At 39.2% G+C, this 576716-nt stretch overlaps 2 protein-coding genes and 1 long non-coding RNA gene across 11 annotated transcripts; 1 reads left to right on the top strand and 2 right to left on the bottom strand.

Annotated features, from left to right (window-relative positions):
• The first annotated feature begins 112693 nt into the window (after window positions 1-112693).
• On the top strand, window positions 112694-402912 carry OXR1 (oxidation resistance 1). Of its 9 annotated transcripts, none has more exons than XM_055704451.1 (17): window positions 112694-112843; window positions 152781-152859; window positions 265948-266144; window positions 336847-336929; window positions 345985-346092; window positions 347256-347375; window positions 352376-352528; window positions 358329-358513; window positions 361971-362764; window positions 366635-366803; window positions 369888-370050; window positions 390138-390218; window positions 393639-393764; window positions 395502-395654; window positions 399322-399417; window positions 400013-400086; window positions 400866-402912. In XM_055704451.1, the coding sequence occupies exons 2-17, from the start codon at window positions 152843-152845 to the stop codon at window positions 400999-401001; spliced, it is 2655 nt and encodes an 884-aa protein (XP_055560426.1). In that variant the 5' UTR covers window positions 112694-112843; window positions 152781-152842; the 3' UTR covers window positions 401002-402912. The 9 variants fall into 9 exon arrangements, with proteins under 9 accessions (XP_055560426.1, XP_055560421.1, XP_055560419.1 ...); XM_055704446.1 differs by lacking the exon at window positions 112694-112843 and adding an exon at window positions 258405-258570; XM_055704444.1 differs by lacking the exons at window positions 112694-112843; window positions 152781-152859 and adding an exon at window positions 231814-231914.
• On the bottom strand, window positions 295084-319713 carry LOC129735567 (uncharacterized). Its single transcript, XR_008731301.1, has 3 exons — window positions 319452-319713; window positions 299457-299601; window positions 295084-296568 (listed from the first exon to the last, which is right to left on the bottom strand). It is a non-coding gene; the product is annotated as an uncharacterized LOC129735567 (long non-coding RNA).
• A 2355-nt stretch (window positions 402913-405267) lies between the features above and the next one.
• Window positions 405268-424759, bottom strand: ABRA (actin binding Rho activating protein). The gene is made up of 2 exons (XM_005431812.3): window positions 414091-424759; window positions 405268-408759 (listed from the first exon to the last, which is right to left on the bottom strand). Exons 1-2 carry the CDS (start codon window positions 414834-414836, stop codon window positions 408282-408284), a joined length of 1224 nt encoding a protein of 407 aa, XP_005431869.1. The 5' UTR covers window positions 414837-424759; the 3' UTR covers window positions 405268-408281.
• Between the last annotated feature and the right edge of the window lie 151957 nt (window positions 424760-576716).

Genomic DNA, 576716 nt, shown 5'->3' with positions numbered 1-576716 from the left:
TTGCACCCTATTCTGTCAACTAGATGGTTTCCTCCAGTTTCTAGAGTAATTTATGTTTCCTTAATTTCAGATTTCATTAAAATCTTATCTTTGACTGTAATTTTTCAAACTGATATTAAGATAGCAATCAAAATATAGTAGATGTTTTTACAGGTCAAGACTTATTTGTGAAGTGTCCGTTTAAGTTAGGCTCCAATACCATCTTGATTAGCTAATTAGAGATAAAGTATCCTACAGGATGTATTTCATTACTATTAATTATATCACTGTATTAAGATGCAACTGATCCATAAGGCAATGCTAAAAAATGATTAATTTCTGTGTTAATTATACAAAAGCTGCTTAACAGAGCCCTATGAACCCATCATCTCCCTTTTCATTAAAGTTGTCAAGTTAAATTATATCACAGAAACATTATTATTTATAACTCTTTACAAAATAGCTAAGACATAAATCCAAATATCTTACGAAATCAAAATGCTGAAGAGTCTTTATGCTATTATTTCATTAGGATGGAGACACTATCATTAGGCTCATTCAGCCTAATTGTGTGTTTGGGGGAATCAGTGTAATTCCTATTCCTTTTGTTTAAACATAAAACCCTAAAATCTTATCAGGAAAATGGAACGTGTTTCATATGAGGAGAGACTAATGGAACTTGGATTATTTAGGTCAGTAAATAGAATCACTGTTTCTATAAGCAAAGGGCAGACCAGGGAAAGAAAAAAAAAAAATCTAATGGATGATGTTGGCAGAAAAATAAACGGATGTAGACAGGCCGTTATCACAGCTAAGATGAAAATCAGAAAATTTCTGAAGTCAAAGCATCAGGGGTTTGAAATAATTTCTCAATTGCTGCAATAACTGAAAAAAACCTTACTTTTAAGGTGCTGCTTAAAGAGTTTGTGGAGAAAATTATCTGATGCTGTTGCTAGTGATAGAGGAAGAGTAGATTTGTGACCTTGGCGATGTTTTTCCAGTCCTATGGATTAGGTTATCTTATTAAAAGCTAATCAAATCAACAACAGAGGCTAGGTGATGACCAGAGGAACAGTGACAGGTCAAGAAGCTCAAGTAACCTGAGCAAGCAGCACACTGAATGAGTACCAAAAAAGAAGGATCAGGCCACAGTCCCTGGCTTTAAAAAGCATCTTTAAAAAAAAAAAAAAAAGTTAGGTCAAAAAAAGAAATGTTCTCTAGAGAATTCTGTGCAGACTAAGGGGGATTTTTGTGCAAAATGGTATAGGATTTACTATGGGATCAATATTAAGTGGAATGATAGTTTTTTGTTGGAGCAGAGACAGTTTCGGAGTTGTGCAAAGCTTATTATGGGATGTTTAAGGCATGGATCAAAGGCAGGGAAAAAAGGGATCAGGATGGATCAGGGAGGACCAGGCATGGGAAAGTGGAGGAGGGGTATAAAAGGGGCCAGTGTCATGTAAGCCACTTGCTGCTCAGCACTCTTGTCTCGCATCATCGTCGCTGTCGATCATATGTTCTTATTAAATACCATGTCTAAGCATCCTCTGTGTGTGTGTGCTTACTCTGAGAATATTCATGTGAGCTGCTTGTGAAATTCAAGCAGGGTTGAGGGGAAACAGGGCAAGAGCTCTGAGTACCATCTTTTGGAGAGACTGGGGTCAGAAACGGAAGCATACTGTGGATCCTACAATCCACAGGATTCAGCTACCTCTAACCACATTCCTACGCTCCAATTCAGGTATATAGCTTTATTTTTTTAAGTATTTTATCTTTATTTATTTTGTCTACCTTATTCTTCAAATTCTTCCCCCCACTAACTTGAAAAAAATTGTAGCATTAATGGATATAATATATGAGGGTTTGATGGCTTTTTGCTTAGTCTTATGTTTCATCATCCTTTCATTCTGCTGTCAACAGAGTCTCTACTTCATGAAATGTTGAGAATACTGGACTTGGTTTTGGATAAGAAACTTTTGGTTAAGAAAGATAAACCCCCTCTCATTCCTTCTGGTACTGGTTGTATTTTTCATTACCTTTTATTTATGTTACTCTTCTTTTACAACCTCTGAAACTTGTAAAGAGTACATTTTAGGAAGTTTCATGCTGTTGCTCATTAAAAATGAGCACTGACCCAAGTATGACAATCATCTTGGGTAGCTTTTAGAGGAGCTGTCAACAGGCTTAAGTTGAATGCTTAGAATAATCCTCAAGATTGTATTTATGACTAATTGCATGCACTAGAACTCCAGTACCAAGTTTGTCTTTTCATTGAGGACTCACACACGACATTTTCATGTATTGATGTTAACAGTAATCACAGGTTCTCTTCTTCTGGCAGTTTTATTCTAGGTTTATCTTTAAGTCTTGTAGTTTTATCTTTATAGAAGACTGACTGATTGAAACATTTAGATAAGTGTAAATAGGGCACGTCTCTTGTTTCAGCAACACAGTTTTCTTTTTAAATTCTTTAACAAGGTCTTAATCAATCTGGGAAGCACTGCACTAGATATTGTGTTTAATATCATGTCTGCTTATCTTTGCCTTCCAGAAAGAAATTCTGGGATAGTGCCTCAGCTTGAGTAAATCATTTCAACTGACTGACTTGAGTTAGCCAGTTGATTTGCATCAGTGGAGTAGTCAGTGATGCAACACTATGCAGACAGAGCTATCTATTGAAAGAAGTGTAATTTTTATATTTGATGTCTTTGTCAAACATAAAGACGTTTTTCTCTTGCTTTCCTTGCCATATTTCACAACCACTCCAGCTGGGGAACAGTCTTCCTTACAGTAGTCAGTAATTCCCTCCTACAATTTTGTATCCGTTATCTCCACCAGAATTAGCCCTTCTTTCTATTTTCTTCTCACAAGCTGTCATTTGTTATGAAATAACACCACCTTTGCTATCCACCATAAATACAGCCCTGTGTTTCAGACATAGGAAAGACCCCACATTTGACAGAGCCTGGTAAAAGAAAGGTTTATTCCACTATTTTCTAAGCCTTCAGTCAGGGATCCCCAGCTTGCAGCTGCCAGTTTCCTCCCACTGAGAATAATGCTAGAAGCCTTCTTTAAACCTGACTTGGAAAATAAAAATTCAGCTGCTTCTTTTTCACATTACACTAGAAAAGTCTGAAATATTTTTGAGGGCTTTCAGGCCTTGATTTTTTGCATTATGAATTCAGATCTTTGTCATTCAGTCTACCAGATTTGAAAGTCTGGTAATTTTAAGGGAAAACATAGACAACTGGAGGCATATGTATGATGTCTTCAAAATTATAAAGATGTATTAAAAAAAAAAAAAAAAAGCATTACTTTTAGTTTGGGTTCAACCAGTAGCCCAAATAAACTATCAGAATTGCCTGTACCTACAGACAACCCAATCAGTAACCCAGTTCTTCAGAATGGATAGTTAGATTTTTCTCTTTGATTTGATTTTAAATTGCAATTTAACCTTTCCAGATTTTCTTCCTTATGTATTTCATCAATGAATGAATGAACAAGGCATCATTTTTAAATATCATGCATATAAAAAAATATCAACTTTCTTTCAGCTTAAATAGTCAGACTGTTTACTACCACTGCATGAAAAGGCAGTGATACTAACCAGTGACACTGCTTCATTCTGTGTATTGTGCAATAACTTTTAAATATAATCAGATTATTTGAACAATATGACCTTGTGTTTTACTTTACTTACATAGGTGATCCTTAGAGTATCTTAGTTGTTGTAGTAGATTCCAGTTATTTTAGAGAGTACTTTTATTACATAATAACAGGCAAAACATTTTAGAGGCACTCAGTTTATTAGTCACAGACTTAAAAAATTCAGTGAAATAAATTTTCACTTTAAAATGTATCATGCAATAGCAGCAGTAAAACTCCTCTTAATACCTGGAAAAAAAGAAAACCAAAAAGTGTTCTCCAGAGGTATATTCAAAGCACCAGGAGCTGGGCTTTGAAATGCCATTTAAATAAGCTTCTTTCTCATCCCTGACAATAAAAGTAGCCCCTTTAGGTTCAGGTTGTTACTTTAATTGATATTTAGATGCTTAAGTCAGTCACAGTCATTGAAAAAATCCTGTCTTTCTTTTAATGCCTGTGTTCCTGATCAGTCTTTGTTCCAGATAATACAACTACTGTTTAATCAGTCAAACACACCTGATAATTTTTCTGTTTGCTCATAAAATGTCATTATTTGCCTATTAACATGTTCAGCTTGTGCATCTCACCACTTTTTTAAGGCTTTAACTGTATTATAACAGAGCTGTCCCTCTGTCATCTTCTGTACAGCACATTTTTAGTATTTCTTCTGTTCATAGCAACTCATTTCCTTAAACAAATCTAAAACCTCACTGCATGGTCTGTAATGTAATTTTAAGCCAGGGGGTTGTTTTTCTCAAATCTTGAGAATGTGTATTTACATTCTAATCTTGAAAATCAATAATTTCAAAAAGGAGCTGTATTAAAAACATATATTAAAGACAGTAATAGTAATACAACTGATGGTCTAATTATCACCTCCTCTTTCTTTGCACAGTGTCTGGAAATATGGTCAGAAAAGGCACAGACAGAAAAAGGTGAATGAGACAACAAGATTATGAAGGACACTAAAAATAAGAAGGTCCAAATTTGTTCTGACAAGACAAAGCCTGATGTGTAAACTTCAGAGTGGTTTGTCTTAGAAGACTGGTTACCATGCAAAGTCATGGCATATGTGGCTACACATACGGGCAACATATAGTGAGTCTAACTAGACCATATATACCACCTCTTCTATAGGGATTTTGCCTATGTGTATTCATATCACATGTAACAGGGTAACTATCTCGCACATGCTACAGGTTAAAAGCCTGAAAAGGTACAGATCCTGAGAAGCAGTCTGCCTTGCAGTAGCCTGCAGTGTTCACACGTGGTTTGTTGCTGTGAGGTGTTGCTAATATTAAAAACTGGTGTGTAGACAGCACCTCTAGATTAAGCAGTCCCTCAGCTGCAAGTAACTGGCCATAAGAAGTCTGTGCAGAAGAAGCATGGCACATTGCACCGTTTGGATACCCACTGGCAGGCACCAGAGTTTGCCCAGACTGCAACCAGGACACTGGACGGTCTGGTCAATGTGTCTCTGTGCTGCTCACCTGCACAGCCCAATAGAGGATGCACAAAAATGGCCTCTCCGCTGGAAAGGGAAAAGAAAAATCGCCTATGGGTTACTGGAGGATTATGTTGAATAAATAGTATTCTTCCAATTTTAAGGCAATTTAGTAGCTACTTAACTTTCTAAAAAAGTGAATGTCACTGACCTTTCCCTTTTAATGTATGAGCCCCCTGACCATGTCTGAGCTTCATAAAATTTAATTGCACTAGGGACCTCATTATTACATTACATTTCAGCATTGGTAGACTCAGGTATTAACTCAAGAATGTTATTTTTCAAGCCGTAAGATCTGTGAAAACAATATCTTCATCTTGGGAATGGAAAGAATAGAGAAGGCAGTTTAATCACACACCTCCGAAGAATCCATTTTGAATTGGTTTGTTTTTTCAAAAAGTCTGTTTTTCTGAGTTTTTACTTTACACACTAGTGTAGATAATGGCAAGTTTATTTTATGTTGGCATGTTCAATAAGACACATATTCTAATATATATTCATTAAGGATACTAACACATCAAAAATTTCTTCTTATAAATGTAGATGAGCTAACTTTCATCTGAAGTACTGAATATATTTATTCTAAAAATGTAGGGAAACAGACTAAACTTAAAATAGTCTTTGGCTCTGCACAGATGGGGTGAGGAAGTAGCAGAGGGATAGGTTTCTCCCTGTTGCAGACTTTTTCCATTTAATTATTTGCATGAATATAATTTAGTTTTCTGAATATCATTAAAATAAAATACCTTCCCATTTTCCTCATGCACTCTTCCTAAAAAACAGCAGGACAGAAAAAGCACTAGCATTTAGAGGTGATAGATAAAATTGCTGAAGCATTATCCTTAGAACTATATATCAAGACTGGAAACAAAAGAAAGTTATATTTTTAAAAGGTTGGGGGGGTTGGTTTTGGTTTTGGTTTTTTTTGTTTGTTTGGGGTTTTTTTTTGTGCCAGAAGAGTTAATCTGAAAGCTTCTCATTGAAAACTGCCCAAATTTTGTTTTTGCACATAACCTTGCAATGATGTTTCTTAAAAAACAATTCCTTCCATTCATTCCTCATTTGCAAATGAACGAGACTGTTTACCCCAGCAAGCACAGCATGTATCATTCTGTTGTCATCCTGTTTCTCCTTCTTCAGGCTGCTCCCTTCATTTTCCCTCAGTGCATTTCTGAAGAGCATATTATGTTCACAAAATCCTTATTTATTCAGTTAGTATTAGGTACTGCCTAAGATTGTTGATAATTCTTCCAGTGTTTACTGTCTGATTTCCTGCTCCATTGCACATGAGAAGCAGCACTAACGTGTTAGTAAATGAGCCAGCACAGTTGATGTGGTATATTCAGTATTAAAGTCTTGTTTAAAATATATCCCCAGAGGAAACCCTACAAGTAATGTTATTTTTTCTCTTGTGCTTTGATTGCTCTCTAATTATGTGACCAATGCTGAATATGTAAAATTTTACTGAGATTAATTTCTCTCCATTTACTGCAACCAAATTTTTTTGAAGTAGCGTGCAATTTGCCCATCTAATTCTTCAAATCATAGGATCTGGATCACATCGACATGCAACAATAAATTTCTATTAAAATCAGTGCAATTACAAGAGAAATCAGGCATTAAATATTAACTGTGCACAATTTTGCTCCATAAGTTAGTAGATATCAGTAATCAAAGTCTATAAGATGTTCTGACATATTTTTTATTAATTTCCATGCCTAGACTTCTGAAGAAAAGAGACTAATAAGATTTGTAGCCTTAATTTTAGCTTTAATGTTTGTTTTGAGAAATATATCCCGTCATGAGATAATCTGATATATTTTAAAATAACTGAATTAAGAAAAAGTCTTTTCTAAGTAATGTTGTACAGTGTGTAGATCCCCAAACTTGATTAAGGAACAGACAGAGGAGCCCGTTCCATGCCTTCCATCTATCACTGATTTGCACCTGCCGTTGGCAGGCACAGAGGCATGCAGGCAGCTGCCTGGAAGGGGCTCTCTCATATTTCAAACAGCAGGAATCTTCTGGCATTTGGCCATGGACTCACCTTTGTAATGACTGAAAATCCACATGCCGTCCTACTGCCAAGATGCCTCTGCTCATCCTTCTCACTCCAGAGCAGGGGAGGATTGAGAAGCCTTTTTATATTTCCTAGCTAACTGCTGAATGGAAAATACCAAACAGGTATTCAGTATTGTACAGACTTCTGAAAGAAAAACCCTGGTGATGCTAGATAGTGCAAACTGGGTTGAGCTGAGAAAAATACTGGAAAATCTACTTGACATTATACAGATACTTTTCCAAAACAGAAAATGCCATGCAGAATATCTTCTTTGTTAAACACAATCTTGCTGCTTGTATAAGAACATCCGCAAGGAGTTTACTTTGGGAAGGAAGCAGCTCACTTGCTGAACTCATCCTTGACATTATGTTCCTCTGTTAGGAAATACTGTACTTGGCACTTCTACAGCACTAGGAAAGACAAATTTTATCAAATACTGAAAAATCCTCAACGGATTCTTCCCTTGTATCTGAGAACTCCATACAATTTGCCTCTTATATTTCAAGTCAGGAAAATTTAAAGCAATTATAACAATTATATACCTCACCAGACTCTGCCTGAGAAATAGGACTGCAGTGACCTCCTCATAGTTTCTCCCAGATACTACCTTTCTTACCACCGGTGCCATTAATCAAAGATGTGCAGTGCGTATAGAACTGGAAATGAGTCAGCCGCTATAGATATATGTGACTCCTTGCAGATGCTCAGGCACCACTGAGTCATGACTTGAGCAACTGACTGCTTCAAATCCACACATTCTTTGAAGTATCCTTTCATAGAACAAAATGAGCAGCAAACTTGTTCCTAGTTTAGTTCTATTACATAACGAGATATGTCGGTGCCACATATTGCTGCACATAGATACCGCAAGGATGAAAATACGAATATGTGATTTTTCTCTTCCTTCTCCTGCTACTTGCAGCTAAGATGAAAGAAACATATATGTAAATTTTAGGTGTCTCTGATCATAAGAATATCACACGTTCGTTAAACAGAACTTGACTCTTACTGTGATAAGTTTTTAATCTTTCAGCCTGTTCAATAAAAGCAGATACATTGTTAATAAAGACATTGAACAACTGGAAATTATGGTTACAGGACATAAAGGCTTTCATTTACTGGTCATAAATTTTAGTGCAAAAGGGGTTATTAAATGCTAAAAGTTGATGCTCAGCCAGCTGACTCTAACCACCTAACAGCTAAGCTTCCAGTCCAAGCTGGGCACTCAGGATCTCTCCATAATCAAAGGTGAAACATTCTGCAGAAACTCTGATGAGCCAGTCACTCATTCCACCTATTATAACATTAAATGAAATGCCCTTGGATTTGCCTCTCTTTCTTGATTAACTAGTGTAGACTAGACGCTCATTTTTGGGTAGCTAAAATTAGTCGCCATGAATCCTAGCTTAGAAATTATGGAATATGCAGCCAGAGATACACTTTGAAAGGGTGCTTGCCTCAGTCCAGTTACTCTTGGCAAGATGTTCCTCATCAAATACTTAGCCCCATTGCTTTCATGTAAAACAGCCTTAGAAGGATAGCAAAACCATAGGCTTAAAAAGCCTGCTGGCAAAGAGTTGTTCTTTGTACCAGTGGACAGACATTTCCCAGTTTAGCGTAGCACTGCATTAAGCATCAAATATTTATTTCTGTTCTGAAAAAAAAAAAAAAGAAAAATATAATTTCTTAACATGTTTCAGTGAGATAGTTGTTGGCAAAGATAGTAAATGTCTAGTTACTTTAGACTGACTGGAAGCACAGCTCATCAGGGCTCATTGAGGATATACAATGTCCAGGTTATCCTAACACTGGAGTGACTGAAAATATTGCTCCTTCCTTCTCATTACATTTCTTTGCAAATGGGTTGGTTAAATCTGTATGTGCTTTTAGTCATCTCTCTGATTTTGCTGCCTGAGCTTACATAAAACCCAACCAAGTCTGTACGATCAGCTGGGGAACAGTAGTTAAGACTGCTTCTGGCTGTCTGAACTATTGTTAAGACAATAACAATAATATGTAAATTAAGAGCCTGTTCACTCATAATATTTCTTTCAGTGCTTTACCCATGCTGCAGTAAATATCACTATTGGAATTAATGCAAAACTAAACAGTTTTTTGTTTGGTTTTTTTTTTTATCTTGATGGAAAAACTATGCTTTAACAAACTTAACTGAGTGTCCTTAAAATAACTAACTAGTTAGTAAAACCTGATTCTTTAGAAAGTAATTAAACCATTCTGTTCTAAGTACAGACCGAGGGAATGAAACAGTATGTAGGTTTGTTTTATAATAAAGGGCAAAAAAATCCTAACAAATCCTTAGAAATGTTAATAGTAAGAACAAAAGACGTTTTAGCATGCACTTCTTTTCTACTGGAAAAAATTAAATACCAGTCTACTACACATAATATTTCTATTAAATATATAAATGATATAAAACAGTATGTAAAAATAAGCAAATTCCTTTATCTGGGTGATGGTGTTTGATTTAACTGCCTTTATCAGAACTATAACCAAATCTATACTTTTTCAAAGAGTATCATTCAAAGAGTCAAAGACAAACAGTTTCCAGATTATATAAACAGAGATATTACCATAGATTTTGGACTTTATTAGATACACTAAGAATCCTGACATGCTCGGAAAACTGATTATTTCATCAGTTCGTTGAGTCAGGTTGAGTTCTGTCAGAGCAGTCAATATTTTGATCATTTTCCCGGTCATACTTGCAGTCAAAAAAATGGAAATTCAGTCTACTTTTCAAAGAAGTAGAACTGCCAGTTTGACCAAAATATAGAGAAATAAAGCCCATTTCAAGTACGTTTAAAGTGATGCCACTGATCCAAATTAAATGTAGGGTAGGATCACCTCAAGTAATTTCAGACACATGCATCTTAGTCAATGTTTTTTACAGCCTATGTGAGAAACAGAAATCTACAAAGCAGAGTTCCTTTAGGTGCTTTAGACACATTTATCTACTTTACATACATATCGTAGGATAAAATCAATTGCATCCTAGAAGTATATATATTTTCTCCATTGACTCAAAAGGAACATATGGCAACTGCTCATATAGTATTACCTACTTTGCACATATCTGTATTTCACTCAAGGAAAAAAAAAAAAAAAAAGCGCCAAAATGTTCATGTCTTAGCCCCAAAAGGAAAGTCAACTGCTATTATTTCTAGAGGGTCTCATTAAGAAATAATTTTACATTTACTTTACAGAATGTTATCCAAAAGTGGTTGGGTTAAGAGAAAAAAATCATATTTAGAAACATGGCTGACTTGGACTTCTGCTGTGATTATCCCTATCGACACAGGGATTGAAAATGCCTTAGAGCTTGGTGCACCTGCAAGTGCACAATGACCTCAGCTGTAGTATTTGCAAACTTCAGTAATCATTACAAATTGGTACCACACAAACCAAGGTAATTATCTTACCTATGTTTTTCAGATTCTAAGTAACTATCTGATTTCAAATATGGCTGATTCTCAAACATGGATTATCCAAATCTGAAAGGCCTGTCAATCAAGATAGGAAAAATTAAACAGGAAACCATAGCTGATTTGGATAATGTGAGTAAAGAAATTTAGCCACACAAAGTGAATATATGCTTAAGATTTTATCATCTAGAATAATCTAGAAAGTCCAGGGGTTTAATCACATTGTCACTAATGAGGCATAAACTCAGATATGTCACAGCATTCAAAATAAACAGAGGTGCACCACAGGATGCATTTTCACTACAAAGAGGGAATTATCAGTACTGTTAGACAAGCTAATGAGTATAGTGCATATAAAATGCTCCACAGAGCTCTGGTCCAGAAAGACAAATGCCACCGAAGCTGAGGACTGGTATGACTGAGGAAGGTAAGAACATGTATCAGTGAGGGTATGCTAGAGAATCCAAGTTAATTTAACAAGTTCAAGGTTGCCTAGACTATCCTAACTTCTTAAGTGAGAGACAATGTTGGCGTAAAATGGATAAATTCATTTAGTCTGAAAATTGAAGGAAGGCTCATTAACCACCTGTATTTTGGAACAAAGACTTTCCATATAAGTACCTGTTGGGAGCTAGCAAGTCACTTTAAATTGGAGCTAGATATGTTTACAGAAAAATATCTGAGGCAGCTGTTTCAAGCAGCAGGGGACTTGATCTAATGACCCCGTTAACCTGTGTTCCTCTTACCTTTTGTAAACACCAGACTCCTCCTCACTTCCATGTATTATTAGGTCTTGTGCGTTTCAAAAAGATCAGTAAAGAACAACTACCTTGTTCTATGCAGCAAAGTCTTTTATTTTGAGGCACAAAATTCCAAAGGCTTGAGACCCAAACTGAGATAGCACATTGTTAATAAAAGATATTACATATCTAACACTTCTTTTCATAACTGCATCTAGAAGTCAGGCTGCTTGCACCAGTCTCATTTTTATCTGTTATATTTTTAGTTTGTTTTCATCTTCAGCAAGCGTTTTGATTCAAAAATAAGTATTAACTTGTTTGTTTGTTTGTTTCTGAGAGTTATCAATGTTTTCTCTTCCTTTCTTGCACAAAACCAGCAGATTTAGGGATTCTCTTTCAGGAATGCAAACATGTCCCTACTTCCCAGCATGACCATATTTGTTGTTCTTATGTCTTGTTTTTCTCTCTTCAATGGGATTCTGGTTTTATATTAATATTATTCTTTAACTTTAACTAAAGTTATATTAATAAGATACTGCAACAATCTTCCTCATGGTTAACTAGAAAAGATATGTAGGTTCACAAGCTTTAGGTATAACATAATTCAAGTTTGTAGCTGAAGTGTCGAAGCTAGAGCAAATGCAATTTGAGGTAGCGACATCTAAATGAAAATGCAATTCCTTCATCTCATATCAGCCACATTCCATGCTATTAACAGTTTGATTATTTTTTTTTTCTTTTTTCAGGAGGAAAGAGCAATTTTCCAAGAGGCAGCTTGCCAGCAAATTTATCTGAGGTATTTGCTGTCATTTTCCTGCATGGCATGGTGCCTAGAAGTCTAGCAATAAAATGTGAGTTTAACCTAATAAAGACAAACTGATATGCACAATAATCCTTCTTCAATTATAAAGATTTTTGGTTGTTTTTTTCCTACTGTACAGGACAGTCCACCAGAGGGTTTTTTTGAGCTCTAGTTCCAGCTGCTGCTGTAGATGCACTGTTTGGGCTTGGATAAATCACTGTCTTTCGTCTTCACTCACATTAAAAATGTGGGCCCTGTTGGGTGTCCTAAATTAATTAAGAAAACATCTGAGACACAGGCCCAAGGCACTGATAAGGTTTGTAGCTAACCAAAGTGAAATAGTAAATAAAAACCAACTTGTTCTCTTCCTACCCTTAGTCTCTGGCAGGGAATTACAGCAGTTCTGGACATCACAACTGAAAGCCCTGGAACTGCAGAGGAACTTTTTTTTTTTTTGACAAGGGTTAAGTATATAATTTGTACTGTTTTATAGACAGTTCCTTAAACGGTGTTCCTTAAATTAAAAACCTAGCATATCCTGCTCTTCTTTTACCTCGATTACATGTTCTGGATGTGTTCACCTACCCTAGAGAAATAGGTCCAGATCTTTTGGAAATAATATTTTAAAATTAGATTTATATAATTAAACTACACAAAACATGATGCAGAGGAATAGTGATATGTATTTTAACATCAAAGATTTGCAGATCTTTTCTACTGACCTTCTTTTTAATCACTTTGTCCTTTGGTAATAAAGTTAGCAGGGACTTTTTATTGCAGGATATTTGTACAAGATTAAAAAGATCCCCAGGAACTTGCACACTGTCAAGAGTAAATGAATATTCTATTCCTCTTGCTGTAACTGGAAGCATGGCAACTGAGTCAGGCATTAGCCTGTAACATTTTGACTTTCAGTAGTAGCCTTTAAATGGAATTAGTATGCTTCAAGAGTGCTTCAGGAGATCTTACTTCTAAAGTTTAATGTAGCTCAGAAAATGTAGGTGACATGGACAATATACATGCTACATATGCTTTTATATATTTGCATCTCTGGCTTTCCTTCACCTTTTATACACACAAACACTCCTCTCACATTGTGCATATGAAAGGTATATATAGTAATGAGAAAAGACAGAATGTTAAAATAGTCTAAAATACATGAATATGAATAGAAATTAAGAAGGATTTAATTTCATTTCTTTCTGTATACTTAACATCATATACTAAAATCCAGGACTAAGTCTATCTTGGTTGCAAAAAATGATGCAGTAATGCAGGATGTCAGCTCATACTGCATTACTTTCTTGGGATCTAAAACTTTTAGGCATTTCTTTCACACACATTTGTCCCCTAAACTTTGCAGTGATCCAGTTACAGGTGGAACACTTGCTAGGTCCTGTGTGAATAGCTGTGAGCTCTTAGTTTCTAATCATCAGTTTCTAGAACTCAGTAAATATGATGGGAAAACACAGGGTTGAGGGGTGGAAGAAAATCCAGAGCTTGTCTTCTCAACTTTATTGTGGCTGCCATTGTCATAGTCTTTAAAGATAAGGCTGCTTGGTCTTTGTTCTGCAGCATTCCTATTTTGTTTGCTGTGTAAGGTAATGGAAAGCAAAACCATTTTGTTTTGGTACTTCCTTGGATTAGGACCCTGGAAACCTGGATTCTGTTCATGCTTTTTTGTGGTAATGGGCATGCCTATATCACAATGCACAAATAAAGGGGAAGTAACTAGTTTTATTTGTTAATACTGACATTTCTGCACTTCTTAGTATGTAACTGAGGAACTGTAGCATCCTCTAAACATAATTGTATAGAATACAGTTCAAAATTTAAAGGAGATATGTTGGAAGTGGGGTGGGTAGGTGTCTTGGCTTTTTTTTTTTTTTTTCCCCCCCAATTTTCTGTCTCTAATTCATCAGATGTAAATTTTCCATCTAGCTAATGGCAGGAAAGCAAAAGTAAAAAAATGCTTAATAATCTTGTGGTTAGTCCAAATGTATCTATCTGAATGATGTAAAATTATATAGACTATAAATTGTATTAATTTCAAGGACTGATTCAGTAAATTGCCTCTACCATCAAATCAACATAGGTATGCATACAAGGGTATTTACACAACCATACTTGATGTTTGTGCCAAAGAATGCCATGAAACATTTATTATAGAGTGGCATTTTTTTGCCATATCTATGAAAGTCACACAAAAATAGAAATTGAAAACTACTTTATTCTACCATCCACAGGAGTTTTCTGGCTGCATTCAACAGCCAATTTTGGCGTGCTACTACTTAGGACCATGATGAACTGCTACATTATACCCTATGTGAGCGAGCCATTCATTGTTCTAAAATCATTCTTACCTGACCGGTACCATATCCATTAAGTAAGCAGATTTTTTTTTAAGCAAACGTTGTTGGTTAATCTTACCACTCATAGCTTTGCAAAAGGAAGATTGTTACTTAACTGCAGTAAACTGATCATGATAAAATCATGAAAGAAGACAGCAGAAACCTTTCAAACAGAAGTGGTCACTAACTACTAGACCTTGCTGTTATTCTAAGTTACTATGAAAAGCAATATCAAATTCTAAGAAATACCTGTAATATTAAATACTACGCAAGCTTGGAAAATACAGCTCATGTTGACAATACTAGTGTTTTCATTAAATGTGACAGATAGACAGATTAAAAAAAAATATATCTGCAGTGTGCTGACACTGCATTGGAAATAATTCAATGATTTGTGATGATATTTGCTCAAGGTATTGGAGTTCAATACTCAAAGAATGTTACAAATAGTTAAGAGTTGCTCATATTGCTGTTTAATTTTCAAAAGCACAGGAAGACAGGAAGACAGTCCTGTGGCTAATACATCAGACTGCAACTTGGGAGGCTGAAGCTGAACTTTAACATTAGTTACTGTCTGTATTGGGTTCTTCATTTGTAACAACATGGCTGACAGGACTGCCTTTCGCTAACCCTTTTCACACCCATCTTAATCATAAGTTCGCAAGAAGAGAAACAGTTTCTTGCTGTGTGTGTGAAAATTACATGGTTTGTAACAAAGCTGTGATCTTGACTGGTCCCATTGACACTAGGATGTCACAAGAAACATAATAGCCTTGCTATTATTTGACTGAGTTTAGTATTTACAGTGTTAACAGTGATTGCATCTACTGCACTGTTACCTGCAATACCTGGTGCTTTCTTTGAGCTCCTTCCACAGGTCTTGGCAGGAACTTTCTCTGTTTGCCAGGTCTTGCAAACTAATGACCCAGTGTACAGACTGTGATGAGAGGATGTAGAGCAGAGCAGTATAACCATGTGACAGTTTTGCTCAGGTTAATTTTCAGTCTTTTGTGTGTCTTCTGGTACCTAAGCTAGCTTCTCTGTATTTGGTGCAGAGCCTGAGTAGTCAGATTTTCTTCTGAACTGAGTCCCTCAGAAGTCAGGGACTATTGCAAGAAGTATTTCTGAGCTGAGATGGGGCTAGAAATCAGAGAACACTCATAAGGATTTACAGTTTAGAAGTGATTCCACAAGGACAATTGAAGCAAACTTTTATTATTTGAAAATACCTCTAGGGATGTTAAAATATTAGAAACAGGATGGTTTAACCTTAGTGCAATGAAAGTCTTATATACAATTTTAATGAACAAGAACTTTTCAAGAAACGTGGTCTGACTGAAGGCATATACTCTCCTGTGGATTGATACTACATTAGCCTGTGGAATGCATCATGTTTCAGCTGAGATAATAGCACTTAGATTTTCAGAATGTTTCTCACATATGGACTGAGTCAAAGGTCCTTTGAAGTCAATGGCATTTTCCCTTTTTATAAGTACGCACTATTAAATCAGTAGAACTGAAATCATAGTCAGACTTAAGTGAAATTTTAGATGCAGATTGACATTAAATCTATGGTTCCTACCTCTGGAATAACTCAAAGACCTTTAATTCTAACTTCATATTACTCCACCCTGAATAATAACACTTCCAGGCACCTCTTGATCTGAAATGTAAACTTATATTGCATGAGCCAATATTTCAGAATTAATGCATCTTTGTCACAGGCAAACGCAATCTACTAAATTACCTAAATCACTAGAGGGAGACACATGCTGTACGTGGGTCACAGGCACTTTGTAGAGAAAAGCAGGTAAAAAGAGGTCTACACCTACCCAAAGAAACGTTTCCCTGTTTATCTAACCAGGTCCTGGCTGCACCTGGTATGATGTAGGTTGCATATAGGGTGTCTATATTAGTTACTTTGTCTACTTCAGAGGTTCCTTTGGTGGACAAATTTTTTTTTTTTTTTTTTCATCTACACTTGAGGAACCACATGGTACACTCTCAAGTACAGCACTGGTGTGCTCAAAACAGGTTCCTTTCTCACAGGACCAAGGTTGAAGTTTCACCATATGGAGAAACAGATACAACAGAAGTTCAACTGTATCTTCAGGTAGTAGAAAAGAAGTTTTTGTCTCTCTTTCTACCTCAATACAAAGTTCCTAAGGATAGCAGCGTTATTTGAGTTTTCTAACTATGCCTGATACCCTAATTAGCTACACAGCATGTATGAAGTAGAAGTCGTCCAGAGGGGAACTACCAATTTGAATTACTAAAGTTATTTTATAAGATTTAAAAAGAAAAAAAAAAAAAAAAGAGAGAAAATACTAACTTTGGTTCAAAGCATAGACAGTATTTAAAGGCTAAATAATTATTTATAGTAGCTGCAGAAGATTGAGCTGAAAGAAATGTAAAAATTTGGTATTTTTAGAAAAATAAAACTTCAAAGGAAATATGAAAACCATATAACAAGGACCCTGCTTTTGCAGCATTTACAATATAAGTAGCAAGAACCTTTCTATTCAGGAACCTGAAATTTGAAATAAAAACCTAACTAAAGCTACTCATAAAAATAACTGCTTTTCAGAAATTGTTTCATCTCAAAAGAATGACTTTTTATGAAGGAAGTAAGGGATATTTTAAAGTGAATGAAAGTTTTGTTTTCAATAATTAAATCTATCTTCATCCACATTTCATAAGCAAACCCACAGGCATTTTTGTGCCTTTCATGGATGACAGCTTTCAAGTTGTGGAAAACAAATCATGCTCATCCTCTTCCACATCTTGTATAGCTCTAGGTATTAGCAACTACAAAACATGTTATTTGTTCCTCATTATCACATGTAAGACTTCCTATGGATTATATCGAAGCTCTTGGAAGTGGCAGCAAAAAAATCCCTGTGGTAGGAACACAAGCAAGCCTTCATACCCTGGTGATGTATCACTGCATTATGACATTTCACAGTGATGGCAGGAAGAGTGTGAAGTCTCACTGTCATTACACTGACCTGAATAATTATTTGCTTGCTTTATAATTAATTGGAGGAGATGAACTTGCATACATGCTCTGTTTCTATATTATCTTACTTCTAGCTATTGGAGAATGGACATTCTCTTAAAAGAACAGGCATAAATTTGTTGCAGAAGTTTCATTTTCTTAGCTAATTTTTGTAGTCATTATTTAGCACTTAATGTTTCAGTAAGAGCAGAGCTCCAGAAAACTAGAGGAGTGAATGCAGATGGAGCCACAATAATCCTTTCTCCCAATTTTGATACCTATTGAAGGAGCAGAGAGAGTAAAATCCTTGCTCCTGTTGTCTTGTTGAGGGAGAACTGTAGTTGAAATAGCTGTCAAGCCCCCAGCCTTCACAAGCCCTAAGTTACTAAGTTTTAAAGACAGGGAGTACTGGCTGCTAGTCAATGGGCAATGTCCAGTTAGACAAATCAACCTTGTACTTGAAGACTTAGTAGCACTGTGTTATGACAGCTATTTGTAAGTATTGATGCCTTGAAATCAAAATAATCTTAAAATAAAGCAGTCTCATAAACCACAAAACCATCTGTGCAATTGGGCATGAAACAGCTGACATGGATGGGTCAAACAGTTACGTCAGTGTATGAAATCTACCTTCCCAAGGACACCTGAAGGAGAGTATTAATCACAGCAAGCAGAGCAACAGCAGCCACAATGACCTCCAAGTGAAGGAAACCCATGCTCATTAAAACCTCTGCCTGCATTTGGCCACTGGCAGTACAATATACTCATTGCACAAAAAAGCCAAAGGCAGAGCTGAACGTGACACCAACAGCAAAAGAACTTTAAAAGAGACATGTCTCCTCATGCAGAAGCAATAAGCTAAAGTCTGTGAGGCCCTTACCACTTTCTTCTTTAGATATTTGTACAGAGGGTATCTGAAGGAAAGACTGTCATCCAGCAGAACCGAAGCTTAAAACCAGAGCTATCATTTAATCTAGAAGCCAGTGAGTAATTCTTCCATTCTTGAACACTTCCTTAGAAAAAGAAATGCTGGTGTTGATTCAGCTAAATTGTCAGCAGCTACTAAGAATATACTGATATAATGCATTCTGCTGTGCCTTTAGTTTTCAGTAATATTACTCCTTATTATGATGTTCCTGTTGTACTGTTCTCGTGCCATGGTTTCTTCATACTGCCGTCATAGCAATGCCCATCCAAAACGGCAAACAGAAATCTTCAGACCATTGGGTAGGAAAACATGTATCAGGAACATTTTTGTTCAGCTGTGTGGACTCTAATTTACTTTATATGGAGAAGTCCCGCCACATGTATCTAAGACCTCAGGGTATGTGCTTTACATTACACATAATGCTTATGCCAAGCATCCAAAAAGCACAAAAACACTTTAATGAAGGACAGTATCAGTTTGCCTCTAGCTTTTATCTAATTTGAGTATAACTGGAATTGTCTTGTGAGAATTATGCTTGTTTGGATAAAATCTGAATTTGTTTTGCCTGCATAAAGACACAGCTTAAAGAAAAACTGCTACATTATCTAATATCAAGCAGCTTAACTACTACATCTAATTATATTAAAGACTCAACTACTGAAGCAATGCGAACACTTCAAATTTGATTATAAACATGAAAGCAAATGGGAAGCAGCATGTTTAACATAGATTGTGCTCTAAGTACCCTTGAAAAAATCTATGTCCTTGCCATCCTTTCCAATACTAAGCTACATTTTGTGGGTCATACTGTAAACCATACTTGGAAGAAACCTCCCTGGAGGAAATTATCAGAATTGCCTCTAGCTATCATCACTGCCTTTAGCAGCAGTACTGCCAATTTTTTAAAAAGAGTAAAAGTGCAGTCTGATTTTCTTTTCTTTCAAGTTCAGGAAGGAAACATTGCCTCAGTTTCCTGCAATTCATCTTGAATGTTCAGCTCTTCACAAGAAGGGTTAGAAAATTGGTCTTTTCAAATTGAAGTCTGAATCTTAAAGATTAAGCACTTCAGATCTGAAAATTAAACAAAACTATCAGGTGGGCTGAATTTTTCAACAGACTAAGCCTTGCACTTGCATGGTGGGAGATGCAGTCATCTTCAGCAGCTGTAGTTATGTGGCCAGAAATACCCCCAGGTGTTACAGAGGTGTTACAGAGACAGGCTTGCAGTACCTGACAGACTTTTAGAAGCAGCTTAATCCGAAGAGAAGCATAACTCAAAAAAAAAAAAAAACCCAATAAAACAAACTTTGTCTTCTTTTCTTCAATTCTCATTTCTTAGAATTTATTCTGCCAAGAAAACCCGATACAGGTGTGCTAATACATGATAGATGTCTAATATGACTGGAACTGGAGCTTGATACAGGATGATTTACTGTATGCTGACTTTCTGGGGTTGTCCTTCAAAGCTAGTGAGAGATGTAGTGAAAGCACAATATACAATATGCAAATATTCTGCAGTGGAATTTGGGGAGAAAAGTCAACAAACATGAACTAAAAGTTAAATATTTTTTTTCTTATGTTATTCTCTTATTACCATCCATTCCATATATTTTTCCTAGAATTTCTTTACTACTAGCATTTACTGTCATGAAGATTTTACTAAAATCACTTACAGGTTGCATTGGTTCTTTTTATTTCTGTGTGTTCTCCACGGGTGCTCCCAAGAGCTATTTGTTGATCAGTACGGACTGTGCGCACCCTGTGCATTTTCTTTGCTACATTTCTGTGGCAGCAGCCTTTTCTTGTTGTACAAGGTGCTAGGTTTTTTCTGATAAGAAGGTCCAGGCCTGCTTGTTTCCCTGACGTTATTCACACTATATTACCACACAGTGTAAAGGGCACCTGAGGCTGGACTCAGGCTGAGCAGTGATGGGGGGCCCTGCTCCTCCAGGCTGATTTGTGTCCAGGCAGTACAACACTTACAGGCAGGAATTCAAGTTCTACTGTAGGCCTGTGCTTAAAGCACTGTAGACAGTATCTCTTTAGGTGTCTGAGTGTACTGCAATCTTTATCACCTGTACGCTAGGCTGCATCATTAAAAAGTTTATATTTATCCCTGTAATTTGCTCTAATTATTTTTAATCTAAAGGATCAAACGAAGAAGTGTAGCTGTTCTGACAGCTGTTTTAGCAGTGAAGAATTTGCCATCTCAAGTGATCTAAACATTTTCGTTTGTCAGTCTCAATGACAGCAGTCATTGTCAGCTCTTTCAGAGATAAACCTCTGGAACATTATGCACAGTGAGAAATACCTTCCTTGTACTAGAAATGTTTTTTTTTCAAAGGCTTAAGGAAACTTTTTGTATGAGTGAGTTTGGGGAGCAGGTATAAAATAACAGTCACTGTGCTATCTGAATGTAATTAAGAACTAAAGTCTTATAATTGTTTAGTTTGAACATTGTTTTATTCCTTTACAAAGTTTATGATTTTTTTCCCCTTTGTTTTGTGGCAGTGAGTTTCACAGGCTAATTGTGCACATATGAGTACCTGGATGTGTGCAGTATTTATATACACTCTAACGAATATGCTGCCTTGGTATTCCTTTGTTCCCATATCGTAAAAGAAATATCACTGTTCAATTAACATTGTTTGTAGGAGTGAGTGTGGGGGTTTTGCACCATGTTTTGCTTTCTGCCAGTTTCTAGTCAATATTGGTCCCTTTACAAGCCAAACTATCACCAAATCAGGAGTTTAACAAAATATTAATGGCAAATACTAATCCTGTGTAAAATATCCTAAGAAACCAATTAAATTCAAACCACAGCTGTATAAAAGCTGGTATGACACTGTTTTCATATAATTTCATATTCATAGCCTGGTGTCTACACTTGGGGAACTGTTCCTAACTACCACTCATTTTATGAAAACTTTGTGTAATCTTAATCACCAATTATTGTTATTTCTGGTTTGTAGAATATTACTGATCTACTTCAAAATCACCCCCTTTGCATTGTCCAGGTATGCTGATCAAAAGGAGAGAATTTACTGAAAAATGAGAGCTGCAAATGTTTTGGTGAAGCTTTCATGCAAAAATCAGAAAGAATAGAGATTATTCACTTGAACCAAGAGAACATGGTTTTGAGCATTAGACCTCTGTTCTTAGGTGTTCTTCTATATGTAAACATGGATGTAGAAAAGAGGTGTAATTATTTATAGCCTTAGATGAGATTTCTTGAAAGTGGTATTATTTTGCTAATTCCTTTCATAAATCTAAGAATTCAGCCAATCCCTGCCACTGCCCACCGCCAGGTTCTGAGCCAATGTGTGACAGATTGCCCCATACTTGTTTAAATGCTTGTAGAAGAGATGCTGGTGGGTGTAAAATTTTATTTGTCCACTTTGCTATTGGTTTACAGTAGTGGAAGGGCTAATCTTCTCAACTAACATGAACGGGCAGAACTGGCTTAATCCGTTATAGTGCCACTCTAAGTAGACCTGTAACAACAGAGACACTACAGTTTACTAATTTAAGCAACGTATAAAATAAGTTAGTAGTGATGACATAGTCCTGCATTATATGTCTGTCTTAGAGTTTCATAGTGGAAATACTACTGACATTTTTCCTTTTTAGAAACGATACATCTTCACATCACAGCTACAAAGGACACAAAATGCATCATCTCCCCAGGTGACACTTAGAACTCATATGTCAGATTCTATTTTTTCCTAATAGCTTTGCAGAGGTGATGCTGTATTAATTTCAGTAGTGTTCGTCCTGCTTCAGCTTGGAATATGCAGGTTTGGAATTTGCAATATTCGTTTAGAAATGGTCATGTCTGATGATGAAAATCATGAAATCGATTCCATGAAAAACGAAAACAAATGATTATGAGACATGTGCAATGAAATACCATGAAACATATTTTGTGTGAATGCTACTGTGCTTAGGCAGATAGTATGTTATGCTTATATCTGTTCAAACACTTATGTTAAACTCAGAAAGAATTCCATAATACCTAAGTACTGATAGCAAGAGATTTGACCAAACTATAGATTTGCTTATTATTTTAGTTACTAAACTATCTCTGATATTCTTTCATGTATTACAGATACCACCAAAAATATAAAAGCAGACTGTTTCCAAACAGTACAAAACCACCTGTCTTAATTAAGAAATATCCACCTGTTTCTAATATGAAATAAGTCTCAAAGTAATTAACCTATGTAATATAAAACATGACTGAATGAAAAATAATAATCTATAAGAAGTGTGTGTATGTGTGTCCAGAGGGAAGTAATTGCACTTAAACCAAAGTACAGTCAGAATTTATTAGCCTATTTTTACTTTTTTTTGCTGTCTCTACTAACTATTTATTTCAAAATAAAAGATGATAGGCTGTTATCCTAAAATTCTCTCAGATAAGCTTCTAAATTGGATATGCTGTTTTTTCCCAGCAGGAATTCATTTGGTCAAATTGATCTATGAGTCAGTGAACTTTACATCAACATTGGAAATACAGAAAATTCATGACACAGTGTACGTTAATAGCAAGAAAGAATACAGAACTGTTCGCAAATAAATTGGACAAATAATAATGTATTTTTGTTGTTGTTTTTGTTCTCTTGTCATCTATTCCTGCTGAGTTTCCTGTTAAATTTTAATGGCTTATTAAGGAAACTTCAACATAAATAAAATAATAAATATCAACTACTAAAAGAAGGTGAACAAAAATGTCAAGAAGTTTAAGTCACTTTTTTCTTACCTATTTGTGTCACAGCAAAATGACTTAATGTCTATGCAAAATTCAGTTTCAGCATAGTCTCAAAATAATTATTCCTGTTTATTTCTCCTAAAACTGAAAGCAGTATTTATATTATAGAATACAATTACTCCAACAAATTGGTTCCCACAAGATTTGTTTTATCTAAATTGATAGATTTATCCTTTCTTTCACAAAACAGTTGCACAGAAATTGGCCTCAAAAAAATGTCATATTTTACTTTTCATCATTTTGTTGTACTTTCCATACTCAGTGTAAGAAATGCTGCAGAGATGTACATACCTAACTCAAGCTCTGGCCTTTTAGTTATCTCAAAAACACTGGAGAGTACAAATATTTTGTCAGGATATCTACATTAAAGAGTACTTTTAACTCTGATTTAGAGATCTGGAGGTTGTTCTTTAAACATTTAATTGAAGACATCTTATTGCAATTTTTATTTAGAAAAGGAAGATGAAAAAATTAGCCATAGGAGAAAAAATCCGAAGGTAAGGGTCTGTTTTACTCATTATAGAATGTTTTCACATATCACAGGTGAGTTCACAAAAGGGTTCTTAACATATCAAGAGTTGGTTTTGTATTCATGCCAGGAATTATAAAAAAGCAGGAGTTAAGAACTGAATCTTAACTTTTAACTAATTTCTTCTTGTTTAAGATCAGCCTAGATTTAAAAGAAATGTGATTATTCAAGAGTCAAAGCATACTTAAACTTCTTTACGTTTTAATTCTGCAGGACAGCTTCATGTGGACTTTCTTTAATGAGGATACTTTGTAATTGATGGTGTATTTCCTGTTTGCTACAGCAATAATTTTTAACAGTTACAGGTTTGGTTGGGTTAGCTTAAATTTGTGAAAATGGCTTAATTATGGTGGATACAGAGGCTGTACCTATATTGTTCTGCTCCAGCATTCTGAGAAATTCTCAGATGCTCAGAGAAAGGGTCTGTGAACAGCTGGTGATTATTCAGTGCCTTCTTGCAGGTGTATGTCTAAGGTTCACAGAGGGGCACTGAAGCAAAGCCAAAGAACTCACAACCCATGTCTTTGATTAATATCTTTTGGGGAGCTCCCTGGTTCCCAGATTTACCTGTTACAACCCCTGGACAAGAAAGACTCTCTAGTGCCAAAATTCTGAGGGGCTTGCAGGGCCGTGCAGGCATATGAACAGGACAGACATGTGGAAGAACAACTGCCTTGCAAGCACTTGCCGGGGAGCTCCAAAGATGGGCACCTGAGGGCATGAGTCCAAGGCAGTTCAGCTTCATTAGCTGCTCACAAGCTGGGCACAAGTGGAAAGCCTCAGCCCGGGGTGCTCCAGATGGGCCAGTCCTCCCTGAAGGACAAATGCTTCTCATACCATGGAGAAATTAACACCTGCCTTGGGGTTGCTCTCCCTTACCATGGGATGCACTCCATCAACCCAGCTACCAACAACAGTAACGGCAATGACCAAACTAACTATAGCGATATAGGCCTTCACTTGCTGCAGTCAGTCTCAGACGGAGGAGGGAGAAGACATCAGCTAATACAAGTCAGAGTTTGAATGCACTTCTCTAGTGGCATTCACAATACTTGTCCCATCATGTCCTTTCATGCTTCATAGCAGGCCTCTGCAAAAATGAAACTGGATTACACTGAAAAGATGACGTACAGTAAGCCATTTTAGGAGACAAAAGGGATGCTTTAAAGGACAGTTATTTGCCACTGGTTTATGATGACACCACGTAGTGGCATATTTCGAATGCAGGGACAACAGATACCACTTTAGCTCCTACTTCTCTAACTGTGCTAGAGCAGAAATATTGGTCATACAGAGACCACTTGCTGTAACATGCTAAGTATTCATTTCTGAAGTGTATTTGACAGCATATATAAGGGTTTTCTTCATTTACTGTGCACACATGTGTTTCAAGTCACAGACTATTTGTTTTGTGTTAGCAGGGATTATTGCAAAGCACGTATTTCAGCCACCGTGGTAGGCTGGAGCTAGTGGCCAAGAAATAAGGTGTATCTTTTTCTCACCTACAGGAGACATCTTGATAAATAAAAAAATAAAACAGGCAAAACAGAGATGGTGCATCTCAGGAAAAAACATTTCCACTCATAAATGGAAATTTACCTACTCTAGCTGAACGAAAATAATCAATATCATATGTGCCTTGTTCCAGGAGCCTGCTGGGACTGTGCATGAAATGAGCCAGTTATCAAGCTACACTGAAACTAAAATAAGTGAGTGTTAAATAATTCTCTAGTTCCTCTTGGCTTGTTTCAGTGACAAATTCCATTTTAAACAGTTAAATGATTACAAGCTTTGAAATTAAATTTCAGGATGAATAATTAAGCAGCAGTCTCCAGTGTCTGTGAGAAATCACATTCCCTGCTCTAGAAACACTTAGAGTAATAGATACAGGAGTAGATTGGTAACACACTTCTGATTGAGTTTAGTCTGTGTAGAATGACTTCTCATACATTACAGTCAACAGTACGTTGAAGTCAGCTGCATGTTTTATATAATTTAGTTTAATGTTAACAAATTAGAAGAATAAAAATTCTCCAAATTACATTTATATTTAAAAATTAGGTAAATTTAGCTGCTTCTGTGGGAAGTAGCCAAAAGTGTAATCATTTAAAATTAGATGTATCTTTAGCTGAGACACATAAATAGACTGGAGATTTTTCTTTGATGCCAGGTTGAAAACCTTGTTAGAAAGAAATGTTTGCATGTTTGATTTACAGACAAGAGTTGTTTCAACTTAGAAAAACTTTTCTTTTCCTCTTGGCAAAACTAAAAAAAAAGTACTTTACCTTGTTCTGAAATGGAGAGGAATTATCTGTAGTAGAAAAATTATTGACTGCTCCAGGCACTTTTGCAAGTCATCTAAACTGACATTTGTGTGGTATCAGTAGAATTTCAGCATGGTTCTAGAAAAGGAATTTCAGCCAGTCTAAATTTTAACTTCTCGAAGGAGACTGGGCAGCAAAGAAAATAAGTAAAGTTGAAAAAAATATGATTTTAAAACAGTTAGCAACTGATGATTAATGCCAAGAATCTGCTTTTCTCATGTGCATAAATGCTCTATTTCGGCTTTGGAAAGTAGGCTTATTGAAACACAGTATTTGCAAAACAGATTCTCATATGATGCAGCCATGCAAGCTACTAAAAAACTTTTCTACTCTTCTCCAGTGAGAAGTATTTTGGGGTTTACATCAAAGTTACTTGTTTTATACTTCCTTTAAATCACACAGGTAACATTTCAAAAAATCATATGGATCACTGACAGTCCAACAAATACTGCATTAAGCCTTTTTAAGAACCACATTACTACAGGTGCAGTGTTACTACTGCATATAGTAAACTTAGAGCCAGCCTTCCAACGAACGTTGTTGAGTTGAATAATTTAACTGAGAGCAGCCGCAGAGATTCCCCTTAAAGGTTAACAACATGCATGTTATAATAGTAATAATGCATATGTAAATTAGTAACCAAGCCTATAATTCCTAGTACCATGAAACGGCAAATCTAAGACCTCATAAAAGGCCTGACAATCTTCATCATTCCAACCACATTTCTTTCAGGTAGTTTCTGTAGAAGTGATTCCCTTTGCTACAATAATTTCAGAGTCTGTGCAGAACATCAGACTGAACACCTCTCTTCCAACCTTAAACGTCTAATATCACCATGAAAAACCCCAGTGAGCCAGGTAATGGATGCTTGGAAAGGTATCTGTGGCTGAAATTACTCTGCATTGTTTCTTAGAACATGATATTGTATGTTTGGAAGCACCAGGTCAACTCGACTTGTGATGTCATTGAAGTGTATGCAGTACCTGTCACTCCTTCCCTGCATCATTATGGAATTAATACTAGTCAAGAAAAAGCAAGTGACTGCTTGTCACTGGCTTTGCATGAGAACTGATGAATGAAACACAGTAAAAGAAATAATCACAAGGACATGAGTAGAGCATGTTTCTCAGAATTCATGTATTTATTGTCCTACATGTTTCCATGAAATGAAGTTGTCTTGCTGAACCCATGCTATAAAAAAAAAAAAAAAAGCTTCTTTCCAACAAAACTCCAAATTCTCTCCTGGCCTTCCATACTGTTGTTGCTCTCTGGAAACCACATCAGTCAAACTTTTCCAATGGACCAGTGTACTGACCTTATTTTCTATCTTTATTTCTTTTTCTTTAACAAGTTTACATAGTCGTGTGTTTCAGAATAATGTCAACCCAGATGGAAATTAAAAGTGAATGTTCTTGACCCAGAGATTACTGAGTTCAGTGACTTTATTGCTTTTTGGTTACACCAAGATTCAAGGAGCAGAAGGATCTCATTAAGTGGTGCAGATTTTCAGAAGCTCACCTCTCATTAAAAATTAAAACAGTAACCAAGTTTTCAAAAGAGCTTAGCACCTTATCTACTGAGCTGTTTAATTAGCCTGACCAGAAGTGTCACAATGGGAGCTTCTGCATGCAGAACAGATTTGAAAACTGGCCTTTGAATTCTGATGATACGTCAGTATATTTCCCTGCATAGTTATTGTAAAGAGCAGCCTATACCATCTCTGCTCTTCTCTAAAGCAGTGCATTGGTTCTCACACTTGCTTGAAAATTAGAAAATACTGCTGCTTCCTTCAGCCACTGTAAAGAAAACAGGAGAGCACTTTGTATTCTGGTATAATATTTTAGTATCAGATTCCTAATCCAATAGCATTGTTCCAATTTCAGTAGTTCAGTATTGGACCATTCTTTATTTCCATTTACAGTTTTTCATTTATACACAAATGACACTTTAAACTCTTCCAGTCATTATGCAGACTACATCATTACAACTATTTTATTTTCTTGTTTCACTTGCACAAAGTATTGACCTGCATCAATGTATAGAATGCATATGAGTGCCAAGAACTAATGACAGATTTTGTTTAATTGGAAATTATTACTGCACCTCACTTCCTGGCATAAGAACACAAATCAGTTTCAGAAATAAGCCAAATCATTTAGTTCAGGTAGAACGGTAATCCAGAGGTGAAACATTTTCAAAGGAAAGGAAAGTTTGGTTTCTTGCTGACAGTCTGCTGGAGCCGGAAGACAGGATGTTTGTGTAATGTGTTAGATAGGATTCAAACACTGAAAACATGTTGTCTGTTGTCAAAATCATTTAACATCTTGAAAGCATAAAGTACATGTAATTTATTAAGGTAAGGGGCTCATACCCTACTGCAAAATACCAGTAATTCCCAATGAATCCATACTTAGCCTCTCAAAGAGAACAGTAACAGAGGTGATACAGAATCATTCTATCCAGGAAAACTCTAAATGTAAAAGGGAACTCTAATACCTGCATGCAGACTTGTTAGTGAGCAGCAGTGTGAGCAGATAATCAGTACAGAAACACTTGAGACTACAAATAATCTGATCTACATCTTAAACCAAAATGGCTCACAGGGCTAGACATGTGTAAAGCACTTAAGTTTCTACCAGCAAAAATACATAAAAGAGTCATATGACAAATATCACATCTAGCCAACTTTTGCTTATTAAACTGATGAGTCATACTTCTTCAATTCAGGCTTTAAAATGAGCCCAGAATAAAAATAAAACGCACAAAAACCTGATCCACAGCTGAAGGAGTTCATGGCTCTGCCCTGACATCCTGGAAGGCTATGTTGTATCAATTAATGTACCAGTTTGTAAAATAATGTAAAAGACTGTTTTTCTATTAAGACCTTGCAGACATAGACAGATGTTCATGCATCGAAAGTAATTTCACTGATGGCTTACATTTACTGCCAAAGTTAAATTCCATTGCAGTTAAATTTTTATGCATTGATTTTTTTTCCATTCACGATTTTGTTCCTCTAGTGTTTTTGCTTTAGTTTGCATCAGCAGAAAACCCTGCATAGTGTTTGCATATCTAATAATCTAAACAAAAGAATGAGCTTCGGGCTTCCATTCAACGTAGTTCAACCCAAGCATGTGCTTAATCTCAGAAAATAACTATCCAGCTTGTTCTTGTCATGTAGGCTATGTCTGAAGCCTTAGAAGACAGAGGTGCTTATTGCTACCATGTGCTGCTGAAAGTAAAATCATCTTCAGAATTATTTTATTTATTGATCAGCATTAATCTAGAACCACTATTGTTCCAAGTTACGAGACTAGTTTAAAGAGGGCAGGACTCCTTGTGCACATGATGCAGCATCCCAGGCTTCCACAAGTGCCACGCTCAGAATTCTGGGTGTAGTGAAGACCACCCTTCCTGGAAAGTCTCATGAGCCAAAGCATCCACATGAGCAGAAAAGGGCATAATTCACAAGAACTAGCTCATCAATATCTACAGAAGGTGATTCATTTGTGTAAGTGTAATGCCCAGAATTCCTCTTGCAAGGAATTGAGGAATATCTGTACCTATAAACAGTATTTGTTGCAGACTAGTAATGATTTTCAAGTTAGTAAGTTTGATTGGCTTAGGGTACAACTAAAGCGCATAATTCAGAATATGAAAGTCTGAAAACTTGGTTGATACCCTCCACAAAATATTATCTCCATCAAGTTGTTGCTTTAGTGCTTACTAGCACAACATCTGTTTCCTGGAGTCTACAATCAACAGCAACCTAGAAATGTATGAACCACTTAGGTGCTACCACAAAACCAACAATTACCTCAAACACAGTAAATAAAACAATCCTAATCTACTCATGGTTAGTTTATCTAAGCCTCTGGGTCAGAAATGCGGCTGCTCTGAGGACAGTACTCCATAGTTTCACAGGTGGTGTGTATTCCCCAGAAAATGACATTCTCCCAGGTAAACAAATTAATCTTTCAGCAGAGAATTTATGTACAATCTCAAAAAGCAGAAACAACTTCCTTTTCATACAGAGTAAGATTTCCTAAAACCAGTAAGTTAAATGGAAGTAAACTCTCAAATCAGCAAACTCACAGTTTACAAACGCATCTCATATACCACAGTAAAAGCAACCCACACAAAATTACTGACATTATAGATCTTACACATGCATCCCACAATTGAATCTTTTTCTTCTTGCACCAAGTACTCTTATGGAAACTTTCCAAATAAAAACAAGCAATCCTTAAACACCAAATTAAGCTCTCATACAGTCACAGCAAGCAAACTCCCTCACTCTCAAAAAAAGTAACCAAGCCACCTCTGGTCTTTCAGTGCTGATCCTCAAGAGAAACCCAAAGAATACAGAAGTCTGTCTTCCAAAGACCATCTTTCCAGCTGAATTTCATTAGACTGTGAAAAACATTCTTCTATGGCCCATTATGGTTTTCCCCAAACCTTTGTATGACTAATTTTGCACTATTCTAAAGATGTTGTTCCTGTCTTTACACTCCAGAGGCTGTTGTCTCTCCTTTTTTCTAATTTTATAGTGTATTTGTAACTATTCTCAAACTTTAATAAGCTTGATGTTTGTTTTGTCCATATCAGATCTGTTTGTGTGGCTAATAGCTTTTGTTTGCTCTTTTCCATTTAAAAATATTACCATTACCTTGTCTCCCTAATAGCTTCACTTCTGCTTTACATAGGTAATAAGTAATCATTGTCCCTCACTTTCTGCAACATAACCTCCTATGATTTGACATAATTTTGCTCTCTAGAGGGACTAGAGAGTGACTCTTCAGAAGCAGATCTTTAAAGCCTTTGTGCTTCAGGCTCCAGAAGAGGTCACTCGCAATATCTGTCTGTACCTCAACAGCATTTCAGTTAATCCTTTAATGACTGACACGATTAAATATTTTTTTTAGCACAGACTGATGATAATCTGATTCAATTTATGACCCATATTTTGCCTAGTAAAGAAGGACTTATTCTCCTGACTTGTTAGGGGGAATCTATAAAAGTGAAATCTTTAAATGGTGTCATAATCCTTTAAATCTGAAACCAATTTTGAATGGCTACCAACATTAACTATCACAAACACATTAAATCTTGTCCAGTTCAGGCAATATGGAGTTTGATAAACTTGCAGAAACCCACGTCTGACATTAAATGTATTATATATGGTCGTAAAGAAAAACTGATCTAAGAGTTTAACCATTGACTGCATGAACATTGTGATCACATCCCTGTGAATTTGCTCCTGCACCTACCTTATTTGAAAAAAAAGTAAGAACTCACAAAGCCCTACACTTCCCACCCTCTGGGGAAGCTTGATTTATCTTCTAATTGGACACAAGATGGCAGAGCTTCCCAATGGAACTAGTACAACTCTGAAAGTTTTGGCTATGCCTCCTTTCCAATTTTAAAAGTTTGCCAATCACCCCTGCAATGACTCACGGGAATGTGAGTGTCTTCTAGTGACTTACTGCGAGATTAGATTTTTGCTGTCACATCTGAGCATCTAAGCTAAAGCAAATTGTATTATAAGCCAATTTCTAACCCACTCACCCATTTCAACCTGATATCAGTTATTTCCATCAACTCAACCAGATGACAATTTAAATGGATAAGATGCAGCAGGAAAAAGAGGGATTTTTCTTGTGTCTTTTTTTTTTACTAGTAAATCCACCTCTGTTTTCTTAATAAAAGTATCTGTTTCATGTAATTGAATTATACAATACAATTTTTTTATTGCAGTGATACACATATTCTTTGAGGCAGCAAGAGTTGGAATCTAGGTGATCAAGATTTTATTCCTAATGATCTGCTAAAAAGGAGTAATGTCTTTTGCAGTGAGCAGTTTGCTCTTCTTAGAAACACCACTATGTAAAAAACCTGGAATCTTAATAATGTAGAACATTATGAGAATGAAATATTATATGAGCCAAAGTATGTGTGACAAAAGAGGTTGAATTATTTACTCTGCAAAAATGATGTGGTGACATTAATTTTAATTTAAGATTAACAAATTGGCTCCATTCTCTTAAACATTTACTACTCATTATTTCAGATGTATCATATTCTAACTTGATACATTTAAATTATTATTTTTTTTTCTGGAAGACATTTTCCAAAAAGCCTAAGATGTCCCTGATTATTTTGCAAACTTAGCTTTAGACATCATCAGTGACAGTTACAGGTCACATTATTGGAGATCCTTTTCAGGCAAAGGATGCAAAACTGATTACCAGAAGGAAAAGTACATTGCATAAGCAAATTTCCAAGGTCATGTTCATTAAATTCATCATTGAGACAATTTGTTACTCAGAGTTGAATGAGATCAAAATAAAAAATTTAATTACAATTTGTCAGATATTTCAAGTTAAAAAAAAACCCAGTGATGCTAAAAGAGAAAAATCTATGAACAGGTACAAGAATGATACAGAAGACAGTATTATTTCTTGATTCTTAAATTGGAATTCTACATTAAAATATTAATATGTACAGCCTATTTTTTCCAGGGAGCATAAACATTTTAAGGAACTAATTACATAGAAGACAAAAAAAGAAACTTGTTGTATACCATATATACATTTTTAATACTAATCAATGGAAACACTTCAACACTCTTAAGAATCTAAAAGATGGCTCATTCATCAATATTTATCTGATGTTAGACCCAGAATGCCATTCACTGTGACAAAGCAATTTAGACAAAAGGGTAAACATTTTTATTCCCCTTACCAATGTGCATTTTCTTGTTCCTTACTTTTAAATTAGCTTGCTATTACAGCTATCAAAGTTTTTTAAAGTATCTTACTTCGCTTTGACCTGGTCTATGAGAGCAGAGTATCAATAGATAATGACATGAATATGAGGAACCATTGTGTAATTCAAACAATTTGGTTTTGTGACCTTGGTACCGAGATTGGGAAACTGGGATGCTAATTCAGTCTCTCCTAGAACCCCTTCAATGAGGTGTGTGGATTAGCCACTAATCTCTTCCTTGTTTGCTACAAGGAAGATTTCATCACAGTAAGAAATAAATTGGCTCTTTCTCACAATGAATGGTGGTGTTTTAGTGGTCACCTCCTCCTGGTCAGCAACAGGAACCAAACTTGGAGATTAAACAAGCAAAAAAGTGTTCTAAATTTGTTTCCTTCTAACATTTTCAATGACTAAATTAAATTCAGCAATGCAAACACCCAGTTTACATGCATTTCATTATTCCCCAACCTTCTACTAGCCTCAGGTTCTTTCTTTTTTCTTTTTCCTGTGAGAAAAACATTTTAACCTGAACATTCTGCCTACAATATTAACACAATCTGTGTTAATGCTGCAGCAAATGCTTCTCTGCAAAGCTTCAGATCCAAATAGATCTCTCATCTAGGAACAGGATTTTCTGGTACAAGGGAGGAATTCATCCAGCGGCTCTCCAGGAGCGATTACATCCAGTCTAATATTAATAAAATTACAGCCATAATAGGATTAAGTTAAGTAAGTTTATTTATTTATTTATTTATTATTTTCTTTGGCATGACTGCATCTGACAGCAGAATTTTCTGTTTTCTAAAATCACAAATTCTCTGGCATACAGCTCTGTCCAGAAATGTACCCAAAAAATAAATACAGATGAAACAGCATGGGCAGGTATTTTTAATAGTTTATACAAAACAAGTCATAGTTTTTTTGCAAGTTAATTCCCATCTCATATTCTCCACATTCTATGAGAAATGAGCTATTTATGTGATTTAAATTATATTGCCTACATTATAAGAAAACACAGTGAATTATGGTGTGCTGGTTTTGGCTGGGATAGAGTTAATTTTCTTCACAGCAGCGTGTATGGGCTGTTTTGGATTTGTGCTGGGAACAGCGCTGATAACACAGGGATGGTTTTGTTGCTGCTGAGCAGGGCTTACCCAGAGCCAAGGGCTTTTCTGCTCCTCACCCCACCCCACCAGCGAGTGGGCTGGGGGCACAAGGAGCTGGGAGGGGACACAGCCGGGACAGCTGACCCCAACTGACCAAAGGGATATCCCGTACCATATGATGTCATGCTCAGGATATAGAGCCGGGGGAACAAGAAGGAAGGGGGAGATGTTCAGAGTGATGTCATTTGTCTTCCCAAGTAACTGGTACACGTGATGGAGCCCTGCTCTCCTGGAGATGGCTGAACACCTGCCTGCCCATGGGAGGGGGTGAATTAATTCCTTGTTTTGCTTTGCTTGTGTGTGTGGCTCTTCTTTTACCTATTAAACTGTCTTTATCTCAGCCCACAAGTTTTCTCACTTTTACACTTCTGATTGTCTCCCCCATCCCACTGATGAGAAGTGAGTGAGCGGCTGTGTGGGGCTTAGTTGATGGCTGGGATTAAACAATGACACTGGGAAGTTCCATATCAACAAATAAGAAAAGCTAATATATCAGACTGACGTTGGGAAATGTTTAACTTATCAGAGTTTATACTAATCAGATTTATTCACTTGGAAGAAAAAGAAAATTGCATGAATTTTAGAATCCTGAGACAAAAAGGAAAAGGTCTGGTGAATAGAGAAGTGTGTTATTTTATTAGTGGGTTTAAGACAGAAATAAGAATCTAAACGGAGTTTCCTTTCTCATAAGCTCATTTTATGAACTCCACAGTGTAGTCCATGGGATAGCAAACTTGAGAAGTGGAATCTGTGATCCTAACTATAAGGCAGCCATGTTGAGGGCACAACTTATGAACATGATAGAAAATAGGTCTGAATCACAGACTACTTTTACAGAGCTTCAAAACCTAAGACTTAAGCTTCAAAATATCTGATAGACACTTCTTCACTGTTCAAGAGAAATAAATCTGAAAGCAGCACAAATGCTGATACCCAGGCACAGTACTTATCTATATTCCTTCAATGTAATATACAATTTATATGCTACCTGGAATGCTAATATTTCTCAGAAAATCTAAAACCTTTCCTCTCTGCTACTGAGATATTTCATTTCAAGCAGCATTTGTTTTGTCTTTCTCATCCACATATTTCCACCTTCAGTTACTCCATGTTTTGAAATTGCATTAGACTGCCTAGTAATTCCCAAGAGGGTTTTCTGTCAGAATCCCAGGATAAATGAAAATGTGGCCCTTCTATTAAAGTATCTTTATAAATGAAGGAGACAAAATAAATATAATTGTGCCAATAAATAAATAAATATGAAACCCATCCTGTAAAAGATAATAAATTCACTTTTACATTACATAGAAAACTGCCCAGTGAAATTCCATTGCATGAGTTCAACATAAAGGACATAGAGAATGAGCTTTTTATTAGAATGTTTCTACAACACTTCCTGAATGAAAATGAGTGGACCATGGAAACACTTTTTTTTTAATTCATTCACAATGTTAAAGAAGGGATGGCTTTTTTCCCTCAGTGTCTGAACCCTGAGGTAGTGAATATTTTGGTTCATTTCAGGAAAAATCCTATCTGCAGTGGCCTTTTTTAGGTATATCATAACCTCTTAGTCTAACTTCCATCTCTCAGTAATTCTGTATTTTGCATTCTTCATTAGTCTTTATTCTTCTAGACCACGAAGTCTCTACCCTAATTAATGGACACCTTATGTGCTTGGTAGCTGGGCTGCATGCACTGGGTGGGGTGTTCTCACAGTTTCTTGCAGCCTGCAGGGATCATAATGTCTATTAAGTTACATAAATTGTCAAGACTGTATTTGTTCTCCAGATCAATACACAATGAAATCACCCTCTTCAGATTGTATTCTTTCTAAATACAGAACTAAAATGTCCACAGTTATAATTCACTCAAGAACTTGATCTCCTACTCCTATGATGATATCGCTTGCTTCCCCTCCAGAACACACATTTTTAGGAGGAAGCTTGCCTGGATAGTGCACAATCAATTTATTAATTTCCGGAGACAAAGCTGCTTGTTATTTGTAGAAGCAGACACAATAAAGTGGAAGAGTTTGTCCTATTCCTTTGGATGAAAAAATAATACTATTGAATAGTTTATTTTGACAGATATGATAACCACAACCACATTAAGAAAACTGCTGACTGATACTGCATACATTAAACTGCTATTAGCTGTGGCTTAAATCTAAGCCAAAACCAATCATGACAGTAGCTCTGCTATTAGATTCCTTTGTTGATAGGACAGTTTGCACTGAACTGGCTATCATAATTTCAGGAATGAGTGTAAACACTTTTTCTCCAACCTGCCCATCAAAATGCCATTCGCTTGCATAATTACTGGCCTCTAAATGAAGCTGGTTTATTCTAATACAGACGTGAAATATAAAACATGAGCTACCAAGAGTATCTGTGTGAGACTAAATGTGAGTGATAATTGGAGAGTGATTGCACAGCTGCTGAATATGGCTCCTTGTTTCTTTGAAATGTAAATATAATGTAGAAAGTTGATTACATTACAATTACAAAAAAAGGACAAGTGATAATCCTAGCATTTGGCTTTTAGTGTTATTTGAAGACTCCCCTTTCCCACTGGAAATTTTGAGATGCTTCAGTGTGTGTAAGAATATATTCCATGGGTTACTAATGACTCAAGCAGTGTAAGAACTTCTATCACAGCTACCTATACATTAACACATGCAAACACACATACAAACACACATGTGTACACAAATAAACACAAGTTCATTAGCAGCAGATATGACAATAACAATCCTTTTGAATTTATCAATAAAACTAACAAAATATCCCACAATGTGACTGAGAAGGCTATGTTCAAAGAATTCCTTCCTCTGTAACAAGAGGGTGTTGGGGGTTTTTTTAAATTTTTCCCAGAGTTGGTCTATTGAAACTCGTTCAAAGGCACTGGAGAAAACAAGTAGGAAATCAATTTGGGGGAGTAGATGTATCTAAATGACATCTGGATCACTGCCTTTCATCACCTCATCTTATCTATACCTCTGTGACATGATTCACATAGCTGAATTACTAATGAAAAATAATCTGTAAAGACCAGTGCCTGTATATACCTCTAAGAAACACAATACAGATAGGGCTTAGGCTTACGTTGCCGCTTGCCTTCAAAACATAAGCATAATACTTGAACAATTTGATTTGGGTCTGTTTTACTACATGCAGAGTTTCTGAAAGCCAGTTCATACGCTATTTATGAGTATATAGCAGTTATTTATACAGTAGAAAAGCAAGACTAAAGTGATATAAGGCTAAGCATAAATTTCTTCCACACCCTGAAAAAGGCACTTGAGGAATGCATGCCAGTGACTGATGACTGATGAGTCAGCAGGGAAGTGCTGTCTTCCATCACTCATTGCAATGGGATGAGCTTCAAAACCTGAGCTAACCCTCCAACTCTGCTTTTTTTCCCCTCATGATTTTATACCTTTTCCTCACTCTGCTTTTTCCTGAGTTTCTGGCTTACTCATACTGGCTTAATAATAATTTCTATCTTTGTTTTTTGTTTCCTTCCCTCACATAGCTTTAGCTCATGAATTCACTTGCAGCTCAACAACATTTTCTTCTTCAGGAATGCTGAGTTGAAGTTACCCAGCTGCCCTTCACCAGAATGGGCCTTGCTCATGGGCAGCAACTTGGGTTGGCAGCTCCAAAAGGGAGCAGCCAAGCATTCGTTGGTTCCCGTGTTTGTTCTGGTGCTAATGTGAGATAACAGCTTCAAGGAATTCACACAGCTGAAAATTATTAACACAGATACTGCATATTCACCAACACACTTTTGTTATAAGATTTTTGGGGGCTACTGGGTGGGTACTTTTGTATACCTACCATGCTTCAGCTGTAGAGAAGACTGGAAAACTACCGGCTACGATAAGCAATAATACAATCAATATTTACCTGCAGAAATAAAACTGTGATATGACTCCTATGAAAATTGTTCGCCTGTTAGAAGCAGGTGTCTAAAAATCTAATCTGCTGTAATAATGAACAAGGCAGATAGCAAGTTAACATGCAGTACAAAGCTTGTATCTGTACTAGATGTATTGATTTAATCTATAAGCAATGGGTTACATGATGCACTTGTTTTTCATTCCTGCACTGCAGCAAAGGTTAACTTGTAGTTACCAGGAAGACAGGAAAAGAAAGTATGCTGGCTCAATGAATCACTTAAAGGATAAAAATACATTCTTTAAAAAGTACATATGGTTTTCAGATGACAGAAATGTCCAGGAAAAAGATTTAATGGTACAAGTGAAACAGCACCAGCTGCATCAGAGCCCTGTAGCTAGAAAGAAACGTTTGGATCGGCATAATTTATAAAGAAAAAAATTACATGAACATTTGATGGGCTTTCTGGTGCTATAAACAAGGATATAGAGCAATACTGAAATATATGTGCATTAATTTGCCCTAGAATGCTATAATGTGGGTAGAAAGGGATTCTGAAATGAACATTATTACAATTACAGAATATTTGTTTGACATGATGTACACTGTACTTTGTGCCAGTTTTTTTATTGCTACTAAAATCAACTATTGTTTCCAGACAATGGCTTTCTGAAGGTGAAGCATTAACTGCCATTGAGGGGCTTATTTCTTAGGGCTCGTTTCTACAGACATAATGTCCCCAAGCAGAATCAAGGTATGGTTTAGGATTCAAATATTTCATCTTCTTAAAATGGACATATATTACCAACCAAGGTGGTAAACTGCCACAATTTGAGAGACTTCTACACGAGATGGAGAGCTCTCGAGAGCTCTATGGCCCTGTTGCACAAGGAGACCCATGGAAAAGCATATATTAGAATAGCCAGATACAAAATGAAACATCCACAAGCAAAGGCTGGACATACTCTTGCATGAGCAGATGCAACATTTGAGAAAAAAAGAAAAATATTTAAGATTTCTGAAAGATCTATGTCCCTAGTGCCTAAGAGACCTAATGCAACTGTTGGACATACGAAGGTGAAACACTGAGAAGCTAAGGGTACCTACATTCCATTTCTGCAGCATATGGCACTGCTGAAGACATTGCTGGAAAACTGTTTTCTGTTAAGCTGTAAGCACTGCAGAAAGGATGCTAGAAAAGTAGAAGAGGTTTACAAGATAGGTACAAGGATTTTTTGAATAATATTTTTTTAATATTATGAATATAATGAATATGAATGAAAAAAATTTTGAACTGGGTAATTTGCTTACCAGTTCCATTCCCTCATCCAACAAGATGCAATTGCTAGAAATTAAAGTCAAGCAAATCCAAGTTAGAAACAGAAGTGATTATCAATTGGCATAACTTCTCTCGAGCAATGTGATCATTCATCTGATGTATGAAAACTTGGAATAGCATTATTTACCCCACCAGCTACCTCAATACCTAAAGTACCTAATTTAGGAGTTTTATAGTAAGCACGGAGGAATAATCATCTTCAAGGGACAACTGAAATTTTAGAAAGCCTGAATCACTGAAGTTCTTTCTTGATGCATCATAAATTCCTAAATTGGGAACCTTAAATGCTTAAAATTCAGTGAGATAAATCAAGGTTTCACTCTCCTAAGTTAACTTGCACAACTAACTGAATACAGTAAAGAGGAAATTAAATGAAAACAAGGGGGGAAATCGGGAAGCAAATGGGTATGAAGGGAAACCAGACAGAAAGAAAGAAGAAATACATTTTAAAAACTAGAGAGACAACACCACCTCACCAGAAAACTTGTCTCAGGGAAAATGATACTGGTGATTGGTCTTGAGAGTCAGTGGACCCAGGAATGGAAAGCTATTCAATGGATACAATAATAGCTATTTAGGGAAATAAGTAACCTGAAATGCATCATGTAATAAAAAGCAGCAGATATGATTACTCTTCTGCAGATGTGTGAAAACCAATTTTTGCTATCTTTGCACTAAAAATAACTGGTAATATGCCAATTGATTTCAATGGAAGTGAGTAATAATGGAGTAAATGACTGCTCATTTTAAATAAGCATGTCAAAATAAGGTCTCCAACAAGTCAAAGGATCGGATAAATGATAGAAGACAGGGTCTGCGTCAGCAAATACAGCCTGGGGATTGGGTAAGAAAAAAAGTCATCTTAAAGAAAATTAAATGCAAGTGAAGAAAATGTAGTCTTGCAGAACTGTCACTGATGCTGAACTTCTACACAATAACAAAGTTGATGTTATTTTTGCCCCATAAATGTAGAAGCAAAATGGAAGTAGGATCTATTTAGAGGGCATTCACCAATGTTCTGCGCATCAGTCTCTTTAGCAAAAATTTGAAAACCTAAAGCTAGCAATTCCTCCAGCATTGATATTCTGTCACTAGAGAGGTGTTCTGTCAAAAACAAAATTTTAACTCAGTTCTCACTAAGTATAGCAGGGAGAGGGAATTAAGTAGAGAAACAAACCTAATGGACGTGACAACAAATTCAGATATCAGAAATCTAAAAGAAATATCAAGAAACACACATACTGCATTGCATTGGCAGAAGAAAAAAAGTAGACAGAAGGGAGATTGCATGCTTACAGTGCTAGAAGATATACAAACTCTTCCAAGAGAGATAAAGCATGTTGTAAACGCCTGGCCATTTCAATTATGTAAAACTTTGAAAATAAAGAGCTTTCAGAAGGTTTTTATCTAGATGTGATGATAAAGGTGAATAACAACGATAAGTGACAGACTTGTGTGTTTCATCAATATTTTATCTCCAGTTTTAAAGACAGGCTCATCTGACCTGAAAAGTAATTAAGGGTTTCTGCACTACTAAGTATCTACATATTTGCACAACTATAAGGAGGATGCCACGTATTTAAATTCAAATACAAAATTGATAAAACCAGCTGGCATATAATCAATATTTCTATCAGTGTAGTTACCTTAGTAGAATTTGCTAAGTGTGGGGGGCTGACCCTGGCTGAATGCCAGGTACCCACCAAAGCCATTCTATCACTCCCCTCCTCAACCAGACAAGGGAGAGAAAATATAATGAAAGGCTTGTGAGTCAAGATAAAGACAGGGAGAGATCATTCACCAATTACCATCACGTGCAAAACAGACTCAACTTGGGGAAATTAGTTTAATTCATTACCAATCAAATCAGAGTAGAATAATGAGAAACAAAACCATATTTTAAAAACACCTTCCCCTCACCCACTTTTCTTCTTGGATTAACTTTACTCTTAGTTTTCTTTTTCTCCTCCAGCCACCCACCCACCCCCACTGCCCCCAGTAGCACAGGGGGATGGGGAATGGGGGTTGCAGTCAGTTCAACACATTCTGCCCTTGCTCCAGAGTGGGGTCCCTCCCACAGGAGACAGTCCTCCGTGAACTTCTCTAATGTTCTTCATGAACTGCTCCAGCCTGGGCCGCCCGTGGGGTCACAAGCCCTGCCAGGAAACCTGCTCCAGCCTGGGCTACTCTTTCCACAAGTACACAGGTCCTGCCAGGACCCTGCTCCAGCATGGGCTTCCCATGGGCTCACAGCCTCCTTCAGGCACCCACCTGCTCCAGCGTGGGGTCCTCCACGGGCTGCAGGTGGGGATCTGCTCCCCTGCCATTCTCCATGGGCTGCAGGACACAGCCTGCCTCACCAGGGGCTGCACCACGGGCTGGGGGGGGATCTCTGCTCCAGCACCTGGACACCTTCCTGCCTCCTTCTGCACTGACCTGGGGGGCTGCAGAGTTGTTGCTTTCACATATTGTCACTCCTCTTCAAAGGTGCAATTACAGTTTTGTCCCCCCTTAAAAACGTTGTCCCAGAGGCACTACCACTGTCTCTGATGGGTTCAGCCTTGGCCAGTGGCAGGTCCATCTTGGAGCCAGCTGGCATTTGCTCCATCAGACACAGGGGAAGCTTCTAGCAGCTTCTCACAGAAGACTGTAGTCCCTTGCTACCAAAACCTTGCTACACAAACCCCGTACACTAAGAACTGGATGCTACATACCATCTCCAAAAAGTTGCACTTGAGAGACATTGTACAGATGTAGCTGATAACACACTTTAGAGTGTATTATATCCATGTACACTACTGAAAAATATTCAGTGGTAGCCTGGACTACCTATTTGGCTGACTTTTTCTCCCATTTGTTCTCACAGCAGTTTTATGGGCTGTTACAAGACCTGATTCTCCACCTTATATCAAGTAAGAAATAATTAAGCTTGCATAACCATAGAGACAAATTCTGGAATGTCCTGACAAACCTACACAATTTCATGCACAGTTCTTACAGTGTGCTCACTTGTGATGCACAGCTGCAGGTTCAGGGAACTACCTCTACAGTCATGAGAGAATGTTTGATCATACTGTGCAGCTCCCTTGCTGCTACCTATATTGACCTGCAAACAACTGGGATGCAACTCTGAATTTGGGGAAATCTGCACACTCTCAATCTGTGTTTGTTCTGGTTTCTCATACTGCAGTCAGAGTACCAATGAATGCAGGAAAAGCCTGCACAGATTTCAGAAAGAGCCCTTATACTGTCTAAATACTGCAGAGTTAATACCTGTATTCTGTCTGGGCACATTGTCATTAGTCCATCAAAAAAATACGCAATAAATATAAATATTTTAGTAAATATCAACCACTCACTTCTGGCAAAGTTAGAGCAATAGTAGTACCAAGGTGTCATGTGTGAAGAGTGCTAAGTGCTTCAACAAAGGCTAGGTTTCCACAGACCCAGTCCTGAATTAACTTCCCAGACAAGTACACTTGCAACCCTGGAAGATGGTGTCCCTAAGCCTTAAAACTCTACAAGTGATTTGAGGTCAAAGAAGACCCTGCCTCGGTGCACTTGAACTCACACAGGGGATCAGAGGTAAAATTTCTACATGCAAGGAAGCAAGGACTAGTTTCCCTTAAACTGCCTATAACTAAGCCTATGAATGTTTCTCCATGTTAGTTATCAGCTGTTAATTTACTATTTTTTCATTCATCTTCTGTGAATGAGTTACAAGGCAGAAGCGATGGGATGGGATTTATCCATGGGAGCTGCAGGCTTTCCCCATCCTCCCTGCAGGCTCCTCTAGTGAGGCTCACCACAAGTCATGCCTCAGAGCCCAGGGCTGTGCATTGAAAACTGACAGAAAACCCTAATTCTTCTCAATTTAGAAACTAACCAAGGGCCATCTTGTACAGTATTGATTTCACACTCAAAATGGGCACCCTGTGTCCTTGAGGCTTAGTTCAAAAATTCAGGTGGAGAAAGGAGTGAGGAGCAGAAGCCATGCTGGCACTGGCAGGATAGAGGAAGCATGTCCATGAGCCTGCTTTCCCCAGGCTCAGTCACTCATCTTCAGTGAGCAACTTGGTCTGCTTTCCCTAGGCAGCTGGGGAGAAAAGCAAAGACATTCCGGTCAAAATGAATTGTGGAAGGGTTTATACTTTCTCTATTAAAAAGGGGGTTAATCACCCCCTTAAAAATTACTCTGTCCATCTCAAAAATGGAAAAATTGTTTTGAGGAGAAAAAGTACAGTTAACAAAGGACAGAGAAATTACATCAATCATAGCTGTGACTGAATGAGAAGCAATGGCCAATACAAGGTGATGTTCAGCAGCCTGGTAAAGGAAACTCCCAGTTAGTTTGTGCTTGCAGTTAAATAATTTGAATTAGGTTTAATCTTAAAGATGATTAAATAATAAGTAAGCCAGTAAATCATAGTGCAAATATTTCATTATTTTGTAGAGTGTTTTAGCATATACCTCTGAGCACGTGAATTCAGATTTGGACTATATATATCCACACAGACAATACAAATGAGCATATCAACATATGCATAGAATGCTTCCCAGTCAGATGGACCCACTAGACTTCATTAATTTAAGAAGACCTTGCTGAAATTATGTCATGTTCAGCAGATTAGAAAGAAAAAATTAAATATTCATATTTGTTTAATTGCTTGATCGTAGGGTGTCAGTTAGTTTGCTGGTAGATTTCCAGTCATAACAATTAACCTTCCAGGTAACTTTTCCTTTATTTGTTTTAGAAGTTAGTAATTTGGGGCTGGAAAATAATTTCATGCTTCAGATATAACAATATATTGAGGCTTCTTATCCTCTCCTTGCACAGGGAAACGAGCTGTTATTATCAGACATGGTGCACCCACTATGCACTCAAAGTCTACTCCTGCTAAATTATAAGAAGAATTTTCCTGGTGCCACTAGGTTTTGATTTTAACACCCATAATTTATTCATTCTTGGTGAAGATGACTGATAATGTTAGAATGAATGGAAATGTCTCAAAAGAAATTATTTTTTTTGAACTGTAGCATAAGTTTATCCCGATTTACCATGTCTTTGATATGATAACACTGGCAACCCTTATGAAAAGCAAAACCATAGCCTTTGCCTGCCTGCTCATAATGGTTTGCTACTCCAAAATCATTAACAGTATTTTAGCTTCTGGAACAACAAACTTGGAAGTCAGACTGGATGTATATTCCATTTATAGTAATAATTATAATAGAAATATTAAATATAATAGAAATAATATTAATAGAGTATTTTTATGGAGAAAAGGGAAACAGACATTTCTACAAGGTAATAAAACCATTCTTCTTTGAGTACATGGTCCTTTTGCCACTGATTCTGTCTCCATCATGTTTCTTCCAAAGTTTCAAATATCATTTCCTTTTCAAACTGTCAAAAAAAAATAGGCATAAAAAGAAACAGGTGTCAACAATGCACAATCCACCTGTTAGCTGACATCTTTGGCATTGCATCGTTGTATTATTTGCTGTGAAAAAAGGTTCTTTGGGCAATGTCACATTCCCTGATTTAAAATTGAGAAAGAAAAAACCCAGAACTTGTAATTTGTTCCTGTTTTTTTGTTTTGGTGGGGGGTTTTTTTGGTTGTTGTTGTTGCTGTTGTTTGTTTTGTTTAGGTGGGGTTTTTTTTGTGTGTGTGTACTATATACTATATATATAAATATATGTAAATTGCAGCATGAATGGGAAAGCGCAAGAGACCTCCCCCCCCCCCCGTTAAAAGAACATTTTATGAAGCAAGGGTCTGTGGAGTAAAGGGATTGTAGTAAGCATAGGGGAGTGTGGTACAATGTATTGGAGCAAGCGTAGCTGGCAGATTGGTGGAAGCACAAACAAACAAACAGTTGGTTATGCTGACATTCTTTCTCTAATGTGACTGTTTTGTCTGTCTGTTTATATTTGGCTGTGTAATGCTCAGATCACAGCAATGACAGATCAGGAATATGTATCCTCTGTAACCATGAGCAAAAGCCTTAATGTCATGTTAATTTAGTCATGTATTTAACATACTGGTTTGCACTACATTTCTAAAAAAGGGCTCCCAAAAGCTACAATTGCAGTCTAGTAGTTCAGTACATGAAAAGCAAGTGCCTGCATTTTTCCTGGTTTACTGACACATCACAGGTGATATGCCAGGGTGATGGGACATTGCCAGTTTTGCCCTCACTAAAATTATGCATGTAAAATACCAGTCAGGTGTCTAATATGTTGGATCTGTGATCATCAACCATAAAGCTAGAATTCAAACCACTGCCAGCAGTGAGAAAAATAAGTCACTGTCACGACTGCAGATCTTGTAACCTCTGTGTGCTCTTGTATACCACAGAAATCTGTTAGAAAAACTTGATGTTATTGATTCTTTCTCTCCTTCCTGCTTTTTTTTAGAACATCAGCAAGGATTATGTAACAGAAGAGAATCTTCTATGGAACAGTTTTGAGATCATTCATGCATTAAAAAAAAGGGGATAGCTATACTGCCAGTTCCATACATTGTGAATTTATTGTAGTAAGGTGTATTTAGTTTACAGAATTTTGTATAAATTTCCCTGAGTAAAACAAGTAATTCTGGATTTTGTAGAGGCTGATATATCTTACTTTGAAGGGAAGCAAGCTATAATGAAAGATCTAATTCATCTTACTCTCCATACTGCCACAGATCTGGAGACAAACCTAACAGCAGCAGTGAGTATGGGCTTTAAGAAACCAATTATACTAGTGAAGACACGATGGGCTCAGTACCTGCAGTGCTGCTTCACTAAAAAAAAACAGAATCAAAAGTCAAGGAACCAAGGAAGATTCTATTATATTGGATGCACTAAATCTTTGAAGTCTCACTTTATCTGTAAGAAAGCTGTAAGACAAAATATCAGTTGTTCTACCTGACCCTTTCATTAGGGGTTTTGGGGAAGCTGTCCTTGGACTGCCAGCTCAAAGCTTTTCTTCTCTTAACTTTGAGAGGTCTTAACCAGTGCTTCTCATGGAGCCTTTCTCCCTGAACCACTTTTAATAATTTTTAAACTTAAACTTTGAAATGTCTCTGCTAGTTTTTGAACTTATAGCTTGATTTTGTTCCCATTTCCTACCTACATTCAGGCTGGATGATGAAATATTTACTTCCAACTTTAGGATATCCAACTGAACCAAGGTTCTTTACCTGAAATACAAACCTGTGTAGTTCAGAACATGCATTCCCTTCAACCCAGCAGAACACTGGCTCTACCTTCTCACCTTTCTCTCCTAATATTATGGGCCTGACTCTGGACATTTTTTTGGGATGACAATTCAGTTCTGCCTTCATTACTGAGAAGTCTTGACCTGCTTCTGAAGAGTGTTCTGTAAGGTAAAGTCAAAAGGCCTTATAAAACCTTTGACCTAACCAATATGAGCTGTGGGCTTAGGCCTAGATCCAGACATGTTCTGAACTTTACTGAATTTAGCACAAAGCTACAGATTAAAAGTGTAATAAAACTCTGAAGTATTTTTCAGCTTCTTCTCTTATGATTGCAATTGTCAGCTGCCCCAGTAAATAGTCAAAGCTATGCAAGACATAGTATGGGCCAGATTTTCTAAGCCATTGAGATCACATTGGGGTATTTATGCTGTATAAAGTGAATTTGCAGAGCACTATGATGCATAGATTTAAAATTCAGAAAGATGCTGTAGTTTGAGTTCTGTGCAGTTGTGAACAAGCTACCACATTAAATAAACCAGTGGCCTAATCAAGCCTGGGAGCTCTTGTATCGATTTTTGTTATATCAAGAAATCTAGCAAAAAAACCCCTACCAACCCTCTCTTCACCTCTGCAGATCTTGTAAATGTATATTCACTATTCCCTTAAATCCATATCTGGAAGAGAATTAATAGCTAGGATACCACTAAACTGATGCTGTACAATATTGCAGGCTGTAGAAGTTTTGGAGATAAAAAAATACAAGCTCCTTGTTAGCTTTAGAAAAAAAGTTGTGAACCTTTACCACTATCACAGAAGTCATTAACCTAGCCATTTTAAAAGTATGTGTACTTTTTTTCCTCTCAACCATGCCAAGTAACACAAGTTATATCACTAGCTTTAGTGAGCATACAACACCTTCTGTGCTCCCAGTAATGACTGTGGTAGAAAGTCACACCTCAGGGTGTAAATTAATCACCTGCATTTAGACACTGAAAGAGAATCAATAAAAAACCTGTAGTACTCGTTGCTTTAACAAATTTCTTTCTAAATGCGCTTCAGCTCATTTTGGCTCATTATAACGAAAGTTTTCACTTAAAACTTGCAGCCTCTTTTTAACCCGAACCTTGCCAGGGCCCTGAGCATGTTCCCCTCCCAGGGGCGCAGCTGGAGGGCGAACGCAGAGGCTAGCGGTGGCCCAGGGCCAGCTCCTTGGCTGAGGGGGAGCAGGGGGCTTGCCATAGCTCCTCAGCACTGACTCTGACCCCAGACCCCCTGCCTGGGCTTTCTGGCTCGGCCTCAGAGCCATCACATCACTGCGGACTGCTGGGCTGTCACAAGGCTGTGCCTAACCCGGGTCACTCTCTCTAGGCCTGATCTGACCTTGGCATGCCACTCAGCTTCCTGGCTCCTTCTTGCTGAGATCAGGGCTCCTGACAGCCATATTGCCTCTCCAGGCTCCCTCTCACCTTAGCTGATAGAGCAGCCAGCCCTCGTAGCACCCTGATGGTGCTGGCTGCCTCTTCTGCTCTGAAGAGGGTGACAGTGCTATAGAAAGTCTCCATGTAAGCTTATGGAAGCCAGAATCCACGTCATAAAAATGGCAAGACTTCTTAAACGAGTGAAGTGTATGAAAGAGCTGTAGAGGGAAGGGGATTAGTTTCCAGTAGGCTGGTTTGGTTCCATCTGAATAAACACCTTTGGTTCACAACATACTGTGAAGTGCAACAGTTGCGCAGCATGTACCAGTGTTATGTAAGGTGATAAAATAATAGAAATTATAGGGTTAATTACTAATTCATGTGTCAACTGTTCTTGAAGTCAGGAGGAGTTCAGCCAGCAATGTATCTGTAACTGCCTCGGCTTTGTTCTCTTTTTCCTGGGAACCCACAGGAAAGGGCAGTGAACTGCCAGCACTAAAATGGAGCCTTTTTTGTTTTGTTTTTGAAACATTATTCTTCCTTTCAGTCAGTAGTATTCAAATGGATTAGAGGCACAATCCTTGCAATACCTTTATGATCTGCTGAAGTATTACAGTTCCCATGGTAAAGGTGAAGCAGTGAAACACAGAAATCTAACACAAGCTCCAGAGACCCTTGGGTTTATTGGCGGTGTTATGAAATTTAGCCTAGTCCTGGAAACTGTCTCAATCTCCCTCTGAGGGAGTCCATCTCTCTACAGTGATTAAAATTCCTGGTGCTTTGTTCTGAAGGGCCTGAATTCCAGGTCACCACAGTGGACCAGTGTGCTGTTACAGAAACAGATAACACAATTTGTGTGGGGTTCTCCCACCTGAGGAACCCGGGGAATCCCACTTTTCCCTGGACAATCAATATGGCAGGGAGCTGCATGGGCAGGCAGTTCCCAGGGGCTGGGGCCTGGCAGGCAGGACCTGTCTCAGCCCCAGCCAGGAGCAGCCTAAGGTGGTCCCAGGGAAGGCCCAGCACCAGGCGTCGAGCACCCCACTGAGGATGGGGAAAGGGTGGGCTGGGAGGTGGGCCTGCAGGTGGGCCCGCCACAGTGGGGCCCCTGGCCAGGCTGGGCAGGGCTGTGGCGGGTGAAGATCAGCCCTGCTGTGGGATCGCTGGGGCAGGGGCTGCAGGTCGGCAGGGCTGTGGTGGGGTCCTGGCCTCTGGGCTGGGTGGGAGACACCCAGGGAGGCTCGGCAGGGACAGTAAGGTCCATTGGTGCCTTTAGGGCCCTGACATACTGATTGATTAATATATGTTGATCCTTTAAAATACAATTCATTTTCCCTTGACTTGTATGGAATTGACTTGAAGGAATTAAATAGTTTTAAATTGAAGTGTAATAGATCTTTTCTTATCTGAAATCATGATTATTCTTTTTCTATCCAATGTGGGCACAATAAAGATTTTTAGTAGGTATTGTTTTGAAGGCCTTTTTTAGCACAGGCAATTTTTTTTCCTCTTTGGAATATTTCAGTTTATATTTCTGGAAGGCATTCTAAAAAGCCCTCAATTTAAATACTAACACATTAAAACACCTTAATTTTTCTGGAACAATTCCCACACGTTTTTTAACTTCAGGTAATGAAAAAACTGTTCCATGGGATAGTAGTTAATAATCCTTTCAGCACATAGAAGCCCACCGCACAGGATACTGCATTGGTGGAGCTAGGGAAGCAGTGAATGGTTCATCTCATCCTGACGTTATACATTACATATTAGCTTGTAATCCAGTACTTATAGAAAAGTGTTTTATATACGAGCTAAGTTGAAATGTCAGGATCATGTCTTTGCTCCTACAGTTGCTTTCTGGAATTTAAACCACACCACCAAGAAATACAGCTTTCTGGGGTCATCTCACACAACTAAATGGAAAAAGGATGAAAAGACAGACATAGTGAATGACAATAGTGAAGCAACCCATCATGTGCCCAGTGCAGGGAGTGAACCTGGGCTTCATAGCATGAATTTTTCCCACCTTTTTACTTGACTACGTGATAGCGCACTGGTCCATTGTGGTGACCTGGAATTCAGGTCCTTCTGAGCAAAGCACCAGGAATTTTGATTACTGTAGAGAGATGGACTCCTTCAGAGAGAGAATGAGACAGATTCCAAGCTAGGTTCCTGTATAACTACTGCCAGCTCAAAAAGCTTCATATTATGAAGGACCAACTGAGTGCTTCAAAGCCTTAACCGTTCACATTCCAAGTCAGGCTTTTAGGTTGCCAACAGAATATGCTAGGAATACTACATGATAACCATCTGTAAATTAGTCACAGCAAGCCCTAAAAAAAGGGGGTGTGAATCAGATGTATCCTAAGGAACTAGACACCTTCTACCCCTTGAATTTCCTAGTGAGGAACCAGGGATTTTATTTCTTCCATTTGTGGTTGAAAGTCAACATTTCAAGTACTGCACAGGGCTTTATTAACTGGGGAGCGCCAAGCCCAGAGGTTTTACTTCCTTGAAAAAATGCCTTTAAAACAGGTACAGAAAAGTAAATCATTGTGTCACCTGCTACAGATTTCTGTTTGAAACTTGGAAATTTTTAAAATACCTAGCGGAAAGAATCAACAGCAAGAAAAGTCAATCGTGTTTGATCTTCTAGCTGCTAAGTCCAAAAGCTGCAGGTATCTAGCAGTGAATTCAGTGCTTGTAAAGTCTTAGAAGGGAGCAAAAGGGAATCTGTCCCTCTCATAAATATGAACAGGAAAAGCAATTTACCTTCACACTCAAAAGATATTGGTTTGGTAGAGGTTTTTTTTCTTTCTTAAGCCTTGTATGAAATAAGATCTTTTCCTAGGGTTATTTTAAAATATGATCTGCTTGAAGGCAATGTGCTCAGTCCCTGGGTGGGAAATATCTTTCATTTAAGTCAACAGCAATCTGTACTGCTGATTAAAAAACAAGTGCTGATGGGCTTCACAGGGAGTCTCATCGATCTTGCCTTAGCTATGAAGTTGATAGAGAAAATGGTGGTGGGAGGAGCGCAAGGATGGTAGACAGTGTTCCATGAAACACTGAACAACAGCAACAACAGCAGATCATGAATTATCTATACTTAAAAGTTCTATCAGTGTGGAAAACTGGCTCTGAAAAGATAATTTCAAACTGTTTGATGACTGCGTATCCAGGGAATTCAAATGAACTTTGTCACCACTGCCAGTTTCATAAAAGAATGAAGTCTCCAGAAAGGCACAGATGGTATTTCTGAATGAACAGATGATTATGCCAAAAGAATATTATGCTTGGAAACATATTTTATTGATATATGAGTAAAGCTCTTAGAAGGACAGCTATGGGAAAGAGGACCTAGCTCTATATGTAACACCTGAATACAATAAGAAAATTAGGCAATGGGTAAAGGTTATTTAGTGCATTCCTCAGTCATACTTACTGGGAATTAATTGGAAAACTATCCAAATGTCCTAAAGATTAAAATGGTACTATAATTAATGAGAACCGCAAGAAGATGTGTGAACAACAACAATTAGATAGTAATCTGTATTTTCCAAAAGTGAAAAGAGATTATGCACTAGCTATTGGATTTCCAGACAGCACCAGTATGGAGAACTTAGAAGAGGGGACAAATTCCACGTTGATTCTGAGTATAGGTTCATTTCAGTGAAGCAAAAAAAAGTTATGCTCATTGATGTTTGTGGATTACAAGCCCAAACATATGCCCCTTGTTGTGCTATAAATTAATGGGGTTACAGTGATTACATGCATGGACTTGGTTAGTAGAGTTATCTCGGATTACAGCTGTGTCATCCACAGCCACAGTGGGTTCACTGACTTCAGTGAAAATGCTGTGACTGTAAACCAAGGATCTGATGTGACAAAAGGCTAGAAAAGGAATGTATGATCTTTGCATTACTGGGTTTAAAACTTCATACTTGATATGACTATTTCTAAGTGAAGGCTGGAAACAACAGGTTTGGATTCTGCACTGGTTTTAAATCCAGAGTAGCTTGCTTGAGGTCCATCAGCTTTTTCTGGCACCTTTAAGATAGTTTATGTAAGGGAAGAAATGTATCACATGAGATTTTTCTCAGGGGTGAAAGGTATGCTGTAGTATATCTTGCAGGGCAACATCATAGGTGTCAGCCTCAGCTTTTCCCATACATTTTCTTGGGCATAGAGGGAAAGCCTTGGAGGCAGATGACCCTGGTGAAATAGTACAATCTCTGTAGTTTGAAGAAACTGCATTAATCACCAACATGACAGAAAAAAGAATACATACCCCTCAGACAATATTTATCTTGATGCCCGTGATGAAAATATGTGAGGGGTTACCTAAACTATTTAAAAAGTATTTGTGTTCAGTTACAAAATTATTTATGATATTAGGAATAACCAAGGGATTTGGCGCAGGGCAGGGGGGGACAGCAGAGATTAAACACACTTTTACAGGTTTCTTATCCAATGTGAGACAAATGCAAATTTTAGTGAGAGAAAAATTAGAAGGAAAAGAAGAGATTACAGGAATCCCTTCCTCCCACATGCTCTCCTGCTGCTGTAACTGACTTTTTTATGTTATCAAATGGAATACATGGGTCAGATTCCAACTCCATTTTTGCATTGGCGTAGGTTGATTTCAATGCCAATAAAGTCATATTAGTGCAAAGCAGTGAGACATCACCCACAAACCCATTTGTATGTGTGAGATGAATACATTAGCTTCTCAGCAGATGTCTGTGAATTCTTCCAGACAGAGCATGTCTCCAGCTTTCAAGAAATGTTTGTCAAAAGGAACATTGAATTGTCTTCAGCTCTGCAGCAACCACTCCAGGGGAGCAAGTGCTGAATGTTTTAAAGATAAGAGGCAATCATACTGCAGGCCATTGTCAGCTCCAAATACAGTGCCCATTGGCCTATGCACCACATCCTTTAGGACTTCATCGACACCTATGGTTGCTTTGTGTTGCCAGAGATATATCTTTTTAGGTATTCCTTTAGAAAATATCCTTCTTTTAGTCAGAGGGGGAAAGAGGGTGTGTAAATTACATTTTGAATATCCAGAGTTATTCACTAGCTCCATTTCCTGTGTTACTTCTGTCATTCCACCATTTTGAAGGAAGAAGTGGCTGGCGGAATTTCAGAAACAGGAGATCTTCATTAAGTAAGCAAGGAAAATATTTCCTAGCTTTCTAAATAGAACTTTTTAATGAATCACAGAAATTTTTTTGGTAATTAGAGTTTAGCTAAAGAGATTCTGTAAAATATTGGTGAAATCATAGGATTATCATTTGTGGTTTTAAAACACCTTCTACTGAACAATGTCAACACAGTGTGCAGACCTAAACTTAAATGACCTCCTAGGAGTCTACTGATGTAGACAAATTTAGTCTACATTTCTCCTGCTCATGTAGGATGAAGGCACACAGCACATGGGGAGGCAAGTCCTGAAACTCAGAGAATTAATAGTGGTATTCTTAATGTGGATTTTCATGGAGTCAGCACAGGATATTCTAAGTGGCTGATATAATACCATATTTTAATTTTTAGAGATCCCATAGTGGTGTCCCACAGGCAGGCTCAATACCTGCTGCGCAGCACCAATTCATACACCGAGGCAAGGTATTCCTTATTTCTTTATTCTAGTTTGCACAAATAGGGAACTAGGTGGTAACCCACAAATGCCTAGCCCCCCAGCTGTAAAAACTTTACACTATTTATACATTTCAGCACACAAAGAAATCACCCCTCCTTGGTTACACGTTACCCAACACCTTCATTACAAAGTACTACGTTTCCCATTTGTCAAATAATTCTCTCATTTCCCATGTTAATTAGTTTGCATGCTCAGTCTTAGCTTCTTTGGGGTCTGGGAGATGTCTTGAGTCAGTGGTCACGATCTCCCCCCACTGGAATTACCTTTCACCTAGTTTTGCTGAGCTCAGTGCCTGTGCTGAGCTTCCTATCAACCCATCCATCCTGTGGAGGTGCTGCCTTTGTGAAGTTCCTTTTCTGAACAAAAGGATTTGCTGGTACCTAACTAAGTGCCTAGCAGGACATACAAAGTAACCTGAATTAACCCTTAACAACTCATTCACTCCAGCTATCTCAAAGTCAAACCGCCAACAACACATTCAATTCCATCAACCACCCAATATCAATGGTAGGCACAGTATGTAGGAAATGTATAATGAGGCATTAGAAAAGTTGAAGCATGAAAATATCTGCAGGGCATTGGTTATGTTTATTCACTGCCATTTAGGCAACAGGAAACAGCTGCTATAGTACAAAGTGAAATCTCAGAATCTTTTAATCAATTTAATATACATATAGGAGGGGTATGCAAAGTCTGGAACAGACAGAACCAGTGACTTCCTCCCCTAATCGCTAGCAATCCCACCTACAGCACTCTGTCACAAACACCTTTCATTTGTTATTTGGTGAATACAACAGACATCATGCCATGATGTACTATGAATGTTAAATAATGCAAGTAACAGTTGAAGTTTATTTTACTGTGTATCAGTGTGCAATTAACTTGGCAAAGATTAGACAAAAATAATCAAATAGTGGCATTATGAGATAAGGCTGTGCATTGTTTTACTAAATGAAAATGTCAGGACAGTTGGCATTTAGAGAATGATGGACTTCCCAGCCCTTCCCAGTCTCTTTTTTACCTCTGTGCCAGCACAAGTCCACGGTGTCAGCTGATTTTGGTGAGAATAATAGAGTTAGTGATGATTTATTTGTGAATAAATAAATGGAAAATCAGATTTTTTTTTCAATATCAAATAATAGTACCAATTTCCTTCGTAGGTATATCTCACTGTATACAAAATTTTATATAGATAATTAAAGTATACTTTTCTGATTTTTTAAAAACAAATTGAATTTTATTGACAGAAAATGTCCATCAAGATTTGGATATAATGGTTCCAAAACCTAAAGTATGCACCAAGATTTCTGTAGCTCCCATGGAAAGTAATATGATCAGATGTTCAAATAACCACCAAAGGAAGCCAATATCATAAGTAATTGAAGAATTCTGCTAGTGCTAAGGACTAATACAGAAACAACAAGAAGCAAAAGAAACATTATTCAAGCTGGGCAAAAGGACAAAGCTCTTTTCCACACAGAGTTTTATAAGTACAACTGTTTCATGCAGAAAAGCTTTTATTAAGTATACTTTTATCTGTTTCAGTAGACAAATATACAGAATCTAACACCAGATATTTTCTATATAAGAGAAAAAAAAACCCTACTCACTCATTTTCTGACCATTCCTTTCTCTCCCATGGTATAGAGGAAACAGAAAACAAAACTTCTTCGGTTTATACCAACTTATCAGAGAAACTGTATGCAAAAAAGTCTGACCCTTTATTCGAAGGAGTGAAAGTTCACAGAACCACCCCATAGAAGAGAAAGACCGAACGAAAACTCTGTGTCTTCATTTAGTGATGATGAGAGGAATAACAGGTCATATCCTTTAATAAAGAACTTCTTTCTTGTCAAGAATGAAGAAGATAAAGTTTTCTTATCCTGTAGCTTTTGCTCCATAAGAGTGGAGTATCTGTGAAAATGTACCTCAACAATTGTTGGTCATACTTCAATTCTTTACCATATTTAAAAAAAAAAGAAAGAAAAGAAAAGGGGGGGGGGGGGGGTGTTGAAGGCTAGAGGAGATTGACAAGCTGTATCATCACACCAAGCACTCATTGCTCCCTGGTCCTACTAAACTCATCTGGTACCAATAGACTGCACTGCTCAGAAGACTGTCAGCAACCAGGAAGCCTTGTAAAATCAAGGTCTCCTTCATTTCAGAAACTCAGTAAGCCTAATGGATCTGGGTATGTTTGGCTTGAATTGGAATTGATTAGGGTAACACCTATGAGGCAAGAAAAATAGCAATTAACACATTAGTTCCTTAGGAAATAAGCACATCAGTTCAAATTAGCTGGGACCTGCTCTGATTATTACCTTTTTTTTTTCCTTTCCTATTTTCCTGTTTGTCTTCCCTTAACTGTATACCAAGAGAATGGATATTGATTTTTGAAATGCTAGTCTCCAAAACCAAACAATATTAAAAAATAATACCTGGCCAAAAGGTCTAAAGTAAAATCTTACTTTCTGATTTCTCTTGGAGAAATAGTGTATTAAAATATTGAATAAACCAAAACACCTTAAGAATTCAAATGCAGAAGATACCATTTATATATGTGGAGAGAATGAAGCTGTGACTGGCATTAGAATAAGAATGTCAGTATCTTCTCCATAAAGCAATGAAGGTAGTTGATGTATATTGTTGCAACAGTGTTCAGTTTAAATAGTGACCTAAGTATTAATTTGGGATTAGTGATCTACTACACAGTGGGTCGGGTTCATTACTTCCCACACATGCCTCCTGAACATTATCAGCAAACCCTTTAATGTATTCTAAGCACTGGATTCACTTCTGTGCAAGGAACAGATCAGTGAGAATCTTAGGTGATGCAGTGATTGTGGATTACTTTTATTTCATTGACTTCTCTTTGTGCTTGAGGAGAATTTTTTTGTTTTTACCTTGAACATTTCGTTTACACTGCATTGTGGAAATACATCAAATACAGCAGGCTATATAAAACTAATGTAAATGTATGTCCTGGTCTCAGCTGGGATGGACTTAATTACCTTCTTAGGAGCTAGCGCGGTGCTGTGTTTTGGCTTTGATGTGAGACTTTTCAGTTCCTCAGGCCTCGCCAGCAAAAAGGCTGGGGGGGCACAAGGAACTGGGAGGGGACACAGCCAGGCCAGCCAACCCCAACTAGCCAAAGTGGTACTCCATACCATGGGATGTCATGCCTGGTATATATACCTGGGGGGTTGGCCGGGGCGGGCAGGTCAGTGCTCAGGGACTGGCTGGGCATCGGTCAGCGGGCGGTGAGCAGTTGCATCGTGCACCGTGTGTTCCTTTCTTCCTTTCCCTCCGGATTTTATTCTTTCCCTTCCCCTTTTCGGGGGGGGGGGGGGGGGGGCAACAACTGTTATTGTCATCATTGTTATTGTTGTCTTTCATTTTTATTCTATTTCAATTATTAAATTGTTCTTATCTCAATGCTCAGGTTTTACATTCCCTTCCACCTCTCCTCCCCATCCCTCTGGGTGAGGGAGAGTAAGCGAGCAGCTGTGTGGTACTTAATTACCAGCTGGGGTTAAACCACAACAGTGTATGATGAAGTTGAAATTTCTGGAGTCCAGACTTATTGTAAAACAGAATTTTCATTGTGCACTGAGCTAAACACAACTTTAGAAAACATACATATGCTATCCCACCAGACGTATTTGTGCAATTTGTTCTTAAGAGATTAAAGATCTGATGAATATTCTGCAAATATTTATGATTAACAAACACTGACCAAGCAAAGAAATGCTTAAAAATACATATGACTAACATGTAATTTTGATCTAAAATTAGGGCTTTTGATTGGGATAAAATGATTAATTAGAAAGGATCATTTGCATAACTTGTCTGCCAGGCCAGGACTTCAGGCATGACAAATAACAGAGTAAAAAAAGCACTGACACAAAACTGTTAACAGTTTGAGACTTCTGTCCTCTATGGAGGATCATGACCTGGTGATTAGGGATGAAAAATGAAAAAACCAGCAACAATTTTAGAAGCTTGGTGGAAGGAGGACAATCACCCCTTTAACATATATGGATACAAGATTTAAAGTATTCAAACACTACTGACAGAATAACGTGCTGGGAACATCAGGAAACAATTCTGGAAAGGAACAGTACAATTTAGGTCCTGACCTAAAAAGTTCTTTTTATATTTTGGCTTTGAACCAGTTGACCACGTAGAAGAGATTGTGATCTCTTCAGCAGTAGACCCTAAATATAATTACAGAAGCATAACAAAGTTAATCAGCCACAAAGCATACATCTATCTGCAGAGAGCTGCCCACAGAGTTTTAGATTGTTAAACAAAAAATTTAGTGCAACTGTGCAGAAAATCTATTACCGCTTATTTTCCTCTTTTAAAACTGTGTTTCTAAAAGAAGTTGTATCTTCAAGTATATTTTGTTCAAAGAGTTAGTTTTATTTGAAAGTACAGCCTACTAAACTGTAATGATTTTTATGTGTTCTGTACCTTACCAGATTGCGGTAATGGCGACATTACATTCTGCCTCCTATAAATGCTTCAGAGTTGACAGCTTCTTAACAAAGTGAACTGGAATCTTTTTTCTTCTCAATCACCAAGTAATTGGTTATCTATTACAAACAACGGGGTTTTATTAGTACCTATAAGTGACGTATGTAATCCCTGTACAATCTGACTTTCACTTACAAAATGAGGCATTAGCTGAAACATCTTTTCACTTGCAAGACCACTGCATTTGTTACAGAAATCCCTGTGTGGCAGTTTAACCCCAGCCCACAATTAAGCATCACACAGCCGCTCACTCACTCCCACCCGGTGGGATGGGGGAGAGAACTGGAAGAGCAAAAGTGAGAAAACTCATTGTTGAGATAAAGACAGTTTAATAGGTAAAGCAAAAGCCAAATGTGCAAAAGGAAAGCAAAACAAGTGATTCATTTACCACTTCCCATTGGTGAGCAGGTGTTCAGCCATCTCCAGGAAGGCAGGGCTCCATCATGCATAACAGTTACTTGGGAAGACAAACACCACAACTCCAAATGTTCCCCTGACTTTGGGCTTTATCTGCTATGGCAGTGACTCAGGACAGAAAAGGTGGTGTGTTGCAGAGTTCTTGGACCAAAGCCAGCTCAGGTTGTGTCACTGTTGCACTTGCACTGCTTCTTGTAAGGCTTGTTCTCCACTGGTTTGGGTGGTTCTTGCTGTAGCATTCCTATAACACACAACTCAAATCATGGGTTACAACAGTTTAAAGGTATTTCCTTTACAGTCGCCACCCCTGGTCCCTTTGGACCAGACCGTAGGGTTTAACATTGCAATGAATTCCTCCCTGTGTCCAAGCTCCAGCTTGTATTTATGCACAAAGTGGACCATCATCTGTGAGCCACAGTCTCTCCTTTGGTATACCTGCTGTGGCATAGACTTATCCACAGTCAGAATTTCTCTGAGGTGCATCTGGTCCAATGTGGCCTTATCCATGGGCCATAGTCCCATCAGAAGTAAATCTGTGCCGACATGGCCTTACCCCTGGCTGCAGTCCCTTCAGGGGTGTACCTGCTCTGTCATGGGCTTATCCACAGGTCACAGTCCCTTCCACTTGAGTTCACACTGCATTCCTGCCTGTCCAGTACAGCAGCACAGAAACAGGAGTGATGCCCTGGCCTTATGCCAGCCCAGGCACATCACCATTGCTGTTATTAAAATGCTCCCAGGCAAAGCACAGTAAGATGATAAGCAGTGCAGCAGGAGGGCAAGCAGCAAAAGCAAAATGCAGCCACTAACAAGCACTAGACTAACATACAGCAAGGCAAGCAAGCCCTATGGCAACCACAGAAACCTGCCAATTACTAGCTAAACAGCAGTAACAACTGTAAATTTAATCTAACACATTCCAATTGAATCTGTCATTATCGCGAACCCTTTGAGCCCCACACTGGGAGCCACAAAGGACTGTCATGGTTTAACCCCAGCCAGCAACTAAGCACCACACAGCTTCTCGCCTGCTCATTCCCCACTAGTGGGATAGGAGGAAGAACTGAAAGAGTAAAAGTGAGAAAACTTGTGGGCTGAGATAAAGACAGTTTAATAAGTACAGCAGGGCAGGCAGGTGTTCAGCCATCTCCAGGAGAGTAGGGCTCCACCACATGGAATGATTACTTGCAAAGACAAACACCATCACTCTGAACATCCCCCCCTTCCTTCTTCTTCCCCCAGCTCCACATCCTGAGCATGACATCATATGGTATGAGATATCCCTTTGGTCAGTTGGGGTCAGCTGTCCGGGCTGTGTCCCCTCCCAGCTCCTTGTGCCCCCAGCCCACTCGCTGGTGGGGTGGGGTGAGGAGCAGAAAAGCCCTTGGCTCTGGGTAAGCCCTGCTCAGCAGCAACGAAACCATCCCTGTGTTATCAGCGCTGTTCCCAGCACAAATCCAAAACAGCCCATACACGCTGCTGTGAAGAAAATTAACTCCATCCCAGCCAAAACCAGCACACCCTGAGAGACAACAAAACCCACAGGGCTGTTATTTGCAGTGCTACTTTTCAGAGTAGAGCAGCATCTTCAAAGATCTGTTTCCCAACAAGTCAAAGGAAGGAGCAGCCGTGTAACTGTCACTTGCTTTCCCCTTCAGATGTGTCTGTGTTTGGAATTGTCAACTAATGATGAAATAATTTTACTGTGAGGTCACCCCACTGCAGTATTTCTTCTTTATGCATTATATAAAGGTCTCCACAGATGTGTCCAAAACATTTCGATGTTGAGACTGACAAAATCATTTTGCATGGTATTTCGTCTGCCTGCAGCAGCTCTATTGAATGCAAAAACAGAAAAGGCTTTTCTATGAGCAAGTCAGGAATGCCTGGCAACTGTCCACAGGTGCAATTCAGTCTTCATCTTGTGAGGGGAGAGGCAGGGAGGTGTGCAGGGAACCCTTCCCTCTGAATTTTACATTTCTTGGAGCTCATGTCAGCATCAGAACTTCTGCTGATACAAGAAACAGCCAGGTAGGAAGTAGCACCTGATGTGGGAGAATACAGGGTGTTTGGTTCAGGGACAAACCTTCTACTAAAATATAAATATGTGAGTATATTTCAGGAAAAGCTGGACTGGGCCTTGACAGAGGGATTGCATGATAGTGGAATACAGAAAAGTAGAGGAAAGTTTCAGCCTGCTGAGTACAGGTGAGCAAAAATAGTTAAGTGGTTCACTTACAGTTAAAACCATTGTCCTATCCCACTGTGTGCAACTGGGGAATCATAAAGCATGCTGGGCACATAAGATAATTTCCACAGCTGCAAAAAAAGGGTGATGTGTGAAAATATGCATTTGGGGATTTGAGGAATGCAGGTTCCAAAAGAGAAGACATGCCTTAGTGCTGATCCTGAGGTTAGTATAACAACATCAAATATTGAAGAGTACTACAAATCTCACAGGATTTTGCATAGTCAAATGTTGGTAACAGTAGAGTAAGATTGTAGTTTTCAAGAAGGAAGCCTGAACCACTCAGAAAAACAGGTATCAGCTCTGAACAATACTTTCTCATTAGGGAAAAAACTTGTACTTCACACACAGAGCTCATGATAGCAAAATCTAGAACTGCTTATCGCCATGAGTTCTGCTCCTTTACATTTCCTGAAGCCTTTATACTGACTTAGGTAGTGGTGAACCTAGGCTTGTAGTGAAAGTAAGCTGACACTAATAAATACAGATTGTTTGTGCTCCCTTCAAGTAAGTCTTTCACTGCTCGTATTGAATGCTAACAATGAAAGGCTGTAAGGATCTATGAGCCTGCCTCATTGGTAAATTATGACAATCTAAATTAGGAATAGTAGTACTTCAGGAATAATGATAGCAAAACTAAAGTAAATAAAACAAAGCCTTGCCTCAAACTTTAGAAAAGTTAGTAAGGCATAATACGAGGGCAAAAATGGCATTTGAATTTTAAGGCCCTTCTAAACCAATGACAGAAATAGATCAGCCATTGTGGCTTCACTTATTTTTCCTTATAAGACAAAACCCAGATCTCTGGTATGGGATTCTTCTCTTATCCTCATTGGTTTACAGTTCAATCTGTTAAATAAACCATTTTATTTTAGCTCAAAATTACCTGATTTTCTTCCTCTGTCGGTATTTTTTACATTGCCATACAATCAGCTGTAGATGAGCAATTTTCATTAATGAAAACTGTGATGAACTTAGTGCATTGAAATTAGCTATCTGGGGAAAAATCCTGACAAAACTGATACTCTCAAGCCATTGATTGCTGTCTTTGTGACCTCCATTGCATGACCAGATATTTTTTAAAAGAAGTAACTACAAAGATCAGATATAGCAGTGCTGTGAACTCATGATAAATCTATACTGAGACCTTGTGGCTGGCTCAAGGGTATTCTTACTAATTAGTCTGATGAGGCTTTTAGCATTCTTAGTGCTTTTATTGAAGATGAGAGGCATTAATCATCAAGCCACATGATCTGTTCTTGTTAAAGAGGTACAAATCACTAACGCACATTCCCAACCAGAAGACACCAAGAAAGATGACACAATAACTAGCTAAAGACAGAACAGAAAAATTATTTGGATATGAAGCAGGCCAGAAATATTCAAAAACTACCAGCTGAATTTTCAGAGTAACTTTGAATAATTATTGGACTCCTCCTGATGTGTAAGTTCATAAGTGAACATGAAAGAAGAACTGGAGGTGAGATCAAGATCTCTTTAAGTCAGCATTTTAACCCAAATGTGTTTCCAGATTCTAAATAATGATCAGTAGTTATTAACAGTGCCATTCGTCTTTCCTCTAATAATTGAAAATGCTTGCAATCATTGCAAAGTAAAGCTACTATTTGACTAATGTGAAGCTTGCCACACTGGATCATGCCATTTGTTTGAACTAAAGAAAATAGTGCTGGGAGGAACTGTGAAATGTCATCCAATCCACCTTTGTACTCTACTGGTCCATTTATTTTAGTACCTTGCCTGTAGTAGCTGCCCAGCCTATGTGACTAATTCCTGATTTTACCAGTTTATACTGTTTACATGAACTAACAGAAGTTAATGAAAAAAAAATGTATCTGACAGTCTTTTAATTTTCATTTCAGAACTGTAATTATTTCTACTTCTATCTCTTTACATGTAAAGTAGCACTTAACTGTATATTTAACTAATGTCTATTGTAAGGGAAAATGTGGGCAAATATGCTTATAGGCTTTAATCCAGCTACAGAAAATTGAGGGTTTCCAGATCAAGGCAGTCAAGACCCTGCAAGAAAAATGTTTTATAAATACTCTAGAATATTGCTTTTTAGTTTGGGCATCACAGGAGGTGGGGTGGGGGGTGGGGGTGGTTGGTGGTAGCAGGAAAACTAATTGCATAGAACTACATAATGATTGCAAAAAAAACTTGCCTCTGGTGATTTGTATCTTTCACTTCATACATCATTTAAACCATGTTGCAGTGAGGCTCATAAATCAGAATATATCCTTAAAACAGGACTGAAAAGAAGTGAGTCAGTGCTCTCTGAGGTTTTATGAATACCTGCAGTGTTCCTGCCTGGACTTCCTAGGTATGACTCAGTTGTCCAGGCATAAGCTTGTACTGGCATTTGAGATGCCCTAGGTATCTTACCTGTCTTACACCTACGCCTTCTGAAGGGTAGTGGTCTGTTGTACCAGGTCCAGTGTCATTTTTGCCAGGCCCATGCAGATGTCTTGAAAACAGCATCTCATCTACAGCATCTTAAATAGCTGCAGACTGAATGCCACCTACTGTGTTCAGTTCTAGCCATAAGCCACAACTCATGCTAGAATAACGAAAAATGGCCCGAGAGTGCCATTGGCAGTCCTGAGAGAGTACATGACGTCAGCCCCTTTGCAGGGCAGGAACTACACAGACATCTCATATTTGTCTTCTGTCTTGTCAAGATTTGATGATGGTTTTGGTAGTAGTGGAATCTGATCTCTGTGTCCTTCTATACTGTACAGTAGTTCAGGAAACTTCCCTGAAGTTAACAATTTGATAGTGTCTTTGTCATATCTTTTCTTCCAGCTATAGCTGCACGGTTAGATGGACTCCCAACAGTAGCATCATAATTTTATTACAGTGTGTAAAGTAACTGTGATTCCAAAACAGGCTGCCAGCACCCTCTGATATGTTCACCCTTTATTACAGCAGATTTCAATATCTGACCCTCCCTGTAAAGTATGGCTTGCTAAGAAGTTGTTTCCAGCTGTTGAAATAGATATTGTTTGTAGCCTGAGAGGCTTTGAAGGCACCTTAGACCATTGTAATTTTTTTTACTTACTTACATGTCCTTTCATAACTGTCAGTGAATAACTGATTAAGGGTCATATCAATACATGTATACCAAGAAAAGTGGTATTTTTCATTAATCATGGGTTATCCTCAAACTACTGTAAATTAATCTCTATGGAAGTATGCATCAGTTCAGACCACTATTGCAAGGAAAAGGTCTCGCTTCAATTTTAGACATTAACACCTTGTCTTTGTTCATTTTAAAAGTGAAAACATATAGTTTTATTCCTGCATGGGTCATCTTAAGTTTTTGTCTGCTTTTTTATTGTCTTCTTACCTTTTTTTATATGTTCTTTCATTTCCCACTGAAAGAAGATTCTATTCAAAAATCTCATTATAGGGGTTATTGAAAACTTTTCCACAGCATGATTACCTTAGTGATAAGAAAGTTAAGAAAGTCTTTTAGAATCCCTCTTGACTTAAAGCTCAGAAGTCCTTATAGCATCTTGAAAAAAAATCTGTCTAATCAAATGTATTGAGGGAGCAAGAAAAGGAATTAGGTCTCAAGTTATAGCTGGTATGGACTGAAGAAAATAAAAAATAACCTTACCCTTTACTGACCCATTTTCATTTGTATTTGACTTTGCCTTGCTCACCATTCTAGCAGTGTTGTGGTTTAACCCCAGCCAGCAACCAAGCACCACACAGCTGTTTACCCACTCCCCCCTCACCCAGAGGGATGGGGAGAAGAGTTGGAAAGGAATGTAAAACTCAAGGGTTGAGATAAGAGCAAGTTAATAGGTAAAACAAAACCCGCACATGTAAGCAAAGCAATCCAAGGAATTAATTCACTGCTTCCCATGGGCAGGCTGGTGTTCAGCCATCCCCAGGAAATCAGGGCTCTGTCACACGTAATGGTTACTTGGGAAGACAAACACCATAATGCTGGGCATTGCCACCTTCCTTCTTCCCCCAGTTTATATACTCAGAATGACGTCACATGGTATGGAATATCCCTTTGGCTAGTTGGGGTCACCTGTCCTGGCTGTGTCCCCTCCCAATGTCCCGTGCCCCTCCAGCTCTCTTGCTGGTGGGCTCAAGAAACTGAAAAGTCCTTAACTTAGTGTAAACATCACCCAGCAACAACCAAAAAAATCAGTGCGCTATCAACGTTGTTCTCACACCAAAACTGAAACACAGCACTGCTCCAGCTACTAAGAAGAAAATTAACGCTGTCCCAGCTGAAACCAGAACAGGCAGATAAACGCAGAGTATAGAGCTGCTGCTTAAAACACCATTAAAACATGAGAATCATAGAATCATAGAATATTTCAAGTTGGAAGGGATCCATAAAGACCATTGAGTCCAACTCTCTGCTCATAGAACTAGCTAAACCTAAACCATATTGACTAGAAGAATCATCCAGATGCTCCTTGAACTCTGACAGGCTTGTTGCTGTGACCACTTCCCTGAGGAGCCTGTTCCAGTGACCAACTAACATCCCAGTGAAGAACCTTTTCCCAATGTCCAATCTGAACTTCCCCTGACACAGCTTCATTCTATTTCTTGTGTCCTATCCCTGGTCACCAGAAAGGAGATCAGCACCACTCACTTCGCTGAGAAGGTTGTAGGCTGTGATGAAGCTGCATGGCTGAAGAGGTGACGACATATAAAAGGGTGAAGAACATATAAATACAAAGTGAGGGTAAGTAGACAAAGGTTGAATTTTCAGTCTAATTACACGCACTAGGCAAGATTTCGTTTTCCTTGTGCTTGTTCCTGCTCTTAAATCTCTATGTATATATGCCCCCAAGTGAAGAACACTCTGTAGTGTGCCAACTATCTAGGTATCCTAGGTGAAAAATATGTTTATGCTCATAAGGAGGCTGTTTGGACTGCTGCCGGTCATGTGACATGTAATGCTGACCACAAGTGGCAGAGATGAAGGGGGCTACAGCCCTCTAACTGTTACTGGTGCTGCCTTATTGCTTATATTTTCTGTCCCTCTTTCTTCCCGTGGTGCTTTAGACTTAGGCAGCCTCTGAAATTCTTGTCTCACAGTTTTCCAACATTGTTATGCTTGTGTCCAAAGACACTAAATAAACTCACTGGGAGTTTATTGTGTAAATGTGGGATGCTTAATACCATCTTATGTGAAGCAGAGATTTCTGCTCTGGCAAATTACCTTTATCCCTGGTTTATTGCCTTTGCAATGTCATGTAAGTGCTCCTCTATAAATAGAGTGTACTTAAAAACAATGGCTATAAGCTGTTGATTCACAAGTTCACTCTATTGGAGAGGTCTTCTTTCAGAAAAACAACGTATAACCAGCTCTCTGTTTTATAAGAAGGATTATTTCCACTGAAAAATAATGTGTTTTACACAAACAAGTCAGCTTCTGAAAGCATGATTAAATTACTCAAAAGGAAAGAAAAGGAGTCATGTATTCCTTCTGTACATCTATATATTTCCATGCAGTTTTCCTTTCAAAATATGATGAAAGGTATGTCAGGTTCAGTTTGGGTTAAACAGTACACAGCTGCGGGGGTTCTCAGCCTTCACTGAATACTGTGCACTACAGGCATACTCTGCTACTTGAAACATCAGTATGAAGGTTAGGTTCCAGCAACAGCGTAGTACACATCCACAGTCTGTGCACCATTTAATGTGTTTCAGCAGACTCTTCTTCGGTAATTCTTAAGTAAAGAAAGGAAGAGGCAGAACCACTACTTTAGGATGGTCCATGGCCTTTCTTTCTCCTTACATTTTTTAGTTTTTTAGGAAGGTGTCATACCTCTGCTAGCTATTTCCAGTTTCAGGATCATTGTTAAGGTATTTAGATAAACAAACAAAATAATGGCACAGGGAGAGACAGACAACTAGGAACTCTGAAGAAAGCCTTTATTAGCATACGAGATATCTTTCAGAACAGCTATGCCAATTTCTTTCCAAAAAATTTGATAAGAAAGTCTAATGGTTCCAGTTCTCCTGTTTCACTGTAAATTAAGAGTTACTCCACCACATAAAGCAACATAATTGGCATAGTTAAGCATAGGATTAGTCCCAAGGACTATTGCCTCAAAAAAAAACACAAAAAAACCCAGCTGAAAATACAACTAACAATTTAATTTGTTCCAGATATTTGTTTTTAATATGGGCTGCCTAATACATCTGTACTTTTAGGTTTTTTCAATACTATATATGACATGTAGAAATGTAGGAGGTTTTACAAGCTCTATTGAAGTAACACCCTTAACATCCAAAGAAGGAAAAATTATGTGAGACAGTGGATGTGAAATCCAGGGAAGCCTAGCAATAACATGGACCAGCTCCATCAGCACTGGTGCGTGCATCCCATCCAGTCCAATGGACTTGTGCATGACCAATTTGTTTAAACGCTTCCCAAACTGATGCTCCTCTACTGATCCTGTCTTTGTTGCCACAGCCTCGGGTATGAGAAATTTGTGCTGGAACCCTGGGTTTGTGGTGAGACCCTAAGAGATATTGTCTTATCATGAGCCTTTTATGTAAAATGGAAACAATACCGAACACCTTTTCAAAACAGTTTGGATGCACATGTGAATGCTATAGAAGAATGACTTTTTATTATTACTCTCAGTGTGTACAAGTGAAAATGCTAGTAGAGTTAGAATCACATGTGCTAATTAGTCATGCTATTTTTTATTGCTTTCAAGTCTGCTGTAGTCCTGTCTTCTCTCATATGAACCATATTGTCAACACACTCAATACACCTCAAAGATCCTGTGGGGAATAATCTATGAAGTGTAAGCATTTAAACAAATTGCCTCCTCTACACTTCATGTACGTTACTGGGTGCATACTATTATGCAAATGCAGAATGGAGATTGCCCTTATATTTTTGCACTTGGGCATATTCCCATTAACATATTATTTTCTCATTTTACTGTGAGGAAAGCTTGGGCATTATTGTCACTCTAATCTAGTGTAGGTATTACCCTGACATTTGAGAAGACTGGCAGCATGTTGTTTCCTTCCAGATTTCATAAATCTTCTAGAGAATAAGCAGACTGAGATCTCCATAGTTAATGTTCCCCATACCTATGTCCATGGCCAACTGGTTCTAACCTGTGGCGAAACAGGATTGCTAGTAGCCTGCTGCAGGCATTTCTCAATGTCATTCCCTGGATTCCTACAGTATTGTAGCCCAGATGCTATGATTTTCACATAAACTCAAAGAAGATTGTGAGAATGCAATATCTGCAGCACAGCTCTATGAAATATCTACGGTAAGACCCTCAAAGATAATTAGGCCTAACTGCAGACTAGGTGAACGTCTAAACCAGAGTGAGGTGCCAGGCTTCCCACAAAACACAGACAGCTCTAGTTTTTAAAACAGGGCTCTTTAGAAATCAGATTGTACAGGACGCTGCCTCTGAGTGATATCCAGAGCAGGATTTTCTGATGTAGCACCACCCAGAACAAGCAGAAAATACAGCATGGCTGTTTGAGTAAAGCACTCTGTCAGTCTTTTACTTCTTTTACTAGTGTGTGATGAGCAATTCCCAACATTAACAACTCAGCGAATTGTTCAGCTGCAAAAATATTGCAAATCCAGGCCAGAGTTTGTCAGTGCATATTGTACTGCCTAGAAAGAGAGAGGCTAATGAAAGCTGAAGTTTTATGGACTCCTTGATCATGAATCTGAAATCAGAGAGGAAAATCAACATTCCTAAGAAATTTTTGAATACCAAAGATAGCCACCCCCTCTGCAGGTTTGAAAGCTATATATCGGTTATTCTGCTGAGGGCTCCTTCAATTAATATTTTATTGCACTGGAGATAGCTGAGAAGGGCCTTTGATCCTAAAATATCATAAATTATGTACCCTTTTCAGGTGCTATGACTTATTCAATAGGAAAAAAAGGAAAAATAAACACACCCCTGGACAGACATGGTTATTGGGTTCAGGATCATAATTTACTGACTGTCCTTACTTTAGAAATTCCCTAAGGTTAATGGCCAACATGGCAAAATATTTGTCATCACCTGCAGCAGATATACAGCCAAGATAACACAGAATTTACATCCAAATGTCTGCTGAGGCTTAATCCAGTGAAGTGCCCCATTCAAGGAAACTTTTTTGGAGGTCAGGCAAACCTGTATGACTAAATGTGTAAGATTCAGACCAGAATCATATCCCAGGTCAGTCCCCCAAAGTATTTAATGCACTAAACCAGGTAACTGTCAGTCTCAACTAAATATCTCTTATGCGTATTTATTGCAACACAAACACTCCAATCTTTTCACCCCTTAACTGATGTCTTAACTAGTAAGGTACTTCCTCCCCTTTCTCCTTATCTCCTGCCCTGCCCCTGTTGTAATAAGTAATTATTTATACAAAGTATAGCAGGTTGAATGGGTAAAAAAGGTGGTCTTCCCTAGCACAGCCAGTTCTCTTAGGATAGGGGGGACTGAGACTCAAATGCTGTTTCTGAAGTTGATCTAGGTGTAGCTAAACTTATCACCAGAAGAACATATGGGGTTGGGTGTGGATTAAATTTAAATCTGTTAAATAAGCAAGAGCATGTCTACTTTGAGAAAACTCTTTTGAACTTCTGAGGTTTCAGCTTGAGCCATGGCTCTAAGGTGCTTGTTGGGTAGCAGTGAAGTATCATTTTGACAGCCTGAACCCAAGCTAACATACAAATGTAAAAAAAAAAGAAAAAAAATCCATTCATCTTCCTCTCTTCTTTCTTGAATCAAAAAAGCAAAAAGAGGAAATTAATCAAATGCCGCAGTACAACATGTGTGAGTTACATAAGTAATGGTTAAGAACAGCAGAAGTTTCAGAACAAGCCAAAAGGACAGATGTGAGGAGTTCTGAATAAATTATATAATTAAATGTATGTCTAAAGTGAACAGATGATCAGTGACTTGCAGAAGTTATTAATGATTATAGAACATTTTAGTTAGAATCTCCAGAAACCAAGAAAAAAATGTGTGTAATTCTAGGTTTTGGTCAATGAATGTTGGTTTTGAAGTTTTTTGGTTGTTTTTGAAGAAAGCTGTTTCAAAAGATTCTGTCATCCTGAATTTATCACTCATAAAGATAGACGGTGAATGTGCGACACTTGGAAGGAGATACCATAAGCAATTAGTCAAGTCTAAATGGAGCTTTGTGTGTGCTCAGATATACCTTGCTATGTTAGAACATTTTTGAGTAAAAGCTGCAATGGCAATATAACTCCAATATTGTGCCAGCCCATTGCACACTATAGCAATGGGTAAGGTAAGTTAGACAAATGCAAGAGGAATGCAGAAGGAGAGCTGAAAATTTCTGATTTGTAAAACAAGTGTAATTAAAGAAACAAGGTTTTTTGGGGGAGATGTAGAATAACTTCCACAGTGGAGACCATTTCCTTCTCAGTGTACTCAGCTCTGATTGCAAATAATTAATAACAACTGTAGAGTGCTCTCCATCCAGCACTGAAGACTGCCATTTCAGAAAGCATTTGGGAATAACCTTTTCTCACTTTGATCCTTCTGAATCCTTTCTATCTTTTTCTATTTGATCTGCCTCAGGCTTATATTTTCTTTTTCTTATAAGTGCTTAGGAACACATGAAGAGATGAATCAGTTACAGAAAACTTTCACTCAATACTCAGTAGGTGACTATGCCAGTTTCGTAATAGTGGTCAATGGAGATGATCTGATCCAGCCTATCCAAATCTAAAATGGAAAAGACATTTCCTTCTGAACAGTGAGCTGCCTGATAATGAAAGGCCAAAGAAATAGAGATTTATGGGTCAGCAATATACCCATCTTCACAAATAACTGTCACACAACTATATGTCTTGAGTAATTTCAGTGATGACATACCAATATTATCATTAGCACAGTTGTTAGCACAAGATATTAACACAATGTTGTAATTGTATTGCTATCTGAATATGGTTTCAGTCTCGTGGTGGTCAATGGTAAGCTTTCACTTACTTTCACACAAGCAGATTCAGGTTGTTAAAGAAGCACGCGTAAGCTGTTTGGATTGGATGAATCTCATCCAACTTTAGAAATGTGGATGTTAACCATCATATCTAAGCTACATGTCTATGTTTCCAGTGTAATGAATGGCTGGGTGCATCTCCAGTGTGCTTCATTTCATTCTGAATTTAGCATCTACGAGAGGTGGGAGGAATCACCCACTCTTCTTCCCTTTATTATAGCGAAACCTTTATCACTGTCTTGACTTGCTGCCTAAGTCTTAGATGAATAAAGCTGGATCATTTCTGTGGAATACAAATCCAATCACAACAGCATCACAGCCATGTCATTGTAACAGTATACTTTTCTTCAGATAGTAGAAGAAGTAGACGATTTTCATATTTTTTGGCTTAGTCAAGTTACAAAAGATTAACAGGAATAATATGATGTGGCAGAAAGAAAAAGTCAATATTAGAAAAGCAACCAATAGTAATACTCATGTTATGGATTTTTTTACTTACTAGGATGAGGGTCATCAGCTAATCTATTTCTTGGCTGCCAGTGGTAGCACTTACTTAAAATAACAATATTTCTGATGATATATAGAGAGTTACATCAGTACATCTCACATCCATTACATTGGTAAAGCTCTGTAATACAAAGAGAAGGTTGGTAATAGGTCAAGTTAGTAGCATTACATCAGTAGTATATTTCTAATTAACAACTGAATGACTGCCAAGCTCTGCAAATGGAGTCAACACCAAATGGATCTCTCCATCTCCCACCACTTATTTTATTACCAGACAGAGCTAGCATAATGCATTTCCCTGCAACTCTACAGTCATGATAAAGGTCAAAGTAAGAAAGAAGGAAAGCCTAAAAAGGGATATTAGAGGTGTGCTTGGAACAGAAAAGCTTATCAATTTGTCTGCCAGACATATGCTGAAGTGCTATGATCAAGAGGTGATCTATGAGAGACTTCTGTCACAGATGTATAGGTTCAAGTATAAATCTTTGAAATACAATTATTAATGCTTTCTATGTCCCTAGGGCAAGTATTTCCTTAGCTCTGAAATGAACATCAGTTAAAGGAGATGGAGGAAATAAAACAGAGAGTGGGAAAGGGAGTGGTTCAGCATAGAGGTGTAAGATGGTGGGGTCTGTAAAATCAAGATTATCCCAGTCTGCTTTTCCTTCATCAAATCCTGTGAGGGCAAAGATGAGCACTAAGCTAAGCACAGACAATAGAGCTTCTTCAGGGGCAGCAGCATCAAGAGCAAATGGATGTCTGTTGTAAATGTCTGTTGTGGCTGCTGTAGCAGCTAACAATAATTTTGCAGTCTGGATCCAGAGAACTGGGCCAGATCATCTCTGTTGTGGATGCTCCATCCCTGAAATTGTTCAAGGACAGATTTGACGAGGCTTTGAGCATCCTGATCTAGTGGAAGGTGTCCCTGCCCAAGGCAGGAAGGTTGGAACTAGATGATCTTTAACCATCCCTTCCAGCCCAAAGCATTCTACGATTCTATGACTCTTCTATGATTCTATGATTATGGCCCCTTTGGAGGCTCTGAATTGTTTTGGAGGGTCAATAATTGAAAAATATAGATCCCATAGCAAGGAAAGGTATGAAGGAAGGTAAAATCATTGTGTGGATTATTTCTTCCCTGTTCTAAGATGTCTTTCATTCATATATATACCATGTACTGTATTCATTTTTATATTTTTATCAATAGAAATGTTTTGTGACTTCTTCTTCAAGTATATTACTGCAGTAAAGAGGGAGTAGATTATGTTAGAAGCTGCCTTAGCCATGGAACATACTGAAAGGAACATACATCTCCTCCAGACAAATTTGGATGTGCCAATAGAAACACTGTAATACCAAGAGAATTAAAAATAGCTCCTAGTCACTTTTGAGATCTTGCAGGTAATAGTTAGTGATGTCCTCGGTCTGATGCAAAAGGTAAACCACCAACATGAGACAGGAAGAAACTGGCCACATGGCAGAGAAAACTAAATAGTGTGTTTTGTTCAATACAGGTATTTTTAATCTGTAAAACACATGATCTCACCACTGGCTGTACTCAATTTCAGCCACAACTTCTTTCCAGTCCATACCCCCATAGCAATAACCGGTGTTAGTACTGATACTTCTTTAAAATTCCTGCTTTCTGTTTTTCCTTTCATTAGGCAACACTTTTTAATGTACCTTTATATTAAAAAAGTCCATTAGGGTGTCTGCTCAATATTCTAAAAATTGATCTATAAATCTTTACTCTGCTTTTTAGAACTGTTTAACAGTAAGTTAGTCTTTCAAGTTCAACGTTCTTCACCCATGTCCCAAGGGTTAAAAAAGCTTAATACGTGATCAAAATCTAGTGCTATTTTTTTTGGCGTGCATCTGACTTTTGATCTAATCTACAGAGAGAGCAGGCTTTTAGAAATGATGCAAGCTGACAATTGATGTCTAGCTTATTGACATTTAGAAGGGTAATAGTTTGCTGGCAGCTTGTCCAGAAGAAGTTTCTGAAGCCTCAGTGTACACATCACCCAAAGCTCTCACCGAAGGCCAGTCTTCAAATGTCACTGCTAGAACATAAACAGATGAAAGGTTATCCTAATTAAAGCTGCACTGGGATAGTTCAAGACTATTAAAAAGAGGAAAAGAAATACTACAGAAGTAGTCTAAATAAATTTTTTTATAAGAAAGAGGAGGGGTTTGTTACTGCTTTTTTTTTTCCTAATTTTGAAATGAGGAATTTAAGACCTGTATTTCCTTTTTTTTCAAGTAAATGCCTTTAAACTTGCATTAATTCTCATTTTAAACAGTTCTTTCTAAGTTATTGAAGTCTCAGAATATTTTTTTCTTTTGGAAAACAAATTCTCATTTGGGAAAATCTTGACAGGTCTTGCAGAAATAAGCAAACACTAGCATTATGGGGAGCACCAGAAAAGGCTACATAAAAAGGTTCTGTGAAGGATTAGGATAGTGGTAAGAAGAGGACTGACAACCTTTCTCCTGGCTCACTACTGTTTCGGATCCCTGTTCTATGCTGAAATAATTTCTTACTACTGTGCATAAAGACTCCTCTGCCTCATCATTCCCATCTTGTCATAAATGCTTCCCCCTTTTTCAGCCTCCAGCAAACTGTGTGAATGAAGCTGTTCTAACATTATGATACGAGAGCACTGCCTAGGAGTTCACCAACTTGAAAATTCATCTGCCTAATGATCTAAAGAGGCCTGGCCTGAACAACAAAGAAGCACTGGGGAAAATCCATCATTGGTGCATGAACCAGCTCCCCAAGTTCGTTCCCCACATAGGACAAAAATATTTAGCTACTTTTCATGTCTGAACAACTCTACGGAGCACAGTGAAGAAACATCCTATATGAACATATAGTTTAATGTCTTTATCAGTGATCTGGACAGGGGGATTGAGTGCACCATCAGCAAGTTTGCAAGTGACACCAAGTTGGGCAGGAGTGTTGATCTGCTGGAGGGCAGGAAGGCTCTGCAGAGGGATCTGGACAGGCTGGATTGGTGGACCAAGGCCAGTTGTATGAGGTTGAAGAAGGAGAAGTGCCGGGTCCTGCACCTGAGTCACAACAACCCCATGCAGCGCTGCAGGCATGGGGAAGAGCGGCTGGAAAGCTGCCTGGGGGAAAAGGACCTGGGGGTGCTGGTTGATGGCTGGCTGAATATGAGCCAGCAGTGTGCCCAGGTGGCCAAGAAGGCCAACAGCATCCTGGCTCGTGTCTGAAGCTGTGGCCAGCAGGACCAGGGAAGTGGTCTGTACTAAGCACTGATGAGGCTGCACCTAAAATCCTGGGTTCAGTTTTGGGACACTTACTTCAAGAAAGACACTGAGCTGCTGGAGTGTGTCCAAAGAAGAGCAACAAAGCTGTTGAAGGGTCTAGAGCACAAGTCTTATCAGGGGCAGGTGGGAGAAATGGGATTGTTTAACCTGGAGAAAAGAAGGCTCGGGGGGATCTTACTGCTCTCTACAACAACCTGAAAGGCAGCTGTAGACAGGTGGGTGTTGGGCTCTTCTACCAGGTAACAAGTGATAGGACAAGAGGAAATGGCCTCCAGTTGCTCCAGAGGAGGCTCAGATTGGATATTAGGAAACATTTCTTCAGTTAAAGGTTTTTCAAGCATTGGAACAGGCTGCCCGAGGAGGTGGTAGAATCACTGTCCTCCCTGGAATTGTTGAAAGAATACATAGATGTACTGCTCAGAGGCATGGTTCAGTGGTGGGCTTGTCGGTCCTGGGTTAATAGGTGGACTTGATGATTTCAAAGGTCTTTTCCAACCTAAATTATTCAATGATTCTATGATTCTATTGGCTTTTTTAATGTCTTGCATTATGCAGAGCAGTATGAATCATAAAATCTGTAAGCTGCAAGACAAGAGACATCTTTTCATGTCAGCCTCCTCCCCTCTTGCCCAACACTGTTCCCAACTGAGTTTCTGTGGCTCCCACCACACACTGTTGCACTGTCACTGAAGGGCTGCCATTACAAGAATTGAAGTTTTCTTTGTCATCAATTAACTGGCAAGTTGGTGTTAGCCCTGGATAGGCCTTAGTAGGAATGAAGTTGTTCACAGAATAATGCCTAGTTGCACAAAACAGGAGCTCAAAAAGGGAACAGAGGTGACTGAACACGCACTGCACTAACAGTTTTCACATCAGGGTAGTTGCTGTCAAGCCCTCAGCATGAGAACTGGTGTACCACATTTAGAAGAAATAGAAACATAAAAATATGTAGTTTTCGATTCATATACCCTGATTATTTGAAAAATAGCAATTAAAATAAGAAGCACATCAGCAGTGCATAGACTAATTAATTCCTCACCACTGCACCTCACCCTGTGGTGAGTCAACAGGAAATTATTCCTAAACTACAGCCATTTCCCCCAAGGACAGTGCAATGGTAGAACATTGGTCTGTGTTGGGTTTGAGCACGGGATGCAAATATATGTACAGTTTCTGCTGGTATTTTAGCTCTTGAATACATTCCTCAATGCAAACCCTACAACAGTCTGGAAGAAATTACTTCAGAGGAGTGGAAGACCAAAAAATGATTCCTGAAATGACGTGAACTTAGGCTCTAAAACCTACATATTCCATCTCGGGGATCTAACTGTATCTCAAGGGAATGTTATGATCAGCCACAGAGGGGCAGTTCCCAGTCTTCAGCTAACTCTTTTAAACATAGCCACACTGTGGAACAAACTGTCCATCCCATTTCCAATGTGTTACACCATGAGCAAATGCGTCAATGCTTACTTCCCCTAGGCCCCTCTGTCTGTGTCCCGTCAAGATTTCCTCCTCCAGAATTGTCACTCACCTCCCGCCCCATCCATTTCCCCAGTTTCTTCTCCAAGCTGTTAATGGGATCTCCCACAGCTTCACCTCTGCTCCACAAAAGAAAGCTGCAGTGAGTTCCATCTTACTTTCCATGAGCCCTACCCAAGTGCCAACGGTGCCCTTACACAATATGCTACTGATTAGAGGGAACTGGCCTTGTGCCTCCTCAGTCCCCTGCTCATTGAACCTGGCATTGCTCCTCTGTCTCTTCCCTTTGGAGAGCCTTCATCTCTTGGTCAGCCACCTGCCGCGTGAAGGCAAGGAGTGCTCCGCAGAGCACACTGCCGCACTGTGGAGGCACCCCAGAACGCTCAGTTCTCTCAGTCTTGCTAAAATCTGCTTATTCACAAAATCCTTCTTCATCTATGAGGCTATCTGTGGGTTAAGAAAGCACGAATATTGCAGATTTATAGCCAAGTTGCTTTGAAGATACTTAAAACTGCAATCTGATTTCAGAACTTTGCTTTCCTGCCAAAAACTTCACCTTTGTCTTCTCCCCCCAAATCCAGACTTGCTTCAGAGCTGACAGTTATATTTTTATGGGCTTTTCTGTATCCTGTTTTGGATTAGGGATTCATAGCACTTTTTTGCCAAATATAGGTCTGCTGCCTACACAGCGACAAAACATTTGGAGATGTGACATACAAGTCAGTATAGGAAGGTGCTTCAAAAGACTATGAAATTATGACAGACAAAAATTGCCAACAAAACCTGTCCATGTAACTTTGTGTATTGGGCTGTGCTGCATTAGACAGCCCAAAATGAAGGTAAATTGCTCATCTATTAGCTTTTATTTCCATTTAAGGATACTGTAAGTATAACAGGAGGAATTCTGGGACATCAGATAAACAGCCAATCTTACAACAAATGTAAACCAGCACCCCTGCACTTCTTATTTAGGAAAAGGAAAAGAGCTAGACAAGTTGTGCCAGTGATGGGTACAGAAATGAATGCACAGCAGGTCTGCAGCATGACCTCTCTGTGGATTTTGTCATGAGTCTGAATTACAGTAGAGCATTCCTATTGTCACAATTTTAGTTGGCTTTTATTTGTGCATGTGTAGTTTCTTGTCAGAAGTTGGTCCAAATCTACAATTACTTCTGAAGAACAACCGAACTCCATCCCTTTGGAATTCAGACTTTCTTTCTTCATAAATTGTAAGAACAGTTCAGGGCCTGACTCCAAATCTATTGAAAGCAATGTCTACTTTCCAACTAATAGCAAAAGGATCTGGTTATGTATAGAAAGATTCACTTCAACATATGTACTGCTATTGGGTTTTTATGAATCATTTCAGAGGGAGCAAAATCTTCCTTTAATCCCCTACAAAATTGGAATGACATCTATTTCATACATTACATGGAAAAGCTGGACATTTATTGAAAGGCGGAAAGGTCCCTTTTCCAAAAAAGGACTCTTTTGCATGTTTTTTCTCCTGTCAGTTCAGAATACATTAGAATGTGGAAAAGCACTAGGTAGGTATGTAGTGCTATTAAAAAGCCAGAGAAAAAAGGGAACAGCAAAATGGCAAAATTATGAATATGAACATTATCTGTATTTAATTTGGCATGCTTAATATCTTAATTAATAATTTAAATTAATTTCTTCTTCTTCAGTGATATTTCTCAGGAAATATTTATTCTGCACCTGCTAAAAGCTGCCACCTACACAACTTCAGCTAAATTAATGTTGTGAACAAAAATATTCTATTCTTTCATAGAGGATTAGTAACACAGCCTGTTATTGAGGTTGCCTGACACTTTCCATTATAAGACTCTGCTTCTAATTGCTTATAACTATGTAAGACTCTTACCAGTTGCTTGCCAGATGCTACTTCAAGATGACATTCTTGGAACATTTCATGCAAAACAGTTCAGTCAATTATGAATTTAAGATAGGGAAAGAAAACTGATTTCCTACACTGAAAGTTTTACAGCAATATTGTTCTAGGAGTTGCTTTAAATGAAGACTTAAGTTGGCAGAAAGTCTTTCAGTGCTTGAGCAGATTTGCATGCAAAGTTGATGGAGTCAGTCTGATATTGCTGGTTATGTGCTACAGCAGTGACAGGTAATTTCTGAAAACTGTCTTTGCTTCTACAAAAGTTTGGGCTGTCAGACAGGAGAATATGTGGTCTGCAATATGACCCTTTTTTTCAGTAAGGATGGTTTTTGTCCCTGAAGATCATATTCCCTGACCATTTATCTTGTTTTCATTTTGCAGTGAGTTGCCTCACCCCATGAGGGTGAGATGAGAGCAGTCCAGATGGACTGATAAAGCAATAGCTCTTGCATCCACACTAGGTGTTTGATTTTTGAATGTGTTCCTTTCCTCAGGGACACCACGGAGTTCTTGCCCAACATTCCTAGCTGAGAAGTTCAAACATCATTGCTAAGCAACTCAAATTTGCCTCATAAATAGTTGCATATGAAACTGGTCAGCAGGAAAAAAATTGCAGGGTGTTTTGACAGTACATACGCACATACTGCAGCCTGCTCAGATGCCCTGAATGCCTCTTTCATCAGCCAGCCCACACTGGCCTTTCGGAGCAGGTTACTGTGCTTCCCATGGCCAATTTGTACAAAAGTGCAAGTGCACAGACAAAGAAAAACCTACGGAAATTATCCTTATCTGGATACCAGGCATTCTTATAGGTATATACATCTCCCCATACCATCTTTTAGAGGCAGCTGTATTTACAGGTCCAATCCTAGCTGTGTTCTGCTTACTTCTTAGCCTTACCAGCCCCCACGATGCACTGATTTTTCTCGATATGTGTTACAGGCTGTGCAAAGCTTGCCCTGTGGGCAAGGCTGGCACGCTGGGCAGCTGAGAAGATGACATGAGGAGGAGGAAAAAGCAAGGAAGGCTTGTCACTGGCTTCACACTGAGGACATCTGCTTTGTCCCCTTCCTAACCATAAGGACTTGGCAAAGTCTTGCTTTCCCCCTCTTACAGCCGCATCTGAGGCACAATGGCACAACCAAGTGCCTACAGCCTTTCACATCTTCTGTTCCTGCCTGGGAGCATTTGCAGAGGTGGAGTGCATCCTTCTCTGGTGATGTTTTGTGCTGTTCAGTGTCCTGGTTTTGGCTGGGACAGAGATAATTTTTCTTCCTAGTAGCTGGTACAGTGCTGTGTTTTGGGATTTAGTATGAGAGTAATGTTGCTAACACACCAGTGTGTTAGTTGTTGCTAAGCAGTTTTTACTCTAAGTCATGGACTTTTCTGTTCCCCATGCTCTGCCAGTGAGCGGGTGTACAGGAAGCCGGGAGGGAGCAGAGCCAGGACAGTTGACCCCAACTAGCCAAAGAGAGATTCCATACCACAGAACGTCACGCTCTGTATATAAACTGGGGAGAGCTGGTTGGGGGCCACCAATTGCTGCTCAGGAACTGGCTGGGCATCGGTGAGTGGGTGGTGAGCAATTTTACTGGACACCAGTTGGTTTTCCTGAGTTTTATTCTTCTCTCTCTTTTTATCTCCCTTTTCATTACAACAACTACTACTACTACTATGTATTATATTTTACTTTATTTCAGTTATTAACCTGTGCTTATCTCAACCCATGGATTTTACCTTTTTCTGATTCTCCTCCTATTCCCACCGGGGCAGGAGCATGGAGAGTGAGTGAGGGGCTGTGTGGTACTCCGTGCCAGCTGGGGTTAAACCACGACATTCAGAAACAACAGCTCATGACACCAAGTGAGTTACTCTACAGGGCCGTTCTTTGGTGCCAGTCAGAGAAGATCTTCATGGCATCTCCTGCCTTTCCTAATCTTCATTTCAGGCTTCTTGCAGCCTCACGTTGGCTCTGTCAGCTGTCTGGCTTCAGAACATATCAGGATGGCCAAGAGATGGGGGCTATGAGAAACCAGTAACTCATCCACCTATGTTTTGGGGTATGGAGGGTGTTACTTTGGAGCAGTCTCATCTGGTGCCACAAAAACAATACCCACACAGGTCTTCAGGAAGACAGACCCCTAGTAGCAGGTTCTAGGAGGACCTTTTAGATATACACAAGCAAAAGTGTGACAACTCTTTTTTTTAAAGTGCTCTTCACCTTGGACTATCCCTGACAGCGCCATCGGAACGATCCTGGCTCGCCTGACCTCTCTCATCTCCAGTGATAAATAGTGTCTTGGTGTGGAAGCAACACTATGCCTGTCCCCATGTACTGGCCAGCTATGCAGAAGATGTCTCTTTCCTTGGGAAGCTTTCCCCACAGAAGAAACACCAAAGAAGATGCCAGATCCTTCCAAAGCAATGGCCATTGCATATATGGTAGCCAGGCTGTATGGAGGACAAACTAGCTTGTACTGAAGACACAGGGGTGGGTTGATCTGATGTGGAGGGGGTATGCCAGGAGCTAGAGGTGAGGAGAGCTCATGAACATCATGTGTTACCCACACTTCACAGCCCTACCTTCGCTTCTCAAGTATGCTTGCCATCAGGCTGACATCTGCCTCAAAACCAGGACGCACTTGTGATTTTATGGATGCTGCACCATCCTGCCCCATGTCTCCCACCACAGCTGGTGGAGCAGGGGCAACATGAGAAGACTGCAGGGCTGAGGCCACAGGCCCTTTGCACACCATGCAGCACAAGCAGTGTTTTGCCTGCCGAAGAAAGCCATCCCTGATTCTGTACTGATTCATTACTGTGGATGTTTCTAGTGACTGTAGGCTGCTGTTCGCTGTAATAAGCTGTAAGCGTGGTTGGGCCATGTCTCCTGGCTAGTAGGGAGGTAAGGAGACATGCGGGCAGCCACCACCATGCACGACAGCTGCTGTGGGAGACAATGGTGCCTGGCAGAGCTGTGCTCAATGGGCAAAAGCTGTCAGCATCAGGAAGGGCTTGTAAAATTTAGGTCAGCCAAAAGCTGATCTGCAGGCAGGGGAGGAGGAGGAGGACCTGCAATGTGGGTGCAGTTCCGGTGCTGGGAGCATATGTGGAGTGGACCAGGGCAGGAACCTTTGTGGGACAAGCACTGGTAGGTTCTGGCCCTGCTTTTGCATGTGTAACTTTCCCAACAGCATGGGGATCGCCTTGGGGAGTCCTGGCTCATTATGTTGCAAAGGCAGGGCACCACAGGGCACTGGGTTAAGGTTAGGGATAGACTTTAGGGTTAGAGTTCAGGGTGGCATTAAGGTCTTTCTCAGCTGGGGCTTAATGAAGATTACTTGGTATCACTGCTGAATAGTGAGGGGGGGTTAAGGAGAAGTTCTTGGGGCAGATCTAAGAAGAAAAACTGGGGAAAGAGGATCCTTAAGGAGATACCCATGCAATTTTTAAAAGTGTGTGAGGAAAGTCAGAGTTTAAGAGAAACTGAAGATTATGGATCAAAGCAACAAAACTACAACAACAAGAGGGAGATTGCACCTGTATCTTCTGATAATGGGATGCTGAATGCTTTTCAAACTATCCAAGGCAGTGCCATCTTGTTAGCCAAGTTCCTCAGGTCCTTGAGTGCTCCTGAACAGCAGAGTGTAAGGAATAACCTGTATAATTACCTTGCTGATATGGCTGTGGATTATTGCCAGTGTTGAGTTAATGATAGGGTTAATGACAGTTGAAAGAGAGGTGTTGGGAGAAATTTCTGAAGCGTGATCTTGTGGACTGTGTCTGCATTTTTTTCTTATTATTTTAACCTTACATACAGGCAGTATGTGCCCCTAAGTGTTTTTATGACTAGGAAATGAGGTACAAGGGCAAAACCTAGTGTCTGCTAACTCCTATGATCAAATGTGTTCACCTGTGCTAGCCTGAACTAAAATTAAGTTTTTACATCGGGAGCTTAATGGCATCATTATTTCCCTGTGACATGTATGCGTGGTGAAGTGAGCTATTAGATGTGTGTGCCCTGAAGCTATTTGTAAAAGGATCCTCATTGTGAGATACTTGATCTGCTATGATATGGCGTAGCTTAATGTGAGTAATCAAAGGGAAGACTGTCCACAGGCAGAAACAGCTGGTCCCTGCAAAAAGCCCAGACTGTGTGATGTCTCCCTCTCATCTTCCGTGGATAAGACGCAGAGCACCAACAAGGAGTGGCTGTGCTTGCCTGCCCCAGATTTCTTGCTTCAGGTTGTGCCAGAACACAAGTAGGTTCCATGGATATTAGAGCTGGGAGGAAAGGTTGTTGCTACACCTTTTTGGTAGGAAACACAGATTCTAGCAGTGGTGTTTCAGCTGCTCTGTCAAGCTGAAAAAGGGGGGAAGGTGTGTGTGCTAAGTGTGTAAGTAAGCAGTGTAAAGTCACTTTACAAGCCTCTATTCTCATGTTGCTCCTTGAAGTAATAGATTCTTCTGGCTTTTATGTCATTTGATACACTTGGTAATGACTACACGTATGGATTTCAATAATCAAATAAAAAAATCCATGCCAGAGAAAGTTGCTAAAAAGCTTCTTAAAGCAATATTGGCCTTATCTAATCACTGTTACTTTTAGTTTCTTCACTTGCCCTTTCTATAGCTTATTCTACTTTGATTTATGTGGGATTTTTTTACAATTCTTTCAGCTATCTGCTCTTTATTATATGTATTATTCTAGCCATGTCCAGTGCAGAAGATAAGTTTGTTCAAAGCCCAGTATTTCTGTCACACCGAAGGCTATTTGTTACACAAGCATCTCCATTTAGATGCACTTAATGACAACCCTGTCATGTGACTGGTACTTGTAGTGCTCTCAGAACCACAGTACTGTGCTTCGATTCAAACTAACGTAATTGCCTGAAGAAAAGAACATGCGTTAGATGGGAATGTAAGTGTAAGCAGAAGCTGGAAACTATTTGTTTTAACAGGTCTCCACAATCTCTTATTAGAGGAACCAACAGATGTTAAAACAACCCTATACCTAATATTGAATTGTTTTCCAGCTGGTTCTTACTTAACTGTGTCTTATGATACATCAGTGAGTCACCAATATATTATTTATGAAAGCAGGATGCATTTAAGTTATATTTAGAATGCAAGCATATCTTACTAGAAAGATAATATTTAGCAGCTCGTGCAAGGAATACAGAGCAAAGTAATTACTGCTTACAGGCCTGGTTTTTACAAGGTGAAAAAGAGGGTAGTCAATCACATGCTTGTATAGAGAATGTAAAATACTGCCAGAGTGAAGAGGAGAGATATTACTTTATCAGCATTGCTGTTTGTGACTCCAGAAAGTACATAGTGAATTATACAATGTTACATTGCGTTGCAGGAAAACTGCCATGCAATTTTAGGCATTTCTGTCACAAGATGCTTAGCAGTGACTTGTTCCATTATTTGCAATACAGAACCACTAAACAAATAGTGCTGCATCAATTATTCTTGTATTCTTCCCATATATCCTTCATAACTGTGAATCTGGCAGGAAGTTACATACCTCTGAAAAATATTTAAATGTAATATGAAATATATTAACTATGGAAAAACATGTAAAAGTTGAATGTTATGTGTTTAATTCTGCTAGCATACCTCAAGAGTTACAGTGAGTTGTGACTCCTCAAAAGTAGTCTCCCAGTAGAGCAACCTTCTAGTAAGGCACAAGATGAAGGGTCAAATGAGAGAAAATTGGTTCAAAATGCCTTCCTATACACTGGACTGAGGGTGAGAGGAAAGAAGGAAGAATTGTTTGGTTCTTTGCCATTGTTAGGGATTAAATAAAACCTGAGAGAGCAGTAGTCTTGAAGAAAACATTTCTATGACTTAAAAGCTGTAGAGGTGCTCAGCAATATGACTACACCTTCCTGTATTTGAACCCTACACAGAGCTGGCAGGGATTATTCTACATCAGGGGGTAATATTTCTGTCTTCAAGCCACATCTTGCTCTTAGAGCAATGTGAGCCCGAATGAATGAGATCTGGTCTGGCATGTGATATACAGGGGCAGTGCAAATGCATCTTTCCTTCTAAGACATTACCTCTGACAGGATTAAAAAAGGAATGAATCTTCAATATTATCAGAACCTTTTTTCCCCTATATACCTCCATTAAGAATATCTCAACAATATCATGCTTATTTGAAATTTGTGTATTGGAGAATTAATTATATTTTCTCTTGGCATGTGTCAAGTAATTCCTGTTACTGAAAAGACTTAAAGCTATATGCAGATTTCAAAGCAGGCAGTTACTGGAAATTCTCAGTGTCTACTAAACTGCAGTCTGAATTATTCACTAACATGATACCTATGTAAAGTAACTTTACATACTGCTTCCACTAATCAAGAAAGTTTGAAATTAGTCTTACAAGAGTAAAATTTGTTATTCATTGAATACGACAGTAAAGCTATGAGAGATAATTATGTATGCGATTGTCATTCTTTAAAGTATTGCCTTCAATAATTACAAGTCGTGCTGTAGAACTATCTGTTTGTGGTATGTTACTACCCTGGGATTTACATCACTGCATAACATACGGTTTCTGGTTTGTATCATTTGCCAAACATGAACTTTGGTCTGACACAATATACTAAGATTTAGGAGGAGGCTGTTTTCTTTTCAAATGAAGATAACGTATCTGCTCTGGAGAACAAGGCAAGAGAAAAGTGTACATTTCTTACACCTGAAGAGATACGTGTTAAGAATTGAAAAATGGACCTAAAATTTGTCAAAGAAAACTTTGCATCAGCAATATTCCTTTGAAAAGTAGCCCAAACCTGTCCTAGTTATAAACCATTCAAAAATTTATATCTCATACATTCTTTGGCCACCAGAGCTGCCTGTAAATCAACCAAGTATTTAATATCACCAGTCACGCCCTAAGAGTGACAGATCATATTAAACTTCTCAGGTTCAGATTTCTTGGTGCTGCTGCCTGTTCTGACTCCAGCAAGACAACTGGGAGCAAGGGACTTTTTTTCCCAGGGTGCTTCTCATCTCTTCCAGCCAGATCTAGAAGCGCATTGCATGATGCTGTCTTAGAGAAACATAAATAGGATAAGACTAGGAACTGCAGAATAGGGTAAAGGATCAATTGTAGGATGGAGAAGCAGCTGTGACTTTAGCATATGAGAGCCTCTGCTAGAGAAAAAGCCTTTTGAGGAGCAAAAGAAACTGGCAAAAAAGGGTCTCTCCCACACAAATGAAAGAGAAATCCAGTGTTTGAACTTTTTATGTTCTCCTTGAAGGAAAGATAGATGTATTCAGAAATCCTGTGAAATATTATTTATTTGTAATTCACCCATGGTACAGGTCTGTAGACGCTCTTCGAAAGAGCAAGGAAAACACTTTAGGCTGACGTCCATGAAGAGTTAAAACATAAGTTGTCACTAAGTAGGAGACTGTCATAGGGTGGATAAGTTGCTTCAGTGTTGAATCTGTGAATGTGTTGGTCTTTGTGAAACTATGCTGAGGAGGGTGACAGAGACTTGCAGCATCTGCTGTGAAACTTCACTAACGTAGTGCATTACATTCATGCCTCAACTCCATGAACACCTTCATGTATGACATTGAAAATGGATAGTGTTGCACGAAAGGTATAAAGTACTGAGAGCTTAGCTTTAAAACAGGCACTACATGAAGTTCCAAGTGTAATTACTGCAAAAATGCTTTGAATTACATGTCTTTGTACTGGTATTTTGTTAGCATTGATAGAATTCTAACTTTCAGTAAATACCAAGTTTATACCAGTGTTTTATTGCCAAAATATAGCTTATAGCCATGCAAGTTTAGCATTTGTGCTACAAAGTTTACCAGGCTTTTAAAAATGCAGATATATTCCTGACAACGTAAATACAATCTTTCCAAGTTTGGCTCTGAAATGTTAGTTTTGCAATGTCCGTTCTCATATTTTAGGTGTGCTTGATGGAGCTGAATAGTGCTGAACAAACTGCTGATCTTTCATCTTTGGTTCAGTGGTTCAAGACCACAATGAATTGCTGAGTAAAGTGCAGGTTTTTTCAGGTCAGGCCATATTGCATAACAAGAAAAAGTTACCCACACCAGAATCTCTGCATTTAAACTGTGTTGAGCCAGAGTAAATACAGAGGGTCTCTACGGGTTTTGTCCTCTGGTTACTAGTAAGGACTGAAGCCTCCTTCTCTCTGCTTTTTCAGTGCTGTTGTCTATGCTAGCTCTATTAAAGCTATCATAGCTATGTTGACTCTGCCTCAGTGATACTTCATCCTGCTATCATCAGGTTATAGCTATGTTTTCTTCTGCAGCAGTGTCTGAGTTCTTAGACAAGTGACTTCTGTTTAATCTATAGTGTTAAGGCTTAGGGAGAGCCTGAGAGTATATCAGATGAGCTTTTGCTGAAAGTCAATGTAAAGACAAAATTAAGCATGGGAATTGATCCATGTACATTTTCAATTGAACAGTGTAATGTATCACCTGCACGATGCACCTGCTGTCATCCCAGACTCAGGGTGCCCTCCACAGCTCTTCAGTGCCAGTTTGCGGTTCCTGCTCTGTAGCAATACCATTTCCATCCTGTTAGACAAGCCAAGATGAAAGAGGAGACAGTGCTCTTTTAGTTCCTACACCACTGCTGGGACAGATGAATAATGTTGCCTAAGGAATCAACTATTCCTTCCTTCCTAGCTAAAGGACTGGTTAAGAGCCAGGCTTGAGCCACACTGTTGGTTGAAAAGTAGCTATTTTGAAGGAGGGAGATGTGAGATCAAAGCAAGATGCAAGATGCACACTATAAAGAGCTTACAGACCATGGGTGCAAGTAAAGCTTGGCTGTGGAGGATGCTTAGTGCCTTCCTCCAAGATCCTTGCCCTGCCATGCCAGCCCACCTGATCCTCATGTCAATGTGCAGCCACCACATGTTGGCTGTCTAAACCTTTACCAGAACAGTGGCTTGAGACAGGGAAATTCACCCTTCAGACCAGATTCACACGCCATTATTGTAGTTACCTACTGCATCTTGGGCTTCCTAAGGCAATCAACAGTGCTGACATTCCTTACGCCAACGGAGGTGACAAGTTGATCAGCAAAGTCTGTATGCCTGAAGCTCATTTCACTGTGACTTTATGGTGTATTGCTAATGCAGGTCTTCCTAGGTCACAGTGGATTTGTAGGCACTGGAGCAGTACACAGTGTCCGTCTGTTTGCTGCCTCAGTAAGGTGACAGTATGCCCTGCATTATCTACCTCCTTACAGATGCAAAGTTAGTAGCATTGAAGAGACAGCATGTATCTGAGCTGATGGTGCTTGTCCCCTGTAGGACTTTGTCATCCCTTTGTAGATGACCACAGGCCACACAGAAGTTTTAGTAAAGGATTAATCAATATGTAGCAATGAAGCATCTGGACCATAGACTTCATCCAAGGGAAGTCTTGACAACCATTGCTTCACTATAGTCTTATGGGAACAGATTAAGTAGCAGTTCTGCTGGAGCTAAAAGACCCCACAGTGTGTTTTGCATTCAAATGTATACATCACTGTTTAGCAAGCCTGGCACAGAAGGTGTCTTGAGCAGTTAGGGATGGGACAAAGAAAGGAAACAGCTCATGTAGGATGCTTGAGAAAATACATAGAGACTCCACTGTGTTGCCCCATTTGAGGTGCATTTTGTTGCTTGTGAGAACACCAGACTTGCTCATGCCTACCTATGCTGTTCAAAAAGCATGTGTGACTCATGAATAACCTGCAGTCCTCTGCCTTCCATATGGGAAGGAGGGAAAGGGAAGTCTGTCCTGTGGCTTGCCATATCCCGGGTGTGTCCAGGGAGACAGCATCTCTTTGCAGATCTTAACATCTTTTAATTAAAAAATATATATATATCTTTTGCATCTCTTAACAGCACACTTGTGTCCATGTGCTCATAACTCTGACCTTTCCCGATCTCAGAGATGCACACATCCCTGGCTCTCAACACTCCCACTCCCACACTCACTCCAGTCAGTGGCACCATGGACACATGAGCCTCTGACCTGCAGTCTGACTCCAGCTGCTGCACACAGACCAAACACACACACACAGAGAACAGAGAGCCCCTCACCTAGAAGAAGAGTTAGAGATGGAGTTTAATGAGAAGACAGACTGCTCTGATCTGTTTTTTCCCCCATACTTGTTCTTCCTCAATTACCATGTTTGCTCCAGTCCCCCATTTTTGGTTCCTCCCTGTAATAAATCCCACAAAATCCCAGAACACTTTCCTCCAAAATCCAAAACACAGCACTGCACCAGGTACTAAGAAGAAAATTAACTCTATCCCAGCGGAAAGCAGGACGGAGTGCCCCCAGGGCAGGGACCTGCCCTGTGCTGTGCCCTGGAAAGCTGCCCCTGGGGACTCATGATGTTGTGTTTGACCCAACCTGTGGGGCTGATGCTCTCCTAGGACAGCCCTGGGAGGGTCAAGGCAGGCTATTATTTCCTTCCCCTGCTGCCCATACTTTTTTCATGGTCTTCTCAGAAGTAGACATTGTGTTAAACATGTGGACACATCAAGCAGAGGGGAGGGAGAAACATGCAAATCTGCCCCTTTCATCTCAGATGTACTTGCCTGCCAGACCTTAGAAGCAATAGCTCAGGGAAAGTAGGAACTTAAGAAAAACTAGCCCTACTGAATGAAGCTTTCAGACCCTCATTTCTCTAAATTTCATTAATATGGTAGCAGAGGTATAATTTGTCTTTTAGCTTTGCTCCTGTGGAACAAACACCTGAAGCTAAAAGCACAGAACTTAGACAACACAAGTCAATGGCATCTTACAGCAGAAAAAGTGTCAATAGACCTTTCCCATGCTGAGGTTCCAGCTATTTAGATAGTTTTCTTTTAAATCTGTTTTGCTTCCTTAAACAACATTGACATATATGTTGTTTATTCTTTGTTTTCACACCCCACTCCCTCCCTCAAATTAAGTAGTGGCAAGCTAACAAATCAATGGAAGCTGCGACACATTTCTTTCCATCATTCGTAATGTTTACTTGTCAATCTCTGTCAGCTAGCCATCGCCAGTCAGCGACTGGGCCTGGTCTGGGGGACAAGGCCACTGCATGGGCATGAGCCATGCTGTGCCACCCGGGTCAGCTCTGCCCCCACTAATTTACTGCTGCAGATATTACTGTGCGTTGCTTATGGATGAGCATGGCTGGGTGAGTGTCTTGGGAGGTAGGAGTTGCAAGTTTTAATTCTTATGGAGAGAAGAGGTCACTGAACTTTCCACTTCCCATTTTGAGCATTTTAGCTGTTTAGCTGGTAGCTAAGCTGGGGAGAGTACTCAGGAAAAAAGGCAAAAAGTCACCCCCATGGCAAGGGTGGTGAGATGACAATAAAACAGACACAGGCATTCAGGGAGACGCTTCATCCTGCTGCAGTACAGCAAGCGTCTGGCGAGAACATGCAGACTGGTGGGGCTTGGGACCTCTGTCCACACTACAGGACCTGATCCAGGGAAAATGCAAGCAGATTCTTTTGTGAAGAAACAAATCCATTTCTTTGGGCAATTTAAGTAAACTATGAATGAGATGTGTCGGGACTGTACAAGAATTATTTGGGCATTTCAAGATCACAAGTAGGCCCACACATGCCTAAATTTTCTATCAGATCTTGCCTGGGAGAGGGCCCTAATCTGCTCAGACCCACTAACCAGGATAGTCTCTCATCCCTCAGCTGTGATGGCTATTTCTCCTTGACTCAATATGACTCAATGATCTCCACACTGGTCATACTGAAATGCAAATTACTTGCTTTCATTAAGTTACTAAACTAACCAAGTGACTTTTCGTTGGTGATTGATAGTCCCTCTTCATCACCATTATCAAAACTTTTGTGCTATTCATAAATTGTTTTGGTGATTTTGTTTTTCTTTTTTTTTCTTCTCTGACAAAAATGTTAAATAACATAGATTTCAAATGACATCCCTGTAGGAAATCTTTATGACACATTACCACACACTCATTTTCTCTTTACAACCCCATTTTAAAATCCATTAGTTGGCAAGTTTTGAATCCATTTAATGTTTCCAGCCTAAGTTCATTATTGTGATTCTAGTTTCCTAATAAAAATGTGAGATGCTATTAGGACAAATACCTGACAGCATTTTCAAAAATGAATAAATTACTGATATTATTTATCAGCTAGTTCTATAATCTAAGAAAAATATCAAGTTAGGGTGAAAAAAATTATTTTGCATAGAATAAAGTTGATATAAAGAATAGAGGAATAAAATTATTTATTAATGATGATGTCAAATATTCTATTATTTGCCTAGGATGGAGATTTGATGTGTAGTTTGCCTTTTTAAAATATTGGCTTAAGATAAGCTTTTTTTTCAGTTCTCTGTGATTTCCCCAGTGTTTTAAACTTTATTAAAAAACAACATGTATAGCTGAAAGCTTATTAGATTATTTCTTTTCGGTGGTTTTAAGTGCATGTGTTTTAGGCCTCTTGGTAAAAAAGAAAATAAGGGGAAAAAAGACAAAAGGAAAAAAAGAGCTTTACTAGCTGCTGTTTCCACATTTTTCAGAAGTCTATTGGAATGGAACTTCTCTCTTCCACTCGTTATCAGCTCAGTCTCCCCTTTCACTTATGGAGTGGTGTTGGGGTATGCTCGTTAAAATCAACTCCAGTTCTTTGATGTTACTACAAACCCTTTCTCCACTATTCCCCACCATCTATTCAGACATTCTTCCAGCTAAGGAGTTCATAACTATTCTTAGCTTTCTGAAACAAAAACATCATGTACAGCTATGCATGTGTATGCTACTGTGTATGGTTATATGTGTAGTGACACATTAATTATGTTATTAGTTTCGACACTCTTCTACCTGCATACAGCAGACGTAATGAAGGCATGACCGCTTGCCCATACACTCTGATAAAATCTTGTTCCGTGATCAATTTCTCTTCATCTCATCATGCTTTGAAGTGGTACTCCAATAAAATCCATTGGCTGGAGGAAGCACAGGTGCTGAGGCAGTGTGCTGAGATCCTTGGTAGTAAGAGCAGAGGAAGAGAAAGCAGAGCACTGCGATTAAGTTACCAAATAGCTGTTCTGAGCCTTCTATAGCTCCTAGCTCAGAGACATGGGTTTGATAACTTTGGATATATATGACTTCAGTGATGTAATATGAATAATATAGGCCTAACATTACATCTCAAGAATATTCCAGATTAATACTATTTCCTTAAAATACATTATTTTGCACTATTATTGTTTTCCATAAGCAAAAATATGCAGCTTTAGTTTATAATGGCTGAGGGACAATATATCTAACTGCTAGTTCCGTTTTGATAGAAAGCGACCCTGACTTTTACATCAAGCATCTAGGCATTTTTAAAAAGAATAGAAAATGGTTGGCTGCAGAGAAGAGAGGAGGGTGTAACACTTGAAATCTAAATGCAGTTACAAATGGGTGGAGGAATGTTTTTGCATTTTCTGCCTGGGTTTGGAGGAATAACAGCCAACCAGAGTTGAATGCTTCTCTCTCTGAGCATTTGACAGTCTTCCTTATAGGATACAAACAGACACAATAAAAAAAAAGGCTTTAGCTGAGTAACAGTTACAGATTTTGTCTTTGTCCCACCCTTATCCAAAATCTTGTCCCCCTTACAGTGATGGTAAGTATAAATGACCATTGCTTTATCTAACGACAAGCTGTTTTGTTGGGTTTTTTTTTTTTTCCAAAGAAAAGAGGTTAACTGTGGCCAACTACATTTTTTATAGAAAAGAAGAAATTATATGACTCCAGCCAAATACATATAGTGAATAGCATATCAAAACTAACTGTGCAGTAATTTGTACAGAAATCAACTACACGACCATTGCATCACTTCATACATCAGAGTTCTCATTATCTGTATTTGAACCATCAAAAATATCAGTAAGGAATATATATCTGTATTCCAGGAAAGGAATAAGGCTCAAACATGAAGGAATCTATAAACAGTTTTTTAAGGGGGAGTGCAGCACTCAGCATAGCCATGAAAGGGGATATGTTCTATACATTAGCTAGAAAAAAACACAGATGATCCTTCTCAGATAAATTTCACACCTAAATCTTATTTCCTTTATTAGACAGTGTAAGGCCAAATCTTGAGACTTTTCTGTATCACTCTATATTACCTGAGTACTCCCACTAAGATGGTACATCCAAATTACAGCACAGAAATGTGACAGCTTATTGAAATGCAGTGCTATTAACTCTTCCTGCCTGTGCATCAGTCACACAAATCAGCATGACCTGTGTTTACTATTATATGCTTTTATTTGGAAGTATCGTGCTGAGCTTCATCTTTCACTACATTTCTATCCAGGTTTCTGATAAAACAATCTAATCTGCTAAAACAAGATTATATGGTAACTGTAGATGCATAGCATGAACATGTGATCCCTACAGGATTTCTCTATTAAACTTGCCTTGTTTCTCTCATTAATCTTATTGAAGGTTGTTCTGCAATAAAGAAAAGATGTAATCTGCCACTGACAAATTGCTTCAGATTCTTCAGTCCCCATATCTTTCTTTTCAAAAAGCTTTTCCCTCCATGTTTCTTCTGGTTATTTAAATAAAAAACAAGCTGAGGAAAAACAGGTTTTGTAGGTCTTTTCATAAGCCTTTGTAAAAATGCAGTAAAGACAATTCAAGTATTTTTCACACATGCTCAATCACGTTTTTTAAGGTTTTAGTTTCCAAGTGTTAGGGTCTTCCCATTCTGTGTGGTTTGGTCCTGTTGGTAACTTCTTGAACTCGACAAAGACCTGTTCCTTTGTGTTACCTGTACTTGCTGAATAGTGAAACAACCCTCAAATTGCAAACTTTCAGTTGGCTGCCTATTGAATAAAATTTGAAGCCCTAAGCTGGGAAGAAGACAGAAGCAGAACCTATTGAGCCCAAAATGCTAAAAGGTCATTTGTTTTAAACAACTAAAGATAAGAAATACCTAACGCCTCAACTGAATGCTCCTCTGTACACTCATCACTCTTTCTGAGTAGATGGGAGCCTCTTCTCCTCTCGGAGAAGCATCCTGAGCAGCAGAGGCTGTATGGTGTTCTGTAGCAGGACTCCTCTGCAAGACTGTTTCACTTGAAAGCAATAATTAAATACCCATCTGGTATATGTTGAAGACAGCAAGTAAAAGTGAGCTTTGCTCCCCAGCCTGTTGATAAGGTAATTTGTGCAGAAATGGGAGAAACTTGTGTTGTGCACTTTGCTCCAATGCTTATTCAACCTGAAGTATTTGTGGATTCATTAGCTGCAAGTATCCCCCTTCCAAGAAGAATATCATCATTACGGCAGTGAGTGGCATTCATGTTTTCACTGAATAATCCATTGAGCTGTTGATTATGTCAAGCAAAATGAAACAGCTTCTGCAAAAAGAGACAAACATAGCACTTCATCTTAGAGTACCCAGGAGTTTGATTGCTGGATATCCTACAGGGAAGTGGGAGACAGGGATTCAAGGGCTGCCAGGGACAGGAGGCAATTAGACTGGAGATTTTTGGTTGAGTGCTCAAGCTGCTTGAAGACAGGAGAGATGTCAACATCTCCTTTTCTTCTAGCTGTACTCGTGTGTAAACCCAATCTGTTCAGGGTTTAAATCGTCCCTTCACCCACATAAAAGAAACATGCTGTATCTGTGAATACTGACAAGATTCGTGTAAGATAAACTCATCATTGCAGTGGCTGAAAAAATACTTGTAGTCATTGCCAGAACAGACCTGTAGGTATAAGGAACCTTACTATCAAAACCTTAGGTAATGAAGGAGTTTGGACATTACCAGGGTGTGGCAGCAGCATATTGACAATTATTAAGAACCACATTTTCTACTTTGTTAATGCTTTTATCAGAAGCTTTCCTTCATTTTGCAGTACTTCAAACTTGAAACTTAGAGTACAAAAATGCTGTTTATTCCTACAAGGTTGTTGTGAAGTGCTGAAATACTTCACAGTAATGAAATTCCGTAATGCATATCATAAATACAAATTTCTAAAGTAACTTCCTGTAGGTAGCAGGTTCTATTGAGTGCATGAAGTGCTGTGATGCTGGTTTGGTTTATGATAGTTCAGATCCATTCCTTATTGAGAACCTAAGTTTATTTCAGAAGTTTTCGCAAGGAATTTTTACTGACATCTTCAAATCTTTGGCTTCACTTTTCTCTGTTGAGGTAGCTTCAAATGCTGTAGAATGCATTACATCTGTAAATAAGTATATTGTAAATAAAGCTCAACCCAGCATATTACTAAACATCTGAAACGATTCCATAGTTTTGTGACTATCAAGAGTAGCAATAAACAATTAAACCTCTATTAACCAGTGTCCAGCATGAAAGGCTGCTGAGAATGACATTCAGAACAATATTTTCAGAGTTTTACAAGATCATATATTGTGCTAGCATGTTCTCTATAGTTTTAAGACAGGTAAATCCTCCTCTTAAAATCTGTTGGGTGAGTGAACCAGGTAATGGGACATAAATGCTTTGTGCTTCAGCCACTAGGCCACCTCCCCAGAGGCCACTTACCAGCCACTAACTCAATCTGTTTGGGTGCTGCAAAGATGCTACAGGCCTGAGTGCAGTACAGGAAGGGTAAAACCAGTTTACATGGCCATATTATTTCTTCTGGCTGTTAAGGGTATGCTGCAGCTCACAGTTCTAAAATGCTTTGTCAGCTCAGCTGTAGAAAGTAGCTAGCTAGCCTTGCCTAGCTTCAATTAAGCTTCTTTAAAAGGAAGCTGTTTAAAAAAACTTCTGAACCAGATTAAGTGCAGATGTACAGCAAAGGTAGTTGTCAAAATCAATGTAAAGTAAAAGTAAGGTGACCTTATCCTTTCTGTGACATGCCCTCTTATATAGCATTTGTTTTCAGCCCCTCACATGTTTGTCTGATTCACGATCCTGTATCAGAATGGCATTTGCTATCTGCACTGTATTCAAACTAGCTTAGTGAACAGATTCTCTATTCTCATCACTTGCTCACCAGGAAATGTTGTCTTGAAGTATATACATTTTAAAAATACACTGGGCTTTTGTCAGTAATCTGATAAACTGTCATTGATTGTATTCAGTGGAATGTTATAAATACAACATCGTCTAAGTCCCTTGGAAAGCCATCATCTTTCGCTCCAGAAACAGGGAAGAGTATGGCGTGGAAATGGAAGAAGGACTATCTTTTTTTTTTTTTCTGGTTCCCTGAAAATCTTCAGTGGGGTTTTTATCTTCAGGTGAGTGATAGAGTTATGCATTACCTTTAGATGTAGTCTCTATTTAACCAGTTCTCCATGGGTAAGACATCTACATTGTCACAGCAGTTCAATATTCCATACAGAAATGTTAAAATTATGTTTCAGCTGCAGGGGCAAATGTTAGGGTGCCCTTGTGCTTGCTCACAGTTTGTTTTGTAAGTGAAATTTATGCAACTGCAGCCTTGCTATGTCCATTTCTGTCTGTCTGCCTCTGCTTTTTGGCAACTTCCAAGGCAGGAAGATGGCATTAGTATAAGAAAGGTGGGTTTTATGACAGCCAAGCAGAAAGACCAAGGAGAAAGATAATGGCTGTAGTGTCACCTCACCATTTATCTAATGTCAGAGGATCCAGAAAGGAAAGGCTAATCATAAATTCTGCAGATGACAGCAAATGTTTCAATTAGAAACTAATTCCTTGGTTCACAGTAGACAGAAATCCATAGGAAATCAGGCTTTGGATTCTGTTTATGGACTATTTGCTTGGATTACTTTGAAATTTTTAAGGAAGCATACCATAAAAAGCCCAAGAAGTTAAGATACTTAGAGAAAGTTGGGAAATAAATTACAAGAAACGTAGTAATTTCCATTCTGCTTCTGTCTAAATGTTATAATTAGGAAGTGTTAATATTAAATTTGTACTCATTGTAGTCTTCATTGTTAGTGACACAGAGTGTTCAGGGCCTCCTTAGAACTAAAGATGTGGGATTAGATTATCTCTTCCACAATGGGCTGTTTTGTAGAAGTGGGACATCTATTGATGTAGTGTTTATTAAATGAATTTGAACAGTACTGGAGAAAACACCGGTGCAAAGTACTCTGGAGTCACCAAAATACATACTTCTTGTTTCAAGAATATGACTGCTACTGAATTTGTGCTCCAGCAATATTAAACAATAAAATAAAAAATATCACAGGAATCCATTGCTGAATAGTAGCATAGAGTGTGCCAGCAAAGGATTTCAATCCCCTGCCCTGAGTTTATCACTATCCAAGTAACATTAATTTGACATGGCCAAAACTATACCAGCTTTTGCCTATATAGCTATGTTCATATACAGCACGATTATGGTGGTTTTTTTTTTTCTCTACAAGTTCCTAATACAAGTGTGTTTTAAAGCTGTTGTCATGGTTTAACCTCAGCTGCTAATAAGTAGCTCACAGCTGCACACTCACTGCCCCCTCACCCAGAGGGATAGGGAGGAGAGCTAGAAGGGAATGTAAAACTCAAGGGTGCAGCTTATGAAGACACAAACCCCAAGTGAGATCCCCCTTTGCATACAGAAGTGCTGGTTATATAAAATTTTTTATCCATCCAAGTTCTGCCCTGGAACATGCCTACATGCAGCAAAGCACCTTTGCAGATAGGTCACACTCCACCAAGCTGTTTGCTTCCTCCATGCTCACCTGATGAGATCTCTTCTTCCCTGATACTTAAGCTGTGGGAGGCTTTGGGCAGCCCCTCATTGCAGACAGGTGTGCACAGACCTGATTTGGAGGTGAGCTCCGAGAGCCAGATTTGGTGCTAGTGGCTTCCTCACTACATTTTAAGGCATAATCACTCTGCAGCCTGGCACCCAGACAACGAACAAAGCCTTTGCTCAGAAAGGGCCCTTACACGAGGGTTGAGATAAGTACAATTTAATAATTGAAATAGAATAAAAATGAAAGAACAATGATAACAATGAAGACAATAACAGTTGGTTCCCCCCCCCCGAAAAGGGGAAGGGAAAGAATAAAATCCGGAGGGAAAGGAAGAAAGGAACACACGGTGCACGATGCAACTGCTCACCGCCCGCTGACCGATGCCCAGCCAGTCCCTGAGCACTGACCTGCCCGCCCCGGCCAACCCCCCAGGTATATATACCAGGCATGACATCCCATGGTATGGAGTACCACTTTGGCTAGTTGGGGTTGGCTGGCCTGGCTGTGTCCCCTCCCAGTTCCTTGTGCCCCCCCAGCCTTTTTGCTGGCGAGGCCTGAGGAACTGAAAAGTCTCACATCAAAGCCAAAACACAGCACCGCGCTAGCTCCTAAGAAGGTAATTAAGTCCATCCCAGCTGAGACCAGGAGAGCTGCGTAATGTAGAACAAGGTTCTAATGTCTGAATGCAACCATCTCTGCAGATAACACACTGAGCTACAAGTACTGCAGCAGAGTGACAGTGCCCTGACAACACAGCAATATTGGAAGCTATCTGCCTTAGGATCATAATTCTAGTATCCAAACTTTCTGCACACATGATCTCTTTTAAAGGAGAACATGTCACTGGTGAAAGCAACATTGTGCTTATCATACTCCTGGGATATCAATCTTAATGGTAAGTGACATTTCTTGCAGTGAAATCTTTTGTGTAGCCTATGGTAGATGACCAGATGTTGTATCAATGAAGTTTCCTGTTGTCTTAAGAAATGAAATGCAGAATGCCATTCATCTTTCATTCTGGCATTAAGATATACATATTGACTTTCTTCCAGTCAGCCTAGATATTCACAGTTTTGAATGAATTCCTTCATATGGCGACTCTAAAAACAACTAATTAGAAACCTATTATACGATATTGTGTCTACAAACAGGAGGAAAGAATCATTTTCCCACCAAGAATTTTCTTGGGGAGAAACACATTTAATTATTCATGACAGTCTACATTAAGGCATTTCTTTTTTACATTTGGAAATCTCATTAGCTTTCCACCCAAGCTGTTTTTGTTTGGATAGGTGTTTTTTGTTTGTTTACATGTTTTACAGATGTGAAACCTTATAATCTGAGGTCAGTGTCAGTCCTCTTATTGAAATTACATGAAAGCATAGCACTACTAAACTTGGACCTTACAAAAATTTATTTGAAAATTCCTCTCTAAATCATTTGCTTAACTTCCCATTAGTCAATGCCTGAGTCAGCAGCAGGCCCCCAGTTCAGAGCTTCAGGCTTTTGGGCCAGTGAGTTGCTGATGGTCTCATACCTTCACAGTCTGCAAGCATCAGACTTTGCATGTAAAAATTGGCCCTTTCATGGTATTACTTCAGTGAGATAGGCATTTTAGGATATTTATATATATATATATTTTACCATCAGGGGAAAAAATTACTATTCCAGAGAACATTTATCTGTTGGTTTAAATTGAGCAAATGTTAAAGGAAATATCCTGAGCTTTCAGCCTGAGAACGTATCTAACAGAACTGTAGGCTATAATTTAACTTTGCAGAAATGTTCTTAGTAGATAATATTTCCCCATTATTTAAAATACCACAAAAAAGAGTAAATTGAACAAGTATTCATACAACTATGCATCTGTGCTCATATTGCCACAGTCTATATATCTCTTGATAGCTCTTTCATGTAAGAGTCCCTTGTAGCTACATTCATCCATCCTGCCCGTACAGCTGGGAAGTTGTGCTGTTTCACCAGAACGGCACAGAAACCCAACTCACAGAAAAGAAGGGAGGTCCATTTAGCACTCATCTAAAACCTGTATCATCAAAATGTAGGTACCTGACTTTTTAGACATTCAAATTTTGGGATATCCAAAGTAGTACAAATCCTGGTTCAGGCCACCTCTTCAGTGGGACTCTGAAAGCTGCCACTTGTCAATGCAGCCTGGTCCAGTAGGAGCTTCCAGAGAGATCCAGAGGGTTGGGCATTGTACAGCTGACATCAGTGCTGCTCTGAGGCCACATTATACCCCATTGTTCAGTTAGCTCACTCCCACGAATAGGAAAGCCTATTTCTAAATCTCTGTTCTGCCTGGTTTGGGCTTCAGGCTTTCCTATTCCTTCTCACCGCATTGTTTTAAAATACTGTGCAGAAGATGCTTTTGGTCTGTAACAGTTAAACTTACTTCCTTTCGGTGGATAACAAAGTGTCAGGGAAGGAACTAGAATGTAACTCTGCTGAGAATTGCTTTAGGGGAGATTCCCATGGGAATGCCAGGTTATCTGTTGCAGAGGGAACCGAGACATGGATCCCTGCTCCACAGCACTGACCAAACACTCTGGCATGTGTGAACAAGACACATGGTAACTGCCACACCCAAATTCCCAGATCCATATTTTCCTTTAAAAGGAAAAAGCAGGAAAGCTCTCACCTGGACTCTTTCCATTATCTAGCATTAAACCCCATCCTAGGGTTGCATCTTTTTGCTTCACCTGTAGTTGATTCATTATCCCCAAGCCAGGGGGTGTAAGCCAGAAAAAAAAACCTTTGTTTCTGTGGGATTTTTGTCTCAAACACAGCACCTTTTGACTGCAACCTGCTTGCATCCAGATGGCTTGGGACGTAGGTGGGTAAAGAGCAGATCTGTGCAACTCCTGTGCAGAGAATTATATCTTAAACAGACGCTTGAGTAAAAGCTGTGAAGGAGAAAAATAAAAATAATTTAAATATTATGTTGACATAGGTTGTTGTTTGGTTTTGTGTTGGGGTTTTTTTTGTTGTGGGGTTTGTTTTTTTTTTTCCTTTGGCAAGAAAGGACTGAGTTTAGCATTCTAGAAAAGGATTCACCATTCCACACAGAATGAAATTTTAGTTTACCTTCAGCAACACAGCTCCTTCCTGATAGCTCTCCCTGGAGTTCCTTATTGGTTTGTTTAAGTGGTTCACTGCATCTGCAAATGTCATCCTCAGGTTGCAAACACTTCCAGTGGGGGACTTCGTACAGGAATCATGAGCACCTAACACAGGGTTATGGATTCTGGTGGACAGGTTAGGATTAACAGTCTACAATATGAATGTCCCATGTACACGCATTGAAATAAGCCTCAGCCTTAGCTGAAAACATAGAGGAAGCCCATGTTGTAAAATCTGGATTTGAAAATCTGAATTTGGATTCAGATCATCTGAATCCTGGTTTATGCCCTGAACTCCTGTGTAATTTTTTTTTTTAATTTTTTTTTACTGTTGAACAGTATGTTCTGATCCACCTGATGGAAGAAGTGTGTATATAAATATCACACAGCATTTAAAGCTTTTCAGCATTCCTAGATGAGTGCTGCTAAAACACTTTGCTCCAGAGTGTGTGAGATGATGGTGTGTCTGCCTTATCACACTGTCTGTGGATGGCTGGTCAACCCCTAGGGAGGTCCCTAGGTGCTAGTAAAAGATTGTGATACACATCTTTCTGCTGCATGCCTGGAAGACTACAGCAGGCCCTGCGCTTCCCAATGCAGTTATGACAGTCTTGCAAATTGCCTTTCTGGCTACATGACTTTAAATGATGAAGGAAACATTTATCATAAAGTATCTTGCTCTCCTCTTCTTTGTCCCTTACAGTTTTTGTATGCCATTGTCATCCTTTAGAAGATTCTGATATTTTCTTGAAAGTGTTGGAAAATTTTTAGAAAACCTAAGTTTGAGATTTTTCTTCTAATTGCAGTCTTTCAAATATTGCTGTTAAGATGACCTAAAACCCTCAAGCAACTGATATTTGTATCTGAAGACATAGACAGAAACAATAACTGTCAAGATATTCATTTTTTCAATAAAGCATTAACTTTAATGTCTGGCTTGGCGGGATGGAGCATCTGTAAGGTTTTTTAAGTGTATAGCACACATTTGTGAGCCTTTCTCTGAAAAAAAGAAAAGTAGTTTCAACCTCTTCAGATGTAGTTTCATCTTAAACACCCCTAAAATAAGCATGACTTATTTAGTCCCATGCTTTTCACATATCTATCTATGCAGGTTGGTATAGGTAACAAAGAATGCTCAGAATCAGAATAGTATCAAAGAAAAATCAAGTTTAACAAAACTCAGGAAGTGATCATAATTTCATGTTAAAAATGCAGACATATTTAAAAAAACCCAACATACCAAACAACAAACCCAAAACCAAAATAACAACAACAAACTAGATTTCTATTAAATATTGCTAATTTAGTTATTCATTTGTCTTCAGTGAATTTTTGTTTTGCTACAAAATGTCAGTATTGATGCTTTCAAACTCAGGAATGCACTGTGTCATCCTTTGCCCAAAAGAAAAATGCTTACTGTGTTTGCCTTTCTGCATACTTCCCTAGGAGGACCTAAAATGAGCATTCTCAATTACAGTTATGGCTGGTGCTATTTGTTAGGGTCTGTACAGCTGTCTCATGCTTTTTTCTAGTCACATGTTCTCTTACAGTTAAAGAACAGTTTTAGCTTGCTGTAAAATTTTAATTGGAGAAAACAAAAGAAACACACAGGAACACGTAAGAAGTGCCCAGTGTAACATCGAGATCCAAAAATGACTATTTCAATTCCACCTATCCATCCTTTCCTGCCTTCCCCCTCCCCACGTGTCTTTTGAGAAAGCAATAGATCACTGTTCTATAACTATGTATATTGGAGAAGCAAAGAACAGCATGAGAATAAAGCCTATTGTTGCATCTAAATTTTGACATTTTAAAAATGAAACTAATTTGATAATTATGTCAAAAGAACATGGGAGCACCTGGACATTTTGTAAAAAGATTCATGTTTTATTTGTATGTATTTTTACTGCAAAATACCATTAACATTTCTAAGAAGTTAACTGCTTTAATTTGTTACGTGCTGTTGTGCACAGTGAATTCCTAAGGCAAACAATGACTGAAGTCTTAGAAATACAACTCTGGAAAATTTCCTGGAAAAAAAATTATGGCAGCAGACTTTGGTTCTCTCAACAGGGATGCCTCTGTAGTTTTTGTCTCTCATATATATGATGGTAACACGTTTGCATCTACATCAAGGCTTATGCCATCACCTGTTTGTTTCTCATAATGCTCTTACTGAGCAATGCCATCATCTCCAATTCCTGTCCTTTAGAGTTTGCAGTGCATTGGAGGCCAGGAATTCTAGACCTAATAATATCAGGGATAACCTGCACTTACTCTCCTGGAGCTGGAAAAAGAAGATGAATAAGAAGACGAAGAAGAAGGAGAAGGAGAAGACGAAGAAGAAGGAGAAGAAGAAGACGAAGAAGAAGGAGAAGGAGAAGAAGATGAAGAAGAAGGAGAAGGAGAAGAAGAAGACGGAGAAGAAGAAGACGAAGAAGAAGGAGAAGGAGAAGAAGAAGACGGAGAAGAAGAAGACGAAGAAGAAGGAGAAGGAGAAGAAGAAGACGGAGAAGAAGAAGACGAAGAAGAAGGAGAAGGAGAAGAAGAAGACGAAGAAGAAGGAGGAGAAGACGAAGAAGAAGGAGAAGAAGAAGAAGAAGAAGGAGAAGGAGAAGAAGAAGACGAAGAAGAAGGAGGAGAAGAAGAAGGAGAAGGAGAAGAAGAAGACGAAGAAGAAGGAGGAGAAGACGAAGAAGAAGGTGAAGAAGAAGGTGAAGAAGGAGAAGGAGAAGAAGAAGACGAAGAAGAAGGAGGAGAAGAAGAAGGAGAAGGAGAAGAAGAAGACGAAGAAGAAGGAGGAGAAGACGAAGAAGAAGGTGAAGAAGAAGACGAAGAAGAAGGAGGAGAAGACGAAGGAGAAGGAGAAGAAGAAGACGAAGAAGAAGGAGGAGAAGACGAAGGAGAAGGAGAAGAAGAAGACGAAGAAGAAGGAGGAGAAGACGAAGAAGAAGGAGAAGAAGAAGACGAAGAAGAAGAAGATGAAGAAGAAGGAGAAGAAGACGAAGAAGATGAAGAAGGAGAAGAAGAAGAAGAAGAAGGAGAAGAAGAAGACGAAGAAGAAGGAGAAGAAGACGAAGAAGATGAAGAAGGAGAAGAAGAAGAAGAAGAAGGAGAAGAAGAAGACGAAGAAGAAGGAGAAGAAGATGAAGAAGGAGAAGAAGAAGAAGATGAAGAAGGAGAAGAAGAAGAAGATGAAGAAGAAGGAGGAGAAGAAAAAGAAGACGAAGAAGAAGGAGAAAGAAAGTGGTTTCCAGCCCTGAATTACAAGCAGACACTTCACATAATCCCCTCCATGAAAATTCCTGATTGTTATTGCTTCGTCATACAGGGATACTGTTCTCATTTTCCCTGTCTATATACTAACAGCTCCTTTATAGGAATTTGCCTTCTACATCATTTGCCTTCAGAGGAACAAGTTGTTCTTACTCTCAATAGCCGTTCCTTTTATTTATTTAGGGAAAGTAATAACCTCTCCTCTCAGCTTGTTTTAGAAAGCTAAACAAGACAAACTGTTGTTCCTCTTCTCACACAGTAAGCTCTCTGTATCCCTGGTAAAACTTTGTGATACCTGTTGCAGTTCACATTGCTCACTATTATACACATGCGAGTTGGTTATATTTAGAAATTTAGGTAAGGATATACAGAAATACAGAAGATCTGCTAGGTCATTAATTCCATCATTTTTCATTTCAGACTTTTGCACCCTCGTTTGCTCCCTACAAATATGTTCATTCTGAAATATCTCCAAACATGATAACTCTTAAAATAAAACTTAATCAGAAGAATTGAATCAGAAATTATCATTTAATCAGGAGTCATTTCCCCAGAGTCATCTCCTCAGACATAAAAAAAACAATCAGCATTTGGAACTCACAAATAAGCAAGGACTAAACACAAATCTAAAATGAACTGATGTTTTTTCTAAGATTTTTTTTTATGTTGTAGAATTTAGACTTTAATTTCCCCATAATAGCATAAGTTATACTTCAGCCTTCTGCACAAAAACCTTATTTGAGTAAAAAATAAATAGCATATGATGTTTTAAGATATACAAGACCAATAGCAACGCAGGTATTTATTTTATGAAACTTCATGAATTTCCTATTAGCCCTGTTAGCCCCCCTTTTGGCATTTACAACAATTGGTAATTGTTTATTATATATCCAAAAACATAATTAAAGAGATTTCTCTCTTAAGACATGTAAATAATATACCTCTGAGGATGCAAGCTTGATGGTACAAGAATCAGATAGCTGGAGATCTGTGTATTGAAAGAAATTTGAGAGATTAACTTATGTGACAAAAGATCTAAATTCAAATGAGCACCAACGTCAAACCACTATTACAGTCATTTCCATCTAGGCAATGTAGCAGAAAAAGTGGTTAAAAGCACAGCTAAAAATATCTACTGTGATTCAGAATCTTTGAAAATCCATGACAAAACAGCCAGTAATGTGCACCTGTGACCATTCTACTTGTTTTTGTAAATGCTTTGCCTTCATTTTTAAGAGAAACTATTTGCAATGCAGGACCTGAAAGCAGAAGATGCCAGAAGTTTCTAGCCTGCTGAGAAACAGCAGGTTTCTGTTGCAGCAAAGAAGTAAACAGAAAAAAAAATCAGAGATCCCTTTTTGTATTGGTTTAAATATTGCTAAAAATATAATATGTACTGTTTGCTGCATCATCCAGCAAAGAAAAGATGATGGGAACCAAGAATTCACAGCAGCAGCAAAAAGTGGTATGGACGTTCAGGTATTAGGTATAGAATGGGAAAATTTGTTGTGAAGATTGTGTCAAAAACACAGGTGCAAGATAGAAAACTTTTAAAAACTGGGTTGAATAAAGGAAATAGTTATGTGTTTTTCCACCTTTCCTTCCAACATGGAATTGAAAAACTCTGAAGTATTTCCTTTTTGTCAGTTTGAATCAATTTTTTTAAATAAATTTTTTGATTTATTGCCTATAAATATTTTAAAGAAAAGGTAAACACGTTCTGAAATGTCAAGATAAAAATGTGGAGGAGGTTTCTTTTTTTTTATTCAGATAAAAGGAAATATTCTAATCTTTTTCTTTAAAAATCTGCTATTTTTTCTGTTTAATTTGGGGGGTCTTACATAATTTATATCAAAGGATAAATTATTTTCATTTTTATGTAAGCTAGTTCAGCATTTTTATGGTAGTTGGAGAATTTGCTTATCTATTTATGTATTTTTTTAGTATAGCTTCAAACAAAGCTAGAGTTGAACAAGAAATTTTCAGCAGCTGAGACATATTTACATTGCTTGGTAGTATCCATGTTAGTTGTGCAATTTAGTCTTTCTTTTTTTTTTTTTACCTCCAGACAGAAGTGCACAGTTATTACTATTATGCCTACACCAGATAAGCAGGTCTGTGATCTTTCTGATCCTAAAATATCTGTGTGGTTGTCTGTAGCATCAACAGTAAAACTTTCATCACCTTGGTGCTTTGCCAATAAGCTCCCAAGGACACCTATGACAACAAGCATTTGCAGTTAACTCCTCAGTCTAGGTAGTTTTTCTTAAAGTTTACATGAACCATGCAAAAGGAATTCTGTCTGTTATGCCCAAAGTGAAATTACCAAGTTTCAAGGCAATTTTATCACAGTGATTCCGTGAATGAGGTACTTCAGGGGAACATCTGATCGGGCAGCCAGATTCCTTAATTTTCATTAATATATCAGCAAACTGCAATGCATGAATGTTTCATGGTCCTAGTAGTGCATTCCTTGCCTTTTACCATCCTCTGTGCTCCTTAACTTTGCTTTTGCTGGGTGCCAACCCTGCATGAAGCCTGAATACAAATACTGAAATACAACTTCAAGTACGTACCTTGACCAGCTATTTTTGGGCAGTCTATATGTCATTACATAACAGCATATATGCAATAGACAGATCTTAGCTTAGCTAAAATAATTTTCTCCAGTGGGTTGATTTTATATTCTTAAACCAGCTTGGAAGTAGTTTACCTTTTGGCTTACTGCATCTCTGCATTTTTCTGTCAGGGTCAGCAGAGATCAGCAAACATAGTATTTAAGAAACAACATTCCCCTTTTATTTTTCAGTTGCTTTTGGTTAGTATTGCTTTGGGTTTGTTTTTTGGTTGTTTTTTTTAATGGTGGAACCAGTTTTCTAGGTGGTTAAAACAACACTTCCCAGAGCTGATTGAAAATTCCTAAGTCTCTATCAAACACTGACATGTCTTCTTTTGAAAAGCATGTAACTAACTCTCCTTGTAACAGCATCTGTGAGGTATTGTTAGTTTCAGCAAGTTGTTTGGTTTTTTTTAAAAAAGGCTATTGAAGACTTTAATTATATTATTATTTTTTTTTACTAATGCGTTTTGCTTTATAAATTCACATAGAAATTTCATGGAAGGAAAGTTTTAACAAAGAAAACTTGCAGCTGCATTTTTTTCCCCATAGTATATTATTACTTGTCGGTTATTGGAAGTTCCCCTTTTTAAGACGATCATACCTTGACTGCTGTTAGTTTTTACAATAGTGGGATGCATGACATCATAGATGATCTCAGAGTACTTCTAGTCTTCATACTGATCTACACAAGATAACCAATAGCTCAAAGTCAGTGCATGCTCCTGGCCTGGCTCTGCTGCTACCAGAGGCCTTGCCTGATTTTCCTTTTTAAACAACTATATGACTTGTTTGAGATTACTGAGGGGAATCAAGGGGCCATATTAGATTAAATATTGATCCCAAAGTAGTATGCTGCACTTCTCTTTTTTGGTTTTAGTAGCAGCAATAATAGCCCTCTGCTCTTACTGCTGCTCTCCGAGAGACAGATATTTCCGGCAGCTTCTTAGTGCAGAGTGCTCCACACACACACACACTTCTTCCCACGTTAAAGATCTTATACTGTCTGTTTATTTGGGGGTTTATAATGTCTACAGCAACTTCTATGCCATACAATAAATAATAGAAAAGTTATGATTTCCTATTTTACAGGGGCAAAACCTCAGTAACGTTGAAAGAAGGCTGGAACTGATCTATGATTTATTTTGTTTTTGAAGAGCACTAAGACAATATTTCTGAAGCTTTTAATACATGTACATAGTGATATAAGCCTGCGACTGTATTAATAACACATTGCTCAATTATTGGTCTTTGAAAACAAAGCAAATTAATGTCACATATACAAATCTGCATAATGTGTGAAACTAATGCCTGAGCTGAATGAGTTTCCCATACACTACCAAGAACAGCACATGCACAACCTTAAAGTAAAATGTTCATTTCCAAACCCCCAAATCCCTGGCGGAACTCTCAGTTAAAGAAGTCAGGGATGGATATTTAAATTGCAATGTCTAAGTGAAATAAACCACCTTGAAAGGCCACAGAGTAATAAGTAATAGCAATGGCAGGATGAACCCTCTCTGCTTTACTCTGATCAAACTCCTCTAACTTGTAGGGGTAACAGTAGGAGGCTGTAGAAAATACATGGTTTGTCATTAGTTTCCTCCCAGGGACCAAAAACTGCTGTTCCGTCTGCTACTGACACAGACTGACCCATCAGCAGCAAAAATGGTTGGTTGACATAGTCAGGGACAAAGAAAGGATAACAGAAAGATAATGGGTTTCAGAAGGGTGTATATCCAAGAGTTTCAAACCACTCATGTCCACTGGCCATTTCTTCTGGAACGTACGGTAGCAGAGCCCCTCAAGTGGTAAATGGAATGGGTGCCCAATGGTAACAATCATCAATTATCAAGGATTGTGGGATATGGTTAGAGTCTTCTTTAGAAATCTTCTAAACATGCCTAGCAAGATACCTGTGTATTCAGGACTTACACAGGAGCTAGGAATCTGGCCGCTGTAAACATCAGTGCAGGGAAAGCTATTTATACCAAACCTCCAAAGGCCTTTGCCAGTCATGCTTAATGAATATGAATAGTGAAAGTGGGATTTTTTTATACAACGTCTTGGTTTATCAAATGTAAAAGAGACTATTTGCTGCATTACCCTTAAATTCTAAATAACACAGGGGCATGCCATTAGCTACCTCTACTTAACAGAGATCACACTTGTGGTTTGAAGCATGGGTATTACCCATCTTGGGGATGATACATAGTAACTTGCAACTGAATTTATCACAGGCATTATCTAGCCCAGTATACTGTCTCTAGCAGTGACAGAAGGAGATACCATTTGAAGACAGTATATAAACCTAAACAACTGTTTGTAGTCTGTTCACCTAATGCCCTAGAATCCACAGCACTGAAGGTGCTTCACAGCCTTTCCTTTTACTGTTTACACAGCTGTTGCCTACAGGTTTTGCCAATTATTTTTTGAACCTGCTGATAAGGTCTTTTTCCAGAACCCCTTGGGGTAGTACTTTTCAGAAGACTACTACCCACCGTGTCTAGGTGAGGGTGGTGGAAAGTACTTTCTTTCATGTTTACACTTGGATTAGTTTCACTGAGTTTACACAGTACTGTAGAATCTGGTGAACAATCATTCTCATCCACTTTTTGTCTTACCTACTGCTTCCATAATTTTGTAAACCAGAGCCATGTGCCCCCTTGTGCTTCTCCACATTGAAGGGCCCCAGCCCTTTCCTTCTCCCATCAGAAGCCAGTTGCTTGTTCATGATGGTTGCCTTTCTCTGCACCTTTTCTAGCTCTATCCAGGGTTGCAGATGTAGCCAAGCCTTCACCCCCAATGAAGCTTCATTGGCTTTTTTGACTACTGTTAACACATTGAACTGAGAATGTCAAGGAATGGTCGACCGTGACTCCAAGAGCTCGTTACCAAGTTGTAGCTGCCAACTCTGAGCTCAGTTTCACCTAGGCACAATTAAGATTATTTTCTCTAAATGTATTATCATATTCCTTGTGCCTCCTCCTCTTTCCCCTTCGCTTCAGGGACTCTGTGTAATAGACTCAGTTATTCCTAACAGGAATCCCACATTTCATAATCCCCTATGTCTTATTTTCCTGCTCTAGTAAAAAATTCCTTTGCCTTCTGCTCTCATTCCATACAAAGGCACTCTCCACAGCAGGGAAATTCATGTATCCCACATTCCTGTTCCCACATTTCAGGGTTCCATGCTTTATTCTCAATACCAGCCTTGTGTTGCGACCCCCAGCCTGGGGTTTCCCTACTTCCAGCCTGTTGGGGTTCTCTGGGGGCTGGTCCCCTTCCAATCTCTACTCCATATCTGCCTCCACAGCAGGAGGCCCTTACATGCTCCTTTTCCTCCACTCCAGCCACCCTCCTTGTACTTTTCCTCTATTTCAGTTACTTGATTTTTCTTAAAATTCAATGGACTCATGTCCTCTATCCTCCACAATGTCTTGAACTTTTTCATAAACTTTGGAAATAATCAGATGTGGGTTTTGAAACTTGTGATACAGATACATCATAATAATCTGATACACATTTTTAATGAGTATTTCAGACACTAAGCATTTTTCTCCAATCTTTCAGGTTGGGCTCATTTTCCTCATCTTTCTCTCACAGTTTTTTTCTGAAGGAGTTCAGTTTCAGGGTCAATGTAAATCAATGGTGGTGAGAGGGGAAAAAATAAAGATATTTTTGTTTAGAGGCCTAAGACAGTACTGAGTAAAAAATAGGATGCCTCTCCATGCACTCACTATGAAGCACCAGTCATCTGGTTTTATTTTGTGCTTCTTAGCTGTAACCCAAAAGCTGTGAGTTGAACGGTATCTTCCAGTAAAACTGTTCCTGTTCACTTGAGCACAACTGGACATGCATTGACCATGTCAGCTTTTCTGCTACTCTAAAGAACATCTCTTATTTGGGCCCCAGTCCAATTGCTGGATTCTCCCTGTGCATCTCTCTCAGTTCTCCTGTACCTAATAATATGAACTTTGATTTGGTGCCCTCTTCCTGTAGTATTTAGTTTGGAAAGATGTACAAGAAATGGTCATACAAAGGATCCTAAACCATGAGAAAATAACCGTTACCTTTTATCTGCCTCTTTACTAAAACTTCCAAGTTATATTCCTTGAAAATTAGTTTTGTCCTGCAAACAACTAAAACAAAAAAAAATATTAAAAAATAGATGCATATTCTACCTACTACACAGGAAGATTATGTACTTGACTGGGACAGTGAACTTGAAAAATAAGGTTGCTGGAATGTAGCTTTGAGATACACAAGGAGAGGGTAGAGAAGAGAGAATCTGAACACTGCTAACAGGGAGAAGGGTGAAAATAACAATGAGAGGAGAAAATTGAGAGGGCTGAGGTGAAAGTCTGAGAGCCAGAGCCGGTTGGTGGTATGTCAGAGCCTCAAATCACCAGCAATGTGGAATTATATGAGATACATTTGAAAAAGAAAGGTTTTACTAGAGCCTTCCCAAGTAATATTAAGAGAGAGTTGGTAAGGTGCTGTGCTATTCATGGACACCAAAGCTGCACACCTTTTGATGGCTGAGAAATTGTTCCTTTTCTGTCATTTGATAGGGGCAAGCAGCATAGCAGAGATTTAATTTTTTTTTCTGTGTAGGAACAAAGTGCAACTCCCATGAATATTTCTGCTGAGCAAAACTGGAAGGAGAAAGGGGCAGCATCCAGCTGCAGATGGGTGTCTGCCTCTAAATTTATAGTTCACTGGCTGGCACAGCAGATGCTGCCACCACTTACTTGCTAATGTCCAGTTTGGTAATTTGCATCTGGGTGATGATGGTGTCTTTTGAATGCTGGGACTATAAAAACTTATTATCTTGGGCAAAACCTTTTATAATTTAATGCAATTTACAACAACATGCTTGGGTAAGAAAGATCCATGTATGTTTATCTCTCCTTGTAAAAGCAGTGATATTTAACAAGTTCTGAATAAAATATGTTTTATTCACCATTATTTTAACAGAGACATTTGTTCCCATGATGGATAGTCTTCCACATTCCCTAGACAGTAACAATCCCCTGTTGGAAGCAACTCCCCTGAGACTCAAGATGTCTTTTGGTCTCCCGATTTATCTAGAGCTGTATGATGGTGAAGGCGCACACTGTTCTAGGAAATTCTCCAGAGGCTGCCTACCGTTCCTGCAGATCTCCAGCTGCAGCCAGAAATGCACTAGCCCTCTGTTATCCCAAATCTGAAGCCACACTCAGGAAACTGACTTTTGTGTTTCCCCTGCTATCTATCTCAAGATCAATAGCTTCAGGTGAAAGAATTACATAATTTTTTTTCATCACTTTGTACAGTTATACATGTTGTACAGCTTACAACTTTTTATAATATACAGTGTGACTGGCTGCTGTTAGACAGACTACAGAATATAATGTATCTCATGGCTTCCAGAGAACACACAATGAGGAGAAAATTAGTGAACGTGATTCATTCCCTTTGTAATACTTTAATCTTCATGACATCACCTTTTGTGTCTTCAAGTACTGCAGCAAAGTTACCTAGATAATCTTGTCTAATAATCTATCCCATTGTATGTCACTCTGTGAGGGAAATTGCTTCCTTGCTCTCACTTTATTTGACATTACTGACAAGGAACGTTTCCTTTCCTGATTATACTCAGCAACATGTAAACGAGCTTTTTTTCTGCAGTAGCTTTTGCTGAGGGCTGTGTTAAGAGTTCAGATTAAGATAAACTTCCAGTGGTCTCCTCTCATGTCTAGTGAAATAAAAGGAACTTTTTGAACATGGTAATCTTGACTGTACATACTATTGTACATGACATCATCAGAGTAGCAAGTCATCATTATGCAGATGTTGTCTGATATTCTTTTATCAGTGAGAACTCATTTAGCTGTGTTTTTTTTTTTTTTTTTTTTTTAGTCCAGTGTCAATTTTCTGTATCTGTGAAAGCAGAATTCAGCAAAAACTCTGAACTCCTGCCAGGGTAATAGAATTTTAGGCTTTGTGGTATGCATATAGATCTAAAACTATGTGGCGTTGTCATGTTTATTCTTACTGGTCTTTTAGGAAGGCAGGGAATGATAAGCCACAGTTTAAAAACCACATCAGAAACTCTCATTCACAAATACTTCGGGGGCTTTGGGTTTCTAGCAATTATCTTAGGTTTGAAACACAGCAGTGACTGTGAAAGGGGAGCGTGATCGTGTCATTTCTCTTGCCACATAGATCTTCTAGCTTAGAAAATCGTATTTAGGGAGTTGCTCTGCAAGCTCTTCGCCTTGGACCTGTCACATTCTCACCCAACTGCTCTGGGCTTCACTGCGGAGGTCGCATGTGTTTGTCTCTCCCTAAACCTCGTCCACAAAACCGAACACTTCAGGGCAGGATGGAGATGTCTCCTGAGGAATACTGCATGAAAATAGCGCTTGGCACCCTCTCCCACAGTTTCTGACTTCTGGAAGCTGCTGCTTCACCGGGTAGCCCGGCCCCGAGGTGAATGGCCTGTCCCTGAGGTACGCTGCGCACCCCGGCGCTGCGGTGAGGGGCCCGGCGCTGCGGCGAGGGGCGGGCAGAGCCCTGCCGCCACCCCGCCAGTCGCTGCCGAGCGCCCTGCGGCCGCCGCCCCGCGCAGCCCTGCGCGCCTGGCGGGAGCAGCCGCGTCGGCCCGGCTCCCGCTGCAGGGCGCGGGCAGGACCCGAGCGCGGGTTGCGCGGGCGTCGCCCCGGTTTCAGAGCCTCTCCTCAGAGACCGCGCGGAGGACCCGCGCGGCGGGAGGTGGCCCGCGCCCCCTCGCCGCTGGGAGTCCCCCCTGCGCGGGGCTGCGGGGGGCGAGGCCGCCGCTGCCCCTTTAAGCCCTAGCTGCTCCTTTCTGTGGCGCCTATTTTTAGCTCGTCCTCTTGGTAGCATCCAGCTCTACCCTCTATTCCTTCGCGCGCCCCCCCCCTCCACCCCCCCCCCCCCCCCCCCCCCGCGGTGGTAGGTTCCGCGCGGCGGCGGGGGGACTGAGCATGTCCGAACCCGCTCGGCAGCGGCGGCCGCGCCGAGGCTGCGCTCGCGCGCCGCGCTCGCAGGGCGGGAAGGAGGGCGCGCGGCCGGGGGCCGCGTGAGGGAGGCGCGTGCCGCCGCCGCTGCCGCCGCCGCTGCTCCGCGGCGCCCGCCGCCGCCCGCAAGTAAGTTTCTCCGCGGGCGCGGGGTGCCCGCCGCGGGGCCGGTCGGGCGGAACGGGGAGTGGGGGGGGCGGCCGGTACCTTGGTGCAGCCTCCCCGCGGCTGGGGCGGCCCGGGGCCGGGGCTCGGAGTTCGCCCCCCGCCCGCCCCTGGGGGCTGGCGTCGGGCGGGACGCGCGGTGCGACCGGCCGCCGCTGCCCGCCGGGGCGCCTCGCTGCCCGCCCCGGGGCCGTCGCAAGTGCTGAGGTGCCCGCGGCCCGTCCCCGCTGACCCGGGGGCAGCGGCTTGCCCCGCGTTGCGCGGTCCTGCCGCCTCGGGCGCGGGCCGCGGCCTGCCGGCTGGGCTCAGCCGCGGCGGGTCGGTGGCGGGCGAGCGCGTCTCCTCAGGTGCGTGCGGCGGCCGCGCCGCCGAGGGGCCGGTCCGGTGCGGGACCGGCGCGGTCCGCGGCTGCGAGCGGGGAGCGGGAGGCTGCGCTCAGCCCGCGCGGAGGCCGCCATACAAACGTACCGAGCGAGTAGCCGCGCAGCCGGTGCTTCGTCAGAACTGGCGAGGATGCGGTGTTTAAAGGAGTTTCTGATTTAACAGATGGTACCGTAGGAAAGAAAGTGTTTGCTGAGAGAAACCGTAACGACATACGGTATTGCTCCCTCGTGTCACAACTTATTCGGGGTGTTCTTTTAGCTTAGTAGGGGTACCGTATTTTAACTCTTGTCAGTAGCAAGCAAATACCAAACTATGTCCCAAGGGTTTTTTCCTCTGAAATTGGAATTTTGTTATTAATTTAGAAAATGCTTATTCCATTGTTGTACCTTTCACCTGTAAAGTCGGCTTTAACACTGCGTTACTGATATTGAGGAATGTAAAGTTAACTAGCTTAATGTTGAAAGTGACGTGATTCTGTTAATTTCTTTTCCCGTGCTCTGAAATGAGGAAAGGCTTTGGAAGCCGCTTCCCTATTCAGAGGCGGCTCGTTGCTATTTGCGAAGCTGTATGAAGACAGCCATCTAATTAAAATGTTAAATTATTAGGGGAAGGGGAATTTGAGGAGCTTTCTGTGAAACTGAGTGTCACTTATGAAAATTCAGCTGCTTGGCGTGTCACTGGTGGAAGAATAGGACCAAGCAAGGGCACTAAGGTGCTCTTGGTGGACAGTCTGTCTTTAATTTTCATTAGACCATTCTGGTAGGTATTCTCAGTTTAACAACCTGACTCTTGACGCTTCTATAGGCACAATTATCTTTGCACATTGACTTAGATTTGGTGGATTACTTAGCGATAAATATTCACATGAACTGAAGTGTCTGCAAGTTAAGCCTTATCAAAATTCTATATGTATTTTAAAGTAGTTAAAACCCCCAGAATTTGCCATCTCTACTGTGTATATTCTTGACTTTGTTAATTAGTGTTACTGTAGGGGAGACAGGAAGACAGCTGTGTGATTGTTTCCATAATTCTGCAACTCTTCCCCTCTCCCAAATGGAGCACCTCCCCCTCAAACAATAACAATTGATCTGTAGGTTTCTGAAAGCCAGTCAGTGTGTGTGATTGGGATCTGACTTGTGCATGATTAAACCTCTGTCCTGTCAGTTCCATTTTTTATGAGTATGCAATAATGGGGACAAAAAAAAAAAAATAATCCTTGAGTAGATGCCTTTTGCCTGCCGCATGAGACCATAAGAGAATGCAGCAGGAGAGAACAGCTTGTGTTACCTATATTGACAGTGTAGTGAAAAATAAAGAGTGAAATTTTTCTGTGTGTCAACCTGCCAATTTTCTCTTGTAATCAGATTTCAGCTGAAATAATACCAGGTATTGGAAAAATAAAATTGATCAAAATATCTGAAGCCTTCAAAATCTGAGTGTTAAAAATGTCTTTCCTTACGGTCTTAGAGTAATAATTTGTTCAATCATTTGTGTTGCATTTTACTATTACAGCATTTTAATACTTCTTCTTATAGTTCCAGAGCTCATACAGATTTAATAGAATTATTTCAGCATCCTAACCAGATAAGCATTCTTTGATAGTCAGAACATAGGCTGATAGAGCATATAAGCGTATCCTTAGAATATAAGCTGTGGCATAATTCCTGTAGAGTCTCAGCTGATTCTTTTTTCTTGTCCAGGTTTGAGCCAAAGTACTGGAGATGAGAGAATTATTGGAGTGGCAGTGGGGTTACATATTAATTGTTCGGAAATCTCTAGTTAGCAGCTGCAGCGTTTACACATAGTTATTTTTCCCTTCAGGCAGAAAAAGTAACTAAACTTCTTTCTCCATGCATGCCTTCTGTTTAAAAGTCTTATTTCTCCATTATTTGCCTGATCTAAGGAAATATTTTCCATATTTTTATTTTTTTAATAAAGCGTGGCATCTCACATTATAGGTAATTGTATATATTCATACACCCAGGACTCTGGGGAGTAACAGAATTATGGAAAGAAATGTAAAAATAATTTAAAAAAAACCCAAACCCAAAACCCTATTCATAATGTTGTAGAAATTTCTTTCATAGGGAAGTGATTATTCTCTAAAGCTTATAGCTGAAGGCAGTAGTCTGGGATTGTCAGCATTACTTGTCAGCTGTTAATTTGTGAAAAGGTCTCTTAGCATTTGCTTTTGTTGATGAGCTACTGTAACTTACTACTTCTTTACCCTTTAGCGAGCTGCTGTTTCTTAGTTTAATATAGCAAAAACAGTAAATTAAGCATATTATTGAAATACATGTGAGAGGTGACAACCTTACAGAAGCAAAAAGTTACTGCTGACAAATGTGGTCAGGTGTCAGGTTAGCACAAGATTGCTTCATGTTCATGAATGGGTTCACTCAGGAGATATAGATGCTTTGGTTTAATAGAACTATTTGCTTAAATTTAGGATGGCTTCCTTGTCTGCTGCAGTAGATATTTGTTAAAGTAGGGGTTGGTCTTTGGCACGCGAACTGTTGCCATCAGAGACAGAAGGAGCAGCCTAGTATAGGCAAAGAAACTTCATGTGTTGTAAAGCTCTTGGGGAAGACCTTCAAGTGTTTGAAAAAGACACTGCTATCTTCGTTTCATCAGTGGTGTTTCATGCCAGCAACAGATATGCATGTGGTATGCTGCAGCAGTGAGCTGTAAATTACCCTTTTATTCTAGCATCTGCTCCTACCAGTTTTATTGAAGATTAGACATAGATATGGAGAAGGTATCTCCTGGATATCTCGGGATACGTTATGGATGTGTCGTACGGTTTCTGAGGCAGGAAGTTATTGGATCTGCCGGTCAAAATCTTTCCGATTATGCAGAGGCCTCTGTCACACAGGGGGCTTATCTGTGGCTGCAGCAGTACAATTAGCGAGTTTCTCCTGTATGTAAGGTTACTGCCTGTGTCTCGGTTACATGTTGAATCAAGTAGTGACCTCCTCGTTTCTTACATTGCTCTAGTAAAACAGAGACAGAAGGAGTATTTGCTATTTTTCGTTATTCTACTGCCTGTAATGGGGTTTGAAGAGGAAAATCAGAGAGGGAAGAGAGAAGTAGGGAGGAAAATACATAAACTTGTGTTAATCTTCCACAGCTATTGTACTGAGAACTAATAGGAGTTTTGGCTCCCTAACTCTTAAGTAGCATGAGGGAAAGGACCATTTGACTGTTACTCCTCAGTAATACACTTGTGTATCTTTATCGTTTGATGATTGAGAAATCGTGCAAAGAGAGGGGAGGTTAGACATAAAAGCAACGGGAAGAGAGCGCAGCTATCCACAAGCTGGATGTGTGTCCTAGTGGAGTTCCCAGTGGAATCCTGAACATGGCTTATGAACATGCTGTTTGTCACTAAACAAAGGATTGTACCTTCTCCAGGGCCAATGTAACGTGTTGTTCACATAGCCCAGGGATAGTAACATGGGAAAAAAAAATGGAATTCCGTGTAGCAGGATAAACTGTGCTGTGGTGTTACATGACAGGTGTATTTGTGTAAGTTCCTCCTTGAATGGCTTGAGGCCATGAAAGGTATACTAGTTTGCTCATTTGTTTTCTTTTTTCTGGAGCCAGTTGTTTTCAGGGTTGGGCCAATAAGTCTAAGCCGATTTACGTATTTCTGGCAAACCTTTATGGCTTTTCTATTCCTTATGATGGGGTCCTGTTCTCACAGCTTCCACACCCCCACCCCCCATTAGGGGTGAAGTAACAAAGTACTTACTGAGTAATAGTTAAGTAACATGGGGGAAAACTGACTGACTGATTTTCTTTGAGTTAAAATTGAAGGGACAAGGGGATTCCCCCAGCATTGCCATGGACGTTATAAAAACAGAGGGATGTGTGCAATGACATCCTATATAATAGAAACTGCTGGACTGTTGGGTCAATTCTTGCTTAAATGAGATTTACCATTTGGAAAAAAAAGTTCCTCTTCACTTAAAAATTTGGAGTAAATCTCTGTTAATAAATTGTGAATGCATCCAAATCTGTTCTGGTCTTTTCAGTTATTAATTAGCCTATGTGTTTGCCATTAATAACTTATTTTTAGTTTGGTAGTTGTTTCTATTCAACTTCCAGCTATCAAATCTAACTATCTGCCTGTTCGGAGCTACGTATTGTCCAGTATTTTTTTTCTATGAAAGTACATAGAGATCGATAAAGACCTCTTGATTAAGACAGCTCATCAAATCTTTTGCTGTTTATATTTTTTCAGTTCTATTTGATTTTTGAGACTGGTCAGTTTCTGTCTTTTCTGTCACTTGGAAGTTATATTGTGTCCTGTGTGCAAGTGCTTTTCTTGGATGTGCAGTAACTTCACACACAAAATGATTAGGGCAAAAAAAAGTCAGTGTCCTAATAGGAGGGAGAGAACATAAAGAGAACTTAAATGGTGAAGTATGTGCAAGTTGTTCAGTACTTTGCTAGGCTATCTCAGTGATCAACAGTGAAAGATGGATGAAAGAGGAAATACTGAACACTAAGAAGAGCTTAAGCTGATGTTAGCAAAACCAAGGCCATTTTCTGTGGAAGGTGGAACATTGTTGGTCTGTGAGTGTAAGAGCCATTGTTATAGTTTACACATTCTTCAGTAATCGGTGACCAAGGAGTAACACTTTGGGTCAGCCTGGGACATACCCGTTGCATCCCTATGAAGGCACTGTTGACGTCTGTGCAATCATGGACATACGGTATTTCTTACTATAAAACAAAGCTGTAGCAGTGCTGTGTTGGGATACTTATGTAAGACGAAGTGTTGCCTCTTGGGTAGTGTAGGTACCTTGTTTGCTCAATGGTACTATTTATACATAGTTTTGTTTTGGAAGGTGTTCTCAGCCATCGGGACAGATTACTAGGAACCATCCTGTCTGTCTTCAGTGGACAAATTTGGAGAGAACGATTATGCTATGTGAACATATAGCGTGGCTGCTTAATTGATAGATATGCTTTTTCTTTCTAGACACTTTATATATACAATTCCTATTCATTTCCCTATGAACTTGAGTTGTGGAAATGGAGGAGAAGAAGAATCATGTGTCTCCTCTGCTCCTTTGTATAAAATACTTTTGGGACTCATAGATATGAAAAAAATTCATAGGTAAAACATAGTTCACTTAAGTACTTCTACAGATATTAAGAAACCAGACATGTATATCAAGGTAAGATTCTGCTGCTGTAGTCAGAACTTTTGTTTTTCCCGAAGACATAGCACACCAGATTCCATGGAGACACTTTCTAAAATAACAGCAAATACATTATTAGTTATTTCTTAATCTAACCATAGCTGTACAAAAGCTTAGTAATAAATCATATTTCATAAATAATACAGAGCATACTAAAATGTTAGTATTTATAGTCACTGCAATGAAATTGGTTTCACTTGTGAGTTGTCTTTATACTTCCTTTGTGATTTTAAATTATTAATGTTGTATTTTAGAAATTGATATTTATATACTGTTGATGTAACCCTGATCTATTCAGTCATCTGAATCTGGCAGTTGAATTCCAGGTTGTCTTATGCATTTTGTTGCATTGAAAAGGCAGGGCATCCGTGTTGTTGATACAAGCACATTCCAAGGTGAATAATCAACGATTATCGTAGCTTCTAAAAAGAGAAGCAGTAACAGCTTTGAAATACCCTTTAAAGAAGGAAAAGCCCTTACCCAGGACTACAAACAGCAATAGCAAGGGAAATGGATGCAAAATGTATTTGTTTCTTCTGGCTTTAATTCTCCTTTGGGATCTTATTGTTAGACTGTGTGGGTTTTCAATAAGTTTCTCTAGGATTATGACTGTATCCCTTTTTTTTTTTTCTTTTTTTTCCCCTCCCTTCTTTCCTAGAGTCAGTATGAACACTAACTGCAGTGAAATGTTATGGACATAGGACTAATGCTAATTCATTAGTAGTCACTCGTGCTTCTAGATGAATCCTCAAGTCCCCTGTGGTACTTTCTGCTTAAGTATTTTTCAAAGAATTACACTGATTTCAAGTGTGGACTTAAACCACTAGTAGAAGTCCCACTCATGCCTTCTGTTGCCATTAGCGTATCACCATGGCAAAAATAGTGTCTTTGCATGACAGAAAGGATGATAGTAGCGGGAGTTACCTGGTCCACATGGAACGCTTGACTGTGAAACACTTTTCCATATGCAAACTGTCATACCTTCTTTTTTTTTTCCTCATTTTTTTCTATTAAGTGTTGTCTCACTTAAAAGCTTATAACCTGAGTTTATGCTCCACTGAAAAATTTTACCTGAAGTAGTGAACGACTTAAGACATCTCTAGAGTGTGGAACAGTGGGAAAACTATGTGTAAGAAATTATAAAGAAAGTTTTGAAGTGGAACTAACATTTATTGAAGCTTCGCTGCTCCACTGATTTTTCTTTTTACTACTTGTCTGTGTCTCCTGTATGTTGTGTATACCCACTGTAGACTCTCTACAGTGGAGCATGTGTGTGGTGTTTGTGAGGCCTACATACAGTCAGCTGTTTTTACAGAATTATAGTGTATGTTTTGTGTGTATCTTCAAAATAAACTCTTAATACAGACTATCAAATCTGAGGCTCTGAGTATAAGATTTTTTCAGGTCTTCCTGCCATAATAGCTGCTTTATGTACTTTCCCAGCATAACCTTGTGCTTACTTTATCCTCAGACTGCACTGAAGTGTTGGGTGTAAAGCAGAATTGTTGTGCTGCATTGCACCTGAGAATACCTCCAGGCATGGCTTTCCATTCAAAGCATCCCTGTGTTCAGAGGTCCCAGAGGGCACAACTTCCTGCTGAGTGTGTGTGCTAACACCTGAGAAGACAGTGTCAAGCAGGACTTACTCAGCATTTGCTCTTTTCTGCAGTTCTTGTCTGTATCAGTGGTGGTTTAAAAAAAAATGTGAATTTGGGGTATGTTGTTTTTGTTCTTAATATCCTTAAAGCATTGAGGCACTGGGATGTCTGGAGTTCAAGTAACCTAATGAGCAAGCATCCTGACTAAAATGCTGAAGCAAGGAGAACTGTCCTTGGACTGGGGGCCATGAAAGAGAAGATCTTGGCTTTGGATCAGATTAGGACGTGGGTGAGCTGACTGAACAGAATCTGTGTTGGCTGGATGAGGTTGCTGGGGGATGGTGATGGGATGGGGCTGAGGGAAGATGAGAATGGCAGTGGACAACTGGGAAGATGCACAAGTAGCGGAGTCTGTGTCTTGTGGGGGCTTTACAGAGTTCAGAAGGAATCAAAAATTTCCAGTTCTTCTTGTCCTGTTGTAATTCAGGCAAGCTTGTTGTTAAGGTATTTCATCTCATTATTCTACCTCCTCACAACCCCTTACCTTTTTCATCTGCTTATTGTTGTAAACTTGTATTTCTGACCCTTGCAGGACTTAAAATACTAGAGCTGAAGCTGCCTGGATATCCACAGTAAATGAAGACTTTCCCATTGAACATAAGTCTGTATCTGTAAAATGAAAATAATAATTGCTGAACAACATAGCATGACATGAGAACATAATTTCATTAATGTTGGCAAAATACTCTTAATACTGTAGTGATGATCACCTTTGTTACAGTCGTGTGAGGATATTAATACTTCTGGCATCCTAGTAGAGCTTAAGTAGAGTACTGTAAGGCTGTGGACTGAACAACTCTGATCAAATGAGATGCTAGATATCTTAACTGCTTACTCAGTAAACTGTCCTTCCCATTCTCTAGAGTGTTGAAGCAGCCTTGTTGGAAAGCAGTGCTATGTGAACACATAGCTGAAAAGTGTATAAAGCTGTTTATGCATCCTCTTTGGGAATATTATGTAGACATTTGGTGACCCATGGTTCTTAAGTTTGTGAAATAGCAGCTGCTGTGTATGTGGGGCTGGTATCTGCTGAAGGCCTCATTAAACTGCAGCCAGCCTTCTGAGTTAAGATGTCTTTGAAGGGTAGAAAAGCTCTTTGTAGTGATAATGTGTCCATGGGAGAAGAGATCTGTGTAGCAGTCCTCATAATCAGTGCCACATATAAATAGTGGAGAGTAGGCGAATAGAGACAGCAGCAAGTGAGCCAGAATTAAGATACAAGCAGTCTTGATTTTGGTGAGTGTGATACTTTTCCTTACATTTTATAAAGGTAATATGGCTTTATGCATCAAAATTACATTACTTGTCTGCTGGAAGACAAATGCATATGTACATTGTATCCAACAACACTAGCAATGGTCTGCAAAAAGGGTGAACCTAGTGATGGTGGTAGTGGATGGAGTTACCCAGATGGAGAAGCTGCATGACTGAATGGAGCTTGCAGTGTTTGGGAGAGTCATGTGGTGATGAAATGTAATCAGAGACTATCTGCATATCTAGTTTGGCACAGGAACGTGGCACAGTGAACACTGAACTGCCTGACTGCAGTTCTGTCACCATCTCCTAATGTTGCTCTTAGCCAGTGTTGCAGTAAGTTTTGAGCAAGGCTTACATTGTACCCAGAGATAAGGCTTGACCTCACTAAAGCTTTGAAGGGGAGGTATTGCAAATATACACTCGTATTGAGAAATAGCCTGAAAAGATACTCTTAATTCTCATATGTATTTTCTCGAAATTTCTCTACCTTCTGTTTTCCCCAGTTTTCAGGCTCCTGTGTAAGGAACATGTCCTAAAACTGTAGCACAGGCAGAATGCAAACTTGTTACTGTTCTTTCCAATCCCTCTGTATGCCCTCAGTTAATTCCAACCATTTGTGTTTCTCAGGTATGCCCAAAGGCAGAGGCTTTGTAAGATGATGTGGCAATGGGCTGTAGAAATTAATTCCCCAGAGGAAGAACCATGTGTTATACTGTGTGATGTCATTCTGTTCTCCTTTGGGGAATGTGAGAGACCACTGGTTAGAATCCATGAGGCATTCTTCAGCTGAAATAAATGAAGTCTTGAGGAAATCTGTAAGTTGGCATTGATAGGGAGAAGTCATTCTATCTCCGTGAGACATGCAAAGGATCCCTGACATCTCTTTCAAGTTCTTATAACTGCTTATTGCTTTCTGCTTTTTAATTCTCCTTCCCAGGTACTTTCACAGCAAAAGAGGTTTTTGCCATGGTGAGTTGCAGTCTGAGTGAATCCAAGAGGAGGAAGGATAAAATAATAATAATAAAAATTTAATTAAATGCCTTGATTTATTCTACTTCCTTGTAGTACCCATTGATGTTTTAAGTCAGTTTTCTGTTTTTAGATCACACCTCTATGTAAACCAGTAGATCTTTAGATAATAGGAGTTGGCTTTAAATAACTTCCTATGACAAGCGCAGTACCTCTTTTCTTTCCCAAAGGTCTGTAAATATTTTCAGTGTGAATTAATTCATGTTTGCCAAAATGAGCTGGATTTACACCTGTGTGAGGCCAAAAGCAGTCACCAATGTGCTTTAATGCTTATAAGTCAAGTCCCTTCATGTAAGTGCATGATTATTTTAAAGAATGGTCTGGGGAAAAAGTGATAGTGTTTTTTTGGTGGGTAAATTATATATAAATTGTGCCCATCTATAGAAATACAGACTGAGATGGTGTGAAGCAGTGAAGCTGGTATAAGCAGCTTGTAGTTTTCCAGATGCTTGTACCTGACATTTTATACCGCAGTGCTTACACAGTAGCACCACACAAATTTCAGTGCATCAAGCATTCAGTTTCCATGCCAGGATTAAATTACTCAGGTTTGTTTGGAGTTCTGGACTGTTGCAATTTTAAACCACTACTGTTTTTTCATGTGTCCTTGTTTAGGAAGATTCCTATTCCATTTAATAAAAATTGAATTATGATAAATTAATGATTATGACCATCTCTGAGCTGCAGCACATATGAAGCCTGCAAATTTTTTTATGCTTAAGATAGATGTAACTGACAATTGTATTAAATCTTCCAGTCTGTTCTTGGTGCATTGTTAACTAGAAGTCTCTAGCAGGTAAAGAAAGACAAAATTCTAGTATTTTCTCTGAAGAAAGCAAACTAATCATTCACTTCTCAATCTTTTGTGAGAAATGCAACGTTATTCCTGAAGGACTTTAAACTATAACCCTCTAAGACGCTTTCCTTGCATAGCTTTTGAGCTGTGCACGGGCACTTAGAAGGAACACAAGAAAGCCTTCTTCATTTGGCGGGTAGATCAGCATAGCTAAGACAAGACTACTGTCATATGGACTTGATAATTCCTTAGCATGTGACATTTAGATAAAGTTCCTGTTCTTTTTTTAAACTGTAATCTTTTGTGTTTGCTTTAATATTGTCTCAGCTAGGCTCTTGATGTTGAAGAGAAGATACTTCTATCGATTTCACAAAATATATACATCCCTTTGCATGAACAAAATGTGTAACACTGTGCTTTTATACAATGCAATAATGACTTAATCTATTTGTAAGAGTGCATGACTCCTAATTATGAATCCCAACGATGGATCTGAGGTGACAATTTGGCTCAAAACTTCTTTCCCTGCTCCCAACTAAATAATCTAGCCTGCCTCTGCATGCATACCGTTAGTCATTATGGGTACAATTTTAGTATTGCTAATAGGTCACACTAATTTTTACTTTTTTTTTTTTTTAAATGCAGTTAAAAAAAGTGATTTGTATGACATCACTAGGAGAACACTTTAAAAATTGTAGTAATGTGTGATCTCAGTCACAGAAAGCATGACAAGTACAGTTGGTTAAAGGTGAGCTACAAGAACAACATTGAATTCCAAGTTTAAATCAAGGTATTTACTAATAGAGCTTGGGACAGGAGATTACAGAGTCGGTGCCTTAGTCTGTTAGTGTGCTACAACATTGAAATTCATGCCTAAACCTCTGCTTTTTTCCCCCTTCTACAAGTTATCTGTTTTTGGAAGTTCTAGTTCTGATCCTTTCCTACTAAGAGATGCTGATGTTAGAAGTCTTTATTATGAATTGATGACCTAATCCCAATAAAACTGTACAGCGTACTTCCTTGTTGAAACAAGGAAATTTAACCCTTCCCTTAAAGGGCCATTTCAGCAGGGTCTAGAACAGAGCCATGGGAGACAGACTTAGACTGACTGATTCTGTTTTAACATATGGAAGATGCTGGATCATTTTCCCTTAATCAGCTCAACAAATCCAACAGGTGGTGAAAGATAGGTTCTTCCCACGTGTTACTGAAGGGTCAGATAGTGTATTGCTAACAGCTTTGAGCCATGTGTGGAGAATATTCCTACCTTCTGTTCACCAATAGGGAAGCAAAATTACATGTTTATATTTAATAACATTAAGTGCACATGTATTTTCTGTCATCTATCTTCTGGCTAATTGATTATGTGGAACTAAGCTGCCATGGACTGGACATGCATGCTGCTGAGGGTACAATTTGTATTCTTAATCAGTTTTAAAAGTATGTAAAGCTTTTTTCTGGTGCGGCGCCACTGATTTTATGACATTTTTTACATGCGGCTGGTACCTAAATGCTGTTCACCACAACGGACATAAGGGGTGCAAATGTATTGCTGTGGGCAGAGCAGTCAGAGGACCCTGGAAGAGAGAGCTGGCTCTGTGATACAAATCCCTGAGTACTTTAATTGCAGTATAGATAGGAAAAAGTGTATTGTGCTTGTTCTTTGCAGGGTGTCAAGCCAGATACGGGGAGAAAAATAACTTGCATAAATCAAATTTTTACACGATGGCATTTTGTGTTATTCATTTGTTTTGCAAGTTCGAAGTACCTCTGCTGTGCTTACCAGTAAAATAGATTACAGGAAAAAAGCAAAAAAACCCCATTTATTCTCTTCCAGTTAATTTAGTTCCTGTTTATGTTTGGAAAGGAATGACCTTGAAACATTGTGGTTCACAGTTAAAATCTTAGGGTTGATATTGGCTTATATGCTGAGTGACCTAAATAAAAATAAGTGAACGATATAACCTTTTGTTGTTGAAATTTTCCAAGGTGTTAATTTTTTTCACTTCCCTATATTTGTTACATGAAGGATAAATTTAGTATTGTGAGGGCAATAACAACATTTCCAGTTCCATGGTCATAATTCTTACTTTAATGCTATCAGCACAGTCATGTTTATATATGCTTTTCATAATGTATCAGCATGAGCCACATTTTCATCTGTGACTTAGAAGCTGTTGTATTGATGCAGGGAACAGCATCATGAGGCTGTAGTAGTGGTAGAGAGTTTTCTGTGTGAATGGAGAATTTCTGCGCGTGCACCAACATTATATAAATAACCTCCGACAAGTGTTGAAATTCTGTTTCAGTTACGTGACAGTGTTATGTTTCTGTCAGAGGGCTGTTGTTTTCAAGCATCCCTATACATGCTTGCATTCGCAGTGTGCTAAAGGTAATTTGTGCCCTTCTATGTTCTGTTGGGATAGTGGTGAAGTTGCCATTTTAGTAAGAACATACGCTGTCACTCTCACTCCTCTTCTGCCTGGAATCACTTTCCAGGTGCCACAGTTGAATATTTCTAGAAAAAATACCTAATGCAGACAGTCTGAGATTATGTAGAAACTGCTTGTAATGGTCACGGTGTAATACCTGAAACACAATAGAGGAAAGTATTTATGCACAAAGATAGAAAGCTTGAATTAATCATCAGATGATGGTGAAAAACTAGTGTGTGTGTCCTGCCAGGCAGAACACCAAGTGACTTTAGCTGTAGTTCAACATAGTAGTATGAGTTTTTTAAAAATATAGGTGTGGGGTTAATATTATACTGTATCAATAACACCTTAATTAAGAGAAAGGAAGTGGTATGATTTTACATTAATGGGATGTGCAAAGCCAAAAGTGTAAGAAAGAATCCTGTTAGTGAGCTGAGAGAGACAAGGGAGTGTCTGAATTGCCTTTTTCTTGTGTGCTGCCTGTACTTTTTGGGATGATGTTCTCTGGTTCTATGTGGAGACTCTAGCTAAGAAGGGTAATAAGATAAGCCCCTTCTGGCTAAAAAAAGAACATCAGTGCTAAGCTTGAGGTTGAAGCATTGGTAGGCTCTCCTTAGGATTTCCACCTGGGACTGCAAAAGTATATAACAAATCCTTTCCTTCTCAGCTAATGAGATCTAGGGGGTTCCCGTACTGGTTGCCTCCTGTTTTAACCTGCTGAGAACAGCCCCGTAAAGCAGGCAGGTTTCTGACATTCAGTAATCTGTCAAAGTTTTGTGTCAAAGTGAAAAAAAGATATGATCTTTCCTAGTTTGGAATGAATAATTAAGGAGTTTTAAGCATCTGTTTTAAGTGGAAATGGACAAGTAGGAAATAAGTGATGTCCTCATTCAATCCTGATCTCAGTTCTACTCTTGTAATCCTAAAGATCAGTGAACTGAATGTCCAGTGTCATTTTAGTAACACTTGAGCAAGCAGCACTATTATTATTGATATCTTTATCTAGAGAGTTGAATTTAATAATAAAAACCAAGGAATCGCTTGATCTGTTTTGATGCTTTTCACATAGAAATAGTTATTTTAATTTCCATATTAATAATGACTTGCAAAAAAACCACTAGACCATTAAGTAGCAACTACATAGATGTTTTTTGGGAAAAATGAGGAAAGCTGTTAAATGAATTCTAGGTTTTAATCAGAAAAAGATTTAACTGCATAATTGATTTTATTAACAAAGGCATAATAGGGTTCCATTTTTTTCTTCTGTATTGCAGTTGAAATGTCCCATATGAGGATTTATAAACCTTAAAACTCTGCAAATGGAGACTCAAATACTGGCACCTTGTGTTTCACTTCTTTCATGTTGACTTTAGGGTATTATGTACACTCTCAGACAATCCCAGATCCATCTTAAAATTGAAGCACTTGCCATTTCATGATGTTTTTCCATGAGGTTTCTCTCTCTCAAATCGGACTTTTCAGTTACTGTTTGCTGTCATTCAGCACTTCTTGTTCTGTAATTTTATAATGGAAATGCTTTTGAATCCATCAGATTTTATTTCAGTCCCTTCTCTGTTTCCATGCTGTTTTCAGTCCCAAGTAGTTTTTAAGGATTGTTCTCAAAAAAGATGATTGGTAAAGTATACTGAGCTTCAGAAAGTAATAGTAAGAATTCATAGTTCCAAGCTTTTCTGCAAAAATAAAAAGAATGAGACTCTTTCTCTTTTGAATTTTCAGTGAAGTTGAAGCTTCACCACATAAAAACTAGGACTTTAAGAAAATCTAAGTATCATGGTATAAATCATCTTTAAAATGAGCAAACTCCAGTACTGGTAGCCTCCATAGTGATAAAAGCAAAACATAATGGCTTAAGAGTATGTGTGGTACTTCTGGCTCCTGTCTTATACCTAAATATGTAATTGGCCAGAAAACCAAATAAACAAAAGAAACATCACAAGAAAAGATTTGGTTTTGGCTACTTGCAATGCTAAGGCCAAAGCAGTGTAGAGGGTCTGTGCTGATATTTTTTTTGCAGTTATAGGTCTTGGGGGTGAAGATACTCCTAAGTGGAATTGAATTCAGTCATTGTTATGCTTGGTGTTCTACAGTGCTAAATTTCTACTGATACTTTGACCTTTACTGAAGCCAGTAAGAGCTTTGTTTAGGACTGTTGAAATTGGGCAGAAAGTTGTATGCCAGAGCACAGTATACACAAGGCCTAATATCTCAAGGCTCCATCATTTAATAGCTGTATTAGCTAGCTTATGGCTAAATTAGAGCTCTGTGCTTGAATTGTCCTATGAAGGTGTCTGTCTATTTTTGTCTTTCTCTCCATGGGTGAGAAGTAGCTACTTGACATACTACCTTATTTTCTTTAAATCAGCCTATTACCTTATCATCTTAAAATCAGCCTTCACCATTATACCCAGTATCTTAATTTTTCAGTCTACATTTGAAAATGGCAACTTCTGTTTTTGTGTTTCAGTAGTGGCAGTAGAGGTAACTCAGGTTTATCACTGGAACTTCTCTTTTGTTTATGTAGGTATTATAGGAAGATTAATCAGTCAGTCTTTGTTTGGCCACAAAATTGGTAGGTATTAGAAGTGTGCTAACAAGCTGAGTGTTTCCTCAGTGGAACATTTTACATTGATCCTTTTTGAATCATTGTAGCATGTTTTTTAATTTCTCCAGTTGTTCTTAAATGTGAATCCTACGCCTCTTTTTTGAAAGTGCTGTAGTTCTTACTCAATTACTTCCTTGTCAGTGTGGTTCATATTTTTTCTACATTCTCTCTTATTTGACCAAGTAAACCTACATGATATTTTCTTACTGAAGGGGTTAATTTTAATTGGGTCTATAGTTTAATTTCTTCTTGAGAGTGACTTTATGACATCAGTTTTATGAGTAAAGAAGCTACCTTCTGAAATCTGCTTTTTCTCCTTAAGTGGAACAATTCTCTATATACAGAATAAATGCTGAACTGATTTTACAGGCTTTTGTTAGGAAGTTTGGTAGGTTGTTTTGACCCAGCTCTGGCCTTATGATCCCATAATTCCTTAGTTCAGTAGTCTGTTTTTCAGTGAATGGCCTGATGTTACTGTCTTGAGTCATTTGTCATACCACATCCTTCCAAGTGCTTAGGATGAAGAATGTTTTAGGAGGAGCAAGTATTTAGGGTGGTTAGCGGACCATTAAGTGTTCTGTTCATCTCTGTGCTGCTTCCCCTGTTCAGAGTTGAGTGGGTATAATTTTGGCTGCAAGATTTTATGATACTTGTTATTCATTAAGTTGAAAAGTCCATCTGGAGAAGGTATTAATCCAAAATGTTATTCTGGTGCAGCGTGTTTTGAAGTTATTTGTTTTGGAGTGGGACTGATTTGACCAGTGGGATGTTAAATAGCGTGTGACTACTTTGGAAATCTTTTTTAGCATATTTAGATATGGCCATATACTTTCAGAGTGCTTCATGTCCTGTTTGATATATGCTGTGTCTTGAGCATGTCTGTGGCTTTTGTCACTCTTTCAAACATGTATATTTTCAGGGGATTAATTTATTTTCTTAACTTTTTTTTAATAAGGTCTAATAAAAACAATGGCTTTGACCTAGATTTCTTGCAAATTCTTTAGATGCTATTGCATATACTATTTGCAAATTATAGTTTAATATCAATGGGAAGCTTTCATTATTTTTTTAAATTGCAGTTTAACTGTCAGATGAAGTATTGTGTCACTCTTTCATATGTAGAGTTTGAAAGTAGGTAATTTAGAGTCAGCCTTTTGTGAGCAATTATTTTGCAATATTTAAGATTCCTGTCATATAACAGGATCAGTGCAGAGTATTCTTGGAGGGAATAATTTTTTTGGCTGTTGCTAGATTAGTCTTGAGACCTTGTTTCTAATTAACAAAAAAAGCCCAGCAGCATAATTCCATATGGGGCAAAAAACAAGGGAAAAATGCATGGCTGAGATAAGGCAAAAAGTTGTTCCTCAGCAGCATCTTAAAGACAGCTTCATGAGTTGCAGTTTTTCATTTTAGATTTTATTTTTGTTTGTAAACTGTTTAGAAAAAAAGGAAAGATAAGGTTAAACTATTTTTGCAGAAAGAATGATATTTTTTTTATCCCTAGCCTTTATCGGCATTTGGCTGCTGCAAAATACAATACTGAGGTCATAGGCATAGAGAAGTGAATAAACCCACAGTAGTTATAATGATAAGCCTAATCAGAGACACAATCTCATACTCAGTAGACTATGGGAGATGATCCAGTGTGCTCCTGCTGTGCGATCTTTCTATTTTCAATATAGAAAATCCAGGCAAGCTACTTGTCTCACTACAATTTGCTACATATACTTAGTCCTGGGCCACCTAAAATGAAAATACCATAAAACCCCGTAAGTGGTGTATATGCCCCACTAAATTTAAGCATTTAAACTTGGGGGTTTTGTTCAGTTCATTCATTGCTGGATGAAGGGTTTTTAAGTCTTTTTTGCATATGTGCATGTGCTGCAGTTGTAAGTTATTTATAAAATATAGTAACTATCTTTTCAGCTGTTTGAAATCCATTTGCCAACAGATGAGATTGCAGTTGATATGCCTGCATAGATGAATTGTGATTTCTGTATAGTTTGGCTAAATTGTACATACTTTATTGTAAAATCAGGAAATAGGTAGTGAGCTCATAATGAAATTTACAGTGTTGAAAACAGGGAGCAGTTTGTATTCTTTGGACATGAGGCTCTTTAGCTATGTCAGGATGATAAACAGAAACTCCACATTAATCTGACTTAGTAAGGAGCTTTCAGGATCACAAGTCAGCAGATTCATAATCTGGCTGTTTGTAAACAGATACAGTTATTGACCTTGTTCATTGTGGATGTGCTTCATCACTGTGCTTTAGAAGAGCCTAATACATTTTCCCCATTACCTAAATTGCATAAATAAAAATGGAAGCTAGATCTTTCTGCCATATATTTCTCAAATAACTGCATTATCCCATAGCTGAAGACCTAGTGCTGTTTTCCTGTTCTTATGCAATGTTTTTAATCCTCATTGATCAACATGCTTTAAGAATTAGAGCATCTAATTTTTCACTCGTATTATTTTTATGGGCACACGGTACGTATAAACTTGCCCAGCTTAGAAACCACTGTATCAAATAAATTGATTAAAAACAAGTTGTATTTAAGGGTTCCCCTGATGGACCTGTTGTCTCTTCCTATTACTTTCTATTCTTGTTTTTATTATGCAAAATAAATTGTGTTCATAATCTAGCTGGCTAAGAAAAGATGAACAACAAACTCTTAAATTCTGCCTCTTTAAAGTGCTGAATACTAATTGGGTTTCTCATTAGAAACTGTCTTGAGAGGCAATATGACTATAGTATAATTGCTTGAAAGCAAAACATCTGCAAGACTGAAGCAACACCAAGTAGATTTGTTTTCTAATAAAGTACTTGAAAAGAATTAAAATGATTAATAATTTACATGCCACAACAATAATATTTTTCAATCCTGTGGTTTGTGTCTTCTGTTTCTCACACAGAAAGCACCAAACAGAAGTTTCTTAAAGGGGATACCTGAGACTTCTTATCGTCAGAAGTTTGCTTGCACACCTTTTTCTTTCTGAGATTAAGCTAAGAAAGTGCCAGATTGGGTAATACAGTTCCCATTTTTTGAAGAAAATAGGGCCAGATTTCACATACTACATCTTTTTGCGTTTTCCTAGACCTAGTTTCATGCTGTCAGTCCTGGCTGGACTTGTGTGAACAGTGCTTCAGTCCATCAGTGCAGTGATGGTGTATTCCTGTTGTGTTTTGTGTGAGAAGTTGGGTGCCTGGAGGGCTTTTCATATTTTGTGCCCATTTAGGGTATCGGGACTTGATCTGTGTATTGGAGCTGTGGAGTGAGAGTGTAATGGCAACTGTGGATGTAACTACTGCTCTGTAGCAACCTGTTTTCCTTTTACCTGACCTTTCTACCTCATGATTTAAAAATGTCAAATCCAGAAAAGAGGAGCTGGTTCGTGTGCATTTTTCAGAAGTGCTGGCTGCAGTCATTTCCCACCACTACAGAGAAGTAATCCATTTACACTTGCGCTTTTTTTTTTTTTTTACCAAAAGTATAGCTGTAGCTGATCAAACAGCAGATGACTAGGTAACATCTGATCTGAACAGATTTTAAATGATTTTTTCATTGATTTATGAAGTCTCCCAAAGTCTTGCAGGAGCTGCTGTATTTCTTTATATTTGATGGACTCCTGCATCTTCCCGAAGAAAAATACTATGCCTGGATGCTGGGGAGCATTTCAAAACTGTGAAGGTGGCACACAGCACATCATGTCCTGGCATATTGCTGCTTGCAATTAGTGGACAGATACTCTGTAAAGCACAATTGAGTAGCTCTATAGGAAACAGAAGCATCTGTCTTCCACCTACTTGCTGTCTTGGCTTCATGCCTCTTGCGTTCCTGATAGCAGTGTGTAGCCTTGCATCACTAGCAGAGCTGACTGGGACTTAGGGATGTGCAACCATCAAAGAATGGATTTTGGATCTTGCTCCCAGATGTTCTAGTTCTCCTTACTCAGTGTGGTAGAATGCCAACTGCTGCTATTTTAATTCACACTAAATGACAACTGAGTCCATCCAAGTAAGTGGAACTACCTTAAAAAAATTCAGAGCAGATCTGTGAATTGAGTTTCAAAATCTGATTGAAGGCAATCTGAAAGAGATCTCATGGGAAACAGGAAAAAAACAAACATCTTGCAAACCACTACCTTTGACACACTTGCATGTGTGCACACATACACACATGCACAGTGCTTTAGTGCCTCTGATGGAAAATTTGCAGTTGGTTCCAATTTGACTTAACATACTGTACTGCTGCCCACTGTTCATAGAAAGGCTTTGGATCTGAATTACTTATTTTTCTGGATGAAATTTTGTTGGCTGTAAACCTGTTCATTGTCTTTTTACTCAACTAATGGTAATGACTATGATTGACTCTAGTTCAGCCTCTCCAGCCATTTTAAAGAAGAAAAATAAAAATACAGCAACAGTGATGATTGATCTGCCTATCAAATAAGGAACTGGTAAACAATTGCAATATGTTTCCTGGGTGTATTCAGTTCCTGTTTGGGAGAAATAAGATGTCATAAATGGCAGAGTCCAGGAGAGAACTACAGCAGAGCAGTAAGCAAGTAATGACCAAACAAAAACCCCACGTAATGGAAAGAAACTTTTTTTTTTGTTTTCCTGAACATGATACAGAATGAAAAATGTTTACTAGTGTTCAGGACTAAAAAGAGAACCAAGTCATTCTACCTTTCTTCCCTTCCACTGCTACTTTAAACTCTCTCTAAAACAGTTTTGAGTTTTAGGCATTATCTTGCATGTCATCGTGCTACTACATGGTGCCTTTCCTACTGAGAACCTGTTATAGCACAGTGGCCAGTAAAGGCTGCCTGCTGCGAATGAATGTTGGCTACCCAAGGGCAATGACATCCTTCCTGACTTCACTTCTGAGTTGCTGACTGTGCCTCCCAGGAGGCCTACACGAAAGATCTTAATAACAAATGGTTCTTCAGTTCTTCTACCTATTCTTAGCTGGTGAAATAAATAAGATCTTAAAAAATGGAAAAGTATTACATTTTATTGTGCACAAAATGAAAAACTAACAATTCATTTTAGTTAACAGGTAAGAGTGGAGGAAAAATATTTGTTTATTCTTCTCTACACAACTTGGTGATTTTTTTAAATTTTTTTTTTAAATTGTCGTCCCCCCGCCCCCCCCCTTCATCTTCAAAAATGTATTTTAGCATCTGGCTTGTATATGGTTTCTCCAAGCTGCTCATAAATTCAAGCTGATCAAGACTTTTCATTGATCAGACTTTGATTTCTTCTCTCAGGCAAAATAAACTGAAGAATGCTGTATTTAGCTTTTTGTAGGAATACTCACTTCATTTATTTGGGTAATTGCAGTCGTAGTTTTATTGGTTCTTGAGGATTTTGGAATTTCAAAGTATTTCTAGAGGTAAATTTGTTTCTGTTTTTGTTGTCTGATGCTTGACTTTATTTTACATTTAGTTTTTGGGTTTCTGTTTTTCTTGGTGTCTTGAAAACTTTGACACTAATTAGCATTCTGATTATAAAGACTTTGCAAAGTTCTTTTGTTTTTGCATTCTCTAGTTTTCAAATACTGTTTTTTGTTTGTGGTCGTTTTTTTTTTTTTTTTTTTTTTTCTTACAGAAAGAACACCACTGTAACATTGTCTTTCAACAGAAGGAAAATGGAAATTTTGAGGGTGAAAATATCCTGGGGTCAGTTTGGTTTATCTTACAGGAATAATTTACTGATCTTTGGTGTTGATGTGCTAAGTTTATTTACAACAAAGCTACACTTAGGTTTTGCCTGCTTCCATATTCTGGGTTGTTTCTGAATCGGATTCTACTGTGCAACAGACAGATTTAATTCCTCAGCCTGTTGAAGGCAAGCAGAATGGCCTATTGATTGCTTGCATCTTTCTCACAAACCCTGTAGTTAAGACTGACTGCATTGAAGTTGCAGGGTCTTACAGGACAGTGGCTGCATGCTGTTGTCAAACCAGGACATTCCTGTATCCTAGAACCTGGAAAAAGTGGCGTTTTCCAAAGATTCTTGAATAGTTGTAATACATTTTTACTTAGGGTAACATGCAGTAAGGCCAAGAAGGAGATGCATTAACAGTTTCACTTGTGCACCTTGAGTAATAGTCTCAGCTTTTTAATTAGGTTTGTCAGGATTTGCAGGTTGCCTTGTATGTTGGCTGGTATTCTTTCTTGCTGAATACTGTTGAATTTCTACAAATGGGATTTCCTGGGCCCATCTCCCAGTGTTGTTTGGGTTTTTTCTCTCACTTTTTAAAGAGATGTTCTCATCTGAGTCCTTTGAAGCTGTCTCACCTGATGAATGTGACCCATTCAAGGAGGTTGTACCCAAAATTCATTAGCTTTATCTATATTCTTAACCTGTTCTAATCAGTTTCCCCTATCACCCAAAATAAAGGCTTATTGTGCTTGCAAAACATGAAATACCTACATTATCCTTGACAAGAATTATTTTTCAGTTATTCTCGTGGCTGTCATTTAGAGTCCCAAGGATGTGCCAGAGCCAATAGATATGGAAGCAGAGAGTCTGCAGAACAGTCTTCTGTATCTGGCATACCTGGAAGCCAGAGGATGGCCTTCCAAGCTGGTGTGCTGTGTTGGGGATTCATAAGTTACGAGCACTTGAGGACCTCCAAGCCTATGACTGAAGGCCTATACAAAAAAGATGTGACTTGATAGATTTGAATAGGTATTGCCTGCTTCCATATTCTTTCAATGTATCTATTCCAAATATTTTGAGAGGAATGATTGGTTTTACATAGATTTGAGGCTAGAAAGAGCTTTCCAAAGAGAAAAATTACATAAATAAGGTGAAATTGAAAGCATGTGGTTTCTTCTCCAGAAAACTGGTATTTCAATGTTGATAATGTTCCCTTCTGTCTCAGTTAAGATTTTGAGAGCTGGACTGAAGATAAGCATGAAGGTAATCTATCATTGCAATTTTGTTTTCCTCTTACCTATAAGCCCACTTGTAAGCTCCAAAAAACCAAACTCAATAACATGACTATAGTAAAAAGACACACACACACACAAAAAAACCCCACCAAAAAAACCCAAACCAAGCGAGAGGGGTGCGCAGTTGTTCATTCTTATGCTACAAGGTAAATTCAGTACTCCCAGGTGTTACAATAACTCAGGACTATGAGCTATAGGCTGTTAAGTATTCTGCTTACCCATGTGTTTAACAAGTGATAAGTTATCTCAGCAAGCCTTATTCACCTACATCCAGTTCTTTCTTGGAGATTTTATTCTTCCCTTATAAAATAAAGTTTCTGAGTCTCTAGCAGATCACAGCATTTCTACCTCTGTACACAATTCAGTACTGATGCATGTTATGTTTTTCTGTACCTGTCTTAAAGGCAACACGTTGATGTTGCAGCTTTGAACCTTGGATGTGTTCATTTGCATCTCAGAGGAAAATCTTTGCTTCTGGAGATCCCTTGGCTCTACTGTACATCAAGAGAATGGCATGTACTGCAGAGAGGACTATGTGTACTTGTAGTAGTAACTATGGATCCCATGATTGACTTGTCATTTTTCCCCTACCAAGGCCGTAAGAGATACTATCAAAACCTTCCAAACAATTAAAATGAGGTGGGTTTTTCTTTGGTTGATGGGGACTTTTTCCCCTTTCATTCAGACCATAAATCTTGTACCTTTGGCAAAAATATTTTTTCCCATTTCCTGCAGAGATTTGGTGAGGTACCATACCAATAGCTGCCAAAAGACATCTATTCAACTCTTGTGTTGTGTCTTGGAAGAGGATCAATTTCCTTGTCAGATTTTGGCTAGTAAAATAACCACATGCAAAGCTCGTTCCTTGCTCTTTTTGATGTGAAAAAGTCTGAAAAGAAATGTGACATTTCTGAAGTTATTTCAACAAATTATGGACTATTAAAATTAAACTAAAACTTCCTTCAACATCTTTGCATTGATTAGACTTTTTTGAATCTCTTTGGTGTGGTGCTATAAACCTCTTCCAGCAATTACTGTCTTTGGTGAATCAAGGAACTTCATTTAGACAGTAGACAGGTTCACATGTTTATATTAAGATCTCCAATTGCCACGTTTAGCTTTCTGCTGGGAGGAGCTAGATACCATACATAATTTTATTGAAACTGCTTGATATGAGTAGCCTTATGGGCTACTGATTCCAATGGCATATGTGGTCTGCGAGGTGTTTTTATATACTTAAAGGGGTCGTATTAATACTCAGAATTATGTCTAGCCTTCTATCTCACTGATCACAAATTTAACAAGAACAAATGCCGGATTCTGCAACTAGGATGGAGTAATGCCAGGCAAAATGGGAGAGCAGCAGCTGGAGAGCAGCCCTGCAGAAAGGGATCTGGGGGGTGCTGTGACACCAGGCTCAGTATGAGCCAGCAGTGTGCCCTGGCAGCCAAGGGGGCAAACGGCGTCCTGGGGAGCATCAAACAGAGCGCAACCAGCCGGCCAGAGGAGGTAGGTGATTATCCTACTGCATTTAGTGTTGGTCCAGCCTCACCTTGAGCACTGCGTGCGGTGCTTGGCCCCGCAGTTTAAGAAGGATGTGAAGGCCCTTGAGTGCATGAGGAGGGCAACACAGCTGGTGAAAAAAGGGCTGGAAGCAGTGTCCTGTGAGGAGCGACTAAGGGCTTTCGGCTCGTCTAGTTGGGAGAAAAGGAGGCTGAGGGGCGACCTCATTGCTCTCTGCAGCTTCCTGAGGAGGGGACGTGGAGAGAGAGGTGCTGATCTCTTCTCCCTGGGGTCCAGTGACAGGACATGTGGGAATGGTTCAAAGCTACCCCACCCCAAGGGAGTTTTAGAGGGGGCACAAGCATGCATTTGTGTACCGAGAGGGTGGTCAAACACTGGAACAGGCTTCCTAGAGAGGTGGTCGATGCTCCAAACCTGTCAGTGTTTAAGGGGCATTTGGACAATGCCCTTAACAACATGCTTTAACTTGGTCAGCTGTGAATTGGTTGGGCAGTTGGACTAGATGATCGTTGTAGGTCCCTTCCCACTGAACTAGTCTATTTTGATAAAATGTCTTCTAACTTGCTATTAACACCATCTTTCACATTAGCCATTCTTTTTGCCCACTTTTTTAAGCTACAGGCAGGGTTTTTTGTAACCTTTTTTAACTGTCCTTTCAGGGAAATGAGAAAGTTCATTGGAACAGGTTGAAGTTGTTACTGTTCTTGCTACTGTGTGAGTCAGATCCTGTCTGTGAAGAAAAATATGAGGTGAATGCACAAAAATAGGGAAGGAAAAGAGCAGTGAGAAATGAAATGCATCATCTGTTCCTTGTACTGATGTTTATAGAGCTCCTAGTGTGACGTAGGTACCTGTTCAGTGGTTTGGCAAACCTATATCAGCCGAGGACTGTGTAAGACCTTGTGTTAACTGGTCTTTTAGCTGCCTGGCTAAAAGTCAAAAGCTGGTCAAAGGCTCCATTGCTGTTGCAGAGTATGAGGTTCTGGCAGTCTAGGTCTGACCTTTTCTTCCTGGTCTTTCTTCCCAGTCTTGTCTGTCTTCCCTCCTTCAACTGAAGGCTAGAAGAATTAAGAGACAGGAAAAAAGGGACATGTCAAGAAAATTAGCGGGAACGTCTTGTCTTGCATTCTAGGTGATTTTAAGACCTTACCTGAAGCCATAGAAAAAGGAAAATCATCTCCATGTCTCATTCCTTAACTTGGTTTATTCTTGCTGCCTCTTAGCCTGAGGGCAGCAAAGGTGTAACAGCACTGCAGTATTTCCTGTACTTCTACATGACAATGAACGTGGTGATGGTGGTAAAACATGACGCATTCAGGCTACCTTTTCTAGCTTTAATGTCAAGGATCGTTTGGCTCCACAGATGATTAATGGACTAGGTATATTATTATTTATATTTATTAATCAAATCTTAAATCATATGAACTTGATGGTTTTCACACAAAAATATATAGGAAGTTGGCTCAAGCAATCACAGAACACATTAATAAATTCTTTTTGAGAACTGTGATATATTGTTGAGCTTCCACAATTTACAGAACACAAGACAGGGAATGATTAGCTGCATAGGAACACCAGGAAAAAAAACCTGTACACAGCAAACTGTATGTGACCTGCTGATGTAGACTACTGAGGTAGAAAAAAGGAAATATCAAACTGTAATATCTAACCAGGATTGACATATGTAAAATGACAGTCTCCAGTGTTTGGCATCCACATTTTAAATCGTGAAGAAAAACAATCAGAAGTCTAGAAAACATGGCCTCTAAAAAAATTGATTTCTAAGGGGTTGTTTGACCTGAGAGAGACATACACTGGGGAGACGTGAGAACAGACAATATGTGAAATGCTTTTGTGAGAAAGAGGGTAAAGAATTATTCTCTGTGTTTGCTGGCAAAGTAGCGATTAGAGATTTTGAGTTGTGACAAAGAATATTCTCAGAAATAGATTTCTGAAACTGTATTTCAGATTGTACAACCTCCATCCTTTGAGGTTTTCAAGAACAGGTTATAGTTAGGCTGATATATATTAGAAATGGCTAGAATACATGTCATTTTGTTTTTGGCAAAGAGTATAAAATAAGTAGTCTCCTGATTGCTATTAGCCCTCCTCTGTGTTCACTAAATTTCTGACACCCCTGTGATCCCCTGATTCTTTGTGTTCCACCTGTCTGCCAAACACAGCCTTAACATAATTGGGCACAAAATTTTTGGATGTTTTTATTTTTGGGGTAAGCCTCTCTTTTTCTCTTTAGTTTTTGCTGACTTCGTAAAATAATTTAATGTGTCTTCTAAGAATCGTTTATTTTGTGATGGTTAACTTTGTAACTTCCTAGTTTACCAAGAATTTTGTTCTGCTTGGAAAGGAAAATAGTAGAACTTGATCTGCTGGTGTTTAGAAGTGGAAAGTCACAATGTGACTGCAGCCAGCATTCTTTAGAATAGGACCAGGTGGGGAATATTAATTAACCTTTAGGGGCCACGATCCTGTATGAGTCTTTTCTCTTATGATAAATCCACTTTTGCTTCAGCTGTGCTTGCTGGGATGAAAGCTGCATAGTGCCAAGGAGTGGAATACTTTGTTATTTACAAAACTGGAAGTGTAACGGTTGATCTAAAAAACCTGTTCACCAGTTTTCACAGATCTGGCCCAAAAGGCTTGAGAGTGGCACAGTCTATATAGTCTGCAGCATTCTTAGATGTGATTCCAGCTGAGAACTTCGATGTATAGTCAGCTTTCTTCTTGAAAAGGAGCAGAGGTGGACAACAGCAAAACTGGATATATATAAATTGTGAAAGGGAAATAAAGTATTGTAAATATTTTATATTGTCATTTCTGTACTTATGGCTTCCAAAAGATAGGATAAAAACCATTAATGTCATTAAATGAATGGTAGTGGGACAACCACAGTGATTATGAATGAAAGATTTTTTCGGTGTTGATAATTTAGGAATAAATAGGGAGAATTGCCAGCTGATTAGGGGAGACTTTTAGTAAGTGAACTGTCTGAGAAGAAGCATTTCTAATACAGTCAGGAAAGTCTGCATTATTGTATCTTGGGATATATTCTTCAACCAGCTAATGACTAAGCATAAATACTCTTCATATTGTATTGAATAAATGTCATTCTCTTTTTATTTTCCTCCTTTTGAATAATAGAGACTAGATTAAGGGAAAATGCTTGAGTGCCTATTTAATAAGAAATTGATATATTGAAATTCATATTTTATATCCTTCTGTACAGTTAGGTGACATTGAATTTTAGATATAAGTAATTATCACTGGAACTGTAGTTAAAATGAAAATCAGTACTGTAACATTAGTTTAGAAGTCAAAATGTGAAAAACAAGCTATATAATTTTAAGATGAGTTTACTACTATTATCTGTAGCATCTGTAATCAGGTACAAAAAAATGGAAATGCCTCCTTGTATGGTGATAGCTAATAAACTTGTGTGGTTGATGTATTCTGTTTTGTCTGAGATACACTCACTCAGCTCCCTTTCAGATTAGTCCAGATAAATACAGCCGAGGCTCATCTCTATTTCTTCATCCTCCAAAGGTTTCTATTTGTTGTTCTATTTGTTGTGGCTGACTAGAGACTTAGGTCTGTATAATTGTTCCCTGCCATTGATCACATTTAGCTAACATTATTTTATTATTGAGAGGGGGCTTTTATCTGTTTAAAAAAAATACAGTACTTGTGAAATACTGAGCTGAGCTTACAGTACCACTGCATTTTATAATAGTGCAAAAGAGTACAGGAAAAATAGTAGTTCATCTGCTTTGGTCGCAGAAATTGTTTTATCTCTACAGCTCTGTTTCTGTGGAATTACGATTCCTGCAGCCCTTCCTCTGCTGCTGTAAATTATGTAACTATGTTTCGCCTGCAGCATTAGGAAATGATGTATAGAAATACACAGTTTTTTGAATGTCATGTAATCAGACAGATGTAAGACTTGTATTTGGTTTACGTAGCAAGGTTTCGCTAGTGGGGAGGTTGCAGGGGTGGCTTCTGTGAGAAGACTTGAAGAGCTGCCACTATGTCTGACAGAGCTAGTACCAGATGTTCCAAGATAGACCCATCAGTGGCCAAAGCTGAGCCCATCAGTGATGCTGGTGGCGACTCTGTGATAACATATTTAAGAAAAGTAAAAAAACGAAACAACTGTGTGGCAGCTCTGAGGGAGAACTTGGGGGGTGGGGGGTGGGAGAGAGGAACAATTGTAGACATCAAGGTCAATGAAGAAAGAGAGGGAGGAGGTGATCCGGGTGCCAGAGCAGAGATTCCGTGCAGCCTGTGGAGAAAACCATAGGGAAGCATGTTGTCCCCCTGCAGCCTGTGGAGAACCCCATGCCAGAGCAGGTAGATGTGCTCTGAAGGAAGCTGCAGCCCATAGATAGCCCATGCAGGAGCAGGCTCCTGACAGGTGCTGTGGCCCATGGAGAGGAGCCCACACTGGAGCAGGTCTTCTGGCAGGACCTGTGACCCCTATGGGGGACACATGCTGGAGCAGTGTCGAGGGAGTGACCCACCTTGGAGCAGTTCATGAAGGATTGTGAAGATCCAGTGGGATGGACCCCACAGTGCAGCAGGGGGAACCATGAGGAGGAAGGAGTGGCAGAGACAAAGTGTTATGAGCTGACTGTAACCCCAGTTCCCCATCCCCCTGTGCTACTAGAAGTAGAAGCTGCTGGTAGAAGTTTGGAGTGAAATTGAGCCTGAGAAGAAAGGAGGGGTGGGGGAAAGTGGTTTTAGATGTGTTTTTATTTCTCACTATCCTACTGTTATAGTTAATTGGCAATAAAATTAAATTAATTTCTGCAAGCTGAGTCTGTTTTGCCTTTGCCAGTAGTTGGTGAGCCATCTCCCTGTCCTTATCTTGACCCATGAGCTTTTCTATCTTATTTTCTCCCCTTGTTCTGCTGAGGAGGAGGAGTAGGAGAGCAGCTGGTGGGCACCTTGCAGCCATCCAAGGTCAACACACTTTTTGTTTTATATTTACAATATATGTGGGATATACATTCTGAAAGATCATGTCTTTTCTGTGCAGATTAAAACTGTCTTTAGAATGCCTTTTAATTGTACAGAGGATACAAAATATTATTAAAGATTCTAAACCTTAATAATCATTTGAGTTGTGACTTGGATGTTGTCTGACTTTGAAGTCTGCTTATGAAACTATTCCTGAGTTCACAGATGCTCTCCTTGTGCCAGTGCAGCCTGTGCTGTACGCTGCATCGTTTAAATGATCTGAGTTACTGTATTTTTTCTAAAGTAAATACTGATTTTTAAAGATTTCTTTTTGTTTGAGGTAAGATATTAATCTGATTCATTTCAGCTCTCTGATCTTCTATGACGTTATATTTGTACAGCTAAAGGGACAGCAAACTGAGGAATAGGAGTTAAAAAACAGGATGGGCCTGATAAGAGAAGACTTCACTTGCTACTGTAGGAGATCTGTCATGGAGCTATGTCTGAAAGCAGCAGCCTGCCTGCTGCAAGTGATGCTGGTTTCTTCGGCTTTGAGGAACATTAATGATCCTTTTGTGTCTACTTGGGATATTCTTGATTTTCTCAGAGGGGAGAGAGGTGAATAAGTAGCACCAACTTCACATCTCGTAGTAGCGGTAAATGAACCATTGCATCTACTGTTTGTCTCAGCAGATTTAGTTTTATCATTAATGTTCATTGACTTCAGGTAAGCTTTTGGAAAGAGGTTTTCTTGCCTTTTTTTTTAGCCTATTATTTTCAACTCCCCCCACCCCCCAAGGTTCATCAGGCTTTATAAACTCTTAGTAAATAAAAATAATTAAATCCTGATCGGGCCTGGTTACTCCCTGTGATTCTTCTCTGAATGCATGCTGTTTTCTGTTCATAGGCACAGCCATTAATTAATAATAAATAATTGATAGTTCAGCAGTTGTGCCTAGAGAAGCAGGGTTTTTTTTATTTATTCATTTTTTTTCCCCGCCTTAGATTTTCAAGGAACTTAGATTTTAAGATGATCTAAAGGATGTAGAGGAATGTTCCTTTATCCTGAAATCATAGGGAAGGAAGCTGTGTGTGCTGCTGTGAAGGTGAAGGAGGGCAAATGGTTGTTTGTTTTTATCTGTCTTATTTTAAAACAATCAATACATCTCTAGCATGCACTGTGAGCATGCTAAAGAAATTTTTTCTCTCCTGCTGCAATAGTTAAGGTTTGCCTTGAATTACCTACAGGCAAAGGTGGATGATTTAACAGGGAATGACTGATTGAGCACATCTACATAGCCAAGTTTTATATACTATGTGGATGTTGTGGCAGAAGCTACACTTAGCTATGACATGAGAAAGATACATGCATGGTATTGCACAATGTAGTAAAGGAAGAGAAACAAAGCAAATGGAAATGAAGGATATCGTGAGGCTTTGGTGATCATATTCTTTGAAAGATGAGGGTTTAAAAACAAAGGATGGAAGAAGAATTATCAGGTGAGGTCACCCGAGCTGTCACTGGGATGAGGAAGCAAACTGGTAATTATCTTTTGTTGTCTTAAAACCAGAAATATTTAACTTCATTTTAGAAGAAAAAAACATCTGTCATGGAAACTGTATGATTCAAATGAAAAGCACAGAGAGGTCATAATGTAATTAATTTATAAAGAAAAAACTAGAAGTGTAAGAAGATTAAATTAACAGGATTACAAATGTAATCATAACAGACAATAGTATTAGATCTTTGTGGTTGCTGTAAAAGACTGTTGATGGATGAAATAATCACCATAGTCAAATATATGAAGTTAATTTCTATATTTCTAAAATACTTTCCCTTCAGATATCAGAAAAAAACATGTTAATGAAAACAAACAGAATTAATACTTCTTAATGGCCATAATGTTGGCTGCCCTCATGATTTACAGAGGGAAAACTGAAGTATTTATTAAACTCTTGATACTGAACAGACCTTTGATCAACAACAGATAGCAGTCGGGCTTATTTCACTGCATAAGAATTGTTGTTAAAGATTTCATTTACATTTCAGATAAATCGGTTTTTACATTAGTAACTGTGTTTTGGTTTTCTCTGTTTAAATAGGACTTCATTTTATTGGCTCTCTTATTTTTATTTATCATCTAGTTGCTTAGGAAACCACTAATGACTTGGTTCCAAGAGCTGTCAAACTAAACCTTTCATTGTTTATTTGAATTGTAAGGTATACTTCCATCAAGTGTTAAGGTAATCAAACAAAACAGAAAAGAATCAAGCTATACAAGGCTATATAAGAGGATAAATGTGTTGCATGTTTCATAAAGGCTTGAAGAAATTATTTTGAAATGGTTGGTTGTTCAATATACTAAAAAGGCTGAAATAAGTGGTTAGAGATGGAGTTTCACAGAGCTTGAGGCCAGAAGTAATCAATCTCATTGATTGTATCCAGGGGCCATTACAGTTCTTCTGGTTAACCCTGTATGGTCCTAGTGGCTTTGACTAGACGTAGCATGTGTTTTTTGAAGCATAGCTTTTGAGAAGATGATGTACTCCTACCTAAGTAACCTATTACACTGCAGAGGGCTACTTGCTGTAAAACAGTTTCTCACATTGCTTTGTGCCTTAGTTTTTTTGCTTTGCTGTGTAAAGTTCTTGAAAATTCAGGTGACGTTTTCTTGCTTCATGAGCTTTGTATGTATCTGTGTACCATTCAGCAACTTTTACTCTGAGCAGTTCAGGCAGTTAGGGTATACAGTTCCCCACGTATGGAAGAGGGCAGATATCTCCAGAAGAAAGTTGGTATTTTCAAGGCAGAGAGCAGGAGAAAAGCACTGACCTACCAAAAATGTTCTGCTGTTAATGATCTTCCCCTTTTCTTCTCTGTGTGTGTGTTTTTGTGGTTTTTTTTTTGGTTTGTTTGTTTTTTTTTTTTTTCATCTTTTGGTATCTCTAAGGGTGTTGGTGAATTTATCAGAATTTTTTTTTTTTTTTTTCTAAGTGCCAGCAAATCAGTAACTTTTAATAATGTATGGTATTTAGGTTTAATGCTGTATTGTTGAGACACACTGAATACCAAGATTACATGTTTTTAATCTCTGATGGCATTGGGTGGAATTACTCAAAAGGCCTCCAATGTATGAAAGTACAGTTTAGCAAAATAAATGTAATTTGTGTTATTTGGTGATTTAGCTGAGTACAGAAGTGTTTGGGTAGCACTGGAGTCTTTTGGAGGGGGCCATTAACACAAAGGCCCTGCCTTTGGGGTGTGAGTATGAAGAATTTAGAGCAGTGTATTTGTTAAATATTGTATGGGTACTTCATGGCATACTTGCAAAGTTTGAATAATGTTTAAGGGCCTTAGATTCTTTTACATTATTAGTAATGTGTGTTTTGGGTTGTTTGGTTGTTTTGTGTTTTGTTGCTGTTGTTGTTTAAAGTGGTTATGATTGGTGAAGCACAGCAGTAACTGGTTTTGATAAATTGAGAAACTTTGTTTCCACGAAGTGATTGCTTTGTAGCAAGGACAGAATTGGGAATATTTCTAGTTAACTTTGTGCTTTGCATGTCTGCTGATTTGTTTCTTCTTAGCAGTCTTTTTCCAGAGATAGCCTGAATGAACCGACTGCCAAGCCTTTCTTAGAATTTTCCTTTCTATTTTACTGCAACCGTAATACTTATATCAAAAGCCATCACATATTGTCTTTAATGTATATCAAAGCTTTCCTGAAGTACAAAAATTGTTTCATCCCCATTAGCTTGTTGTCACTTCATCATACTGTAACTTCAGTAAGTATGACCTGTTCCATGTAAATCTATGTTCATTTTTACTTGCCTCAGTACGGAACTAGAGTTCTTTCTCTTATTTCTGTTTTTTATATTTTCTTCTTCACTTGTTTGCTTCTGCAAAAAGAAAAATAATTGTAGAACAGTGATGCTGCTAATAAACTTCTTATATATTCAGGTGTCCCCAGTGATATGGGTACTGGAGTCATTCCCTTTCCGTTCTTCAGGTTATTTCTTTTGAACTGTTAAAATTCTGTGTATAGTTCTTTTTATTTCAAAGGTAAGAGATCTCACAGCCTTTGGATTTGGTTGCTGTTTTGTGACTCAGTATTTCACATTGCCTATTTTTTTTTCTGCTTTTACTTTTCACTGCTTACTGTGCATAGTAGTGTTTCACTTCTCAGGTTTTGTCTCATCTGCTTATTGCCCCCACGTAGTTTTCAGTATCTTTCAACTCAACTAAGTCAGGTCTATATTTTGATACATTTTGTTCCTGTTTGCTTTTAGTCCTGTATATACATATAGTGAATCTACCTCTTCTGAAAAGAATTTAATATAATCTGTTTTTCTAACCTTTCAGAACAGAAATTTTAAAGTGTTCTTTCCTTGCTGTTTTCTTAAAATCTTACCTGTATTTATCCTGTCATCATACTTGTACTAGCATTATATTTTAATTATCTCAGCTTCAACCATCATTTCATATCCCCTTCCATTTTTTTGCTTCTTTATACATAGGCACATAGGATCTCATGATAACTCAAGTTGGAGGGGATCTCAGGAGGGCTCTATGCCATCTTCCTGCTCAAAGCATGGTCAGCTGTGAGATCAGTCCAGGTTGCTCAGGATTTTATTCAGATGGGTTTTGAGAAACTCCAAGGAGGGAGGCTGCACAACCTCTCTGGGCATTATGGTCCACTGAACTTGTTCCAGTTTATCCGTGTTCTTGCACTGAGGGAAGGTTTCAGAACTGGTTGCAGTATTTCAGGAATGGTCTGATGATATTTTGAATAAAGAGGGGTGATCCTTCCCTTTATCTGCTGGCCAGACTCCTGCTTAAAAAGCCTGGGATGCTGTTTGCCACTTCTGCACCAGGGCATGCTGCTGGCTCGTGCTCAGCTTGCTGCCTCCATGGTCCATCCAGCCAGGCAGTGCCTAGCCTATGCCACTGCAAGAGTTTCATCCTTCCCAAGTACAGGACTTTGTATTTGTTCTTGCTGAATTTCATAAGGTCCCTGTCAGCTCATCCCTCCAGCTGGTCCAAGTCTCCCCAGCTGACAGCCTTGTCCTTAAGCATCTCGACTGATCTCCCCTAATTTGGTGCCATCTGCAAGCTTTTGAAAGTGCAGTCCATTGCCTTCTCCAGGTCATTGATTAAAGACATTTTGTAATTCTATATGAACATTTTATGCCGTATTCATCACTATAATACAATTGTTCTTAACAGAAAATATTTTTATTCTTGGTACTTGTGCTGAGATTTGCATGGGTGTAAGTAGTCAGTGTGAATCTCAGTAAATTATGCTTAAATGTACCTGGTGTAAATGAAAAAGTTTACTGAAGTTGTGCTAGTTTTACTGTATAAAATAGGATCTTTAAGACAGCATTTTAGAAATCACTATTGCTATTAGGAGGTTGCTCGTTTTGGAATTTGTAGCCTTCAGAATTTACCTCCAAGCAGATAAATGATATTTCTCATCTTCTCCAGTGCAAAGTGACTCTGTTTACTTTGAACAGCCTTTCTTAGCCGTTTAATGTGGCTGTCTAGAAGAGATCAAGGATGGTTCTCCCCAGCTGTTTTGCCACTTTGTCCTGAGGACAGTACTTCCCACCAGAGAGGGATAAGGTTCAGCTGAAAGTCATTAGCTGACATGCAGTTACTCTTGATAAACCAGTGAAATTGTATGGGAAACATTTCTGTGCAGAAACTTACTGTGTAAGGGGAAAAATGTCCAAAGTCAGAATTAATGTTTAATTTAATGTATGTGGTGACCATATTAGTCTTTCTTTCCAAAAAGGATATAATTATGCCGCAAGAACAAGAAAGATGATGCTGCAGCAGAGTTGCTGCTGAGGTAGGTGGCAACGTATCCAACACCTTGCTCTTGCTACTTTTACACCAGGCACCTTCAAGGGAAGATGCTTCAGCTACTCGGTAATTTTATACCTGTTGGTTTTCCTCAAATAGCTTGTCCTGTTTCCTGAGAAACTGCAGTACCTTATATCATCACTAACATTATTTATATCCAAGAAGAGAGAAGTCATCAGAGCCCTTCAGTTAGGAACATAAGCCCATCATAAGAACATAAAGGCAGTTTTACCTACTAATGTAAGATGCTTAAAATATAATAAATGCTTGTGAATGGTGCTTTTTAGTGGAAACAGGGGTGATCATCAAATGGTTGAATAAACTGGGGTTAACATTTTAAAAGTTCCACTGATGCTCCAGGGATCATAAGTGACTGTGTAATTTTCAAATATGGGACCTGGACTTCCAGGTCACAATCTAAATACTTCTGAAAATTAAATTAAGGCGCTCTAGCCTTGCTACTTCTAAGAGAAGAAGAATGCCTGCCTCAAATCTTTGTAGTGCATTTACAGATTCAGGCTCCACATTGTATAATCAGCTGTCTAAATGGCTTGAGATACTTCATGTGTGCACTGGGGCAGAGGCTGAGTTGCAGTCCTTAATCTCATCCATGTTCCATCTCTGAGCTGCACATCTGACAGCATAGGCATAACTTAGGCTCCCAATTAGCCTGGCAATCGTAAATAGGGAACTGAAGTGTGATTTCCCAAGATACTCAGGGAATATGCATGCCCTATATCCATTGATTTTCAGTTGGAGTGTACACTTGGCTTGCTTACAGACTTCAGAAATTCTCAATCAAGACAGCTAATTTGAAGCATGAATTTGTTATGGTCTCAATGCAGAGACTGATGCTAGTGAGTGGCAAGGAGAATAATTGCATGGGAAGGAAAATATACTTGGGGCTGGTGATATCTGTGCTGCTTGCCCAGCTGCAAGGCTGTGATTGTGGAAACAAGCAGGCATGGAAAGGAAGAGGGCGGTTCCCTTTGACTCTTTGCAGCTGTACAAGTGAAAGAGCCACACCAAGACAAAAAAACAGACAGAAAACAAAAAAGGAAACGATTTAAGAGCAACTGGTAAATTGAGACAAAAACGTCACTGCTCAAACCCATAATGAAATATGGTGCTGTGAAAATACCACTTTCTCTTCTGGAGATAACAAGACATTTTACCTGGTGTCATTTTATCTGGTTTGACATGGAGATGTGAAGTCCCCTTGAGCATCTTACGAATTTAGGAGGGAGTTTGTAGACAAAAATCCTCCTGTCAGTCAAGATCATGTAATCACAGCTTCTTCCTGATGAACAAAACTTTTGTATTTAGATTGCACATTTATATTTAAAAAATCAACTAAACTAGGATAGAATTTTTTGTTTTGTAAGCTATGTCTTTTTGCTTTAAATTGAACGTTTGGGAGTAGGGCAGAAATGTTTCATTAGCATCAAAATTACATGTTGTGAGGGCAATGTGTTTATGCAATGGCATTCACAAGGGAAGTGAAGCAAGGTCTGGAGCCCTTGTGGGGAAGGACTGTGGGAAGGGACCTGGTGGGAGAAGCCTTGAGCTGGAGGGGCTGGTGCCTGCTCGTGCTTTCCAGCTGCTGTTTAGCTTTTCCTTGGGCAGTGGACTGGAGCGCTGTGAACAGGGGTTGCAAAAGGGACTCCATTGGGCTGGGAGCATGCAGGGTACCCAGAGCACTGTCCAGGCTGTTCATCATGGTTGGTCTTCTCAGTCTGTGCAGCAGATTGAGTCTCTGCTTCCATTTCTGCTGGGAGCTGCTTCTGGCACATTTGCATCTAGGCTGCTGCTGGCGTTGGCTGACTTCTGCTTTGGGAGGGCTAAGCTTGTGGGAGCAACAGTGGCACCCTTGTCACAGCCATTAGCACAGCAGGGACACAGAGCATCTCTGCTTAAACTTACCTGGGATGGCTTGGAGGGTGTGCAGTGATGGTCTCAGCACCCCACAGGGCATGCTCACTGGCACTGACTGATGGTTATGTCCTTGGCATGTTGGAGACCTTGACCCAGATGGCATGCTGAGGGAGGCTGCTGCTGGCCTGGTGTGGGGCTGCACAGTGCCTGGGGCCTCTCCTGGATTTGGGTGACAGGAGCCTCTCCTGGGACAGGCACACTGAGCGAGGCGCTGACTTGTGTGAGGAAGGAGCTGTGGAAATGATGAGCAGACCATGCATCACCAGAGAAGTGAGGAGGAGATACCTGGGGTCTTCACAGAAACTCTGCAAGGATAAGAGCCTGAGCCATGCTAAATGAGGAAGGAGGGACAGATGTAGACCACGGGTGAACAAGTAGTGGAAGGTGGCATTCAAGACAAGAGGGGGAAAGATAATGATTTCAGGCAGCAGAAGCAAGTTTCCTGCTCCACCTTACCAAACACACATAGCATGGCAACAGGTGGGAGAAATTAGGAGTTCATGCACAATTGCAGCACTGACCATATTGGGATTACAGAAAAATGGTGGGACAGCCTTCAAGCCTTCATGACTGTAGTGCTGTAGTGGATGATACAGACTTTTCAGAGACTAGTGATAAGATCAGGTGGGTAAGCCAGGAGGAGGGGTTCTGTATAAAGGAGTGGCCTGAATACTGACCAGGCTTGCACACAGAAAGGACGTACACAGATGATGGAAGCAGGGACAGACTACTTGGGGGCAAACATGGGACATGTAGGAGTATGTCGGGGTACAGTCAGGAAACCTAAAGCTCAGTTGGGACTGAAGCTGGCTGAGGAGGTGAAGAGCAATGAGAAATACTTCTGTAAATACATTGGCAGAGAAAGAGGAAGCAAAGGGAGCATGGGCCCATTGCTCGTTGTGGCCATATGGAAAAAAGGCTGAAGTATTTGGTGCCTTTTTTGCTTTTAATTTTGCTAGAGAGACTTGTCCTCAGGCCTCCCAGGTGCCTGAGCCTCCTAGCACAGTGAAACAGTACATGCAGTAGAGGAAGACAGCGTTAGGGATCACTTAGCCCATTTGGATGTACACAGCTCTGTGGCAACAGATTGGATGCACTCAGGGGTGCTGAAGGAGCTGGTTGATGGCAATGCAAGGCTGCTTTCTCATCTTTGAAAGGTCATGGCAACTGGGGGAGGTTCTTGATGACTGGAAAACAAACATTTAACCCAGAATGGGTGCATACTAGGACCAACACTGTTCAGTGTCTTCATTAGTTACATCAGTAACTGGGTGGAGTGTAGTTTCAGCACGTTTGTGGATGACATCACATTGCAAGCAGCAGTCAGTGTGCTGGAGGGCAGTGCTGTGATTCAGGGGGACCTGGGCAGGCTGAAGAAGTGGGCTGACAGGAACCTCACAAAGTTTAGCAAAAAAAATGCAGGGTCTTGCCCATGTGATGGCATAACCCTGTGTAAAAGGATGGGCTGGGGACCAATCTGAGGGGCCTAGTGAACAACACTTTCAGCATGAGCCAGCGGTGTGCCCTTACAGCAAAGAAAATTGCTTGCATCTCTCGGCTGCATGGGCAAGAGTGTAGCCAGCAGGTCACGGAAACATCCTTCCCCTCTGTTTGGCGTTTGTGAGATTCACTGTGGAGTACCGTTTTGGGCTCCCCAGAACAAGGAGACCAAACGAGGTGATGAGGGGACTGTAGCAAATGGCATATGACATCAGGCTGAGACAGCTGGATCAACTCAGCCTTAGGAAGAGATGGCCAACAGGAGACCTTAGTTCTGTCAGCAAGTACCTGAGTGGAGGATGTAGAGGAGCTGGAGCTGGACTTTTCTCAAAGGTATACAGTGGTATGATAAGAAGCAGTGGACACAAGCTGTAACATGGAAAATTGTGATTACGTATGTCCTGGTTTCAACTGGGATACAGTTAATTTTCTTCTTAGTATCAGGTGCAGTGTTGTGCTATGGACTTGGTGGAAGAACAGTGCTGATAGCACGCTGATGGTTTTAGTTGTTGCTGGGTAATGTTTATGCTAAGTCAAGGACTTTTCAGTTTCTCGGGCCCTGCCAGCAAGAGGGATGGAGGGACATGAGAAATTGGGAGGGGACACGGCCAGGAGCTGACCTGAACTAGCCAAAGGGATATTTCATACCATAGAACGTCATCCTGTTTATATGTAAGTTGGGGGAGGAAGAAGGAAGGGTGGGATGTTCGGTGTTATGATGTTTGTCTTATGTGTGATGGAGTCCTGCTTTCCTGGAGATGGCTGAACACCTGCCTGCCCTTGGGGAGGGGTGAATTAATTCCTTGTTTTGCTTTGCTTGTGTGTGTAGCTTTTTCTTTACCTATTTAACTGTCTTTATCTCAGCCCATGAGTTTTCTCACTTTTACTCTTCCGATTCTCTCCCCCATCCCACCAGGGGCAATTGAGCGGCTGTGTGGGGCTTGATTGCCAGATGGGGTTAAACCATGACAATTTATCAGGAAAAATGTTTTTACTGGAACTGGTTCCCCAGAGAGGTTGTGGACAAGTTCAAGACTCAACTGGACATATCCCTGAGTAACCTGATCTCATTATGCCTGCTTTGAGCTGAGGGTTGGACTAGGCAGACTTAATTATTCTCCTATTCTATAGTATTTTCATATTTATATATTTTTTATATTTTTTATAAAGTTTGGAATTTTTTTGTGTTTAAATAATATTTCCTGAGGCCCATACTTAGTAGGCCCACTCCAGGAAATTTCTTATTTATATTAATGATTTCTTTCTGGAAAAATGACTAATTTACTACGGTAGTCATTCAACAAATTGAGCACCAAAATGCAGTTAAGATGTAAATTTCTATAGCTGTGTTCAGACTGGTAGTTCAGGAAGTTCTTGTTTAGTTGCTTTGAGGCACCTGAATTTCACTCCAGCACGTGAATTCCCTTTTCAGAGGCAAGGGCTTTTAGATGTTGTGCTACCATATAGCATTATACCTAACTCTTTGGTTGAGTAACTGCTTTAACAACCTCAAGTTTAAGCCCTACCAGTAGGATTTCATCTTAGTTTATTTAACTTACATCTTTTGTTTGTTAATCTTTACATTGTTTTGCTAACCTTAGTATTTCTATATAACTGCCACGTGTCCTCTGAAGTGGCACTGGAATATGTTTACTAATTTACTTATTGTTCAAAATATTAAAATCAAGGTCCTGAGTTGCTTGATCTAAAAATATCTTTCTTTCTTTTCATCCAGGTCAACAGAAACAGCCTGTGCAGAGCAGTGCATTCATAAATGTGAAACAAGCCCATACCATCATGTTTGGCACTAAGAGGTCAGTTTTCACCTTTGTTGTTTGCTTTTCATCTCCAAAAAATAGTATTGCTGTTGTGACTTCAGTCTGAAAATTGTATTTTTTTAAAATGTGTCGTTATACAAATATATCAGCTAGATACATTGCTCTTTCTATTATATTGATTGTTTTTTCTTTACTGTGCAGCTCTGGTCTACTTTAATTGACAGGTGTGTGGCATACAGGCCATGTAGCACTAAGTCAAATAGTATCCCCAAGGCATTATGGGTCACAGCAAGACTACCAGAGAAGACACTGTACTAGTGCTGGAGGGCATCCCTCCTGTTTCCAGGGTATGGAAAATAACACCAGGATAACAAAGCACCAGTGTAAGATAGGTTCTTTTCTGCCATTTTAGGGTGTCTGTACTGAATATAAGGTAACCTCCACCTCTTATTCTGCATGATTCAGTGTCATACCCTAAAATGTCTCCAAAAAATCAACATTTTTGAATCTATGCTGTCTCCTTCCTTCGTCTTTGAGTGCTCTCCTTAAGCATCAGGTATCTTGTGTCGTCAACAGACAGCGTGGCCTTGCTTCCCCCACAGTTCCTGCAGCTGCACAGGCTGTCGTGACACCTTGAGGCACCTTGCCAGGTCCAGCTTCTGCACCTGTGGGTCTGGAGGTGATTGTGATTCCTTCGTGAAACAAAGACACTATAGACCATTATTCCCCTGTATGAGCTCCCTGTTTTTTTCATTTGTTGGTAGGCTTTTAGGTTATTAGTACATGCTAGTCAAGGACTTCAACACTTGTGCCCCAGTCGCATGGCAGCCTAGTGAGACATTTGCCCCATGCAGTGGCAAAGCACCTTTAATCTGGTACCTGGAGAAGCAGCTCACCTCTTCTGAACTGTTGGAAAGAGGGCAGGCTAGTTTGTCCTTAAGTAGCTAGCACATATGAAGCAGCATCTTCAGTGCCTGCAGGAATCAGGGGTGGCAAATAACAAGAAAAAGCAGCTTGGTTTTCCAAGGCATCAGCTCCCACACAGTTGCGCAAGGCTTCTGTGTGAGCTGCAGCCTGGTCTGAGTCAGGGTGCTACCAGGGCCTGCCCAGTCCCTTGTGCTCTTACAAGCCTGAGCACTGCTCTCTCACATGGCAACAAATTCTATGGAATATTTTATGTCTCTCTGAAGTGATACTGGCATCTGACTCCAGGCTCTTGTTACCTTGTATACAAAAAGCAAATGCAGTACATTTTTAGGGTAACTTTTCAGGAAAAGTAAACTTTGGTCTTATCTTTAGGTAAGTACAGAACTTGTTTTATTAGTATGATGCGTTTAAGTTAACTGTTTCTGAGGGTGCAGTCAAGGAATTGCAAACTTCCCATTTGAGGATTTTGGGTTTTAATTGATTGCCTCTGCAGAATGTTAACACTTAAGTTAACCAAAGACATTCTGCTAAGTGAAATAAATTACTACATTACATTATATTGTAGTGGGTTAGTTATTTCTGCCACTGTTTAATATTACCCCATATGAACTCCTTCTGGGCTGATCTAAACTTTTTTTTACTCTCAGGAGAGTCTATCTTTTCTTAGCATTATAAAGCAATGACAAAATGAAGAATTGTGTTTGATTGGTAGCCTTGAAACTTCTCATTCTTTATCTTTTTTTTTTTCTCCCAGATTGAATCTTGATTACTATGCAAATGAAAATTCCTCATAAGGAATACTGCAGGCAATATGAAATTCTCTTTCATGTCTGCAAACAAGAGGTTTTTTGAAAAAAGGCACATCTTGGGAACAGAAGTTCCTTGCCTCTCCGTTGTACTGTATTCTGCTGTTACTCACTTGATGCAGATGTTTGAAACAATTAGACAAAATAAAGGATTTCCTGGTTCTGGGAGGGAAAGGGGCAGAGTGGTCTTCTGTAATTCTAGCCTTCTGTGTGCAAACTGGGAAATTACATCAAGTGTTCTTGAGATTGGTATCATATTTTAGTTACGCAGTGATTGAGTACTTACCAGGTATTTTGCTCTCCCAGTTGCAGTAGTTTTGAATTTAATTTTCATAGAGGACTGTTAAGTGTGAAAAAGAAAGAAAATCTTGAGGTTTTATTGATCATCTTTAAAAGTTATAAACTCCTGCAAATAGACTGCCTGAAACTATTGAGAGTTTTTGTAAATCTTGGTTTGATATGTTAATTCTTTTCCTAAAAACAAATATTGTATTTATGTGGAAATATCATGAGGAACAAAGCTATTTTTCTGTAGGAAATGACAATTTAAGTTTTATTTTCTTGTAAAATCAGTTTTTAATTGGTTCTAATAATACATTGCTAATTATAATTTCCACAAAACATTTAACAAAATTTACAAAACTCTGACTCAGAAACTGAATTATCTACTGTCACCAGATCTTTGGAAGTTATCAGGTATATAGTACCTCAGTTCCTTTTTTATTTATACCTTTTTCTTAAATTTGTATACAAAGTCTATTTTTAGTCGATAATCTTTGTTGAACGGACTGAGCAATGAAGTCGATAAAAGTGAGTGTTGTATATTAGAACAGCTTTGACAATTTGTATGTGAGGAAGATATCTCTCAGCTGCTTTATAAAAAGCTGTATTGTTAATGTGAACTGACATCACTAACAGAGGTGAATTCCTCTTGATTCCAATTTAATTTGAGAGCTGATCCCATCCTTCTACACACTGAACTATTGTGGTTTCTCTGTGTTATGTTGTATTCTGCTCTCATCCCTTTCTCTATCGTGTTAATGTTTCTTCAATTAATTAAATCTACAATAGACTCCAACATTGAAATAGCAGAGGTCAGTATGTATACCAATGAGTTTCTGGTATGTTGTATTATTCATGTTGTGTACTTATTTCAGTCTTGCAAGAGCAATTGCTGATCCCATTGTCCTCCTGTGGAATGGAAAAGTGTGTACATGGCTATAGAGAAGGTATTTTTATTTTGTGGAAACCAACTTTATATGTGCAAATTGCTTTGCAAAGATAGGCTCTAAGTTAGCACATCCTCAGGATTTTTAGTAAACTCTGTCTGACTGTCTACCTACCACTGGCATCATGATGTTCAGGAATACTCTAACCTGTGGTTATATACGTTCTTCAGTTTAGAAATATTATGTTGTATAACTCATTTAAACTGGGTTGTGGTGGATCCTTGGCTGGACACCAGGTGCCCACCAAGCTGCTCTATCACTGTCTTCCTCAGCAAAACAGGCAAAACAGGGAGGGGAGAAAGTAAGAGGGGACCCCCCCCCCCCAATCTTACAGGCAAGGTAAAGGCAGTTTAATAAAGCAATAAGAAAGGTTGTGCATGCAGAAGCAAAGGAAAACAAAAGCTGTTACTCTCTACTTCCCATCAGCAGGCGATGTTTGGCCACTTCCTGGGAAGCAGGGCTTCAGTACACATAGTGGTTGCTCTGGAAGATGAACATTGAAAATAATGAATGTGTGGTGTGTGTCTGTGTCCTGTCCCGTCCCGTCCCCCTTTCTCTTAGCTTTTATATCTGAGCAGACATCATATGGTATAGAATGTCCCATTGGTCACTTTGGGTCAGCTGTCCTGGCTGTGTTCCCTCCCAAGATCTTGCCCACCCCCAGCCTGCTGGTGAGAGGGGGAATGCTGGAGGGGCAGCCTTGATATGCTGTGCAGCACTGCTCAGTGGTAGCCCCAACACTGGTGTGTTACCACCCCCTTGCTAGCTGCCAACACAGGCACAGCGCTCTGAGGGCTGCAGTGGGGCTCAGCCAGACCCAATACAAATATCCACACAGCCGGAGAGTATTTCTCCTGGATGGCATGCTCAGTTCTCTTTTCCTTCTGTAGCCTAGATCAGAGCACTTCAAAAGATGGCCTAGGTGACAGACCTAACCCCCAGTGCCCAGCTACATAAACTTCTTAAATGAGTTCAGCAGACTGAAGGAAGCATTTGTGAGAAGCAGGAGGTTAGAAATATGAGGACATTTGCTTAAGTATATGTGCAGTACAGTTCCATTTCTGGAGCTGCATCCATTTGTCCCATTTTTCAGGAGTCTTGCATGTGGCATATGTATTGGGCTTGTGGAGGGGTACCACCTTAGTCCTGCGAAGTGCACGGACTACCACCAGTATCTCTGGCTAATTAGAAGTTAGCTGCCACATCCAAGTATGTCTGAGCTGTCACCTGCCATAAGTGTGTGACGTCTCCTTCACCCTCCACTGCTTTGAACCTCAAAAAGGTCCACAGAGCTAAGATTGCTGCTAGAGCTTGTGTGATCTGTTGCCAGTGCTTCGGCTGTTGAGGTCTACTTTTACCAGGTTTAAATCAAACTCTTTTTGGAGGAAAGAAAGAAAAGGTGAACAAAAAGAGGAAAGGACTCTGATCTCTAGACCCCCTGATTGCCCTGATGTGAACTCAGGGTTTATTTTTATTTATTATTGCACTTTATTTATAGGGTGTGACTCCAGCCTGAGGCACCGGTGGCTAATGCAGCTGGTAGCTTCTGTTATGTGCCAATGGGTGGTTTGGTGCTTTGTGATGGATGGCCAGGTTGTGTGAATGGTAGCGCTGTCAGCCTGCGCCAGTGGTCCAAGAGTTTCATAACAGCAGTTGTTTCTGGAGGCAAATAATTTTCTTTCCAAATCGTATTCCAGTTAGCCATCCTGGAAAGTTATAGTAAATTTTCTTAGGCCAGGTCTGTCAGCAGCAATTTGAGTCCTATGATAAGTAGAAAAACAAACCTTTCTTCCAGTGTCAACTTATATTGGCATGTTTATAATCTTAGATAATAGCTGAGCTGGGCAAGTAATGTGACTGGTATAGAAGGAGGATTAAGGGATTTGGAAAGACACATCAGCTTTTTATTCACTGACAGCTACTGACTTCCTGTTCTTTTACCTAGTTTTGATTAGAAAGTTAAGGAAAAAACCTGTTCATTTATAAACTCCTGATAAGAACAGACTGTAGTGTTTTCAAGATAATATAAGGCTAGTTTCCTCTTTCTCCTTAGCTGCAGAAAGGCTATTTTTATATATGGTTTCTAAATTTCATGGGTTTTATTGGCATTACTCCTGGACCATTCCTGTGTTTGTTCTGATTCCTCTGCCAGGTTCTAAAGCACGGCCAGTGCATGGCCACGGAAGTCTGTCCGTTAGTGAACACTAAGACCATGTGTCAAAGTTCTTTTCTTTGAGATTTGAAGCATACAGAAATAATTATCTGTTTTGACCTAAATTCACATGGTGCTTACTGTCCCCTTTTCTTTTGCTTTTTAACTGGAAGTGACACTACTTGAATAAAGCTATAACACACATTGTCTCTTCTGCTCTGTTATGGAATTAACTTTTCTTTCTACTGAACTTTGTTATGGTAGTGAGCTGCAAAATAACATCTGTTGACATGGACTGAGTTTACTGCCATTTCTTAAATGTGAACTTCCAATGTTTTGTGCTATTTTACTGCTTCGGGGCCTGGAGGCTGAATGATGCGGGTTTATAAGGCAGCTGTAGGACTTGGTTTCAAGTTCAACCAGTACAGACACCTAATATATAGGTGTATATAGGGCAACAGAATGTGTAACATCCTATTGACTTGTCTTTTGGTTTTCAAGGGTTTTTTCCCTTTTACACACCTGGCCGTTTTTTCCAGCCTGTGCTATGAGAGCTTGGATTTATTAATAGACCATGTAACTCTTCAGATAGGGTAACTCAAGCCTTCATGCATGCATGGTCTCTCTGTCGTGGAATTAATCCAACATGGAGTACAGGTCTCTTCTGATAACCCACAGTTGCTCTCGGCAGCATTTGTTCTAGGTGTGGGTAAACAAGAAGTGGACCTGAGCATGTTGATCCAGTAATGAATGATTGCTTGCTCACATCAGATGGCAGCAGGGAAGATTTTTCTTCACCTTAAATGGTCACACTACTCCAGTGCCAATTGATTCAGGATGTAAGGGGCCAAATTCTCTGTATTTCTTGACAGCTTTATGTGTTTGTAGATCCAGAACTTAATCGTACAGCAGAACTTCAACTTCCCTGTAGACCGGCAATTTGTCAGGTATTTCCTCTTTCAAGTCTTAATTCTGCATAGTATTCCTCTTTTCATTGGATTCGGTCTTTGCACACACTGTGTTCTCTGATACCTTTGCGCCCAGTTTCCTGTCTACCTTGTCTAAGCATCTGCTGTGAATCTTCTGCCTCTTGCTCTCGGTTCACCCACTTAGACTCAATTCACTGAAATTCTTAATGATCCCCTTGTGACCAAGTCCATCCAGGACTCTGTACTTGGGCCTCTGCGACTTGGTAGCTGCTTTTAACATACACTTCTTGAAATTTTACCCTTTGTTATCTTCCCTGAGTCTCACTTCTCCTAATATTACTCCTTCTGCTGGAGGAAGGAGAGTTTTGATCTTTGTTACTTCCTCTGGTAATAATGAAACTAAACTCCAAAGTAGCAATGTTTAAATAATGAAGTAGTAAGATAAAAATTTGATTTGCCATGGATCTGAAGAAAAAAGTTCTGAAGAGATTATAGATTATGTGGTGGGTTCACCTCAGCCAGCAACCAAACACCTGCACAGCTGCTCACTTACTCCACTGTCCCTTGGGATGGCGAGAAAAGAGAAAGAAGGTATGAAGATTCGTGAATCAAGATAAAGACAGGGTAATAGGTGAATCACAAGTGCACAAAAGAAAATTGGGAATTCATTCACTGCTTCCCATTGGTAGGCAGATGTTTAACCACTTTCTCGAAAGAAGGGCTTGAACACATGTAATGGTTACTTCAGAAGGTAGGTGGCATAACCACAGATGTCCCTCTTCCTCCTCCTTTCCTTCAGCTTTTATTGCTGTTCACAAGATTGTATGGGTGTGGAATATCCCTCTAGTCACTTGTGGTCAGCTGCCCTGCCTGTGTGTTCTCCTAGCTTCTTGCTCATCCCCCCTGCCTACTTTTAGGGGGAACAAGACAGGAGGACAGAGTGGGAGCCAGAGGACTTGACACCGTGTAAACAATAGCCAAAATAGTAATGTGTTGTCAACACTGTTTTAATGACAGATCCAAAACACAGTACCATATGGGCTGCTATGAAGAAAATTAACTCCATCCCAGCCAGACCCAATACAATGTAATAAGCCCAATCAGTGTTATATACTGGAGCTTAAGCTCCAATAAAGTGGTTGCATATATAACAAAAGATAGAAAATACACATTTTTAGTTTACCGGTCCATCTAATAACAATTTAGCTTCCTATACATACAAATAAAATAACAAAAATTTTAAGCTATGGTGAACAGCTTTTAAAAATTTGCTTCAAGCAACTGCATCCTTAATTATAAAATGTGAATTAGTGTTTGCATATAATCTGTTTCTACAAATTGAAATATAAAAGACATTTAAATCTGTTTAAATTTATCTTAAGTGATTAATATTTTCTCAGTTATATTTTTACAGAAGTCTATTTTACATTAAGGCTCTACTCTGCCTCGTGTAGAGCCTTTCAAAGGCATTTGCATGTGCTAACCAGCCAACATAGCATGCATCTTTTTGTTAGAGAAAATAATCTCCATTTCTACACCAACTTCACGCTGTAGCTGAAATACTCAGAATTATGTAATTCTCTTACTGTGTTTGTTTTCTCTATGTTGGAGTTTTTGTAAGAGTGTGATTATTGCCTGCAGATTCTTTAATCATAACCTGTAATACCTGTTGTGGTTTAACCACAGCTGGTAACTAAGTACCACACAGCCACTTGCTTGTTCCCCACCTCTCCTCCCCATAGGGATGGGGAGAAGAATAGGGAAGGAATGTAAAATTCAAGGGTTGAAGTAAGAAAAATTTAACAATTAAAATAAAACACAGAAACCCAGTGATTACAACAATAGTAAAAATAATAACAATTGTAATGAAAGGGAGGGAGAAGGGGTGAGAAATAGAAACCAAAGGGAAGGGAGAAAAGAAGACAAGTGATGCTCAACACAGTTGCTCACCACCCACTAACCAATGCCCAGCCAGTTCCCAGCAGCGATCGGCAGCCCTGGCCAACTCCCCTGTTTATACACTGAGTATGATGTTCTGGGCTATGGAATATCCCTGTGGCTAGTTTGGGTCAGCTGTCCTGGCTGTGTCCCCTCGCAATTTCTCATGCCCCTCCAGTCTTCTTGCTGGCAAGGCCTGAGAAACTGAAAAGTCATTGACTTAGTATAAGCACTACTTAGCAAGCGCTAAAAACATCGGTGTGTTATCAACATTGTTTTTACACCAAATCCAAAAGACATCACTGCACCAACTACTAAGAAGAAAATTAACTCTATCCCAGCTGAAACCAGGACAGTACCATAAGTTTCTGCTTCAAAAGTGGATGGCATTTCACATTGCAAAGAGGACTGAATATCTCAGTAACTGGTTTTTTGTGTTTTGTTTGTTTTGATTTGCATTGAAATGCTTGTGTGTTAATTTAATTCTCCACTGGATCTCAAGCAATCAGTGAGTGAGCAAAACTGCAGACACCTTTCTTGTCATGTTTCCAGTTTCCTTATGCTTTGGAAGTTTCAGGAGGCATGGGATTTCTGAGCAAGACCCTTAATATATGTCGTATATGTGGCTGAGCTCTTCCCTGTTAGACCATGTTCAAGCTCCTGCTGAAGGGCAAAACTGGCATTTCTCAAGTCAGTGCAATTCTTTTGCTTTTATTCTAGAAGTCAGGGTTTCATCTGAGTTTTCTAACATTCTTTACCAAGAGTATGCAGGATGAGGAGAATGTTGTTTGGTTTTGCTTTTCAAGAAATGCATTTGGAGGAAGATATGCCAGGGTATAAACTGATGGTCAGTCTTGCTGAATGATGAAGTCAGTTGAAGGCACTCGTGCTCCAGTTCAGTCATTTCTTTTTGTACAGGAAAGTATGAAGATATTTTCCAGACAAGGTTGAACTTTTCCTCATCCTCAGATTTTGTGCTGAGCTTTGGGCCTCAGTGCCCTGCAGAGATCTCCAGTTGTTGGTATGTTTCAAGTCTTAGCAGAACTACTTCTGAGAGATTCTGGCTGTAAAAATAAATTTTAAGATTTCTCTTCTTTAGGTCAGAGAATTAGCAGTGCTGCCACACATGAAACCTAGTTTAAATTGAAAACCACTTCAACTTTAATGTGAAAGGCACATGTATGACAGTCAGCACCTAACAGAACCAAGTGGCATCATCTAGATCCTGCTGCATCTTTCACATGTAAGAATAGCTACACTAGTGGTCAGAAATATATTTTCTCTTGGGGACTGCTTGCCAGATACATCTCTCAAACCTTCCGAAGCAGAACTGATAGCACATGATGAGAGCTGTTGTGGTGTCCTAGAGACTTTCAAATGCTTCTGGCAATTACATGATTTCTCAGATGTCTCCCTTTCTTCACACGCTTTTTCATTTCCCTTCCTACAGTCATAATACTATCAGAGCAAAAGGCTTTTCTCCCTATATCTTTATTTCCTAACAAAAATCCCAATATCCTGATAAAAACCAAACCTCATTTCACAGTGTGATACGTCTGTGTCCTGCTTGTGCGTATAAAGCCCCAGGGTTAAATTTTCAACATGGTGAATAGTAGATATCCACACAAATCCTGTTGTCTGCTAATGAGATTTGTTCATGCTGCTCCCTGACACCTTTTTAGACACTCATACTGGTGATTTATTTTATTAACGATGTTACAGAAGACACTTAGTAAAGTGTGTTTTGAACTGCGTTCGGCAACATGAAGCAGTCCAAGGGAACAGGACCAAGTAAATGGCTGCGTCTGTGCTGTATTGCTGCAGATAGTGGTCATAGGTTGTTGGCTCCGTATTTATGTGGTCATAAATTGTCTGTTCTGCTGACCCTTTAAAGTAAATGAACGAGAGCATCAGCACTGCTGGCTTTCTGGCAGGAAGCCTAAGAGCAACTTGGTATGCCTTTTGTGTCTAGCTAATGCCACTTCACTAGAAAGTTTTAATTAAGTGCATGTCTGTGTGTACAGAGAAGAAATCAAAGGCACTTGGGAAAAAGAAATTGTATCAGACTCGCTGAGGAGTAATTTGGTGAGAGCACTAAGTGACTTTCAATTAGTTGGAAAATATTTTCTTAAGTATTGCTGAAAAGTACAAGAAAGTCAGTCTGAAGGGAAGACTATAAGATTAGTCTGGAGATCTAATCCATTTGCTCCATACTTGTTGGAAAATGTTGTGGTAGTAAAAGTCAGAGGTGTAGGGATTGTGAAACTAATCTGATATGCTGGATTTCATTAAGCTCCCTAACTGTAATTATCAGAGGAAGACTAGAAGCTGGTTTGCCTACAGCTAGTATTTTGATTTGTCATTTCTGTAACAGTTTCTGAGCGTATAAACATCCAAAAATGCATTATTAATACAAGTATAATTTTTATGGCAAATCTTCTATAACTGGGTAGTCATATTAAAACTTTAGTTGTTGAAAATGAACTTACTATGTGGGAATTTTAGCTGTTTCCTGGTTCTCATAGTTACAGGAAGAAAATTCACTGAATTCTCTCCAGACTGTCAAGAAGGATGGCTCTGTATGAAAAGAGCAGTTTGAGGAGCAGGGGTAATTTATTTACCACTAGACATGGTGCATGATCTATTTTGGATAGTCTGGTGTGATTCATTGTTTTATCTGCATTATAGCAAAGCCAAAAGGGCCAACCCAGGTTTGTACAGGGCTTGTTATGTCATACTGTATTTGCCTTTAATCACTGTAATCTTTTTATTGCCTCAGTACAGCATGACTTCCACCCTTTTAGCCATATTTCAACCGAAGTAGAAAACCTGCTTTATTATTTAACTTTTTTTCCAGAAAAAATGGAACTTTCTCAAGAGCCAATCCAAAACTCTGCAACAAACTCCATGAGTTGCTGGGGATGGCCATGTAGTCTTAGCTTTTGTCCCTATTTGATCTTCCATCTTTAATATAACGCTTAAGATACTCTTTGCATTAAATAACCACAGTGATAGAAAAACATCAGTGTCATAAGCCTTTTCATGGCAAACTCTTTTGTTCCTCTGTATGACGAGTGATTGGTCAGCTTCTTGTATTCATCTTACTTTAAATGCATAATTCTCCTGTGAACTGCTCAGTCAGATGAAGTCCCTCATCCCTAAAGCCCCATTTTTTTTATTTATTTCTTAATATGGACAAGGTTATTTTCTGAACACAAAATTCTAGGTCTGATTTCCTAATACCATGGAGACATGGTATGACTGGAGTGTTGGAGTGGAAGGGTACAGGCTCTTTGGGAAGAAGAGGCAGGGGAGGCGAGGAGGGAGTCTTGCTCTCCGTGTCAGTGACCAGCTGGAGTGCATGGGGATGGATGAGGAGGCGACTGAGAGCTTATGGGTCAGGATTAAAGGGAGGGTAGGGACAGGTGACATTATAGTGGGGGTCTGCTACAGGCCACCCGACAAGGAAGACCAGGTGGTTGAGGCCCTCTACAGACAGAGAGGAGCAGCCTCATATTCCCAAGCCCTGGCCCTCATGGGGAACTTCAACCACTTCAACCGATACCTGTTGGAGGGACAACACAGCAGAGCATAAGCAATCCAAGAGGTTCCTGGAATGCATTGATGATAACTTCCTTCTTAAAGTGAGAGAGGAGGCAATGAGGAGAGGTGCCATGCTGGACGTTGTTCCCACCAACAAGGAGGGGCTAGTATGGAATGTGAAGCTCAAGGGCAGCCTTAGCTGCAGTGACCATGAAATGGTGGAGTTCAAGATCATTAGGGCAGTGAGGAGTGCCACAGCAAGGTAGCTGCCCTGGCCTTCAAGAGACCAGGTGTCCCTGTTCATGGAAGGTGTTCCTGCCCATGGCTGGGGGTTGGAACTAGGTGATTTTTAAGGTCCCTTCCAACCCAAACCATTCTTTGATTCTATTCTAATTTATTTCTCTATTCCTGCTTATGTTTATGAAAAAGTGAGTCTGAAGATTCTGCTTTCTTAACATGAATTATCAGATGCCATTTCAGATGTATACAGCAGATGAGGAGTCTCATGGGAAGGGGAGAAATAAATGCAAATCATAAAAGCAAAAAAGCCATCAAAAGTTATTTACCTTTTGGCAAATCATTGCATTTTCCCTGACTCTTTCTAATCTGAGAGATGAGAAATGATTTGGCATTTATTAGCAGAAACTAGTTGTAAACAGAATTATCTTTTTTCTGTGAGTATTATGGAGCAATGTTAGATGTCTCCACTGCTCGTGACGAAGAAAGGAATCTTTACGGACAACATGGGGAAAGTCCAAGAACGCAGGAAAATGAAGTATCTCAGAGTATTCCAATAAAATTAATGAATACTGTGGTGTTAAGACTTTTGCTGTGGTCTTAAAGCCTTTGTATGATCACTACTTCACATTAAGTTAGAGCAGTGGTCCTGTGCAGAGTGTAGGGAGACATGAGAAGTGTTGCCTCTGTTACCATCCCCACCCCATACACCAGGCTTGTGCGTGACTTCTCAGGCAGTGCATAGGGAGGCTCTGGAATTTGTTGCAGCAGCATGTGAATGCTAAAAAGTTCAGGAAGCATAAACCCCCTCTTTTTTAATGTGGAGGTGGTCAAACACTGGAACAGATTGCCATGAGGTTGTATGGTCTCCATCCTGGGAGATAATCAAAACCCAACTGGTTATGGCCATGAGCAATTGGCTACAGCTGAGCTGGCTCTGAGCAGAAGGACAGTCTGGAGGATCCCCAGAGGTCACCCCCTGTAGAGCAATTATAGAGGACTGTATGAAAAGTATATTTGTAAAAAGGTTGTGATGATTGTTAAAAACATAAGGTATGAAATGTTAAGAATTAAAAAAAAAAAGAAAAAAGGGAGGAATTGTAGAGGAATGAAGCTGGGTTAATTAACTTTGAGAATATACAGCTGTGGGCTGGCTTCAGGGGCAGTGGGCTGGCTGGTGTGGATAAGGTGCAGCTGTGGATAATGTGCAGCTGTGGCTGGTTCCTGCTAAATAATTTAAATAGCTCTAAGGGGTATAGGAGAGGAGTACCTGATGAAGAGAGACCTGGAAGAAGCAGAGGGAGGAGAGAGGGTACCCTGGATGGAGGAGAGACAAGGAGAAGGATGCTGTAGAGGCAAGAAGCAGGGTGGACTGGCCTGAAGAGTATGAAGAAACAGCATGAACAGTAGGTGAACTGTTGAAACCTTGTGGGGGATTGGTGGCTGTGCTGGGACGAGGCATGGGAACTACTTATTGAAGTTAACCTGGTATGTGAGGGTAAAAGCCTTGTTGCAGCTGACTAGTTTTGGTAGTGCTGTGACAACCACCAGCCTCAGTGACTTGTGGTCTGTTGCAAGTGGTAAAACACAAAGAAGTGCCTCTGCATTATGAAGCCTCTGAACTCCATATTGCTGGGAACAATGAAGCTTTGTCCTACTGTTTGACCTGCTGTTTGCTACTGTATTGATTTCTCCCTTAGGGCTGGTCTTGGCCACTGCCCCAGAGGATGCTGACATAGGCTCACCACTGGTCTGAGCCAACATGGATGCTCTTATGTTTGTTAAGAGGATGCTGGGCTAGACTGCAGATAAAGAGTTATTGTGGAGGAGGGATTGTTTAGGAGAGCAGGGTAAAGCAGTGCAGCACAGGAAGGGTCCTGACACTAAGCCATGTTTTTCCTGCAGGCATTATAATTCAGGGCAGAGATGCTGGAAATCTGGTCAATGCCAGTGTCCCCAGTCTGATCTGCCTGGGCTGCTGGTGGGGTCAGCAGCTAAAGAGCAAGGCAGATTGGTGCCCTGTTGCTCGCTTCTTATCTATGAAATCTCAGCACAGCTTCCTCTTAATTTTAATTGCGTTTTAGTCCAGTTGTTGGGGAACCGATGTCATCTAAGGAGCTAAACAAATTGATGTTTGTGACATTTGACTGCTGGGCAGCTGGGAGGCTTTGATTTGTGTTGTAACACTTCTTTGGTTTCACCTGTTTTAAATAGACAGGACTATTGTGTTAACAGTTGACATTTCCTTAAGGTATGTGAAAGGTTAGCCACAAACTCTAAAGGCCATGATCGGAGAAGCCAAAAAGGAAAGGTTTGAAATGTGAGACTTCTGAAGTTGGAAATGGAGATGAAGCAAAGCAAATTAAATTAGAAAAGGAAAACAAAACCTGCGCATGCCAAAGACTGCGTCTTCTTCAACTGTGAGTCCTTCTTGTCTTTATAAATAAACAGTTTTCTTTTTTTAAATAATTGGTGATGACTCAATAGCTCATCTTTACTATTGTGTATTTTAAATATGCAGACTTCAGCAAGTCTAAATCTGTGCTCTTTGGGGAAAAAATAAGGCTTTAATCATATTCAGACCAAGCCTGCCTTTCATCTGGTAGCTTACTTGCTTTGGCAGGTGAATCTAACTTGTTTTTAAACACACTCACCTACTTATATAACTTCCCTTATGGAGAATTTTTAATTTTTATTTTACCTTAACTGACACCCGTCAGATAGAGAGACAAGTTTATAGATATTTGCAGTTTATTTTTATATTCTAGTTGATGCTTACAGTATTGTCTCCTGAAAATTAAGTGTTTCTCTTATAAAAAAGGTGAGCAAAATTGCACGTGGAGAGGTATTTGTTGTTGTTGTTATTCAGTAAACCCCCCACCAGGTAGTGAGTGAAGGATCTCAACACTGCTGTGTGTATAGCTTCTGCTTTGCCCAGTGCTGATTGCCCCAAGGCTGTGGTACAGCCCTGCTCCTCGTTTTACTTAATGAGAAAGAAAGGTAGGAAAGCATGTAGTTTTGTTTCCTTAAAGGCTGTAAGACGTAAGGCTTGTGGGCCCTCCTTTTCGAGGAGGCATTAAATGAAGTACCTGGGTGCTTTGGTGGGGAGTCTCTGTAGCCTTGCAGCAGTGATGGGGACCAGCTACTGATGCTTTGCTGTGTTAGGAGGGCGGGAGCTATCAGAGCCTAGTGCTAGGATGGAAGGAACAGGAAAATAAATTTATTCCAGTTAAACATGAGTATGAAATTACTGCTGTGAGATGAAGGTGAATATTTCTAGCAGCAACCAGTGGATTGGCCCACAGGAAAAAGACAGCATTACCTGAATTTTGCAAGTGGAGCAAAACTTTGGCTTCAAGACAGGCATACCTACATATAAATAATGTTTTTTTTAAATCATTTGCATGTGTTATGAAAAGCACTGGAAGCAGAAAGAATAATAGGCTGCCCCATATTGTGATGATGTCTGTTCATAGTAGATCCACATGCAAGCTTGGCTTGCAGCAGGTAGCTTTCTGCCCATGCTATCACAAACGTCTCTATGCTATCAGAAACAGCTTTGTGTTATTTTCACTTTCCAGGCACTCGTGCTTCCTCACACCAAAGATGCCTTTTGGGCCTGCCCCTCTACAGTGTGGCTTATGCCAGTAGAGATCCAGGACCCCTGCACTGAGAGCAGAGCTTCTGCGTGCATAATCTTTAATGTAAGGATGGACTTGCATTGTCTGAATTGATTCCAGTTCATGAAGCTGACATTTAATTGACATCAGAGTTAAGCATCAATGTCCTCAGCAGAGTTAGTTCAGCTTTCATATTTTAATAACTGTGAACAGCATGGAGCCCCTGGTAGATTTGTTTCAAGCTAGATTCGTTAGGGCAAAAATGATCATTAGCTTCTGGTAATGGATTGTTTCTCAGTAAGATAAATGCAAATTCAGGCATGCTTTGAACTGCCTGTGTAGGCTTGTTTCAATGACAAAGGGAGCAGGTGAGCATGGTATCCTGATTATTCCTTTTACTTCTGTTAAAAAAAAAATCTTTGAAGACCACAAAGTGTTGGATATACACTGTCCTATCCACTAATGAGCCATAGAAGTAATGAGAGATCTCAAAACTCCCTTAATCTCCACCTCCATAGCATATACTTGGCTGAACTTAATCTAATTTTTTCCAAAGTGACCTGTGGATTTGGCATCAGGAGAGAAATACTGGAAGCTGTTTCTATCCATTTCAGTTGTTCAGTCACGTGCACTGACTGATAAGCACTGATCAAATCTGGGTATCTATTATGCTTTGTGATGAGCATATAATGAGATGGTCTCTGCCATGCTGTATTCTCCTGTAGTCCGTGGGCAACATTCATAAAACCAGGATGAGAAAAGTTTGGTGATAGCCATTTGTTTGCTGGAGAAAATCTTACATGAAGGAAAAAGTACTGTGTGGCAGTATCCTGTCATGTCTGATGGTGCAGTCGTGGTAATGGTGGAAGCCTGGCTTGCCCATAAAATTAGCTGTTTCCCTGAAACCCCTTCAGGGGGGCTTCACATAGGGTGTGAGGTCAGCCTCTGTTCTTTCCCCTTCCGATCAATAAGAGCTCTGCTCACAGGTGCAGGTCTGGCTGCAGCTGCCACACAGGAGCAGGGAAATCCTTATACCTTATTAAGTGAGAGATTGTATTTAGTAGAGTCTTGTTGAAAGAAAACCGCTGCTTTGGTAAAGCACAACGTCTTCGTGTGGTGCTTACCTCCTGTTTGCATTGGCATCCTGGAATATGTTTGTTTGAAAAAGTGTATAGTCCCTTTCTAAATAATAATAAAAATAAAATATTGTCACTTATTCATTTATATATCTTAATTTTTATATCTTATATCTGTGTATCTTATTTACCAGAAGCACTTCCTCATGCACCACTCAAGATAAAAGATTTCTGAGCTTCTTCTGGTTCTCTTATTTGTGCTTTGTGACATTTGTTAGTGGAAGTATTCGCAGCACATGCAAATGTTAAGTTTGGTCTCAGTCCTTGTGATTAGGAATAGCTAAAATGTATGCAGTTTTAATCTCAGAAAAAAGTCAATCATGCTTCCTTTAATAATGGAAGTTATTTAAGTCTGGACATCATGTCTAGCTAATATGATTACTTTGGTTTTAAAGTGAGTGGAGAGCTCATGTTCATGTGAAGAGGTTGAACCTTGCCTCACTAAACAGCTTGTATACAGAAGAGTGCAGATACCGGCATGTGATTGTGAAATAGCTAGCATACATACTGATGATCAGATCTTTAAAAAAATAATTGTTCTTCTTTCCTCCAAATACTTCTGTAGATTCTGTCCAGTCCATCTTGTGAAAGTTCCTGAAAGTCAATTTATTGGAAGAGACTGTCTTCATAGAAATAGTTACTGTCAGTTAAATGTGTGCTTTGCCACAATTTGGTGCATGTTCTTAATAGTGACTGTAACCTACATAACATTAAGAAAGGATTTGGTAGATTTTTTTGTTCTGTTCAGGCCATTAATTCAGGATAAATGATCTGCTAGAAAACAAGAAATTGAACTTTCTACAGGGATTTCTTGTTGAAATCTTCTTGTATTTGTTGTTTATGATGGCCTCGGATTTAACCTTCCCCCTCTCCTTTTGTGTTGTCCATTATTATAGTCTGAATATGAAAGAGCTGACTTGACAGAATGTTGTGGTTTATTGTGTAATTTTATTAAAAATCCAAATGAAATCTCATCTGCACACCTAATTCACCCATTGCAATGTGTTACTAGAAGGGAAATGCTGTTAACTATAAGCTATGCAGGGCTCATGCCTGCAGACTTGTTAACCTGTGGCTCTGTGCGTCCTGTTACGTTGCTGCTGTTTCATAGGTCCAGCAACTCCTGTGCAACCTTCTCCAAAACGGAGACTTGAATCAGGGAATGAAATCCTCGGACCACTGAATAACTTGTGAACTCCCGTTGGTGTTAGGGTTTTTCTTACCCTCAGTGGTGGCCGGAGCCCCATGCAGTTCTCTGTCTCTCTTCCCCCCCCATGCAAGCCCCTCAACTGGTATTAAAGTAGGGTTAGGAAGGGACTGTAGAAAAAAGCTACAGTTCTGAATAGGTGTTTCAATGCATAATTTATTTAGTGAATGCTTTCTCACTACTAGTTTTCTAGGGTGCTTGAGCAATCTCAAATACTCTAGGTACATCTGTTCTGATTCGTATGATCTCAGTATTCAGATTACAATTGAAATGAAGCTAAGGAGGTTCTAGACTTCAAAGCTGCTGTTTTGCTTGTGACATACAATTATTTCATGCTCTCTCTTCCTCCCTTTCCCCTCCCTCTGCCTCCTTCGCCCCCCCCCCCCCCCCCCCCCGTTTTCCCTCAGACATTAGGAAGAGACTATACTGTCAGTTCAGTTTAGATCAAATAACTTCTAACAGTACTTGGACTGATGCCTGTATAAGGTAGTTAATATATTACTATTGTAAATTATGTTTGTAGGACTCGCAAGACTATAAAGAACCAGAAGTAGTAAATAAAGAAATCTGGATACTTATTTCAGGTTTCATCCAAAATGTATCCCACAGGAAGATCAGCCAACCCAGCACCCTGCAACTTAACAGCTGCGGATTACTGCTTTAGGCAGCTGCCTGTTGATTTTGTTGTATGTCTGGCAGACTCAAACATGCTGGACTTGCTGTGCGTTCATAGCAGGCAAATGTGCTCCTTTCAGAATTGTAGTACTGGTAGAATTGCTGCCTGGAACATGGAATTAAATACTCATTTGGCATTACCAGTTCAGGAGATGGTGATCTTAACATTCATTTCTGTGAGGATGTTCTGTAACATCTGTAACATGCCTGTGTGTGTTGATGGACTGTAATGCTGCTTGCCTAGTAAGAATGGATAGGTTAACAGCACCCCATGGGTTAAGGTTCTGGAGAAAACCAGATGAGTATTTTTGTAGTAGGTAAGTATTTTGGGTAGGTAAGTAACTCTACTGAAGGAATGTTTGGTAGCGTTTGCAGATGGAAAGCATTAGCTACCTTTGTTGGAATCTGTGTTAATATCACATAATTAAAACATTCCCTTGGTCTGTTTCTTACTCTGGAATAATTCATTAATTCATCTTTTTTAGCTGCAAATTTATGATGATCTGATGCTATGTGTGTTTTGCAGTACTGGATATTTAACATTTACAGCTTATGGTGCTAAAAATCCCAGTATTCCACTTCATTCATGGGAAGAGTGTTCTTGTGACTGATGTTTGCGACCTGTTTTTTCAGAAATACTTTGTATTCCAGAATATCACTTAATGTGTACTTAACTCTAAATGTAATGTGAAAATTTAATTTACTAATTCATACATGCTTTTGAGAGGTTTTTGAATTTTAACAAAACAAGAATACAATGCAATATCCAAAGAGAGCAAGTTAAAATAAAATAAATAAATAAAAAAGGGCCTTTTTGTGAGATAGAAGCTGTATTTCTGGGGCCAAAATAACAGGTCACCTCTGGCAAAAGGGGGAGAGAGGGAGGGAGGTTCTGGCCTCACCCTGTCATGCTCTGCTCCACTCACTGCCCTGCTCTTGCCACTTAAGGAAGTGCCAGAGCTTTTTAGGTGATTTCCTGGCAGGTGGGTCCCACTCCCTAAAGCAGAAGACAATCAGCTCCGGGGAGTAACGTTTCTTGCTACATCAGTGAGGCATATAGCCTGATATCAAGCATCACAGCTGGTGCAGGGAAGATGCAGGGCTAGGGCATGCATTGTGGTGGGGAGGAAGCAGAAACCAGATTCTGAGGGTTGGATTCCGAACTGCTTGCTGCTTTAGGCTGAGAAAATTAGGTTCCGTTTAATTAAAAGGTCCCATTTTAATTTAAGACCCCTCCTTTTGGCTTTTTTTTTTTTTAAGAATAGAATATAATAGAATATTTCAGTGGGAAGGGACCTACAACGATGATCTAGTCCAACTGCCCAACCAATTCACAGCTGACCAAGTTAAAGCATGTTGTTAAGGGCATTGTCCAAATGCCCCTTAAACACTGACAGGTTTGGAGCATCGACCACCTCTCTAGGAAGCCTGTTCCAGTGTTTGACCACCCTCTTGGTACACAAATGCATGCTTGTGCCCCCTCTAAAACTCCCTTGGGGTGGGGTAGCTTTGAACCATTCCCACATGTCCTGTCGCTGGACCCCAGGGAGAAGAGATCAGCACCTCTCTCTCCACGTCCCCTCCTCAGGAAGCTGCAGAGAGCAATGAGGTCGCCCCTCAGCCTCCTTTTCTCCCAACTAGACGAGCCGAAAGCCCTTAGTCGCTCCTCACAGGACACTGCTTCCAGCCCTTTTTTCACCAGCTGTGTTGCCCTCCTCATGCACTCAAGGGCCTTCACATCCTTCTTAAACTGCGGGGCCCAGCACTGCACGCAGTGCTCAAGGTGAGGCTGGACCAACACTAAATGCAGTAGGATAATCACCCACCTCCTCTGGCCGGCTGGTTGCGCTCTGTTTGATGCTCCCCAGGTCGCCGTTTGCCCCCTTGGCTGCCAGGGCACACTGCTGGCTCATACTGAGCCTGGTGTCACAGCACCCCCAGATCCCTTTCTGCAGGGCTGCTCTCCAGCTGCTGCTCTCCCATTTTGCCTGGCATTACTCCATCCTAGTTGCAGAATCTGGCATTTTGACTTGTTGAATTTCATCCTATTAATCACAGCCCAATGTTCCAATGTATCTAGATGGCTCTTCTGCAAGGCCTCTTGTCTCTCAAGAGCACCTCCTGGTTTGGTATCATCAGCAAACCTGCTGATGGTGCATTCCACTTCTGCATCCAGAGCACTGATAAATATATAGAACAGGACTGGCCCTAGAAGGGGGCCCTGAGGAATGCTGCTGGTGACCAGAAGGGAGCTGTCAGAAGTAGGATTTGGACCCACACCTTCAGGGGAGACCGTGACTTGAACGCAGCATCTTAGACTGCTGGGCCATCCTGACCCACAGGGCACTGCTGCTACTCCTGTATAATTTGTGTATTAGCAGATATTTTTAGTGGTGCTATATTGTACTGGTTTTCTCACACAGAGGATATTAAAAATATTCTAAAGTAAAATGTTCATTGTGTTGAATCTAATGTAACGATAATAAGTGATGTTAATTTGGTACATGCAGCTGTTTCATTCTGTGAGTATCTGAGTGTTGGTGTCTTGAGAAAGAAGGAGGGACAGTTGTGCATAAATTATGTATGTCAGGTAGCAGAAGTTTGAAGGTGTACAGAAATGAATAAAAATGTGGTGTGTTGCACAAAGGCATTACTTAAAGCTGATTTGTTTCCTTTAATGTTTATGAAAATTCCCTTGAGACAGGTACAGGTTTTTCATGATGAGAGTTCACTGCAGTATTTGAAAGGGGACTGTAACATTTAAGCAAATTGTGTGTCCCTATGCTGCATTTTTATAAAAAGAATTCAGATACTTGAAAGCTGCATTCAGGAAGCTCTAAACATACAAATTTGGTCAAGATTTGGGAGTAAAAGGCAGTATGGAAGGCAAAAGGTATACTTGTTTGGGAGCTTCAGGTTTAAAATCCAATAGCTTTGTTTGGAATGTAAATGTAATAAAAAATGTCAAATTTTGGAATGGGATAACCAGAAACTGACTATCAATCAGAAATGGCAAGTATACCTCTGGCCCCAAAACACAATTATTTCCCAGAACCTTAAGGAACAAAATTTTCCAATAGCAAAAAAAGCCACAGTCTCTATGAAATGGGTCAGAATTGATACTGATTTTATTTGGTACTGGTATTGGAGGAAAACAGTTGCTACTGTTTGGAGAAACCAGTTCTTCTGGCCCCAGTTTGTCAATTTCTTTCTTGCACTTGACAGCCCAAAGTGCTAGACCCAGTACTCTGATGGAGTCTTACTGGTGCTGAGTAGAGGGAAATAAGACTTGTCTTGACCTGTTTGCCATGTCCTTCCTTGGAGATACGCAGGAGTTGACTGGACAAGGCCCTGTCTTGTCCTGACTTCAGAGTTAGATCTGTCTTCAAAGTTGGCCCTGCTTTGCACAGGGTGTTAGAGTAGGTAAGTGCCAAAGGTGCCCTCAAACCTTAATTGTTCCGTGATTCTACAATTATGCACCATAATTTTGAACCATTTTATGTAACAACACTCCTATGAATTGAGAGTATTAATGCTGTAGCATGGATATGCAGTTAATGTGTCCTGAACCTTTGCATTCTTATCCTTGTACTCATTCCAGGGCAACAGGTAGTCTTGTCTGAATCCCAACTGTATGTAAAGACTAACTTGTATAACCAATATTTTTATAACATACTGGAAATTTTATGCTTCTTGTTATGATGGGAGACACAAGTTAACTGTGATGCATTTCAACGTTCCAGTCTTGGAAAAATAGCAGCCTGATTGACTTACTGGGAGGCATTCTTTGATGGGCAGAGGTGCAATTTTCCCATATTTAGAACTAGTAATATGTTTAAATACAGTGGAAAAGGACTTGGTACCAAAGATCACAAAACCTGTTTATATGGAGTTACTAGTTTTGCCCAAATCGGAGGCTTAGCCATTGTGGTGGCAGAAACAGAATTAGTCCAGTTTTGTAAGTCTTCTTGCCCCCTGTAGCAAGACAGGCAGAGTCCAATAAGCAGAAATACAGATGGCAGAGGTGTGGCCATGGAAGGCTACTCAGTAGTAACTCCAGAATGAGCTGGGATTGCAACCTTCACCCTTTCTCCTATCAGCACATAGCTGTTGTTGGAGCCAGTAGCTCCAAACCCTTATGTTCACTACTTCAAGACACAGTGATGGTGTAAAGATGATTAAATGTCTTGAATGGCTGGGGAAATTAACAAAATAGGTCTTCATTTAAATCAAGTCCAAGTCATAAAGATAGCATTACCCATTGGCTTCAAGACTGGTGGATTGTGCAAGGAAGGCTCTTCTTGCAGAACTGAGGGCGTACCAAACATACAGTGACTCAGTGAAATATCAGCCCAAGCATACTCCTGGACAGCACCAGTGTCTCCTTTATCAGTGGGAATTTTTTGACCCAGAACTTAAGTAGTTAATTCACAGGCTGTTGCCCAAACATCTGCTGATCTGGCTAACTTGCTGGTCAAAATGTAGTAGTCCTTTGTATACAGAGGGTGGATTCAGCCTCTATTGCTCATCCCATGACTCAGTTTCATATAGCAGTTGCCATACTGACTTAATTGAGCTCTAGTAAGTGAACTGGAAATCTCAATATATATTACATATTTGTAAAGATTTATGGAAGTTGTGAGGTTATGCAGGGCAAAGATTAGAGAGGTGAAAGCCCAGCTAGAGCTCAGGCTGGCCACTGCCATAAAGGATTACAATTTTCTTACAGATACATTAGAGACAAAAGGAGGGCCAAGGATAATCTGCATCCTTTATTGCAGGGGTCCTCAAACTTTTTAACCAGGGGGCCGGCGCACGGATGCAGTGGCAGGCAGTCATCTGCGGCTGCTTGGTTCCCCCCCAAACCCCGGCGGGGGTGGGGGGCAGGGGGGGCCTGTAAATACCGGGGGCTGGATTGAGGACCCTGGGGGGCCATATCCAGCCTGTGGGCCGTAGTTTGAGGACCCCTGATTTATTGGATGTAATGGGGAACATTGCCAAAAAGGACGAGGAAAAGGCTGAGGTACTTAATGCCTTCTTTGCTTTAGTCTTCAACAGTCAGACCAGTTACCCTCGGGGGTACTCAGCCCCCTGAGCTGGAAGACAGGGATGAGGAGGAGCAGAATGAAGTCCCCTTAGTCCAGGAGGAAATGGCTGGTGACCTGCTGCTCCGCTTAGACATGCACTAGTCTATCGGGCCAGATGGGATCCACCCGAGGGTACTGAGGGAGCCGGCAGAAAAGCTCGCCAAGCCACTCTCCATCATTTATCAACAGTCCTGGCTAACTGGGGAGATTCCAGAAGACTGGTGGTTAGCCAATGTGACGCCCATCTACAAGAAGGGCAGGAAGGAGGGTCTGGGGAACTAGAGGCCTGTCAGCCTGACCTCGGTGCCGGGGAAGGTTATGGAGCAGATCATCCTGTGTGCCATCACGTGCTTCATGCAGTATAACCAGGGGATCAGGCCCAGCCAGCGTGGGCTTATAAAAGGCAGGTCCTGCTGGGCTAACCTGATCTCCATCTATGACAAGATGACCTGCCTAGTGGATGAGGAAGAGGGTGTGGATGTTGTTTTCCTGGACCTTAGTAGAGCCTTTGACACCATCTCCCACAGTATTCTGCTGGAGAAACTGGCTGCTCATGGCTTGAACAGGTGTACTTTACACTGGGTTAGAGCTGGCTGGATGGCTGAGCCCAAAGAGTGATAGTAAATGGCGTTACATCCAGGCTGCAGCTGGTCACAAGTGCTGTTCCCCAGGGCTCAGTATTGGGGCCTGTCCTGTTTAATATCCTTATTGATGATCTGGACGAGGGGATTGAGTGCACCCTCAGCAAGTTTGCAGAGGACACCAAGTAGAGGGCGGGATGTTGATCTGCTGGAGGGCAGGAAGGCTCTGCAGAGGGATCTGGACAGGCTGGACCAATGGGCCAAAGCAAATTGTATGAGGTTCAACAAGGAGAACTGTTGGGTCCTGTACTTGGGTCACACCAACCCCATGCAGCGCTGCAGGCTGGGGCAGAGTGGCTGGAAAGCTGCCTGGAGGAAAAGGCCCTGGGGGTGCTGGCTGACAGCCGGCTGAACATGAGCTGGCATTGTGCCCAGGTGGCCAAGAAGGCCAACAGCATCCTGGCTTGTGTCCAAAATAGTGCAGCCAGCAGGACAAGGGCAGTGATCATCCCCCTGTACTCGATACTGGTGAGGCTGCATCTCAAATACTGTGTTCAGTTTCAGGCCCCTCACTACAAGAGGGACACTGAGGTGCTGGAGCGTGTCCAGAGGAGGGCAACTGAGCTTGTGAAGGGTCTGGAGCACAAGTCTTATGAGGAGCAGCTGAGGAACCGGGGAGAAGAGGAGGCTCAGGGGGGACCTTAATGCTATCTACAACTTAGCTGAAAGGGAGGCTGTAAGCAGGTGGGGGTCGGTCTCTTCTCCCAGATAACAAGTGACAGGACAGGAGAAAACAACTTCATGTTATTCCAGGAAAGGTTTAGATTGGATATTAGGAAAAAATACTGCGAGGGTATTGAAGCAATGGAACAGGCTGCCCAGGGGGAGGTGGTGGAATCGCCATCCCTGGAGGTGTTTAAAAAATATGTAGATGCGGTACTTAGTGACATGGTTTAACAATGGACTTGGCAGTCTTGGGTTAATGGTTGGACTTAATGATCGTAGAAGTCTTTTCCAACCTAAATGATTCAGTGGTTCTGTTCCCAAACTGCTTTGACACAAACAGCTTAACTGTCCATCACACAGCTAGACTCACTGGACTTGAGGCTGGAGGTTGTTCTGTTGCAGGATGTTGATGGGCTCCATCAAATGTTTTCCTCAGCCACTGGAATGAAAGCCCCTGGAACGTGAGGTATATTGGTATTACCCATCAGAAGGGTTAGCTCTGCTGATTCCTGAGTACGTGTTCTGATGATAGCAGGTGAAGAAAAGGAAACTCAGTCCTGTTGGGTAGTCCCTCCTATGTCTTTATTCTGATGCCAAACCTAAAATTTCAGTACTAGACTTCTATTCTTAGCAATTTGGAGAAAAGCTGATTCCATTTTGCATTGTTTGTGTGTGCAATGAAAAGCAGTGTAAAGTCTGAGTTTAGTTTTCAGAATACCTGATGACAGATGACATTCTTCTAGAAGGTTCAATGAGATAATGGAATATACTTATAAAAATAATTTTAATGTTACTGTGCATAATAAAATCCTTAGTAATGAGTTGTCCTGTGAAAGCATGTTTGAAGATTCAAATTAAGAATAATGCTAAACCCGTACAAGCTAATGTGAAAATATTGGCAATAATCACACTGATCAGTGGAGCTTCCAGTGCTGTTCACGTTACAGTGAATTAATGGATTTAATCAGAGTAACAGGAAACATTTTGAGGCAAAACAATCTTTTCTTAAGTAGAACTATATGAAACACTAGGATTTTTCTTTTATTTTTACTTTTTCCCCTTGTGAGTTTACAGCTATTATACCTGCCTGTATTGTCAGTTGGTGAGGTTCATGATTACGTGGATTTTACATGATGCTTCATAAAACTTTTTACAATTAGAAAGAGAAACAATGTAAATTCTGGTTTTATTTTGGGGAAAATCCAGAAATAACAGGTAGCAACAAGGGGTTTTCCAAATTCAGAAGAGTGGCCAGACTCCACACATGGATGTGGGTACACAGTTTTTCTGATTCTTCTCCATCTTCTGGTTGTTACTTCCTAAACACTTTCTGGAAGAAGATATTTCACCCAAGACCATTTACAGCTGAAATGATGTGCAGAATGGTCAGCTAGGCTGGCAGGTCTTGGGGCTGTAATCTTCTCACCCGGCACAGCTGGGAAGAGAAAGTAATGTGTACTCGTCAGCTAACATTCGCACAACCCTGTCAAAACTTGAGGAAGCTGCAGGGGTCTGAGGCTGGTGGTGCTGTACAGTTTTAATACTGAATTTGAAATTGTTCTCATAGATGTCATGGTAAAACTTAATGTGCTTTAGTGATTTACACTGACGTCAGTGTACAGTAGCAGTTGATCTATTTAAAGGCCAGGTCCAGCGTCTCTAGCACTAGCGATAAAAGGTATCACAACATTCCTTGATATCAAAGGTGTCTCTCCCACCGTTTCTGTCCCTCCTCTGTCACTCTGTAGCCATTCCTTGCCCACTCTGGGTTTCTGTCCTGCTTTAAGCAAAGCCACTCACAAAGTGAGGGCATCTTTTATGCTTTTGTGTTGTTCTTTCTTTGAATAGGTGAGTTGTTTTCCTCCTGATGTTTCAGGGCTCTCCCTGTGGGCCCTGAAAGAAACACCAATTCAGAAAGAATGGCTGAATCCTGTGGGACCACTGCATCTCCTTCTAAAGAGAAAGTGGAGTATGTTACATGGATGATATGATGCTAAACCTTGCTTTAAAAATATAATGCCTTTTCAATAATTTTATGACTTTACATTTTGCTCCTAGTTCTGCAAATGCAAATGTGCTTAACTTTACAGGTATCACTAGTCCTGTTGTCAGATCTTTTGGGTTGTGCAAACAGCGATAGAAAGATGCATAGACTCAAAATGTTGTCAGGAACCTGGGAAGCTCTCTCCCTGCCCCCCCCGTGATCTTTGGAGACCAGACTCACTCCTTTATATTAAAAATACATTTACATCGGTAGCTGAAACAGATTGTAAGCTAGAAACAAGGCTGCTATGCATCGGGACCGTGTCGTCTCAGCTGCCAGCTGCCTTTGCAGCAGAACTTCAACTCTCGTTGTGGTCACACTTAGGAATGGGCTTGAATAGTAATAGAGGCTTTGTCCTGGGCATATTCCATCCATTCTAGTGGGAATTAAGAGATTCTGAGGGGGGCAACTTAGAAAAAAAATGATCTTTGTCTGACTATATTCACATGGGTCTTTATGAAAGAACGCATCTTCAAAATACTTTATAAATAAGATGCTCATAAACCTGCTTCAGATTAAGTGCATTCCCTTAAATTCCCAAAGTTAGTAAACTACATTTGAAAATATGAAGCAGATTAGATGTGTGGAACCCTGTGGTGTTTATAGGAGGTTGAGAATGCTAGAGAAGGCTGGCATAGCGTGTCTGCACTGTTTGTGATGATAATAGAAAATGCCTCAGGAGCATATGTTATCAGCAGGATCCAGAAGAGGTACATCATCCGCGTGTGGCAGGAGAGGGAGAATTTCTTCTATCCCCTGAAACTGATGCCGAGTATCAGCTTTTTTTCCCTCCCAAATCACTATTTCATCATGAACTTGAGCACAAACTGGAGAGCTCTTTGCTCTGTGATTGCCATCTGTTGAACTGGAATAACTTTTTTTCTTAATACTTCTAATGCCAGAGAGTAAGTCAGGGAGTTCTTCAAAGCAAAAATATAGAACTGCCTTTATTTTAGTGATCATGTCTGCTCTTCACAAGAGCCACAAGTATGGGCTTTTGTTCCTGATTAGGGTAAGGCATCAACAGCTGTGAAGGTAGTGGATTTCTTGTCCACTTTGATTAGAACATATTCACATGAAGAGCCAAGCTCAGTCCTGTTCCCGACCTGTCCTCTTCCTGTCTAGTAACCTTTTAACTCCCATGGATGAAAGTAGTTATGTTTATGACTGTAAATACAGGGTGTGGCTCTGGGTGTGCATTTAATGTGGTTGCAGTAAAAGGTGACTTGGTAGCTGACACCGGGGCAGAACCTGACCTGCACAATCCTAATTACTAATTGATGAGTAAGCATCTAACCTGACTTGCAGCTTCCAGCTCAAGTGTTCTAGCAATGAAAAATATCCTTGTTTGGATAAGTGAAAAAAAACACCCTAAAACCAAAGAGAATCTCTAAATCATTGGAGATATGGTAAGCATGAAAACTTGTAATAACACATTAACTATATTTATTCTATTTTTATTTTATTTCTTTGTTATAATCTATTCTATTTAATCTATTATTACTAATCAAATTTATTTTAATTTTTAGATGACAAATTCTTAAAATATTTCAAGCACAACTGCACATTTATACTCTGTAAAGTTCTGCCCTTATTTACAAAGGGAATAGCAAAGAAGCTATTAATCCTGAAGGAGCTGAGCATTGCAGCCTCATGATAGTTAAGTGATGTTAAAAGAATCTGATGATCTGCTTCCCAGACTATCAAGCAGAAGAACCAGAGATAAAAGTAGTTTCTTGCTAGACCTGTGCCGGAGGCCCTATGTCTCTCTTGGCACTCTCCAGGAAGGCTGAGACACAGCAGAGAATTTTTAGCTTAAACAGGGCTAAACAGACCTGGCTGCTAGACCTGGCCTCGGAGAACTGGGTGTAACAGGTGGACTTAGCGAAGAGGGAGCTCAAGAAGACCTTGCCTTCTGCTAGCTAGAGGAGGGAGAACCTATCTAGAGTATTGCAGGCGATTGGCTTTTCCAGATTTTTGCAGGGTAATAAACAAGCTTTGAAGAAACGACAGTAAGCTGACTGCAGCTTGGTTTCTGTTTAAGAAAGTCACTTCCTACCTGTAAATTTCTAAGAAAACTGTAAATCCCAGCCCTGTTGGTACTGAATATTAATTGTGCTTGGCACCTCCTTTTGCACATTCCAGCCTTTCTCTCCTCTCCTGATGGAACCGATGGGGTCTGCAGCCATTTGCTCTCTGATACACAGGTGAATGTTGCTTCATAGGTGCAGAGGACAGAGGTAATGAGCTTATTTATATGGGCTTATTTGCAGTGCAACAAATGAACAGTGCCAGTAATGATAAATAGTAATGATGCAACATATATAATAAAAATACTAAAATATCTAATAATGATCAGCATGTTATAAAGTGTGGAAGGTGTCTCAAGAGTGTTGTGTGTTTGGAAATTGGGGTTTGTCAGTGCAGTTGTCAATATTAGAGTCCTGTGATTGTGTTGTAAAAGAAATAAGTAATATGTTACGTGCAAGATACTTAGCCCTTCACCGTGTACAGAAAACAATAACCCAGTAACTGGCAAATATTAGCCAGCTCCTTAGACTTCCCTTTTTCTAAAAGCAAGATCTTTACTCATTTACTTCCCGTATCCTAAAGAGAGATAGTATCATCTTTTCTTTTCCTCAGAAGACTTTATATTTGCATGATTAATATGTTCCTTGCACACCATGAAGATGGGATCGGTCCATGCTGACTCCCCATCAATCTCCAATTTAATCTCCAAACTAACATAAGGAGTATTTATGTTTGCAACAAAAAGAAATTGTGCTGGTTTGAGTGTGGCTTTCTTGTTTACGTTTTAGAAACTGCTTCAGGATCTTCTTAATGTTTAGAGAAACTAATATATTGGCTTTTTGTGGTGTTGCTGTTGGCATTTCCTAGGGGAATTGCTGAAGATATTAACAATTTCCCAGCACAGGCATGCTGCAATGGAATTGTTCTTTGCTTTTGGCCCTGACACAAATTCCCCTTAACTGATGTTTTTGCTGAAAGTATTGTGATTGTGACAACTTAGGTGAGTCGGTGTAAATTTGAATCAGTCTTGGCTATTTTAGGGAGCATAAATATGCTAAAGTCCTTAGTATTTTGCTTCTTGCAGATAAAACAAGCAGAAGGTACCAATTTATTGTGTGCATCAGAGCCTCTATGCTGCACAAACATCTGCAGTGCAGAGTGGGGAAAAAGTCTTCAAGGAGCGTTGGTAACTGGCTAAGCCTGACACCCAGGACAGCTTGTAACAGCCTACAGAAATTGGTCAGTTAGAGGCTCGGCTAATTTTTAAGCCGTTGGCCATGACAATCACATAGTAGAACTTGCCCTTATATGTGTAGTGTAGGCCTCAAGGGCACTGTAGATAGGTACATACTGATGATGTGAGTTTGCTTTTTTTAAGCCATGTTTTGGACCTGGGCACTGCCATATTTTTAATAATCTGGTCAGTACAAACAGTGCATAATTACATTAGCAATTAACCTGGGACTGTCCACTTAGAGAATTTACTTAACTTTTATTGTGTAAAGGTTCTGAAGACTCTTCCAAGCAAGTTGGGTTTTGTTCTGGAATCCCTGATTAAAAGTATGAAGCTTTTACATGCAACCAGACAGCCAGTTTGGCCTGTGGTCTGTATTGAAAATACCCACATTGTTACATACAAGAACTGGCTATAGCTTACAATCTTTTAGCAATAGAGTATCTTTTTTTTTTCTGATAGTCACCATGTATTGCAGCTATGGAACAGATTTTCCTCAAAACTCATGCTCTTTTAAAATCTTTTCAACTGAAAAGCATTTCTGTTTCTGGGATTATCCTATCCTCAGCTGTTATATTCTCTGTTTTCAGTGAAGTTGTAGAGAAAGTCGTTTGCAAGACGGACGTGCAGCAGCATTTTGGCCATGTTGTTTGTTCCATTTCCGAGCCCTTCGGCGGAAGCTTGGGGAGAGGCAGTCTTTGTTGGTCTGTACTGTTTCCCTGCCTTGAAAAAGAACAAAAACTGTCAGGAAGAAAGATAGTCATCCTAAGGGTAGACTCCAGTTACATTAGAGAGAATAGCAGCCACTTGGAGATGGGACTGGAAGGCAGCCAAAATGACACTGTAAAATTTTTCAATAGTCTGTCCCTATGCCTGTCTTCCAGTGATCGACAGAGAATGTAATTTCAACCTTCAAACTATTCACTGCAACCATAGGGAAATGAATGCCGTTCTGGCTCTATTTTGAGAGTGTTGTAACCTAGATGAGAAGATACTCTTCTCTCAAATGTGCGTGTTGTTCTACTATTGCAGTAAATCATTGCAGATGTTGTTACTTACTGGTTTAAGTAAATTGTCCTTTTGACTGTCTTGTATGTGTTTCGTAAGGAAAAAAAGTTGGCCTTGATCAGTGGATATAACAGAATTTCAAAGAGTGTTTTGATTAAGGATTTCTCAGGTGGTCCTTGCTGCTTGTAACATTAGCTGGAGGTGGTCAGCCTGGAATTGCTAAGTGAAGTCATGTTTTGAGGCATTAGCGTAGTGGAGAGATCAACTGGCTTTCCTTGTAATGTCTGCAAAGGGGTTTAATTCTGTGCTGTAACTTCTTCATGAAAATCTCTCAGATTTATGTATGTAAAGGCAGATGGCCAGTGATTTACAGCAAGATTACAGCCTCACGAATCTCCAGCAATTTCAAACGTGTATTTACAGTAACATCTATTCCTTCCTTGTGAGAGATCTCTGTAGCCTCATGTCATTGTACATGAGGCATAACCCATTGAACCTGGTGGTTCTGTTTTCAGGCACTGCTGTCCCCTCCCCAGTGGGATCTCTACATATGTCTTCTGAGGGAGAGAAGGAGCTGAGCCCTTTTTAATTTTAAAATGCTGCATTTTAGTGAAAGAGGTGATGCAAGGATATATAAAAAATAAAAAGTTGCATTATGTAGATGGCTCCTTAATAAAAATCTCACTCCTACTGTCAAATATTTGGGGTCTTCTCTGTTAAAATGTGTCTATTGTAATATTTGTGCAATGCAGTATTTGTGTTTTCTTTCCTGATGAAATGTAGGGTTGTATTTGTAATGCCATGTAAAAAAAGGCAACACCCTGCCCCTTCTTTTTAAACATAATGATAATGAAATAGTTGCTTCAGTAAACAGGAAAGCACAGAGGTGGGAGGTGCCCTCTGTGAATATGTTTTGTATGTAGAGAAGGGAAAATGACATTCACCTTCAGAAAGATGAGCTATAGGATTCAGGGACTGAAAATTATAGGTACAATAGGCATACATACAGGTTCAGTTGCCATTGAACATTTTTGTCATTAAACATGATTTCTCAAAGCTTTTAAGTACTTTATTCTCAGCTTCCCACCGAGTAACCTGCTCTGTTTTACTGGCAGATGTACAAGTACAGGGGAGGTAAATCATCTGCCCAAAGCCCTGTAGTCCCGCCCAGGCCATGGACAATCCGTGAAAGTGCCACTAAGTTTGGCACTTATTATGAGGTGTATAGGGTATTGCATGAAAAGAGGGTCTTGTCTAAAGTCCCCAGTGAACACAGTAGTTACGAAAAGCAGTGGTTTCCACTATGAGTAGTCCATTAGCTGCAACAGAAACTGTATTGATGTGTTCAGAATAAAATAATGTCTTTTTGTTTTTTCATTAAGTGTAGGTAGGGCTGCATTCTGCAGTGCTAAAAATCTGGATTTATGACATGTTGGCAGCTAAAGTGCTCTTCAGGCCAGATAGTTTTGCCTAATAAATTTTTTGTAAATATTTGACAGAGCAAATAGAGCCGTATAATAGCCACCCGTAACTTCAGTATTTGCTAAATGCACTAGAATCTAGTGCTGTGGCTCAGATTTCTGTCTCTCACAGTGCTTGTGCAGTCTGTTGTCTCTAAAGACCATGACCTATGAGATGAAAATAATGGCAGGTGTTTTCTGTAATGTGGATGGCATGGCTTGCTGGCATGGGGCTCCTGGGCTTAAAAAGGGCACTGCTGTTAGCCATGTCTGTCCTGGGGATTCTTTGGGAAGACAGGGCATTGTGCAGCCAGAGCTGCATCTTAGACCTCAGTGTTACACAGGCCTGCAGATGCTGATTACTTCCCAATATGTTTGTCATGAATTGTCCATAAAATTTTCTATTATAAATCCTTTCTGAAAACATGCAGTTTGTTACAAACACTCTGCTTGCTTCCCCCCCTCCGTGCAAATTATGGTAAATGAATGAGGGCCAAGAAGAAGACTGAATGAGTAAAGGAAGGAGACAAACAAAAGAGAGGTGGGGCGGGGGGAGTATGAGAGAGTGAATGGAAACAAGGGACAGAGCTGAGAAAAAATGAAGTTACATATGTATAAACATTTTTATGGCTCTAGGAAATATAATAGATTCAGGATTATAAATTAAGGAAAGGTAGCACAGCAGAAATTAAAACGTTTCCAATATTGGGAAGATCTCCCAGGTGTCTTGCATCGTATTAGTAAGTCTTAGTTTCTTCTGAAGTATTTAAATGTAGAAAAGCAAAGTGAAGCAAAAAAAGAAAAAGGAAAACTGAATAGTGAACTGCAAAATGACGAAGGTGATCAGGGAAAGAAGAAGAGCAGAGGAGGAAGGCTGCCTACGTTCACTTTGCTCTAGTGCATTTTATGCTCCAGGTCAATACTTAGGGCCCCAAACATTTTCAGACTACCTCTCCTAGTATTGCTTTTGCTTTTCTGTTAAGAACACAAATGCCATCTAAATGATTTTGTGTTTTTTTCATTCCTTTTAAGGTACGACTCAAAATATGGTAGTTAAAAATGTTCTTTTTTTTATGCAGTACAGCTATGTCTCCTCCTTCTTCTCTCCCTTCACAGAAAAGATGCATTTTTTTTTACAAAGAGAGAAAAGTAAGTTTGGTGGTGTGTTGTTTTTTTTTTTTTTTTCATTTAGGAAAGGGAACAGCAGTTAGCATACCATCGAGAAGCATGGACTAGCTGCACCTTGAAAGATTCAGTAGCTAATTCTCCAGATTTTCAGGCACAAGGTACCACATTCAGTTCAGGGCTCCCCAGTACCAGACAGAATCTGTTAAAACGTATCCAGAAGAGGGCCATGGAAATGGTCAGAGGGCTTGAACGCCTCCCCTGGGAAGACAAGCTGAGAGAGTTGGGGTCATTCAGCTTGGAGAAGGCTCTGGGGAGACCTTATTGCAGCCTTTCAATACATAACAGGAGCTTATAACAAAGATGGAGGGAGACTTTTTAACAGAGCCTATAGGGACAGGACAGGACAAGGGCAAGGACCAATGGTTTTAAAAAGAAAAAGGTTAGTCTGAATATAAGAAAGAATTTTTTTACGATGAGGGTGGTGAGACCCTGTACCTGATTGCCCAGAGAAGCTGTGGATGCCCCGTCCCTACAAATGTTCAAGGCCAGGCTGGATGGAGCTTTGAGCACCCTAATCTAGTGGAGGGTTTCCCTGCCCATGGCAGGGGGGTTGGAACTAGATGATCTTTAAAGGTCCCTCCCAACCCAAACCTTCTGTGGTCTGTGAGTCTATATTCCTTGTAGCTCAGGAGCTCTGACCCCTTGAACATCAAAAGGTTTTCTCTATTGATTAGCTCATTAATTTATAAAGCTTTACCAGTTCTACTGATATTTGATTGGTCTCTTATTTGAAAGGAACTCCTCCATTTAGACAGTTTTGAACCCACCCTTAGTATCTTCTCAGTAAAGGTTTTACTAGAAAATCATTGTTACCTTGATATCTATCATGTGACTCTCGCTTGAATAGAAAACCCATTGATAGAGGAACACAAATAAACCCCATAACAGAACTCCTGTAGCGTTACTGTTGTTGCAGAGCCAGAGTAGTGCTCTTTGTATGTGATTCTCTTGGGCTTTATTTTTCTAATAAGTTTTCTATTTTTCAATGTTACATTTAACGTTGCTGCATTTGTAACATTGTGAAGAAGACAGCAGAGAATCAAAAGAAAACATTTTTCAGTTTCTTTGTGTATCATTTGTTCTTTTCAGCCAGTAAATGAATCTGAGCGTCAACTTTCTTGAGTATGAAGGTAGCCCAGCTCAGGGAGATACTTCTGATTCTACAGAAAATGTTTTTGTCGTTAGACTTACAAGGAAGTTTCTTGATTGACATTTGCACTTAGTTTTGATATAGTCAATAATAAGTGGATGCAATGCTTCCAAGGGTTAGGACTGCGAAGCCTGTATCTTGGATGATGCTTAAGAAATAATCCTGCTAGATGTTTCTTCATACCATATTATCTGGTAAAAGCAGGAGTTAAGGAGCATCCAGAGTTGCTTAGCACCTGACAGAATAAGGCTCTTTAAAATTATTTCTTCCTGTTCCCTGCTTTTGAATCCATTTCCACTGACATTTTGAATAATTTTCTAACATGGTAGCTATGTAATGCTTGTCCTTGGTTCAGTGAAAATAGTATTTCCTAAAGTGAAATACTTTTATTTCATTTATAACATTATTTTATTTTATGTATTCTCAAAACTGTGTCTGTTTTTTCTATGAGCATGAGATTAATTTTCCTGTCAGGTTTCTCTTGTTTTTAAATTTGTCTCCTATCAGTAGCCGTTTTTGCCTTGATGTCAACTTTACACTGTTTTATGGTTAAAAGTAAGTGGTACTTTGGGTGGAATGGAACAAAAATCCAGTGTGAATGAGCTGATTTGATAATATGCCAAAAAGCAACCAGTTATTTCATTAGAAGCATGTTTTCCCTATTCCTAGAGGCTGCATAATTTAAATCAGTAATGTTAAGAACAGAACATAGAATTAAAATATAATTAAAATATAGGTTACTAATTAGTGAAGATTTAATTTCCTGTACTGAAATGTAATTAGGTAGTGTAATATCAGTGATATTGTCTGTCATGCGATACGGGAACATGTGCCTATTTGCATATATGCTGTCTCCATGTATAGTATTACCTTCACAATAATTCTTTAATTTGGAGGTTCCTTACATAGTGCTTGTGTTTTCAAAACAACATGTCTCTCCATTCTTCCTCATCAGACCTTTCTGTCTGATGGCCTGTGTCAGTATGTAAAAATGTGCATCTGGCTAATGAGTATTTTGTGGCCAGGCCCTGATTTTCAATGCCTATTTGAGATAGCTGACCTGTGTCAGGGGAAGTTATGCTGGTTCTTGGTGTTCACAATGTAGAGGTCAGTGGGAAATACAGGCAATGATATGTTTGTTTGAATCACTAGGAAGGGGAAGAGAAGCAAAAGGATACACTACACAAAACAACGGATGGCTTTAGAAAAGGTCATTTAATGCTCATACTGCTTTTTGTATTATAAGGCAAAACATTAATTTAAAAGAATTTAAAAGGTGATGGGTTTATGCCTACCAAAAATACATGTATTTTTTGTAACACAAAAAACCCCACCCCAATTAACCTGTGGGGCTGATGCCACAGAGGCAGAAGATCTAGGGAGTTCAAGAAGGCCTTCACATTCCTTCAGTGGTAATGAAACACTCAGGATTTTGTTAAGACAGAGTGATGTTTTTTTCTAAAGAATACCAGAAAAATCTGCATTGCTCAGGGAATGAAACTTCTGGCTGACTAGAGTCTGCAGGAAGCTTTCCTTGAGTTCTGCTCATTGGTGCTGGCTGCTTGTCAATAACAGGACCTCAGTTCTCGCCCTAGATTTCTGCACTGTTTTTTGTGGTGTTTTAATTCCCTTTATGTGATGGAGCTAAATCTGGATACACAACTTATTCTAGAAAAAAAGTAGACATAATGTGAAACATTCTTAAAAGCATTGCTTTCTGCCAAGGTTACTTCTAAGGTCCTGGCCAAGTGAAGAGGAGAGTGCAGACACCACAGCTACAGCCCACCACTCTGTCCATTTCCCATTTCTCCAGTGAAGGAAAAGCTTGTTAGATCAAAGTCTAATGAGTCATGTCAGCTGGCACTTCATCTGCTAATGGACCACAATTAAAACATAACAATTCACATTTCTGTGTGCAGTGTTTTTGGTACAACTGAGCAAAAGTTTACTCACAAAATCAAGTCCAGGGTGGATGGGGCTTTGAGCAACCTGGTTGAGTGGAAGGTGGCCCTGCCCATGGCACAGGGGCGTGGAACTAGGTAATCTTTAAGGAGCCTTCCAACCCAAACCACTCTGTGTTTCTATGATACTAAGACATGTATTGCTGTTATTGCTTCTCTGTTTTTTGTTCTAGTTTCTCTTGGGTCATAAAGAGGGTGTGACTTTTTATCTCAGCATAAAACTACTTCATCTAATAGAATAGTTCTAATTTTTTTCCCCTGGTTATTTTTGTTTTGATTTTATACAATGGTTAAATGTTTGTTCCACTGTGTTAATAAAAGGTGTGAGTTCAGGTTTTCAGTGCTGAAGTGCTGCTTTGTTACTGCCCACTGCATATCCATCTCCATCATGTTTGTTCTTAAACTTGCCAGTTCTTTTTAATGGGTTGCTTTTATGTGTCTAAATAGATCAGTGATACTATGAGGCTGAGTGGGATTTTCCCAGTCTTCTTGATTTCCTTCATAAAAATTATTGACTTTTAAGCTCTCTTTCAGAGTTTGATAATAGCCACTTCTGATACAACAAAAAAAGAGACCCTAGACTTTTAAGAATATTCGAAAGAGGCTACAAAACAGACTGTCAGATTACTGTTCACTTGAATGATCATAGTGATAGAGAGTTGAAAAGAAAATTTGCATAACTTTTCAAACAGAAAAAGAAAAAAAGACAAGATTGATATCATGGTATCAAATGTTATGCTGAAGGGTCTTGCATTTATTTTCTTACAGTTCTCTTTGGCCTGTGGGGTTAGTGGAGGATAAGTCATACCGTACTCACTTCTTCCTCTAGGCTCCAATTTTCTTTTCTTATGTGGAACTTCTAAGCCTGAAAAATTTCAGCTGGAGAAAGGATACATGAATTGATCTGATTATTTGATGGTTGCAAACAATGATTACTTGAGAGTACGATTTGGAGCTAAGAACCGTAATGGCACTTAATTTTAAGCAGTCAGAAAACTCTTGGATTAAAGGTAAAGATAATGTCACGTTGGAAGAGTTTAATTCTTGATGTACTATTGAGTCTTAAATTCACTGTGCAGCAGGAAAAATGTAACTGAGAAAAAAAAAAAAAGGAGAAAGTAACCACTACATTTGCTCCTGTGAACCAGTTAACAGAGTTCTACAACCTTTCTCACATTTTACACCTGGACTTAAAATATTCACATACAAAATGTAGAAGTCATCAAATATTCCATATACAGGATGGAATTCATATGCCTGATGTTTTCTGATGGACATTCCTCTCTATAGACCTTTAGTAGTATAGAGCAATTTCCCAAAAGGTACAGGAAAAAACATGAAAACTGATAAACTGAAGAGAATTCAAAAAAAGAATGTGAAGAAGATGGATTGACTAGTTGTGGAGGTGATTTTGGTCCATGAGAACGTAGTAACACTTCTCAGTGGTTATACCCTGAGGATACCAAATACATCTTCACTTTTGTTTCTCATTCCCACCCTCCCTTTGCATGCATCTCCCAGTGAGTTAAAAGTCGGCTTTCTAGTCGCAAGATTAGACTCTCATTTCTAAATTACATGAGCTTAATGCTAAGTCTCAGCTCAGAATGGTTTTGTGTAATATGGGAGGGAATTCTGTTCTCTAAGTCAGTGAAAGTTCATTTGAATATTGTTTAAAATAGGAATGATTAAAAAAAAAAGGCTAATTCCCACAGGAAATTACTGTGGCATCTAGGTTGATAAAGGAGCTTTTGATTTTTCTTCATTGGATGTCATCTTGAAAAATTGCTGAGACTTCTGCTGCTGATGTTGGCAGAAGCAGGTTCAATGCCTGGATGACTCCTTTATTAATTGATGTTAGTGTTAGGAATTATCTCCTTACTTTAGCTTGACTTCATTCTTTTTCTTGTGTCCTTTATCAGTTCATGATAGCAGAAAGCTTTGGAAAGGATTATTAAGCCTGTCCCTCTGTCACAAAACTGTTACCCGTGTTCCATCTTTATAATGACTGCGAAAATACCCCTTTCTGTTTTCTATGACTTGCTTTCTGTACGGACATATGAAATAATTCTAAGAGAATGTAAAAACATATCAGGGGAAGCTTTTTTTCTCCTCCATATCTCCCAGAAGCCAGCCCCACTTCTGGAGCAGGAACACTATGATAATATATCACAGGCTTGTTATATTAATTACTGTACAATATATCACAAGCTGCAAAGGTCTTGTTCTACAGTAAGGCTACCAGTTGTAATGGCACCATGAGGAGATTTAATACCATTCATGCAGAACCCACTTCATCACTGCTTTATAGTATGTAAGATAACAGTTCAATAAATATTCTGGGCCAGCCTAGATGAATTGAACATTGAATATGAGATTTAAAATATTTCTTTGGTTTCTTGCCAAAGGTATTGGTCACATACTGTGCATTTACAACCCTGCATGGCTCAGGATTTGCGTTTTGCTCCTTAGACAAATGACCATGTTGCTACATTAATTGCAAGTTGACTTCAGACTATTTTGGTATAACTATTAGCTTTGTTCAAGTCAGGTTTTAAACCAGCAAACATGTGACTCATAGCATGCAATTAGAATCATTATTAGAATCACTGGAATATGTTACAAACTAAGCATTCCGACTTCAAAAGGAATTGCACATTTAGGCAGTTCTATAGTGTTTTCTTAAAGCCAAGCTAAGCTGATTCCACATGACAGCAATCTTAATGAGGCTCAATAAACAGTGCAATTTGTAACCTCGGGCCAACTGCTGAGCAGAAGCCAAGAGCAGTGCTACAGCTTTAGTGAACCCATTACTGTGAAACATGCTGGATCGTAGAGCAGCCTGAGTCACTCATTGCACAAGAGATGAAGCTCCAATAAATAAAAATGAATATCCAAGGTGACGGGCGACAACTTTGTGCATACATGATATTCTCTGATTTGACAGTGCCTTGATATGGTGTTAAGGCATGTGGCTTAACAGCCATTTACATTTTTAGCTATTGAAACCTCTTTTTTACGTGCAGACATTATGGGGCTTGTGGTTTTGTGTAAATATTACAAATTTCCTTTGCTTACTTTTTGGGCCTAATTCTCAGAGCTACTCAAGATCTAAAACATCCCCTACAAACTGTTAGGGTAGTCAACAATGCCAAGTTATGCTTATTTGTATTAAATACTTCTGAAGGTGAATTGCTAGAGGAGCTTGAGTGAGTGTGAAATGCTTTCAGTATCTCAGTGACAAGAAAATAGTCTTGAGCTGCTTATGGCAAACCCTGTTGCTGGCCCATTCATTTGCTTAAGTTGAAAATGAAAGAGGAAGTTAATCTGTCTTGATTTTTTATTTTGCTAATCCTTTAATTTTTCCTATCCACTTTTTAAAAGCAGTCATTTTTAATACAGCACTTATTTTTGTTCTTTTCTTCGGAGACTTTGGTGCCTCTGCAAGGAAACTATCAGTTGCTGGAGTCAGATACAATGTTAGCACTTGTCAAAACAAGCTTTCTTCTAGCATTAATGTAATATAAACTGGTTAACATTCTGCAGTATTCCTGCTTTTGCAGTGTTGTGGATAGAAATCCACAGTGATACTGAATTATCATAGATTTACAGTATCACTGTTTATTGAGTTATGGGGTAGGATTCTCAAAACCTTTCCATTTCTTCTTTTGCCCAGATTAAAATTTGAGTATGTCACCAAAATCAGGAGTAAACCTCTTAACACCAATATAGCATTAAGAAGTAGGCATTCTCTTTATTTACAGCCCTGGATGCACGGAGGATTGCTCCACCCAACATGCACACCAAGTTACTCGAGGGCACACATTATGTATAGTGGAGCACTTGTACATTCGTAGTGTATTACGTATTCAGTTTCATTCATGTATAGGATTGGTTACACGTTTCTCGCTTCAAATGCAAACGAGTATACGTCCTCAGCACTGCTGAAGATTTTACTAACTACACATGCTCCCCGAGTGGGGGTTTGCCCTCTTTTGGTGTGTGTATGTGTGCTGTTTAAGTTGGAGGTTGCAATCTCCCACTGCGACAATTACCTTTGTCCTAACTTTCAACCAATTTTCTGTGAATTGCAACACTTCATCAACTTGTCTGCTCTTGCGGCCAGATCTTCCTCACTTGGAGGCTTCTTTCTGCATAACTCAAGATAACTGTTCTTTTCACCATCCATTCTGTGTTTCCCGTCCTTCCCAAGGCTGACTCCCTTGATTAGAAGTCCCTTCATTTGTCACTTTTAATAACTTTGGGAGTCAGCTTGGCCTGAGCTTTGTGCACAGATTTGTTTAATGTATAGCTAAACACTAAATCAGTTTGGTAATTCAGGAGTTTAGGCAACAAGTACATTGAAACTCCCAGCCTTAAGCTACCTTGTGTTTTCAGATATAGGAGAAAGTATTCTGGGATTTTGAGCTTAGCACAACTCGAGGCCAGTTTAAATCACAGTCATATTCTGAGTCGCAAGCTTCCCACAGCCGTAGGCTGTTTTCTGCCCGTGGGGCCGATACCAGCCCATCTCCCCACACCAGCTTCTCCACTGGCCTGGAGCTGCATGAAGGTCCTCCAGAAACAGTCTGCACCCCTTGGGAACAAGGTGAGGAAATAGTGGTTAATAGAACACTAGAGGCAACATGACTTCTCTCCTAAGGTGCTGCGGCTCTCCTGGTGTCTATGACAATATTCCTAAAGGGTCTCTGGAAAAAAACAGTATGAATGGATGTAGGAACTGAAAAGAACAGGGAAGAGCACAGCTGCATTATTTAAACTTGAAGTGAACAAGGATGTTGAACCAGCCCTACAGCTGTTTCTATGCATCAAAGGTATAGACCAAATTAAACTGAAGAAGTGGTGGAACCGGTTAAAAAATTTAGTATTGTACAAGAAAAGAGGCAGACATTTGTTTACATTGTTGGGAATAGTATATAATGTGCTGGATGTTTATTCATATTTCCCTGGGATAATCTTATCAAAAAACCCTTAAATCTTAGCAGTTAACAATGTGTGCCGAATTTGTGATTCTTAAATAATTTTTATCTGTGTGGTGGGTTGACCCTGGCTGGACGCCAGGTGCCCACCAAAGCCATTCTATCACTCCACTGCTCATCTGGACAGGGGAGAGAATATATAACGAAAGGCCCATGGGTCAAGGTAAGGACAGGGTAAGGACAAGGTAAGATCAGTCACCAACTACCATCACAGGACAAACAGACTTGACTTGGGGAAATTAGTTTAATTTATTACCGAGCACATCAGAGTAGCATAATGAGAAATAAAATCTTAAAAACACCTTCCCCCGACCCCGCCTTTCTTCTTGGGCTTAACTTTACTCCTGATTTTCTCTACCTCCTCCCTCTGCGGCAGCACAGGGGGACAGGGAATGGGGCTGTGGTCAGTTCATCATATGTTGTCCCTGCTGCTCCTTCCTCCTTAGGGGGAGGGTCCTCACACTCTGCCCTGCTCCTGCCTGGGGTCCCTCCCACAGGAGACAGTCTTCCATGAACTTCTCCAATGTGAGCCCTTCCCTTGGGCTTTAGTTCTTAATGAACTGCTCCAGCGTGGGTCCCCGCGGGGTCACATCCCGGCCAGCAGCCCTGCCCCAGCCGGGGCTCCTCGCCATGGGGGGTCACAGGCCCTGCCAGGAGCTGCTCCAGCGCAGGCTGCCCGTGGGGTCACAGCCGCCTTCGGGCACCCACCTGCTTTGGCATGGGGTCTTCCACGGGCTGCAGGTGGGGGGGCTCCACTGTTAACTTCCCTGGGCTGCAGGGCACAGCCTGCCTCACCGTGGGCTGCACCACGGGCTGGGGTGGAACCTCTGCTCCGGCGCTTGGGGCACCTCCTCCTCATCCTTCTTCATTAGCCTTGGTGTTGGGAGAGCTGTTTCTCTCACATATTCTCACTCCTTTCTCTCTGACTGCAATTGCTGTTGCACAGGCTTTTTTTTTTCTTTAAATACATTATCCCAGAGGCGCTAGGACTCCTGTCCATGATGGGCTTGGCCTTGGCCAGTGATGGGTCCGTCTTGGAGCTGGCTAGTATTGGATCCATCAGACATAGGGAAAGCTTCTAGCAGCTTCTCACAGAAGCCACCCCTGTAGCCCCTCTGCTACTAAAACCTTGCCGCGCAAGCCTGATAACACCTGTCAGCTTTGCAAAGTTGCTGAATAATAGTTTAAGTGGTTAACACTGAAATACAGGCTCATCACAAGTTTACCATTTATGCTTTTAATCTTCAACCTAGTAAGATGGCAGAAAAAAATATGTTAAAATATCATGGACCTAGTGCAAAAAGATTATGCAATGAGATGCTGTTCCCTATTTAGTGCAGATAAATTACTGAATGGCAACAACAAAGCATGTTGTCATCTGCTGACATTTAATTCAGTAGAAAACAGAAAAAATGCACTGTTAGAAAGTGATATCAGAATCACTAGGGATTTGCAAAGATATATAGAGAGACAAACACAACAAAAAATCAATATGGTTAGTGTCCTGGGCTTTATCACCACTTCACAAAATGATACGGTTTGTATTTACAGTTGGGAATGATGTCCTCAAATAGCGGTGACATTACAAGAAATGATTTGGTCATCACTCAGACCACTAAGGGATAAACCACTTTTTTTTTAATCACTGGAGGAGAAGAAATGACTGATTATAATATACTATTTTTCCTTATAATGCGTCAGGCATAGTATGACAGAGACTGAGATATCTGAGCCAAGCCACAAAATGCAAAGCAAACTTCTACTGGGTAGTTCAAACATGTGGAGTTCCAGGTGGCATTGTCCATAATCTGAGATTAAACAAGCATTGTTAGTTTGTGTTTGCAAGCAGATTGACAGTTGGTATTTGAAGTTGTTCTTAAAGTGACTATCATTCATGATTATCTTCATTAGACGATAGCAAGTGTTTCCTTCCAAAGGACACTGGCATGCAAATAGTTGTGTGGAAGTAGTTTTATAGTGTCATTACCCACCGAGTGTCCCTGCTAGATTAAAATACACATACAGAAGGAAGATGGTTGTGGTCATCTTCCTTGCCTGTGGTAAACTGGAGGTTTTACAAGCCTAAAATTGTTTAAAAAATAATTAGGTAACTAATCTTAGCATATTATTCAGGAAAACTTTTCCTTGGAGTAAGGCTGAGTGTTTGACTTCTCTAGTTGTGCCTTAGCAGTAACATGTATCAGTAGTGCTGTGACTTTTCAAATGTCTATAGACTCCTCTGTCACATGAATGTGATGCCATGGCTTTATGCAGCTTGTTGCAGTGTAGTATCTGGACTCATGCTGGGCCTAAACTTTAAATGATATTCTGTTCTAAGGAAAATGGCACCTGATGTCTTTTCCAGTGTTGCTGTTTCTGCACGCAGGAGTATGTGATCACAGACTCAGGGAAGCAAATAGGGCAGCTGTGCAGAACTCCATGCTTTCAGTTGCTCCACATTACAGGTTGCTGGCTTATTTATTGAATCAGAATTTATTGCTGTTCCCCATCTCTGTAGAAGTTTAAAAGGATAAAAAGCTAAAATGGACTATAAATCCAGCATGTAATCTCTTACGATACATATATCTGTAGGCCCTGAGGCCAGTTTTCCTGAAGTTAACCTATGGGAAGTCAAGGATCACTCCCGTTTGCCTGTTGTACCTTGTGATGTATTCCTGCCACTGTGATAATAAATCAAGAGGTGAAGTAATCTGATTTTGAGTGGAGATAGATAAGGCACATATACCAGTCCATGCCAGACCTCAGATGTTTGCCTGTAGTGGAAGGAGAGCAGATCTCCTCTTGGTTAGTATCACCTGTGTTTGTGGTTCCTGGGACAGATTTTGGGTGGGTGGGGAAATTGAACTGGCCAGGGTCTCATTATGTTGCACATGTGATTGTGGCCATCCAAGTGTGAAAGCCCCAACCCTCAGCCGAATGAGGGGTGAGCCACCCTTGCTGCACTCGTGCAAACGAGCAGTGCAGGAGAAGACATCTCAGTAATCCAGCTAGGGCAGGTTGCCAGTACCGGGAATGAAGGGCACGGAGCAGTGGCTGTTGATATCCTTTACTCATTCATTCTGCCTTTGCCTGGAGAGTCTCCAGCTCACTTGTGTACTTTAGTTATTAAAAATTACATTCTAAATTCCTCACTGCAGGCAAGTTTTTATCAGCGACTGGTGTAATTCTTGCGATGAAAGCATAAACTTTGTTTTTTCAAAATAATATACAAGCATCAATGAATTGTTCGCATGTCTGTTGAAGCTCCTCTCATCATTCTGAATATCAGAGAAAGAATCCCTTTTCTTTTTTCATCTTAAATTAGATTTACTGTTTGATTGATATTCCTTTTAGAAGGAAATACCGGTATAAAAGCCTGGGGGCAGTGATAATCTAAAGAAAGATATTTGCTATCAGTTTGTGTTGACTTTATTGTTCTGGCTAGGAGGACTTCATTTAGCCTCAATAGCCATCCTGGATTACTGCAAACTGGTAACTGGGTTGAAAATGAATAGTATTTTGTTAAATTGTCACTTGAGTCATTGTTGTCATCATAATTATTTTGATGACATACTCAAAACAATTGATTGTTACAAAGTACAGCTATTGTTCTGTTGCTATCATGCTGATTTTCTAAAATAAGAAGGTTTATTTATTTAGATCTTAATTTATACATGGAATAAGTGACAGACAACTTTCACTACTTGGTAAAGACAGAAGTTCAGAATAAAATCAGATACTTTGAAGTATTTTCAACATTAGACGTTCCCTTGTAACCAGAAGGTAGGAGATGCTTACAAGAAAGGTTAGACAGCAAGATACCTAAACTCAGAACATTGTACCCAGGAGGCATAAGGCCAGAAGTACTCATGTAAGTCACCACCACCCTGTTACAAAGAAACACAACATCAATTTAAGCACACTGAGAATGTTGTCTGTAGGGTTTTTGCCTTAATTTAAATTTGCTTTTAGGGCACTGATGGGAAATCCTCTTTTATTCATGGCTAGTAATGGTTTCATCGGAGTCATTGAGTCTGATCGTCACTTGTTAATTAAATTGCTAATTATTTCTAATAAGAATATAAAAAAGAAAAATACCGTAGTAAAACCCCCTGTCATATTTTATTAAACAAGTTGACCCACTAATTTCATGTTTCTGCAAGAACTTTAAAAATGTCACTTTAAATTAGATTGCAGCTTATTGATGGAATGCTAAGGAAAGTAACCATTCCATCCTTTTTGTTATAATTCCACAGTCTCAAGCTATATTGCAACATCTTGATGAGTGTTTCTATGACAGTTAAAGCAAAGCCTTTAGCACTGATCTCTGCACTGAGAGCGCCTGGATTTAGAATCCCTTACGCATGAAAATTCGTAATTAAATCAGTACAGGATTGATTAGTGCAAATGCTTACGTATGATGTTTCACAGATGAAAATTTCTGTCATACGGCTTCAGTGCCACACTTGCTCTGGCCGGGAGTGGCAGTGGGAGAGGGCTGTGCTGGGAGCCTCGCAGCCTGCGTCGAGTGGGGCATGTGTGCCCCACTGCAGGGGCTTAGCAGCAGCTGAGGGGGATGCTGCTCCTGCCTCTGCAGGAGGAAGGTCTTTTTACCCTGCCTTGCTGAGGCAGCCCCTGCAAGGAGAGGAGAAGGAGCGGGTGCCGAGGGATGGAGGCATCACTAGCACAGCCAGCCTGTGGCTCTGTGAACAAAACAGCTTGTCAGAGCCTTGCAGAGCTGTCACGAATGAGGGGTTTAGGTTAAGTTGCTTAAAGAATTGCCATCAGAGGTATAAGCAAAATAGTTTTAATAGGAATTTGTGGGAGTGTGACTTCACAAAATTTAGTGACAAGGTTTACTCTATTACTTATAGGTAAGTCTCACAAAGAAGAATCAAATTAAAATCAAGCTGGAATGATTTACACAGAGACTGAAAACATAGAAGGGTAAGGGAGACCCTCCCACTGGGTCATGAGGTTCAGAGTGCACTCCCTTGCCTTCTAAACTCTTGATAGAGCTTAGATGTGGCTAGATCCAACCTTAGTCTCAGACTTCAGCGGTTTATATCTAAAGATGTCAAGGGTTTTGTTCACAGTTTAAGGTTGATCATAGGATTTTAGCAGGACTTAATGATTGAGTAATTTATCATTTACAAAGTGAATCAAATAGGTTCTATTTAAACTATAAAAGTAGCTTAACTACAGATTCAAAATGGTAATACTTAAACTATAATTATTATGAGGTACCTAAATCAATTCGCACACATATGCACACAGACACAAAGGAACAGATGTGTGGAGATCTATGTACGATGTACCTGTTAAAAGTTCCCCTCGAGTTCAGTGAAATACTCACATAGGGCATCTTTGCATTTCTCAGTGGGTGAAGGGTTGAGCCTTGAGAAGCAGGGAAATCAGCCCAGGCCCTATTGTCAGCTTTCAGCAACAGTCCCCCTTGCATCGCAGACTTGGGAGTTTGTGAGCTCTGACAGGTGTCAGCCTCAGAGGGAGATGTTGTTTGCAGCCCACTGTGGTCCAAGAGAGCTCAAAGGGCCTCACTTACATAGAGTCAAGGAGGATGGACTTTAATCATCAGTAATTTTCCATCCTGACCGCAATCCGAGTCAGTAATTAACCAGATTTTTTTAAAGTTCCGTTGATGGTGGTGGTGTAGCACTCAGAGTTGTAATAGTGTTCCCAGGCTTGTTAAGGGATGTTACGGTTCAGATAATGAATGCTCCAAGGCTGTCAGGTGTTGTTGCTGTTCCGCTAAGGAATGTTTCTGGTACAGCCAGTGCAGCTTCTCACCTCAAACATGCAAGAGTTGCTGGTACAGTCAAGGGACACTTAACTGCCCAACTCATTGCACAGGCATGACAGGGATTCCTGAGATCGTAGAACAGCCCAGGGGAGGGGACAAGGTGCACCACCACAAGAGCTTCACCTGGGGAGTGTTGTAAGAGATGGTGTTCCATAAAACTCAAAAAAAAGAGCTGGGAATAAGTATGATGGTTCCTCCCTCCCTCTTCCCATCTCTCTTGAATGTGAAGTAGTTGCCAGCTAGAGGATCTGAAGAAAAAAGAAAGGAGAAAATGACAGAAAATAGTCTTGCAGTTACCATCTTCTATCCTGAAACGTGTAGAACCAGACAATCCTCTGAGGTGATTTAGTCAAGAGTTGAATTGATTTAGTTTTGAAGGGGAACTGAAGTTTTTGATACTTCTATTTGAGTTCATAAAATTTATTTGTGGTCTTTATCTGAGTACTTGCTGCTAGCAGGCAGCAGAGGAGCAGCAGCAACACGGCTAGAGGAGGGGTCAGTTTAGCATATGGTGCATTTGCTGCTGCTTGCTTCTCTGCTGCAAATCCATGAAGCTGTCATTTGTAATACAGAAGGGAGGGTGGGGATGCTTTGCCACCTGCATAGCTCAGCCTCTGGCATCAAAAGTGGTGCTGGAAATGGCATCAAAATGACATTGGTGTTAACTGAAGACAAGATGATGTACAATGACATTGAAACAATTGAAGAAAATAATGAAATATTTATGGGCCAGGGTACTATTACTAATATTACTAACGATCACTGTTAGAGCTCTCAAGATATGTGTCCATTTGATGGAAGGTGGTAGGGGAAGATGTAAAGGTGGAGGGAGAACAGACCCTGATAAACCCAAAAACACGAGCAGCTGTGGCAGTCAGGTAATGAGCAGTAGAAGCAAAAGAAGTGATACAAACTGTGTGGCAGGTTTGCAGTTACAGTGCCAGCTTTGTTGCCGCTGTTTCCCAATAGTCAGAGGCACAGTGGATGGCTGTTCCCTTCTCCTTCCCTGGCCAAACACCAACATCCTCTGAATTAACAAAAGCCCAAGCTGCCTCATTCCTCTGAGATTCGCTTTGACAGGAATGGGCTTGGGGGGAAAAAGCAAAATCAACTAACTAGTAAGGTGAAGCAATGTCACTAATAACACAAATCACAGGACATCAGCTGTCCTCAGCAATTCTGCATCAAGATACCTGCATCAGCTCCTCTTATTAAAAATGTATCTATGCAGATTTGGATTTTAGAAGATATTAGGATCACAAGCAGTGATACAGGAGCAGCTGCAGCAGGAAATAGAAGTAATTTTGTGAATACAATATATAGTTGATGTTTTTAACAGTGTCTCTTGCTAATAGGAAGGAAAAGATAGTTTCTGGAGTTGGAAGACAGTTGTAGTGGAGCTTGGTGACTCCAGACCTCACCTTTCGTAAAGGATATTGGATATTCTGTTAAAGTGGATACACTTAAATATGTTACATGTAGGTGTTACATGGATATATGAAAAGACAGAGGAACTTTTCATGGAATGTGCTCCTTCTAGTACTTTCACTGTAAGTTTTTTTGTTTGTTTTTTCCTAGCAGTAGCCTAAAAATAGTTGAACTGTTGTGGTTCAGTATGCAGATACATGGTTCAGATTCATGGTAATATGACTGAGTAGAAGCTCTGCATGTGTTCTGGCAGGAATATGTTAAGATACTTAATGACTGTCTATGCACACTGCTAATTTGGACTGGTATTTTTAGTTGTACTCCCAGTAGAAATGGCACTGAGTTTTTGACAGCATCTCACTGATAGCTTTGGTAGCTGACTCTCAGGGGAAGGGGGTACTATGGAGCTGCAGTAGCCATCCCACCATTAAGGCTGATGACTGCTTCACTCTGATAAACCCAGTTTTCAATTAAACAAAATTCCAGAAACAAAACAACTGCCTAAAATGACACATCCTGTTCTTTCCAGTGAGAGGCTTGTTTTTTTCCTGGAATATCCAGGGGAGGGACTCTGAACATATGTTAAAGCTGTACTTGTACAACTTACTGTATATCCTACCAACCTTAATCTGCAAATTTTCAATTGGTGTTGTCTTGTTAGGTGTGTTTGAAGATTGTGGTGTTTTTCTCCATCTTTTCTCTTTCTGTTTTTACAACAACAGGTTGGTAAATGAGAGAGAAGTACTTTACAGAGCTTGTAATAATCTTTATGAAAATCTGTGGAGATGCTCAACCAAGAGTTCTTCAGATAAATTATACAAAGCAGAAGGGGACTTAAAAGGATGGGGTTTTTTTATTTTCCTAGCTTATTTTACTTACTAAGGCTGCACTGTGATAAACTGCATATTTATATTTCATATATGGAATAAATCTGCAGACTAATAATGATACAAATAATCTGGGATAAAAAAAATAATTTCTGACACCAGAAATCATAACTTTCTGAAACATTCTGTCTGTAGGACAAAAAAAAAAGCTATTTTTGGTTCCTTTAATATTCATCATCAGAACTACTCTTCCATGAAGGTCTGTGAAATCATCCTGTTGGGCATGCAAGGATTCCTTGTGAGCAGTTCTCAGGGTTTTTAAGGACTGACTTTGCTCTTTTAGTGCTATTTGAGTTTTAGAGGGCCAGAGCCCTTGTAATTAGTGCTGCCAGGAGGCCTGCAGAGCACCTAGCGTGTATGCTGGAGGGGGAGGACTGCTCTGATGTACCGGTAGTGGATTGCGAGTGACAGGCAGAATAGATGCCTGGATTGTTTTGAAAGTACATTTATTTCAAGCAACCAATTTGTATTGATAGCCCTGAAGATACTCAGTTCTTAACCATGATTTCAGACATAGTTGTTGCTGTTACTGAGGACTTCTTTGTAATTGCATTTCTTTTGGGTGGGAGTGTTTAGGGAACTAAAATACCCCCAAAATTGAGCACTATACTGAGTTTTCTCCAGTAGTTTTTGTTATAAAAAACTCTTATACTACATGTCTGCTGGATACCATAATTTGCCTGCTATCCTGTATTCGGTGTCTACTGCATCTCATGGCTTTTACTTCCAAAACGTGCCAGCATTGGAAGGCACAGAGTACACACAGCAATATAAAATAAGACATTCTGTGGGCTGCAGAGTGGCAGAATGCAGAAGAAGCAGTGGCTAGCTGGTGAAAAATCCAAGCAAGCTGAACTCTCAGTTTGTGTTTAGAAGACCTGGAAGGCTTTGACTAGATTGCAGGTGGGCCCTGAATTCCTGCACGTTGCTCTTTGCTGTCCTCTTAACTAAAAATATTTTCCGGAATGGAGGGTGCAGGCACCTTGTTTGGGACTTTCCTAACTCCTGCTGTGTTCAGTGGATCTTTCTGCGGATGAAAGCAGAGCAGATACCACTCAGTGAATAAAGGCTCTTTTGTGCGGGAGAATATGGAAACAGTAAATGTCAGGTGAATGTGCTGGGCAAAATATGGGAAGCTGCTCAGATAACACATGCAGACTGTTACCAGAGATTGGTTGTTCTCAAGGAATATGGGAGGTAAGAGGAGGGTGGCATAGAGGGGCACTCTCCTGGGAGCTGTGTGACAGCAACATGCACACTGTCTATGTCTGTGTAGCAAGGAATTTCCTCAGTATAAGTGGCCTTTATTCAGATTCTATTTTGCCATCATTTTACATAAAGACCAGTTTGTATCGATGACTGTGGATAATAAGAGTCACTAGGCTTGGCGACACCTTCCTAATTTCTTTTCCCTGTCTCTAGTATAGGCAGATGTATAGCAATAATGCATAGCAAGGCTTGATCTTGCAAAATGACGGTGCTTATGATCCAGTGGCAACAGCTGAGCACAAGTCCAGCACCACCGGGGAGGCACTTTGTGGGAGCGGGGAAAGGATGGGCTGCTTGTGAGGCAGCCAGTGGGGTAGCCATCCCCATGTGAGTGGGGTGGGCTGGGCTGGTTGGTGATGGTGGCCAGTGTCAGCTCTGAGTCTCGCAGTCACCCCACAAACTGATGGCGGTGGGGCAGGTCTGAGGGCGGGCTGGGAGGCTGACTTGCAGGTAGGGCTCTGGATCAGCGGCTGCAAAGGCAGGCTTGGGCATGGTAGCAGTGCCACTGTGACACTGCTCACCCATACTGGATTTCCCTCCAATAAATTACTCCAAAGTTTAATTTCTCTTACTGTCAGGAATTTAATCTTAAGGTTTCATTCATCTAAGTTCAGTTTACAGCTATTGAATCTTATGCCTTTGTTTGCAAGACTGGAAAGTAATTTTCCTCTAAGCGATTTCCATATGTAATCATATAAATTCAGTGACAATTCACCTTTCATCCTTCCCTTATGAGCTGAGTAGATTGAACTTCTTTAATTTAGCATTGCAAGGCTTATTTTTCAGCCGCAGGGTTACTTTTGTTCTCCTTCAAAGTTTTCATGAAGTAAGTGGAAACAATAAACTTTATAATCAGAAATGGCATTCTCATTTGGTAGTGTTTTAATTCAATCGTATATGAAAAGGGAAAGATTTCAGTTTTTTTTCCCCAGCATTGGACCTAGATCTTTATGAGAAGGCAGACATGGCTTTAGATAAGATAACCAAGTCTGTCTTTGAGCTGTTTCTTTCCAAGTCAAGGTCTTTCACCCTTACTTGGAAACACGTTATCTTGGAGAACAAAAAAAGAACATTGACGTGACAAAACCTTTTCCAAAAAAACCCATATTGACTGGCATCAATTAGTTTTCTTGCATCTAATTATTGATAGATGACTGTGATAATAACAGTGAAGAAAAACCTTAGAGGCCTTGAATTTTTCTGTGGGTGGTAAGGATACCTTTAGATAACAGTAAATACTATCACATTTTAATGAGGAGAAAAGATTTTGAACTAGCTTTTGAAACTAAATGTAAAGATTTAGAATTAGTTTTGTAGTGTGTGTGGGAGAGGAAAGGGGGGCCTTTTACCCTGTGTCTCTCTAAAGCAATGTTTTGTGTTGCTACATTGATCATTGGAAGAATAATGCTGGATTGAGCCAGACTCAATATGCTCATTCCTTTATTAGAATTACTGCACAAAAAAAGATGAGTTGATGACTTTGACAGAATTACACACCAAAATCTACTATAAGCAAGAAATCAGGTTTTCTTAATGCACTTGATGCCATTCAGTGATATATCTTCCCAAATTTTATTTGCAGGGTGGTTCTTGGGCACAGATACTGCCACGTGGATTGAGAGCTGTCTTGCGGGCTGTCAGCAGAAAAGGCTGATCATCTCTGCAGGGAGCTGGTGCCAAGCTGGGCGCTGCAGGGCCATTAATTCGAAACTCTTCTACCATCTGCTTTCAGGAAATAGAGAAGGGAACGTCACTGACCTTCGGGGTGTTTTTGCTTGTGGCTATTAGACAGTCTTCGATACTACTGAGCCCTGGCTCTGAGCTCTGCCTGCAGTCCCTTTCCCTCACTCCAGCTCCTGCAGTGAGCCCAAAGGACACTGACCCATTAGAAACTTTGTAAGACATTTACTCCATTATAAAATTACTTGGACAATTATAGGAATGGCGCATCAAAATTTTTATTCCCAGTGAGTAAGGTTTCAAAAACAAATCAAAGAATCCAGACATTTCTTAAAAAGAGTGAGCATGCCCCAGCTGCCCAGTGAGTCTGGCAGACTTGGGTGGTGTTGCTTCTTTTGCTGTGATGGCATGTCTTGCTCCTTGTTGTGAGGCGTAGGTCTGTGCTAGCTACAAATTAGTACGGAGCTGTAAAATGGTGAGGAAACCTGCCTGCTTGTGCACTAACTCCTTTGTCTCAACTGCACTTACTCCCTGTGTGTGGCACCGAGCTGGAGCAGTTGTCCTGCTTGCTTTATGTCCCAGGGAGCAGTGACAGTCTCTGCTAGCACAGGCGTATGATCTTTTTATATCAGAGCCTGGTTTTGTAGTCTTGGGGGTTGACGATGGGGAGGAATAGCTAAAGCACTGGCACAAGAAACAATGTGATAAACCTTCAGTTGGGAATTGGGAGAATTTGCAGCTCACAGGTTTGCAGTTCCATGAGAGTTTTTTTTGAAACCCCCAGTATCCTTGCTAGAGGGCTGATCTGCTTTGAGATGTGGGTGGTCAACCATTTCTGCCTTCTTCCCAAATCTCCTGACCATGCAAGTGAATTGTGATGAAAATAAAATAGCTGCATTATGTAAATCTGAATGCCCTTCCAGCTGGAGAAGAGGATGAAGCTTAATATTATTATTGTGGTGGTCTCAATGGCCTTTTTTTATTGGACACATAAGACTGTCAGCATGGGGAATGAAATGCATTTGAGACTTGTGCACATCTGCACTGGCCTCTTGCACTTGTAGGATTTATTTTTGACTTTTTCCATTGTGCTTGGAGTGCTTAAAAGTGTCATTTGCAAAATTAATCCATGAAATGGAGGAAGAATACTCATCGCATTTGCAGAAATGGAGTAGGGACTAAAAGCCTCATTCAGCAAATATTGCAGATGTCATATTGTGCCAAAAAATAGCAAAAAATTTAAGAATTACTTTAATCTAATTTTAAAGCCACATCAAAATTAATGGTCAACAGACATCTGAAATCTTTGAATATTTTGAAAACAAAAGAAGCCTTGAATTGTCTATAGTAAGACCAATTATTAAAATATTTTTAATAGAAGTATCATAAAGAATATTTTATGAACTTTTAAATTAAATTTTGTTCTTTTAAATGAGAGATTAAGCAAGTAGCAGTTCACATTTGAATATTAGTTTGGTAGCATTTCCACTTGAAAAGCAGAAGAAAAGAAAACTCTGTGTTTAAAGTAAATTTTGATGAAAAGTGCAGAAACTCTTAAATAAAAATCTTTGGCTCTTTTAATGAAAAAAAAAAAAGAGGAGGGGGGATTTTTAGGGACGTTAAAAAAATATTTCCATCTGTGATTATTTTTTTTCTGAAAAACATATTTTTTTCATTATCAGGTGATGTAAATTTGCTGCTGATGGTTTAGGGAGCTGTTCTGTGGAGGTGTTTTGTTAGCACTGATAGCTAAATGAGACCCAGCCAAGTAGTGGCAAAAGTCAAAGTGAGACACCTTCCTGAATGATTTATAACTTTATTACTTTATATATTTATTTTTTTTAAGTAAGATTTTTATTTTGACAGGTGCTGTACAGCATCCAAACAACAACTGTCCCACCATAAAACTTCTATTTAAAACTGGAAACATATGGTTATTAAGATACATCATTTCTGGTAGAATCTGCCATTAAATGATGCATTGGAAACAGTTCAATATTTGCTGTACAATAATATTGTGGAATAGAATAACAAGACATAATCACTTTTTAGCAGCTGAGCAAGTTATTAGTCTTAGAGTAATACTGTGTAACTGTGAGGTTTTTCTGTGGTCTTTTGTGAGAAGAATAACAAATAGCAAATAAGGTTCTTGTGGCACCAGTCTTTTAACTAGTTGTTCTGGAAGAAAAAAGTGCTGTCTGCATATCACGTTTATGACTCCGACATGAAAATACTTAGAAAAGGAACTCTCTTTAAGTCTTTGGCCACTTTTGTCCTCAGAGGGGTGTAAATATGTACAAATAAAGTTATTGCCCATCTTGCTAGTTTTTGATTCTCCTGCCTTCTCACGGAGGTGGACCTGCAGGGGCTGGGCTGTGGCTGCTCTGCAGAAGGACAGAGCTAATCATTATATTGGCATTCAGTCTGTCCCTTGTGTAATCCTTGTCCCTTCCCATCTTTCTATATTCCTCCTGTAAATATTAATGTGTTATTTCGGTTGAATTTTAAGACTAATTTTTTTCTCTTAAGACTAATTTTTTGTAATTATTTGTGCTTCTACCTATTTCTGAAAGATTTGCTTAAAAGCTGTTTAGGAATGTAAGACAAAACAATTTTTCTTCCTTGGCAGTGAAGACTAAGGAAAGTTAGAAATGCTTGGTTACTGAAATATTCAAACCTATTTAGAATTCAGACAGTAATTCCTGTCTGTTCAGACAAATATTTGTTCCTTCTGTGAGGGTGGCTCCCAGTGCAATCTGATAGATTGGGTACTCATGCCAGTCTTACTTCATCAGAGATTCAAAAAGAAACAAAAGTGAATATTCTGAGCAAGATCATCTTGCAAGTGAGAAAAATATCTGGAAACTTCCACTGTTGTAGTACCCTCCTCATAAACACTTTCAGAGAGTTGGGGGATAGTCACTTCTCTCTTTCCATCCATCACTGCAGGTAAAAGATTTTCACCCCAAAAATCTCTTTTTGGTGCACTGATAAGTGATAATACTCTAGTGGCCACAGCACCCAAGCCTTGTTTTAGGCATTATTCTCTTCCTTCCCTGCTAGACGCTGCCACAGAGCAAAGCAGGGGTCCTTTTCCCAGCTTCTCTTCCTCTCTTCTTTCTCCTCCTCCTCCTCAGTTCTTCAGGTTGCATAGCACTCAGGCTGCATGTGCAAGATCTACGGAAGTTTTATTATTTATTTATCTTATTTTGGTCTTTCTGAGCTGTCTGGAACAACTCTTGCGTTCTTAAGGTACTGATAATTTGGAGCAAATGCAGCACCACCATAATTCTTACCAGGGAGACATCTTACATTTCTCCTTCTCTCAGTAGGCAGATGTCTACTTTTGCTTATTGTAATGCATGATCCCTAGAAAAGATTATGCAGTAATCAAACTGAATATTAATATTTTCTTTTGTTTTCACAGTACCCTTAGGGATAAAATAGGTTGTAGATTACATTAGCTGTGTTTCTGGGGTTTGGGTGTATTTTGGTGTGGGGTTGATTTTGTTTGGGTTTTTTTCCCTGTGTTGTGCTAAAAATCTCTAAGCTGTTATTAGGCACTGTGTTCTGAGTGAAAGAGTACCACTTGACAGTTCACAAAGTAGCAGAATATGCTTTTAAACAGAAGAATCCATTACTCTGGTAATGGGTGGTTGAGAGCAGACTGGATGATCTGATGTAGCATGCCCAACTTTCACGTGCAGTGTTGGTCCAGCTGTCATGGTTTCTTCTGTCCTTGATGGCTGTAGTCTAGCAACAGTAACATGAACGTGAAACCCTTGTATTCAGGAGACTTATATATCTTCTGCCTTTGTGATGTTTAAATGGTTGCCAGGGAAATCAAAGGAAGGCCTGTTCAGAGAGGCAAGGAATTAGAGACAAACTGGTCCCTGGTCCATTCTTCATGGGAATAGTGTGACATTGCAGCAACAACAGCATGAATGGGAAATTTGTTTATTTTTAGCTATGTTACAGCAGTTTCCCATTTGCTCATTATTCTGAATTTTTGAATGTAAGTTTGCTAGCTGCAGGCTTCTGTATCTGTGTGGGCAGTAGGAATGCACATAGAAAGAAAATGTACATTAGGAGCAGAGCTGGAGGGGTCTTTAGCAAGAATGAGCTAATGCAGAGAAACTTACTTCTATGCACTGATTATATATTTGTTTGAATCTTTTCGTTGTTAGCCCTAATAGGGTCATCTCTGTTTGGGATGATGACACTCGTTACCTTAGTAACTCGTTTGAATTTACATTTCTGCTGTGAGCAATTTTCTGTTGTGCTGAGGAATAAATGTCCTTATGTGTCAGGTACATTGGAAATTCAGTAAGGAACAGTTCCTTACATCTGTTGTGCTTCTCAAACCTGTAACTACATGGGAGGAATGTGGAAAGTACAGACTATAAGTTCTGTGTTTCCTGGCAAAACTATTAGCAAAATATTACTGAACTAGGGGTAGGTATATCTGAAACTGCTACTGCTGTGGCTACTTCTCATTAGGAAAAAAAAATCTTTTTTCTCAAGAGTCCAACATAAGAAAAGAATATATGCAAACTTGAAATGAGTGTTGTGATAGAAATCTATTCATAGGGCCTTTGCAAGTAGATCTCCTACTTCTTTGAACTACCTGGATTTCTGTGATGTGCAAAACAGGGTGCCTGAGCAATACTTTGCTCTAGAAGCCAGCTGCTAAACCTCCACTGCTGGAATTTTCCTTCTTGTCGCTGGTTCTTTGTGTTGGCCAAGGATACTTTGTCCAGCTTTTATACATGAATTCTCAGATTTGATTGAAATCTAGCAGCTTGTTATCCCTTTGTAATTAAACTGGTTTTATGTGGTAGTCTGTGACAAAAGGCTGTAACCAGTGTTTGGTCTTTTTCCTTCGGGGAGACCCTTCAAACACAAAATGCTGTAGGAGATCCATGGTAACCAGCTCTTCACAGCATCACAGCCTCCCCTGTTCTGCAGGGACATGTTGGTTGGGCAAGAGTGAGTTACATCTGAAAGGTGGAGTTTTGTAGGAGAAGAGGTGCTGCATTAGTGCAATAAAATGCATGAATTGCCAGTGTCAGAGGAGGGCAGTAACAGAGGTTAATGTACTCAAATCTGACATATTTGTGTGTACAGACATAAGGTCTGGATATAGATCCTAAGATGGAAAGGAGTCCACATCTACTGGTGAAATGTGTGAATACGGCCTGCATTTCTAGAGCGTTGCTCTTATCTGTTGCCTGGGCCACATGGAAATTGTCAGAACAGCTACAGCCTTTTAATTAACAGCCTGTGAAGGAAGGTCTACATATGTTTATTTTTAAATTAATAAGGTTTAAAAGAAACCAGGAATCTGCTATGATTGCATGCAAATAAAGAGGTGCTTATTTCGATGTCTATATGCTTCTAGCCACACAAGTGCCATGCTGACATAGACCTAGGATTTCCAAGTTGAGTTTTCTGAACAATGGCAATTTCATTTTGCCATGTGTTTCTGCTTTGTGCTGGAATAGATCCAAAACCTTCAAAGCAGCATCACAAAATGAAATTGTGTGAAAGTATCTGTTTTCAGATTGGAAAGCTTATTTTTTTTTTTATTTGGCATCTTCCTTTGTAGGTGACAGAAGTGTACCATGAGTGACAAAAACGTATCATACAGAAACCTTTCCACTGAAGTTGATACATCCCAGTGAAACATTTCAGCCTTGATGAAACAGCATAATTCTGTGGAAAAAAACCCCAACACCCAAAACATTTTGTCAAGTTTTGACAAGATCTAGTTTCTTTTCAGAGAAGTCTCAGAGTAAATGGATTAATTCAAGCTGTTTGCTTCTCTTTTTATTCTTAATAGGACTATTTTGCCATAAAGATTTTTTTTTCCAAAATATACCATAGCTTCCAGCCTTCTGAGACCAGTGTTCATCTAGCACTGCCTGCTAGGTGATATAAAAAATGACAGGCCTGGAACCAAATGTGTCATTGAAAACTAGCATGAACAAAAATGTCAGTCGGAAGTGATAGCTAGAAAAGCTAAAGGTCTCCCTAGGAGCCATTATCATTTGTCTTTTTCTAATTTGGCAGTGGATGCTAGCGAAGTCTGCTTCCTCATGTTCCTCAGACTACAGACCTATCAAACTGACATGCTAGTTCAAGTGCATGCTGGAAAGGTATACATAACTTAGGTGCAGGTGCTAGCGCTGATCAGCCTCCAGCCTGGTGGTTTGAAACGTGAAGAGTTGGAAGCAGGCTGACTTTCAGAGATGAAGAGCACACTGGAAAAAATAATCACCTGAGATGCTTGGTCCCTTCCACTGCAGAGGATTTTTCCCTTATACTTAATGAGGTTTGCATGAAATTTTGAACGTTGTCATAGTCCGGAAATGTGGTTTTGAGAGTGATTATGTCAACTTTGTTCTGCAGTAAGTAAACCATGTATTTAGTATTGACCAAGCAGAATATATTTTTAGGACTTTCAAAGTCAATAGGAATAATGTGTTACCTGGCACAAGATTGTGGGTACTTGATTCGATGAAAGGCCTATGAGCCTACTCCTGTCCCACATGCCTGTGAGGTTCTCTGGATGAGACAGCTGTCATCTGCCTTTGTGAGCTCCCAGAAGACTGCATCTATCTCTTCAGCAAATGTGGGCAGCAGCAAGGATTAGTCGAAATAGTTCTTGAGACTGAGAAATACCACTTGAGAATTACAAATACTGAAGAAGGAAGCATGGCCCCATCCTACCCATGGGCATGGCCTGTGGATGAAGTGAAGACAGCTTGCGGGTGAAGGCGTATCATCCTTTCCCTCCCAGCTATTAGGATGTTACATCCAAGGTCTTCCCCACTTGTGCCAGCGTGGCTGTACCGTAGGCCAATTAACTTTTCTCATCTGCGCTGACTGAAATCTAGTGCCATCAGCGTGAGGGCTTGAAGGGATGCCTGGGAACATTAATTTGCAGGTCCAATAATTATTATTGTCAAGTGAGTGTCATCTTTGCAAATTACAGCAGCAGGCTGTATCTTCACTATATGCTGTTAAGGTTTCTCACTTCATGGCAACCTCCCAAAACTGTGTAAGACTTTCACTGGGGTGGAAGCAGTATCAGATGTGATGTTCTAGGACAGGCCTTGCTAGCAGAATGGATTCTGAGGAATGGAAGCAAATAATCTGTGTACGTGCAATTTTATTAGCCCTCCACCGTCAGGTAGAGGAATTTGTGATAGTCTGAACCGAACAAAGCTTCTGCACACCTTTTCTGTTTAGATCTGCTTGAACAGAGCTACTGCAACTTGCAGAGTTTCTAGCCATCGTTCTTAGCATAGTCTGAACAACCTGACATAGGACAGATAAACTGAAACCTGTGTTAGCATGTAGGTGTAATGATATTTTCTTTATTCACTTATAGATGTTTCTGTTACAGTCTTTCACGTGCAAGAAGTATATGAGTGGATGCTTCTTGATCCCTCTTGGGGATGTGACTTCCTTCCGGGAGTGTGTACGTGAGGTGACACTGAGTACTTGGTGATGTTTTGGGCGTTCAGTTGCATTGGCATGTGCAGTCTGTTGCACGTTACAATTCTGTTGCTGCAAACGTTCCTTCCGTACTCACAGGAGCACTGGGTCCAACTGGCTGTGGCTTGTCAGCTGACAAACTAACTGCTGCTTTAATAATGTTGTAGTGTTTTATTTCACACGGCTGGTTTGAAAATACGAGGTGATACATGCACGGAAATTATTATTTCTGCATTGATCAGCCTATTTAAAGGAAAGAAGTCATTGCAAGCCATGGGCAAATGCCAGCAAGCTGACTTACTGTTAGCAAAAGTAAACAAGCAAAAAGCTGGCAGCCTGTATGTGAGGCCAAAATGTGTTTTGGCTTTTATGGATAAACCTGACTCGGGGTGAAGTCCAGCTTACTGTAAGAGAAAGTTTTATATGGCTGTGTGGCGCAGGGTCGGTATTGCATCCCCGGCTGCCGGGCGCCGCCGTACCGCCGCCCGGTGAACGCCGCCTCGCCCGGCCGGGGCCGGGGCCGGGGCCGGCCGGCAGGTGGCAGCCCCGCTCGCCCAGCTGCCGTCCCGGTGCGCCCCCACGGCTCGGCCTCACGCCGAAAGGATGCTGAGATCTGGGGGAAGGTTTCTGCCCCAGCTGCAGTTCCAGGCTGGCTCTCTGCTTCCCGTCCGTTCTTGTCCGGCTGTATGAAATGCTTTACAAGCCGCACGTAGCCGTGTTTCAGAAAGAAAAACACCCAAACCAACCCAAACCAACCCCCCCGTCTGCCTCCTTGTGATGTGGTGCCTTTGCTGACTGTGGGTGCAGCGCAGCCAGCCTCTGGCGGCAGCCAGCCAGAGAAGGGTGACGGTGTGGGGGACAGAATCCTTTCACAGGGTTATAGGACCGCTTGCAGTGAAGCAGCACACAAAATAAATGGTTCCTCTGGGTAGGAGCTGTGATTTGCTGCCTGTGTGCTGCCTTGACCGCAGGCGGAGCCAAGCCCTGCCCTGGCTGCTGTCCTCTGCCACCAGATTCCTGGCTTTGGAGGTAACACATATGGCACTCTGCTCCAGCTCTGAGCGGCTCCTGTAGTGCCACGGAGGGCACAACGATAGCATAGGCAAGAGGCTGGCCTGAGGTGTTCTGCTTCTTGATTTTTTTACCTCTTTGGAGGTGACTGGGCTGTCTACAAGATTGCATAAAGGCTGGAAAGATGGGTGGGCAGAAGAGTCTGTCTTGGAAAACTATAGTTGTGAATACGTAGCATGGCTATCAAAAAGTAATGTTTAATTATCATTGGCCTCTTGATAAGAAAAGGTACTCCGTAGGTTGCAATTCATTGAGCATATCTGTAATGGCGTGAAAATTTTGCTCATTCTCCTTTCTTAAAGTGCAAATATGTTCATTTACTGAAACTTCTGTATATAGAAGGTGAATAACTTTTTGTTTAAATTTGAAGTAGACTATTATGTATGTTCAGAGAGGTGGTAGGTGCCCCATCGCTGGAAACATTCAGGGTTGGGCTGGACAGCGCTTTGAGCAACGTGATCTAGTTGAAGATATAGGGGGGTTGGACTAGGTGAGGTTTAAAAGTCCCTTCCAACCCAAACGGTTCTATGGTTCTGTGATTCTGTGATCATACTCCTAGACTTTTTGGGTGTGGAAATGTATGTGTACCTGCAGTAGACTTTGAGAGCTTAATGACAGATGACTATCCTGAAAGGATCATCCAATGCTTTGACTTGGGAGTGACTTGCAGAGGGTGACTCCTCCTGTGAAACTGCAGTATTTTTAATAACCCTCATGAAGCAGACAGGACTTGTGTTTCAACGATCCAAACCCCATGGTGGAATATTATAGCCTTGCAAATCTCTGCTCTCTGAAGAGCTCCTGATTTTAATAACAACTGTCCAAGATGTGTTTGCTCCTCCCAGCCTGGACAGAAAGCAGAATGCCAGTAACACAAAGTATCTTCCCTTCTCCTCTGGAGGTATTCTTTTTTCCCCTTCCTCCCTCTGCCCCCCACTTTGTGTCATGGGCATCCTGTAGGGCTTTCCTCTTCTCTGAAAAATGCAGCTTTTTGCACCAGGAGAAGCTACAGTGGCCCCTTTTCAGCAAAATCTCTGTACAGTCGAGGTGCTGTGGGTGTGCCAGGCCCCTGTGTGTAACTCCCAACAGTTTTCTGTTTCACAGACCTCTCTGAAGGTATTTGGACATATATATCTAAAGTCTTCAGGTGATTTCAAGGAGATTAACATGATTTTACAGTTTGTCCTTAAAGTTGTAAATAAGATTCAAAACCCCAGATTTTCATGTGTCTTAAACCAACTAGTGGGGGTGGGGGTGTGGGTGCCCGGGTGCTGGCGCTGGCTCTGTGAGGAGAGGCCGGGGCTGCCCCGTGCTGGTTCCAGGTGCTTCCAGCTGGCTCCAATGGCCCCACTGCAGGGCATGGCTGAGCCCCTGGGACAAGGTGGCGGTGCCTCTGTGGTAACAGCTAAGAAAGTGAAAAAAATCCTGGAGGAGGTAGAAGAGTGAGGAGTGAGCTGAGCCTGGGAAGGAGGAGGGGTTGGAGAAGGTGCTTTTAAGTTTGTTTTTATTCTTTACTATCCTACTTTGTTATTAATTGTCAATAAAATTAATTTCCCCAAGTTGGGTCTGTTTTGTCCATGACAGTCATTGGTGAGCCATCTCCCTGTCCTTACCTAGACCCATAAGCTTTTGCATCTTATTTTCTCTCCCTGTCCTGCTGAGGTGGGAGAATGCGATCAGCTAGGTGGGCACTTTGCAGCCAGCCAGGGTCAACCCACCACACACAAACATTGCTTTACTGCAGGTGCCATTAAGAAGACCAGATTTTTAAACAAAATTTTTGGAAGGGAGATTTAAAAAAAAATAAAAGAAAACCCCTATGTCTAGCATCACTTGTTCTATCTAGGCTCAACACTAAGAATTTAACTCTTGTCTGTATAGAAAGCATTAAACAAGTTTAATTTTCAGAATGAAGAAAAAAAAAAAGCAAAGCACTATGTTCTTCATGGTGCATGTTGTTTATTTTGATAGTCTATTGAGGACCAGCTTTAGAAACTTTTTTGGGATTTTGGTTCATGGGTTGTAAGTAAAGCTGCTGTGTTTCATGGTCCATTACTTAACTTGCCTCAAGAATGGATAAATACATCACTAAAACCTGGTACCATGTCTAATGCAAATACAACTTGTCAGGCCAGCGCATCAGAGTTGATCTTCATATCAGGCATGAGAACACAGTCACTTCGGACAAACAATATTCCCATGCAGTTGGTTTGACTTGATGTAAGATGTTTGCTTTGATGAGACAGAGACTCTACTGTATCTTATCCTTCCAGCTTTACATGAAGAAAAAATGTGAGAATTTTCTCAGTTGCTAATATTGTGTTGTTCCTTTGTTTTCTCTGGCTTTAGTGTTCAGAAATAGTTTCCTATATACCCCCTGCAGGAACCTAAATAATGGTTTAGTGACTGGGATGAGTAAAATAATTATTTGCTCTGTTTACTTAACTGAGCATTTATAAGAAATTATGCTGTTTAGAAAATTGCATATAACATCAAAGTCCGGATTTGCTTCCACAAAATCCTATTACATTCCAGGCGTCAAATTGAAAAAAAGAGCATCCGTTGCCCTCCACGTGGTGGTGGTTTTGGTTTTTTTTTCTTCCCCTGCATGTGATCTGTATAGAATCAGTGAAAGCATTAGGAAAAGAGGTATGTATGCACGTCAGCATATAGATGCACAGACCATATGCATGCACATTAGCTGTAGACCGCTGATTTTATTAAAGGAGTTCTTACTTTGTTTTATTATGGCTGTTTTCCTTTCCCGTCTACCTTCCTCTACCCTCCTTCCCCCTCCCAGAAAGCTAAGTTTTGACTTAGTGTGTCATTCTGGAAAAAGAAAATCCATGGAGTGTCTTACACTGACAATTAAGAATGCAAACAATATCATAAGCTATTTCTTCAGATACAGATGTTTGATCTTCTCACAACTCCTAATTTTAATTTTGTGGCCATTTGAGGAAAGTTCTGCTTTATGAGCATTTCTGACAAAAGCAATCTAATCCCCAATGCACAGCATCTGCTCATGTGATCTCTGTGCCTGAATCCAGAGAACTGCACAGTGCTTGGCACACACAGTCACATTCATTCACATCACACATTTTTGGGACCTCACTCTGCTGTCAAATTTCCCTTGGCTTCCCCCTTCCTCAGCAGAAAGATTAAATCACTCTCAGTCAGGTAAAGTCAAATTAATGGGTAGGCAGATGCTGTAACTATCTCTTCAAGTGTAGATATAGATAGCACTTAGGGGCATGGTTTAGTCGTGGACTTGGCAGTGTTAGGTTTACAGTTGGACTCAATGATCTTAAAGATCCTTTCCAGCTTAAATAATTCTATGATTCTGTCATTCCATTTCTCAACATTTGAACAAATTTACAGAGGCTGAGCTGTATGTGATGTGCTAGGATATAAATATATGCATGTGTGATAACAAAAACTAGTTATCCCACAGATGTGAATACTTGAAATACAGACTTGGTGCCTGGACAGTGGAAAATAATATGCTTTTTATGGGGAATGAGGGGCTCTCCCAACATATGTTTGCTGTAGGAATTTATTACATTGTACCCTTTTAAGATGTTGAAGTGAAGAAGGAAAGAAAATTGCTTTAATAACAGCCTGACCCCAATTTTACCAGGATTCCTGAAGGAAAGGGAGTTATTTATCTGAACCTATTTCTAAACAGATATTAAGATCATTTTCCCTAAGTGATTTAAACTTGTTTCTAATCCTCTGACAACCTTAATCAACAAGTTTAAAATGTTGTTAAAAATCTATTTAAGGCTTATTACTTTGATCTTATTGCCAGTAATTGAAAGGCACAATTCTTAGTGAAATCAGTGCAAAATAACTTTGTTCACCCACCATCATATAAGAGCATGCAAACAATATAAAAACACGTTGCAGGGAATATGTATCTGTTGTGTTGTTTTACGGTGTTGTATTTGTTTACACAGGAGGCTCTCTAATGCTGTGTTGAAATTAATCAGAAGAATCTGTGCTGCAGCAGCATCCTTGAATGGGTACCCAGCCTAGAAGGTGCCCACTGGGGCCCTTCATCATGCCCTGACCCAGATTTCAAGGAGCTGTGTGTCCTCCAGGCCATGCTGTCCTGGGCAAGAGTCTCTGAGCATTCCTGCCTTTCTGCAGCCGCTCTCCTGTGATTTCCCCTGGCAATCTGTATTTTGCACTCTGGGTTGGGAAAGGGGAGAGGGAGCCTAGCTGCAGTGGGGGAGCACAACTGCACTGCAGTGCCATCATGCTGCCAGCAGCACTAGGCAGCCCTGACCCCCACAGAGATGCAGCTGCTGTCTTAACAGGGCTTGCTATCCTCAGCCTTCTTCAGGGGGTGCGTGAACCTGTTTCTCTTGAACCTCTTCATGGCCATGCCATCCTTGGTGGCTGCTTTGGTCAGAGGGCTCTTTCTTGGTCAGGAGTGGCTGCTGCTGGTGCAATCCCTGCAGATCTCTGCCGAGCACTGCTGGTGTTGCCCTCTTCTGAGGATGCTATCAAAAGACAGAAGAGTACAGGTGAAGCTTCCCGTGCTAAGATTGTCCCCTTCCTAGCAGATGGAGGCAGTTGTCATGCCTGATCTGGCATGATGCTGTGTTATGTATGTAAGAAAGAACAGTGTACCTTGCTAGTGCCAGTGACTTCTATTATGGTATGCAATACAAGAGAACTAGGGAAGGCAGTGTGATTGTGCAAGCTAAGCTGCCTGGTTATGCTTTGATAGACTTAAAGTGATTTATGCAGAGATATTATGGTTCTTACAGCTCCCTGTCAGCAGCAGCCTGAAGGACCCTCTTTTCTTGTTTTGCTTGGACTGTTCTGAGCAGGTCCCAAGGCTACCAGAAAAGTTAGGTATCAGGTGGTGAAAGGATTAGTTCTCAGTGACACTCGGGGAGACACAGCAACAGGTTGACAATGATGGTAAACTGATGGGGTCTCTGCTTTCGAGGTCTCCCTGACATTTGGTAGAGCTTTGTACTGTTGGACTTTCCTTAGCAACTAAGCATGATTCATGCAAACACGTCTGCCATGACAAGTCCCTGATAGATTCTGTGTACTCCCCAGAACTCCTGCCCTTTGGAAGTGAATGGGTTATTATTTCAGTTTACATTGGTCTCAGTATATTTCTCAGTGATTCCTCTATTATTCTGAGTTTGTTTGGTTGTACTTTTTGCATACTGGTTTTAAAAGGATGGGGATGCAACCACCATGTAGCTTTGTATTTCTGGTTCCTCTGGACCCCCCTCCAAAGATCAAAAGGGGAATGAATCTAAAGTTCCGAAGTCACTTAATATTAACATAATTAAATTCTCAGTGTGACTGCAATTTTAGGCTGAGACTAAATGTTCAGAAAAGTATTTGTAGAAAGATTTTCTGTTGCTGAGTTGCTGATTCAGGTTTTACTTGTTTGTGCTTGTGCTGTCAATGACAGGTCTGACCTCTTAATACCTTACATCTTCCAGATCTTTTACCTGAGGACCTAGTGTTTCCCTTACTGGGTTCATCTGGGCATCTTTAACCTAATTAGTTCCCTGATAGCAGAGGTGCCTCAGGCACTGGTAGTGTCTTGCTCATTCCTGTTGGCTATTTACATTTTTAGTTTTTCTTTTAGTGTCTTTAACAGGAATACTTGAATTAAGTAACATCAAGCCTAAAAGTTGAAAATTCTGATGAAAGAAACAGGAACTTGGTCTAAGTGGTCTGGTAGTATTTTGTCTAGTGGCTGAAGTCTGAGGCTCCTTTCCATGAAGATAGATAGCTTTGAAGGAAGAGGGGACCATTTCTGCATGCGAGGCATGTTCTGTGCATCTTGCTTTTCTCTCAGGGTTGTGGATGATATTTTTAAAGGCTGAATCTGTCACTTCATATCACATTGCATTGTTTTTCAAGGTCTGAGGAGCTGGCGCTTCTCAAATAGCCAAGAGTGTAGACTGACTCCAGAGACGCCCGGATGCAAGCATTGTCCATGCAGCAAAATGGAGCTTGTCCTAGGGTTCGAGCTCCTTTTTTATGTCATACTGAAATACAGAGCAATGTGTCCTTCCTGCATGTGAACAGAGCTGTTTAACTCACTCTTGTCCAGATGTGCCTAATTTGTTTGAAAATGGATCTTGTAAACTCATATCTGGATCATGTATTCCTTTTGGGTAGAGCAGTAGGAAGGTCTGGCAGTGAACCTACAGAGTTTGTTGGGCCCTGCATTACAGGTTTTAGCCTTTATTGGCCAACTTGACACTATGACTGTTGACAGCTTCTAGATTGAGCACTGGCTGTCTTCCCCTTCTGAGCTCCTCATTGTCCCAAATGAGGACTCAAAACATACCATTATGCCTTCTCGCCCACATGGCTTTTCTTCCTTCTCAAATAACGAAGGTCTGGGTGGGATCATTGCTTTATGGCTCAGTCTTCAACTAGAGAACACCATGAAGCTTCAAAGTTCTTCTTGGCCCACCAGCTTAGACATAGTGACAGGCTGCATATTAAGTTAGACTTCAAAACAAGACAGATGCATGGTTCTTAGTGGTTGCAGAAGGGAAAGGTGGTGATGGAATTACTCCTTAGAGATCACTGAAGATTTTATCTAGTTTGTAGTGTGTTGACGCCGTGTCAGATATTTCTCTGGTGGTTGTTATTTCGCTTTGTTATGCCTAGAAACACTGGGAAAAAGGAACAATAGCTGAGATGTTTTTCTGTCATTTTATGTGTACTTGAAAGATGAACAATTTGGACACACATTTAGCAGCTAAAGGGAAAGCACTGTACTGTATGCTGGAAAAGGCAAGTCATGTGTTCCATGGTGATGGAAATGGTTCTTTCAAGTAGAAAATGTAAGCTGTGTAAATTCAGCTGTAGTAGTTTGTTAACCAGCAGATGTATCCACCCTAGGCTTCTGCTTGAGCAGTGCAGAAGAATCTGGGATGCATAATTGTTACCAGTGCTGGAACACAAAATCTTAATAATGATTTTTACCATGTAACTCAAAGTTAACATTTTTATTTCAAATGATGCTTTCCAAAGGCAGCTTTATGTTCAAAGTACTTAATTAATTTGTGTTTCTATAATTCATCATGCTTACTTTGAGTAAGGAATAGCCTAAAGCTGTGTTTCCTCATGTATTGAAATCCCCATATGGAAGTATTATATCAAGTAAAGTGAAACTACTTTAACTTGCTTTTTTAGCTATTTCAGCTATATCAACAATTCAGCAAAGATACAAACCTGAAAAATTGGTGCACTGCTAGCTTCATCTGTCTGTATTGTTGTGGAAAACTTCCAAGCAGATTTTTCAGGTTTGCTTTGGCAAGCGGTTACCAGTGGGATGGATGGTTGCTGTACATAGCAAAGTTTTGGCAATAGAGTTTTGTTTGTTTAATCAGTCTTTACCAAAAACAGGCAGAGAAGGGTGGCAAAGCTGCTCAGAGGTATGGCTTGACCTCCATACAAGGAGTAAGCAGGGACTGTTCAGTTTGAGAATGCACACGTGCACACACACACCATATCTGTAGAGCATCCATTAAATTTAGCTGTCAATAGTTTTGAATTGTCACTGGATGCTACAGGGACACACAGGTTCTTTTAGGGATCCTTGGCAGAATGAGGACTGGCCACATGGTTGTAGTTATAATTAGAGCTTTATTATTGTATTAAAATTTTAATAATCACCATCGGTTATAGTTAGCTACAGTTTCTAGCTGTTAGCGTAGCTCGGTATTACAGAGTATTCTTAGCAATTGTCATAGCTTTCAGTTAAATAGAATTTCTAGTAATCAGTGTAGCTTTCTTACTATCTAGAGTTTTTTAGTTACCCGGGCCCTCAGAAGATTGGATCAAATTCTTAATATTCAGTGTGTGATACAATATCCATAATCTAGATGAGGACTTTACCTAAAACAACATGAGTCACTGACTCAGTCTTGGAGAAAGCAGGTGATGGTAGGGGTGTCCCAGACCCCTGGGGGATCATGGGGTTTGCCATCCAGCAGCAGTTCTGGTCTGTGTCCTACTTAGGATTTGCAGCTGCTTGAATTTATAGGCAGTAGCACACGTGCTGGTATGCTTCCCACTTCTCTGATGGGTGTCACCACATCCTGGCGACAATGCCTGGTTGGCAGATGGCTTTGTCGCAATGCTGACAGGGGGTTTGTCTGTTCCATAATGGGGGTCATCATATCCTGGTGACAACCACAGTGTTGAAAAGGGGAAGAGAGAAAGGCATGATGTGTGATCAGCATGCTCACCTATTACAGCTGTTTGTCTTAGAAAATAAGACTGGGTTATGCTAACCGTATTACCGGGGTCAGGAACAGGGTGTACCAGACGCAGAAACAGAGTAAGTTATTTTCCACCTAAACCAAAGTAAATTGCCACAGGTTCCCACAGAGGCCAAAAGCATAACTAGGTTGAAAAAGGCATCAAACACAGTGGTCCAGATGTACTCTCTTTGATCTATTCAGCAAGTTCCTAAGCTGCCAGTTTTTGGAAGGATAAATACAGAAGGATAATATGTTTGCCTTTTCTTTTATGCTCTTTCTGTAAGTTGCAGTTTTTGGCTACTATTTGGAATAGGATTGAGAAGAGAAAAACAGTTGTTCTGGGCAGTGTTGCAGTTCCTGTACTGTCACAGTTACACTGGGTACGTAAACTGCAGGGGAAATGGTATTTAAAACACACACACACAAAAAAAAGGGAAAAAAAAAGAACCCCCCATTTGTTACGTTATTGCAGATGTATCTGCTTACCTGGGCTGTGCCTGCCTGCCTCTTTCTAAGGCTTTGCATGAAATTAGGAAGGTCCATGTAATATTGATGAGCCTGTGCAGTGATTATGATGAGGAACACAGGATCACTGCTGGCTCTCTCTGACACCATGATTTACAGTGACTTCCTGGAGGATAAGACTGGCATTTTTGTAGCCATTATAAATGCTGTTGAGTTTTGAGTGCTCATCTGCAAATGCTTGATCAAAAATATAAGCATAACAACAAATACCTATTTGCATGCTGTTGGATGTGTGGAATAACAAAATGCCAATTACAGTGCTGTTCAATATTAATGCTTGGAAATAATTCTGCTGAAGGTAGCAATGTATTTAGACATTTTGCAAGTGGACAGTCTGAACTGCGCATGCGCCTCTTTCTTACAGCAATATGTGTGCCATACATCGCAGAGTTTGCATAATTCATGGCAGCAAGCTGTATAACTGCGCTCTTACGAAATTTGCATGAAAATCAAGATTTTTGGTATTCAGGAAACTGTGGGCATATGTGGAGTATCCAAGAGCTTTTACGTGTAGTTGCTTTGTGTGTAGTTTGCAATCAAGTAAGGCATAGATCTTCTACAGTGATTTGAGATCATTTTAAGGAGATTTACAGTAGCTGTCTGTAGAATCTTTTACACCAGTATTGATAATTATTCATGTGGTTTCATAATGCTAAAAGTTACTTTTGTTCTGCATTTTGTTTCCTAAACATTTTAATGTGTTTTCTTTGAAAATTTTATCCTGCAGAGAGTAGCAAGCAGTAAAGCAGGTGTAATGTGCTCTTGTAAAGGTTTGAAATTACCAGTGTTCACCATGTGCAAGTATCCTGGGAATTGAAGGTACTGCTGTTTCTAAATCCTGATGCCAGTTAGCCTCTGATTTAATGAGGAGAGAAGGAAAATTGCTGGTACTGAAAAGTGCATTAAGATGTAAAAGAGCTTTTTATGCTTCTGAAGGATTGTTTTTATAGCACTTTTTTGCTTTTCTGTTCAGGCACTGAAAATACTGCTATTCTAGACTGGTATTTCCTCTGCTTTAAAATTGTTTTGGTTTTTAATTGAAGCTTTTTCAAAATTACAGAAAACACAAGGGGTGAAGAGATACTTTAAAAATAGCATTATTTCTAAAACAGAGCTGTCCAAGACTTTGGTTGCTCAACAGCAGAAAACAGAAAAGAGAAAAGTGAGATGACTCTTGATTTTCAGTGAGGTGTTTTCCTTGTGTCAGAGAGGATCTAACCCAGGCAGCTGTCCGGGTCAGACCATTTAAATCAACTGTGGTCAGGAGAGTTGAATGTCAGCAGGTTTTGGATCAGGCCCTCAGGGCAGATAAAACCTCAAAAGTACTTAGTTGTTAAGCCGGTGGGTTTTTTTTCTTCTTTCTTTTTTTTTTTCTTTACTGCTTTAAAGATGTTATGTGTATTAGATTTTATCTAATGACCTTCTTGTAAAATTTTAATTTGTTCATGTATCCAAATAGCTATTATATTACTTTTGTTCATACATATTCAGATTACTAGAGCAAAATGAGGTTTCAGCACAAGTGCCATTTTCAGTCCTTACTAGTGCTGTGAACCATCACATTTGTAGCTGATTTGTAATGTTGGGCTATGAAAATTTCCATGACCGTCTTCTATGTTTGGTTTGGTTTTTTTTTTTTTTTTTACATTTAATTAGTGAATTTAACTACAAGAGCAAAAGAAGAAAAGCTAGAATCAGATGAAGTTATATACTTTTTCCTTGTTTTGCCTAATTTACAGTCAGAGATTAATTATTGCAGGTGTAAGAGTTGGTATGTTAGTGCCCAAAGAAAATACTGTAATATTCTACTGTATTTTGTCTCCATGCCTTGTTTGTCTACAAGGCCATTTTTGAGTGCCTTTGTAACAACAGAGGCAGTGGCAGGTTTTTATATGAATACCATCCTGTGCATCCATCATGACAAAATCTGAACACATTCAAACATTTCTCCTAAAGGGGTCACAGTGGGACATAAACATGAAATGGTCAAGCAATGTTTTTGATCAGGGGTGCCATCTTTGAGGAAAGTCTGTGCAAAAGTAGCCCAGAAAATCAGGGAACTGGAAGACTGAGCTGTGAGGTGAGGCTAGCATTGTGCCGAAGGTGGACACCCAAATGCTGTATGATGGTTCCTGTTCCTGTGTCCCCCATACTCCTGGCCTGACTGTCTTTCAATGTCAGTGTCACACATGAAGGATGTGGCGGACATGGCTTCCCACTCTGTGTCCAGTTACTTCTTTGTTTTCTTTCCACCATTGTTATAAAGTGCTTAAATAAGACACTACACGTCTTGGAAAACATTAGAAAGCCCAAGCCCCACTTAGTAATTGAGAAATGGACTATGTGAACCCAACTGGTAGCAGAGCAGAGGTGAAACAGATCAGATAAAACAGTATTTAGTGGACACCTATTTTATTGCTCTGGATTTATCCTTCTGGACAAGGCTGACTTTACCAAATGCATGGCTGTGAAATTAGCACAGAACATTAACAAGAAGGAAAACTACAACCTGGAGGCAAGGATAAATCCCCAGCTGCATTAGGAGAGTGAGCACAATGTATTTTGTAATTTAAAACATTTAATGAGAAATTAATTCGTTCTTATTCCGTGTGCTCCCTGAGATACGAAGCTCCCCAAAGCTCAGGATGTGATGCAGGCAGTATGTTTTCCGAAGCCACATCTGCTTCATGGTCACCAGAATGTGCTGCAGGACTGCTTGCTGCCTGGCTGCTGTCAGTACCTACAAAGCTTTTTATAGCCAGCTGTAGACTTGTGATGGTGAGTAGCTTGTTGGTGTGAGACAGTCTGCTGGTTGTAGACAGAGAAATATGCAAACTGATCTGCATGTCTGTGTTTTGCATAGACTGAAGAAATGTCTCAGCAAACAAAACAAAGTACAAACATCCAGCTCTGTGAAGAAAGGCTGCAGTAAAGTTCTTTTCCACAGGAGCTGTGACTAAGAGTTGCCTGAGTGTCCAGAAGGAGTGGGGAGGAAGGAAGCATCTTGTGATCCAGCAAGATACAAAGGTTGAATTGAGTCAAGATGGGAGGAGTGCTTGACCTTGCTTCACCTCCTGGCTTATCTGTAGGGTTTTTTTCCATTATCTCTATTCATTGAGGTTGTCTGTGCCACTTATCTGTGGCATCAGCAGTGATATGGCACAGGAGATGGCCCACAAAGCAGCATGGTCCCTATCCCATACTCTGTGTAAACACAGTCTGTAGAGGAATTATAGAGGAATGAAGGCAGGTTAACATTGAGAATATACAGCCCTGGGCTGGCTTCAGGGGCGGTGGGCTGGCTGATGTAGATAATGTGCAGCTGTGGCTGGTTCCTGCTAAGTAGTTAAATAGCTCTGAGGGGTATAGAAGAGGAGTACCTGATGAAGAGAGACCTGGAAGAAGCAGAGGGAGGAGAGAGAGTGCCCTGGATGTAGGAGAGACAAAGAGAGGCCCCAGGAAAAGAAGGGGGCCTAGATGAGGAGTGCCTGGCTGGAAGAGGAGCCCAAAGGAGGAAGACTTCAGATGCAGCAGAGGCAAGAAGCAGGGTGGACTGGCCTGAAGAGGATTAAGAAACAGCACAGACAGTAGATGGACTTTCAAAACCTTGTGGGGGATTGGTGGCTGTGCCGGGGCAAAGTGTGGGAACTACTTATTGAAGTTAACCTGGTATGGGATGGTAAAAAAAGCCTTGTTGTAGTCAGCTAGTTTTGATAGTGCTAGGACAACAGTCTTCAAGAGAAATGTCTGCAAAATCCACGTAGCATTCATGCCAGTGATGTTGGAGGAAGTCTTACTGTCCTGTCTGTTGAGTGTCTCCCACATCATGTTGTCACCACGGACGTGTGTTGACACCACACACGCTTGTATGTTAAAAACCTGGCTGAGCAGAGGTCGTCCTGGCTAGGCTCTGCTTATTCACAAGTCTTAGGAGAAATGGCTGAGTGAGCTGGGGTTGTTTGGCTGGAGAAAAGGAGGCTGAGGGGAGACCTTATTGCTCCCTACAGCTACCTGAAAGGAGGTTGTAGCAAGGTGGGTGTCAGCCTCTTCTCCCAAGTAACAGGCAATAGTGAAAGGGTTAGAGCTCCAAAACCAAGGGAGATTTTGTAAATACTTTAGGTATTTAGTTGAACAAAAGAGGATCCAGATGGTTGTAAGATAAGGAGTGGGAGTAAGTTAAGGGGACACCTGGATAATCTCATGGTAGACAGCTCAATCTTGAGAAGGGATGCACAGACCACAGAGATGAAAGTTACAACAGAATGGCCTTGAAGGATAGGGTCTACTGATCCCAGAACTGAGTTTGTGCAGAAGTAAATGTCAATCAGCGGGCATAGTGAAGAAGACTACAAGCCTTCATCTGAAGACCCCGAAGACCACCACGAAAGATGACTGTGCATGTGGACCAGATATTTGCATATGTTAATGAGTTCCAGGAAATCTTGTGTATATGTGAATGAGTTCTCAGAAATTTTACGACTACGTATAACTTCATGATATATAGTCTCTAAAAGTTTGCCAGACTGGGGGGTGTGCTTATGGTAGAACTATCCCTGGTGCTACCCCAGCGCTGCAATAAAGAATACCTTACCTAGTAACAGTCTGCTGTTATTGAGTGTTATTATATCGGACTCCTTATCCAGCCACACCTAGCCTCCAACTTCGGTGAGGTTAGAAAGCAAGGGGGTCGGGATGCTGCTGTTCTTAGTATCAATAGGACAAGACGAAATGGCCTTCGGTTGTGCCAGGGGAGGTTTAGATTACATATTAAGAAAAAGGTTTTTTCACCAAAGGGTGGCCAAATATTGGAACTGGCTGCCTAGGGAAGTGGTTGAGTCACCATCCCTGGGAGTATCTAGAAGATGTGTAGATGTGGCACTTAGGGACATGGTTTAGTGGTGGACTTGGCAGTGTTAGGTTTACAGTTGGCCTTGATGGTCAGCAAGGTCCTTTCCAACCTAAATGATTCTATGATCTGCAGCTGTGCATGAGCTTGCTGCTCAGATCTGTTCCTGCTGCACTTCTGAAGCTCGCACAGAGCCCTCAGCTGTGCATGAGTTTTGTTGAACCTGTGTAGTCTGGATATCAGACAGGAACAGGCTCAAGCAAAGGTTTTGCCTGTATGGCATTTTGCCTAAATCTGACTTGGATCTCAGCTTTGAAGTGTAAGGTTGGGATATTTCTTTCTTGCCTTATGGCAAAGATGATAAAAAACTTCAGTGATGACAAGGCTCTCTAAAAGGCAGATTAGTTGTGATTTTTATAAAATCTGATGCATGTTGTACTGAGAAAATACTAAGGAACAGGTACGTGTGTGTTAGTTGTATGTGTAACAGGCAAGATGCATGTCATTGGACTTCTTGTGTGGGAAGAAAAAAATACCTGTCCTAATTTATAAAAAACCTAAAGTAAGCATGGATGGAGGACCTGACAGCTGACCTCATTAGAGAGAGGCTGACTGTAATGAAATGTCTTCCAGCAAATTAACTAGTTTGTTGAAACTAAAAGAGCCTCATCTTATGGCTGGGTGTTAAGGAGAAATACTTCTCTGCAATATTACTTAAAGCACAGTTCTGGAAAATAGAGATACAAGCAAAGAATTTAATAACAGTATCAATATTATGTTCATACATCTGCTACAGATAAGGTATGAGTCGGTATCAATAGAAATGCAAATTATTAGTTAAAGGTGTTATTTAAATGTAAAATACTGCTAGCCCTGGTTTATATTCTCATTTTTAGATTAGATTTTTATCTTGGATTAGATTTTGTCAGCTCTGCAGATTGTCCACATTTCTGCTAGTAGAAACAGGTTGCAATTAATTGCTCCTCTTCTATTACAAGTGCAAAAACCTTCCCCCAATTTTCTTTTGTTTTTGTCTTTCTAGCATTGCTGTTTCAGTCAGCCATCATCTGATTTAAGCTCATTTTAGTATATACAAATCTTTTATTTTTGACAGTTGCCAACAGCAGAGAGATTGCTGCCCATTTATTAAAATGGACACATGATTTGAAATGCCTTGATTTCAGATGTCAGTAGATTTGTGGAATAAACAGTTCCATTTTAAAAGCATGTTAGGTTGAGAGATTTTTGGGTAGAAGACTTGCTGTCAGATTCTAGGTTTGCAACATTATTGAACATGTGGCTTTGATCTTCTTTTAAAGATTAAATCTTGAAAATAACAAACCAAGTAGTGCATTAATAGTGTTAGACTAGTGTATTTTATTAAAGCAGAACAAGAAGTGTGGTAAACCAGCATAATCCACTAGTCTACAGGGATGACTTCATAAGGTGATCAAGGGAAAATTTATGGCCAATATTTCAAGTCAGGCTTCATGAAGGAAAAGATTTATCAAACATGCCAGTAATATAATTATCTCTTGCTCAAACACAATGACAGAAGATTGTAAAATTTTAGGATATTAACACCACTCGTCTTGCTGTAGTAATGAAATACTTTAACTTAAGAAGAAAAAAAACAACCAAAAATCTAAATCCCTTGATTATGCTATGCAACAAGCAGAATCTCCCATCACAGGTATTTCTTTTTTAAGAGGTAGGAATACCAGTTATCATGCAGCTCTGTAGTATACTGTCTCAAATTCAGAGCAAAACAAAATGATTTCTGTGTGCAATTTTCCATGATGGTGAATTAGAGAAAATTCTTAACCCTGTCTCTGAATCCTAAATAAAATCAGCATTGTGGGAGTGTGTGCCTCTGCCATCTCCACCACTGGTATGGTGTTCAGGAAGGCTAATCAGTCTTGCAAATTTTTATTTTGGTCATGGGGCAGACGATTCAAGTGGAAGCTAAAGGAGATGGCCAGCTCGTTGTATGGTGGGCACTACGTAATGACCAGCTATCAACTACCAGCTGGGTTGGTCAGGAAGTGTCCCTTTTAGAAAAATATTCGTTATGAATTAAAGTAGTTCAAAATTTTGCTGTCCCCCCAACTGAAAGATACGGTGTTTGTGATCTTCCTTTCAGTGGAAAGGAAGACAAATTCATGTAACACAGACTATGAGAGCTCTGTGGTGAATTAGCACATCTCAGCAGCAGAGAAAAAAAACTCCTTTAAATAGCTGGTGCTGCTTGAAAGGTGAATATTTAACCACATCTTCATGTGTGACATAGATTGCTATGCAGAGAACATGCTCTTTAGACCTTTTATAAATCTGAGCAAATCCATGCATTCTTGGGTGCTTTGGAGTAGAGAGGACTAGAATCTGGTTTGCAGTTGTTCATTCTCCAAGGTTGTTTAGTCCTATTTAAACCAGTGGGCATACCGAGTTCAGCGCCCCAAATTCTAACTCATATATAGTGTATCCCTGTAGAAGATTTGCTCAAATTAATGTAGCTTAAATATGCATATGACCCAGCTTTTAAACTAATTACAGAGAAAATAAGTTGAAATACATAATCAGATCTTTGCATGAAGTACTGTAAGAAAGCTTTGCAAAAATTCCCCTGAGAAGAAAAAGTCAGGAAAGGTTTTATGTAGTGCTTTCCAGTCCCTTTAATCTTAAGGAAAAGTTATTTTTCTTATAATGACAAAACTGTGCAAATTGTAACTAATTATGGTATGATTAGTTTGTCTTCATTCGGCTTTTATGGAGGGTTGGCGGGAGGAGGTTTATCTTGGGGTGTGCTGTGCATTTGCTTTGCTTTGCCTCCTTTTCTAGGGGATAGGAAAAGAAGGTTTAGAGTAAGCCTCAGCGAGACTATCCAGTGAGTAGAAAGAATGATCGCTTCCACATAGCATAAAAAATTATTTATCTCTTTGTTTTATCTCCTGCGGGTTGTTGGGACTGTGCCGAGTGCAGACCAGCAGAGACCAGGAGTGGCTGGTAGTGGATGGTATGATGCAACTTTCTTCTTCTGCTCTTGGTACCCAAGCAAGTTAAGTAGAGGAACCAAAGACATTAATGAATGTATCACTGTGCGTGGTAGATAAATTGTGCTCCTCTAATTATGCTGAGGGGACTAAGAAACAACCTTCCTCTGGGTAATTTGGGCATAATTTTGTCAATCCCATAGTCCTGTCAGCCATAGTTGTGTCTTTGCTCTAAAATGGCAGTGCTTGAGGTGCCATTTTTGCAAGTGTAATGTCAAGACAAACCAGATCAGGTTTTCTATTTGTTTGAACAGTCCACGTTTCTTTATAAAACTATCTGCTTTATATTTAAAAGGTCTTTGTTAGCAAGTGGTGTACATTGATAAAATGATGAAGGGAAAAGCCAAGTCACTTTGATTTTAATGCTCAACTAGCTGCTCTCAGAAGTTAATACATTAGCTATCACTTCCCTGCACCTTCAAAGAACAGTATTTAAACCTTCCTGACATTTTTTCCTAACATCTTCCTTAACTGCAGGTAATTTATAAACCTCTAAACAAGTATGAGTCATCCTGCTTTTAAACTCAGTGACTCTTCTGCACTGAACAAATAGCGCTAGCCAGGAAAGGAAGTTTCTCTTCAAAGAGAAGCTGAAAATGTTTTTAGATTTATGCTGTCATCCTCTACCTCAGCAAAGCCAAGCTTGCGTATGTATGCGCCTTGGATGCATTTTATGTTCTCTGGTGTTTTAAGCACATCTATGTGTGAACTGATTGTTGTAACAAAGATGCCACGTATCTGGAATAAGTAGGGCTGGGCTCATTACTTGATAAAGCCCTTAGGAAGGAGCTGATGGCCTTGCTGCATTCCCAGCTGGAACTTGTGGTAGAGCTGACCTCCCGGCAGAGGAAAGGTAAGAAGGAGGATTTATCTTGGAGGTAAGTCCTTAAACCTTCCTGTCACTGATGGAAAAAAGTTGGAATTTTGCAGATCTACCTGGTCCTGGCTGGCATAATGTATCACTGAGCTTTCTGGACACATATGTTTGTCACTGTGCAAGTTTTATAGCAGTCCTGGTTTCAGCTGGGATAGAGTTAATTTTCCTCTCAGTAGCTGGTGCAGTGCTGTGTTTTGGATGTGGTGTGAGAGCAATGTTGATAGCACACTGATGGTTTCAGTTGTTGTTCCCTCATGTTTATACTAAGTCAGGGACCTTTCAGTTCCTCAGTCCTTGCCAGCAAGAGGGCTGGGGGTGCACAAAAAATTGGGAGGGGACACAGCCAGGCCAGCTGACCTGAACTAGCCAAAGAGGTATTCCATACCATGGGATGCCATGCTCGGTATATGAACTAGGGAGAGTGGGGTGGGTTGGCCGGGGCCTGTGGATCGTTGCTCGGGAGCTAGCTGGGCATCGGTTAGTGGGTGGTGAGCAATTGTATTGTGCATCACTTGTTTTCTTTTCTCTCTTCCCTTTGGATTTCATTTCTCCCCCCTTCTCCCTCACTTTCATTAGGACTGTTATTAATGTGGGGTTTTTTTAAAGTTTTATTTCGGTTATTAAATTGTTCTTCTCCCAACCCCTGAGTTTTACATTCCTTTCTGATTCTCCTCCCCATCCCTCTGGGTGAGGGGCAGTGAGCGAGCGGCTGCGTGGGGATTGGTTACCGACTGGGGTTAAACCAAGGCAACAGCCTTGTTTGTGTGTCTGCGGTTGAGGTTGGTCAGCACTGTTGTGCTGTCATGGTGTTATTCTCCTATCCAGAACAAGCAGTGATGCCACTTGTTCTTGAAGTTGTAACTCTGCGTGTAAGGCATATATTTATATCAGCAGCTCTTTAGTTTTGAAGTCACTGACAGTAGATGATGAAAGAAACTCCAGGAGCCTACTGCTGAATGTGGTGAGAAATTGGGATCAGATCATTGTTCTTAAACATACTTCTCAGTCCAGCTGTGCTGCAGGATTTTATAAGTATGTTTGGTACCGTGTTATTAGCCGAGCCAGGCAGAGGAGGAGCCACTGATGCTGAGCAACAAAGAACTAAGAACATGCTGTAATGTACGTTGTAGCCTGCCAGCATATCCCCAGTATGTCTCTGATCAGAACTTAAACCTCTGTTAGTTTGAAAGTCCTTGAAAGGCCTTGCCTGAGTTGTCCAGTTGGATGTGCAATGCCAAGTGGTGGTGGATCCGTGTCTATCTCCTCTCCTGCAGCTGGCCTGAGGCACTCTGGCCTTTGGGAAACTGTGTAGAAAACCGTGCACTGTTGAAGCACACTATGGGTGTAGGGATTTACTGGGCCCAAGAGCATCCTGGATTGGTATCTGAAGTGTGTTAAAGATTTATGTTCTGCAATAGAGTGTTATCAGCATCTACTTCAGGTTTGAGATTGTTAGATACAGGTGTGTGTGGGAAAGATAAGCAGCAGGTATGTTATTAAGACTGGTTCTATGGGAGAAACTATTTGCAAGTTTGTAAGAATGAAAATCACTTGACCACTGAAATTCTCTGGAGTTTGCTTTATTGCTAAAGTAGCTCTAGTTCTGAACTCTTCTGTTGCCATTTTCAAACAATACTTTGGCATGTTTTAACATTTGCTTTCATGCCTTTGGTAACTCATTTCAAGTACTGTCAAACAGAATACAGCTTCGCTGTATCACATTATTGGATGATTAGGTTATTGCAGGAAAAGTTTCCCACAATCATTCTTTGTTTCACTTGCAATAAATATCAGGAAGAGTTTAAAAATCAGTGCGTTTTGCCATCCTTTGATCTTCTCCAAAACACCGTGAAGTGCTGTATACAAATGCTGTGTGCAGCAGTAACTCATACGGGCTTTGAACTCCGCAAGAAGCCAGTAAAATAAGCTGCCTGAAAGACCTACCCCAGGGAGCCTGGAGGTCTGTGGCCACTTCAGCCCGTTTGAGTACACCATGATGTGCCGAGACTTGCATAACAGAAGCTTTGTTGGACTTTTCCCTCCCCTTCTAGGTGAGCATAGTAATTGGAAGCTGGAAGATAAAATTGGAATAGGGAGGCGCAAAAGAAGACCTGACTGGGAAAACTTTTTTTTTTTTTTAGAACCCGTTTCTCAAAACTTTACAATTATCCTAAACAGATCCTGAGAAACAGGTGACCAAAACCATAAACTACATGTGTCCAGATATATTCTTCTGCTATTAACTATGTATTAAACAAAATAACTATAAAGATAAAGCTAAGAAATAGCACTATGTAGGAAGGTTTTAATGATGGAATAACAAATGGTGTAACATCTCTCTTTTTGAACAAATTTTATCAGTAGAAATCTAAACTGGAAAAACTTTTAGAAACCGTATCTTCAGGGAAAAAATACTGATCTTTCTCCTGTTAAATGTCAATATAATAAGCGATTCTATATTAATCAATGCTTTCTGAGAAATCCACTACTCCAGTCGTGAGCAGTTGGTTGCAGATAAATAACTTCTTTTTTGTGCACATATTCTCGAGTCCATTGGATGCTGAATTTTGTGACTATTTTTAAAGGATGTGACACTGCCAGTGCAAACTTTCCACCACTGCCTTTCTTTAAATACTGAAGATCCAGTTCTGCTCTTTTTGAAAAGAGTGGATGTGTAGCCACTGACAGTAAGTTGTGGAGAATAATGTTGTGCCAAGCTGCAGCTTTGGGGATGTCTTGCATCAGTGCTTAATTTGAGAAATCTTAGGAAATGCATTTTAATCTTTTCCCATTTAATTATTTTTATTACATCTTGTAAGATCTTTCTTTTGCACTGCTTTTGCTAAGTTAAATATTTCACATTGTTGACAGTGCAGCATGTATATTAAAACTACACTCCATTCTTCCTACTTAAAATTACAACAGCCTTATTCCAAATGTTTAAAACCATTAGTCTGTTTCTTACACTTGGCAGTTGTATAGTGACCATGCCAAAGTTTTGGTAGAGGGGGGCTTTGGCTCTGTGACAAGGGGCCAGGAGCTGCCCTGTGTTCAGCACAGCAGGTCCCAGCCAGTTCCACAGCGAACCCCCTGCAGGACACAGCTGAGCCCATGAGCCAACAGCAAAACCTGTTTGAGAAAGGGCAAAAATAACGAGAGAAGGAATACAGAGGAACCAGAGGGAAGAACAAGGCCAGAGGAGAAGGAGGTGCTCCACAGCAAAGGGGCTGTGGCCCAGAGATGAGCGCGTGCTGGAGCAGGTGCACCGCCAAAGGGCCTGTGGCCCATGGAGGATCTGTGCTGGAGCAGAAGCCTAAAACAAGAAGGAAGGAGCGGTGGAAGAGAATAGGAAGCAGAGCATGGCTGAGACAAACCGCTATGCTCCGACCCTTCCTGCACCACCTGTCACCTTACCTAAGGGGCTGAGTATGACCTGTGGTGATAATCAGGGGAGTGGAGACCAGGAAGGGGGAAGGAGAGGCGTCTGGAATAAGTTGAGGCTGGGAAGAGAGAGAGAGATGTGTTTGTTTGGGTTTTTTTCCTGAGTGTATAATTATTTGTCATTTTTGCTGATTTCCCAGTATGTTAATCATTACTTAAATAGTTAAGCTAAATGACAATAAATTAAGTGTCCCCAAATTGAAGCTGTTTTGCCTGCAGCAGTACTTGGTAAAGGATTTCCCTGTCTTTATTTCTACTGGCAAGTTTTCTCATTTTCATTCTTCCTCTTTTCTATCATGTCCTGTTGGGGACAGAGGGAGCAAGCAGCTGGTTGGGTGCTTGGCTCCAGCTGGGATCAACCTCCACAGCAATCTGTATCTCTGCAGTTCTTCACACGTGCTTTCCCAGTATTTGTTACTGACTGCCTTTAAAAAGAGTCAATTATCAGTGGATTTTTCCACATCAATCTTCCTTGCACCTTCTAGAAACTCTGTAATACCTGAAATTAATATGTGTTTCCTTGCTAAGTATTTTTTACTGTTTCCAAGTATTTTAAACGTAATAAAAATAATTTACTGATGCAACATACCAGCATGTGTTGGTGCCTCACTATACCTTTGACACCCAAAATACTTTTTTTCCAGTGATGCTCCATTTGAAATCGACTTGTCCCCTTTTGCTCTTAGTAAAAGAAAATGTGGTACTGACTGGAAAAGGAAATACCTAACATGAACGTCACAGAATTAAAAAGTTTGTGTTGAAATTTATATGATTTTTTAAAATATAAAATCTATCTTGACAAGGAATGGGCGTGGAAATGGGCATTTTTCTGTTGAAAAGCAAAACTGTGATGATTATTTTTACAGTGGTAAGATTCTGACATCAAGCTACTTCTTCTTGTGGAGTTAATTTGTCACCTTCAATTGCCAATGGTGTCTGTGCAGGTAGCCCTTTTTTCTGATGCAGAATTTATTTAAAGTTTGGGTCTAATTTTGACCGTCGCTCACAGTTAGACCTGTCAAGGGTATGTGAATTGTGACAAGAAGTCTAATGGGATTTCGAAGGAGGGAAGTTATTTCAGCAATGATGAATTTTCCTGTGTCAAATGCATTAAGCTGAGGGTGTCATCTGCCTCTCTTGCTCATCCCAGCAGCTTCTTGTTCAGCCCTAGCCCTAAAGGATCCAGGATGAAGGTAGCAGAAAAAACTTAGGAATTACACAAAACAGGAAATAATTTTTCAGATTAAATAGTGCTGTAGTGTGCAATATTGCCACCGTGGGATTACACAGTGAATGCTGTATTCCCAGGAACGAAGTAACAAGAAAACCAAAATACTACACTTATTTTCATCTCAGAGTAGCCATATGTTTCAAGTTACTCTTAAACTGGTATGATGGCTTCTGGATGAGCCAAGATGTGTTGTGGAGAATATAAAATGCTGTACGTGCCAAAGCTGCTAAGTCTTGAAATGCAGAGCTACCAGAATAAGCCTATTTGTTGCATGTTTTTATTGGGAGGAGGTAAAACCTACTTTAATTTGACTTTAACTCTCAAGATATGAAGTCTGGAGAGTTAATAGAAGCTGATTAAAATGAAGGTTCTTTATTGTTTGTTTTTTCTATCCGGTATCTCTAAAAAGTAGCCAGAAGACAAAAAGTTTGTTCAGTTCTAAGAATATGCCCCATCCTGTGTTGCCTTTATGGTACATCTCTGGAATGGAGTCTTGCTTTGTGTCCCTGTTTGCGAATGGAAAGCCATATTGTGTTTTAAAGCAGTCCATTGCTTACTTCATATTAGGTGCAGAAAAGTCTAAATATGCATATCTAATTGATATTTATAGCCTTTTCAGTGTTCAGAGTTCTCAGAGTCCCTCGAGAGATGGAAGGAAGCTATAGAACAATTTCCACTGAAATAAAAATTACTGTGGCTTTTTCTAAAACGGGATGTTTTCTCCAAGGCTAATCACTTTACTGCAGTACTTACTGTGGTTTTCATTAGAATTGATGAAAATAATACATATAGCAAAAGAAAATCTGGCACTGTGGTCGTAGTTAAAGAAAACAGGAAGTATTTGTTATTAACTTGTAAAAATAAGAAGTTCAGGTTTTCCCAATAATTTCTGACTGTCACGAGACTCTTAATGCCTGGTTTCTGTTAGCTGTATAGCTCTTGTGAGTTTCTACTCCAGTGACAAACTGTCGGATGAATACAGTCTTTTTCATTGACTCATCTCTTATATGTGACAACCACCAGATTTTGGGGTTGTGGAAGAAAATTTGAAAATAATTAATTTGTCTTGCCCTAACTGTAAAAGAACAAAAATCCAGAGGAGTTATCTTTAGGAGGGAATGGGTAAAGGCAAAAAATACTGTATTTGTTAGAAAGGGAGGAACACAGTATCTTGACTTCTTACTCTACCATAAGTAATCATCCTATAAAAAATGAAGAACTGAAAAAGTTGTGTTCAGTGCACAATTAGGATTATAATTTTATTAATATAGCTACGTATTTTTCCCACGTTCTGAACATAAGATAAGCCATACAGTCCTGATCCGCTGAAATGGAGAGAAACAGATAAACTGGCTTTGAATTGTCATACATTCAGTAGAGATTATTCTGGAATGCTTTTAAATGCACTTTTAAGCTTGGTTGTTTATGGAAAGGAGGCAAGACTTTTCTGAGAGGGAATTTCACATTGCACCTTCTAAGTACTGGACCTCAGGTAGGGTTTGGAGGGTCTGTTGGGGATTAAGGAGACTTTAGGAAGAATATGAGCAGAAGTCTTCCAGTTCTATCAAAAAACATTCCAACGAGCTGTAGCTTGGACAATGGGATGTAACCATTGCTTTGCCTTTTTTCTGAGAATGTTATGTATTAGTTGAATCAGTATCTGTTTTTAAGGCCTTGTGTGAATTAATTATAACTGTTCAGTTATTTTCCGTAATGGTTTTTGCTTTTTCCTACATTTAAATGTGTTCTCTCTTTTGTTCTGCTCTGTTTGCCACAGTAATGTATAGCTTTATATTTTTGTTTAAGCTACAAAAGGAAGAGAAAGAATATTAAGCAATTCTTTTAAAACATAACTTTTTTTTTTCGTTAGCAATGAAGAACCTATATGTAAGACTACCTGCCTCTGTTTTTCATTGTTATGTATTTCTCAAGAAGGGAGTTCGTAAGACTTGATGGATTTAGATATGGTCACTTGTTATTACTGTAAGCAGTCACACTGAAGTCCATCCTGTGTAACTCTGTGCTGAGTTGCCCTAGGTTCCTTTTATAGTCCTTGGGAGAGAAAGAATAATCTCCAGGGAGTGATTCAGCTCTTCTAAGATCTGAATTGCAATCCGGAGATGTCTCTGTTCTTCATAAATGTGAGGTCTGTGGGATGACATTTCCATTTTCAGTTAGGCAGGATGAATCCAGACCTTTTTGTGTAATACAGATGTCTCTCTTAAGTAATTTGAACTTAGAAGATACATTTCTTTTGGGCATCAGAAGAAATGATGCCTCTCAAGGGTTCATGGAAGGTGCACGCTGTTAGTGGAGACAGCCCTGGATGCTACTGGTTGAGCAGCAGGTAAAGGAGCATGTATTGTACCATCTCGTTACCAACCTACATTATGGGTCTTGTCCCATTCAGTAGTGAAGGAAGAACAGTTATGCTGTGATGCGTTGAAGACCATGATGGGCTATGGCGTATTTCTTATATGTATGATCACCTGCAGGTCAGAAGGGTAAAGCAGCCTACAGTAGTGTAATTAAGCCAATTAGACTGTAGACCAAGATCTTCCTTGCTGTTCTGTTAGGTTTCCTTTAATCTTTTCCAACAGAGTTGTTTCTGTGGAAAGCCACTGCTCCCTCCACTGCTGAATATAGCTGACATTTTAAGCTACTGCTTGGGTGCTACTCTAACAAGCTGCCAGGTCCAGTTCTGATTTGTCTTACTTGTTCATTTGGCATGGAGTAAATTGGGAGGCAAGCTGTCAATACGTGCCACGGGGAGGAAGGCTTTGCTATTGTAATGCAGCAGAATGAGGAGAAAAATGTCTTCATCTGGATGTATTATAAACTGTTGCCCTTTCTTTTATCTGAACCTTCTCCAGATTTTTCTTTAAGAAATGTTCCTGTTCTGACATTAATGATACCCTGTTTCTGTGGGAAAGTGAATTCCTGCAAGGTTCTTCCAGATTGTTGGATAGAAGAGACATGTGACAAGTGCTGTAACGTCAGTCTGAGCCCTCCGTGCAGCCCACCGCTGCAGGCAGAATTCATCCATGTCCACGTGATGTTCTCTGGCTGCTGATTATGCAACATTATAATGACAGGACATAAAAATGTTCCTGCAGAGAGAACAGAGGTTTACAAAAAATTTCATCAGTTCAGAGTTTTTTCTAAAGCATCCCTAAAATAGCATTAGTACATTGTAAAACTAAAGTTCTTGCAAACTTTTTTTCATAGTCTGGTGAAAAATGAAAATGGAAAGAGAAATATTGTGATAAAATAAATGAGACACAAAAATGGGAAGAACAAAGAAAAAAGATATAAAGAAGTAAGATGTAGGACATATAGGAATAAGAAAGACAGAGGCTAAAGAAAGTGATACTGCATAGGAGCCAAAACGCATTATTCTTTTGAGGGCCAGTACAACAGTTGTGATCACTTAAAATTGTAGAAAAAATCAAGAGGAACTTTAAAACGAAGAAGCAAGGAAAAAAAAAATGAGTGGAAAACCCCATGGAAAATGTGAGATAAAAAGGATAAATTTCACATAACTTTACATTCAAGTGCATATAGCTTCTGACCATGCTTACAGGGGGTATAGAAGTCATATATTCCCATGTTGTAAAGGCATAGTATTAACTGTTTTGAGAATTGACAGTATGTGTCATATAATATTCTTCACCAAAGGTGTATCTTCTGTCAACTAACTGACCTGCAAGAGTGTGCAGGAGGGCAGAGTGGATCAATTAGCCTAAAGAAAATCCAAAGTTTGCCCATTGCAGACAGATGTGTCCTTGCTATGCAAATGTTAGATTTAAATTTAGAACTGTTAGAGTTCTTCCAAAAAGCATGCCTAGCTAGCGCAGAACACAGTATACCTGGTGGTGCCGCAGAATGAATGGCCACATCACCCTCCACATATTACAGAGTGGTGAATAAATAAATAACTCCCAGTTGTTCAGAGCTTTCCTCAGCTAGTATTTCATTTTATCCCTCTGTTTACAAAGGCAGGTATTTTATTACTTGCCCTGCTTTTCTTCACTATGGAAGATTTATGAGCAGTAGATACATGGAGTTATAAACAGTTCTTTAAGCAAGATTCAATGAGAGGCTGACAAAATATTTATTTTAGTTTTACAAAGTTAAACATTAACATTCCTACCTATGGCCAAGCTTTATTACTCTGGCATAGCCCTACCTGTATCTACTGTACTCTACTGTACAGTACCAGGAACCTGCTGTCTGGATTCTCATTCTCCTCAGTAGGCAATACAGTGAATAGATGTTAAACCAGTTGCAGTAGGGCTCAGGTAGGGCTTCAGATCTTGAAGTTGATAAATTTGCCTCCAGTTATGTATAAGTTCTTGTATTCCTGGCAGAGTGGAGTAGTGAGGTTCCGATGGACATTTCTGTGTGCCTGTAGAGTCCAGCCTTGGTCAGAACATATTAAGGCACCAGTGGAAATGTGCCACAGTCTCTGCTCGCACCTGCTGTTTTTTCATGTGCTTACAGAAATGCAAGTCTGGGTTCCAGCCTCACGAGTATAGTCCTGGATCAGGAAAATGGTTCCGCTTCTTTTTACACTGGTAGAAACATTTGACCTTAATGTATGTTAGGTTAAACCAGATTGTGTCCTGAATGGAGGGAAAGTGGTCTTTGTGTCATCATCCCTTACTTGCACCAAGGAACCCCTAATGAGTTCGCGAGCATGCTTACACTTTTTTTGCCACATCAGGACCTTAGTTTCTGGATTTTCCTAGCACCTTTCTGCATTTGCTACAAGTCATGGTTTCTTAAACAGCTTAAGATGGGAGATGGCTGCTATAATTTAGGACTTACTCTTTTGCAGTCATCTTCAGAAAAAGAAATAAAAAGTTGGCATTAAAAGTAGTGGTGCTTTTTTTTACATTTTTCCTCTGCAGTAAGGGTTTGGAAAATGTTTCAACTGAGGTACATGACTTGAGGTATATTTAAACCTTAACCACTGCAAGCTGGGCTTTGTTAATCTAGAATCCTTGTTCTGCAAGGCACAGGAGGATGCATAAGTACTGAACATGTGAGGAGAGCAGCTATATACTTAATAGATGTATGTTGACCATCAGAGGTAGAAGGATGTGTATACTTCAGTGGTATCCCTGTCCACTCAAAGGAATGAACGGTCAGATATACTGGCAGGAGGAGCTGTATGATATTTACTCTCTTCCTAGAGGCTTTTGAGGTTGCAGTGTTAGTAGGGTGTCACTCCTGCCTTTCCTCTGGAGCAGTGGTAGAAGCTCCAGAGATTGCATAGTGCCTGAATCCTCCTCCATGCTCCCATGCATATTGTCCTTTTGGCTGATTCCTACTTGTCCTTTCTGAGGTGGGTGTTCTGGGGAGCTGGAAGCAGGGATACAGGTAACAGTTCCTCTGGCACATGCAGATACCGCTTCTAGTTAACAAAGAAGTGAGTTGTGATGAAGCAACTGGAGGTGGATGCCAGCTCCATTTCTGTTAATTAGAGAAGACCACACATTCCATGGCCAGGAGTCCTTATTTAATGTTACAGATTTATGGCAATGAATATTCATTGGTCATATCAGCCATTAGGCTTCAGACAGAGAGAGACCATAAGTATTTATGGTAATCGCTGTGGGTGTCCCTGTTCAGAACTGCTCAGTGTCCCAGTTAGCTGCCTTCACCTTGCTTGGCTGGTGGCTTCTGTTTTGTCCTTAGTTTTCTCCCATTGTATTTGATGGTGGTTATGATTGTGGAAGATGAATGGCACTGGCAGATGCAATGAGTGTACAGTACGGGAAGGTTTTTGCACAGAACGCTCCTGTGCTCTGCCTGGTTTCATTTCTGATTTTCAGGAGCCCTGCTGCATTAGCCCAGAAGCCTGCCCAGCATGCTGCACCATGCAGATGGTGGTGTGAAAAACTGCCTGGTAAAGATGGGGGTGAAGTCACTCTATGAACATCACACTATGAACAAACCGAACTTAAATCCCAGAGTTTGGAGGTTAATACTGTATTAAACATCTTGGATGCTGAAATTAGATGCCTCGTTCAATGCAAAAATTTGATGTTAAATATTACTTAGCTTTGCTTCTGAGCACTGACTAGCTCTAATTTCAATAGGTGTTTCTGGCTGTTCAGTGCCTTTGAACATCGGGATGTTCCTCTAAATAGGAATATGTTTTTTTCACTGTGCACAGTGCAATTGATGGTCTGAAATAACAATTCCATTTTATTGCTTGGCATCCTGATAGGTTGTTGCAAAAACTGTTGCTAAAACAAAATTAATTGGAGTGGCCATGCTACAAATATCACAGCACATCTCTTTTTCTCTTATTTGCTTCTTAACTTTTAAAATGCTATCTAATTTCCTAGCACACAAGTTCCTGGAGCTGGAACACCTGGAACTGAGCACAATGAGCTCTGCATGTTTCAGAGAAAGGTGTTCCACCCACTTCGTGGGTGGTAGGGGAGTAGGGAGATGTGAAGGATTAGTGCAGGCATGGGGAAGTGAGCCTGTAGGTTTTCAGCTGGGAGGATTCTGACCAGTGATGCAAAAAATTCCCTAGGGGAAAGCTGAGTTTAAGCACTTCCTAAATTACTGGAGAGAGGTGATTGCTATATCAGTTTGCTGGTGTGTCTGCAATCATCAGTAAATTTTACTGAGAATGGAAATTCTTCTGCTCCACATTTCTAGACATTAATTTCAGCCTGGATGCATCCTTTCAGTTATGACCAGGTAGTTTAATGTCCATACCTTCCTGTACCATTTACATTATGAGGCAACAAGAGAAATTGCAATGAGACATTTTTTCTAGAGAGGACACCAATCAGTTTAGTATTGGGTTTGCAGGCAGTGCTGTACATATAGCTTCTTAGAAAACACCAAGCTGAAAATATTATAGCATGAGTGGTCTGATTATTTTTTTAAAACTATTTTTTATTGGGGTACTTTTATTGTAAAGTCCTTTGTGTAATGCCAAGAAGGATGTTAGCAACCAGCTTACTTTAGGAAATGAGCCTTTCTAATGATGCACTTCTGTTCCATAAATTGCAAGATGGAGAAATTTGATCTGATAGATTTTGAGGTGGAAGTGAAGAAAAGCAACAGACAGGGCCTCTATTAGTTTTAAGACTGTTCATGTATTCTCCTTGAAAGGACAGGAAGAAAGAAACCATTAGAGAAGAGCAAAGCTGCATTAATAATCTTTTATAATAGCATAGATGTTAACACCATGAGCTGCAAAACATGTTCTGGTTTGTTTTGAAGGTGAACTTAATGATCAGTGCTGTTTTAGTAAAGGAAAATGGTGAAACCTGAGGTCATCAGTGATATCAGTTCCTAAATTTACATTCCACCTTTTAAAACTCTGTTGAAATACAATATATGTTCCTTAGATGCCATTTCTAGAAGGAAAATTTAGACTAGGAGTCAGACTGTTCCCAGCTGAAACCTTTATTTCAAAATGCAGGTAAGAGGCCAAAATGATTAAAATCATTGCTGAATTTTACTGTTATGACCTTTGGAACATTAATTTTATTACAGGAGCTGGGAATCAAATAGAAACATAAATGCCCTATTATTTTTTTAAAAAAAGCTTTGTTTTAAAAGACAGTTGTCAAAGGATGGATCACTCTTACATTACGTTAAACATAACAAGTTTAGGTGTTGTCAATGATACATCATTTTATGGGGTAAATAACCAAATTAGTTCATGCTTTTATATTCCCTCTTCCTTTCAAATGACAGCTAAATGGGAATAAATTGCCTATCTGTTTCCAAATGTCACTCTTAGCCACCTGCTTTCTGAACTTCAGAGATGCTCACCAACAGCCCTGGTATTGCTTTGCTTTCCTGTGCTATTTATTGTTAATGTCAATGCAAGAAGTTGTTTATTTCTCAAACTGCTTTTCTTCTGGGAAATCAGGGATGTATGCCTCCTTTCAAAATTGACCTTCAGTGTTTCAAACCTACCTATGATCAGAAAAAGAGACATATTGCTGTTCCCCAGATTCCAACAGGATTAAACCCCTCTTGTTCTCTAAAACTGCAGTGTGATTCATGGGGTTTATAAGGCAGTAATCTCTTGCAAGATTTCTTTCAAACTGCAGTTTCACAAGCCTGTTATCCCTGATAAGTTTTGTGGTTCACTATCATCTCACATCTCATGTGTCAAGCTGGCTCTGAGAGCTAGCTAACACACTCAACAACTGCTGATGAAAATGAAGAACTTGAAAAATAAAATGTGACTTGTAGAAAAGCTGGAGAATTCCTATTTATGTGATTGCCCTGGATGAGTCACTGAAGTAGAAACAAGGTGGCTTGTGGTGAGGGAAGGCAGCTGACTCCAAGAGTTGTCATTCCAGACTATCTCATGTGTCTTGCTTGGTAGGAGGGACAGAAGATGGGATGAGAGGTAGGGAAAAACAGTTACTTAAGGTGTTCCTCCTTCACAGAGTATCTAGGGGTAAAAGCAAACAAAACCAAACCCTGGATGTAGTTCCTTGACAAGCTTAATAGCTTTGATGAAGGGAGCTGGCTATGGCAGTGGCAACATGACCTCTTTGACAGTCTCGGTTCACAGGGTAGGGGAAGGTTAAGAGACTTGTGCCTGGAGAAGGAAATGTTCAGCCTTCTCTTTTATTAATTTCAGAGTTGAATTGATTCCCGTTCCTAAAACACAGTTTTATAGCAAGCAGGCATTTTAGATGATAGCACCTATTAGACACTCTCCTGATTTTGTCAGTTTTAAGGGCACCGATAACTGTGGAGTGACAAGAGATAGTCCCGTTACGAGAGATAGGCACTGACCTGAGAGGTGGCTGATGTCAGTGCCATGGCAAGTGGTCGCTGAGAAAGTCACTTAGAAAACAGATTGCTTTTGCCGAGGGTTCCTGGTATTAGAGTGGCTCTGCGGAGAAATTGTTTTTGAAAGCTGCTGTCATTCCTTAATGCAGGCCTTGTTTTGCTGAGTACAAGGTTATGTTATAACAGCTTTTCCTTTCAGTATATGGGATCTGAAAGTACTCACAATTTTTTAATGGAGTGGGCTTTTCGCTTTGACAGGTGACAGCCTCCTGACTGACAAAGGTGCTTCTAAGTTTATGCTTTGGCATTAAAGCTTTTTCATTTTCTTATAAGCAGGCTAATGGGTAAAAGAATTCCAGTTGGCTTATAAAGACACATGGATATTTTTACATTAACGGGCGTGTGTGTGTGTGTACCTTTTGTGTTAAAGCCATTTGTGGGGCAAGAAAAAAAACCCCAAAACAACAACAAAAACCACAAATAGGCAATGATCGTGTAAGATGCTACATGCATTCAGGTGTCTGTGTTGACCTCTTTGGGGATGCGGAGAGCCCAGGGTTATGGCTGTGGTCGGACGCTTGCAGGACTGATACTCTATTGGGCATTGGTCCATCATCAAGCACAGAGATCTTGGGGCTGTCTTGTTGGCTTCACCCTCAGAAAATCTGGGGAGGGAAGTGGGAGGAATGAGAAGGCATTGCCTTATTAATTGTGTCTTTTGTGTTCTGTTGCTGTAAAATGATTGTTCACTTTTGGGATTTCCCTGTATAATTGTGTCTTTCAAAATGGCAGTGCAAGGTCTGTCCCATACAGACTTGTTTTTCTCTATCCTAATTTTTCAGGTAGCCTGAATAACGTGGTCATACACCAGAAACTAGAGCGTACACAGACATCAATAATCTCTTACTTTTCGTGTGTGGGTATAACGCCTCAGTCTCCAGAAAGATTTAATCTGTTTGTTGGGTCCTGCATTGCCCTCCATGCTGATGGCACCCTGTCTCTCTTTTGTTGCTCCAGCAGAACAGAGTGGATGCAGGTTGGGGTACTTCAATATGGACTATCAAGGGTGCAACCAGGAAAACCCTCCTAGAGGAAAAAGAAGCCCTATAAATCTTGAGAGGAACTAAATGTATGCATGTCCTGCAGTTCATTCCCTCCTTAGAGAAGGAAGAAGAAAGGGAGGGGGGGGAGAAAGAGGAGAGGAGAGGAACTGAGGGCGCAAAAGACATGGGACTCCCAGAATGGACCTTCAGGGTGGGAGCGAAGTCTGCAGGAGCAAGAGGTAGAGAAGTTGAAATGACAAGGCAAGGACATCCCAGCTCTGTTGGGCACATCTTTCGTGATAGAGTCCTGCCCTCTTGAGCAAAGGCCTCTGTTAAGGGGTGACAGTTTCAAACTGCTGCTAGGATGAAGGCCCAAGAAACAAAGAGGAAGTGATTTCTTACCAGGGTGTTATGTGCAGCCAGTTTAAATTGATTTTGTATTATTTGTATTCCTGATTGAAATGCACAGGCTGCTACATCTGCAGTAGTTCTGACATTCCCGCTCTTGGAAGCTTTCCAAAATCTGATTGCTTGTATTATTTCTCCATCTATCTTTTCTCCTTAAAAAAAAATATATATAAAAAATCCCTCCCGCAGAGAAGAGTCTATGTAAATCTAATATTGAAGTGGCTTAGCTCAGTTCTGTGAATTTTCTTATCTAAGTTTTTCTTATGTGCTCCTTTAGTCCTGTAATCACAGAGGAAGTGGACCAATATGAATGCAGAAGTATTAGGGAGAAACAAGGAGATTAAGATAGGAGGGCTTTTCAGAGTAGTGCTGTCTGCTTGATGGGAAGAGGAGGAGGAATCAGAAGGCAGCTGAGCATGGGAAGCAGGAGACTTGCTGTGGTTTTACTCTGTCGGCCAGATGAAGGGCAGCGCTTACTGTCTGCCAAGCTTAATTTCAAATCCTGAATTGTGGGTGGTTTGTATTGAAAATAGGGAGATGAGAAGAGCTATAGTGAGTTCATATTGTCTTTGTTTTGAAACTTTTTAGGCATTTAGTGGTAGGAGGAAATGATGAAATGCATAACTGTTTTTTGCAATTCTGCAGTGCTCTGACAAAAGCTGGAAGCAGCACCTTGAATTTTTAGCAGTCACCCCCAGTGAGACACAGTTGTTTCAGTGACTCTTCTCTGAGCAGTGGTGAGTGACTAAATAACCTGTTCCTCTGTGTGAATGGTGTACTGAAGTGCTGATGAATAAACAAGGTTATCAGCTGTAAGAAGGTGGCAATATGGGTAATGTTCTGTCAGTCTGGAAGCCTGAAGTTTTAGTGGGGGAATGAGTGTAAAAGGACAGTCGGTCCAGCTCCACTAACGACTAGTGAACAAAATGAGAGGAGGAAGTCAAGTCTTCTTTGGACCAATGTGGCTGCCTAGGAACCCAGCCTCAAGTATCTACCACCAGTCAGAAGTTTAAAATCTTAACATCTGACTGACAATCTCATCCACAGTACAGTCACAATTCAAGTCATCTTGAATCTTTGAAAATCCCTTCTCTGAAAAGCCTGGAAACACTGTGGAAAAAGAAGCCCCTCGGGCTTACGAGGGGTCATGCAATGCATGCTGAATGCATGCGTGCAAAAGTGTGTCCTGGCATAAATTGATTTGTGTTATCTCATTCCCTGCAGCCATTCAAAAAGACACTGAATTTGCCTTCTAATGTCTTGAAGATCTCATTTATACATTTAATTGCTACCCGGAAGGCATCTTTGGCAGGAGTGTGCAGTGAACGTGGCTGGTTTGAAATGCAAAGGTATTTTACTTAAAAAGAAGTAAGTAAAGAAAGAAACCATATCATCAGATGGCAGTGAGAGCTATTTGGAATTATGCTTTTGGTTTGATCTTTCTCAATACAGTGAAGGAAACCAACAGAAGTGTGATTTACTGCATTATAATTTTCTGTTATGGCACTACCGTTGTTTCCCAGTCATCAAAATTCTGCTGCTGCTGTTTGAGTGTTGGGAAATCCTGAAAGGGCTGGACAAAATGCAGTGAACATGTGTTTGTTATATATTAAATATAATGCTGGGAGTAAAAAATACTCTTGGGAAAGTAAGTTTAGCAGATTCCAGGTTTAGCTGGCAGCTGATCTGATCACACAAAGATTATTGGTAAATGAAACTGCCCTTTATTTCATGTTGGACAGTGTTCCGCAGCTGGGGCAAGTACCTGTGTCTCCAGGTTGCAGTGCTCAGCAGTCTCAGCCTTGATTTTGTAACAGACTAGCTGACCAAAATACTTCTGGTTTGCTGATGCTGATTATGAAGCAAGAGTTGTAACTCTTGGCGTTATCCTCAGTGCAAAGTTTTCCTTCTCCGTGTATGGGCAGTGGTGCCTTTTGTCTCCATGCGGCTGTGCAGCTCTCACCTTTGCTCACAGGACTAGATCCAGAGGGATTTCTTTGCCTACGTGTGTGAAGACCTTGGCCTGGAGGGCATCTTCAGTAGCCGCTTAATGGACGGGCAGCAACACACAAAAACACAGTGTCTGGTACTTTCTTTTAAAAGGTGCTGTTAAGAGATGTGGTTTCCCCATTTATAGAGTAGTTTGGTGATTCACTGGAGCCAGAGATCAGGTTTTGATGTGAATGATGCATTTAACCTTGGCCACGTTACGTAGGGGCAGATCCTCCTTCTCCCCCAGAAAAGGCATGCAGGCAGATTTTTGATATCCAAGTCCAGACAGAAGTGCCTCCTTGAAAGTTCTTGCAATACAGATGGCTGATCTGAGCAGATTCAAGTCTGTAACTTACAGCTTCACAGGCTCTCTCTCAATTTTAGGTTTTTCGCTGGTGCTTCCCTGCCCTGTTGAAATTATTTGTGTTAGGAGGAATTTAAACTGGAATAGACCATAGAAGAGGTGCACCCGATGCAACCTGGGTCCTCAGTACAAGAAATGGACCTGTTAGAGCAGGTCTGGAGGTTCAGAGTTTCAATTTTTGTGGATTGTAGAGATTCTTTTATGGTTCATGAGCCAGTATCGTTGTCTCTTTTGGTTTTCCTTGCTGAGACAATTGGAAAATAAAATAGATCTTTGGGCCTAAGCTGCCTCCAATCAAAGTTAGCTTTCTTTTTTTTTTATGGCATTGTTTTCCCTTACAGAAGTGTGCCTGATCTAAGTAGGACTGTGCTGTGTTTCCAAGTTAAAAAGGTGTATACTTTCCTACAAAAATATACAAGAAGCGTTTGGCTTTCTCATTCCAATTAAGCTCCATGTTGTAAGTCACTATTACTTCACCTATGTACAATTTAGCATAAACAGAGTCAAAATGATGTCATCAAAATGATTTATCTTTTTACTTCGTCGTAACAGCATCCTGAAACATCTTGTGATTCTTCTGTTCCTTCCCTGCTCTGACTATCCTTCCACTTCCCTCCCGCAGTCTTTATCTTTAAAGCTTTATTGATCATTATTATTTAACAATATATGTATATAGAACAATATATTATGGGATGGAGATTTTGGTTCCTGAAGAGTTTTTTTTCTTCCCTTTTCACATCTTGTAATTGATTTTCACACAGTGGGATTCAAAATGTGCCTGGCCCTATCAGCTTTTTACTAAGTTATATAACATCTTAGTTTCTCAGCTCTCTCTAAAGGTGAAGCGCAGTAGCTGCAGCACAGATGACGAGGTCAGTTCTCATACATTACTGTGTCTACCCTTTCTTCACTTCTGTTACATGTCCCCCTTTTTTTATAGGAGTAAATGAATAATTTCTAGCGTATTAACATTAAAAGCTTTATATTCTCAGAATATGTGTACTTTTATGAATTACTGAATTCTAAACCATTTTTTTTCTGCAGTATAAACTGCAGAATAAATGGAATGGATGGTCAAGGAACTCTGCATTTTGTTTACATGAATTATGAGTACTACGATGTTCTAAACACGTTGTTTGTGGACACAGTTGTGTTGGAAGAGCTGTGGGGCTGGATCTGCAGGAGGTCACTGTAATGATCAGTACCAAGACAGACACTGGACTGGTGTTATGTCATTAATATTCCTGCTGCAGAGTGGGAACAAGCTTTCTGTCTGATTTTTGTATCTCCAGCGGAATCTTTGCATTGCTTAAAATATTTCGGTAAAAATGCAAACATTAATCTTACAGCCAAACTAAGTCAGCTCAGTCTGGATTTCATTTACCAAACCCTTGCATTTTTCTAGAGGAAAGTATTATTTTAGACAAAATTTGGAAAGCAAAGAGTTTCCCTTGACTCCTTGATGATTTCTGGGTTTTGACTTTGGTGGAAAGTTATTTTTTTTTTAGCCTAAACCATTCTGAAAGTGGAAATCTTGACTGCATGAAACACTGGAGCTTTCAAGGTCTGTGCTGAAGGAGCTAGTCACGGGTATTTATGCTGCCAGAATTTCAAGGAGTGGACCCTGCCTGGCACATGGAGCTGGACCAGAGCCATTTGTGCACCACTGCAACAGACAGGAGCACGGGGTGCCTGTCGGCCCTTACCCAACTGTGCGCAGTGAATGCAAATGCCAAGCAGTGCCTGTGTTTAGTTTGGATGGGCAGGAGAGTGAGGAACTCTACTGTCTTTTCCCTTTTTCAATTGCTTTGAGTTTGCTCTAAAGACTTACACAGGTTTTAATAGGTATTTTTTGCAGGCTACTAGTATGGTAAGAAGTTACGCCCAAATTTTCTGGCATCTGAACTAAGTATAGATAAATGCAAAGGGCTATTGAAATGCGCACAGGGAACAGAATCCAGTCACTTCATTTATTTCTGTTTATTTATGTCCCTAAATTCATCTGCTTCCTCATGTTTTTCATGTGCAAGTGAGAGGTTTTACCTATCTGTTCTTAACAGCAGTTAGCACGGCTTAGCCATAATATTTTGATTTCCTAATAGTTACTTTTCATAGAAGATTAGCCAAGGAAAAAAACCACACATTGTGAGATTAGTTAAATACGTCTTGAAATCCTGCCAATACTTCCTGAAAAGAAAATGTGATTTACTGATTCTTGCTCTGCATTTAGAGGAAAAGCCTCTGATTTATATGGTAGGATTTCGAAAATCTTGAGAATTTTATTGCATGCATCTACATGCAGCTTCCATGTTTTATCTTGTATGGTGTTTTCTTACAAAATCAGGTGGTTGTTTAACAGTTTTGCCTAGAAGCTGAGCTCTAGTTAGGAAGCTAAATACATAAATGTTTCCAAACTCACTTGCCTTATTTAACACACTGTGGCCTCATCTGTCTTCTGGGCTCTGGTTATGATCACTTCCAACTGTGTTTAAGTCTCTCCTTGGCTTCTCTTTTTCACAGTCAGACACTAGCTCCTTGTCTACTGTGCCTTCCCTGTTCAGCTGCCTGTCAAGGCTCATATCTGATCATGGGGATCTTAACCTGGCAATGCCAGACCAGCCTTGAGCTGCTCTTTGTTTTGGACTAAGGGGGAAAAAAGCCTCACTGTGCTTTGGAAAGCCACAGTACAGTGCTTTTTGATTGAATTCTTCTTTAAATAATGTAATTTACTGTGATGTCTATAGATTGCTAGTGTCCGTCAGTGGGTGTGGCTGCAGTGTTTATAGCAATCCTGCTCTCTGGGCGTATTCATTAAAAAAATAACAATGAAAAACCTTGCAGGGAAGCTGTGTTCTACAGGCTCGTGTTTCTATGTTTGTCCAACTCTATTTTGTGTCATTGTGAGTGAAAAAAAATAATAGGAAAAGATTGTTGCTTGTCACAGGCATAAATCTAAATGGTGGTTCTAGGGAAAGGTCATCCTTTTCTGTTGGTGAGGACGTATCTTTACTTCAGCATGAAAGTGAATTATGGTTTTAGGTTGTCTTCTTGAATCTCACTGTGTACTGCCTGTAGGTCCCACCTGCAGAAGGAAAGAGGAATAAGTGATGATGAGTCTCTTTGCAGCGTACCCGGGCAGGAGCTGCAGCTGAGCAGCAGAGGCTGAGTGCCATTACTGCCACTGCGGAAGCATGGGTGGCTGCCTGGGAGTGCTGCTAGGCTTCTCCTACCTTCCCGTTTTCTCTTCCAGCCAGTGTCTGCCCCCCATCTGCAGCTGAAAGGTTAAGAAGATACCCACTCTGTGGATAAAGCTTAAATGATCTCTTTTGTACTGTGGCAATGCGACTGCAGCATTTGTGAGGACTGCCCTTCTTGGTATCTCAAGTTCTTGCTGGGAGCACGTTCCTTCCTGCTCAGTCCACCAAGGCTGTGTAGTGGTAACTGTCCCTAGTAGTCAAGCAGCTGATCTGTAAATCTCTGAGAAGAATAAACTGCCTGTGCTTACTGCAATGTTGCAGAGCCAGGAGCTGCGGTCTCCAAAATCCTCTTCACGCCTCTGACAGAGAGCGCCATTACTGAAGACAGAGCAGCTCAAACACTGCTAACCCACGAGAGCTTGCTCAAGCACAGGAGCACAGACGCAAGGTGTATCCTGAAAGAATGTGAGAATTGTTTTGCTTTGGTGTTGCACAGGAATATTTTGCTTACCGGGAGATGAGCCTTAAGGCGAGGATCTGAAAAGGCTTGTGCCATCCTGGGCACTTATATGCCTCTCAGCCATCAACTACTTTGTGTTTATATAATACAAGTTCTTAAAGGCTTCTCAATGCTCTGCAACGTAAATAAAAAGGTTTGATATTTAAATGTTTTTATGGTGTAGCAGCTTGCTAGATAACTGTATAGAAGGATGCTAGCTGTCTGCTCTCAGATTTTAACATGTGCATGCGCCTACTGAGCCGACTGGTCCTTGGCAAACTGTGACCTGCTTCCCCAGCTGGTACAAGAAATATGGTTCTGCCATACTAGGATGCTGAAAAGAGTGCAGATACCTCAACTCCTGCAAATCTGATCTTTCTTTTCACTGTTGACATTCAAATTGACAGCTAGAGATTTACATTGCACATGTTAAAAAACAAAAAGTTGGGTGGTATCTGTTGATAAGCTGTGCTGTGCATTAATGGTCACCTCCTTCCCAGGATGGAGACAGCTGAGCCACCTCACTGGTGGTCTCAGCATCAGGCAGGGACCTAAGGACGCCACTGAATCAGGACCCCTGTTGGGAAGCTGGGAGAGACTCAGAAGTACAGAGCTGGTTTATGAAAGACTGAGCAGTAACACACTTCATCATGCTGCTCTCTATTTTAAATGAATTGACTGGGAACACTTGTCAGAAATAAGTTTAGCTCCTGAGAAAATACTGACAAACTTGATAACTGCAGTACTTGATGTCAAGGTGCGTTTGTTAAACACAATTTAAAATTGAAGCCTTCAGTCTGTACCTAACAAAATGAACTTTGCTGGTTTTGAAAATCTTTTTCCATATTTATAGATATCATTGCTATAGATACAAAACAAGAGTCCCTACCTTTTTTAAGTGTATTTTCTTCCCTAATGTTAAAGTTTTGCTACGTGGCGTAGAAACAGGGTATATATTTTTATGCTAGGAAAGACTGAAAAACATATTTTGTTGTTTAACTGTTTTAAAATGTGTAAATTTTGTTAAACATACCCTTTTTTAGAGTCCTACATCTTTATTTCAATCTGAACTATGTAAGTACCAGGCTACGTATTTATTTTGCCTGTCACAGTTGTCGGGGGAATGCCCAACCTTGTCTGCTTGAGGCTCAGGCCACAGGGATGCCCGTGCCACCCCAGCAGCTGGCTGTCCTGGCACTGTGCACAGACACGGCGCTCAGGGCACTTGCTGCCTCGTCCAGCACATCTGGTGGTGGCAACATCTTGTATAGTCTAGAAGTGCGTTACATTCAGTAAATGGGGGAAATCAAATTGAATGGTGACACTTTTATTAAAGACAGGTATTTTGAAATAGTGGAAATCTGCTATCTAAACCTCCGGTGGCTTCCAGCAGCCAGATACATGCTTTGATCATTGGGTCATCCATCCACAGTGGCTTGATAATGGGAGCAGAAAACCAGGATTACAGGGGAGGACTTGAAAGGACCCAAGACTAAGTCTTCTTAAGAGGCAAGAGGGAATTTTGTTTGTAAGGAAACTTGAAAAGATAAACTAGCTGTTGTAATTCTTAATTTTTTTTTTTTAAAAAAAGCTAGGATGTGGAGAAAACTGCACTGATAGGGATGAAGGATGCCATTGAACATAATCTCTGTCCTTGCTTGAGCCACTTCATTCTCTCCTGGGGATGCTTATGTCCTGGTTCTCACTCCTGTGGCTCCTGCAGCTCCTGTTCCCTGTCCAGCAGAGCTTCCCCTGGTGCACGGTATCCTTGGCCACCAAGGCGGTGCATCAGTGCTTGTGGGGTGTGCTTGGAGGGTGAAGGCTTACAGAAATGTCTTTACAACCTTTAAAGCCTTGTGGGAACAAAGTAAAAAGTTGTTAAAAATGTTCCTCCTACTACCACAGAACTGAGAAGCAAAATAGTTGTGTGGGTTTTCTGTTTGTTTTTAATAACTAGGCACTATTTCACAACCTATCTGTTCAGATGTAGTTTCTCCTTTATATATAGATCCTCTTAGTACAACCTGTTATTAATCGGCTTATCAAGTGGTATTCCTTACTTTTTGGGATGACAAGATGTGAAAACAGACGTGCTTGTTATAGCGTTTTCTCAATAGGTGCAGTTAGCAGATTCACATTTTCTAATTGCGTCTGACGGAACCTTAACAAGGCTCTGGATCTCTGTGTGCTGTGTGGCTTCAGCATCCCAGTGAACAGAGTATGGATGGGCATCCCCACCGAGCCCTCTGGGGTGTTCTTGGAGCTCTGGAGGAAATGCCGGTAACCGCTTTGCCATGTTACTGACCCCAGGTGACAAGAGAAAGCTGGTCGGGGTTAGTTGGAGCTGAATACTTAGAGCAGGAGGGTCTCCTGCCGGAAAGGGTAGGAGGATAATTTTGTTGTTTAAGTACAAAATATTCCTGGATCTTTGAAGATGTTTTTCTGCCATCTGGTATAAGCTTGACTAACCTGATTTATGAATCAGAAATGCAAAAAGAACCAGACAGGCACTTTTTCAAACCTGTATGGCTAGTGCCCAGTGAAACTCCCTCAAGAAAAAGTAGCTTGAATGAACGTGTTTTCAGTGGAGGATGGGGTGTATATATTAAATAACAGTCACAAAAGCTAACCAATATAAAGCTTATTTTTATACAGTCTATATATTTTCTGCATATTTCACCAAAATGCTAAAATTATACTTACTATTCAAAATACTTGAGTTACACATGAGTTGAATGGCAAAAACTCAGTTCTGCTTTGGCTATGGTGATGGAAGGATTTCTCATTTTGCCTTGTTTCTAACTTGCCTTTGACAAGTTAGGTGCTCCCACAGGGATTTTATTTATATATTATTATATCCTGCAGAGGACTCTGAGAACCCATTTGTCTTCCTAGTGAGGACCAATACTAGATGTTTTAGTTTCCTCAAGGAACAGCTTCTGTTCCTTCCTTCACTGTAACAAGAGCCTGCCCTTTATGAGTTGGCGCTAGTTGCTTCATTTTATAACGGTGGCTTTTTGTCCCATGAGGACTTATAGAAGAATATGTTATGCACATTTCAAATCTCTGCACTCTTTATTTCAATGATAATCTATATTGCAAAAGTATGAAGACATGATATTTGTACAAATTGGGTATCTTAGTTGCCTGAGATAAGTGCTGTTTGGCTCACAGTTTAAGCTTTATCCAGTCTTGTCATTGACCTGTATTCAATGAAGACACGTGGGTGCTTCCAAAGACTTCTAGATATTATTTTTTTTTTTCAGTCCTAACATCTGTGTAATGTGCTGTGTCTGGTTCTTAGGAAAGTGAAACAGCAATTATTGCTTTCACAGTGCAGCCCCATAGCCCCAGTGCCTGGTGGGACACAGATAGCTTTGCCCAAAGGGCACTTCAAACCTCAGTGTGGGGATGAGTCTTGTGGCTCTGGGAAGAGGAGGGGAGGCTCCATTTGGGAAGGGGAATTGGAAGAGTTTGGATGTTTGCCTGTGAGATTTTTGCTGCTCTGGATTAACGCCCTTCCTGTACCGTGGTCTGGTGGCAGGTCACAAAGCGTGGTCTTTGCACTCTCTGCAGCATGTCCCAATGCTCGGACTAAAGACAGAGTCTGTGTTGCTGGCTGCACCTCTGGTTCCAGGACTGGCATTTGCAGCTGCCAAGCAGCGCTGTGTAACACGGTGTGACGAGGCAGGCTGCCCAGCTCAGGAGGAAGGTCACACTGGAAGGTCCCCACGTGCCTGGAGGCACTGCAGCCGATGGACTGTTGTATCTGCCTGGGTTGAGATGCTCCTGGCTGGATCTCACTCATGTTTATTATCTTTTCCCCTTTCACAAAATACCTTTACACCTCACTGAATTTTCAGTGATGAAATTAGAATGTCTTATTCCATGTATGTCTTGTGGAATGAAGATAATAATGATGTATACATACATTGTTTTATATTTTGAAAGAAGTCTTTAAGTGGTTTCACTGTGTACATTTCAAGTTCTGTGAGCTACTGGGCAAGGCAGAAGAATGAGCAGATTTGCATTTCCGTATCTTAGGACAAGCATATCCACAGCATGTGCTTCAAACCTGAGCTGCGGTTGCCTGCTGTGATGATGCTTATTTGTTGAGATGGTACAATTAGAACAAACAGATCTGTGGTACTGTAGGGGCATTGTAACTTCCAACCTTCTCTGCCATCTCTTTGAGAAGTTAAAAAGGCCTTTTTGCTTTCAGATTTGACTACATAAATGTATGCATGCTATGATTGCATATACCATAGCAATCTTAGGAACATTAAGTACCCAGGGATATAGCAGCTGACTTGTAAACAACTCAGAAAACAGTCAAGCCTAGGGTTGAAATCAGAAATGTAAATGTAATTGCCTAAATTAAAGGCTGTGGATAAAACAGCTTTGTTGATGCATAAATTACTTGCAGTTAACAGAGAAAATAATTGATATTATGACAAAGTTAATTATATGGAAAAATGCTACGAATTTATATGGCTTCATTGCAAGTGAGGTATTCTGTGTCTCAGGGTATGGCATGCAGCTCCCAGGTCACAGGCTACACCTGCCTTTGAAAACTCTGAATTCACTGTTCAGGAGAGAGAAGATGGTAATATAGGATGTGGTCCTGCATAATATAGGATTTGTGAAAATCTCACAGTAATGTTCAAGGGAATAGGATCTGGGTGCTGGTTGCATAGGCTATAATAAAGAGATTTCAGAACCAGCTCCTTCTAATCAGGTGAAGAAAAGACTTTCCTTAGTGATCCTTAAGATAGTTTGGACAGTTTGAATCCATCCTTATAAATAAAGTTGCATTAGATATAATGCTACAGCATTAGTGAGACAAACAAGAATTAAATAAAAATGATTGTCGCTTTAAAACCATTATGCAGAATTTTTCTTTGCTGAATATTACAGAGCTGGAAATTTCAAGACCCATGCAAATTGTACTAAAGTAGATTTGCATAAAGCACTGGAAGAGCTTTTGAGAAAATGAAACTAGTGGGAGTTATTTAAATAACAGTGTAGCAGCTATTAACAAAATAGCAAGATTCAAAATTGTAATTTACTTTACACATCTCCTAAAAAAGTCCAAAATCAAGATAACTGTCAGCAAATAGTACAGCATTGCAACCCACCCTGTTAAGATCCTGAAAGAATTTATCAAGAAATTCTCATCCCTGACAAAACACACCCCCCAGTTGCAAAACATATTACTCCCACCATGTAAAGCAGCTGTAAAATTTTATACAGCCATGGCGAAGCCATATGATCTTCGGCTCTTAATCCTTACAAAAGCTCAGGCAGGAAAAAAACCAATTATTTGTATATGCTGTGACTATTTGAGTTACGTTATGTATTTAGCGTGACTGCTGCCATCATCCTCTCCATCATCATCATCTTCATCACTTTCCCACTTCTGTGATGCCTCATCCTCCTGCAAATGTACATTCCAGTCCCATCTGTGGTGTGTAGAGCACTTTGACTCCTTTGCCCATGGACTCACTAACGCTTCTTTCCCAGGCAATGAGAATGCCTTGTCACACTTGAACCACAAGTGGATTCTGGATTCCCCCGCTTGGAGTTCATGGATGTAACCGGGCAGCAACCTATCTATATGTCTTCTGTAAATGGTCCTCCAAGGGTTTACCTGTAGCGGTGCTGTCATGCTCCCAGGAATAATCACAAGGTTTGTGTTCATTTAAGTCTTTATTCTGTGATGTGCCCTTGAAACACGAGGCACCAGTGTTGTCTAGATCTTGTTAGAAGGATGTGGGTTGCCTGTTCTACACATCACAAAACCAATTTTTCAATCATTTAGATATTCTTAATCTTTTCCCCCTAAAACCTGGTGGAAACTTTGTTTTGGCATTGTTTTTTCTTAGAGAATGAGGGATGGTGGCAGTTTTCCTGCATGTGCTGGGACCACTTCCGTAAGGATGACGAGGAAGTGTAGAGAGTGTGGTTTTGGTATGCTTTCTGGTCCCTGATATTTAACAACTGTTGTGTCTTTAAACTTGCATGGTAAATTTTGGTAGAGTGTGTAAAGGAACGAAAGAGAGTGTTTTGTATGCTTGCTGTACGTGCTCAAATACATATGCTGGAGCTATAGAGCAAAATATGATGTTGAAATGCCACTATTTTTCTGCACATAGCTGTTGTGCACTGTTTTATTTCCTGAAGCTGAGCTGAATGTTGCATTGCTGATACATACCTGTCACTGAATTGCTTTTTGGGCTGTGTAGGTGTGAATTCATTCCTAATCCTTTCATAACGCCACCCCTGTGAAGGTCATCTTGTTCTTGTCTTCTTGCTGTCAAATGATCTTGTAAGCTGTTTGCATTATCAGAAAACTGCTGCATGATCAACATGTGAAGTAACAGTCTGAAGAGCTTTTCTGTGGTTGTTTTTTCATTGTTGTTCTTTGTTTACTGACAGACATTTATTTTATTGGTGTTCTATTTTCTGTGTGCTTTGTGGTAGTTGGTTTTGTTTCCCTCTGCAATTCGTAATGACCAATTGGGATTTGAACTGCAAGCGTCTTGTACTCGGTTGTGTGTAGCACTTAAAAGCAGTGGATACATAGGGATAATACGGCAGATGGAGCATGCACTGAGTGGCTCTTTCCCTGTGAGACCCTTCCATCTTCCAGCAATCCTTGGCTCAAAGAATTTCCTTGCTGAAGTACCTGCATGTTTCACAGCGGCTAATGGATGTTTTCTGCCTGACTCATGTCACTGTTTTTTATACCTAGCGATACTCCTAGCCTGCACAATTATTTCCATCATGCAATTACATACTGTTCAAAGAAGTACTTTGTTGTGTTTATTTCAAACTTGCTGCTTGCCTTCGTTTGGTTCTTTTTCAATCTCCTGCGGCGCAGACCCATTTGCTGCTCCACTTTCCCACGCCTGATGGCTGTAGAGGTCCCTGTGCTGGTTCCCAGCCGGTGGCTCCTTCCTGCAGCCTGTTTTATCTCATCCCAGGAGGAACCAACAGACTCATTGTCATCACAGGTGGTTTTTCTCTGTATCAGTCTAGTCCTGCTGGCTTCTTTATGGGAGGGGATGGCCAGAGCTGCAGGTGGCGTTCAAGAGCATTAAAGAAACGATTTTCCAGCAGCCCTCCATGGCACTGCCACCCATTGCAAGTGTGCAGAAGGAGCCTCAGGCAGTAAATGGAGCCTGACTGCAGACCCCGAGCCTTTTACCTGATCCCTCTGGATTACCACAGCAGCTAAAAAATGACGGCCATGAGCAAATGCAGATTTATGTGGAGGCTGGCGGGGGCAGTGTCCACAGGGGAATAAAGTTGCTGGTTTTGTGGCTAGTCTGTGCAGACACTGGGGGTTGGGCCACCTCCTGTGTTTAAGTTGTCAGACCTTTGCAGTGCTGTGTTGAAAACAGAAGTTTACTTTTGTCCACAATCAGATAAATCTTGGCTGTCAACATCAGTTTAAACCACATTTCTTGCTACAAAGAAACCAAATTAATAACCAGCTCTTCTGGGCATTCAAAAATACTAAATGCAACCCTGAAGAATAAGCATCACTCTTCAAATGAGTAGTTTTGCTTCTCCTGTTAACTGTGGAGAAAAATCTCTGTGATAGTCACAAGTGGTGCAAGGAGGTTTTTTGTATTCAGTAGATAAGAATGAGCTAGGCTTTCCTCCAAATCTTTGTTGCAGTAAGGGATTTTTGCTTAGAAATTCAGAAAGACCAAATAGTACAGGTTCTTAGCCCCTGGGATGTTTTGTATGCTTGTTTGTTTCCACCATAAATGGTTTAAACACCTTTTTTCCCCTTTCTTTCAGACTGGACTGCCAGCCATGATTGTTTTAGGTGCTTTCAAGATAAGTTTAGAGAATAATGCCTCTTTTTTTTTTTTTTTTTTTTTTTTCCTTTCTTGCTGTTTTAGAAAAAGTCAGTTCACAATTATAACATGAAAAGTGCATGGATGGTATTAGGAATGGAATATGTTTGTGATAGTGAATATCAGGGATGAAATCCTAATGCTCTTTAAATCTATAGCAGACTTTCCAGGGAATTCAACAGCCCCAGGATTTCAGGACTTCCCATATCTATGGACTGCCCAGAGCACTTGGTGGTAGGTTCCCCAACACCTGGCCCAACCACATTTTCTTTTTGAGGGAAATGGTACCAGTCTGTTCAAGGTGACCCATTCCTGGGAGGTACTGCTGGGGAGCGCAGGACACCAGGTGGTCAGGAGGAGGTAAAAGCTGGAGCCATCTGTTAGGCTGTTTCTAAGATGCAGTAGAAAACATCAGTTGTATGCAGAGGATGAAAAAAGAAAAAAAAGTACAAGTTCAATAGCTAGTCAGTGTATCTACTTACAGGTGTATCATATCACACAGCTTGGAGATGCACATTGCTCCTGCATTAGCTAAATGAGCAAATCCTCTGCAATCAGTAACTGGCAGGGTGCTGAGAGGCAGATGTGGGCTTCGTGCCTCTGTCCGGTGGGTTAGAGGCACTGAGGAGTCACCACATCGAAGGTCTAAGACAGCTGGAGTTATGGGGTGAGAGGTTCTGGGAAGAAGCAAGATATAAATGGAGCAAATGGGGGTTTAAAGGGTTTTTAGCAATAGTGCAATGGAGTTATACAAATAGGTGTGTTATCTAAACCCCAAGGTTGCAAGCAAACACAGCATTTGCAGATCCAGTCAGCAGCAGCTGAGTAACCAGCCCCTCCTTTGGCCCTGCTTGACCTGCCACCCAGGATGGGTTGTCTCAATTAACATCACCAGGTGGCCCTTCATAGTCATTTGGCTCCTGAATTTACCGCTTTTGCTGTGAAGGTGCCTGTCTGTTCTGACTCCCAAGGGAGAGCACAACCCTATTTTACAGAAGCCACCAGTAGCCCGAAGACAGCAGCAATGACCAGCTCAGGGTTTCACACCTCTCAAGGGCAGCAGGTTTTCCTTTTTTTGTTGCATAGTTTTCCCTCCCCTGGTACTCCTATAAGTTAAGGACAGCTGCAGAAAAAGATATTTTGGTCCCTTCTACTTCAGATCTTAGGCAAGTTAGGAGTTTTTCCTTGCTATCAAGTACGCATTTCCAAGCTCGACTGGTGCAGTGCTGACTTTGAAATCCTTGCTGGCATGCTTTCTGCCAGCTGTCTGCAGCAGTGTCATTTTGGGTCACACCAGGCAATATTGAAAACCTGTGTTGCCCATTGTTGAAAACTTAGTTGAAGACTGCTACAGAATACGTCGAGTAAAAGATAAAAAAGATTTGCCACGGTATTTCTTATATCTTGTATTTATTTTTCTACAAGCAGACAGCCTGAAACAAAGCAAGAACAAGGAATGTGATCCCAAAGCATTTCACATTCAGATTCTTATCTGTCAAAGAATAAATCTTGCTTCAGCCCAGCTGTGCAGCTTTAATATAAAGAAACAAAACCAAACACAACACGAAGCCAGGAATAAAGCAGGGCGCTGGAGAAGGGTCAGGCTTACAATGAATTCATTCTCTTGGCTTCAAAACACAGAACTCAGGCTTTCTTTGCAAGACACGGTGGTGTAGTGAAGATGCAGCTCAAAGGCTGCAGTGTTTTTTTCAACCATTTTTCAGCCATGATTGTATCAATGTACGGGTCAGGTGGGCTGAAGGAAGATGCATTTGAGTAAGTTGCATGTTTTTCTCGAGTCATTCCTATAAAGTTGTGTCCTTACTTGAACCGGTGTCCCACTCAGCTGACCCTGTTACTGTGGAGTCTGGATTCATTCTGACCTTGTGTCTTTCTGTCTTTCCTGGCAGCACAAGCACTGTCACCGTGGTCTCTCAAGAACAGTTTGACAATATTACGTGCATTAGCTTTTGTGTCATGCTTGTGTTCTTTAATTGTAGTACTTCAGTAGCTATGACCCTGGCAGTCTTACATTGAAATTATTTTGGATTGCAAGAGTAGATAACTTTTTGGACATCCCTTTGCTATAGGTATTTCAACTGAGTCTTTTATTAATCATAAGTCACCTGAAAAAGGCCATGTGTCATTTTTACTGCTCAGATGATAGGTATTATCCCTTTATTCCTATGTGATTCTAGAAGAATAGACACAGTATGTTTCTCACAACAATCTGGTATTCCCCACAGTCCAGCAAGCTATTTTATTATCTACCTCCACACTGCAATTCACAGCTTTATTAATTGGACTGTCCTTCACACAGCCTTGGTGGTGAAGAATGTGTTCATAACGTAGTTGAGAATATAAATCATAATGTTATTTTTCGGTTTGTATTTTTATTTAAGTCACCTGCTGTCTGTCTTCCTCTGGGGCAGAGCACAGAAATGACTAATGCAGGACAGGTATACGCTTACCCATCTTTAGACCTCATTTGCCTTTTTGATTTTATATTTGATTTTATTTTGAGATTATGGAGGTACTGAACACTTTGTAGCTTCTTTGCCCACAAGTATTTTGCACAACATAGAAGCAAGACAGTGTAATCACAGTGGAAGCTTTGGTCTGAGATATTAGCATTACTTCTTGAAAACTAGTGATTTTCTTCCCAGAAGTCATCCTTTAAATCTTCCAAGAGTTCTTGTGGTAAGGAATTATAGAGAGACTTTTTATATCACCTGAAATATGGCATATTCAACAATGTAGCAGAATTTAACATCATAATGGAAGACCATTTCATTGTTAATGAGTCAGTGAAATATTCCAGCCTTCATTTTAGGTAAATACATTTAACCAGCTGTAGGCTTAAAGCTAGAACTGCTCAAAACAGGGTCTCAGTTTCTGAAGCATCATTTCAAAAACCAGAACTTTCTTTTCTTCTCACACAAGGATGCCCTGCCCAGTCTTAACTTGATTTTTACATATATCAATGCTTATAGAAGTATTCATTTAGTTCATCCCAAGCTATTTTGGCTGGTGTCCCCACTGACTCCATAGATAGGTCCACTGACAAAGATCCTCAAAGTAAAGATAGTTTTATCACAGTGACAAGTTGTTCTTCCCATATCTGTAGGTCTCTTTGAACAGCAGGAGCTAATGTAAGCAGCTGTTATATGTGGAGTAGTAGTTGTTCATTGTTTCCTATAATGACACTTCAACAAGTCACTAAAATAAGCTACTGTGGCTACTGTACACTAAAATTAACACAGTGCACTGTTAAACCACAACCCATCGAGGCAGGATGCCACCTATATCAGAAGTTTATATGAGTTCAGGAGTAATTAAGGACAAACTAGGAAAATTAACCCCAAGAGCTAAGAAAGGCGAGCGATCTAACTCAAGAAAGCCGTAAACCAGAGTTTGCTGGAGCCTGGAGGGATGTCCTGGGGAAGGTCGCACTGTGCACCTGCCTGTACTTTTTCTAGATGAACATCTGCTTCGACCCAGTATAGCCTTTCTTATATGTAGGAGAGATAAAGGTCCTTGTCATCCTGAACTGTTTGTGTAGAGGCACTGGAGCTGAGAAGCGTTGCTTGAAATGCAAGACACTCTAGGCCTGTCTAGGGAAAAGGTTGTAGGGGAAGCAGTCTTCCTTATTGGACCAGAGAAGTTAATTTCTAACTGCTAGTCCTTTCCCTGGACTAGCAATATCCCATATGAGTATAGTAATTTTGCCTTCATAGTGTCATTCATAACATGCTACATACACTTTGATACTTTAATGTATCTTCCAGAGCTTGATCATAACCTGAAGATTTTCTGGTCTACTAATAGCAGTAATTGTTATTATGATATTTAATCAGTTAATCTCTTAAACTAGCAGATTCCATCCTCGATGCAGGAATCCATGCTGTTTAATTGCAACCAATATATGGAGAAAAACTAAGGAATCACAGAGTTAAGAGGGAGGCTGCTTAGCATTAAATTACTACCCTAATAAAATTATCCTTTGATATTACAGAACTTTATCATTTTACTTTACTTGCTCCAAAATTTCGGAATTATTATGATCCTTTCATCTCAGATCAGTATCTCACTGCAATGCCACAAAGCTCTTTTATTTCCAGGATCAAGTCATGTAGTCAACTATATACATCTGTAGAGATTTAATTTAAGAAAAGTGTTGACAAAATCCAATGTGTCTGTAGTGAACTGCATCATAACAGAGCATTTGTCTCTATTCAATAACTCTAGAAGAGTAATAACTTCTTTTTTATGTTGCTAAAGATAGAGGAGATGCCAGAACTATGCTGATTCAGTGATGAGAGTGTACTCACCACCACTCTGAGGAAGGATTTGAGAGTTTTTCTAAGTCTCTCTCCCACAGAACTCTTGTAAAATCACTAGATTTGAGGAGGAGTGGAGAGCAAAAATGTCATTTTCCTTGACTTTATTAAAGGCTTTTGACACTGTCTCTCACAGTATACTTGTACCCAAGTTCTGATGTTACATCTGGATGTGCGGATGACTAGATAAGTAAAAAACTGGTTGGATGGTCAGGCTCAGAGGATAGTGGTTAGTAAGTCATACTCTACCTGGATGCCAGTAATGAGTTGAATAACACTAATTTCTTTGGCAGGACAGAGAATTTCTTTACCTCTGTCCACTGCTGTGGCAGTGCACAAAATGGTACCTGGGCTTAGTGGGATTCTTGAGTTTTGGTGAGAAACAAAACTTTGAAACTATTGCAGAATGAAAAATGGTGTTGCAGAGCTACATCTGAATTCAGATGATCGTAAGTCAGTTCTTTTCTCTTGGGGCTTTCAGCAGCTTAATGCAAATTATTTAATTTCATTGTACTCCCCTCGTCTGTGGAAACTTAAGCCAGCAACTTAATGCTAGCTTAATTGTTGGCAGCTCACCTTCTCTGAAACGGATTAGGGATTGATCCTTCAAGCAGCTCAGCAGTCTGGTCTGTGGGCAGTTTACCATTTGTAGCTCCATGGAGATGGAAGTGCTGTAACTGATTGAGCAGGAGCTGAAAGGGGAAGTTAATGCAAGGCATAATTTAACACTGCTGGTCTCTGTTCTGCTGCAACATGCATGAAGTTTTGTACAATGAGTATATTGCTGTTATTCTATACATAATCTAGGTATAAAACGATGATTAGTAATACCTTACTGCCTTAAATTGCCTTTAGATTAAAGAAAAAGTCCCAGTCGGTGGATATTAGCGGGCCAGGATGCAACCCAGTGGCAGCTGAAGCTCAGACACCTCAGCCCAGTAAATCTTTGCTTGCCACTAAGACAGCTACTGCTGAGGAGGAACAGAACAACACCACAAACACCCAAAGGCACAATCCACGGAGGAGTGAGTTGAAGAGATATTACACCATTGGTGAGTTTCCTTTCACGGAAAAAAAATCAAATATACTTACTAAAAACACAAGGTCTTCCTGTTTGGTTTTTTTGTTTGTTTTTTTTTTCCCCATGTTTATTTTCCTTTGTTTAATTGCAGTTAGCTGCTAAGATTACAAATGCCCACAGTGAGCATTAAGATGTTGTATCTTCATGGTCATGTCAAGCTACCCTGAAGAATTAACTTGCTTTCTTTATCGTGCACCATTTAAAAGAATTTTCTTCTGCTTTTTTTTCTCCTAAGCACAAATATTGAAGAAAGCATTAAAGCGATTTTGGGAGGAAAGATATTGGAAGAACATAATTGTCTTTGACAATTAATTACATCAAGTTTTGGCAGAGATTGTTTGAAAGCACCTGGTTAGAAAGGATTTCCAGTTTGGAGAGGGAGGAGGCATGCTGAGGGTGAAGGATTAATTAGGGGTTTTTCTGGGTATCTTTCTCTGAGTATTTTTACTTTCTGAATATTCTTCTGCAATTTCAGCATCTACATGATTCATATAAAACCATCTTAGGCACCCTGGAAGATGCTTCATAACTTTCTTCCTTATAAATCTTTTCGGGACTGAGCCTGAATGATTCCTGTGGCAACATTTTGCTTCTCTCCTGATTAAAACTGAGTGGAGAGTGGCCTTGCAGTGTTTGTGCTGGGGTCATTAGCTCTTATGAGAGACAGATGGGCTAATGGGAGTGGTACAAACAAGAGGGATGGATGCTAGTGCTGTGGTTTTAAGAGTCAAAACATCAGTAGATTTAAGAAAAAGAAATTATGTATTTTAATTATGGATTTGTGTGCCACTGAATTATTTCAGTATAATGTGATTAGTTCTCCTGTTCCAAGGTAACTATTTGTGTGTCTTTAACTTGTCTAAAGGGTAAAGAAAACATGTGTTTTGTTAAATACCTTTCATTGTGTTATATCTGAACCCTTGAAAGTTGCTGTCATCATAAGTTATGTTGTTTTTAAAGAAGGAAACTGCAGTAGTAATCTACACATTATGTGTTTGCAGTTTTTGGTGCTCTGCATTCAAATTGGGCTGTTTCTGAAAACTCACAGGACTTTCAATTCCCACTTAATGCTGCCAATCCCAAAATAAATAAAAATGAGGTAAAGTGAAGGCATTGATGGATTCATTAGCATCTTGGACAATAGGTCTAAAATTTTACTTTCAAAATCTCAAATTCCATAATCCTTGTTCAAAGAAGATTCTATTGTACCACCTGTGAGAGTAGCACCCTAAAATAAATCCTTTATACTTAAGTGTGGAACATATTTTCTGACAAAGCATACTTAAATCAGTGCACTTTTTACTTTAAAAAGTATTCTGTAAGAAATACTGCTCTATAGCTTTTTCTCTCCTCCTTCCTCCAAATAATCTTAAAGGAATATCAAAAATATGCCAAGATTGCTTCATATCTGAAGCAGGGGATGCAATGGGGGAGTTTTGCATAAGGGTAATAATGAATGTAGAAATCTACTACATCATCAAAGTAAGTTCTTAATCTAACTCAGGATTAAAAAATATTATTGTTAAATTGGCCTTAGTTGAATGTTTTTCTGTGATCACCCAAAATATAGTCTGTGCATGGAAGCACAGACTCAGGTTTGCATTTATCTACTTGTTAAATTTGACTCATCTGGATTTTCTTTTGGGAACCTTTACAGAATCCTTACAATGTGAACTCCATCAATGTTAGTAACCTAGAAGTGCTTCTAGTGATCACAAAGCCTGAGCACTAGTGGCTCAGGATCTAACTTCCATGCTGGAATAACAGAATGTTGTTCATATGTTTGATTACTTTGTTTGGATATTGTGCAGCACTTGGTTTGACAGACGTGTTGACTGGAAAAAGACCTCTGAAGGTTATATAGTTTCATGTCCTGTTTGAGGTGGGACATCAGCCAACACTAGATCAGAACAGCCAAAGCTTTGTCTTGCTGAGTCTTGGTGATCTCCAGGGGTGGATACTCCACAGGCTCTCTGGATATCATGCTGGAACGCGGACAGTGTCTCCATAGACAACAGCATTCATGGGCAACTTGCCTGTAAACAGATGCTAACGTTTGTGAAAAATGGTTGTAGACCCTGGGGAAGTATGAAGGAAACCGACCACAAAAAACTGGCCAAGCTTACATGTTTTCCTCAAGTATGATCTTTGTTATTATTGTACAGAGTGCTGGGCGAGGTGGCCTGGCTAGACTGACCCAGTATGGGAGAGATACTGGTTTTATGTCCTTGTATATACAGCCTTGTCTATGTGACTTGCCTAGACCACAAGGAATACGTAGCTAGAGCCAGTATTTCTGCATACTACATAATATTTAAATTTCACTTTCAGGCAAATTGAAGACACAAGAGTTCCTCAATACCTTCACAAACGTTTAATGGCACACATTCCTGAACATTGTGAAAATGAGAGGTTTAATCTTGGACAGCACAGTACTGATACCAGATGCATGTGCTTACTGTACTGGCCGAGTTGTTCTGATACTGAGTTTTTGACTTTGATAACCTGAGAGAAAGAGTAATTAACTTCTTAGAACTCCCATCAACTTCAGCATCCTTCATGACCTGTATCACCCCCTTGATTTAAAAGTCATTTTTATGACTTGAGCCAAAAACTATTTCTAATAGTCAAAGTCTGATCAAATAGTTTGTTACTTTTTGCAGATGAATGTACTTACACACTTGCAATGGACTGGGACTCTAAAATAGGAAGATATTGGATTCTAATGATGTTTTGGGTACAATTGGCTATTAAATAGCTTAAACAAGCGCATCAGAGCTGTTGCTGGCCTAATGCAATTACACGGGTTTTTACCTTGTTTTGCCCTTGTTTGCATGTTGTTCTCTACTAAAACAATCTGTGTCCAAGATCAAGCAACATGAACTAATCATTACTGTGATAAATGGATCAAGAAAATGTGTTAGAAAACTAATGTTCTCAGCTGGCTTTGTTTCTTTTGTTTTAAAATTAGTATTCTGTTACATTAACCTTAGACCAAATTGGCAAATGACAGCGTTTATGGTAGTGATTAGTGGAACTTGAGCAAACAAATGCTTGTTTTCATTAATCATAGTGATCTTCAAAGTACTTTATAGATATGAGAACTGAGTTCAAATCTGGATATGTAAAAAGTATGACATCTATATTTAGACATGTACATATATACAGTTTATATGTTTTTAAATGTACGTCAGCTTCACATTGCCTATTAAAACTTAACTTCAAGGCCTAGCCAGGTTTGTTAATGGCTGCCCATTTTGTTGAATAGCCATGCAGCTTAAGATTATGTATAAAGAAATGTGTAACCAGCTTTATCAACTCATGGAAGGAGTAAAATCAAAACTATTTAAGTGGGTGTTTTATTATTATTATTTATTTGGCTATGCAGGGAACACTTCAGAGATCTTTACATAAATCTCAGTCTGCTTTGCAGACCCAAAGACATGAGCATTTACCTTGCACACAGCTTGTGTATGCTTGCAGCTACTGGGAGCAGATACAGGCATTGTCTGTAGACTGCTCCTAAATACTTTGTAGCATCAGAAATTGTTTACAATTTTCTGTGTCACCTTATGCATACACAGATTTACCTCAGTCCTTTCAAAGTTAAATGTGTAACAATGAAGGAATATCCTGGTCATTCCAAGAGACTTTAAAATTTCATCAGCACTGCCCCTGGTTTTGAGAGCTCTCCACAAGATACACATTTTGCATTTCATCTTTCCTACAGGCTGCATCTCAGATGCTTCCCAAACTTAATGAGTGCAGTTCCACTTCTTCAAAGTGGGGCGAAAGTAGGTAAGAGGGAGAACTGGGAGGAATAGGTGATGGGGAACAAGTTGTGTGCTTGGATGAAATGAAACAGAAAATGGAGGGTTGGTGAGGGGGAGAAATAACTCTTCCATATGGCAGGCTCAGCAGTCAGGAAGGCTGCTGCACCTCCAGTGCTGAACTGGTGTGAAGAAATTGAGTGGGAGCTCCTAAATTAATAAGGCGAGTGTAGGAAAAACAGTCTGCAAGGTGGGTTGGATGAAGTTTTTTGGAGAACTCTAGAAACAACGTCCAAGACACTTAAAATAAAACCCTAAAATTAGACTTTTTAGATGCTTCAGGCACTTAAAAATCCAGGCCACTTATTTCTGAAGTGCTTATTGTCAAGCAGCTCCCTCAAAAGAGAAAAAGAAGGTATCTGGGTCTTCAGCACTGTAGAAAGTGGGCTGGAATATTATACAATGGAGAATTATATGGGTGACCTGAATTCAAAGCAGTAAGGCTGTGTCAGCTTCATGCCACGTTCAGGCTACAGCTGCCTCTTAGGTGGCTTGCAGTGAGCCTAAGTGCAGCATCACAGCTGTGTTGCTTGTAGGACCCAACTGAAGGGCTGTAGAATCATACTTCATGGTATGATGCCTCAGAAGATTCGTGTAGTAATTTATTAAGGTGACTGAAGTAGCTAATGTTGTTACCCTATAAAGACATACACTTGAGGTGTATACTGTGGTTGTCATCAAAGCCATGAAAGCCTGGTCTGTAGGGCTTAGATGCCTCTAAGAGGATATGCCCAGTAGACTATCTACCTAGTAACTCCGGTTCTGTAGATGTAAAAGGCCTTCTTTTGTTCTGTTTGCCATTGAAATGAAACTGCAGCACTTGTGTGGAGTAAATACGTTATGTGAAAAATAAGATGGTTGCATAAAAATATTCTCCTGATTCTAGGAATCGGGCAAAAGAAATCATGAAGCAGGGCAGCAATTAATACTAGAAAATGTTCGAAGTACAGTGTTGGAGGAGAGAGGAGGAACACAGCAATTTTTATTATACCTTCTAATAAAAGCCTTAATGCAAATGTTGCTGTACAGGCTTCTGCTAGCACAGCTTATTTCGTTTAGAAGACAGCTGTCAACTGTCTCAGGAGGCGTCTTCTGTTAGTATAGCCTCTATCATCAGTGGAAGGTATTGCTGCTACAGCTACACACACACACACAGTAGTTTAGATAGCATACACAAGTTATGTATATGTATACATAATATACAGCATGAGGATGCTTGGGAAATGCTAATTGCCAAAGTTCCCTCCCCTTTAGTGGTTCATTTTTAATGGAACTATTTCATGTTCCACTTGTAAAAATAATAATAAAAAAAAGGAACAAGCTCTTTTCTTTTCCAATCTCTCGTGCAAATGAGATGAGTAGAAGCCTTAACAGAGAAAATGTCTTCTACTAGCTTGACCTGGCCATACTAGTACTCTACATTTGTATATTCCTTGAATATTGACATGTTATCTATTCAGAGTAGTAGAATTAACTGATATAAAATCAGTGTGGAAGAGAAATTAAGCTTTTCAGATAAACAGCTCTGAACAAATACATACTAATTGACTAAGTTTCCAAAACAAGTGCCTAGTACCTAATGCCAAATTGATAAAGGAAAAGAAAGACTTTCCTGTGGACTCATAATCTTGTTTGTAAGAGAGGCCATTTCTGTGCGTAGTCACTTTAAATTTAGTGGGGTTTGTTTAGTCATTACTGCTAATTTAGTACTTCAAAATGTATTACTGTTATAAGAAGATGGATCTTCCAGGGAATTCAATGGCATATAAATGTAAGTAATGACTGGTCACAAGAGTTATTATTAATGCACAAAACAGTATGAGAGAGTGTTTTTAGAGCGATAAAGAATATAATAGAGAAGATTTTGTCAGGAAATCTAAAACAAAATCTTTTTTTCAAGTGATTAGTAAGTGAGTTCTTCCTGTTTATGAAAGGGAGAACTACTTGAAAACTGACCAAGCTACTATTCAGTGGATAAAACTGTACCTAACTCTCACGCTATATGCTTTCAAGTTAGTCCATTTAAGTTGTGACTTTTACAATGACTTGGAAGCATAAATAAATTCATATTGTTTACACATGCAGTAGATATACTTTATTTCTGTTTGCATACTTTCCAGGCTGCTTCCATAAAATTATTACTTGCATTGGAATACATCAGGGCTACATGTTTGTTAATTAAGTGCTAATTCATCTGCATTTATTACTAAACTTATATGGTATCACGCTGTCTGCAAATATGTTATGCAGGACTAACATCAGCTCAAGTGGTGATTTCATGTGTCGGAGATCTGTTACCCTGATGGAACTTTGTCACTTATGGGCCAGCTGAGCCATTTTAGAGAGCTCGTGTGAAAAAGCCATAGACCATTGGTCAGGCATGACAGTGAATCTGCTGTTGGACTCAAAACTGGAAAAGGAGAACATTGTTGCACCTGAAAATATATGCTTATTTACAATCAAGCTGAGAATCTTATGGGGTTTATCTCATGGGACTATTTGCTGTTGTGGTCACTGATTAAAAACAAAGTCAAGGGACTGCCTCTTGCCCTCTCCTCTAAAATAAGCATAGAACTTACTTGAAGGGAACACACTGTGGCATTGTGGCTGTTTCTTTTTTAGTGCTTAAATCCCTTCCTGCTCAGACAGATTTTATTTGGAGTGCTCTAGAAATATCCTATGCCTTTTAGGGGACGTGATCAGATAATAATTTATGTATTTACTGTGGAGAGGTTTTCCTGCAAAGAATACTCCACTTTCTTTCCAAAGGTGTCTTTGAAAGGTTCTTCTTATCATTTGGCAGTTGGGTTTATTTGCCTCTACTCTTCTGCAGAATTTAATGTGGTTCCTTTCTGTAGTGGCTCCCAAATATCCAGTTTCCCCCCTATTTGCTCTTGCTTATTGCTAAGACAAGCAAAGCATGTTACATAGGTAGGTATATTAGAAGCTGTTGGATAAGTGGTGGAGTTTGGTGCATTAAATGCTGTAAATTTGGGCTGTGTCCTCTCCTTTTTAGGGAAGGACAGATGGGAGATGAAGCTCCCAGCTCTCGGAGGACCCAAGTGCTGTTTGCGCACATTTGCAGTCTGACTGTGTCCTATTCAATGCACTTGCAATTTCCTTGTTGAATGCTCACTGCTTTTTGAGGAACATCATTCCAACTGCTTCGATTTCCCTAGCACATTATTACCTGTTTGAGAGTGATAAGGAAAGGGAAATAATTTGTGGAATGTGTGGATAATAAGTGGCTTTCATAGCAACAGTAACTATGCAAAAATCTTACTCGTTCACCTTGCCTGAGGATTTTTGTTAGTGATTCTGATCACATAGCTACTCTGGATGAGCAGGCAACCATTAGGCAACCATTTGTTCTTGTCTTTGTCTTTTTTTTTTTTTTTTTTTTTTTTTAGAATGTAGAACTTTGAGCTGTTAAAAGCCAGTTTAAAATGTTGAATCCTTCTGTTGTCCTTTACATATACTATGTATCCTTTGAATATATATGAGTTCTGAGCTATAGAGACAACATCCACCAGAAGAGTGATGCTCATTAATGTCCTTTCATCTCAGCATGTCCCTTTCCTTAGCATCTGGTTTTGTTTTTATTCTTATAGATTGCTATCATATCATCTACTGAGTCAACTTGGACAAGAAGTGTTTCAGGATTTTATAATTTCCTTGCTTTACATCAGGGCAAAGCTGAAACCTTTTATAGTTCTATAGGCAAGCTACTCAACTTGCAAGATCAGCTAATAATATGTACTCTGGTGATACTAGAAGTTGAATCTCTGGGAGAGAAAAAAGAAACAACAGAGAAATTGATTTGACTTGTAAGCTCTATACTGACAGAGGGTGCACCACCTTCAGCCTCTCTCTTCTTGGAGACCTTCTATGTAAGGGAAAAATGACAGAAAAAGGGGCATGATTTCTAACACCTCAAATGTAGTTTAAGCACCAGCCTTTTGAGTACTGCACAAATAGTAGATTCTTCCTTCTAACAGCAAAACGCAAACAAGGAAAATGTGGATTCACTGCTGAAGTAGCTGAGTGATTTAGGGATAGCAGATGCAATAAGGCTGAGGCTTTTGAGCCAGGGGACAGGCTGCTGGAGAACAATAATTACTGGTATTGGGAGTGGGCTAAGTCAGGGATCTCTTGAGAAAAATCTCGATCCGTAGAAGTTCTTGGGACACAGTGGGAGATAGTTAGCCTAAATTGGAATCTAAGAGGTTTAGACCTGATATAAGGATTTATTTATTATTATTTTCCCCCGTGGGGAGAGTCAAGCAGTGCATCAGGATGCACAGAGAGGTTGCCAGGTGTCTAGAGGTTTTTTTAAGACCCAACAGGGTAAAGCCCTGAACAACCTAGTCTGATCTCATAGGTGACCCTGCTTTGAGCAGGTGATCAGACTTCAGACCTCCTGAGGTCTGTCCAAGCCTGATTCAGGCTTGAAATTGGAGGGAGTGAGTTTTCCTACACAAGCAGGGGGCTGTTTCTAGCTTACCGCTATCATCAGCGGAGAACACCCACCTCGGCCACTACTAAGAGCCCAAAATTTGCAGTCTTCATCACGGACTGCTAGACTACGTTGATTTCCAGTTATTTTATCTGGTAAATTTCTCAGTTGGAAGAGGGAATATTGTCACACCAAAGCACCTATTGTGATTATTCCTATTTTAATCATTCTGAAATTAAATGTGAGTTTACCAGACAGCTTGATAATTCTATATGGCTAAAAAAACCTGCACTAAAACTGTTTATAAAATTTGTGATTTTTTTAAATTAAAAAGAAAATGTTTAACATAGCTGAATTCATAACCTTTTAATCTGATTCCCCACTCTTAAAAGAACAAAAAAACCAACAAAAAATAAAAAACAAAAACACGTAAAATATCACAGAAGACCTGTTAGTGCAAGGGGACTCTGATATTTCTGTTTTAGGGATCCTTTCTGTTATCTGTGTAAGTATTATGGAAGCTATGATTTTTGGGTGTTAATCAGAGACCTAAGTTCATTGAAAGTGTCAAATGATATATAGATTTTATTTGTTCCCATAAGTTTTCTTTAAATCCATAAAAAAGCCTGCAGAGATGGGGGGCGGAGGTAGAAAAAGGGCATTTGGAAGGGACCAGAGCACAAATGCTGAAGGCAATCTGAGTTTGGAAAGTGACTTCCCTTCCCTCTGAAGCTCCCACCATGTTGAGGTGGTGAAGCCAGTTAAGTTTCCTTCCATACCACGTATATGTGAGCACGAAATCTAAGATCAAAGTCTAATGTTACTTGTTCTGGGGTAGCTACACTAAAGCAGAAGTTGGTTTGTAATACAGTGGCGGAGTGGCCAAATCCGGTTGATGCTGTGCATGGATAGGACCGGACAACCTCCAACCCTACCTGATCCTTGGTGCAAGAGGCACAACCAGTCTGTTGCCATGACGTGTTTCAGATGCTGTGGTTGTGCTGAGGCAGGGTGGCCTGCGCTGATGGGGTGGGACTGTCCCCCTCCCCTGTGAGCAGATTGCTTTCCTGTGAGTCTGGCAACGATCTAATTCAAGCCATTCTCACCGCACTGGGACAGCACCCACCCACCGTTTGGCATGTCTGGGTCCTGAACATGAGGGACCACCAAATATCTTGCAGCACATACTGGGCTCCAAACGAGCTGTTTGAACAGATTCCTCTTCTGCTGCCATTTTTTCCTTTTTTCTTTCTTTTTTTCAACTATTTTGTACCCTTTCGTGCATTCAAGCTTTCTCTTTATATTGATACATAACTAAGAATGAGATATGATTTTCACGAAACAGAGCTGCTGGATTAATCTCCAGGACAGTTTGCTATGAAGTTCCTTTTGGATCTTAATGAACTGGCTTGTTGTTATGCTCTTCCCCAAAAAAACCTATGGGATCTGAGTGTTATTGCTAAATCCTGATTTTTTGTCTTGGGACAGGATGAACAGTTGGATTTTATCATGGAATTATTGTACTGTTGAGCATTCCACAATTACAGAGTATTAGTATGCACATAGGAGTATGCTAAGACTTTACAAGCATAAAATATTTAACATTTATGAAAGAAGCCTCTTTATAAATCTAGATACTAATTGGCCAGATACGTTCATGAAAACTAAATAGTGGCAGCAGCCCACTATGTTTCCAATGAATCTCATTAATTAATATGCTGGAGAGATTCTTTTATTCTTTTAATTTGCAGAAGATAGTGACAGTCTCTTTCCTCTGCCAGAGGAAATGTGGCAAGCATGATTTGTTGTAAGAGCTGTTGACTAGCAGTTTCTCAGGCATCTTAGCCATACATTTGTTTAAGAACATGTGTGACCACTTGAGTATGTAATTAGGTGCTTTTGTGATCTACCTACAGTGTAATTATGTCTTTCCCTTTTCATTTGTTTGTAAAACAGTGTTGAGATTAGTTGTTCCATGGTTTGCCAAGTTTCTGATGTTCTTGCTCTGAATAAGTGAGAGAAAATAGGTCTGCCATAGAGTGATTTTTGAAAACCTGCAGCTTAAAATGTACTATGAAAATTAAATGCTGTTTTGAGAAATTTGCTTAAATTCATTCTGCAAATGAAATGGCAAATATTCTATCGAAGAACAAGAAACTCTCATTTTAATAGATCATCAGATGCCGATTGTTCACAAGTCAAGACTTCCCCGCATAGCTGCTAACATTAACGTCAGCTGAGTATTGAAGACTGCTGGGATTGGAGAGAAATCGTTGCCAGTGTGAATCCTGAGAAAATACTAAATGACACCAGCGCTGACTCTGAGCTAACAAAAAGTCGTCCAGTGGGGTGGCCCAGACTCAGCTCCAGTGGGAAACATGACTGCCTGTGGGACTGTAAACCACAGCTGAGTCGGATTTGACAGCTTTTAGTTAAGATAGAACAACTTGCCTGTGTTACCTGACACTGATCTAAACCTGTGGGGTTTTTTCATCAATATTAAATACATGCATTCCAAACCTGTCAGACAGAAGAGGATAATATAACAGTTATAAAAGAAAAACCTTATTTCTTATTAGCAAGGATTTCGTTGTTTGCTGGAAGACAAACCAAACCAAATAGTTTGGCCTGTTCACATACTGCATTTTTCTTTAAGGGTTATGGGCAGGTTTATAACTCATCACAAGTAAAACATATGAGAGTTAAGACAGAGAATTTGAGAAGGGCTCACCTCAAACCCTATAGCAGTCTCTTGCAAGATAGGAAGCATGTGTTTTGCTATGACAAGGTTGTTCTGAAGGATTGGTTTTTTAAATAATACATCCATTGAAATGGCATATTCTTAGGAATAGCATGTCCTTGTTACACTTGATGGTAACTAGCCTGCCAGAAACACTTTTTTTCCAGTAAGATCCATTAATAAGGGTGGATTGGGTTCAGCTCCGTGTCTCAGTACTCACTGAACAGGATTGCTGCATTTGATGGTCTTTTGGAAGCCCCATCTCTTTCACCATTTTGCTGCCGTAAACACCACCAAATTCAGTTTCTTATTTCATTTACCAGAGGACAGAAAAAGCATAACTTCCTTTTCTGTTGGATAGTTTACCAATTTCATCTTCAGGGCAATTAACATTTTTCTCTTCACTGGCAAGAACAACACACTGCAACTAAGTTCTTTTATAATGATTTGATTTTTTAATTTTTCTGGAGTGTGTATGCTAAATGACAGTTACGAACAACTTGAAAACAGGACATTTAATTTTATTTTTTAAACATGAATAGTGAAGCTGTCTTACATTAGGAGAGAACAGAAATTCTTTATTACAACTTGTATCTGTATTACTTAGAAAAGAATGGCTGAGAGATTATTTCATATGGTTGAAATCATATGCCTGAGGGATCTGTAATTCATCTGAATAAACCACGAGTTAATAAACTCTGCTTGGGTACAGAAAGAGAGATCTGATTGCAGAGGGTATCTTGGAAACAAGGAGTGGGCAGCTCTCGGGTATGAAGAACCTAGGGTCAGTAAAGCACCAACACAAGAAGAAAGCAACAAAAGGGTTAGAGTGCAAGCAAATGAGAAAGGAGCCCAGGGAGTGAGGAGGAAAGGTGCTATCAAAAAGCTTGCTTGAGAAGAGCTTGAATAATGATGCAGTATATCAGAAAAGCCCTGTCTCATGCCATAATCCAATGTTCTGGTAAAAAAAAAAATCAGGCAGTATATTTTGATTCTTGCTCTGCTGCTGACATTCCTGTCAATTGCATTTAAATTTTTCCTTTCTAGCTTTCTAGCTTTAAAGAACAGGGAGAGATTTTCTAGCAAATTTACTTTATTGGTAAAAACACAGAAATCTCATTTCAAATATACTGATAAGAAGTGCTTTCCTTCTGTGAGGGGGGGAAAGGTGGAAACATTTAGCATGTTTTAGGTACCCACCCACTTGTAGACTTGGTACTTGCCCCTTTTCTACTGTCAAGATGATTTACGTGTGAATAGGATGCAAAAATAGAGAGGAAAACCCCTAAATATAATTTAATTTTTAGATGATAGAGACTCCAGTGGGATTATGTTTTCTAACCAATACACACAGTATGTCTGAATGCAAAACTATGTGTATGGTACCTAACCTCATACACCGAAGAGGTATCTGTTGCTTAACAGAACAACTGATGTTTCAGTTTTACAGGTAGCTTATGAACATTTCAATTAGTATAATACCTCAGTGCTCTGAAAGATAGGAGATGCACATTGCGGTGTGTTTGTGTTTTGGGTGTTTTTAGCACAACGTATAAAGACTGTTCTATCTTTGCTAAAGGAAACAAATATTTCTACAAACAGGAAAGATAAGTCGTTAATATTTGCAATTAGTGTGATTTTCTCAGGTTATATTCCATGATCTTCATGTTCATCTGCTCATTGAAACAAGTTCCCTTAAAACCACCTGCAGTAATACTACCGCTTTCTCCTAGTATTTATCCCGTTGAAACCTCCCAGGTCTTCAGTTAGCTTACCAGTTTGTTGCTTAAGACAGAAATATCAGAAATATGCAATATATGTGCAAACTGCAATTATTTATACCAGCACCAGCCTTGAGATGTAGATGTGTGTCCTTGCCAAATGTCAAGCTGACAACATGCCTGTTTGGGGAGATCAGCTGTGTTTTTAAGTCCAAAGCACAAACCAGTGTCCAGGTCAGTTGGCTTTCTCCGTCCGGTCCCAAACCTTCCTGCAGGGCCCTGTGTAACCCCAGGGTAACACCACCACCATGTGCCTTCCCAGGAGCCAGGCACTGAGAAGAGAGATTTGGAAGGCTGTATAACAGTGCCACCAGGTGATAGCATAAAAGGCAGGGTTTGCTGCAGGAGTAATTCTGTTCAACAATTACTTGCAGATTGACTCTGTTGTAAAGCGTCATTTTCCCCCTTAGGCTAGTGTATGTATATGTTCAGAGAGAAATCTAACCTGTTTGCTGTAAGATCCATCACAAAGACAGTGTCTGTGTATGGGGGATTTATTGGTAGGGTTTTTGGGGGGGCAAAGAGTGGGTGTCTTTTGGGATTCTTTGCAATTTTTGTGGGATTCAGGGAGGCGTGTTCGGGTTATGGCAGAACAGTTCATCTCTCTGAGCTTGTTTGCTTCTGATACAGCACAGATGAGAGAAGAATGAGGACAATATTCTAACAAATACCAGTCTAATGTTATTTATGTGTGAAACCCCAAGGCATATGGGATAAATGTATTAATTGGTCTTGATGCCAGTTTGAGACTAGGTTATTTAGCGTCAAGTAATGTTATTTGAAAGCAAATTTAATTTATATATGACATCTGTGATGGTCCTGCTGGAGTGATTTATGTAGAAAAGTTGCTAGGAATGTGATCCCATCCTAGTTGGGAAATTCATATTAATGAAAGAAGATATTTGCAACTCTGAATAGTTTGTTAGCTAACTAGTGTTAGTTGTTTGCTAGTAGATGTATTAGCATAATGGAAAACCTGTTGTCATGCAGTCTACCATCACAGCAAGAGAAAATTAAACAAACAGGAGTCCCTTACAGCACAGTATATTCAGTAGGCACTGAAAATGGTAATACAGAATGAATACATTTTAGAAATAATTTCCCTTTTAGATATATTCACGTTTGTTAGTATAAACAGGGGCTTCAGTTAAAGTGTAATTGGATTTCATTGCTTGAAGCAACTTGCCCCAGTGCTTATCCCACTTGGGGAAATGCTGCAAGTTGCTGAATTAATGGATGGTGGAGGAACCAATGTGTTTTCAATTTAATACTTGCGTTCCCTCTACCAGAGCTTGTTGCTTCCTAGGGTCTAAGGATGTAAAGACACAGAGAACAAGTCTTCCCACTCTTGGAAGTTACATTTCTTCTTCAGGAAAGGAAGCGAAGACATTTCCCCCCCCAGCTTTAAATTCACAGCAAACAACTAATGGAGAATTACACTTTCTTTCTGTAAGCTTCTATAAACTCTATAGTTTGAGCTACATGTCTCAAAGTTTGTGAGAGTCCTTACCTGTCATTTTGTTATTTTCTGTGATTTTTCAGTGGATCCTTCTTCACTTGAAAAGGTAGGATTGTATGCAAGATAAAGACATGCTAAAACTTCTTCCTTCTCATAGTAAACACAACTTGATGAAAGCATACTTTGTAAACAGCTCTAATATTTGTTGGTGGGTAGAGGGTTTAAATCCTGTTGTATTTAAGTGATTTACTCGAAGCCATCTTCATGAGGATGGTTTTGGTCTGTTTAGGCTGTAATCCAAAGAACAATTGTAATCCAACTGCCTTCAATACTGCATGAACTGCATGAATAGCTCAAGCTATTCAATACAGATAATTTCTGTTTGTCTGGGTATGGCTTAAAATTTTGTTTTAGATTTTGTTTCACTGGTGCAAGCAGGATCAAGCAATTTGCCACCACCTTTCTTAGCAGAACCCTACTAAAAAGGCTGTTGAAATCAGTGAGATAATTTCATTTCTTTAAAAACCAAGGGTCTGTCTTCCAGTTCCTCAATACTTGTAAGTTTTGTATTGAAATATACACAAATTCCTGTTCAAGTGAGCTGAACTACTTCCATGAAATTCAAATTTGGTCATGGGTGAAAATGGGTTAGGATGAATGGGTAGTTTTGCTCTGTTGTATGAATGCTGATGCCCTTCATTTTCATAATGCTGACAGCACCATCAGGTAAATTAGTTTCTTTGCAAGGCACATTATTTGCTCTGCTGTTTTATAACATTCCTTCTTCCTGATTCCAGCTCATATTTCTGATTACAGTCTGTGAATAAGATACGTAAGGGTAAACTGTCCTAATCGGAGAAGTAAAATTTCCTGGTAAAAGACGGTACTGGCAGTGTGGTAGTTGTACCAACTGGAAATTCTAGCAGAAGCCACTGAAGTTGGGAAGAAACCTCAGCAGTTTCAGAGATTGCAGATATGATCTGATACAGGCTACAAGAGTCTCTTCATAATAAATTATGTATGACACCACTGAAGTTATTAGTGTTTCTTAATGGCTAGTGATTTAAGAGTTTTTCAAATGCAGCAGGTATTTATATGCTGGCATCGTTCAGGGGGAGGAGAGGGTCGTCCCTGCATTGCAGATCCTAATTAGCTGTTACCCAGTTAACTGCTTGAAAATATCAATGCCTACAAATCTGATAATCAAGTTAGATTAAATGCTCTCTGTTTAGCCATGTAGAATTTGTGAATGCAGATAATTTAAAAACAAGTAAGCTTCATAAGACTTGGGGGCAGATACAAAAATGTATGATTTTTTTAATGTTCTGTACAAATATAATCTACACTGCTATGTTCTGTTGTGATCCCTAGGTAAAGGTATAAATCTGCACAAGCTGTCAATGTTCATAAAGTTTGCTATGGGTTTGCTTCATCAAAGCTTTAAGCAGAATCTGGCCCATTGTTTCTGCAGAATGCTATTCAGTAGGCTGTATGGGGTAAGGGTTAAAATGGCTTCACCTGCATAAGGGTGTTGTGTTAGGAATTACTGTGATTCAGGCAGAAGTATGGAATTAGTGGGAGCAGCCCAACAGCTCCCTACCTTCCAGGCAGGGTGTGTGTGTGCACGGTGCACTGCTCGAGCAGAGAGGTGTGCAGGAGAGAGGGGATGCAACTTGCTTGTTTCTTCCACCACTTCTTGTGCCAATAGATTTGCACTGGCAGTGGAATAGTCTGTTAGCCCCACTGAGTTCACAGCTTCAGTCCAAGAACTGGAATTCCTCTTACAACTTGAATAACTTGATAACTTAATTGCAGTGTTTGATTCTGCTTTCTCCAGCTGTTTCACTGTGCTGCCCAAATGGTGTCCACATCTGCTTTTGGGCCCTCCAAATGACAGTGATTTTTAGTAAACATGTGCTTTTTAATAATTATTTACTTTGTATGTTGTGTGAATTTTTCCTTTTAAAAACCCTAACCTTGAACAACAGGAAAGAATTCAGCCAAAAGACTTTGCAGTATCTAAGCTAGCCTAGGAAGGAGCAGTTTGTGCTGTTCACAGAGGTAAAACATGGCCCTCTTGGAGACCGCTGAGCTCTCTTCAAATAAAAACATGCAGTGAGAGCCCCGTGTGTGAATTTCTAAAAACACTGTGAATCAGGATCTGCTCACTGAAGTAAAACTTCTGGAGGCACAAAATGGAGTGGAAATTGGGTTCTGGTTGCTGTGCAAAGTGATCATCAGCAGCAAAGGAAATAAACCTCTTCGCTCCAAGTCTTCCTCACATGTGGTTGCACAGTTGTTGCAGTTTCATAGCCATCCACCCAAAGCCATCTGTAGACATCTGTCCTGTGCCTATGTGTAATCAAATCAACGAGTTTTTAGCTTCTGCTGTAAAATTAATGTGGCAGCAAAAATACTTTTTCAAGATGTAAGTGTAGGTCTTCTGTTACAGCTCCTGCTCTAGATTGTCAGCGTGAAAGCACAACTTGTGAGACATGAGCTCTGTGTCTGCCATGTAAATAATTGCCGTGATTTTCATAGCATTGATTAATATGAATGTAACTCTTCCTGTTATCTAGAAAAGGAATGTAAATATGCAAAAGTGGTTCAATCCAAAAGTTAAACATAATTCTATAGGATCTGTTCTCAAACCTTGAAATGTTTTAAGAACATCTTTGTCTCTAAATATTTTGCTAATGAGCACATAACGAATTAACCACTTCCTTCATCATGGAAAGTTTCTCAAATATTGGAAACTTACTGAAATTTGGTAGTGAGGACACCCTAATGTTGTTAAAGCACATGATTTACTTCTTGAATTACAAATTTTGACTGATTCAAACTAATTATAAGATTACTTGATTAAGCAATGACAGTACCTTGAATGAGCACAGTGTCCTCCCAGTAGCCGTCTCATTTAGTCATTTGTGAGTAATACTAAGTGATCAAACTATTACTGTGACATCTGGGAGCCCCGCTGGTGAGCCTCTGGTGCTTGGTGCATTACAAACAGGACAAGAGACAGTCCCTGCTCCAGAGGGCTTGCAGTCTGAGAGACTGCTGGGGAGCACACCGCGATAAGCAGCCCAGAGGAAGGGGTGAGTGTGTCCATGCTGTGCTGGAGCAGGCCCCGTGGGGGCAACAGCTAGCCCAAGAGGCTGCTCTGAAGACATTTGCCCTGCCTGTAGATACCTGGGTTTGTTTATAAGGTGTTAAACTGAGCCAAGGGGATCCGATGGTAGACCTTAAGGTACAAATGGTGCCTGTGCAGAGCTGTGTCTTTTCTGCGTCTGCTTCACGAAAGCTACAAAGCTTTGCTGTAGCATGTGAATTTACTAAATCAGATCGCCACGAGCTTGCAGATCTGGGCACAGCGCTGCCTTACCTGCTGGGCCAGCAGTGACCTCAGCTTCTCTTACTGCTCTCAGCATCGCTCTAGGCAGTACAGCAAGAGACTTTAGCAGCAGCTTAGTGGGGATTTGGAAGGGTGCTTAAGAAAGGCCTTCCAAGGAGCAGTACTAGAAGAAGAACAAAAGTACGGGGGAATTAAAAGTAGTTCATTGAAGCTGGCCTAATTGGCATATCCGAGGCAGAAGCCAGTTTCTCCTAGTAAAAACATATGAGAGTCAGGAGGAAATAACTTTAAGGTATTATAGAGTATTCAGGACTAAGAGGAATGAGTTGCAACAAATTGTTACATGTTTTTAGGGTATAGTTTTTGCTCATTTTGATTTATTGCTGGTTTAAAATGTCAGTTAAATAAACAGAGCACATTTCGCCTATTTACCTGCTTAAAATATGGCCTTAGGGGGCATGGAGGGAGTTGCTATTGTATGTATCAGGAGTCAGGTGTCTCAGAACCTAATTTTCCTCTTTTTTTTTTTGTGGTGGTGGTGTGTTTGGTTTTTTGTTGCATTTTGTAGCAAGCTGAGTACGGTCTTTAGTTGACCTATGTGCCCTGAGATGAGAGCTTGAACCGATGTTTTTGGTGTCCTAAAGTTTTAGATGATTGTGATTTCTTAGAGCTTGTTATTTAACTAATGTTTTCCTACTTCTCAGAACTGTGTTTAAAAAACCCTGTTGTTAGTGTTTTATGTTTTATGCAACAGTATTATGTTTTATATGGGATGATCTTATTGGTGCAGCCAAGGGAACGTATAAGGAAAACTTCCATGTCTGTCCTCCATTGTGAAAAGACAAACAGCAATTCACCTTACAGTCTCATTTATTATAACCATGCATGTCCTCTAGCAAAACTCTTTGCTTTTGAAATATCAGACTGCAAGACCCAGATTGCAGTTTTACTTTTACAAAAAAGTAATAATTTTTTTTTGTTGTTGTAATGGTAACTTGGTGTTACAATATTTTGAATTTACAGAAGTCCTTATTATTTATTTTTCAGAGGTTAAATACTTTTCTACGATTCTGTAAAGAATTAACTAGCTTCCCGACTGAACATTGAATGCTACCAAAAGAGAAGAAGAAAGGAAAAAAAAAAAAAAAAAGATAGATACTTTAACTGCTAGGAAGAGTAATATTATACCTATTTGAGCTAATATGCTGCAATTATACTAGTAAGAGCTCATTGAATTAACAAGAGGATATCAACCGTTTTCACCCTAGAACCATCGCCCAGAACTAATTCAGGCTGGTGTCTGTGGGTGGGATCTGTCTCAGTGGGATCTGTGCCTCTGGAATGAACTGGTGATAATGGGAATAGTTTCTACTGGTCAAGTTGTCATAAAAGATTATACCAATTAACACTGATGAGCTGCTGTAGTAGCAGCCACAGCACAGAGACTTAAAGGTGGAGAGTCAAAAGCAAACATTAGCGTCTCACCCATGAAGTGGTCTCTCCAGAGCTGTGTTTAACCTGATTGGTAAGACGGTACTGAGAATGCACTCGGGTATTGTGGTAGTACGATCTGTCATGCTAATAAAACAGGGTCTCCAGTCTTCAGTGCTCCACTGCAATGTACCGTACCCATCATTGCTATTAACATTCAATTGCAAGTTGTGAATGACTACAAAACCCGTTGCATGTGGCAGAAGGAAGCATTTTACTAACTCATGGCAACAAAACCTACAGCTCAATGTGAAGATTGCCAGACTTGTGCTTATGCCTTGGAGGACTACCAGGCATAATTGAGGCTGGCCCAAACTTTGAAGGTATAGGCACCTTGAAAATAGACGCAAAATCAACAAAGTATGCCTTTTTGTTTCCTTCTTCTAAATACTCAGTTACTGTACAGTTAAAGAGAAAGCATCTATGCACTTATGACTGTATGGTACATTATATTAATTCTGTATATTAATTCAGAAGCGATGTATCATTTGTGAATGTAGGCAGGGATTCAGGGACAAACTACTTCCAGCTTCAGCTTGGTTACATGAGGGAGAAGGTTGCTGAGAACCTTCCTTTCTCTTCTGGCCTAGAACCTTCTTCCTACTGGGGTGAACCTGGAACAAGATCCATTCAGGCTGGTACAGAGCACGCTGCTGGCACCTGGGGAGCAGGGGGAGCAAGCTGTTTGCTCTGCCTCACAGCCCCTGCAGTAGTTTCTCCCAAAGACTGGGGTGTTTGAATGTTCCTTAGATTGTCTTCTCATCACCCACAATATTTTGGTGTAGCTTTCTTCTGCCCTCAGCACACACAGTGGTGCCTTCAGGGTTCGGTTATGTATTTAAATGGCTACGAGGTCTGCAGACACAGTAGACTGGAAATTTGTGTGATGATACAAAATGAGCAGAAGTGAGGTGATGAGGGATCTGTGATCTCTAAGCATGTAAAAAGAGCTGAATAGTGGAAAGATGATTTAAAATAAAAGAAGTCCGTGTCATGTTTGTTATACGTGTCTTTGCAGCAGCCACAAAGATTCTGACAGGCTGCAAAAGCATGCAGAACCCTGTCATTCTGCATGAAAATTTTAACGTTTAAAACTAACACACAAACATTCTAGGATTTTTTTGTGTGTGATTCTTTGCTGGATATTTTAGTCCTACTTTCTCTTTCAGTTTTGTGCTCCAAATGATATCTTTCTTATTAGCCTATGGAGTTCAGATAGGGCAGGCATTTGGGCTGTTGCAGCTGTGAACTGTGGTAACAACTTGTATGGTGACTGATTCTTCCCTGGAATAGAGTTTTTAAGGACACAATGTGTTCAGCAAGCTCCCTTCTTCACCTGTTATGTGGATGACTTTCTCAGACATAGGTCAGGCATAAATTCCGTTCTTTTGACATGGCACAGCCCCCAGATAGCATTAATGTCATATCTGCAAATACAAACAGGCCAATTTGCAATAAAAATCACTAGTGACATCTATCAACTAGATTGGATTAATCAGATCATTGGCACTGTAGTAGAGAATATAATTGTTCCTTGATGTGAATTCTGAGCCTCCAGTTACACAATCAAAATGGCACTTTCCCACAAAGATGTCTTGAGATGGTATTCGCACGCCTACATCCCTAGCACTGCCTGGTTTCACTTATTTCTTGTCAGGGCTGTATGAATTGTGTGTTAAGCATAGATTTGGCACTTCCAGTATGTTTTGGGGAGAGTTTATAAACACAGTGTTGTGCCTAAAATACCGTGTTGTGACAGAGCTTTTCTTTTGCTAAGTAAGTTTGTTTTACCATTTTAATCATTCAGTTTTATAGGAAATGTTAGTGGTATAATAATTCTGAGGAAACAATCATGTTACAGTGTATTGTAAATAAATCTATGCCTTAGGCTTTTAGAAACATAGTAACTTGTCATTGTCTTTTTTTCTTTTAAAACTTGTATACAATGGTAGTATATTGTAATATAACATTAATTATTGGTGATATTTATATGGTTTGAGAATCTCACAGTTTCGCGATGTAGAACTAGAAGTATTTTTAATTGTTATTTTTGACAGAGGAAAATACATTAGAGAAAATCAGGAAGAAATATGAGTTCATTTGATTTCTTTCAGTAGTTTTTTTGTTGTGTTGTTGTGTGGTTGGGTTTTTTTTGTTGTTGTTCATTGCTGTATCTTCTCTTGCATTCATAGACTGGGATGATTTCGAGCTTTCAGAGGACTGGTTCGTATTTTACTATTCCACGCTAGAGTATGTCTTAAGATTTTCTTTATGAAATAATGATGGCAAAACCAGCAGGCCCTGAAAGAAAAAGGAGGAAAAAAATTTAACTTGACCCCACAAAAAAATCCAAGCAGCCTGTTCTGTCTGTCTGGCGAAGTGGCTGCTTGAGGACTTGCCTGCAGCAGCCTGCTTTTATCTCCTGCGGTAATGGGAGGGGGAAGAGAGAGAGCTGTGGCATGTGGATAAGGAAAGGCCTGGATGGGGTGGGATGGGATGGGAAGTATGCAAAGGCTTGAGAGCAGCACTGGATGGAGCTGCTTAAGGATGCAGCAGGTTCTGCCTGCTATCCATGCCAAGGACAGCTTGGCTCTCACAGAGCAGTTCGGCATCTCTTCACTTTTCAGTGCCCCCGCTTCTGGAAGACTTCATTAGCTTGAGCAGAGACGCACTCAGCTGGCTCAGACCCAGCTGAGAGAAGGCTGATGAAGCCATGCACGCTGAGAAAATTGGTGCAAAATAGTGATTCTGCTAGGCCTGGCAGAGCTAAGAAAATCTCATTGGATTTAGCTAAGTATGCAGAGCCATTTGAGCCACATGTGACATATGTCCATGCTAGTTGCCTAGTGTGCCTGTGAGCTGCCTTGGTTTTGCATGATGCTCGCCCTGGGTAACACGAAGTGGTCAAGTTGTCCACGGATCCTGGAAGCAACAGAAGTAGCATTGCCCTTGAGTTAATAAGCTGTGCTAGGTCTTCTGTGAATTATTTTTTTTAGGCAATTTCAGATACAGTGGAAACTAATGGATATGCTAGACTTCTATTCTCCCTGGATAACGGGAGAACAAATTAAACATTTTTTTCAAATAAGATAGTTGGGGATATTGAAAGTATCCCCTGACTTAGGTTTTATCATGTGCATGATTGCCTTGGGCAGTAGCTTCTATTGTCTCGCTGTCTTAGCCTGTTGTAGTATTCAGCTGCTTCTTTCATGTAGCTTGAATGAAGCTGTTAGCATACCATTAAGTTTAAGAACTGTCTTTGCCTAGAGACAAGATCTCATATTGTCTAGAGATTAAAGCCTTGATTGATGGCAGCCATTAACACCATCTCAAGTTAAAATATCTTCATGTCCACATAGCCTATCCAGACCAACAGGTACAATATCTTTTCCCTTAACCAATGTGATCCTCTCTATTCACCCACCCCTGGCCTGGGAAGACAGCTGAACTGTCATAAGTATTACTGAGTTTGTGGCAGGTTTACATCAGGACTCTCGGCTGGGGCTTCCCCAACGATGCAAGTGTCACTCATTTGGGCTCTGTCCTTTCATTGGGACCAGTGAGGACTCTGAAGTCAACCAGTGGGGCCGAGCTGCGGAGGGATGGGTGTCTGTGGGTACTGCATGGCACTGATTTGAGAGATTCTGCATTGCTTCTTTGCACCATATTAAGAAAAAATAAAAGGCTTCCCATTTATATAGTTAAAATTCATAGATTAAGAATTATTGTAGTACCATTGTCTGGATGTCTCATGTGCCAGGACTAGGTGAACGCAACACCAGTATTGTGACGTTATCACAAAAAGTTTGTTTACAATTGAATACGATTCCTTAATAAGTAAATTTGCTTTTACTTTTTTGAAATTGGAAGAGTTGTGTTTTCTTTTCTAATCTTGTTTTCTGTATGATTACAAAAGGTTATTTACAAAAATACTTTCATTTCTGCAGCGTAGATATAAGCTCATCTTAGCCTTCCTGAGCTGAGGGGTATGGCTTGTAACATTAGTAGGAGTGCTTGGGGTGCAGTGAGGGATATGGAAAACAATCCCCAAGCTTTGGGATAGATAAAAACAGAAGTAAAGATCAGAGGAGCAAAGAAAAAATAGTGAGGGGATGAATAGGAAACTGGGTAGATCTCATACTCCAAGGGCAAGGATGCCTGCGATAAACTGAATCTGCATAACTTACTGTTAAAGCGGGTTTACATATATTCCTTATGGGTTTGGGTATGCTTAATCAATTAAGAACATAACTTGTTTTTCGTAAATACACAAGATCATGTCTTAAATGTCCAATCTGTAAGGTCAAAGTCTTAAAGCCAGTTTCTTTATTAAACAGGCAATTGTGCCAGGGTTTATGTGAATCCATGGGACCAGATAGGATGCATCTGAAGGTGCTGAGGGAGCTGGCCCACTGTAAGACCTCTCTCTGTCATCTTGGAAAGGTGATGCAGTCAGGGAGCTTTGTGAGGACCGGAGATAGAAAAATGTCACACCTGTCTTCAGGAAGGAGGATCTAGGCTAGCCAGATTCACCTCAGTCCCTGGGACTGAGCAAATAGAAGCCACATCCAGGCCCACAAATACTAAGGTAATGACTAGGACCACCTAGCATGGATTTACCAAGGGCAAGCATTGTCAGAGCAAGTTCTGACACAGAGGAATGGATCGTCTGATGAGATAGATGACTGGCCCACTGGATGAAGGGAAAGCAGTGGATATTTTGGAGTAACCTCCAGAGGCTACTTCTTACCTAAATTATTCTGTAGGTTTCACCTGAATTATTCTGTGGTTTTCAGCTTATGGTCCATGAACTCTGATGGACATGCAATGCTCCTGGAACACTCACACAGCAATGAAGGCTTAGGTCTTAAACTGTATACCGGAGACTTGTTCTTCACAAAGATGCTGGCCCTGGACCACCAGTGAAAAAACCCTTATTGTTGTATTTTGTCTTCAATTAAAAAGAAACACATTTTGCTGAAAACTGACTATTTTTAACTCACTCTAACTGTTACATTCCCATCCTGCTGCTGTGGTTAGAGAATACCTTGTGAAAAAGCTGTTTGGGTCACCCTGCATATCACTGGTGAAGAATTAAAATAGTCTTGAGTCTGCTGAATAATCACAGTAGGGATGCAGGATGCTGTGGCTTGTGGACTGAGGATCCCAACACCTCCTGTCTTTAACGGTGACTGTGCTCACGGGAGACATATCCATAGCACCTTGAAGTCCTGCTGGCCACATAACTGGGACAACACGAAGCCTGGTCCCTGCAGGAAAGCATGGCCAAAAGGCTGGGTACTTTGTCCATGCTGTTCTGACTAGAGTGCTCTCAACACCTAGGTGCATCAGTGACTCCAGTGCCAGCACTACCCCCATCGGTGACAGGGAGAAACGGAAGAGGTTTTTGAGAGCTGGTAATGAAAAGAGACCCACCGCTGAGGCTGGCAGCAGTCACAGTTTGGGGGAGAGCAGTGTCATGCGCAGCCGCTATCTAGAAGTGCCAGACTGTATTTTGGGTTTCTATTTGTGTTTCTGAATCTGGTAATTCACCTTGTGGTTTTAAGTGAGGATTGCAGCTGGAAAACAATGCAACGTAGAGAAGCTTAAACTATATAATGTGAGTAAATAAAAATGAATACATGAAATGGACTAGTACAAAGCCATAATACTGAATCCTGAAGTTTGGGTGGTTGGGTTTTTTTCTATAGGAAAAAATGCTTCTGACTTTTCCTTAGGTAAATGAATAGCCTGGATTTTGAAGTTGGATTTTTACTTTAACACTGTGTTTTGTCATTTTGTCTAATAGTCCTGTTTTCAAATACAAAGCCATCTGAAATCTCTTTCTGTAGACTTTTGTGCTGTAAAATATGCTAGAAATGTATGTGGCTGTATTGGTTTCTGGGGACAAGTTTGTGATTATTCAGGTGAGAGATGCAAGCACTATACATTAGCAGAGCCCTCAGAGCAGATTTAAGAGGGATTTAAGGTGCACAGGCTCTGTGTTAGGCCTCTGCAAAGGAGTCAACTTATGCTCTCTTCAAAGTTTCAGGCTGAAATCCTGAACCTCATAAAATGGATAAAAAAATTCCGTTGATTTCAGGAAATTAGGATTTCAACTTCAGAGTTTCATCTTGTGCCTATCAAAGTGAATGAGTAACGCCACTGATTAGCGTGAGATCAAGAATGAGTCACTAGCCCTCTGTAGTCACTAACGATAAAATATAGATGATATTCTTTTAGGACCTTTTAGGATCTTTTTCACATGAACTTCAAAGAAATGATGATAAATGTCTACATAAATAACCTTGGTAACATCAGAAAAGAACAGTTTTGTGCCCTCAGGAAAGTCTATGGCAGATAACGACAGATTTATTACTAAGCAGAATGTATATTGGGGGGCGGGAGGGGCTGTTTGTTGGTTTGTTTTTTTTTTTTCCTTTTTTTAATGAGGCATCAGCTGTTTACTAAAGACTAATTAGAAGAAATTTGTTAGCATTTGTGGATTCATTGCTTTCATGATTCAGGAGATAAGAGAAAGAACAAAGCAGGCTTTTTACTCTCTTTAATGAAGTGCTTCTTAATAAACTACTAGTTAAAATCTTCTGCACTCATATTTGATGACAGTTAATATGGGACAGAGAGCGCTTCTTACTGAATTGGTTTCTGTCAGGAGTCCATCTTGTGAACAGGTTGGCCAAAAGGGTATGTGTAGATCCAGAGTGTACTTTTGCACATCAACGCACACGGATGTGCCAGGTCAGAGCAGATGAAGGGTCAGTGTCTGGCACCCAGGAGGCTCCCAGCACCAAGTCCTGGGTGCTTCCAGCCTCAGGATGTTCCCAGTGCTGCTGTGGTCTTCGGGTGTCTGAAATTCCCTGCTCCAAAAGCTGAGACTCTGCTGGCCTGAAACTTTTTGCTGAGGTGCAGAGAGATATTTATACAATCATACCAGCGCTTGGAGCTGACTCATATTTGCACTGGTGCCGGAATAATATATTTCTGCAAGGGAAAATGAACATACAATTTCCAAAAAAAGGGAGCCGGACTGGATCTTGTTTAGGTGTCCAATTAGTGTGTCTGGGTTTGCTTACAGCTGATGTGATGTATGCTTATGTGGTCAAAGAGAAATAATATATTTAATATGGAAAAAAAGGTCTCTTGCCTTGATTTCATGAGATGAACCATTACATGTTGAAGATCTTATTTTTCGATTATTCATGATTTGCATCGAGGAGTAAGTCTTGTTTTGTCAGAGAGCCTTGGTTCAATTAAGCAGGTGAGCTTTCAAGATGTTCATTATACTCAAATGCTGGTCACCCTGAAATTTTAATACAACAGGCAGAGAGTATGTACCTGTGACAACCCATGTACCTGAATGCACATAAAGTTTTCCAGCGCATCAGGCTTTCCAGCACAGGGAGGACACAGGGATTTTCCCCCTGTGGTTTGGATGAAAGATGAGAGGAGTCTTGCCCTTCGCTTTGTACTTTGAAAGAGCAAAACCGTGTACCCCCTGTCACATGGTCAATACCTGGCAGGTGACTGAAACACGTGGAGGCTGATGGCAAGGGAGGACGAGCACCCAGTGTCAGGCTGCCCTTGCTGCCTGCTGGCTGGCAGCGCCTCAGCTGAAAAGCACTGCTGTGGGTTATTTTCCATCAATCAGGCCTTTGATATAAAAAGGTAGAAGCCAGGGGAAGTTATTTCTTTTTAATTATGAACCTGTGTTTTCCTGATGGGTTAGTACTATTAGAGAGCTTATTTAATGCAGCTTTCAGTATTTTCATTGGTTGCAGCAACAAAATAAGCTTACTTTTTTTCTTCCTGCATAATGCAAGACAGTTTTAGACTTTGATTTTCAGATTAGATAAAACTGTTTTACACTGAGTTGGAAGTTTTATTAATACTGAATAGTCCTCACTGTGCAAACTCAATCTTTCCTTATCCTGCTCAACTCCAGCCTTTAACTCATCAAATGAACACAAATAATTTCAGCGTTGTACAAAACAGAGTGAATTGGGTAACTGCGGTGTAGTGGTGCACTGAGTGAGCTTACAAAGGGCATTTCTGCCTTGCTGCTATGCTTGTATTTCTGTTTTATGAAGACAGGAGGTGGACAGTGTCTGCTTTATATTGCAAAAATGGGAAATCAAGCCTAATATGAACAACCAAACTACAAATCTAGACAGTCTTCAAAATAATCGCAATTAAAGAAAAAGTGCTGCCTACAACTATACAAACTTTACAACTGAAGATTGATATAAGAAATCCTGGGACGCCACAAGCCTGCCTTATAAATCCTCAGAATAATTTCTTGTCGCAGTTCAGCAAAATGAGTAAAATGTTTTTTTGTAATACATCCTTTTTTGAAGTATAGATACCTAATACTTATGTAAACCAGGGTCTTCCACAATGGAGACCTTCTCAGACTTCTTACCTTTCATCATGCTCCCATACCACTGCCTCCCTGTCCCTTCCACCCCCCACCCCCCCCCCGCCCGAGGTGTCACCCAGGGCATCTTCCTCAAGCAAGATCCTGCTCTTCTCTCTTCTCACCATTGCCTTTTGGCCCTTCTTTGCCAGTGCCCTCAGGCAGGCTTGGTGCCCAGTGGCACATTTCCTCTCAGATATGTTGTGGTTGCCAACCCAAAGGTGGGAGAGGAGTCCCCCCTGAATTTTTTTTTGTGCCTGCACTGTACTGGTTGCAGTCTCATGTCTTGTTCTTGTTCCTCCTCAGAACAAATGAGCAGGTGAGTCTGCTGCAGCTTTCCTCTCTGCCTGCCAGGTGACTTTCTCTGTTAGAGGTACCCCAGAAGATTGAATGTTGCTCTTGAATGTGGCCTAAGTTATCAGATATATACTGCTTATAAGACATTACTGAGAGTGTCATAAGCGTTGTCTTTATTACAGATTTAACTTTAGGGAAGTGAAGTGGGAGTGGTAGGAAGAAGTTCGGTGTCCGTCAGCTGAGTGTAGACAAGATACTCTGGTTGCTATATTTTACAGAGAAAGTTCCTTCTGCAGAGAGATCCTTAGGAAAATAGGAAAGAATATCCAGGGTTATTCAACTTCAAACCCCACCGCTTCTGTGGGTATACTGATTTTGGTTACTGCTTCTAAAAAACATGGGTGAATGAGTTTGGGATTCACCTTCAGTGACATAGGTGGATGCATGTTACTTCTGTAACATTTCAGTGGAGTTTAATTAAATGAAATTTGGGCAAGTCTAGGTTAGTGTGTAGTGCTGATTTTGTCTTCCTTCTCAGACTACAGATGGTAGATACTTCTACAGCAGATAATCTGTGGATATAGTTGGCAATCAGGTGGAGTCCTAGCCGGCAGCATATATAGCTTCTCAATTTCTCAAATAATACAGACATCCTGAAAAGGACAACTCTTCAAAACTACTTCTGCTTCAGTGTTAGCTGCTAGTTGTTGGGTAGATACCATTTCTTCAGTGGTTCCAGCCATAGAGCTCGTGACCCATTCCTCACCTCACATGCGTATTGAAGTGCCCATAGTTTCAACCACTGCTGTCTCCCTTTGGGTGCACGGTGGTGGGGCAGTTCCTTCCTCACCATGTGTCCCTGGAGGCATTGGTGGGGATCTTCACAGCTTTGCTGCTGGCTCTGCATGCAGGCAGCATCTCCACCTAGCCACTGTTTCTTGCTGCAACCATTCCCCCTTTGAGCTTTTTGCTTCCTCTTATGGGGAACCTGAAATACAAGCTGACGGGCGTTGGTGTGGCTCTTGCGAGGCATAAGGCACTCGGAGCAGGGTGACACCATCAGGAGTTCTGCTTACGGGGTGCTGGTTGCCATCCACTGCAGCTGTTCCCTGTTACGCCACACCAGTGGGGGCAGATTTCTGCCCATGTAGCTGATACCAGCTCTTTTTACATTTAGTTTTCCCATTACCCCTTTGTATTTGTTTATAATTGAAGTTTGCCTAATTTAGACTGCTTCAGTTTCTAACTTACATTTAATTTTTGTAGCAAGAACTGTAGTACTGACATGACTGTGGTTAAACCCCAAAGAACACAAATGCTGAATGTGACTTTCCCTTCACATTCCCAGGGTTTGAACTCTCTGCCCCCTCATAGCATGCTTTGCTCGCTTATGTCCTGCCAGATTATTTCTGATACCACTTCCTGACTTGTCTGGTGATTCTTAGTGTGCTGCTTTGCTGTACTTCATTGGAGACACTGTTATTTTAGGAGAATCATGTCCCATCAGATTAGTCATTTGAAATGTACTAGAGAAACATATGTTTATATGTATGTGTATATATAGTGCTATTTATATTTTTCACTCTATCTTCAAAAGCCATGTAGAAAAACCCCTGAAGAACTGTTTTGTAAAAGGCACAGAGAATGAATCAGTAAAAGTTACCACCTTTTCCACTCTGGAAAGTAAACAGGTACATGAAGGCAAGATAATTTATCACAAAAAGGCTATGGGTCATCATATGAGGTAGTGATGAGGCCTTTGGGTGAGGTTGGTTCTGATCAAAAAAGTGCTGAACACTTAAGGATTCAATAAGATTTCATTATCATATGTCACTCTTCTGAATTTCTACATGACCACATCTTTCCAACCCCTTGCTTCTGGTACTGTATAAGCTGCTAAATCCTAGTTAGGGATGGGTCTGTTCTTGTGTTGTCTTCTTCCCTGCAGAAAGCGAAGTCGGTGCTGAATCAAACCACAGACATGCTTATGGCAAAACTTAGATCAACTTTACAAGAATGCGAGCATAATTCAATACAAATTCGGTCAGTATACAACAAATAGGTGACTCTGTAAGTAGTATTCACTTGTTTGTGTTTTAGTGAGTAACGCACAGGTCAGAATTAGAGAACCCATGTTGTGCCCTGCCCCTCCCCTGGGAGCTCCTTCTCTTCTCCCAGGGCATCATGTTCTTCTAGGCTTCTTCATCTCCATTGCCTTGTACCCATCCCTTCCAATGTGCATCTGGGTGCCCCAAGCTGGTGCTGGTCCCTACCCTGTGTCAGGGGGAAGGATAAGCCAGCTGGAGGGTCGCTTGTCAGGAGGCACCAAGTACTTGAGCGTTAGCTCTTCATGCTTTGCCTGCAGCCCGCTGTACTGCTGCTGGCAGTGCATCTGTGACCATGAGGAAACTGCTGCACTGAAAATACTTGTACCATAAATAAGAGTTTTACTATGTTATGCTGGACTCAGAGGAACAATCTTCTCGCTTCTTTTCAAAGGAAGAATGAAGCAGGGCAACACAGGGGTTTTTTTTGTGGTAGCTAGTTTTATCCTGCAGGGTGGAAAGATTAAAAAAAGACAGAATTTTATTTACTTTAGCATAAAAAAAAAAGAACTGTGTGGAGGATTTCAGAGATTTGGATGCAATTTATCGCTCAGTCATAAGTGGGCAGGAGAGCTACACGTTTCACTTCAGTAAAATTGCAAGGAAGTGGTTCTCTTTGAAAATCAATGAAAACCTTTTTGGCTGCAGGAATACAATGTTATGCATTTCTCATTAAGAAGTTGAACTATGCTTTATGGCTATTTTTATGTACTATGGTCAATTTTAGGGTTTTACAAAACAGCCTGAACATGTTTTATCCTTGAAAAACTGGGAAATCATTCAATATGTGCCCACAAAGGCAGTTTGCAGCCTGCCCTGCCAAAGAGTCAGCAGGTACACTGACAAGAATTTTGATGCTCTGTTAATAAAGAGGAAGCAACATTGTGATGGATTTATTATGGCAGGGTTTTTTTGATTGGCAAAGAAAACATGATAAATCAATTCAATACTTCTAACTCCATTTTCTGTTTTATTTTTATTTTTCATCTGGCTTAGCATTTGTTGCATTTCAAAATACATTATTTACCAATAACTGTGCATATATACAAGAAAATCTATTTTTACCTTGGTTCTCACAGAAAGGAACACTAACTTTGCTGTTAAGTGAACTTGCTTATGAATTCCTAAATGTGTATGCCTTCATATGATTTAAAAAATGGATATGAAAGTGCTAATCCTTAAAAGGAAAATTATTTAGAAATTTAAATTCCCCATGTCAGAAAAATGCCCTTTTTTTTTTCTTTGAAATCTATAGTCATTTAAATGTCTCATTAACTTTAACAGGGATAATACAAAGGCAAGTCAATTATTTTAGGTGCAGATCCTGCATATGTCCATTCATAGCCTTATGTAAAAATGTTCTGGTAGATTTATTTAGGCTGTGTGATTAAATAAAAGATGAATTTTTACCTCACTGTGAAAATGAAAGCTTTCTGATTAGCAGTTCTCAGAAGTTTGTTAAAACTGCGGAGAGGGAATTAGTGCTGATTAATGAAATTGCAGTTGATTCATTGACATATCTAGTGCAGGAAGGTGTGGGCAGGATGCATACTGCCTTTTGGTTAGAGCAACTGGAGTTATTGCATGATGCCTGTAGAAATTACTCAGCTCTATAGGAGTGGGACTGCATTATTTTTGTGTGCATAATTTACCATCTTTCCTCATTCATGGCATTGTGACAGTGCATGACTCTGCACTAGCTTTAGTAGGATTTTGCTTCACCCTGTGTCCCATATGCTTGGGAGTTCACTGCGCACTGATGTGCTGGGATATTAAAACTCCACTGGGTATAGAAGATTTTCTGAAATGTGAATTCCACTAAAGGATATTGAGTTCTTTGCAAAACTATTTTCCTTACATGAAGTTTTACTTTTATGGTTTCAGTTCCACAGGGACCTGTATTTGGGGATAACAGGCTCCTTTGCACAGTACATGCAACCAGGAAATACATGTTTGCAGTAGACAATGTTTCTGGTTTGACTTGTTGCTGTTATTTCCTTTCTGGATCAGACATGAAAACCAGGTAACAGGAATTAAGTTCAGAATCTCAAAGAATGAGTAAGTAGCATATGTACCTGCAAACCCGTGCAAAATTTATTAGTTCAGATATAATGGTAAATCAATACTTTCAAACCCCAAAACCCGTAAGGCTTGCTGGAACACAGAGCAGAGTTACAAAGCAAGACTATTCCCTTTTTTTTGGTAGTTCATTGGGGTTTTTATTTTGGGGAGGTGGGGTTATTTATTTATTTATTTACTTTGCTGTATATGCCCTGCCTTTTTAGATAATGCTTTGTCTGAGATTAACCACATCAGTGTGTTAATGTGTCATTATTTAGTATGAACTTCAGAGACACACATGACAAAATCCGTATAATTCTCACCTTCCAGCAGCCAGTCTCTTGTTCGGGCCATGTATTCTGAAGACCATGTTAGAGATCGCTTGTCAAGTACCTTGAGCCCACTTGGCGAGTCTTGCAGTAAAGGAAGCTTTTTCTTGATTTCAACCCTGCTTTATATGTGATTCCCTGTTTTGTATGTGATTTTTTTTTTTTTTTTGAACACTTTCACAATCTACTGGATCACTAAGAATGAGGATGTCGGTTTTATCAATATGAATTAAGGATTATATTGCTACAGTAATGTCACAAATAGCTGCAAGCATATAATCTTTCCAGATAATGTATTTTTATTGCAGTCTGTAATTAGAAAAGCTGTGTACAACTTTTCACCTATGTATCACCTCTATACAGATTTATTACTACAAGTCTATAACATTATGGTTTGCATTTTACATCCCTAGGATGTTTGGATTTAATGAGAATGTTAACAGTGCCACATTCTGTCACAGAAGGAAGACTGGGGTTTTCAGTTTTAGTATTGAAGGCTTGGCTAGTCAATGAAATAGATGTGTTTGCTGGAACCACACTTGAGATTCCCTTGAAAGCAAGCCCAGATCTAAACTTTCCAAGACAAATTGTAATACTTTGAGCCAGAAGATCAAACCTACCATCTGTGAAGCTGAAATGTAGTTTTGCTGCTATTTGCAATACACAGACCAAGGTCATGTGAGAAATCTGCATATTGGCAAAGCTCTGATGAGGGAAATCTTGGGCTGAGGATGACAGCAAACTGGTGCACACCTTAGGGATGAGGAATTCTCATGCAGTTCCTCCCCTGCCTTGCAGTTTTTGGCTTGTATTTTCATACAGCTCCAAGGTGTGGCTGCTTTGTAAGAATAAAATGTGTTTTGCTTAAACTGACTTTAACCTGATGGACATTCCTCCTTAGCTTCAATATTATGCCCACAAAAAATAATTGCAGTCAAAACTTACAGCTTTCATCCAGAATACTCAGAAGTCACTATCAGAACCAGAGCTATACCAGCCGTCACAGTCAGGCTGTTCTTTCTGCTGAGTATAGGTTCTGTTGCGCTGTTCCATGCATTATAGGAGAAGGATTCAATTAACTTTAAATTATCTGTAATAAAAATGAGAAAGCAATTAAAATGAATGCAGTCTTCTTCAATGCTAACTTAAATTCAGAGCTTGGAAAGTTATCAGAAAGGTTGCTTGTTGCTTTTATTTAAGATCACAATTGATATTGAGGAACCACACTTCCTTTTTTAAAATGTGCTTTCCTTATGTAGTTCTGCATATCCTTTATGAAATATTTGGTTAATTAATTACAGTTTTAAGGAAAAAGAAAATTGTCATAGAGAAAGCAACTGCATTCTGTTAAATATCCTTCCTGAGAACTCATTTTATGAGGTACTTTACATCCTGGTACAGCAATTTAGCCAAGATTTGAAAAGATCCAAATAAAGAGAAGTTATGGACAGTTTCCATGGACTCCTGAATGTCGTTTTTCAACTACTGGCAAATATGCCTCCTCTGTAGGCATATAGATGCAATGCAGAAATTTAAGGGAAGTAACATCAAAAGGATCACCTGCAGATTCAAACTGCATGGACAACTCTCTTTCTGGAAGGTAAAAGGGACTGTAGGAGAACAGGGAGAAATTACTGCTCTTCTCAAAAGCCCCTTTGACAATTTCTGTCTTTACTTACTGACAAAATCTTTGGAAGAACATAGCAGGTATAGCTTGTGACTCCAGTTTCTTTATGTGGAACTGTAACTGTTATGGGATACAGCTTGGAAGACTCTGAAGTCCTCGGTGCAGTGTCTTTTCTGAAGGATGTACCTCTGGTGGACCAAGAGTTTCTGCAATAACAGACTGAAGCCAGGTACATAGGGTTTAGGCTGTTGAATCCAAGTTGAATCAGATCTCGAGCTCCTGCTGGTCTGGGTGGTTTTTTTTTGTACAATGCTGTCTTATATACAAACAGCCTTCATGTTTTACCCTTATTCATGCCATCGCGGAAACATGGTGGGATGACTCGCCCAACTGGAGTGCTGATAATATGGGTGGTTATAAACGTTTCAGAAGGGACAGACAAGGAAGGAGAGGTGGTGGGGTAGCCCTGTATGATAGGGAGTGTTTTGATTGTCTAGAGCTTAATGATGGTGATGATAGGGTTGAGTGTAAAAACCAGGGGGAAGGCCAGCAAGAAAGGCCACCTGTCATGGTGGGAGTCTGTTACAGGCCACCCAGCCAGGATAAAGAGGCAGACAAAATGTTCTTCAAGCAGCTGGTAGAAGTCTCACAGTCGTTAGCCCTTGTTCTCATGAGGGACTTCAACTTACCAGCTGTCTGCTGGAAATACAACACAGTGGAGAGGAAACAGCCTAGAGAGTGTGGAAAAACAGCTGGTCCATGGGCCAGCCAGGGGCGATGCCCCCTGCTGGACCTGCTGCTTGCGAACAGAGGACTTGTGGGTGAAACAGTGGTTGGAGGCCGTCTGGGACATAGTGGTCACAAAATGGTAGAGTTTTCAGTTCTCAGAGAAGTAAGGAGCAGGGTCAGCAGAGCTGCAGCCTTGGAATTCCGGAGGACAGACTTTGGCCTGTTTAGGAGACTGTTTGGTAAAGCCCGTTGGGAGAGAGCTCTGAAAGGCCAAGGAGTCCAGGAAGGGTGGACATTCTTCAAGAAGGCAGTCTTAAAGGCACAGGAGCAGGCTGTCCCCATGTGCTGAAAGATGAACTGGCAGGGGAGAAGACCAGCCTGATTGAACAGAGAGTTTTAGCTGGAACTTAGGGAAAAAATGGAGAATTTGTGCGCTTTGGAAGAAGGGGCGGTCAACTTAGGAGGACTGCAAGGATGTTGTGAGGTTATGCAGGGGAAAAATTAAAAGAGCCAAAGCCCAAATAGAACTTGATCTGGCTACTGCTGTAAAACACAAACAAAATTTATAAAATTCTTTGAATACATTAGCAACAAAAGGAAGGCTAAGGAGAATCTCTATCCTTAATTGGATGTGGTAGGGAAACATAGTGGACAAAGGATGAGGAAAAGGCTGAGGTACTTAATGCCTTCTTTGCCTTCATCTTTAATAGTAAACCCAGGTGTTCTTTGGGTAGCCAGCCCTCTGAGCTGAAAGACAGCGATGGGGAACAGAATGAAGCCCCCATAATCCAAGGGGAAATGGTCAGCAACCTGTTACACCACTTGGACACACACAAGTCAATGGGGCTGGATGAGATCCACCCAAGGGTACTGAGGGACCTGGCAGAAGTGCTCACCAAGCCACTCTCCCTTTATCAACAGTCTTGGCTAACTGGGGAGGTCCCAGTTGACTGGAGGTTAGCAAATCTGACGCCCATCTACAAGAAGGGCAGGAAGGAGGATCTGGGGAACTACAGGCCTGTCAGACTGACCCCAGTGCTGGGGAAGGTTATGGAGCAGATCATCATGAGAGCCATCATGTGTCACATACAGGACAATCAGGTGATCAGGCCCAGCCAACATTTGTGAAAGGCAGGTCCTGACTAAACCTAATCTTCTATGACAAGGTGACCGACCTAGTGGCTGAGGGGAAGGCTGTGGATGTTGCCTACCTAGAGTTTAGTAAAGCCTTTGACACTGTTTCCCACAGCATTCTCTTGCAGAAACTGGCTGCTTACAGCTTGGATGGATGTACTCTGCGCTGGGTAAAAACCTGGCTGTATGGCTGAGCCCAGAGAGTGGTAGTAAATGGCATTACTTCCAGCTTTTTATTACATCCAGCTGGCAGCCAGTCACAAGTGCTGTTCCTCAGGGCTCAGTACTGGTGCCAGTCCTGTTTAATATCTTAATCAATGATCTGGATGAGGAGATCAGGTGCATCCTCAGTACGTTTGCAGATGACATCAAGTTGGGCAGGAGTGTTGATCTGCTTGCACGTAGGAAGGCTCTGCCGAGGGATCTGGACAGGCTGATTCAATGGATCCAGGCCAGTTGTTTGAGGTTCAACCAGGCTTAGTGCCGGGCCCTGCCCTTGGGTCACAACAACCCCAGGCAGCGCTGCAGGCTGGGGGAAGAGCAGCTGGGAAGCTGCCTGGGGGAAAAGGCCCTGGGGGTGCTGGCTGACAGCCGGCTGGGCATGAGCTGGCATTGTGCCCAGGTGGCCAAGAAGGCCAACAGCATCCTGGCTTGTATCAGAAACAGTGAGGCCAGCAGGGCTAGGGAAGTGATTGTCCCCCTGTACTCAGCACTGGTGAGACTGCACCTCAAATACTGTGTTCAGTCTTGTGCCCCTCGCTACAGGAAAGACACTGAGCTGCTGCAGTGTGTCCAAAGAAGGGCAGTGTAGCTGGTGAAGGGTCTGGAGCACAAGTCTTGTGAGGATCAGCTGATAGAACTTTGTGTGGAGAAAAGGAGGTTCAGGGCGGATCTTATTGCTCTCTACAACTACCTGAAAGGTGTTTGTAGCGAAGTGCGTGTTGGTCTCTTCTCCCCAGTAACAAACGATAGGATACGAGGAAATGTCCTCAAGTTGTGCCAGGGAGGTTTGGATTGGATATTAGGAAAAAAAATCTCCACTGAAAAGGGTGGTCAGTCATTGGAACAGGCTGCCTAGGAACATGGTAGAATCACCACCCCTGGAGATATTTAGAAGATGTGTAGATGTGGCACTTCAGGACATAGTTTAGTGGTGGACATGGCAGTGCTAGTTTAACAGTTGGATTTGATGATCTTAAGGGTCTTTTCCAACCTAAATGATCCTATGCATCGATGATTTTGGTACAGACAGCTCATGTAGGGTTTTAGCTTTAGAGTCTTCTCCTTTTCTTCAGAAGATTAGAGATACATTTATAAATCTGAAGATTTAGTTCTTTTTGACAGTGATTGCAAGCAATATAATTTACTACTCTTTGAGGAGGGAAAAAAGAGAAGGAGAAAAGAGGGACCGGTGGTGAATGTGTTTTGAGGAAATCTGAAAGGAGATTGTGTAGACCTGTATTACATATTTGTTCCTGAATATAATCATAAGTATTGGAAGACTTTGTGATCCATGCAGTAGGACAGGAAAGGAAGCCGCTTCCAGAAAAATGGGATTTGGTTCACTTAACAAACAAAAGGTTATGTTGCCTATCAGCCAGACCTAGTAGGAGCTTCACGGCAAATGAAGTAGTACTGGAGCTATGGGATGCAAATCATAGAATCCTAGAATGGTTTGAGTTGGAAGAGACTTTTAAAGAACATCTAGTCCCACCCACCTGCCATAGGCAGAGATATCTTTCACTAGATCATGTTGCCTAAAGCCCCATCCAACCTGACCTTGAACACCTCCACTTATCGGGCATCCACAACTTCTGTGGGCAACCTGTCCAGTTATGTCACCACCCTCATCATAAAAACTTTCTTCCTTATGTCCAATCTAAACCTACCCTCTTTCAGTTTAAAATCAGTGCCCCTCGTCCTGTCACTACAGGCCTTGGTAAAAAGTCTCTCTCCATCTGTTTTATAAGCCCCCTTTATATACTGAAGGTCTCCTCAGAACCTTCTCCAGGCTGAACAACCCCAACTGTCTCAGCCTTTCTTTGAAGGAGAGGTGCTCCAGCCCTCTGATCATTTTCATGACCCTCCTCCGGACCCATTATAAGAGGTCGATTTCTTAATTGTACTGGGGATCCCATAGCTGGTAACGCAGTACTCCAGGTGAGGTCTCACAAGAGCAGAGTAGAGGGGGAGGATCACCTCCCTCGACCAGCTGGCCACACTTCCCTCTATGCAACCAAGGATACCATTGGCTTTCTGGGCTGCAAATGCACATTGCCACATCATGTCCAATCTTTCATCCACCAGGATCCCCAAGTCCTTTTCCACAGGGCTGCTCTCAATCCCCCAGTCTGTATTGATACTGGGGATTGCCCCAATCCAGGTGCCTGACCTTGTATTGGCATTGTTGAACCTTATGAGTTTTGCATGGGCCCACTCCTCAAACCTGTCAATGGCACTCCAGATGGCATCCCTTCCCTCAAGTCAATCAACTGCACAACTCAGCTTGGTGTCACTTGCAAAATTGCTGAAGGTCCACTCACTCCCACTGTCTGTCTTGTTAATAAACATTAAATAGTGTTGGTCCCAGTATGGACCCTTGAGGGATACTACTCGTTACTGGTTTCCATTTGGACATTGAACCATTGACTATAACTTTTTTTATGCAACCATCCAGCTAATTCCTTATCAGCCATAACAGTCCATCCATCAAACCCGTATCTCTCCAATTTAGTGGCAAGAATATTATAAGGGACTGTAAATAATTCACTTCATCAACATAGCTTTTTTAGCTGGTGACTTTTAGGAGGTTTTGGACTTTCTTGGGGAAAAAAATCACGTGGAAGTTAGAGGGGCTCTGTGATTTTTCTCAACCATGTAAGCATGGACTTCCCCCTATAATATGGCTGGAACTTCATTGCAGTTGGAAGGGACAGAGAGCTTCTCCTTCCCACTGAGATTCAAGAGGTTTCAGAGATCTTATTTTTTTATTTATTTTTTTAAGCCATGAACTGGCAGTTTTCATGTGGTGGCTTGGGATCCTAGCAGTTTGTAAGAAATTACTTCAGATTTCATGCCACTAACTAAAAGAAGCTTCTAGCTAGGCTTTGGTGATCCCCATCCTTCACAACTGGATAGGGACATCAGCTGTGCACTGGCTGGGACTTGATGTGACAGAAGAGTTCTCAAAAGACAGCACAGCTGCTATCCGCAGTTTTCCTTAGGGCTTGCATACGGGGGCTTTTCTCTTTGCCGGTCCATTTCTGAAGGGAGAGCTGCATGTGTGAGCTGCTTGAAAATACAAAATTCTGGGCATTCTTCCTCAGGGATTCCTCATTTCAAGTTCAGAGCAAGATCTGGTCTGTCTCTGATGTGGCTGCAAGGAGAGATTCTGGATGTGGAAATAGCTGAGAGCCAAAATGGATAGAATCCAGAATCCTTTGCACTTTTCCAGCTCTTGTTTCACAGAAATGATCATATATGTTTATGGGTACTGGAGAAATTTCTCTGAGTGTTTATGTTTTCCAGGCAATCTTTTCCAATCCTGTCCTGCCATCCAAGGGGCCAGGGGCAGAGCTGTACCGCCTGTAGGTTGAAGACTTGCCCAGGAGAAGACACTGCAGTCATTTTGAGTTTCGTGACAAAAGATAGAATAAAAATTGAGGATGATCCTTAGCTAAACAGAACTAAGTCTTCACAGTTGACACTGAAAAGAGCATGAGCCATGGAGTGACTTGCAGCTTTGTTAAGTTACGTTATGTACTAAGTTATGTATGTGCATTTGGGCATTTCTTTTCAGGTTGTGCCACTGTTGCCGTGTGTGGCATCAGTTTCTCATAACCCATGTGGATGGAGGCTGCAAGCCCCTCCACAGAGGTCAACTTGTCACAGTTCCAAAAGGATTTCCCAAAGATGAATAGGGAACACTGAAATGTTTGTGATTCCTCAGCAGGAAAACGATGGTCTGGTGCCAAGGGCCAGATCAGGGAGCTTTCTAAGCATATCTTGGGTTGGGGCAGGTGGAGGAGAGCTGAAAACAGCAGCTCAGTTTCTTTGTCCTGCTGGGTCTTCACCTATTAGCAGGTGCTGGTGGAAGATGGGGAGGAGCGTGTCCCCCACCACATTATGTTTCCTACATTCAAAATGAAGTTGTGTCTTCCAGCACAGTTCGGCTGCTGCAAAGAAAGGTAGTAGAAAGAATTGCTGTCATCGAAGAGTGTGCAGAAGACATAATTTCTGCTCCAAAGTATTTTTAAAATCTAAAATCTCATAACATAAGATGCTGCAAAATTGCACCGTATTATGTTTCATCACTGCTGAGATTTTTTTTCTTCTCTATTTTTCCTTGTCTCCTTATCATGTTTTTTTTTCTTACAGTTCTCTCATTGTCATTCCAGTAGGTATGTACTGTATCACGGCAGTGCTTGAAGAAGAGCTGTTTATACAATGTGAGCAAAAACATACTGCAAAAAATACATAGCTGTAAAAGTAAATCAGAAGACAGAGAGAAGAGAAAAAAAAATATTTTCTAGGTACTCAGATGAGGCAGAATATATGCCCGCAGACACAGAGGAGTCAAAGGTTGGACTTAGAGCATCAGTAACATACAAAGAATCAGTCCTTTTAGGCTTCCTGCAGTAGGTGCTGTTATTTGTGAGGAGATCCTGACCTGCTTGTTGCTGTTTCCCAGAGGTCACCTTCTGCTCAGGTGGTTCCATCAAAAACGGAAGTGGGGGAGAGAATGAAATGCTGTCTGCAAATCTTTCATTTGCACTAAGAAAACCTTCCAAGAGAGCAATAAAAATTGCATGGACATGCTTCTTCCCTTCTTGTCCAGTAACTGTGCCCATGCCTCCATTACCCCCTCCCAGGACTATATGGAATGTGTGGTATTGTGAAATTTTGTGTGTAATAAGGGAACTCTAATGCTGGAAGCGTAGACTGCTTGGTCTTGTTACTAGTTCTACTCTTTTCCTTTAAATTCTCCATCTTTGGTACTTGTGATTTCAGTACTGTGTGGATTTTCAGATACTGAATCTCCATGCCTCATACTTGTTATAGTCTCCTTCTTTTTGCCTGCTCACTGCTAGGTTTTGCTCCTTCTGTATAAACAGAAATTTGAGAGCTGTGGTTTAGAATCCATCATGGAGAGAAGTGCTCTGGAAATAAAGTAACTGACTGTACTTTTTGTGCCTTTCAAGGACATAGTTTCTTATGTGCCAGAGAAGAGGAACCAGTGAGTAAACAAAAAGGGAGAAACAAAAAAGTAAGACCTCCTGCACTCCAGAATATGACCAAAATAAATATGAAGCTAAAGTCCATCATGTGGCCTGAACATTGCCAAAACTTCTATGACCACATACTGGTAGTACTGGCTTGCAGAATCCCCATTAATAAAGGGTTTTGCATAGGAACCAATAGCAAGGTACAGTTTTGAACTGATACCTATTGGAACATTCTTTTAAACAAAATTTGACAAAATGTACTATATTTAGACTTGTACTTTTCCACTGTCAAAATGTTACATCTCAAAACTCTGCAGAATGCCCTCCGGGAGACACACATTTCTGTATTTGGAAAGGAGGCAAGAAAAGGTGTGTCTGGCATGAACAAATCTTGGTCAAGTGCTTCACTTTAATTCTTCTACTTCATGCTGGGTTTGTTCTGAAAACAATTAACAAGAAGAGAATGTTCCCCTTTCACTTTTCTCTTGAGTAACCCTTTTGTGCCCAGGGTACTCGCCAGTTTTATTAATGTTTGGAAATAAGATTTTGTAGTGGAGTAAGAGAAGCAAAGTGCAGGACTTGCAGTAGCACCACAGGGGTTCTGCTGTATAATCTCATGGATCCCCACTCAGTGCTTTCCAAACACATCACTTTGTGCTCTTCAGACAACCTCTCTCTTACCCAAAAGCAAAGCTGAGTTAAGAGTGTGACCCAGGAAGCCAGAAGAAATTGGCCAAGAGCATCTTTTTCATTTTTTACCATGTCCATTCACTAGATGTGCCCTGGAGTTAAGCCCTTACACTAGTGCCATCTCCAATCAAGTACTTCTGCACTGGAAGAATGTACCAGCATGAGTCTGCCCTTTGGAGAACTTCCAAGGATATGATTTGTAAAGCTAGCTAATGCCAGAGACTGTACCTTCTTAGAGGTCAGCGATACAAGATTCATTCCTGTACATACAAGGAATTCATTCAGAGTATGTGAATCGTGATACTGTGTCCTTTCTTTGGAAAATCATATCAGATGTGAAAATAACTGTTTCCTTCAGTTGTAAATTTTGTCCTGCAGAACAGCAGCCACGGGTTGTAATTGAAGATACAACCATAAATGTTCATGCTCTTTGTCAAATCTGTTTAACTGTAAAGGAAAAGAAAAGCCACAGAACTCCATTTCTTGTGAGCAGAATGGTTCTTAGCTTCTACCCCCACTCCCCCCACGCCCCTGAATGATCCAGTAAACAGTCCTTATTAAAAGGGATCAAGTAAGGCCAAGTGTTAAAGAAAAGCAGCCTTTAAAGATGCTATTTGGTACTAAGCTAATGCACGCTTTGGTAAGTGTCTTTTCAATGCAGCTTCAGGCACTTTATGTGTATCTGTATCATCAGCTGTATAAAGCTACTATTATTGTTAGCTCAGATAGTGGTTATGTGGGAGAAGAGACTGTTCTCATCAACACAGATATCAAAGATAAGGGAGGGGGGAAAAATAAGCATTTAGCATTGTAAATCTGAAATACAGTCATACTTTGTTCACGGCAGGTAACATAATGTCTCCTTGAGAAAACTGGGTGAGTCAGGCAGTTTATTACTGTTTTCTAGTAAAGCTGCTTTAATTGATAGCCATATTTTGAAAGGGAAAATTTGTTCTTTTGGGATTGTTTGTACACTTTCTTTTTAGTATTTTGTTTGCTGGTTATGCAAAGACTCAGATTTCCATGTAAGCAGTCTGCAGTTTGTTTATTGTCGTATGTTAAAACACTTTGCCCCTTATAGTTTTCTGCTGACTCCTTGCTGTGATATTTTGATCATTATTAGAGAAATCAAATGTTCTCTCCCTAGCACTGCAAGAGCTGTCTCAACTTGTTCAATGCCCTATTTTCCCTGAGTGCACCACATTTTCATTACAGAATCAGCCCACTGAACATCTGAAAATTTAACTTAGAGAAGTACAGTGGCATTAGTTAAGATATTTCATATGTTTTATATAAGTAAAACCATGAAAGGGGAAAAAAAAAGATTTCTGAGAAATGTAAATTACTAAAGTACAACAATCAATCGCATGCTGCTTTGCTGTAAGTAATCAAGGGGCTCACAATATCATTTGACTGCTAACTAATGGAAGGAGAATTTGTTGCACTTATGGGTAACTGTTCACTGAAAAATCACTTTTTTCCTCCCTCCTAAAAACATTATTGCAACCTGTAAAAGGGAGTAAATGTAAAGAGCGGTATCTCAGGTAAGGTTGGGTGTGGTTGAGTGTCTGTAAGTATGAAAGAAAGAAAGAAAAGCAACATCTGAAAATGGTTTGGAGATCATCCCTATGGGTCTATTTGCACTTAACCTTAGACTAATATTTGGATTTTCTTCTTGAAGCATGAGTTCTGGAAAAGAAAAGGCAAAGATCTTAAAAACAAACCACTTTGAAACACAGGAGATCAGTTTGGAGACGCTGATATTAAAGAAATCCAAGTCTCTGCATTATAGATGTGGATGGCAAGAAAATACTTTTTTATGGAGTGCCTTTTGGCTCACAGCAGGGCTGACTGGTCAGCATGGTAACACTTAATTGCCTCAGAACTTCCGCAATATTCTGTTTGATGCTAAGTCTAAAAAAGTGTTAGAAAAGCAGTTCATTTAAAGGGGAGTGACAAAGAACATTGTGGTACTAGCATCTCCTTATAATTTATGTTTTTGTTAAGGAAAAATAATATTTTTTGTATTTTTTGGGGAGGAGACAAAAATATTACTTTGCAATAAAAACAACCATGGCTGCTCTACTTTTGAATATTTATATGAATTTTTACCTCAAGTGATGCAAAATGCTTTTGTAAAATGCAAGAGGCATGGCAGACCACAAAATTGAGCAAGATTTTCCTATCTGCAGTATGTCATGGCAATCTGCCCTCTTAAGGTCTAATTACCTCTTTCAGAAGACTTGGTAATTGTGCAAGCTGCACACAGTTTCTGTTCTTAATTCTTTTTCTTTAGGGTAATAATGCTGATACTTGAAGAAGTGTCTTGCTGTCCAAACAAACTAAAAGCATTTAAACAGTCAAAACACTGCTGTGGATATCAAAGATGTCTAATAAATTGCGCTTCCCAGCACAGAATATCAGTGAGGCTAACCACCCAGTGATGCTGGTTTGGTGACTGAGACACCTTTGTCCTGAGTCAGACCGGTTTACAAAATGGAAAGACAGCTTCCACAGCCAGACCATTTTGGTCATAGCGTGTCATGGGTAGCACTTATGTTTTGGTGAACGCAGATCATCACGTGGCACCTGAAATCCCTATTTATGTCACCATGAGAGGCTTACTCCCCTCTGCTGTTTCATTCAGTAAAAATCTTTTCTATGCATCTGCCAAAGCACTCATCCAGGCCCTACAGCACTGGTGACCTTGTTTGGCAGGCATACGTGCAGTCCATGTAGGATGGGTGGGGAATGTTTATGGTACCAGCAAGTCTTGTGTCATCTGGCCTGAATAACCTTGGAAAGTGAATGCTATAGCCTGTGCTCCGTGGTGTCATCACGTCTATTAGAAGCAATATTAAATACTAAGTCTGTTGAGAAAGAGTGAATTGTAATGTGCTGTCTACAAGTTCTAATTGACCTTAACCTTTTTGATCACGTAAGTAATCACTACATGCATAAAAACCATATAAAGCACACTTTATAAAATGAGATTGTTTGCTATCTTGTTTTCTACCTGCTGGTTTCAAAATATAAAGGCAAAACACTAGTCTTCAAAGAAGTTAAGGAAAGGTCAAGAGTATTCAGTGTAAAAATTACGTCTCATTTGAAAGAATACTGTCTTTCTGTGACTTACAAAACAAAATATATCTGATACTAAAAGAATAATAGCTTGAAATAAAATATTTAATGCCAGGAGTGGTGTTGGGTTTGATGTCTTTATGCAGAGAATGCTGAATACAAATTACATAGTAAAAAGCCTGGAAAGTTTATGGTGCTGAGGCTAAAAGAATTTTTTAGTGGAGCATACCTTAATTTAAGAACTCCTTATTACATATAAATTGAAAATGTGCATCATATGAAAATAAGTGGTACAAATAAAATTATGGATATTTTTATTAAGGCTTGTGACAGTTGAATTTCATAAAAACAGTGAAGATACAATTCCCTTAAAAAATACAAAGTCAAACAGTCAAATAAGGAAGTATATACAAAACAGAATAATCATGTATTTTTAATCCAGAGGACGTGGCAAGCATGGAGGATACTAAGAATTTAAAGTATTTGTAGGTGAGTAGATGTCATGCATCTACTAAATCACACCTGCAATGTCTGTGTTTACCTTTGAAGCAAAATAATTTCATCAGAAAGGATTTCAGTATCAGGAAGCCAGGATGACTTCAGTACACAGGAATCTGTTTAGATTATGAATTGTTTGGGCCACTGGTTTGTTTTATATCTGTGTATTTTCACGAGCTGAGTACAATCTCAATGCAAAACAAACCCAAATTCTCTGCCTCCCTTCACTTTTTCTGGAAGTGTTAAAAACTGAAGTCAGGATAATGATGGTATTTATTAAAATACTTTATTCATTCTAATAATTCAGTATCTGATTCCTGTGGACTCCAGTAGGACCTGCGCGGGCTAGTTCTGTGCTGTCGCGCCAGCTGCACTATGCTGCCGAGCTGTCAGAAAGATGCTCTAAAAAAAGGGGCCAGCACCCTCCACATTATCCCACACTGTCCCATCTGCAACAAGTGCATCAAGAGAGAAAATATAGTAGCAGGGTGAGGTAAAGGTGAGTAGAGGGTAAGGTAAAACGTAGCCTTCTACCAGTTCATACAGCTGGTAGTTGAACCAAACCATTAGAAAGTAAACCATAGTTTCTAGGCAGTTTCTCAAAGCGCTGAGCACCTGAGTGTTGGAAGCTTAAGTCACAAGTGAATGTAGCTGTTTGGCACAGTCCTTGGATTTCTCTCCATTTGGGCACAGAATGCATTTTTTTGGGAAAAAAATGTGGTCATGCTCGTACCATGCTTGGCCAAAGAAAGCAAAGTAACAACTGCTAGTGCTTTGTGCTGTGCATCAACAGTAAGAGTATCTTCCCTCTGACTGTGTTTTAAAATTGTTTTAGCTCAATCTTGTAGATTTTGCAAGTAGGAATTTTGTAGCTTATTAGAGGACTGACTCTGACACAGTTGTAAGACGTTTGCAAGCAGATCTTGGGTGCTGCTGCTGCTGTCTTTTGGTAAAGTATCTATCTGTTTAGTAACTCACACATGAGTAGACCATTATACTTGATGATAGCTTGTTTCCAAATTCATTTTTTGTTGGTTTTTTTTTTTTTTCAAAATGAAATATTGATACTGGGTTACAGGCTTTTCTCAGTAACACTCTCTTCTGTAGGCCACTTAATCTCTCAGTTGTAAGTTCTTCCATTCCTGATAATAACTTTGCATGACAGTAAAACATTATTTTGGATTACAAAAAAAGTTAAAATATGATCTCTCTTCTTAAAATCCCTGAATTCTGAAGATTCAATTTAATTTTTGGAAACCAAAGAATCACTTATGTCTGCACGTGGAGGAGCAGTGCTGTGAAACTCCTGTGTCAGCTATTTGTATTAGGAGTGTGAAGCAGCATCTGCGGAGTCAGGGCGTGGGCAGGCTCCGCTCCCTGCCTGCCAGCAAGCTTGGCAGTGCAGCTGTGCCAGCACAGAGGGGTATTTGCGGTGATAAATCTAAAGCTGATGTAGGATATATTCTCTGCCCTTTCAGGGTCACAGTTTGCTTTTCAGGCCAGTCTACAGCCACTATAACGTACCCAGGATGTTTGACAAAATCTGTTAGCTGTCCTTCAGTTCTTTCTTTTTTCTACATTTGTTTTCCTTTGTGGAGCACAACTTCAGAGCCCTTAATGCTTACACATTTGAGAATTCCTGACAGTCCAGTTGGAATCTTTTCCATACAGGGTCCTGACTTTAATACTGCATACCCTTTATGTTTACGACTCCTCTTTAAATAAAAGTACAACAGCACAGGTGGTGAGATTTCTAATTTTTTGGTAAGTCATCTGAGATGGAGAAGCCACGCTAACTTCCGTTCACTTCAGGGGATAAAAACAGGGAGAGAAATGATGGCAAAGTAAAGCTTTTCTTCCGTTGTGCTTCAAGATCTGCAGCAACTGAGGTGTCTCATATCCCTCTGAGTCCCCAGACCTGTTCTTCTGAGCTTCCTCAGTCTATAGAGGTCACCCCCTTCACACCACAAACGACCCAAGGAAAGAACTTATGGAGGACTTCTCCTGGTTCCAAAGCAAGGGGATCAGGGCAGTGTCATGGCAAGTCCTAACATCAGAATGGCTGGGCAGGATGAGGTAAAAGTAATGCTGTGCTCACATCCAGCTTAGTGTCCTATTTCCCACAGTGGCCAGTGGCAGGTGGTAAATATGGCAGGACAAGTATGGAAAGATGTTTTGCTGATATTTCCTCTGAGCTTTAGGAGGTCTGTGGCATAGGGACTTCCAGAAACCAGAGTTTGTATCTGCATTCTTGTGCTTAATGCATCTTGCTGGACTTTGTATGATTTTTTCTGATTACTTTCTGAACCATTTATAGTTTTGGCATACACATCCTGTGGTAATGAATTCAGTGATTCAGTTATGTTGTGTAACAAAATGCTTCCTTTCCTGTAAATCATCTTAGTAATTTTATTAGGTGCCCCTACTTCTCTTACAATGAGAAACGGTGAATAGTTTTCCTCTGATTTGTTTTCTACTTACCTACATTGTGGGGTTTTTTTTCTACTTTCCTAGACAGAAGCAGCTTGACACCTTTGTTGCTCTTCTCAGTGCATTTTCTGGGTACATTGCATCTTTTTTTCAGACAGGGTGACCAGCAATATAATCTATATTCATGGGTAAATTTAAAGAGCAGTAACTATATTTTTCTAATAATTCATATTTATTTTGCCTTTCAGATGTCTGGTGACTGACATTTTCATGTATCTCTTTACTGGATGGTAATAGCTCATTTAAAGCTCATCACTGTGTGTATGTATAAACATAGTTATACACTCAGAGGAAAACTTGTCTTTACTCTGCATTTATCAACAGTGAATTTTACCTGCCATTTTGTTTATGATACTCATTATGAAAAAAAAATAATTTTTTTTCAGTAGATTTGACTTTTCCACATAATTTTGTATCATCAGGAAACTCCATCACATTCTTGTTCTTTCCTCTTAGCCTAATAAACCAGTAAGTTGAAAAGCATGAATCTCTGTTGGGCTGCACTGATAATCTTTCCTCCTGTGTTGTGAAATCTGACCTCTTGCTTACTGTACTTTAAAGGATATTAAATGACAAGTCCTCTAACCCCTCCAACAGCTTCATTTCCTTGGTTGGGGACTTTGTAAAAAGCTTTCTGAAAATACAAGTACACTGCTATCAACTGATGATTCCTTCCCACATGCTTATTGACATCTTGAAAGAAAAGCTACAGATTAACAAACCAAGACTTAAACCTTTTGTTGATACATTGGTATTTAACTTATCCAGATGTCTTCTAATTCTGTTATTACAATTTAATTTCTTCATGAAGTCTTGATAACACAGGAGGTCCTTTACTACCACAGAGTCCGTAAAAGCTTTCTGTGCAAAAAAAGGAAAGTTACTGGGGACCTAAAACAAGTCTAAAATATTAAAGTGTTTTGGTGTTTTGTTTTGTTTTTTTCTTGTGGAAGTGATTTCAGGCTTTTAATAAAGATGGTATTTAATTACAGCAATTAAGAATCTGTCATCACTAGTGAACTTCAAAATGAACAGCTGTAATTTTGGTGCTTGAAGAGACAGATGAGAAAGACCACTCCAGCGTATTTAAATTTAAGATGAAATGAGTCTTTATAATCAACTAGTATTATGGTGGCTTACTAATAAAAATTGAGCAATTGCATTTAATGCAGAGTGAGATTACTTATACAAACCTGGTTTCCTAGAACAGCATCAGCATCTCAGCACTTAACATCACTACCTTACTTCTGCAACAGTGCATCATGCACCCAGCCCAGCTGATTAGCTGAACTAATCATTCAGACTTCTGGAACAAAAATGAGACAGTTGCACTACACTACAGTTAGGGTACCATGCTACTAGAAAGCACACCTTTCTTCAGTAACCTTGAGCTATGCAGCTATGCCATACCCAATGCAGGACTTCAATATGAGATTTGCAGGAACTTGAGAGGCCAGTTCGATCATGATACAAGTATCTGATTTTTTCCCTTTGTATTTAATAAGAAAACAGATCAAGGCTAGGCAAAAGGTTTTTATCTCTTCTATTCTTAGCATCACCCTTCCATTCACTGAGGCTTGTTGATCTTACTAAGGTTCATGGCTAAACCAGTAGGCTCTAGATATTTCCAACCTGGAACGAGTATAATTCATTAACATTAGGACTTATAGTTGGGAGAAATAAGCTTTTGACTTCTGCAAAACACAGCAACATGTTTCCTAGATGAGAAGCATGTCACCAGTGCTTCATGCTTAACCACTCAGGCAAATCACCAATTCTGAGTCTTGATCCTGAGGCACTGGAGTACAAAACCTTGACAGATAACCTTTAATCACATATCATAATTCTGTTTCTTTGGGATTTTGTACAAGATATATGTACACAATATTTCATCCTCAGATGAAATACGAGGAAGACAGTGAGATATGCTATTAAGTATTCTAAATGAAGGCTACAGAAGAGCCCATCTAAACAAATAGAAGGAAATTAATCAGAGGCAAATTGGACATGTAAAGCTGTGTATGTGCATAGGTTCTTAATGGTGTATACAGCATTGCAGCTAAATGCGGCTGAAGCAAAAGAGGCAACATACTGCAAATATTTTCTGGGGAAAACTGGCAGTAATTGAAGTCAAGGTACTAAAATGTGTGAGAGAGAGAGATGTGAGAGTTAAGCTGCTAAATCTTGGGGGGGGGGACCTAATGTGTATAGGATACAGTTTCTTCATTCAGAGAGAATACAGTAATGGACAGCTTTCAAACGATTTAGGTAGCTGGAAACAATGTATTTGATTTTTGAGGATAAATTGTAGTAATTATCCCCAAAAGGACAGAGTGAGTAACCATCCACAGGTTTTTTACATGATGTTATGGGAGCAAATGACTCAAGCATATGCTTGTGATGTGGTGCCAGTGGGGGAGGGAAGGAGAGAGAGACCAGATGTTCCTTAAGAAGCAAGATTTAACAAGAAAGAAAAAGCAGGACTTCCTCCCAATAAGATCAACATACTCCTTCTTGGTTTTAATTCAAAAGAAAATTTCAGGAATGTCCTACACAGATTTAGATGGCTCAGGAAAAGGTATGTACAAAAGGCTTTCATACACTTACTTTACTTAAGGAATAGCAACCACAAAAACAGGTAGCAAAGAATGGAACAGAATTCCTGTTCTTTAATCCTTAATCCTAGAATGCACTGCCTAAGTAGGAGCAAGTAAAATAGCAAATCAGTAATTCTGCTTGAGTAAAATCACAAGCAGCAGCAATGTTGCTATTACCCTTATTCTGGCTCCTGATAAATTCTGATTATATTTTTGACCCATTTATCTCAAAAATATCACTGCACTTCTCATGGTATTCCTGCTTAGAACTGGCATTATGTGGCTGCTCATCAGCTCTCCTTAAGTCTGCTTTTTCCATTAAAAGGATCCTTGTATCTTAGATATCTTCATGTCTAAAGGTTGCAACTAAAACTCATAGCCTATAACTAAAAGCCATGCCGTTTTATGAATTGGAAACTAATCTGGTGCCAACTGAAGATAACATGTGACTGTTGGTTATGTCTGCAAACAGACAGGACCTGTTCATTATATAGTCACTTCAGTGATTATTAATGTGAGCTTTTGCCCCCAAGACAGGACTATGGCTTTCTAAAGTGTGTGAATCTTGCTATAAATAGGAGGAATACAGCTGGTCATGAGGTAGCAAGATATTGATCACAAAGCAGACATTTTTTGTGTTAGTGACCTGAATCAATGCTTTGATTTGAAGTCTCAGTTGTGTTATGATTGCTTGGTCTTCAGAAATGATGTACCACAGAACTGAACTTTTAATAACTCTGGCCTACCAGAGGTACATTCTATTTTATTACAAACCAATCTGGCAATGTGAAAAGGTCTATTGTGAATTGGAATCTGGTTCTGTTTTTTCTGAGGAAGTATTAGGAACCTCCTTTCAGATACAGTACATCAACGTGATAAGCATTTAATGAGTGTTAAGGAAAGAATAGTAACAGTTATGCTGCAAAAAGGAAAAAAAAAAAGATTAAGCCAAGACTGTCTGCCCAGGATTCAAATACCTGATAGATTTTCTGATGACTTTTTGTAAGCCATTATTTATCATTTGCATAATTTATGCCTCTGTGGAGGATGGGATTAGCTAGTAAATACTACTAATCTATTATACTGTCTGTTTTCTACATTTAGTTTCTAAACACATGATGAAAGAACAGAAAGCCAATGAGATGATTACATGGAGACGTCTCTGTCTACTGAAAATTAACTTTGTTCAGCTAGTGTTATACCTAGTGAGCATCCTCAAACTGCACCCATGTTTGCATATGCATGCACATGCATGCGTACCCTTCAGGGTCCAAATAAATTTTTATAAAATTCCCTGAACAGAAAAGAATACTCTGTTTATAATAAGCCACTATTGACCAAATAAATATGAACTGAAGACCTGGAGGTCATTTCATGTTTATTTGATAAGGCGGTCTATATATAGAGCTGTGTAATTGCAGTTGAAACTAAAGTCCTGTCATAAACATGGAAAAGTCCCAGTACAATACGCATTTGTCCTCAAGGCCATATTTGAAAACTTCCGTGTTGATATCTTTGTTACTCTAACAAATGTTGACATGATATGTTATTGTAGAATGGACCATTTCAACATCTAAGCATAAATATTATATTCTGGGAAAATAAGAAAAATACAGGTTTAGTTTTAGAACATATGTTTTTGTAATGCTAATGCTGTCACTGCTTTTTGAAAAAAATTGTAGCATAAACGAGAGTTTGGTAGTGACTATGGGATACAGTTTTTCAGAGAAGATGGTTAGCTGCAGTCAACAAAGGTTTTCACTTACCTGATTCTCTGAAAAATTCAGACCATATGCAGCTGAAATTTTGGCATGCTTTTGCAATCTGATCAAATTACTTTTCAGGATGGGATTAAATGTATTTTATAGAGTAAAATACACTCCTTCACTTTACGCTCCTTCTATTGAGTTTCATATACCTAGTATGCATTTTTGTAACTACAGTCCTATGTATGGCAGTACAGGACAGTTGTGAATCAATTAACTTATTTTTTTTCTGGTTTTGCAATACCCTAGATTTGATTGTACTTTTTATTTGTATGGTGTTTCTATCTTTACTATCTAATATAAATTATAGTATGAAGATTCTTGAAATCTGCCTAGAAGAGCAAAAATTGCTTTCTCTTCAAAGGTGAAAAGGATTTGGTGGGTCATCCTAGAGTATACACAGTCTGACTTGGATTAGGTTACTTACCAACCTAACAAACAAAAATGTAACATTTATGTAACTACAGTCTGTATTGGAACAGAAAAACCACAACAGGTCAGATGTTGCAGTGGCATCTGACAGAAATTACTTGTCTTCTTGAAACATTTTATATTTGATAAGGCAAAACCTAAATACAATGAATGTTATGGGACTTAAATGTTACAAAATCACATCTAAGGTCCACATGTTTTGATGCTTAAATGCATTGTAGGGGGAGGCTAAGATGCTCAAGGTCCAAATGTTCTCCTCAGCCTGGAGAGACCTAATGTCTAGTTGTGGTACCTTTACTTTATACAGCTTGTACAAAAGGAGATGAAAGATTTATTGAGCCTGACTTGAAATACTAATAAAGTAGAAGTTTGGTTCAGTCTTCTACTGAGACAGCAACTCCCCTAAAGGAGACGCTGTAATGGTTTCCTGTCTTTGTTGGTGTTATTTCAGGAACAATCAGATACTAAACATAACCTATACTTGAAGTATCACAGTCCAGAACCAAGGACTGCCAAAGTCCGTCGTTGCTCACGTTTATTCTGTCTTGTCCCTTCAATGTGACATTTTCCACTGAACAGTGAAGAGCATCAATAGTCAAGGTGGCAACTGGCCCCCATTTCGTTCTGATCTTACAGGGAGCTGGTTAGTAAAAACATAATTATATGCCTACCTGCTGAAGTCTGAAATTCCAGGTTTACCACTTCTGAGGCTAGTATGCAGATGATAGCTTCCTTCTTGTCAACTGTCTAATCTGAAAAGAGTTTGTGGTATTGTGAAAACTATATGGACAGACACACCTAACCCACAGTTCTCTGCAAAGAATCTGTTTTAAACACACATTTTGCTGAGTGTCACCTGCTGGTTATTTTCAACTTCTCCCAAATTTACAGTGACACTAAATTGTCCTTTGGAACTATTTGGACCTTCTTAATCACAAAAATAGATCTGTGCAACCATTATTAGTTCTAGAACTGTGTACTTCCATACTTCATCATTCAAATTAGTGAGCTCATAGGGAAATATGCCTGAGAATGTGGGAGTTCTGCATGCCTCAGCTCTAGTCTCTCCTTTAGGGACTGCATGTGCATTCTGTATTGTATTTAATTTTTACTGAAACAGCGTTGGAAACAGACTGCAGTCTGTTTTTCTGTGTCTTAAGAGTTTAGATTTTTCAATAGAAAAAATCCTGAATTATTTTACCTTACTAAAAATAGGTTTCATTAAAAATTAAGAGAGAGGCTAGGCTTTTATGCATGTTCTAATTCAAATCCCTATTTTAGACACTTATTATAGGTTTTGCAACCATATAAATGGTAGGGTCTTGACCAGACATGGTAATTTAGAATACATAACAAAGGCATACAGCATCCTCATAGCATCACATGAGAGTCGGTGCCTCCAGGAGTAAGGAAGCTTAAATGAGGCATTTGATTCAAGCTTTAAAAATTACATGCTTGTGTATAGGTTGCGTATATATAAATGAACACTGACTGATTGCCAAATGACTGACATCAAGATTTTCACCTCAGAAAGTATGTACAAACCTTGTTTCTCACAAAATAAAGTAATTTTGTGTTAATGCCTGGTGTACTTTTGCCTGCAGCTTGGTAGCAGTGGAAATTTGGCCAGATGAACTGCAAGGGGCCTATGTCCTGTACACCAGGCATGTGAACTGTCCAAGAGCTAAGGAAGCTTGCACGGCATCTGCTGGCATTTTGCTTGGACTAGTTGCATCAATTTGCATTTATTTGCACAAGCAACAAATCCATCCCCCAAAAAATGACAGGTCACTACCAGTTGCTGGAGTGCTGTGACAGTTGCTACCATTTGCTGTGGTTTTATCTTTTTTTTTTTTTTTTTTTGTCTCCTTTGAAATACTTGTATGTATAATTGTGTGTTCAGACCTTGGAAATATTCTTTGCTCATTGTGTCCTTTTCGATTTGACTAAAACTGATCCCTATTTTTAGTTCCCTACGCCACCAGTTCTTTTAGGATGCAGCTCAAGCAGCTGTGTGTGTGCTCTGGTTTGGGACTTCGGGATCTAGCTACAAGACCAGGTTGTGCCTTTATTGACAGCAACGGATTAGCATAATGTGTTATTAAGTGTTGCATCATAAAGGCCTACAGACATTTCTGTAGCTACTATAGGTATTTTTGAGAGTAATAGTGATATGAAGGCATCTCTTCTTGTGCCACAGTTTCACAATCACTTTGAGCTGACATACACGGGCACTGAAGACCGAGAGGCTGGCTTGAAACTTCCTCCCTCCCTTTCCTCTCTGCCAGCCGTTTCGGCTCTTCCACTGTTTTGCAACTTGTGCTTCCACAGGTGTTTACACACAACGCAACCAGTTCTGGAGATCTAACTGGGGATAATATTAACTCCACAACAAAATAAATACATTTAGTTAGTTTTGACTAAACTAAAAGATACTTTTAAATGGATCAGCAATACTGCACAGTTCATTCACTTGCCAAATGAATGCTCATGCTCATACTGGTAGCACAGCAACCAGCAGAAGCAACTAAGAGCAGGCAGGACCAGCTCCTTCTTTTGGAAGGCCAGTTTTAAGTGACTGAGTTACAGAGATATGCTTCCTGCGCTGATACCACAGCCCAGAAAATAAACCCAGGAGAGTTTCTTGTTGCACATTCATAGATCAAATACAAACTTATTAGCCGACCTCAGCGAAATACTGGTTGTTTCTAGACATTGAGGACATAGAGGCAGTATGATCAAGTTTCTGTAAAGATGTTCAAGATCAATAGAAGTGTAAAAAATATTGATCAAGAAAAACTGTAGAACATTTATCTTGGTTTAGTTTTATGACAAAAGGGACACACATTGCTTCTGTACGTAGTGTTTATGTTACTCCTACCAATCAAAAAGCTAAGGAATGCTGCAAAGCTTTTCAGATGGGAATGTGGGCTATAGGCTATACCAGGGGTCCTCAAACTTTTTAACCAGGGGGCCGGCGCGCGGATGCAGAGGCAGGCAGTCATCTGCGGCTGCTTGGTTCCCCCTCCAGCCCCCAGCAGGGGTACTGGGAGGGTTCTGTAAATACCGGGGGCCGGATTGAGGACCCTGAGGGGCCGTTTGAGGACCCCTGGGCTATACTCTTAAATCCCAGTGTATTAGATTTTGTAAAAGACACAGATTTAAGCCAGGTCAGGTTTTGGACGAGAGATTGTTGTCAAAAATCTTGCTATCATAGGTATGGCACAACTAAGTTGAAACAGCATCTTAAAGCTCCTAATAGTATTACCAGTTGTTTGTGTTGAAGGTGCCTACTGAAGTAGTATAGTTTTGACTATATTCTTCACCATGTATTTCCTCAATGCCTTGAAATTTTATCAGTGGTCAGTGAGTGTGACATACCTTAAAGAGTACTGTTACCTTTTTATGAGCACAGATACCTAAATCTTGTTTTCATAGTTAGAACAGTTCAGTTGAAGAATTTGTTCTTAGTAACAACATTGCTAAATGGCTAAATGGATGCCTTTGAGTATGGGACATGATTTTCAGTACTGTGAAAATCACATTGCAATAATAGTTGATCATTTTATGATTTATAGACTTCATTTAGCATATTTGTGAACAAAGCAGATGAAAGCAGCTAAAATGTAATAAATTCATAGTTATAAAAATATTTACCTTGAATACTTAATCAAAATATTGGCTGAATCTGTAATTCTATCACTGCAATATAATAATAAATGCTGCATAATATGGGTTTGGAAGAGGAAAAAACCCAACTATTTACAACCGCCGAGGAAGAACATGCCATCAGTACAATAACTGATGATGGTGGCTAGAATTCTGGTGGATAAACCAGCTCGAAGTTTCAAAAGTGCCGAGCACCACAGCTGTAAAATCGTGCCTGATGCAAAGACATAGGTTAATTTTACCTTAAAATAGAATCAACAGGGCAAAAGACCAACCATAACTTCTTCACAGCAGAAACATTGTAATGAAATGAAAACTAATTACAGTGTTTAGGGCAAGACAGATCTGGCAGGCAGAACAGTTTATAAACTAAACATGTAGTGGCACTTAAACAATGCAGTGACTCTGCAGTTTCTGAGTTGTTCGGTAGTCCTGGAACAGACAGATTACACATCCGTTTCTACTGGTGGGTTTTGGGGAGGGGGAAGGAGAGCTGATTTTGCTGAATTTTTTTTTTTAATGTTTCAGTGAGGAGGTTTTATTTGGAAAAAAAGGCTTGAACATCATTATCTCCTGAGCAGAGACTGATTTAAGTAGTAGAAAGGTTGATTTGAGTGTACCGTTTACATCAAGTAACCCTCAGAAATCAGCACTCCAAAATGCTGACGTTAAACTCTGATTTAATTGAGCAGCTGCTACAAGTGAATAGGAGTTGAGATAGCTCAGCGCTTTGTTCCTCTGTTCTGCATGTACACAATAGATTTGGCTCAACAAGAGCATTTTTTATTAAACAATGCTTTCATTTGCAGCTAGATGCAGCATATAATTGTATCATACTCTGATTACAATGTAAGCACATTAGCTTACAGTTCTGCGTTCTTAAGGTCTATGGCACAGGTAGCAGATACAGATATGGCTGTTCTTCCAGCCTCAACACGTGCTGAACGCACATCATAAGGCAGATCTTAATCGTGAGGTTCAATGCCTTAGATATTTCTCATTCTGTTAAAATGCTGGATCATGTTCTAACTGGTTTTATTTCTTCAAAGTTCCAAGAATTGTGAGGACAAAGAATGCGAGTGGTACAGATGAACACCACAAATCAAACCTCCTTTTCATAAAGAAACATTTGCATTTCCTAGTTAAATTTTGCTGGAAGACGAAAGTGACGTAGCAAGTTCAAAGGCTGAGTCAGGTATCAGCATCACGAAGGCTCAGAGGAGGACAGGGGACATGCCAGGTTGGCACAGCAAGGGCGGTGGTGTCCCAGATGGCAGGGAAGTCTGAGTGAGTGAGCAAAAGCAGAACAGCAAAACCACAGTGCCACAGCTGGTCTTGTTTTACAGTTACGGTGGTAAAACATCTTCATAGCCACGACTGTGAGAAGATTTAAGAGATTGCTTTGACTCTTGATCTAAGTGATTCTTAGTAAAGGGAAGCCGAGACACGAAAGCTGGAAGTTTGCAGAAAGCTTCGCAGCACATGGTTGCAAACCTACGAGCTTTCACAAAACCCCAAACTTCATAAAGACGCACAGGTGGCCATGAGCCTGCCCGAGACTAAAAGGACGCCATGTCCCAAGCGTCCCGGCTACGGAGGCGGGAAGGAGACCCAGGCGCCCGCTGCTCCCGCTGGTTCCCCCCTGCAGGGCCCGCAGCCCCCACAGCCGCCTGCGGCCGCGGGCAGGCCGCCTTGCGGCAGCGGGAGCAGCCTGGGAGCCCGCCGCCCCCTGCGCGTCCTGCGGCAGAACAAGGAGCCGCTGAAGGATGCGGGGCGCTGAGGCCGCTGCGGGAGGGCCGTGCAAGGGCTTGAGGAGGCGCTGCCCCTCCGCCGGAGGGCCCCGCGCCCGCACCGCGCCGGCCCCGCCGCCTGCCCCGGCCCCCGCGGCCGCGGCTGTCACGGCCCGCTCCCCGCACGGCCCCCGGGTGGCGCCCGTCCGCGCCCAGAGCCGCCGGCGGCGCCGCGGCCCCTTTAAATGGAGGCGGGGCCGAGCCCCGAAGTTTGCACAAGTTGCGGAGCGGGGCCGGCGGTACTGTGGAGTTGTGTGTCCCGCGCCGCCATGGCCCCCCCCGGCCGCTAGCAGCCCCCCGCCATGGACTACCTCACCAACTTCACCGGCAAGGGCGGCCGCCTCCTGCGCGGCACTGCCAGCCGCCTCTGGGGGGCCGTGCCCGGCGGCCTCCGCCAGGTCCGCTTCCAGGACGGCCGGAGCCGCGGGGCACCGGGCCCCGCCGAGCCGGCGCCAGGTACTGGCGGGGAAGGGGCCGAGGGAGTGGCGGCACTAGGGGCAGCGGCGGGGCAGGGGCCTTCCCGGGCATCGGGTTCGGCTTCTCGCCCGCTCTGAGCCTTCCTGGCGGGGAGCGAGCCGCGGGGGAAGCGGGAGCAGAAGCGGGAGGGGGTCCCCTCCCCAGCGGGGATCGGCCCGCCGTGCCCGGCCGTGGCAGGGAGACCCGCGGCGGGCTGCTCTCCTCCGCTGCCGGGGCGGCCCCGAGCAGTGGCCGAGCGAGGAGGCGGCGGTGGGCGAGGGGGAGGCCGGTGCGTGGGCCACGGCCTGCCCCGCCGCGCTGCCGGGCGCCCGCCCTGCTGCCGAGCCTGCGGGAGCGGAGCTGCTCCCCGGGCGGGTCGCACCGGAGGACGGGTCTCATAACAAAAAAACAACCTTCGCTCTTGCCGCACGTCTTCCTGATTTCAGTGACAGTGCCACTACTCTTGCTCTCATCACGCCCCACCCCCCTTCCCTGGTACTTTTACTGACCAGGGTGAGGGAGAGCAACAGGAGCACAAGGCCCTTGGTTCGAGGGCTCCCTTGTGTGCGGGGTGGTTCCTGCGCTCCTGGTGAACGGGCACTAGTGCTTTGGCAGTACGTTTAGTGATGGTAAGGGCAGAAGCAGTACGTCTGCCTTGCAGTGGTCAGACAGCTCAGTCAGGAGCCAGGGAGTGACTCAGTCCTGTGCCTGGGGGTCAGCGTGCTGCTGTTGTCACCCCCTTTCTTGATAATGCCCTTCGGCTCTAAGTATGGCTATTGTAACTTACTCACCTGGAGTGAGCACGCAGATTGGCAAGAAATACCATGAAAACTGGAGGGATGGACAGCAAATGTATGCAGGCTGTGTGTGCTGAAGAGGGCTGGGCAATAAGGACTCTAGGGAGGTAAAGCTCTTGACTGGAGGTTTAAAAACAAACCATGACACAACAGGTAAAAGCAGCATGGTCTAAGGACTGCTTGGAAAGAAGACGACGTATATATGGACTAACATTTGTGAAAATGCTTTATAAAAGTTTGAAGAGCAGTATACAATGAATAGTAAATCTCCCTCCCACCCCCCCAGTTTCAAGAAGCTCTGTGCTAAGTGGATGATCACGTGTTTTTCATAGTCTGTTGGGTTATGCTGAAGTCAGGCTTCCACTGAAAGGTAACACTAAAGACCCATGAAGTTTCTTTGTTACTTCAGGTTATTTTGGAAGGGTAAAATAGTTGTTTTTATGAACAGAAGCAAAATCTGCTGCTTACTATAGTAGGCAAGGCAATAGAAGTGTCTATACAGTCTGTCAGATGTAGATGATACTTCCTTGTGTGCCTTGGATCACAATTCCTAGACACAAAGCATAATAGGTCACCAGCTCTATTTACAGTGCCACTTTCTTTCTTCTGTGTCTGTCTCCCTGAAGACAGTCAGGGAGAGAAAGAGACAATAGCTTGTTTTTCAGCAATGAAATGAAGTACCTAAGTATCTTGTGTAAGGCCTTTACAAACTGTTAAAGGCTTGTTAAAAATTATTACTTACTCTCTTCTGCAGAAGCAAAATGGCAGTAAAACTCTTCAGCGTCTTTTAACCAATTAAAGGCCATGTGTTCAGCTATTAGTCTAAAGCATCTCCTGTAACATGTGATTTCTTGGAGGGAAAAGCTTTCTTGACTGGTCTTCCCATCTTGCTTTGGGACAAAGGATGAACTTAGACTGCATTATAATGTTTTGGGGTTTCCCTAGCTTTGAGCAGGAAGTGTATTTCCTCAGATACTTTCATATTGTAATAATTAAAACTTGTGTTAATGAAAAGTGACTGCAGTTCTGGAATGTAGTGTGGGTTTCTGTGTGTATGGAGTTTGATGTGCCTTTTTGACAGGACAATGCTTAGGATTTTCTCACCTAGGCAAAGCACAGTGTGCGAGGCAGTTAGACCTTGGCCCTTCCATGCTGTCTTCTCCTTTGCCTGGTTTCTGTCAGTTATGGGCAGAAACAAATTCTTGTGCCTGTAGAATTCTCCTGGCAAGCATTTTGCTGGCATTCACAAACCTCCTGTGCCCTGGTAATGGGTGCTGTGAAAGCTGTAACAATGATAACAATACTTCAGTTGAAATCCAACCTCTGTTTTAATTAGAGATGAGTCCCCTGACATTAACTTAAACTTTAATGGCAAATCCTGACTACTCCAAATGTTCAACTTCTGTGTGGTGTTCTGTATCCAGGCCTACCTGTTACTCTAGATTTTTATCCCTGCTGAAGACTTTCAGAAGGATCTTCTCAGTGTTCATTTCTTTGCATGGTTCAGTTGTGGCTATACATTAATTCTGAATAGTTCTTCGTAAGTACCTTAAAACCATGTTTCCAAATTTCTGAAATAAAACCCAAACTTTTCTGTTTTTAATTATTTTTAATTTGACTTCTATAATAATGCATCTCAATTTTATTCATGTAATATTAGTAAATTTACATTTACTGTTTTTTTACTTGTCTTACTGAACAGCTGCTCTGTAAGGTTTCCAAGTTCAGGGAGGCAAGTCTGTTCTATTGCTGTACCATAAATCACTGTTCTGAGCCTGTGTACTTCTTTAGGGATATGTAGAACAGTATAGAATATTTCTTAGTGAGGAGGAAGAAGACACTGGGAGACTGGGTAGTGCCATAGGAGGCTCTAAACCTGTTTAACCAGTTTACATTGTGTCAGCAGCCAAGTAAGTGAAATAACTTTAGAAAGGTGTTCTGTCTTTTTAATGTTTTTGGTGGAGGATAAAAATACAAGGAGAACCATAAATTCTAGAGAAAGCATCTGGATTTAATAAAGATGCTACCTATAATTTCAGTGTGTAAAGTTGCTTTTTTTTTTTTTAAGGCGGCTTTGTAAGCCTTTGAAATATAACTTCTAAAGACAGTCTATTGATAAATTCTAGAAGGAGCTAGTATGTATGTATGTGTTCAAGGCCTGGATTTACCTAGAAACTTTGGCTTGAACAGAATGTAGCTGCCTTGTTTATTGGTATTGTAGGTGTTCCTATGTTGAAGTTGCATGTGTTTTTATTTGCTTTAAGATGCAACTCAAGGCTTAAGGGAATGTGTGATTAAGGATTATCTTTACTGCAGAATTAACTTGAGTGTTCAGTTTAATTTGCATCTCATCTATACAAACATCTTACTTAAATGAGTCAACAGCATGTCTCATAGTTTAGCATGCTGTTTGCTTTGTCTGCTGTGTGAGAGGGAGTGTAGCTAGCAGTGAGGGGTATGGTTATGCTGCCTTTCTGTGATGCTGATGAGGCCATAGTTTGAATATCTTCCTTGGTTTGGTGTACCGCAGTTATAGAAGGCTGCTAAGAAACTGTAGACAGTTCAGCCAGTATGTTTAGAGGCGTGGGATTTACGGCCTGTGAGGAAGGACTGAGGGAGCTGGGCTTTAGTCCTACGAAGAGGAAACACTGGCAGCTTAAAAGCAATCTAGTTGTGATCTTGTATGTGAGAAGAATGTGCTCCTTTAGGTAGTGGTAAGACATGATGAAAGAAGGGGCAACAGACATGAGAGTTAGCTTGGGAGGTTCAAATTGGACAATGGAAAACCTCACAAGAAGAGTGGCCCATCACTGGGACAGGTCACAGTTTTAAGCTGACCTAATTTGATGTTGACAATATTAAAGAGGTTTCTCCCAGATAACACTCTGATTCTGTGAGGATATTCTTCCATACCTGGACTCTCATGCCTCTTCCCTCCTAGACCTTTTCACCTCATTTCCATCTGTGGTCACTTCATGGAAGGAGAAGATACTGCACAGGCAGTCTTGATTTCCTGCAGTATGTCTCTCATTAAGTACGGAAGTTAAAGAACTGAAAATCAGTCACTCAGGATTCCATGTTCAGAGAGTCCTCGTAATCGGTCTATTGGGAAAATTGTTTTAGCTGCTTCCTATTAAAAGGTTGTTTTTTCTGTTGTTGCTGGTTTTCTCCCTAAGGCTCAACTTGATTGTTCAGTTCTGAACCATGTGGCCTATGGGTTTATTTACTTTCTTTTTTTTTCTTATCAGCTTTCGAGTCTTGATTAGCATGATAGCCATACACAGTATATCCAGTAAGCCATGTGGCCCGTCAGTCCTCTGTACTGTGGTGAAGATAGCAGCAGTGTGTTAGAAAGATAAATGTGCAGGGGCAAGTTATATTACATTTGTCAAGCTCTGCTGTAAAAATTAGTATCCTCATTTCTAAAAATCTGTTTTGGAATAAAGCAGACATATGAACGAGGTATGTCATTCCCTCACTTCATATATATTCAGTACTTCTAAGAAATCATCTTTAACAGGTGTATGATAAAGTATGAGAGAGGCTTCACACTGGGGAGACACAGTTCTGCGAGTTTTCTTGCACACACTGTTCTGGGTGAAGCACATGTGAAATGTACCAGCAGCCTTTACAAAGATGCTAATGCTTAGTTTTCATGTCTGAAAATACTTCAGTTGGTACAGGCATAAGAAGCAAATGTGATCTTGGAATGTATCAGGCTGGTGACTCAGTCATCTTGTGATATGGTAATGTAGGCACAATCTCTTCTTCTGATTTATGTGCTACTAGTATATAGAAATCCTTAAGTATTCCCTCAGTGTATGTGATGTTAAATGATCTTTTAATTCATGTTATGCTTTGCCTAGCCTTTGCTGTTGATTGTGCTTCCCAGTTTCTTTGCTGATATGCAACTGAGCTGTTTCAAAAACTAGTCAATTTGGAACTCATTAATACACCCCTCCATTCTGCTAGTTTCGATTTCACTCTCCTGTTTAGTGAATTTTTTATATAACTTACAGTTCTTAGCCCATTTTTTGCTGTTCAATAGAATTATGATATATCAGATGATCAGACTGCAGTTCAGTTCATATTGGTTTCAGTCATCTGCTTGATTAGATTATAAACTAAAGTAAAGTTTATTCTACTTCGACTGTATTGCATTTCTAATGTGTCATGTTGCATTTTTATCTTAATTATTCTGTTTAATTTCAATTTCTAACACTAAAACAGTTTTGTTGATGGTGTTTTATCAAGAACCTGCATGTTCAGGGCTGCCTTTCAACTTGCTACGTGTATGAATAATACCTTTCTGTTCATCAGTAAGCAACACCTCACTGCGTTCGATGTGTGGATCTCCCTCTGGCTTGGCTTGGTGGTGGCCTCATGCACCTGCATTGCCTGCCAGAAAAATGTGGGAGGAATCAGTTAACAGTCTTGCTTGCATTTCAAGTTATCTGTTAGTCCTGCTTAAAGTAGGGAAGACTGTGACTTCAGGCTAGATTTCTCAGTGCTTTATCCAGCTGGGCCTTGAAAATGTCTGAGGATGGAAACTGCATAACTGCTCTGGGCGATTAGATCTTTACCTTTTATCCAGTGACAAGCTCTCCTGTTTGTCTATTATGTTTGTTGTCTTTTGTTCTTCTACTATGCTATATATAAAGAGCCTGGCTCTTGTCATCTTGGCACCTGTGACACCTGTGGGGCGGTTGCCTAGAAGGTGCAGAAAAGCTGCTGTTACAGTCCTTCAAAACTATCTCTGCTTCAGGCTGGAGAAGCTCTGTTCTCTTAGCCTCTACTCACAGCCCACTACTATGTTGGTGGCCCTTCCCTGCAATAGCTTTCATTTATTGATGTCTTTTTTACGTTGAAAGGGATTGGGAGGGAGGGGGATGGTGACTTTAAAGCAGGTATTCCAAAAGCAGAATGCCAAGTTAAGGAGAATAGTTGCTTCTCTCTGGTTCTTTCAGTCTGCTGGCTATGCTTCTATTAATACAGCTGAGGATGTTGTTGGCCCATCTTGTTGGCAAGGTACTATGCTGTCTTGTGTTCAGCTTGCTGCCTACTAAGACCCCTAGGTTTTTTTCAGCAGAGCTGCTTCCTGGCCAGTGTTGAAAGGGCTCTTCCTTCCCATGTGGCGGATTGTTGACCTATTGAATTTTATAAGGCTGCTGTCAGCTTGTTCCTCCAGCCTGTCCAGGTCCCTCTGCATGACAGTCCTGCCCTCAAGTATGTTGACTGGTCCCCTGAGTTCAATGTCATCTGAAAACCTAGTGCAACAAACTTGTATGTTAAGATGTTTACTGAGGCATTGGGTGTAACTTCACATATGCAGTAGATCTGTTTGCATGTTAGCAGAGCGGTTGTAGTGCACAAGTCTGCTGCATGGTTAGGATAAACTGACTGACCTTGAGCTCTTCAAAAAACTAAGCAAAGTGTAAATTTTTTAAGATGTGTAAGGGTAATTTGATATTGCTGTGTGATGGTCAAACTGCTTGTTTGGTATTGTGTAGACTTGAAGATGTACAGCTAAATGGGCTTAAGTATTTGAAAGATGTGGACAATAATTACTGATTGGAAAAGCTGACTTCCTTTCCTGTTCCAGTAGACCAGCCACGATTTTTGCAAGTTTTCATTAATATATGCGTGTGCTCTGTGGAGAGGTTGTACAATAGGTGGAGATTGCAGTTGGGTAGGCTTTAATATATTGAATTGTATACATGCATCTTTCAGATGGAACAGAGAAGGAAGCTTACTGTTGTTAACATATGCTGTAGCATAAGCTGAAAATTTGGTGAAGCATTTGTTTACCCTGAACATGAAATGTTATTTTAGAAGAAAGCCCCAGTGACGCGTATACCAGGAGTGTCATGCACGAAGCTGGCTTTGTCTCCTAGCCATTTGGAGAAGTGGTCTGCCTTAAATTTGTTTCTATTTAATTGGGTTTTGTCCTTAAATCATGCATTTAATTATTTCTGCCTATCTGCTGTGCAGCAGACTGGATAGCAGAAATGAGTTTTGTGTTAGGGGAACCACAATGAACTTGAATTAGTGCTGAATCTATGTTGCAGGAAAAAGCTATTTTGATGTGTTTGAAGTGTTGATGCAGCATTAACAAGGTCTTGGTTTTATTGAGGAAAAACTTGAACCAAGGAATCATGTGGAGAACAGTGATAGGGATCAAGAGTTTTGAGAGCATGGCTTACTTGGAAAGAGTGTATTGCAGAATATGTAGCAGTTGCTTCTTAGCCAGAGGAGACTAAAGGGTTCACTGTTTATGACGCTGCCTTGGTGTGAAAACCTACCATTTTGGCTAGAAAACTGTAAGCTACTATTAGGGCATCTTTGTTTCCGATTCCTAAGACATTGGAAGATCACAGACAATAATACTGCAGTAATTAATTAGCACAAGCATACCTAACTGCAGAAGGAGGAGAAGGGTCAAGGAGGCAGTTGCTTTACTCGGATGTAGCCCCTGCTGTTAGGAACCCCAAGTCACCAAGCCTTACGGAATATAAGAGTTTTCTACTTCAGTCCTTTTTTTCTTTATGAATAGATTATAAATATGTAATTGTTACTGAGCAGACCTAATCTAATAAAGATGTAATGTCTATGCTTCCTCTGTTTTATCAATCAGACAGTTATTACATGTGCTGCTAAATAGCAATGTATTTGAGAATATTTCAAAGAATCACAAGAAAGGAAAGAAAAGTAGTCTTTCAGGGTTTTAATAATCTTTCCACATGTGTTGCATCTTTTTTGTTTTCTTAAGATCCTGTGAGAAATTGTGCCCTAGACGAGCATTTAACAAGGTTGCTGCCTCAGCCTCTTTCTTAAACACATATAAACCTAATGCATAACTTGCAGTTTGGCGGGAGGGAGATAAATAATCTTTTTCTCATATTCTTTATCATAATAAGCTCAGTTAATAGTTGTCTACAACTTTCATTAATTGTTGACTTGTTCAGCTTGCTTTATCTCAGATGATGCTTGTTTGGTTTATCAATTTATTCCTCTGGCAAAAGTGATCTTAGTAATTCTGTTAACATTTCAATGACTAGAAGATCAGCAGCTGAGAAACATTGCAAGTTATTTGAGATTGAAGCTTATCAGGCAGAAAAATCATAGGGTAAAGGAAAACTTTTATCCTCAAGCTCTGCATAGAGCAAAATAGATTCTCTTAAGCAGTTCTTTGCATGTATCATTGCACTGTTACTCACAGTACAAATCTTGAGTTCTCTTTACCAGCTCTTAATTGCCAGAAGTCCAAAGGATGTGCTAGAAGCATCAGGAAACTGAAAGTCTACAGTTCAGCTCAGATGGCATACTAGAAAATGAGAAATGTTATTCTTGTTATGTCAGTTTGAACTAGCAATGCCACAGCAATATTTTCAGTCAGCCAGAACTCAGTGGCACAGGGCTGTACAGAGGCAATTAGTAGAACTCCCTGTATAAATGTTGGAATTTAACTTCAGTTGTCTTCAAATCTCAGTGGCATAATGCCACTGACTATTGTATGTTTTAAGGTCAAAGCTGCCTCATTGAAAACTGTATGTTCCTGAAACATAATACTCAAAAAAAACCCTTTTCCTATCTTGTGTAAGTATGTTGGCATACCAAGTCCTCCCTCTGGTTATGTTGATGATCATATGTAACCATTCTTACGTAAGTTTTCCTATGCACATGTTCAAAATGACACCAGACCAATACTCAGTCTGAACACCACCTTTTGTGTCTTTATAGTTCTAGTTTTTAAATACTAGACAGTTGAAACATTTTCTTGTCATTTGTGGATCTGTCAAGTACTACTTCACTTAATTGTTTGAAGCTGTTGCAGAGGCCTGATCCTGTAAAAAGGGAGTTCAGAATTAAAGCGTCAACCCTGATGTTACCAAAGGTGTGGTCTTATTTCTGTCTAAACTAGCATGGCTGGAGACATGATAACCCAGCACTACAGATCCTCTTGTTAAACAATGTTGACTCTTGAGGCTGTGTGGTTGGTGGTGTCAGGTTTTTCTTATACCTATGGTCTGAGAACATCAGCCTTTGGTAGTCTGGCCAGCTCACTGCTGTCAGATAAGACGATTGTGTGCAGCCTCACAAGATGAGCTCGTGTATCAGGAAAATAAGTAAAACAGAAGGATAAGCCTGAATTTCATTGATGCTGAGGTCTTTTCAGACTACTGCATCCTGTGCTGGCAGTTGTTTCCACTTTCACATGCTTCCTAGAATACTACAAGCACAAGGATGGCTGAAAGATGCATTTACTTCCCTCTCAAAAGTAGCCTGCTTGTTCAGCAAGAGAGGGTTTGAGGCTTTGCAGTATGCCATCAGGGGGGTTGAATTCATGTCTGTGCTACTCTGACCTATTTTTACAATTTAAGTATCTTCTAGTTTTGTTTCTGAGACAGATGAAATTTTCAGCTCTGTATGGACAGCTCAAGCACTCAGGCTGTGGGCAGAGTTGTGGATTTGGATAGTGGTGCTTGGCCAGCTGGGTAGTCAGTGCACGGGTAGCTCAGCACTGCCTGCCTCCATCTCTTCGTGACTTGGGGGACTTGGGTCACAGCAGGTTAGAAACACTTTAGCCCTGTATCCATATAGTGAGGGGGAAATACCACTGACGCAGAGAGAAGGAATGAAAGTGGCACTGATGGGAAGAGTAGGGATTACTGTCTTGGGTATGGGAGGGGGTGACATTTAAAAAATATGGAAAATTGCAGATCATGTTATGTCTGTGGCGAATTTGTGCTAGGAGTTCTCCTGGCATCTGCTTTCCTCCAGGGTGCCTCCAACAGAGACTATCCTTTCCTGCCCCTACTCCTTGGCTGCTATTATTTTCCTAAAGTTACCAGAGTATTCTGAAGTCTAAACCAGCAGGGCCTTCTACCCTGAAGAACAAATAACTTTTCTTTATTTTTGACATACGGAACAGAAGTAGTTATTTGCGCAAGAATTATTTTACTGTTCAGTTACTTTAGAGGAAGAAGATAAGCTAATCTTGACCTCTTGAGTAGCATCTGTCTGCAAAGTCTTTAGACACTCAAACATGAACTAGTAAGAAGAAAAAGGAAACTTAAATTTGGGTTAGGAACAAAAAAACCTGCACATGACATTGGGCTATACAAATGGAGTGTGTATATACATTTGTGGTATGGGGCAGCTTTATTTCTCTCTGATGGGGGGAGTGGGGAGTAGAAGATGATGCTTGTTCTGCAGTGGGGTGCTCCATCTATAGATTATTAAGGCATTTATGGGATCCTGGTTGAAATCAGTCTTCAGCTGCATCCTTTGACTTCTGCTTAGGAGTATTTGAACCAGACTGCTGTTGAAAGTGATTAGGCTACTGGCAAAGCTTGTGATATGGGCTAAAAAGTTTGTAACAGCTACAGTCAAGCAGCTGTTGCAGTTTTTCAGTGTCTTGCTGAGAAGGCACCTGTTGTGTTGCAAGGTCAGGTAGAAACTTCGGTAACAAAATACTTGACCTGAAAAGGAGAACGTTGGCTACTATTAAGTCAGCACACAAACTTCTAGTGTATTTTATTTGTTACTGAGTTGGCTTACTTTCTCCTAGAGACATTTGTAGTGTCTTTTAAAAAATACTAATATAATCAGAAATAAAGGCTTCTTTAGGTAACTTTTTAAAAGCTGCTGTTGGTAAATAAGGGAAGAAATATCTTTTAATGTATTGGCTGAAGATAGCAGGATGTAGAATTACAGTGTCTAGGTTTTCAGAATTTCTAAAAAGATTTTTAAATTAGGCTTAGTCTTGACTGTCATTTATAGCTATAAAAAACTTGGTATAATTAGTGTCATCTATAGATCAGTTTTTCTTGTAGGTGTGGGAGCATTCCCTCTCAGACTTCATTCAATATATAAAAAAATTAGTCCAATGTTTATTTCCTTATTATACCCCAGAATACTGCTTATGTTGAATGAGCTAGAAATCAGTTTTGCTGTTGTCTTCTGTACCTTGCCCTATATAGCAAATGTAAAATGTTTGCTGAGGTTTTTTGTAGTGGATTTTGTGTGTTCTGTTTTCTTTTTTTTTTTTTTTTTTTTGGCACTGCAGAACTTCCTGTGTAGTTTGTGTTGGGGTTTTTTTCCCTTTCATACCTTGATAGTTTCAGCTATCCATGTGGAAATTTGGGAGGGGGTACATAAAATTCATGCAAGTATTTGCTTAATCTCTTCAAGTGTTGCAGTGGGGATACTAGTTAAAAATAATAATGCACAGAAGTTGCTGTCAATTTATAGCAGGTTTCCTTAATACCTAAGGTGAAGCTTAAATAGACATAACAGTACGTTTTCTATTGTCAATCTAGCTATGTTAAATTTTTTTAAAAAATATACTTTGTAAGATCTGTTTCTTCTATTCAGTTTGGTTTGAAATATTTGACTAAATGTATTCAGTTTGTGGTAACAGAAATTTGAATGTATCAAAATGGGAATATAACCAATACTATTATAGCAAGAAAATCTCATCCACGTAAGTATTTTGGGCACCTTAGCAGCAGTTGTTTAACTGTTGAAGGTGGAGACCTTGTGACAGAGACCTAATTTAAGAGATTAATCTCAAAAATATGTGTGTATATAAATTGATATGTTAAACCACTTTTCTAGAGATGTAGAATTCAATGCTTACATGATTCAACAGGAAGTACACTGTTGCATTTGTAATAAATGTTAAGTCAATTAGTGTAAAAAAAGTAGGGTATACTTAGGCACAAATTGTTGGTTTGACCTATGAAATAGAGGTCATCAAAGTAGTGCCCCAATAAAAAGAACACTTCTTAACTTGTGTTATTTAGAATCTTTATTGTTTATGTACAGGCTGTATGTGTTTGCTACAGACAGGATAATTGTGATGGTAAACACTAATGCTCTTTGGTTTATAATAAAGCTATAAATACTCTGTACTTACCAAACAGTGACAAAAAATCCCAGCTGATTAGATCAAACATACAGGAACTCTAGATCATCTGCCCTTTAGGTGAAAGCAGACTGGATATGATACAAAACCCAATTAAACTCAGTAGTTACAAAGTATTGCTTGCCTGATGGAGTCAATCTCCTATTTAGTCTTCCTTCATTAATAGCTTCCTGGATAGCAGCAGGTACTTAAGCAGTTAGTTGATTCCCAGTTATCGGTGGTTCATATTGGTGAAATTCGTAAAGCATTGCAGACGAATGATGTCCCTATTCTAGCAGCTGGTTGTCTGTTAGACAGAGGCACCAGGAGCAAGCTGTGTAACTGGTGAATTGAATGTCTGCCCACGGGGCAGTAGTCAGCAGCCTGTGACAGTACTGAGAAAGAAGAATGAATTTAACACGCACGTTGCCTCAATTTTTTTCAGACACTGGCCAGAAGAAGACCCCAGACAAGAAAGATGGGCGACGAATGTCTTTTCAAAAGCCTAAAGGGACTATTGAATATTCTGTAAGTTACTGCTTTATTGTTAGAATGTCATTACATAGCAAGTGCAGACTTAAAGTATCATTACGAAATATAAGCAAAACACAAATGTACATTACCTTTAATCTTAGAATTCTGTGTATCTGACAGCTATTTTGACAGGAATTAAATCAGGAATTAGCTAGTAGTACTTCAGTAATGCTGGTTGGTTGGTTTTGTTGGTTTTTTGTTTTTGTTTTTTTTAAATTTATGGGGTTTTTTCTTAAAGCCCCACAAACTAACAAATCTGACCTGTTCACTTTTGGGCAGCTAGTTAGAAACAGTAAATAATGTTAATTATAAAATCATGTGCAAGTTCCCTGCTTTCAGCATTATTAATGAACTGTTGACATCAGGAGAAATAAACAGAATGAAACTGGGGGAGAAGTTTTATCCTGATACTGACCTTCTGGTGTTCTCCTAATTTTCATAGATCTATTACCTTTTAATGTAGAGATCTGTTTCTGCAGCAGTGTCTGAAAATGGAGCCTTTCTCTGCCTGTTCTGTTCTTGAAATGACCCTCAAACTGTGCTGCAGTCAGCTTTTCACATTTGTGGTTACTAAGGGAGACTGAAGTGGGAAGTATCTGTCTTGTGTTATATACTGGAAATATAATTAAGCCTATAAATAATGCTTATAGGGTTGATGTTAAAACAGAAATTCTGTCACAGTTATCTTTGAATGCTTTTGAAGCCAGACATGATAAAATAAAAATGAGAACTTCTTTTTATGAAGTCTTTACTTGACCTCTTGATATTTTCTTATTCCAAAAACAAGAGATATGGGGGAGACTTAATGTTAAATTAAGCCAAGCTGTGATATAGCTTAACTACTGAGAAGGCTGATAGTCATTTGGAGAGGTGCAGAGGATGTGTGTGTTGGAATGAGTAGTTCGTTAGTGTGGCTTATATTGGGAATTTGAATGTAATTCTAGCCTATACTAAAGACTTCCTTGAAGTTGAAATTAAAAAATATAATAATAAATTTCTGCAGCTTAGGTTCCAGCAGCTGAAGAGTGGTAAAGTAAATGTGACTGGTTCTATTACATTAACCCCATTTTGCCTGAAATAAGAAAAAATGCTCAATGGGACTGTAAATCTGGGGTTCCCCTTCAGTCAGTAAATCCTTCCACTTGTCTCTTGCCACCATGTGCATGCATTTACCTTTTTATGTAAGATTGCAGGCAGAGCTAAAGCATCAAGCTTTCCTTTATTAAATCAGTATGTTTGTGCCAAGTTGTCATGTACTTTTGCAGGGTTTTGTGCTCCAGTAGGTGGGGGTTTAGTTGCAAAAATAACTTTCTTAATACATACTGAAATATGCATCACTTCCTTGTGAGTCAGAAAGACGATTCACAAGAATCAAAGACTTTTTGTCATTAAACTTAGTCCAACTTAAAAGGAGCCTGTTGCACGTATGGAACATGGTGTATTTCAGCTTCACAAATGCTGTATTCTGTGTGGTCTTGCTGTACAATTAACTCATGAAGCACTGAAGCTCTGAAAACTTGGTGTTACTTTTGGTTGTGTTGTACACATATGTTTTGATAAAATACACACATGCAACCCTTAGGAACTGAAGTTATGTTTGTTATATGTATAAGAGAGGTCTGGCAACTATTGTGATAATTTGCTACCGTTATTATTTAAACTTCATTCCTTGTGGAAAGGTGAACTTATTTATGTTGGTTTCTACCTTCATCTTACTACTTCTCAAAGCAGCAACACACATGTATGTATTTATATGTCTGCATGTGTTGCTGATTTGAGAAGTAGTAGAAGGGCAAAGGCAGAAACCGGACCTTCCCCCACCCAATATTGTTGAAAAGTTAGTGGGGATTTTTGCCTTTTCTTAGTACTAATGTAATGTGTTTGTTTTTCCAGTCGCTATGTGGTTTTAGGAGGGAAGGGCTTATTTGTATTTTTGAAGTTTGTCGTAAGATGTAGTCACACTGATACAGGCTAGGGATTTTTAATTTGAAACAGACTTCCCCACCAGATTTTCTTTTAAAAATATATAAAAATAAACTGGGGAAAAATAAACAATAAAATATAATTTTTCTTCAAAGCTAAAGCCAAAAAGCCATTAAAGATTTTAATCTAAAATTCCCAGTGCATAAAATCTTGGAACTGCTGTTCCGTATGTAACACCAGTGAGATGTCTACAGATGTGGTACTAGCTGAAAGAAGCAAGTCCTCAGCTGCCCCTAAATGTTACAGAAAAGTTTGGTTTATTTTCCCTGTTACTGGTTAGTTATTAAATAGATTATTTTTTTTAAGTTAATATAGTTTCTACTTTTCTGAATGTCAATCAACAGATTAGATCCAAATTGATATCTGTAATTTCAGAATTCAGTTGGTGCTTTAAGCCAATTGTTTTCCCCTACTATGCAAAGCTGATGCATGTGAACAGGCGCTAAGGACCAGTAGAGCAAAACAGATGAGGTGAATTATTTTCAGTAGTTAGAACTTTCTCTAATCCTTTTTGTGTTGTGAAAATAGCTTTTTTATGTTGCTTATTTCTCATAACTTTATTATATTAACACTACATTAGAAGTATTTTGTGTTAACATGTTGTACAAACACAACCACTGTCTGCCTACAGGTGTTAGAGGAGCCAACTACAGATAAATAAAGGAGCATAACCAGTGCTGGCTACTCATCACCAATGATAATAGCATGCTAGCAGTTCTGTGACTTCAACAAAAGCCTTCTAAACCCTCTTTCTTTTGAGGAGGAGAAGGAAATAATTCTGGCTATTTACAGAGGGTTTTTTCTCAAGTGCAATGGACTACATAGGAAAAGTAATAGATTTATTTTTTTAAATAAAAAGTGCAAGTCGAACAGTGGAGGCAGATGATCTGGTTTATCAGTGCTGGAGACTCCGCTGTAAGACTTCCCTTTCCTACTTGCTCCCCTTTAACTCTCTGGGGACTGAAGGAGAAGAACACAGTCTGAAATAGCAGATAAGCACCTAATACACTGAGTACGTTGTCCAGATCATGAGAAAAGCCTGATAATTAATGAAGGTCACAGAAGCCTATAGGAGACCAGAGTCTTAAGGCAGAGTTCTAAGCCAGTCCTCAAGTCTTCCTGCATGTGCTCTTTTCCTGGTTATTTAGTGGCAAGTCCAGCATCTAGAAGCTGGGTCTAGACTTCTTTTTGTTGTTGTTTTAGTTAGAAACCAGTTAAATATACTGAGAACAAAACTACAGAGGCTTCTTGAAGTCAGGTTTCTAAGGTAAAACAAGGAGGAGGTTTTGATCCTTTCTTAGCTCAAGGGGTATGGGTGCCAAATGTTTTTGTGGTGACCATCAAACAGATGACATCTTTTGTTAGACTTTGAACCCCCATAAATACTTAGAATTTCTTCTTTAAAGGACTTGCTGAACATACGTGTTTTGAGAGTAGACAAATGGTGAGTAGCTACTAATACTTTTCTAGAATTACTGTGGATTTCACTTTCAGACGTGGGGTAGCTTGGATAGAGAGCGGTGAAGGTTTTTCTCTTTTCTGGTGCAGCTAGTTTTATTGCCATTGTAGGCCTTTATGTGCTGTTTATAGATGACTGAACACTGAAGAGTTTTCACTTTTTCCTGGGTGCTTCTATTTCAAAACCAGGATTTGTGTTCTTGTCTGACACATTTTTCTTTGAGCAGGCCAGTGTCATAGTCTCTTTCCCAATTTTGAGGAATTTAGAAAATGTGAATCATAATGATGACATTGCTTATCATCATTATGACATATAAATAAAGATGACAACAGATTGCTGTTGTATCTTTTACCCAATTTTAAAATTTTTTGAAGTTGCTTTTATGTTATTTACAAGTTCTGTTTTCCTGGTGTTGCATATTGTAGATATCAGATCTATTAACAATTAGGTAATGTAGTCATAATCTGATATTTCTAAAGGGTTGGGTACAACACCAAAATTGTTGTGTTGTCTTCTCCCCTTTATTTTCACCTCTCCTCCTAGTCTTAGTTGCTTTCAGTACTTTTAACTATTGCTTTATTGTGTTCTGGTTCTTGGACAACTAGTCCTGAAATACTTTAAAAAAAAAAACAAAAAACCCAACCACCAAAACAAAAAAAACCCAAACAACCCTTTGTACACTCTGATTCATATGTATTCAAAGTATAATTTTTAGTGGAAGAATGAGTGAACTCCAGTTGTTGAGATGCAGTGACAGTGAAGTTCGTTAAAATATCAATAGAGAATTTGGGTTTTGTCCTGGTTTCAGCTGAGGTAGAGTTAATTTTTCTTCCTAGTCCCGGGTAGAGTGCTGTGTTCTGGATTTAACATGAGAATAACGTTGAGAATATACTGATGTTTTTCAGTTGTTGCTAAGCAGTGTTTATACTAAGTCAAGGACTTTTCAGCTTCACACACCACCCCACCAGTAAGTAGGCTGAGGCTAGATGAGAAGCTGGGCGGAGACACAGCTGGGACAGCTGACCCCAGCTAACCAAAGGGATATTCCATACCGTATGATGTCACGCTCAGTATATAAACCAGGCGGAAAGGGAGTTCTGCTCAGGAACTGATGAGGCATTGATTGGTGTGTGGTGAGCAATTGCATTGTATATTGCTCGTATATTCTAATTCCTTATTATTAATAATAGTATTTGCACTTCCTTTTTATTTCCACTTTTCTGCTCTATTAAACTGTCTTTATCTCGACTCACAAATTCTAAGGTTGTTTCCCACCCCCCCACCCCCCAAGTCAGTTCTCTCCCCCATCCCACTCAGGTAGGGGGGAGTGAGTGAGCAGCTACCACAACAGTGTTAAATAAGATTTTTTTAAAAAACTTTGCTAGCTGCTAATCTGACAGAAATGAAGGCAGTTTGAACCATAGTTGGTGGTGACTCAGAAGCTATTTGTCTACAGGTGCACACAAGCACACCTGGCAAGCATGGGTATACAAGTAGTGCTCCATAAATGGGAAATGGGTAATGGGATGCACCTCTGATCAAATGGGGACACAATGATTTGAAGAGAGTGTTCTGATTTGGGATTTTATTGGAAGATGAAGATGGAAGGTATGACTTGTGGCTCTTTCTGTATCTAGTCATACTGTAAAACTTGATTTTAGCTAACTTGGAATTTTAGACTTATCTGTATGCATATGTGAGTATATAAAGTAGAAGTAACTAGGTAATAATGTCTTATGTGTCATATTTCTATGTAAAAGTTGATGACAAGAAGCTTTTGCAACTGAATATAGGAAAGCTATTTATATTTTAAGAAGCTCTTTTTCAACAAAAGTTGTACAAAGTAGAGTTTGTGTGTGTTAATATACAATTCATGTTTTCTTTTTTCATTAATCAATGTCTTTCAATCTTTATACTCCAGTCAGTATACTGAAGAAAGAAAAGCCAATGCATGATATATATTGAACTATTTCAAGGCACCAGCTGGCATGCTCGAGTCCATTTCAGATTGTTTCAGGGAATAAAATAGTATTTTCACGTGTCTAGTGGTTGTTTTTGAAGTTTACTTGTATTGGAACAAAACTTGCTGTTATGTTAAAATAATGAAACAAGGCAATCACTTGTTAATCATCTCCCTTTCTCCTCAAAAGGGCACATTTTCCCGTGAAGATTCAGCATAGTGTCTTAATATCCAAATGTTTATATAAAATTCTTAATATTCAGAATAACACTTAAATAGCTACATGCATAAATGTATAGAAAGTTTGCTTTCTGGGAGACATGGAATGACTTTTTGCCCTCCTCTCTAGCACTGAATTGATGGGGGGGAAAAAATGATTGGAAAACCTGGAGCGTGGCTGTGGTGTGTGGTAGTGCATTTTTAATGTGTTAGTTCTTAAACTACGCTTTCCACAAAGTTATTCTTGCAGCTTTTGGCTGTTCACATTCTATTGTTTGAAATAGTAGAAAGCCTGAGAATTGGAAAATAAGCCTTTGAATACAGGGAGCTACTTCAGGAAGTCTTTATTCCGTTAACAGTTTCTTTGTTTTAAGAAGGTATCAGTGTTGGTCTCTGAAATCCTGTGTAGTGTGGAGATTCGCCTGTGTAAACTTTACAGCCAAATAAGAAAAGGAAGCTTATATTTGCTATTCGTGTGTTCACGATTTGTGAGATAAACCTTTTAGTTGCCAAGGGATCTCACCAGGTGGTTTTATTTCTGCAGGATGAAAAGAGTGAATGCACTCTTAAGAGGCTTAAGTTTTGTGGGTTTTTTAATTGGACGCTTTTAATTTCATATTATAAGTTTAAAATCTCAAATGTTTCAACCCTTAAGTGATACCTAAGGAATATCTACCTAGCAGCAGTTATTTTCTCTCACATAAATGTTGGGAGGACTTTTGAATTAGTGAAAGCTTTTGATTCTCACTTTACGGTTTGTTTTAGCAATCTTTCTGTATTATGTAGAGCTTCTGATGGGAACGCTACTGTTCCTTGATTTGGTTGTCAGTTTGTTATCTGTTCAACAAGTAGTACATGTCTAGTCAGGTTAGGGTCCTATTCCAATTTCTGCTTTAGTATCAATTAGAAGCGGTATATGAGAACTTCCTTATTTTTTGCATATCTGTGTGACAGTACAGTACTGAATTACTAAGATGTATTACAATACAGTCTTTCATACCTGGAAATACTAGTAGAGAGTATTTTTTTATTATATTATGGAGTTGTATTATAGAGGTGTTTGCCATTTTGTTAACTTAATGGCGTGCTTTAGAAAGAGTTGTCATAACAAATTGGAAACTTGGTAAAAATCATTAATTGCCATTTGTTTAGCAATACTTACCTGTTTTTTTGGTTTGTTTTTTTTTCTTCAGTGAATCTAGGTTGACAAATGCACCTTTATAAAATTATAATGAATTCTGTATGGAAAGGAATTCTTAAACTCTTAATTGTGACTCTTAATTACGTTAGTATTCCAGTTATGGCTCTGCTTTTATCTGTTGAACTGTAACTGCCTTCAAAGTACATTAGACTTGTAGCACTTTTTCCTGCAGGACAACCTTCTTCTCTATTTAAAGAATATAGTTTTCTTCTTTGTATCTGTCAGTTATACTTTTGTTATTCCTGTACTGTCAACATGTGTTCCCTAACATGACATAACTTTGAAAAACGTTAATAAAGAGAAAGCATTTCTTTTCTTAAATGCTTTTCGGGTGGATGTTCTGTTCAGTGTTAAGTTTAGGAATGTTTAAGCAGGAATGCATTTTTGTAGAGCAGTTACTTAACTTTTTGTATGCTGTTTTTATTTTGCAGCCAATAAGAATGCCATTTGCCAGCTACTCTTGCAATGCAAATAAAATGTGTTAAAATGCTAAATATTTAATTACCCAATACTAACTAACACTATGACCTGTTGGTACGTATTCTTCCACTTTGGCAGAACGTTTGCTACTCCTATGAAGAACGAATGTGCCTTGTTACATTGTACTGACAGCAAAACATATGTTTATTAGTTATATGGCATATACCAATTCAACTGGAACAGTCCACAACAGAGTATGGCTGGAAGTAGGCTAGTCCAATGTATGTTTTATCACTTACCTCTATTGCAGTGTGGTTATGGAAACAGTATTTCAGTCTTGGTTCCAAATGCTGCCTTTTTTCTGCATGACTATGTAAGGTCAAGGTCTACTGTCAGAGCCAGCCAGTACCAAAAACTGTTAAAACTTGGATGCTCAGAGACTCTTTTTTTTTTTTTTCTCTCCTCTCAATTTTTTTTTTTCTGCCCCAGTTCAACTATTCAAGCAGAAGTAAAGGATACCTACGTTTAAGTCTAGCAACAGCTGACAAGGCATACATGACATGGTGCTCCTGCATACTTTTCAGGAAGTGAGGGAAGGAGCAGAGGATACCCAGTGGTTATGCAGAGATAGTAGCCAATGGCGTTCTCAAAACAGTTGTGTGTCGAACATACATTATGAAGAAAAACATGGTTTTGTCTTTTACTTTTTCACCCCTTCCTCACTTTTCCCTTGAAAATTAAGTAAAGGGAATTTAGAAGAGAAAGCATTATTTCCTGTAATTGCCTAGAAAAGTTAAAGTGAACAGCCTGAAAATAGAAGGAAAATTAAACCTGTGAATAATTAGTTTGATACTTGCTATTTATATAGAGTGGAAGGTGTATGACTTCTGCAGATATAGAAGGAGGGACAAATGAGAAGACATTTAAGACAGGAGTCAGTGGATATTCTTTTTTTCTAGCTGTGCTCCCTGTTTAGTAACACAAATGTAGCTTCGCTTATATTGCTTCATCTTCTTTTAGCTGATTGAATTTTTTTCCTGATGCAGTGTTTATGAAGCTCTGTGCCATTACACAAAATTCTTTTTTGTTGTATACACCCTTCTTGCATCTTCTTCACCATTAAGTGGTTGATACGAATTCTTTATTTTGAAATACTCTCTGTGAATAAAACTTTTTTCCTTTGCCACCTTCTGTTTGTTCATATTGAATAAATTTTGGGAGATGGTGGTGAAAATGGGCTTGGAAAATTCCTTGCTCAGAAATCACTCGCTCAAAATGCTTATGCTCCATCTGCTGTTGTACTCATTGACCTGTTTTGCTTCAGTATTTTTGCTTTTTATCTTAGTGATGGATTTTACTTGAAAGTTGAGTTAACAGAAGCTTATTTCAATGGGAAGAGAGTGTGTTACCGTATAGACATTGCTTTAGCTTTTCTGTAAGTGAAGAACGGTTGAAGAGGGAGAATGAAGGGTTCTGTGAAACTAGTCAGTCATGTATTGGACTCGTGGTACCCAGCAGTGAATTTGTAGACCAGAAGTTCAGCTCAGAGTGTGTGACTGAGACTTCGTCCCCCTGGCAACGTAGTGGGCAGGCAGTTGCCCTTACATGGGGTTGCAATAGATGAGTATTTAAGGGTAGGTATGCTTTTTTGGGAGTTGGGCTTTAGGGTTTTTTGAGCAATCATAACATACAAAGACTTAAAAGTTCATCAACATCTTGATAAAACTACACATGATAAAATGTGTAAGCTGCTATTTGAACTAACTGCTTACAGGTTTGTTTTTCTTTTTCTCCCCAATTGATACAGGTGGAATCAAGAGATACTTTAAACAGTATTGCCTTGAAATTTGATACAACACCCAATGAACTGGTTCAATTAAATAAGCTTTTCTCCAGAGCAGTCGTTCCTGGACAGGTACTATTACACTATATATGTTACTTACCCAACAAAGACATTTTTCTGTTTCTCATCTCTACCAGAGAAAGCGTTAAAGTACTCTTACTGGTTTTCCTATTGGCTTTGTAAAAGATTTTCACCTTTTCTCTTGTTGGTGAATTCCTTGTGCCTATTTAATAACTTCTAACAAGGGAACATGTAATGAAGCTATCTTGTCTCTCTTACATAAGATCAGAGGACTTGTAAAGCTAAATTTACTTAATGGTATAATAACAATTGCGTACAAGCTGAGTTGTTACTTTGCAAATACAGCAGGCTGTTTACCAGCTCTAGCTCAGAAGACAAATTCACAGTACAGCTTACAAACAACATTCCTGACTCCATGCTACTGCCTGCAATTCTATTGTAATAAATTGAACAATGTTTCTATTCCAGTCTGACAACTTGCTGTGTCTAGCAGCAGTATGTGAACTATCATTCACTTTTTATAGGTCGTTATTGCTTCCATCTTTTTCTTTCCCTCTTTTGCCTTCACTTTTCACTTCTCTTTGAAAGCCGCCTCTGAGAACAAGTGATAGGCCAGCTACAGTGTTAACAATTTGCCATTCAATATTAGCTCTCTGTTTGAAAAAATCCTGTTTTTATTTCAGTTTGTTGCAAAACTTTGTCTAGGTAGCTTGAATGCCACCTATGTCCAGAGTAATGTATTTAAGGGGTGAATAACTTAAGCTGATTTTTTTTTTTCCCCCTTACATTCAGTGTTAAGAGCTGTATCTATGAATTTTGTTTCCCAACCTTTTTCTTGGTTCCTTAAATAAGGAAAATAAAAACAGCAAAAGAAATAATTGGGCAGGTCTTCCTTGGACACTGTATTGGGTGTCTCTGGCATGCTGTGTACTTCTAATGCTTTCTGTCTGAGCTTTTCCCTCTATTATTATGACTAGAAATCAATCTTATATCAAGATAACATTTTAAAACTTGAAAAGCTAAAATTAAGAAGCACTTTGTGTGATGTTGGTTATTCTCTCAACTCATAATTTTTGTTAAAATTAATGGGAGTAGGAATGATTTTTTTTTTTATAGCTTATTTTGAGAAAGCATAGCAAATATACCTGAACTGGTAGGAAGCGTAAAGTAAACCTGAAAGCATAACTTCTAACTACATTATATCTTCTTTATAGATTTTGTATGTTCCTGATCCAGACTACATTTCTAGTGTGGACAGCTCCCCCTCTCTAAGTCCTATAAGTCCCCTATCGCCTACATCTTCTGAAGCAGAGCTTGACAAGGCTACAGTAAATGTAGGTATACCTGTTGTCCTTGAAAATAATTTTCCCTTACAAGATAAATGTTACAGATGCTATGCTTTCTTCTTAAACTGTCCTTTTGTTTTTGAAAGAAAGTACTTAACAACACTTGGAGTTGAAAAATAAAATAGTACCTTTTTAAAAGCTTTTAATCTTTGTAAGTGACAGTTTTCTGTGTGAAAACTGATTTGAAGGCAATTTATTTGTAGCAAAATACTATCCTTACATGCTGAAGTCTTAAATACTAGTTCCTGTTGTTTTTCTGTATTTATTATTTTTCGGAACTAGTTAAAACATTTGTTTGTAGTCTTATTGATAGTTTTTGTAGCAAGGATGCTTTGGCAAGAATACTCAAGCAGCTAAAAGGTAAGGGCTCTCTCTGCTTCCTGTAGGGGAGTGTGGTGGTTCTCTAGTTTGATTTAGCAAAATGAGGTAAAGAAAAGAGTCTGTCTCAGCGAAGGACTAAATCAGAATTGATTATAGCTGGTTTCTATTCAATAGTTCTACCTTGGTAGACTTTCAAATACTAAAATTGTTTAGGCATCAAAGCTGTGGTGTAATTAAGCTCAAATGCAGATTTTTGGCTAGGAGCTAGCTTTGTGAAAGCATGTCTTTCTAGGAACACTCTTTACTGTTAACAGAATTCCAAGACAAGAACTCCAACCAGAAAGATGCAGTATCAGAGCCTGAGCTTCTCTGCAGTTCGTGCAATTATGACCTTATTCAGATGTTTCTTAATATGTCACTGTGATTCTTCTACCAGTTATTATCTTTTGTCTTGGATAACAAGCTTTTTTGATAACACTACCTGATAGTACTCAGTCAAGCTGTCAAATGTATACTCCAGGGTTCTGTATGCTCAAAGTTTAGGATGTTTTGAGATTTAAAGCATTTATTTATTTGCTTGCATGACTTGTTCCAGAGAAGTTTATATTTAAAGGTATTGCTTTGTTGGTGAATACGTTCCCAAGCTGCATTACAAAGGCTGTGATGACCCTTCTACTGAAAATTAATGTTTGGTTTTGCTGTTACGCCTTTAGTCTGACCTAGTACGCCTGATCTCGTGAGATGTCTGCTGTCATTTGTACAGAGTAATTTCTTTTATGTTTTATGGAAAACAGAAGGTGGTGTAGCAGAGGAAACAGACTAGTCTGCAAGAATACATTTTTTCCATATCAGTCTCAGAATGACTGTAAGTGTTAGGATAGGCTTACCCATATAGCATATGTTGTGAGCAGTTACTCAAGGGAAAATAGTTAGCTTTACTATGAGAAATCAGAGCTCTTCCTACAATAAACTAGATCCCATATCAGAAAAATACTTTATTTTTGCTCTTGTGAATTAATTTGTATAGCTTGTTTTATGTAGTAGATAAGGAGGCTTAATCATGTAATCATATCTGTAGTTTATTTGGAACTTCTATTGAGTGTATGCACAAAGCAGAAATAAAAGCTTGAAAATGTAGAAGAAACAAAGATTAAAATATTTTAAAGTTAAAATCCTTTTACGCAAAAGGTGGTTTTGTTTAGTGTAGGCAGTTCAATGTTAGCAACAATTTGAGTGTTAAATTTCATGTAACTGACATTGTATTGTTGCAGGGCTGTTCTGTGCATATCATTACATGTCAAGGATCGCTCCAAGCAGTTCATAAATGCTTCAGGGAAAGTCAAACAAGCAATGTGACAATATAAAAAGTTTCTGAGGTCTTTCAAAGTACACGTGAGGAGGGAAGGGAGATTCCTAAATACAGTTTGTCAAAAGAAAGCAGGAAACAGATATCACTTCCACTTGTCAATGTGGACTCTGTGTGTGTGTGTGTGTGTTTGGTTTTGTTCTTCAAAAAGTCTATCCAGCAACACAAAAGCACTTAACTTCCACTTGGGCAATTAAAGCTGGAGGGTTTGTTCTTCCTTTTAGCACCTGTTTTCCAGGTTTCTCTCCTCTCTTTGCTGACTGTTGTGCTTATGAGCGAAAGAATACTAGCATACATTCTCTAATGCCTCTGTATGGATTTCTGTCATCTTTCGACTCTGCTCCAATTTTGACTCCAGATTTGCAGTTTAAATTTAAGCATATTTCAGGGTAAAGAGGATACATTATTCTCCCTGTATAATGTAAAGCAGTTTTCTCTCTTTTACAGTCGTTGAAATCAATGAGTTCTTGCTAGAAATTGAGTGAGATGACTAAGCAAAATCTGAGGCAAAATATAAACTATGATATGTTCTGTTCTTTTGTTTGATAAAACATGTGAGTAACTTAACACAACCATGTGACTAAATACAAAACAGCATGGGGCTAATATGACCTGCATAACCCTGTCATGTTTTTTTATGTTGCTACACTTAAGCTAGAATTTTAGTGTGTATTTCAGTAAGTTTGTTAGTGTCAGTGTGTGTGTAAGAACTCAGATATTATTTTTTTTTAAAACCTTTCTTATGCTGCTGGGTTTTGGAAGGGTTTCTTCATTCAACAGCGTGATGTGCACGTATTTGAGAAGTTCCAATAAGCTTTACTACCTTACAAAATTTAAAATCCACTTAAAAATAATTAGTGACAACGGTGTAATTATTAAATTTCAAAGTCTGCTCCTAGTAGTTTGTTTGCTTCTGTGTCACGTGGCAATATGAATGAGAAATAGCTGGCTTATTCACAGTGGACTTGGATATCAGCTGAGGACTGTTGCAGTGCTTGCTAAGTTACATGCATCACAAAGGTGACCACGTAATTTTTAGAAGAAATGCATATATAGAAGAAGGATTAATCTCCAGGAAGTTTGGGTTTTAGTTGTATCCCCATTAGCTTTTTCAGCAAAACCCAGTTCAGTGTTCTATAAGTTGCTTTGGCTTCTTTTGTTTGCTTTCTAACTAAAATTAAAAGATGCTGACAAAGGTTAAAGTAGTGCCAGGTGAGATGGTGAGCTGAAAACAATTGTGCATAGTGTTCCTGGATATGGTTAAAGGCATTTAGCTGCAATCTGTACTAGTGAATAGAACTAAACAGCAAAGCAGAAAACCAGAGGAAACATAGTTCACGCTTTTTTATAAATAGTGGTTTTTTTATTAGTAAGTAAAATTAGCAATTATTTATGAAATGGCAGTCTTCAGATGTTGGTTAAGCTCTAAACCAGGGCTGCTGTGACTATAAAACAGGCTTTGGTGCAACCTGCGTGCTATACATGTAGCTTTTCTTTGAAAACATATTTTTTTCACTGTCTATCCTGTCCATGGTATGGTTTCCATGTTCACTGCTTTGTTAGATGTACTGTTAGAGTGCAAGCTACAGAACTCTTCCTATTATCTGCCCAGGAAAGTCATGAAGGAAACCCTTTGGAAGTTATGTCCAGGCATGTGAAAGACTAAGATGGTTGGAAATAGCCAGAGGGAATTTGCAAAGGGTATATCGTGCCTGACTGAAGTGATTGCTTTCTGTGATGAGATGACTGGCTCAGCAGATAGGAGGGAAGAGTGGTGCGTGTTGTTTTACCTTGACTAGAGCTAGGCCTTTGACACTGTCCTAAGGCAGCTGTGTTGTAACACTGGGGAAATGTGACCTGAATGGGTGTGCTTCAAGATGGGTTGGAATAATTGACAGGATCTTTGGGCTCAAAGAGGTTTAGCATTTGTCTGTGTGGTTGGTAATTTTTTGTTTTTCTGTGGCAATAGTTACAAATCCTTGAGTATTCCTGTTGGGGCTAATACTGTTGATAATCTGCCCATCAGTGACTTGACTGGTGGGACAGAAGACAGAATGCACTGTCAGCAAGCTTGGGCCAGGAGGACAGCAAAAACTGGGGAAAGTGGTCAATACACTGAAGGGAAGGGCAAGGGCTGCTCATCAGAGAGACACTGGAGAGATGAAGTAGCAGAAACCTTATGAAGTTCAACAACAGCAAAGACCTGTCTGGGAGAGAAAGAGCCTCACTTGGCAGTACAAGGTGAGGATTGGTAGCTGTGTAGCAGCTTTGCAGAAAAAGGCTAAGGGCCAAGGAGAGATTCAGGCTAGCGTCTTGGTGGAGATGTTGAACAATGTCTGCTTGTGATGGTGAAGGCTAATCGCATGCCAGGTGGCAGATGAAAGAGGAATACCAACAGGTTAAGGGAAATAGTTATTCCACTGCCTGGGGGGGCTTGTGAAGCTGCATTTGCAGTGTTACGTCCACTTCTGGCACCTCCAGTATAAGGCAAAGATTGACATGCTATTAAGATGTTCAGGGAATGGAAACATATGAGGCACAAGGATTAGCCAAGAACTGTTTGTTTTTTAGTCTGGAGAAGAAAATACTAATGGACAGCATGACTTCTGTGTTGTACTACCTAGTAGACAGGTCAGAGGGAGCGAAAGGAGAGTTGGGGTCTTCAGAGGCCCATTGTAAAACAATGAGCAGCAACAGCTACAAGTTGCTGCGTGAGAGGTCCTGGTCAAATAACAGGAAAATATTTTTCACTGTGAGGATGGTTAAACACAGGTTTCCTGAAAAGGCTGTGGATTCTCCAGCCTTGAAGACTTAACTGGAAAGGCCATGAGCAACATGATCTAATGCAGGCTTAGGCCTGCTCTGAGCACAGGGTTGGACTAGCTGACGTTCCGACAGTGGGTATACTATTATGGGAGACATTTAATAGCACTTCTGTTGAAGCTGGAAAGTAACCCTTTCTGCTAACTTCCTCTCAAATTTTGCATGTGACAGTATATCAGATAGTATCCCTCTGTGAGTTCTGATCATTATTTTGTTGTTTATTCCCAGGTTGATTCTGTGTGTCTTTGCCCACCTGCATTTCTTATTATGGGCTGGTTAAGCTTTGCTTCATTAGTTATGTACACTGTCAGGTCGAAGTAGTCCTTCTAAACCTCAGTGGATTTGGAACCCCATTTTTAAGTTTGCTTTCGTGTCAAAGAAAAAATTTACACAATAGAAGATCTCTTAAAGTTAATATCAAAAAAGCCAGGTTGCTAAGTTGTTGTTTGTTTGTTTGTTCTTTAATATTCCCTTTTAGGATCCAGATGGAGTCCAACAGAAAGAGTTGGTTGCTTCAACAGGACATGTATGTGTTCGTCCTACAAGAGTGGTATCATCTACCTCCGAAGAGGAGGAAGCATTTACAGAGAAATTTCTAAAAATTAATTGCAAGTACATCACTAATGGCAAGGTACTTAAACATTCAGGTTTTACTGTTACTATATGGGATGCAAAAATTGAGTACATTTAAACCATAAACATGCAGTAAAATTTAGTTACTGATAGGTAGATGGATCAGCTTATATACATACATATGTCTATATAAAAATATTCAGGTTTTCTATTCACTATTTCCTTTGGATTCCCAGACCACTTGTTTCTTGGACATGGTGCGGGCAGTTAATATGGGATTAACCTGTGACAAACTTCCCTATAGCCATCCTATTAAGTGATTCTCTAGTGTTGAGGGCATGAGGGCTGTTTGTTATGTTAATACCTCTCATAAATAATTCTCTTTACTTACAGTGAAGAGGTGCATGCCTTAAACTATGACAAAATATGTAGTTGGCTACCTTTACTTCTGTTTTCCTAAAGCAGAACAGTATGAGCAGGATTAACCTTTGATTCTGTAAACAAACACTTCTGCATTGGGTATAGTATGGTAGAAATACTGGGGTCTTTTACTTATTTTTCTTTTTTGCAGCAGTAGTTACGGTTCTCTCAGCAGTGTCATTACAGAAATGCCTCCAAGTTAGTGCACTTAATTAATTTCCATTCGGCTCATTGGTGCACAAGTCTTCTGCAGATTTTTAGAGACTGAGATAACGTCAAAAGGCTTTACCTCAGAACACTTTAGGAAAGAATAAAATCTATTGCTCTCCCACCCCAACAAAAAATTGCTATTAGACACTTCAATCATCAAAAAGCATGTCTTCACTCAAGTGGAATGAATGCAAAGAAATTCAAAACAATCATAGTATTTCCTCCTTCACCAGGAGTCTTGAGTATGTATATACAAATACTTCTGATTGTGTTGCTCAGCAGTAGGCTTGCAGATAAGTTACACTAATGATAAACAGATTAACAAGATTCACCTAAAACTGCGTATTGTTTTTTTGTCTTTGGCAAGGGAAAGGATTGCAGATCGATATATATCTAGACTTGAAGCCTTTTGACAGTGCAGGTATATTGGGAAGAGCTGTATGTTAGAAGTTGGAGCGAAAGTACTGGTAAAAGCTTTGTTTGTTACTTTGGTGTACTTTTGCGGTTAATTTACTTCACTCCTTGCATTCTGTCCCTGGGTGACTTCTTAGGTTGATCCTAGCCAAGCTCTTACTTACCGGTAACTGTAACACTGGTTAAGTGCTGTGATGCAGAGGAGTTGAGAACTGTGAGCCTCTGTTAGAAACTGGCTGTACTGGAAAAACATGCTCTAAATTTTAACACTAGATTATATTATTCATGTTCTGTAATTCCTCATCAGAATATTATGGGGAGTGTTCCCAGCATCTGTTTTTGGCTTGTATCTCTACAGCCTGTTTTCTAAGAGCTTCAAGGAGAATTCGGTTTCTAAAGAGTTGTGTATCTACTGCAGCATCAGTCTGAACCTGGGGAGGTGGGTGGGGAGGCAAATAATTATTAACTTGCTCAGATTTGAGTGCCAGATTCCTTAAGTTTAGCATGTAATTTAGCCTTTGTGTCATATGTGGTAGGAATGTCTTCTGGCATGTTGTCTTACCCTCTCCTTTCCTGATGATGCAGGATGATAAATCTTCAAAGGTTTTCTGGAGAAAGCTTAAAAGATTGATCTTCTCCTTCCCACACTGAAAGTGATTTTTAAGCTCATAATTAACTGTTATATAGGGCTTCAGATGTGAAGTTTGTCATCACTGTGACTGATGCTCATAAACTAAAATCTAGTGAAAACCTATTTTTCATTATGTTTCATTTCACATACACAAAAGGGCTTGCATTAAAGTAAGACAGCCTCAGGTCTTGCTTTTCAAGACTGCTTATACTTTGTGTTGGTTTTAATCACACCTGTGACATCCTACGCAAGCACGCATAAATTATCCGAGATGGAGTGACTGGAACCTGGAAACATCTGCTGTGTTACTGTTTGCTCTCTGTCACCTGGCTATGGCTTGTGTTAGAGGCAGGGTGTTGGGCATAGTTAAAAATGGGGTGCTATGATTATGCCACATCCTGGTCAGAGAATACATCAGTGTAACGGGTGTGCTGCAGAGTTGCATCTTAACTCACTGTTTATTGTGTATGTAGGCATGCCCTTTCTTGCAGCCACAGTCTGGTTCTTTGTAGAAGTGTGTTGCTCTGGTTTTTCATTCTTTGCACTATTTGTTGGAGGCAGGAAAAGGTATCCTAAACAGTCTGCTTGATTGAAACTAAAACTAATAGAGGAGCTTTGAAATTCTTTTTTGTTTCTTATGTTTGCTAGTTTACTTGCCTTGTTTTGAAAAGTAGTAGGTAAACTACTAACACTAAGGCTTAAAAAAAAAAAAACCACCAAAAAAACCCCAAAACAAATAAAACCACCAACCTGGAAATACAGGCACAAACCCCACAAATATATCATTCATAAAGTGAAAAAGTGGACACTGAGGTTCAAAACTTCTGCAAGAAATAAAGAATAAAACTATATTGTTATCTTTATGATAAAAGTTTCATAAATTGTGAGTTAGTTTTTCTTCTGCATTGTGTGTTCAAGAACGCAATGGAATTATTTAGAGCTAACACCTGTTTGAAAACCACTTGTCAGGAAATCCTCCCAAACTTCCAGTGTGTTTTACTGAACTGCCTAATCTTAATGTTTGGGCTTACCTATGTCATAAAGTTTGGCTCTAATCCTCCCTTTGTAATGATTGTTCAAACTTCTGTCTCTGGTATTGTGTAGAATTTAAAGCTCCCTTCTTCATGAGGTTTAAGGAACTTTAATGGAGAGAAGTTGAAACTGATGCAGAATTGAGTGTCTGCATGCAGGTGCAGTTTAATCTAATTAAATATGCATGCTCTTGGTTATCTAGATTAATAATTTTCTGGACTAGCTTTAAGACAGGAGAGATCTGTTTTTAATAACCTAGTGTGTTGTCTGCATGTTTTTCAGTAATAAAGTGGCTCAGCATTTGTTCTTGAGGCTGTAAAATCTGAACTTCACTGGAATAGAAATTCATTTTCTGTCTTTAGAATGTCTCGCATGCAGGAAACTTGACTTCTACAAGTGGTATTTCTGGGAGTTTTGTTCACAAACCAGAACTTCCTGTAACAGTATCATGTTGAACTACTCAGTAGCTATATGCAGAGTCTTCATTTTTACTTCAGTTTCATTGACAGACTTTTTGATATTTTTTCCCCTGCCTCAGCAATGAATTAGAAGCATGGTCCAAGAGAAATAAGTAACAACTTATTTGGTGGAGTATGTCTGAAAACACTGTTTTCCATGATCAATTTAGTTGCTTGTAGACTTTTTTTAAATTATTTTTTTCCTCCAGGACTAGAAAACTAGGTGGTTAGAGCAAATGCTGGTGCTATACTGGAGTCATATAGAAGTTCATAGTATGCATGCTGTTGGCCAATCTTGCTGGTAAAAATACTTTTTTGAAAATATTTTGAAAATTGAATTTGTATAAAATAGCCAGAGCTGTTTCTAAAATGTTCAGCAAATACTTGGCTTACATAGAAGGGATCTGTGCTGAAGACACATCATGACAGAATATGACCACAAAGGAAAAACTGAGCTCATATCTTTGTGTTGATATGGGTAGGTGAGAGCATAGAAAGTGCTTTGCTTAGTAAATAAGCCCTCATGTTATTCTTCGCTTTGAAGAATATATTCACAGTCAAATTATTTTCAGCAGCTCAACTAGGCCAGAGAGAGAGGCTTTAGAACTTTCTCCCTGCTCCAAAAGCAAGGAACCAAGATGATTGAATGAGGAGCAGACTGGTTCTTCATATGTATTATTCTAACGTGACTCTACTGTTCAGATAAGCAATGTTAAATTGACTTATGAAAGTTAACTTATTTCACAATCAAATATTCTTTAATGAGTTTTTGACCTGGGCTGCCAGCTAAAGTAGTCTTTTAACTTGCTTTTCAGAGCACAAGTAAAGCATTGAACCTTGTTAACACAGGTGATATGTCAGTTGTTACAGCTCACCCCTTCATAGAAAAATGTCACCTCCTTTCATTGCCTCAAAAGCTTTAGTACTTACTGTGTACTTAATTTATCAAGGAACATTCATGAAATAGTGAGCAAGGGAAGACAAAATCTTAGCCTTGAAATGAAGAGTTTTCCAATGAACTTGATTCCTGATTGTTTCTACTGGGTAGTATGTAATTTTAGAATTTGGTGTTGAATGTTTAAACCCTTCAGATACAGCAGTCACACAACCTTACTTTTTGTTATTTTCTCTAACCTGCCTGTTCTGAAGAACATGCAACATATGGGCAGTGAAGTAATAGAATAGAATACTTCAGTTGGAAAGGACCTACAATGGTTATTTAGTCCCAACTGCCATCAAGGCTATGGCCTTAACTTTTCTGGGTCAGATCTGCAGAATATTAATAAAATTCCACCTTCATGTGTGGTCATTAATGAAAGAGCTCAGATCTAGAAATGGTGCTGCTTTCCTGCATTACATACTGAATTTATGGATGTAGTATTTGCTTAAAGAGAAGAAATCTCTTGATTGTCTACTACTTTTGAGTAGACTCACTGACTTCTGCAGTCATGTTAAATTTATTTTTTAGACTACTCTAGATATGACCAAATACAGAGTACTTTCAACAGCTGATATGTCTTCTTGAAAACAATCCCCCCAATACACTATGTTTGTAATTACTAAACATTTTATCAGTGAGCTGCGTATTTATTCAATTCCTGATGAGCTTCAGCAGCATATGAAGCAGCCCTCTCTATGCTCTCACCCACCCATATCAACACAAAGATTTTGAATGTGTTTCTAAATCTGTAAAGGATTCAAGTTCTGTAACTGAAGGATCACTATCATCCTGCTTAAAGCTAGATTTCCCCCAGTTTGTAACTCGGACTCTATTGTTTTAACAGTTTAATGCATTTCCTTAGCAGGCAATAAAAAAAAAGTCTTAAGTGTTTTGTAAGTTTGGCTTGGTATGTGTATTGTAAGAACCCTACAGTTCATAGTATACGTATCAACATTCTTAAATTTTTTTTGTACTAGGAAGTTTAAAATCTACTTGTATTCATGTACTGCAGCAGTGTTGTTATGATTAAATCCATCCAAACCTGCATCTTGATGCAGCTGCATCTTCAAAAAATTTTAATACTTTTAATAAAGTTTAATTCTATAAATGTATTTGTTCGGTCAGTCAAGAGGTTCATTAAGTCAGAATGACTTGTATCAGATACTGCTGTTGCTTTTGTGGAAAGAAAATGAAGATAATTGACTGTTTTGGAAGACATTTCTTTTTATTATTCTTTAGTTAAAATGGAAAGTGAGATGTTTTAAAAGTCAGGTTTTCAACAGTGCTTGAAGTTTCTAAGTTTCTTGCGAAACTAGCAATTAGCCCTGTGGTTATCTGGGAAGGATGTATCTTTTCCTCAGAGCAGCTGCCTAGCATGTCCTTTAGGGTGCAAGGCCCTTCCCCTTGTTTTTTGGTTGGTTTTTTTTTTTGTGGTTGATTGTTCTTTTTTGTTTGGTTTGGTTGTTTTTTGGGGTTTTTTTTTTGGTTTGGTTTTTTTTGTTTTACTCAACCCAACTGTTAATTCATTGTGAGGAACAAAACTGCTTGGGAAAGTAAATGGTGTTAATTTGCTTCTCCAGAAAAACAGTTCTGTTTCTAGATAACTACAAAACACAAGAAACTCTATAAAGTTGCTTTAAATATAAAGATGCTTTAAAAACAATTAGAAAACACCTTTTTCCTACAAAAACAATGAAGAATAAGCTGAAATATGAAAGAGAAAATTTACCATTTCTTTTCCCTCTCGTTTTAGGGTACGGTCAATGGTGTGCTGCTAGTGACGCCAAATAATATAATGTTTGATCCTCATAAAATGGATCCTCTGGTCCAAGAGAATGGCTGTGAAGAGTATGGCATCATGTGTCCAATGGAAGAAGTGATGTCAGCTGCTCTGTATAAGGAAATTGCGGACAGCAAAATTAAGGATTCATTAACCATGTAAGACTGAATAATATTTACAAAGCTTTGAGTAAATATTAACTGTAGCCTGATTGCTGACCATAGCAAAACTACATTTTGTGCTGTTGTTTTCCTTCTGAAGAACAATATCAAAGATTGGCTTGGAAAGACCCTGGAAAAAACGCGCTTTACCTTAACTTCTTGGATCTTATATACTATATAGAATAAATCCTTTTCTAGATACATGGATACTAGTTTTCTCCAACAGTCTCTTAAAAATCAGCGTATAGCAAGAGGGACGACACCACTTCCTCTGTCCCTTCCCCTCTATGAAAACAGTAACAGATGTGTTTGATTCTTTGGTAATTTAAAAACTCGTGTATAGAATAGAAAAGTCCACCTTAGCTTTAGGTGCAAATCTTTGTTTACCATTTTCCACTTGCTTCTCAAACTCCTAATGCTCTGATAAATGGTTATAAGGTTAATTTTGAGATTTATGTGTAATTTTATGGCATTAGGAGCATATTTTTCCCTTTTTGGCTAGGGAAAGAACTGCATATTTGCCTTTAGGTGTAGCCTTGTTTGGGGTGAACAGAGTGAATCTGGATTGATGAACTTTAATCGCTGGTGTTTAGCATGATAGGCATAAAAATTGACTTTAAACAGCATTATGAGAAACCTTTATCCTGGTCTGTCTGCCTAATTTTTACACTGTCCTCAGAAGTAGGATAAATTCTGACACTAAAGCAAAAAAGGGATAAAAAAAAAAAATAATGAAAATTATGCCATTTTACCTGTCACCGTTCATAAAGTGCAAACATTTGCAGACTACCATGACCATCTTAGTTCAGGGAAATGGGCTGCTTTAACCAAGGTAGAGTTGTCTATAGGTATGAGAGGGCAAAGCTGTTTGCCTGATGTGTCACTCCTAAAAGGAACCATTTTAAGAAAGGTGTAAAGATACTAATTAACTCTGGAAAATGCCCTTGTACAGTTCTTACGGGTAATAGATAAGCATACACTATTGATAATCTTAAATATCTGGAGACCCAGAAGATATAACTTCTCTTGCACCATTTTTAAGCTTGATTTCAGCAGAGACCTGGTAGTAAACTGGCGTCTTGGCATGGTCTTGTTCGCTGCCTGAAGTCATGTCTGTCTGGAAAGAACAACAAATGTATGCATTGCTATAGCAGTACTTCTGGGGCTTTTGACGTAGAACAGTGATGTCTTCAACGCGATTGCTTTCTGGACATTTGTTTTCCAGATTGAGTTTTTAAAAGTTGCTCAGAGTTTCGACTTCAATTGATGTATAGTGCAAGTAATGAGATTTTGAAAACTAGATCACTTTAATCTACCTGTTTGAATCATTATATTGCAGTTGCAAAACAAGTGGTCATCTTGGCATACTTAGTTTCTTCATGACTCAGTGTTGACTTAAAATTTACCTTCCATGCTCTGAAAATTCTAGTGCTCTTGTAGCACGTGTGTTTTCTGTTTTGTTTATATTATAAGTCAATATGGAATAAAAACATGTCTAATAATAAAAGGTCACACTGTGTTCAGAGCCCTGTGTGTCCAGTGCTGCTGACCTCTTCTGTCAACTTCACAAACTATTACATGGAATACTAACTTAGCATTTTCTTCAGTTCCAGCACTTTGGTGCCTTAAACTTCATTGAAATTTGAAGCATGTTCATAAAATTTGGGGAAAATAAAATTTAATTCTGTAACCAGAAGTCCCAACAGCTACAGCTAGATCTGCCAAGACCTGTGTGTCTCAAGGTATTTGAGACTTAAATCATGTTTTTCCACTACTTGTTTTTTATCCCCTACATATTCCACTGCTATAATTAACCCTCTCTTCCTCTTCCAATTTTGCCAGCTGTCAAGCTTGTTTGAAACTGGAAAAACAATCTGAATGCTGAAAATATGATTATTGATATAATGGAAACTGATCACAAACCTGATGAATTCTTTGCTGCTTAAACCTGCAATTTCATGTTGTATGGTTTCTATGTATAAGCCACAATCTATGCTGAAACTGGGACCAAAAAAATCTTACCTGAAAACATACAGATGTTTTACGAATTTCATGACCCTTATATTGTGCTTGTCCAAGAGAACCTATTAACAGCATAATCCTGAAATATTAAGGAAAGAGCCAGTCTAATAGGTGATAAATCCTAAACTAATCCACGTACTTTGTAGGCAAAATTACTATATCAGCACAGGCTTAATGTGAGCTTTGTGTTAACACTTGGGTAAGAGGGTGCATATGCTTTGCAAACATCCTGAATTTTAGCGATGTATCAGTAATGTCAGTAATATGACTTAACTGAATAAAAAGTTTTCAAAATGTGGAGTGGATTTATCCTTCTTCAAGATGGGATGTTAAGGTACAAGCTACTTAAAAGCATTTGGTACTAGGTAATGGATGATGTAATACGCTTGTGGTAACAAGGGAGATGATACTGAGAACTCCAGTCAGAAGTATGTTTAAATATGAGAACTTTTTTATGAAGGTTGTGTACTGCTTAATTTTTTCAACAACAGTGGAAGAGTATGAGTCATGTAGATCTAGCTGAGCATGTTCACAGTCCCCTTGCAGTCATCCTTTTCTAAAACTCGTAGAATTCCTGGTTAGTGTATTTTGAAAGGCAGGTTTGAATATTACATCCTTTGTGGAAAATAAGGGGGGGGGGGAGTTATGCTTGCTTTTTTCTTACGCTGTTTATCAACATTTGATGTCTCATCTCATAACTGTTTCATTGTATCAAGTACTTTGCAATTTATTTTGTATAACAGGTTGCCTCAAATTTATGTACCAGACTGATGAAGAAGCTATAACTGTTTTGGGTATTTTCCATAGGCAGAATGGAAAGATCTACTCTGATGGTTCCTGCTGTTCTTCATTGACTAGCTTAGGTAGTTAAGGTTGGACCAGATGATTTCTGCCATTCATTTCTTACCAGTGAGCTAGGTGTCAACGTCATGATAGGGTGGGACATATCTATAGAATTGTACTGGCCTCTTTGATAGACAAAGCTTAAAAGACCATGGAAGATTTCTACCTTCTGTTTCTACCTAGTATTGGAGATTATGGTTGTGTGTAGCTTTTTGTTGTTGTTCACCCGGGTTTTATTTTATTTTTGCACTTTAATCATCTCAAACAATCCTGTTGGTGTCATAGGAAAGTTTCTCCTTGTGAACGCAGTGTCGTGAAGTTTAGAAGTCTTAACTGTGTCATGCTGCCAAAAGGTCTGCTATGAGTTTACTGTTACAAGAACATGGTTTATGTTTGTTTCTTATTCCTGATGCTCTGGATTAAGTTTGGGTTTTTTTCACTGTGGGGTTGGTGGCTTTTGTGGGGGTTTTTTGTTGTGGTTTTTTTTTTAAAGCGCCTTCAAATTTTTCAGCATTAAACAAAACTTAGTAAAGAAAAGAGCTTGATGTAAAAGGCACCTGCTATAACAACATTCTTATTTGCTCAACAGAGATGTAGAACAGCTGTCTGTAAGGGAACCTTGCTATTCCAAGAAAGCTGCGAAGAGTAATACAGATGAAATGGATTCCAGGATTCGGGATACAGGCAATGACAGTGCTAGTACTGCCCCAAGGAGCACAGAGGAGTCCCTTTCAGAAGATGTCTTCACAGAATCAGAACTTTCTCCAATACGTGAGGAACTTGTTTCCTCAGATGAGCTTCGACAAGAGAAATCTTCTGGAGCATCATCAGAATCTGTCCAGACAATAAACCAGACTAGTGCCGAATGTTTAACAATCATTTCAGACTCAAATGAAGCTGCCAGTGACTTAAAACCGAGTGCTGAAATGGTTGTAAATGTTAAACAGTTTGGCACCCACAGCTTAAGTTCAGAAGGTGTTGAAATGTCTATAAAGGGAGTACAAGAACCCAGTGAAAATATTGCAGATGTCCTCCAGCAATCTTTGCAAGGATCACATGGTAGTGAAGAGCATGACCAAGAGGCAGCAGTGGGCAACAATCAAGATTCCTCACTAGGGAAAGAACCAGAAAGAGACAGTAAGATGGAAGAGGAATATCCATGTTGTAAAGATACCAGAGACTCTCAAAAGAAAAAGACAACCAGCAAAGGAAAAGTAGTGAGAGAGCAAACTCAAGACTCTGAGACAGAAGCTGAGGAACTCCGCAAACTTTGGAAGACCCACACTATGCAACAAACGAAGCAGCAAAGAGAGAACGTGCAACAGGATTCACAGAAAGAAATTAGTCAGAAAACTGTGACTGCAGGAGATGGGCAGTTAGAAGGTGAGTGAGTCATTACTTGAAAATACAGCGTTAGCCTTCAGATTTATGATGTATCCCGTTCCAGCTCGTTAGAATTCCTGTCAGTTTTCATTCTGTAGAACATATCTCCCCAAATATATTGCTTGTATTTCTTATTGGCTTGAAGATATGCCTAAGTTGTACCTTATATAAACCAGCGGGGAAAATACTCCTCAGGAAACTGAAGATGCAGATACATTTGTTGCTGTCATTTTTCCTCACTGAAATTATATTTGCGGTCATACAGCAATATAGTATCTTAGTAGGGAAGACTTAAATGAGCCTGTAAAATTAGGTCCGTGATGCATTGGTCACAGTAGAGCTCAAAATTAAACATGTTCTTTAGCAATTACCTAGCTGTTGCTTAAATTGTGATCTCAATGTACATGTGTATGAATGAATTTCAGGGAATGAATTTCATCTTACCTGTAGCATGTCTACCTTGTGGTTACCATTTATGATGTGAGCAACAAACACTGGAGTTTTAACACTGATACATCCAGAACTCTTGTTTCACTTGCATCTTGTCATACTTCTATGCTGATTAGAATGAGTTTTAGCACACACAAAGCATTTCTTAGGATAAAGACCTGCATGGTAATAAGCTAATGCTATGAATATGGGAACAACTAGGTTTGTTTCTTGAGTACCTTTCCTCCTTTACAAGATCAGGCCCTGGGGTTGTTAGTTGGAAGTTATGTTGGAAGGCTGAAGTTACTAGATTCATATAAAAATGCTGCATCTTTTGTAAGTAACTTAAAGATGCTTCTGTATGTGTTTGATTTTGCTTTATAAAAAATTCATAGGTCACTTTCTGATGCCTTAGCATCTTACTAATGGAGATAAGCTAGTTGTTTTATTTGTACAATATTTTGGGGGCTTGAAAGAAAACAATCTAGTGACAGGCATTATAGGTGCATTTGAAGGTCAGATTATTTACACAAATTGTTAAAAGTTGAGATAGTATTGAATAGAGGGGTATATTCTTTGGCTGACAGAAATTTACCTTATGCTTCAGAATCTGATATGATGGTTTTGCGGTTTGTTTTCTTCCTTCTGTTACGGAAGTAACTGAATTTTGAAATCTGAAGCCGGTTAATAGTTGCATCATTCTGTGATAAGCTTGACTTACAAGGTGTAAAATGCCTTAAATATTAGAGGAAATCCTCTGGCAAAAATGTCAGCTAGCAGTAGCTGCTGATAGTGACTTCTAAAAAATGCAAGCATCAATATTGTTTGTAATTCAGTTATATTAGATGCTTTAGTTCTGGTGGTTTTCTAAAAGATTGTATCAGTGAGTGCATCTGCAGTGTTTTCATGCATGATGCAATTTGTATGTACATACTGTGTAACAGTACATAATCAAAAAAGTGTCTGCATATGGTCAGAATAAGGAGTGCTGGGTGGAAACCTGCATGTGGTGTTACAGCCTCACTGCAGGCTGTGGGGATAATACAGAAACAAAGAAAAGCACAGGTTACTTTCTGGAGGTTTTTGCCAATTATTTCAGTCCAAATTCAATTGGCATTATTGTATGTTTCTTATTCTTGCATGTTGTATTAGCATAATGCAAATAAAACAGTAAATTATGAATTAATATTTCTCAAGCTAGACAGATTTGGTGAAGCTTCTACTGGCTTTGTCTACTGGCAAGTTTAAATAGAGCCAAGGTAAAAGCATAGATGTATTTCTTAACCTCTTGAAGGTCATCAAAGACTAAATATGACAGGTCTATTAACAATATGTCAGTAAAACCAGCAAGTTTTAGGAAACACAAGAAACAGTGCAATATTCTGTCTATGGGACTAAAACTCCAAAGTAGTCATACTCTGAGTTTTGTTTCATTAGTTTACCTAGATAGCCTTTTTATCTCCTGCGTATAGTAAAGACTTTTAGTTTAATTGCTTCTCTTTTGTGGGGGTTTTGAAATTTAAGATTTTGGGGAACTACCATGTCTTGGTTTTCGCAGAGGTCACATTTTTGAGTGTGTTATTAATGATCTGTTTGTTTTGAATGTTGGATAGGTGATGCAATGCAACTTGTTAACAGTGAGTAGACTAGAAGAGTTAAAAAGGTCTCCCTTGAATGTTGCCTTTTTTTAAAAAAAAAAAATTACCCAGGACTCTTATATTGTTGTCTCTTCATACAGGCACAGTTACCACTGGAGTGAAATAAAAGCTAGATTTAGGAGATACTTGGAGAAGTTGTAATGGTCTATAACTTTGTGTGTGTATAAACAAGCTGAAATCTCATTAAAGATCATGTCTGTTTGCTGCTTAGTTGGGTGTTGACAGGTTGAAAAGAAAAAAAAAAACACCTAAGACACACAACAGTCATTACTAGAAGCTTTTTTCTGATTAATTCTGTGTTAAATATACAAAAATGTATTGGAGAACACACCAGAAAAAAGTGTCTTAAATAGTCCTTTTGAGATTTGGGGGCAGGGCTAAATTTTTCTAATTCTCTCTTAGCTGGATCTATATAATCTCACTCACTTTTCTTCAAGTTGTGATACAAATCCCACTTCTTTCTTTGACCTAGAGCTCAGAGAAGTCTAAACTGTTGCTTCTCAAGGACCAAAATCCCAAATATCAGAACTGTTTAAGAGTGCTTGTAATACTGCCACAAAGCTCATGTGCCAGTTCTATGAAAGTGTTTCTTTTGGGTTCTTTTTGTCTTTTGTTTTTTTTTATTTGACAGTTTACTTCTGAGCTTACAGATTTACAAAATACTTCCAAGTCATGCATATTATGACTGTTTTAACGTACTGTATACTGCACATAGAATCCTGAAATGTAACTGAAAATCAGGAGGCGCACATTTAACTATCTACTAAAACAAACCCTTCTTGTGTGAAACAATGCTATTCTAATCTTTATGGTGAAAATACGGTTGAAAAACATACAGTGGCAAAGTTTATAGATCAAGAAGGTGATGTTTTCTGTGCATAGTGTATCTGTAGTCTTGCACAGACAATGAAGAGAACTTCAGCTGTAAAGGTGAATGTCCTAGAAAGTTGTGATGTATCTGTATGTACATGTCACACCAGAGGTAGGATAAATACTTTGTTGGCATAGCTGATCATAAGAACTCTTAAACTTACATTTTTCTTTCCTTGCTTTTAAAAATTCTCTTTTGGTTAGAGTTTCTTTTCTGAGATTTTGGCAGGTAATCTAGCAAAGAAACAATTTTGAGAAAGTTGCTTCTTTACCTTGTGCTGATTTGACAATCCAAATCTTCAGCATAATCATATAGTTCTATTAGTTCAATTAAACATACTACTGGAGGGGAAAATCCCCATACCACAACAGCCAGTATGTTTCATCCTGAAGTGGTGTTGATACCTTTGAAGTGTTTGATATAGCTAACAAATCAGAATTCATGTCAATCCATTATTAGTAGTCCCTGAACTTTTCTTTTTAAATGAAGAGTAACTAATGAACAGCTTTACTATATGTGAGTCAAACCTAAGTGCTTATGTAGTGCTCCATCTTTTGCACGTATATGGAATATGATTTTAACAGTGGGAGGGCTGTCTGATCCAGTGTTGAGGGATATGCATTGCGAATACCTTCTGAAATACTTGCAAGCATGGATGGAAGACTATCATGATGTGATCAGGGGCTGGAAGCAGAAACAAATGTTAGCATGATTCAAATGTGGTGTACTTGGAAGTAGATTCTGCTGGTGCAGTTTATGTAACAAAAAAATAACAGGTAACTATTCCTACCTATGTTACCTCACCTATTACTTACGTCCCATATACCTGTATTGCCCAATACAAAATTGGCTAATAGTTTTGTTAAGCTTTTTTGTATTTTGTGGATAGCTTACTTTTTTCTTTGCTAATAGGTCCTTCACTGACGAAGGAAAAAAGGCGACATCGATCTCACAAGTTTCTGCGTCTCAGGGTTGGAAAACCCATGAGAAAAACATTCGTTTCTCAAGCAAGTGCATCAATGCAACAGTATGCACAGAGGGATAAAAAACATGAGTACTGGTTTGCTGTTCCACAAGAAAGGTAAGAAGGAGGTAGACTGTAAAACTCAACACTTTCTGATAGGTCTTTGAGCTTTTTTTTTTCTGCACATTAAAAATTTTTCAGTGACTGTGTCTACAAAGCAACACACAAAAAAAGGGTCAACAACCGAGGATATTGATGATTGGCTTGTGCTTAACACTGGAATGCCTCGTTGCCATAAAGTTTTACTGATTTACTTGAGTTGCTTTAAGGTTCAGCCAATAGCTTCTCATGGTATTGTTTAGGCTTGTCTTTGTATAATAAAAGAAAGATTTAAGTAGGTGGTGTCTGGTGGCGTAAGTGAGTTTTGCAACCAAGTTTTGTTTTCATTAGCTGTGCTTCCCATTATTTGGAAACTTTCTAAAAATTCTCTCTGCTTAGAGCTGTGAGTTCAGAAGAGCTAGCTGGGGTTCTTTTGTCTTATCTTTATATATGGAACATGAAAATTTTCCAGGAAGTAACTTAAATATATATACTGGAAAAATATCTATATTTGTTGCAGTGATTCAAAGACATGAGATGTCCATGCTCACTCACCGGTAAAGTCTCGCATTCTTACATGATCTTTACTGCTAGGAAACTGTGACTTATTTTCAAGTTGAATATGGTTTTGGGGGCTATTGGAGATTATTACATCCTAGTCAGAAGAGGGAGGGGGGAAGAAGGAAACAACAAAAAACTTATCAGCTGTCATCTTGTATAAATACCTATACGCAATGATCAAGTTGCTTTTCCATGTTTTCTTTTGAGCTGAATGGCATAGAATGTCCAGTTGGGGCACTGCAGTTGAGGACAGATATGGATCATTTGGAGAGAGTCCAGAGGAAAGCAGCAAGACTAATTAATGCCTAGAAAGTGTAACATATAAAGAAAATTAGAAGTAAGTGGGGTTCTTTAATCTAAAGGAGAAAAGGTTGATACAAACATAAAACTCATTTCATACTTTAAAGCTGGCTGCAGCAAGAAAGGCAGTAGTCTTTATGTCCACTGTGAATGGACATGTGTAATAGACTGAAATTGCATCAAAACATTTGAGTTTTCAAACAGTGAGAATTGAGTCTATGCTAGTGAATCACTAACTTGCTTTTAAACATCATCCCTGCCACCCTTAAGTGGTGGAGATTATGGTATTTCTTGAGACAAATGTCTGTCATACTGATTCTGATATAGTTAATCCTGCCTGGGCCAGGTGACTTTTTGGGGTGGTTATATCAGCTCAAATTTGAGTGTTTAATTCCTATCATATTTAATTTGAAAATGTCAAAGTTTCACGTATGGCAATGATGTCTAGGTCAACTGATTAAAATTACTACTGTCTCTTTGGTTCATTTTCTAAGGTAGCAGAGCAGCACTTATCTTCAGCATAAAGCAGAATTTACCATGTATTTTGGAAGAAATACTTCTTAGTTTGCCATCTGTATCTGATCTCCTTGGAAATTACTCCACTGATGAAGGGTTTCTCTTTCTAGCTGCATGGGGAATTAGTAATCTGTGGCTTTTCCATCCAGTGTGTGTCCTATGTTTTTGTACATGGTCACATGTGGTGGTACTGGGGTGTTTGTTTACTTAGTTCAGTGTTAACCTGGCTGAGTGCTACTCTGCTTTGGTCAAAATATTCCACGTCAATTCAGTTGTCTTTGTCGCCTAGAAGTAAGAAAGAGAAAAAAGTAGAGGTCTGACAAACCTGTATCATTTCAGTGTTCTTATTCTCAAAAGAGAAGTGCCTTACAGTTCCTTAAACATCAAGTTTTATTTACTTTTTTAACTGCTATTACTATACACAATTTCAGGTTCTTAAAAAGTGAAAATTGGTATATTTTTTCTACTTGTAAGACTTTAAAATTGGTACCTCATTCAGAGCATGAGAAGTCTGCAGCTTCTTGTTCTTTGTCATAGAATTTATCTAGCCATATGCATCTGAAATGTTCTGTTTTCTCTTACTGTCAGAAAAAATTGTCTTTTCTTTTTTTAATCAGTGTTATGCAGGATCCTTAGTTTTAACAAGAGGGACTTGAAATAACTGACCCTGTTGTGAGACTGCTATTACATGCCTGTGTGCTGCATCCTTTTAGACATAGAAGCACATGAATGTTATAGCTGCAGTTCTGAAAGACTTTGCTGTTCTGTATTTTCTTGCTGTTCTTCCAGTATTCGGTTTTGTAAGTAGTAAGAAGGGGGTAGGGGGGCAAAAGGCTAAATATTGTTCTTCATGCTAATCCAGCATGCAGAGTCACTGTAGCAAGTATCTTTGAAGAGAGACATAAAGAATATTCAAACCCTTGGGAACCAGAGCCATAAAGCTCTGAAGCTGTCTTTTCCATGATGAAGAGATCCTAGTAGATTCATTGCATGTCCTTTTTCTAAATGCTCCATCTGTGCACCTACAGGAAATACTTAAACAGTATAGACGGACATCTATTAGGATTGTAAATAACCTTTCTTCTGCGAATTTGGGCATTATGGTTCTCTAGTTTGGAAGAACATTTGTGGCAGATAACTTAAAAGGAGGCAAATTTGAATCTTGGTATGTACTGCAGTTAGAATAGTCTGTAGTTTCTGATCTAGCTATATATATGCACGCTTCCAGCCGTACCTCTTCATATCGGCAGTAATTCTCCATGTCTGTGTATCTTGGTTACATGTCTTGGGAGTGTTCAGTTCTTATTCAGGGGTGGACAAAACAGATAGGCAGACATTTTTAAATGACAATTTCATTTACGTTTTTAAGTTACTTTAAATAAGATATTTAAAAAATATTAGTGTGGGTTTTTTATTTTGGAAGTTATTTCAATTGTAAACAGAAGTTTCCAATAGAAGTGCTTGAAGGACTGTACTTGTGTATGAAAACATAGCTAGTTAATTGCCAGCTTGTTTCCTATTTTCCCTCCAGTATCAGCTTCACGTAATTAAAAAGAAAAAAACCCAGCTAACTAGCTTTTTTCAAATGTCTCTAATATCTAGTAAAACATGAAATAGTAAGTATTTTCACTTTAACCTTAAATACTTCATAATTATTAGGCATGACCCAAAAGATCACAAACTTATCTTGTTTTTCTTCCCTGTATCATTACTTGACTTCTCTAGGACAGATCACTTGTATGTCTTCTTTATCCAGTGGAGTCCAGAGATATATGCAGAAGATACTGGGGAATCTCTTCAGGAACCTGGATTTATAGTGGTGAAAAAAAAGGAAGAGCCTGAAACTAGTGAAGAATCTACTACTGAAGATGCTGCTAAAGAGTGGGAGGTAAGGAAGAACAGTGTCAGTGACTACTTTTTTTTTAATTAATTCATAGGAATATAGTTAAAATAATGTTAAATACTTTCCAATAAGAAAAGCAATGTACTTAGTCTGCTTACTATGATCATGACTGCTTAATTTATGCCATCCTAATGCTTTGCTCTAGTTCAGGGCAGCATTTCACAATTACAAGTCACTCTTGTATGAAGTAAATTGTAACTTAAAACTCAGAGTTGAAAGGAATGCAAGTACAGCAAAGAAGTTGGAACTTTGAAGCAGACTTAGTTTTCAGTCCAGTAAACTGACAGTGTTCTGATGTTTATTATTCCTGTTATCTAGAATGTTGAATACTTATTGTAAGCTTCAAAAGAGGGATGAGACAATAAAAAAAGAAAATTAATCTATTAATGACATGTTTTTCCAATAATCCAGTAACTTCTCATTTATAACTTCTTCATACATTAAGATGCTGTTGCATGGATTTTAGTAATGTAATGTAATTGGAACTTTTATTTTCTGTAGTAAACACATTTCTGCCATGTGAATCTGTGTCCACTGTGTTTCTATGGACACATCTTTACATGTCTGCATGGTTTTGTTTTGTATTGTACACACAGTTAAAGCACTTGTAGTCTTGTGCATTCAAGTGTCAGTCAGTCAAAAGTTTGATTCTTGTTATATATATATTGAAGTATCCCATCAGTGCTGTTTAACTTGAGTGTGAGGGCACAACTGCTATCTCTGACTATAAGACTGATTTTTTTTGTTTTTTCTTTTTTCTTTCTCCTCCCTCCTGCCCCACAATAGACAGTGTTGAAGTTAACGACATCCATACTTGTGTTTATATGTAGACTATAAAAGAAATTTTTAAAAACTGTAGTAATCTAACTATGGGTAATAGTTTTCTTCTTAACTCCAAAATTTATAATTGTAGAACTCTGCCTTCAAACTCCTCACTTAGCTGAAGTGTTAGGCTGTGGTTACAAAACAGTATCTATGCAGGTCAGTGATTTTTTGCATGGAAAATTTTTGTTTTGAGGCATTGAAATTAGTGTCATAAAAGTATGTCTTTTGAATCTTCATATTTTTAGAGTATATATTGTTTGAGTATTTTTACCAGCAGTGTATTTTCGTGTTGAGTCTTGCTCAAAGCATTTATAAGTATTTGATGGGTTTTTTTGCAACATAGGGATCAGTGGCAAGTAATCAGTATTATGGTTTAAGGCACAGTATGTCTGTCTTAGTGAGTGCTTCAGTAACTTTGCATCTTTAATATATTTACAGAATAATGTCCACAGAAAATAACGCAAACTTTTCTTCTGATTAAATGTTAATTTTTAATGAGTAACTTGTGAAAATAGTAGAGGCAGTCCTTTTCCTACATGTATTCAAATCTCTTCAAGTTACTTACTACAGAATGAGGTCATGCCTTCAGCCTTTATTTAGGTCTCCCTTGGAAAAAATTGTAGAAGACATTTCAAAAACATTGTTATTCCATATATGGTATGTGAAAATTATGTTGTTTGGTTTGCTTAATATTATCAAATAATAGTTTTCTGGATTTAGAATTTGGTGTGATTAGTGAGATGGATAATTCCTTTTAAAAAATGTTATGCAAGTACAAGAAATATGCTAATATGGTCTTCTGTGCATTTTAACTTGACTAATGTGGCTTTTTATGACTGACTTCTAGCACAAATCTGAAAGCTGTTAAAAACTTTTTAATCAGAAATGTTTGACAGTGCCAGATGGTTCAACCTGTGATTACATACAACTGAGTCTTAGTGGCCCTTAGCATATGTGCTAGGAAGTATCAGTACATATAGGGAGTTGTAGCTGTTGCCATACCAACTATTCCCACTGATTTTTGGTCAGTATTTTTGATCAATATACTTCTTTCATTTAACCCAGCAAGTTTTTTTTCTTTGTCAGCTCTTGACCCAGGTGTAATTGAAGGTAGCAGGTGAACACATCATTGAAACCTCTTTGTGGGTATTGGGATGAAAAATAGGCTGCCTTCTTCAGCACATCGTGATGGGAAAACTCAGGGTGGAAAGAAAATGGAAAGCAAAATCTTGATGTACAAATATATCACTAAGAATTGTTGATTGTTGAAAGAGGCAGCTAGTGGAGTGGCTTTCTTTTCAAAAAATGTTCTCTCTGCTGTGCTTGTACAGTATCTTAAAAATGGAGAAACAGGGAAGAGGATTAATGGGTAACCCAGTTATGGTGGTCTGAGACAGCTTTTGCTTCTTTGGTAGTCCTATGTTAACACATTCAGCTGCAGATTTTTATCAGGAGACTTTAAGGAAAGTCCTTAAAGTCCTTTCCTTTAGTGGAAAAGGAATTACGGGAAGAATGAACAAGCAGAAACAAAGAGCAGTAACATGGAAACAAGTAGTAGGGGTTGGTTTGTAAGTTTATTAAATGGATCAGTGAATAGGACTGGACTCTTAACGTGAACTTAATCTAATTTTTCAGCTGCTTATGCTTTCTTCTTTACCTGTATACAGAGTAGTCAATTTCCTATCAGCCTTTTCCCTTGAAGCAATCCAGTAGATACAACCTCAACTGACCTAGTGGCAAAGAGATCAAGACTCCTGCCATCATACCAAACACTAATTTTTACAAATACTGCACTAGATGAAGTGTTCAAAAAAGGAAAATAAAAACCCTACCCACACATCTGGGGAATCCTTCAGCTGATTCTTTTTGTATTATATGCTGCAGTTAATAGATAACTGACTTCAGAAATAACCATGAATCTAACATTACCATCGATAAAAGTGACTAGCTTCATAGTCATTGGTTACTTAGTTCAACACAAACTCTCTGTGGGGTACCTTGTAGCTCCTGTTGCTGATGTTATTCCTCTCTATCTGCCTTCCTGAGATGCTTCTGCCTGTGCCCTTGGCAAAGCTTTCTAAAGGATAATTTTTCTGCTTAAGATCAGTCCATGCTAAAGACTTGTCTCTGGAGTCTACTAGAAATTTATAGACAATAATTTTATTTTATTTATTATGTAAGAAATTAAATAGTGTTGCCAGGTTCTTGGCGGTGCTATCCCCATCTATTTTCATCCAGTATCTCTTCTACCTTCTTGTACTTGTATACCTGGCATACATCAAGAAAGAATGTGTTTTGGGTTGGGTGTGGGGAAGGGGGGTTGGTTTGGTTTTTTTTGTTGTCCGTACTGAGCCTTGGAGCTATAGAGGTCTATTTATCATGGTATTCATTTTTTTACTTGGTGTAAGTTCAACGGCTTTCTTTATCTGTTAGGTTTCTAAACACTGTTACTTATTAGCGCTATGTGCTGATAAACAAATGCTTTCTCCAAAGCATATTCTGTACTCACATCTAAACGTGTCAGGATTTGACAGCAAGCTGGCAGGTTCTGTTCTGTGGTGCCGTGGAAACAACTTCCATTGGTACTAACCAAACTAATTTTCTTTCCTTTTCAAGTTAGAGTTGTGTGTATAGAAACTAATGACACAGTGTTAAGATAGCTGCTAGATAGCTGCTGATGCAGTAACATCATTTTGGTGCCAATTAGTACTACAGATTGAAAGCATTAAGAAGTTGTCACCTGGTGTTGGTAGAGGCATGGTACCACAGTGTTTGAAAGCAAGGGTGGGTCCTGAAGCACTGCTAATCGGGTTGGTCTTATGCTCAAAGAAGTTTTAAGATGAGTGAAAAAGAAAAACTGCTTGAACTCTCCTACGGTTTCCAAATCCTGGTTGAGAAATGAGATTTCAAGTAACACAACTATTACCTGTTTCTGTAAAATAACAGCTATTAGTTTCTTATGTCTGCATAAAAGATTGGTTTTCTAAAAGAGGTGTTGTTGATGTACCCTGTAAAGTATAAATGTTATTCTATTGCATATACATTTTAAAAAATGACAAACACAAAAAAAAACCCAGTAATCAGAGCTGAAACTATGAACCACACCTGGTTATAGAACAACTTGAAGTAAGATTTTAAGTGCTGCCCAGTATGCATTATTTTCTGTAACCTTTCTTGCAAATTCTAACAGTTTTAATGCAGGGAGAAAATCTGCATTCTTTACAAAAAAAAAAAAAAGTAGGAGTAGGAAGTGAAAGCTTTGTGATTCATCAATCCCAGAAATTCCAATTATCTGGTTATTCTACTACTGTTTTCCTAAAATGGATTGTAAGACTTTGACAGGCTTGTTTCCACTGCTGTTGCTGTATGAAGTGGCAGGTGGCATTTTGAAGTTGACCATTGGAGGTAAAAGACATGGAAAACAAGTACTCATGTAAAATATCATTAACCATATTGGGGTGTTAAATGAGGCAAATCAACTTTCCACTGAACTTGTGTACTCGTAGAAAGTGCTTATAAGATGAAATATTCTTCTACAGAAATTGACATGCACATGTAAAAAATCAGTTCAAATCTTTTAAGAATCAATTTATCGTATCGGGGAAGAAAAACAACTGAAACTAATTTTCCAAGCAAGGTTTTTAGTTTTAATACTACACACAAAGGAAATGGCTACGCTCTAACAGTTTAACACAGGGAGGAGCGTATTAGAGGGGAAACAATGGAAATAATGACTTGCATAAGAAACTTCAGTGTGTAAAAGAGAAATGATGGAATTTGTGCTTTCCCATGTGAGTTTTATCATAATTTTTTGCATCTTCTATTTGTATCTAACTAAAGGACTAGTTGGTCTCTTGTGGGGGGGAAGGGGAGAAGAAAAAGAAATTAGAGATCCAGAATACCTTAATTTGCTTATTTAACATTTCACTTGGTCTGCAAGACTAATTCTCAAAGTTAATGACATTCCTTGAATAATAAAGGGACTCGGTTTGTTGTATTCTATAAGTAGGTAACTTACTTTGATAGGGAGCTGGAAAACAGATCTACTATTATATTGACTGTATGTGTATAAATGAACTTTTTATTTCTGTATGTAATAATGACTTACTGACATGGACCGCTAATCTAGCTTTTAGATTCCAATTGTGAAACTAGAACAATGTAGTACCTTACATACTGTTTTCAGCTGTTAAGTGTCATTATTATCATGCAGTATTGAAAGTACAGGATTTATGGTGATAGATCAGATCTCTGATCATCAGACAGAGTATTAATGCAGAAGAAAAAAATAATTACTGAATGTGGCCACAGCTAAATGTTTCAGAGGTGTTAAAGAAATTTCATCTTGGGCACTTGTGAAGAAAACAGTTAAGGATATCATTTTTTATTTAAGCCCAAAATCTCCTAAGGAAACAGAAGAATTGCTCTGTGCTAAATAATTCTTAATTATTTAAAATGTTGATACTTCCTTCCCTCCTCCTGTTTCCCCCTGTCATTTGATCTTATTCATTGCTATTATTCAGGATTGAGTCATACTTCAGGTCAACATAAATCTAAATATTCATCCACAAGACATTTGAAAACAGGAAATTTGTTGTCTTGGGACCTGCGAGCTGGTCTTAAAGTAGTTGGAAGCTCATCTGCTTTATTGTTTCCGTTAGCTTGTCAACTGTTTGGAGAATACAGAAAATTAGTTTGATTTAAAGCTTTCTAAAGTTAACTTCCAAAACAAATCATGAGTTAATAGATATTTGCAAGTTACTTTTTCCAAGATTCACTGGGTCATGTTCTGGACTTGTGTTTCATAATTTTTACCTTTTAGTTTTGCATTTTAAATTTCTGTAGAAAATACAACGCTTCCAGAAAGCAGAAGTCTCTTGTAACTCACTTTTGAACTGAATTTCAGTTGGAACTTTTAGACTTGTTCTGAAAGTGTTTCCTAGATCAAGCCATTAGTTGCAAATGAAGTTACGCCTTCCTGAAATGGTATTTGGGTTAGATGCTCAACATTTCAGTGTTAACAAAACAGTAACTTCTGGAGTTTCTTAGAATCCTGTGTCTGCCTATTTGTAGAATCATGAAGGTCAGAAACAGTGATTATGTCTCCTGGTCAGGAAACATCAGAAAAAAGTTTTTCAAGATTGGAGTACTGGATGTAGGTGCTTAAGTTCTTTATTGGATCTGGACTGTAATCTACATTTCTGTATTAAAATAGTCATTTCAGTATGCACTGCTGTCTTAATCAGATTTTTTTCTATAAATTGGTTTCCATTCCCTACTCTATACTTCAGTGCTTGGATACTAGTGAAACTAGTTGTCTCTTTGTTGTGTTCACATTATAAAATGTGGTTTAATCATAATGCTTTATGACAAGCTGGATAATACTGGATCACTAGAGAGAAGAGAAAGCCTGAAAGTTGTAGACTTCTTAAATGAAACTGCACGCAGCGTAAAGAGATGCACTGCAATTAAGAGTCCTCAAAATAAGAATATTTTTCCAATATGTTTTTGAAAGGTCATCACTTTATGATACTACATTGAATATACAAGCTAGATCATTGTTGGCTTTTTACATTGTGCATTGCCTGTTAAGAAATTGGTTGTGTCATTATGCATGTGTTGCTGTGCGTTAGCAAGTATGTTTGATAGGCTTTGCTGTTGTGCTGGAGGATGAGTGTCTCTTGAATTTCAGCAGTCGTGCAATACTAGAAATGTTTCTGTCAATTTATTGTGGGTGGAGAGAGACTAATGTCCATTAACATAATGCCAGCGCTCTTTGTAGAGACTGGTAACATTCATTTGTGCTTTTGCAATTAACTCGAGCAAATACTGTACTCTCAACTTCATGCATGGGGTATTTCTTGCTTTGCTCTATTAGTTTTCTCTACTTAATCTATTTGGAATCTGTTTATAACTTGCAAGTGAAAATTCAGATGTTTTCACTACTTGGAGCTGTCCTGTAGTTGGAATCATGAATGTGGAATTGTAATGTTATTTCATGTATCAAATAGAAGTGGGGCAGTCCCTCTGCTAAAAGTCGAAGTGGAATCGCTCAACTAAAAAGCTTGTACTTTTGGGACTCCTAATGGTTTTCAGCGTAGCTTTTGAAATTCCTGAGGAAAATTTTGTGGATGGAAAAAGCTTCTTTTTTTGCCTTCCCATAAATTGTTGAAAGGAAACAAAGGTTGACTTCTCAAATTAGACTTCCTTTCTTATGGAAACATTATCAGGCAACTAAGCAGCTGTGCCAGTCTGTGTTGTACTAGATAGGCTGCAGGAGGTGGATTTTCATACTGTTTAGAGTGTTGCTTGTAGCCCTAAAGGGCAAAGGGATCAGACCTCAGTTAGCTGTAACGCCATGTTAGCTTCGCCTGCAACAACTTCTACAAAGATCCAGTTATTCTAGAAGAAAAAGTATTAGGTTTGCACAGGAGCCAGTACCTGATTTTTAATTTTTTTTTCTTTAGTTTTTAATTGCATTCTAAATTCAATACTCCTGAACTTGGTACCTTTTTTTAAGTCATCTGAAAGGCTCTTTGTGCCAATAGAACTTGTCTGCATTGTATTAAAAACAAACCAGACCTTAATTCCGCTGACTTTTGTATGCCTTTTATCATTAAATTAGGAAACTGCCTGTCTTTAACCTATTGGGGTTCCTTCCCAAGGTACCAATTCAGCATCTAAAGTAGGTGTCTTCCTAATTTCGAAGTTCTTGGCAACTTATACCCTAAAACTATAATACAAGGAGTAAGCATACAGGATGTACATCTTTTATCAGAGCTGTCAAATGCTATTCTAAATTTAAAAATATTTTAAGACTGTAACAGAGTTTATAATGCTAGAGTTGTTTTTTGTCATATTATACTAATGTGTATTGAAATTACGATATTGTAAACACTACTTGAGGCAGCTTTTGTTGTTTTCCTTTGGGCTCTTTGATGGGAGTTTTTATTATAAACTGTGAAACATGCCTGTGAGATGTAATTAAATAGCAATCTCATCTCTTTAAAAAATACATTCGAACAAGTAGGCTACTGAAAGTGAAACTAATATCACTGCTTATTGATTTGCTTGGAAACAAATCAATACAACAGCATAAGAACAAGCTTTCTTTTTGTCAGTCAAAAAAGCAAGTGAGTCAAGAATTGCACTGAGATGCTTGAGTTGCACAAACTGGTTCCTGCAATTTCTGCTTTTCTCAATTTTCAGGGCAACTTCTGAAAATGGGAGTATTAAATTCTGAGAATAATCTTATTTTATGCATATGCCTCATACATAATCTCAGGAGATGCTTGGGGATGCTTATCTTCAGTGCACCACATTTGTGACTTTTCATCACAAAACCTGGTCACCTACATTACTGTTTCACGTGGAATCAACAGCAAGTTCTAAATAAACTGCGTAATCATGCTCCCCCACCCCCAGTATCTCTCCGGGCTAACCTCCCTCCCTTAAGAGGGAAGGAGCAGGGGAAGTAAGTTACTTCTTGCTAAGTAACACTGCTCACAAAGTGTGCATGTTAAATATAGGGACTGTAGAATTCAACATCACAACTTTTCTGTCATTGTGGTATCAGGACGTTGTGTTAGCTACTGGGTGAAACAGAATAATGCAGTCTAATCAAACTGCAAAGATGTTCTTTCACACCCAGCACCCAACCTGCCTACTCAAGTTTAGAGTTATTGTACTTCCTACCCTGTTTCAGGGTTATGACATCTTGTGAGCTGATAAATTAAATCTGGTATGGCATAAGGTATAAACTAGATAGTTGCTTTGGAGTGGAAATAAGACCTTTAAGTTGTACCTTTATTTGTTGGCACTCTCATTTTTTCCAAAAATCTTGTGATTTTCTGATAAACTCATTACTGAAAGGACTGCACTTCTGCCCTGACTGAGTGTGTGGGGATTTAGCTTGGTTACAAACTAACAATTATAATAACAAGATTATCATTCAATGTAATTAGATACTTTGTTTTGCTCGGTTGTTTCCCTAGCAAGTAGGTGAATGTTCTTAAGTGTTTGCTGCTGCTCTGCACCTATGTTGAGTCTGAGCCGGTATTCCTCTCTAGAACCTTTTTAATTAATAACTTTCATGGCAAGGCGTATATCAATCAAAAGATATGATGTTCTGATTCAAATTAACAGTTCAGTAGTATAAACCATAAATGCAAAAATAGAAAAGGGCAGCTTATTTTATTTATCCTTAATTAAAGGACAGTATACAGTGTCTTGTGTGAAGTTTTTTCTCTGGCTAATAGAAATAAATCTTCCACCAATTTGGGAAAAAGACTGTTAAAGGGCTGGGGTGGAGGTCGGTCACAAAAGAAAGCTTTTGAAATTAAGTCTGCACTGTTTCATGATGATGCTGAGGCTCTCCTGACCTGCTTTCTACCCACCCTCCTCCAGTAGATGCTCCCAGCTGCAGGGCAGCTACCAGCTGGTGGGAGTAGCTGCTGCTGGAAGACTGAACATCAAAACAGACTGGCAGGAGGTCTGCTCTAGAGAGTTACTAGTGCATTTATTCCCACTAAACTTTGAACGTCTAAGTAAAAAAAGTGAATTGTCAGATCTAACAAAGTAGTTTATTGCTGTCTTTTCTTTTGAGCAAACTTGTTAAATATTTTTGAGATTTAGGAGGAGCCAGTTTTATTCTCTCTAGAGAAGCCAAATATTGCCAAGTTGTTTGAATTGTTTAAATGTTGTAGAATAAAAAATTGTGTGATGGCTTAGACCCTTTTCTTCCTCCCCTAGTTTTAGAGAAAGAAGTATATTGGCAAGTGTTAGGGAGGAATTTGGTTTTTTGGGGGTGGGGTGGGAATGATTGATGGGGGAAGACTGCTGAACTAAGGTGTGGGGGAGCTGGTTGTGGGTCTAGATTTTGCTTCGGGGCTTAAAGTTGCATGTCTAGAGACAGGTTTTCTGCATACTCTCAGTTCCTTTCAAATTTGCCAGGTGGGGCAGGAGGAGACTGCAACTTACATAATTTTTAATATTTTTTTATTAATATTGATTGTAATTTTTTCATTTTAAACTATGTTAAGTCTCTCCATTTTTTTGTTCTTGTTTTATCTCAGTATTAGCTTGCTTACTTAAAAACCAAGATCAAATAGACATACAGTGTGTTGTTTGAATCTTACACCCTTTGACTGTGTATCTAGTGTATTATTGTGTGTGTGTATATATAGTATATTATTGAATTTCCTAAATCCCAGCTTTTAAATGTCCCAGTGACAAAAATGTTCTTACTTACTGTCTTAATAATTCTCCTAAGTTGGAACAAATGAGTTACTGACTCTTGAGAAAGGTTGTAAACTGAGGTGTTCCAGGACAAGTTCTGGTACTAGTTTTCTCTGCTTTGAGCATCTTGGCTTTTAGATTGCAGTGCAACAGCAGGAGCTTTAGTGTTGCAACACTGCCCTGGCCTATTTAATGCTTTTACCCAGGACTCGGAGCACTTGGTGGTTTTGGAGGGGTGGGGCGGTGGAGGTGGAAAAAGCCTCCATGTGCTACTACAAGGAAATTCTGAAAGGATTGCTGTGCACATTACTGTTGCACGTGCCTGTTCTTTTAAACATTCTTCTTTAAGGAGAAAAAAAAAAAAATGATTCCAAAAATACTTTATTGCTGGGACTAGCATTTAACCCATACAGCAAGTTCAGCTTATAGACAAAAAATGATTCATTTTCTTTTTGTACCTTAAAAAAATAATATATGAAAATGCAGGGAGGCTAACAGTTACTGAATGCTTTAGAACGTTTTGTATAAAAAAAAAAAAACTTCACTGACCACCTTTTTAATTGGTTGTGGACTCTAAGGCTGACAGGCTTTATGTGCAGCTGTCAACTAAGACAAACTTATTTTAATATTAGGGTGCAAATTTGTTGCCATTATTCATAAACAAGTTCTAATTATAGTGTAACAGAATATTGCAAGCAGTCCTTGGGGATTTTTTTGTGTTGTTCAGTATTGTGTAAGAAAAATTGTTCTGTATCTTTAAATACTTTAGCCTTTTTAACAAACTACTCCTCTGCAACCACACTTGAATACAGGAAACCTTTATTCTTCTGTATCGTCATCATTTGCGATACATCCCCCTACTGTACACTCGTTCATTTGTTCCCTGCCATGTCAGTCAAATGTGTGTGTCTAGCAAACTATCCTGTCACCATCGTGGGCTTCTGCCTGTGCCTGGAACTGACAGCAGGTACAGAGAATGCTTTCAAACAGCTTTGAATGATTGTTTTTTTTCCAATTTCTTTTTTTAGTCTCATTTTATTTTTAGAAGGGAAATGTCTCGTCTGTGGTATGGGAAGAAGGGAAGAAAGCACCAGCCAGTAAATCATAAATATGCTCTGGTAATTTTCAGTGCAGTATGTTCATGTCTGTTATTGCTTTCTTGTGATGTTGTGGTGCAGAGACAGTTTCTGGAAGTTTAAATTTTGGATGTGTAAACAGGATGCTAAGTCACAAATTTTCATTACTTTTAGGTACATAACCTAATTGCTGGTACTCCACTGGCGTTAGATGAAGAGAAGCTACTTTGAGCATTGAGTGTAGCATTTTTAGGGTGATTTGTTTGTTGTTTTGGGTCCCCCCCCCCCCCCCCTTAGCATATTGCATTTGTTCAACAAAAAATGTGATTTATAGCTAAATACTGTGAACAACTGTTTAATTGGCATTTAATTACGCCAGTGTAAACCTCCTGAGTTACCACTTGATTATACCTTCTTATAAGTCATTCAACCATATGAAGGTCTGATAATTCTTCCAAACTGATGGAGATGAATATGCTGTAGTCCCACTCTAGCATTTGTAATGAAGCAGGAGACCAGTACCACAATTTTTGCTGTTTGATTTATGAAAGTAACTGTGCTGGTTTTTTTCAGTGTTGTTTTCCCCCAAAAGACTTGCATTTGTGGTAGTATGTAAAGGAAGTGGAAGTCTCAGAGGGACTTGCAAAACAATAACATCTTGGGGGTAGGAAGGAAGTGATCTTGAAAATATACTTGTTGTGCTTGTACCAGCTGGTAGATTGGAAGATATTTTTCATTCAGACTCTGCCTGTGACAGGCTTTTTATCATTTAAGAGTTATAGGTCTCCGGGTTTGGGTGCATACTTCTTTCAGAGGTGCTTTTGACTTGTTTTTATTTTGATCTTTATTTGTAGTCAGCTTACTTGCAAAATATGAAGTTATCATGTGGCAACAGCTGGTTCTGTAAACACTTGTTCCTAACAAACAACATATTTGTGACATAATAGGCTTTTAATTTTCCTCTTTGGCAATGGAATGTAGAATGGAAATGAAATTCCTAAATTAACTCAAATGTAACTTGAGCATATCCTGTAGCACTGTAAAAGGTATCTGAAGTTTACTCAGAATGTGTTCTTCAAAATATATACATACATATATATATATATATATGCAGACATATAGCTATATCTTGCCCAGCTAATAAAAAGGTAGTTGTATCCCTTGTTACAATTATTTCCTTCGGTCCAACACTTCATTTTAACCAGAGTCCAACTACACTAATAAATCGCATTAGTTATTGGCTTTTAAGCAGACATTGAACTGAAGAAGACTGTATGAGAATCCTCTTTCCGCAAGAGAGGTAGAGAATAGGTATTTTAATATATAAAAACAAGTCAAATCAGAAAAAAAGGATATAGAAGTATCTACAGATGGCAATATTTTTTTAAATGTTACTATGTTAACAAGACATGTCTATTCTTCAAGTTGGGTCTTTTCCTTCCATGAATGATCATAAAGCTAATGAGCAAGTGGAGCCTTCTTAGAGAAAAGAGGGAAAGGGTATTGGTACCATTACTTCTGTGTTATGCAAGATGAAGTGGGATGCATATTGAAAAGACTGGCAGCTTATATGAAGTACAGGGGTTTGACTAAATGGTCCATTAGTGCTTTTGGATGAAAACCCATCTGACATGAAATAACGTATTTGCTGGGTCAAATGGAGTGATACTATGAAACAAGAATGCTTTCCTGAAGCAACTATGTCACCCTGGATTGTTTACCTGAAAAGCATTTATTTTTGTAGTGATAAATTTGGGCTGAGCATTGTAGGAGTTCAATGCTTTCCCAGGATAAGCGTTCAAAATTTTGTTGACTAATCAACACATTATGCTCCCCCTTCAAAAATACAGTAATGTTTGTTTCCCACTTTTTTGGTAAATCTGTTTGGTATTTACTGTGTCTCTTTACTGGCATGTCTTTTGTTTACAGTACAATAAGTTTCTAGAATGTCAAAAATGCAGGCAGCCATTCTTTCTGTCAAAGCACTTTAGACAAAAGACATCAGGCAATCAAAGACAACAAAAGGTGATTGCTGCCTTTGGGAATACTTGTCCAAATGCTTTGTAAAACTTCCATAGGCAGCATATCCAAAGGGGACAAAACCAACAGAACCTTACCTTTGGCTTTTATATTCTTAAGATACTATTCAAAGGAAATTAAACTGGTGTCGGTTTTAATAGCTTGAATGATTTGAGACTTGCACAACTTCTGTAGTTCTTGATTTAATGGTTAACTGTAGTTGTTAGGCTAATGGCTGTATTCTTTGGCTATTATGGAGGTATAATAGGGGCTTACATTTGAAAGATGAGAATTTAGTACTTAATCCATGTGTACGTCAGAACTGCAAGGTTGCATCAAACAGACAATACTGCTACAAAGACCTTTTTACAGTCAGCTTTCCACACTGATTTTGGTTTGGAGTAATAGAGTGAACTGATGAACTGAGACTCTTCAAAACAAAAAATGCAGAGTGTAATCCAGTACTCTTACACTGGTCACTGAGCCTAGGACCTTTCCTCAATGACAGATATTTGCCATAACAACTGTCCTAAATATTTACGGGGTTTATGCATCATACCTTGACTGATCTTCCATTTAATTATGTTATTTCTGTTTTTAATAATTGTGAAATATTAGGCCTCACTACAAATGCAAAGTATGGTAGCAGATGAACATTTGGGAAAGTGGATTATAGATTGAAAGAAAACAAATGAGTAGAAGCTTAGATTTTCTCTGTCAACAGTTTTTAATGATCTGTGCAATCTGACGTTGATCCTTTTTCTGATTTAAGATACAAACGTTTCCATACTGGGCTGTAATTCAATTACCTGCTTTAAATATGTGCAGCATTTTCTTTTCATATGTGAGAGGATCTCTGTGTGGCACTATCAGAAGTGAGATGTAACCTTTCTCAGCCTGCCTTCTGGATTGGCTGCTTGAGGCTAGGCACCAGGTGCTATGTTTTCAGCGACTGAACCTCTGGTTTCTCTGCTTGCTCGTGCTGAAACTTACTTAAATTGGTTTGCAAGAGAGCTGGGTTTTATTGGTAATGTTGCTACAGATCTTTTTTTTTCTTTGGACAAAGTGAGTGAAATCACCTGACCTGCCTCTGTAAGGAAGTAACTTTCATAAATCTAATTCTTAGTTCTTTGCACAGACATCCTAAACTTTGTTTAATGTTTGCCCATGTTAAATTTAGTTTTCTTGCAGGTGTTATTACATCTCTCAAATTAAGGATTTCTCATATCTTGAAAAAAATAGCTTGTTATAAAGGTTTCCAGGCTCTGTATACTTTGTGTGCTACAGGCTTTGATTGCTTTCATCTCAAGTTCATTTATTAATTCTGGTTATTGCAGATATTTTAATTTATCTTCACTATATGTTAATTATGGCTTGGCACAGTTGCTGTGGGCTTAGGGCACTTCCAGGCAGATTCTTAACAGTCCATCCTGCAGAAGAGCTGTGCAGGCAGTATGGATCACAGGGAGATTGTTGCTGTCATGTATTGTACTCAGCTCTTCTGTCCCTGCTCTGGAAAACATAGTGGTCTGCAGAACAGTTCAGAAGGCCAGTTTTAAAGATGTTGAAAGAGAGAAAGAACTGCTGTGCCAGCCAACCCAGGGGACTGCTGTGATTCTCCAGTCCCTTTCCTCTGCTTAAAATGGATAGCTCCTGTACCTTCTCTTCCTTGTCACCAGTAGAGTGACAGGGAGATGAGTTGGCTGAAAACAACAAGAGGCAGAAAATGGTAAGCTTTGTAGGCATGCTTGTTAAAAATTAACCAAATTAAATTAGTCTTAGTTTTTTCAGAATGATACCTTGCAACTGTCTAAGGTGGTAAACCTCATGTATTAATGCATTATTGTAATGTAACCAGTATGTCCCAAATAATAGTATTTATGATGGAGAAGATTGCTTCTTCAAAATTATTTCTTTCAAGTAATGTCTAACGTTTTGGGAGGAAACTAAATTTGTCTGGAAAAAAAATGTTACTGTTTCTCTTAAAATAGTCTTAACAGCATTCAGTTCAGAAGTGTACCTTTTATTTTTTGTTGGAGGATATTTACAGCCCTTAAAAAGAGACTGACCTATTCTCCCCCCTCCCCATTTACTGATGAATTGGGGATGGACTGATATCGTGGAGTGACTTTGTAAATGGCTGCATAAAATTATGATGGCATTTATTTTTTTTTTCAATTAAATGTCCTGGAAAGGTGAGACTTTGACTCTCAAGAAATAATACTGATGAAGCTTGAAGTTCACCAGATTTTACACAGATGTATTAATATTCAAAATAAAATTGTTCAGCTTTCATTTTTGTTAAATATTTGAGTCTTATTTCATATTTACAGTTAATGAGGGTATAGATAAGTTATGCTGAAGAGAACAGTTTATACCATTATGCTTTCTTCATTCTTATCTTTCAGAAGCACTGTTCAGCTCTGATAAGACCCTCCCTTTCTCTAAGGAGACAGAGTTAACAAGTAGCTGAAACTGAAAGTTTAGCTGTGCTTGATTTGAGGGCAGCACTTACACCACCCTGTTAGCGAACACGCATTATGTGCATGTGTGTTGGCCGCTTGTGGCTGTGTTAAACTGGGAGGAATGCCTCACCGGTGTAAGCAGTTTTCATGTTTATAGCTGTGTATAGCAGATTTGATATAACCAGTGGCTGAAAGGGCTGATGTGTCACCATCTGCATGGCTAACTGTCCACTGCTCACTGTGTATGCCAGTGTAGCTTGTAAGAGTTATATACTCTGACATACTTTCAGAAAAACAAAGTTTAGAAACATGAGTTTCTCCAAAAGGAGAATCCTACCTCTTGATAAGTTGACTCATTAGTAAGCAAATGCTCAATTTGACTCACTGCATTAAATATTAAAGCTGTTGTGTGTTCTGCTAAGTAGTTAACTGACCTGTACAAGTTGTGGAGTCAAGCTGAAAGGCATTCGCAGTACAAGAGTCATAAAACTCATTCCATGTTTTCTCATCAACGTTGCTATTATGAATAGAGCAGATAGTATTAGATCTGTAAGGGTATTAAGTATTAGATTTCTGAGGGCCATGAGATGATCAGAGGGCTGGAGCACCTTTCCTATGAAGACAGGCTGAGAGAGCTGGGGTTTTTCAGCCTGGAGAAGAGAAGGGTCTGGGGAGACCTTCAGGTACCTAAAGAGGTCCTACAAGAAAGCTGGAGAGGGACTTACTACAAGGGTCTTCAGTGATAGGACAGGGGGTCATGGTTTTAAACTGAAAGAGCATAGGTTTAGATTAGAAATTAGGAAGAAATTCTTTGTGAGGGTGGTGAGACAATGGAAGAGGTTGCCCTAAGAAGTTGTGGCTGCCCCATACCTGGGAGTGTTCCAGGCCAGGTTGTATGGGGCTGTGAACAACCTGATCTAGTGGAAGGTGACCCTGGCCATGGCTGGGTCATGATCATTAAAGATGATCTTTAAGGTCCCTTCCAACCCAAATCATTCTGATTCTGTGATATATACCATGTAATGCCAAACTTTATTAGCCCTTGGAATTGTCCTGTGGTAGATTGTTCCAAGTTCCTAAGCAGAATCATTTTTGCCCTGAAGCACGCTAATCTGGCTATACATGTTATTTGTCTCTGTCTATTCCAACCAGTGCTTAGACTTAGAATAAAAGTTGTAACTGTTCTTTGTTCCTCCTGCATTCTTTTTGAAGCAGAAAGGAGCCAGAGAGAACAGAGGGTCCTTCAAGAACACTTCCCGATCCTGAAAAGGTAGCTTTGTGTGTCAAGGAAATGCATGCCAGTACAGCATAGTGAATAGAGCGCAGTAAATAAAGCACATAGCACAGTCATACAGGCCTGCACTTGAATCCTGGGCAGAATACTTAGATTGCTATAGTTCTGAGCGATTTGGAAATTTCTGTGTGAGGGCATGGACTGTGTTGGAATTTGGAAAGCCTTGTCCTATGCTTTAAGGACTTAAATGCAAGACTTTGTCCAGATCGGTTCAGGACTTTGCTCAGTCAAACTTTGAAAGCCTCCAAGGATGAAGATTCTACAGCATCCCTGGGAAGCTTTTTCCGGTCCTTAACTATTGTTAACATCAACCCTCTGAGCCCAGTGGTCCCACCGGTTTTTCAGCCTTGTTCTTCATGCATTTGATACGTAACTGGTTTGATTGCAAGGCTGCTATAGGATAGAATCAAAAGCCCTGATGAAACACAAATAAATGGCATCCATTGCTACCTGCCCAAAAATGAGAGAAGTGTTACTACAAAGAAATACTCTGTACTGAAAACACAGTCCAATATGACGCATACAAAACCTGTATGTCTTTCAGGAATGAAAGACCTTGCTTTCCAGATCTCTTAATACCCTATGAAAAACTAATGAAGTTCTGTGTTTAAGAATGAAAGCTCAAAGTGGAATAAGGTAGAAAGTAGCTCCTGAAATGATCAGGAGACCAGACAGCTGATGTACGGATAGGGGGCAAGGGAAGAAAATAATAGGTGTATTTAGCTTGGTGAAATAGACTAGAGGATTAATATCATATAAGGAAGCAAAATGAAGAAATCTTGATAGAAGAGGAAACACAGCATAAGCAGACTATGAATTAAACCAGGTTATAAAACAGAATAAACTTCTCACTAATACTGCTGTTTCAAAACAGCTCCCTTAAGACTGGCAGGGACAAAATGCTAGCTGTTTTCAAGATATGTCTCAATCAGTTCCTGAATTAAGTTGCAGAAGGTAGCTATTAGTAGGCTTAGACATACATAACTTCAGGATTCTGTTGCTCATTTAATCCTCAAGTACATAATCTTGTCCACTGCAAGGCAAAAGTAAAACATGTTGACTTAAACCATCAGCATTTTATAGGTGGTCAGGTACAGTAGCTGTTGCGGTATCATAATGTATTAAGTGTATTAAAGCCTGGTTTGGTGACGAGTGGGTAACTTTGAGATAATTTGTCTTGAGGTTTACTCACGGAATTTGGTATGCATTGTATACTTACCATAAGCAGTGGGTTTGAAAGGGGGGATTCCTTGCCTTTAATTTTTCCATTAATAGTTCGACAGTCTATGACATGCTATTTATGGGTTTGTCACTGCATGCTAATGGTCTGCCACAATGCAGGCTTTTGTTCACAAAACAAATGTAAAGATGTAATGTGATGGTGTGCAGCAGGCTCAGTATACCAAAGAGGAGTTATTGTGTACATACTTGGATAAGTATTCATGTTTGTCTCGGGTAAGAAATTTATCTAAATACCTTGTGCACACTTTCATGAGGGTTGCAAGCACCCCTATGGCATATGAAAAGGTGTGTCAGATCTTGATCACTGAGCAAAGGGGTTGATAAGCAGTTCCCAGGTGCAGAATGGTGGTAGAATATGCATTTTTGACAAGTTGAAAGCAAGAGGGCATTGGCTATAGAATTGTCTGCATTGCAGTATGTGAAATAGCAACTTTATAATGGTGTGGGGGATTGATTCCCCATGCCAGAATCTCCTTATGTAACCACTCATTTATGGCCCATTGTAAGTTAACTACTGCCTCTCGTGTAAGGGGCTGAACTTAAAGAAGCAACAAGGGTCAAGGGTCCAGTCCTCACACTGTTGCGTTTTCAGGGTTACATTCATAAGGTGTTGGTATAAACGATGTAATTTGCAATGAACTGTCATAGCAAATAAAAAGGACAAAACTGCACTACCACGTATATGCTTGAGTGGGATACTGCTAAAGCTTTATGTATAGCTGCTTGATTCTGAAAATGCACAAACCAATGCAACTTCCAACAACGTTCTTGATATTTTTTAAGAGAATAGTAGAAAATGGTGGAAACAAATTGCGTGCTAGTAATTACTGATTATTCAGTAATAAAACTGGATGTCACAAGTATTCCTTTTTCCTTGCTTTGCAGCTGCATAGGGTAAAGTGAACCATCGCTGCTCAAGAGCCAGTAATGCATGACTGTGGGCTCTGTACTCAGGACAGTGGCGAGTATCTGGCCAAACTCCTTGTAGTAGGGGCAGGTAGATGGGGAGCTGCTGGACTTGTGGTTATCTTCCTTTGCGCTGTGGTAGGCTCTAGAAGTTTTTAATACACTCTTACTACATGGGACATCCATTTAATCTCTCCACCAGCTGTTTTAAGATGCTTTTATATGAATGATGATTTTGAGTCATTCTCAAAATCACATTATTGCTGTAGTTACATCAAAATGACTGTTGTAGTCCTTTAGCCAGCTTGTTGCACCAGAGCAGCATGTTCCAGACCTTTCTGGCTAAAGGCTTTCTGGCTGTATATGTCCTGCCAAAGTGGAGGTGCCATTTGGAGTGAATGCGTTGACAGATGAGCAGCTCCTGAAGCTTTGGAGGTGAATAGAATGTCCAGGATAAAGATACTGTGAGGTAATACTGGGGAGTTACTAAACTTTAGTCCTGCTACGTTGTCTTTAACAGTTATCTTCACTGCCAGATAGAAGAGTCAAAATCTACTGAGAAGCCTGAGGTTTGCTTCTAGTCTTTATTCAGGAAAGCAACCCAGGTTCATAGAACTCATTAATCTGGGTATAAAGAGTGTTTGAGAGGACTTTCGTCTGAAGAGTTTGGATTAAGGCATGCAATTCAGATTGACTTCTAATTTAGCATCCTGATACTGGTAACTTTATGCGCTTCTATATCAGCTCTATATTCATCCTAGAGCAGTGAGATATATCTGTCTGCTAGTGCCATTAGTGTTTAATATGTAATTTTGCTGTGTCTACTCATTTGTCTAAGATCACCCACATGTGCATTGTCCTTGCAGGAGCAAACATCTTGTAGTACTTCTTGTTTGTTTGTTATCATCGCACATTTTCCCTTCATTACTCTTCCACTTTTTTCTTTCTTATCTTTTTACTTTTCTTCAACTGTCAGTGGAATTATTGTCTTCCTGTCTCCATATTCAGGTAGTGTCAGTGGCTGAGTATCACCGCAGGATCGATGCTCTAAATAGCGAAGAACTGCGCACACTCTGCAGACGTCTCCAGGTGCCCTCTTCAGTAGTTTAAATCCCATCTCCAGATACTAAAACATCTTTCTTTGTAGTGTCTTTGATCAGGGCAAGTCCCGCACCCGGGTTTGTCTTGTCTACAGCACTACAAGGATCCAGCAGAAAATTCCTTTGGTTTGGACATATATTTAACTGTGCAATGCTATGATGGAATCGGTAATTTTTTGATGGAATTATTACTTCCACATTTTTCAAACAGGAATTTTCTGTCAGAATTTGAAAATTTGTTCTTAGTACTGCTTGACTTGGAGTGATGTGTTTTAACTTCCACTTCAGACTGGTGTGTTGTGTTAGGTAGAAGTTTTCCTAAAAAGAATGCAAAACAGGTGAAGGATCCAAAACCTTGTTGCATAGGTGTTTAATTTTATATAGGAATCTTTCATCAAGAATCTCACAGTACTTAGCAAGTATGAAGATTCACAACTTCTGTGGAATAGGTAAGTATTTTTCCTGTTACACAAGCAGGTAACTGAGGCAGTTCAGCACAGCTGAGGGGCACAGACATCGAGCTGGTAATGGAACTGTCAGTTTCAAAAATGGTACTTTGGAAACAGTATTTTGGTTTGGATTTCTGAAGGTTTACTGATACAGACTTAAACCGCTATTTGCATTCTCTTTAGGTGTTTCTTAGTTCTTTGACATTTATAAAACTGTTAGTTACTATCTATGTCATACATAACTTACTGGTGGAAAGCTTCTAAGGAGTTGTAAGCTATGTATTGAGTATTTTGTTTTCCTGTAGTAACTGTCTGCTGGAACTGTAAAAAAGTTTCAATTCTGTTTTTTTTTACTTTGATCTTGAATTTTTTCACCTATTATGTAATAATACATAAGAAACATTTTCTTAGCTCTCTTATTTCTGTTTGTTTAATATTCAGTAATTTAAGTACTTTGCAACCATACCACTTACTAACATTTTATAGATCAATAATGAGCATGAACCCAAAAGCTGCACTTGTAGTTCTATAGTAAAATTGGAAAATTTGGGAAAAAAAAACCTTTCGTTCCCACTTGAGAGCAAAACAGTTCTGTTTCTGGCAAGTGGTGATGGGCAATCCTTGTATTAATATCCTGGAATTGTAAGAGCTTTTTCCAAATGTCTTTCCCCTGGAATGCCCAAACTCAAGGTTTAGGCCAACTTGAAAAATCTGATGTGATGGACTAGAGTCTATAAAATCTGTGCTCTGAGGCCTTTTGAGAGTTTGTGATGTAGGCTGCATGGCAGTTACTGACCTCAGAAGCCCCTGGAATCTCACTACAGGTCGGTTAGCTCTGTCAAAAGTTAAGCGGGAAATTGATTTGCAAGTTTCAAATCTACAGTGCATTCTGTCAAGCAGATACCTTTGAACGGATATGTGTCTTTGTCTGCTTCTACAAAGCAGTGTTGTTCCTAGAAGACAGTTGTTTTACTGTAACAATAATTAAAAAAGGCAAAAAATCCAGCCTACAAAAAGCCCAAACCCAAACAAACAAAAAACCCACAGTCGCCCCTCACCAATTCTTAAAGTGCACTGCACAAAACATGAATAATTTGGATTAAGGAATAACAAAGGGGATAAGCTTTCCGCTGCACAGCTGAACAATGCTGAACTTCTATGGAGTTGAAGTAGTACTATGTGATGGAAGAAAAGCATTGAATGTGGAGAAGAGTTGGACTATGAAATAACATGTTTTGTAGATAGTACTCTGTAATGCAGTCTGTAGGTCATCTTTTTGTATGTGAAGCTATATGGATAAATGCATATACTTTTTTGTTGTGATATGAAAATTATTGCACAGTTTACATTGGAAATGCTTGTTACCTTCCACTAAAAAGTAGAAGGCTTGAATCTTTTGCTTGCTTGATACTCACTTTCTTTAAGCCCACCTTTTGTTGAGTTAAGAATTAATATTGTAATTAAGTTATTGTATAAATATGCTTTGATACTTCATAAGTATTTTTAAGTAACAGGAGTTTATGATAGTAATTTTTTTCATAGTTCTTCAGGGAAAGGAGAGGGGTGGGGTGATTTTTCTTTCTTTTTTTCTTCTCCACAGGTGGTTTATTTGTTTAAATATTCCTATCTGTATTTCAGAGAGATTTTTTATTTGACTTTTGTTTTGTAACTGAGAAAGTTTTTTTCACAAAAGCTTGGCAAAGTTTATCATGTTGGTACTGTGAAGTATTGTAGTTGTGTCCTGTATGTTCAGAGTATGAGGTATGTGGCAAACAGTGGTTATTATTCTGGAGTTGATAGGTGGTTTTGGCAGTTATTTTGTTGAAATTCTCAGGATTCAGACTGCAGATAATTTGGGCAGTGTGACCTTCAGTGAAACTTCATCAATGAAAGGCTGATGAATTTTTCAAATGTGTTCATTCTTATTAAGATCCCTTTTTTTTTTCTTCAGCAAATCTCTCAACATTTTAATAAGTCTTGTTGTAGTGGCTTAAGCTACTAACTTCCTTCACTTTGTCCTACTCCTCTGTCAGATTTCATTATCCCCACAGCAAGTTTTAAATATCCCTGCAGCAAGATTTATGGAAGGAAACCTGTTTGGCTCTCACTAATCTAGTTCTCAGCACGTGGCATTTTAGCTTGAAAGTGCCAGTGAATGTGGACAGGAGTAAGAAGCTGTCGTGAACTTTACTTGATGAGTTTTGTGGCCTTTTGCCACCTCCACTGAATGTTGATCTACAAAACTCAATAGGGTAGGTCTAAGGGGCAAGTAGCTTAGACTACCACACGATCTTTATACATAATGTATCTTTGCCAAGCCTCGAAGCTCACTACGCAGCATAAGTATTACTGCTGCTTTCCCCTTCCTACCCTCTCCATTTTTTCTTCTTTGAGTCTCATAAGTACTCCAGCAAATCAGCTTATGGAGCATCAATATTCCTAAGGCTCCATTCAGATGGTTTACTCAAAATACTTGACAGCAGTCTTTCCACATGTCTACCACGTATCTGAAAACTTTCACAAGTACTTTAAAAGAATATTGCATCAGAAACTACTGACAAATGTCCATGTTGAAGTTTCAGATCCTTTTCTGTCTAGATTTTTTTTAATTAGATATAATATGAACATTATGTTAATATTAAAAAGCAAGAACTTTCTAAGCTGACCTCTGAAAAGCATTGGTAGTCCTTCTGCAGCTATATAAGGACTCTTTGTTTCGCTGTTTTAGCATAAAACCATCGGTTTCTTCTGAGTAGGTATCAGTGTAATCTATAGTTAGTATATAGTTGAGTACTGGCTTGCTATTGGAAACTGAAAATCTTGGTCAGATCAAATCTAATGCATTTTTTTAACTTTTTAAGGAGTTGCGTAACTAGATCAGTAACTGCATGACTTCAGACCTGCAAAATTTATCTCAAATAGGATTGGTAATACTTACTTTCTTATCGTTCTTTTTGTAGATAACAACAAGAGAAGATATCAATTCAAAACAGGCAACAAATATCAAAACAGAACTGGAGCCTGAAGCATTCCGGCCAAATCTTAGTGATCCCAGTGAATTATTACAGCCAGAACAAATTGAAAAGGTATTAACTTATGTTAATTTACAATCCTAAAAAATGGCATGTATCACAAATGCTATGACCCTAGTGTAAAACACCCTAGTAGGGAGACCTTGTGTGATATTAAGTAGAACAGAATAGAATCATTTAGATTGGAAAAGACTCTTAAGATCATCAAGTCCAAACGTTAACCCAGCACTGCCAAGTCCACCACTAAACCATGTCCCTAAGAACCATGTCTGCGCATCTTCTAAATATCTGCACAGACGGTGACTCAACCACTTCCCAGCCACTCTTCCCCCAGCCTGCAGCGCTGTGTGGGGTTGGTGTGACCCAAGCGCAGTGCCCAGCACTTCTCCTTGTTGAACCTCATACAACTGGCCTCAGCCCATTGATCCAGCATGTCCAGATCCCTCAGCAGAGCTTTCCTGCCTTCAAGCAGATCAATACTCCCCGCTCAGCTTGGCATAGTCTGCAAACTTTCTGAGGGTGCACCTGATCCACTTATCCAGAATGTCAATAGATAATAAACAGGACAGGCCCCAGCATGGAGCCCTGGTGAATGGCACTTGTGACCAGCTACCAACTGTCTGTAACTCCATTCACCACCACTCTGGGCTCAGCCGTCCAGCCAGTTTTTCACCCAGTAAAGAGTGCATCCACCCAAACCGTGAGCAGCCAGTTGCTGCAGGACAATGATGTGGGAGAGGGTGTCAAAGGCTTTACTAAAGTCTAGGCAGATAACAGCCACAGCCTTTCCCTCATACACTAAGCCGGTCACCTTGTCACAGAAGGAGATCAGGTTAGGCACCCAGGACCTGCCTTTCACAAACCCATGCTGGCTGGGCCTGATCACCTGCTTGTCCTGTACCCGTCATGTGATGGCTCTCAAGATGATCTGCTCCATAACCTTCCCCAGCACTGAGAGAACTGTCAGCACTGACTGACAGGCCTGTAGTTCCCCAGATCCTCCTCCCCCCCTTCTTGTAGATGGGCACCAGAATTGCTAACCTCCAGTCAACTGGGACCTCCCCAGTTAGGCAGGAGTGCTGAAAAATGATGGAGAGTGTCTCAGTGCACACTTCTGCCAGCTCCTCCAGTACCCTTGCATGGATCCTGTCCAGCCATTTAGACTTGTATATGTCTAAGTGCATAAACACGACATAAGTCATAGCTAAAATTTTGCTTTTTTTCTTATTACAACTTTCAATATGTCATGATAACACTAGTCTTTCTGTACCCTTATTTCATTCTTCCTTGAAAAATGCTTGGCTTTCACTGTGGTTCTTACTTTCTAGTCCAAAGTTAGTTCATTAAATTTTTAAAGACTTGATTTAAGGTTGACTGCATTCAAGCACACAGGAACAGGGGAGCAAGCATCCTTTACCCTTCAGCTTGTTTCCTGTTTTCTTGAGTGATCTAGTTCCCCAACACTGAGGCATAGTATTGTCATGGAAAAATAACTACGTGTCTTTACTTTCTTTAGATGAACATTTTAGAGACCTTACCAAATATGTTCTTCCATTGGTAAATCATTCTTCTGCAGGTCACTGGTAGAAGTAGGAAAAGAAACCTTGAGAGATCAGGGGTGGAAAATATACATGTGAAACTAAATTTGGAGTTGGTCTGCAGTTCTAAACTAGCTTTTCAGGCCACTTGTAGTAGTTTAGAAGAACAAAATCTGCTTTCATTTATATGTAATATATTCTTTAAAATAGTAAATATATATATTAAATGAGAGGGTTGTCATCATGTTAACAGCTCACAAAGTCTCTTCCACCACGGACCATTGGATATCCATGGACTCTTGTCTACAGTACTGGAAAGCATGGCATGAGCTTGAAGACTTTGTATCGAACGATGCTGGGATTAGACACACCTGTACTGCTGGTTATCAAGGACAGTGATGGACAGGTAGGAAAATGTTTGTGTGGAGGTAGGGTACCCATTAAGAAAATTGTTTGAGGAGTATAAGGGAATAGTTGACACGAGCCCATCGTGGGAGATAGTTGTGTGTGTCAGGCTGGTTTTCTCCTTGGTTGTTATGTAGAGGCTTTTAAAAATGTGCTTCACTGTCAAGCAATCCTCTGACATGCTACATTTCTAGGAAATAATTTAATAATACAAGTGCACTGTCACAATGCATGAGTCTCATAATACCCAATGACTGAATTTACTTTTAATATTTTTAATGCATTTCTATAAAGCAAGAGAAGTATAGTCTCTAAAACTTTTTGATGCTGAAAGATCTTGCTGAGTTGAAATGGGATTGCCAGCTGTGGCTAGTGCTTCTTGGTATGTTCTGTGGCTGTAGCAAACATCTCTTTCCCATTCAAGGGCTGTGGGATCTTTGCTACATTATTAATTTTTTGTCCTTGAGTCTATGTAGTTGCACTCTATTCTCCTTTGTCTGGGGTATAAATTTCAGAAAGTGGATCACATCTCACCACTTCAATAGCAAACATCCTCTCTGAGTATTCCAGTAACAGGTGAATGTTCTAGGCAGCATGAGACTTCGATTCTTTCTGAAACTTCTGTGCTCTCCCATGGAAGCAAGTTACTGCTGTCATGAAGTATTGACAGACCGCTGCAAAATCTGTAGCATATGCTTCACTTATCTGTCCCGCTTTGGTAACTACTGTTTATTTTCAGAAGCATGGGCATGCCACCTCATATCATTCAGGGGGTCTGAAAACTGTAAATGAAGGATGTGTTTTTTAATTCAGGTTACAACTTGGTTTGGTGGGATTTTTTCCTTCTGTTTCCTGCCTCAGGGATCCCTTAAAAAGAAAAATCCCTGCTAGTAGAGCACTTTTCCCCAGAAGTTCTTTAAAAGGGAACCTTTTTCTTCACTTAATTTTTAATCTTGGAGATAAAAACTAGTAACTAGGCTTGAGATGTCTTGATAAACATCAGCTTTATTTTAAAGGTCTTTAAAGCCTTTGGTAACTTTCCTTCTCCAATTCGCATACTAGCTTCTGAAGATTAATTTGTGAGATACTTACTTCCCAGTACCTGATTATTTGGCCCAGAAAGAGAATGTCCCTTTTCTGATAGGGCTGTCTTGCCACCAGCATGTAGTGTTGTTCTGTTGCTGAAGTATAGAGATTACCTTCCGTATGAATATCTCAACTTGCATGTTCAAAAAATGTCACATTCACCCAATCAAAACAGGGGACTCGTAGACATGTCATAGTGGTTTGGGGAGGGGTTTTTTATGTGAAACAACCCATGGCAAATCTCAACTTACATGTTCCCAGGCACATGCCTGTATGGAAGTGTTCCTTGGACTTTTGTGTCAAGTAGCCACTGAACTTACCTTTCATAGTTTATGCCAAATCCTACCTAGGTTTCACACAAGAGTGAGTGAAATCCATATACAGTGAGCAACGTATGCTACAGAAAGAAAGGCTCTGACAAGGTGTACATGCTCAGTCCATCACCAGTGTAGTGAAAGTGAAGTTTTCTGTGTCTCAGGCTATTAATGAGAAACATCTTTGCATTTGACAAGGAAAAACTCATTTTACACTCTTTCCATACATTGAATTTCCATAGGTTTTGAAGTCTTTTTCTTCTTGATGCAAGGATCTACAATAATGAAAAACAGGACAATGGTAGCCTACTGTGCCCTTTGGTAATTAATCGGGGTCATCTACTTTTTAAATAAGCTATCGATTTTTTTGAAAGAGGTTAATTTATTTTTAATATCTTGTAGTTTCCTGACAGTTAGTCCTATAAAACTGCTTTCTGTAACCTAAAAAGAATTGGAATATTGCTTATATAGGAGAGTATCCAGAAACACTTCACTAGCAATATGCTAAGATAAATACTATTTATGCTTTTACAGAGTGTGTTTTAAGAGAGAGCAAGTGTTTTCATATTCTAGGCCCCAAGATCACTGCCTGTTTTCTAAGCTATCTGGTTTGGAGATGATCCCAAATGAGGCTTATCCTTTTTGAAGTGTGACAGAAAATGACCAGACAGTTTCTTGCTACTTGCTGAGCATACATCCTCAGTCCTTTTTGGCATTCCTTGTTCTGCCTACTTTGTAGCTTTTATATTTATGAAAGAAATTGGTTTTGTCTTACCCTCAGTTGAGGTACTTTTCCTTCAAACTAGAATTCATTTATTTTCTGGGCTACTTCCTCGAGACCCTGTTCTTTGTCTTCATAAACATGGACAATAGCCTTTATCTGGTGTTGACAATCAGTTGAGTGAGGAGCAAGTGTAACCTTGTAACTTTTCATAATGTAGTTCAGTAAAGGCTAAGTTTCATCTTGTTTTTTTCCCCAAAAGTCTTCTCCAAGCTCAATTTCTTTTTAAAATTGATTGGCAATTTTGCTTAAAGGGTTGGACAAAGAAGAAAAAAATACAAACCACTCACAAAACAAAAAAAACCAACAACAACAAAACAAAACAAAAAAAAAACCCCACCCATGAGCCAAAACACTCAGACCCATGAGGCCATCTAACTAGTAGTGGGCTAAAAAAAGAAAACTCTAAAAAAGCTGTAGGTTTTGGTAACATTGGAGACTCATTGCAAACCACCTACCTTTAAAAAAAAAAAAAAAAAAAAAAAAAAACCACACACAAAAAAAACCAAACAAACAAAAAAAACCCCCACAAAACCAAAAACACCACCCACAGGAAAAGGAAGAAGGGGCAGGGGGGCAAGCCTTCTGGAAAGTAACAGGAAAACAAAAATTTTTTTCTTCTTGAAAGAGTTCCTTCATTTTCATCTGACTTGGTCTGATTTCCCCAGAAAGCAAAACATAAGAGAGAAACTACCATTTAAGCCTGTTCTTGTTGTTTAGATGTGTGGGATAACAGAAATATCTGGCCAGCGTTTGATCCTATATGTTGAGTGAGATAAATGTCTGTGCAAAGAAGTTTTGGGCTAGTTTTCCTGTGAGCTTGCATTAAAACAGAGGTACCGAAGCTTGCACCTCAGTTCATGGAACTTAAAGCTTTTAGACTGAACTTGCTGTTTAACAGTGCATCTGAAATTGATAGAGGTTTTTGAAAAATGAGTGCCTTTAGTGACTGATACTTTTTCATCATCTTGTAGTGTAAGTTTAAAACTTCCTCCAGCGTAGAGGTAATTCACTTAAGTAAAGGAATAGTTTTACACATGACTAAAATATCTTGTCGGTGTAGCGATGTTTTGACCTTTAAAAATAGGTAACATAAGTAATAAAATACAAGGAAACTTCTCTGGCTGTTATGACTAGAAATTTGGTAAGTCCTACCTCTTCTGCTCCATAACAATGCAGTCTCAACAGTGACTTGTAAAATGTGCAGTACTAGCTTCATTACATTAATTTTGTTGGCCGTTGTGCATATCACTAAAATTTTATTGCAAAGTGATTAGTGCTTGAATTAAACAAAAGGGTTGCAAAATATCTACTATTGGCGTGATTGATATGTTAGACTTAAGCCTCAGTCTGATGTGCATTATCAGGACATCTGAAGAAAATTATCCCTGGTATTCTTTAGAAGACCAGCAATCTTTTTTCTCGAAACCAGTCAGATGCTGTGTAGTTTTTCTTACGTATTTTCTCTTGCCTATTTTTGCTTACAGGTTTTTGGTGCACTAGCATCTGAACCATTTAAAGTGAGTGATGGTTTTTATGGCACTGGGGAGACCTTTATGTTCACTTTTTCTCCAGATTTTGAGGTAAGTAGTAATTACTTTGTATGCTTTTGCTTCCCTCCCTCCCATATGCATTAACCTGAAATACTTACTGAATAAATCTAACATTACATAATCTGGAAAAATTCTAGGAGCTGACCCAAAAATGTCATCATACTAGTTTTTTCCACAGAATCCATAACTGCATAGTAAATTGGTAGTGTTTGCATAGTGAGAAACACATTCAACCTGACTCTTTCATTGTACTGAAGATTTTTCTACTGTTCTAAATTCTGCTAGATGTCTATCTGAAAATTGACAAACTACATCCTTTAAAGGGCATATCATCTAACGAAGCATATTTTCTTGGTATTTTTCATTGTGTAGAAGTGTCAGTGCTTAAAGACCACCTCTTTTGGAATGGTCTTATTTTAAATAGTATAAAACATACAAGAATTATTGTCTGCATATATCTGTTCCCTGAATCTTCTGTGTAAACTTTGTAACTTCATTAAATTGGTCTCTAGCTACCCATAGTTTGTCTCCACTGATGTTTAGTTTCTTTTCTACCCAAACAAAAAGTTAAAATACCTGAACTTACTAGTCTGTTTTGGGGTTGTTCTTCCCCCCGCCCCCTTAGGTTTTCAAATGGACAGGAGACAACATGTTCTTCATTAAGGGAGACATGGACTCCCTTGCTTTTGGTGGAGGAGGGTAAGTAGTGGTGGTGGGGTTTGTTATGAGTCTGTTAAAAGTGTGCATGTCTGCATAGCTTTGAAAAGAAAATTTTGAATTGACTTCAGTTTGATAGCTCAGGACTCAACAGTTACCAGCCAAGAAAGATTTAGTATGTCAGATGTTTAGCTTTCTGTGTCGAGGAAACTTGAACAGAAGGTTTGTCTTCAGTCTAGTATGGCATCAAGTTTCAGCCTGCAAGGTTATGATGCCTTGCATGCTCTACTTGCCTGTGCGTCTGGTATATTCCGGATGGACACAGGTTATTACGATTCTGAGGGTACGTAAATGTGAAAATTATGTTTAACTAGAAGAGGCTTGCACCAAAACTCTTTTTATACCAAGACATGTCAGTGTCTTCAGAAATTATATGTTGTCACCCACTTCCTGCCCCCTCGTCCATGCAAGTGCATAAGCTTCTGGGATGTTTCCCTTACTTGTTATCAGCATTCTCCTCATGTATAAGAGTACTTTTATGCCCTTTTCTTAATACAAATGGAAGGGGCTGAAAACTGAGGAAGTCTGATTAGTTTTTTATTTCAGAATATCTGAAAGAAGGATATTCCCAAACTAATAATAAGGGGGGGTGTGGGGGGAGAATCTTGGCAGCTTCAAATTTATCAGCGCCTATGAGTTACTTGTGTCAAAAAAGAATTCTATAGTTCCTCTTCATTTCTGAATTCTGAATGAAGAATACATTATTAGGTGTAATGCTTATTCCCTCAGTCTTTTGCTTTAATACATTGTCTGTCTTGCAGAGGGGAGTTTGCTCTTTGGCTTGATGGTGATCTCTACCATGGAAGAAGTCATTCATGTAAAACATTTGGGAATCATACACTTTCTAAGCGAGAAGACTTCATTATTCAAGACATAGAAATATGGGCTTTTGAATGAGTATTTAACTATTTTTACAGGGTATTGTCCCAAACCTGACATGAATCAGTGCAGCTCAAAAAATCCCTTGGAGCAATATAATGCACCATTTTACCTTTCTGATTGTTTTTGATTTTGGTGGGGGTTTTTTGTTAAGTTTTCAACGTGGCCATCTAGTTACTATTTTTAAATAGCAGACTTTTTTTCATGCTCTCATATCTGTAGTATACTGTCCTACTTTTTCTAAGCTTTAGACACTTTTACAAAATAAAGAACATGTAGACTAAAAACTAACACTGGTTACTTTGGGCCTTGCGGCCTACAAAATTTTCTTATCCTTACTATAGTCACCTCCCAGGTTTCCCACACACACCTTTCTGCAAACCTGTTAGGGGGCTGCTTCACTGAATATAGGTTATTATTTTTGTATTCAAATTATGTCTATGAATGAAGTTTGCCCTCTGTGAACCTGTAAGAAGAAAGCTGCGTGTGGGTATTTGGCAGCAGTACTGCAGAGATGGGTCTGGACCAATGACAGGTTAATTCATACTGTGCCACAAATAGATGAGAAGCCTAGCATTCCTTCATAACACATACCAGTACACATATGGTGAAGTTAGAAGATATCCTAAGTCAAAAGTGCCACTTGTCTTGTTTATTGTTCATGTTTAGAAAAAGTCAGTTAATACGTGTTCTAGCTGCATGCTGATTGTGTTAAAAAGTGTTTTGCACATGCTGTTAATGATCTGCAGGTTTGGGACAAATACTGACAACATTGAGCTACATGGCAAGGACTTAAAAATAGCAAGGGAATGTAAGAATATGATATTTCCACAAAATCAAAAGGCTAAAGCAAGCAAAAGTTGGTGAACAATTTGTAGCTATAGTAGGGCATTAAAAGTACAGAAACAGATGCATCTTTCTTCAGCATAAAGTGTCAGATATATACTGTTATACTGTTGTAGCCGTGTAGCACATCAGCTCCAAGAATATAGCTTATTCCTGTCCAAAGAACAAAATAGTTGTGGTGTTTTTGAGTGGGTCTATGTTGTAAATCTACAGTTAGCACCAGCTCTGATTAAAATGAGATAATGTACTATAGGTAGACAATATTGTAACTCAGTAGACTCGTTTAATATGCAAACTTACTGTCATGTGACCTCAAAAAAAAAAATGACAGGCTAGAATACGGTTCCAGTAGCTCTTGTCCACTTTTGTAGAAAAATTGATAAGCCATTGTGGCAATAACAGCTCAACAAAACTATTTGTTTCAAAGCTTTTATTCTATGTTCTGCAAAAACAAAACAAAAGAAAAAACAAAAAAAAATCCCAAAAAAATTGCTGTTAAGTGTGACAGTGACTGACTTTGTGCTGAAATTTCAGCTATTTCAGATGAACATTGTATATTATCTTGTAAATTAATGTTTAAAGTAGTTTTGTTATTATAGAAAAGTGTTGATTGACGGGTTGCTTATAGCACTTTAAATTATTCTAGAAATGGAATAAAAGCCAAATGGGTTGGCTTAAGTAGATGTAGTTGTATATTATTTCAAAATACTTACATCTCTGGAAAGTTTTAAAAACTTATTTGAAGACAGCTTACTGCTATGGTAATGAGAAAGGGCAGATGTTTCACCTATAATATGCTAATGCTCAATATGAATAGAAGTACAGGGCTTTGTTTCCTGTCTCTATGTATAGCTCTTTATCCTTATTAGAACTTAGTACAATGTGTAGACTAAATGTTTACAAAATAAGGAACTGTAAATAAATTGAAATGGCTTTTCTCCCCTTTGGTCTTCCACAGCAGTATTAATGTCTTTGTGGAGTTAAGACTGATTATTACAACAACAAAAATCCTGTAATGGATTTAAAGTACTATAAGGTCACAGTGATGTATAGCAAATAAATCTAAATATATGTAAAAATAAACATGAGTTGGAATTTATTTAGAAATTGGAGTTCACCTAGAAGCACAAATGCAGGTTACCGCTGTTCATGTAGTAACATTACTGAATACATAGGGTGTATTTGCTCATCTTTCTTGGGAGTTCTGGGTTTTGAAAGCCCAATGGGAAGTGGTGAGAGTGAAATGTGCTGGCTCCAGCCATTTTCAAGAGCAGAAAAAAAGAAAGGTGTCTCAGATTATCCTTGCTGACAAAATACATTAATTAAAGTGCTTAGTCTCTATCCTAAGATTGTACTGCAAATAAAGCATATTTTACATTTTAAAATGCTACTGTGAAGACTTTTATTAAAATTATAGTTTGAAGAATTATACAGGAGCACAGAAAATCTTCAGTAGCTGATTGTTGCTGAGTATTGGACCAGTCTTCAAAAGGCACATGGGGAAAAAAGTGGAAAGGAACAGCAGTATAGTAAGCAGTACAGTAGCAATCACACTTGTATAAATACTAAATTATTTAAGGAACAGAAAGACATTTGAGCTAAATCATAAGTGACTGTGGTAAGTGATGTAACTAGCTGTCGAAAGGATCTACAGAGTAATGCATGTGTATTAATGAAAGACCATGGATTTTATTAACCAAAGGTATAGTTAACTTCTATATGACACATCTAAAAGACCATACAGATGAGATCAAAGGTACTGTCTTGATGTACCTCCTGCCTTCAACTCAATATGAATTTTCTGCAGTATAATTTCTTTCAATCTTTCCTGGCAAGGTTTGCTTCTGTGATTGTATGGAGTTGAGATTTGATATATGCTGAAGGCTTTTATGAGCCAAGTTTTGAAAGAGTTGGGTATCAGGAGACTGTCTCAGCATACAGTACTCGGATGTATTCTTTGACTAACTTGATGCCTCAGATACCTGGGATTCTTACCATGTCATCTTTCAGCTCTAAATCCGATCAATGTTAATTACTCTTTTTGAGTAATCTACAAAAGGGCATGATTTGTCACGTGGCTTGTGCTTATATCCTCCTGCTCACATGTATATACTACATTAGACTATTTTTTTCCCTATAGGTTTTATCACATATGCATAAAAAAGTCTTTGAAGAGGAGTAAAAACTTTTACCACTCACTCTGTTTCAGATTAAAGTAAATAATAATCTTTATTTGGATTCTCCCCAGTATTCCTTTCAGAATGTGAATCTTAAATCTCTCTCATGTTCTTCCTTTGCGAATGAACACGTCATCAGGATGTTTTACTATTGCCACAGCAACAGGGAGCTCGGTTAAGGGACCAAACCTCTGCTCTTTCTCCCCTTAAGAGGTCATGCTACTGCAATGTGAATAGAGCTACGCTGTGCTACTAGAGCGGAGAGTGTCCGGCTGAGTGAATGGTGTACGCTTAATGTAGTGCGTACAAACCAAAGCGCTGCCGCCGGCTGTTCCGCTGCAGTATCGCCAGTGTCGGATCTGTTCAAGCTCTGGTTTCTGCTGTCCTGCTTATCTAGCAAGCTTTGCAATTCTTGTTGAGTTTCTGTTGTAATGGTTACGCTGCTAGTAGTACACATACTGTTGAACGCTGTGCTACGTAAGTGCCCTGGCGTGGTGCAGTGTATACATAGCAGCTGTATGTATACACTGTAGCTTTGGCCACAGGGCTTGCCAGTATTTGTTCTGTGATCAGTGACCGAACATCTCATCGAAAATATTATACTTTCCACTACAGCTAATTTTATTTCAGTAGCCTTCCCTTGTTTTAAAAATGAGCTGTAATACTGAGTTGTGGCTGCACGGAAGTATTTTGAAGGAGGAACTACTGCCGTGGAGGAGAGCTGATTTCCACTGTGTGGGATACACATCCAGTGAACCATCCACTTGCTTCAAGCCACTGCAGCAACTGATTTAAGACCTGACAAAATACAAAGGTTTGAAAGTCAAATTTATTTCTTCTGATACAAATTCCACGCTTTTACTTAAGCATGAAAGCTGCATTCAGAATATGGAAAATGTACCTGGCGGTTCCTACAGAAGAGATGACTTTTTCAATACTGATGAAGAAAGTTTGCTTTCCTAGCAAACTACACAACCCTTGCAAGAGCAACACAAGCCTCAGACAGGAAAATGAGGGAGATCTATTACTTATCAGAAGGAAGTGTTTCATATAAAACATCTCGGGGATGAATATAGTATTTCAAAATATAATGTGGAACTGTAAGCCACCATGAGAGTAACTGGGAGTTGCTAACTATCTCGAAGGTTAACTGATAGGTTTGTCAACCATTGGAACAAGCTGCCCAGGGAGGTGGTTTAGTTACCACCCCTGGAGGTTTTTAGAAGATTTGTGAATTGTGGCACTCTGGGACATGGTTTAGTGGTGGACTTGGTGATCTTAAGGGTCTTTTCCAACCTAAGTGATTCTATGTTCTGTTCTCTCGACTAAATGAAATGTTGATATTCAAGGAGTAAAGTGCCACTGGTCCATTCTATCGCTGAATGTGTTCGAACAAAATTTACAGAAGTTCAGTTCTCTGCTACATTCCATAGAGGAAAAAACAGGAACGTTCCGCATCTCCTCTGTCACTGAATTACACTTCAGCTGGGAAGTTTGCCCTGCAGCTTAGTCTGTCTGGTCTTGCCCCCTAGTATGAGTATATCCATTATATGAAAATGTTAAAGCATAGTCTTGTCCACAGTGACTTCTGGTGGGCATACAGGAGCCTGCAAAAAAAGTCAAATATCAATAGCAGTTGCTCACAAATGTTTAAGTGGATGAAACTTTTATGAATCTTAGCATTACCGTTAACTTAGGTGCAGATGTGCCTAAATTTCAGACATTGGGAGCAATTGTTGCCTCTGAAGTGTGTGCGTAACTTTCCCTAATGAACCTGAAGTAAGATGATTGTGTTGGACTGAATAAACTGCAGGCATTCTCTAAGTCGCTTGTCTGCCACCCTGCACTGTATGGGGCAAGGGCGGTAAAATGCCAGAGCTAAACCTGCTTGTGATCCGGTCAGCACAACCCTTTTTGTCAGTAGGCGTACCACAAGGCGGAGATTGCCCTTGTGTGAGTGTAAACGTGAGTAATACTGAAGTACACCTCTTCAGTGGTATACTACAGTTTGAGTGTTTCAGTACCAAAATACATCGTGCCTACTGTCTCAGGTCAGCGAGTGAAAGCAGATGTATATGATTCTTCATACAATCGTGAGGTGCTCTTGGGCTTTAAGTCACACATGAACAGAAACACTGAAAAAAACATCTGCGGTGAACTGTTCCTCTGCTGTGTTGCCCTGTGGTAGGGTGAGAGTTCTCATGAGCAGAAATAAGTGATTAACACTCATGTGCCTTTAGTGTGTATTCTTGGTATGGGTATTTTGTATAAGGACTGTTTCATTTCCATGTACTCCGAAATCTTGTTCTGGTGCTTTGAATGGAGAAACCTTCATAGGGAAACATTTTAACTGCCTATGAAAAGGAGAATGTACTAATGTTTTGAATCAACTTACCAATATTTTATTTTACAGCATATGCACGCGTCTGTCTTCTCTAGTGTGTGGGAGGAATAACCCAAGAAATGATCGATTAAAGGTTTTATTTATAGTTCATGAATTGTTTTGACAACCAGATTTCCTTAAGACAATTTGGACAGCTATAAAGGTCATTACATAAAGATGTAAAGAATAAGGTAAGAATATGCAGGTCAATATTATGATATGTCAGTATTACACTTAGAGGTCAGTTTTGCAGGTCAGCTTGAATAGTCTGAGAGATATCAAGAAAACATTACATAAGTTCCAGTGAACCTATCATAATTATTTTTTTATTCCTTAGATTCACAACATATAACTGAAAAATTAATGAATTACTTAAACTTACAATAGACATAGTAATCAGTTCTTGTATTGGTTACATGAAATATTTGATTCCTTTGTTCATTGGAACTTCAAACTGGAGTACCTGTACTCATAATAAGATAGCAATACTTGTTTTATTACAGGGACAAGATGTTCATACACCTTTTCTTCTGTAAGAACATATTTGCTTTTTCAGTTTTAAAGAATCCTATGAGAAGAAAAAAAAAGCCACTTTATATTCATTATGCAAATTACTTGCCCAGGTATCTTGGTCTGAAACAAATGCTTTTCATGTGAAGCATATTTTTAGTAGGGCAGCTATTTTTACGGTAGTAGTTTAGAGAAACAGTGATGTATATAATCCAGTAAGCATTATAGACCTTACAGAGGTCTCAGATTTGTGCATAATACAAACAATTTTAAGACCTAAAAGTATTAGTTCGTTAGACTTTACTCATCTTCAGCATCACTTGAACTGAAATACATTATTTCAGTGACATCAGAATGGTTCAAACAGCAAATGCTCTAAAATTAAGGCAGTGTTTCTGTGTAATATGAAACACTATTTTCCTTAAAGTTAGTTGGTTTTAGATATGAACACTGTTTTACATCTTTTCTTACAGAGGTATATTTCAGTGGAAGATGCTGGTTGTAGTCGCTTTTTTGCTTTACACAACAGTGCGAGTACCTGACTGGTTTTTATATGTGATATGTTATTTTTCCCTATGTTTCTAAGAACGGTATTTACATGATCAGATAATACATTGCACAACATTGTGTAGGAGGTATTTTCTGCGTGGTTATCTATTCAAAACTTTTCTGTGCACTACATTCTATTGGGTGTTTCCTCTCCAACATCATAACTCTAAATACGAAACTATCTAATAAATTAATTATAGAAATACATTAAATATAAAAACTCATTTATAAAAAGAAGGATTTTGTCTTTGTATATGATATGTAATAGAAAGCTATGTCAATAGTTGCCACAAAATAATAACTGCAGTAGCAGTTTCACGTCCTGCTTGTAAAGGAAACAAATACGGTATCCTTGATTCTGTGTTCAAATAAAACGACTTTTACATGTGTTTAAATAAATTAGTTAGGAAATAAGTGCACAAGATCACTTTCACAGATTAAAAACTTGGTCTCAGCTTACACTGTCATTCAGCTTCTGATCTGGCATAGTTTGTATTCCTGACATCCCAGTTTAAGTAGTTGGGAAGATCTTGAATATAAGAACAAGTAAAAATCAGAATTCTTTTATAGCTATTTATTATAAACAGCTGCTTATATTCAGTATAGAATTTCTCTTTATATTTCATGTAGTAATTAACTGAGGTGTCCTGCAAGGCCTCCTGGTACAGAGAAAAATCCATTCAGATGCTTGCATTATCATGCAGTAGTTAGAAAAGCAATGTCTTTTCTGTGTGGGTGCACAGGGGGGATCTCATATTCAGCGTGCAAGCGCTAATAGCAAGGGAGTAGTGGAAAAAGGTTTTCCAAAACAAGTTTTTCTTGTTGTAGCATGCTTATTTCAGTAAAGTAATTATGACATTATCATCCCTTCCTTGCCATAACATTTCTCCCTCAAAGTGCACCAGGCCATGTTTCCTGGCTCTCATAAGGATTCCAACAACCTTATCTGAAATACGAACGTATCTCTCAAAGAGTTCCCCAAAAGTGACTTGGATCTTGCCGTCGGGCCGTGGCTTAGCCATCGATTCAATGATGAAGCACATATCCCTGATCTCTCGGTGGATATGGGCCTCGGCTCTCTTGGCTCTTTCAGCAGTTTTGGTTCCTTCCTTTGGACGGCCATAGCCTTCATCACCTTTGTGCAGGCGCGTGGACATGGCCAGCTCGTGGTCAAATTCCTCGCTGAAGGGATTCAGCTTCTGCGTTATGATGTGCTGGTCGGCCCATTCTTGCCATCTGTCCTTCAGGCTATTAACAGGGCTGTACTTCCTCTGCGCTTTGGTGCGCGCTGCTTCACTAAGCCTGCTTGCTCTGAAAGACATGAAAAGGGCTTTTGAGCTTTGCATTTCATCACTGAATCATACAGTTCTGCTACTAATCTCTCCTATCGGCTTGGTCACCATGTTTTTCCAGACGAGATGCTAGCCACCAGGTGGCATGAGTTCACCACTTCTAAATGAGTTCTTTGGGGGCTTCTAGTCCACGTTCCAGTTACCACTCAAAAGCGAATTCACAGATCGCAGCTTGAGCCCACCTACACTGCCACCCTCCAGCCTAGAGTTGGGCCCATTTTGACAAACTTTGCCTAGAATGGCTTGATTCTGTAGGGGAGCAAAGCAGTATGTTGCTGATTACCTGCACTCTCTGTACCTTTGGTCAGTCCTGCAGGTCCCTATTTCTGCCTGCCTGGCAGAGCCTGACATCTGCCTGCCCTGATGTGATAGAGGACGATAACTGCAAAGTCTGTGGACTGGGTCCTCAGCTATTCTTGCCTGAGAAACAGAGGGTGATGTCTAGAAAAATCTGTCCCCTGTAAAAGATGTCAATGTTTAAAACAACAAAAAAAAGCTAATAGAGTGCAGTAAATCTGCCCATGCTTGTATGTGTGAAGTATGATTCTGGACAAGTATTGAAGTCCAAAATTCACATTCCCACTAGCAGGGTAAAAGCCTGAAATAAACTTAAGGCTATTGCAATTTCTGTCGAGGTCAAAACATGAGGAAAGTTCAGAGGTCTTACTGATGTGTGTGTGTGTGTGTGTGTGTGTGCACGCACATAGCAACATCATGTTGCTGGATGTCTCCAGGCAGACACATTGCTGATACTCTGTCCTCTGGTGGCCAATCTTGCATGTTGTGGGGAAGCTATAGATGGTCTGAGCTAGTCTTTGTGCTGTCCACATTGTCATCATGTCTGTACAGAGCTTGGCTAGGGAGAATGTTGCGCGGTGGCTGTGCCAAAGTAATTTGTTTTTCTAATATTTTTACTCCCTAGAAGGCTGCTCTGAAACCTCCCTCGTAATGCCAGCTGAATATTAACAGTAATCCTGGAGAATCAAAACACAGTTTGCAAAACAGCATAGGGGACTGCAAACCTGCAGAATCCCTGCACTTGGGCATTCCTTGGTTTTCTACTAAGCCTGCTGAAAGACAGAACAAGAGTAACAGAGATGTCCCCAGTTCAGGTCTGTGCACCAGAAAGAAGCCAGTACTGGGCAGCATTGTAGTGCTAGAAGCAAGAAGTACAGACACTGTGCTGGGGATAGAAGGACTAGGAGAGCAGGACCACTTTTTAGCTCTGGAGTTGCCATTACCTTGGTCTAGTTGTATTGAGGAACTGTATTTAAAAAGCTCCAGAAGACTCTTCCCCATCAGTATGGCAAAAAGCATCAGAAGAACTGAGCATATAGTTGCCAGGTAAGTGCACCTTTCTTCTGTGGTGCGACTGCAAAGTGTCCTGAGAGTAGGCAAGCATCTAGGTGTCTGTAGGTTTGTGTGTGTGATTAACAGGTACGTGTTGGCAGGAAAGTGTTAAAATATATCAGTGGAGTAAAGCTGGACAATTTTGTTGTCCAGTGATAAACCAGATCCTCCTGTATGTAAGCTGTTGTCACACAGAGAAGGGGAAAGTCATTATCCTTTGTCCCTTGCCCTGAATAGTGGATTCATTGCCCAGAGGAACTGTGGGCACGGGGTTTGGTTATGAAGAAGTTTGTCTCCTGAAACCTGTGCCAGTGCAGTCTTAATTCCAGCTGAAGCTCAGATTGATTTCTTCCCTAGCTCTTCATGTGAGAAGGTATCAGTGAAGGGGGGTTGTAAGTGAATCAAAATTGCCTAGAAGAAGTGATACCAACAGTCTCAGTGGAGCTGATGAGCAGATGCCATCACAGAGGGCTTATCCCCCAGCTACAGCCAACTGCTCACCCTTCTCTCCAAGGGCCAGACCCCCCAAGAAGGTCCTGGAGCTTCAGTTTCCCAGGTTGAGGGAAAAGACGACAGTGAGTGAGATGATAAAACCTTTACAGAGTTACGCTGCCTCTTTTTCTTTAGTAAGTATTCTCGTCTTTTCCTACTGAAACCTTTAATTTTTTTTTTTCTAGCTGAATGCTATTATCAACTTCCTTACCAGAATCGTCTTCTCACTGGTGAGAAAAGCACCATCTTATCTATCCCTTTGCTTTTATCGTGCCCCGCATGGGTTTTGGAAAAACTTTAATGTTACTATCTTTTTTTTTTTTTTAACACATCTTCTGATTTACTCATTTCTGGTGGCTGAAGTGCAATTTTCCCCATTGTTTATCTTAATGACATGGTAAACTGTGTACATGTCAAAGAATTTTTTTTCATGTTTGTACTGCACCTACAAAATGTATCATGGATGCAAAGCAAAGGCTGTGAATGTCAACCCACTTTGGTACAGGTAAAGCATTTCTTAATCAACTAAGTTAACTTGTTAACCAGGATGATCACCCTAAATGTATTCTGAACTTCTAGGAGAACAGTGTCCGTGTTCCCCCTGACCCTTTCTGTAGGGGAAAGGTATGGATCCGTTTTCAATGGTGTGAATTTCATATCACTGTTGCATCCCTTTGGCTCCTAAGCAGGAATGAAATGGTGTTTCCTGTGCCTGTTAACATGGGGTTACCGTGCCTTCTGTAAGGAAGCAACCTTATTCCTATAAATATTGCAGCTGGAAATTATGAAAGTGCTAATGCGAGAAAAAAGAAAATACTGACACTGATGCTTTTCTCCTAGAATACAGAGAGGAAAATGGGAGATTTGCTTTAACAGCCATGTACATATGGCCTTTTTAAAGAAGATTAAGCCACAATGAAAGGTTCTTAAAAGTAGCAGGCTAAAATAATGTATTCTCGGGCTATAAAATATTTTTTAAAAAAATTACTATTTAAAAAATCCAGTCCTGATAACAACACTGTAAATTCAGAAAATTGCTTTTGTGTCAGATTTCAGTGGGAGAGAGCTGTAACTAACAAAAAGGGTGTTGTTTCAAACATTTACACCTCAATAAATATGGCTAATCATTTTTTTCATAGGTAGCAGCACTAAAATTAGACACATAAGGAAAATATAAAGTTTGACAGATAGTGGGTTTGCTTCTACTATAGCATTTTTAGTGAGCCACTTGTTTTAATTGAGGTTATTTACATACAATACTTGCTGCAAACACATCCTCTTTTCCCATTGTATGTGGGAAACTTTGTTTTGAGGTCCTAACTTCTGTCAAAGGATGGTACACACAGCCTCTTCCGAAAGCAGGGGCCACAAACTTTCAAGCTCTCGGTTACTGGAGAGCTTTTTTCACTTTGGCTATTAACCATTTGCTCCTTGTGAGAGATGGCAGGTCAGCTGTACAGCAAAGCACCATTCTAATCCCCAGTCTGAATAGTTAAAATAGCTCTGCATTCAGATGGCTGTGCTAAAAAGTACCATATGGTTGAAATCCATGACTATGTGAGTCGTAGTCTAATGCTGGTCATGGTAAACGCTTGTCAGTAGTGAGGTGTAAAACCCAAGCAGTGGGAATGGTACAGCCTGCCTGTCTGCAGAGGGATCACAAAGTCTGTTTTGGCAGTTTCATCAGTGCTGGTCCCAGTTTTTCATTTCTGAAACGGTAATTAAGATACGGTATGAACATATGGGCCCTGATCTCTTGCTTATGCTCCCTTGCTCACCCTTTACACACAGGCCAGTTGGGCGGGTGAAAGCCCTGCCTCCTTGTCTCAAAGTGCCGCCCGCTCAGCTCATGCTCATGTTGCACACACGCGGGTGATGGATACAGAGTGGAAGCAGTGGAGACTCGGGGCCCCACCACAGGATGCTTCCTGGTAGGAACTTATGTCCTGGTGTTCCTCCTTGTGGGCTCGGGCAGACCAAGCTCTGGCAAGCCCTGCCTCAGTTCAAGCTTCGCCACCAGCTGCCCTCCCTGCCCAGTGACGCCAGCGGGCAGCATGTGGGCTGCACCGAGTCGCAGCTCAGCGCCCACTAGCCTCGGAGGCTGTGCTCACTCTCCTTCATCACAATTTTAGAGCTGGATGTGAGGTTTTACACCAGAACAGTTCAGGTTCAACCACACATTCCTTTCTGCTGTTTTTGTTCCAGGATGTTACCAAGTTTGTAAACCAGAGGGCTGGAGCAAACAGCATGCTACATCCATAACAGCTGCCTACAGTTTCCCATCTTGCAGCATTGGACATAAGGATCTTTTAATCTTTTACCAACAGAAGAGTGATTAATTAGTTTGGCATCTGCCCATTGGCAAGTCTGGCCGCAGCAGAGCTGTTTGCAGCTGTCTTCTGGAAAGGTGGTCCTGCTGGAGATCTCTGGGAAAGGAAACTGCAGAATTTCTACCAGACTGCTGTTCCTCTGCTCTTCTGGGTGACTTCCCATGAATTGCATGGCTATGGCTGAACACCACTTGTTTACTGCCTGGGCTCCTAATTTAATATGTACCTGCTATTAGTAGTAATCTTCAAGCATAAGCCTCTTACTGAAAGAAGTATTACTCAAAACTGTCTGATGCTATGAATTTGCTACTTAACTCAAACTTTTAACTAGAACCTGTAATAACTCCATAGGTAACAGATTCTGTTTCCTTTTTCTTCACACAATTTACAGGCATAAGGAAGTCTATTATAGCATGATTCAAATCAATCCTGCAGATGCTGAGGCAGTCGGGATGCTTTCTAATGTAAGTCTGGGGTCCCAGCTCCTGTGAAAGTTTTTATTCTTTGACTTGATGAATTCTGAATCTGTGGAAAGCTTCCAAAGAGAAGCAGTCAACCCAGCTTTTGTTAAGATGCACTTAGAAGTAATTCCTGCAAAGTCTGTTTTGGACATTCTCTGCAAATTCCTCCTGAGAATATTTAGGTTTTATACTAAACAAAATAATAAGTATTTGGAAATACTGTTTGTCAAGTATATTCCTTTAGACTTAACATTTGCTGAAATAAATGAATAGCTGTGGGCTCTTGGCGAGGTAAAAATTGTTGTTCTGAAATATGAACTAAAGTATTAAGAAGTAAGTAGTCATTTCCATGAACCAGTAAATCCAGTGTGAAAATTAAAGATAATTAACATTTCCCAAACATAATTTCCTGTGATTATATATATATCACCTAAAACCCAAGGCTACAGTCAGATGTTGTTGACTAACTACTTAAGCACAGAGAGATATGTGAAAGGTTTCCTGGATTTTTGTTTTTTTAAAAACTTTTCAAGAATAATGGTTTCTCTTTGACCATTTCCCACCATTTCCCCCCACATCTTCCTCGTGGAAACCTGTATATGTCTCACAGTCCCATGCTGACCATATGTGATAACCTAATAAAGATGTTTTACTTACAAAGATGGCACAGGTCGTTTAATCCTCACAGCTGTCACCTCTTGGTCACTATCTTCTTGCTCAAGTTTGTCCTCTGCTTCCCCATAGCCACTGTCCTCTGCATCCAGGCTGCCATCATGAGACTTAAGCAGCAGTTCTTCCTTAGCCCCCTCTTTGTCCTCTTGTTCCATCTGTTTCCAGCCCTTGGTCAACTCTGATACCATGTTTGAACACTTTCTCCTTATCGTTGGAGATAATTTGTCACTAAGAATTTTATCAATAGCACTTGATTCTTCTTTGAGCTTGGCTGTCTCGGAGCTGCTATTCTCATATCTTTCACTGAGGAGGCTAACATCCCCTCCTCGTTCGTAGGCTTTGCTTACAACTGTTTTTGTCACCTCTTTGCTTTTAATGCTGAACTTTTTGAGGGCTTCATCTGATTCCCTTGAATTTTTTTCAGCATCTCTTATCGTCACTGATTCCTTTGCTATGGATTTTTCGTCACCTTTTCCTTGGTCCCTCTTGACAGATGGAATTGTCCATTTCTCAAAGGATCTTTCTTGTGCAGGCTGAGCTGATGAATCTTCTGCAGGGGGGGCCCATCCAGGGGGCTCCTGGGCTTGCTTTACGTGGTGGTCAGATACCCACTGCTGCCAGCCTCGCGCCAAGCTGAAGACTAGGCTGGCCATTCGGATCTTGTGGACAGCCCTTTTCCCAGGAGTAGTACCCGGCTTTCCTTCAGGAGCCATGTTGCTGTCTGCTGCCATGCTGGCTTTTCCCCTTCTTATGCTAAGCACCTTCTGAATGAACTTCCTGAAGTGAATAATGCCCTCTGAAGAGAGCGACAGAGATTTAAATAGCAGCAGGAGCAGTTTGTGCCCATGGAAAATATGTGAAACACTTCTCACAAAGATACAGTATCCTCAGTGTTACGGAGGTCTTTTTTTAAAACGCAGGGTTGCATTTCATCACAGCAGATGAATGATGCATGATGCAAACAGGGTGACACAGACCTGTGCTGCAAATAGTGGGAAATTAACAGCTCCTTTAGTGCCCCCTTGCCTGGGGCTGTTCAATTCTCAATTTATTGCCAAGGGTCTTGTTCTTCTAGAAGTGCAGAACTTGGGTTAGATGTACTGAACAGAGTGTATGAATCTGATAAATGTGAAGTGCTGGCAGTTGCTAACAGCTTTGGCCAGAGTAGAGACTCCTCATCATCACAAGTAAATAGCGGTCCACGTCAAGGAGTGTAAAACCAGAAGCAGGCTATGAATGAGAATTTTTTAGATGCATTTTCTACAAAGGTGCTAGGTGAATTCTTCTTACTGCTCATATGTCCAAGGAAATTCAGCTTTGTTAATTTTTTAAAAGGTGTTTATGTGCTCTGTTCCCAGTCATTATCTATTAATGTCCATCTATTTAGAACATACCTTCAGGGGGGTCTGGGAACACTATCGTGTTTGGTGTCAGTGCTAAGGATGAAGGAGTCACTCTCTCTAGTCTGGGGATTAATATGGTAAGTCTGACTCGATCAGATGGATGACTGATCTCATAGTTTTAGGATTTTGAAAGAATAAAGTATAACCTATTTAATTCCTGACTGCTTTTCAAGACAGTTGTATATAAAACTTGGGGTTTGCCTATGTATTACTTACAGCATAATTATGTTTACTACATACAATATAGAAAAAATTCAGTTTCCTGGAGTGTGTTCATACTTGAATTTGTAAAATTTTTTAGTGAATTGATACATCAATTGTTAGATAATAATAAGCAGACATTTTCTGAGATACCATCCTGTGATACTTCATTTCTTAGTATATTTCCTAAATAGGAACGCAAGATGTCATTGCTTTTTCCATCCATACCTTGCAGCTTACAGGGTGACCTGCGACACTTGCCATACGGTGCTCTGAGGCATACTGAACTTCAAGGAATTCTGCTGGCTTCGTTGGTGTTACGTCAGAGATAAATATGGACTCTTGGTATTCTGCCGCCTTCTCTCTATTAAAGGCCGAGCTCTTTGAAGTAGGTTATATCATATCTAGCTCTTGTTTAATAATGTAAGACTATATCATACCTTTGACTTCTAGGCAGAATTCCTCATTAATCTGTGGGGTCATTGCCTCTTCAAAACTGATGATATAATGTAAGTTAGTGTTGCTATTAGGTATTTCTTCATGTATTTATTTTAGAAAGAAATGTGTCGCCTCTGTGGACTGTACGATCTTGGTTACTACCAACTGCATCATAACTGTGAAAAGACATTGTGATGCAACTTGATTAAGAAGCATGTATTACAAACATTTATTTTGGTGGCATTTTAAGGCTAATCAGGAATGGGAGCTTCTTGTGTATAAAAAGTACATATACTCATGCATGTATGCTCACAGGGTGGTGTATGTTCCCTAAGATACAAAGAAGATGCAAGTGAAAGAAGAGAATAATACATATGCGAACAGGAGTATGACAGCAGCTCATTATATCATTCCATGTGATTTCTTGAGTATAGGGGTGGGCAGGGCTTTAGGAATGAGATGAAAGCTAAATACAGAGGCAGGAGGTGAGGCCAGGGAAGGAGTGCAGTGAAACTTAAGTAACTGTGGAAAGACAGTCATGGACTGTAAGGCCAACAGGGATGCCTGTTGTAAGGTAGGATCAGCTCTACCTGCATGTGTTCAGGTTCCTGGTTTACCTGTTCTTAACGACTACCAGCAGTACATACTCCCCACTCTGCCTAGACAATCTATTCCAGTGGTTAACTGGCTTAAATAAATCATTTTTAACCTTCACCTATGTCACAGCACCTTAAGGCCCTGTCGCTGCCAAGAACAGACAAATCCCTACCCTTTCTGAGGCAGCCTTTCTTTGTGAAGACTGCTGTACTCCTCCTCAATCTTCCTTCCGGACTTTTCTTGTGTTTTTGTGATCCTTCATCACACTCTTGCCAGCTTCTGGGCAACGTACACTAGGTCTGCATCTTTCCTCAAGTGCGATGCCCAGAATGGTGATGGTATTCTGGTTTAAGTTTGCCATGGTGCGGAAAAGGAACAGATGTCTTGTACGTTGTGCTCCTCGTTCATATTCTACTTGTAATCCCCAAAGTTGCCAAAGACTTTCCTGCTGAATAGCTGTATGTATTCACAGAGCTGACTGTTCCTTCATATGTGACCATCTTTGTTATTTGTGTTCTAATTGGTTCAGATAAGTTTTTCAATTTGTCATGACCAATTTGATTTTTAATCCCTGTTCCAGTGTTCTTGCAATTTGATTCATATTTCATAGATGTCCCATCTAGTCCACGTTTGGAATCACAATTGAAAATAGCAGGTAATTATAAAGTAGACTCAGTTAATAAGAACACTCAATTTGATAGAGAGATATTGCTATTTATTTTTATGTGGATTTCCAGTTAAATTTGTACTATTTCAATGAATTTTGCATATGGCATAAAAATTAAAAAAAAAAAAAAAAAACCAACAAAAAAAAAACCCAACACCTGATCAGTATCAAGAGGTGTAGCATCTGCTGCTTTTGCCTATCTTTGAGGGTTGGACCAGATGACCTCCATTGGTCCCTTCCAACCTCAACCATCCTGTGATTCTGTGATCTTCCAAAGACTGCTACTTGGCTGTAAAAAAAAAAAAAAAAAAAAAAAAACACCCAACACATTAAGTTTGGTTTAATGTAATTTGTAAAATCAAAATTGTTTGTAACTGTCCTTTTTACAAAGGCCTCTGCTAGGTTTATTACTGTAATTACAGTTGAGGTTCTTGAACACTTTTACTTTCATGCAGTCTTTGCAAGAAGTTGTTTTGAAAGTCATGGCATTAGAAAAGAATTGCATTCTTGAGGAATGTTTGGAAATTACAGCACATTTCAAAGAACTTGTTAATAAAGAGCCTCTTTTTTTTTTTTTTTTAATGGACTTGACCTCGGTGTACTGGTCATAGTTCTACAGACCTAATGTTTACATAGTTTAAATAAATGACAACAAAAAGTTACAGACTAATGAAAAACGCCCAGATTACAGATCTAAACTACTGTTAAATCCATCTTGCATGACAATATGTTAAACAAATGTTTAAAGTGGTCACTATTTTAAGCTGAAGTTATAACATCACAGGCTTCTCCAAAGTGCCAGTGAAACTTTAATGTAATTATTCTGAGGATAACTATATTTATGATGCTTAATTTTAAGGTGTACAATGATGTTGCCTTGAAAGTGTTGAATGGTGCCTTATTTTATATGATGTTGCCAGCAAGAAGTTAATCATAAGAGAAGTATAAATAATTCCTGAGTCATCCACTGAGATTCATACTTGGAGGGCTGCATACTTTACAAATGTTTTACTGCATTAAAAATAGAATTTATTACTTCATAGCTTTTAATTTTAATTCTTAGTGGAATAACAGGCCAAGGCTACACCTAAATTTCTGTGCCTAATCTCCCTACTGGCACTTAAAAAGCCAGCCCTTAGGGGACAGGTATGTTTTAGGTGGCCTGAGTATGGACCATATTTTCTATGTGTCTTCCGTACCTGACAGGGTCACAAAGTATACTCCAATGCACAGCAAGGTGTGGTGAGACTGACTGTGTCGTGGGCTTTCACAAGTTTAAAAACCGTGCTTGAAGTCAGAGTTGAGAGACCATTTCTTGCAGAAGGTATATAGGAGATATAGCAACTGGAGAAAGTAAATAGATGAGCAGGATCGATGCTTCATTTGAAAGTTGTAAACTCCCTTTTCCTTGCACCTGGCTGCCTACAGTTCTGGGATTTTAATCTATCTGAACCTCTAGACAAGACTGTACATGTTCCTAGGACCTTGTTGTTGTTTTTCAGTTGCTGCATTTCACTTAATAGCTCTGATTTCCTAAATCCAAAGTTATGAAGGACCAGCTGGGAGGCCACCAATGACAGTGGTAAAAATTGGGATGTTTTTGTTGTGTGGAAGGTTTCTTTCCCCCCTCAATGGATTATTCTTTGTATAGTTATGTACTATTTAAAAATTCTTTTATTTTCTGTCATGCTGCGAAATATTAACGGCCTCTGGGAGACCAGTTTGTCTTTTTTTTTTTTTTAAGGATGCTTATTTTAAAAGTAGGACCATATCCTTCATCCATTACTTTACTTTGTCAGACATTGAAATAAGTTATTCAATGTTTTTGATGCCTTAAAACAAGGAATTTAATTTTCAACCAATTGTAAGTCTATGCAAGATGCTATCTTCCTCCTCAGAGTTAGTGGTGAATAACAAGAACAAGCTGTGTTTCATGTAAAGTATTACCAGCTGCTATTATCGATAGGAACCTTAAGACTGAATTTTCTTTTCATCATGATGCTGTTAAAGTACGCTGTGTAAGAACATCATATGTTGCCAGTGATGACAGAAAACCTGGCCATAGGGTTAGAGTTCTGGATTTCCTTATTTTTGGAGTTCACGTCAAACATAACACTTCTAGCAACAGTAACGAGCAGCTGTGTCCCGTTCAGCATGCAGTTTCATGTACAATCCAGGTGTCTAAGTCCTGAGAAAGTGACCGCTCCTGAGCCTTTGGACTACTGGGTCCTCTCTGGCCGGCCATTAACAGAAGGCAGTCTATGCATTCATTGGTGCCATTTGTTGTGATTGCATCCTGTATATAGCCATAGTCTTTTTTTGGTGAAATTCTGTTGTACTGAGAAAACTATCCCTATGTAATTAAAAGGGAGTCTTGAATCTACATTTCGTTATGTGTCATTTCAGTGTTCAACAGTATGAGAGATCAGGGCTTATTCATGAGCTATCATGACAGCTCTGCTTTGTGAAGAACCCAGCAAAGCCCTAGTCAGAGTCAGGGTTGAAAGACTCCTAGTTGTGGAAGGGTAACGGGAGGAGAGGGAAGACCTACTATCCAGTAGCAGCAGCTGTAAAGAATTGTAGAGCATAGCCCCAGAGCTCCTCTCGCTCTAGGTGAGACGGACTTGAGTGCAAGCCAGCCAAATAATAGAAAACAGCCCTGTAGAACTGGCTGAAGATGAGAATTCAGCATGTCGCAGTCTGGCAGAGAGACCTGGCTGCTAGAGCTGAGAGAAACCCAACTCAGGATGCAAATGCATACATCTATCTTCAAGTTCCTATACAAGCCCTGCTACTGACGTGACAAAACTCCTTGCTGTCTTGAATATCTTACTCTTCTAAAGTTGTCTTCACTTTACAGAAGAAGAAAACTAAGATCAGGATGTAAAGCCTCAAAGCATTTGACACTCTCTTCCTACTTTTGCATATAGTACCCACGGCTTTCCTTGGGAGCTAGATGCCTGCAAGGAATCCATGCAGTTTAATCAAATTTATAGGGGAAAAGAAAGTGAATGTAAGTTCAGATGCTTTTAGTCCCATTGTACCTTCAAGCATTAATACGTCTTGTATCTGAATGTCTGTAGGGAGTGAACAGAAACAAGTTAACAAGCAGTAATGAAGCGATTTCATTTAAAAGTGTAAGCAGACATCTGCAGGAAATCATTTGCATTAGGCATTCAGTTCCGTTTGCATTATGAGGAAATTTCTGAAGATCCTGAAAATGAGATAGCCTTTAAAAGCTACCTATAAATATGTTGCTATCCAAGTTTATATTGATCATATCTCTTTGTCAGTGAATGGTTACCTTTTTCTGATAAGAAAATTATTTAATATTATGAGCAATTTAACTTTAAGGTTCCAACTTGCTCACATATCTTAGTTTACAGCTTACCAAGAAATAGTTTTATGGCTTCAACAATATGACAGTATTGGCTGCTACTGAAACCTGTCCCTGAGCAGAACATTGGACAAGAGGAATTTAAAGTCTTCACATAACTTTGCAATATGAGACGGACGGGAGCCATACCAGAATAGGAGAACCTGAAATCAGACACCTAGATGTAATGTGATAGATGATAGATGTATTTTAAACATCTACAAGGAAGAAATAACAAATGAAAAAAAAAACCAACTAAAAGCACAATTTGGTATAGACAAATTATATATTACAGAACAAGAGATAAGAGGTATAATCCAATCTCCATCCTCCACCTATTAATAAGGCAGTGTTCCCATATGTTATGGTTTTCATTTTTTTTTCTGTTAAAATTAACTGCATGTTTCTGTTTATTGGTTTTTTAATCTGTTTCTCAGATTTGAAGGTGGCAAATAGGAGAGGAAAAAAGAATTTTCAGTTTTCCGAAGATTTTTCCTTTCAGAGACAGTGTGTTCTGGTTAATTAGAGCAGTACAGAGCAGATCTGAATGAATAACTTTGAGTGTTGGCTTCATCACTGGTCTGTTTAAAGTGCATTTACTTCCAGGTATTACCAGGTGTGCACCTCTTTGTTGTCCTTTATTAACTTTACAATCTACAAGTTTCATTTAAGATCTGACAATACAGAGTATAAACCATATGGTTGTGCCATTGATGCATATAGTTGACCAACCACAGGTTTTTTAAGGATCGTTGAAAGTTTACATTTAACTCTGAACAGAGTTGATAATTATTGTCATTATATTTTAAGTCTTGCAACTTAAAAAAAGAATAGTCTTAGTTTCCGAAATCATAATTCAAGGAAGGAGCAGTAAACAGACAGGAAGTTTTAGGAAACATTCAAACACAGTAAAACCTACATATAGAAAGAGAAAATGCAGAAAAAAACAGTTTATGTATAAAATAAATACAATATTTCATTATTTGCTTTGAAGTGTTGTAATTCAGGATCAGGCTTAGATCTGAGGAAACAGGCCTATCTCAGTATTTTTTAAGTATTTTACTGTAAAGATTTTTTTAAATATTCAGTGGGGGAAATACCTTGTATTAGGCAAATACTGCATCTTTTAAAATCTATCAATTAGCTAAAGCAACTAGCATATCTTCAATGCCTCCGTCAAAGTCATGCTCAGCTATATTGTTATTCCATATTTTTAAAGGTCCTGATGCAAAAGATTGTTTGGAACAAGTGACATTATGGCCCAGGTTTGGAGATATCCGTGGTAGAAAACAGGAATCCTCTTGGCTAGTTCATCACGATGTTTCTCATACTACAGGGGATCTCATTTTAAAAGTGATACTGGCATACTGAAGCTGTAAACTGTGGCTGTGATTCTTGACCTTTGGGTAATGCAAACGAAGTCTCCCGAGTGCTGTCAGCTCTGCCTGCTCCCCCCGCCCCCCCCTCCCGCTATTGCATTCCACTGCAACAGGCAGGACATACCGTTATTTATTAGTTCTCACTTAACCACCAACTGCTTTAACAGCATGCAGCTGTGTTATTGTTACTAGAAGTAGACCCCTAACTTTGCTTGTCTTTACCCGAGTGAAAGTCCCATGGTCAGTCTACGAGAGGAGTGCTGCTCTGTGAAGTTACTTGCATAAGCCCGGTTGACATTAGGTGTCAAGGAGTGAGTGATGGGAATTGCCAGGAGACCAGGTGATATTTACGCTGTCATATGGGTATTTCCATGGCTCACAACTAGGCATCAATTGCCAGGGAAGTCAAGAGCTGAGATTCCCAGGGCTCTTTTGGGATTAGTTTTGATCAAAAACTTCAAAAACATGTTAGATTAAGTTACATGGCTACCTCATTTTTAAACTACTCTTCAGACGTCTGCCTTTTTTCTTACATTACCTAAGAGCAATTAATGATTAAGATGTAAAATTCTTTGCAAGAAGGAGATGAGAGCAAAGGAGTGGGATCTGGAGGTTTATGCCCCATGACATTATTTAAATCTGCCCATCATTTGATTCACAGTGTGGGAGCAAGCTGTGTTTTCGCCTTGGACACAAGGATGCCTCGTTGCTGGTAGCAGTACCCAAACCAGAATGAACTGTTCTGGGAGGGCGTCACAGGTATATCAATTCAGTTCTCTCATCAGCTTGGTGTGCTAATTGTGTGGCTTCCTTATGCTCTGCTTAAGCACATGAACAGGTACGCTTATTAATCCAGTGTATGATTTAGAGATTTCAAATATAGATGAGTGTTTTAACAGAGATTTGGAGAGAAAAAAATCGACTCGCCACCATGTTTTTTGACTGAACCAAGTCCACTTCCCTCACAAGTGGTGTCAGCTGTTTGAGCACAGAAAATTTGAGGAGGTGGTGAATTTTCAAGAGTGGGTTTTGGTTGTTGATAACGCATGACTGGTCAGCTTGAGATGTTTTGCTTCTCAGGCAGGTAAACTGGTTCTTGCTGTCACTGAATTGGGCCTTTCTAGCTCATCCCTACATCACTAGTCACTGCTGACTTAATCCAGTGTTGTATATCTCCGGACACGGTTAGGAGTGGGGTTTGACTGAACCATAACAACTTCAGTGTTCTTTAACAGCCCCAGAATACAGCCTTAGCTTTTCTAGCTCTTTTCTTAAAGAGAAAGAAGAAATGTATGCTTGCATTTGAAGAGTGCTATGGTACCCACAGCACTTAACTGGGTACGGTAATTCTGGAACTATTGCATTTGCCTTTTTTTCTCTGTGGAGCCTGTTAAGGTTTGTGGCAGAGGCCAATGGATCTGCTCCTGAGGGCTTAACAGGTTTTCCAATATCAGTATCAGAAACTGAAAACAGAAAAAAACAGTATCAGAAACTGAAGTCAGACATAAGTAATCTAATTTTGCTCTTTTCTCTTAGCCAGATGATTGCGAATATTTTTTTCCCCTGAAATTGCTGCACTCTATCAATATTGGTCTTTATTTCTCTCTTGGTATTTCTCTTCACATAGTGATTTATAAAGTTCCAGCTTTATTCAGGAAAGAAAGAGAAAGCAACTGGGAGATTTTGAATGGTAGGAGGGAGGTAATAAAGATAAAAGTATTCTCATCGTACGCTTTGAAACCCACTGGGAATCACATGAGAAGCATTTCAGTGAACAGAATCCACAGGCAAAGGCTGGCAGCAAGCAACGCACTGAGCCAGGATACCTGCTCGCAACCTCTCTTTTAAGGGCTCTCCTGTTTTGTGAGTTGAATAATAAAAAAAGGTAAGATCTAGTCGAGCCCCAAGGCTACAATATTCTACATGTTTGGCAACCAGCTTAGGAAAAATCCGTAGCAGGAAATATATCTGCTGTGTGTACGTTAAAAGTACAATAAAAATAGTTGGATGCAGGAAGAACTTTTCTCATTGTCATTGTTTTGGGGGGCTGGTTGCAAGCCTTCAAAGGCACTTTCTCCTGAGATTCACAATGGAGATACGTGAGGGAGGCCTTGAGCTGGGATGAATGCTCAGTGCAGCTCCCACCTCTCCACCTCTGTTACCGGTTTCTCCCCACGTTGTGCTCTCATGAAGCACACAGTCTTCTGGCTTCTTGTGCAGCTCCTCCCTGCTGGTGCTGCTCATGCGTCCTGCCTGGGCTGTGTTGTGCACGTGAGACTGGATCCATGTAGTGGCTGTGCCCAGCACTGGGAGCAGAGTTCATGGTGCCAAGCACTGAAGGTGTTTCAAGAACATCGTGGGAAGAGCCAGGTACCCAGAGCAGGGGTCCACAAGAACTGGTCAGCTGAGGAGGTAAAGGGGAGGAAGACATTCTTCTACTGATCATTACTGAAAATTTTTGATTCTGAGCTGGGTACTAGGAATAATATTTAATAGTAAATAAAGTAGGTTAACAATACAGAAGAACTTCTAAAGGATGATTTGATTTGTATGACTGAGCATGATTTTATCTAATTTTATCTAATCTTCAGTAAATAGTTGTACGGGGCGATTGTGCCTTTCATGTTTGTGGTATTGCCTCTAGTTTGGGATGGTTCCTTGACATTTATTAAAAATCTACCAAAGACTAAAGTCCAGCTGTGAAACAGTACTTTTAGGAAATCTCAGTATTAGAAACAGATCAAATTGCTGTAGCTCTCCTGTTTAAAATTTATTATACTTTTTCTACATACAAGCAACACTGGATGTCTTACTGAATGCATATTTAATGTTTTAACACAAAAAGCAGTTCAAACCTAGGGACATCTGAAAGAGTCAGATTCTGATATCTATTCTGATATAATGAAGGGTGGTAGCCCATCAGTATGTGAAAAAGCTTCTATTTTAATTGAACTACAGACAAGCCGATGTTATTAGGACTGAAGGATATGGACAACTATGGACCAACCACAGGATGAAAGTCACAGGATGGAGTTCACCACCCTGAAAGGTTCATAGCTGCCCAGGCTAGAGTGCAGAGCTAAGAGATGGCAGTAATGAGTGCATATATCACATGCTAACAGAAACATAAGTAAACATTTCATAATCACCCAAATAAATCTGAATATATGTTCTACATTTTCTTGAGTGCTGGATGGGTTTTCCCTATGGAGGACATGATACATCTTACTAGATTGATTTTAGGGAAGTGCTCTTCCAGTTCATTTGGAAATTGCTAACTTCAACGTGTTTGAGAATAACAATGGCAACAGGTTTTTAAGTGTCTTAGTGACACTGCAAATCAGAACGACATCAAGGTATCACAAGTTACTTCTGGAGATATCTTTGGAGATTATATGAGTTAGCTCCTGCCTACTCCATTCTAACAAAAACTTAATTTGTCTCTCCTTACTGTCATGAATAATCATGAGCATTTGCCATAGTACATTTAAATACATGCCTAAGTCTAGGAAGACTTTAATCTTTCATCAAAATGAAGCTTTTGATCCAAGGTTGCTCAGGCATTTCTGCAATGAAAATGCAATGGCTTCATTTGGATGGAATTTGTAAGAAGCTTTGTGAAGCTTTGAAGCAATAGCCAGCACACTCCTCTGCCAAATTCACCCAATTTTGCTTTGGAACGTTTACGTCCTCTGTGACTCAGCAAGGGTCCTTGTGCCTGTTGTTACTTTAACCATGACACCAGGGGTTGCAGAAGAAATAATGATGGAATTAAGATACCAACATTGATCCAGAGCCCTCTTACTGGACAAAACCAGTCAGAAATATTCTCCCATTAATGAGCGGTATGGGTAACTTTGGTGTAAGCATGGAGCTATGACCTCCCCCTCTTTCCATGCTCCTAATGCTTATTCATTCTCATGCTCGATGTGGTCTCAGTACAGCTTAGCTCTTCTCTAAATTTCACCTGCTTTCCGAACAAGGGGATTTTCATAGTCTAGTCAAGATTAGTTCATATAATTGCATGACTGCAGTAAGTCTTAAGAGTCACTTTGAACACTTCTCATCGTTTTCATTTTTCTTGATGAAATTCCAGATGGAAAATGGAAAATGAATTCACAGGTTAAATTTCTTCCTATGACACTATCTGTCCTACTTCTGTATTATTAGACCATTACAGCATCTCAAAAGAATAGATAATCCCTAGTCAGTGTGACTGGCTTTAAAAAAAAAGATGCTGACCTCCAAGCCAATGTAAATAGATCATTTATGGAAATAAATAAATTACTCTTGGAGCCAGACTTGTCCCAAATTCTTCTGTGAGTGGAGAGTTGAGCATAATTGAGAGATCAAGAGTCATGAGGTTAATGAGGTCATACTGCCAGGGTCCGGTCTGGGTTTACTATAACATGAAAGACTCAGCTCTGATCCTGACTGGCACGTTCACTTAGCAGCAACACCATCCCAGCAGCAATCTGTTCAGAAACCTGAAACCACCTTCCATGAGACATCATCCTGCTGCATGACACCATCAGAAGACATATGTTCCTCTGCACGTGAAACCACTTAGACCGACTTGCTCCATGTTTTTTGTAAACATGTTTGTTACGGAGAAAGAGGGACTAATAAACCTTCTCCTTTTTAAATGTGGATGGACTGTAGAGTCCATCCAAAAGAATTATCAAAATTGTAGCAAACAGTGTTGGATAACTCATACGAACTTTCCACTTATCTCTCAATGAGCTCTATGTGAACTGTGTAAAATACCGTATTTTACACTGCACATTAGAAAAAGCTCTTACAATTAATAGCTCTTTATCTGAAAAATGGGAATGATGTGCCTCCTGCTGCTGAATGTTTTATACGAGCTGGCCCATTCCAGTATAGACAGGTGTCATGAATATTTTTTTATTGATGATGTTCTCAGGATAGTGTGTGGTAACAAAGCTCAGAAAAAGTGTAATGGCTTGTTCCAAAAAACCTTCTGCCCTGTGCACTGAATGAGGAGACATTTCCGTGGAAGGTGGGCAAAGTTCTTGGGTTGAGACAGATGCCTGGGGCAGAGAAGGAGCAGAGCTGCGCAAGCGTAGGCTTTTGTACTTTTGTAAAGTAGTACTCCTAATACTGTGCTACAACGAGAGCAGTTTTTTGCATGCCACAAGATATTTTTTGAAGTTTATTAGAAAATATTCTATGGAGTACTTTCTCTGTTTGAATATAAAGTTACATAAAAATCAAATGTTTCTAGAAAATAGGTCAGTTTCAACAAAATTCTGAAATAACATCGGGAATTTTCAAAACTGCATTGTTTGGCACCTCGTAAGAATGATCCTACACTTCATCTGCCCCCACAAAGCCCAAAGATTTTTTAAGGAAAAACTGAAAACAGTTTGTAAAAATTAAAAACATTTCCCTTTCAGAGCTTGAAAATGAAAATATTGCATTTAATTTTTCAGTGTTTTATTTCAGAATTTACTATATGTAACATTAAATGTAACCTCACACTGTAAACCTTACTTCTGTAAGAATCAAAACTTCCTACCCCACCCCCCCCCCCTGGAAAATTAGTTAAATACTTCTGCTTCCTCCATTGATTTTTCATTTTGGGAGGAAAGCAGACGACTTTATTTTTTGCTACATCTAAAAAGGGAAATCACTTATTTTCTCTGTGTATCTCCCAATGTCTCACACACGTGTTCTTTGTGAGCACTGCCAACTGCTGAACTAAGTTACTGCAGTCCTTGTCAGAGTTGCTGCCCTCCTCTTCACTGCCATTGCCACACTGACCGGAGTTTGTCTTTCCAAAATGAAACTGATGAGAGTTGCATTATCTTCAGGCAGCAGCTGTCAGGCCCTTTACAACATCAGCAGTTCTGTAGTCTCTTAGAAATTCTGGAAATAACCTATTAATATGTTTCTATAATGACATGTAGTGTCTTTGACATACAGATCTCTGGCTTTTTCTATCTTGACTTGGGCTAATAAAGCTCTGTGAACTCAAATGTTTGTTACACTGAAATTAGGCTGCTCAGTAATTCTGTGGACGGAGATTTCCTTTTCCTGTCTCTTTGGCTGCACAGTGTGGTTTTTTACCAGACCTGAATAAGTCTAATTTGAACATCGTAATGCACTGTGTATTAGTGCTTTAATAGTTAATTTACATTTTACAGAGTTTTATGGTCATGCTTTATGTTAATTTTTAATTGTTTCATTGCACCTCGCTGGCTCCCTCTTTGTTGTTCTTTGGCATTTTCATTTGATAAAGTATTTCTCTGGGCTGTTCTGCAATAGTCCTTTGAACAAAGCAGAGAGCCTAGAAAGTTTATAAACAGAACCAACATCAAAGATGGGGGGATTTTACTTTTGCTTTGTTTAAATAGAGCCCTGGGCTTAAAATTTCCAATCACATACTTTAAACTAGATTGCAAATCTATTTCTAAGCATCACATCCAAATCTAAGCATCAGCACATTTCTTAATTGCATTTTACTCCAAAAAGAAATTGGTCCTAAAGTTTTCCAAATGCATAAAACATTTTAAAAAAAGAAACACCGTGTGTGGTGTTATGTGTTGTGATGAAAGACTATCTTAATGGCATCTCAACCCAAACCTTGTGACTCTGTTCCATGATCTTTTAACGAATGTGAGAATCATGGGGAACTGCTGCAACATTTGATTAAAATGACCACCACATCACTCAGGGAGAACTTTCCTATTCCTGTTGCTAATACATCACAGTGGGGCCAACACTGCAGAAATGCCACCTAGCACTACTGTGGGGTATCAAGCCTCCCATTCCCCAGCAATCACAAAGAAAAGAGTAAGATCGTTACAAGTTTCTCTAATTGAAGGTAACACTTTAGATCAGTCACATCATGTATTCAGGTCATGACAAGGAATGGAAATAATTTTAGAGTCAGTGATGGATGGTCCCCTGTTGGTAATAGATGCTGGGCAGGAACTGATCCTCGGTTCTTAGACCTCTCTGCAGACCACAAAAAAACAGTAAGGCCTTGAGAAGTGTACTAAAGTCTGATAGATTCTTTTTGTGGGTCCCCAAAAGGTTAAGAAAGGAATGTCTGCTACCAGACCTTGTCTTCTTCCTACTGCCATATTCTGTAAAACTTTTTTTTTTTTTTTTTTTTTTTCCCCTCCGCAAGTCTATCAAAATTTGTATGAAGCTGCGAAGGGAATAGATGAAGTCTGTGACTGGATGTCAGCTGCTAGAGGCTGTGAAAGCCATGGCTGGTATCAGCTGTCATTTTATCACTCCCTCTCTCCTCCCATAGCTGTTTATGACCATTTACTGTGGAAGGCAACACAAGAAGGCTCCTGAAACAATGCAACTTTCCTGTGTCAGCCTTAATAAAACCAGTTTTCTACTGACTGCCTTCCAACCTGATGGATACAAAGTTGTCCTCAGTTAAGCTTATATGCTAATTTAGGAGCCAGATGACAGTAATGGACATACAGCAAAGCATATTTAGGAAGCTTAGGCAACAGAAAGCACTGCTGCACAGCTTAGCAACGCAAAATGTTTCTACAAGCACCTCAGATCTCTCCTGTTTCTCCACAGTAGCTTTCATAAAAAAAAGAAGTTGGATTGGAGACCTTGTTCTTTTCTTGGAAACAGTAAAATGTGTTTGTTTGGGGTTTTTTTTATAATTGCATAAAGCTCTAGCGTGAATCACTGAAAAAAATAATTTCCCTGGTACAAGGAAACCTATTGTAGTAATGATGTGTGGGAGGCAGAGGACTTTCCTGGGGCTATTTTGTCTTTGTGAAATAAATTTCCACAAGAGCAAAGGATAAATCTTGTCATCATCCTCCACAAATGACTGCTGTTGCTGTTCCACATACAGCACCTGCTTACCTAAACTGCTTCTCTAAGCAACTAGATCAGCCTGTAAAGTTTAAAAGGCACAGGTCAAGGAAGCATGATCAGTTTGGTGGAACAGTCTCAGTCAACATTGATTTGCAACTAAGGGCAGAACATGGCCAATGAGCAATCACCCAGGGCCCTTAAAAGCAAAACTGCTGCATCTGCTTCCTAGAAAATACATCAATAGTTGTTTTGCTGGAGGCAGAGGATGACTTCAGACCATGTAGATTATTACTTCAGATTGTGAAATTGGACCCTGGGCAGAAGTAGGCACAGCCGTGCTACCTTAATGGTAGTTAACGGCAGTTGTTACTGCTTCCTCCATTATCAGCAGCAGAAGCTAGTGGCTGGAACAAGCTGCTGTTCCTTCTCTGTCAGTGGCACATAACTCAGCATTGAGAGCACCAGGTGCAGCCTTTCTAGCCTTAACAGCCAGCAATCTTATTAAGGCTACCGAAGTGAAGACCAAGGGAGTTTCATATCAGCAGGTCAAATCCTAGCTGGTATCACCTGGATGGCTTCTTAGCCACAGACTGATCCTTAGAACTGCACTTCTAATTTCTTTTAAAGACTTTTTTTTCCATTGGCTTCATTTTTTCCTTGTAACCAGGGCTCTGATCTTTCTTTTCAGGGATCAGATTTGATCTCCTTCCTCTTAATTTTCATGGAGAGAGGGTGTCCTGGTTTCAGCTAGGATGGAGTTAATTTTCTTCTTAGTTGTCAGTAGCTGGTGCAGTGCTGTGTTTTGGATTTATTATGAGAATAATGTTGATAACACACTGATATTTCTAGTTATTGCTAAGTGATATTTATACTAAATCAAGAAGTTTTCAGTTTCTTAGGCCCTGCCAATGAGAGGGCTGGAGGGGGCAGAGAGAACAGCTGACTTGAACGAGCCACAGGGATATTCCATACCACTGAAGGTCATGCTGAGTATATAAACTGGTGGGAGTTGGCTGGAGCTGCTGACTGCTGCTGGGGGACTGGCAGGGCATTGGTCAGTGGATGGTGAGTATTGGGCATCACTTGGGGTTTTTATCCCTTTTGGATTTTTTTTCTCTCTCTCTCATTTACAATTATTGTTGTTGCTGGCAGTAGTAGTATCTTTTAATTATTAAATTGTTCTTATCTCAACCTACAAGTTTTTCTTTACCTTTTTCCCCTGAATTTCTTTGCCATCTCTCTGGGGGCTGGGAAGCAAGTGAGCAGCTGCACAGTACTTAGTTGCTAGTTGGGCTTAAACCATGACAAAGGGCACGTGCAGAAACAGAAACTTGGCTTGAAAGAAGCTTCAAACTGTGATCAATGAGGACCTTGCACCTTGTGCAGCACTCATTTTTTCCTACTGGCTCCGGCTAAAAGTAATCAAAAAGAGCCTGACAATAAAGCACCACAGCTATAAGCTATTGCATAGGAAGTATGAGCTGTCTCCCCGCTCTAGCATCATCAATAACACTGAACTATTAATGTGAAAATACATAGAACCATATCTTCCTTACTGTGGTAGTTTTCATTCTACTTTCTCATATTTAATCAACCAGCAGTGGCTAGCAGTTGCAGAGTAGGTATTTTACCAGAAATCTGACAACTGATGTTGCTAGCCCTCAGCCAAGCTGCTGGAGGATGCCTTATGGACAGGGAGAGACTCCCATGGCTGAGGGGGAAGGTATAATCTAGTTCACAATAGGTATGTTTGCAGTTCCCTGAGGGAAGGGGCAGTAAATATGCCAGATCACTCTTAACGTGAAATGAGGCTAGCAAGGAAATTAAGTTTACAAAAGATGGAGAGGATTTTGTAAATCAGTCTAGAGACAAACAGGCAGGAAACGCAGTATCTCAATAAATACCTGGTACTTCATTACAATTTCAGATATATATATTTTTTTTTTTTTTTCAGCTAGCAGAGCTGAGCACTGAGATGGAGGGACACAAATCTTATTGGATGACACAGCTGGTGCCCGATTCTTGGACAAGTCACATTCTTCCAGTGTTGTCTTTCCAGGTAATTATTAGTGGTATATGGAGGACATTGTAGGTGTTGTTTTTGTCTTGCTATTGTTCAGATGGGAAAGGAAGGTCTAGTGGATTATTCAGTTTAAAAAATGTGATTCTGTGCCAAACAACTTGCTGGTATCATTTGAAGAGGAGGTAGAACAGGGTTCTGCTCATTTTCTTCTGAGATTTTTCACTTTTGGAAAGTACAGAATTTCTTAAAGATCTTAATCAGTTAGTGTTCTGTGAATTCCTGGAAATATTTCAGCTTGCAAACTGTGTCAGTCTTCCAATGAGAACTTGGGTAAAGAGGAAGATCAATAAGTTTGGGGTTGTATTTAATAGGAATAAAAAACTGAAAAAGGCCACACGGCAAACAGGAACACTCTGTGCAAATTGTATTGCCAAGGTTTTCATCTGACTGTGGGATGCTTGGCAGTAGCTTCATTGGGATGTTGCCTGTGAGATGCTTTGCAATTGCAGAGAGCTGTTGGTTTGGCACCAGAGCTTGTGCTGGCTGGACAGAGCAGTGGGGCACGACTTGCCTTCCCTCCCTGCACAGCACTGTGCAGTGCAAGGTGGGTGTGCAGGAGGCCATGCTGAGGCAGAGGGTGGGACCCTAAAGACCCTCACCATGCTCTCTGGTCACGAGCTTCAGTGTCCCGCTAATGGCTGCCCAGGCTGTTTCACCTCTGCACATAGATTTAGCTGCCGCCTTCTAACAGAAGGAACCAGTGGGCACCTCTGAAGATGGCTACCTAGCACAGCTTGTGCAATGCCACCTCAGCCAGTGGTGTTTCAGGAGGAAAGCATGCACTATTCAACCTCTTTTGTCTCTTAGAAGCAGCCAAAACAGTTTTTGGCACTTATCCCTAGCTGCAGCAAGCAAATCAAATGAATGATAAAAGCAACAACAGCAACTACCAGCTTTAGCCTTTCATTTCCTACATAACTTAGAAGGATGAAAGATTTGATGTCTGAAGTTATCGATGTGTGACAGCTTGCCCATTAGGTTTTTTCCTTCCCTTTTAACTAACTTTCAGGAGTAATTTTCCATTCCCATTTATTTTCTTTCCTAGACACATTGCACAGTTTAATGTCCTCAGTTGTTGCCAGGGAAACAGATTTTTGAACCTGGCTTGTCAAGCAAATGAAGGAACAATTATTATTGAAGTATTTCTATAAATTTGGATCAAAGATAATCACATATTTTTTTAAGGTAATATTGGTAACACTTTTTTGTAAGATTACTCAAAACTTCTAGTGACAACCCCTTGTATTGTAACTCCTGCTGTTCAGCGTGGTATTTCCTTTGGGTGCCTTATTTGGAAAGTCCCACCAAACCTGACCCAGCTGTTTCCAAGCAAAGGGAGCCCAAAATGGTTTAGATGTCTTAAACTTACTCTTACAGCTCTCTCCTCTGTGTGTAGAGCTGCTGCTCTGGTGCAGCAAGGTGAAATTTTCCAGGGAAGAAACTCTCAGTCAGTAGAGGCTTGGAGGGAGAGGAGGGAAGGTTTTCTCTCCTAGAGTCCAGGCCTGTGTTTGGGCTACCACCTTTCCCAGATGAAGCTGCAGCTATACCTTTAGGTGGTTTCTTCCATTCTGCTGCTCGTTGGAAAGGAGTGTGGAAGTGTGGGCAGGCATCAAGCTCAGCTGGTGCTGGGCTACAGGTGTGTGCTGGGCGATGGGTTGTGTGGATAGCCCAGAGTTCTCTCCTTCACCTTCTGATGCCTGTGTGAGCACACAGCTTCTCTCTGCTTAGTGTGGTGACAGGCCACGTCATCTTAGAGTTCAGGAAGACTCAAATGCAGTAGGCACAGGAGGGGAATGGAGGGGTGGGCATGTTAAGCTGCCACCGAGGTTGGCTTCAGCCCAATGTGATCCCAGGGTTGTTCCCGAGACTCCCTTCTGGAATGTGCAGCTCCTCCTGAGGTCAATGGGTATTTTCAGTTTGGCTGAGTTTGCACTTTGCCATACTGACTGCACAGTCTTGGCCAGAAGTAGCAGGCCGCTTACAGTTTGTAATATTCCTATCTATAGAGCCTTCAACTCTAGAATTTAAAAAAAATATAAATTAAAATCAGTATTACCTTACACTTCATATAGCTATCTCAGGGAAATGATCATAACGCACCCCGAGATAGACCTTTAAATGAAAGGAGTCTGCACTGTTTCCTCCGAGAACCTTCCTGTACTTCATGGTATTTATGTTAACTTCATGAGGAATTTTTTTCTTTTTTTTCATCAGGATACTACCTGTCAGTGAAAATCACTATGCACTCAGAAACTTCATCCTACTAGTGGAATTACTAAATTGTAGCGGTAATTTGGTAATGAAAGCTGTTTCTACAAAATTGAGAATAAGGGTAAAAAATATACATGCATAGACTGTCGAAAACTTATGGGTTGGTGTAAGGCAACTGACATGAGGAAACTTTTTTCCTTTCCCGGTACAATTAGGCAGGCTGTGGGACGGATTTCACTGCACCCTGGTTACAGTATACATATGGAGCCTGCCTGGCTCACCAACATCCTGGAAAGCCTAAAGAGAGGTGATGTGACATCACTTGCTCTCCACCTCTACTTAGTCTTCTTGAACAGCTGCTGGAAGATCTTATTATACCTACCCTCTCCTAACAACTAATATTTATCTGAAAATGTCAGATCAAACTATTACATCCTGAAATTTTTGTTACTGAAATTTTTTTTTGGTTCTTTTCTTTTCCTCTCCTTTTTCTTAAGATGTAACATTAGATGTACTTATGTGCTTAAAGTAAGATATTTTGAGTGGTTGAGATCCAAGTTAATAGTAAATTTCTTGGTTTTGTTTCTTTAAACAAAGGCTATATATAGCTATACTGCTGCCTTGCTATAAAAATCTTATTCATTAAGGATCAAAAGCCCTGACTCATCTAACTTGGAATAAGCATTTTGGGAAGTAATGCAATGGGTTTTTCACCCTGATGCCCTGGTTAATGCACTGCAGTTGCTGATGGATAGTACCACTGCTTCGCTGTGTTGAGACCCCAATGGGATCTTTTTCTAGTTTTGTTACTTGTTAGTCACTTCTATCTTTGGAAGTTTGCATATGTTAAGGATCGTGTTTAGGGTGGCTGGACTGTACGTCTTTTCTTGAAAATAGCAGAAATATCCCTTTTGTTTCTTCTCAGTTGCAGACTGTATCTGTTTGGCCATTTCTAGTAACTGGTAGTCAAATACTCCAAATGAGACATTTGTTATAAAAGGCTCTTTCTACTCCTGTTGTGAGAGTTAATTTTGAAGTGGCCCCGGTGTTGGTTTTGTTCTGAAGTGTTCTTTACATTTGCCATTTACAGAAGTGAGAGAGCTGGGGCGCAGGACCCATGTGGAGGGCTGGTGATTGACAGTGCATGTAGAAGTGCAGTAACTGTTAAGTCTTTCTAGCCAGACTTGTCAGGGTTTTCTCTTGGAAGACAGATATTTAAATAAAGACTTTAATACCCAAACAAGGTATCAAAGGACAAGCTACCACGTTAGCTTCTCTATGGTAACTATCTTTGTGTGCTTTTCAGCTATCAGGCACTCTTCAAGAGGTGAAAAATGAATTGATTTGCACCTTAATTGATAAGTAAGCCACTTTCAATTAATTGGCTGACATTTGCCATGAGGTACACAGGCATGGATTGACCAGGGAGGCAAAGAGGAGGGTTTTGGCAGGTCCGTCGATCCACAGATGGGACACACACCCCTCTCCCCCCTGCCACGGCCGCTGCCCGTGCCCCCCAGCATCCCATGGCTGGCGGTGTGACTGGGCAGGCCTTGGCTTAAAGCGTGCTGCAGGCAGGGCTCGGCAGGTCTGCCAGCCCCGCAGCCTCCTGCTGAGCTCCCCACTGCTGTGCCAGCATGGGGGAGGGGGGCCGGCGCGCCCTGCGCCAGCCTCTGCTTTCAGGAGTCAGCCAGAGGACAGGGCTTGCTAATTCTTTTAAGCTAGCCACCCGATTCAACGGTCCTTTCCTTCATCAGTAAGCAAGCCGCAGATTTTTTTTGCATGAGCAGGTGGGTTCTGCCTCCAGTGAGGCTGGGGGCAGTGGGTGCCTACCAGTTCTGGGCTCCTGGCACCTGCCAGCTCCTCGCTCGGGGGGCTGGGTGCAGGCTGGGGGCTGGCACTGCTGTCTCCCTCCTGCTGCTGCCTTTTAGTCTCTTCATTGATGGTTGCTGAACCTTTACAGGAGGTTAATTTCTTTGGGACTATTTATTGGGCTAAGCCTCCGTTGCTTCATGCATGTGGCATAAGAGCACAGACTATCTCCTCTCAGCACGTGGGGGTACCCAAAGTATGAGTTGTAGGTGCTTCAGCATTTCTTCTAGGCTCCTCTTGAAGAGGGACGTGCCATGCTGGTAAGGGTGGAGCAGAGATCCGCACCCTCAACACCAGCCACGGGGCTGGCTCATTGCAGGGAAAGGCATCCCACGGGTTACCCAAGGAAGCAAGAGCTTCAACAGAGTAGAAGCTGTACAACTTAAGTTGGTTCATCATTTGCTTCAATATTAAACAGTAGCACTGGAAATGTGGCATCATTTATGCCAGGCAATTAGGAACCATTAATTGTTAGAGCCACTTCAGAGTTTCCGACTTTGCAGAGGCACTCAGTGCAATGCTGAGGTCAAACAGGCATTAGGCATGATAAAATCCAGTATTTTTTTTCTAGAAAGCCTGAGTTATGCAAAGACCTAATTTTCTGTTGCTTTACCTGAAAGACAGTCACTTATTTAGTGTGCCAAAAGAAATGTGAAATGCAAATAATGTTACACTTCTCTAAATGACAGTACAGCCAGGGTAGTAGGAGATATGGTTCAAAAGTTTGACGGTTGAGTGTCCTTATTTGCTTGTGAGTATGCTGTAATCTGAAATGGAACAAGAGTGTTTCTTTTTTTCCTCTTCTGTGGCAGTTTCAAACCTCAAAAAGTGTGACATGCAGTAAACCCCAGTGACTGTTAACTGATGGAATTGGAGTATTCCGTGAAACAGTGCTGCTCCTCACAAACCATGCTGTACTGTGTGAGATGCTCTTTTCGGGGTGAATAATGACTAGAGTAGCGGGGCTGGTCCCTAGTTTGATTATTCCTGTGTTGGGGTAGTACCTGCAGTGTCAGAGTGAAAGGGAGAAGCTTTTCAGTGTGCTGAGGAATAACTGAGCAGAAGGAAAGAAGAGCTGCCATCTTGTGTGGGAAACAGAGACTGCACTAAAGGAGGCTAAAATTATAAGACAAAAAAAAATATATATGCCTTCAGAAACTCCTCAAGTAAATATAATTTGTAGTGACTAGTTCTATACTTTTTAAAATTTGGTTGTAACTAATACAAATTAATCCCTTTGTCCATAAGCTCTGGTTTTCTGGCTTCAGCATTACTGCAAATCCATCGAGAGGATGCTGAGGCAGTGGGAGCAGTGACCCTTTCTTGGTCTGCACCAGCTAGCAGAGCTGGCTGGCCACAGAGCAGGTCATCTTGCAACCAGGAATGCCAGTCCTGTACAAAGTATCTTTATGTGATTTTGTATGTCAAATACAGTAACCACAAAGAAGGTTATGGTCTGTTACATGGAGCTGATGAACCAGGTGGTAGCAAGCATCTTCCTGGAATCCTCTTGGTAGGTTCTTTATAGGATCTGGATTAATTGCTTTTTTTGTGTGTTTTTCTTGCTGGATGTGGATGCTTAGCACAATGAGGCAAAGAAGTGTTTTTGTCAATACTGGAAACACAGAGATGCTTTTCTAGTTTCTGTTTTCCCATTCCCTCCTAATTCCTAAAAGCAAAATTGAATAAGTCAGCTCTAGTAGCAGATTTTGAGTAGATCCAGATGGACAAGACTGTATGCAAAACCCTCACCTGCTCTCCCTTGGTTGCCCTTGGAAAAGGAAGTGGGATGCTGGGTTTCTGGAGTCCTAATATGGGCAGGCTGACACTGTCCATCACTGCGTCATCCACAAAGTGATTGGTCCTGTGTGCACCATTAATAGCTGCATTCTCTGCCTCTACCAGTGAGCAAATGTAGAGTGAGATGTACAGTGACACCTAAAGAGGCTATCCCAGATGTGCTGCTGAGATTTTATTACATCCATACAGATATCAGATGAGAGATGATTGTCAGTATTGCCACTGATGAGCAAGGAAAAGTATTCCCCTTTTGTTTAGACAAGGATCTTCCCCTACCACATTACACAGGAATAAAGCTGGAGTCTTCTCCAGCCACTGAGGCAGCAGCAGGAAGTATAGCAACGACCTTACTTCAGTTTTTGCTTTTTGAGAGTTACCAGTGGTAACCAAACTTGAGGACATGAAGACCTTATGGTAAAACTGAGTGTATGTAACACCCAGGCAGAAGAAAACAGTCCCCGTGCATGTACATGGATGGGTAAGGTCATGGAGTTTCTGGTCGTCATAAGTGGAGAGACAGAGGATGATAAGACTACCAAAAATTGGATTCTTAACCAAGAAATCTGCATAGAATAAGGGAGCATGTATGTCAACATCTGCATTTTTTATCAAATGGAAGACATTGCCTTGCAAAGCGAAATAACACCTTAGCCAGGGCACAGAGTATGTCTTCATGTTGGAAAGGCAGTCTTTGTGTCTGAGGTACTGTCATGAGAAAACCGCTTTTGGTATTTGGGAGTTAGCCCACTGGTTTTGTCATGACCTCAATGAAGCTTGGAATCCTGAGGTGACAACCCTGCAGCTGCTAACTAGGAGACAGAAAGCACATGTCCTCACCTTCTTCTGCTCGTCAAGTACCCAAAGGATACTGAAAGGTTTAGTTTGTTCTGTCAAGATTACTGTCATCTAAATGTCTCTGCCATATTAGTTCTGTTCCCATTAAGAACCAGGGGGTGCAGTCCTCCTGGGGAAAAGTTTATTTGATTTCAGCTACATCCTATTAACAGCAGAATTAGCAGAGACAGGGTATCCTTGATGTCTCTGAGCATCAGAATAGTATCAGATAAACCCTGACAACTTTATTACTGTAGGTGGGCTATATAGGGAGATCCTGAAAGAGCAGGTCGACTTCTTCACAGTGACAACTCTACAGAGCTTTAGCAATTATCTAACAGCAGATGTTAGTACATGAGCTGGTGGATGCTGAATTTTGAAAAACTGTGTTCACAAGGGTGGGCTTACTGCTAAGGATGTAGAGAAAGAAGCCTTCTTACTTCAATCACTGGTTAAATCCAAACCAAACAAGTTTGGCTTCTAAATCAGCTACCTCTTGTAAAATCTCATCATGTTTTTTAATTTGGAGTTTAAGCGTAGTACTTATGGTGGTTCTTATCCAACTGGCTGTGTCAAGTTAATGCTTTATGTTAATGGATCTAAATAAACAGTATAGGCCCTTTATTCCTGGGCTTGTGGAAACAATTAAAATTGTTTGCCATTAAAGTGGTATTGGGAAGGAAACCCAGCCAAATCAGGCACTTAAGGTGTCTCAGCATGAAACTTAGTTATTTCTTGTTCAAGTTGACCCTTCTGAAGGCCTTACCCTCAATCATTAGGGACATGCCAGAACTTACTCAGTTGTCTAGCAACAAGCTGTTCAAGTGTTTCTTTAAAGACTGCTGAGAAAGACCAAAGAGGAGCCACTGACACTGTTCTTCTAGACTGACTTCCATCACTGACAGTTTGGCTTTTCTGCACTTCCTCCCTAGCAACCAATAAACAGAAAAGAGTCACTAACTTCCTACTTTTGTGTTTTCCTGTAATCCTCTTGAGACGCAGCACTGTTTCACTACCAAGAGATAACAACCTTCAGTAAGCCCTACGTGTATTAATGAGAACAGTGGAGATCATCTACCTTTCCCTTGTAAAACATGATCTGCTATGATGACTTGTAACAAGTTTTCTGAGATAGGCAACTGTTCATTGGGAAAAGATTCAGACTCTGTGCCTTACAAAGGCTCTATGCAAGTTTAGCTAAAATCTTTTCATTCTTTCTATTTGGGGCTTGCAGGCATTCAAACCCCCTGGTAGATGCAGCTGCCCCAAGATATCCCTTCACATCTCCTTGGTGTACCTCATGAAATGGTAGTGACACACCCTCTGTTGATGGTAATTGCCAATCTTCATTGTAGGTTCACATTTAGATTATAATATTTGAGAACACTTGGCCATTTTGTGATTGCCTAACGGTGTCTCACTGCCTCTCATTTCACACTGTGAGACTCTCCCAATTTGTACCCGAAATCCTTACTAGTCTTTTTGTATGTGGGCATGCACCTAAATTTCATCCTGTTCACAGTACTGTTCCTTATGTCCATCTAATGCCATCTTGTATGCTATTTTAATCTCTCTCTGGTGTTCCTTTCCAGCTATGTCATTGACACATCTTAAAGCAGGGGTCCTCAAACTTTTTAACCAGGGGGCCGGCACGCGGATGCAGTGGCAGGCAGTCATCTGCGGCTGCTTGGTTTCCCCCCCCAACCCCTGGCGGGGGGGTGGGGTGTCTGTAAATACCAGGGACCGGATTGAGGACCCTGAGGACCCTGGGGGGCAGTATCCGGCCCGCGGGCTGTAGTTTGAGGACCCCTGTCTTAAAGCATGCTACTTCTTGTGACAAAATCTTTAATGAAACTCCTCCCCAAACCAAGCCTTGCAGGGCTGCACTTTAGCTCCTTTTCTTCTCCCAGCCTGATACTTCACCTTTCAACACTACCCACAGCTGGTTTCAGCTTTTCATAATTCTTTTATTGTTTCTTTTTCTTTTCTATTAATGTCTCATGCGATAGCCTATCACATTCATTGAAGTCCAGATAGATCAGATTGCCAAGAAAATCAGCAACAAGAGACACAGACTCAGTTTGGCACAGTCTGCCCTTGATGAACTCAAACACATTAAGCCCTTTACTGGGCATCTCTATTTCCTTTAATATTCAGCCTATCAAACGTTTTTTGGGGTAAGAAAACACATTCAGACACAAATGTGGGGAGAGGGAAGTGAGATCTGTAGTCACATGTACTGTTTTCTCCTTTTCAAACATACATAATAGGCTTGCTTTTCTGTACCATCATTTGCTAAATACGTTAAAAATCCTTACTAGACTGTGATTCCATGTTCCCATTCCTTCAGTGTTATATGACTGAAGCTCATGCCTCGGTTTCCTAATTTGAACGTAAATACTGTATTACCCGGAGTGTGGGCATTGAAGAACTATTTCAGGCTAGAGCTAAAAGTAGCATCTACCGTGTCATTAGGAAATGTACATTACCGTGCTCAGTCTGACCTGTTCTTAAAACCATAGAGAAGCTCTCAGCACATAGGCAAACACAAACCCGAATTACATCTGCGCATTATCACATTTGCTGGTATGCTAATGACTAAACGCATGATTCAAGAAACACTAATTGCTACCCTATCCACATACCAGAAACATCCATGCTTTTAAATGTAAAGTATGCGTAATCAAGTTTCAGCTATTTAAATTCAGTTCTAGAAGCAGATGTAGTCAGTCTGTTTTAGTTTATGGAAGGCCATTAACCAGTCAAGATAACTTCACTTGCATGCCTTGAAGAGAATAATGGAAATTTACTTTGACTCACCTAAGCGTTTGTGTCTTTTTGTGGAGTTCCTTCAATGGATCAGAGAAGCTTAGACAGCAGGAGCAACCTATGGTTATAAACTCTATTGTGAACTTCAGGTTGCTATAACCTGTGACAAATTTTCAACTGCTTTGTTTTCATATTATGTGTTCTTTGGCAAAAGGAGACAGGATTAAAAAAAAACCAACCCAATGTTTGCTCTACTACAGAAACTGCTATGAACAGAAATACATATAAACAGGAAATTTTATCAAGATGTGGCTAAAGAAAAGATACTACATGTTAAAGTAGCAAATATTAAAATACAGAGTGAAAGGAGGTAGAAGGACTTAGCAATAACGATCAGATTACTAGTACAGTGACAATATCTGGGGTTGTAGTTTTTTTGCCAAATCTTTCAAAGTGATGAATAAACTTGCAGTTTCCATCCTTCCCTTGCATTTTTTTTTTCCAGAACTAAGCCCTGTATTTACTTTAAAAAACACTTACTTTTTAAAGTTGGTAGCTGGGAAAAGGGACACATAGCTTAGCAGGACAGTTTTGCCACTGCTAAAATTCACCCAAGTTCCTGACCATAGGGGAATGACAGTTTATGGATTTCACTTCCTTATGATAAATCTGTGTAACCATATAAAATAGTGAGTTAGAAGTCCTTCTTACTTAATTGAGTTTAATTCTGTCCTTGGGATTCTGAGTTCTGTACAAGTAATTAAATACAGTAACACTATGCTGTATCTTGCAGTATATCAAGATATTCCTCAGGCAATTTGGGACAAAGTTTATTAAGAATAAGCTTTATATTAACATTCAAAAGAGAAAGTTTCCTTGCAGTGAGTTTGGATTTCTGCTTTCAAGTATATGTTTAAGATCAGATGTATGGGCTTTTCAGCATGTATTAAGACTACTAAATCATGCTGGTTTTATTTTCAAAGGATCTGAGTTTTTGAGGTGTGGTTGGCCAGCTCAGTTGGTAGTTACTCATTACTTCCAAGTAGTGTCTCTGTTTACTCCCTGATAGGCTTTACTACAATGGAGAAAATTGCTGTGTGATTTCTTACACCAGGGAAGCATAAGCATGTACTGGGCATTTTTTGAGTAGAGGCAGCAATGTTGAATCACTAAGTGGATGATGAGATAAAATGGAAAGATTAAACCTCCTTGTATTTCTCTTTGTTTTAATTCTGTCTTTATACACACAGCTTAGACTGGTGTTGCATGGGTATCTCTGGAAAAGCTTACCACACTTTCTTCAAAACAATTAATGCTACCTTTGTGAGCTCATAGGATTTCTGTGGTAAAGATCAAAATTGTTCATTCCTACTCTGGAACATATTATCTAACTCCTACCAAGCCTGGGATTTGGATGTGTGTCCTTGTTTGGCAGCAACAAGTTCTGTTCTTAGGCTATAGAGCTGGCTTTTTGTAAGCATAGTTTTAAAAATGTAAATGCAGTGGACCATGTTTCCCATGGAATTAAAATAATGTGCAATCCTAATTTATTGCATTCCGTGATTAAACAAATAAATTCTTTCTTATGTATTCAAATTGCCATCCATCAACTCTTTCAAGACTGAATCTGTGGTACCCTTCTAGATAGCTGGAGAAAAGGCTTTCATTAATTATCACATGCAGTGTTATTACTGCCTGTACGCTGCTGGCTGCAAAAATAATTCTTTGTGTTTCTTTGTGGAAACTTACTGTTTCTATCTTGGCAGCAAATGTACTCACTCAAAGCTCATGAGCCTAAGTAGCACCGCCACCATATACAGAGCTCTGTACACACCTTAAACCTGTATGGAGAAGGTAGCAACCCTTCAAGTGGAGCATTTATCTCATTTAAGGAGAGGAGCAGAGGCCATACTCGGCAGGTAGACTAAGCAATGTTCCCTCACAAACTTGAGGTTGCTGTGCAAACTGCTCTGGGTTGATGGAGAACTTAGATCATAGAATCATAGAATGGTATGGGTTGGAAGGGACCTTAAAGTTCCAACCCCCTGCCATGGGCAGAGGCATCTTTCACTAGATCAGGTTGCTTCTGTCCAACCTGACCTTGAACACTTCCAATGATGGGGCATCCACAACTTCTCTGGACAGCTTGTTCCAGTATCTCACCACCCTCATCATAAAAAAAATTTCTTCTTTATGTCCAGTCCAAAGCTACTTTCTTTCAGTTTAAAACCATTTCTCCTTGTCCTGTCACTAGAGGCCCCAGTAAAAAGTCTTTTTCTGTCTTTAAGTATTGAAGGTATCTCTGGAGCTTTCTCTTCTCCAGGCTGAACAACCCCAACTCTCTTAGCCTGTCTTCATAGGAGAAATGCCCCAGCCCTCTGATCATTTTTGTGGCCCTCCTCTGACCCACTCTAACAGGTCAATGTCTTTCTTGTACTGGACACCCCATAGCTGGAGGCAGTACTTCAGCTGGGTTCTCATGAGAGCAGAGAGGGAGAATCATCGTTGACCTGCTGGCCATGCTTCTTTTGATGCAACCCAGGATGTGATTGGCTTTCTGGGCTGCAAGATCTCATTGCTGGTTCATGTAAAAGTTTTCATCCACCAGTATCCCAAAGTCATTTTCCACAGGGCTTTCAGTCCATTCATCTCCCAATCTGTATAGGTACTGGGGATTGCCCCAGCTCAGGTGCAGGACCTTGTACTTAACCTTGTTAAACTTCATGAGGTTTGCATGGGACCACTCCTCAAGCCCATCAATGTCACGCGGGATGGTATACCTTCCCTGTAGCGTATCAATGTGGTTAAATCCACAACCACAGATGCAGTGGAGAATTATCCATTTCTTACAACTCTAACTGTTGTATTCTGTGGCCCCAAGTAGCATTTACAGTAAACATCTTTCTTGCCTGTGGACGTTAACTGCCTTGGTACTAGAAAACTGGTTTTAAATTCATTGATTTGGTAGCCTTCATAATTTTTTTTTTTAGTTTACAGTTTTTACACCTTGCTGGTAATTAATGTATCTGCCCTGTTCTGGCCAGTTCCTGTCATTTTCCCAGCCAGAGAAATTCAAATTCTTGCATCAAATCTTGACCATTTGTTTAACTGGTCTAACTTAAGTTTGACATAGCTGAAGCCGAGATATTTTTGGTCTTCTATTTCATTACGTAATGCTTGCAAAACGCTCGGTGCAAAGCAATGTTACATTTCACTACTGTTATGAGTTACTGTATTATTCCTCTGAGTTACAGGCTGTTTCATTACACTTTTCAGACTATTCCCTGTGGTTGATCCTTTTTTTGCCAGTTGGGATATACAGATATGTTGTTGCAGGTTGAGTAACATCTACTCTTTTCTTTCAGAAATCACTTGAACCTACAGTGGAGTGGAGCACACCCAGAATAAGAACTTAATTTCATCCTGCTTTACATTTAGAGCTCAGTGTCTACTGCTACTATCAGTGGACTCGATTGTCTAGAAAGCTTTACAATGTGGTACATTTTGTCTGTGTTTTCCTGTGACCTTACTTATTTATGATCTTCATTTTTATTTCTTATCTCCATTTCTGGCTGCACCTTGTTTGACAAAAAGTAAAGTCTATGATAATTAAACTCTTTAATGATGGTATGGAAATGTTAAAAATCATTCTTAATTGTGAGGACTACATAAGTACTACAATACAATGAAAGGTATTTTGACGATAACATCCACATGGGCACTCCTGAAGCTTCAGCTGCTGGCAGAAAATTGAGATGGGATAGAAATTTGTATTTAGAACTGTATTTGGGTGTTTTTCAGTTTTTCCTATGACAAGAAAGAGTAGGTTAATACAAGAAGCTCAGTGCTGCTCCTTGCTCAAAAATTATAACAAAAAGATGGAGCTGCAAAAGGAAACAGTTTGGGACAGAAGGTGCTGATCTTTCAAGAACACAGTTTAAGACATGTCAGTTATTAAAAGTAAAAAAAAAAATAAAAAAAAAAAATGGGGCAGGAGTCTTGGCTTGCCAGTAGACTTTTCTGGGTTTGCCAGGGGCTGGAGTTGGCCAAGTTTCTCTCAGCTGCTTGGAGGATAGCAGATGTGGGAGCTTCTGGAAAAGGAAATTTATGTTTCTTAGGGCCTGAGGCCATGGAGATTGTTTACGTAGATTGATAAGTTTATTTTGAAGGAAGGATACTCTAATAGCAGGATCTGAAAAGGAATTCTTCTTTACTTCTTTATTCAAATCCATATGAGAAAGGAAGTGAAGAGCTTTGAAGCTAGGATTTAGTGCCATATACACATCAATTTGGCTTCTCCAAGTGCATCCCTCAGGGGAGAGGCCCTGTGCCTTTGCATCCCAGGTTGGAAGCCCATGGTTCTCTTACATTTACACTAGGGTAAAGGCTATGGTATTTTTGTGTTTGAACTCTGTTCATCCAGAAGATCAATCAGATTATTTTTGCTAATGTTTTCCTTTAGGAGCTTTTCTTGATTTGGGAGAATGAGAAGTCACTTTAAACAAAGTGCTGTTTACTCTTACCACAACATAAAATGACAAAGTGGGTTTTTTTAAGTCTAGAATTGTAAAGGAGTACATGAGTACCCACCTGACTGGAGCTTTTACATTCTGTGGTCTGGATGCCAGTTTATTACATAGTCATTTCTGCTGCTTACGCTGCATTTTTATAGCTAAACAAAGACATATTCATGTCTTAGCTGAAGCATATGAACTAGTTAAATAATACTCGGAAAACATAAAGTGAAGTAGTGGCATTAAATGCATTACTGTGATGCTTTTGCAAAGAGCCTGCTATCTGGTTGTCATCTTTTTCACCTTCCTGCTTGCATTTCCTCCCAGTCCTATAGTAAACAGCCTAATGGACATATCATGGCACTCTGATGCATTGTTTTGGGGAAGGTGAAATCTGTCACAGGGGGAGGTGAACTGGAACTGATTTTATGTTCCTATTCACTTTCACAAGAATGCAAGAAAAAGAAAAGCAAAGGGAGGTGGAGCGGTAAGGGGAGAAATACTTTAAATAGTATTCTTGACATTTTGAAATAATGATCATTGGCACTAATGCCGAAAAGCTTATAAACCACTGCCTTATGTGGATTAAAGAAGTAGAAAGGCCAGATCCCTCTTACGCAGAGCAGTTTGTAGTGCTATCTCAGTTTGGGGGATTAAGATGGATTTCAATAGGCTTACATTTCCTAACAAGTATATGACCACCAGTGCCCCTACGGCTCCCCCAGTGCACACTCTGACCACCTGTGAGGCAAGGGAAACTCATTTTTCTTCTTGTAAGCCAGATCCAGCACTTGTAGCTAGAAACAATGCTTTTCTTGGGCTGTTATCTACTCCTATCGTTAACTGTATGAAGTAATGTGGATTGTAACAGAAACGAGGAGTAGCGGCAATATGAATCAAGGTTAGTCTGGAGCTCTTGGCAATGCAGAAGAACACAGATAAGAACAAAACTGCTTCCTTCAACCCTCTCTGCTCCTTTGCTCCAACCTTCAACAGACTTTTTTCTATGCTGTGACGTGCCCCTGCCTTCTGTGTTTTTTCAAATAGCTTTCAACAACTTTTGAACACAACCATTATGGAGGAATTACATTTTTTTTCCTGGGTTTAAACTATTCTGGCAGTTTCAGTGTACTTGCAGTGCCAGCCAGGCTGTCTTCCCTCCTAGCAGCCTGACTGTGCAAAGACTGGTGGGAGCATAGTCAGCCCCCAGCTTTGCAAGGACAGAAAGCTCTGTCACAACAGAGTACTTCTCACCATGTGTAGGAGAGCTATATAGACACAGGAACCGATCCGATGGGGGAGAGACAGACATCTGTAAAGTGAGAAGGCAGTTAATTTGTGACAGAAGGTGGTAAGTCTATATGAAATTATAAGTTCTGTTGGGGATTGGGTTTTGAACTGTCAAAATTAGTCTCTGAAGAGCCTGCAGGGATATTTAGCTGGTGTCAGTCCTGACTGGGAAAGCAACCTGCTATCTCCTCGAAGGACTACTGTGGGGAAGGTGGTGGGTGCCCTGCAGGCAGTGGGCTGATGGGGCTGTGCTCCCCAGGGGTAACTGCAAACAGGCTTCAGGTGCTGAGGTTTGTGCAACCTGGTGATGTGAACTCAGGCCCTGGTACAGAACTCTGTGTCCCTCCTGAGCACCTGGTACTGAAGGTGGGGTAAACCAAGGTAGGAAACACTGCAAAGGATGAGGTTCTGTGGTGGCTTTGGCAGAGATGCTGGTTTAGGAAATCCTTTTCTCCTGCCTCCTTGTTCTCATCCTCAGTCACAACCCTCACTCTATGCCACAGCTCCCTCTCCCTCATCTGTGCTGCTAAAACTGATATTGGACAAGCTGTAAACCTGACCTCTATACCAGGATGTCTCCTTTTTGAAGTTTTCTGGTCAGTTTTTCCACTGTCTTGCCAAATGTACTCACAGGCTGTTTGCACAAGCTTACTCATTAAAGAAAAAGATCTGATTTACGATCACTTCACCCCCAGCTGTTAATTCTACACCTGTCTGAACTTCCTGCTCCTCTAGTTATTCCTGCTATAAACCACATTTCATTATCAATCTGCCTCATAAAATAGTCAAACAAATGGTGTATCGTGCTGGCATCACGGAAGTGGAATAGCAGGAATGAGCATTGAGGAACAGTCTGGAGGCTGGAATGATTAAATCTGTATCCAATATGTGTTCATGTGGCCACAGCCTGAGAAGTCAGGTAGTCCCACCTGAAGCTTCAGAAATGCAAAACTTTTTTTAGTAAGAGTATGTAATGGAAGATGTAGAAAGAAGCCAGCTGGTCTAGCAGAGATAGCTCTTCACTCTGTGAGCAGCAGCAGCCAGCAAAAGGAGATATCTGACTCCCAGACCTCCTGCCAGACTCATCTTCTGGCAAAAAATCCATTCATGAAAGTGTTAAACCCAAGTGCTTTCCTTAACGTTAGTTGCTCATTAGATCTGTCTATGTTAGGATGACAAAACAGGAGTACCCAGAAATGGTGGGATAAATTGGTTTTAGTGCCATCAGCTTTATGGTGTGAACTTATCTCTGTAGTTTAATAACATTTTCTGAGCTGGATGGTGACTGATGTAGACCTCTTTTTCTGCTGCTTAATGCTGAGACATCAGGTGGACCCTGAACCTTGTGCTTCATTCAAATGGAAAATACAATTCATTTTTTGTACAGACTCAGACAGGCAGGTATGGCTGGGGAGGGCTGGGCCTCACCAGTATGGGAGGAAGCAGAAAGAGAGGTTTGTGTAAAAGCATAATTATACAAAAGGCTCAGATAAGACAATTTCAGATGCAAGGTGGCCTGCATCTTACATTTATTGCTTTCAAATAGATACAGCTTCCATGTGTTTTGAAGGTAAAGTCACTGTGGTTATGAAAGTCCTGTTAAAGAAACTTAACAGGACCTCCAGGTTCCTGGAATGTGTGGAAGATAACTGCCTGACACAGCTGGTCAGGGAGCCAGCCAGGGGAGATGCCCTGCTGGACCTGCTGTTGACAGACAGGGAAGGACTGGTGGGTGATGTGCTGGTCAGAGGATGCCTTGGACTTGATCATGAAAGGATAGTTTTTTGATTCTCAGAGAAGTAAGGAAGGGGGTCAGCAGAACCACTACCTTGCAACTCCAGAGGACAGACTTGTTTAAGAGCCTGGTTGACGGAGTCCCTTGGGAGAGAGCTCTGAAGGGCCAAGGAGTCCAGGAAGGCTGGACATTATTTAAGAAGGTAGTCTTAAAGGGGCAGGAGCAGGCTGTCCCCATGTGCCGAAAGATGAGCTGGTGGGGAAGACCACCAGCCTGGCTGAACAGAGAGCTTTGGCTGGAACTCAGGGAAAAAAGGAGACTTTACCACCTTTGGAAGAAGGGGCAGGCAACTTAGAAGGACTATAAGGATGTCACAAGGCTATGCAAGGTGATGATTAGAGGTGAAAGCCAGCTAGACCTCAGGCTGGCCACTGCCATAAAAGATAACAAAAAATGTTTTTACAAATACATTAGAAACAACAGGAGGGCCAAGGATAATCTGCATCTTTTATTGGATGCTGCGGGGAACATGGCTAAAAAGGATGAGGAAAAGGCTGAGGTACTTAACGCCTTCTTTGCCTCAGTCTTTAATAGTAAGACCAGCTATGCTACTCTTTGGGTACTCAGCCCCCTGAGCTGGAAGGCAGAGATGAGGAGTTGCAGAATGAAGTCCCCATAGTCCAGGAGGAAACAGCCAGTGACCTGCTGCTCTGCTTAGATGTGCACAAGTCTATGGGACTGGATGGGATCCACCTAAGAGTACTGAGGGAGCTGATGGAGGAGCTCGCCAACCATTCATCAACAGTCCTCGCAAACTGGAGAGGCCCCAGAAGACTGGAGGTTAGCTAGTGCGATGCCCTTCTACAGAAAAGGCAGGAAGGAGGATCTTAGAAAGTACAGGCCTGTCGATCTGCCCTTGGCTCTGGGGAAGGTTATGGAGCAGATCATCTTGTGTGCCATCACGTGGCTCATGCAGTATAACCAGGGAATCAGGCCCAGCCATCACAGGCAGGTCCTGCTGGACTAACCTGATCTCCATCTATACAAGATGACCTGCCTAGTGGATGAGAAAGATGCTGTGGAAGTTGTCTACTTGGACCTTAGTAAAGCCTTTGATACCACCTCTCACAGCATTCTCCTGCAGCAACTGGCTGCTCATGGCTTGGACGGGTGTTCCCTACGCTACGTTAAAAGCTGGCTGAACGGCCGAGCCCAATGAGTGGTAGTAAATGATGTTACACCCAGGTTGCAGCCAGTCATAAGTGCTGTTCCCCAGAGCTCAGTACTGGGGCCAGTCCTGTTTATTATCTTTATCAATGATTGGATGAGGGGATCGAGTGCACCCTCAGTAAGTTTGCAGATGACACCAAGTTGGGCAGGGTGGGGCTGGTGTTGATCTGCTTGCACGTAGGAAGTTGAGGGATCTGGACATGCTGGATTGATGGGCCAAGGCCAGTTGTATGAAGTTCAGCAAGGCTTAGTGCTGGGTCCTGCACCTGGGTCACAACAGCCCCACGCAGTGCTGCAGGCTGGGGGAAGAGCGGCTGGAAAGCTGCCTGGAGGAAAAGGCCCTGGGGGTGCTGGCTGACAGCCAGCTGAACATGAGCTGGCATTGTGCCCAGGTGGCCAAGAAGGCCAACAGCATCCTGGCTTGTGTCAGAAACAGTGAGGCCAGCAGGACTAGGGAAGTGATCGTCCCCCTGTACTCAGCGCTGGTGAGACTGCACCTCAAATACTGTGTTCAGCTTTGGGCCCCTCACTACAGGAGTGGTGTAGAGGTGCTGCAGTGTGTCCAGAGAAGGGCAACTGAGCTGGTGAAGGGTCTGGAGCACAAATGTTATGAGGGGCAGCTGAAGGAACTGGGGTTGTTTAGTCTGGAGAGGAGGAGGCTCAGAGGGGATGTTACTGCTCTCTGCAGCTACTTAAAGGAGGTTGTAGGTAGGCGGGGGTCGGTCTCTTCTCCCAGATAATGAGTGACAAGCCAAGAGGAAACAGCCTGAAGTTATACCAGAGGAGGTTTAGACAGGATATTAGGAAGGATTTCTTCACCAAAAGGGTGGTCAGTCATTGGAACAGGCTGCCCAGGGAGGTGGTGGGATCACTGCTGTGGAGGCATTTAAAAAGCATGTAGACTTAGCACTTAGCGCTATGGTTTGGTGATGGACTTGACAATCCTGGGTTAACAGTTGAACTTGATGATCTCAAAGGTCTTTTCCAACCTAAATGATTTTATGATTCTATGAAATAAAGAAGAATTAATTTTGTCCTTGCCATGCTGTCATCCTAAAGTTAAGCAACGGTATTTCCTAAGCTGAGTGAATGTCTGGGAATGTTTAAAAGCACTGAGCTTGGCTTTTAAGAACAGGACATATGGGAAAGTAGTTTCCTTTTTGTGTCAAAACCATAAAAAGCTGTGCTTGGAGGAATTATAATGAAGTAGTGATACTTGTCAATCTTCTTTCATATTAAAGGTAAATAAGAACAGCAAGCTGGTCCACTTGTCAGACTGATTTGCAGTAGAACAGGATTATCCATTGCAATATCAGGCCACAATATAACAACAATTACTGTTACAAGAATAAAACTTAATTTCTTTTTTTCTGAAGGTGACTCTTGAGAAGCTTCTGTTTACTCTTCCCTTTAGGCAACTTTTGAACTACATTTTATTCTTTCACAAAGGATTTGAAAATACTGTTTTCCTGAAATCTCTTAAAACACTGAGATATCTGTCTCAGAAATAGACTTGAGGAAATTTGATGCAAATTTTGAAGCTTTAGTTAGGACTTCTGACCTGATACACTAGAAAACATTCCATGCTCTTCTCTGCCATTGCCTCTGTGTGGTTTTGGCATGAATCAGCCTTTTGACCTAAGCTGAGCTACTTAAGGACATCTTGTGTAATGTCAATGTGGCTATAAAAGAGCAAGAGCAATTTGATAGGAACAACTTTTTCTTCAGGGAAACAATCCAAGGGTTAAGCACAGTACCTGTGGGATCACATTCTGTACACCTAAAGTCCAGACCAGCCTTTTAAAGGAAAATTATGTTTTCCACTCTTCTATGAAAAACACCTGGAACTGCAGAATGGTTTGCAGAGTAATGAGTTTTGTTTTTCTTAGATGTAAGGGAAAAAAACATATTTATTTTGCCATATTCCACTTCAAATTTGCAATGTTTTTTTTGCTTTGAGGCTTTTAACAGAATTCAATAAGCCATCGTAGAGTAAGGCTGTCAGATGTAGATGACATTCTTGTGACCTAGGGCTGAAAACAAACAAATTACGAGAAACAAGTGGACTTCTCAAGTAAAAGATGGGAAGTCCATCATCATTTATTCATGAATTATGAAATATTGTATTTTCTGACTAGAGATCCATGGTATATTTGGACCATGTTTACAATCCATATTTATGGTTTCAGTTAGGCTGTAGTTTAAGACTGTGGTGTTCATGTTGGGAAAAACTCAAGTCAACCTGTACAGAAATTATTCACCAACTTGGATGTGTAAAGAACGCTTTCTCCTGGAATTTACTGCATTTGTTCTATAAATATTTTAAAGCACGAAAGTCTGTGGTCATCCTAATGTTTAAAAAAGTCAGTAGTTAGGGTATAAAAACCATATTCCTGCAATTGTAGTTTTTTTGGTAGGTGAACAAAGAGATGTCACTTCCTTTCATTTATCTCCAGAACCTCTGACTGGTGGATCTTTTACTGTTCTTTTGCTTGTGTTACAATACAACTTGAAAAAAAGGTTTGCTTTTAAGCAGCTTGGTATGTTAAAAATGCTGCTATCTGGAAAAGCTGGAGAAATTGGGGAATATCAGGAGTCTATTGCTTAAAGCTGACCAAGAGCAGCCTTACTTGGTTCCAGTTTCCAATTGGACTTTCTTAAACAGATGGATATAGAAGGCCTGAAATAATACTTTCAAATAAAGAACATGTTCCTCCTTTTCTTTGACTTGTCTTTGATCAATATCGATGTAAAATAATGGCAGGTTTTTGACTTTCAGGTGTTTGGAATTGTTGCTCACTGGCTGTGATCATTATGATGTTTCGGTTTTACATATAGCTGTTTATAAACCTCATGTTGATAAGCTATTCTGTGTCACTGATCATTGTAAAGAATCTGAGTTTTGTTTGAGTTTTTTCTGCAAGTTCAAAAGACTTTCTAATCTTTTTTGATCCATAGTATATCTATACAATGCAGATAGATATAGGGCATGGTTGAAAATTAATGAAGAACCTAGAAAGTTGTTTTCTACCAACATATTCTTATATTGTCATTTATCTCCCATAATACTGGTAATAGCAATATTTGATGGACAGCTGGAGAAGTAGTGTTAGAAGCAACTGTCATGGATACTCATACCCAGGCTGAGGAATGCACCCTGATCGTGATACTGAGGAAGAATCCCTGAATCCTCAAGGGAAAGTATCCATATTTGTATATTCAGTCTATGTCTCTCAGAATTTAGATATGAAAGCATAATTTGATTGTTACGCTACTTTGAGTATCACTGGAAGTGTCACTTAGCAAGCATCAGTGCAACAAACCCCAAAGTCTCCTGACCCAAAAGAGCAGTTAGCCGTATGCATCTTTTAAACTTGGTGGCTACTGCTTGAGACTTGGGTGCCGTGTGGTGCAGCTTTCACAAGGGAGAAACAACTGTCTCTTTTCTTCTGACACTGGGTTAGTGGATGAGTTCAGCTGAGGAAGTTGGGCAATCACCCAGATCAGAGCAGAGATATAAATATTAGCCAAGCATTCTCATGGGAGGTCCATAGAATTTAAAATTGGCTTCCTTGATTGGTCTCAGAGCCTGACAGAGCTTGGCAGACCCATATATTTTCTCAGGCATTAAAGAAGCACGGCTTGATTATCTCCTTAAATGTTTTCTTTCTTTTTTGTGAAGTATAGAAATTGTGGAATGACTTTAAAAAAAAAATAAAAAATGGAAAGTTTGTATCCTGAATCTATATTTATCATAGAAGAAAGGGCTAGGAAAGATCTCAAAAGGTCACCTAGTCCGTTTTCCTATCCCAAGGCAGGATTAATGACACACCAAGTAGCGTTCCCACGCTGTGGTGCACTGGTGATGCATGAACCCCTTAAAAGTGACTGTAGCAGTACTGTACAGTTACAGCATTCTGGGGCAAACCTTCAGTGCACAGGAAATACTATTTTCAGGAGATCTTTTTGGATAGGCTTGCTAAGCCTGCAGCAAGCGGAGGGGGGCCTGTAATTGATTGAGTCTGTTCAGCCTTGGAGGACAGTGAGAGCAGCTGACTGCTGGATATAGCAGGATGCATCCCTGTCTCCTGTTGTTCATCTGGGCTTTCTGCCCATGGTAGCTTTCCTGGCTTGTTTCTTTTAGCTAGTGATGAAGCTGCAGTCCATGGGTTTCTCAGCCACTCTGGCTAAATGTGTCCATGTGCACTCTCTGGCACTGACACTGCCTGGTGTGGTCTTCTCATTATTATACTCTGACACCCCTCAAAATAAGATGGCCACTTGCAGGACAGCTTCCTTTCGGTGGTGACACATGGCCCATTTGGATTCCAAAACCAAGCACGGGAGTAAGAAAAGCAGATATTTTGGGAGGCTAAAACATGTCCAGGGACCATTTTAATAATTTAATGGAAAAGGTAACTGAGCCCCTGTGCCTGGGTAGAGTCCCTGTTGCAACTGAGTTTAGTCTGACAGATCTAGCCCCCACCCTGTAGATGCAGCCTCTCCCTGCACCTCCTTTCAGACTTCCTTTATGCATGATCTCTGTATGAAGTAATCTTCTCATCCTGGCAATGCAATATCACCATCTAGCAGTTTTCCACATATTCTGGTCTGTAGCTTCTTCCTGTGTTCAGTTTACCCCAAGGCTCAGATGACTGCTAATAACTTTCTGCTGTGACCTTCTACCTATTCTGCTCATAGTGCCTGTTTTGGGGACCCCCCTCAGTCCTGTGATCCACATTTCCATCAGGGATGCTGGGGTAGGGACAATACAGGTGAAGTTAAAGAGCACAGTTTTGGGGACACAGAGGTTGCCTTTGCTAGTCAAGTTGAGAGGACGCAGTAGGAGGCTGAAAAAGATGGGTTGTGGGAGGGGAATGCAGAGTGAGGTTGCCACCTGATGAAAGGATGTAGGAGATGATAGGGTAACAAAGTCTAGTGGCTAGACATTGATTCATATCACCCACTGACAAGGATGGTCAGGAATGCAGTCTGTGTAGTGTTTGAGATAACATATAGAGCTGCTAGTTCATCAGGGTGCTGATGGCCAGTGCTGATGCAGGAGTATAACCTTGGCTTTTGGGTGAAAGAAGCAGAGTGTGTTATTAGGCTGCACAGGATGACAGTACAACGGAACCTATACCGTTGTAGCCACATATCCCATCCTAAAATAAGTGAGCTGATCAAAAAAGACCTTTTGGAAAGGAGGTCTGCCATGCCTGAAAACTTTACGTCTTCTCAGAAAGGTAAGTATCTAATGGAGATTCAACCTTTTTTGTCTCTGCTGAAGGAGGCAGAAGAGGGACAGCGGTATTCCTAAGACCATGTCTTGGACTGAAAGAGGCAAATGTTTCTCCTGGAAAAAACCTGAAAGCCGATAGCTTTCACCCTGTGAAAAGAACACCCTCAGGGAGTCAGTTTAGAAAGGCATATTACACTGTGCTGACATGTTAGTATGACTTTATGATTGAAAATGTAGATTTATAACCTTAGCTTTTGATAGTGACTATCTTAGTATTTTGTGAAGAAATACAAGGTAGCTAGGCCCATGACTATCATCATGGCTTTGCTTCCATAGTGCGGTGCTGGGCTTCCATCTCTCTTGGAGGAGAAGAAAGAGCTATGCCAAGAGATATTTTTGCTCAAATTGCCTGTTAGATACTTTTCCTGTGAGGTGCAAAACCAACAGAAGCAGAGCTGACTTTGGCTAACACTTGACTGACCGTACAGTGGTGTCCTTCTCTTTGACAAGAACTTTTCTTTCCACTTGCCCTTTCCATAGCTGCATATTGTGATTTGTCAGAGCATTTTGGCAACCTGGTCTCCCGTCTAGTTTAACATTGTGGTGTTCAGAAGACAAGTGATCCTCTGAGAACTGTAGCGTGTGTGTGTGCTATTAGGAAATGCTGTAATTAATGGCTGCGGAAATGTTAATGTTGAAATGTAATATACAATAATTCCCTATTCCAAATTTCTGAACCACAGCAGATTGCATCATGTTTTATGATGTCCTCAAGGTAGTAAAGTATTTATGGGCATATAAAAGAGAAATTATTTCCTAATAATTCAGCTGTTCAGGAAGAATACATTTAGATGTATGAGTTAAACTTCATTACTAAAACAGCTTTCTGAAGTTTGGTCTGAGACTGTGGATTATATTTTTGGAGTAACTAAGAATATCATCAATACACCACTGAACTCACCTTTCACTCCAGACACAAGGAAAATGTTTTTGCTCTCTTTGTCTTTCTCATACATCGGTTGTATTTCAACAAGAACAGTTCGGAAAGCAAATTGAAACTTAAGTACTCCAGAGAGGAAAGTGAATACTTACAAGAAGAAAGAGAATAAACAACCAAGTTATGGTTGGAAACCTCTTTGACGAGCATCACATCAAATAATAGTACCAGTCTGGCTTTTAAAAGGTGTTCTTTTTGTTTCTGGGAACATTGCAAAATACAGCACATTAACCTAGTTGACTAGAGTCTTAACTACAAACTGAAAATTAACTTGTATTTCTTTGTATTTTCCTTCCATATTCAAATGGGAATGCCATATTGTCTTTTTTACCAGTGTCCAAAGAAACTGATGTGTTGCACAAGTCTTAATAGACTATCAGAGTCTACTAAGGGTTTCTCCCCAAAACTTCCTCTCACCTTCTCCACTAGTTATTAGCATCCCTTTGGTAACTTTTCAGCAGAGTTCAGTCTTTGTAGAGATGCAAAAAAGGGAAATGACCTGGCATTAATCAGTGATCTAAACAAATACATGTATCCCAGAAAGGGCGCTCAGCCTAAAACCTGCATCCTTCAGCCTCATGTGGGAAAACTGTTTCACCTGTGTGGAGCCACTTGCATGCATTGAAACATTTGAAGAAAAAGAAATCAATGGTCTGGAAAATGTTATACTTGCTGGAAAATATATAATGAGATTCTAGCAATAGCTCAGCTATGTAAGCACTAGAGGCATGGTCATGAACATCTGTTGGAAGCACACAAACCTTGTCTGTGCTAGGTGCTTGGCACTCACACAGCTGAGCTGCTGCTGAAATCTAGGTATGAGCTGTCAGAGGAGAGGACTGATCTACTTGGTGCTATGAGTGCAACTTTGCTTTTGCCTCCTGGTTACAAGTTTTCAGGATAATATCAAGTTTGGGTTCCTCCTGTCCACTTAAAACCGAACATACTATTTTTTTAATTGAAAATTTCATTATGAGACAACCTTTACCTCTATAAACACATTCTTAGCTGTTAAGTGTAAACTAGAGTTACGTGGACAATACTAGGACCCACAGGTCAAATACAGTCTTTGCGGAAGAGGGTGTTGCTTTACTTACTCCTGTTTTATTTAGGACTTCTTAGCTGCTCAACTACTAGGAAGGTATGGCTAAGGATCCTAAATTAGGAAATTGCCTTGCCCACTCTCCCAGCTGTGGGAGCTCTCAGAAGTGATGTCTGAAGTGACATGTGACCAAAGTGTTTGGGAACTCGAGTACGTGTAAGCTAAACACTTTGTAATGACAGCTGTACGCTAGTTCCAGCAAAGCTATGCTATAGATGAGGCAGACCATACTGGTGGATAGGTGATTACTGCCACTGAAGAAACGTGGAGGCTACAGGACTTTTCCAGATGGAAGTCTCCCAAGGTTGTCTATAACTCTGTGTTTCATGAAATCCTTTCATACAAAAGTTAAATATGATACCCTGTATGCATACCAGTATATATCTTCTTATAGGCTAATTATACCTATTTTTTTTCCTCAGTATCTCTGGGTTCACTAGAAGCTGAACACTTGCATTTCTTTGAAGATCTGATTCTCACTGCCTTAATGACATTCTCATAGGCTAAGAATATATTCATTATATGTATGGGAAATTAAGTTTTCAGCTAGATTTACCTATATTCTTGCTGTTTTAAGCAAACCTTCCTTTCATTCACTAGTTCAGCTTTTTGTAGCAAAAAAAAATCAAGGGGGAAAAAAAAAAAAAAAAAAGCTTTAACAACTACCTTGTAAGAAACTTACCTAGTGCTTACCTCACAGCTTTGATATCAGAACACTGTATATAAGACATTTTGCTTTGGAGGTGAGAGCATTTAAACTTGTCTTTTTTTTTTTTTTTTTTTTTTACTTTGCCAAATGACATCCAAATATCAAAAATCTTCAGACTCCAGAGCTATACTGTTACAATAAGCAGTGTAGCTCTTATTGTAACAGTATAGCTCTAAAGTCTGAATAAGAGCTATACTGTTACATCATATCAATATTTAAAAAATGTTTAGTGCTCTGAGATCCTATGATTACCTTCTAGCTATTTTGATGGTAATATGCAATTACCAGAAACTGCTTATACGTCATGGAAAAAAGGATTTATTGTTTGTATGTTTGGAGTGAGGATATAATTTTTCAAGATTGACTTTAAATCGACTAAAAGAAAAAAGGAAGATAACCTAGGTGTAACTGAGATATCCTTGATTTGCCTAGCAGTACATCTCCATTAACTTTCTGTGGCAGGAATCAGCCTGTAGATGTCCCCCAACACATGTTGTGCTATGTCCAGTAGTTCAGTTCTGTTGAAAGCAGCTATCACATTTATAAATTACCAACAGCTGAAGTTAAAGAGAGACAGAGAGATGAAAAGCTGCTCAGGAATGGCTATTCTGTGGGAGGACAGTGGAGGTAATGACAGAGTGAAGAGCATCTCAGACCAAGAGAAACATGAGCTAAACAAGAGCTGATAAGAGAAATCGAAATAATAGTCTTACAGAAGGCTGAAGACATCAGAAAAAGGCAGCCAAAAATGACATGCTTCACTGTGACTCTCAGATATGGAAATGATAGATTTTCCTCTGGCTTAGTGCACCAGAGCTGACCTTAGCACTGTAATACATGATGAAAAGAATGCTGCGCTTCCGTGAAGTGACAGGTTTGTGAGTGCACAATGTTTTCGACAAAACCAGCAGCTTAGAGGGAGAAAATATAGCTCAGCCCAAGATCATCCTAATGAGATGATGAATTTTGGTGACCTTTACTTAAGTTTAGCTAATGTGCTGAATAGTGCCTGCATATCCTATGGTGGAGCTGGCTGAGCCCTCAGTGTGGGTTGTAATAATGGGCAGAATCCTAAGCAGTTGCTTCTTTCATCCGTTTTGCAACCTGTTGTCTTCCAATAGATAATTGGTTTCTTTTTACACAAGACTTAGATAAATGGCTTCAACTTGTAACAATACCCATATTCACATGCACCAGCATACTTGTCAAAGAGAAAGAGTATTCAGTGGTCACAAGGTATTATTTGCTCTGTTATTTGTCATTTTGATAATTATTCTTCTGCTTTCAAAACTATCCATGAAGGATATGAAAGAATACAGGGTAACTTTCCCCCCAGCATAGCTAATGAAGAGTCAAAGTGAACAGTAATGAGTGACCTTGAGCTGAGAAATTCTAATTCTATACACATTTTGTAGCACTTATATATTACCCTACTGCTTTTCTATCATAGATCACACCACAGTAATAGAAAGTCAGCAGCATTTGTTTTACAGGTAAGGAATATAAAACCACAGAATTTAGAGCAAATTTCTTCCACCATGGTAGATTCATAGAATCATAAAATCATTTAGGTTAGAAAAGACCTTTCAGATCATTGAGTCTAACCATCAATCTAACTCTACCAAGTCCAATACTAAATCATGTCTACAAGTCTTTTAATTGCCTCCAGGGATGGTGACTCAACCACATATCTAGGGAGCCTCTTCTAGTGCTTGACAACCCTCTCAGTGAAGAAATTTTTCCTAATATCCTGTCTAAACCTCCTCTGGCATATCGTGAGGCCATTTCTTCTTGTCTTGTCACTCATTATCTGGGAGAAGAGACCTAATCCCACCTGCCCAGAGCATCCTTTCAGGTAGTTGTAGAGAGCGATAAGGTCCCCCCTGAGCCTTCTCCTCTCCAGACTAAACAACCCCAGTTCCTTCAGCTGCCCCTCATAACACTTGTGCTCCAGACCCTTCACCAGCTCAGTTGCCCTTCTCTGGACACACTGCAGCACCTCTACACCACTCCTGTAGTGAGGGGCCCAAAGCTGAACACAGTATTTGAGGTGCAGTCTCACCAGCGCTGAGTACAGGGGGACGATCACTTCCCTAGTCCTGCTGGCCTCACTGTTTCTGACACAAGCCAGGATGCTGTTGGCCTTCTTGGCCACCTGGGCACAATGCCAGCTCATGTTCAGCCGGCTGTCAGCCAGCACCCCCAGGGCCTTTTCCTCCAGGCAGCTTTCCAGCCGCTCTTCCCCCAGCCTGCAGCGCTGCCTGGGGCTGCTGTGACCCAGGTGCAGGACCCGGCACTGAGCCTTGTTGAACCTCATACAGTTGGCCTCGGCCCATTGATCCAGCCTGTCCAGAACCCCTTGTAGAACATTCAGGTCTACCTGTGTCCCTCCTGACAGATATTTCTATAACCAGCCCTTAACATCTGTAGTAATGGACTCTCCTAAGCCTCCCTCCAGGCAAGCTACTCTGATATTTCGTTATAGTAAACATTAGAAAAGCTTTTTGAATAACTTCTTTGATCTTGCTGGCTCCATCTTCTTTTCCTGTCTGTTGTGGACATAGCTAATAACAGAACCTCCAACGAAATAATTGTTTCTCTTGTAACAATGATGTGCATACTGGAAGACTACTATATTCTTACTCCTTTCTCCATCCTCCTCTTCCATATTTCTTTCAGCCCTTTCTCTGTGAAGACTTTTTCAAGATTCTTGTCTTTTTTTCACTGTCCTCTGGAGTCTCTCCAGCTGTTACAGTTTTTTTTGGAAGGAAAAACGTGATATTGTCATATTCAGCTTGTCTTTCACCATAATGTGCGTTATTGTTTCTGCAGAACTGTTAGTTAAACTTTTGCTTTGTTTTCCCCATTATTTTTGTCTAAACTGAAATATTTAGATCCTAAATCTTAATTATCTATATGCTAAATACAATCTTCAATATTTTTCCACCCACTTTTCAGTAGCTTCCTGTAAATACCTCTTACTCAACCCTGAGATCGTTGAATCAATGTAATTTCTCTCTATAATGGTGGAAAAATATCCTTAGAGAAACTAAGTAAACATGAAGATATCTTTATTTCAGTAAGATTTTGGGCATTGTTAGTGAGGAATCTTACTTGACTGTTACTCAACTGTTATTCATCTGTTACTAGTCAGAATTACTTTCCCAAAGTCACAAAGCAAGCAGTACATTTCTGCAGTACAGAAATGGAGATCACATTCTTACCGGTTCATAAACCAACAGTGAAAAATAATTAAATCCTGGAATAACTAAAATGCTCAAGAAACATAAAAAATCTGATATACTAAAGTATTTCTAAAAATCAATTTTTCATGGATAAACAACAATACGTTTTTTTCTGTGTGTGTGAAAGTCAACACTATAACATCTTAAAAAGACATGTTTACAAAACCTGTTTCTAGTAGTTTCTAAAGGAACTTGCTGAAAAATTCTCTGAAGGAAGTGTGTATCGGACAATATATCTGCCCTCTATGCCAATGTTTTGTTACACGGTTCTGCAGTAAGCTTTTTCTCTTTCTATGGATGAGCTAGGATGAATACATTTCCGCAGACCTACCGCTTCTGGCCTGTTAGAGGATGTGTAAATGAGCTCTTTCACTTGTAGAGTGAGGCCCAGACTAAAGGAATGTAAAAAATTGTATCTGAGCTTTCAAGAAATAAGTTGTACACAGGGGACTTGCTGTGAAGGAGCTGTTGAAATGTAAGGTGCTAAGACTTTTATAACAAGGTAACCACATACATTGAGCCTTTTAGTATGATTGATTGTGGGTTTTGTAGTATTTTTGTGGTTTTAGTTTTGGGTTTGGTTTTTTTTTTTTCATTTTCTTTTTTTTTTTCTTTTTCTTTTTTTCCAGTGGTGATGTATTGTATTTTGCTTTGTTTTATGATAAAAACCTGCAGCTGTATTGTAGGAGGCAGGAAAAAGGCAACTTGACCTGCTGACTGTTTCATTGAGACAGAGGGTGCAAGGAACATCTTGTATTTCATCATCCCTCCAAAGATCAACTAGAGAGATTAAGGAGAGCAAGTGAGAATCAGGTCTGGGTGAGCAGTACTATTAGCCAGTGAAAGCTATGAGTCAAGTACTAACCAATATTTTTTCTGGATAGCTACCCCATCAATCATTCTCTCAAAGCCAGAGCAGGTGTATGAGAGTTGCATTTGATAGAGATTGATTCTACACATGATAATCAAGGACCCTGAGAAAAAATTCACATCAGGTTACAAGCAAGCCAGCTTACTTGGCTGCAATGTAATCAGAAAAGCTGTGAAAATTTCCTGAATTTCAGCTTTTCACTGAATCTAGGGTGGTTTCCTAGTGCCTTTTGCCATGTAACCATAGAATAGTTCTCAGTGGCCTAGTCAAGGATACATCCATAAATAAAATTAATTCATTTCTCTTGTTGGCACTGTAGAGTTTACGCATTTCTTTCTCCTAAGAAGGTGGAACAAACCCAGTTAATTTATCCTTTTAAATTTTTTTAAAAAATTGTTTAATTTAATTTCTCACTGTATCAGTCAGTTACTCTGCTTCCACTGGTTCTTGCCTTTTGTGGGGTAAGGAGAAGTTGACCTCAGTACTGGAAATTTTCTCTCCAGTTGTATCGAGATGCAGAAGAAGATAATTTCTTTCTTTGACCCCAGCCATGCACACAAATAACATATATCTCAATATGCTGAGATCAGACACTAAGGGGAGCTGGCGAAGACAGGTACGTCACATCAACAGTGCTTTCCTTCTTCTGACTTAATCTCACTAAAGGTTGTTTTCTGTACTTTTTCTTCCTAATTTAATCAAATTATTTTGAACTAGTTCTCCTGATACCACGTCTAATTTTTTGCAGTTCTATAGAGACTAATCCAGAAAACCACAGGTTTAGTTTTAAATTTGTACATATTTTTCCATAGAAAATTTCTTTGAGGAAACATCATCTACCTTATTCAGAAAATGGAACTCTCTGGGTAGAAAAAAGTGGGGACAAAATATCTCCTTTAGATGGATGGACTAAAATGGTATATTTATAAACATGTGAAATTGTTATGGAAACAAACTCTGTGGTATTAATTTTGAAAGAGTAAATGGACCCAGGGAAGGTGTTAACCTGATCATATAGTTGTAAAACTTTCACACGTAACACAGATATTTGAGTACAGAGACCTTGGCTTGCTAATTCCCATGGTAAATAGACTTGAATATTCATGCCAAACACTAAAAAAAAGTGACTACACTGTACAGGAGGAAAAAACACAACAAACTGAAACCAGACAAAGTATAAAACATAAGGGGATTTTGAAGCTGTAAGGTTAGGAAGCTGCCTGATTGTGCAAAGCAAATCTATCTGGGTGTCTCCTGAGTCTTTATTGTCAGAGATGTTGGTTCAAGGGCTCTTCATCTGGAAAGCATATTGATTAGTAGAGAAGAATAAGCTGTTTCTGCTGGTGATTTCTGTTAAGCACTCTGAAGCACAGGGTTGTTTTTAGTCTTTTTTTTCTCTGATAAAAAAGATGGAGGAATGAAGGGAGGAGAGGTTAGACAGTAGCAGCAGGTGAGGTAATTGGGCCTCACTCCTGGTCCTGGGAGCTGAAGCACCTGTTTATTCGTGGTGGATGGTGGGAGCTAGTGGGACAACCTCAGCTGCTAGCTTTGCAGGTCTGGCTCAGTACCGCAGCTGAGGTTGCAACCTGGCATGTCTGGCTGGGCTCCCACTGCCTCTCCTGGAGTGGGCTTCTGGGACTGCTCCATGGAGTGAGTGCAGAGTCATGGGCAGAAAAGCAGAGTGAAGGAGAGAAAAAGGCTAGTGTGTTTGTGTGTGAAGGGGGCTGGGAGGAAGACGGTGACACTACAGTGGTATGTTGTGGGAGAGAGGAAGAGGCTGGAGTATGATCCCCTGTTCCTCCCAAGGTGAAAGTTTCTGTGGTGCTGTGGTCCTATACATGGTCATATGTCTGGGGTTGCTGTCTCTAGCACTTCCAGGGATAGGAGATTAGCTGTGCACACTGTCAGGAGGTCTTAGCTGTGACACTAACATCGAGAGTGTATCAAGGGAAGATATTGGTTATAACATACATTCAGAAGTAAGACTGAGGACTTTTCTTATAAGTGTATTAGGAAGAAATCATTTACTGTGAGGATGGTGAGCCCCTGGAACAGGTCGCCCAGAGAATCTGTGGATGCCCCATCCCTGGAAGTGCTCAAGGCCAGGCTGGATGGGGCTTTGAGCAACCTGGTCTGCTGGAAGGTGTCCCTGCCTATAGCAGGGAAGTTGAAACTAGATGGTCTTTAAGGTCCCTTCCAACCCAAACCATTCTATGATTCTATGACCTTGGGTGGGTTTTGCTCTTTAAAGCTACCTTGAGGGACCAGCTGAATATATATTTTTCTAAATCATAGTTAAGAAGAGTATTCTGAAATATTAATTCATGCTGGAATGCATATTATCTGCATGCTGCATTGCTCAGGGCAGAATCAAATGCATGAAGAAGGTGGACTGCACCCGGGGAACGTGTTGTGTCCTTGCAGAGGAGGAGGATGTGGTTCACATCTTACTCCCCAGTTCTGATTGTTTTGTTACCAGGATCCCCTTCATTCTTACTCGGCTTCAGGATGAGTTCTATGTGGTTATCATCTTCCTATATACATTAGTTTCCTTTTAAAGACAACCTGGGGATGTGGACAGGGAGGAATCTGTGGTGCGCTCTGATATTTTCCCAGAGTAGTCAGTGGACCAGGGGTGTGCAATGCACCCATTGTGTATCACTGCCATAGGCAGGGGCTCCGCATGGAGAACAGCATCGATATCACCAGGAAGAGTAGATCTTGGCAGCGTCCTCAGGGATATCTGCTGCCAGTAGAGGACAAGAAGTAGCAGAGCAAAGCATCACATTTCCTCACTGTGGGAGAGGAGCTCTTTGTTGCCTTGGAGTATGCTTTTTTCATCACTGCAACCATAGTGAATGCTATATCCTTCCTGGACACCTTTCTTTTGGTCAGAAAGCAGAATTCTTCCTAAGGGACTGTATTAATGTCCTCATGACATCCTTTCTAGCAAGCATAAGACTAAGATGGCCTGGAAAATAACCTTGTTTCAACTGAATGGTTAAATGTGATCTTAGCTAATATAAATGCAATGTATGTTGATTTCAAACTTAATGACTTACCAAAACTGGGAATTCTATTGTGTTATAGGAAGTTTCTACAAACAAAAAAAAAAAAGAAAAAAAAAGATTAAATGAAAGAAGTCCATAACCTGTGATTATACAAGACCTCCTTTATCTCAAATTTTCACAATGGTGATACGAGAGAAAGTTGTAATAATTAATTAAAATGATATTGTTCATTATAATCAAATTATACAACTCTGCTGGCTGCTTTCTATAAACATTACACTACAGATTCTGAGGGGAAGCTGAAATGTAAACAGTGATTTTTTTACATAAACATTCACTAAGTGTCTTACTCTTTTCCTAAAGACTGCACACCAGCACTTGATTGAGGACCTAAATTAAATTGTTTGAAGACAGGGTTTAACATTTTTCAGTACAGATAAACAATGTACTTCAAAGTAAACACTGCTACATGATGTAAGCAACCTTAGGAGTATACTATTTTAATCATTACTGCTGTCATTGCTTGTTTATCCTTGATGTAACATCATTATCGGAAGTGAAATTACCTTTGATTTTACAGATGTAAATGGGCAAGTTTAAATTCTCAGTTTCTAATATGTAAACAACTAAGTTTCACGTGTCTCTTGTGAACATAGGAGGTGCTATTAAATGGCAATAATGACTTCATATCTGGTTCATGAACAAAACAAAAACTTGGGGGTGCTTTATGTGCAAAGCAAGAAGGCCGTTTGGGTCTGTTTATCTTTGAAATGTTTCATTTCTGTTGTGTGTGTTGCTTGAGGTCCCTTGTAATTACAGGTTTCTATGGCTGCTTGCTTTCTACAACCATGTTATAACCTCAAGGCAATCATTCTCCAACGGTATGGACAGGAGATCCTAGTATGTCCTGGGAAATCTTCTTGTATGCCCAGTTCAAAGTCAGTTCCTTGCTGGCGTTTAGTGCAAAGCCTGAGATGAGGTACCCACGTTCTGACTCATTAAATATTTCTTAGTTTAGTTGTTGCCCTAATCTAAGGTAGTGTTGTTTTGACTCAAAAGATACCTGTGTATTCTTCATGTCTGGAAGAGTGCAGCACTCTAGGAATGTAAATGACTGTCAGTGGTATACCTGGGAGAAATGGGCTTACTACATACAGCGTCTTGTGCCTCTGTCCTCCCATTCCACTCTCCTAAAGCGGCTTTTTATGGCAAGTGCTGCAAAACAGAAGCCAGTGTGAAACATGCTTCTGAGCAAAGTGACTCTGTGAGGCAGAAAGTTAGAACCAGAGAACAAAAGGTTAGTTTTCTTGTAGAAAAGATAACAGCTTGAAACTCTCTCCCCACATTAGAAAAGGGTGCACTAGTGAGGTTAGGTCAACGCACACATGTTTTAAATTAGTGGTTTCTAAACAAGGAAGTGACAATTATTTGTTATGATTATTTGTCAAATAATCACATCTGTACCTAATTACCATGTATGTGCCAGTGTTTGCATTTCTCAGTAGGCTGATTGCAGTGAGAACAGCATTAGATGGTAAATTGTGAGCCCCCATTTTAATAGGCATGAACATTTTAACGTAGTATACATTGTGTTAAAAGTTATAAATAAAAGTGCCATATAGCCCTAATCAGTCTCACTCCTTATCTTTCATTTGCAACGTTTACGAAACACAGCAATGAATCTTACATAGTCTCTGCGATGTGGGTTTCTCTCATTCTCAAAGTCTTTTTATCAGATAAATTTTACCCTCATTGGCTTATTACCAAATAGTGTTCTCTCTTTGTTAATACACACATAGCCTCACTACGCCATGGTCAGGCTATTGTCACTACTAATCTTATTTATGTTTCTTTCTTCTATCAGTGCATGTAGTCCATTCCTTCAGAAACACAGGTTTTCATCAATGGTTTAATTTCCAAGGTCAGCTGCAGTCTTATTTTAAGTGTCACAAACTCAGCTTTTGAATAGCAAAGAAAAAGTCTTTCAACTCTTATTTGAATAAAAACAGAGATTTTTTTTTTCTTTGACATTGTTCTCCTTTAGAAATTCTTATCTCAGATTCCATCCAAAAGTATACTTGGGGAAAGGGAAATTGCAAGTATGCCTTTACATGAGTGTTTGTTTGCCCCAGAGGTGTTTGCGCTGTCATCTTTTAAAGTGCTTGAGTTTAGGAGTCACTTGGGGTCCAGGAAAACATAACATGTGCTTGAATTATTCCAAAGCTTTGGACTGAATCCTTGGAGTATGTGCAGTGCTGTCTTCCCTGCCCTGAAAGAATGCTTTCCCAGCTGTGTCGGGGGTTGTAACACCCCGTTATGTCATTCCTCTGTGCCTTACAGAGAGCAGGGAGGGGGGAGATGTGTATTGCCATCCTGTTCTTGGTCATAGAGCATGTCTGTGACAAATACAGTTAGGGAGATGCAGTGGGAGTCCCTGGCTGGAGGAATGCTTCTGTGGTTTAGGCTTTTCTTACAGCACCCTGTTTTTCTGTGGGGTCACACTTTGGCACAGTCACTCTGCCTTACATGGTGGGAAGTTTGAGGTGTTGCCATTCAGCCCCATCCACGTACCTTTGCCTGCTTCTGGTATCTTTCAATGAACTCATTCAAGGGACAAGAATATGGCCTCTTTGTCTCAGACCCCACTATCCAAACCCTCTCTAGCCCAGGGCTGTGAGCTACAGCCAAGTGGGCAACTGTGATACAGCAGTTGTGCCACCCAGCAGGCCCACGTGCATACGTCTTTTGCACAATTTCTCTTTAGGATAAGCAATCAGACAGAGGCTTCAAAAGAAAACATTGGGTAATGTAGTAATGGGAATAGATACAGTAGAAAAAAGAAAGTTTTAGCATAATTTGTTGTGTGCCTGGAATTAGCAACCAACCATAGAAAGGTGTGATGTTCATCATCTATAACAGCATAACATCACATCTGTTACATATTTTCCTGCCCATTTTTAGGTAAGCCGAGGCCCCAGGGATGATCGCACATGCTCTCCTATGCTGATCTTACTCTAGTGTCCAAGGGAACAAAATTACCATTGATCTTTGCTAAACACAGAGACAGGATCCTCTTGTTTCAATCGTTTTTTGGCTTATCAATTATCTTATTTTCTGGTGTTAAACGGTACTATGCTAGCCTTAAAATTGAAGTTGGAAAATTTCTAACCTGGCAGCTGTCACCTTGCTGTTCAGCAAAGTGAATTCAAGCCACCTAAGGCTGAAGTGGACCTCAGATCCTGTTTTCCAATTTCCTCAGCATGTGCTGTCATGAGTAAGTTATTGCTCCTAGGTAAGCATCTCTGTGCTCCTGTGTGCATGCTTAGCAATCACAGAGGGTGAGCTTTGCATTGAACTCAATTCTGCCCAAGGGAGCTAGGAGTTTAAGCATACCTATTGGACTGTTTTCCTGTGGGACTTCAGGTTTACTTCAAGTATCCTTCACCAGGGCTTAGACATGCTCCCCCACGCAAAGTGTTTCATGATCCTGTTTAAGAAATTCCATGTTACGGCCCTGAAAGTTGTTACTGAATAATTCTAGGTGCATGAGAACAGTTGATATGAATCCTGAGACTTGTATGCCTGAACTCACTCTCAGTTTGACCTTTGATGGAAATTTTCTGGTCTGAATCCATTCACAGCTCAGAAGAAACAGTATCTCCCTTTCCAGAGGGAACGTATTGATGCATAACGCGGAAAAGTGTTATGCTAAGAGCAAAAGGGAAGGATGAATTTTGTCCTGTAGTGTTAATCAGATCTCTTCAGAAGCTTTGCATGACTGAAATACTAAATCTCTAATTAAAGCTCTAATCTGTTAGAGGAAAAGGAAAGATACATGCTCTAATTTCATTTCTGCTTAGGATGAGTGTTTCAACAGATACCGCAGAAAATATTCACTTGGGTGTCAGCTAGCATTAAATCAGCAAATTGTATCTGAAGACAGAACTACAGACTGAAGGTAAAATGTACATTAGCATGGTGGAATTAAATCTGAGCAGCTGCTTGTACTGTCTTGTTGACTATATTTAAACTTTGCACTTCTGGGAAATAATAGATGACTTCTATTAAATGAATGAGTTGCAGTAAATGTGGGAAATTCTACTACTTCCCTTATTGTCAGATAGGAAAGAATTAATTACAAAGTCAAAATCTGTTGGATATTTAGATTATAAAGACTGTGAATGAATTAAGGCAAATGACATCATATAAATAAATATGTAATGCCAGAAGGGACTTTAATTTCTCAAAGCTGAAACTGATTATGAATCAAATCATCCAAAAGAAAATTTAAACAGAAAAATATGATTCCTATCTGAAAATGCTGAAGAAAACTTTACTGAATTCCTCCAAAACCACAATCTGAATTAAAAAAAAAAAAAAAGTCTAGGCTATTCAAACAATCCAACTCATAACAGCCTGGTGTAAAGAAGAAATGGAATTATCTAAGTTGAATTTTATAGCAATGGATATATATGAAAAGTCAGGAATTGGAGACAATGATTCTTCTTTTTGAAGCATATACCTGGATTGAAACAGAAAAATGAAAGAAAAAGTATTAGCCCAGCAAGGTAAAGTAGAACTTAAAGGAATTTTCACGCAATATGTTAGAAACAAGGAAAATTAGAATACTAATATTGGACTGAATAATACTGCAAAAAATTTGAGTGTGTTAATTATTATCTATCTTGAGGATAAAAGAATGGAATTGTATCACATAATGGTAAACATACGTTTTCTTTTCCGCTAAAATGTTAGCTTAGCAGGATGTCATACGGTAATTACTAAAATTTAGGTACTTTAAAATTACTCGTCCAAATAAACCGTGCCCAAGAGATTTAAAAGATATGGTTTGGGAGCTGTCTTACATATTCATATTTATTTTCAGTAAACCAGGGAACACAGAAAAATCCAAACTAAGCTAATGTCAAGCCAAAATCGGGATATGAAAAAATCTGAATAATTCATAGACCTGTCATTATAACTTTGATAAATGATGGTATGGTAATCAATTAATAAAGAATTAAGGGGGGGGGGGGGGGGCAGTAAAATTAACACTAGTCAGCATGAGCTCGTAGAACTATTCATATTAATGTTGTATAATCACTTTTGTCAATAGATAGAGTATTAATGACATAGTATATTGAATGTTCTTTTAAATACTTGAATTACTACACCATTGTGGTTTCATTTAGGAAACTAGAGTTCTACAAATGCTATATTTTAAATGGATCAAATCCTGACTAAAGATGGATGTAAATTGGGATTTATTACTGACAGAGAAGTGGGACTTGTGTTAAAATAAATTTTTTCATAATGTTTCTTTGTCCCAGGCTTTTAAAAATTATCATAAATTACTTGCAAGAAACATAGTCATCACCGATTTTAGTTACATGTAATTCCAGGCTTAGGTGACATAAAACAACTGACTGGAGTGATGTGGATCCCCTTGTGGATAAGAGCCAACCAATAGTATGCAACTCTATTCATGGCCAAAGGAGAAATGCATACTCACAGGAACCCAAAAATTAAGTTATGGTTATAGTACTGATGACTTTTTGAGGGATCAAGGACTAAACTGACTTGGTCATGGTGGATAAGCAGTCATTTCACTGTAAAGTCTTGAAGCTTTTCTCTGACTGAAGATGTTAATGAGATCTGTGTCTTTCATATACAAAGCTAAAATATTAAGGAGTAGGCACACGATGTACAGCGAAGCATGAAATGCTTCTGCACTCCTCAGATATTCAGATTTAGTATACGTGATTTAAGATACATATTGCAATATTGCATGAGGTTCCAAAAACAATTCAGAGTCATTAATTATTTGAAAAGTTATACTTTATAGTAAGAAATTGAAAAATAGACTGTTTATCAAGAAGAAAATTACATGGTGGTTGAACACTGGTTTTAAGTCTTCTGTAAGAAGAGCTCTATTTCACAGTGGATGGCTTTAGTGTGACAGCAAAAGATGTTATAAAAACAAATGGATAGAAGTCAATAGTAGGGAAATTCACTTTAAAATAATATGACAATACTTATGAGTAATATGAACATTTGAATATTTATATATAAGAGGCAATATGATAATCTAATGTGATATCCATAAGTAATATGATAGTAACAGGAAAGTAGTATAAAAGTTAAGCAATAATGGAAAATTCTCAAAGCTTATAAAAAAAAAAAATCTCTGTCTGGACATTATAAAATCCTATTTGTTCATCAACAAGTTTCAGTTAGAAAAGTTTCAAAAAAAGTTTCAGTTACCTTCATGAAGTTACGTGGCCAAGATTGTACAATAAGGCACACTTCACAATCATAGTAGTCTATGATTGCATCTGTGACTTTGTGAAAGAAAGCCTCGCTCCAGCTAACCAAATCAGAAAAACAGTTGTCTGTGAGCTAGACTTCCTGATTGAATGTTACTAACACCAATAAAGCTAGGTCTCTCCAGTGGTTACGCACAAGTCTAAAACATCTGCTAGGGGTCCTGTCAATTTTTTTTATTTATTTTCTGTACTAATTCTTCATAGGATTTGAACTTCAACTGCAGCTTCTCTAAGGTGAAAACTTGCAATTTTTACCTGCATTATTTTATTTCTAAACACTGTGGAAGTATAATTCCTTAAAACTGAAATTGTATATTATACAATATTTTTATCTTCATGTTTATGCAATTTAATCCAGTGACTGTGGTCTCTGAGCATAATTACTCTAATCACACAGTTTTTGGTGTGTCCTGCTTTTTCCTCTGTGTGCCATATATTTGTTCTGATGACACAAAGGGCATCGGATACAGTTTGTGAAAGACCTCTTGAGTGTTTTAAAACTTTCACATTGGTACAGTGGTTGTCATTACAAAATGGTACCTAATATATCACTCACTCCCTATAATTCCAACAGAAAATAACTGTATTTGTTGGCAGATGTTTATTTCTTAATAGCTCCCAATAGTACTTCCTTCATGTAATGCAATTTTAGGGCCAAAATTTGCCCTTAGATGAACTTGTCTTTGGTGGTTTTGAGGCTGCAGTACTTCTAACACTGAGTCTTTCAAAGATAAATGTTATGCCTGTATTTGGAGGTCTCTTTTAATCTTGGCAGACAAAGGGGTATGCTCTGTCTTGGTACATGTGTGAACCAATCACTTTGGGAATGCCAAGTTATCAAGATCCTATCTTAGACATTTCAGGTCAGTTCTGAAAGGTAAGTTGGATTAACCCATCCTTAAAAGACAGAGATCTAGAACAACCTGTTTAGTCAAAACCTCAAAAACTCAGCAAAAAAGACAACTGAGAAGATCTATGACTAGAAATAACATAAAAGCACAAATAATGAGGAGATGGTGAATGCTTACTAGCCCTTAATACCAGGAGAATACAGTAGAAGCGTAATCAGGAGTCAAGTTCAAGAACAAACAGAAGACACAGTTGTTCACATCTGTCTGTGGCAATGAGCTCCATAGATGAAGCAAAGTGTACAGGCTGCCAAAAGTATAAATGGTCCAAAAAACTATTAGGTGCATTCATAAGAAAATTGATGATTATGAAGATGAAAAGCTGCAATCTCTGGCTCAGGATATGCCTAAACCACAGACTGCCAGCATCTGGGAGGATGTGCCGTGGGGACTGTCACTGTACTCACTTGGTTTTTATTCCTTTTCCTGAAACAACTGCAGCTGGCAATGCCAAAGACAGGATCTTGGGCTAAAGAATATTTAATCTGATGCACCACAGCTATGCTTATAAAAGCCCAAACACAGTTTTATTTTAACAGTGTTTTTTTTTCCAAGAAAGACATTTCCAGACTGTACTTTATTGAATCCATGACATCTCATGCTAAATGGTAAAACATCATTCACTATTGCAAGACACCTAAAAAAAAAAGGTAAGAGTAGTTCAAAGTAAGAACCTTATCTATGACTTATTTCCCTTTTATCAATTCTGCTTAAATCATTAAGGTTTCTTCTAAAGTAGAAGTATTTGTAATATATTACATAAAAGTCTGTCTTCATGCTGTATTTGTGTTGTCATTATTGATTTATGTGGTTTTAATATATTAGTTTTTAATTTCTTGGAATGTTAAGCAAGTCTTTAATGTAGTTTCAATCATGTCCTTTTAGTATTTTTTTTTAATTCAGTTTGAATTATTTAATGGTTTAATAATTTTATCCATCATTAAATCATAACATTTACCTCAGGAGCTGTCTTGACTACATAGACTTCTGTATTTTAGATGGAAAAAATGCAACTCAATTCTCTAGAAGTTTTTAAAAATCACAAATTCCAAAATTAATTACTTTGCCTCAGAATAAAACACTGTGCCCTGAAACGGCACTAGCTTTTATTTCTGTAGACAGGCTTTCAGTATATTCCTATCCAAGAAAATGAAACACTTTATTTCTCCATAATGCAGCACATACTTTTCCAGTGAAACTGACTCATGATGTCAAAAATCTCTCTTTCAGTCTTGCTTCACAGTATAGCAAATGTGTGCACACATGCACACACTTAGAGGACAGCATACATGTTATTTCTGGCTATAAATAAAACTAACAAAGAAGGTTCAACCAAGCACAAAAGGCAATAAAGAAAATAAAAGTGATATGGACAATCAAGATGTTAATGCCCAAGATGCCCTGAAACAATAGATTGCAATTCCTACATAAGAATGGAGCAAACAAAAAAAGCTATAGGTTACATTGAGGAATGATACATAGCTAAGTTTGACAATGATTTCCACACTGCATTTTAAGCCATGCTACCCCTAGTGAAAAGGAACAGAAAAACTCTTCCGAGCACAAGCACTGGGAAATTTTCTTTTATTTCAATAGATCTCAGGCTCCTTTTCCATTTGGCCTAAACCACAATTTTTAGTCAATGCTCTTTCTTCTTTTTTCTATTTTTTTTTTAATTCTGCTTGGCCTAATCACGGGCCTCAAAGCATGAGTACTGGTTATTTATGTCTACAAAACAATTTGGGAAGCATAACAACTATACTTTTGCTGATCTGCCTCTACAGCGAAACAAAAGATGCTTCTGCTTCCCCTCACCATATTTATTGTACTATCCAAACCCATGGACAACTCTCCAAGATGCAGTAACAGTAAACTTCTTATTGTATAAACAGTTCTCTCACACTTTAAGTGGATTGGAAGTAGGAGAGCAGGGAAGATAAATGCCAGATTATTTTATGAAGCATAATATATTTTATGCCTGGTCTTAGCCAAAATCATGGATGAGAAAATAGCCAAAAGAGGAAAGTGATACTGTCAAAGATGTTGCTACGCTTGCATGTGTTAGCTGTAGGAAAAAGTTAACAAAATTACCATGTGCATTTTTAGCAATTATCTGTTCTATCTCTTATTATGCTACATAGATACTGGTAAAAATTTGCCAGCCCATTATCTGAGTACCGTTTCTGCTTTGCTTTTATTGGAGCTACCATGTGTATTAATTGTCTGTTAAAGGTTGCTAGAAAACCTTCAACATGTCCGTCTGTGGAATGAAACAGGGCTGGAGCACGGGTACCAGTAAGAGAGCCAGGATCCAAATGCCACCTTCACTGGAAGGGTTGAGCATTTCTCCCTAGTTCAATGTGCATTTAAGATTTCAGCATTCAACAGCAACCAAATGGAGAAAATGTAGAGACCCCCCACCTACTCTGATGCAATGCCACCATCTCTATCACCTTCAAGTTTCCTATGTTTAAGCCTACTTAGGTCTTTAATTTTAAAATATTTACCTTCCATTTGTTTCCCATCCTGATCCAGTTAGTTTGGGAGGCAGTGCCATAATAAAACATCTGGGATTCATCAAATGTTCTTTTTAAGATAGGTTTGGTGTGACCAATCCCAGATGCTCAACAACTAAAGTAACATATCAAATGTTCATAGGTTTTGGCCAAAATCAGCTTCAGCCTTCCATACCTTGAAAGTGAAGTTCTTTAAGTAGATATGAGTTAAAGTTGAGTAATCTATTACAAAACCAAAGCAAAACAAAACCAAAAAGAAAGGAAGGAAAAAATTGTGAATGAGTGCCATCTTATTTAAAGTACAATCAAGTGAGACAAGTTGGATTAGTTTATATGTCATTTTAGGTTGGATTTTCAATGTTATCAGTTATTGGATTTGCCCAAGACTTCTTATCAGAAGCTCTTTCTTTCAGTACTTACATTTTGAACCACCAGGGTAGCTGGCTCAAACAGGAAACTTTCAAGGAGATTTGGGTCAATGCAGTTCTGCTTCTCCTGAGAAGATTGAGGAAGAGGGAGGTATTCGCTTGTCCCTGAGAAAAATATTCTAGAGAACTGTTGTTAGAAAGTCTCTCAAACCAAATGCAGTGAAATAAGATCTTTGGGCTAGGTGGAGGGGAGAGGAAATACAAGGGACCCCCAAGTCAGAGAAGGGCCTTCTGCCTCTGCTGTAAAGTTTTAGCCCGGCTTTAAGATACTCTGTTACTATCACTTGGGGACAATTTTTAAACCCCTTATTGTATGCATGCTTGGCACCACCCAGGCGATGTCAATGCAACATGTCCACTGATGCTGACAATCACATAATTGTAGTGGGAATGTTCTGATTCCAAGAGATTTTAGTAAGTGTTTGATTGAGTTTCATTTATTGCTGGAATAAAGTTTCCATATGCATAAACGTGAGATGGTTACAGAAACCTTCAGATGGCTTAGTTACAATAACTTAAGCTAGGCAATTGAATTAAGCGCCAGTTGTTGATTGGAATCCATACAGCTTTGGCATCAAATGTAAGACAACCATATATTTATAGGCACAGTCACATAATATGTAACTGGTGTAGTTTCTACTTCTCTGTTCTAAAACCAGAGCACGTTCATTAAGGAAATTCTGAGCTGAAAGAACACCAAAAGAAAAAAAAATGGCTAATTTCTCCAGAGTATGTTTCATTTTTTTATACTAACAAAACAGTTTCAAAAGCTATTATCTAGTGAATTTCCAAGGTCAGAATTAAACAAAAGTATTCCTTTAATCAGAAAATATCTCATTTTTTAATGATATCAGTGTCTCATTTCTAGTCTTGTTAAACCTGTCGCTGATTCAACAGCCTATATCATAATTTTCATGATTGGGAAAAGGCATTGACGTTCAGGAGAAAAAGGGGATTCTTTCTATGGAACTTCAGGTAAATTATTTGTTTTATTTTTTTGGTGTCTGTGCTTTAGCTTTCTTGAATATTTGAAATATGTGTGACAGTCCCAATCAAAATGGACTAAAAAGGAGAATACTAGTTAGGTGGACACCGGTGTCTGATAAGCACAGTTTATCACTACCAGCAGCTCTATGTATTTTTTTTCTCAATTTGTATATTTTCAATATATTCAATAATTTATATAGTTAATAATTGCAAGATATAACTAATGGCCATACTTATCAATTGCTTTTTCTAGTACCAGCATTCCCAGATTAATCTGACTTTGAACTGGAGTGTCTTAGGACTTGATCCCTGCTCTCTTTTTTTTTTTTTTTTTTTTTTTTCTTCCCCCCCCCCCCCCCAACTATCATCTGATTATATGGAATGGTTTTTGGAGATCACCAAATTACATGGGATGGACAGCACATCTAGTCTTGGTCAGGTGATGGAAAGAAGTTTTTCAGGTTATTTTCAGTGATCTAGCTGTTCCTTTATCTTCCTTTATGTTCCTCTTTCTTCTCTGTGAAAGTAATTCTGCGGGTTTTTTGGGTTGTGGTCGTTTCTTTGGTTTTGTTTTGGGGTTTTTTTTTTTGATAGATGCATGGGATTTTTTAGTCCCAATTGATATTAAGATTTTCTTTTACTTTAATACATCTCTGCCTTTTAAAAAAAATCATGTTTAAAATGATGGAAGGCAATTAGTGAAAAAAGACCTCAGAAAAATCTCAATTGGCCTACTGTGCTTGAAACAGCTTTGGATAATGAAAGAAAAGAATTGGTTTCTCTTCAGAAAGTGTTATTATATGGCAAAGCATGTCATAAACAAATTGTGTAGCATTGTTTATTTGTGATATAATTCTGTCTAGGAGCCTCACCATTCAGCAGAAACCCCCTTTCTAATCCTTTACATAGCACTTAATGGCACTTTGAGGATCTCTGAAAGTGACCAAGAAATTAAAATGCAACTGTATTATAACATAAAGTGCCTTATTTAAAAGTTCTAAGAAGATTGAAGTCCATAATGTTTGTGAGCTTATTCTCTATAATTATACAAAACTTTTCCTCTAATTCTTTTGGGGGGAGAACAAAATCAATATATTTGCTGTTAAACAAGTCTGACTGTAAACAGCTTGTAATGTAATTATGCCTTACCTTTCCTTTAGAGATGGCTCATCTTCTGCCTTGCTTCAGCTGTCTAGCACCGAATCAAAATAGTATACATCATCCACACAGGGAATTAACATTTCTGGGGCAGAGAATGTTCATATGATGGGAAAAGGTGGACTGTTTTCTTAGACTTTCAGATTCCTAGTGTAGCCTAGAAAACAAAAACCACTTCTTGTGCAAGAGAGCTATAAAACCTTTTTTTTAAAGCTCTCACTCTTAAAACTGAGCATGGAAGCTATAGGGAAAGAAGTTACCAAGCTCATACAAGGCAGACTTCAACATGACAGCAGTAGGTTTTAATAAAAAAACAAGAGCTTTTTCTGGTTAACCAGAAACACAAAATAAAGGCCAATTTGTAATGTATTCATTCTAGAATTAAATATTTTAAAAAATATAAAATACAAGGACTTTCTTGCTTATTACAACATTGAAAACCAAGAAGAAGTGATATCAGGTAAAAGGGCAGAATGGGATGTGAAATGAAGAAAAAAGATAAGTATGAAAGATTGGTAACAAAGGGGTTGGGGATGGGGAAAGACAGAAGTAAAAAGAATGATAAGAGGAAAAAATGCTTAAAGTAATGAAAAACTTCAGTGACATTGGTTTGACCCTCTGACATGTCAGACACTTGAAAATGTTTTAGATTATGTTAAGATTTTGGAGAAATGGATGAGGAAAAAAAAGAATGAATGAAAAGACAAAGCAAATTAACTTTGAACAAGGGCACCTCTATAGTACATTTCCCCACATCAAATCTTGCCATCTGACTCCTGAGAAATATGGTACAGAATGTATAGAAGAGAAACAAAGAAGAAATAGAGGTTGTTTTGAGTCTTCAAATCCAGACTTCCCTCCTTTTAGTCTGGTCACATTGAAAAACTGGAATTGAATAAGAAATTAAAGAAGCAACCAAATAATATATTTACTTCATGAAGAGTTGCATCTATGTCATCAAAGTGCTCTATTTGGCTAAGTATCCTTAAGCTGCAGCTGCTTTCTGTTAGCTTAAGAATGGAATGTGATAAAATGAATAGGCAAAGTCTTCTAAATTGAAAAATTTTCTCTGTAATGAATATTTAAACAAAAATCTTTGTTATAGGGATTTGTGCAAGTAAAGAACTTAGCAAAATTTAAAAATAAATTTTTCGGATACAATATAACTCTTCAGTGGCTAATTGACGTGGCTAGAGAATTATATATAATAGGGATGCAAGATGAGTTACATGCAGTACACAACTCCTTTCCCACTGATGACCACTGGAACGTTTTTTTAAGCAGCTAATACTTTACTTATTTGGAGAGAGGATAATGGGTAACTGGTCTGCTTAAGTCTGACAATTCCTAGGTTACCTATATACTCTAATGCAAACATCTTTTGAACTCTTCATCCTAGAATGTATCAGACCATAAAGATTCAGTAATCAGATAAAGTTGGCAGCACGTTTCTTCAGACTTCATCCATCAAAGACACAGAACAACATTTTGAGTTATTTTAATGTCTGCTGAATAGAACATTTTGAATCTCCAGTTGAAAATAAATGATTTCTGTCACAAGTCTGGATCTAATCTGTCCTAAGTCTTTCTGGCTGTCACCAAGCCCCTTTTTCACAGAAGAGAGGATGGATATAAAATAAATAACACATTCCAGTATGAAAAACAATTACCAAGAGGCTGATTTTGCTTCCATTTGCAGTGGTGAGAATTCATGCTTTATCCCAGTGAGCTCTTTTTAATCTAAGCACAGCTATACACAGGCAGAAGAAACTGCATCTTCTTCCTACTGTAGACCCATTTCCCAGGGTCCAGCGTGCTCTCTCCATCTACCTGTGAGCATAAAGCTCAAAGGCAACAAACATGGAACATATTTTACCTAATTTTGGTTGTTTCTGAGCTAAAATTTGCTTAAAGTTTGTTTGTCAATATAATTTTGTAGAATGCAGAGAAAAGTAATGCCACATAGTTTACACTCACTTTTTTTAGATGGAATGAATCAACCACTGAAGATACCGAAGATGGAAGAATCACAGGTCAACGATTTAGATGTCAAAGTTAAAACGCTGCCAAGGTCATTCTCCTCATACTCTGCCAGTTACTCAAATAGGAGTTCCCAATGTCAACAGTAAAAACCATGTCACTGTAGTGTGCATAAAAGCAGGGGGAAATGGAGTAATGAGTAATAACTTTCAACATAAGCTACAACTGATCTAACTTTGAAGTTGGATCTGACCTCAATGTGAGCCTTATTTGGAGCAGAAGATTGACTGAGATGACTTCCAGAAGATTCCTCTCATCTGAGTAATTCTATGCTTCTACAATATCACTGTTCAGGTTTACAGATCATGAGATTTACAGGACTGGACTGTAATTTCAGTTTTCCATATAAATGCAGCATATCTCAGACTACACTATCAAGTATATAGAAATTAATTTCAACATTAGTAGAAATATTGCAGTCAAATTTTTTGTTGAAGCTACTAGTGAAACATATCAAAGATAGCTGTCTGAGGCTATATGATGCACGTTTTAAAAAAGAAATAATTAAAATGAAGCTGAAACACATGGAAATAAACTCAAGGAACATATGCCAATAAAAAGACGAAAATTTCAAAGAGAAGTAAAAAATTGCATTTAAATTCACAGGCTTTCACTCACATGAAAACATTTTACTGTAAACAATGGATATTGCTTTCTCTTTGCAAAATGTAAAAGCCTTTTCTTTAGCAAAGGAAAAGAGATCAGTCAAGCAAGACCTTAATTGCTGTTGATCTCAGAAAGATCCTGATAAAATATACCTTGAAACATGCACACAAGACTTCTGATAAAAGGGTTCATTGATAAACCCTCACCATGTTCGCTACATTAAGTAGTACTCATAAAATAAGTTAATCTTGTAAAGCTTGGAAAGTCAGAATAACAGCGTGACAATGCAATAACTTCAGGAAAAAGCAGGAAACAGACTCCATCTCTCATGAGTTACAGTGGCAGACACAGAAAAGAGAAACATATTTCCTCCTCTTCCTTCAACTGTCTGCAATTAATAAGCAAGCAGTAGGATTAATGTCATACTGATTTTGGCCAGCTACAAGTCTCATGCCCAGTCACAGAGGGATAGGATAGGGACTTTTTACCCAGTCAATGGAGAAAACTGGTATCTCCAGATACGTAGATTAGGTACTGGTGACTATTTCCTGCCTCAGCCACCTTAGTTAAGTGTTAAACACCTAAAGTTAAACCACCTAAAGCCGGCTGGGATGAGTTTGGGAAAAGGGAGCTGTATTTGAACACCAGGAAATGGACATACTTGTAAGATCACAAACCCATCATTACCACAATTGCTACAGATCAAACTGGAGTTATTCTCTCATATATGCAGTTCAATCATACCATTTGAATCCTTGCATTTTACATCCCATGCCTGCCTTTGCTTATACTTACAGCAGGGGTACATATGCTACAGCAGGTATATGAATGTGAGGCACTTAAATAGGGATATACTCAGATCTAGATTTTTTTAAATCCTAAAAGACTTCTGCAAATTTTCACTGTCTTTAGTGGGGGCCTTAGAAATGTCCTGTGAACACTCAAAGATTAATAATATCTGTGTGAAAAAGCATCCTGAGAAAACAGTCATTTTGTCAAATTATTCAAATTTTAAGCTAAAAATTATGCTAAAAGTATTTGCAATATAATGGGCTGAGTGCATAATTCCCTTGCTTACATGGAATTATTGTCTCAAAACAAAATGAAGTTGATTTTTCTATTACATTTCTTTCTAAAAATCTACAGGAATACATAATTTCAGATAAATGACCTTTATATTCAAAGATGAGATTATCATAATTGAGAAAAAATTACACCTCCTTTTTACTATATAGCTTTAGGATCAGCATTTTACTTTTCTTCAGTCTTCTTGAATACATTCTTACATATTTAGTGTTTCACCAAATGATTGAGATCACTCAGTGGCTGAGATCAGAGTTAGCAGCTTCATACAAAGAAATGGCTTTATCTCTGTTAGTATCCTGAAAACTAACAGATTGCTAAGGAAACAAAATTGATTGCTTAATACTTTCTCCCACAGCCTTTTCGCAGGATAACATGCTGATCATTTTGCTGTCTTTCTATATACATGACTAGTCCATCGCTTGGGTCTCTTCTGACTCAGTCTGTATTAGAGATGGGGACAACTGTGTTTTCTTCTGTCTATAATGCTAGCATCTGGTGAGGAAAAGTTGGCCCTGGTGTGTTGCTTCATGCAGCTCAGAAATCTACAAGAAGGGAAGGGATGGAGTCTCTGAGGCATGAAATGGTAACCAGCTTCGTACACATACTGCAGCGAAGGGGGCTCCTTGGCTCTGCGCTGGGTGCAAGCATCCTGGCAGCAGCTCTTCAAATACAAAGAGCGAAACTTTAACTTAACAGGAGCAGGGTTATCTTAAACTGCATCAGACCAAGGCAGTAAAACAGAACCGGGCTTCTGAACCTCATCCTGAAGCTAAGTCAGTAGAACGGGTTGGAAAGAAAAATAAATCATGATTGCCTTAGGTGAGCCATGATTTCTGGAAAGGGAGGCTGGACAAGTCTCCTTTCGATGTGTACAGAGTACACTGTGCTCAGAGGTGACTGGCAGTTCTCCTGGTGAAAGGATAAAGTAAATTATGATGCAGTCCAATGAACTCATTATCTGCTTTTCATGCCACCGCCATATCCTTTCCCTCTCCAGGATGTTGGCTTCAAGCAATACTTGAATTCCCATGCTTTAGGCTGAGCTAAGATCACATGGCTTTAGTTCTTGGACTGTTTCAGCACCAATTTTAGTTTTTATGTTATTCTGCCAATAAGAAAAAAAGATGCCAACTTGCTGAAAGACAACTTCAGCTGCTATATGAGAAGTCATGGAGCAATTGACAGATCATATAATTAGTTTTGTTAAGACTCATTCAATTTGCCACCACAATGAGTACTCACTCCTTAGAACGAATCAAAAAATCCACCACCTTTGGACATGAGAAACCTATTTTTGTGGCACTATTGCCAAGTAATCTAGACAGTTCACTGTACTTACCGATAAGTGTCTTTTGTAGATGGCCACAGCTTCTATGACCCGTTGGGCAAGGGATGCTTGCTTGCATGGTGGCACTGTGTAGTCATTCTCACTGCTAACACTGGGCAGCATCCTCTGCTTCACTTCACATCTACATATCTGCCGTGTACTACAACATGCTATCCCTGTGGTATAGAAAAATAAAATAATTAATCAGTAGTCCAGAAAGACAAAGCAATGATGATGTGGAATTTAGGTAGGAAAAAAAAAAAAAAAAAAAAAGAATAGTCTTCAATATTTCTTTGCAAAGCAGATGATATTCTGATGCCCACTGACATATGATCTTGGCTTGACTGCTACATTGCATCATTTTACATTGTCTTTTTTATATTCTGTGAGAAATTAATGACCAATTCCAACATTTTAATGAATTTTATCTCTATACACTTAGCGTTAAAATCCATTTTAGCGTAATTTATCCAGCTTATAACTTGCTCTTATCAGATGGCCCATGGTCTAAAGGAGAGTATCTGGGTGGAGGAAAGGCACATCTGTGAAGGGGCAAAACGCATCTTCTGTGGGATCAGCTCCAATTCAGGCAGAGACTAGGAGAAGCTGACAAAGGTGGGGAAAGCTAAGCAGCCCCAAATCATAAGCTTTGGACTTCTTTGATAGAAAGAAGTAAGTTTTAAAAATGAGCTGAATACAATCACCATATTTAGGAAAGGTAAGGCAACTCAACTATATTAAGTGTTTCTTAGAGAAGCAAAGAGCAAAGTAACTAGAGCAGGGGTTTTATACTTTTGGGAATTGTTTTTTTAAAAACAAAAATTTAATCCAGGAATATCTCCCACCTATGATAAGGCATCTGCCTGGTTACTATGTCTCACTGATCTCAGTTTAAAAGAAAGGACACAGTACTGTGAAAGGTGGTTCAGCAGCTGCACAGCCACAGCCCATCCCCTGCCTGGGAGCTGGGTGGCACTGCTAGGGACACCAGTAGGACCAAGAGGCCATTACTGCCAAATGAGGATCCTGCTTGTGAGCAAAATTTGGCTGTGATCTCGTCAATGTCTGAAGGCAAAGAGAGAGATACTGGACTTTCTGGATGCAGATTTTGTTATTACAGAAGAAGATGGTCAGGCACACAGTCAAGCTTGCTTGGACACCAAGAACTTGAACATAGAGTAGAAACATCCTATTGTATTACACTGAATTTTGCTGAGCAGACCTCTAAGCGATATTTTCAAGGAAGCCCAAGAAAATTAACTAGCTCTGGCTAGGTTATGAACTCTGAGGTTCGTAACAAAGGAGAAGTATCTATGTTAACGAACATTGTTCTCATTCTTTCCGTCTCCAGCCCTACAGAAGTTGACACGGTAGTTTAAGTTTAGTTATTGAATTAGACAGGACTGTTCAGCTAATTATAATATACCACAATTAAACATATCTGTAAAGCATCAGGCCCTGTGACAGTTAATTCCAAATTTATTCAGGAACTCTGCATTTCAGAGAAGAGTCACAAGTCAATCACGGTATCTCTGGCACAGAAAACATTTAGTTAATTACACCAAGTAGAACAACTCTGTGAGCACAGACTGAAGCATCCTAATGTAAAACAGCCTGAAATCTGATGATTAAACCATGCAACTGGAAAACAGGACACACTCATGATTTTTCAGGGTCACAGCACAAGGCAGCATCTGTCCCCCTGACTACACCAACAATTGTCCACCTAACTGTTGTTGAAGATCGCTTCCTTAGGGACCTCTTCATCTCTCTCACCCTGCCCTTTCAGGATCAGCACCTTCAGTTACCTCTGATTCCACACTGCCCTATGCCTATATGCCTAGCAGGAATTGAGTGACTTAGGAACCAGAAGAGACTGGTTCCAGTACCTGACTTTCAATTAGAAACCCATGGAATTTGGTGACCAAGTGCCTAAATCACTATTAAAAATTAGCTTTAATTGATCTGCTTCAAACCATTTGAAATATTTACATTTTTTACAGGAATTATGCATCAGGACTTCATTGCTAAAACATTTATTATCTTATTTCGCAGATCCTGGCCAAAGAAAAACAGCTTTAAGAGTCAAGAACCTGTCAAGAAGCAACTTTATTGACCATGCCTTCAAAAGTAGTGAGAGCATTTAACATAATATTTTACTGGGAAAGGATGGAAATGCAAAGTATTTTTGGCCTGATATAGTAAATCATTTTCCTCTTTGGTATGGCAAATAGAGGGACTGTTATCAAAATAGATCATCCCTCAGGCTAGTATATTCTGCTTTTTAAAAAAACACGTCCTTCTTCCACAGGATGCATTTGAGTGTGTATGAAAGGCAAACACAGATGAATCAGATTAATAGTATGGGAGCATGTCAGCTTGAGATCATGTAAGGATCAGCACTTGCCAACAGCCGGCCACAGTCAGAGTGAGAACATAAGGCTCACATTACCCCCATCCTCCCCTGAGCAGATACAAATCTCGTGTGTCAAGTGTATGTTCAGTGCTGGTTAATCATAGGGAGAGCAGTCACACCGTCAGTCTCATGACTGACATCAGTACTGCACCAGCCAGGAAAATAAATCTTTCTTTGCTCAAAGTGCACTTCATGCACTTCATTTTAAAGTAATTTCTGGGACTGTCCTCCATGTTAAGTATTTCCATAGCTTCCTGAAAACCTCTTTTTTTTTTTTTAATCGCCAGCTGAGACTGCTTTTAGTCAAGTTTTTATTTCAAGGTTATACCAACGTCTATTGATTAAAGAGTTGCATAGGAACATCTGTTTTCAAATCTCCCACCCATTTGTCCATAATATTTCTTCTGAGATTTAATATATTTGAACAACAAAACAAACATCAGAACATAAATTCAGCTAATAACACATCTGAATATCAGTCTTCTTTAGCCATCCACACTGTGACACACATGCTTAGGTATGTTGATAAATATACAGATAGTAGGGAAGAGAAAATTCAGGATATTCTGGATAAACCACCAGTAAAATTTTTAGTGTTCCTGCTGATGAGTTTTAGCTACTAACTGCCAAGGAGGCAGGCTCTTGAGTATGCAGATATTTGTAGAGTTACGTAAATATGTCAAACACACTTTAAACTGATTTAGACTCTTTGGACTTTTTTTTATTTTTACCTTTTATAATTAAAACCAAATATGTGTTCTTATTTGTTTCATGAATAGTTTGTAAATAAAAAAAGAAATCTGAATGCATGTGGCATTTTAGTCTTTGTGCACAAAATATATTAAATATTGGGTTTTCAAGATGTTTCAGTAAGCATTTCAATAGTCACAACTCTGTCCAAGACATACAAAATAGAAGCTCTATATGCAAACATTTCATTTAAGCATAAAAAAACATTGTTAAGACTAAATTAGAAAAGAAAACAAGGAAGTTAAAGATTTAATATTTTGCAACTATTTTGGATTTGTAAGGTGTGAAACAGACATGTTAAATACAGCACACAAAGCCATAGATAAATATTATTTGCTAGACTTGACTGTAAGTGAACTGAAAACACAACTCTAATTTCTCTTTTTCCAAGGAAACAACAATCACTTAAGCATTTGTATTCCAAATAACTCTTCTGAATACTAACCAGTGATTTTGATCTCTCCTAGTAGTCCAGAAAATAAAGGATTTATTTATCTAATATCAGTCTTCAAATCTTAGCAAAACCTAAATGCAATGCTGATGTTAAAGAACTGGGTTTGATAGCTATGTTTTTCCTCCTAGCTTACTAACGAAGCAATTGCCACAGTCAGTCACAAGACAAGTTTGCCAACTGCTGTCCTTCAGGGGGTGTTTCAGGAAGAATGCATGTGTTCAGTTACGGCTCTGAATATAAACCCCTCATGCTTTATAATGGAGCTCTGAAACCAAAGCTGTTGAATATGTTCTGGTATAACAGGGAAGAAATAGAGACACCAACACCCCAATTACCCAATTTTTCTGGAAGTCTTCCAGAACAAGTTCTGTGCTGTTTTAGACCCAGAGCTTCTGGAGACATGCCTTAGATCCTTCCTGCTAGATCACCCAAGTACATCCCATAGGATGAAAGAAGTGTGATTCCCTTCTTCCACACACCTAGAAACCCAGCAGAGAGGGAACAGAGAAATCAAGACATGACAGTAAATGTTAGCTTCTCTGGTGACTGACAGCTTAGCTGAGTACAGAGCAGAAAGATGCCTGTTCCGATCTGTATCTCATGCCTATGGTCTACTAGAGGTTTATGTCTGCTGGAAAGCACCCAGTCTGGTGAATCCATGGGCTTAATGCTAGGGAAGCAGAGCAGGGCAGTACCTTGATTTTCATGGAGCAATGTCATTTTCATCAGGTTGGAAAGCTTAACCATTCCTGCACAGGGACTACCGCTCTGAACCATCATGAGTAAGAGGCCAGTGAAGAAACAGTTTGGTCACAGCTTCAAAATCCCAACTTGCCGGCTTTTAAACTCGAAAACTGCAGACTGGTGATTTGCAGTAAGCATAATAGTAACAAAGTTTTCAAAGACATTCTTTGTTTGAAGCAAATAAATCAGAAACCTTCAGTCAGTGAAGCTCTTCCCTTACTGGCCCAACTGTAACATTACAGTTGATAACAATCTTTACGAAACAAGAATTCAAGTTCAGTAATAAAACACTCTTCAGTATGATCTCCATCAGTATGGATGAAAGACCAGAAGCTCAGATTATATTCTATTCTATTTGTAGACTTTAAGCCTAAAACAACAAACAATTAAAAAGTAATTTTAAAGGCAATTACCTCTACAGAAAGAGCTATAGTTATTTCCTACATGTATGTGACAAAAGCCATTTAATCTACTGTTGCAAGATTAGCTATCACTAAATATTCATAGAAGAAACACCTAGAGTCTTCTGAAAAGCACAGTATTTCTGTAATAATTGTTAGAATGAAATACAATTGCTGGTTGCTAAACAATCCCTACTAGTTCTTTACATTAATACTGAGGTAAATGACATTTTCAATGGCATTATAAATGACAGTCCAAAAGAGGTATGCAAAAATTGTCCCTCGAGAGTATCAGTTTACTTTTTGGATCATATCCAAAGCTCTCAAATTTTTGAAATACTTTCTATTGCTTTAAATCGGGTCAGGCCCCCCATACATTAAATAATTCTACATATTCTACCTAATATTGCTCAAGGGTCAACAATTTGGTAGTTACAATATTTTCCCTAAAGAGCTGTTTCCGTATCATTTCCATCTTTTTCTACTCCTGGTTTTCTTTAAGAATGCCATTTTGGTCTGGCATTTTCATTGTTTTGTCACAGTTTCAGAAAACTGATGTAGACATTTTTTTAATTAAGAAAGGCTCTTCTTGGCACAGTACCATGCCTTCATTCCTTTACATTGTGTCACAGGTTCAGCCTCTGCCCAAATTAGTATCAATAATAATATAACTAAGAAAAACGAAACCATGTTCAGATAACTTCAAATACAATGAATCCTATCCATTAATTAATATGCATCAATTGTAAAAATAAGATTTGATATTCAACTTATAGAATCTACTAACACACATGCATCTAATTTTTCAAACTTAACATAGCATTAACTTTCATTTAGCAGTTTTCTCTTCTTGTAAGCTCATTACAGGTTACACTGGCATTGCTAGGGTTTGTTTTTCAATTATACTCATCTGGATACAAGTGTAAAAAATCCTTTATATAAAATAAACCACTTTTCCTAAGGAAAGATACACTTGGAAGACCAATGAATAGCTATTTGCCAACATGAGCAGCAATATTCTATTTATGTTAGTAAATTCATTTACATGTGTAAATGCAAATACGATCAATTACATTCTGACAAGTCCCAGATCCTATCTCAGGGTGGAGCACAACCTTTGCAGCACTGACAGTCAGAAGATACGGTGAAATTTTGTCAGCAGCTGCTTGTGGTATTCTGGTCTTCTGGAGGAAAACCAGAGATTGTATCTTGACAAAAATCTGTCATTTAAGTCTAGATCGGTATATACATTGAGAACAGGGAGAAAGAGTAGCGTACACAGAAGTATGACTGTTGCTTTGTCTTTGAGGTGATCTAAAAGAGGAATACAGTATAGCTGGTCCAGTGCTTTACAAATTTCCAGAACCATTGTTGTATTATAACCAGTGCAAAAGGAATTTTTCCTTCTCTTTAGGGTTGAAAATTCACCTGTTATTAAATCATAAATGCACATACCCATGGACAGAACTTTGCCTCACTACATTTAACATAGAGAACACTTCATCAACATTTTCAGTCTTGCCACTTTATTTTCCTTTTATGATACCCAACACGCAAAAAAACCCCTTGTGATCTATGAATATGAAACTACATTAATATTCAGATTGATAAAAATGAGGGAGCCAAAACTCAGGCTTTATCACTAGACAGTCATTGAATGGCAAAGGAAAATAAAGACTTCTGTAAGTAACAGCCCAAAACACTAGCCAGATCTCCATTTGGGAAGTCTTTCTATGAATTAGGTTATTCTAATAAAATAGATAAGGACTACAAAAGTTCAGCAATACTTTTTGCAGTATGATTGGTGGTATCATTAGGTCCCTGATGCAACAAACCTTTTACAATCATGTTCAACTTTATATACATGAAAAAAACTGTCTTTCTGCTCCTCACTTGGATTCTGGCTGCTCAAAATGTGGCTGGTGCAGGGTTGGTACCTTTACAACTAAGGCTACCTGTCTGAATCTCCGAGTATGTATAGCTGTGATTCAGGAACAGCAACACATGTCCAACCCCAAAAGCAATATAATAGAATGTTTCTATGGTAGGTACGAGCACTCAAAGCATAAGCTTAATTATATATTTAGCCACTTAGGCAATTAAAAAATCTTAATACAAGCACATGTAAATAAAAAAATGCAAAAAAACACAGAAGAAGAAGAATGAATGCTGAATAATGCCTCTGAGTTTCTCAGATTCATTTTGAAGGGAAAGAGCTGGGAAAGGGTTTATTTCTACAGCTTTACAGTAGTATATGACAATAGCTTGAAAACTCAAGGATGTGAAACCAATGTTTCATTTTATAAGCAGTATAAATGGAGGTAAGTATTTAGAGTCATAGCTGTTAGTAGAGCAGTGGATAAATGCTTTAACCCTTTTGATTTTAAATACTTCTCTGTTTTCCATTCTATCCTGTAAGAATACAGTTGTTCCACTAAGCACTGCAAAGAAAATCCAGAAATTCAACGAATAAAGAGCGGGTTTGGATTTGTAATACTAACATTCATTTATTAACAAGCAGCATTCAAAGTCAAGAATTCCTTTTCGATGCAAACTCTGCCCCAATGGCCATGCACATATCAACAACCACAACACAGGTAGACTTGCTGTGATACTTACTAACCCAGACCATGATCTCTTCCAAACAGGCATAAAAGCCACTCATATGGTATATTTCAGTATGAAATGACATAAAATGATCTTTGTTTACATCACCCTAAGATGCTGAGTGTGTTGTACCAAACTTTTCTGGTTCTTATCTAGTGAACTGTGGTCACCTAAAAAGGTTATAACTCTTGTAATTTTAGAATGCAAAAGAAATATATACGAAAAAATCAATATCACTAGTTTGGGCAGTAGACCATGTAGGCATCAAATCAGAGCTATGTTAGCTAGTATAATTTTTTTTACATATTATTCTTCCCTGAAGTAGGTAATGAATTTTGATAATGCTAAATATGGCATACTAGCAATTACAAAATTAATAATTACATTTTACCTGGAACTATTAATAAAGAGAATGTGTGCTTGGGAAAATCGATTTTATTATTATCTGAATGTCATAAAGCTTTGTAATATGTATTTTTTCCTTGTACAGTAGTAAATGAAATGTAAAAGAGGTGTTTTTAATCCAGTCTATAATATTAACGTGATTGCATTTGAGTCACTGAGTGTTTTTTCCTCTTGTAGAGACAAGAGCTCAGTCATAGCCAGCTGGCCAATCTTTTAAGCTACAATTCCACTGTGAGTAGTAAGTTCTATATAAATATTCAAATTTTACCAGGTCATGGGAGACCTTCTTCTGAGATAGGAAAATATGTGAAGCATTTTTATTACAATTAAAGAGTAAGTAACACAGTTGTGACGACACAATTTATGTCTGAAATAATTGTAAAATAATCAGAGTAATTAAAATGTAATAGCCATCATATAGGATCCAATTTACTAAAAGGTTTATAGTAGCACATTATTGCAGTCTGGTGCCCACCTGTCCTGAGCAGTTATGCAACAGGAACCTTGCTGTGAGTTCTTGAAAATGTAATAATATATTATTAGCACAGGGAATTCTGGACAGATGCCAGACTCGTCCCAGCCTCTGCTGCTAAAGTAGTAGTAGAGCACGTGAGGGCTGGAGATCAGGCAAGGCATTTAGACCCAACATTGATCATGCAAAACCATGTGCCTCTGCTGCTGATGTACTGGGAAATACTTCCATTTCCTATGTGCCAAAGATGCTTCCAACACAGCTACCCAGATAACTGCCAAGAGCCCTGGTGTCCAGGAATTCCCGTGAGCCGAGACTTCGTTCTGACAAGCAGGATACACAGGTTTGAATGTGGTGCCTTCTAGGTTTTTGAAACCATCTTGCAAAATGGGAGGCTATAGTGTCCGTGATGTTTAATGGCAGCCACCTACAGTTCTGCTACCTGAAATTGAGCTTTTAGGATAAAACAATTACATTAAGTTAGGTAAGGGAATGAAAATGGTTCTACAGGTTATTGCATTCTCTTGGGCATAGGCCATTCTACTCCACTGAATGTAGCCGAGTATCTTGCTTTCGGAGGAGGGATTGTTTAATGAAATTACTGGTAGGATTAGTAAAGTTTTTTCTCCTTGCTCCATCTATAACCACTCATTTTGCTGAAAGTGACAGATTTGGTGTCAGAACCACCCCACTTGTCTTCTGGAAAATGTAAGCAAGTTCTTCAGGACAGAGGGGAAACTAAATCAAAATTTAGTCTAATCATCACTTCTGAGAGGCACAGATTCTTTATAAAGCTAGCTGATTTTTTCAGTCCAAGCATAACATGGTAGGCTGTCCTTAAATCTACTGACACACACGCTCTGTTACTTTATACAGCTTTAAAGTTGTGCTCCACTGGTAACTCATATTTATACCAGATGAACCTTTTTTTTCTGTAGAGTTCTCTGAAAATGCCATTAAAACCAGGAAAATCTCAGGATTTTTACTGTCTTCTGTATGTTGCCCGTTCAGTATGATGCTTCGAATGGCACAAACTTCTTGACAAAGGATTGGTGATGTGTATTTTTACTTTAATAGTCACTTTGGGTATCAGAGGGCCACAGTTGTTTACCATTTGACATACTGTCTTAAAATTTTGACCCAGGCAATTCTGTAAGCAAGTATAACCTGCTTAGTATGATGAATTATCCCATGTCCAGAATCCAGCATCATGTAGATGTGTGTGTCCTTTGTTAGTTCTTTCCCTTACCCAGCAGAAGCTTCAGAGGCCCTTCTGTGGAGGGCTCTGTCATAAAGGGACTTTTTTTTTTTTTTTAATTATTGACAGTTTGTGGGCATCATGATAACTAGATACTGTGCTCTAATAAATACCTTTTGAAAATTCTGAAGAAAAAAACAGTTCAGAGTCACCAATTTGAAAAACAATTTTTAATACTTTTGGATTCCTGAACTTTAGTTTTGAGAATTCCCAGTTTTTTACATATGGTACTGCAGGAACAATGCTAGTCCTGTATGGGGACTGGGGCAGGGCTGTGCAAGATACATTCTACCATATTGTGAAGTAACAGTCCCAACCCTGATGACATTTAAAAAAATACAATAAAATAAAAAAAATCCAAGGCAGAAAAAAACCCCACAACCAAAACACCCTCCAAAACAAACAAACAAACAAAAACCAAAAACTAAGAAAGGGGTGACATGAGCTTTTAGAGTAAGATAGCAAATCAGTTACAGAACCAGAACAAGAACCAAAATATCTCTTGCCTGTCCCAGCAAATGCTTGTCCAGGTCACAATCCAACTGAATAACTGCCAAACATGTCTTATATTTAGCCTGTCCAACTGAAATGCCCGCATTAGAAGCCTAAACATTCTCAACTCTCTTTAAAAACAAAGGAATGAAATCCCAGTATCTTCTGGACATTTAAAGTACCATCTGGTAGCAGAAGTAGGCAGAATTTTTTTCTAAAAATTTGTACCTCACTGTTCGGTCCACATAGGATTTATAGATCGCTTTTCTTAAGAAGTTCAACTCTATCTGAACAGGCTGAGTTGGAATTATTCTATGCAGATTAAAATAAGCAAATGATACAAGGTGTTTGTATAAAGAGGAGACAAAAGTGTGACCGAATTGGAAAGGTCATTGAAACAAGACATGAAAGCTATAAATCTATTTAAAATTAAAATCTATTTAAATATTTATAACTAAGGCCAGAGTTGAAGAAACCTAAACAAATATTATCATTTTGTGTGGCAGGAGACACCCGTAGGTGTTCTCCTGAGAAACCAGGAAGAGCATGGCAATGTAAGTTTTACATTATTTTAGTCTATATAAATTACACTATTGAAACAAGCTTTTTAATTTACTCACCTTTCCATTCTACGTCTGTTCCTGGGTACACTGTTTTTCTAGTGAAACTTAGTCTCATAGTACAAATATTAGTAAGCAGAATGTGAAATATAATGAAAATATGATTTAGTTATGCTTGGCTCCAGTAGGCTAAAGAATAGCAAACACTATCAACAGAGATTTTCCTTTTATGGTGGAATGTGATACAGTTATAAAAGAAGGCATGGCAGGAAGAATTGGAAGTTATGCTAAATTGGCTACAGCAGTTTAATTAGGGTTTTGAACATAAAATGTTTTTTATTAAGTCCATGCTTATTTTTAACAACTCCTTTAGCCTTTACATTCCTGTAATACACAGATGTTTTACAAGCATGTGTTATTTACTAAAGCATGTTTACTGTCAAAACACAGTAGATTTACTGCCAAATAATTCTCCCTAACTGTTTTAAATGCCAATAAGTAACAGATATGTTTTTACTGAAGTTTATCACCACTGTCTGGGCAGTTGAAAATTTCATAAGGTGACTAGAGGTCTCTAAGAGGCCTCAGCTTATAGGAGCAGGAATCCAGATGTTTATTCTTTCATCCAGCTTAGCCTGACTTGGATGAAGGAGTTTGTATTGACACTGCTTTTGAGTTTGACTCTCCTACTTTGGAAGTTAGGGCTTACTCAGATTAGGCAGAGCTGTTAAGCCATCATCACCCTCAGCTGTCCTAACTGACCCTGTGCTGAAAATCAGCATGGAGATAGCAGATATGCCTGAAATCTCAGTCTGCACTCTTCTCAGCCATCACAGCTCACAATTAAATCAAACCACAAAAGGCAGTTCAGAAAAGGTGCTAGCAGAGTACCAGAGTTGTGCTGAATTTCTTCTGTCCTGATGCTGTGTTATGCTGTCAGTAGCTTATAGCAGATCAGGGCACATAGCAGTAGCCTGCCACCACCTTTACTGCCATGGCTAGGTTCATCTGCTTAAGTCCTTGTAAAAAGCATGTGTGAAATACATACATTTCCCTTTTGTAATGCATTTTTATTGTAATGTTACTAGGCAAAATTAATAATATTGTATTTCCCCTCTTCTACTGATGATCACAGTTGTCAGAGAGCTGCAGGCTTAGGAAGTTCTTGAACATTGAAGAATATTGGAGCCTGGGAGAATATTTTGGAATGACTGAATCACTGACTGAGTATATCACTGTATGTTTTCTTGCTCTGAAATGTCTTCGAGACATCTGGTTCTGGCCCTACTAAAGGAGGCAGAGTTGGTGGAGGTGGAGTCAACAGGCTGTCTAGTCTTGGCACATAAACCTTTCTTTGACTCTAAGCAAAGGCACGGTGACAGCAAAAAGATCAAGCAGAGCCTGGCAACTAGGAATCATGAAAAATAATGAAAAGAGAGGACCAGTTCCAACAAAAGATGTGGAAAACCAAAGGAACCAAAACCACATGGTAGGAAAATATTTCTCAGTCACATATCATAACCACACAGAAGGCAGGAGACCTACACATGTAAATGTTAATGCCTGAAAGAATAAAGAACACCTAAAAATAAGATGGGACTTGACCTTTACCCAAGTCTATAACCTATATATATTCTTATAGTCAGGTTGAGAGCCTGTGTGATCTTGTATAAGACTTCAGTATAACTAACCATTCTGGCACAGAAGACTGACTTCCATTCTGATAAATAATGGCAACAATTGACACTGTACTGTAACACAGAAAAGCCAACTAGGAAAGCAAAAAACTAAAACGGCTATTTCAGCATCATTTTATGTGATAAGCAGAAGATTAATAGAGACTAAGAATTTGTAAATAGCGTCTATAATTATTATTAACACCACAATAAAAACCAAAACACATTTCTTGACCAGTAGTGTTTCATTTCATTCGTGCTGTACAGATGAATATGCGCTCCCTACTAAGTTCATAGAGGACACCAGTTACCATAGTTTCACTTGTATCAAGCACAGTCAAAGATATATCCCACTATATTGGTACTAATGATCATTACCAAGACCCCAGCCTAGTGAGTTTGAAATGTAGATGAACCGGAGTCATACAGCAATCTTTCCAAGACAGCTACACATCAATCACAACACTGCTGTGCAGAATCAAAGACCATAGCTACACCCATCTTGAAAATGCAGTCCTCAAAATGTGAAGGAATATATTCCCTGTTTTCAAGGGAGTCCTAGGTAATTATCTACTGAGTCAGTTCAGTCAAATTTCAATAATTACAAGGCACAAATCCGTATCAGGTTGTTTTAGAGGAGCATGCAAAATCTAGTGGTAATGATGGTACCACTGATAGAAAATAGGAATCAATAGGGTAACAGATGGGTGAAATTAAACAAGCCAATAATTGTGCAGAGTAATAGTTCATACTCTAATCTTACATAAATGCTGTCCTAGAATTAAAGATACCATCAATTTGTTCACATTATAATGTGATTTAACAGAGATTCTTTAGTAATCAGTTTAGGTCTTTCAAATTAAATCAGAATTCACTATAATTGCCAGTCACAGTGTCTGTTACAAAGCACCATAACAAAAAAAGGCAAGTATCTTTAAACTTACCTGGTTTTTTTCTTATCTCTTTGCTTAAGTTTGAAGCCACAACATTACCAGACTTCACAAGCAGTAGCTGCTCTTACTTTCATAGCAACTATACAATGGCAACTGCACCTGTATACCCTAATTAAGGCATAAATCTTCCTCCACCCCCTCCATGCCTGACACCTGCCTAGGACAACCATTTTCAAATTATCTTTACCAATTTCAGGTGCTGCAACGGCACAAAGAAACTTCTTTTTCAACTTCTCCCTCCTACACTCCTTTTTTGAGTGAAGATGTGCTGCAAGCAGAAAGCTAAAGGCTGCCTATTCTTTCCACTTACATGCACCATTACCTGCAACTCATTCACAGAACAAATCACCAATTGCTTCATAATCCTTTCTCTCTTAAATGGCCTTTCCAATTGCTTTTCTTTCAACGGTGCTATCTTCTGCATCAGGAAGTGCAGGCACTCACCTTTAACTCCCTGCTTTTGCAGCATCATGGCACTTAATCATCATAAAAAGGCTGACATCATGTTGGTCTTGCCATCCCCCAGTCTTAAAATACCCAGCCCTGGGAACAAAACCCCAAACACTCCAACTTACTTGACAGAACTTGTAGGGGTGAGAGAAAAGCATTAAAAAATAAAGTAGCAAACACTGAGAAAGAGTTTTAAGGATTTAGGGTGACTGCAGACAAACTGTTTCTCCAGTCAGTTTTCCTGATACTTTGTCTATTTACACTGAAGGTGAAAAACACCCTGAAAATAGACTGCAGTATAACTGTGCTTAAATATTTTTTAAACATTTTGCCTGTTACATGAAAGTATCCTACAGGACACTGGAATGAAATGAGGTGCTTCCTTGCCTTCCAGCCTTGCTTTGTTCTGACAGTAAAAATACATTTGATTCTACGGATTTATTTTTGTAGGAAACAAAAAGATCAAATTAAGTTACAATATATGAGCAAAAATCTACTGTGTTACTGAGGTGGTTCCAATGAATAACAAAAGCATGCAATTGAATGGATTGTATTGTGGAAAGCAGTCCACTTAAATGGAACTTATTCCCAAATCTCAAACCAGAACTGAATTATTGCATTATAATGTTTATCATATTTAATTGTATGGATAACTTTGCCAAATATACATTGTAAAAAGCTATTGTATATGATAACATCACATAAATCAGTCAAATATAATTTGGACCAGGAAAACCCGAAAGGATGTGCGATGTCTGTACTGAGTTTGTGTATCACATGCACAGGGAGGTTTTCTGATTTTGATTTTCATGAAACTGAAATCTGATGCTAAACACATAAAAGTAGCCAAGCTCAAAAATGCATTATCTTGGCCATACTGTATATATAGAAAAAACCTTGGAATTGAAATGTTCAGTTTGGATTTAGAGATGCCCCTTCATAAAGAAAATCATGACACTTCTTCCCCCTTGCTTTTACTTGCCTCATTTCACTTCAGTTCAAAATACTGTCAACTGAGAAAATCAAGGTTGTTTTGTGTCTTTTGTTCCTTTTCCAAAAACATGAAGTCTTCAGCAATGCTATTCTGATGCTGGGGTGGAGGAGGGCACGTTATTTGAAAAACAGTGGCTTCTTTAGCACATAGAGTATTGGTAAATTTACCAGAGACAGGTTCAGTGGTCACATTTAAATTTATGAATTCAGACAAATTAATTCACCCGATTCGCTTGCAATAATTTAGCATATTGTACACTCCCTCCTGTGCTCCTACACTCACACTTCAAACTCCAGAGAATACCTGATATTCTACAAACAGAGGCACAATTACCTTATGTAATGTATTATACCAAGAAACAGAGAACTTTTAAAGAAAACTGGGCCACAGGATGGAGGGGAACTTCTGGATTACGAAGTCCAGCAAAAGCGTTATGAAATTCCTTTAAAATTTCTCAACCTTATCAAGCACAATTGGCTCTTTAGACTAGAGCTGTTAGCCAGCAGAGCAGGCTGATTTACCAGAAGTACTTGTACCAAACATAGTCCTGATATCACATGCCAGAGCCATATAACTAGCTTGCTTCAGCTCACTGGTACTAGAGACATGGACAGGATTGTGACAGGGCTTTGCTGAGCTTGAGATAGACATTATAGACATAATAGCAGAAACAGCATTGAATGAATGAGAAAATAACGCAATCATTTTGTGGTGACTCGGATGAATCTACACCTTAGCAGTAACTTAGGCAGCCCCTTTCCCTTCCTCGCCATGCAGGAGAGCTGCCGCAGAAGAGTTGTGTTGGTGGGTTTGGTCTTACAGCTTCTCAGGCACATATTGCATCTAGGGGAATATTTTCAAATCTTCCAAAAGCAGGAGTAACATCATGAAAATGGAATAAGTAAGACAAAGTAACATTTTACATGTGCTTCCTGGTCTTTTCCGGGTTAGGTTCATAAGCTGTATAAAGGTGAGCAATAACAGCTGATGTTGAGTATCCATATCCTGTACACCATTCTTTGAAGGGAGGTAAAACATTTGCAGTAATGTAAAATCGGAATAATACAATCTTGCCTCAGAGTATTTTTAAAATTATTTTACTGGGCCATTTGCAATGTTTCATTGCGTTAATAGTAGAAAAAAAAAAGCTAGTTTTTAAATTATTTACTACTGCTTTTCATGATTTTGCCACCAAAAACTTGCTGGTGACATCAGGAATATATTCCTTTTGCACACCTCCAGCGCCCAGCTTGCAGCCTTTCTAGGGGGCCAGGTGTCTTCAATTTGGAAGAAATTATTAAAATCTGTTCAGCTGGTTCTGCATCAAAGAATTCTGTAATTGCTTGGTTCTAGGGCTTTCTGCCATCTGAGGCTGAAATGGTAACCATCTGTTAAGATTTCCTCCACTAAGTAATTTTATTCATACTCTGCAGAACAACAACAGAAAAAAAAATCTTTATAAAACAAAAACCTTCTTAGTTACAGCTTGGTTTTGAATGAAATTTTGAAACATGCATGTCAGTGGTTCTTGTCAAGTTTCTGCACTGGCTAACTGTATAGCAGAAAGAATATCTTACTTACCATGAAATATTACTACTTTATGCTAATAATAATTCCCAGGGGGGGAAAAAAGCATTGTTTTGATATTATTAATTCATCAATACAATACCTACAAGGTGCTGAGAGCTCCATAGATTAAAGATAATTCCTGGTATAGGGAGTATAGGATTTGAAGAGTGATTGTCTCTATGAAATAGTTTCTGTAAAATGAATGTTCACATTCTACTATCTAAGGTCACTTTGTTATTTAGGATAAGGTTTAACTTAAAAAACTTGTGCCATCTCAAAGTTAGGTGTCTAAAGCCTAGTCCTCTAGGTTTTTCCTGTAGTCAATACTAAAGCACAAACACATCAACAGGGCAATTCACCTTAAGGTTCCTATTTAAGCTGGAAGAGGCGAATCAGCTTGTGGAAGTGTGTCTCCATCTATCTGTTTACATGCTACAGAAATCCAACTCTGATGGCCTTCGGATTCTCTTTGTGCTTCAGATCTCTGTCTGTAAAAGGAAGTGCTTCATTTCTCCAACTCTTTATGTATTTTCCCACTTTTACAACTGATGAAGCCACACACAGGTCCTTAATAGAACTTCATCTTCAAGACACTGTTTTCCATTGCATTTAATAACAGTGAAGAACTATAAAGGAAAGATTACATGTTTAAAAATGGTATCATAATGTATAGACATACAGGAACATTAATTCTATGATTTCTAGATTCTGGAAAAATGTACATTTTGGCGTTTTTGTTGTTTGTTTGGGGTTCTTTTGTTGGTGGTGCTTGGGGAATGGAAGGGAGGAGATAGTATCACTCTGTTGTCTAAAACATCTCCTCTCTTAAATCCACATAAGACAACTTTTTCCCCTTGAAGACTCTAAAGACCAAAAGGACAAGGTAGGTGGATGACTTTACAAGTGGACAACTGAGGAACAGAGACGGACTGATCGGTGAGTTAACCAAAGCTTCGAAGGATATCTAGAACAAGGTTTGGAGTTGGCTCTGAATTTTCAAATTCAGATTTTTGCATTCAGCAATGCAACCTCTTCAGCTTTTCTGCAGGGCTTCTCTTTGTCAGTTCAATACACAACTGCCAACTCTATCTTCTCACATCTGGAGAAGCTAGCACTCTGCCATCACGTCCCATGTGTCAGGCTCTTAACATGTGGCTTTATTCCCAGTTCTCCCAGTCCAAAACCTGTGGAATAGACCACAATGATGGATTTTTGGAGAAAGTGACTGCTAAATGATCATGTTTACAATATTTCAGAGGGAGGGCAAAATGCTGGAATAAAACCCAGGAGATTGTGGTAGAGTGAAGTAGAAGAGTTCCAACTTTTATTGCCCACCTTTATGAAGCTCATGGGCCTCACATGTAAAAGATCAGGAAGAAATTGTGAAATGTTACTTTTTAACTTACTAGACATATCATGTACTTTCACCCCTTCTCCCACAATTTCCTCTTGTGGAAGCCTTAAGAGCCAGTAGGCTGGAGGTATGCCATAACGACTGCCTGCGTTGCCCTTTTGAAGCAGGAATTGGTTTCTTGTCCTCTGCTTGTACAGTGAAGAGCACAATAAGGCCTTGACTGTGAGTTTGCCTCATTGATACTGTTTTCTCTAATGCATTATTTCAATTTTTTTTAAAAAAATTATATGCATTTTATATATATATGAAAACAGGGGCTTCAGTTTTTATTTCAGCAGGGGCTTTCACTTTTATCTATGCCAGATCAGTCATTACTGATCCCATAGGAAGACCAACCGACCATAGACTACTGTGGGTTTTGTTCCGAGGCCCAGCAATATTGAAGTTCATAAAAGTCATTCATAACCTGATATTTTTTACAACGCCTTCCTGTCATGTCATTGTACCAACCAAGTTCTCTTTATTCTCCCTGGTGAAGACAAGCTATAAAAAGGAATTTTCTTCTGTATCCGTCTCTGAGCCATCATTAATTTCAGCCAGAGCCTTGGTCAAATGCCAAGCCATTCTCACACTTGCCTTTCTACTGCAAGCAACAAGGGATTCAAGGTGGCAGACCACCCAAAAGCTAGAATGCACCCACAGACAGCTAACAGGAATGGATGCACACTCTTTGGTTGCCAGTAAGATGATAATTCTCTCATAAAAGCATAACAAAATGCTGGACTATCATGCAGAACAGTGTTTATCTGTCACTAGAGGGACAGACAGATTGCAATGAGCATGTGTTTTCAATCCATGTGTTTTATGACATTTGGAAAGTGTTTTTCACTGGGGATTGGGGAACTGCTTTATCCCAAAGCTCCTTTTCTTGACAGAGTTCTCCTTACCAGCAATGTCCAGTCCAAAACTTCTTCCCAGAGTCCTCTGAACAAAGTGTTTTCTGTTCTGCCATCACTTCAGGACCTCCAGCCCCTGAAAGCCTGTGAGTTGATGCCCAACCAAAGCAGACCACTCTCAGACAGCCCACTGAGTTGTAGTTAACCCCAGGGCTGGACACTTACCGATACAGCCTGCAGTCACCCCACCTCAAGTGAAGCATCCTCTGGGGATTGTAAACTAAGCCACATATTTTATTAATTAATTAATGTCCTTTACTGGCTCTCAAATCATTGTGGTAACAGAATCACTGTGACCATGAATGCTGTTTTACGGCAAAAAATAAAACTGGAGCTAAATTGAGTGTGACAGTGACCATAGAGAAGAATAACATTGCTAATGGAGCTCTTTCACTGCTCAGATTCCACAGACAACACTGGGATTGTAAAACAAGACTCAGTTTGATTTTATACATAGCAACAACATCAAAACTGACAGAAACAAGCTCTACAAGATAGAAAACCATGCTTGTGTCAGAAGAGTTTTGACTAACGAACTGAAGACGGGAGGTCTGAAACAATATATTCAGTGCTAAGGTTAGTAGCAGCACTGTAACTTAGCCAAATCTGCTTTTCTCAGTTCCATTTTGTTTCTAGTGAGGGAGTTGCCTGTTTCTTTGCTGTTGTTAAATTGAGGAGACTTAATACCAAAGGACACTGCTTTATGGACCAGTATTATCACAGCAAGCAAAACACTGAAAGAGTTGGCACTAAATCATCATGCTCAGCCCTGCCACCTCGATGGCATAAGAGACAATGGGGCCAGGCATTCAGGAGCTGTCACTAGCAGGTGGTAGAGTGCCGAGCACTGGTGTGCCTTCTGAGAAGGAATCTCCCACAGCAACATGGCTGGCAACAAACCAAGAAACTGTCAGAGGTGTTTGCAGTTAGTTAACAGAAGTCACGTTAGTGTCCCGATTTGAATGAAGCCTGGTACAACACTGAGATCTCTGTTACAGAAATTTAAAACAGCAATTGTAGCATGCATGTTCAAATCAAAGGTCTGATGTACTGGAAGATGGAAATGGGAGAAGAAAGAACTGAGATTTGGTCTAATGCATAACATGCCATGCAAATACTCTCTCCATGTAATCCGTTTTCAGAATTCTGACAATACTGTAAACTTGCAATAACAATTACCAGGATAATAATCAGGGAGTGCTTTACACAGAACATGGAATAAATTCTCCTTTCTTTTCAAAAAAGATTTAAGTAGAAAAAGATACATCCAGCAGCAATCAAACCGATTGGACTTGTCAAAGTTCAAACAGGCAGATAAAAAATAGACGAAATAAAAGGTTCTTTTTCAATTCTTAATATTGAGCTGTCAGTATCATCATCATAAAAAAAAAAAAAGATAAATTCCAACTTTAACAACATCCAGCCATCCATGAACTGTGTTGGCACCAGTAGTGTCTTTTTTGGGAAGAGCAATAATCTGAAAGATTTAAACTTAGAAGTATTTGCAAAATTCTTCTAGAAAAAAATATTTCAGAGCCTGAAATCCAAAGGAAAAACAAAATTTGAGAGAAATAAATATAGTGATCATGGTTGTGCATGCATAATCCTATGTAGAAAGTCTAATACAGAACACTTGTACACTTCTATAGACTGTTTAGCTGACATGAAAACTTCCCCAAGGGAGATTTCCAATGCCTGAAAATCATCTATACCCTTCAGAAAAATCCCACTCAGAATATAGTCAGATTCAAGAAATGAAATCCTGTAAAAACAGTGTGCCATGCACTGATGGAACTCATCACGGGTATACATTCATTGGGAGCAAGCGGAGGCGTAGGTGAAGCTGGATGTATAATTGAGTTTTTCCTGGGTTTTTTTTTTGCTTGCTTGCATGCTTGCTTTGATTCAGATGCAGAAAGAGCAAACCGGAAGAAAGAGTTCTCATAAGCTGCCTTCTATGAGACCTGCAATTAATTTTTCTGGGTTTACTTTTACTTTCTAGGTGTTTGAGATTTTCCCCCCTCCTTCGACAAGTGAACAGGCTGCTACCCTCTGGAGCTATGTCTCTTCGGTGTCACAATGCCTCCAGTCCCAGGCTTCCCACCTTCTGAGAAGATGGCATAGACAGTGGGCTGAGGAGCGACTGCCCTGGGACAGCAAGAGTTGAGGGCACCTAGGCTTGAATGACTGAGCAGAGTCAGCAGCATCCAGTGACCCCCCACATCTAGCTAAGAAACAGGGAAGACACCGACAGCAGAAAGCTGTCTACCTTAGAAACGTTTCCACCGATGTCTTTCCAATAAGTACTTCAGGAACTAGTACTACATCTGTAAAAAGGGTGAAGGAGTCGTTTCTGAGAATGCTTCCCTAAAAGCCTGTAAAGGCATTTAATTTTCTTCAGTGTACTAGTCGATGCTGTCAGCTGGTGCACCAGGCCAGAACGCCCATACAACCATCAAAGTTAGATGAGACTAAGCCATGTCTCAAGATATAAGTTTCAAATTGTACAGAAAGACCAGCTGTTGTACTTCCAGAGCTCCTGACAAAGTTGTAGTACAATTGACAGGACACAAGCATTGTCTTTTCTTTGATATTCAGGAATGAAAACTCTAACATTTGTTGCTTTGAGGTAAATGATATTTTGAGCACGTGATTTTTTTATCCCATTGCACTTTGTTCATAGAAAAAAAGACCTCCAACTTATGAGTGATGAGTCTGTTCTGACTAGATGAGCTGAGTCCCCAAATAAAGTGCACTTGAGATGAGATATTCTTTACGGAATGAGTGTTTTTAAGTTTGTTGACGCAGATAACTGGGTGTTGATTGAAATCAGTGGAGCAGTTCTGATTTACAGCAACTACAAATCTAGCCAGCTTTTACTTTTTCTGTTTACGTAGCTATGATAATGTGATAATGAAGCGCCCAGCTGGCCATGAGCTTTTAGTATTCCAATATTCTCTGCTGGGTCAGATACTAGAAAAGATGTCTGTTTTACCAGACTGTTGTAATCTAACACATTTCCGAAGTGCCAAGAGGCTGAGGTACAAACACAAGTGTAATATGTCAACAGCAAACGCATGGGATTTTTCAGCAGAAAGTCCTCATCATGTTTTCTTTGAAACACCTTGAATAAAACTCTAGGCTTTCTGTATGGTCGACAGAAAATGATAGGCCTCCTAGGCAGGTGAGTTAGAGCACAGGAACAAGGAGTTCTATTTACTGTCAAGGTAGCTGAGATACTAGGACGGGTAACTAGAGTTAGATGATACAAATATTTCCCCAGTAGATTCAAATATTTGTGCCAAATCCTGTAATCACTTTGAATCTGAAGGGTTAGAATTCCAATTTTTATGTGGCACAGTATGAATGAAAAGTTCTCTTCTGCTACTACTAGCAGCATATGCTACCTCCAGAAAAGAAAGGCAATTAACCACTTGGTTTTTGCAACATTAGGGAATAAAATCTGAAGCGTAGTGAAAAACTCAGTAGTGCTGATGAAAATTTGATGTTGTTGCAAAATGCCCAAGAGTGTATCATTGGCTCTTAAACACAGTCTGTTGTAATATCTGGAAAACTGAATATTTCTGGAGTAAATGATCTAAGTGGTCGTAACCATGTACGTGGTATTCGGTTGCATAGTGAACAAAATAACTGCTGTTTAGATGCAGCAAAATGGCACCATATGCACTGTTCATTTGCAAAATAAATAACAGAATTGAATGAGAGCCACGTGGATGGAATATATTAAAATAACCAGGATGAAGGAAGTGTTGCACTGTTACCACTAGATCCTTTCAAAATAAAGCCAAGCCACCAGAAAACTCAGTGCATTAATCAAATTAGTCCAATATCAAGGTTTCTGTGTAAAACGACACACAAAATCAGAACAATGTGGTGCTAACGTGATAGTACTGCCCATTACAAGCAAATCTATACTGCTGGGGCGATATGAATGCTTTATACAGCAAAGGGCTGGCAATACAGTCATGGCCTTAAAATGTGAAGGTTTCAGTGATATGTTCCTTGAATCTGTAACCTTACCCCTAAGCGATTATCTCTCACTCACTGGAAGATGGTTTTCTATATATGTCTGATTTTTCTCATTATTTGTTTTAATTAAGTTTTTTTTGAAAATAAAAATGAGAACGTATCCCTGCCACATCCTTCTTAATTATAAGAAGTGTTTACTTAACATTATCAGGTAGGGAAACATTTCACTCTAACACAGTTTTGTCACTTTTGTTAAAACTTGATGTTTACACTGTCCATGCACATTTTCACTTTAAATCTCTAAGTGGCAAGTACTCTGGGTAATACCCCTATTTCTGGTCAGCTGATCAGGGAAACCATGAACCGCTGGAGAAGTGAATGTTGCTGAGACTTTCCCTATCTCCAGATTAGTCACTGTAAAAATGTAATCACACAGAATTATGGAAACAATTTTGAACTTGCATTTCTTGTACTCTAGCAATATTGACACTGAGAAGACCTCACTTGTGAACTACATTAAGTACAGAATTTATATTTATTTTCTAAGGTGCTAGAGATATCTTGCCCTCTCTGTAGCATCCAGCATAACGATGCTCTTATTCTTGCTGGCTTTTATTCTACAAAAAAAATAATCTCTATTATATTAACTTCCTTAAGGCAACTTATATTAGCACTTATTAGCAAAACATAGTGTTTTGATTGTTTGTCTTCTTTTCCTGTGACAGAAACCCAAACCAGCCCCAGTTTCCAAACAGTGTTAAATATTTATTCTTATTGGTCAGTTTACTTATCCACAATTTGTTATTTGGTTGCACAACATTTAAAGAACAAGATTGAAGACTCCTGCTAAAATAGCTGTACAAAATTAAGCCATCATTGCAATGTTGTATCCTTCGTATTAGTTGCTCCCAACCTGTCCCACACAAACAATGTATGAATCTGACACTGGAGGTAGCCCTTCATTTTGCTTTCCACTACATGCTATTCCAAGAAGAATAGGAGAAGAGAAGATTTTATTTTCTTCATTAAATTGCTGCCTGGTAATGGTAATGTGGAAGTTTGTTGAACAGTTTTAACAAGTGGGTAAAACAGAGAGGAAGATACATCTGGAATCTAGAGAAAAAGGCATATGTGGGGTCTAAAATTATTTTTTCATTTTTTCAGACTGATGACCTTCCTCTGTATTGCCCTTCCAATATAATGCCATGAACCACTACAGGACAGGAAACCTTTAAATAAATAGTTCAAAGGATTCTTTACATTTACATTTAACAGTCTGCTATATAAATAGCGTGGGTTACTTTGACTCAAGTGGTCTAAATAACATCATTATTATGCTGTGGGAGAAAGAAGTAGGTGTAAGTTGGAAATAACGTTTTTCAGCATCTTATCAGCCATATTTATGAAAGTATAACATTACATCAGGGGAAAAAAATTGAGCTAAAATCCTGAAGAATGTGTTTTATATTATAAATTTCCATAAACCATTGACACTTTGCAGCTTTAGCATTTGGCACAACTGTTTTCTCTCTGAAATCCTGTTTATGGCAAAAGAAAAAAAAAATCATGTACCATATTTTCTTCTTGTTCTCAGATTTCTTTAGTATTGACTGATATATTTATGGCATATGACTGCATATATGTGCAGATGAATGTGTAAATAACTACAGAGAAAATGAGTTAATTCAGTACTTTAATCTTCAGCAAGATCTGTTGATGTCTGAGAAAAACAATCCAGACATTTTTAAAATATGGAAGTTATTGTACTTGTCTTTTATTTAGTGTTTTTGGAAACAAAAAGAAAATTGAAAGAAAAGAGAAATATTTTTAGCAGTAACTTGTCTATTGAAGTATTTTTTTCTTTAAGAATGAGTAATATAGTGTGTTTAATTATTGAGACAGTAACGGCGTAGTTATATATGTTGATGAAATATAAAAGAAAAAATATTTACTTTTGAATACCACTTTTTCCAACTATAGCTCATATTAGAGATAGGTTTACGGTACATACTAAGGTATTTCATTGTATCTTGGCCATATCTTTAATATGGAGGTATATGTAAAATGCTGAGAATAGCAGTATTACTGTTCCGTTATGAACAAAAAAATCAAGATTTTATAGTAAGTTTGAAAAAACTAGATCTTCAATAATTAAAGAGTAGAAGAAAGTATTATTTTTCAGGCAAATCTCAGAGAATAGATATAAAATAATTTTAAATTGGAACAGTATAATACTGAGGATCAAAAATAACTCAGCAGAAAAATCAACTGTCCTGATCTCTGTCTGGTACTGTATACTTTGTAATTACTTAAATGATATATCTATTATTATAGAAAGGTTGAGAGTGAAGGGGAAATCATATAATTTAAGTAAACATAATGTTACACTAAAACAATTTTGCTATTATTTTTGACTTAAAATCTTTGTCATTATTTTGCTAAAATCCATTGCCCTTATTTTACCAATTTGCCCTTATTTTCCACATCAAGACTTAGCAAAAAAGGCTAAACTAAGAGAAAACATGGGAAACCCCTGTAATTTATGAAATATTCCTTTTTTGGTTTTTTAGGCATCTTCAAGTCAGCCAGTTGTAACATCCTGATAATTAACAAAGGGGTTAGCTAGAAATGCAAAATTAGGTGTTTTATCACAGTCGATGGACTTGAAAATAATATCCTCTTCCCCATTTCAGACATGTATGCATACACACTAAGCAGATACATGTGCTCTGTGACTTTGGTTTACCCTTGTTCTTAATTCCACATTTCTAACCTTTTCTGGAAATCACTGTTGTCTTTTAAGTGCATGTGCTGGATCCTTTGAGAAGATGCTTTTCGCTTCCTAACTCAGTGCCATAAAGGATCCATGTGCAGTGGTATTTTAATGCTGCTTTACTTTTCAGTGCCTTGTCGCCCTTGCTCAGAGCTTTTCAGTTGCCTTAGCTTTTCACATTTTTCCTACAGTGGAAGTGTTTATTCATCTCTGGTTTAAATGGTATCTGATGGGAGTAGATAATACTTCTGGAGCCATTGTCTGAGTATATTTCTGTTGGAGATATTATTATTGTCTAATTAAGAAATGTGCTCACTGGTGATTGAAGATCTCAGCTGTAATATGTTTCTAAGAATTTTACTTTCCTGTTAAGTGAAAGCTATCTATAAAGTCAATAAACTAAGTCTCATTAGCCTTCGTGTTACGATTACAATATACTGGAACACAGAAGTTCTGGGAATTAAGTTTAAAAGGAAACGTGAAAGACAAGAAAATTCACTGCTTTCTGTCTGGCAGTTCCAAAGGAATGATGAACTGCCATTTGTGGTAGCCATGAAAAATCTCATGGGAAAAAACCAAAACAAAACAATCATTGATACTTTTGTACAGGATAATATCTTGATGTGCAAGGTAGATGATTCAAAGTTCAGAGGAGTTTCTGCAACATTTTATATACAGGTGAAAGAAGTAGGTTATCACGCCAAATGGGGAAAGGTGAAATGTGGTTCTCCCACTGCACTACTTCATTAAGGATATTAATTAAGTAAACAACAACACACAAAAGCTGCAAAGAGATTTTGTACATCGAAACATCCAATTCTGATTCCTGCACAACAAGGACACAGTATACCACACTGCTTTCTGAAAAGGATGCCAGTAGCTTCAGTCACTAAAGTATGTCATACCAGGAGAGACTGAGAGGGTGGTGGCTGTTTAGCCCAGACATGAGAAAGCTCAGAGGAACCTTATCCATGTGCATAAATGCTTGATGGGGGGAGCAAAGAAGAGAGAAGCAGACTCTTCTCTGTGGTTCCCAGTGACAGGACAGGAGGCAATGACCAAAAGCTGAAACACAGGAGATTCCATTTAAACATCAAAGAAAGATTTTGTGCTGTGAGAGTGGTTGCTGAGAGAGGTTGTGGAGTCCCCATCGTTGAAGATATTCAAAACCTGACTGGACATTGTCCTGAGCAGCTGGCTGTGGCTGACCCTGCTCAGGGTTGTGGTGGACTGGATGAGCTCCAGAGCTGCCCACCAGCCTCAGCCACGCTACAGTTCCCTTTGGTGATACTCAAGGAGAAGTCTCATCATAACGTGTTAAAATTCAGCTGAGATTATCTGTGGCTGGGGTTGCATAAGAAAAATCTTTTGCATCAGATTTTGAATTAAGAATACCTATTGCTGGTGTAAATGTTGCATGATGTCCCTGTTCATTGTATTTCTGATCAGCGCTTGACATAACCTCACTGTTCCTGTTTTATATTTTAATTGGTAGAAGTAAAAAAAAGGGTTATTACGCATACTTTAAAAGAAGATATTTTTAAGTCACAGTCTTGTTTGTTACAAATTTAAAAAGCTTTTTGTTGATGTGAATGAGGGATTAACAGCAGCATGCTTCCTTTCCTAAGAACAAGATTATTAGACTGAGAAATCAATGCATGTAAGAATTATTGGGAAAGATTCACTTAAAGTTTATAAAACTGTGCAAACTCTTATTTCATAAAAAAGTATAGTTTAAAAAAACAATCAAGATGGGAAGATTAAAAGAATGGGGCTTGTAGCATAATTAGTAGTTTTCTCCTAAAAAACCCCAAACCAACAGTTTAAAAACTCATTTGTCAAGTGTGAATCATATGCATATCTTTTATATAAAAGGTCAGAATGGATTTTCATATTTTGAGGGCTTGTTTCCATAACCAAATTAAAATTTAATGTATAAGAGAGGTTATATAGTTTTTGGCTTCAGTCCCCTTAAAATATATTCATTTTAGATGCATTAGAAGTGTGCTACAGAAGGATATTTTAAGTTAATAGATTTAGCAGAGAACAAAAATAAAACTGCTGTTGGTTCATACCAGTGTATAAAAAGTGCAGAGCAAGCCAAATACATTCTAAAAGGAGATGATAGCCTTATGCCTATAATAGAAAAACATTTTGATGATGTGCTTGTCTTTTGAGGAAAGTGGAGAATCTTTAACTCCTTTCTCAGCAAAAATCCAGCATCACTATAGCTTTAACACCTTTTAATTTTTTTTTTTTGAGAAGTTCTAACAAGCATATATTTTCTGGTCTTAAATCCTACACTGATTTTTGCATAAAGGGGCTTTATTATGAAAGCAGTATCAGAAGAGGTTGCAAGTACAAAGCAGCACTCGCTTTCAGACTGCCTGGGAAATGTGACTGGCCCACAGCCACATTGCAAAGGAGCTACAGCTCGCGGCAAGCCAGAGCTGCAGTTTGCAGTGCCAGTCTTATAACTCCTTCTAGTTAAGAACAGGTTTCTACCTCAGCATGAAATGCACCTCATTGCAGCTATTGCTCTCATACCACTCACATGAGCCGTGAAGATCCTCCTCACATCATACTGTCCAGACCCAGAAAAGTGCTATGTCTGCCTAACCTTTTTATTGTCTCTGATCACTGACTTTAGACAGTTGCAAAGCCTGTGCCATGTGCAAGTTATTGCTTTCCTTATACTGTAACTTTAATAAGGTAGAGTCTTCCAGAAGACAAAGCGACATTTGAATACTCAAAATCATTGTGATCAGTTGTGGAAAAACTCCTGTTAGTGCTATGCAAAACTGTGGAGGTTTTCTTTCCTATTTTTAGGCCATGATAAAATGTACAGAAAATATAAAACTGCACTGAGCTCCTCTATTCTGGTGATCATCTATAAAGAAATGCTAGTAAGGACAGGAACCCCACATGTGGATATGCAGTGACACATAACTTTGTTTCTCCGTTTTCTTTGGTTCAGATTGTAGTGGTGATGGTCACTAAATGTGATAGCAGAAGCCACATACATCATGACTGATCTCACTGATGGGAGATATGGTCTCACATCTGAATTTACAGTCCTACTGCAGATGTCATTGTCAACTGAAAATCCATCACTTTGCTTTTACTAATGTTTTCTTTAATTTTAGCTGATGTATGCCACAGCTTGCACACTAAGTTATATGCTGGCTAGCTCTTGTAAGAGCCAGCACTGCTGTTATCCTGTCAACACCAGGTTTCAGAAGGAATTCCTTTGATGAGCCTGCCTTAGGTGCTGTGCCCATCAAATAGGCAGTTCATCCCGGCAGAGGGTTGTCTTGCTGGTTCAATGTCTGTGTTTAAAGAAAGACTTTGATTTCAGTTGTTTTCATAATGCCTTCCACTTACTGAATTACTGTTTTCTTTAGGGAGTGCCTTGGAAGGCCATTTGGAAAGATATATTTTTAATAAAGATATATACGGGGACAGGGGGAGGGGGGGGGTGGGGTGGGTGGGGAAGATACTGGTAGCTAAACTAGGGGTTTTTGTCCTACAATACCTTTGAAGATACTTCAGCAAAAGACATGCAGTGAGCTATTGTCCCATGCCATAGATTTAAAACTAAAATAATCAAGAAACAAACATTTTAGGAAAAGCACTACTATATCCTTAAATGTTATTACCATATTTTGGTATTGATTTATCCATATTGAGTAAAAACAGTTTCATTGTTCTAAATGAGTGCTTACAGTATATTTTGGACCTGTCACAAGAACTGCTAAAGTGAAGAGGTATAGGTATGACCCGAAAAATTTTCTTAAAGCTTTACTACTCTTGACTAACCTGACTATCTCACATGAGTGCCAATGCAGTTCACACCAATCCACACCATGCTATCAAGCTATTTTACCCTTCCTCATCTAATCTAGTTTTCAGCACCTATACCAAAGCCAAACTGCCATGATGAGAGTCTCAAGGTCGGAGAAGGAGGGGGTGAAAATTACTCAAGCCTGAGAATATTTTGGCACAAAGGTGGTAAGATAGATCTACGTGAGGACCATACCAAAAATGCAGGTCATGTAGAAGAGACCAAGGCAAATTCTGCCCTCATATAACAACCAAACTGTGCTATAAGTGGTAGATTTCTTTGTGTAAGTGAGAGAAGGCCTTGGCTCAGAATTTATCTTATAGGTTAAATACAAATACAGTCCAGTAGAGAACGGCATTTTCCAGACTAATCTGAATTACTGCTGGGAGTTAAACTATGCGTGTCCCTTTCTTATATTAAAGAAAATGAGTAGGAGAAATACAATCTAATCACTTGTTGATATTTCATAGAGGTGGGAGTAGGAAGAGGCTTTAGGTTTCTTCAACTGTTTATTCTACTTTATTTTTCTTCTGAACATGATTCCCTTTTCTCAGGAGAACTGCTGTTTCGGATGCAGTCTTACTGAACCTCTGCCCAGTACTTAAACCAAACTGAACCTGAGCCTTTTCCAGGAAGACTGGGAGGAGATGTGAAAATTGTTTAGAACTAAGATTAAAAAAATAAATGTGGTGTCTCTGCACTGCTGCTTTCACTTGGGATCTGAAGTCAAGTCAGATGGGCCATCTTTACCACAACTCCTAAGAGGACCCAGACAAGAAAAGTTCATTCTTCTTAGGCTGTCAAAGGAGACACAGACATTTTATAAATGACCTTGATGCCAAATTCATTGATCTTTCGCTCTAATAGTCCTTTAGGGATGGATTTGGAAGAGCACCTAGTATAGCAGCAAAGGAGGAAGGGGACTCTGGCCAGATTCCTTCCTGCCCCATAGCAAACCATGGAAACTGGATGCCTGTGTGCCTAAGGAGGGCTGGCATTCCTTAAAAGAATTGTGAGATTATCTAAAATGGAATAAACCCAATACCTGATGCATCTCTCAAATGCGCAAGAAAAGTTAGGAGGTACATGAAGTACTGATGAATCCTCAAGTGTCAGGAAACAGATTCAACTAGACCAGACTAATAAAATAGTTGTTAAAGCATTTCACTGTTCAAAGGCACAGCATGACCTATAAATAGGAACCAGTTTTGCACAGTAACAGCTTGTGAAATTGTAATGTTACTGCATTTTTCCTGTTTACTCTTTTAGTCTGTTGACTATTAGCTTAGATTTAGAAAATAGTTAAATTAGGCTAAATTTTGTCCTTTTTCTATGTAAAGACCAAAAGCAAAACATATGCTGATAGCAGAAAATATTTACAACTATTTATGACTGACAAATTTAGCATGGCCAAGAAAAAGCACTTCTAACCTGCCCTGTAAACTTTATTTTCACTTTCATTTACACTGCCCAAATGAATATAGGAGGGCTGAAGAGAGACACACTGCAGCAGGATTTGACCCGTGCAATACTGTTTATTTACAGTGTAACACCCTTTCTTTGAAATTCCTTGGTATATATGCAGTGTTGAAATTTTTCTGCATACCTCCTCAGCCTCTAAAGCTGCTGCCTATTACTGTTTAGTTGTGGCAGCAGGGGCAAGAGGCAGATCTCCCCCTGGATGCTGAAAAGCCACATGAGCTGTCTCTCAATAGACAAAGAAATGGTGAAAGGTGGAGGAGAGGGAACAGGGAGGCGAGTTTTCTGTAGGTGTCATTCCATTATAATTAATGTGATAAAGTAAGCACACAGGTGTTAGCTGGATGTTTTATAGAGGGAAAAATGTAAGTTCTCATTCTGCTCTGCTTGCAGAAACACTTCCCAAATAATGCAATGATATTTTTTTGTGTGCTTTTCCCTCATTTCTGAGCTGGATAAATCAAATTTAATTCCATCTGAAAATTTCTATAGACACAGAGCTCCTCTGAACTAAGGTGGTGCAATTAGAAGTTGAAGAAATTTATCTAGAATATGGATTGATAAGTCAGTTACAGATAGCAGGAGTGATTTAGAAAACATTCTGCTAATATCTAAAACTAATTATTGAACCTGAATATACTGTTAAAATGTCTAATTGTAGCAGTTGTCTCCCAATCCCTGCTTGTTATCTTTTTAATGCCTTCCTATTCCTCAGCTATATTAGTGAATTACAAGGAATTGTCATTGATTTGTACATTTTTAACAATGCACAATGACACTGTTTTACTTTTCTTGCTCATGTGTGGCTTAGTCACACTTAAATCTGTTTAGTGTCTCAGTAAGGTCTTACTTATCCACAATTTCAGTTGTTGACACAGACCATTACATACTTCTTTGGTTTTCAGCATTGTTTTCAAAGCCTGATTAAGAACTGTTTCCTTCTTCAGAAAGAAGATTCATGCTTCCAAAGAAACAGAACAAATCCTACCTGATCCTATCCTGATCCTTTTCTATGTTCTCCTCTGGCCACTTCGGCAAAGAGGAATCCACAGGTTTCCAGAGGAATATTTCTTTACATTTCTGCATGGAATCCCTTTCCGTCTGCTTCTGCAGGTTATAGCAAGTAAATAATTAGAGCTCAGAATAACTTAACCTCAACTACATTACCTCCTATTGCTCATTCATCTCAGTATCTAGGGCAAAGTTATTAATGCTAAAGAGCTAATTACTAATGCATTCAAGAATAAAACCTAACACCCAGAGGTTTTAGTTTTGATTTTGAAATTCAGATGGCTTTGTATTTCTCTCTTAATTCAAAGTTCCTTTTTTGACTATAAATTATCAAAAGGAGGAACAATACTAGCAGATCTTATTTTTAACTACAAAAGGCTATGATACCAGAAACTTAGTGGAAACAATTGAAGACTTCACACAAAAATATGTTAAACCAAATGAAAAACAGTTCTACTGCCAAGCACTTATCTCTGAACCTATGACTGAAAAAGTAACAATACTGCCAAAATGAAGAACAGTTCCTTAGCACTAGGTAGCAGGGAATACTGTAGGTTTCAGAGTTAACCTGAGCTGGCATTGGTTATATTACATACAGTAGCAATGCTAAATATAAAAAAACCCAATTATTTCTATTTATCCTTTTGGGTGGCTTTTCATGGCATGAAAATTAGTTTTCAATCTAGTTGAAGGCTGCTTAAGCTTAAATAGATTCTTTAAGGTGAATTTTCATGTTAAGTAGTTGCCAAGTCAGTGTGAATTCCTGGTAAATTCAGCATTTATAAGCTCTTCTGTCTGTCCCATGAATAGCCAGTGCCTAAGTTTGTTTTCCACACTTAACACTGTTCTTAACTTTATTTCTGATTTTCACATATAGTATTGGAATACTGTTAAGATGCAGCTTCTTAAAAAAAGACCTCTTACTATTGTGTTACCTTTTTTGTGTCTACATTTTGTTGTTGTTGTTTTGGTTTTTTTTAGATATCTGTGGACTCCCTTCAGCTGAATCAAATATTGATCCATACTTTGAAGTTTATGCTGTCCAAGAGAGTCTTGTAATTTTATCTGTAATGGGGAAAAGAGAATAAAGAAAGGGTTATGTTTCTTATTTTGTACATATCAGGGGCTGGATGGAAGCACAAGTTGTACAGCATGTAGGGAGTATTGCTCATATCTGTAGATTCATACATATGGTACTATTCAAATTGTATTCATGATGAAAATGTTCCAAATTTTATTGAATTCTAAATGAGTTCTCCTCTATCTCTAGATGGTATTGAAATCTCTATCAGAACCAGACCAAGCTTCCCTTCTTTCCCAGATCTAACTTGCTTCAGAAGACATAGCCAAGAATGCTTTCTTCCAGAATGAAAATATTCATCCTGCTAGGATCAATTTCACTTTGCTTTTACTGCACAGTCCTATTCCACTTGGAGCTAAGTGTATTTTTTCCTGATTCACTACTAGCAAGCAACAAGACTCTTAATTTCATAAACAATTTAAACAACATTTATCTCTTTCATGTTTATAGGTGGAGACCTACTATCATATACAGACCACCAGAATGTATTATTTGGAAAGACAGTTTGCAAAAGAAATCCCTTACCTGTGAAATGGTCTGCTTCCACGCTACAAAAGGTCCAAAATGGAAGAGTGAGAACTATGTCTTTGGGGAGTCTGGTGTGTGCTGAACAGGCAGTAAACAGAGCATCAGTATACCACTACATATTCTAGGAAGTGCATCTGTTCTGCCTGCTCTGCACTGACCTTGTCCTCCCAGCTCAGAAAAGACAAAAGAACTGCAAGTAGGGTCAGAGAAGGATGCCTGAAAGCGTGGAAGAGCTTCCATAGAAAGAACAGTAGACCAGGACTTGCCAAGCTGTAAAAAAGACGACTAAGGGGCTCCAGCTGAAGCCTATAAAACTGTGAGGAGAGCAGAAATGATCGTTTCTGTCTTTTCTGTTACAGAATCAAATGAAACTAGCACTTAACAGGCTAAAACTTAACAAAAGCAGGCATTTTATATATGAAGTAGTCAAGCTATAGAATTACTCACCAAAAGACATCACAGAGAGTCCACTAGTGACTGAGTCACATACAGCAGGTGAGTTATACACTCAGTGGTATGGATATTAACTCCAACTTGTTAAAGTCTAGGTAGAGTGACACTGTTCCTGTGGAGATACCTGCCTGCATCAGGAAATCAGCACATATTTAACATAACTGGCTGACACTAGGAACTTGGCTTACCTAGTTTCTGCCCATGTGCTATCTGGCTTTGTTAGTGCTATTCAGTTCCTCAAAGCTCTGGATGCTAAAAACCAAAATAAACTCATAAAAAAACTTAAAACAGAGATTTTTTTTTTTCATTCTGCCTCTACCAATTATCTCATTTGATGAAAATATTGCATAAAATAAATCCTTGTGTCATAACATGATTGTTTAATCTTTTATATCAGCAAGTAAATACTAATGTTACAGGACCTATGTCCAATTTTTAATCACAATATTTCTTTGAATACTTTCATTCACCTTCTGGCACTACTTTATGCAACACATGTCTAGGAGTCACTCCTGCATGGATGTAAAAGAATCTCTCTTGCTGACTGACACGAGATCTTCATTCCTTGCTGGTGAGTTAAACCCCTCCCTGGAAAGCAGTATGGATGAAGATGAAACTCACATTTGTCTTGCTGGAGTTCTCTCTCCTTTACAAATGAGATATTCCCCTGAAGATCTTCCAGTTAAACTAAAGATAAGGATTTGCATATGAAGTCTTAAATGAAAACCACTGGAACAGATTTTTAGGTTTCATTACATTGATGTAATTTGGCAATAATAACTTTACTAAGTTTTATTTAGTCCCAACTTTGTGCAAAATGTACAAATAAGAAAAGAACATCTTTTGCCTCTGGTTCTCAATTTTAAGTGTTGCAACAAACTATTGTCTAATTATAGCAAAGACATGCTGTTCACCTTTCCATATCATTAAGTAGCTTCATTGCTACAGTGAAACCATACTTTGAAATTGTAGGTATAATTGTAAATGATCTTTTGTCTATTAAAGACTTTTCTAACCATTGCAGTAACAAGACAATTACCAGATTCTCTATGGTACAAGTTCTTTCAAAATGTTTGTTTCAAAAGTTGTTTGGTGAACTGACTTGGCTTTCCCTGAGCAGCTATTATTTCTTATGAAAAAGAGAGAAGATGCAGAAATTTCTTTGTTCAAATGAAATCTCCATCAAACCAAGAATAATTTTTAAAAAACTCCTGAGTGATGCTTTCTGACAAGCTTTACCAAAACTTAATTGGAGCAATGAATGAAAAATTATGTGTTGGCATTTATAAATCTGTGGCAACTAGGAAAACATTGTGTCTAACATCTACACAGAGGTGAAATACTGTCGTTACCACAGAGTATTAAAGCAATGCTACACATCTCATTTTAGTACTTGTCACCAGCATCAATTTGAGTTACTTAGAGAAGCATGTGGTGAACAAGCTGTCAGTGTTGCTTTACTTCAGGATCTGTTTCTTCCCTCTGAAAATTTGGTTTCCTTGAGGCCTGCCATACAGAAACTAGAGCTCTTCCCTAGAACTTTCTTTTTGCAGCCTGCTGTTGTAGTTGCCACGCTGTATGTACACAAAAGTATTTTACTGTACCTTTTTTAAAGTATACTTTCAACACAAGCTAGGGCTTGGTTCAAAATGAAGATGCATCTAATTTTTAAATTTTCTGCACTACTTAACACAGTTAATTGATGCTGAAAATAGCTCTAGTGAGGAGTAATGCTAATCCTTGGGACTGCAGTATTCTGAGCTCATTTTTAAGTTTTAGGGTGTTCTCCAACTTGTAATGGTGTATTGCAAAGAAAAACAATACAACAAAAATAGATAGTTATTGCAGCCAGCATCAACAAGTAACTTTCCAATTTTTCTGGACCTAAGTGTCTATTTAATTTTATCCTAGCCAAACAAATTGGTCCTTCTTTCTCCAGATTCTGAGAAATGTAAAGAACTACATGAGAATGAGGTCATTGTGATAATGTATATTACGAGTAGAGCTGGCCTAATGTGAGAAAAGTCTGAGCATATGAAGAAAACATAGGCCAAGTCCAGGACTGAAAGCCTGGGTGAGAAAACATTTTCATTAGCAATACAAATATAGTCTCACTGTCTATTAGCTATTTCTTCATTGATAAATCAGGCCAGTATCTATTTTTAGTGATAACAGCACATCTTCAGCTGCTGCAAATCTGGTAGTAAGCCAATTATTAAACCCAGATGATTTAGTCACATACCCTGTTGTCTTCAAAAACTTAGAAATTAAATGCCTGTAACAACCATTACCTCTTGCTTCAGAACTTGGGTGAATGTCGTGCTCAGGAAAGCAGAATGCAGAACAGCTCTGGCTGATACTCTGGGTGGTCCAGGTGTCATGCAATCTTTGCCTTGTGCCTCTTCAACTCTGGCTTGTATTGACCTGCTAGAGAAAAATAAATGCTAGTAAATTACAAGGTGAGTCTGAAACATTGGCAATAACTAAAGATGATGATAAACCCATTGCTTATTATGACACATTATTTAACTCATATTTGGTGAAAAGATAAGCTAAATGGTCTCTTTGTTTCCAGCTATATATAAAATGATTATTGTCCAAAGCAGTTCATAAACTGGAGCCTGCCTCAGTGGACACCCCTTAGCCAATGCTGCTATTCTATCTCTCCACCTGAGTAGGTCAATTCACTTGCTCTTAAGTGGATCCTGGGATGTTCAGGATTCCTTAGGAAAAGTGTTCTGAATTTTAAATAAGGTCACTGTTTCCAGACAAAGTGTTCTAAAACATTAGTCAGTAAAACAACAGGTACTGTTTACAATAGTCAGACCAATATACCAATTTGGGAAAAACTTTTTACTGTAAATAAATGTATCATTTGTACTTCAGTGTGTTTATCATATTATGATGAGCAGTGACTACATGAGATCATGAGCCATTAAAAACATGACTCTATAAAATCCGTGAAGTATTTACATAGCTGTAGTTGTGAATTCAGAGTGAAAGTAATGTGGCAACTTTAAGATATGTAATATAATTTGTTAACATCCTCCAAAATCCAGACAGGTAGCTCCACTCATGACCATAAAGAATATATAGGATATTTATTTTCCTTGTCAAGTTGTTAGTCAAAAGTACTGGGTAAGTGAGGGTTTCAGATGTTGTAGACATAAACCTTCTGCAAAAGGGTTAATGTGTTTTTTGACCGATACTAATACCAATTTTAATATCTTTTCTGATTATTTATGTCTATAGGAATTTTGAATATCTCTATCCCATAACATTGTCAAGAAGCTGGATAGAGAAATGGCTGCAAAAACAGCTCCTTGTAGCCAGAATTAAAGACCAGATAGAAGGGGAGAGGTCTTATGCAGGTGAAGTTAATTCTAAAAAATGTATCACCTGTCTGGAAATAAGGGTGATGATTTGCAATGTAAATCTAATTTTAGTTCTCTGTCGTTGCACCTCAGAAATACTGGGCATCTTCTAAGCAAGTTATAGGTTTTTCTCAGTTGTGAATTAGAACAACTGTTTGCTCTCCCAGTAAATTTTAATCCTCTGAGATTTTTTCTTACTACCTTAAGCAAGTTCTCCCTAAATTCTTGTGTATCATATGCACCTCCTGATGAAATTTCCCATTTCTTTTATATCAGATTTCTTTTATATCATTTCTTTTATATCCCATTTCTTTCATATCTTTTTATATATAAAAATAACATAGGAATAAAATAACATAGGAATAAAAATAACATAGGAATGTTATTTCCCATTCCTTACAGAAGAGCCCATTATCCCACTTCTTTATGAAAATTAAAGAATTGGTTACCCTTAAAGCTAGTGCCATCCTGCTCCTTTGCCAGCCTTCCTGGAGAGGCCAGGAGGGGTCATCTCATTCCTCCCACCCCAAAAGCCAATTCTTATTTATCTTACCAGATATGACTCTCTAGGATAGGCATGTATGTTTCCTGCTGTCATGGGTTGTGCCAAGGGGATTTTCTTTAGATCCTAATGTTTATGGGTAATCTCAGCCCCCCAGCTCTTATTCATGTTGAGACCCAGGGCATACTTGCCTCTGTACTAAGCCTTAAGGTTCCGGCAGCCCTGTGTAGTTCTGTGGTCCCAAAGAGTGATTTGGATTTGCTCTGCTTAAATCAGAATCACACAGTGGAAACTTAGGCAAGCAGCTATCATTATTGCAAGGAACAATTTTTTTCCTAAAACAAACCAGTCTTCTGGTAACACTACACAAAGATAACAAAAACCTTAAGAAAACAAGGCTCATCCAGATTTTATTGAAGTAATGTAACAGCAGAAGGTGACCATTTTTATTTTTGGCTTTCTTGTCTTCTCTCAGGTCTTCCCTGAAGCTGTTGTTTGTTGGATCAAATATGACACAGCAATAATAACTTGACCACTCAGCTAGATTCTTTGACCACTTGTACCTGCCCCATGTTGTAACTTCCATCCCAGGTATGCCAACACAGTTGTCTAGGTCCATGCTGTGATCCCGGAAATCAGCTGGGCCTTGCCTTCTGGTTTTGTTTTAAATGGGAGGAAAGAGGATTTTTAGCTATGTATCTGATAGTAAAGTTTAAGCCAGGGAAAAAGCATGAGCTGTTTTGTTGATACTTCTGAGAGAAATGTGTACTGGCTTGATCCCAAAATGGGATTCTCATTTTTACTGTGTGCTTCTTTTCCTTTGGCTTCCTGGCTATATTTTACTAGCAATACAAAATAAAGTGCTGCTTTTATTTTCAGTAGGACCAGGGTTTTACCTCAAGTATATATCACTGAGACAGAATACTAGGAAACCTTTAGAAGACCTGGTTAGATCCGAAACCTCCTGATGGAGTATTAGAAGCCTGGAGAGGGGAAAGTGAAATTAAGAAAAAGAGAGAGTTCTGTCAGAATACTGAGTATTTGCTACCTCCTGAAAATGAAGCCAATAAAATAATTTTGTCCGTTTTGTCCCAGGCCTTTCATATGCTAGAACAAAACTAAATGCAGCCAGCACTTTATTGCAGAGCTGAATCACTGCAGTACTTTAAGTACAATCTTGAAACACTTCAGTGCAGCAGAAGCAAAAATACTCTGAACCTCTGAAAGCTAGGGGCCATTCCCTCAGATGAGGTGACAGTAAAACCTGATTCTGGCTTTCAATCCTGCCTCAAATAATGAGCAAAATCAAGCAATAGGTCACCTCAAATGCTTTCCAGAACTGAACGGGGGAGATACGTTGTAAATCTACAGCAAATGTAGAGAATTTTACTGTTTTATTACCAGTGACAGTTTATAAAATGGAATATTATTGTTATAATAGCACAATATAATAGTTTATTGTTGAAAGATTAAAAGCAGTATCTTTCCCCCTCATTTCTGACAGTAACACCTAATTTCATCAGGAGCAGGTCTATGTGACTCTTTTTATCTTTGTTCATAACTGCAAAATCAACCTCTTTTTCCTTGTCAGCTGTCCTGGTTTCAGCTGGGATGGTGTTAACTTTCTTCTTAGTAGCTAGCACAGTGCTTTTTGGCTATGATGTGAGAACAATGTTGGTTACTGCACTGATGTTTTTAATTGTTGCTGGGTAATGTTTATACTAAGTCAAGGACTTTTTGGTTTCTTGGGCCTTGCCAGCCAGAATGCTGGAGGGGCACAAGACGCAGGGAAGGGACACAGACAGGCCAGCTGACCTGAAACAGCCAGAGAGGTATTCCATACCATGGGTCGTCATGCTTGGTATATAAACTTGGAGGGTTAGCTGCGGGGGGATCGTTGCTTGGAGATTGGCTGGGCATCAGTCAGCGGGTGTTGAGCAGTTGTACTGTGCATCACTTGGTTTTTTTCCCCTTTTTCCTTTTCCTTTGGATTTTTCCCTTTTTCCAACCTAATTGTTATTATTATTATTGTTACTGCTATTACTGTTGTTCTTATCTCTTTATTCTGTTTAAATTTTAAAATTGTTCTTATCTCAACCTTTGAGTTTTACATTCCTTTCTGATTCCTCCCCATCCCTCCGGGTGAGGGGGAGTGAGCGAGTGGCTGTGTGGTGCTTGGTTGCTGGCCGGGGTTAAACCACGACAACAGCTAAACCTTTTTGAACTTTGTAACTAGAATAAAATGCTGTTGAATGAATTTTAAGTATGCACATGCAGTTAAATTCACATTCCGTTATTCTTTTCTGGGAGAAATTTTATTTTCCTATTTAGATAGGAGTGCAAAATGAACAGTTATTCATAGAAATTTGGACTTTTAAGAATACCTAAAAGATGTAAGTGTATAATACCCTTATAATTTCAACAGGAAATCAAACAGTCAGCCAATCAGCTTAGGTTTAGGAGAAAAAAAACCCCAAGAGATACCCCTCCTTCAAAAACTCTTGTCTTGTGCCCCATCAGAACTACTTTGATATGAAAGTGTTTTGCTTTTTGTCATATGTTCAAGTAAAGAAATCTGTACTGCTAATAGGAACTAATTCCCTGCTGATAACTGAAAATCTTACCTTGTCTTCAATCAGTTTGCATTAGGTCTGTAGGCACTGAAGATTAGCTAATAGTTGTATGGCATGTGTTCTTAAGTATCCATAATTGTGTGTGCTGTAAGGAACAATAAGAGAAATATCTGATGATTTTGCTTAAGAAAACTGAGTTTGGCTGCCATATCATTCTTGATTCAGTGCTACTCTTCAAAATTGTTTGTAATATACAGTATATATTGTAAATTATGTGGACATTTTATACAAAATATTCTAAAATATTTTAAGGTAAGAGAGAATATATAGTGCACATAACAGAGAAAATAAGATCTAGAACTCAAACATTATTTGTGTCTTAACAGAAATGTATGGCTCCACAGTTTGGCAACACCAGTGATGTGCACATGTATAAGAGGCTGTCAAGCTCTGTAAATGAAATGTGTTTTGCAGCAGCCGTACCAGCAATGTTTCACAGTCATTCACAATATATGATCAAGGGTGACTATAAAATAAAAGGGGAAAACATTGTAAGATAAAACAATAGGTAAGTGCCTTAATTAAAAATGCGTCACATAAAAAAATACCAGTTTGAGGAGTTATGATTTTTTTATGGTTTCAATACTGTTTCCCACTGATCCTTCTATGAAACATCGATAAAATCAAAAGATAAAACTCACTTACCACTACTAAGAATAATACATAATGACCTGTTAAACTTCAAAGTAAAACTGAAGCTATTTAGGAAGACAGCATGTTCTTTCTTATCTTCATTATTGTAAACTTAGATGTTTCATAGGACATTGGATAGTTCAAGCGCATAAATAATTAAATATATTTTCATTTCTTATTTAATGTTTTTACCTTTCTGTTTTAACTGATAAAATGGTAGGGACAAATCTGTTTGGATCCAGTTTTCTGTGGTCTGTTTTTCAAGCATATTTTGACATTTTTACAATTGCAATCTTTATAAATTTTAAGATTGATCAATATGCACAGTTGGACTCAAAGACAAAAATAAAACTAAAATAACTCTCAGGAACTGAGTTAAAGAGGCTTGTGGTTGTGGTTATGAAGGAGTGTCTAAGGTAGTGTAGTACACACAAACTACTTCATACAAACAAAAGTATTTTTCACAGAATATAAAAACTAGCTTTATCTGCACTGACAATATAGTTCCCTAGTCCAAGATACTTGATTTGAGGATGCAATTTCTATCCAATGTTACAAAATCAAATAAATTTTAAAAATATGCAGGTTTAATTAGAATAAAATTAAACTATTAGACTGCACTGAAAACCAAAGTTTTAGCACAATCTTTTATGAAGGTTTTCTAAGTATTTCTTCATTTAAGAGTAATTGCCAACCAAAATGATTTTGGCCTTGTCCAGTCAAAAACAAACACTTAACACAGAGTATGCAGTTTAGCCAGATAAAGCACAAGCAAGAGAACATTGGTATGAAATAATTCTTCTTTTTAAAAAAAAAAACAACCCTTCAGTTGATATTTTGGCCCTAATCCTGTCCTCATTAAAACCAGTGGCAAATATCCCATTGCTTTTAATATTAAAAAAGACTAACATCTTTATGACATTCTGGTAATACTGTAAAAGAAAGTAATCTCCCTAGAATCTCTCTGACTGATAAAAAGGAAGACATATGCACAGGACTTTTTTCTGATGGTCAAAAACATTCCTGGTTCTCAGTGAAGAAAAAATAAAGCAAATAAAAACATGCCTGGCATGGGCTGAGTGCCCAGTATTTCCCATGCAGTGAAACCTGGGCCCAGAGAAGGTGGGAGATCTTGGGGATCATTATACCCTAGTGAGCTCAAACTAACTGTCCAACAACAATAACAGGCTTCATACATAATCAAAGACTGGGTGACAGGGGTGGTGCCCAATAGTAGAAAAGTTCCCAATTTTTAACTGTTCTTCCAAAGTATCTTGAAATGTGGCAAGAGGGCTAAAAACCTAGGGATTTTAAAGCCAGAAGGTTGCAAGATGAATGAGTTGACAGAATACTCTCATTATTGCCTGCTGGATAGAGTTTAAAGCAAGCTCCCACTGGAGGAAGACCTTTTGGGCTTGGCTTTGGAGGAGCACTATGGAGGTGTGAGCACGGCTAAGCTCATGCCTTCCTTGCTCTCTGCTAACCTGACACAGGCAAGCCCTGGCCAGAAAGCCATTCAGCAGTGTCTGGCTGCTCTGATTCCAGTTTCTCAGCCGGAAAATTTGGGTAAAATGTAATGGCTCATTAATACAACCTCTGGGTTTGCTGGAGACCTGGGTCATATCTGGCTAATGCTCATCATGGCAAACTGAGTGGTACCCAGCAGTGTAGGGCATGTCCTTTGCCACCCATGACACCCAAAGTTTATTGGAACAAACTGAATAATCTTTAACTTTATAAATAAAACAAATGAATGCAAGGAAGAAGAAAGGAAACAGACCAGTGGCATTTGGTTTTGCCTTGAACCATGGATGATCTTAGCAAAAACCATATTGACTCATGTAAATAAAATTTAATATACAGACATGTGTTTGAAATTGTTTCTTGTGAAGAGTATGCAAGTATATTAATATCAATTTTAAGATGAGTTTATATTCTAAGTATGCCTTTAGGAAAGGGAAGCATGATTCTCACTTTTGAAGAGTTGATGAGTTATTGCTTTGATACTGATGTAAGAAAAACCCTTACAGTTTTGGACTAAATCAGGGATACTCTGGAAATCTGCCTTTATTATACAACAAAGTTTGTGAAAACATTTCAGCTTGACCACTTCTCCATGCAAATGACAGTGTGTAAATCTGCACTTGTAACCAAGTGGGAGAATGTCATAAATGAACTCTGACAATGTGAGGAAAACTGAAGTGTTCAGAAATGAGTCTGTACACATTGTTTAATCCCTGGGTTTATAGCATTAGTCTTAGCCAGTAATAAAAAAGTTGTCTAATATCATTCTTGACTGATCAAGTCCTTGTGGTAAATATACATATGAGGTTATGCACAAGAACTTCTCAGAATCATCATAAATCAAATACACTGAAATTGGTTGGGAAGTAGGTTACATGAGTTTTTTTACTACCACACTTAATTCTGGTTATGTTTAATTCAGAAGTTCTCCATGCCTAGAACAAGCTTAATAACAAAATGCTGATCTTTGTTATCATTTGAAAGGAGCAATTTAATTTTTATTGTGGATAGGTAACCTAACAGAACAAATAGAAAGATAAATGGAAGGTGTGACTTTTACAAAGAAGCTGTATAATCATATGTAAAGAATTTATTTTAATTCTTTAGTTGAAATAAATGTAATACAAAAAGCCAAATGAGCTATCTGCCAGAGCTGGATGAGGAGACATAGCCAACTTAAAAAGTACAGCTTTTATAAAGCTGTTGCTAACAAAGCTCTAAAACTTTAAATTGATGTTTGCTTTGAAATGAAAACAACCTTCTTCTAACTATACATTTTCCCTTTTTATGATTTTTTTTTTAGTGTTAGTAGACATTGAAATAACTTTTTTGCTATTACCTTGGTATTTTCTGGTTTATGTTCAGACATGGGATGTGCTGTTACATGTAGGAAATTGTTAGCATGGGCCACCCTTATCAGAGTTGACAGTGATTCCTCAAAACCCATTTGATAACCACTGCTGTTCCAGTTACTCCTATTAGATCAAGTTCAAACTTGCTCACATGTGCAAATTTAGCAGGTTTTAATCATCCCATGGAAATTACTTGGTGTTTCTGATAGAATTACTTCTGTACAGTAAAAGTTTCAGGGTAATGATTTCAGTGTGCCAGAAAGTTCCAGTAAAGTCTGAAGAAAAGAGGACACTGAAGTCATTAAGCGTTGAATTAGGGCCTTTGGATGTGGTTCGTCTCTTATCCCAAGGGTAAAATAACACTATTTCAAAATAAATAAGTGGCAGTCATCTTTTAAATTAGAACAAAAGGTCAGGACAAATTGTCTTTTGTTCTTCTGTAATGAGTATATAGAGTTTGCTCAGAACTCTACTGTAGGAATCAAGATTAACAAGCAAAAATTCTGCCTAAGATATAAGCAAACATGTGTAGTCATTGTGGTCTCCTCCATGTCAGCTCTTTTTGTCCTAATCAGTCTAAAATTTCTTGGTCTTATGACAGAAATTTTGTGTTTATGCTGGCAAAAGAAAGAAAGGGGCACCAAAAATGCTGATGTCTAGAACTGCCTTACATTTTCTTATTTCTACTGCTGTCCAGACAATATTGCTGTGTGCTCAAGAAAATAAGACCCTAAGGCTGAAGGAAATCAATTTGGCACAGTAAATTAAGAAAAAACCAATTTAACCATTTATCTGCACATTAGTTTATCTTCTCTCTCAAACATCATATTTGATGCATAACTCAAGTGTGCAAACTGTGATAAGCGAAACACCTTGAGATGAACACATCCAGCCTGGATGGTGGATGGGAGCAGGTTCTCCTGTCCTCTTCTGTCCAGCACAGGCTGGTGGCAGGGCCTGCCTTTCCTAAGCCCAAATGCAACAGGCTCTCCTCCTCTCCAGCCTCATTCTGGCGTGCTGGAAAGGAAGGATATTTCTTCATACATCCCTCTCCGAGCGTTTTTCCTTCATCCTCTGCTAGGTGAAGAAGCCCCTATGTCACATCAACTTGGCATAAGCATTGGCAGGGGATTTACAATGTGGAGCTGAGATGTTATGTGGCAGGGCAAATGCCTTGGTTTGGGGAGGATGGTATACCATGCACAAAACCAGACAAGGCAGGAGGGATTGTGGGTGGTGGAAAGAATATCTTGAGGGTTGGCACATGGGTTTGGAAAAGGATGCAAATCTGGGGGGTGTCCAGACTCAGAAGACACTTTGTGGCTTGAAAAGCAAGCTGTGAGCCTGCAAGTTAGTTGCATATATTGAGGATCTTATTAGGGTTGGCCTGGGGGATGTGGGAGCTTAAGTGGCAAACTTAATTTAACAGTGACCGCTTATACATAGAAATAGCTTGAGCACATCCTCACAACCCACCTCTTCTCATGGATTTCCCACTTGGAAATTCTTTTGCCTGCACAGCTCAAGGCTTGACAGAAGTACCTGCCATATTGCTAGTAGCCCCAGATAGAAACATTTAATTTATATGGACATCTTAAAACAATAGAAGGCTTTAAATTTAATAATTAAATGCAGCTGCATTGGCCATGAAAGGGAAGAATGCAGATGAGTTGCCATCAACATAGATAAGGAGTCCTCAAGCTTTTTAACCAGGGGGCCGGCGCGCGGATGCAGTGGCAGGCAGTCATCTGCTGCTGCTTGGTTCTCCCCCCCCAACCCCTGGCGGGGAGAGGGGTCAGATTGAGGACCCTGGGGGGCCGTATCTGGCCTGTGGGCCGTAGTTTGAGGACCCCTGACATAGATTCTTAGTACATTAGCAGTCCTGACAGCAGAAGCAGTGACTTGTGTCGCAAGAGGCCAAAAAAGTCATGACCGCCTTTTCATACAGAACATTCCTGTAATTAACATGTCACTTGTTTTCAGAGAATGCTTAGAAACATAATTTCAAAATATTTTTCCCAGAAAATCCCCATGAAAAGAGTTAATCTTAATTTCTTTCAGCTCTTTATCTGAGAATAGTCATTTTTCATTAACATATAGAGGCTTTGGGCTTCATACTGGCCAGTAATTGGTGTTTGTGTGTTTAACTAGTCTTCTTGAGAAACCTTGACTTGAATATTAAGATGGAAGACAAAGAGGTTTGTGTGTTTGTGAAGACATTAATTCTGAATGGCATTTCTATGTCTCTGATATCCTTTCTCCACTGTGAGGATGACTGAGCTCTGACCCAACACAACTCTCTTGGTGACTCTTAGGTCAAGCATTCTAGAAAGGAAAGCAACCTAAATACAAGTTTTTTGTCTAATTTGATTTATTCTGTCCATGTCATTTTTTATGTGAAATATTTTGTACAGATACAACCTTTCTTTGCTGGATGAACATGCTTTTCAGTATTTTTGTATTATATGTACACATGTACTACATATTACATATGTCTATATAATACTTATGTGTATATATATTTGTGTATCATTATTTATAATATCTATTTGACAGTCACGTGAAAGTGGTTCCCCAATGTTGTGGTTTAAGCCCAGTCACTAAGTGCCACGCAGCCACTCACTCAATCCCCTTCACCCAGAGGGATGGGGTGGAGGATGGGAAAGGAATGTAAAACTTGAGGGTTGAGATAAGAACAATTTAATAATTGAAATAAAATAAACCCAAAAGAACAACAACAATAAGTTATAATGAAAAGAAAGGGGAAGGGGAGAGTAATGAAACCCAAAGGGAAGGGAGGAAGGAACACAAGTGACGCACAATACAGCTGCTTGCCACCTGCTGACCAATGCCCAGCCAGCCCCCAGGCCACCACCACCACCACACACCCCCAGTTTATATACCGTTCATGAAGTCCCATGGTATGGAATGCCTCTTGGGCTAATTGGGGTCACCCGTCCTGGCTGTGTCCCTTCCCAGCTTCCCATGCCCCCCAGCCCTCTTGCTGGCAGGGCCTGAGAAACTGAAAAGTCCTTGACCGAGCAACAACCAAAACCATCGGTGTGCCATTAGCATCGGTTTTACACCAAATCCAAAACACAGCACTGCACTAGCTAAGAAGAAGGAAATTCACTCTATCCCAGCCAAAACCAGGACACTCAATTCTATTCTGTCTGTGAAGCTTTTTGAAGAAAATGGCACCAATCACCTTGCTGTCCGGAAATTTACCATGTGATTTTGATACCTCTCTTGATTTCTTGTCCCCCAGATAGTCCATATTAACTAATACCTTTGTAACTGTATTGGGTCTGGCTGAGCCCCACTGCAGCCCTCAGAGCGCTGTGCCTGTGTTGGCAGCTAGCAAGGGGGTGGTAACACACCAGTGTTGGGGCTACCGCTGAGCAGTGCTGCACAGCATCAAGGCTGCCCCTCCAGCATTCCCCCTCTCACCAGCAGGCTGGGGGTGGGCAAGATCTTGGGAGGGGACACAGCCAGGACAGCTGACCCAAAGCGACCAATGGGACATTCCATACCATATGACGTCTGCTCAGATATATAAGCTAAGAGAAAGCAGGAAGAAGGAGGGGACATTCATTATTTACAACACTTGTCTTCTGGAGCAATTCCTACATATACTGAAGCCCAGGAAGTGGCCTAACATTGCCAGCTGATGGGAAGTAGAGAGCAACATCTTTTATTTTCCTTCACTTCCACATGTGCAACTTTTGCTATTGCTTTATTAAATTGCCTTTATCTTGACCCACAAGTTTTTCTTTCATCTTATTTTCTCCCTCCCTGTTCTGCTGAGGAGGGGAGTGATAGAGTGGCTTGGTGGGCATCTGGTATCCAGCCAAGGTCAACCCAACACATCAACTTTAATAATATATGAGAAGAATCTGAATCAAAGCATATCCAAATAAGTGAGTTCACTCCTCATCCATAGAGCTTCTGAGTTTCTATCAGCACAGAGGAATGCTTGCTTTGGGTTTTCAAAGGTTTTATTTCCCTCTGCAGCCATACGAACTAGAGACTTCTCTCTTGCAAATGGAAGGTGAGTTAAAAACATAAAAGATGTAAATTAATTGTCATATGTCTCCAGCTTTTTCCTTGTGCTTACCCCAGTTTTTGAGAAACGTTGCTTTACTCCCAGAGAACCAACAAAAATAGCCATATCTTTACGGAGGGAGATCATGGGAATGGATTGTGGAATTAGGACACAGGCACTTGCTTTAAACAACACTGTTGAAAAGTATAAGCAATTGCAACAACGTATTTTGAGGTTAGTTTGAAAGAGGATTTATTTCTCCTATCTGGCCATGGTACAGGCATATGAAACAGTAACATTGAGATCAACTGCTACTTTCAGAGAAAAACTCTGGATTCAAATACCCTCTCTAAATCCAAAGCTTGCCCTTCTGGGTGAAGATTACAAGATATTGATAGGGAAGCATGACTAAAACGAACAGCACCCACTGCTTTAGTAAATCATTCTGCTGGGGAATAAAAATAGGATATCTTTCTGAAAAAGGTAAAAAACGCTTCACAAAACTTAGAATTAAATTTACAATAAAGTATTACATCACAGTATTGAACCTTCCTTTAAAATCCAGAGGTTTTGGTGAGGGAGTGACTTCTGGCTGTCAACAGACAACAGTACAAAACCTGTATGTTTGACTAGTGATGTCTCCCAATATGAGCGCCTGTAGTGATAAGACAAGGGGGAACGGTTTTAAGCTGAAAGAGGGTAGATTTAGATTAGATATTAGGAAGAAATTATTTACTCTGAGGGTGGTGAGGCACTGAAGAGGTTGCTCAGAGAAGCTGTCAATGCCCCGTCCCTGGAAGTGTTGAAGGCCAGGCTGGATGGGGCTTTGAGCAACCTGGTCTAGTGGAAGGTGTCCCTGCCTATGGGAGGGGAGTTGGAACTAGATGATCTTTAAGGTCCCTTCCAACCCAAACCATTTGATGATTCCATGAAAAAGAGGGTTTTGGAGGGGGCTAAAAGTTTAGGTTTGAACTACTGATTTCTTCTATGTTTTACTCCTTTCCGCCCACTCCTCCACCCTTGATGTCTTTCCTGAAAACATTGCATTTGATTGCAAATTTTTCTCCAGATTATCATTCTCTTTGCACGTCAGTTGTGTTCTCAATGGCAAATAAAAATGACAAGTTCCACGGCTGGACATATTCTGACATATTTTTACATTTCTATAAAGCCAATATCTTTCTCCTGCCTTTTTGGATGATTCTGCCCCTTTCTTGACGGTCCAGCATAGCTATTTAAGATCCTAGTCTTCCTCAGCTCTATATAGCAAGGAACTCTTGCAGTAATTGAGTACTAGATTCAACACAGATGGAGGATTCATGCTCTTGTTTTTTGAGACAGACTTTATTCTTCCATTAACAACAAACCAATTACTTGCCTCCAATCACATAGATGTAATGGAAGCCTCCCAAATGTAACCATCTTCAAACTATGTGAATAGGCTACAGAATTGCCTTTAAAGGTCTGAGGTGAACTGCTAATAATTTAACCATAATTTAATAGCCAGTTAGTATCCAACTAAATATAATTAATATACTAGCACTAGAGCCTCACAATACTCTTTAGAGCCATTTTTCACGTAATAATGTCACTTCGAGTCACAAGTCCTTCTAAGAGTTCTTATCTCTATTTCTTTAATTAAAAGTACTGAAAGTAATTGTTTTAGTAAAGTTGTACATGAGATGCTATATCTGATATGCAAAACCTCAAGGTCACTTAAGGTTATAAAAATAAGTCTTAGTTTTTTTCTTGTGCTTTGGTGGACACGTTTAAAGATATGGGTATTAAAGACAGAATTTCAGAAGCTGAGTTCAGGATTCACGTCAAATGAATTGCCGAAAGAGTGTCACCATATTCTATAGTTATAACTTTAACTCCTGAAAGGTTTAGAGATACCAAAGAGATATGCTGTGAAACGTGGTGGTGATATAAAGGTAATGCCTTTGATTTTGCAATTATTTGCTTTTGCATTTGATGTTTTTTTCAGAAAGCCATATTACTCAAACTGTTTTTTAAATATGAGGGTCTCAGCCTTAATTTGGAAAAAAAGCAGTCCCACGGTTTTGTCAAAAACTATGAAAGTGTGACTGGAGAGCTACCCAGAGCTTCAAAACAATGAAAATCAAATTTAAAACACCTCACATTGTTGGGGTTTTTTTTGTTGTTTTTTTTTTTTTTTTGTCTGTTGAAGTCTGGGGAACGTGACTAATTATATTTGAATGCCAGTTTGGGCTGGTAGTACTAGATATGGACTGAGGCAATGAGTAGTTTTGAGGCAGACTCAGGGCTTTGTTGGGCAGAATTCTTACCTAGTTTTGCTTAAATATGTGTGGGTTTCAGATGGGTGCAGATGCCTGAGAAAACATGATAAATCAATTTTACAAAGTGAAAAATAAATAAGATATTCTGCAGATGTGAATGGTACTTTAAAGATTGCTTTCCAGCAATTTAAAATTGAGTTTGTTGGTCAGAGGGTGACAGAAGTTCCATTAGTTGTTGAGAAAATGATATTCTATTTAATATATCAGCATTTTTTCTTCACTTACATGCAATTATAGGGCACCAAGAGGTCAGAAAACATGCATGATAAGAAAAGTACTTATTCTGGCTGATAATACATTAATTTGACAGGGCATACATTTTTTCCTGCTCCTTCATTGCAGTGATTCATCTTCTTTGGTGATTAAAAAATGTAACTTTCTATTTTAGTTGTACTGAAGATGATTCTGTTCAAACAGATGAAGTGTCAGGAGTAAACAGCTTTGGCCAATGTGGAAAATATATCACTTGCAAAGAATTCTAAGCAGAGGTGTTGATAAATATGTCACTATTTGGCCTTCTTTCCAACACCTGTCCAGAGATTAAGGAGAATGTAGTTTGCACTTTGTCACTTACACTACAGATGAGTTTGGCCTTCGAGTGTAGCTCAGTAACCTTAAAATACACAGTAGATAAACACTAAATACCAGGCTATCAACAATTTTATTCTTAAATGGATTATGAGATGACAATATGCCAATATGATAATCAAGCCATCACTAAGGCTGGTTATTTTATTTCCAAAGTAACAACTGGATGTAATTAAAAGCTATGATTCTCTCTTCTGTCATGTCTAGTCAATTTTTTGGGGTCTCAGCTGAGTAATAGTGCTTCTCACACCTCATCTCCTAGGTAGCTATTAGAAGCATGCTACTTCCAATTGCCAGATGTTCCTGTCATCAGCCTGACCCTGCAAAAAAAAAATTAAACCAAAAACTGTCTCTTGCGATTTCTTCATTTTCCTGTACAGTAGAAATGAGAGAGAGCGACGAGTGCTTTATAGGTCTGAACACATGAAGACTGTCAATTTATGACTACCACTTCCATTTGAGATTTACAGCCTGTCCTGAAGTTGTTGGGTTTGCATTTCCCAAAATTATCCATGAATAAGTCTAAATTCTGCTCCAATTCAGACTCCATAGGAAAGGCTCATGTTTTAGTACAGAAACCCAACCTAGGATCTTTTGCTAGTTGCCAGAGTTCCTTACACTGTCAGTACAGGTTCAGTAAGCGCAGCAATGCAAAGGACTCAAGCCAGCAGCTCAACTTACTGCTCCTATTATGAGTTGTTCTGGACCTCTCATATTTTCGTTAAAAACTTGTATCAGTGAAGTTGTGTAGAAACGACTGGGGTTAAAACCTAGCCAAATATTCTGCTTAGCTGAGTCTTAAGGTCAGGCAAAACCAATCAATAATAACCCAGACCATTAGTTTATGTCATCCAGAGGCTCCCCATCTCTTTCTCCCTCTTTTTCTCCCTACAATCTACTGTCCTTTCATATATGGGTGTCTTATACATATATACACAAAAGTATATGTATATATATTTATATGCATTTGTAAAGGGCTATTTCCATTTTTCTGCTTATGAAAAGTGTGTCTAGGTCCTTTTGAAATCAGCAAAAAGCCTGTCTTATTATATGTATTTGGTCAGATCTCACCTGCAATGTTCTCATTATTCTAAATAAGGAAATGTTTAATTTTGAAAATCCAAATTCAGTAACATTTTCTAAGGATGTATGCAGCAGATAGACACACTGTATTGCTTTCTGGAGGGATTTTTTAATAGTGTTTTAAGATTTGCACCTATTTTTGTCTAGCATTGACTAAATTGGCAGTTTGGGTCAATAGACACTCTGGTAGTTCAGTTCTCCTTTCTCCTTACTCCAGACTGCAACTCTTGGACATGTTAGTACTCCACCTTAACTGGGGGTAGTTGCTTCAGTGCAAATTGCAGTTGATGTAGCTCTAGCAGCAGAACATCTGCTCTTAGATATTTTAGAAAATAGCTGTTAAAAATAACTTTAATTGTTCGGAAGCATAAAAAAGCTCTGAAAAATATTTGGAAAAGAGTGGTTTTAAAGAATGACTTCATTTGTGTCATAAATACTGGATTTTGGAGTCTAATTGTAAGAAGTCAGCTTATCTCATGGAGTAGCTTAGTCCAGGACTGGCCATTGCCCAGAAATTTGGCTAACCTCCATAACTGTTAGAAATCTTGTGATGTATTTAGAGGAAGTTTCAAGAAAACAGATATTGCCCGCTTTTAGTTACATGGCTTCAGTCTTATCCATATAACTTAAAGCCCACATACAAACATTTTGATTTCAGAAGACTTTAGGATAGAAAAATACATTACAAAAACTAGTCATTAATATTAAAGTTAAGCATTTTACAGGCCATAATAGATTCACTGGATTCAGGAACAAATCTCCTGTGCAGTGTGGATCTTAATATAGAAATTACAATCAACATATATGCAGTGCTCAAAATAATAAGAATTAAAAAAAAATCATGGATATTTTACTATCTGGTACAACATCAAACAATACTGAATTACAACAATTTTCATTATGTGACTTAGAATTCTCTTCAAAAGATAATAAAATTATTCCAGATAAATTTTAGTAACCTCAGAGTCAATATGTAATTTTAGAGTTAAGAATACAGAAAATCAAGTACAAGGTAAATATATTTTGCATTGCAATTTTACTGCAACATGCAGATACATACCTTGTTTAGCCCAATAGGTACAAAGTCACAAAGAGCTATTCCATTTCTGGAAGAACAAAGTAATCTCAGGCAATGTGGCTTTAGGTTAAAAATACTGTTGTTTGTTCTTGAAATGAAAATGATAAAAAAAGGTAGTAGGTCTACTGTTGAAATGCTTGTAGGGTTTGGAGCCCAAAACATTCCGCTAGATCCATCACCACATCTCTGTAGCCACACCTAGGATATATTTGATACTGATGAAATCTGCATAGCAGTTGCAGGTTGCTTTGCATGACACTCCTGTAGTTTGGTGTTTGGAGTATTAAAAATATGGACATTTGGATATATAGACAACTCTGAGTACATTTTCTGCATTTTACTGGATTAGAAGTCAGGAAGGATCAAGAAATACTATAAACCCGGTATAACAGGTAATGCATAGCTGATGTAGAGATAAAGGGATGGTTTATAGTCCGGCACTGCATGTTGTGCTAGTGGTTATAATTATTTGCTTGTTCCAAGTCTTGAATGTTTCTCAGACTGACACCTTGACTTTTACAAGTCTAGAACTGGCACCAATATTGGACAAACATTTCAAAAATATTTATGTATCAATGTCAGTGCTTAAGAAATGGACAACATTTATCATCTTATTGTAAGACATTCTGTATTTGTGTGAGAGCACCTGGATTTCTTTCTGTAGAAAAGAGCAAACAAGGATCTCCTTTGTAGCAGTGGGCAAAGGGTAACTTGAGACAGTGTTCACATAGGGCAGTGATGACATGCAGAAAATCAACATCTCATGGAACACAGTGGACATGAGAGATTTTGGGCTATATAAAAGGCAATGGATATTCCATTGTATATAAGATTTTATTCTTTTCTTTCCTTACTGTAGTATTTATTTACTATCTGATTATTGCCTTAAGGTCACCTAGTATATTATGTGCAAGCAAGCGTATGTGGCATTTTTGAAGAAACAGATATAAAAAGTGCTCAAGACTGCAAAACTGGATACTTTGCTTGTCTCAGAAAGGAGACCTCCATGAAACCTGAAAAACAAAGCCTTACTTTCCTGGCATTCACAGTCCTTTCCCCCAGATAAAGACACTTCTTTCTAGTATGCAAGTCTTCAGTACAAAACTGGCTTCAGAACTGCTAAATTCCTACTATCAACTAACATAATACTTTTCTTTTTCTAGTAGCTACTGCCAGATCAACAACTTTTTCTTTTTTTCTCTTGCAGATGTGCTGTTCTGGCTAGTTTCTGCAATGATTTTTATTTTTTTGGCACCTGCATGCTCATGACTGTCAGTCCAGCCTTTTCTTAAGACATATGTTTTACAGTTGAATAATGCACTGGTGTAGATCTAATTGATAATTACATTATTGCTTCCTTTGTAATTTTAAGGTCAACATTATCTGCCTCAGGATTTTTATTCAAAAGATTCAAAACATGTGATTGCAGTTTTTAACAATGAAGTCTTTTGTACATAGTTCAAAAGTTCAGGTTATCATCAACCTTTAGGATGAATTTGTACAGATAAAACACAGATGAATATAGCTGATCATGTGATCTAACGTACATTATCTGCACATTGCCATTACTGCTTCTGCAGCTATTTAATTTTAATCCTGTTTCCTAATTCTCACTTCACCTGTTTGTTGGGGTTTTTTTGTAATTATTGTTTGATGTTTTACATGCATAAACACTTAACAAAAGATTTTCCTAGAAGGAAAATAAAGTACTCTCAACAAGTGTAGGTGTGTTTACACAACTATTGCTACATCTATGTAAAACACAGCCGAGTACAAGAGAGACCTTTTCATGCCCACATTCCCTTTTGCAAAGAAACATGGTCATGCCATCTAACCACCAATGTCTATTGCCAACTAGTTGCAACCTAAATGATATATCAGACACAAATTAGATGACCAAAAGGAATTAAAATTGATGGTTTCCTGTCCTCGGTGTTTAGGTGCTGATGAAGCTGACAGTTGATGGCCACTAGCAGCACTATTTTTTTGATGAAGTAAATTGATTTGGGGCATTTGTGCTTTCTCTGAGATTAACATTCATGCATTTGAGCATGCATCTCCATGCCACTGAGAGAGCTCACACAGCCTGTGTCATGCCCTGCTCCTGAGGGGCAGGAGGGCAGCTTGAACCTTGCCCTCCTCTGTCATGTGTGTCTTGTACCCTCTCTGCCATTACTCAAACCACCACATGAACAGGGGCTGAGCACTCAACTGCAGATAGCAAGAAGGTGACAGGCCATGTGATGGGTGTTTTTGTTGGTTATACAACAGCAAAGCCCTTCCCTGCTATCTCCCTCCCACTCCTGTGCTTAGTAGGTCTTTCCTCTTAAGTACCAGTCTCAGAATGGAGTCCTTTTACAGGTGGTTTAAAGCCACTAAAATGACAGAAGATATAATTTATGTACCTTGAAACATGATGAAATGTGAGTTCCAGACTCACATTTTGAGATAGCACTTCATGGCAAGATTTCAGTCTTCAATATCACCTCCCCATTTCTAGCACTGCAATGTTGAAGTCTGCATTGACCTTCATGGTTATGAAACCAGCCACTACAGCAGGACAGGTGTCTCCTAACCCAACATCTTACACTAAGCCAATTTGAAGAGCAGTTTTCACACCTGAAAGGAAGGGAAAGGCCTCTGGCAAACAGGGGTTAGTCAACATATTTTAAAAGGGAGGGTTGTGGCATGACATACAAAGCCCTGCATGGGTCTGTTGTAGGAACTATCATTCACTGTTAGTTAGTTATTTTCAGGGTTATACAAGTGTTGATCATGAAAATACATTTTGAGAGGTAAAAGTGTCAACAGCTTCTTGTATTTGGTCCTAGATATCACATGGACTTGTGCTTCTTCACTCCTTCAAGTACTAATGTTTGCTTATATCTAGCTCAGCAAGACATGAAGAGAAGTCAGATGCCAAAAGGGAAAGGAGCGTGACTGTCAGCTTCAGAAATATTCCTGCAGTGAACTCAGCTCACCTTCCTTCTTACCAAAGCATGCTGCATTTCTGTGTCACAGTTCAGCTGCTCACAGATGCTAAGCAGTCAGACTGTCTATATAATCCAAAATACAATGACGTTATTCAATTGTTCTTGAGATTGCTCTTACTTTAACTAGCATATCTTTTCACATCCTTATAGTTTTTTTATCAGGACTTTTTTTTTTCTCCATGGCTTTCCTTATTTTTCTAATTACCTGGAATGATCCTAATGTCCAAAGGCTCAGTCAGCATCAAGATTGTAATGCAGTGAGTACAGAACAGGCGCAGAATAATCTGTGTATCTGACTATTTATGTGGTCTTAATGCCTCTTCCTGAAGACTAAATTCCTTACCTGGAGCTTCCTTTCTAAAAGTAAATATAAAATCCTAAGTAGATGTAAAATCCTGGCTCTTCTAATATCAAACATCTTGAAAGTTAATGTGAAGATCCTGAAATTGTAAAATTGTATTGTGTGTCTTCTTTAAAATACTGAGTCCATTTTACATGCACAAAGTGTGTGTTTATCTACTTTGTTTCCAGAAAAAAAAAAAATCACTTTTCTTTTGTTTCTTGAACAGAATATGTAAATTATTTTTTAATGTTCTTAACACAGCAACTCTTGTAAAAAGATTAAAGGCCTATTTATAGAATGTATGGTATGTCCTCCTTTTCTACTCAGCCAAGGTGCAGTATTCAAAGTAACGGCAGTATGCAGGTGTGGGCTGTGATGGTGGCATACTTGTGGCAGAGTGATCTATAGGTCTCAAATCCTCTTAGGTGTTTGGTCAAGGTGGATGATAAAAGCATCTTAAAGTGATCTTTACAGTGGCTGTCACCTTAAATTAAAATGGAGGGGTGTTTTTTTGAACCTCTGAAGTATTGGAAAAAGACCATGCTGCCACCAAAGTATTGTGGTGTAGGACAGGAGCTAATAGAGAATGTTGCAATCCAAGGGTTTGGCATCATGACTTGAAAAAGAAGCAGGACATTTCCTACATGGGCAAACTTAAGTTTGAAATTCTACTTCGTGTAAAGAGAGGGGACAGAATAATGCTACAGGCTCTGATTTTGCAATTATCAGTGCAGATCTCCATGCGTGTGGAGGTACAGGCAGTTGTTGCTGGAACTCCAGAGCGGTGGAGGCAGCTTTTTATATAGATTAGCTGAGATTCACAATATTACTTGACAAGCAGAATTGTCTCTTTCAGCGAGATGCTCAAGAGTGACTCAGCTGTAAATGCAGTATCAAATATTAATATTTCTCTAGAGGCACTTTATGTTCTAAACTACTTCAAGAGCTCCTATTTTCACCATTCCACCAAGTTATTGAAAAAGGCAACCTAAATTACTTTGAAGCTTTTTATTTGCATTTTTTTTCCAAAACCAAATCAGTGTTATTTATAATTTCATTGAATTTTTTCCTCTTTGCTTGTCTTACATCTGTGGCCTTGATTTATTGCCTTTCCTCTTAAAATAAAGAAGTATTTGATAAATGGACAATTAAATATGACAAAGGAAATAAGTGTTCTTGACATTTTTATTTTTAGTGGGATATAGTTTATAGCTTTTAATTTATTCTTCTTGATCTTTTTCATCCTTTTTAATCAACATGGTTTCATAGTGAATTTTGGTGTCTTTGTGTCACATAGCTTCTAATATGTTTGATTTTTCACATTTGTTATCTGTTTAACTTATTTTTTTCTTCCCAAATATTTTATAGGCAGTACACCAATGCTGATACTGTATTTGTGTTGGCTTAGAAGTTCCTTGTAATTTAAAATCCCACTGGTAGATCTCTGGGAGGAGACTGGCTTGGGCTTTCACATCCAAGAAATATAATCCATACTGCCTTTCTACAGGTTTACTATCTTAATGATGGATGGCATTTGTCAGAACTTCCATGAAGTCTGAGAAATTTCTTGGATTTGGATAAATGATGTAATTCTAGTTTTGGTTCACATGTTTCTCAGTATTTCTTTTTACATTCTGCCTCCAGTAGCTCAGACATCTTACCTGAAGCTGTCACCCATTGCTTGATTCTGAATCATGCCATATATAAGCGCAGAGTCACTTGAACGCTGGCCCAGGCTCAGCCTGGGTTTTTCAAAACTGCAAGTGCACAAAGTGCACAAAGTGCACTGTTTAGAGAAACTGACTGAAACTGTGGATCTTTTACATTCCCAGAATCCAGAAGTCTTGTAAAGTCTAGGACTGTCTAGCTGCTTCTTCTTTTGCTTGATACATGATAATTTAACAACAAAAAGGAAGTTGTTAATCATCATGATGCTCCTGGCCTACCCTGAGCCATTTTCCATTGAGTGGCCCGATATGCAAACACAACCTTTTTTATCAAGCACTTGCAAATGCAAATTTCTTGTATGTTCAGTATTGCATCCAGTACATCATAGTGCATCTGCTAATGCATGCATATGGGTGAAATACATGAAACCTACTGTTAGTCCCAAACTTTTGATTTTAAAATATTCTGGGTGCCTGATCTTCAGAAGCCTATGAGAAGAGCAATGACTCACTACCTCTGAAAACCAGCCATTTAACTTCAGATTTGAATCACTGACCTTTAGCAGACATTAAATCCTTGATTTCAGTAAAAGAAATGATACAAATGTAATGTTGAATAGTTAATTCCTATGGATATTTACTTCTGTCTTCTCTGTTGACTCTGGATCTATTTTCTTACTTTTCTTTCATAACAATAGAGTTAAATTGCTGAGACCACAAAAAGCTCCACAAATAACCCGAGCTATCAGATTAGCAAGTGCATTTCTAGTTTAGGCTTTGTTAAAATAAGAGGAATTATCTCTGTACTCTCATCTTTTTCTTCCTGAACTTTCCCTTTAGCTGAAATTAAAGTAATTCTCTCTAAATATTTTTCACAGAAATACCTGCTTGGTATACAAACTGTGCAGAGGGTGTCTCTTCCCCCAGCTTTGAAGGTGTTTTAAATGATGTTGCAGCCCAGAAGTAGTTCTTGGGACTACATCTGTATTAGTGTATAAAATGTTGCCAGATACTGCTCCAGTTCTGAAACTCCATCACCCATACCACCAAATTGATGGAGTATTCCCCAGCACAGTCACAGCCATGACCAACCAGTCCCAGGTATAGTTTAGGGCTCAGCACAGGCCAGGAACATTTCCCAGTGAGCAGTTTGGATATAGCCAACCATGTTTTGAAGGGAAACAGAATTCAATATGGACAGAAGTTATCCCATGCTAGGTGGTCCAGTGTATGCTTACTCTGCAGAGAGAGCAAAGGTAGGAAAGTACCAAGACATGCTACAGGTTGTTTCTAATGAAAATATGGGGTTTTCTCAAGTTTTACTTTTTATTAATATTTTAGAGTTATTAAAATTTTGCAAATGCTCCTTTCTATTTTGTGAAATCTGATCTATGACCTATGTTATTACAGTGCAATTGCCTGCAAGTGAGCAAAGAAAGAGCACATATTCCTACATGCATGCCAGTTAACTGCAGCTGAGGTGTTGCACCACTCACAGGACCTGAAATCCACCCCATATTTTCAGGAATAAAACAAATGATGCGGAGAAACATTGGAGGTATCCACCTTTCTGTAGATATAAAGGAGCCCAATAAAGCTCTGGTAATAATAGCTGCACTGCCACCTGTTGCAGCTTCATTTGTGACACAGAGTTGCTTTATTCTTTGTGAAGCAGGGAGCATTTATAACCATGTAATACTACATAATGCTATTTCATTATATATTTTTTACCATGACCTTTTAAGTGGGAGATCTAAATCTGTATGCATTGCCATCTTCATTACTTTCAGAGAAACAAGCATTATCTGGATGATACTTCAGTCGGATGGCTGATTCACTAGCCAAATCCTACTGATATTGCTGTATGTCAGTATTTCAAGGTAAACACTGAGCTTTAATGAATCTTTTGAACAATGTTAATATTTTACACTTACTATTTAATATCTATTAAAAATAAATATAGATTTGACAGCTTGCTATAAAATATCTAATCTTATATTTAGAAGATTTACACTGAGGACTGAAAATCAACAGAATCCTAAAGTTGTGTGCCTTTGCAGTTACAAAAGCATCTGCACTATGAAAACTTATATTCAAAGGTCAACTCCCACATAGTAATACACAACACTTACTCTGAAGTAGTTTTAACTGCAGAACTATTTACAGCAACTTCATGAATCGACAGGCTTTTCCTTGATTACTGCTGGAAAATTGGTTTATGATTCTGAAAACTCCAATTCTAAAAAGTCAAGAACCAATCTTCTGTGGCAGGGTGACCCACTTAGTGGAGGATGAGGGAAAAAGCTATGGATGTTTATCACAGCACTCTCAAAACTAGCCAGCTACAGCAAGGCTTTTACCCTCACATACCAGGTTAACTTCAATAAGTAGTTCCCACACCTTGCCCCAGCACAGCCACCAATCCCCCACAAGGTTTCAACAGTTCACCTACTGTTCATGCTGTTTCTTTATACTCTTCAGGCCAGTCCACCCTGCTTCTTGCCTCTGCTGCATCCGCCTTGTCTTGTCTCTATCAAGGGCACTCTCTCTCTCTCTGCTTCTTCCAGGTCTCTCTTCATTGGACACTCTTCATGCAGTCCTTAGAGCTACTTAACTGCTTAGTAGGAACCAGCCACAGCTGCACATTATCCAAGTCAGCCAACCCACCGCCCCTGAAGCCAGCCCACAGCTGTTTATTATCAATGTTAATTAACCCAGCTTCATTCCTCTACAGATATGGTCTACCTGGACATTAGTAAATCCTTTGACACCACCTCCCATAGCATTCTCCTGGAGAAACTGGCTGCTCATGGCTCAGACAGGTGTACTTTACGCTGGGTTAAAAGCTGGCTGAGTGGCCAAGCCCAATGAATGGTAGTAAGTGGCGTTACATCCAGGCTGCATCCTCACAAGTGCCGTTCCCCAGGGCTCAGTGCTGGGGCCTGTCCTGTTTGATATCTTTATTGATGATCTGGACAAGGGGATCAGGTGCACCCTCAGTAAGTTTGCAGACAACACCAAGCTGGGGGATAGGGGGGCGGGGGGAGTGTTGATCTGCTTGAGGGCAGGAAGGCTCTATTGAGGGATCTGGAGAGGCTGGATTGATGGGCTGAGGCCAACTGTATGAGGTTCAACAAGGAGAAGTGCCGGGTCGTGCAACTGGGTCACAACAACCCTATGCAGTGCTGCAGGCTGGGGGAAGAGCGGCTGGGAAGCTGCCTGGTGGAGCCAGCATTGTGCCCAGGTGGCCAAGAAGGCCAACAGCATCCTAGCTTATGTCAGAAAGTGTGGCCAGCAGGACAAGGGAAGTGAATATCCCCCTATTCTCAGCACTGGTGAGGCTGCACCTTGAATCCTGTGTTCCCTTCCCTTTTGGGTCCCTCACATCAAGAGGGGTGTTGAGGTGCTGGAGCGTGTCCAGAGAAGGGCAATGAAGCTGGTGAAGAGTCTGGAGCACAAGTCTTATGAGGGGCATCTGAGGGAACTGAGGTTGTTTAGTCTGGAGAGGAGGAGGCTCGGAGGGGGTGTTACTGCTCTTTATAGCTACCTGAAAGGCGGTTGTAGGCAGGTGGGGGTCGGTCTCTTCTCCCAGATAACAGGCAACAGGGCAGGAAGAAACAGCATGAAGTTACATCAGGGGAGGTTTAGATTAGATATTAGGAAATTTTTTTTCACTAAGAGCATGGTCAGTCATTGGAACAGGCTGCCCAGGGAGGTGGTGGAATCACCATGTCTGGAAGTGTTTAAAAAACACGTAGGTATGGTGCTTAGGGACATCGTTTAGTGATGGACTTGATATCCTGGTTTAATGGTTGGACCTGATGATCTTAAAGGCCTTTTCCAACCTAAATGATTCTATGATTCTATGTTTCTTGATTCTATAACATTGTCTGGCACTACCCATGGTTGTCACTGTTCCTGTCTCAGTTTATATATTTGGAATAGCATCAATGTAAATAATCCATGAAGATAAAACAGGAGATGATCACATTTGCTTCAGAAACAGTTATAAAAATTGGGAGAAGCATGTTTTGCAGAAAAAGAAGCATTTGTGCTGTATGAGCCACACATTACAGATTTTCACCTGTGGCCTGAGACTCAACCTGCATGCTCACCCCACACCTGTAACAGCTCTCAGTAAAGCAGAGAACCTGAGCCAGAGCAAATGGTGTAGTCCTTCACAGTCTGCGACATTACTGTTATGCTACTTGAACACTAAAAATGTGATCTCTGCTTATTTGTCTTAATTTTTTTTATCTTAATTTGATACCCAAATAGGGAATGAATAATGGTTAAATAGTTAAAAGTTAATAACTTATTATTTCATGGCAATTAAAGGCAAAATTGAGACACTGCTTATGATATGACATCAAGGAATGCTAGAACAAAGTGTTAGGTTTACAGTACAGGCTAGGATTCATGCCAAAGTTAAAAATTTTCTAAATGATATTTTCTACTTATAGTATTATAACAGTGATTTATTCACTGCTATTGCCACCCCTCTCTTTTCTCTTATTCTCATCAGAAGAGCTACAGCTGATGCTGTCAGTGATGTCAGATCAAGCACCAGGGTCACCGCTGTTGCCTGTCACTCTGTGAGACTACCGTGGTCAGTAATGAGGAAAAACATTTATTCCAAAGGTCATTTCTGCTGCAGTAATGTTCCTGCCAACTGTTACCATCTGAGAAAGAAACCAAAAAGAAATATTATTTGACAACAGGTCATATTTCACCTTGTTAGAAAAGGAAATCTGTGAGGGTGGTGAGGCACTGGAAGAGGTTGCCCAGAGAAGTTGTGGATGCCCCATCCCTGGCAGTGCTCAAGGCCAGGCTGGACGCGCTTTGAGCAACCTGGTCTAGTGGAAGGTGTCCCTGCCCACGGCAGGGGGTTGGATGTAGGTGATCTTTAAGGTCCCTTCCAACCCAAACCATTCCATGGTTCTATGATATGATATGATAAAAAGCAACAACTGACATGGCAGATTGCCAGGGAGTTATCCTTAAGGTAATGGGAAAATTGAATTCTTCTACAGACATTTAAAATATCAGTTATAAATGGGTAAACTGGGAGATGAACAGTCATAACCTTACTGCACACTTCCTCCAAGCCTGCAGAACTAAGTACCATAGACCACTTCCAAAGCTGATTGTTTAACTACTGAACAGGAAAGAGAAATCAATAACTAAATGTAAATGGTATTTACATGCCTACACTGCCAAGATGACAGGTGCTAACATAAGGGAATGGAAAATGAACACCCAAAGAGGAAAATGAAAATAAATGTTAAGCAGAAAATAAAAGCACCTATTGTTCTAACATGTTACATGTGGCTCATTAGGAGAACCTGAAAACCTGGGATTCTGCAGAAAGGGAGATTAATGTTGGAGTTAAGTTTCAAGATAGCTGGTGAAAAGCTGCTGTACAGGCTGATTAAGTAATGATCTGGTTTTACGTTCACCAAAAGTGGAATGGAATAATTTTGGGGTGCTCACAGCAATGAAAAGATTCACCTCATCATTTTGACTACAAGTACCTGCTGAATGGATTAGCAATCGTTACATTTATATATAATACTGGATATTTACACAAAACTTTGTGATCCTAACTGCAGTTGCCTGTCCTCTTGTTACAAACTAGATGTTTCCTGATATCAAAACACAAGAGTTTTGCATTACGCTTAACACAAATGAGTCCTGCCTCTGCATGTATGAGGCACCGTAATGAGTATTCTTGCCCTCTATTGTTACTACCTTTTGCTACCCTGCCTTTTGTCCTTGCAGGATGAACTTGAGCTTTAATTTATTCTTTCTTTGTTAACTGTATATCACCATACTTTCTCAGCTGTTCTGGCTTCATGTTGCTACTGGACATGGAGGAGAGGAAGGGAGTATCTTTCCTCTCCTATCCCCCAGCAAACATTTGTCTTTGTTCCTACTGTTGTGGGCAGTGATACCAAAACGGCACAGAGTACCTGATCAGAGACAAATTTTGTCTTTAAGCAGCAAAGGTATTTATTTTGTGCAACATTGGGGAGCTAGCTGATTCACACCGGACAAACTAGCTCCAAAGTTTTCAGTGAAAACTCAGGTAATTTATACAGTTTTCATGAGAGGTTACAACATCTTCACATACATATTCATTTGATTTCAACACCTAATCATTCTATTCATAATAGGTGAGATCTAGGTAGAGTAAGCCTTTTAACTTTCTTTGTTCAACAGTTTCCTGACTCATGGTCTCCTTATCTCCTTCAGGTGCCCACCTTATCTTTTCTAATTATTCAGAGTACATTCCTTTAACATAGTCAGTGGAACCTTTTATTATTCAGAGTACTTTTCTTATTATTCAGAGTACATTCCTTTAACTTTGTCAGTGGAACCTTTTCTAATTATTCAGAGTACATTCCTTTCTCAACACAAACAGAGCATCACCCAGAGCATTGTACCAAACTCATCTTGACCAATATTTTTAAGACCTTGCTCTGTTTCAGGGGTACATGAAGGGAAGTAGTCTGTGGCATTTTCTGTCTGTGCAATGCAAACACTAACTCAAAGTCAATGAAAGATCATTATTGCATTGCTCCTTCAGAGCTTTCTTTAGGCATAACTTTGTAATAAGCTCCCATATGTTCACCTGGAACTAAAATTAGGTTTACATACTAGTTATTTCTATTCTATTTCTATATTTCATTATTTCTAACACTCAGAATAACAAGAGACCAATTTTAGGCAAATGACCTAATTATCACCTTAAATATTTTTCTAATGGAATGAAACAGCAGACTTTTTTGTGCACAGCTATATTACAAAAGAATCAGCAAGTTTTAAATAGTAACTTTATTGAACACCCTTAAGAAAGAGAAATCTATTCGGTTTTGACTGTTGAAAGTGAAATGATGTAGTAATTTTACTGTAACACCAGACTGTATTTGGAATTCAGAGTTAATTTCACTCTTTCAGGGTTGGAAAGCAGCTAAGAAATAAATAAAATGTTTCTGTAGAACAAGTCAGGTTACTGTTAATTAGACTGTATTTGGAATTCAGAGTTAATTTCACTCTTTTAGGGTTGGAAAGCAGCTAAGAAACAAATAAAATGTTTCTGTAGAGCAGGTCAGGTTACTGTTAATTTCACCCTGTGATAACACAAAATTTTGAAGTAATTATCTAGCAATTACAAACTAAAGCATTTTTCAGCTATGCTTGTGTATTATGTAATATTCTCTAAGTCTTAATTTCTTATAATTAAATCATTTGACACTTGTCTGAATCCAACATAAAAAAGAATACTTAATTCAAAGGGTGGCAGCATAATATGTATCACTAATTTTATTGCCATACAAACAAAAACAATTATAAAAATGAGTCTTCCTAGATTTCAGATTTCCTGTTTTGCCATTTTATTTAATCCTCAGTGAGAATGGTAGGGTGTTTGTTAATGTATCATACAGACCCATTTCTTTTGTTTCTTTCTCTAGTAATTTTTTTCATTCTAGCCTAGTCCTTTTGTCTTTTATAATAAAGCAATGCATAATCTAGGATTTAAAAAAAAACCACATTCAAATGTCCTAGCTCTGTTTGTTCTTAACTTCAAGAGTCTGTACTCTAAATGCAATAATGACCCAGCATGAATCCTAGGTTAATTCTGAGTTCTCCAGTGGTCTGAATGTTTCTCATGACAGAAATGCTATTTTATAATTCTGATTGATGAGGGATTCTTTTATATCCTGATAAATAGTAACTGGTATTCAAGTATATATATATATATATATATATATATATATACTCTATATATACTTTGTTATTTCCACTCTGGACCAACCAAAACATCTAGGACCCCAGTAATTCTGCTACTTCAAAAAACTTGGTGCATAAAAATATGCACTGGGGAGTAAGAGTTGCTCTCTTAGATACCATAGAAGGGATTTAGGTGTAAGTGATAACTGTGAGAACTTTTAAATAGGAAAGAGGTGGTTTGTGAAAGAGCCAAATACAATAAATGTTGAGGTACAAATGTCAAGGTACAAAATTTATGTAATGGAAAAAGGTGTTTGCAAGATATTATGGTTGAAGACCTTGTGGGAAAGACATACGTAGATAGTTTTGTCCTCCAAACTTCTCAGAGGAAATCCTGACAAATACTTCAGATGGAAGTTTTAAGATAGTCTGCAGCTATTCCCCAAAGTCTTATATAACCCTTACTAGGTTAGGTAAAGAATTAAGACTTATTCAACTGTTGCCAGTTATCATCTTGGTATAATTGATTCAGTGTGCGAACCATGTTCATATCTCATCAATAGCTGAAGTAACTCCAACTGTTTGGCCTTTCAAGTGTCTCAAACACACAATCATTTAATAGCTCCTACAATAGCTATCTTTTTCTGCATAACCCTTTTCTCCTTAATAACAGAGATTACTGAAAAAGATGCCATTGAACAGAAAGTGCATTTTTAAAACATGTAAACTTTCAATTTTTTTGGGGAAAAAAACAACCGAATTTACATAGCAGCTGAATTTTTTTGCAAAACTAGATCCAGTGCTCTGTTGAAAAATATAAGAAAAATATGTTGCTACATTTTGTTATTTATAAATAATGTAATATTCTGTTATTCATTTAATATCATAATAATCTTAAGAGGAAATGAATAGCTTCAGTTGCCAGAGGTGCTTATCATGGACAGTAGTTCAGAACACCAGAAGTTTAAAATTATAAATATATATATATAAAAAAAAAAAAGTCTGGTTTCAAATATATTCATTTTTATTAGACATGTAACAACTGTAAAATGTCACCTTTATGTATGGGATGAAACTGACAGTAATAGAATTTTTATATATTTTTTCCTACTCTCATGATGTGTGATCTAGCTAATGATTGCTATTTTGAAAGGAATTTGCATGTATCTTTTGAGATGACTCTGGAACAAGCTGCTATTTAATTTTTTTAAAATCAAATATGGACTATACTTATTTTTTTTGTACTGTGAGACAGTCCATAACCATTTGTTTTCAGTATTTTATCCCATCTAATTTCAGGGCTTTATATAAGAGAACATGAATAATAGTTCCTCTATCACTAAATTTTCTGCTATGTATTTTCCTTAATTTTAATTTCTTTGGTTAGTTTAATTAATATTTTTCTTTTATAACCCCCTTCTCTGTTTAAATCTGTGTTCTGTCCTCTCATGGTGTTCACACCTGCAAATAGTTATGCATAGCAATAATTATCTATTCTGGTTAGCCTGCTTTTCAGATGACCACAATATGATGAACATCTGATACTCCATAAAATGGTGCTAAAACTCCTGCAGACTTCAAAAGTACTAAACGTTAGGCAATATGTAGTATTTCTACATGAAACTGTTTTCAGTAAATTGAGGATCCATGTCATGGATACCTGTCCTTAAAGGCTGAAGGTGCTCAAGAAGAATGTGTTCAATGGTCAGGGACCTTGATTGCTCCTATTTAAATCAAGCAGTTCCTTGATAACAGAACCCTTGTAAGCACAACTTAATTTTATATAACACAGATTGGTAAGAAGACGTTATGACTTTGTATTTTAATCTAGAGTTGTTTCTAGAAACCAGACTTCTTCATTTCCAGCTAGGATCCAAGTGATCAGGGCTTGGCCCCAGGACGTGTCATGAAATATCTCTGTGATATTAAGTAGTTCAATCTTTCCGTGACTCAGTTCTCCACCTATAAATGTCATCAATAAAGATATTTTCATGGATTTTCTGTGCGGCCTGTTAACTCTGGAAGGGTTTTTTTTTGAAAAATCTATCCCTCATTTTACTTAGGTATGTTGTCAAGAATAACATAGCATAGTTGTAGACTGAGGCCTCTGTATACCGCTGTACTCCATAGCACTAACAATAATGTGAATATTTTTTTAGATTTCTTTTGGCATGCTGTTCTTGCTAAGTTTTAAAAGTCAGTTTATCACTCAGGCCAGCTGTGGTTCAAAGGTCCTCACCCTAAAGTCCCACTGGCTAGCAGGAAGATAACTGTGGCCAGGAAGGATACTTAGCCTGTATCTTTAAAAAAACCCAGGAAAATATACTTTTTTCCCCCAAAATGGTCACAATTAATTTTTATTCTTCAGTTGAAAAAACAGACATGTAAAAATATGCATTCCCATTTCACAAAACCCCCACAAAGTGATTTTCACATAACAGCAAAGGAATTCTGCACAGCAGTCTACGCACTAGTCTCCCATGTTGTATGCACGTAAAATTTCTGGAATGAAGCATACAGTAAAGCACACTGGTTGAAGTTTTCCATTTCATGTAGCTGAATTGACTCCTGTACAAGCATTCAGGAAGTCTGCAAGTCAACAGTCTGCAACACTGGATATCTTTGAAAATTTTGGACATAATTCATAGAAGATAAGCAGTAAGGAATGAAAGATGAGAAGGAAAGAAATGAACAGCTTTATGATAGAAACTTTGGATGCTTAGTAAAGTGTCTCCTAATCACCATCTTCAGATGTAGACAAGTCAGCCCAGAGGATCAATGATTTTCATACAGAATTTTCTGTCTGCCAATGCATATAATTCCCCAGGTGTGCTTAAATTTGGAAACAGGGATCTGGTAATTGTTCATGTTTTGAATAAAGACATTACTGAGTAATAAAATCTTTATAGACATCACTTAATCACCTGTAAAAATAGACCAATGACATAACGTTATCATTTATATTTCAAATTTTAAAAAATTGACTAGAGTGTAGTTTTTCATTTAACATATGTCTAGCTTGGGTGGGCAGGAGGAGTCCAGTCTTGTTAAACCAAAAATACTATACCTTTGGGTTTATTCAATATCAAGAAAAGTAGAGCAGAGTATTAAAGGACTGATTGATGGAAGTTGTTGACATGAGCTCATGTAGTGTGCCCCTCTGCAAGGAGCTGTATAAAGGTATTACATGAATGAGGCTATAAATTGAGAGTGAGAGTGATGCATTGAATTTGCATTCATTGGCTACCTGAAATGGGTGAATGCTTAATCGATACAGATGGGCTAGGACCATTTAATTACAGAAAAACTGGAACTGAATTTTTCAAAAATATCTTGCTGGAGCTTCACAAACTCTCCATCTGCAGTATTCCAACAGAATAAGGCAGTTCGGGGAATCTTCATAACTTCAGCCTGCAAAGTTGTGGTAAAAGCAAAGATGTGACCTTGGAAAATTTGAGAACTCATCTATCTTCAAAAGATTTTCAAACCTTCCTTCGTAGTCTAGTGGAACTGATACATTTTTATGCCACTACACATTTTCTGAAGGAATGTCTTGAACTGGAAAAGTAAATAGAATTTAGAGGAAGTCAAGTACACGTCAGTCATCTCCTTCACAGCCAGAGAGACATCATCACAGATTTTAATATTCTTAAAACAGATACAGTTTTACAAATAAATTTTCTTACTTGATGTCTTTGTCTTCCTTTCTTGTTTGTGTCTTATGTCACACAACATAAAGTGCATGATGTAAATTGATTTCCTGTTTATTTTAAAAGAAAATTATCCGTTATCGATTTAGTGTTAGTAGGAAAACATGATCTTTTATGACCTATCACTCTCTGGCAGTTACAATGGCTGCATTTCTATGTTAGAATTCATAGCCTTAAGCAGCAGAAGTTTATTGTGAAATACTGGCACTGTGTTGACACTTTTTAAAAATACTTAATGCTAAATTCACTTAAGCCTTTGCATGACAGTAGCATCTGGAGAGTTTTTCTATTTGTTAAGTAGCTAGGATGACTAGTTTTCCATTTCTGGAAAATGTTATTTCCAGGAAGGTAAAGGATTTACAATTAGGGAGGGGAAAAAGCCAAGAATTACAGTATTATGAGCGTGACATCTCTGTCTGAGAGTTTTAATTGCCAGACACAGAAATGCTGGCTCAGGAACCACATCAAAACAAATGAGAAAATATCATTAAATGTAAGTTTGGAACACTCATTTTCCTTTATAATGTTGTATATTTCTACCAATCTGACAATGTGAGGGCGTCACGGAGTGTAAGCAGTACTTGTCAGAGTAGGAACAGGTGGCCTTAAACTCAACAGAAAAACAAGAAATGAGCTGTCTAACTAAATCTGTATGAATTTAATAAATGCTAAGGGAAAGAAGAAATAATTAAAAGGAAAATGCAATAAAAAATCTTTCTGCCAAATGTTTAGTGTCTGGCCCTGGACCCAGGCCCGCTAGGACATGCTCTCTGCAGGCTGGGGCACTCAGCAGTAAGGTCCTTATCTGCTCTCTGGAATGCTTCTGGATTTTATCCAACAATTTTTTAATACCAAATTTGTAAAAAATCCAGGAAATCTTCAGCCAGCCATTTCTGAGCAATATATTTTTTCATTAAAACATAAAGTGGCTAGCCCTAGGCAAATGGGAAGATAAATGTCTGAACATAAACCGATGTTTTGTGCTGCAGCAACATGGGATACTGCAAACCAGGCAATTTCAGAGCTGTGGTACAAAAACCCACAGTGACTATTTAGGAATAGGAAAGCAAACCAAACAAACAGAAGCAAATGTAGAAGTTGCTTTCGAGGCACAGGATTTAAATAATAATAATAAATTAATAAGAGGAATGCAATAGTGGAAATCTCTCTACAGTCCTGCAAAAAAAATAGGTCCACCTGCTGCTGCAGACATCTTCTGCCAAAGCAATGTAGAAGTCTTTATAGAAATAAAACTCTAAAATAAATCCTCTCTCCTCTCCCTCCAAAGTGGGAAGGATTTTCTTGCTCTCTTAGGCCTTAATTCAGTTACTCAGGTTGTTATCCATATGAAACTGACACATAAGACACAGGGGCTAAGAAAACTCTCACCTTCCCAAAGGAGAGGATGGAAGCCACCTCAGATACCAAGGACACCTCAGGAATTCTGTACCTCTGCTTAAGCAACTAAACTGTGCCTTTACAGAGGGAAGCAAATCCAGATGTAGAACTTGGGTGCCTATAGTAGGTAGCTGTGTATCTGCTGTGTAACTCAGAATTATGGTCAATGGACATCTAGTCAAGAGTCAGCAGTGCCTGGAGAAGTTCTCAGCCATCATCCAGGGACTTAATGCTTCCAACAGCCTTGCCTTCCTTAGTATCTAAGGACTCTGCTTGCTCAATCCCCACTGATCTCCAGCAGTCATCCATCTCTTGTGGAAATTCTTGTGCAAACGTCTGAAGATGACATCCCTCGATCTTGTAACAGAGCATCTACCCTTATTTTTCAGACTGTTGGATTCATTGATTCTTGTCTTTCATACAGACTTCAAAGACCTGAGTGTAGCCTTCTAGCTAGTGAGATCCTTGGCCATGGACTGCTGCTGCACGACTGTACACTTACCAATAGAGCATAAGGACAGTGGGGCCAATTTTGAAGGCAAAGGAATTTGACTGCGCAGCAGTGTAACTCTACTGTTGTACATACAGTTAAAGGGCCCTACTGCTGTTATGTTTTAGACAGTGGATTAGCTGGTGAGGCTGCCTGTGAGAGCAAAGGGCTGGCCCTCAACACCCTGCTAGTTTTATGGCCTACATGCAATAAATGTTCACACTAGTTCCACCATGCTTTCCCAGAATATAGCCAGGCACAATTTACAAATGTAGTCTTGAATTTTATTATTCATTAACAAAATCTGGTTAAACAGTACACTCCTCTTCCTGGATGATGAATTTCAGAAGCTGAAAGTGCCCTGAAAGATTCACATTGAAAGGTTGAACATTAATTATAAACATGAGATCAGGACTGAACTAGGTAATTTGAATCACTTGCTTACAGACCAGTCAATAATTTTCACACACTTTTCATTGAAAACAACCATCTTGTGGCTGCACAGGCGGGTTTGGTAATTCTGCTGTCATGAGTACAATTATAAAATAAACACAAGAGGATAAAAGAGAAAGTGAGAGAATGAATTTGCCAGCTGGAAGTCTTAGCAAAATGATATTCCATGACCTCAGGAACCGTTCAGTACAATTGAACCTTGTCTATCCTTGGCAATATATTCACAATAAATGTAATTGACTGTTCCTCTGTGAACTTTGAGACTATATAGAACTGATCTTGTCTATGCAGATTATATATTCAGTAATATCTTTGCTTATGTGAGGTCTTTATGACCCTCTGGCTAGTACATAGCCTGCAGTATGGTTTAGAAATATTTTACCTATTTTGTTATCAAGATTTAGCTGGTATGGCTATTGTGGTGACATTTTCTCTTGACATTCTCTCTCTCTCTATCCCTCACTCTTTTTTCTCCTTGTTCTCCCATCTGATTTTTTTATGCACATACATTTCAGTGTGCATGGTTCTTTCATGATTTTTAGAATCTTTGCTTTTTTTAAAATTTGTATATTCTCGTGTTAGTTGGATGCTCTTTGCTATCAGTAACTTTACAAAGTAAGTCCACCTCCCCTGGGAAAAGGCTATTTTTAAAGTTTTCTTTGGATTAAGGCATTTGCAAAGCAAAAACTAGGTGACAGACAAAAGCAATAAGAAAATAAAAGCTTTCAGCATATAATCCCATTCCAACTACTGCAAAATAAATGGAAAATAGCCCCTAAAACAATCCTGAAGATCAAGCCAACAGACTGTCAGTTTTCCTTCAGGTGTTGGCGATATCTCTGTTAGCAAGCAAGGCAAACTGGTACAATGGTTATGCACAAATAGGAAAATACTGCAGAGATGCACACTGCCTGCATTTGGGGAGGAGGAAGGGTAGGTCAGTGTGAAACAGCACATAGTCCAGGGCCAACCCATCTGTGGCTGGAGCAGTTCTGGCTCTGTTTGAAAGGAGTCCAGTTCCAGTGCTCCAAGATCACTCTGTGATGTGAACCAAAAGATATTACTAAAACTTTACAATCAGGAGATTATCTTCAAGAGTGCAATCATAAGGCTTGGTGTGTCCATGTACCTCTACTCATTGTTTTTCCCATGTTTCAAGGTGCCACAATCCATGCACTGTAATGGATCTGGCTGTAGTTTGCAACACAACATAGCACTGAAAACCAAGAGGGTGTGCTTTTAAAATTGAGAAAATACAAGCTGTATGGAAGCATCCATATGGCTAAGGGAGCAAGTAGGCAGAAATAGCTACCATAGCAGGCATATCCTAGAAAGTTTCTTTTCATAGGGGCTCTTCAGCAAAATGTAGTTGATGTAAACACACTGGAAAGAATATTAATGTGTACTACCAAAATCCTCAGGCTTGGAAGTGTTTAAAAAGTCCAATTTTTCAGCACTGCTGATCAATCCCAGATAAATTAATAATATTTGCAATTCCATATGTTTCATAATTTTTCCCTTTTGCATACAAATCTAAAAATGACAGCTGTTCCTAATACAAATTTATCATATTGAGATATATATATATATGTATGTAACCCTGGATTTTAGATAGAGACAGTCTACAAGTAGCCTCCAGCCTTTGCATTATAAATATATGTAAAACTCCATTTATACATTACTGAGGGGGTTCAATTAAAGTCCTATCAAACTGTACATTTAGATGCAATTTTCATTTGCAGTGTAAGTCAAAGACTTAGCATGAAAATTAACAATAACATGTTACAATAATTTTTGCATGATATGTTAAAGATGGCCATTTAGATAAGCCAACGAATTCAGCATCTGTATTTGCCTCCATACCCAGGAACTTCCTCCATGCCATAAGCAGTGAAACAAATCTTACTATATTTTACTTTGATACAAAGCCCAATTCTTTTAGTTTTGCTTCCCAAATAACAAAACTGATTTTAATATAGTAATTTGCTACCCAAAGAAGAAAGTACAGGAAGGGACTAAAGCGTGCCTCCCATGAAGCAAAATGGTGTAGAAACCACAGTCTCATTTAGGCCTGAGTTCATCCCATCAACTGTATGGCCTGAACTGAGTGTCCCAAGCAGGCATCACACAGACCCATGGAATTTTATTTAATTGGTGAGAAGACAAGCGTCCACCTCTAGAGACCAATTTAGATGGTGTGTGGGCTGCAAGCGCAAAGCAGAGGGTTTTGTGACTGGTGGGTCTGAGGAAGTGAACTGCTCCTGCATCTGCACCAGCTGCAACTTTCCCAGGGCCGAGTCTTTCCAGCTTAAGCGAATAGCATTGCTGTAACCAAAATGGGACATGCTGAAGGAATGAGTTATCATTGCTGGCGTTGAATCAGAGAAGGCAGGATGAAGTCCTGAAGACAGTGGGAGATAGTAGCAAGCATTTCTTGCAAACCCTGAAATGTAAGAACTTTATTACTGTCATAAATCATCTACAATATTTCTCAACACTTTGTCAGCTTAAAATCTACAAAGTAGATCACACAAAACCAAAGAAAACTTAGAATCATCAATTATATAGCTAGTATACTATTGATTTGTTTCTGAAACTTGTTCCCAAGAGTTTATCGAATTTGAGATGTTTATATCCATCTTTTTTTATTATTTATTAAAATACTTTCCCAGAACTTTCAACTTCTATCTCTGTCATGTTAAAATTACTCTATTTCCCCACAGTTATTTTCTTATACTTAATGTAAGTAAACTTAAACCAAATATAAAGTACTAATGCTGGGATAAATTATGGCCTTTATTTCAGAGCTAGAGATACCCACTGAATATGTTCATTATGTCGAGCTTCTCTATTCTGACACCCTATGGTTAATAGAAAGGTTAGTATTCTGTCTCCTTTCTGCTTCCTGAATGGAGGCAGTAAGTCACATGGACCACCTAGCCTCCAACTGCTGCTCCAGAGCAATACAGGTCTCCTGTGGGGCCCACCTCCTGTTCACCAGTGACACCTCTTTCAAGGTACCCTAGAACATCTCAAATTGCACCAGGACACTTCTCTTAGACAACTGAATTGAATCTTTTCTGATACAGTCATAGTCAGTCAGGGAGAAAAAATAAGAAATGTTAATTATTCTATGGATCTTTCTCTATTGATCTTAAAATCTCTCCTAAGAATTCATCTTTTTTACTGAGGATTAGGTTTTTGATCATGATGTGTCCTCTTGTAAGGCCAAGCAGCCTTTGACAATTGCAGCCTTTGTGAGGGTTTTCTGCACTGTGTAACAGCAGGAGGAAACTCGCTTCATATTTATCAGAGGAGTTAGAATGACCTGATTCGCAAGGCACTGAGGACTAGGAAAGATTTTGTGTGACATTTTTTAGAAATGGTCTTAAACTTACCCATGTATGACTTCTTTAGAAATGGTAAACCGTGAGATGCACACAGCCCCAGGTAATCTGCATGCAGTTTTACATACCACTGCTATTGAGGCATACTGGTAGTGGGACTGACTCCAGTTGTTTTCGCATCACTTAGAAGAATGTAAAGTCTTTAAGCAAATGTATCTTTCATGTTAGGCCAGATCCCAGATGTAAGTTGTCTTTTTACATTAGTATTACTCCAGTCATGTCAATGGAGCTGCCCCAGCTCCCGCATCATGCTGACCCCATTCCCCCAGATGAGGTTCTTGGTGATTGTCTCTATGTTCCAGGTTCTTTCCAGCTGCTGCATTGCATTGATTCTCAATAATTCATTTTTATTTGAGGGCTTTTAAAATTCATGAATTTTTATAAATCTTACAAAACCATTCAAAACTGGAAAGTTTTCCAGAAAGCTTGGACTTGCTGCTTAGCCACTGACAGTCCTTTACTTGTGTTGAATTTAACATGGCAGGTGACATGCTGGTGTACTATTTACTCCATTACAAATTTTATGTGGGAATGAAATCAGTGCATGAAAAATCTGGAGATGATACTATACTATAATATAATAACCATGATGATTATATAATTTAATTAAAAAATACATGTGAACTTTTCTAGTGACACTTTAAATTACTCTTGTTATAGTCTCTCTGCATTTTTGGTAAAGGTACAAGTTGGTTCTTCTAAAGTTATTCATATAACTTTGTCAATCTGTACTCGAGTGTCCAAAAATTATTTGGCTGTGTCAGTTGAACATCTTGGTCCTAATGATGAGGGTATTCTCAAGACACGTCAACTCTCCCAGCTGATGTCAGCCAACAGGCATTTAGGTCAGCCAGAAAGCTGTTTAAGGATGTACACAGAAAAAGTAACAACGGGGAAAAAATAAACACAGAGAACATCATGGGCCATATGCCTTCCAGTTAAAGGAAGATTCCCCTGTGGGAAAAAGAAGAAGGCTTTAAGTACAAAAATAATTATGCCATCCCTTTTGAGACCACTTTCATACCACCAAAGGTAGCAAAGAGATACTGTGACATTAGATTAAAAAGCTTTTGTCACCAAAGTAGTGGTTGCTTCAGCCATTTCAAGTAATTACCCTAGTTTATCCAGTGGCTCTGTGGCAAGAAAGGGATAAATTTAAACGTTTACTTACACCAGCCTGCCCACAACTCTTGTGGCTTCAGTGCTGAGAGAGATTTAAAGGAAATGAAAACCAAACGAGGCCTTCTTCAGTGTGTTGGTTATTGCCCCGCCAAATTGGCCGTCTGTGTACAGAGCCAGTCTCTGTATCACTTGTGGCCTTTCCTTGGCCGCTGCTCAGAGAGCTTAGGAACTGTTTGTTGTTTAATAGAGCCCTTGGAGATTATTCTTGGAGTGAGTTATTTCTGTAAAACAGAATACACTGGCTGAAAATTCTTTTACAAAGCCTTGAAAGAGGAGCAATTGGGTGCACTCATCCCCTACTAAATATTCACTGGGAAACACCAAACCAGATTTAAGGCTTACACCCCCAAATTTTTGTTTGTCATTCAACAGTTTTGCATGCTCGAGGACATTGTCTAGTGTCTATGCAAAGACTTCTCAAGTGAATCGATGCTGTCGCTACAATATGAAGGTTACTCACTGTCTTGCAGAATTAGGCCATGATAGGGAGCAAATTTCTGTGTCAAAAATAGTAGTTCTGGCAACTTAACAAGAATTTGTGTTTCAGACACTGCATGGACATACCATAAACATGCATGTTTACAATTACTGTATATTTGTCTGGGAGTCATGCATTAGAAATTTTTCCTTTTTATCTATGTAAGATAAAAATCTAAAGGAATTAACTTTTTTAAAAAAAAACACAAACCCCTCTTTTCTGTTTGTTTGTTTGTTTGGTGAAAAAAACCCAACACCAAATACTGAAGTATATTTTCTAGAACAGAAAATAATTTGTTTGAGCTGAAAATAAATGGTTATAGTGATTTAGGTTTGGAATGTAGTTTTTAAATAATTGACATTTTCAAACACAAATGCTTGAAAATATAAAACTGGAATTCTTTCTCAAATATCAATGTGAAGTTTTCTGAAATTTCCCTTTCTTTAGCTGAATTTATTGTCCCAGAATTAACCCCAGATTAAGGAATTATTTGCATCTTTTCCATTTCATCTTTATAACAAGCAACTTTGCACTGAAGAAAAATTAAATGCCAGCATTACTAATCATCCACTGAATCAATAGCAGAGTTTTGTGTCTTGCTGTCTTGCTGTCAAATAAATGCAGGTGATCTATCCAGATTACATTAACATTCTACCAATAATTTTTCATTCTTACTAATGCTTGGCACTTTAGTGAGTTGACAGCTTAGAGAAAGAGCCGTATCTCCATATCTGCAACAGGACACAGCTGCTGAGCTGGCCCTGAGTGGATTAGATGAGGTATTGAAACCGGCACAGCTGCATTCATCACTCGGTTATGCTCACCTCTAAGTACAGGTAAACAAGGTTGGATTTTCACATCTTATTTTCATTCTTAGACACTCATCTGATCATTGTCAAGTATTGCCAAAACACACCTTGGTCGCAGCCTTCTCTGTGAATCATAGAATCCTTGAGGTTGGGAAAGACCTTTATGATCATCAGGTCCAACTGTTAACCCAACACTGCCAAGCCCATCACTAAACCGTGTCCCTAATGTAAATCCAAGACATACTACAGTGTCTCACAGGACTTTTCAAGGGTGTTTGTTTCTCAGTTTCATTTATAATGCTTAAAAATTATATAAGCTGGCTTTATAATTCTACATTTTTGGTTGATGCCTTCTATTTCATTTTCTAAAATATACTGCATGAAATATTAACTTTATTATTTTGACCCAGCCTGAATTTGTCCTGAGCCCCGGAAAATGTTCATCTGAAGCTACCAGGACACCACAGAACACTCCAGAAAAAGAAAACTTATTTCCCCATAAACGTCAGTAAAGGCATTTCACAATAACACAACAGACATGATTCAAGCATTCTGAGGTCTTATTTATTCATATCGCTCAAAAGATTTCTCAGTTGCTCTATTTGTGAACAACTATCATGAAAATATACTGAAAGCACTGGGAAAATAGGCATAAATCCCTTCAGAGGCCATGCAACAGATGGAGTGATGCTGGATCAAAGAAATATCAACACTTTCCCTCAATTTCTCACCAGCTGAGACTCTTTCAGTTTCAAGTGGACTTACATCTTTGGTGCAGACTATTGACTTCTTGCCCTTACTGTTCGGGGACCCACAGGATGGGTCCTACTCCATTTAATTTACTAGTGTAGACATACCTATAAAATCTAGGATTTTATGTCAGGGTAGTGGGGACTGAACCTGGCAGGAGATGGGAAACTGAACAGTGTGAAGGAGTAAGGAACCAGAGCGCCCAGGAAACTGCAGCTGAAAGCCCAAGAGATCTGCTTTGGACAGCAAAGAAACATGAAGCTGGTGAAATTATGGCTCGTGAGAGGAAAACAAAACTGGAGTAATTAGAGTGAGGTACTCTCATTCCTTCCTCTCTTTTTGTCCTTGAAGTTTGTGGCCCCTTTGGGGAAGACAGAGGGTTTGAAAATTGGAGAGGAACCTATAATTTGATCTATGGTTACCTGGCCAACAGCCCTTTCCACACCCAAGCCTGAATCACTGAGAAGCCTGATACAGCAACTGCAACTAGAAATCTGCTATCAAAAGTAATCCCTGAGCCCCCACATCCTCATCTCTGCCTACCTATCATGTGGTCTAACAAAGAGGAACTTCAACAAGAACAACAAGTAGTTCTGTTGGTGGCAAACGCTGCATAAACACAATACTCTGCCAATATAATCATTCCCAGTTTTCTTACTTCATGGGCCCCACCTCCTTTCAGCATCAGCTGTTCATCTTGCCTCAAGGGTACCAGCAAGCTCCATGCGCCATCTCAGACTCGTTCTCCCGTGGACCTCTCAGGTGAGACTCCTAGGAGAGTTAAACCCAATGCCTTGTTCACATAGACGGCAACACAAACTCTGAATTAGACCTTACCTCTGTGGCTTCAGTGTAGAATAAACATATCCTGATGATGCATCGTGTATTTTCTTTCCCATTTCACGTAAATAAAGCAGAACGTTTGTGAAGCACACTCTTTCAATGTTACTATAAAATCCAGATGTCTGCTTTGTCAGTGTGCTGCCTTACACTGGATGCTTGAATATTGTAATTTGCTGCTGATTACCAGTTATTTAAGAGAACAACATGTGTGTGCATGACAGCGTATGCTGCCTTGCAGCTGCTGCAGCTAGTGCCCAGGTTCCACATATGCACAGGTGAATGGTTTCAAGTTTCAAGAATATAAAATAGCCAGCTGTTTGCACTGGTATTTCACAGAACTTCTGTGAAATCAACTTAAAATATGCAAACAGTTGATCATACATGAATATGCTACTGTTACTTATTCTTTAAACAACCGCATCAGGATTTATTTTCACGTTTCGCAAAGTACTGCTGCACTGAGATAAAGAACTGAACCCTTGCCTCGTCTGTCATCTACCTCCAGGTCTTGGAGCAACTCCTGTTGTTGCACGTTTGCGAGAGAGTTGATGTTTAGTCAGGGTGGCATACAGCCTAAATCAGACCTTTCCAAGCAAGAGCAAATTTGCCCTGAAGTCTCCTGTGCTGATGTTGAGTTGTATGTTTTGTGAGTAAATTATTACTCATTTTTCATGTAATGGTCCAGTTCTGATGACTTTTCCTTGGAGAGGTTAATGTTGTTGACGTTTCAAATGACAATCTTCCTGTTGGGTAGAAATGAAAGCTATTTGCCACGCAGTATCCAAATGATTCATTCTCAAGAATGAATCACTCTCAAGGGTGCTGGCTGCACAGTAGCCATCAAGACCAGTGCCAGCAAGTACAACTTCTCTACTGAACTTGGAGGTGCCAACTATGGCAATTTAAGATCAGCTTTACATGGCAGTTGTGTAAGGTGGCTGTTCTGCCATGCTCTGTTCTTAGCACAAACACATGACCTTCACACAAAGTGTGCTAAGCAAAAGTGCAGTCAAATATTCCTCCGTTCCTATTTGGAAGTGATGCTGAAGCAACTTGATCTTGGTCTCAGAGAAAATATTTATTCAGCAGTATACCATATGAGGAAAGGTATGCAATATCTTATATCTTAACATACATTGTTAACGCTCTGCCAAATTCTGATCTTAGATATGTGTGGAAAAACTCATATTACATTGACTGAATTAGTCAAAACTAATTGGTAAAAATGACAGTAGGCTTAGCACATTGGTGTCAAAAAGCTTTGCACATATATATGTGAAGAGAGGAATGAATTTGCAAATACAGGGCCAAATTGAAGATTTCCCACTGATTTTTCTGGGCTTTGTTTCATACTGTGAAGTAATTTCAGGCTCAAATGACATGTACTTAGCAATGACTGTGTCAGGGAGAATACATCCGCTGTTCTAACAAGCTTTTTCAAAAGTAGTTAACAATTTTTCACTTTTGTCACATAGAGAGTTTTGCTGATAGAACTTTGCCGAAGTGCTACATAGCTCTAAAGCTGTATCTGCTCCAGTTAAGCCAATACCGTCACCCTGGATTTAAGTCAGTGCTAGTGAATGCAGATTATGACTCAAAAAGGCTGCTCACATGGATAAAAGGAGCCGAATTTTTCTCTTTTCCTTAGAAATAGAATTGAAACTTTGCTTTTAAAAAGTAAGTAGCTTTCTGTAAAATTATTCCAATAACTTTCTACAATAGCATTCCAGAATCCATCTGAAATAACTTACAAGAACAGAGTACATATTTTATTTCTAATAAAATTAGAAATATTTTTAATGGACTTTTCCTTCCTGGCTTTACAAACTTGTATTTAAATTTATGATGAACAGCATTTGAAAAAATCTGGTCTATGACTGGATGAGCAAATTTTATAGTGCATATGCAAGTGTGGGAGAGGACTCATGTTAGACAAGCTTAGAGTTTACCTTGTTATTTAATCAGCGCATTGTTCAACAGTAGTCAGAAAAGCAAATTAAGTAGAAAGGAATAGAAAAGAAGAGAAGAATTAAAAAGCTTTTGCCACTGTGCAGTGCTATGGGTCTCTTACATCTTGAATTCTGACTGCATTTATGTTGCCGCCATTACAAAGAGAATACAATAGCAGAGGAAAGAGAAGGAAAAGGTCAAGAAGAGGGGGGCAAGAAGGATGGTGAAAGGTTTGGAGCCGTTTCTAAACAACAAAGGAAGAGATAAATGAAGGAATATATAGTCCATGAAAATAATGAGTGGTGTAGACCAGGGAACAATTTTTCCCTGTCTTTCCCTTTCCTGCACAAGGTGATGTAAAAATAAGAATATCTGTACTTGGAACTCTGGAAACATTAAAAGTTCAAATGATTTAAAATACATGATTAGAAAAAATATTGGGAGAAAATCTATAGCCATTAAATAAAAGACAATGCTTCTGAATGAAGAAGTTCCTGATCAATATTCATGGAAATAATCTCTACATTCTGGGCCTGCTTTTACCTTTTTCTCTTAGACTTCAACTGCTGTATAGGAGTTCTTCTATAGAGAAATAGAATACAGGGAGGAGTTTGGTTTTACTTAATACAAGTTTTCTTATGTTCTTATCTGGAAACTGCCACCCAGCTGAAGTCATGGCCTGTAAATATGGGTTGCCCAGAGGAGGAGGAAGGGCTGCAGTCTTCGTAGGAAATGACACAGGCTGTGAGACCACTGTTGCAGTGTCAGTTTTGTTTAAAAGGAAAAGTCAAAAGTACAAAAAGACTAGAATAAGACAACACAGAAGGCTTGATAAGACAGGCTTAGGAATATTTGCTTAAAAGAAGGTATTTTAAAAGGATAGATCTTTATTATATTACTCCTTATTTTTCAGTCTCTGCAACAGGATTAACCAGGACATGTGAGATTACTGCATGTTTGATTTTATTCAGAATTCACCAAGTAATAATGCTGTGTCCCAAGTTTGCAACACTCACTGATCTCAAGAAAGATTATTTGTGGTAAGGACTTGTCTGTGCAATGTTTTGGTCAGTGTGGCTGGATACCCCCTTCTGTGCTGAGAGCACATGAACCACAAGCAAGGTACCACTCACAGCTACTCTTAAATGCCTTTTAATAAACCTCATGGACTGGAGGTCTTCAATTCTGCGCTCAGTGCATTGAACAGGACAGCTGTCGTCACTTGAGTGGAAATTCCTGTGGGATTTAGATTTTTGTGGGCTTCCAGACTTTGGTTTCTTTTTCCCAGCAGAGACGGTAAGTTCCTGTCCCTTGCTGGGCACATCTTCAGAGGCCTGGAGGCTGTTTCAGCTCCAGTGGGACTGTGCAAGATAGTGCTGAGCATCATTTGGGGCAATGTGTGTGAGCAATGCATCTGCTCAAAACAGAATGGCTGCCAAACTGTCAGGTTTGACCCTTTTTAATAACCAATTATCTACACATCTCAGCAAATACCTTTGAGAAGCATTAGCTGAGGTACATTCACAAAAAACAACAGTTATGCAGTTTTTCCAGCTATAGTGATTCAAAGTACCACATGAGAGCAAAGTATGATTTTGAGGCACTGAAGAACTAATCCATTTATAATTTCTTTACATATTATTACTTAAGTTTTCCAGGTACACTTGAATCAGTCCTTTCATATTCTGGCATAACAGTACTAGTGTCAACACGGTATCTATTGGGCAAAATTGTTATTTCAATTTTGATTAAAAAAACAGTGGTTAGTGAACTTCTCTCTCATCCCTTCATTGGTTATAAACCGTATAAATTCAGCCTTTTGGCTCCAATTAGAGGTTTGAGATTTCTTGGGAACAGATGACATATTTATAACTCAATATGTTTGTCTCATCCATCTGTTCTCTCTTGGCAGGTTGTAAATTGTTAGGATGCATACTGCCTTGTCTATATCTCTGTATGTGCAGAAGAGGACTGGGTGGGAATTGTTTCCTGTTCTAATTGGTATTCACGTTCTTCCATTGTGTGAAAGCTATACAAGAATAATAAATAATACATGGATGTTTTTTTTATCTTCTCTAAACACATTTATTTCTGTCCTTACTGAGGGTCACCTCATCAGCGGAGAGTCATAGTAAAAAGCTAGCAAGCACTTCTGCAGACTGGAGCAATGTCAGACATAAAGCATCAGACTCAAAAAACTGGCAGGTCCCAGCCAGTCAGTTGTAAAAGTGGAAGAAAGTAAAGAACCTGATTAGTCCTGAAATACATTTTGTGACAGTGACATCCTCAGTAAGTGATTTAGTAGGAAAATGAATTGTTAAGCTTGTACAGATAATTCCAATCATAAACTCAATCCCTATAGGACTAACCATCAAGCCAAAAAAGACTATCTTTTTCATCAAACCAAAATTTGTTTCAGTGTAACGTATGTCACTTTTAACTGCTGCAGTTTATGTGAACCCACTGCTGGAATCAATTTTCTTAAAGAATTTTCCATTTATCAAGTTCCTTTTGCAAACTACAGTTACGTGGCTGGCTTTGGTGGTATGGGCAGTCTGAAGTTTAAAAGCAAACCTGAAGGAATAGCAAAGGTGTAGAATAATTGTGCTGTAAATGCTGCTCTAACTGCAAAAGGTTGAGAAATCCAAAATAGCATTACAGGTTTTATGGAAATCAAACAAAACATTAAAGAATGCACTAACCACCCTAGGAAAGATTATTAAGGAGTCAAGGGATGATTTTGTTGACAAGGCAACAAGCCAAACAGTATTGTTCCAAAGACGATAAAGAAAGAGGGGTTAGAAATTGGAGAAGCTTAAGGAGATATTTTTACAATTTTGCTTAGTACAAGCAAGATCTCCAAGGACTGGGCCATGGTTAGCGTAACCCCATTATTAAAAAAGTGTTCTAGGGATATACTTAGAAATAATATATCAATGCATTTAGCCTCACATGGGACAAAAGTGTTTCATGAGATCAAAAAAAGATACCCTTGCAAAAATTGACAGCCTGAGAACAGCTACATATTCTCAGGAAGTGGAGATCATGCTTGAGCTGGTTGGAATTCCTGGCGGATATTATTACTGTAGAGGTGCAGGGTGATTTGCTAGTGTAGCAACCAAAACCACAGAAATCACACTGTGGTTATTCAGATATTTTGATTATATAAACATCCTAGAACTTTAAAATTATGTGGATGAATGTTCTGTTCTTTGCTTACAAGCATGAGCAAAACTGGTTAAGGAAATTAAAGGTGTTCCTTAAACTCTTTTTGCTAAAAGTTTTTAAGACATTATCAGACTTAAACTTTGCATTTACGATTCCTGGGATATTGTAGAATTGGACACAATGAAAAAAAGTCGGCCGCATTTGTGAATACTCCTGTTTCTACACTATTAAGACCAAGAGAAATACAAAAGAAACAGGAGGCAATAAGTACTTTAATTAAATTTAATTACTGAAATACTTTAATTTAAAACACTTTAGAGTTTCTCTAAACTGTATTCTGCCACCTGGAAGAGCCAGCAGAGCAGCACAGGGATAGTGCAGTTCACTGCAGTAAATGGGACTTTATTTGGTTTCCTTATTTTGTAAACAGAAGCGATGTTTAGCACAGGCTTAGCAATGCTTTGCAATGCTCTTATGTAAGCATGTTTAAGGCAGGAATCACTGTGAGATTAATGGGTTTGTTTTTCTTTGAGTGCACCGAACCACAGCTGACCTACTGGGATCAACTGATGTCTTTTTGGCTGCCAGTGGTGAAACATATTCAGGTAACTTTTCTTGGAAAAATGGGATGTTAGATGAGCACACAGAGAGAAGCCAGCTTCAGACAATACTGAAGTTACAGCTCCAAGAAGAATTTATCAGGAGCCATAAACTTTGCAACTTGGATGACGCTTGAGATTTCATTATCACTGCAAAATTCCCAGATTGCATGGATTAGACAGAAGAGTTCACAAAATGAACAACTGTCAATTTTCCAGCAGACCTCTAAGGAAAGAGCTTAAACATCAAAGCAGATTAAGAATAATTTTTTTTGAGTGACATGGGATTACAATAAGTCAAAGTAATATCTGAATTCTCAAAATAAATATATCCCAAGTTGTTCTATAAAGTTCAAGAAGTCTATATGTATTGAAAATACTAGAGATCATTATTCTAGGAGTGATGAATACATGTAATGGGAATATTTTAACCTGTACATCCTAAATAATTTTGGGTTCTAAATGAAAAAAACCTATATAAATGCAATCTACAAATAGTGGTTGCCTTTTTAATATTTATTTTAAACTCTCACAATGAAGCCTTTATTAATGAGTAAAAATTAAGTTTGCTGTTCTCACTTAAAGAAAATGGGACAACAGACCATGAAATCTCCCTTGCCTTTATATAAAAAACTAAAATTTGTGTTATAACTTGCAAAAGAAGTGAAGATTTAAGAAGATTTTTCTTCCTCTCTAACTGCTATCAAGATATCTTCAGCAAAATTAATCCTACCTCAGCCTCTCAGATTTTTTAGGCTTCTTTGATTGAAGTGTCTCCCACACATCTTTGTCAAATGGCTACTAGTCTTACTGGGGAAAACCAGCGACCGTGAGAAGCGAGGAGCACTTCTGCTCTCTCCTTGATGGTGCAGGCTGGGTTCCCTCTGTGCCAGTTGTGGTGAATGGGAGCAGCACTACCCCTAAGGCTTTGGTGAAGCTCTCAGATGAATCCTGCAGCTGCTGTAGAATTTTTTTTTTACTTGGCATCGGGCTTAATTGAGTCATTGGGAAATCTGAGGCTCACTCTCTCTGAAGAAGTCATGAAAACTAGGGGTACACTTCTATGCTGAATAGCTAATTTGCTGAGTTTTTAGGGTTGAAGTTGTGACTGCTAGTGATTCTTGTTTTCAATTGAGTCACTGAAATGTTCCCCAGATTTTTGATTGTTTTTTTGGCCTTGGCTATACTGAAATGGTTAAGCATGTTAGAACTAGATGTTAGTCCAGATGGAATTGAAACCAGATTTCTGAGGCAAGGAGTCTAAAGTAACAAATTATTGACACATTTCATTACTTCCACTGCAGTCTAAAATATTGGACAAATAACTAGCATAAATTCACAGCTTAGATAGCTTTTGGAACAAACGGAGGTCATAAATTCTTTATGGTCAAACATGGTATCTAATCACTCGAGTAACACCGCTTTGCTTAAATCCACAGATGTAATTTTTGGATTAGATTTTTATTAGGTTTTTTTTGTTTGTTTTGTTTTGTTTTTTTTCATTTTCTGAGCCAAATTTGGATGATTTCTTTTGTTATATGAATTATCCTGTGTTACGATCTGACATCTGTTGTTGTGGGGTGGAAATCTACAGAAACTTGGCTCCAGTCATACTGCTCTAATGGCTTAATTGTTACTTAGAAGAGAAAATGACAATGTCGACAGATCAGTCTGCTCAAAACTAAAACAAATTCCTTGGATACTCTAGAGATTTGTATCAACATTGGATCATATTATCTACAGTTCTTGCAATAATCATTTTATGTTTGTCTATAAACACAGAGCAGATGCAGGTTCCCCCTTTCTCCTAATGCCATCATACATCCAGCATCAAGAGAGGCTGGCTTAGCGTGCAGTCCATGACTGTGTACCGCAGAACTCATACTGCATTGCTAACCCATTCAAGAGATGATCTTATGTTTGACCAAAAGTGGTGAGAAATTCAGTGTATTGTCTAGACAACACAGAACACCAGAACTCTGTTCTGTGGAATAGATCTCCTTTTTATCATAAAATGAAAGGGCAGACTTTCAGCAGGCTATAGTGAGATCTGTGCTTTCCTTAATTGTGACAAATTTCATTTCCACATGGGCTCCTTGGTTGAAAGTGTGTTTGGAATCAGGCCAGAAGCAAAAGCAAAAGGGAGTATACAGCGAGAAAGACTTCTTGCACCACCTGGAAGTGGAAAAGGATTCCTGCTGCTTTCCATGGTATTCCATGTCATCTTCTTGAGAGCTTCAGGACGCAGAGTAGGAAGTTGAATGCAACTTTATGGTTTGCATATATTTTGATTGTTTTAAAGTTGTGTGTTATTTTTGGATGGGCTTGAGAAAAATACTGTTTTTCCTTTGGGTGTTACTGAAAAACATACATGACAAAAATAATCCATTTCTCCATGAAGTTCTGTACAGGAGAGTTGATCACAGTAAGGAATACTTCCTCTTCTTGTTTTATAACTTCTTCCTTTATGCAATAATGTTTCTAGGAGAGCTGGATCAGTTGTTATTTTGTATTAAAGGAGCACTAAAATACGAACACACTTCCAGACACTTAATCATGCCCTTATATTACCTAAAATATAGAGGGAAGGGGCAGGAAATGCAAATTTTCCTACAATATTTTTCAGGAACCCAATAATTATTGTTTCTTATTTATATTGAATTGTTGATTTCCTTAGTGGAACTTGGGGGTGGAAAAGGAGTAGTCAATAAAAAAGTAGAATTCTTCCACCATAATACCAAAATATGTGGACCTTTCCCTGGAAACTGAAACACTTCATTCTGAGGTTTTTCATGAAACCACAAACATTTCTAAAAAGAAATCCCCCAGCCCTGAATATTTCTGCTTAATAGTAAATCTTATGTGAAAATCCTTGTTTTGTAGAATAGACCAGCATGTTCTGGATGTTTGGTTGTAGTGGAAAGAATTTTCAGTTCAATTTTTTTGAAACAGCTCGATTAATAACATCATTCATTTTTTTTTTAAACTTGGAAGCTTTACAAAGCAATTCCAGAGTAAGTGTCAGATATATCAGTCCTTTATATGGTAATATACTTCATGACATCATAGACATATTCTATATATTTGGCCGAACCCTGTAAAGTATTTAAAAATATATATAGCCTCAAAATAAATACTTTGGAGAAAACTAACCAATGTAGGCTATTAACATTCCAGGTGTTAACGTCAAGCAAACTAAAAAAAAATTAAGCTACCATAACAAGGAATAAAGGATAGGAAGGAATATTCTTCAAAACTTGGTAAAAAGCTACATGTGAACATTAAAACATATGTGTGGATTCTACAGTCATACTACACTTTTCATAGAAATTATTTGCAAAAAAGACAAATTACTAGAGATGGAAAAAATAGCGTTTCAACTGTCGGGTATGAATACATTTTTATGTGATGTCCTACTTTATGTATATATACTACTGCCAAACCAATAAACAATCAACTCACAAAATTTTGATTCCCTGTTGGGTTTTTTTGGGGTTTTTTTGCTTTTTGTTTCCTCTAAGTATTAAGCTGTCCAAAGAAAGAAAAAAAAAGGCAAATAAGAAAATGCAGGATGACACAACAGGAGACAACTCTGCTTATATGAGTTTTGACATCCAGGAATTAAAGGAATCTAATTGCTATTGTTTCATTTTATCCTATCTGAAAGGAAATAATTTTTGAAGAGTCGCAACAAAAAATAAGCTTATTCAGCTAAGGGATGAACCAATTAAGAAATAATTGAAGCTAGAATTATTTTGCACCATCTCCTGAGAGATAGTTTGTATATACTATCTCGTATATTTTCTGTACACAGAGACATGCATGGGAAATATATTTGCATGTAGGAGACTGCTGCCCGAATGTGGTATTACTTATAGTAGGCCACCCACAATAACGCTGCGTTGAAGTAACTCTTCACTACCAGCAATGATTCAGTTAACCTTTGATTAAACACAGGAATTTAAACTATGGAAAGGTCTGAAACTTGACACAGTCCTTTGACACCTCGGTGTCTGTCATTAAAGATAATCCTGCATTAGTTACTGATTTCTGAAAATAGAATTAAACTACTTTGGTTTTCGATCTTAACCCTTCCATATTACAGAAGTAACCCTGCTGTGTCCGGAGACTTCCTGAATTACTGCTTCTCCTTTCAAGTCCATGTGTTTGTGAGGGGGCTTTAGAGGGAGCACAGGGGCCAGTGAACACAAACTGGGCAGCTCCATCACCAGCAAATGAAGTGACTGTCTAGGTCATAGTGATCGGCAGACCACAAAAAAAACCCAGGACTTCAAAGTCTGGTCATGCTGCATCTTTCCTTCACTTTTTCACACTTCATAAGGAGTAAGACATTGAATCAGACAGACAAGATGTTGCTTGCTTGGTTTTGCTTTTTTTTTTTATCTTTTCTTTGTCAGCATCACCAATGCCATGCCACTATTTTTAACTTCATCTCTGGAGATTGTGTTTCACCTTTTGCCATTGTATCTAGCGCGTAGGACCTTCTTGTGATGGAGGCCCTGGGGTGATCTGAGAAGCCTGCACTCGCAGATATGTTTTTACTCCTTTTTAACTACTATCTTTTTTCCCCTCTTCCTCAACTCTGTATATACAAGTTACTAAGAAAACCTCAGTGAGAATACCCTGATATTTCCTCAGACTGTATTTTTTCCTCTGTGCAACATTAAACACCAGCAAACAGTGACATGGTTTCATTTTGCAGTGATTGTTTCTCACCTGGATATACAAAATAAAATAAAGAAGTCAGAGGAGCACAACTCAGCAGCAGATTTCCACTGGAATATAATGTGTGGGGATCTAAAGGTCATAGCCTATTAAATATCAGAAAGTCTTTGGATTTACACTGTTTTTGAGAAGTTAACCATTATTTTTTTGGGTAGGTTGTGTGCTGCACCTGAGCTAGAATAAGCTGAGAATAACCCAGCCACTGACTGTCCTGGTGATACTGTTGGGGAGCAAGACATCACCCCACAAAGGGGCTGATCTTGGAAGTACGGTGATAGTTCAACCTGAGCAAAGCAAACCCTGGTTGACAGCAGAAGACTTCTTTTGAAGCTGAACACGAACACTAACTAGACTCCAAAGCTGACAGTGACCTCTCCACACCTCTCCAAGGCACCCCAACGCCTTGGATGCTGGAGTGCCCACCGGTCTTTCCAAACCACTGGCAAACAGTTAAGTGACTTTTAGAGAGAAGACTTTTATTTTTGATTTTTTCCCAGCAGAAGCTCGTCAATCTGCCTTGTCAGCCTGTACCCTCTTGGCAGTGCACATAGGATGTTCCTATCCCCCAGCTACTCACAGCAAACTGAAAAAGTGGAAGAAGCAGCTTTATGCTGTTTTGTTTTAGCTCTGTGATGTATGGGTATGGAGCCCATGAAGGATAGCTTGGTCCCTGGCAAGTCTTCAAGTGACACCCACTTAACCTTGTCCCAAGGGGCTGTAGTGCAGCTGCAGTTTCCTAAAATTAAAACTCGTCTTGCATGTCTCTCTCTAGTTAGATTTCTGGTTCTTCACAGATGTCATATGAAGGAACAGTCAAAAAGTTTCAAAATTATTAGTTTCAACACAGTTGTTGAAAGCTCCTGTACAAATGGAGCTGCTTTAGGATCATGACCATATTAACATTTTTTAAGCATTTCCACAAGCACATGCCAGAAGGAAGAAGAAAGAAAAATAAAAAGACAACCCAAGGATGCTTCAGTTCAAAACTGATCAATGCAAATGGGGAAAGACACAAGGGTTGAAAAGACTCTCTTGGGGATGTGGCCTTTAGGGGGTGAGGAAGGTGAAATCTTACCCTTATTGCTGAAGCTCATTTCACTGGTGTACCAAAGAGGGCATTGCATTTTGGCAGGGTTCTGCTGGCTGAGTAATAGTGCTGTTTATCGTGCAATCATCATTTCTGATAACAAGGTGCAGAGCACTAACTGGAAATAAATACTTTAGGGTGCATAGAGTAACCTGAAATTTCCTGGTGGAATACTAAGTTTATGCCTCCCATGACACTAATCTCATAATTGACTCGCTGAGCACTAAAGATTTCTCTTACAAATTAGATGTGTTTGATAACCCATTCAATGTTTTGACATACTTAGTATGTTGCTGTTCATGTTCCTTCCTGGATGATGGTTTAATACAGTAATTCGCAGATGCCAGCAGGAAAGTCAGACAGGTGCACGCACCATGGCATTTCTCCATCTTCCCATGGATCACGCAGGAACCTAGTGGACTCCAAAATCCTTGCTTTCCCTGTCTTGCTATTTTGTGTGATAGCCTCATTGACTGTTGTTTCTGACAAAGAGAACACAGAAAGAAATAATGCCAAATAGCTTTTCCTGACTTTATTTTTGTGGAGAAAGGAGAATGTTTTGTTTTGTTTTGTTTTAATTTAAATAATGTTCCAGAGTAAAGACCACAAATTCTGTGTTCCTTTTGATAGACTGAACCTGCTCTGAAGTTCTGGGAGCTGAAGATGTCAAGAGATGCAGTGTTAAAACCCGCAGAAAAGGTGTGTCAAGGGGCATGATTCAGTCCCTATTGAAACAGCTCAGCTGTCCATGCAATCGCAAATGTTAGTACTTCAAAAGGCCTTACATCGACTTTATTATCAACCTTCCCTTGCCTTCAGTAGGAGTAGGATTGCTGTGCATTAGGGCAGCCATTTTCTCTTATTCACTAGGTGTGACATGCTCAGAAAGTACTAGTTCCAGGGTGTGCTCTTAAAAGTGTAGACAGTTGGAAAATATCTCGTTTAAGAAATCTGTGGCATTAAGCAAAAAGCTGGACTCTCCACAACAGGGCGACACTAAGTCTTTTTTAAAGTCAACAGACTGACACACAGAATCACATCCTCAAAATATTTCAGTGTTTAACTCAAAAGTGGAAATGCCTAACTAGACACAAGCATGTGAAATAATGGTGCTGATTTGGGGCTCTTCAGGTGTGTATTAGTGATTGCGAGAAGGGCTGCTTGAGTTAGTGTGGGATGCGGTGTCTGATTCTCTTCATGGTGAGAGCTTCACCTGACCTGAAGAAGATGAAGAGCAGAAGGAAGGACATTAGTCCTATTTTCACCACAAGGCCCCAAGCTCCCTGGTTGTGTGCTGAGCAGATGAGAACTGAATCACAGTCCCAGGGCACAGCTGCCATGAGAAATGGCCTTTCAACTGTTAAACCTCCATTTAAAAGACTGCCTTTTCCCATATTATGTACTCCGTAAGCTGATGTTCCTTCACAGCCAAGGTGCTCATACTGAAATCTTGACTGCGTGTGTAACACAGCACCAGCTCCTCATGCGGTGCCACAGGCACCATGTCAACCGTGGTGCAGCCTTCTGGGCACCTTCTGGTCAGCCGTGAACAAAACGGGGTTTGTCCGTTCATGCTTGTGGCCTGTGGGTAACCAAATTGCTTCTGCTTCTGTTTCATCTGCATTCATTTTTATTTGTTCGGAGCTGCTAAGTTCACACATTTTGAAACTCAAAGTTGACAAAAGGGCATGAACAACCAGATTTCTCCAGCTTTCTAAATACTGATCCACTTCTGGTTTCTGTAAGAAAATGACATGGAGCCCTGGTAATGTCTAAGGTTATCTGTGGCCTTGTGACCTGTGAATAAACCTCAGCTCAACTCTGGTTTGAACACTGGAAAGTGAAAGGTCAAAGAAATGAGATAGCTTATGTACGGCAACAGGATTAGGAGTTTGGGCTGCTCTGACGATATTAATTTGAACTGTCTTATGGCCAGGATCACTCAGGTGCACTTAGGAGAAAAAAGGCATGCTTGAACTCTTCACAAGACACAGTAATTTTTGTATTGCTAAATATGATTCCAGAGTAAATAAAGGCACCAAAATGAGCTGATTAGTTGGGGAGTTAAAAATGTAAAATTATAAGGATATATTTTCATTTCCTGATGAATCATTCCTCTGAGTAAAAAACCCTATTGCAATGTGATTCTTGGACCGTGCAATAAAACCAATGTGTGAGAGAGTAATTAAAGACTTTCAGGATAATGCATTATGCATAAGTTGGCTAAATTTAGGTTGGAAGAACAAACTGAATTATTGCATTTACAACTGCTGAGTATTTGTCTTGAAGATTATTTTAATGTGGCTTTTAAAAACATAGTTTAGTTCCCACCTCGAAGTATAGCTTTCTATTCTTTGGTTCTTTCTCAGGCCTCCTGATGTGTGGCCCATATACGTATCTCTGGTCTAGTCAGATTGTAGTAAATGTAACATGACTTTTTAGAATGGTTTTGTGTGATTCACCTTTCTCCATCACCTATGGTTTTTTGAGCAACATTTTTACTCTGTAAACATCATTGTTTTCCTTAGGGAAAGTCTACACTGCTATAAAACCAGTGTATTTTTAGTCCATTTGGGATAAATTGAAATCAGTGGGAGTTCAGTGCTTTTAAAACTGAAAGCACGTACTTAAATATAGACTTAACTTTGACCATCCATGCTGGACATCCTAATACTTTTTAGCAGTGCCTTCCGATTCCTTTCTTTAGATCTTTTCATTGCATGTTTAGTTGATTCCGGCGATGACCACATCTTTGGAAAAGCTCCTTTTTGATCCATAGGTGGCAGCAGACAGCAGGAACTTCATACATAAGAGCTCCTCTGCATCTCTGAGTGACCCCAGATGGCAGGATAGCTTGCTTTGCTGTAGGATGAGTTCTTTACCGTTTTCTGCACACATCTAGTGGTTATTTAAATGATATTTTTATATGTTTATATTATACCTAATTGTACTGAAAATATAAGCATTTTTTGCCTGGTTTTTTTTGTTGGGTTTTTTTGTTGTGGGTTTTTTGTTTGTTTGCTTGCTTTGTGTGTGTGTGTGTGTGTGTGTGTGTGTGTGTGTCTGAATACTTACATGTGTAAAACATTAACTGGAACAGGTTAGTCACCTTATAAATCTCCTTCGATTTCCTGTATTATACATTGACTTGCAGTAGTATCATTTAATCTGTTTCAGATTCTATCAGCCTGAGCCACATCTAGTCTTTGGGCTGTGAGG

Source organism: Falco cherrug, chromosome 3 (genome assembly GCF_023634085.1).
Source record: "Falco cherrug isolate bFalChe1 chromosome 3, bFalChe1.pri, whole genome shotgun sequence".
In the NCBI taxonomy this organism is placed as follows: Eukaryota; Metazoa; Chordata; class Aves; order Falconiformes; family Falconidae; genus Falco; species Falco cherrug.
The sequence above is the reverse complement of the archived record's forward strand: the minus strand, read 5'-3'. Positions and strand labels throughout refer to the sequence as shown.

Coding starts and splice junctions, on each gene's coding strand:
- OXR1 (XM_055704444.1), top strand. CDS start 231,829: ATGGCCTTGCTGCATTCCCAGCTGGAACTTGTGGTAGAGCTGACCTCC. Junction 347,376..352,375: donor TTGACAAGGCTACAGTAAAT/GTAGGTATACCT, acceptor ATTCCCTTTTAG/GATCCAGATGGAGTCCAACA. Junction 366,804..369,887: donor TTTGCTGTTCCACAAGAAAG/GTAAGAAGGAGG, acceptor TGACTTCTCTAG/GACAGATCACTTGTATGTCT.
- ABRA (XM_005431812.3), bottom strand. CDS start 414,836: ATGGCAGCAGACAGCAACATGGCTCCTGAAGGAAAGCCGGGTACTACT. Junction 408,760..414,090: donor AAACGACCTGTGCCATCTTT/GTAAGTAAAACA, acceptor CATGTCTTTCAG/AGCAAGCAGGCTTAGTGAAG.